The sequence below is a fragment of the Hippocampus guttulatus genome, chromosome 4 (genome assembly GCF_054856545.1).
Source record: "Hippocampus guttulatus isolate MCC_2025c chromosome 4, RoL_Hgut_1.0, whole genome shotgun sequence".
Classification (NCBI taxonomy): domain Eukaryota; kingdom Metazoa; phylum Chordata; class Actinopteri; order Syngnathiformes; family Syngnathidae; genus Hippocampus; species Hippocampus guttulatus.
This window is the reverse complement of record NC_141264.1, coordinates 18,949,754-19,435,089: the sequence shown is the minus strand read 5'-3', so window position 1 is coordinate 19,435,089 and position 485,336 is coordinate 18,949,754. Positions and strand designations below refer to the sequence as shown.

The 485,336-nt window shown below is 42.5% G+C and overlaps 29 protein-coding genes, 3 long non-coding RNA genes and 39 other non-coding genes across 95 annotated transcripts; 53 read left to right on the top strand and 18 right to left on the bottom strand.

Annotated features, from left to right (window-relative positions):
• Positions 1-3,535: 3,535 nt before the first annotated feature.
• On the bottom strand, positions 3,536-77,596 carry LOC147206455 (uncharacterized). Its single transcript, XR_015100691.1, has 8 exons — positions 77,176-77,596; positions 75,799-75,938; positions 29,462-29,887; positions 25,083-25,187; positions 23,849-23,938; positions 18,155-18,291; positions 17,808-17,868; positions 3,536-3,840 (listed from the first exon to the last, which is right to left on the bottom strand). It is a non-coding gene; the product is annotated as an uncharacterized LOC147206455 (long non-coding RNA).
• On the bottom strand, positions 48,771-51,494 carry foxb1a (forkhead box B1a). Its single transcript, XM_086110301.1, has one exon. It carries the CDS (start codon positions 50,556-50,558, stop codon positions 49,611-49,613), a length of 948 nt encoding a protein of 315 aa, XP_085966427.1. The 5' UTR covers positions 50,559-51,494; the 3' UTR covers positions 48,771-49,610.
• On the top strand, positions 77,564-87,780 carry bnip2 (BCL2 interacting protein 2). Of its 3 annotated transcripts, none has more exons than XM_086109041.1 (11): positions 77,564-77,870; positions 81,568-81,663; positions 81,774-81,844; positions 82,296-82,472; positions 84,285-84,467; positions 84,728-84,830; positions 84,900-85,031; positions 85,113-85,199; positions 85,283-85,381; positions 85,983-86,018; positions 87,434-87,780. In XM_086109041.1, the coding sequence occupies exons 2-11, from the start codon at positions 81,614-81,616 to the stop codon at positions 87,489-87,491; spliced, it is 996 nt and encodes a 331-aa protein (XP_085965167.1). In that variant the 5' UTR covers positions 77,564-77,870; positions 81,568-81,613; the 3' UTR covers positions 87,492-87,780. The 3 variants fall into 3 exon arrangements, with proteins under 3 accessions (XP_085965167.1, XP_085965165.1, XP_085965166.1); XM_086109039.1 differs by having other exon boundaries at positions 77,564-78,397; XM_086109040.1 differs by lacking the exon at positions 85,983-86,018 and having other exon boundaries at positions 77,564-78,397.
• Positions 87,781-89,032: 1,252 nt separating this feature from the next.
• Positions 89,033-91,137, bottom strand: gcnt3 (glucosaminyl (N-acetyl) transferase 3, mucin type). Its single transcript, XM_086109042.1, has one exon. It carries the CDS (start codon positions 91,135-91,137, stop codon positions 89,863-89,865), a length of 1,275 nt encoding a protein of 424 aa, XP_085965168.1. The 3' UTR covers positions 89,033-89,862.
• A 440-nt stretch (positions 91,138-91,577) lies between these two features.
• Positions 91,578-108,316, bottom strand: LOC147206452 (uncharacterized). Its single transcript, XM_086110329.1, has 16 exons — positions 108,058-108,316; positions 105,854-106,057; positions 105,594-105,662; positions 105,427-105,469; positions 103,476-103,621; positions 101,325-101,519; positions 100,442-100,528; positions 100,175-100,373; positions 98,884-99,107; positions 98,559-98,801; positions 97,556-97,801; positions 97,135-97,330; positions 94,647-94,852; positions 94,443-94,543; positions 93,409-93,580; positions 91,578-92,809 (listed from the first exon to the last, which is right to left on the bottom strand). Exons 1-16 carry the CDS (start codon positions 108,314-108,316, stop codon positions 92,433-92,435), a joined length of 2,967 nt encoding a protein of 988 aa, XP_085966455.1. The 3' UTR covers positions 91,578-92,432.
• Positions 108,317-109,192: 876 nt separating this feature from the next.
• On the top strand, positions 109,193-140,571 carry otud7a (OTU deubiquitinase 7A). Of its 3 annotated transcripts, none has more exons than XM_086109253.1 (13): positions 109,193-109,333; positions 118,567-118,678; positions 121,101-121,254; positions 123,773-123,958; positions 124,273-124,491; positions 125,940-126,041; positions 126,662-126,789; positions 127,072-127,184; positions 129,050-129,177; positions 129,254-129,403; positions 135,688-135,802; positions 136,580-136,664; positions 137,553-140,571. In XM_086109253.1, exons 3-13 carry the CDS (start codon positions 121,170-121,172, stop codon positions 139,101-139,103), a joined length of 2,862 nt encoding a protein of 953 aa, XP_085965379.1. In that variant the 5' UTR covers positions 109,193-109,333; positions 118,567-118,678; positions 121,101-121,169; the 3' UTR covers positions 139,104-140,571. The 3 variants fall into 3 exon arrangements, with proteins under 3 accessions (XP_085965379.1, XP_085965377.1, XP_085965378.1); XM_086109251.1 differs by having other exon boundaries at positions 129,011-129,177; XM_086109252.1 differs by lacking the exon at positions 109,193-109,333 and adding an exon at positions 118,285-118,403 and having other exon boundaries at positions 129,011-129,177.
• A 5,810-nt stretch (positions 140,572-146,381) lies between these two features.
• On the bottom strand, positions 146,382-170,592 carry klf13 (Kruppel like factor 13). Its single transcript, XM_086109235.1, has 2 exons — positions 169,765-170,592; positions 146,382-153,890 (listed from the first exon to the last, which is right to left on the bottom strand). The coding sequence occupies exons 1-2, from the start codon at positions 170,369-170,371 to the stop codon at positions 153,550-153,552; spliced, it is 948 nt and encodes a 315-aa protein (XP_085965361.1). The 5' UTR covers positions 170,372-170,592; the 3' UTR covers positions 146,382-153,549.
• LOC147206449 (uncharacterized) lies at positions 155,239-178,714 on the top strand. Of its 2 annotated transcripts, XR_015100705.1 has the most exons (4): positions 155,239-155,316; positions 164,489-164,657; positions 172,338-172,487; positions 176,174-178,714. It is a non-coding gene; the product is annotated as an uncharacterized LOC147206449 (long non-coding RNA). The 2 variants fall into 2 exon arrangements; XR_015100706.1 differs by lacking the exons at positions 172,338-172,487; positions 176,174-178,714 and adding an exon at positions 165,961-167,086.
• A 2,018-nt stretch (positions 178,715-180,732) lies between these two features.
• Positions 180,733-212,718, top strand: trpm1b (transient receptor potential cation channel, subfamily M, member 1b). 7 transcript variants are annotated; one of them, XM_086109232.1, is made up of 29 exons: positions 180,733-180,868; positions 183,404-183,570; positions 189,719-189,849; positions 196,053-196,129; positions 197,144-197,339; positions 197,412-197,625; positions 198,144-198,268; positions 198,338-198,509; positions 198,812-198,986; positions 199,901-200,024; positions 201,279-201,351; positions 201,439-201,539; positions 202,244-202,420; positions 202,517-202,651; positions 202,850-202,900; positions 203,095-203,235; positions 203,337-203,366; positions 203,444-203,736; positions 204,385-204,613; positions 204,698-204,829; positions 205,631-205,759; positions 206,000-206,128; positions 206,826-207,077; positions 207,149-207,341; positions 207,676-207,696; positions 207,785-207,929; positions 208,089-208,294; positions 208,541-208,673; positions 209,463-212,718. In XM_086109232.1, exons 3-29 carry the CDS (start codon positions 189,778-189,780, stop codon positions 210,790-210,792), a joined length of 5,055 nt encoding a protein of 1,684 aa, XP_085965358.1. In that variant the 5' UTR covers positions 180,733-180,868; positions 183,404-183,570; positions 189,719-189,777; the 3' UTR covers positions 210,793-212,718. The 7 variants fall into 7 exon arrangements, with proteins under 7 accessions (XP_085965358.1, XP_085965360.1, XP_085965357.1 ...); XM_086109234.1 differs by lacking the exons at positions 180,733-180,868; positions 183,404-183,570 and adding an exon at positions 187,829-187,995 and having other exon boundaries at positions 207,149-207,323; XM_086109231.1 differs by lacking the exons at positions 180,733-180,868; positions 183,404-183,570 and adding an exon at positions 187,829-187,995.
• An 8,247-nt stretch (positions 212,719-220,965) lies between these two features.
• trnat-agu (transfer RNA threonine (anticodon AGU)) lies at positions 220,966-221,050 on the top strand. Its single transcript is given in 2 exon segments — positions 220,966-221,002; positions 221,015-221,050. It is a non-coding gene; the product is annotated as a tRNA-Thr (tRNA).
• An 89-nt stretch (positions 221,051-221,139) lies between these two features.
• trnay-aua (transfer RNA tyrosine (anticodon AUA)) lies at positions 221,140-221,226 on the top strand. The gene is given in 2 exon segments: positions 221,140-221,176; positions 221,191-221,226. It is a non-coding gene; the product is annotated as a tRNA-Tyr (tRNA).
• An 837-nt stretch (positions 221,227-222,063) lies between these two features.
• trnay-gua (transfer RNA tyrosine (anticodon GUA)) lies at positions 222,064-222,150 on the top strand. Its single transcript is given in 2 exon segments — positions 222,064-222,100; positions 222,115-222,150. It is a non-coding gene; the product is annotated as a tRNA-Tyr (tRNA).
• Positions 222,151-222,239: 89 nt separating this feature from the next.
• On the top strand, positions 222,240-222,326 carry trnay-gua (transfer RNA tyrosine (anticodon GUA)). Its single transcript is given in 2 exon segments — positions 222,240-222,276; positions 222,291-222,326. It is a non-coding gene; the product is annotated as a tRNA-Tyr (tRNA).
• A 1,017-nt stretch (positions 222,327-223,343) lies between these two features.
• Positions 223,344-223,430, top strand: trnay-gua (transfer RNA tyrosine (anticodon GUA)). The gene is given in 2 exon segments: positions 223,344-223,380; positions 223,395-223,430. It is a non-coding gene; the product is annotated as a tRNA-Tyr (tRNA).
• An 87-nt stretch (positions 223,431-223,517) lies between these two features.
• trnay-gua (transfer RNA tyrosine (anticodon GUA)) lies at positions 223,518-223,604 on the top strand. The gene is given in 2 exon segments: positions 223,518-223,554; positions 223,569-223,604. It is a non-coding gene; the product is annotated as a tRNA-Tyr (tRNA).
• An 841-nt stretch (positions 223,605-224,445) lies between these two features.
• On the top strand, positions 224,446-224,532 carry trnay-gua (transfer RNA tyrosine (anticodon GUA)). The gene is given in 2 exon segments: positions 224,446-224,482; positions 224,497-224,532. It is a non-coding gene; the product is annotated as a tRNA-Tyr (tRNA).
• An 89-nt stretch (positions 224,533-224,621) lies between these two features.
• trnay-gua (transfer RNA tyrosine (anticodon GUA)) lies at positions 224,622-224,708 on the top strand. The gene is given in 2 exon segments: positions 224,622-224,658; positions 224,673-224,708. It is a non-coding gene; the product is annotated as a tRNA-Tyr (tRNA).
• A 629-nt stretch (positions 224,709-225,337) lies between these two features.
• trnay-gua (transfer RNA tyrosine (anticodon GUA)) lies at positions 225,338-225,424 on the top strand. The gene is given in 2 exon segments: positions 225,338-225,374; positions 225,389-225,424. It is a non-coding gene; the product is annotated as a tRNA-Tyr (tRNA).
• An 89-nt stretch (positions 225,425-225,513) lies between these two features.
• On the top strand, positions 225,514-225,600 carry trnay-gua (transfer RNA tyrosine (anticodon GUA)). Its single transcript is given in 2 exon segments — positions 225,514-225,550; positions 225,565-225,600. It is a non-coding gene; the product is annotated as a tRNA-Tyr (tRNA).
• A 629-nt stretch (positions 225,601-226,229) lies between these two features.
• Positions 226,230-226,316, top strand: trnay-gua (transfer RNA tyrosine (anticodon GUA)). The gene is given in 2 exon segments: positions 226,230-226,266; positions 226,281-226,316. It is a non-coding gene; the product is annotated as a tRNA-Tyr (tRNA).
• Positions 226,317-226,403: 87 nt separating this feature from the next.
• On the top strand, positions 226,404-226,490 carry trnay-gua (transfer RNA tyrosine (anticodon GUA)). The gene is given in 2 exon segments: positions 226,404-226,440; positions 226,455-226,490. It is a non-coding gene; the product is annotated as a tRNA-Tyr (tRNA).
• Positions 226,491-226,987: 497 nt separating this feature from the next.
• trnay-gua (transfer RNA tyrosine (anticodon GUA)) lies at positions 226,988-227,074 on the top strand. The gene is given in 2 exon segments: positions 226,988-227,024; positions 227,039-227,074. It is a non-coding gene; the product is annotated as a tRNA-Tyr (tRNA).
• A 666-nt stretch (positions 227,075-227,740) lies between these two features.
• Positions 227,741-227,827, top strand: trnay-gua (transfer RNA tyrosine (anticodon GUA)). The gene is given in 2 exon segments: positions 227,741-227,777; positions 227,792-227,827. It is a non-coding gene; the product is annotated as a tRNA-Tyr (tRNA).
• An 87-nt stretch (positions 227,828-227,914) lies between these two features.
• On the top strand, positions 227,915-228,001 carry trnay-gua (transfer RNA tyrosine (anticodon GUA)). The gene is given in 2 exon segments: positions 227,915-227,951; positions 227,966-228,001. It is a non-coding gene; the product is annotated as a tRNA-Tyr (tRNA).
• A 496-nt stretch (positions 228,002-228,497) lies between these two features.
• On the top strand, positions 228,498-228,584 carry trnay-gua (transfer RNA tyrosine (anticodon GUA)). The gene is given in 2 exon segments: positions 228,498-228,534; positions 228,549-228,584. It is a non-coding gene; the product is annotated as a tRNA-Tyr (tRNA).
• Positions 228,585-229,807: 1,223 nt separating this feature from the next.
• trnay-gua (transfer RNA tyrosine (anticodon GUA)) lies at positions 229,808-229,894 on the top strand. Its single transcript is given in 2 exon segments — positions 229,808-229,844; positions 229,859-229,894. It is a non-coding gene; the product is annotated as a tRNA-Tyr (tRNA).
• A 629-nt stretch (positions 229,895-230,523) lies between these two features.
• trnay-gua (transfer RNA tyrosine (anticodon GUA)) lies at positions 230,524-230,610 on the top strand. The gene is given in 2 exon segments: positions 230,524-230,560; positions 230,575-230,610. It is a non-coding gene; the product is annotated as a tRNA-Tyr (tRNA).
• Positions 230,611-230,699: 89 nt separating this feature from the next.
• Positions 230,700-230,786, top strand: trnay-gua (transfer RNA tyrosine (anticodon GUA)). Its single transcript is given in 2 exon segments — positions 230,700-230,736; positions 230,751-230,786. It is a non-coding gene; the product is annotated as a tRNA-Tyr (tRNA).
• A 629-nt stretch (positions 230,787-231,415) lies between these two features.
• Positions 231,416-231,502, top strand: trnay-gua (transfer RNA tyrosine (anticodon GUA)). Its single transcript is given in 2 exon segments — positions 231,416-231,452; positions 231,467-231,502. It is a non-coding gene; the product is annotated as a tRNA-Tyr (tRNA).
• Positions 231,503-231,589: 87 nt separating this feature from the next.
• Positions 231,590-231,676, top strand: trnay-gua (transfer RNA tyrosine (anticodon GUA)). The gene is given in 2 exon segments: positions 231,590-231,626; positions 231,641-231,676. It is a non-coding gene; the product is annotated as a tRNA-Tyr (tRNA).
• Positions 231,677-232,172: 496 nt separating this feature from the next.
• On the top strand, positions 232,173-232,259 carry trnay-gua (transfer RNA tyrosine (anticodon GUA)). The gene is given in 2 exon segments: positions 232,173-232,209; positions 232,224-232,259. It is a non-coding gene; the product is annotated as a tRNA-Tyr (tRNA).
• A 666-nt stretch (positions 232,260-232,925) lies between these two features.
• trnay-gua (transfer RNA tyrosine (anticodon GUA)) lies at positions 232,926-233,012 on the top strand. The gene is given in 2 exon segments: positions 232,926-232,962; positions 232,977-233,012. It is a non-coding gene; the product is annotated as a tRNA-Tyr (tRNA).
• An 87-nt stretch (positions 233,013-233,099) lies between these two features.
• On the top strand, positions 233,100-233,186 carry trnay-gua (transfer RNA tyrosine (anticodon GUA)). The gene is given in 2 exon segments: positions 233,100-233,136; positions 233,151-233,186. It is a non-coding gene; the product is annotated as a tRNA-Tyr (tRNA).
• Positions 233,187-233,682: 496 nt separating this feature from the next.
• On the top strand, positions 233,683-233,769 carry trnay-gua (transfer RNA tyrosine (anticodon GUA)). Its single transcript is given in 2 exon segments — positions 233,683-233,719; positions 233,734-233,769. It is a non-coding gene; the product is annotated as a tRNA-Tyr (tRNA).
• Positions 233,770-234,817: 1,048 nt separating this feature from the next.
• Positions 234,818-234,904, top strand: trnay-gua (transfer RNA tyrosine (anticodon GUA)). The gene is given in 2 exon segments: positions 234,818-234,854; positions 234,869-234,904. It is a non-coding gene; the product is annotated as a tRNA-Tyr (tRNA).
• An 87-nt stretch (positions 234,905-234,991) lies between these two features.
• On the top strand, positions 234,992-235,078 carry trnay-gua (transfer RNA tyrosine (anticodon GUA)). The gene is given in 2 exon segments: positions 234,992-235,028; positions 235,043-235,078. It is a non-coding gene; the product is annotated as a tRNA-Tyr (tRNA).
• Positions 235,079-236,096: 1,018 nt separating this feature from the next.
• On the top strand, positions 236,097-236,183 carry trnay-gua (transfer RNA tyrosine (anticodon GUA)). Its single transcript is given in 2 exon segments — positions 236,097-236,133; positions 236,148-236,183. It is a non-coding gene; the product is annotated as a tRNA-Tyr (tRNA).
• Positions 236,184-236,773: 590 nt separating this feature from the next.
• On the top strand, positions 236,774-236,860 carry trnay-gua (transfer RNA tyrosine (anticodon GUA)). Its single transcript is given in 2 exon segments — positions 236,774-236,810; positions 236,825-236,860. It is a non-coding gene; the product is annotated as a tRNA-Tyr (tRNA).
• An 87-nt stretch (positions 236,861-236,947) lies between these two features.
• Positions 236,948-237,034, top strand: trnay-gua (transfer RNA tyrosine (anticodon GUA)). The gene is given in 2 exon segments: positions 236,948-236,984; positions 236,999-237,034. It is a non-coding gene; the product is annotated as a tRNA-Tyr (tRNA).
• A 321-nt stretch (positions 237,035-237,355) lies between these two features.
• On the top strand, positions 237,356-237,442 carry trnay-gua (transfer RNA tyrosine (anticodon GUA)). The gene is given in 2 exon segments: positions 237,356-237,392; positions 237,407-237,442. It is a non-coding gene; the product is annotated as a tRNA-Tyr (tRNA).
• Positions 237,443-237,531: 89 nt separating this feature from the next.
• On the top strand, positions 237,532-237,618 carry trnay-gua (transfer RNA tyrosine (anticodon GUA)). Its single transcript is given in 2 exon segments — positions 237,532-237,568; positions 237,583-237,618. It is a non-coding gene; the product is annotated as a tRNA-Tyr (tRNA).
• A 1,013-nt stretch (positions 237,619-238,631) lies between these two features.
• trnay-gua (transfer RNA tyrosine (anticodon GUA)) lies at positions 238,632-238,718 on the top strand. The gene is given in 2 exon segments: positions 238,632-238,668; positions 238,683-238,718. It is a non-coding gene; the product is annotated as a tRNA-Tyr (tRNA).
• An 87-nt stretch (positions 238,719-238,805) lies between these two features.
• On the top strand, positions 238,806-238,892 carry trnay-gua (transfer RNA tyrosine (anticodon GUA)). The gene is given in 2 exon segments: positions 238,806-238,842; positions 238,857-238,892. It is a non-coding gene; the product is annotated as a tRNA-Tyr (tRNA).
• A 930-nt stretch (positions 238,893-239,822) lies between these two features.
• On the top strand, positions 239,823-239,909 carry trnay-gua (transfer RNA tyrosine (anticodon GUA)). Its single transcript is given in 2 exon segments — positions 239,823-239,859; positions 239,874-239,909. It is a non-coding gene; the product is annotated as a tRNA-Tyr (tRNA).
• An 87-nt stretch (positions 239,910-239,996) lies between these two features.
• On the top strand, positions 239,997-240,083 carry trnay-gua (transfer RNA tyrosine (anticodon GUA)). Its single transcript is given in 2 exon segments — positions 239,997-240,033; positions 240,048-240,083. It is a non-coding gene; the product is annotated as a tRNA-Tyr (tRNA).
• A 495-nt stretch (positions 240,084-240,578) lies between these two features.
• trnay-gua (transfer RNA tyrosine (anticodon GUA)) lies at positions 240,579-240,665 on the top strand. Its single transcript is given in 2 exon segments — positions 240,579-240,615; positions 240,630-240,665. It is a non-coding gene; the product is annotated as a tRNA-Tyr (tRNA).
• Positions 240,666-242,444: 1,779 nt separating this feature from the next.
• On the top strand, positions 242,445-242,531 carry trnay-gua (transfer RNA tyrosine (anticodon GUA)). The gene is given in 2 exon segments: positions 242,445-242,481; positions 242,496-242,531. It is a non-coding gene; the product is annotated as a tRNA-Tyr (tRNA).
• An 89-nt stretch (positions 242,532-242,620) lies between these two features.
• trnay-gua (transfer RNA tyrosine (anticodon GUA)) lies at positions 242,621-242,707 on the top strand. The gene is given in 2 exon segments: positions 242,621-242,657; positions 242,672-242,707. It is a non-coding gene; the product is annotated as a tRNA-Tyr (tRNA).
• Positions 242,708-243,473: 766 nt separating this feature from the next.
• Positions 243,474-248,812, bottom strand: LOC147206408 (ras-related protein Rab-8B). Its single transcript, XM_086108328.1, has 8 exons — positions 248,376-248,812; positions 247,139-247,199; positions 246,673-246,733; positions 246,518-246,595; positions 245,850-245,939; positions 245,643-245,708; positions 244,873-244,923; positions 243,474-244,798 (listed from the first exon to the last, which is right to left on the bottom strand). Exons 1-8 carry the CDS (start codon positions 248,497-248,499, stop codon positions 244,706-244,708), a joined length of 624 nt encoding a protein of 207 aa, XP_085964454.1. The 5' UTR covers positions 248,500-248,812; the 3' UTR covers positions 243,474-244,705.
• A 50-nt stretch (positions 248,813-248,862) lies between these two features.
• On the top strand, positions 248,863-250,667 carry rps27l (ribosomal protein S27 like). The gene is made up of 4 exons (XM_086108330.1): positions 248,863-249,023; positions 250,124-250,232; positions 250,299-250,409; positions 250,487-250,667. The coding sequence occupies exons 1-4, from the start codon at positions 249,018-249,020 to the stop codon at positions 250,513-250,515; spliced, it is 255 nt and encodes an 84-aa protein (XP_085964456.1). The 5' UTR covers positions 248,863-249,017; the 3' UTR covers positions 250,516-250,667.
• Positions 250,668-256,328, bottom strand: dnaja (DnaJ heat shock protein family (Hsp40) member A). Its single transcript, XM_086108327.1, has 8 exons — positions 256,199-256,328; positions 255,713-255,853; positions 253,252-253,426; positions 253,077-253,181; positions 252,770-252,997; positions 252,429-252,659; positions 252,237-252,337; positions 250,668-252,046 (listed from the first exon to the last, which is right to left on the bottom strand). Exons 2-8 carry the CDS (start codon positions 255,842-255,844, stop codon positions 251,831-251,833), a joined length of 1,188 nt encoding a protein of 395 aa, XP_085964453.1. The 5' UTR covers positions 255,845-255,853; positions 256,199-256,328; the 3' UTR covers positions 250,668-251,830.
• A 1,269-nt stretch (positions 256,329-257,597) lies between these two features.
• On the bottom strand, positions 257,598-261,680 carry idh3a (isocitrate dehydrogenase (NAD(+)) 3 catalytic subunit alpha). 2 transcript variants are annotated; one of them, XM_086109891.1, is made up of 12 exons: positions 261,588-261,653; positions 261,191-261,256; positions 260,721-260,774; positions 260,544-260,627; positions 260,349-260,463; positions 259,715-259,902; positions 259,436-259,569; positions 259,249-259,351; positions 259,091-259,155; positions 258,499-258,583; positions 258,270-258,422; positions 257,598-258,195 (listed from the first exon to the last, which is right to left on the bottom strand). In XM_086109891.1, the coding sequence occupies exons 1-12, from the start codon at positions 261,612-261,614 to the stop codon at positions 258,115-258,117; spliced, it is 1,155 nt and encodes a 384-aa protein (XP_085966017.1). In that variant the 5' UTR covers positions 261,615-261,653; the 3' UTR covers positions 257,598-258,114. The 2 variants fall into 2 exon arrangements, with proteins under 2 accessions (XP_085966017.1, XP_085966018.1); XM_086109892.1 differs by lacking the exon at positions 261,191-261,256 and having other exon boundaries at positions 261,588-261,680.
• Positions 261,681-261,918: 238 nt separating this feature from the next.
• lrrc61 (leucine rich repeat containing 61) lies at positions 261,919-266,328 on the bottom strand. Of its 2 annotated transcripts, none has more exons than XM_086109566.1 (9): positions 266,141-266,328; positions 265,204-265,299; positions 264,978-265,124; positions 264,676-264,736; positions 264,291-264,376; positions 264,146-264,211; positions 264,003-264,071; positions 263,660-263,823; positions 261,919-263,306 (listed from the first exon to the last, which is right to left on the bottom strand). In XM_086109566.1, the coding sequence occupies exons 1-8, from the start codon at positions 266,172-266,174 to the stop codon at positions 263,678-263,680; spliced, it is 705 nt and encodes a 234-aa protein (XP_085965692.1). In that variant the 5' UTR covers positions 266,175-266,328; the 3' UTR covers positions 261,919-263,306; positions 263,660-263,677. The 2 variants fall into 2 exon arrangements, with proteins under 2 accessions (XP_085965692.1, XP_085965691.1); XM_086109565.1 differs by having other exon boundaries at positions 263,698-263,823.
• Positions 265,885-275,319, top strand: cib2 (calcium and integrin binding family member 2). 4 transcript variants are annotated; one of them, XM_086109567.1, is made up of 8 exons: positions 265,887-266,013; positions 267,550-267,630; positions 267,867-268,131; positions 269,515-269,549; positions 270,734-270,845; positions 271,372-271,519; positions 271,601-271,796; positions 274,596-275,319. In XM_086109567.1, exons 3-8 carry the CDS (start codon positions 268,081-268,083, stop codon positions 274,615-274,617), a joined length of 564 nt encoding a protein of 187 aa, XP_085965693.1. In that variant the 5' UTR covers positions 265,887-266,013; positions 267,550-267,630; positions 267,867-268,080; the 3' UTR covers positions 274,618-275,319. The 4 variants fall into 4 exon arrangements, with proteins under 4 accessions (XP_085965695.1, XP_085965693.1, XP_085965696.1 ...); XM_086109569.1 differs by lacking the exon at positions 267,550-267,630 and having other exon boundaries at positions 265,885-266,013; XM_086109570.1 differs by lacking the exon at positions 267,550-267,630 and having other exon boundaries at positions 265,954-266,013; positions 267,838-268,131.
• Positions 275,320-276,011: 692 nt separating this feature from the next.
• LOC147206402 (uncharacterized) lies at positions 276,012-279,587 on the bottom strand. Its single transcript, XM_086108189.1, has 7 exons — positions 279,469-279,587; positions 279,297-279,385; positions 278,802-278,941; positions 278,215-278,304; positions 277,794-277,959; positions 277,598-277,708; positions 276,012-277,365 (listed from the first exon to the last, which is right to left on the bottom strand). Exons 1-7 carry the CDS (start codon positions 279,509-279,511, stop codon positions 276,757-276,759), a joined length of 1,248 nt encoding a protein of 415 aa, XP_085964315.1. The 5' UTR covers positions 279,512-279,587; the 3' UTR covers positions 276,012-276,756.
• Positions 279,588-281,304: 1,717 nt separating this feature from the next.
• tbc1d2b (TBC1 domain family, member 2B) lies at positions 281,305-294,553 on the top strand. 3 transcript variants are annotated; one of them, XM_086109665.1, is made up of 14 exons: positions 281,305-281,697; positions 284,037-284,187; positions 285,669-285,822; positions 286,458-286,612; positions 286,724-286,971; positions 288,051-288,314; positions 288,399-288,476; positions 288,647-288,757; positions 288,871-289,067; positions 290,018-290,512; positions 291,378-291,495; positions 291,796-291,981; positions 292,226-292,347; positions 292,529-294,553. In XM_086109665.1, the coding sequence occupies exons 1-14, from the start codon at positions 281,353-281,355 to the stop codon at positions 292,722-292,724; spliced, it is 2,820 nt and encodes a 939-aa protein (XP_085965791.1). In that variant the 5' UTR covers positions 281,305-281,352; the 3' UTR covers positions 292,725-294,553. The 3 variants fall into 3 exon arrangements, with proteins under 3 accessions (XP_085965791.1, XP_085965790.1, XP_085965792.1); XM_086109664.1 differs by having other exon boundaries at positions 288,051-288,476; XM_086109666.1 differs by lacking the exons at positions 281,305-281,697; positions 284,037-284,187 and adding an exon at positions 284,609-285,168 and having other exon boundaries at positions 288,051-288,476.
• Positions 294,554-294,621: 68 nt separating this feature from the next.
• Positions 294,622-311,924, top strand: dapk2b (death-associated protein kinase 2b). Its single transcript, XM_086109682.1, has 12 exons — positions 294,622-294,747; positions 295,096-295,225; positions 302,709-302,930; positions 304,400-304,538; positions 306,249-306,378; positions 306,468-306,516; positions 306,601-306,627; positions 306,709-306,861; positions 307,043-307,088; positions 310,551-310,640; positions 310,718-310,798; positions 310,901-311,924. The coding sequence occupies exons 2-12, from the start codon at positions 295,149-295,151 to the stop codon at positions 310,979-310,981; spliced, it is 1,095 nt and encodes a 364-aa protein (XP_085965808.1). The 5' UTR covers positions 294,622-294,747; positions 295,096-295,148; the 3' UTR covers positions 310,982-311,924.
• Positions 307,095-310,506, top strand: LOC147206400 (death-associated protein kinase 3-like). Its single transcript, XM_086109683.1, has one exon. The coding sequence runs from the start codon at positions 308,340-308,342 to the stop codon at positions 308,835-308,837; it is 498 nt and encodes a 165-aa protein (XP_085965809.1). The 5' UTR covers positions 307,095-308,339; the 3' UTR covers positions 308,838-310,506.
• An 8,975-nt stretch (positions 311,925-320,899) lies between the features above and the next one.
• On the bottom strand, positions 320,900-331,395 carry ciartb (circadian associated repressor of transcription b). The gene is made up of 6 exons (XM_086109341.1): positions 331,231-331,395; positions 327,831-328,179; positions 326,919-326,994; positions 326,307-326,385; positions 323,495-323,621; positions 320,900-322,349 (listed from the first exon to the last, which is right to left on the bottom strand). Exons 2-6 carry the CDS (start codon positions 328,137-328,139, stop codon positions 321,969-321,971), a joined length of 972 nt encoding a protein of 323 aa, XP_085965467.1. The 5' UTR covers positions 328,140-328,179; positions 331,231-331,395; the 3' UTR covers positions 320,900-321,968.
• A 25,356-nt stretch (positions 331,396-356,751) lies between these two features.
• fbxl22 (F-box and leucine-rich repeat protein 22) lies at positions 356,752-367,438 on the bottom strand. The gene is made up of 2 exons (XM_086109393.1): positions 367,101-367,438; positions 356,752-361,431 (listed from the first exon to the last, which is right to left on the bottom strand). The coding sequence occupies exons 1-2, from the start codon at positions 367,436-367,438 to the stop codon at positions 361,080-361,082; spliced, it is 690 nt and encodes a 229-aa protein (XP_085965519.1). The 3' UTR covers positions 356,752-361,079.
• A 6,242-nt stretch (positions 367,439-373,680) lies between these two features.
• Positions 373,681-376,958, bottom strand: LOC147206396 (inter-alpha-trypsin inhibitor). Its single transcript, XM_086109394.1, has 6 exons — positions 376,751-376,958; positions 375,715-375,906; positions 374,327-374,503; positions 374,209-374,253; positions 373,912-373,990; positions 373,681-373,808 (listed from the first exon to the last, which is right to left on the bottom strand). The coding sequence occupies exons 1-6, from the start codon at positions 376,815-376,817 to the stop codon at positions 373,724-373,726; spliced, it is 645 nt and encodes a 214-aa protein (XP_085965520.1). The 5' UTR covers positions 376,818-376,958; the 3' UTR covers positions 373,681-373,723.
• An 851-nt stretch (positions 376,959-377,809) lies between these two features.
• ca12 (carbonic anhydrase 12) lies at positions 377,810-385,503 on the top strand. Its single transcript, XM_086109396.1, has 9 exons — positions 377,810-378,460; positions 378,644-378,664; positions 380,899-381,078; positions 382,351-382,493; positions 383,615-383,710; positions 383,794-383,857; positions 383,934-384,091; positions 384,185-384,311; positions 384,635-385,503. The coding sequence occupies exons 1-9, from the start codon at positions 378,403-378,405 to the stop codon at positions 385,147-385,149; spliced, it is 1,362 nt and encodes a 453-aa protein (XP_085965522.1). The 5' UTR covers positions 377,810-378,402; the 3' UTR covers positions 385,150-385,503.
• A 2,673-nt stretch (positions 385,504-388,176) lies between these two features.
• man2c1 (mannosidase, alpha, class 2C, member 1) lies at positions 388,177-397,611 on the top strand. Of its 3 annotated transcripts, none has more exons than XM_086108930.1 (26): positions 388,177-388,366; positions 388,470-388,595; positions 388,678-388,801; positions 388,875-388,945; positions 389,763-389,940; positions 390,063-390,252; positions 390,850-390,956; positions 391,054-391,164; positions 391,237-391,329; positions 391,405-391,521; positions 391,607-391,702; positions 391,806-391,951; positions 392,074-392,197; positions 392,283-392,404; positions 392,501-392,586; positions 392,844-392,990; positions 393,085-393,164; positions 393,628-393,722; positions 394,963-395,067; positions 395,142-395,298; positions 395,643-395,786; positions 396,064-396,173; positions 396,257-396,336; positions 396,468-396,610; positions 396,687-396,790; positions 396,886-397,611. In XM_086108930.1, exons 1-26 carry the CDS (start codon positions 388,266-388,268, stop codon positions 397,001-397,003), a joined length of 3,075 nt encoding a protein of 1,024 aa, XP_085965056.1. In that variant the 5' UTR covers positions 388,177-388,265; the 3' UTR covers positions 397,004-397,611. The 3 variants fall into 3 exon arrangements, with proteins under 3 accessions (XP_085965056.1, XP_085965057.1, XP_085965058.1); XM_086108931.1 differs by having other exon boundaries at positions 388,230-388,376; XM_086108932.1 differs by lacking the exon at positions 388,177-388,366 and having other exon boundaries at positions 388,731-388,801.
• On the bottom strand, positions 397,544-400,667 carry neil1 (nei-like DNA glycosylase 1). The gene is made up of 9 exons (XM_086108933.1): positions 399,193-400,667; positions 398,994-399,113; positions 398,674-398,782; positions 398,487-398,580; positions 398,261-398,382; positions 398,172-398,199; positions 398,023-398,093; positions 397,762-397,951; positions 397,544-397,679 (listed from the first exon to the last, which is right to left on the bottom strand). The coding sequence occupies exons 1-8, from the start codon at positions 399,633-399,635 to the stop codon at positions 397,886-397,888; spliced, it is 1,053 nt and encodes a 350-aa protein (XP_085965059.1). The 5' UTR covers positions 399,636-400,667; the 3' UTR covers positions 397,544-397,679; positions 397,762-397,885.
• A 247-nt stretch (positions 400,668-400,914) lies between these two features.
• Positions 400,915-402,811, bottom strand: commd4 (COMM domain containing 4). Its single transcript, XM_086109151.1, has 8 exons — positions 402,739-402,811; positions 402,466-402,537; positions 402,319-402,384; positions 402,205-402,244; positions 401,951-402,070; positions 401,401-401,481; positions 401,156-401,332; positions 400,915-401,079 (listed from the first exon to the last, which is right to left on the bottom strand). The coding sequence occupies exons 1-8, from the start codon at positions 402,739-402,741 to the stop codon at positions 401,039-401,041; spliced, it is 600 nt and encodes a 199-aa protein (XP_085965277.1). The 5' UTR covers positions 402,742-402,811; the 3' UTR covers positions 400,915-401,038.
• Positions 402,812-404,320: 1,509 nt separating this feature from the next.
• Positions 404,321-415,621, top strand: sema7a (semaphorin 7A (JohnMiltonHagen blood group)). Of its 4 annotated transcripts, none has more exons than XM_086109783.1 (15): positions 404,321-404,507; positions 405,249-405,388; positions 406,532-406,573; positions 406,654-406,749; positions 406,925-407,006; positions 407,140-407,250; positions 407,473-407,615; positions 408,722-408,900; positions 410,544-410,652; positions 411,107-411,302; positions 411,589-411,701; positions 412,033-412,178; positions 412,282-412,340; positions 412,890-413,213; positions 415,090-415,621. In XM_086109783.1, exons 1-15 carry the CDS (start codon positions 404,378-404,380, stop codon positions 415,128-415,130), a joined length of 1,911 nt encoding a protein of 636 aa, XP_085965909.1. In that variant the 5' UTR covers positions 404,321-404,377; the 3' UTR covers positions 415,131-415,621. The 4 variants fall into 4 exon arrangements, with proteins under 4 accessions (XP_085965909.1, XP_085965908.1, XP_085965910.1 ...); XM_086109782.1 differs by having other exon boundaries at positions 406,654-406,758; XM_086109784.1 differs by having other exon boundaries at positions 406,654-406,758; positions 414,466-415,621.
• Positions 415,622-418,814: 3,193 nt separating this feature from the next.
• Positions 418,815-423,686, top strand: islr2 (immunoglobulin superfamily containing leucine-rich repeat 2). The gene is made up of 2 exons (XM_086109152.1): positions 418,815-419,044; positions 420,346-423,686. The coding sequence occupies exon 2, from the start codon at positions 420,355-420,357 to the stop codon at positions 422,467-422,469; it is 2,115 nt and encodes a 704-aa protein (XP_085965278.1). The 5' UTR covers positions 418,815-419,044; positions 420,346-420,354; the 3' UTR covers positions 422,470-423,686.
• A 200-nt stretch (positions 423,687-423,886) lies between these two features.
• Positions 423,887-439,192, bottom strand: stra6 (signaling receptor and transporter of retinol STRA6). 2 transcript variants are annotated; one of them, XM_086109153.1, is made up of 17 exons: positions 438,788-439,192; positions 437,658-437,724; positions 436,630-436,712; positions 435,278-435,411; positions 434,170-434,336; positions 433,064-433,189; positions 431,768-431,838; positions 430,563-430,642; positions 430,423-430,484; positions 430,122-430,284; positions 429,861-429,936; positions 429,494-429,627; positions 428,854-428,971; positions 428,561-428,662; positions 427,856-428,019; positions 426,460-426,597; positions 423,887-424,729 (listed from the first exon to the last, which is right to left on the bottom strand). In XM_086109153.1, exons 1-17 carry the CDS (start codon positions 438,856-438,858, stop codon positions 424,488-424,490), a joined length of 1,998 nt encoding a protein of 665 aa, XP_085965279.1. In that variant the 5' UTR covers positions 438,859-439,192; the 3' UTR covers positions 423,887-424,487. The 2 variants fall into 2 exon arrangements, with proteins under 2 accessions (XP_085965279.1, XP_085965280.1); XM_086109154.1 differs by lacking the exon at positions 437,658-437,724 and having other exon boundaries at positions 438,788-439,191.
• On the top strand, positions 428,798-435,492 carry LOC147206389 (uncharacterized). The gene is made up of 3 exons (XR_015100702.1): positions 428,798-429,028; positions 434,772-434,868; positions 435,209-435,492. It is a non-coding gene; the product is annotated as an uncharacterized LOC147206389 (long non-coding RNA).
• Positions 439,193-474,469: 35,277 nt separating the features above from the next.
• On the bottom strand, positions 474,470-478,867 carry cyp11a1.2 (cytochrome P450 family 11 subfamily A member 1, tandem duplicate 2). Its single transcript, XM_086109348.1, has 9 exons — positions 478,556-478,867; positions 478,132-478,287; positions 477,086-477,285; positions 476,764-476,967; positions 476,004-476,164; positions 475,755-475,921; positions 475,596-475,674; positions 474,997-475,188; positions 474,470-474,900 (listed from the first exon to the last, which is right to left on the bottom strand). Exons 1-9 carry the CDS (start codon positions 478,828-478,830, stop codon positions 474,712-474,714), a joined length of 1,623 nt encoding a protein of 540 aa, XP_085965474.1. The 5' UTR covers positions 478,831-478,867; the 3' UTR covers positions 474,470-474,711.
• Positions 478,868-480,262: 1,395 nt separating this feature from the next.
• Positions 480,263-483,144, bottom strand: stoml1 (stomatin (EPB72)-like 1). The gene is made up of 7 exons (XM_086109349.1): positions 482,869-483,144; positions 482,474-482,580; positions 482,246-482,395; positions 481,201-481,404; positions 480,918-481,122; positions 480,639-480,836; positions 480,263-480,555 (listed from the first exon to the last, which is right to left on the bottom strand). The coding sequence occupies exons 1-7, from the start codon at positions 483,023-483,025 to the stop codon at positions 480,359-480,361; spliced, it is 1,218 nt and encodes a 405-aa protein (XP_085965475.1). The 5' UTR covers positions 483,026-483,144; the 3' UTR covers positions 480,263-480,358.
• Positions 483,145-485,336: the final 2,192 nt, after the last annotated feature.

Sequence of the window (485,336 nt, the reverse complement as noted above, 5' to 3'; positions counted from 1 at the left end):
CGGTCAGTCGGCCTATTTAAAGGGTGACAAGTCGTCATTTTCCTTTTTGGTGATACGGTGTGGACCATGCTAAACATGGACCAGAGGAAGCAAAAGGGAGAGAGTTGTCTCAGGCGGTTAGAAAGAAAATTGTCGACAAGTACGTTAAATGACAAATGGAAGCTTTTGTTTTGGAATTATCTGTGAAGAAGAAAAAAAATGGCTATTCAAGTGAACCTCCAAAAATCGTACGTTTAGGGACGATCTCTGCTGCGAATTGCACAAAAAGGTTCGATTTGAAGGCCTCATCTGAAAAAAATGGAAAGTCCTCAAATGAAATGAGTTCAATCGCAGGTTCCACCCCATACAAATTCATTTTGTCAAATAAAAACGGTGCCATCTGCTGAGGCGCTGCCTTCGGTTTTATGTCATCCAGTGGCCATTTAGCAGTTCGCCAGCCGCCTGCATCCTCCCAAATTCTTGTCCCAGTTAGAGTGAACATGTGGAAGGCTCCCCCCCCCCCCCCCCCCCCGTCACCTTGGAGACAGAACCCAGGCGGGCGTTGCCCGCGGCATCCAGCGGCATTAAAGTTTCACAGTACAGCTGGAAGAGCTGCTGCCGGCCCGCCAGACATGGCGAGCGCAAGCGCGCGTGCACGCCGGAAAGCTTCGACTTTGTGCTGGTGATTAATTCATCCCACACAACTTAGAGGAGGGACACTTTCTTAAAAGGGAATCCGGCTCCCCTCTCACACTGACACCGACAGAACCCCGGCTCACAATCCGGGGGGAGAACGCCAAAGGGTGTTTAATTATATAGTAGGAGACCACTAAGGTCTTCTTTTAATTGTGTGCATCTGTTTGTATGTGTTAGCCTGCAGCTCTGTAGGTCGCAGGCCTAGTCTAAATGAGAAATCCTACAGGCGAGGCTGGAAGACGCGCCTCCCTCAAACCGAGCACGGAAAACCAGTTTGATTAATATTTTGTTAATTATCATTATTTAATCCGGGCCGAGCGCGTCACGTCAAAATGCGGCCTTTTGTCTCAGCGCTGAAAAATATGCCGGCTCATTAGGGCGCGGCGAGATGCTGCGTATGGTAAATAAGAAGCTCGTGGCCCGGGGGGGGGGGAGGGATGTGCTGGTGGGGAGGGGGAGTCAGCATCACATTGAAGGACATCTTCCCCTCCTGAAAGATGCTGCGGCGCTCGCGTTAACCAGCAGCAGACCACAAAATAGCGGATGCGGCGCCTGTGGCACCGTCAAGGCCCGCTCCCTTTTAAGCAGCAGACGAGACAGCTGTGAACCGGCCGGGCCATCAGTCAGCCTCCTTTGTACGATAGAGCAATGCTTGAAGTAAGAACACAAAAAAAAAGCTAAATGAGGCTCGGCACCCCAACAGTCCATCGGCAGACAATTCAGACGGACTGAGAAAAGTTTGACGACAAGCAACATACTTTGTAGAGTTCCGTTCGGGGAGCTACAAACATTTTGCAAAAAGACTTTTTACAGTAACACATTCGAACATGAAAACGGTACGCCCCTCAAACTCTTCTCTCAGTTATGAAGTGTAACTGGTCAAGTATTTTAACTCTTTCAGGGACAGCGGTTACGACAGTGGACAGCCTGTCATGTTATCAGGTTACAAGTTAAGCAGTGAAATGCTCTGCCTGTAATTCACATCTTGATGGTTGGAAACATGAAGGGACCAAAAATTATTATAGATATAATTTTTTCTAAATAATCGTCTGCTTAATCGATTATCGGAATATTATTGTGAGAAAACATCGGAACCGACCTAAAAAAAAAATCGATTGAGCCTAACTTGGATGTTTGTTGCCGAGCCGGACGTGCTTTATCGGTGTGCCTAAATAAGAAAGTGGGACTTCGAGGTGCCTTGACTTATAAGTTTATTCTGTTTCATGACCAATCAATTCATCGCCAAGAAATAATTATTTTATGTTTGATAAAACAATTAAAAAAAAGGAACAATGTAAACCAAACTGTTTTCCCCAGTAATATTTGTTTGATCTGTGCCTTGAAGAGGCATGGCCTAGTGCTTGACATCAGGACCGCGTTTGATAGTCTGCGTGTGAGTTGTAGCCTACAGCAGCTCCTTGTGAGTGTTTTCATTTCGCATTTGTGTGTTTGGCTGTTTCTGTTTCTGTTCTGTTCATTAAATGTCTGACCGTGCATTGGCAACTGTGGCTCTCCTTGCCCACATGCCAGGACATTACAGGACCTGAATTACTCCATTTTTTTTTTCCATTTCACTCAAGTGGCGACATACCGCATCCATCGCCACATCGAGGCTGTTAACACCACCTTCATTTTCAGACAAGATTGTTGGTTGGTGTCTGTGAGGCTACGTTAGCTATGTTCAATATTAATTAGTTCATGAAGCATTAAACTTTCCTTTTTTTTCTTTTGCTGGATTTCCTTTTAACATTACAAGAGCACCATCATCTTCAAGTTCAGAATCGCATTTGAAAAACGCACAAACTCACATAAATTTTTCAATTCCTAGAATTCAATTGACAGAGAGCCACAGTAGGAGGATTAAAGGCTTCGGAGCCGCCAGTTTTATGACCTGATTACGTGACGTTGTGCAGGAATTTCTGGCATGGAGCTGCTTGTGCAAAAATCATCGGTTACGAAATAGTTTAGCTAAATGAAGCTAGTCCAGGCAGGTTGCACAATGTTATATAAATAGCGAGTGTGTGCGAGTGTATGTGTGTGTTTGTGTGTGTGCACGCAATTCATTGTGTCCAGGTTTGGTGGACCTCAGCCAGAAGCGCTGATGCTAATTCTCGATGAAATGCTTGTAATGGTGCGGCCCTGGCTTCAGCAGGCTGGATGCGCGCGGGAGTGTCGCAGTGGTGATGCTAAGCTGCAAAGAACTACAAGGCGGAGGGGGTGGGGGGTACACCCTCTTCATCAGTGTGGCATGTTCCCATTTATTTACATCCTGGCTAATGAGATATGTGCTGCGCCACTCGGTAAGACAGAAAGACGTGAGGTAATTAAACGGCTTTGCTTTCCCGTTCATCCATTATCCAAACTCGCGGCTGCATACGTAATGTAATAATATCAAATAAGGCACAAATGGATGAGGCGGCCATTCCGGCGTGTTTTAGCGCCGGCGGCGTCTCGTAAATCTACACGCAGGTGTCACAGGAGAGCAAATGTAGAGAAAGTGTTGTCATGAATTTAGGAAGCATCAAAATATGTGTTCAGGAGGGCGGGAGGAGGATTTATTTTATCGACGCGACTCCCCAGTCATCAAAATTGGTCTGGCCCAGCTCTGGGGCAGACACGGCAGTACACTCGGCCCACATACCTCAATGAATGACGGTCCTGCAGTGGCCCACGTCTGGCATCCATGATGTGGGCCGCATTCGGCCCAGATCTGAGCCGCATTGTAAAACCATATCTGGCCCTTCTCCGGCCCGACGTTGAGCCAGAACAGGTTCCTGATATCAGCCTGAATTCAACCTCAACTAAGCCACATCTTTCATGAGCCATATTTGACCCACATTAAAAAAAAAGTCTCAAAAACGACTGTTATAAAAATATGTTTATTGTCATAATTTGTGAACCTCAATTCCACATACACTGGAAAAATGCACTTTTCTTTATTTAACAGTGAACACAAAGTCCAAATTAGGATGCAGCTTACTCTTGAACGGTATTTTTCTGTCCATCAAATTGTTGCGCTCTCCATGTCCTCTTTTCTTCTCATGCTCTCCTTCCTGTCACCACCCCGATCAGGAGCCAGATGTAGCCATCTTTTGATTGTGACATTAATTTCCTGGTCTGAGGCACAAGATGTTAGGCTGTTAGGTCTCACAGCGGCTGTAAGAACTGTAAGAAAACAGGAATGGACAGTGTGTTAAGAAAACAAACATTTGTACATGTCATGAACAATGAATGGTCAGTAAAAATAACCCCTGAAATTTCTTATAATAATAATAATAATAATAATACATTTCATTTATAAGCGTCTTTCAAGACACTCTAGGACACTTTACAACCAAAACTAAACTAGGTGTGACGCTGTGGGGCGGAATATTTGCCACCAAAAACTAAACGTGAATAACTTTTAAATAGTTTATACTGAATTTGAATTACGTGAATTGAAGGTCTGTGGCTCGGATAATGGATGGATTTGTATATTTTATTCTGAATCATATTGAATAACTGAATCTGAATTGTACAATCTGAATTTGAAACGATAGACTTTTTTTTCTTTGAAACTGTATTTGATCCTCACTGAAAATTAAATTCTGGTTATTTTCATATTCAGTCTTACAAATACAAAATGACGTTTTTTTCAACGCCAGATTTTGTTTTTGAATTGAGGTACTAAGTTTTAAATTAACTTTATGGTCAAGTATGAAGTATCCGGTTTGTATTGCAGCAAACGGAATCAAAATCTGTTTTTAGCCGAATCGTTTTTAGCCCAAAAAATCAACCATGTGTTTTGAGCCAAAAAAACGACCATGAATACTAAGGCGTTTTAACAAGAAAAAAAAAAGACGACCACGTATAGTAAGGTGTTTTTAGCCGAAAAAAACGACCATGTATAGTAAGGCGTTTTTAGCCGAAAAAACAACCATGTATATATAGTAAGGCAATTTTGGCCGAAAAAAACCCGACCATGTATAGTAAGGCATTTTTGGCTGAAAAAAACGACCATGTATAGTAAGGCATTTTTGGCTGAAAAAAACGACCATGTATATATAGTAAGGCGTTTTTAGCCGAAAAAAACGACCATGTATAGTAAGGCATTTTTGGCCGAAAAAAGACGACCATGTATATGTATAGTAAGGAATTTTTAGCCGAAAAAAAACGACCATGTTTAGTAAGGCGTTTTTAGCCGAAAAAAACGACCATGTATATATAGTAAGGCGTTTTTCAACGAAAAAAACGACCATGTGTAGTAAGGCATTTTTCGACGCAAAAAACGACCATGGATAGTAAGGTGTTTTTAGCCGAAAAAAACGACCATGAATACTGAGGCGTTTTAACAAGAAAAAAAAAACGACCATGTTTAGTGAGGCGTTTTTAGCCGAAAAAAACCCGACCATGGATAGTAAGGAATTTTTAGCGTCAAAAACGTCCATGTATAGTCAGGCATTTTTGGACGAAAAAAAACCGACCATGTATAGTAAGACATTTTTAGCCCCAAAAAAACGACCATGTATAGTGAGGCGTTTTTAGCCGAAAAAAACGACCATGTATAGTAAGGCCTTTTTAGCCGAAAAAAACGACCGTGTATAGTAAGGCGTTTTTTGCCGAAAAAAACGACCATGTATAGTAAGGCGTTTTTAGCCGAAAAAAAACGACCCTGTATAGTAAGGCGTTTTTAGCCGAAAAAAACGACCCTGTATAGTAAGGCGTTTTTTGCCGAAAAAAACAACCATGTATAATAAGGCGTTTTTTGCCGAAAAAAAACGACCATGTATTGTAAGGCGTTTTTAGCCGAAAAAAACGACCATGTATAGTAAGGCGTTTTTCAACGAAAAAAACGACCATGTGTAGTAAGGCATTTTTCGACGCAAAAAACGACCATGGATAGTAAGGTGTTTTTAGCCGAAAAAAACGACCATGAATACTGAGGCGTTTTAACAAGAAAAAAAAAACGACCATGTTTAGTGAGGCGTTTTTAGCCGAAAAAAACCCGACCATGGATAGTAAGGAATTTTTAGCGTCAAAAACGTCCATGTATAGTCAGGCATTTTTGGACGAAAAAAAACCGACCATGTATAGTAAGACATTTTTAGCCCCAAAAAAACGACCATGTATAGTGAGGCGTTTTTAGCCGAAAAAAACGACCATGTATAGTAAGGCCTTTTTAGCCGAAAAAAACGACCGTGTATAGTAAGGCGTTTTTTGCCGAAAAAAACGACCATGTATAGTAAGGCGTTTTTAGCCGAAAAAAAACGACCCTGTATAGTAAGGCGTTTTTAGCCGAAAAAAACGACCCTGTATAGTAAGGCGTTTTTTGCCGAAAAAAACAACCATGTATAATAAGGCGTTTTTTGCCGAAAAAAAACGACCATGTATTGTAAGGCGTTTTTAGCCGAAAAAAACGACCATGTATAGTAAGGCGTTTTTTGCCGAAAAAAACGACCATGTATAGTAAGGCGTTTTTTGCCCAAAAAAACGACCATGTATAGTAAGGCGTTTTTTGCTGAAAAAAACGACCATGTATAGTAAGGCGTTTTTAGCCGAAAAAAAACGACCATGTATAGTAAGGCGTTTTTAGCCAAAAAAAACGACCGTGTATAGTAAGGCGTTTTTAGCCAAAAAAACGACCGTGGAGAGTAAGGCGTTTTTTGCCGAAAAAAACAACCATGTGTAAGAAGTTTTTAGCCGAAAAAAACGACCGTATATAGTAAGGCGTTTTTTGCCGAAAAAAACAACCATGTGTAAGAAGTTTTTAGCCGAAAAAAACGACCATGTATTATAGTAAGGCGGTTTTAGCCGAAAAAAACGACCGTGTATAGTAAGGCGTTTTTTGCCGAAAAAAAACGACCATGTATAACTGTTTGGTGTTGATTTTCACACGTCACTGAGCTGGGTTTGAACTGGAGTTGCCTGGACGAAACGCCGGCGTGTATTCCACTACACCACCAGTGTCTGTGATTTGCTCTGCACGATAGGCATCATTGACATACACTTGGAGGGTTTGCAGGAACATGGTAAAAAACGCCTTCCTCTACATGGTCGTTTTTTTCGGCTAAAAACGCCTTACTATACATGGTCGTTTTTTTCGGCAAAAAATTCCTTACTACACATGGTCGTTTTTTTGGGGCTAAAAATGCCTTTCTATACATGGTCGTTTTTTTTCGGCTAAAAATGCCATGCTATACATGGTCGTTTTTTTTCGGCCAAAAATGCCTTACTATATATACATGGTCGTTTTTTTGGGCTAAAAACACCTTACTATACATGGTCGTTTTTTTTGGGGCTAAAAATGCCTTACTATACATGGTCGTTTTTTTGGGGCTAAAAATGCCTTACTATACATGGTTGTTTTTTTGGGCCTAAAAAGGCCTTATTATACATGGTCGTTTTTTTGGGCTAAAAACGCCTTACTATACATGGTCGTTTTTTTTCAGCCAAAAATGGCTTACTTTACATGGTCGTTTTTTTCGGCCCAAAATGCCTTACTATACATGGTCGTTTTTTTTCAGCCAAAAATGCCTTATTATACATGGTCGTTTTTTTGGGGCAAAAAACGCCTTACTATACATGGTCGTTTTTTTCGGCAAAAAACGCCTTACTATACATGGTTGTTTTTTTTCGGCTAAAAATGCCTGACTATCCATGGTCGTTTTTTTGGGGCGAAAAAAATGCCTTACTATACATGGTCGTTTTTTGGGGGCTAAAAACGCCTTACTATATATGATCATTTTTTGGGCTAAAAACGCCTTACTATACATGGTCATTTTTTTTGGCCAAAAATGCCTTAGTATACATGGTCGTTTTTTTTGGCCAAAAATGCCTTAGTATACATGGTCGTTTTTTTTCAGCCAAAAATGCCTTACTTTACATGGTCGGGTTTTTTTCGGCCAAAAGTGCCTTACTATACATGGTCGTTTTTTTCGGCAAAAAACGCCTTACTATACATGGTCGCTTTTTTTGGCAAAAAACGCCTTACTATACATGGTTATTTTTTTCGGCTAAAAACGCCTTACTATACATGGTCGTTTTTTTCGGCAAAAAACGCCTTACTATACATGGTCGCTTTTTTCGGCTAAAAACGCCTTACTATACATGGTTATTTTTTTCGGCTAAAAACGCCTTACTATACATGGTCGTTTTTTTCGGCAAAAAACGCCTTACTATACATGGTCGCTTTTTTCGGCTAAAAACGCCTTACTATACATGGTTATTTTTTTCGGCTAAAAACGCCTTACTATACATGGTCGTTTTTTTCGGCTAAAAACGCCTTACTTTACGTGGTCGTTTTTTTGGGCTTAAAACGCCTAACTATATATGGTCGTTTTTTTTCGGCTAAAAACGCCTTTCTATACATGGTCGTTTTTTTCGGCTAAAAACGCCTTACTATACATGGTCGCTTTTTTCAGCTAAAAACGCCTTACTATACATGGTTATTTTTTTCGGCTAAAAACGCCTTACTATACATGGTGGTTTTTTTCGGCTAAAAAGGCCTTACAATACATGGTCGTTTTTTTTCGGCAAAAAACGCCTTGCTATACATGGTCGTTTTTTTTCGGCAAAAAAACGCCTTACTATACATGGTCTTTTTTTTTCGGCAAAAAACGCCTTACGATGCACGGTCGTTTTTTTCGGCTAAAAACGCCTTAATATACACGGTCGTTTTTTTCGGCTAAAAACGCCTTAATATACACGGTCGTTTTTTTCGGCTAAAAATGCCTTACTATACATGGTCGTTTTTTTCGGCTTAAAACGCCTTAATATACATGGTCGTTTTTTCGGCTTATTATCGGCTAAAAACGCCTTCGTATAAATGGTCGTTTTTTTCGGCTAAAAACGCCTTTCTATACATGGTCATTTTTTTCGGCTAAAAACGCCTTACTATACATGGTCGTTTTTTTCGGCTAAAAACGCCTTACTATATATACATGGTCGTTTTTTTGGGGCTAAAAACACCTTACTATACATGGTCGTTTTTTTCGGCTAAAAACGCCTTACGCCTTATGGTCGTTTTTTTCGGCTAAAAACGCCTTACTTATACATGGTCTTTTTTTGGTTGAAAAACACCCTACTATACATTGTAGTTTTTTTCGTCTAAAAACGCCTTAATATACATGGTCGGGTTTTTTTCGGCTAAAAACGCCTTACTATACATGGTCGTTTTTTTCGGCTAAAAACGCCTTAATATACATGGTCGTTTTTTCGGCTTATTATCGGCTAAAAACGCCTTCGTATAAATGGTCGTTTTTTTCGGCTAAAAACACCTTACTATACATGGTTATTTTTTTTGGGCTAAAAACGCCTTACTATACATGGTCGTTTTTTTCGGCTAAAAACGCCTTACTTTACGTGGTCGTTTTTTGGGCTAAAAACGCCTTGCTACACATGGTCGTTTTTTTCGGCTAAAAACGCCTTTCTATACATGGTCGTTTTTTTCGGCTAAAAACGCCTTACTATACATGATCGTTTTTTTGGGCTAAAAACGGCTGACTATACATGGTCTTTTTTTTCGGCAAAAAACGCCTTACGATGCACGGTCGTTTTTTTCGGCTAAAACGCCTTTCTATACATGGTCGTTTTTTTCGGCTAAAAACGCCTTAATATACATGGTCTTTTTTTCAGCTTATTATCGGCTAAAAACGCCTTCGTATAAATGGTCGTTTTTTTCGGCTAAAAACACCTTACTCTACATGGTCGTTTTTTTCGGCTAAAAACGCCTTACTATACATGGTCGTTTTTTTCCGGCTAAAAACGCCTTACTATACATGGTCGTTTTTTTGGGGCTAAAAACACCTTACTATACATGGTCGTTTTTTTCGGCTAAAAACGCCTTATTATACATGGTCGTTTTTTTCGGCTAAAAACGCCTTACTTATACATGGTCTTTTTTTGGTCGAAAAACACCCTACTATACATTGTAGTTTTTTTCGTCTAAAAACGCCTTAATATACATGGTCGGGTTTTTTTCGGCTAAAAACACCTTGCTATACATGGTCGTTTTTTTCGGCTAAAAACGCCTTACTATACATCACTGGTGTCAAACTCATTTCACATGGTGGGCCACATACGGCCTCGGTAGATGTCAAGTGGGCCGGATCATTAAAATGATACCGTACTTTGCTATAAACAACCAAAACAACATGTCTTTCCTTTGTTTTGGTATAAAGAAGCACAAGAACATTTGGAAAATGTTGAAATTTAATGAACGTATCTTTTACAAAACATTTCATGAAGCACCTTACATTTCTTTCAACAAATGTGCAATTTACTTTTATCATTCACATACAGTATATGCATTGCAACTGATTCCATTGATTGTACAAACTTTAACAAGTAATTGGTATTGAAAAATATAGTAATGCACTGTATGATTAAACAAGATTTATAAAGAAAGGACGTTTTAAACCATTTACACGTGCATATAAAATCTAAATGTAATCCCTGCCTACACCTTACAAACTAAGGAGAGTGCTATTAAATGTGTAAATGTAAGAGTGCTATTGATAGCGTCTGCTGACATGGGTCTGTCTCAGTGACGGACTGAGGCTGCTATTGTCATCTTCTCTGGTCAAAACTGTGTCCCCTAGCGGATACTCAATGATTTGCACCTTATTAAAAATATTCATTCTGTGTCTATGCTTTTTTTTTCATTTTTAAATTATCCTGTGGGCCTGATTGAACCTCGTGCACGCGCGCGCGCGTGTGTGTGTGTGTGTGTGTGTGTGTGTGTGTGTGTGTGAGATGAATGGAATTCCGCATCGGTGTGCAATTGTAAAACAAGGCTGTGTGTTGAAAAAATAAATCTGAAACTGCATTTAAGGGTGGCTCAATACTGGCTGGCCATATACGGGCCGGAGTTGTAAATTGATTTCTGGCCCAAATACTTCACTCCACAACTGGCCCTCATCTGGTTTGCCAGAGTCAAGCCAGTGCCTCCTTTGCCACTCCTGGGCCGTGTTCGGCCCACATGCATTATGCCAGTGCCGACTCAAGGCCAGCTGTGCCAGCTTCATGCCGAATCCGGGCCAGATGTCTTTGCTGACTGGGTCTTTACATAATGCGGCCGTGCAAGAGCACTAACACGCGGGCGAGTGTTCATCACAAGGCCCTCAACCTCTAACCCGCTGGAAATTCCCGATCGACCGAGTGGCTCTCTAATCCGTGTTGTCATGTTGCTTAATCCTGCCGACTGAAGGCGAGCCTCGGCGCATTTTCACACTGCCCGCTGGACCCCACGCATGTGCGCGCGCGCGCACGCACGCACGCACGCACGCACACACAGAGACACACACACACACACATACACACAGACACACACACACACACACACATACACACACACACACACACGCGTTCAGGGCCGCGCCTTCATGCAAGAGATTGAAATCGGCCTGGCAGACACTCAAGCATGAACCAAATGTCAGCGGCGAGGAACAAGGAGGAAAGGAGCCCGTGTTAATTATCACGCAGGTTCACGAGTACGCCGCGCAGCAAATCATTTCCCGGTCCGGCCCCTCCTGGGATACGCCGAGAGGGGACGATTTCAACAAGTAGGCAGTGATGGATGCGGGTTTGCCAATCACGCACTGGAATGGTGAAGTCTGCATCTCCTTCTGACTGATTGATTATTATTATTATTTTTTTTTAACAAATGTGTAGCATGTTGAGAAGAATTTTACAGGATACATTTTGAAGTCTGAGATTTACATTCAGTTGTCAATACCAAAAATGCTGGTAACACGTTCCTCCAAAACATACACATCTTCCAGTAACGACTAATCGAATGCGTTACTTTTACCAGTCAAGTACTCAGACAATATTTACTCTCCAAATGTCAAAAAGATTTCTTGCGCAAAATATTTTTTGGCGCTCGATGGTCCAGTGGTTAACGCATCAACCTCACAGTGCAAAGGTGCCGAGTTCGATTCCAGCTCCAGCCTCCCTGTGTGGAGTTTGCATGTTCTCCTCGTGCCTGCTTAGGGTTTTCTCCGGGTACTCTGGTTTCCTCCCACATTCAAAAAACATGCATGGCGGGCTGATTGAACACTCGAAATTGTCTCGAGGTGTGAGTGTGAGCGTTGATGGTTGTTCATCTCTGTGTGCCCTGCGTTTGGCTGGCAACCGGTTCAGGGTGTCCCCCGCCTACTGCCCGAAGATAGCTGGGATAGGCTCCAGCACCCCCGCGACCCTTGTTAGGATAAAGCGGATCAGAAAATATTTGGATGGCAAATATTTTTCCTCAACCTGATGATGACATTTATAAATGGTATATACTCCCCAGCCACAGTGATCTCTGTTTTCTTCCTGACATGTCAATGCGGGTAACAAACAAGACAAAAACCACCTATCTGGTGCCGTGGGCTTGACGGACGTGTCGGGGTTCTACTTCTTTTCCAACGACACGTTTCCCATGTGACACTTAACCTTTTTGAGATTTTCCCTGCGGTCTGTTTGGTCCGTGTTAATTAACCCTGAGCACCCATCAGAGAGGTGGCGACGTCTAAGCTTCCGTCGAGATGATTCTTTCGAGCGATCCGTGGCACAAAAGCCATGCGAGCGAGCATGTATGTGTGCGTGTGTGTGTGTGTGTGCTTTTGCCAAGGAAGAGGAGAAAGAAGATGGCATATGTCTGGTGATGGCATTTGGGTCGCTGTCATCGTTTTGTCCTTGTCAATGGGATGAAGTTGGACGGCGCAGCCTGACCTCCCTCAGGTGGCCATGGATATGCAAATGAGGGCAAAAATAGAAGCACTTCTTCTTGAAAAACAGGAAGAAAAAAAAAAGGATTTGGGGAGTTTCTTTTCATTCATTTTGGCTGCTGGCAGAGATGGTTGCAATACACAAAAGCAAACGGGTGAAAAGAAGCACTGATGGCAGGAAAAGCAGCATTCACTGGGCTTCAAGGAAAACGCCGCACATGTGAAATCACCCAGTTCAGCAATCGCTGCTTGGGAATCGACGATGTTGGTGACGGCAGCTGCCCGCCACAACTTTGTTGTATTGAGTCTGAAAGTTTTTTTTTTTCTTTTGATAATCACGCGGTTCTCTCTGTTCCAAACCATTCATCTCGGTCACAAAATGTATAAAAAAGATAATACAGAGCACAAGCTAGCAAAAATTTGTTTTAAAAAAAGAATTTCTTTGGGGAGGTTTCTGCGGAAGGAGAAAATAGCCAAATGATGAAACAGAAAAAAGCCGAATTGAAAGGGGCGGCCAAGTCAAAACCTCTTGACTCTAATGTGCTCTCTGCGCCCCCTCCCTGTCGAAACACGGGATTCTGATTAACGTCACGTGACCAAACCAAGAAAACAGGTGTGCCATGACGGTTGTTACCTGAGTCCTTCGGTAATGTGAGGTCCGTTTGAGTCAATAGCATGGCCCAAAAACAGAACAATTTTTCTCCTTAATTTATAATACCACAAATGCAATATTCACCAGAATGCCGTTTTTAACCCCTTCATGCACCCTGTAACCCACAGGTCTCAAATTCAAGGCCCACGGGCCAAATCTGGCCCGCCACATCATTTTATGTGGCCCGCGAAAGCAATTCAAGCATGTCAACTTCCACAATGCTTGCTAAAGTCTGAAACCACATTTCAAATTGTCATATATATCATAAGAATCACGTTTGAACAATCCATTATTCTTGACTTCTGATGTCAAAACTAGTTATCCATCTATTTGTGGTTCGCTATGTATGTAAGTAATAGGTGGAGGTGAAAGGGTTAAACGAGTAAGGGTGCATAGGACACTCTTACAAAGCGCATTTTGGACTTGACTTGCCCTTGAAGAGAAAATATTAGGAGCAATCCTAATACATGTTCATTGCTACAAGACTTCAAAACTGAAAATATATATATACAGTATATATATATATATATATATTGAATACCCTTACTTACATTTCCAGAATGCTATCGTTATGCACTGAAAGCGAGCAAAACAATACAATGGAATGTACTGGACATGACACGGAAGATGTTCTTGTTTCGCATTACCCCCAAAATGAGACCTGATCATTGAAGATAAACAAGCGCAGGGTTACCACCAATTACAACAACTACATTCAGCTCAATGGTGAGTTCGTTGTACTTTCAATCACTTTTTTTAACTTCCTTCAAAATGTCGCATTCTATTGGGTTGGTGCCGCAAAGGCTGGGCTACAGGGTCAAACCTTTAACCTTCTGTCATCTCCCTGAGCGAAATATGCACCCCAGACAGGTCACATATAGTGCATATATTTTGTACTCTAATAATCCCTTTTTTTTTTGTCTGAAAAGTACGATTTCTGTGTAGAGGCTACAGGGTTGAAACCCACAAGTCAAAAAAACAGCGGAAACATTGATGATGAAAGAATCGCTGCAGCACCACCTGAGGCTTTATGCGCCGTGTTCTCTGGGGCAAATCTGCACCCGGCGCCTCTATCTGACGTTTGTCTAAAGCACATAAAAACAAAGACAGGAAGTGTGATTAGCCACGGAGCATAGCGGCGTATCTCGCGTTCCCCTCCAGGATACGTCTTGAGGTGAGGCTGATCAAAGCTGTGCCCACAGACACGACGAGACTGAAGCAGCACTTTTTCAATGGCTATTTCTGCCTTAAGACACGAGAGTTTGGCGGTTTAGGGGGGTGGGGGTGGTGATGGGGGCGGGGGGTGTTCGAGACAAATTTCCCTCTCAATGCCTTCACGAGAAAGTTTATACATAGCCGTGGAATGATACGAACAAGCAGCAGAACAATTCAGTAAGAGATCGTACGAAAACGTAAGCACGATTTGACGTTCATAATTAGACGATTTTCAAAATGAGCAAGGCTACATTCACACACCCTAAATCAAAATACATTTATAATTAGAATGAGCAAATGATTTAAAACAATAAAATACTCCTTTTACGACCAGGAAAAACTGATGCAACTTCGTCTCGCATCTCTCTTATGCCAACACATTCACATCATTATTTCGAGCCATGAAAATATCGCCGCTTTAACCAAATCGTCGTAGTGCTTTCCCACGCCCGAACAACGTGGCGCTCCAAGCCCCGATCCACACGCTGGATGTCAAGTCGGACATTTAAAAAAATAAGTTCCTCTCCTCTACTTCACTCTTCTGTCTTTCTGTGCGCGACGTGCACGCACTCACGGCCGGCAACGAGGCGCTCTAAAGTGGCCATGCCAGTGCACTTTCCAAAGGGAATATATATTTTCGGAGCGTAGTGATAGCTTCCTAGCTAACGGCATACCACAATTGCACTGCATAACCACTGATGGGAACTAAGGCGCTCAATATCTGAATTCAATTTACAGCGACTTTAATAGCAATGAGTTCGTTCAGAAGTGTGCATCAAACTGGTAGCCCTTTGCATTAACCGCAGTACCAATAAGTAGCTTTCAGTTTCAAAAGGGTTGGTGACCCACTGTTTTAAATCGTTCAAGCTTCTTGACCACCAATAGGGAAACTTGAGGGTTCCGTTACCTCAAGAGGTTTCACACTGGGTTTAGGTCTGGAGGCTGACCTGAATATACTTCTCCTTGAGCCACTATAATCAACAACCATAACAATCAGATAACCATTATCTTTGTAAGCGAGCAAAGCACACATTCAACAAAGGATCAAATATTTCCTAATGTACATTTGGCCTCCAAATTTTTACCCTCACTACAAGGATGTAAAGGTTAAGTAGGACACGTCATTACCATAAATTCAGGACCGGGGCGGGGGGAGACGGCTTTTTCAAGAAACCCTCTTTGAACTGGTGCCATTAGACAGACGTTCCAAAAGCCCTCAGCTCAGTACACACAAGCAGACTGAAGAACAGCTTTTGACCCAGAGCTGTGGCTGCTCTGGCCCGCGCCAAAAAAACACACAAGATTTAATAAATACGAGGCAATATCCATGGGAACACATAGACAATCTGCCATATGAGCTAAGCAAATATGAAGACAACACGTCCTACGCGGATTTTAAATAAAATGTTTTTTTTTCTTTTCAGAATGTCCCTAGCCCCCATTTGCGAATTTGTTTAAAAATCCCCAATTTATTGGCAAGTCTTGTGGTAAATGTAACTGTCACTTTTTTTGGGGGGGGGGGGGGGCGGGGGGGGCGTCAAGGTCGGTGATTGTTCTTGCGGCTTTCTTATGGTCTGACAAAAATGTCACATGTGACACGTGTCACACTTGGCACAGCGCACCGCTTTCAAGTGCAGTGTGTGCGCTACAGTGGAGCAGCAAAAGGAGGCACAGGTACATTGTCTTGGCCTAAGGGGCTGCATTTGCGAGTGCGAGCCTCGGCCTGGTAATTGAGGCGACGGAGTGTGATAAGACGCTGCTGGTCATTACAGAACCGTGTTAGACTCGCTTCCACCACAAGGACCACTTTGACTGTTGGGCTTTCAACACGTACAGGTGTTGGAATGACAGCTTATTTGGATTTGATTACTTTGTTTTCTGTTTTTCCCCTATCGTCCATATTTGATTAATTTGCTTGTGCAAAGTTTCCCCGTCTATGTAATGACCCCCGCATCTCATCAGGTATGAGATGCCTTCGCTTGCATATGCAAACGATGCGTCTTCCTCTGCTAAGTGAATAATAATTTCAATATGTTTTATGATTATACAGAGCAGAACGTATCCATACGGTAGCTCGGGGAAGGTAATTTCAATGATGGTGACAAAAAATGACAAGAATGCCATTTTAATTCAGGACAAAATATTTGCGTACACTTTTTGGGGGGATTGATCCAATGTATGGAAGAGTATTTTATTATATTTTAATGCTCAAATACAGATATATAAGAGATCCACTCCTCAACTGCAAAGGCTTTAAAGCAAAGCAAAAAAAAAAAAAACGGACACAATTTTTTTTATTCCTGTGCAAAGGGCTCTCTCCTGCATTAAAAATTGCGATTCGAAGATGGCACAAAACAGCTAAACACACACAAGAATTTATTTTGTGCACATTTTCACAAAAACAACTGACTCTAAGATATCAGTATTATACTACTGAATGTTTGTCCTGGATGTCTTTCAGAATGCTCAAATTAATACGCTGGCTCTCTCATCTGTTTGAACACAGCCGAGTGCTTGGTAGTAAGTTTGTCACGGATGCGTTCCCTCTTCATGGCGAGTCTGCCATCCGTCACAACAGCCGCTTTGCCAAGCCGTCATGCACGTTTGTCAAACTGTTAAGCGTTGACTATATCCATGTTTTTTGAGGACACGCACATATCCTAACTCCTCATGCACTTCAAACGAAATGTCAACGGTTCTGTTTGTTGTTGTTTGGGTACACGCTCTCTCTTCTACTGATGCACAACCACAGTTTGGGGGTTGGAGTTGCTGATGAGCGATATTTGCACTTGTCATTGTTACAATGTCAAACTGCTCACTAGAGTAAAACATTTTTAGGGTGAAAAATTGATCGAGGGCCACTCCATGTTCACCCGCACGTGGCCCACAGGCCACAAGTTGCCCATCCCTGATGTAGACTTTCATAACATGTTGGATATAGCCAGCAAGTCATTAATGTGCTTTTTCATAACAGGACAAATTTCCGTGCTGGCCTCTAAGCCTCTAAACTATGAGACTAAATATATACTGACAATTTATTTCAAAGAGAGGAAAAAATATATATCTGGAAAAAAAAAAAGCGATGAAGAAGAACTTTACTCAAGGATAGGAAGCACATCATTAGAACGGGGAAGAAATATTAAAAAGCGGGATATGAAAGAGTGAGGAGTTACTCGCCTTTGGCTACTCCGACTGGCTTCAAAAGCATCTGGAGATCTTTCCCTCCCTCAGACTCGTGCTCTCCCTTGTTGTTTGACTTTATTTGCCAGCTAGCGCTCACATTCAGGCTGGGGAGTCTTCCATTAAATAATCAATCACACAGAGCGCCGTAAAGGCAAGGGTCCCTGTTGTGTGTGTGTGTGTGTGTGTGTGCGTGTGGAGGTTATGGAAGCATATACACCAACGCGGGCACAAAAGCAGCCACCTTGCACCTCCCGCTCTCCCGCCCGCTTGTGTCTCTTTGACACTTCACACTTCAATCAGGCTCGCCCTCACGGGACTGTGACCTGGCCGGCCTAATTACACACAACTATGAATGCTGAGGGGAGCGTAAGTGTAGGTATGAAGGTAATTACCTGTTTTTGCCTCCCTCTGCTCCTCTTTTGTCTCTCATCATCTGTGACACGGGGCAGCGGGCTGTCAGATTAGAGAAGGACATTAACACATTACTCCCTTCTCCCTCATGGATAATGGAACAAGGTTTTCATTTGAATGATAAACAAAATGACTTGAAGACAGTCCGGGAGATCACTGGCATCTGCCGACCCCCCCCCCCCCCCTCCCCCCACGACGCCCTACCTCATGCAAAGCTGTATTATGCAAAAACAAGGGACGGAGGATTTTTTTTGGGGTGTCCCGTGCACACGTCTGCGTATCTCCAAGGCATGTTGGGACAATTATGAGTCGGTGCAAGTCACTCTACCTTGCTAATGCGATGCAGCACGATGTGCGTTGCTCTTTTATCCCAGCCGCGCTACTTTCATCTGCAAAGTTCGACACCAAATCCCGTGTTCTTCACATCAGCATCGACTTGCAAACGAAGGCCACCCTAATCACGCCCTGCAAAACAACAAAGCCGCCATGGTGTATGTCCAGGGGGCTTCGAGAAGTCTGGACCTTCTCAGAACAGCCAAATCAAATAATACAACGTGAGCTTTTGATGTGTAAAAGGTGAAAAAGTAAATATATTTGGAGGGGAAAGACTATTGTGCGTCGCGTCGCTGTAGTGCTGTTTATTTTCATTTAGCAAGACTTTCAATTTAAAACAAACTCAAGTTATTTTAGTTGACTTTGCTGCCAATAAACAGCTTGGGGGAATGTTGTTCAGCAGTGACGCGCCCAAAAAAAAAAAAAAAAAGGCACTTCGAGTCTCCCCCAAAAACTGCAGCGGCGCGGCTCACGCAACACCGCCGCGCTTGAAGAGAGACTCGTCAGATGTGCGTCTAAAAAGGGAGCATTGAACATATATTGGTTAACATCCTCTCACTGCAACTACAATTAACGTGTGAAGCTGCGCTCGAATCGCACTTTGTGCCATCCACCTGCCAATCACCGTGTTTGCAGAGCTGGATCACAGCGTTGTCTTCCTACTGTGTGTGTGTGTGTGTGTGTGTGTGTGTGTGTGTGTGTGTGTGTGTGTGTGTGTGTGTGTGTGTGTGTGTGTGTGTGTGATGCACAAGGGCTGGCTGCGTTAACTGGTCGTTTGAAGATGACGAACAACCACTCCGGCTGCGCGTAAAGTCCCAAATTGTAAGAAAATAAAAACAAAAAGCAAGGAAGGGGGTATGTTGGAATTGTTCCTCCATCAACAGTGAGAGCCTCCTGCTTCAAGTGAGTGAGGAAACAAACCCGTGAGAATAACGAGGCGTTTTTAGAGATTGATTTGGGGGGGGGGGGGGGGCTTCATGATTGGGCCCCACCAATTCCACCTGACAGCAAGTGACCAGGAAAAAGAACCAGAGTGTTGGTGTTTTATCGACATTGCTGAATCTGCAAAACATTTCGTTTTAGTCATGAAGCTTTTAAAATCAATCACGCATGTTTGTGCGGTTTAACACGGTGCGAAGATGAATTGGAAGCAAATAGCGCACATGATACAGGAAGCTAGAGTAGTTTTTCCTAGTATGCAGCCTTTAAATTAAAAAAAAAATAAATGGTTGCCGCTCTGTGGTCGCATTTCCTCCTCATTTGACAAACTGAGCCGTTTTCAAAATGCCCATCCCTAAATAAATGTCCTGATACACACATAGTGGCATTAGCTTTTTCATTTTGAATCTCGCAGCTAGTTAAATTCCGCCCGAGCGCTCTGTTTAATTGACTATTTCCTCCGCAGTCAAGCCTTCGGTACGCAAGAGTCTGTTGTTCTTCAGGGAATGTGAACGATTCGCCTTCGCCGGCGTTCTCCGGCGATTCGATCATCCAGAGAGCTGCCAATCTAGACATCTCGGCATCTCGTCGAGATGGAGCCCAGAGGGCGCACAAAGACGCAAAGTCCCTCGTCAGGACACGCCGCCATCTTCTTTTTTTTTTTTTTTATCAATGTTGACCAGACAGGCTCTTGGTGTCGCCGCATCGAGGGAGCTTTTCCGCTCCCTTTTCTTTGTCATCTCGGGTCAGGAGATGTGCCGTGTCTCCATCTTGAGAATTGCGACAAAGGAAATACTCCGAAGGTATGTAACAAGGAAAAACCCAAACCGGCGGATGAGTTCAAACTTCTCGAGAGATCCAAAGCTTCTTACGCGAACGGGGCGTGTCGGAACTCCGGCGAAAGCTCAAAGAGGACAAATTAAAGTCGGCGAACAATTTGTCAAAACGGCTGCGGCTCACTGGCTTGGCGATTGGCGTTGACATCATTTCAATTATTTCCAGGCAGCATGAGGGAGGCGCGGATTAAAAAGATAAAACGCGGGCTTTTATCTATAGGCCACTTTGCTAATGAGATGGATTAAAACGCGTTCTGCGAGGGGAATTAATTTGCACGTGAATGGCAGTTAGGAGGCAAACGTGTCGAGCAGATGACTCAAAAGCCCCGAGGGCGCTCCACGGTTAGTTTGGCACAATTTAGAAATTACACAAGTCGTTTACTAAATAACAGACTGATCTTTTCCCTGCACTGCATTCTTTGGCGCTGGCTGTCACTTGACTTTCAAATGTGTTGAAAATAGGTTCGTCTCTCCCAGTGAATGAGGCCTCACGGTAGGAACCGCTCACTGCAATATGGTCATTTATAATTCATGAGGTGGCTCGTCCCCTAAGTTAATTTTGCCCAGGGCACTGTTTATTTCTGCTTTGTACTTTGTTTAAAGTGAGTTGTTGACAACTCTTGCACATGTCAAACTATCACCGCTAATAATTGCTTAAGGAGATAGAACTTTTGCAAATGTTGGTTCCACCAGAGGTACATTCTGCTCGCCCCGCGCACAACTTCTTCAGATGAATTTTTGATTCATCTCCGACTTGCTGTCGACAAAAAAAAAAAAAAAAAAAGGCCTCTGTAATTCAAAGCCATGGCTGTGAGAGAAATGTTAAAAAAGAATAATGTAGCGCGCTCTCCATAACATCCTCGTTTTCATGCGGAATGGCAAACGTCTCCCTCCGCCAGCACCTCGCCCCCCACCCCCCCACCCACCCCGTTTCTTTTTTCTTTCCCTTCGACTTTCTTCTTCTTCTTCCTTGCATATTGACCAAAGATCGACTGCGCTGCTGGATGATGACAGTCCCACTTGCTGGATTGACAGAATACATTGTAGGAGAGTTGAGGGCCTTGGGCGCTACCTCTATGGGTCAACGGCGTTCCATTCTCCGCGCCCAAAGTGACATTCTCTCAATACGAGCCCGTCACTTGATTAGTGCCAATTATCCAGGCTGTCACTTTCCCTGGTGAGCGTGGCCCAGGATGCGCCCCCCCCCATCCCCCGCGCTTCCCGTCGACGGCGGACGCGCGCTAAAAGTCTGCGCTCGTAGCTGTAGGCTGTGGGAATCATTTGGAATGCAGAGACGAGGAAGGAGGGATGGGGGTGGATGATGGGGAATGAAAGACACGCGGGAAGCAAGTTTGGAGTTTGACAGTGCGATAGCGTTGACTTCCGAGATGGTTACGAGGGGAGTGTCGGCCCCCCCCCCCCCCCCCCCACAAAGACGTCTCCCCAGGGCTGCATCAGCTTCCATAAGTCAATCAGTCAGAAGCTTGATATTCAGCCGTGCGCTGTCTACGCGACCCAACCGGGTTCACGCTCACTCCGACATTCACTTGGAAGTGCGTTGGTTTTAGGCGAAAACCGAGCGACAATAACAGCCATGTGGTGAGAATGTAATTAATGCGCAAGGAAAATAAATATAGGTCGCATTCGGAATCCGAAAGGACGACCGTAAATCTTTGACGCCAGTGAATCAAACCTAGCGCAAATATGTGTTAGCGGCTGGTGCAGAGCCTAAATAAACACACCAAACAAAGGCAGGGCCTCCTTAACGCGTGTGGACTCAAGACTGGGAAAAGACGGCAATTATGATGATGAGATCATTTGTGCACAATTACTTAACCGTTTAAGAAACCAAGCATCTTGTTTTTTTATCCTTGTCAAATGGTCAATATTTAGCTATTTTATCTCGTAAAGTTATTTAGATTGAAATGCCACATTGTATTTACAAACTGAGTATTTTCTGGTATTGTGCTCATATCTCCAGGACACGCCCACAACTGCATACAAAATAAAAAAAACGTGCACAAAAATTGGAAAATCCCAATCTTATGCAAATTTTCCTAAAACATTTTTGGGAATGGCTTTCTGGATAAAATCCTTCTAAATTCAGTGACATCAATGAAAAACACATCACATCTTACGTGCTAACTTGACAGAGCATTTTCTGTAGCATGCATGTTCAGCCAACGTTTATTTTTGCTTTTAGTTGTGTGACGCACATTGAGTTGCCTCACGTGCTACATAAATGAATTTGCCTTTGCCTTGCCATTTCAAAATAAGCTACAACCCTGAAGTGGTACATTACCAATTCAGTGAAAATAGTCAGAGAAAATATGCCTCGAAAGTCGCACAAAACAGTTGAAACAGCTGTCAAACATGCCCTCGAGCAAGGTTTAGGGGTACTAACCCCAAAAATGTTTTTTTTGCTCAAATACACTGTATGTGCCAGCACGAGTCAAAACATGGCAGTCTGATGAATATTGTGTTGATGGAATCAAACGGAATAATTCATTCACGTAAGGGTCCCGTCATGGCGAAATCCATTCACTTGTGAACCGGATGTGGCGTTGAAGCGCAAGCAGCACATTAGGTGCGATTATGTTCATCCTTTAAGTTACGTTCTTAATTTATGAACAGTCTTTGTTGTTATGAGTCTGATTTTAACTTGACGCACGGCACTTTACTCTGAAGCTGTGGTTGTTTTTAAAGTGCTCTACAAATAAAGATGAGTTGTGTTTAAGAGGTTCCCCTGCATTATATCTATATATTTTTTTTCTTTTTTGTATGTGGTTATCCCATACATACATTGGCTTTGTTTATTCAGGTTTTACCTTGTACAACACAGTTTTCAATTCATATGTTTGGGTGGATTACATTTTTATGACATTTTTGGACTAACTAGCAGTGGCTGAGAGCCGACTGGTCTGAAAGCTTTATCGTCACCTGTGTGCAGGTGTCGCCGCAGATTTTCTCCAACAACTGCGATATTTTCCCGTTGTTCTCTCGCAAAACACAAGCCCTGTGTTATTGAGGCACTCTTTAAACAGTGCTGCGGTGTATTTACTGATCTATTTCTTGCAGCTTTTATGTCGTTACTGTGCCTCTTGTAACTTTGCTGCATTGTGCGGCGGGCGCCGAGCTCCTTAGAACGGCAGAGGTTATCCTCAGTGTGGATGACTGCAGGGGAGTAAACACTATTGGAGCGCGAGTGAATATTTTGTGTGAGAGGACATTAATTATTCATGGGAGCCTCATTGTGTATGATGATGTGTCAGGATGTTTGCCAATAAACAACAATATTCCTTGTAGGATTGATACGATATGAAAAGTTGTGGAGCTAGTTTGTCGCACTGTGGAGAAGTCTGACGAATGCAGTTTGCGGGAGACTTGGTACTTATTTATGGAAATATCAATATTGTATTATAATGCTGTATCCTCTCCACTCAGTAAAAACAATACAGGCGCTGCTACTTGAAATCTGGACTGTGAGACATTCAAGTGCATTTTAAACCACTGGGTACAAAGCTGTGTCATCAGATTCACAAAGGTAAACTTGGGAAGTCCACTGCAGATATTTGCCGGAAACTCCCCCCCCCCCCCCCCCCCCCACACAAAAACACTGCGCGCCTCCTTTCCAAGTGTTTAGCTCCCACACGGAGGCGTGACGTATGGCGCGTACCATTGGCTCAAGTGCACAGTGATAAGCTCTGTATGTCCACGGGGGGATTTTGTTTCCCTTTCATGGCGCCCCCGCCACCCGTCTCCCTGCAGCGCCCCGGGGAATACACCAGCGCACCGGCAGGAGTGCAGCAGGCCGCACGCCGGGCGTTATAATTGCTATCACCTCCTCGTGCAACACTGTGAACTGCGGAGCACGGTGATTAAATGAAAAAAAAAATCAGCATCACAGTTTTTACCTTGCAGGCAAAACAGCAGGGTCCTCTGGGATGGGGTCATCACGGCTCCCTCCCTCTGTGATCTGTGGATGGGTGTGTACCCGCTGTTCACTATTATGTGTCAGTGCAGAGAATCCAAATCAGTCAAATGTTCACATACAATGGCGAAAAATTGAACACATATTTGAACTCGAGCGCATTCAGTAAAGTTGCACACTTGGGTATCTACCTCATACATCCATCTGAAATATGTTATTAGGAATGCATGTGTTATGCATTGAGAAATCATGTTAAAACCACCACACGTTTATCAGGGTCCACACTATACTGGCCCGTGACCCAATCTGCCATAGTTTCATAAAAGCAGGTTTTGGAATAACCATTTTAGTAGGCCAGCAACTAATGAATATTTGAATAATCTCGAGTCATCTGTCCATTATTTTGTCAATTCATCGATTATTTTTTTTAAAAACATTTTTAATATTCTCATCCCTATTTTCAAAAAAAATGCACAAACCTGCACTAATTAAGATTCAGTTAGGTTTTAGGTTCCTAACATGTCAGAAAATGGGGGAAAGTATTGGTTATTGTTTCCCAAAGTACAAATGTTTTTCAACACAAAACTAATAAATTTGCTGTCATGAAGGATCACAGAAATATGAGAATATTTTCTGTTGAGAGGCTGAATTTCTGAGGTTTGGATAACTGTAAATTTAACAAGCTGACAACACAAATACTTTGTCACAATAGAAAAAAATGTACTATGCTTCTTCATGATGTCGCTACTAAATATGCTATGTGTAAATACGCTAGCAAACAATACAAGGTTCTCACGTATTTACTCCTCAGCAAATGATTATTGTCCATGGTCCAAATGACATTTAATTCAAGAGGAGTCCGAGGACAGCGAGAGATATTTTTAATACTAAGCTAAGGTGCAGCAAAAGGGTAAGCTAACGCTAGCATGTGTGTTTATTTCTGTATTTTGTAGCAGCGTATCCACAAATTTTTCAATCACACGGGGGATAACTGCTTGACCAATAAGAAACAATTCCACTTTGGCACGCTTGGAACTGCTTTTGACTTGATGCGTACGAGGAGTTTAATGACATAAGATGTTTTTGTCAGCTATCGTGTCATGAACCTCGATGACATCATCGATTTTTTTTTCAGCGTAGTATGGACCGGTTTCAGGTGACGACATTCCGACCGACAGGTACAGAAATGTAACGAAATGATTTTAAACGCAACTCACCATGATGCTATTTCTAGTTAGCGGGAGACTCCAACAAAACAGGCCAGTCTCCTCGGTTTGTGTTCCCCGGTGCAGCGCGTTGTAGGACGGGAAATCGGAGGCAGTCTATTAAAAAAAAAAATCTTTGTGTGTGTGTGTTTTGTATTTCAGGATAAACATGCTTTGAGTCTCATTTTTGGTTAAATATTTCCAAACACTGGTGGCATCGATTCAGTCGAAATGTATACTGATGTCAGTTTCATAAAGCGACACGAGTGTCGCCATATTGGTGTGTTGCATCTCGCAACTTCTATGATGAATAAAGTTGCATTACCACCCAATTATTGTCTGTGCATTACTTGGCAAAACATTTGCACGACTTTCCCACTTCATCGCCGATAGTCCCAAAGTACCGCTCTTATGAATCTCTGGAGTTATGTCGATCGGAATTGCAGAAGCTAGCAAGGCTAACCCATGCAGATGTACAGTATGAGAACTGTGTCGCCCTCCCTCGTGCTGCCCAACAGAATGATGACAACAGCAGAAGAGCAAGTCAAAGTTGTTTTTGTAAATTGGCGGATGGGAAGACGGAATGCCAGAAAGACGTGATTGATTTGTCGAATTCAATAGTTCAACGTTTTTGCGGATTTGTAAACTACGTAGCCCTGATAGCACCTGGCATTGCCAGTGGAAAAGCATCAATAGTGCATGAGAGCTGTGTTGAACAAAGCATGCGCAGCGCAGTTCAAAATGGTTCTTAAACTCCCTCTGGTCAGCTTGTCGCCGATACAGCAAATTACACCTAAAAAATGTCAAATAACCAACAAAAAGCGATTGAGAACATTCCGTACCCTTCGTGGCTAAGGCAATTAGTGAAGAAGAGCTGAGGAAGAACAATAAACTGCTTCATTTCACGCTGTGACACAATTACTTTGGATTTAATCACGGTCCTATTAGAGGATTCATTCCTGATGAAGCACAGCTAGTTTGAACGCTCACTCAATCAGCGGCAACCTGATTTAAAGTTGTCTGTGGCCATCAAGGTGCAGATAATTCACCTGCAGCCATAAAGAGAATTAGACCAAGGCTTTACGCGGTGTTATTGTCCTTGGACAACCTGCACATACGACCGGAGCCGACCAATGATCACATCGGGTTAATGGCTTTGTTAATTTCAAGACATTAACAACTGCTCGCCTGTCCCCAATGAACATGTCATACAAGGCAGGCCTTGCATTGTTAAACGGGCCGCTAAGTAGATTGATTCCTCGGTTGCAAAGCGCAGCGGCGATGTCGTCGAGCGGGTTAATTAAACATTTACACACAAACACCCCAACAATCTATTGTGCTCGGCTAATTTATGACATCAATATGCACTTTCATCAGGATTTTTCAGAGGCATATGTCCGCCCGTTCCGTGCTAATTGGCACCATGCCGCTTTAACTGCGCCGCTGTTCTTTCACCCCCCCCCCTTTCTTTTTTTTTTCAGAGACTATTGAGCTTGCTGCATTCAACCATAATAGGGACATAGCGGTCCCACCAGAGTGCACATGCAGACTTAAGCACCTGCACCCACACCTCCACCTCCGCTCGCTTTCATCTTAGGAAGCTTTTCTGCCCACCCACCCTCCCCCACACACAGCCTCGGTACACACACACACACACACGCGCACACACACACACACGCGCACACACACACACACACACACACACATGCACACACACACACACACACACACATCAATGCAACGTTTGTACACAACGGTCCGCACTAGAGATTCCTTCACAAGGCTCAATGTACAAACAAGCACCTCTTCCGAAATGCTTTCGCAAAACTCCTGGGGTCACCAAGGTGGGAAAAGTTTTCGCTTTTATCACTTTCTTTCTTAGAATTTCGACATTTGCGAGTGCAACGCGGAATCGGTACCGGGGGCGCCAACGTTCTCCATCTTTTCATGTATCCTCGGCTGACGGGACGGCGACGGGGGAGCAATCAATCAAACTCTCCGTTTTCCATCGTACGTGCGTGTGTCGCTTAATTTGTTAACACCGGGAAAACGGCATCTTGTCTCTTTGCCGGTCGTCACGGCGATGGAGCGTAAGGGCTGATGAATCCCAATCATCGCTCCAGATGCCGGGCCTCATTAACTACGGATGTGTTTGCTCATAGCTTCGCCTTAATACCTACCTCCAGTAGGCTACACGCTCGCATGTTGTTTTCCTCCCTTCCTTTCAAGTCGCTCCCAATTCACAAACACACACATGCCGCGGCAAAGTCTTTAATACGCGTGCCAAGCGTGCACAGGCCCTGGGTAAGATTCCTCCCGGCTCGATGTGTATCCACAACGGCGTCTCTCCCTCTGACATATGTGGCGTGGGTAAACAACACGGTTAAGCCTAAAACAATGCGGGTCCCCGATGACTGCAATTATTTATGAAATCAAACACAATTCAAGCTCGTCGCCAAGTGGGACGGCTCTCTGACATCACTCGACAAATCGCCACTCTTGACTGCAAACACGCCATGTGCCGCGCCACTTATCACAATAAATATCTGTGCGGTTAACTTCAGAAATGCGTTTAAACATTGTAAAGTGGATCATGTGTAAAACAATGGCGAGCGTATTGGGCCTCGGGCGTTCGATTCTCATCCCCCGGGTGGTTTATGTAGGAGCCGGGGCTAAATTATTCAAGATGAGCTGGTATTGCTTGTGACCGCGGTGAGACATTGTCAGGAGTCAGGACAGTATGCTTGCTTGAGGCACTGGGCTGCGAGCAGCTGCTGCATATGGTGCGCTCACTTTGGAGTGAGATTTCATATCAAATAAATGTTTGTGAAAGGTGATGGGCTGAAAGCACAGCAAGGAGCAGAGGACCGACAAATTAAAAGAGGCGGACTGAAGGGTGAAGATGTCTCTTCCTCCAAATGCTCACTAACAGTTGATGGCACGCCCGGATTGGGTAATCTGGTGATTTTGGCGAATTCCCGCTCGACCGACCTGCAATTTACCAGGGATGGCGAACTTGACTTAACTTTGGGGTATTTTTGCAGCATTTCTTTCAACATTTCCCATATTTTTGTGGGGTACATAAAATGAATATTTGTCAAAAAATTTTGAACACATTGGGAGGGTTATTATTTTATTTTATTTATTATATTTTATTATATATCTTCTCAAAAAAGAATCAAAAGTGCAACTCAACTGGTCGACTAATACTACTTAGATCTTTCTGGCCCCGGTGGATCCGTTTTGAAAACATTAAACGGTGCCTATTTTGGCCATTATATTAAATATATCACCGACTGCCTACCGGTACTTTTGTTCCGAAGGTTGTCACCAAGTCACGATAGTTTTATATTCAAAGTCCCAAAAATTTAATACACAACTAGAAACAATCACATTGGAACAATATTGCACCTCCTGTACAAAAATAATCCATTCAAGAGGTATAACACCAGTCACAAGTGTTTCTTGGAATAGCAACAAAGCATGAAGGGAAAACCTACGATTACCGTTGCTGTCTTAAAGTTAGCATCAGTTGGCTAAGTAGTGCACCAGAATGGTTGTGAATAGGTTTTAAAATAAGAGCACAAAGAGGAAGTGTTTTAGCTGCCTTAATCTTGCTGTCTTAATAGTGTTTGGTAAACATGCCTTTATCTATCCATTTACTAATCCGCTTAACCTCACGAGGGTGGTCGCGGGTGTGCCAGTGCCTATCCCAGCCGTCATCGGGCAGTAGGCAGTGGACACCCCGAACAGCCAATTGCAGGGAACGCATACAGGTAGATGAACAACCATCTACGCTCACACTCACACCGAGGGACAAATTTGAATGTTCCGTTAACCTGCCATGCATATTTTTGGAAGGTGGGAGGAAACCGGAGTACCCGGAGAAAACCCACGCAGGCACAGAGAGAACATGTATACCCCACACAGGAAGGCCGGAGCCGGAATAGAACCCTGCACCTCTGCATTGTGCAGCGGACGCGCTAACCAGCCGACCACCGTTCCGCCGTAAATATGCCTTATAAAGCGTAAAATGTCTTATCGGCTGTTATATTTACTTCCTATTGTTCCCTTTTTGTCCTTTTGCCGATATGTACTATTTCAAATGAACACTTTCAATTGTAAATTAGATTTTTAGATGCAATATGAATGTTGTGGGAAGGATTTGTAAGCAATTTTATATTGACGCACCAATAAGTGTAAAATTGTGTATATTCATTAAAACGTGAACAACAGTGGGCCTGTCTGAAACGCCAGGGCTGAAAATAAGTCCTACCCCAGCCCTGCTTGAGGGGGACTTCAATCAAACCGTCATTTTTTGGACAGACGCATACAAGCAGATGGTGACAAGACAACGCCCTCAAACTTTCCTCGATGTCGGGGTCACCGACCTCTCTGTCAGCGATCCTCTCCAAAGTGATGTAACAGGAGACGGGGACGATTCCAAACAAGCACGCATGTAGAGGAGAAAAAACAACACTGAGGTCAGGCGTCAATGACCTCCGTCAACACATCTGACTTGCTATTATTTTTCTCATTTCTTGGAAATCTGTAAATCTGGTTGAAAGTCTGGAAAAATATGGAAAAGACTTTAATATTACAATTTTTTTTTAAAATTCTCGATGTGTTATAGTTTATACAGAGCACCAATTAAATTGTATGACCCATTTAGTGTTGTTTTAGTGTCAACTCGCTGTGCAGGACAAGCAGATGCAATTCTTTTGTTGGCCTGTGGGGCACCACTGATCACGCTCCACAAAGCCGACAAGGATGTGGCCGAACCAATGTGAAGTGTAATCGATCACATAGCTGGATTCCTGAAAAAAAAAAAAAACACACACAAACCCACAACAATTTAACAGCAGTTGGTACAATTAAAGATTTACTGCTTTGGATTTAAAGGGGCAATAGAATGCTATTCCAAGTTTCCCACCGTTAATTAGGAGTTATCTTTCTAATCCGGAAGTAAAAAAAAAAGCCCGGTTCTCTAAAACCCCTCCTCTTCCCGTGTGGCTCCCGTACCCCTTTCATGAGGTTGTCCAAAAGCTGGTTGCTGCGCACAGCATTTACGGAACAATAATGAACAGTTGTTATCGCTAGGCAGATTAGCGTGGCTTTTCCAGGAATCCCAAACAGCCCCAACACCACACACGGCTCCGAGCTCCCTGTCGTTCATTTGGCCGCCCCCTCCGAGTCAACGGCTCGTCATCTTCACTCTGTCTGAAGTCGGTCGGCGGCTGTCTGAAGCCGCCATCCACGAGGCGGGAGCCGCAACTTTTGGGCCGGGGAAGCCCTGAGGTCAAATTCTATGAGTTTGAACGGACAGAGCGTCTGCTTGTCACAGCAAAGCAGCGCACCCAACTTTGGCTCAACTGCTTTTTAGAAGTGAGTCATCAATATTCAATTCCAAACAATCAACAGAATTGTTAACGATCGACGAATCAGTTCTTTACATCCTCGCTTAGCTTGTTGTGGACGAATGCACACTCACACACAAAAACAAGTTGATCATCGTGACTCCGATGACGAATTCAAATGTAACGTTCGGAGCTGGCTGCTTATCGTGCGAAATTCTGCAGAACCGGCCGAGCGATGCCGCACCTCCCCGCATTTCCGGTGCAGGGATTCGAGGCTCATAAATCAGCGGCAGATGATAAATACGTGGGGGCGACTAAATTAAATGGTACTTAGCCTCGTGAGGTACAATGTAATAGATCTGGAGTCGGAGGTCTCGAGAAACAAAGAGGTGCGCGTCCTTTCTTCTCCAGCCAGCGGTTGTAAGCCCTCCGATGATGAGCCTTGGCACAAAGGAAAGCAAAGATCATAACAAGAGCTTCTGGAAATGGATCTCATTAGCCGCCTCTTCCCATCGCTTCCTGCAGCCCTCGGTGGGAATTTTCGAGAGGCGGGCAAGCGCTGTCTCGCTCGCTCCCTCAGCTCTTGTCAAAACCTTCTTAATTATGATTAATTACACCGCCGTAAAGATTTCCTCTACAAATAAGAAGAGCCTCTCACTAAACACTCCATTATTCATTCATTAAAGGGCCGTTTGCCGCAAAGTGTAATTCCTGCTGAGAACGCGCAGCTCGTGACGAGAAGCCATGTTTTCTCTCCGACCGCTCGGAAAAAAAACAAAAAACACATCGATTTGGGGAGCAAAGGACGCCCGAGCTGCGACTCCTCTGCATAGCGGAGCTTTTCCCCTCAGAGGCCTCAATTGTTATGGATGCTGTTTATGGTGCTGCGATGACAAGTGTGAAGGGCACGGCGTGGCGGAAGATGCACGGCTGGCTCGTCTGCTCGCTGTCTGAATAGGATATAGGATTGTAAATGGCCCCGCATCGTGGCACAGGCTCACGGCGCGCTAAAGCGATTTTTCCTTTTTATCCCCGTGATGACTTTTTTGACACAAAGTGACAAATACCGCTCGAGAGCTTAAACGTCTGTAAATTCATTGGAGTTGTGAGTGCATGCCTGTGTGTGTGTGTGTGTGTGACTGTTTGTAGCAGGGAGGGGGGATGGGGGGGTTGTTCTATAACGCCTCTGATATGGTAGGAGATCAAATTATTTCGTCTGTCTCACATTGGAAGTTGCTCCCAAGTTTGCAGAAAGTCGTCGGAGGAAAACAGCCAGCTGCGAGTAAAACAGCGCGAGTGAGTGACAAGAAGGCAGACTAATGATAAGCTTTATGAGTTTTGATAGTTTTTTACGGCCTTCTCGCAGGCAGCGAACGCCAAGCGCTACGGAGCTGCAAAGAAGAACAATGTGCCTTTGAGACGCGCTCGCTCGCACGGAGGCAGCCGCGTCCTTCCGCCTCCTGCCGCACATGCTTTACTGCCGACAATAAACCATTTTAGTGCAAAATAAATTGGGATCGTATTGAAATGCTGGCACTATATATGTCACGGAAGACATACAGTTATTTTTTAGCAAAGCTGGGAGCATAGTTTATCATCATGCGGCTGCCTAGATGGGTCTGTTCCGCATCATTGGCGTCTCTTGCTTAGTTAGATTGTGAAGGTCAGAGTTCTCAAGCCGTTTATGGCTGTTTAACTTTGGAGAATTATCACATGGGCGCCGCTTGGCTGATATACTGCACTGCCCCAACCCACCTCAGCATTGTTCATTCCAAAGCCATTATTTGGACCCAGAGGACAGAAGGGGATGGCCTCACAATGTGATATTTGCACGGACGGACCCAATTTCTATTGCAAAGTCAAACCCATGTCTCGAAATCCCCCGTCCCCCCCCCTTTTTTTTTTCAATTTACACCGCGATAGGGCAAATTTTAAATTGTTCATATTTTTCACTCCATTATTAAAAGTGATGGAATTGGCCAGCAGTACACACATGCACAAAGAGAGACGTCAGTATGTGGAGGAGGGGAGGGGCTGCGTTTTTGAACGAGTGCCCTGAGCAATATTGAAGGGGAAGGCGGGCGTGTTCTTTGCTCAAGGGCACGGCAGTAGTACTTGGGAGGCAAACTGGCGACTCTCCAGCAAACAGTCCCAATTTCCATATTTTGGTTTGAAGCAGCCCCCTCCCGCCAGCCCCCACTCGAAGCCAAAATACCGCCACGAGTTATTCTGAAATATTGATCAAGATATGCCAAACAGTCGACACAGTTAACTTGGTTTGACTTCTGACATTTCAAGTGTTAGTATTATTGAAGTATGTAGATAATGGGAGGAATGCTTTTAAAATGTGTTGTTGTTTTTTTTGCCTTGTGACGCTCCCTCGTGTAATGTTCATTGTGAGCAGTCGTGTTTGTTGTGATTCACGCAAATCGAACTTGTTTTTTGCTTTTTTTTGTTTTGTTATTTCTGCATAGTGTATTCGCCCCTAATCATGGGCTAATAAAATAGCTTGGGATTTCGAACAAATCGCTTTTCGAACAGCCTTCTCGAACAGATTATGGTCGAAAACCGAGGTATGACTGTCTGTGTACAGTATGTAATTTTTTTTTTTCAGTGCTATTTTCAAATGGAAAACCATCTGGCACAAATCATGACGTTAAAAAGACAAGCCATTATTGTGCAGTAGAAAAGGACCATTAGTTACCCTATACCTAAAAGGTCCTTTTCCGGTAGGGGATATTACTTCTCTGGACCTTTCCAAAAATAAAACTTAGCCCAAACACAAGCTTCATTGGTGTGTGTGTGTGCGTGGGGGGGGGGGGGGGGTGTTTGAATTCTCCCATTTGGTCGTAAAACTATTTGGTGTTAATTGCATTTCTGCATTTGAAAACTTTGCACACGTAATTAGCCCTTCCGAAGTCAATGGATTTGTGCACGGTAGCGCATAGCCTCCATCAGGCAATTAGCATAAGAAAGGATTTGAAAGTTCTCCACTCGAAAGCTGGAGGGGAGAAGGCTTCTCCCTGAAACGGCAAGGTGACATTTTCTTTCTAACTGTTGGCTGTTAATTGATGCTCCGCTGATTAAAGCACATTTTATGGAGAAGACCGCGGGGGCTACGTTTGCAGGCATGGATTGCAGCAGAGTTACGAGGCCGCATCTTCCTCTGGGTTGCATCAGAGAGCCACGTTCTTGCGGCAAAGCAAACTGCAAGAAAAAAAAAAAAAAAAGTTGGCGAGGACAAAAGCTGCGGCAGACTCGAGGCCCGTTTGGGAGTCCGAATACTCATTTGAATGGCAGTTTAAGAACTCATATTTGAACTGCGGCGCTAACGAAATGAGCGCGTGTGCTGTACTACACAGGCGACATGTGAATTATGGCATTAAATCTTTTGTGAACAATCCATATCATTAATCACGACACAGTATTTGTTTGAGCAAAGCAGACTCATAATTCAAACGCGCCTGCTGATTTATTTATGGGAGTGTGCAATTGATAAAGTGCCAGGAAGGAGCAATCTTTTAAAGCACCTCACACACACAAAAAAACCTCTTTGTCAGAATAACCAACACAATCTGCATAATTTGCATTACTTACTTAGAAGTGTGCATCCCGGCCTTAAAGTAAAGACGTTTGTTTTATCCTGTTTGTGCCTATTAGCAACACATTAATTAATCCGCCATCCAAATCCTCATTAAGCCACCAGCTATATCTGAAGACCGTGTTCTTCTTGTTTCCCAGAATACAAAAGGAAGAACGGCGGAAGCGCTGTTGTTTCCACAACATCATTGTGCCACTACACCCACACACACGCCCGGACCTTTTTTTTTTTTTCATTTGAATGCATTCAAAAGCCATTCAAGTTTGATTTCAACTTTAGTCTAATTTATTGATCTGCCACTAGGGGGCGAGGAGTTCCTCCCAGGGCTCACCGTGCCAGCAATAATATGCAGCCATAAAGTACTGATGAGGTGGCTCAGTGAATATTTATGAAGGGCCTTGCATTGGATTCGCTCTCAGCCGTCTTCATTCCAAACGCTCTCAGTGGGCTTTATAGCCCATGTATAACGACACATCCCAGAGCACCAATCATATAATTACTGACGTCTCCAACTTGAGTGTTCAATTCAACGCCGTTTCCCTCCGCCTTTTTTCCGATCCTCGATCCATCAATGGTGTGAAAGAGCCCGGCTCCTCCATTTAATATTGTTTGTTTTGTTGTTTGTCAACACAACAGAAGGAGATGTGCTTTTCTAAAGCTCAGTGTTAAAGAGGAACCCCCCCCCACCCCCCGAGAAGAATACACACAGCGTTGCCATGGAGCCAATTGATGTGCAAATGTTTTCATTTAAATATTTTTAAGAGGATCAACTCAGATTACGCCAAAGTTTGACAGAGATAATTCGATGGCTTGTGTAGCAGCTTTGTTTGGGGAGACCATCATTCAAGGCACGTCGGACCACCTTCACAAGCCACATAGACTTTTTAATGAAGTTTACTTTGAGAAATAGGCCGCGGCTTGCGCTTCGCCGCCATAAGGAAGGAGATCATCTTATTGGCGAGGGCCGGTTTCAAAATGTAAGTCCCGCGAGGCTCGCTGAACATGCATTGGCGGTTTCTTGCGAGAAGAAAAAGTTTGAGTTAACACGCTCGCTAATTCCGTCAAAAAAAAAGGGGTTAAAAAAAAAATGCCAACAAGCCACAATGGTGGCATCCAGCGGATATATTTGCTCTTTTTCCTGCATTATAGATAAATGCACCATGGAGACCCCCCAGTATTCGGGACAAGTGAGAGGGGCTTAAATATTTATGCCTAAGCCTCTGGAGCCCCACTATTAGTCGTAAAATGTTTTACTTTCTGGGCCTGTCACTCTGCTCGGGCTGCCATTAAGAGCGACGCTGGCAGGGACCTCCGGGTCAAACATTTGAGGCGACAAAAGAGCCGGCTGAAATCGCTCCGTGAGACCCAAATTACTTCTGTGTCATTGGTGGACAATATTTTCTCCCCACAGCATTCCTCTGTCTGTTAACGCCGTGACCCCCGTCCCGTGCATATGGAAAGATTGTTTGTCTACAACACTGGGCTATGGAGATGAGGAGAAGTTCATGGACAATGTTCCCGGCGCTGTTGGACCCCCCGCTGGGGGCGAAGCTCCCCTCCCTCCGTTTTGTTGGGCTTTGTGGAAAAAGTTGATAAAAACAGCTTGTAAATGGAGATGTGCGGTTGAAAATGAACAAGTTGGGGTGGAGCAGTGACGCGGCAAATCCAAATATACAAGACCTCAAAGAAAAGTGGCAATGGCAAAGGGAGAAGAGACACTGCGTCATCTGCGCGAAAAAGAAGGAGACGTGCAAAACAGCATTTCACCAAAGAACGAGTCATCCAAACCGTTGCCAGAAATGAGGTTAACATTTCAGTCTGCTGGTTATAATCTCATTTTGCTTGTTCGCAGGCTTACACAAAATCAGCAACAACTTTGCAAAAACATTTTTGGTTGCATTTCAGAACAGTTGCAAAACGTATGCTCGGACCTGCAAAAAGAACCGAAGCCAAAGAAACACTTTACGCTAACTGCTTACTGTTTTCAAATTGTATCCAAAGGCGTCGCTCAAATACCGAATATGAATGAAAATGAGTGTGAATAAAAAGAATGTGAGTCAAGCAAAACAGTGGCGCAGTTACTTCCAAAACTTCTTTATATGTCTGTGTTGTCATGCTCACAAAAGGAAAAAAAACAAAAAAACATGATGATGCTTTTTAGTGTCAGGTCAACTAATGTCCCAAAATTGAAGCGCTAGGTCAGGGGAGGCCAACCCGCGGCTCGCGAGCCGCATGCGGCTCTCTGGCTGGTTCAATGCGGCTTTCAAACGACAATTGTCGAAAATGCCTCGGCGATGGCGCTGCCATTCAAACAACGGTGCTTAATACACAGAACGTACTACGTCAGCCTATCATCAAACCCGTTACTTGATTGACATAGAGGGCAACCAATCAGATGACTGAATCACCGCTCATGCACAGACAACGGTGCTAAGTGCTAAGCTAGTCAGCGACCATGAATGAATCCATTTAAATTTTGCCCGAAGAATGTTTTTTTTTTTACCCCCCCCTAATAAGATCTGGCCGTTTCATTATTCATGGATATTGATCCAATGACATGCTCTTCCAGGCAGCGATATGTAAAAGAGGGCCGTAGTAAGTCACTCAGCCGGACAGTGCTGCGGTTCACCATGATTGTTTTTCCCATGACATACTCGTGCAGGCCCCACGGCGTAACCCAAAATTCAACAGTTGAAGCCTCACATTCAGAGAGCTAAAGAGTTACATTGCAAACACCATCAGAAAGACTCGGAAAGAAATGGCCAGGCAGGGGGAGCTTTGAAATCCCCTCTCAACCCTGAGTGGGTGGTCCTCTTTTTTTTTTTTTTTTAACCGGGGGTAACCGTGCAGTCGCCAAGCATTCGCACTGAGGTTTTGGAGGAGGACCGACTCTCCAGAACGCAACATTCAGCATCCCGGGGCCATACATCCACACAGAATGAGATTCATGCTACACTGACTTTATTTAAGCCAGCAGTCCTGGCAGTGGCAGCGCTAAATGACAAGCCAGTCCTGGGCTCGCCTTTCTCTGGATTAAAGGATGATTCAGAAGAGCTTGACAGAAAAGACCCGAAGAAAGAATTCATTCAGGGAGAAAGAAGTCTATCCGAAAAAGTAACTGAGACTCGCCAAAGTGTTTTGAACACAGTGTGAACATGTTGGCATTGACAGAGAAAGACACCATCGCCACTCCCGCCCCGACTCCCCTCCCTTCCCCACCTTTAGTTCGTACACAGCTTTTCCCAATTCAAGAGGTTTCACATATTTAAAAGAAAAAAATATATATATATTTTTTTCTTTTAACTCATTCAATACCAGCTAATTCTGGACCCAGTCTGAAAAGACGTTTAAAAACGTCTTTGGGAGTGAATGAGTTAAATATGTGAAACCTATCTAAAAATATATATGTATACATATACATATATATTCCTCATTCAACAAATAGAGAAGAGTAGCGGCAAGGGTCAAAACACAACCAGTAATTGTACATTTACGTTGATGTTGGAAATGACAACAATGTCAAGCATGCGCTACATTTGAAAAGTGGGGCGTCATTAGTGTCATGGCCTCTATTTGAGCAAGCACCCAGGACCTGGGAATGCAAATTCCGCCTCCGAGCCAAGCTCGGGAACTGTTTAAGTTGGCCCCACATGTCATACATTTCAATGATTTCAAAGAGACCCCCCAATTAAAAGCTACAAACATGCCTTTGGAATGCCAACTAACACAATTAAAAGTGCTTTGCGAGTGCATTAGAGGAATGAGTTGTGAATTAGGACTTTGAATACACAAGGCTGTGTTCACTGGTGAAGCCTTTCACTCATTTAAGGAGCGGAGGTGAAAAAAAAAGGCTTTTTGAAGTCAGCCAGTCCTCTTTTCTTTCTCCAAGAGCAAAAGAAGATTGAGTCGGCCTAATCTGCTCCTTGTACATTTGAATGTCCTCTGCAAAGAGCTCATCCTGGTTGCTTGATAAAGGCCCAGGTGCAAAGACAGTGGCCGTGCCTAACTTTGTCTCCGTGGGGGCTGTAAATCATGCGTGGGGCGTGGTGGGAGACCAGCCTTTGAAGATACAAGCCTGCTTTCCCCGCTGATTTGTGGCCATGAGGGCAAGCCCCTTCCAAGCGCGGCTCGTCAGCAAGAGTGGGCGTAGCGGGAGGTGGCCTCATAACTCGCCGATATGCTGGAGGACCCTCCATCACGCCGCACGGCGCACACTCCGCGCAAAGAGGAGCGGGACGACTGACGGTCTGGGGTCAAGTGGGGAGAAAAACTTGTTGACATGGCTCCCCGTTTGGTGGCAGTGGAAATGTCAATAAAGCTGTTCAACCGACTGTCGTGGGGAAAATACATTTGGCCTGCGAGGAAGGCATTTAATAAAAAGTGCAAAATTTCTCACTGGCTATGATGTTATACGATGGCGGGTGCTGGAAATCTACTAAAAGCGCCGTATCATAAATTCACCACGTACAAAACTAATGATGAGTTTTTATTTGTATTTATTCATGAATGTGTTTATTTGTGTGGTTGTAGTTTGCAGTGGTTCAGGAAGATGTGGCTCATATTTGGGTATTAAGCCTCATGGGAAGAACAAAGTGCTTACGAAAATACTCTATGATATCGTATGCAATTGTACAATTTTAAAAATTGCAATAACTAATATATTAACAATTAGACTTTGCGCAGACCTGATCAGCTGGATCGGCAGATATTTTGCATGACATGATCGATTGCAATGTCGTAATTTGCAGAGCGATCACTGATGGCAATGAGCAAAATAAGACATCACGGCAAACACAATCACCTTGACTCCAACAATTTTGACATTCGATGAATCGTTTCAAGAAACTAACTTAACCCTTTCAAGCACCCTGTAACCTGATGACGTGATAAGATGTACGCTGTAGTAATCGCTGTCACTGAAAGGATTCAATTTCCCACATCCTCACAATGAAGAGTAAGTATTCTCAAATTTCTGGAAAAATAATCAGCAACTTAATTATGAAAACATTCTTTAGCTGCAGCCCTAATTGGATCACATCAGATTCGGAAGAACCGATTTGCTCCTTTGTCATGAAATAAATCTTGAAAAGCAATTTCAATCACATGGTGTGACAACAACCCAACGTCCGAACGATCAGAGTTTTCCTTTTCACTTGTCTTCTGCGGTGCAATCTAATGACGTCGAAGAAAGGAAATTAGCCGACCATTGCGTGCTCCCTTTGACAAACAAAGTCAATAAAGGTCGCCCAACGCTGGGCCGAAGCAACGCCCTAGCCGTGAAGCTCAGAGCGACACGCAAGCCCGCATAGGCCTGTTTGTTATTTAGATCCTTATTTACACTTGTTGTCAGCAACAAGCTGGAAGCACAGCAGTGCCTTCTTCCAAGGGCCGGACAACAATGAGCTTTAGGGAACAGCCCAGCGAGGCATTTAGCCCGGGCCCTGCCCCGTCTCGAGGAGAGCGAGGAGAGGAGGTTAACTGCCGTGTGCAATCAGGCTCGCCTCCCCACTCAAATATCTACAACGGCCGGCGATTTCATTTCAGGCACGCAAATTTGCACACCTTCGAGTTGTTGTTGCGTTGCTTTACAAGCAAAAAAAAAAAAGAAAAGTTTCATGATTTCCACTTTGCAGGTCACAGGCAGAGAAGGTTGGGTGCACCGAATTGAGATGATTCTTAAAGTTCTGCTTGTGGCTCTTACATTGCGTTTCATCATTCTGTACTAACGAATTTAATGACCCCAAAAAAGTAGAAAGGAGTGACTGCTTTTTCAATGCCTCATCACAAAAACAGCCACACAGTTACATCAAATTCAGTTTGTTTGTTTTTTAAATTGGGGGCTTTCTGGAACCAGTTCCTCTTTTGCAGACCTATGCTTGTCATTTGTGTGTTTTTCAAGAATCAAAGACAGTACTTTAACATCCACCATCCATTTTCTGATCCGCTTATCCTCACAAGGGTTGCGGGGGGTGCTGGAGCCTATCCCAGCCGTCTTCGGGCAGTAGGCGGGGGACACCCTGAACTGGTTGCCAGTCCATCGCAGGGCACACTGAGACGAACAAGCATCCTCTCTCACAATCATGCCTAAGGACAATTTAGAGTTTTCCATTAACCTGCCACGCATGTTTTTGGTATGTGGGAGGAAACCGGAGTACCTGGGGAAAACCCACGCACGGGGAGAACATGCAAAGTCCACACAGGAAGGCCGGAGCAGGAATTGAACCCCACACCTCTGCACTGTGAGCCCGACATGCTAACCAGTCACTCACCGGGCCGCCCGGTACTTTCACAACTGACACGATATTTCTTCAGTCACAAAGAAGCCCCACTTCCTCAGTGTGTTCTCATCGCAATCGCGATTAGCAACAAGTGCGGTGTGATGTTGAGCCGCACAAAAATAACATTTGAAATTCGGTGTTATCTGAAGGCTGTGCGGCTGTATGCACCCATTGTAGCTTTTTTTTTTTTTTTTTTTGTCGGGTTACTTCCTGAGAGGACACTCAGCATGTACGGAGGTATCAGCAGCTGCATACTACGTGCCTCTGATCCGGGCAGCTATTGACTTCCTGAGATTTGAATTAATTACTTGCTTCACAAGAGAAACCGGATTGCTGAGGGAACCCCCCCACCCCTCTCCTAAGAAGTCCCCTCATTCTTAGGAAACTGCCCCATGGACTTGCAGATGGTTTCACTGAGATGTGCTTTCCCATAGAGAACAATTACACCAGGGATTGTGGCACTGGTGTAAACCTGGAGCGCACGGTCTCCATTCTGAACACCTCAAAATAGCCATAGGGGAGGTTTGTGACTTAACATAAATTAGACCACCAGGGAACGGACCCATCTGAAGTGGCGGAAGGGCGATATAGCAGATAAACGCACTGTGCTCACACCTTTTGCAGCGTACAAGAAATAGAGACTTATAATGGAATTACCTGTTCATTGAAACCACCGTCTGGTTCATGTAAATTGTCGCTTTCTGATTTTAAAAAAAAGGATCTCCATTCTAATTTTTGTCCACGTTCTTTTGCAGTCAATGTAATGTAATGCATGTTTTATAAAACTATGTTTTGAACAAGCATCTCTCCGTTTAGCATCAGATGTGATGCACCCTGTAACCTGAAAACACGATGATCAGCAGTCCACTGTAGTAACCGCTGTCCCTGAAAGGGTTAAACAAAATACAATGATTTCACAGCACACTGAAGGGAAAAAAATGGATGGAGGTAAAGCGTGACAAGACCCGCAGCACATAAAAGCCAAGAGCCAATCATCATTACTTTGCTTTAATAAGTCAAAGTATGACAACTTTGGATGATTAAGCACATTTTTGAGCAGATGATTGACAAAAAAATGAAATGTATGAGTCTGACTGATTTATTTAGATAAAATTCAAGAGGCTAAATAGGTTTTGCTTCTGATTGTTATAAGCTGAGAGAATCATAAATTACACATAAGGATCTGTTTACCGTCGTAATCCATTATCATGTTGACACACACACACAACGTGTCCGCGCTCAGACAAGGACAATTCGGACAAGACTGCTTCAACATTTCAAAACATTCAGCGCACAACATAGAGCAATGGTTCCGGTCAGAGATTTCTCTGAGAATGGACCACTTTGCTTGAAGTTTGTTTGTATTTCTCCTGAAATGTGATTTAGACGGTTGCGATCAGGCAGTTTAATGTTGCTGTTTTGGAGGTACCTTTACATTATTCAGAAACTGAAAACACAAGTCATTGAACACGGTTTCAGCCTGGAGGTTTTTGTAAATAACGGTGTTATACAAACCTAATCTAAATGTAAAAAAAAAAAAAAAATGAATTGAATGTTCACTGTTGGTTTGTGTAAGTATGTCACATGCATAAACACAAAATAAAGTATGCTCGCAGTTTCCTGAACGCAACATACTGAAAGCTGCTCTGCCATTGGCTATTACCCTGAGCATTATCCTGGCATCCCATTGGCTAAGAGGGACTTCTACCGTGTCTATGTGTGTAGATAGATAAATAGATAGATATGTGTCTGTGCAGCATCCTCGTCATTCGCCATGACGCGTTCCGATAGTTTTACGTAAATGTGAATCACCCAGAAAAAGTGATATTTACCTTGGACATTTTCGAAGGATTGTTAAAAGCCGACAAAAAAAAAAAAACTTGTATCATTTCTTTTCAAAAGGCCAGGCAAAAACTTCTTCACTCCTGAGAGAGAACATGAACTAAAGAGGGCAAAAATTAAATGACCATCATTTTTATTCTGTACTCTTTTCATTGTTTATTACATTATGCGTTGTGCATAATGTAATAAATGACAGTTGTTGTCATTTATTGTGCAACAATCTAATTGTAACATGTAATGTATTTGTTACATATTTTGATGCTTTAGAAAACATTTATGTCTACATTTTGGGGGGCCTTGGAACGGATTAGGGCATTTACATTGAAACCGCATCTCTACTTACAAAATTTTCTAATTAACACATTTCTTCAAGAACCAATTAATTTCGTAAGTAGAGGTACGACTGTATTTGCAAGCCCCTCATCGCCAACCGCATGCCCGCATTGTAAAATACAGCGCTGTCACCTCAGATGCATGGAAACAAACAATTTGACAATTTTGCGATCTCTACGAGAAACGTAATTGTTTTCTTATTCTTGCCAAGTCCTTTGAGAGAAAGAAAGCCACAATTAGAGTCATTAACCTTTTCGTGCACAAATAATGATAACATGTAACCCGATAACCCGATAAACTGTCCGCTGTAGTAGCCGCTGTCCCTGAAAGAGTTAATCAAGTGTCAAAACAATTACAGTTGACACTCTGCCGGCCTAGCGTAGCCCGAAAAGGATTACGCTGCCTTGCCGTGGCGTTTGCATTGCGCTTGCTTTCAATTGGCCCCGAGTCTTGTGTTAGTGCCAGCAGTCCTGGTTCGTCCTGGTTAAGAGCACACTTGAGCTATGATGAAGGATCCAAGAACGCAGAGTTTACCGGTGGCTGCTAATTAACCCCACATTGTGCTCACTAACAAAGGGACAAAGGAACAAAGTGGAATTTCAATGCAAGAGATAATCACAATCACAATGAGCGCAGCGCTTGGATCGGGCACTTAATGGGGATTTTTCACACCAGCCACGACAACATGAGATTGGATCAAAGACAGATGAAGTTGCATTAACAAAACAATGTCGCCTTGTTATGCAATAACAAACAGCCATCTGGGCCACCTCCCGGCGAAGGCTTCGAGGTGTATGGCGCCAAGAGGCAAGAGAAACTTCGACAAGATGTTATCAGACAGTAGGAAAGGAGCTGAAATCCCTTCTTACACAAAAAAAAAATCAGGAAATGGACTCTGATCTGGGCTGATGATAGCCACCTCTTCTTCTGTGCCACTGGCTGAGCAGCAATTACGGCTAAACATCCTATCCAGCATAGCGCCCGCCCGCCCGGCCCCCTTTGAGGACGCCCTGACCCAGCAAGTTACCCAGAGGGCTGAAACGGGAGCCGTCAAAACTCACACCTTGTTGCTCCAGCTCCTGCCCCGCGGGGCTATCGCCGCCTAACTCCCGCTAATCAGCTCCTACGTATCTCTGCAAGTAACTGGCCTCGAGTGGATGAAGGCCCCTTTCTCACCTCTGCTCCTCAGCACACCTTTGAAGTCGAGCGCAAGTGTTAGTTTACGGCAGGAGTGGCTATGATAAGATCCGAAGGAGTGGTGAAGAATTAGCTTCTTGTCACGGGTTTGAAAGGGGAAACAGCGGGCTGATAAAATCCACAGAATCTGTTACAGTTGTAACACGTCACAGCTAAGGCACTTGAGAAGGAAAAACACCGTTGTGGCAAATCTGTTAAGTACCTTCATTTACGCCGCTTGTTTGTCTCGACTAGCTTCCCACACTCAGATTGTGAACAAACAGGCATTTGGTCAGACGGCAGTGCCAACAGCAAAGCACGCCTTTTACAACCTCAAATTACGTCTGTTAACCGAACCGGGGCGCTCCGATGCCGTTCGCGGCGCTAAATAAGGAAACAGCAGAAGACTTGTGAGAGATGCATTAGATGTAAGAGCTGCAGGTTGTCAAGACTGGAGCCTGAACTTTGATTGATGCCATTCTGTTGGTTCTGTCTCACCTTGTCTCGACCTGCCCGACACGCAGAGGAGCCAATAACAGGAGACGTACCAAAAAAAAAAAAAACTGCACATGAACTCAAAACGGGCAGGGCAGTGCGGCTGGCTCTGTGAACTTGTCATATATCACTCAAGTGAAACTGGTAAATGGTGACCCCGGTTAGGGGTTTTCTAAACGCCAACTTTTTTGACTCCACGAAAAGGACACCAAGAATTTTTATGACAATGTCAAGATTTTTATGAGGTTAAAGTTTGATTGAACTGCCTATGGCTGAGACTCGCACAAGGTCTGCAATGCAAGACTACTTAAGAACAGGTTATACTGTTATACCTTACAGGCATCGGAAGTTCTCAAGAGACTTTAATGTAATGTACTCTTAAAAAAATAAAATAAAAATTAAAAAAAGGGGAATTTCTCGATTGTGAGACAAATAAAGGTTTTTCTTTTCTTATCTTATTTGTTGACGAGTATTTCTGTCAAGAGATATTTAACACATCAGAAGCTTGAAATAGTCATCCAAATGAGCATCATAATTTCGGCCGTAAATCCACTTAAATTGTCCATATATTGTATCACGGTGCCGGTTTGTTGGAAAACAAAGTCTAGAAAGGTCGCTTTAATTCAGCATTGACAATTCTGACATGAACAGCAGTTGTAAATAAGACGGCTACGGATTTGTTGTAGTTGACGTCTTTGATATATTTTCAGTTGTCCTTGGTCATGCATGCAATCTGCACATCTGTTTATCTGCACAGTGGAAGGTAAGATTTTTTTTTGTCCTCAAATTGTGTTGAAAATCACTACTTGCTTATTTGGACATTGAACGTGTTCTAGAGATTCATAAAAAAACATTTTTGAGACAGACACAAGTGTTCACTCAGAGTATTCACCGATATTGAATTTTGGATAACTTGAACACTTCATAAATATAACATTTCATTGAACACAATGCCAAAGTTTAACGCTAACTACCGACGAGGACGACATACTCAATGTCAAATTTTCTTTGCCTTAAGTATTGGTAACTGGTATGGTATCGGCAGCATCCATGAGTACCCAATACCTAAAGATAAGGCCAGTATCGTGCCCATATGGATCGGTCCACGCAAATCACTATTAAAATATGAAATAAATTATATAAAGTTTAAATTGACAAGATAGGCGGTAAGTAAAAAATGTGATGTTACCTGAAGTAGACAAGCCAAAAAAAATGCATTATTATAATTTACACATATTGAAGATGATTTTGTTTTCGCTCATTTTATCTGGCTGGCATTTTCCAAAATTAACATTTTCAGGTGCCTAAAACTCTGAAAGAATAGAAGAAAGTGTTTTTAGGGTGAAGTAGTTTACACAATAAATTCTTAGAATCATACAAGTGTGTGAAAAGGATTGATGTAAACATTCGAAATGCTTGATTATAAATTGTACAAAATTGTATCCCATTGGGTTTCATCCCATAAGGATTTCCGATAACTGCCTCAGCTCAAATGTTAAATGCCGTTTAAAAAAATACTGAAAATTTGTCCACACCACAAAAATTGTACAGTCACATATCATTTTTGATGATCTTCAATACTATTAGAAGCACACCGAATTTGAACCAAATCAAACCGTGACTTGTGTTCTGCACACACGAAAAGAAATGGAGTGTAGAATGGCCACCATTTTGAGGAAGAGTGCACCATATAATTGCGGAACATGCAGGATACCAAACACTTTGACACTCCGGTTTCTATAAATTAGTCGAGTGCGAACATAAAATAGCTCTTAACTTTTTGTCAAGATTCCAACTCTTATAAGAACATGTACTCATGTAGAAATCATGAGAATATGCACCATGTCAGAATCTCTGATGATGTCCACTGTCTGCTGCCGCCGTGGAGTTTTGCCACCCCGCTGACATAATTTGTTTCACAGTCACCAGCCAGCAGCATGAATCAGATGTTGACACTCTAATTTCATGCACACACGGGTGTTTGGCTGAGCCAGCCCACGAAAGCTTGCGCCCTGCCCTGCCTCTCCTCCCAGCTACCCGCTTCACCTGCCCTTTGCCCTCCCCTCACTGCCATGTAATGTATTTAGTCTGGGAACACTGACGGTGATGATAACAGATCCTTCTTGGGTCATTTTGATGTTGTCAGATTCAATAAAAAGCTGACACAACACAGCATAGGGGTTCGCCAGCGCACATTCCGCAGCGTAGTCGTCAATGCAAGCATAGATGCAAAGTGGGTGTTCCATTCTATCTATCAAAACAGGGCATGAACGACTATCTGTTTACAATACTCATCCAAGAGAAAATATTTGGTTAACTTTTGTCGTTTAAAAAAAAAAAAGCTTTGCGAGAAATTAAAACAGCCAGCAGTCATGTTTGAAAATGTCAAATTCCTGACCAAACTTGACACATTTGCAGAGGATAATAGTTTGGTGTCCATTTGTGATTCGTTTTGCCTTTTTCCTTAAAGGGTCAGCACTGACAGCCTCCTGCGGGGGGGAAACGGGGCGAGCTATACCTGCCGCTGTTTGCGGATGTCCTCATTCCGTCAAGCATCGAGCGTGAACTGTTTTTCAACTCCGGTGACCAGCAAGTAAACATATTGGAGGAGTGGGGGGGGGGGGGGGGGGCGGCGTGAAACCCAGTACGTCCCCTTCATTACATATCTGACAGTTTTCCTTTTGGTGTGAGCATAAATCCACAAGATAAACCCATAAACAAATAAATTGTTTGAGAGAGCCAGACAACGGGCAGGTTTTACGAAACACTCGCATCCTCTTGACAAATAGCCAAACAATAAACACACAGTAAATAACAACAGCCCCGTCTGTATCAGTTCCCCTCGTACTTGAGGTTAAGTTGAGTTTATTGCAGAGGCCACCACCCGCATGCATTAAGCTAATCATAAATTATACATGCTAATTACCTTGGGCCTCCACTTTAATGAATTATTTTAATTAAACTACAACGCTGGCGTTTTTTTTTTTTTTTTGCGTGCTGTCTATATTTCATCCCACGCTGGAGATGACCTTCGTCGTTGTCTTCGAACATTGTGGAGCAACAAGGACAATGCCAACAACACCGGCGGGGGAATTATCAAATTAAAAGTTACATCAGGAGTTGACTTTTGCTTTTTCACAGAATTCATAACACGAGAAAAAGGAAATATAGGTCAAAGCATTGTTGCTACCGATGTGCCTATTTATTAATTTGGATCTCAGTAATTCCACTGATACTTAAAGCCTTTTTTTTCCTCCTTCACACCTGTTTCTTCCCAATTTGCATCCCTGAAATATATTTTTCCCTTATGCTGTATTTTCATTCAGAGATGATTTTGTCTCAAATGCCAAAACTTTGAAAAAATAGCGTCAATTATATATATATATATAAACACACGTGCGCGCACACACACACACACACGCACGCACGCGCGCGGCCGCGTGAGCTTTCACAAATTGGCACGGTTGCATTTTACCAGCCTGTAAAATACCACATTATTTTTGCTAAATATATGGTAGTAAAAGTCGAGATTCATTTTTTTAAATTCTAATTAATATACACAAACCCTGCTTTGACTATTAAAAAAATGGTGATGCTAAAAACAAACATTTTGTTTGTTTTCTGTCTATAGATAATGAGGGGGCATTGCATTTCAATTGATTCCTAATTGTTTTGGGGTGTTTTAGGTATTTGGCTTATTCAGTAAAAAACTAAAAGCTTGTTATGTGTTGTCCCGGTTCCAACATTAGCAATCAATCAGGACTTAATGTTGCCCACACAACACAAAAGTGAGTCGGGGGAAAAAACTGACACTGTTGTACAAACAGTCCATGGGGGAGGGTTGGATTTAAATTCCAAAAGGGTCTCGCAGCTCGTTTCCTAGTTCCCCAGTCAGCAATGTGTTTGTGAAAAAAATCTGGCTTTTTGTCTTGCTGAAAAAGGCTAAATCTACATTGGTGGCCCAGTTGAAGTTGCCTATTCTTTGCACTTTCAATCCGAGTGAATGAAGCAGAATGATCGCCTTTATTTGATCTAGTCCATTGCACAAAGTGACGGAATGTATTTGTTTAATGCTCGATGATGGACTGACGATTTGACCCATTTGTTTGAAATAACGCAGAACAAAAAAAAATCGAATTCAACAAATGCACGTCGCGTATAAATGTAACGAAAGTTTTTTTTTTTAACTGCGCCCAGCGTGCAAACGGAGAGAAAAAAATGTGTGTGCATCATTACCTGCAAAGTGTCACTTATTCCATGAGCAGGTTGTTAAACGTGGTGCAAATCCGGGGTGCAGATTGCTTGTCGAAATCTTTATTGTTGGACTTTTTCCCCCCTTTATTTAGCTCCGCGCAGCTTGATGAATGAGCGCACTTGTCTGCGCTGTGGCCATGCCATGGCTGCACCGTGCATTCTAATGGGCAGCACAAATCATGTCTGTCTGCTGCTTCGAGGAAAAAAATCGCCCACTCTCCAATCGTTCAGGTTGGGGATGCCACTTAAGCACAGTAATCGTAGGAATTATTATTGAGAATAATAATGCGGGCGAATTGTTCGATCTATTCAACCCGACTAAAATGACAAATAGTATTTGTAATAATAACAAGAAACATTTTGATTGTTTGCTTCACTTTTAATGAGAAAATATTTGGATGACCTTTTTTTTCCCAATTCACTGCAGAATGTTTGCACTTTTCAAAAGCACGCATGCTTGCAAAAAGAAAAAGAAACGGGGGGAAAAACAATAACATGAACATTAACACTTTTATTTTAGCTTAAAATGCATGCTTCACCTTTAAAAGAAAACGTACAAATTTACAGCAACTGATCCACGTGGTCACCACAGCCTTTTTAAATTAAATGTTTCACAGAACACATTTTTTTCTGGAAAATAGATATCTAAAACGTATAACTAAAAAGTGCATTTTACAACATTTCCGTTTCAGTTATTTGCAATATTCACATCTTGCATTTTTAAGCACGTCACATTTAGATTTTTCGATATTGGAATGATTTTTTTCTTTTTGTGTTATTGTTTTTTTTTTTAAACAGGGAAATAAATCTAGTGTATTTGGTATACCCTCGCCCATTACTCCATTATTCGAGGAAAGCGTCAGTGTCATTGACGTTACAGTGGCCGCACAGAAAAGTGTGCAAAAGTTTTGCGAGTATAAAACTGAAACCTATTGACCCATTTAGGGCCTTACACCCCCCGCCCCTCCTCAACACGTTTAAGTCAATGTGAACTTTTCAAATAATTTAGATTTTCTTGAAGAGCAATACTGCGAAATTCTGTGCTGGACTTTTTTTTTTTTCAGGACACGATTTAAAGCGACACATTCAACATATACACAAGTGAATCAATAAGCAACTCGCCTTGAATAGAGTCCGACGTACGACAGATATATAAACTTTGGGTTCGCTATACCAGCAGTTTCGTTCAGTCCGATCCGTTTGGTCAGTGCACGGCCACCGACCGGAGCGTCGCCGGGCTGGTGAGCGTCTCGCTGGGGGTGGCGGGGCTGCTTTGGCTGGTGGCAGTCTGTGGCGAAGTCGGGCTCAGGGACTGTGGCGAGTTGGACAGGAAGGCGGGCAGGTGGTGGGGGAGCGCCGAGAAGCCGGCCATGGAGGTCGGCGTGGGCTTGATGGGCACCGGGATGGCCGGTAGAGTCTGCGCCCCGTGACACAGCGACTTGATGGGCACGCCGTAGGCGCTGTAGTCGCTGGGCGCCATGGGGATGGGCGCCGCCGTGTCCATCACGCCGCTGTTGTACACGTGCGGCCAGGCCGAGGTGAGCTGGTTGTGCAGCGGGTAGCCGGCCGACATGGACTGCATGGTGGAGAAGGCCAAGCTCCCGGGGACCTTGTACTCTCTGGCGATGATGTTCTCGATGGCGAACGGGTGCTTGAAGGTGGAGGTCTGGTGGGACACCCCGAGGTTGTAGGTGGACATCTGGGGCAGGTGCGTGCCGGTGGCCGCCTGCAGGGCGCTGAGCCGCAGCTTGGCCTGCTGTTGGAGGTAGTGGGCGGCGTCCGACTGCTTGCTGGGAGCCAGGTGGTCGGAAGCGCCGAGCACCTTGAAGCGCTTGCGTCGCCTCAGAAAGCTGCCGTTCTCGAACATGTCCCCGCAGCTGGGGTGCAGCGCCCAGAAGCTGCCTTTGCCCGGCTGGTCGGGGCGCCGGGGGATTTTGATGAAGCAATCGTTGAAGGACAAGTTGTGCCTCAGCGAGTTCTGCCACCGCTGCGTGTTTTCTCGGTAGTAAGGGAAGCGATCCATGATGAACTTGTAGATTTCACTCAAGGGGAGCATCTTCTCCGGGCAGCTCTGGATGGCCATGGCCGTCAGAGAGATGTACGAATACGGAGGCTTCTGGTCGCTGTACGTGTTTCTCCCCGGACGAGGCATCCTCGAGACAAGTTTTCAACACAACAGCCCCCCTCCGCCCCCCGAAAAAAAAAACACACGCAAAGAAACAAGTAGTCACCCTTAATTCCTCGGTGCGAGTTTCTTCACGCAGGACTTGTTTTCCCAGCTTGTGCGACGACAGAAAATGGGGCGGCTTGCTTGCTCGGACGTGTTTTCTCAGCTCGGTCCCGCTAGAGGAGCTCACAAGACTTCATCGGGGCGTCCCGGACTAAGTGGAAGATGCCTCCATGGCCCTCCTCGAAACATCTGATAGTTTTATGTAGTGACATGAGCAGAAAAGACCCCCGCCGAGGCGCTTCCATTAATGTGCCACCTCTTTTGCTATCACATGACAATTGCCATGGGAGGAGGAGGTGGAGAGGGAGGAGGCGGAGGAGGAAGAGGAGGGAGGGAGGGAGGGAGGGAGGAGGAGGAAGGCATAATCTGGTTTCATTTACACCTATTTACATGGACACCTTGGGCCAATGGAAATCATTTCCATTTGAAGGCAGAAAAAGGGGTGAAAAGGCTCGGCGGCCCGAATTGAACGGCGATGGCACTCAGGGTGTGGAGGTATGCTCTTATGCTTGACACTTGCACAGATATTTGACATGACACGGCGGCAGAAGTTTTACTTTGGATTCATTTAAAGGGCAAATGCGCCCGCATTGTTTTTTTCCGACGGATGTGAAAAACGGCCCGTGTGTATCAGTTACTTTCAGTTTATTTCAGTCCGTGTATTTTGCATGGTGACAACACGGTCATTTTAAACGAGACACGTGTAAAAAAATGTTTAAATTAATCACATTAACATTATAATAAATGATTATTTTTTCTCATCCCTATTTAGTTTATTAAAGGGATTAATGTATTGTTTCATTGTTTACAAAAAGGCACTGTAAACATTTCGGGGGAAGCGGACGGTATGAAAACATGACAACCCAATGCAAACAAATGCTGTTCAAACTCCAACTTGACGAGGCAATCAGGCAGCCCCTTTGTGTTTATGGAAAACATACTGAGAAGTACTTCAGGAATGCAAATAAACCCTTGAAGATGGTGTGCAGGAAAACTGTATAAAATATCCATAAGTCAATTATATGAATGTGAAAAAAAAATGGGAAGCCTATTTTGAACGACTGCTATTCAAGCTTTTTTTTTTTTTTTTAGGAGGGAAGGGGGAGAACCCAGGGCCACCTTTCCGCTTGGAGGGTTTGCAATGGCGAGGACCACACACACGCACACGCAGATTTGCTCATAATTTATGCTAATTCCAAAACCTCACCCCCCCCCCCCCACCTACACCACCACCGCCACCCCAATAAATCCACAATGCACCCCATCACCAGTCTGACGGATTACAAAAAAGAATCGCATTGCGGGGAACATTTTGGGGAAAAAAAATAGAAAGAACGAAAGAAAGCACAAGATATCCGTGGAAGGACATCATCTCAGAGATCATTTGGAAAAGAAAATATAATGAAATAAAATGTTTATGAAAACTAATGTTGCAAGATGGTGGATACTTAAAATATCTTTAAACAGCGTGCTTTTTGGGGGGAGGGGGTGTGGGGGGTTCCCTTCCCCTGCAGAGTGGCTTTTAACACCTGTCAGTTCCTATTAATGTTCGGCCCAAAAGGTTTTGTGCAAAAGGAAGTGCGAATAATGACAACACATCGCCATGGATAAACAACTTTTGACACCCATTCAGTGGTGCATTTACCAAAACGATAAAAAAAAAAAGGGGCCCTTTTGTGTTTAATTCACGCGCGTAAAAGTCAATCACATCATCTGGAATTTACGCTCATTTTATCCTGCAAATGCTGTAAATGTCACGTGTGCTTGAACGCGCCATTCTTCTTGACGCATATTAGCCTCATTGAAATCACTCATCTTTGTCAATCGTATTTGTTTATGTGCAGTTGGGGAAAAAAAAGCGCCGTGAACATTTTTTTCTCATGTCACGCACAAAGTGTGTGGCTCCAAATTGATGGGATATCAGTCCAGTGCACACGGTGAAAAAAATACCACCGTGACTCTTGAGTGTGAATGCACCCAAACTCCCGAGTTCAAGCAGCAGTCGATCAAGTCTGCACTATGTTTGGTCATTTGTAGAGAAAGCCGAACAAAGGTTGGGATAAGCCAAATTGCATTGCACTTGTGAACCGTGCCTCGGTCTGAAGTATCCTTTAGAGGCGGGGGGTGGGGGGGGGGGGCTACATCCAAGAACAATTTTGTGCGCGGTTTAAAAAAAAAAAAAAGGAAGGAAAACAAAGGGCACTCTCTGCAACATCTTAAAGTAGAGTAGTGAGGCGTGACATTCCCAGGGTGAGCAGACACAAAAGCCGAGGTCACGGGGATGAAAAAGAGAATCAAACAGCCACTTTCACACGTCTGCCCTCCTCTGCTGCGCCCCCCTCGAAGACAATAGGAAACAAATGTTGTTAAAAGAGGATCGATGCCATTCATCCTAAAGCAGCGAATGATAGCCAAACAATATTGTCACACACTGAAGCCAGTTGAGATATGCTGCCACCCAGAGCCACGCTGCTTCACAATGCAATTTAACCACAATCCAAATTTGGAGGTGACGCGTTATTTGGGACATTGAGCTTTTTACTCACTGAACCATGTACTTATTTTCCTTTTTGCAAAAATGTTTGCCTATAATAGTGAAATATGTTCATGTCTTAAATGTACGGTGTTTGCATCATTTATTTTATTCGTTTTGGAGATTTGTTTGTGCATGCACTTTGCTCCTAAAACGTATACCTTCTGTGTAAAAAAAAAAAACACACAAAAAAAACATGTTAAATATAAATATTCCTTGCCTGCTGCAAAACCTCAATTTCCAATCAGAAAATATATATTCAAAACATACAATTTGCCCCCCCCCCCCAGCCCGCAGTGGTGAGGATTTTTAAAAGATTTGTCACGGCTTGTGCATTAGCGTGAGAGCGAGCACGCGAAAACAATTTCCAAGTCAACCAATAGGTCCACGCTTCTAATTAAGTCCGCGGTGATTTCAGCCCCCCCCCCCCCAGGAGATGTTTTACGGTGCAATTAAGGACGCTCTGATGGTAAGGTATGAATATTCAGCGGAATGACAATTAATTAGCAGACGGAGGGTCCTCGTAAGGAGCTCCTCAATGCCAAAATTACCCCGTGTTGACGCGACGCTCGCGCTGCTTCAAGGCCATCCGCACTGTGGAAATCGACGCGCCGGGAGAGGGACGACGCGCGACGTTTTTTTTTTTTTTTTTTTTTGCATGGTTCTCCTCTTTTCTAATATATGATCAAACAGGCGATATCAGAAGTGTTCCACGTGCCACTCCATTAGTTGTTCTGTGCGCGCTGACATCAGAAGGGAGTACCTGGAAAAAGACCTCGGGGCTTTCAGAGCATATGCTCGGATTATGCTTAATGGTCTAATTATATTAATTAGGCATTCATTATACGGTACATCATCTGTAACAGATATCTCAATTGTGCGGAGGCGGGAACGTCTAATTCAATTTGTACTTGTACGTTTTTTTTTTGGGGTCCAATTTAGTGTTTGGAAAGAATGAGAAGAAAAGGAGATTATCCAATTGATCGTGTTTCTTAAAAAAATGTTTGCATTATTATGACACGTGTTGTAATATTTTCACAATTATGAACGACAGAACTGATGATACAAGAAAATGCATGTCTATACAGAGGAGGGTGGGAGCAGTTTCACTATATGGCCATCAGATGGGGACAACCACGGGAGATATACACAAAAAAATCTATTGAATTTGCACGATTTTATTTTGTCAAGTGCTTGCACAAAATAAAATCATCTGGCTCCAGATACATTTTTGACTTTATGTATCTGGAGCCAGATGCTTTTATTCCTTGCAACCACAAAATTCAACAACAGTGTTGTTCAGGTATAGGCTCACGGAGTCATTCTAAAATATTATGTACAGTGAAAGAAATGGGTGTTGAATTTACTCAATTTTATCTCATCAAGTGGTTGTACAAAATAAAATCATCTGGATCCAAGTAAATTTTAGATCGTTGTATAGTCCACTTTAAAAATGCAGCTGGCTCCAGCTGATAATATTTCGTGCAACCAAAATAAGACAAAATAAATATTAACAAATTTAAGAAGAAACTATTTTCAGTGTATCTAGCCACAATTTTTTGTTGTTGTTATATTTAGTGGCAGGCTATTCTTTTTTAAATTGTTATTATTGTGGCTGTAAATTGGAGTTACTGAATACATGAAAATTAGACACACATCATGGAGATTTCATACCAATGCAAACAACAACCATAACAATGAACATATCGTCAGTGACACCATCAATAAAAAATTAAACATTATTGTCAATGGATACTAGTCACACCTACCTACCTAAATGTGTGTGTGTGTGTGTGTGTGTCAGTCTCTCCCAGATCATTGACTCCATATGGTGAGAAACAGCAGGACTGATGAGCGCACTACCTGAGGTCCGTGTTTGTGCTGCCGACTGGAACCAAAACAGAGACCCCCCACGGACCCCTCAACCCGCCGCACGATTCATTACAGACAAGGCAGCGCCGCTCACGCCGCTCATTTCATCATTTAGCTTTTTTCCCCGTCTTATTCTGACACGCGCCTGCCTAACAACAAATCATCCTTTTAAACTACACATGATAGTTATCTGCTGACAGATAAGAGAAGAGAAGCAGAGGGGATGGTGAAAGCGAGGAGATGTAAATGTGGAAGGGGGGGGGGGGAGATGAGCGGGAGGAAAAAACAGAATAACAATATGACACAGTCCATTTCAGTATGGCGAGGGAAACGCAGTAGGCCCTCATTACGATGGTGTGTTTCGTAACGAACTGCTTTCACGCTCAGCGATAATTATGGAGATTCCTCGGCTACATAGCTGGAAATGAGCGAATAATGCAATACGGAGCCATGTTTCGATCATGATATATTAACAATAATCTCAACAGGAGAGTGAACTTTCACTGTGAAGCATGGAGATCAAAAAGGGGGCTATTATGCACATGAGTGAGGGGGGTAAGAAAAGGTATGAATTAAGCTCAGTCACAAAGCGTTACATTTGGCAGAAGATAAAAATTAGATGGAGGGCTTTGAGCTGTGCAACGAGGAAGGGGATCACAGGATGAAATAATATTAATGGAAGGATAAAGACGACGGGATGGAGGGCTTGGCTAAAATCGTAACCGCTGTGCAGCGACGATGCGGTGAAACGTCAAACGTGACATAAGGCGTGAAGAGCACTAAATGGACTGATATAGCGGGTCACTTACGGTTTGACCTCTGCGGGTCAAAGTTGTGGGTTTAACCTCCAACCCCTCTCCTCTCCGTTGCCCTCACTTTTCTATCATCTCATCATCACTCTTATTAATGCTGGCAGAAAGCAGGTTACCACTTGACTGTTTAGGATTCAAAAGCTTTGTGATCATTTCTTTGACACTGGCGTTCATTAGGCCGCTGCAGCAACGCCACAAACAAGTCACTCCTTTGGGGATTTGAGACATCAGGCAAATCCTTGTTTTATTGTGCGTTTGTGTGGTTGGAAGGCACGGGCTTTTTTGTGCAACTCATGTTCATCCAGACCTTGGCAGGGATTGGAACACACTTAACCAACTGGGACCAATGAGGGGCATTTTCCTTTCTGTCTTTCATGTAATACATGAGGGAAATACACCGTCTCCAAGGATGGCTAACCAAGCCAAAGACCAGAACAACACAATACATAATAATAGTAACAATATGAAAGGTGTTTGTGATGCTCGTAAACAAAAACACAAGTCTGATCATTGGGACACCCACGGGGAAGGTTAATTCTGTACGTCATATATACATATATATATATATATATATATATATATATATATATATATATATATATATTTTTTAAATTTTAAGTCTCAACATTGTTTTGAAAAGTTTGTAATGGATGTCCGGACATCTGGTTGTCTAAGAGCGCTAATCTACCCGATGCAATCAACAACACAGTAGCATTAAAAGTTAAAGTTAAATGAGCATGCTGTTCTAAACTGCGAGCAAGATTTGAATGTAGTCTCTGGCCAAAGTCACGCCCCTCCCTAACATGCACGAAATGTGCACCGGGCGTAATTTGCACTGTAAAAAGGCCAACATTAGCCAACACTGCTACGCTGCATGACTTATCGGTATTCAAAAGGAGTGTTACTATAACAGTACATGTAATCGGTTTCAAGGTTTATTTGTTGAAACGTACAAGCAATTGAAAATCAAAAAGAGGTGATTATCTTACTTCTCAAGTAAAAATGTTGCTAATTTCGCATTGCTCCGAATCTTTCCAGTTGCCCGAGGTCCCTTCTGTTTGCTAGTCATATGTCCAGTTGTTGCCAAATGAGAGATGTGCACCTCACTTCATAATAAGCGGCACTTTGGCAACTAGTGAACAATTCCCCCAAAAAGAGTCAAACATAATTTAAAACAAACAGAATTACACTTTGTGTTTTCAAAAGAACACAACTTAGCCTTTCAGTCTGCTAGCTTAAATGCTACCGCTAAAGAGCATGTACGTTACAGTGCTTTAACGCTTCAAGCACGGCTTGAACATGAACGGCGTAGCAACGCATGCAGACAGACAACGTAATAGTACTCACAGTCATATATATAAAGACTAATATTAGTGCTGTGGTGGTGACCTGAGATGAGTTGAGACGTCTCAATGAATGGTACGGTCTGTTTTATCATGCCCCCAGGTGGCCAAGGCAGGCAGGTCAGAAAATGAAGTACAAGTGCCATTCCATCGCATTTAATTATGTGTAAGTAGACAACCCACAATGTCCATAAACACAAAAGCTGAAATTTTATGAAATATTTGTCATTTGCCAAACTCATCAAGCCCCATGAAATGCATGTTCATCGACTACCATAACCGATTCCATCAGGCAGTGCCCAACTGTCACACGTACACTCGCACAATTCATTAAGCCTTTTCTCGTTACCCAACAAATACTCTGTGGTGCGTTTTCCCAATTCTACTAATTCCAGCGCGATACTCTTTCTACAAAACACATTTCACGTTTGAATTTCACATCCGTGCTTGTGTTATGACACCTCATCAATGAGAGCTCACAGTGCCCGACCAAGCGGTGCTGTTATTTATCTTAATTGGCCTGTGAAATATGCCAAGCACAACCAGCCTGAGATCATGTCCCTAAAAAGCTTTGCGGAGAAACACAATAAGCAATGTTGCATGAATATGCTGTGACCTGCTCCTGCATGCTTGACCAGCCCACTATGCCTCTGCTGAGAGGTAATAGGCATGACACATTTCCAGGCACTAATTCATTTGTTTAGTAATAGGGGGAGATAACCTGAGCGGCAGTGTGGAAAACATAAAGGTCCTGTTAATCCACAACTAATCAAAAGGGATGCAGGAACCAAGGATTTTGTTATATTAATTAAATCCAGGCTTGAATATTTGTACAGAGCGGGAAAAGCTGGACACAGGAGTTACATCATTATTCCGCAAGATTGAAATGTCAGAGTGGAGATGCAACCCCCGTGCTGCAGGTAGCCGAGAGCGACCGATAGCGTGGCGAATGCTGAGAGAGGAATATGTATTTATGTTTCTGAAATCTTGTTGATAAAGGACACTTGAAGCAGCTATTCGGTGTCGGGGATTTGTCATTGAAGGCGAGTGGCAACACAGCAAATGAACTGTGATGTTGATTAGTTTAGGCCCTTAAGAGGCGACACTTGAAACTAATGCTGTTGACTCTGACGTGTTGGGGAACAAGTACTTCAAGCGGTAAGCAGAGCGTTTGAATTATAGTCGGGGAACGATACACATGGGCCGCGGCACGCATACAAAAGAATGTAATTACATTTCCGTCAAACAAATTTGATCTGGAGTTTAGGTTTGGGTGATAATGGACTGATGGGGACGAAGAGGAAGAATCAGATGAAATGTCAAGTGCCCCCGTATCAAGAAGCATCACTGTTGGTCACAGAGACCGCCGGCTGTGCTTAGATATTAACATTCTGATCATCTCCGGAAATGTTTGGTTCCCCTGCTTAAACCGCCGCCATTACAATCCCAAATAATTAACTTTCAGCAGAGCAGGGTGTTGTCATGACAACAAGGAGGGCGAGTTACTTTTGACGAAGTGTCACACGAAAGACAAAAAGAATTGGAGGCGTTGGAAATGTAATGACTTTGCTCTGGCGCTCACTCGGCCATGCTTTTCGCCACTTTACTTTCCATCACACCTGACTGTCAATACGTGGCAATGTGACAACGCAAGAACGGATGGCGCATGCATGTGACAAAAAAAATTGCCGATTTTTTATCGAACTGAACGCCTTGGGCCTTCATTTACATGATGCCCATTCCAAGTGAAAGTGGAAAAAGCGACATTTTTGTTTCCTACCCACCCTTCTTTTCCACGGCGACCGCGTTTTTTATGCAAAACAGGTCTCAAAGTGGGCGCCTTTGAAAATGACACTGATATCATCCGAGATCATTTCAAGAGTGGAAGACATGCTTATATGTATGCCATGTCCTAGAAACAGACATCATTATTGATTAGTTCATGAACTGATCATTAAGAATCCCATCAAATATCTGGAACTGGCTGCTGATGAATCTGGCAAAAATGGAGAATGGTTCAATCCAAACTACTTTCCAGTCGAAAGAAACAGAGATGCGCAGCTAAACTGAAGACCACACAATGACCGTCAGATGCTTTACTAATACATGCGGAGGTGTCACATTGATTACAGTTTAAGGTTATGGTTGTGTTTCATGGCAAAAATTAGATGTACGCAAGGTCTGGGCTACATACTGCACTTGTTGTCAATCCATGTGAAATTCTTTTAACAAATGTCATTTTTTTACATAAAAAAAAGTGTATATATATTTAGAATATATATACTGTATATATATATACATATATTCTCGGATGTCATCACAGATAATTATCTTGATGTGCAAATGTCTTCCTCCACAGGATACGTTTTGAAGATCTCAGTCCAGATTACTTGGAACTGTTGTCAAAAATGTCTTCCGTGTGCTGGTCATTGTTGAACTTCTGTAACCAAACTTCTCTGTCTCGGGGATGAAACCACGGGTCTGTGCCTCAGACTCAAATATTCCTCAAGGCTTAAGAGGCCACTCGGATTCTGAACGTTGAGTATTTCCCAACACTCTCTTCTTTCCCAAAGTCCTGAGCAGGTTATGATGATCGAGTAATTCATTGTGAAGAAAAAAAATGGAATAATGTTTTTTGGTCTGTAGAAATCAAACCTCAAAAGGGACTTTTTACTTGTTGGTCCAAAAAAAAAAAAAAAACGTTTGTCGGGCTCAAATATTGCTTCAGTCATGAACTGCTCCCAGATCGCCGCCGTTATTCAATCATTACCCTGTTTATGTTCTCATCCCAGTGACAGATTTCAACAGGCGCTAAACCAACTCAGGTAATATGCGCTTATAAATGGGCACCAATAAAAAGCATTTAATCGTGAGTGTCAACATGATTAATTGAGTACTAAAATCCACGAGACCTCCCAGTCGTTGGGGGCAGTGAAAAGGCGTTTTGCATCTCAGCAGAACGGGTACCGAGACAAGCCGTTATGCGAGTCTATCTGCGCAATGGGATGAATAGCAAATTAATAATTAGCCATGTAATTTCTCCTCAGGAATTACTGTGCAGCAAACTGGCTGGCGAATTTAATTATTAGCACCCTTTTTGTTTCCATGTCCCTCTCATTACTGTCAGGATTGATGTAACGTAAACTTCATTAAAAATTAAAGCGGGAGTCTTAATTATGAGGCTGCGCTGACTGAAGTTAGAATTAGCCAACTCAGTGATGTGCAAATGAGAGCATTATTTAAGAAACATGCTGGAAGTAGTTATGCTAATTTCAAGAGTTCACAGTAGCAGACCTTTTCACTTGCACTTGCATATTCATTAAACACACTATGCAAATTTAATGTAGCAGTCTTCGTAATGCCTTGTTAATTTATTCAGATTTATCGAGTACGACTTGTAAAAAGTACAAATTTAATTGCGCTATCTCCTTGGAAGGTGAGGGATATGGCCAAGGTTCTAAACTGTGTAAATCAGGAGTTTGGAGATAACGGGAATGAAAGGACACTGCTGTTAATAGCCAAGCAAGCGAGACATGATGATTTACCGAAGATATGATTCAAGGAAAAATACCTAATGTGCGTACTTAGCCAGAAAAAAAGGTGTATCAAGCTGTAAAATGCTTTTGAGTTTGACATGGATATTCCTGCCATAATATAATGCAACAGGGCACTCCCTATTCATTGGAGAAAAGTGGGACTTTAAAAAGCATCGTGCACGATTTATCCAATGGGGACACTTAATTGTTTAGGGCAACTGTAACAGTGAAGTGAATCCATTTGTGGCTGGAAATGAGTTAGGATATTAAGCTTGACAAAGTTGGCTAATGGACACTGAAAGCGTTTTTTTTTAAACATTTGATTACCGGTAAGTTATACTTATTGAGGAGACAGTCTGAAAATGTGAAAAATAAACTTCTCTGTGTGTTGACAAGCAGAAATGCTCGGGCGGTGGCATCATCAAATTAGAACCCAACAAAAAAAAAAAGAACACGACATTGATACATTTTAAAATATGCTTATGAGGGGAGACGCAGAGTAACTTGTGATACATGAACACAATATTTTGCCAATAATAATGACGGTATCGCAACACGAAAACCACATAGTAATTTATCATCCCGATACACAACTGCAGGAGGGAATACTTTCAAAAACAGTCTTCTTTATATACATATATATATGTATATGTGTGTGTATGTGTATATATATATATATATATATATATATATGTACACATATACATACATGTACACATATACATATATATATATGTATGTGTGTGTGTATGTATATATATATATATATATATATATATATATAGACAAAATTCCTCGTCTCACCCCCCCTCGGGTGGTGTCCGTCCCTCATTCAGCTCGGGTCCTCTACCAGAGGCCAGGAAGCTTGAGGGTTCTGCGCAGTATCCTTGCTGTTCCCAGCACTGCACATTTCTGGACTGAGATGTCCGATGTTGTTCCCGGGATCTGTTGCAACCACTCATCTAGTTTGGGGGTCACTGCCCCAAGTGCTCCGACCACCACATGCACGACTGTCACCTTTACCTTCCAGGCTCTCTCCAGCTCCTCTCTGAGCCCTTGGTATTTCTTGAGTGTGTGTGTGTGTGTGTGTATATATATATATATATATATATATATATATATATATATAAAAAAGTATTTTCTAGTTGCATTAACAGCCTCACAATATTTGCCGCATCAGGTCAGGGAGAGAGCTCGGAAAGCTTGTGCACTGTGCAGCCAAATAATCTTGTTAGTTTGAAGTGGTGCGGTCAGTTGTCAGTGACTGGATATAAGCCCTGCGGGACAGCATTAAAAGACTGAATGGGAGGAAAAACGCCACGGCGCAAGAAGGCTCATCATTGTGGCCGGCGGACAAGCACAGAGGGCCACACAGCTTTGACCGCAGCGCCACACAAACACGCACTCACAGGCGTGCACACACACACACACACACACACACACACACACACACACACACACACACACACACACACACACACACACACACACACACACACCACTCCAGGAGATAATTACATTGACTGGTTGTCTGTTAGTCTTGTCTGCTCACCCTCCCTCGGGATGTGTGCTTGGCACCGCGTGTGTGTGCCTGCACACCATAATGGTCTGCCAGGACGGTCCTGAAATCATCCTTAACTGCTTCTCTTAATAAAAATTAAAAGGTCTAACACAGCAACCAAATAAATACAAAATGCTTTTTAAATACACTCTGCACTGTGAAGCTGTTCAGGGTTATATTTATTTTTTTAAGAAACCCCCACGCGTTTTATTACACACTCCATATGTGGAAAAGCACTCCAAAGCAAAATGTAAGTGCCTGGAAAGATTGCAGATGTACCATAAACACCTCTGAGTTGATTACATAAATATTGCATTACTCAATTATTTATGTGTTATTAATTAGAAAACATTTACTTAAAAAGGAAAATATTTGCAAGTACCCTACCGGGCCCTCTGCTTAATACATTGAAGCATGCTTCATTTGCATAAACATATATCATGATGTTCATGGTTTAATTTGAATACGTGGGAGTCATAAATAGAATGCGTGCACACATACAAGCACATACCGTTTCATGATGGTAGTAGCATTCTGCTAATTTTCGGCAAAAAATCTTTTTTAACATGCTGAAATGAAAAAAATTAGGATCAATGTGTTCATGGCACACAGGTTTAATAATATGGAATTATGAAGCCAATTTTGCTGAGACTGAATATCATGAAAATATTCGTCGGTGCCCATATAGAGGTTCCTGTTAAATTGACGGAGTACATCAGGGGCATGTGTCATGACATGGAAGGTTGTGGGTTTTCTTGGGCACTGATTGTACAATCAAGCTATTAGAACACCCCCTGCGGTTTTCCCACATTATTCTGACAAATGTCAAGATTAAAATGCGCCCCCCCCCATTCAACCCTATTGAACCGCCGACTAACAGATGACTTAATCCACATCCGTTACCGTCTTCAGAGGAATCATTTCCATTTTTCCTCACTAAGAGTGACAGATGCGAACCATCCCATTGACCATAATTAATCTGTGTTTAGAATGAACCGGCCGCACAGTTGAGGAGGCGTATAGCCCAGGGTCTGAGGGCCTGTGAGAGACTTCTAGCTGTCTGGCCCCGCTCTTCTCCGTGTAATTATCCCATTGCCATGAATAATGGCACAAGGGGGATCAGAGGGATGCTTTGATAGAGATGAGATTAGTTTAATCAAGTTCATTGCTTGGGCTAGGCCACCGAATCTCATCATCCCTCCTCTCAAATCACCAGACCCTCACCCCACCAAGCAACGCTCCCTTTACATGTGCCACATTAGCCGGAAAAAAAAATTTATGACGTCGTTAGTTGTAAGTGCTACCACTGTTAGGACAATGCACGCTGAAAAGAAAAGAGACAATATGGCGCAAAAAGACAGTCCCGAATTTCTGGGGGGAGTCATCACGACTGGATTGCATTTACAACTCAAGGTTTTGAGCGAGGAAATCTATGCACGCATTGCTTTGCAAAGTGCCGTTGCTTTGCCAGCATTGACAACGGATACAGCGTTGATATTTCCACATCAACATTGAATAGTCGTGAAGTGTCAAATTCTAAGCCTGTGCTGTATTGCGCCGTGAGGATATTGAAAAGACGATGACGTACAACTGGTGGCGTACAGCACGTACACGAAGCATTTGTGGAATATGAATTAAGCAGCAAAACAGGGAACGGCAATTTTGCCATTTTCTCTCAACTGAAAATGACGGAAATTTTGCCTGAAAACGACGTCACCGTTGCTCAGAGTTTAGGTAACCACTAATCACGACTCACCTGAGCCATGATTGGTTGTTTGTTACCTCAGTTCCGAGCAACGGTGACGTCGTTTTCAGGCAAAATTTCCGTTACCTCAGATGGATTAAAAACGAGTGCATATTATTGCTTCATTCATATTGCGCAAACGCAATATTAATCAGAATGTCATGTTTAGATTCGTGGGGCCACATAGATCATATTATTGTGAATCCAATCGTGTGAACACACTGCTCGACAGCTCCGCGGGCAGAGGATTGCGCTATAGTTGCACAATTTGCAAGTGATTTATCAAAAAAAAGACATTGGATTAATTAAGCCTGGGGACTAAATTAGCCTCCCTCCTTGCTCATCAAGGTGTACCCTTGGTTTGGGGGTTTGGAGGAGGTGGTTGAAGGCGCCATGCTGGTGATGAGGCAGTAGGGATTCGCTATTCCTAGCATTTATTTACTTGGAAGATTGGTGTTTTTTCCCCCCCAAATGGGGTTTATGCGATTCTGTTCACCACTACAGCAGAAGACGTAGGAAAGGTCTTAAAAGCACTTTGATTGTCCAATTGAAATAAAAACACCCTTATATTTGTCATGCCATGAAAGTTTAAGTTATTTATCATTTTGGGTTTTAATGGACTACTTGAGAAACTGACATAATAGACCACGAGTGTTTTATTTTTTTCTCCTTATATTACACATTTTCACAATGCACACGCATGCAGTACGTAATTGCCATGTACTGGGTTCATTAGTCGGGAGAATCTCTGACTGCAGAGGGTCAAGCTTTTTGATGAATGGACTGAGTTGCTCGTATAGCCCCAGGCTAGGATTCGGCACCTCAAGAGGCAAGAAACGACCCAACACTGTTTAATGCAAAGAACCAGAAGAGAGATGGGAGGAAATGAGGGGAAGAGAGGGACAGAGAGAAAGCGAGGGATGAATTTGGATTACCCAGGAGTTGTGTCTCCCACGAGTGCCGCGTCTGAGAGACATTAGGAATCTAATGTGCTATTATTCTCCATCGCCCCCCCCCCCCCCCCCCCAAGCCTAAAACATCTGTCCTTGGGGTGTCTCTGGTAATAGACTTGGGCTTTCGGACCCTTGGCTGAGACAAGATAGCAGCTTCTACAAGGGCCCTTGACGTCCCGCTGACTTAATCCGCGAGTACTTCCACAAAATTGACAATGCCTGGAGAGTAAAGCAATCAGCTGACACGGTGCGACGCAGAATTCTTATTTCGGCTGCGAAAGGGAAGAGCTGACCTTTAGCGGGTGTGGCAAAGAATTGAATTTGTTTCAACAACTTTCAAAAGGAATCTGCGTGCCATTCTGAGAGCGTTGCAGATGAATCAGGTCAAAATCCTATTTTCATCTTTGAAAGAATGTCATTTCTTACTTGATTGGAACAACTTTGGAACGCAAAATCAGATTTACGGTGGGCTTGTGGTTGAATTTGGGGCATGATTTAGTCGGGGGGGGGGGGTGGAGGGGCTGTTGTAGCTCATCATAAAGATGTCAGCTTTTGAACTGCACGGTGATGATTCCAATCCTTTTGACGTGTGCAACCACAAAAATATATCATCAGCTAGATAGCATAATCGCGGAAGTCATTTTTCAACATTTTTGGAAGACAAGAAAAAACAATTTTCACAATAAACATATTGTATTACTTTCGTGTACTTATTTTTTATTAGCTGTTTTTCCTTTCGCTAGCTTGTTCACCCATCTGGTTGAAGTTTTTGTTACAATCTCAAAAAAAAACAATACTAATGCATGACTCTGAAAGGCATCAGCACACTTTTCTAGAAAATTCTTTTTATTTTGAAAAAATGTTCGATAAAGACAAAGCACTCTGAGCTCGGGACAGAGAACAGAATCACTGGGAAAGCACTGACATGTGACTTTGGTCTTTTCCTGGGATTTGTCGACAACAACAAACATGAAGAATCTAGTTAACCTTTTGGCTTTAAGGGCCAAGTGCTGGTAAATTCCCTACTGATGACAGTTTGATCCAGACATAAATGAAACGTCTGTTTTCACTGATTCCCCGGACTGATCCGGTGCCCCGCTTTGTCATTTTGCCCCGCAGATCAAATATGTTCCACTGATGTGACATTTTGCAAAAACACCCAGTGTGCATGATAGCCCATTTGAAATTTCTTTCAAACGCAAAATATTAAAACGACACTATATTAAATATTTTCCTGTGCTTTTCGAGCATCACAATCATTGTTTTCGCATGACCGTGGACAGAATATTCATGATATTCATATTTAACAAGAAAGATCAGTTCGCGGAGGCCTAGTATTTGATGTTGCATTTCTGCTAAGTGAATTAAATCTAGTCAAAGAGCACTGATATTTGTCTTAAAGGCTTTTGCGCCCCCGAGGTCTCATTATTAATGTGTCCTCTTAAATGAAAAGAATATATCTTGATTCATTAATTATTGATGAGTGCAGGGGGGAGGGGGGTGAGCAGGAGTACTACAGGCACTGATTAATTAAAGTGAAATAATATTTCAATGTTGCGAAAGACAGGATAACGACAACTCTGCTGTGCCAACGTCCCCGATAGATCCATCACAGAAAGTGGATGAGACCGCGCAGTCTATCAAGGTACCAAGTTTCTCAGCCGCGATCGCGTCAAAAAGCGCAGACTGAGCAGATGGCCGAACGTGCGCCTTCCGCTCGGCTCATGTTTCTGTTGAGCAATTAAAAGTTTGAGGCTGTTTTTCCTCTCCCTTCCCCCTACTGTACAGATTGCAAACATGACAAGGGGGTCAAATATCTGCAAGGGGAAAAGGAGTGGAACAACTGTTCCAGAGAGCCGCTTTGGCCTCAGCTGGTGTGCAAACAGACGAGTATTCACCTGCAAGAGGATGCGTAATCACCCGACACCGGAGTGAATAATTAGTGCAATAATTACCCGGCTGAAAATGAATCTGCAAGATGGCCTCCCTTGCATTGCCGTCAAGAATAACAGGTGTTGAAAGTGCCTGGAAGGGACAGAGATTAAAGATAGTTGCCTTATCCTGGTTCTCCTTCAGGCACAACTGTTCTGTATTTTATCCTGTCACCCAAAGCAAGGGTCTTGCGGAGGTCCCATTTTGCTCCGGCTTGGCAGTTTCGGGAGCGATCGGCATTTGACAGAGAATGGATGTTGTTTAATCTGGGAATACGAGGCGTCCTTGAGCTTCCCGGACACGCCGTGTCCACATAACCGCCAGCCGCAAGGAGTTGGGTTGCAGTCGTGCTCATTACCAGCGGCTGCATGATTTCCTTTGTGCGGACTAAATATGGACACGGCGAAAACCAAACTTCATTTTCAGCTCTGCCCTGTGCTGTCGCGCTGTTTACAAATCAAGTTCCAAATGCAAATAAGCAGTTATGATATTTCCGTTGTTCCTATATACATATTTTTTTACTCATCCTTTCTAATCGCACAATGAATTACCTTCGGGGAATAAAAGCTGAACAACGGACTTTCTTTTGTAAGCGTGGCTGCTACTTTATTGAGTCTCCTTTACCGGCTTTATATATATAGTATATTCTGTTGTGATTAAAGCAATGAAGCAAATGAGCCTCGGGGTGTTTGTTCTCAAAAGAATTACTTAAGACTTGTCAAGATGCCACAACTCCTGCTTTCGGTTCCCAGGCTCTTTCTGTGTTTGTTTTTTTCCCCAGACTTCCTGTGTGTTTTTGAAATGGCTACAGCAGGTGGAACGGATCTTCGACTGGAAGAGGTAAAATATTTGTTCTCGAGCCTAAGTGGTGTGTATTTTGTACGAGTCCTTATAAATGATTTGGCATTTGAGGGCAGCTGAGCGGTATGCCCCGGACAGTGTTGTAATACAAAAGGATTGCCCAACACGCACGGCGATTTATTCCCATTTCCATTTCAGTATGACCAGAATATGTCTATGCAAAATCAAGATGAATGTGCAGTTGAAACAGACAGTGGTTGATTAAACTAGCCGCATGACATCCTGCACTTTATCTTTTCTGGTTGTCCTGTTGTCTTACAATGTTGCATCATTAGTTTCCCCTGACAATGATTTAGCTTTAAAGCTGCTACCCCATTGACCTGTGCTGTGTTTAAATGTAACCTTCTTTTCAGTCCAAGCCATCATTTGTCACTTCTGAGCGGTCAAATACACCCAAATTGGACACAACCTGCCATCCCCAAAGACAGCAAGACATCGGGGCAGGGAAATCACGGGCATCTATTACATTTACATGGTCTGGGAAGGTTAGCGAGTCATTCCTGAAAGATAACCGCCTCTAATATCTTTGGGGATGATGGGACCTTGGATCGGCTGCCAACCCCGTGTTCCAGGTCAGGGGCCCCTGAATGTTAACTAAGACCCGCAGGAGCAGGTCAGCCGGCAGGCCAAGGGACCGAAGGAAAACCTTTGCCCAGCTCATATACTGGTGGCCAGCAATCCGTGCAGAAAGTCGCCATCCATCTTTGGCACAATGCTAATGAGCCATTGTGAAGGAGCTTTGTGTTTCAGAGAGCTATCCAGGTGGTGCCTCCCTGTGGCTAAGCACAGCACCACCCTTTCTTTCCTTCTTTCAAAGGTGACGGAAATTATTTGAATACTCATTTTGTTTAATATGCGTTATGACGCCCGGAGAAAATAATGGCACGGTCCGGTATGGTATTTGACCAGTTTGCGTGCGCTGAACGATATATTTCAGTTGCCGTTATTAAGTTACCTTGATTGTGTGCAGTTATTCAAATTAAAATGAAGGCTCTACCGCAGATCTAATCGAGCCCTTTTCTCAACTAGTAGACAGCCAACCACTGGGGGAGAACGCAAGGCTACACTGGAAAAAAACAAACAAAGTACTTAAATTTTGATGAAAATGTGGTAAACAAATACATACGGTTTTTATATTTTTGAGGAAAATTACATCAGTTTGCCGCAAATAAATACAAAGGGCTATTTTTTTCCAGTGCGAAGCTTCATTAAGCTGCCTAAATAAAAGGTGAGCGAGCGATGCAAGGGGAACGTTTTTTTTTGGTTTGTTTTTTTGCAAAGTCCCATGTACAGACGATTTTAAAACAAGCCCCATTCACAGAGAGCTGCATGAATGCTCAGTCATTTGCATAACACAGCTGTTATCCAAAATAATATTCTTAATACATTTGTTTTTCAGTTGAGAAGCAAAGTTTGAGACCTGTTCTGAACACTGCAAAATTCCTGTCGTCATTTAGATGTGCAGCCAAAACCTCACAGTTGGGGCCATAAACGGCCCCTCAGGCCGTAGAGTAATGAATATAGTAAGTTCGGCTTGAACTCTACCGGCACATGCATTCATGAGGAATAAAAAGAATGAAACGATCGCCTTACCAGATGAATCGGCACCAACGTATCCACAGTTGTGCCATATATACAATATTTACAGTACTGAACAGTATGTACATAAACAGTGCATTTCTCTTCTGCTTTCATAGGATGCTCCAAAAACGTCCGCACGAAAAGACATTCTGCGTCTTGTAATTTTTCAAGGCACAATAAAAAGACAATACGCCATCATGTTCTTGATCAATGGGTCTGATGTTGTCTTCTCTAATTGGGGCTTCCAATGAAATGGCCAATTAAAAAGGGCTGCGTTGCTTTGTTAATCAAGCAGTGACTCGGGGGAACATTTGGCTGTCAGTTAATTATGCGGCATTCTCCCATTGTCTTTTGGCCACGCGTACTGTGAGACAAGGAAGCTTTTATTGTGCCGCGCTTCCCTTTCTTGTATTTGTATAACGGAAAGAACGGGCATGTGTTTTGTTGCCGCCGCCTCATGCAAACTCTCAGAGTGTGGGAGTTGGTTGTTGAAGCAGAGATGCAAGAGCAGATAATACAAGCTCTCTGGATTTGGATGTGGTGACATGAAAGGTAGAAATAATTGTGTGTTTGTGTGTTTGTTTGTTGTTGTTCCACCAACATGAGTATGACTACATATATTTGGACGATTGATGTTTTCATCTTTACTCTGGGACTGAGGATCATCATGAGGGCACCTTGAAAAGCCAATGTGCATGAATGACTTTTTCTGTTACGTTTCAATAATCACAACTCAAATTCCCACTATTGTGTATGGTTTGATACAGAATGTTGGTGGACATTACCCCCCCCCCCCCACCACAAAATGTAATGCAAATAGAAAGCTATTTGAAAGCAAATTCCCATTATTAGTGCATGTTTGATGTTATCGGGAAATTTGAATTGGTAGTTTCACTGCACTAAATTTACATTGTGGAATGATTAAAAATAAGTGAAACATTAATATTGACACAAAAGTGAACCCGTGTACATTATTTTTACCGTATTCTCCGCACTATAAGGCGCGGAGGAGTATAAGGCGCACCTTCAATGAATGACCTATTTTAAAACTGTTTTCATACATAGGGTGCACCGCATTATAGGACGCTAAGAATAGAAGCTACAATAGTGGCTGCGGTTGCATTATGCATCCACTAGATGGAGCTACACTAAACGGAATACAATCAATAAAATACAATGCAACTTGATTTATATAGAGCTTTCAAAACGGCTGCAGCTGTAACAAAGCACTTTACAGAACATTTAAAATACTAAGTCCAAGAAATCTGAACCTTGATCCATATATAAGGCGCATCGGATTATAAAGCGTGAGAAAATGGAATGCTTTTAGGAGCAGAAAAATACAGTAATACTTAAGATAAGTGAATCCGTGTACATTATTTTAAAAACTTACAGATAAGTGAATCCATGCATTTTACTTTTAATATATTCCAGATAATTGAATCCGTGTACTTTATTTACAGACAACTGAATCCGTGTTCTTTACAAAAACGCATGATTCTTCTACTTGTCAACACTGCTCTTTACGCTAACACTGGATGAGATCCGTCTCCCCTTTTCCATCATAAAAAATATTGGCTTTTAACAGCGACATTAAAGCGCACGGGAGCTCAAGGCCATGTCGACATTGTGTAAAAGCCAAAAGACATTGGGTGCGCAGTGTGTGGATTCCCACGGCAAAAACAACTATCGCTTCATGTGGGAGTGAGCAAATACTTAGCATTTGTGTGACATAAAAGGAACCATAGCAACGCTCGCTGAAATAATAAAATATTGAAACGTCTGTGGAACATAAATGTGAATTCTTGCTACGTCTGTCTCCTGCTAATTGAGTTGCTACCAAGAATGTTAGCACTCTGGAGAATAATTTGTCAGTGCAAAACATCGAATGGACCAATTTATTGGTTGCTGCAGGCTGTGGAGTTCCAACGGTCTTTGATCAACCTTTTTTAGGTCAGTAACTCTCGAAATACAGAGAGAAAATATTTCATCTTTTTAAAAGACGAGGAAGTATTTTTGTAGTTAACGCTCAAGCTATAATGCTGGATTAATTCTTTTTGAAGGCTTGAAGCCAGAGTAGGAAAATAACAGCTCCGGTGCACAATATTTATTGTTTTGTGCGGATGGCAAACTTAAACATTTAACATGAAAAAGTGACAGACAGAGTAATTATAAGTTTTGCTTTGTCTCATCACTCACGAGGCGGAAGCAGCTTGTGCTGACAGTTACCGGGAGGCTCAGTCGCACTGTCAATTAAAATAAGCCTTCAAATGCTCGTGTTGGCAGAGGTGTTGATCAATCTTTGATTTGGAATCATTTCTGGCTTCTGATGATGTGACAGCTGTGCAAAACATGTTGTTTGATAGCGAAGACATACGTGCAAGTGAAGTTCTGTCTCAAAACTACACAAAGCCGATTTAGGTGCTCGTCTTTGTCCTTAACATGAACTTAAGCACTGAATGCTGCATTTCTCATTCAAAATCAGGATGCATTTTTGTCTGCCTAGAGTCACTGATACAATGAAATCTAATTGCAAATATCGCTCGCAATATAGATTTCTAATGGTCTGTGGTGCAACAACGTCACACGTTAATTTTGTACTCTTGGGTCAACGAATAGCACAAACTTATGCCTGTCCTATGATTTATTTTACATTTTTGTCTTTGTGCAACGATACGCTCATTTGTTGACATTTGCGAGTCAACACATTGAACGGCCATTACAAACCTGTTCCACTTCCAAAGCTCGCTTTTTAAATCTCCTGCCATGCCATCGTGGTTACCAGAAAGAAAACAACCCCCCTTTCTTTTCCTTAGAGCTGCCCCCTGGTCAATCTAGTGAGGGGCTACAAACATCGTGTCACGTTAAAACGCTTCGAACTTCATTACAACAGCCTTGTATCTAACTATATTGTAATATGAGCTTCCGCTTGTTAAGCCGATTTAAACTAACCTATGCTGATGACTGCCTCCCATTCATTTAACCTACAAATGGCCGCGGACGGCAATTATGCAGGCAGTAAAAGGAAATAGTGAGGGGTACATTTAAAAAACGAAAATGCTGAATAGGTTCAATTGATGTAGGCAAGGTAGTAGGGAGAACTCGGGGAGGCTTATCATCCTGTGTGCTTTCGAATATGCTGCCTCATCACAAGCAGCCTACATTTGCTTTGCTTGACTGTGCCGACGTTAATCTAACTGAACGCTTGTTTTATTGGCTTTTACATAGACGGAGATTCTTGTCAAATAACATAACATGGTCTCTTAAGAGATGTGTTGCTCCAAAAAAACAAACCGTGTTTAATTAAAAATCCAATCACAGAGCTTTTTTCTTTTTTTTTCTCCCCTCTCCCTGAAACACATCTAGTAAAACCCCTCGTGGCGTATCAAACCGAGAAAGTGTGAGCCAACAGATCTAATAAACTCACGCGTGTTTGCTCGGAATATGTCAACACTCCATAACGACGACGTGCCGCAATTTCATTTATGCTCAAAACATTTCATTGAGACCCTCAAGAAGAGATATGAGCTTGTGAGGCACGTCGTGTCGCTATGGCTCCCTGCATGTACACCATCTCAGAGGACCTTTCGTTTGCGACACAAAAGTCTGTTCCTTCGCTGCGAGGTTAAAGTGTGGGTGACAGGTGAGGAAAATCACTGCTGAATGCATTAATTAGTTAGACCCAAAAGCATATTTATCAAAGGCTAAGCCACACGGGAATGAGCCAGGGAAGGATCTAGTACAAACGAGACAGGTTAATAGAATAAAAGGCCATGAATAGAATGTGTGCTTATACATAAAATATCCACCTGATCTCACGTATAAACGAATCATTAGGATGTCACGATTAAATGCGATGGCAAGCCGCTGACTGCTTAGTGCTTGCGGTGACCTTCATCCGGTCATCTTATGTTCACTCTGATTAAAATGTCAACGCCTCGGACTTAACTTCAAAAATTCCACATGAAATGAAACAATATTTGCTCAGAGTGAAAAGCGCCTGGCACACATTTCAACTTGTCTCGATCAAGTACCGATGTTGAACAATCACTTTGACGTGAAAGTAGGGCTGAATTATTTTGAAAAATTACCTACCGGTAATTGCAATATAGAGGAAAAATCCTTTACACAGCGAATTGCGATTTAAAATGTAAATACTTTTTGAAGGTCCTCCCATGTATTTTTTTAACAAACACAAGCAATGTATTAATCTGTATCACAATAAACAATATCAGAATTATGATAAACAAATGTTTTGATCTTATAGGTCAGGTTGTGGCACAAATAAAGGCAAGTTCTCATTTTAGTCAGCACTTTGACTTGCTGTCTTTTCCGTATTCACAACGTCACAAAACCATGCCAAACAAATGTGGCGTAAACATAAGTCTGCAAGTCACAACTGTGCTCTGCATCTCCGACTGAATCGCCGAACTTTCGTTAAATCACAAGTGAATATTGAAGAGGGTGGTGTGGTCTATTGTCCCGCCGCGCGATGAACGATGGCCCTTCAGTTGGCGAGCGAAACAGACAACGCTGATTGAGGGAGCTTAGCTTTTTACGGTGAAGCCATGGAATTGTTAACGGGATGTGATAGCTCGTGTCCGCCGAGCTGAGCGGGGAAATAAAGCTGTTGGGATCGGGCTGTTTTCCCATCATTCACAGGGGTAATGATGTCTGTCTGGCCCAGAAGTAAGTAATGGTCCGCCTACAGGTTAGCGACCAGGACATAGCGTCGCCCACATAGTTGAACTCGGATCAGCGAGCAAGGGTAACTGCTATATCTTAATGCAATGAATAAGCTATTCGATAAAGATTAGAATGTATTGCAAATCCAGAGCTTCATGAAGTTTATTTGAGGGAAAACAGGGTCCAAATTTCAAGCTCTGGAGTTCTGAGGTTGTTCATTATGCTCCAGTAATGACATAGCTGGGGACCAACATGGCTGCAAAGCGAAAAACTCTTAAAACATCCCCTGTGTCCTAATAAAATAGCTTTATTAGCGCACACGGGTATGGCTACGTACTATAAACGATATTCTTAGGATAACATTGGAGGTAAGAGCATGTTGGGAGGACACAGTCAAATATCAAGCCGCACTCAATTATCTTTAGCGGGATAATTAATCAGTTCAGTATGCAGACGGAGTCTCAGAGGCATATTTGAGCTAATTGTTCTTGTTGACTTGATGGATTATTTGTTTACTGATTTAATTATTTTCACATTTGGAAAACAAATGACTGTGCGCTCATAAAAAGCAGTGGAGGACATATATTTGTTTCTTAATTTCTTGTGACGGGAAGTGAAATTCACAAAGTGCGCGGATGTTGTATTACATTCTAATGCGGAATGTCTCTGGAGAAAAGAACACCAGCCATGTTTGCAATTTATGTCATCATGCGTTCTCTTTTTCCCGCCAACCCTAAACCGCAGCCCGCGGGAGGTCAATGAAACGCGTGTGCCTTGTAACAGCCGGCACATGCGACACAGAATCCGCGGCTAATATTTCTCAGCTCTGAGGTCAGCCCTGGGTTACAGACGCTCTGGCCTGGTATGACTGGCATTCGGAAAACAATCATCCCAGTCCTCACGGCTACTATCGCACAAATCAGAGGGCTGTTTCAATGGCGTTTGCTTCTATTTATCATGCTGTTTTAAATGTTTTGCTCATTTATTTCCTTTAAATATTTCATTTTCATTAAAATATTCATTTAACTTGGCCTGTAAATTTTTTACCGCTCCTCCCCGCCCAGCTATCTTGTCTCCTTTTTAGGCCTCTACAATCATAAATAATTATTCATCTACCCAGAAAGATCACATAAAACATGCACATGAATCCTTTTTTTTTGTCTTTTCTCATTAGTGATGTACTTCGAGTTGCCTAAATACTTCCCTGCTACCGCCTTTATGGAAATTGGTTGGAGACTCTTCCTAATGACTACTTTGGTTACGCTGCCCACCTCAGATCCTGGCGTTCCTTTCCTCTTTTCAACATGAAACGAAGGGCGACGTAGCGCTGCAGCATTTGCATACGGCTCTGGAGTTCTTGCATTATTTTTTTCAAAAAGGGGAACTAGTCACATCCTGCACTTGACTGTTTCGCTTTATTATTCAAACCAACTGGCACCCTTAAGTGGAATCACATGCAATAAAAAGCTCTCTCTTGCAAGCAATTGTATTTTTAACGTTTAAGGACAGGAGCAATGTTAAATAAGGATGATTCTGGCTTGCAATCATTTATTATTTATTATTATTGTTATTATTGTTATTATTTCACTAGGCATAATACATTTGTTCAAATAATAGCTTCAATCTAAAAGACACAATGCCCCAATGAATAACTGCATGCATCATTCACTTGAATAAATAAATGCAACACCTCAAATAGACATCTCCTTTTGTGACCCTCAAGAAATAAAATGGGTGGGTGTAATTACCTTTTCTCTGACATGACATGACATCTGTGAAGCTGAAGTTTACGGTAGCCAAAGAGAAATTGCAGCAGTAGGCAGTCCAGAACATCCTGGAACAAATTCGGCCCAAAGTGATTCCTTACCCAAAAGATGGCTGGTACATTCTGTCGATAAATAAATCGGGAGGTGATTATAGGGAATGTGCAAATACAACAACAATCATATTTGACTGTGACATTGCAAAGGAAAAATGACAGAAAATGTATTCTAATTATTATTGTTGATGCACTATTACCAATACTTGAGCAACAAGACATTTTTCTGTCTTTTCCTGTGTTGTAAAGATTCATTTGTACAAACAAAGAGACCTGGTACTCTTTGTCGTTGAATAAACATGGGTGATGAAAGACTATAGCCATTATATTGACTGATTATGAGAAAATAAGATAATACCACGCTAAACATAGCATCTTATCCAAGAATGTATGAGCAAATGATATATTGAGTGCTTCATGTTTCACGGCTACAGCCTAGTGAGCAGATTTATCCTAGATAAAGAGGAAAGATTTGTCTTCATTTGTAAAGTAATTGTGCCACGACTCATTAGCAACCAGCACCACGGCGGATGAGAAGCATAAACTCTAAATTTGACTGGATTATCCGTTTGTGATGAGGCCTAATGATCCAACAGAGTAAATAGCAACGTGCTAATTAGAAATTACACCAGATGATCCCATGCACACGTAGAAGGAATTAACCTGGAATCTGCATTATGTGAGAGATATCTCTTTTTAACAGTAATATCCGGTGGTATGATATTTTTCAAATAAATAAATGAGAATAATGTCATTGACAAAGGAAAAAAGTTTGATTCTATGAAGTTATTAATCGTTCCTGTTAATTCAAATGAAATGGCAAGACTTGAGCCTTTAAGTGTATATTTGCCTCCACCTAGAGGAAGAATTTAGTCACTGACTCAGAACAAAAATCTGACAAACCCACCTGGGGACATGTACCCATTGACGAATTAAATTGCATATTAAAATACAAATGTGGCATTAAAATATATCAATCAGTGCGAGTTCAAACGCAATGTCTGTAAGTGTGATTAAATATTTTATCCAAAGCCACTAGGAAAAGCGTCTAACTAATCACAGTTTATTTACATATTTACACAGTTTTACATTACATATTAATGTCTTAAGTATGAATTCACCGAAAAATTATCACTGCAGTCGATTGCATACTGGGAGCAGTACACCTAGTGTTAATTGGTATTTAGCTTTAGTTAAGATTTTGATGTTTTTAGGGTGACTAAATCATTCAATAATGTCGCAAATAATTGAGTGTAGTGATGTTTTGTTGACTGTGATAACGACAGTCGAGAGTATTGATACAAACCTGTAAAACTTGTGGACAGACGGTTGCGACCCTGTCAGCAACGTTAGCAAACAGCGGGTAAAGTTAGCCAGCACGCGGCTAGTTCGTCAAATTCGTTCGCGAAATATAAAATAAAAATAATAAGAATATATGGAGGCTTAACGGCGAGTGTAACTACCAGTTAGTGCTGTAAATAAATGGCCACTACAGCAAAATGCCGGTGAGTCACTGGGGGGGAATAAAAAGTGAACTCGCAACAACTAGTTCCGTAAATCAAGCTGGTGAGATTGTAGCTGTTATTATCTGGCAACGACTGTTGGTACTACTTTTACGATCATTTAGGTTTGGTAAAACCATCAGTGGTTAGCTGTAAACGTAACAATCGTAATTATGGACGTGGCACCTCGGTAGACGCAGTTTACTCGCGGCCAGTGACTGCGCTGTTGCCATTTATTTATCGCGGACAGTTTACAACGTCAGCGTCGACGTAGCATCCTTACATACGTCAGTTGCGTATGCTTGGTGACTTGGACGGGAAGGAAGGAAGGAAGGAAGGAAACCGACAAGTGGGCTCACCGACTGCGCACCGCAGCCCGAGAAAAGCTTCGGCTCCTTACATGATCTCTTTCGGTGAAGCATTTGGAGTTTCGGGGAGCTATTTCTGCACCCGCCGTGACGTTCGACACGGTTAATTTAAGAAGATATGTAGCGAGTCGGTAAGTAGCTTGTTGTCACCGACAACGAAGCGAGCTGCTCCGCGTGCTAAAGCTAACACGCTAACATCACACTTCGGAAGGAGTTGTCATATTTCGGGTTTTTGCTTGAGCGGTATTACAAAAGAAACACTTCTTAGCTAACCGTAATACCGGGGGTGGTAGGCGGACGTGATGGCTTCAGATGTGATAGAAAGCGAGGCGACTCTGAAGGGTGTGAGTGACACCAACTTGAACAATAGTCGCCCAGATTTTGGCACACCCAGGCGGACTCACGAAGGTTCCGGGAACAGACGCACGTCCAGTCCTTCGTCTTCTGGAGTGTCGGGAGAAGTGGACGAGGAGGAGCTGGACGAGCTGCAGCACAGCACGGCGTCCACGGTTGAAAATGGCGAGGAGGCATTTGAAAATAGTTTAACCAAAACAAGTATCAGTCCAGATGAACGGACGACCCCGGACAATGAACAGAAGAAGCTTGGTGTCCCCGTTAACCCTCCCCAGCCGTGCTCCCCAGCTGGACCCAGTGGAAGGTATGTTGTGCTGTGCTGACTTCACGAGGTCGTAGGTACACATGCACAATCTGGTAACTAGTACAAAGAGCTGTTTAAATGGTTTCTGGTTTTGCAACTGCACTGGTGCATTCTGCTCGATCAACCTATTAATGGAATGTAATACTCACTAGTGCTGAACATTTCGAGAGGAAAAAAAGTCTATGCGTTTTGTTTTTGTTGTTTTCCTCATTATTGCGATTTCATATGTCATTGTTATTAAGGACCTCATATATTTGTAAACATACACTAGCAACACATTAATCTTTATCGCAACAAACAGTATTGTGAATTTCAATGAACAGAAAAATGAATTGATGATGTTTGGTCCCCGTGGCCCCTTGTACATCCCATCCTGCTGACCTGGGCGCCCTGACTCCTTATCTCAAGCCAGCAGTCTCAAACGTGCGTTGTGAACTGGACAGTGATTTTAAATGGGATCAGCAAATTGTTGCTGTTGTTAAGTCCAGCTTCTTTCATCTGTGCCACCTGGCTAAAAGTAAAGCCTCTCCTTTCTCAACAGCATTTTGAAGAAGAAAGTCATGCCTTTGTCACATCTCAGCTGTTATGCACTTTATTTGGGAGTCAGCCAATCCTCCATCAAGTGTTTCTACTTGGTCCAAAAATGCTGCTGCTCACCTTTTGACTGGCATTCGTATGAGGGAGCACATAACACCTGCACTGGCGTCCCTTCACTGGCTCCTTGTACATTGTTGAGTTCTTTTTAAGATTCAAGCTAGGCAAGCTCCCTCGCTGCCCATCTTTAAAACAACTCTTAAAACAAACTTTTATTCTTTGACTTTTGAATCAGCATGAGACTTGATTCTAGTTTGACTGTTTTGTGCTTTTTACCGTCTTCTTTATTAAATTATTGTTTTGTCATTTTTCTGTTGTAGGATGTATTTTGCCCCATGTACAGCACTTTGTTCACACTTGTTTTAAGGTGCTCTATAAATACAGTTGAGTTGAGTACATGCCTGCACTGGCGTGTGTTGTTGTGTTCTGGATTAAAATGTTGTTTGACAGGCCGTAAATGACAGATACCTTGGCCGCAGTAATTGCCATTGTGCGCTGTGATTACTTTCTGGTAGTTTTTCTTTTACACCCCAAATCGTTTAAATGGCAGCTCTACAGACAGACAGAATGAGACTCAACATTGATTTACACAGCGTTGTGGCTCTCATCCATGTTGAGTGAAATTGACTTTCAGATTGCATTGCTGTCCATGTTGAATTTGATTCATGATTTTAACGACAACAGCTATTTAAAGCCATGTACCGAGTGATCTGTGCTGAACCAAACGTCGGCGATGTTTCATGATCACAACCATTCCACTCTTGATTCATTTCTGAACTCAACTTTCCAGTACAGATTCCTGTATATGTTTAACATCTAGTTTGTACGTTATGTGGGGGATTTAGGCACATACCTGTACATAAGCGCTAGAAGCTAAGCCAAATACTCTCATTATTGTCATATACCGAATGCCCAGCATGCCTGTGTGTCTGGGTTTGCAAGTAACAGTCATGGATGTGATTATTGCATCAAAGGCAGCACTGTACAGCAAGCATACAGATGATCAGCATTAGCGAAGGGAACCTTGTGATTGAGAGAACTAATCCTTAAACACCAGCTTGTAAGCTTTTCACGAAGCCAGTGATCTGATTAGATGGCAAGGAGTAAATTGTAACAGTTGGAGCGACTTGAAGATTGCGCATGATTGGACAAGCGGCATTTGACCAAGAGTGGTGTAAAGATTAGCGAACGATAACGTGTAATGTACTGTCCGTATTAGGACTGCTCAAATTGACTGGGTTTGTGTTTTCTGCACCAGAGATCCTGAAGAATTACTGCCTCGTAATGGATGCAGAATTTGTCCACCTGTGCCGTTTGCACCAAATCCAGCAACTTGGGATACTGTCATGGCTGTTTCTGGCACATTATCAGATAGTTTAGATGCGGCAACGCCTGGTCTGACATACAAAGTACAGGTCGGACAAGGAAAATTGCTGTCAGTAGGGTGGGGATTGCGAATGTAACGAATGCAACATATACATTAATTCTACGTGTGAAAATGTGATTATTGCTCGAGTGGTTGACTCCTCTTCTTGTTGACTTTGTAACTTAGCTCATAGCCGACATGTGCGCATTTTGAGCATGACGTCTCTGATCCACTGGTTAAAGGACACTTTGATTCTCTCCCCTTTCGTCTCAAACTGCTTCAAACAACAAAGCGTATGAGGGAAAAGTGGTTAGGATTGCACCACTGTCCGTGTTTTATGTTTATGCGTTGTGTTTATTATATTGCTTTATGTTAACTGTTTTGTTTAGCGCTTTGTTACAGCTGCAGCTGTTGTGAAAGCGCTATCTAAATCAGCATGTATTGTATTGTATTGCAAATATATTTTTTCCTTGCTTGTTCTAGCGAAATTTGTTGCATGACCGACCACTTATATATGCTTCTTTTCTTGTAAACACAGGATGCCTCTCACAATTCCAAGTAAACCATAAAATGCGGCTTTACGGCTCCCAATTTTGTTTTGCATTATGTCCCGGCATGCGTTCAAGGCCAAATCCCCGATAAGAAAATGTGTGAGATGTTGTTTACACTATCAACAAAGCAATGACATTTTTTTTGCTCGACACTGCACCAGAAACACACAAACATAGGCGCAGCCAGTATCTGTTGGCAATAACTGGCACAGCACCAGTTCCTTCGCAAAGAGAAACTCACAGAAAATAGTTTGTCACCTTTAAGCTTTGCAAATGTTTAAAAATACAGTCCTTGTTTTGTCCGATCTAAAATAGACCTCCGTTTTCGAGAACACGTAAAGGGATCTCACTGACAGTGTGCTCGTGTCCAGGTAGTCTTTGAGGTGTAAACTTTCAAGTTGTTGTTCTTCAAATGTTTTAACTTTGTTCGGACTTGAAGTGCCAGAGGAATTAAATGAGAGCTGCGTTGGCTCCTGGCAAATCCTCAAATGTTCATTCCCGTAATCCACTGCGGTCTGTGCAAGTCGTGTCATAGTTAAATGTACGCGTTTGCGGTCCGTTTCGGACCGCTGGGACTCTTCTCGCATCAAACATATTTGCCGTTCCACAGTGCCATTGTGGCGAGCAAAGTTTGATTTGTTGCTTGGTTTCTTACCCAGCCTGGAGCGCCAGGAATCGGTTGCCACGACAGAGGCCCGATTAAGGATGGAGGGGGTCGAGCTTAAGGAAGAGTGGCAGGACGAGGACTTTCCACGGTAGTATTACACGCACTGTCATTGTCGCGGGGAACGTGAGGACGAGGTTGTACAGTTTGGCGCTGCACAAGTTAAAAAAAAAAACATCTGATCACATTCTGCCCGTTTAGGCCTCTACCTGAGGAGGAGGAGGAGCTCGAAGAGGAGTTGTTTGCTGGAGCCGCTGAAGAGGGCGATCCTGGTAATCAAGAACTTTGGTTTCTGGACAGTAAAGTAGATAAACAGCAATGACACTTAGCCGCACCATCTGTTGAGAGCCAAGACAAGAGATCGTCAGAAATGCTTATTGACAAAGATCGTCATGCTTAATTTTTAAATGCCATTTGTTTGAACAATAACCCCTTGAACTGTGAGCTATGGTTTATTTATTTTGCACAAAAAATAAATAAACGTCAAGAGCGCTCTCAGAGGTGCCGAATTGTGTCTCCATTGAGTGTGTATTAACAATCAGTTAAGGGTGTGGACAGTGACACAAAGAAAAAGTCTGATTCATTTTAGTGAACTTTGGTTGAACTTGAGATTTATACCCCCCCCCCCCCCCCCATGTTCTCAAAAACGACTTTCTGATTGTGGACAATGTCGATGTAGACGCACATTCATAATGCGTATTGTATTCTCCATGCGCACCACAGGCTATGAGGCGAGCCACAGTAAAAAGGAGAAGAAGAAGCTGGCGGCCCCGGATATCAGCCTCACTCTCGACCGCAGTGAAGGTTCCATTCTTTCTGATGAGTTGGATGAAAGTACGGAGCTGGACTTGGACAACATGGACACGCCTTCAGACAACAGCAATGAGTTTGATTGGGAAGGTAACACAGCTTGACTATTTTGAACATGTTGCTTAACATATTCACTCCCAAAGACGTTTTTAAACGTCTTTTCAGACTTGATCCAGAATTGGCTGGTACTGAATGAGTTAATCAAATTTGTCAATGTTTGAAAGTCTAACAAATATGCATACTTTTACCCGAAGAGGTTCAATTTGTCAATCCATTATTGTGTACTTCATCAAGAGAGCTTGTTTTTCCTGTTTCGTTGACAATACGCCATACGGACAAAAGTTTTGGGACACCGTCATTCCGTATACAAGGAGTGAAAACGCCAGAAAATATGGAGTTGGTATTGCTTCTAAAGGGGTTACGGTCAGGGCTCGCGTTCTTCCACATCGGAGTCATCAAGCCACCCTTGTTTTGGACACTGCTCACGGGCAATGAAGAATTCTAGACCAAGCCTTGATTATTGCGGAGGTGTGTCCCATTTTCTTTTGTCAATATAGTGTAGCGTGACATCATTTGGTTCCCCGAGTTTGGGTCAGTAGGGAAACTGCCCGAGGTGGAGTTAAAATGTGCTGTTGTTTTTGTCTTTCCACACTGCTGCCTTCCGCTTTTTCACGTGGAAGGATTGTGTCCATTGCCTGCTTGGAAACAGGCTGCAGGCCAACAACAGGTTTCGCGCTCGTGGTAAGGTTCCTTGGACGGTTCCTGGATGCCCCCAGTTTTTGGTCAATCAAACCTTGTTGTCCAGATTATGTTTTGTTGCCACTTCTTTAAAAAAAAAAAAAAAAAAAAAAAAAAAATCATGAGTTTTTTTTTCATTCAATTTTTGTGCATGATGTTTTCGTCATTGATTTCGTCGCATGATTTGAGCACATTTTGAGAAATCCATGTCATGCATGTGTCATTCCTGCAAACATGATACATTTCATCGTAAAATATGAAGCCTGAAAGCAAAATGCCGACACTCAAGTAATTCAGTCTATAAATGTGAGCGGTATATAGCAGCACTGCTTTTCAAAAACAGTCATTTAAATCAGAGCTGCAACTATTAAACTTTGCGGTGGAGCCCACATAATGTTTGTGATGTCATATTTCTTCATGGGATCTTTGCATATTGACACACATTACTCTCCAAATGTTTATAGGTCAATTGGAAACTTACTTCATTTTGAAGGCCAAACACTTTTTCCAGTGAGGATGGCATTAAATTCATCAGAAAAACAGTCTAGACATTGTTAATGTCGTAAAATGTTAATGTGCACATTAACTCATTCACTCCCAAAGACGTATTTAGATGTCTTTTCAGACGCCACACATTTAATCCCAGCTCCTCCTTTTATATTGACTGTACTTGAAAAGGGAGTGAATTAGTTTTTTTTTTTTTTAAATGCACATTTTGAAGTGACACCTGAACTTGCGCAAGTAAAACAATTGATAGTTGCTCTTAGACGGTCAGAGTATCTAAATGAAATGACGTGGAGATTGTTATGGTTTATTGGCACATTGATGAAGTGCAAGTGGAGCAAAAAATATATACGAGGTTGATAATCTTGATATTGAATCCATAAATAGTCGAAATCGCCACGGTCGGTCCTCAAGCGACGTCGCTGTGATTCTCCATGCAATCATTCTTTGCTTTCTCCGCCACCTTCAGTTCTGTTACACTGTGACATGCAAAAATCATCCACTCTCTCCTGTTATAAAGAAAAAATGGTGGGATGTATTTTTTTAAAATTTAGATTGCGCATGGCGATCCCTGTTGATCAATGAATGTTTTGGTGATTTATTCCAACCAGCGATACCAAGCAAACAATAAGCATCTGATGCCACCTACTTTCTTCTCAGATGATCTCCCCAAGCCCAAGACTACAGAGCTACTAGAAAAGGGCGTGGAGTCGGTCCATCCTTACTCCGCCTCGGAGGAGAGGGACGAGGGCCGTCGCTGGAGGGTCTTTCGCATCGGGGACCAGGAACACAAAGTGGACATGTCAGCCATTGAACCTTACAAGCGGGTTATAAGCCATGGAGGTCAGTGTTGTAGGTCACACTCCGACAACTGCCCATGACGAGCTCAGTTGCTTGGGCCATTCACTCTTTAAAGTCGAAATGAGTGCTTCGTGCATTTTAGTATGCGTTCCAGTAACAGTGGACGAAGCAAAACAACAAAAACCTCAACCAAAGCCCAATGTCAGCTGGAATAAGCTCCAGTTCACCCGTTACCTCAACAAAAACAAGCCTGACACAAAATGGATGCTTGCATTGTATTGGAATGTCATTTTCCCCTTCAGGTTACTATGGAGACGGCTTGAATGCCATAATTGTGTTTGCCGTGTGCTTCATGCCTGAGAGCAGTCAACCAAATTACAGATACATCATGGACAATTTATTCATGTGAGTGTTTTTGTTTGGCTCCCGACTGAACGTTTTCGAAGCTTTACTCATGGAACGAAACCCTCGCAGGTATGTCATTGGCACGCTGGAACTTTTGGTGGCGGAGAACTACATGATTGTGTACCTGAACGGGGCGACCTCGCGGAAAAAGATGCCGACCGTCGGCTGGCTCCGAAGATGTTATCAGCAGATTGATAGAAGGTAACTGTCACTGTAATTAGAATAAACAAGAAAAAAAAAGTCTTGGTCATTTTCTCTACATTCTCCATTTCTGTTTTGCAGGCTGAGGAAGAATTTAAAATCTTTGATCATCGTCCATCCCTCTTGGTTCATTCGCACCCTGCTGGCACTCACCAAACCTTTTATTAGGTAACATGAATGTTGAGAATAGAAGAGAGAGTGCACCTTATTGGTCAATTGTTATCATTTTAACACATTTCTTATTTTAATAGCTCCAAATTTAGTCAAAAGATCAAGTTCGTGTACAGCCTGACAGACCTGGCAGAGTTAGTCCCATTGGAGTACGTGTCCATTCCGGAGTGCATCAAACTGTGAGTACTCGGGTTCCTCAACTCTCACACACATCCACCCATTGCGTCCTCCGTGTTTCAATCAAGCAACACACTGTTTTCTTGTCTGACACACCGTGAAAATGCAAAACCTTTATCGCCGTAATGCGGTCAAAATTGTCCTCAATTATATCACAAAAGTAGTGAGTGGAAGTCATTGTGATTGAAAGGTTGCCTTTATGCTCAATGTTATGCTTTAAGCCAAAGTGCATCAGGTGATTGTCAATACACAAGAGCCACGATACAAGCGTCTTTGAGTATTTGGTTTTTTAAGGACTCTCCAAGTCAGACCGCATACTCCCGACTCTCTATATGAAAAAGTCAGAGCAGAACATGGATGGACGTTTGTTTGAATAGCAACCAGATAAAGCCCGACCATTCAGTAGTACAGTAGTACACTCTCATTTTGAACTCAAACTCTTAGAGGAAATTGATTGGCCCTTCAAAAAAATTATTATTGATTATTTTTCCTTATAAACATATTTATATATTTGAATGTATGATTGTTTTAAGTGTTGGCTGTTTTTTTTGTTTGTTTGGGTTTTTTTCTACCTAAAACTTCATTTCCCTTCCCCCTCTTAAGGTTTGACGAGGAAAAAAATAGGAAAAGCCGTAAAAGGTATCATGTATTTTTCACCTCGGACTTGTTTCCTTTCACAAAACTAACGATAAGTTTCCCCTGTACAGACACCCCAGCACACTGCCCAGCCCCTCTGTTGTTGTTTTGGATTGAAATGATTTGCATTTGTACCCAAAACCAATAACATTTGTAATTCACCACTGTTTGTCCACTCAAACGTATTCTCGGGATCATTTCAAATGTGTTTTTATGTAGCGTGATACAACACACCACTATCATAGCATCTTCACGCTGATGTGGCTACCAAGAAGCTTCTCTGTGTTTGTTTTCTTGGAAAAAAGTTTACAATGAGACTTTTTTGATATTTGGTAAGTTCAACCATGTTGTTCTACTGGAAGTGGGTGGAGTCACCAGGAAGTAGCCGGACATGATCACCGTGGTTGCGCGAGAACTGCACGCTCACATGGTTGGCCCCCTTCCCTCCGCCGGTCACACATTGTTTTTTGCATGACTCACCGCAAACCTAACTCTCACAAGCCTCATTCTTCATTATTTGCGCACGTTGATTTAATATGCACATTTTGACGCGGTTGCTGCTTATTAGCTTCATTTTTTTCTTTTTTTTTTAATTTGATTTTGTTTGGAAGGTATGATGCACTGCAGCACATCACGTACACACTTTTCAGCTCAGCTTGACCGATAATGTTGTGCATGGATCTTTTATGACTTGAATCAATGTTTATTTGTATATGAAGGGAAAAAAAATGAATATAATGTATAATTTAACAACAATTGAAAACAAGAAATAAGCAAAGACAATGAGCACCTAATAACAATTTCCCATGCCCAAAAGGACAAAATGCTGCACCTGAAGTGCTGAGCTCTTGTGTTGGTGAAAAGAATTTGGGTGTCACGATTGCATGTCATTAATTTCCAAGATCACGTCTCTGATGTGGCACAGTGGCTGCCCGCTTCTTTAAAATACTAAACATACAACACCACTGTAAATTACTATTTGTAGCAGCACAAGCTGTAGTCCTCTTGACAATGGAGCTACATTCATGTGGGTGCTGATCAACCCCCATTTTGTTTGGGAAGAAATGTCACCATCACAAAATCTTAAGTGGACCAGGCACAGGCACTATTCACATGCTTAACTGTCATACGAGTGTTTCAAAAAGAAAAAGCATTTGAGGAGTTGCAAAGGCGCATTCAGTGTCAAGTCTTTAAAGCAGATAGTCTGGAGGGCCGGGGGGGGGGGCTTGATGATCAGTTGTACATGATTTAAATGTGATTGACTGACATCAGTTTCCCCTCCTCTGATTCAAATAATTCTTCGAACTTAGGATCTCAGAACTGTGAGACAGATATGTTCACTGGTAGACCGATCTAAACATAAACAAACAAAAAGATAAAAAATAAGAACAATAAACACTGTCCGTTGGTATGCGCAGGATCGACCAGGAGGAGCACGGCAAAGTGGAGACGGCCACTCCCGCGCTTCCCGAGTGATCCTGCCAATTCGCCAGGGATGAGGGCGATGAAGAACGTTCGAATCGCTGCCACTCTTTGTGCGTGTTTGTGTTTTTGGGTGACGTGACTGGAACAGTTTTGCATTAGGAAAGTGCCTTTTTGATACGATGCTGCCTCTTACATTGTGAAACATTTTGCTGGTTGCCTTACTTTGTCAAGCGGCTTTGTCCCTTGTTTCCCCTGCCCCACATGCTGTGCAAGAGGTTTTTTTAATCCTTTTTTTCTTTTGGTGTAATTTAATGCCACAATATAATGTCTTCTTACTGTTGTATCTACTCTTTATTTAAGGCACTCTGTTACATTTGAATCAATTGCTGCATGTACTGCTTTATTACATTTAAATATATATTTATATTCAAAAAAGGTGACAAAAGGAGAGAAAGTAATATATTTTTATTGTTGCTCTGATTTTAAAAATACATTTTCGGTCTCTGACAACCCCTCCTCACGCCCCCGAATATCCTGCGACTTGTGTGGGTCTGAACACCACTCTCTCCATGCCATTGATCAATACTTGTATTGTTATATAAACACACATTGTCAAATTTGCTTGTTTATAGTCAAGATTCAGGTGGCTTTTAAGTCCATAGAAGCGAGATACTGCACACAAAACCTTTCAATTGGGCCACTAGGTGGCACTATAATCCATAAATAACTACAACAATTTTGACAGTCAATGAATGAAGATCAAATACAATGATATTTGACCACGGTCTTGACATAAATAGAATAGTGTGTAACTCATTGCTACCGTTTACCGGAAGCGCAAAAAGTACACTTTAAGTAAGATGCTCATATGACCATAACTTTGTTTTCAGAAGGCTCCATGTGATGTTTTCTGAGAAAGCGAAGGGAGAAGGATTCTGGGTGTATCTTACAATGTAATGCTTTATTTGAACGATTTTTAAAAAAAAAATGAGCCACTGATTGTGTAATCTGATTAACGAGATGCACTGTAAGCATATTATTTAATCCATTAAATTGAATGGTCAGAGACAAAAGAACGAGAGCCTCCATGTGGTGACTATACATAGCTTTCAGAACAGCAAGTATGAGCGCCAAAGCTAGCAGAAAGGAAATTGCACAAAGAAAAGTCTGCGTCTGCATCAGCATCTCTGGGGAGTACAATGGATTTTGTTTCAAATTTTTTTTCATTAATAAATATTTATTGTGAATTGCTATATTGTAGAGGAGGGGTTTGGAGTTATTAAGAGATGATGGATATTGAATGAATGCAACGACTGTCACGGCTCACCTGTTTTCTGGGTGTCGTCATGTGACGTTCGCAAGCTAATGTTGCTTCGCCGGAAGGTGGGAAATCGGAAATATCCCACTTAAAACGCTTACAAGCGTTCCAGGAGAACGTAAACAACATGGATGTCCGATGTTTTTGTTTTGGTTCATCACTCCGCATTTGACCTCCGCAAACCGTCCTTTATAATTTCCTTTATTGATTTAAAAAAAAATTAAGGAATGTCTTTCACGGTATACATGTATCAATACAGTCAGTGCAAGCCACGTGTTACGTAAAGTTAGGTCAAACAACTACATGAATAATAATAAATAAAAATACATAAATATATGAATATAATCTTGTAAATCATGTTTTACGGTACTTGGTCCGTGTCTCCAAATGCGTTGCCATTGTCGACTGACGTCATATTGAAGCCGGTTTCTTGGACCTCCCAGTTCAAAGTAGCGTTGCGGTGTAACTTTCCGGTCGAAGGTTGGAAAACTCGACTTCCCACTTTCTTGGAACGCAGCATAAACCCTCTGGCGCAATAATGTCATTTTCAGTCAACATCAAATGACAGTGCAAGTCAAATTGGCTGCCCACAGACTGATTTTTTTTTTTAAGTGGATTTTTTTGTTTGCCTAATTCATATTCCACAATTGCAATATTAATCAGAAAACCGTGTTTAGACTAGTGGCAGCCCATAGAACATTTTCGACTTAACTTCCCCTTTAAGTCTTATTTGTACACAATAATATATTGCGAGAGAGCAAGAGAAATCGCTAACACAAAATATGCTACAGTGTAACGGTGTAATAATCCCTCTATGTGTTCACACTTACCAAGTCAAATTGATTCCAAACCAACAAACGTAACGTCGCGACTCATAACTGTACATCAATAATAATGCCCAAAAAATGTACATTACAAAATGAAACAATAACTTGGTGTCATCTCGTGGCCAACGATGTAATTTAACATAAACTAGAAGGCAGAGCAAAATGATTGTAGACTCTAACCGTCCATGAAATATCAGGACCGCAAACCCGGAACCAGCAATAGAGGGAGTTCAGTGTATATTTCAGAGGATGTCAAATTTTGTGAGGACACACTGCGCTATGCTGTATAACCTCTATCTAAAGCTTTAAAATAGAGAATAGACTCCAAGCACCTGATAGCAATGTCATCCACCATTGGATCAAACTTATTAGCCAGGAGATGGTGCTGTCTCAAGAGCCACGGAAGGTCTCCGGTTCCATACACACAAACTGATTTTCTATTTGCCCCGCTGCACATCTCATACGGAGCCCCTTTCCTCACATCCCCTGATAAATAGCTCCATTTGACCGCGCGGGCGACGGCTTGCATGTCCGACGTGTCGAACTTGACGTTTGCAGGCACTGATCCGGGCACGGAGGGCATCCGCTGTAAAGTGGCCCACAAGTGCTCGTCCGGGCTGTAGGTGTCCTTCTCCCACTCCAGAAACACCTGAACCTCCCGGTCCCGCATAACGTGTTCCACGAAGTCCCTGCTGGCTACAAAATAGGCATTCCCCATGAACATGGGGCTTCTAATGGGAGGTGGGCTTTTCCTCACGTCGGTCCTGACAATAGAGTCGGTGACGTTGTGGTGATATTGCCAACGTTGCTTCTTGTAATCATTGGTGGCTTCCGTTTCCATGCTGTTCTTCCCATTAAGGACCTTCAAAGCTTGCACCATCTCTCTGTTGGTCTTAATCGGAAAGTCTGTCCCACATGTGTTCAGCAGGTACCTCCACCGGACATGAGACGCCAACAAACTCTCCATGCAGTTCAAATCAGCTTGCACTCGCGCCCATGAGGCATAAATCACATTTTCTAATTTCCCAGCTACGAATACATTCTCAAAGCAGGATACAATGGCTTTCACGGCCTTATGGAATTTCGCTGTAGATTTTCGGTCCATGTGCACGCAGTAGATGTTCTGAGGGGTGTAAATGGCACGCAATAGTCGCTCGAACATTTCGATCTGTCCGTGGATCACCATGGAGTATGCGATGGGAAAATCCCTCTCTTCTTCACTCAGAGGATCCATAAAAAAGCCTCTCTTTCTAATATAAGTGTGACAATCTTGGGTCGTGTTAAGGTAGAAGTCCTCGGTGAGCACAACTTGCCTTGACTTCGATGATAGAAGGGCTTGCAAGTCAGCTTCACGGCCTGCCAGGTCTCCCTTGATGATAGCAGAGCAGGCGGGCAGGTCAGCTGTAAATTGCTGCGGTATCATAGGATCAGAATCTGTTTTCCATAGGAGAAGGGAAAAAAATAAAAACACAAAGAAGAGGGTCAGGATGCTCAGAAGCCTTCGGCCTTTGAAGAACTTTCCAAAAATCCTTTTCTTGTTGAAGAGCTTCATTGCAAAGTTTGCCTGCTGACCTCTCCAGCTGAAACGGTGTTGGCGAGAGGCCACAGTGTGTGTATTACTTGACAACACGCCCAGGCAGGAGGTGTGTCACATTTCACACGTTAAAAAAAAATCACCAGAAATGGCTTACATATTAGGTGATAAAGATCCAGGTTGTCATATAATTGGCTACAGTGAAACTCCTCTACAACCTACATGGGCCAAAATACCCCCTAGTGTGAAAAAAGCTTCATCCATTAAGTGTCTTGAGTGAAATGCAGAATGAAAGTCTTTTGGAAGTGTTGACATCATGGAAATTAGTACCGGTACTCACAACATTTCCACATATCGGAACAACATCTTATGTCATCCAACCATTCATCGAAGCGATATATGGTTGCAAAAATCTGAAATAAAATCATTTCACAAATAGATGCAACAGCACACACATCTAAGAAAAAAAATCTGACTTTTATTCATTCGTGTGTCAGTGTTTATCCCATAACTTCAGTCATAATTTCCATCACAGTTTCAAAATGCAGGCACTTTGTACTCATATATACAAAATCAAACTGCCCCAAAAGGAATCACTCATCAGCAGCGGGGCAAATGAAAACTATTATATTGGATTCTTGCTTTGCTTGTAAATTGATTCTGTCAGGTGCAATCTCCAAAATAACTAGCGTGTACTAACCCTCTCTGTCTTGTGATGAATATAATTTTCAAAAATTAATGTTTCTTATAGATATCAGAAAACAAAAATGAATACAATTACCCTAATATCATCCATTCATTTATTCCCTCGAGCCCTCGTCCGCATTAGTGTCATGAGTGGGCGGGCGCCAAGCGCAGCTGATTTGGGATACAGGCAGGTTGCCTTCAATTAAAAATGCCCAAGATTTGACATTGAGTAAATTTAGACATGATTATCATTATTTCGGTATGTTTTGGGGGGAGGGGGGTGCATCACACAATTTTCCTACTGTAAAATAAAAGTTTGGAAAAACGGCACTAGACCACCTAATATGAACAATATAACTTAAAGAGCGACAGACAAAACAAAAACATCACATTTACTTTTGACTAAACAAAAATGAATCCTTCTATTGTCTATTGTCCTTTACATTCCCTTTGCTTCAAACACATTCAAACAATAAAAAGTGTCATCGCCAACTACTGGCCTGGCATACATATTACAGTTTTTTTTTGGGGGGGGGGGTTGTTTTTTTGGGGGGGTTTTTTTGCATTTTTGCAGGTCCATGTGAACTTTGTCCTAAATCGTCGTGGTACACTTTGGTGAGTATTGACTAGGACTGGTTAAGACAAGTACTCTCATCCGCTTGCTGATCCGGGTTGGCGTCATAGTCGTGGATAAAACTGTAACGACGGTACACGGAGCCGCCTTGACTCGTGTACACCACGTCCACTTCATCACCGCTGTCCGGGTCGGGCACACCGTGAGGCATGTTGGCGCCGCCGCTCAATCTCTCGTAACTCTGTTTCCAGCAAAGCCTCCTCCTAGCTCGGGCCTTCACTAAGGCAAAGGCGAGCAGAGCCAGAGCAAGCGCGACCAGCAGGGCGACAGGCGCAGCAGCCGACGTGTGATGGAGGACGCCCGTAGACATGGTTGTGTCTGTGACCGGCTCGTCCCCTGACTTGGGTTCGGAGGCCTCCACGCACAGACCTACAAAAAGAAAAAAAAAATCAAGTGAGTCAATTAAAATATATTTTTAAACATATTTGAAACACACTTGGACATAAAAGAATAAATGCAATCATTAAGTGTCTAGAAAATACAGTACAATACATTTTACAGTATCTCTGTTCGATCCATTATGTCCCCTGTCGGGTGGCGAGTGACAAGTCTGTGTGTCAGTTTCTGGGCGTAAACTGCGGCTTGGTATGGAAAAAAATAAATAGAAATCCCATTGAGAGAACGGATTGTAATCCCTCCACAGGTAATTTGAAAAGAGGGAATATCGACACAACTGCTTCTGCACTTTTAATCGCATTATTTAACAAACAGTAACATAAAAGCATACACACACAAGCACATTTTTAGAAGACCTGCTAATGCCCGCGATTGTCGCCGTCGCTGTACTCCAGAGTGGCTAACGTTTAGCCAGTTAACAGCTATCCAATTCTACATTATCATTTGCTGACTTTCACGACACTCAGCAAACCAGGCCCGCCTTTCAAAGGCACACGTACACATTCAATGTCACATTTTCAACAGTGTAGAACGTGAGCATGGTTTATGACAGGAGGTGTGGTATTTTTCACCTGAGCGGCTGTCGCAGATGCAGCAGTCTGTGCGGTTCCCTTCCACCTGACAGCAGCGGGCACAGCGGCTCTCCACCGCGTGAAGGCCAAAATCTTGGTGACAAGTCAGGCAGTGGTCAGATCTCGGGCCGCTGCAATGCTTGCATGAGCTGTCACATGGCTCACAGGTGGCCTGCAGAGGTAGCCGTTAAACAAAAGGGCCTTTTTTTAATATTGTGCTGAAATTTCAATTCAAACATTAATTGTACATTTATAGAATTTTATATTTGGATTTTGGGATGGAAGTACTGTGGATCCCCAAATAGTCACGGTTCGGCATTTGCAAATCCGCTCCCTCAATATTCACAGGAAAACTCGCCAGTTTGTGATTTGTGATCTGTAGCGTTTCAAAACTGCTGATCAAATTCAACAATCAACCAATTGTTACTGTCGGGCATAAACGCCCCAAAAATACAAGCTAGTTGTCTGCTCAACGAAAACTAAACACGCGTACTTGCTCTGCTTTCTGCAATGAGTAAATATTCCACACACACAAAAAAAAAAAGGCTTTAAACTGTTTATTTCAAATCTCAGCTGATGGTTACTGTCAAACTAAATGTAAAACAAAAAAGAATGATGTTGTGTCTTTACAACAGCCAAATAGCCTCCAGTATCTTCACGCTGACTATGTATTGGAAAACACCAAAGGCGCACGGGCTCACAATTAGCATCCATCCGTTTCGAAGCAGAAGTGTTTTTGTCAACCAATTTTTGTGGTCGACTTAACCGAATTAGCCGAGTTTTTTCCCCAGCCCTAAAATAAATAAATAAAAACATGACAATTTTTACTGTTTAAATAGATTACTGGCATTTCCATTCATTTCAATAGAGAAAGCTGAAGATACAAGTTTTCAGTTCCAAGCATGGTCTAGGAACAAATTAGCTCATATGTCAGATTCCCACGATAATAGGCAAACAAACACTGGATGACATATGATTAGTATTTAGTACCATAAAACTGCTCGTATCAATACAATAATGTATGTGCAGCACACCTTTTCGGTGAAGTACCTCCCCTCCTCACAGCGTGGGTAGCAGACTTTGTCCTTTAGCGTGCTGCCTTTGTCACAAGTCACGCAGCTCTGAGGGGAACCGTCTGCCAAGCACACGCGACATTTGCTAAGAAAAATTGTGACCAATATTAACACGTAGGAAAGGAAATGGCGGCGAGAGGTCGACCACTTTGGCTTGATGGTCACCTATGCAGGTGTGGCAACTGATGTGGCATCGCAAGCACACGTCGTCGAGTCTGTAGAAGCGCTGTGGGCAACGCTCCACGCACAGCTTGGTGCCTTGCAGCTCCAGGAGGGGAGGCAGACAGGCCCGGCAGGATTCTGGCTCGGGACCGGTGCACATCTCACAGGAGTGGTGGCATTTCTCACAGTGGGAGCCCGCTTGGTAGTACCTTCAGAAAGGCAGGAAGATATTGATTGCAACAAGAGCAGTGTGGGAGGAGATTGAAAAACTACCCTTCAGTTTTAATGCTTGTCCTCATTCGGCTAGGATAGACAGTACCCCAGTTTTAAAAAAAAAATGCTCAAGAGGGTTAGGAAAACCTAACCCTCTTGCTGGGTCGCAGTGGACTTGGAGCAGACTGGGTTACTTTTACCCAAGGTTGGGTTAATTATTTTGACCCAGCGGATTAGGTTGAAGATTGGATTTGGGCAGGCTGAAGAGTTGAAGCTGGTCGCCATTTTGGATGTTTTTTGTGGTTGTCTCATGAAGTTTAAATAAATTTAATGTAACATTGTTCCAACAGATTGTGCAACAAACAACATAAATCATATATGAGCAGTCACTCAGGCTGTGTTTCAAAAGCTATGGAATGAAAATGTGTCTTTTGACGTCATTTAAATATACCTGCAGAGTAGGGACTTGCCTAACATTCAGTAACAGCTCGTTTTACAACTTTAGAGCCGCCACTTTAAAGGCAAACGTCCCCCTCAAGTTTCAACCTGGGTTTCGGGACAATCAGGAGACGCTGATCGGAGGACCTGAGAGACCTTGAAGGAACACAGGGTTCCAACTGGTTGGAGAGGTAGCAAGGTGCCAAGCCATTCGGGCATTTAAAACGAACAGCAAAATGTTGAAATCAATCCTACAAAGCACAGGAATTATGCGTACTGGTCAACATACGAGCAGCAGCGTTCTGGACTGTTTCCAAAACGTAACGCGATAAAAACGGTTTGACCTTGGACAGCCTCCTCAGCTGAAAGAAAAGCCCTTTCCTACCACAGCGTTTATTTTCATTTAAAGTGGAGGCGTTGCGTCAGGAAGGGCATCTGGTGTAATAACTGCCATCACAACATATCGAGCGAGTGTCTCGTGGTTCTCCTGTCAGGGGAAAATTGCTTCTTCTTCTTCAAAAATCTTTTAACCCAACGTGCGAGGTCAAATCCCCATAACCCCTACACTGAGAATCTATAACCCAGCAGGTTAGCGATGTCACCCAATTTGCATCACTTTGAACCCAGCAGTTTTAAGAATGCAGGAGGATCAGGATGACAAGTGTTCTTTTGTTGACTGATGCTCACAAAATTAAGTCCAATGTATGGTGAACAAATCATTTCTAGTAATGTGTCAGTAATGTGCTCAATTGGACAGTTGAACAGAGACTGGACCCAGGAACAGATTGTCTTTGACTGCCAGGCAGGAGGTACGGTTCTTTGAAGCCGCACTAACTCATGCTCGCTTCTCAAAACCGAAAACCCGAACCCTCGCAACTCCTGCTGGCCTTTATTGACGGTATATGCAAATTACAAGTGACATATCAGAAAAACACTGGCCCCTTCATTGACATGTTTTTCTACTTCTTCCCTCCGAACTTTGCTGATGTACGTTGCAAATTTCTCCACTGTGAGACAATAAAGGTTTTCTGATTTTATCTTGGGCAGCCCGGTAGTCCAGTGGTTAGCACGTCAACTTCACAGTGCAGAGGTACTGGGTTCAATTCCAGCTCCGGCCTCCCTGTGTAGAGTTTGCATGTTCTTCCCGGGCCTGCGTGGGTTTTCTCCGGGTACTCCGGTTTCCTCCCACATTCCAAAAACATGCATGGCAGGCTGATTGAACACTCTAAATTGTCCCGAGGTGTGAGTGTGGGCATGGATGGTTGTTCGTCTCTGTGTGCCCTACGATTGGCTGGCAACCGATTCAGGGTGTCCCCCGCCTACTGCCCAAAGACAGCTGGGATAGGCTCCAGCAACCCCCCCCCCCCCCCCCCCTCCGTGTGACCCTAGTGAGGATAAAGCGGTTCGGAAAATGAATGAATGACCTTATCTTATGCCGCGCCTCTCAGCGGACACCTGGGGGGCCAAGACACTTCCCGGTACAAGCACCAACATCTTCCCATGAACTGATACATCTGTAACTTTGCTCAAGGACATCTTATGCTGGAGCGCATTCTGTCCTCCCTATCCGCCCGAAGTTGAATCTTCCTGTCTTATCAGTTGACAAGCACCTCAAACTGACTCCTGATTCTCTGTGCTCCATTGTGTACACGCTGTATAAACACACGCATTCGAGGTCCATCAAGCATGTAACAAAATGTAACTTTTAAACACGATAACATTGTCTTTGTCTATTCTCCATCATAAGGTTGAGGAGAACGTAAACAGACCAGGAAAAGAGCTTATGGCTCCGTACAAAGTCAACAATATGGTACCAATGAGCTGGCATTCGGCGTCATACCCTGTGAGACAATGGCGGACGCAGAGATGAAGGAGGCGCAGGTATTTCGGGGAACAAGTGAGGCAGTCTCTGGGCGATGACCCCGTGCAGGTGTCGCACATGTGATCACAGGGCAAACAGAAACCCAGCTGGGTTCCATCTGCCTCCTGCCCGCTCGTGTACGTACCGGCCGGACATTCGCTCACGCAGGTCCTGTCTGTAAGACAACACACACAGACACGCCTCTGTTTTTATGCCCCCTTCGAAGACAATCGATGACTTTGTACTCTCAAGGCATTCTTTTTCCCTTTCTATTTTTCTATCATGGCCACAAAAGAATCACATTCTATCGTGCCGGTAGATATCCTGGGCTATATGCTGCGAACAATGAGCTGCAGAAATGACAAATAGTTTGAGATGAAGAACTTCATTGGAAACTCACTGTGAAGGTACCGGGGGACGGCGCACGTCAGGCATTCGTCGCTGGCAAGCCCCTCGCAGGAGTAGCAGTGGCGGTGGCAGCCCATACATGTGAACCGGTCGTCATGCAGGAAGGTCCTCGGGGGACAGTCACTATCACCGGTCACGCCGCACAGCAAGGTGTTCGGATCCAGAACCAGGCCTCGTTCGCACTGGGTGCACTGGTCAGGGTCCGGACCGGAGCAGCTCACACACGTCTGGTGGCACTCTGCACATCGTCAGTGTCATTTCTAGCAAACGTGCTGCCTTGACATGCAAAATGATGAAGTACCGGTAGTTATATTTAAGTCGTAATCATTTGTTCCTGTCTTGTATCTAAATGGGGTAACAGAGGCCAGATGAAAGAGCAGAGTGGCGTGTAAGCTCAAAAGTATAAAAATATTCTCAACCGGCAGATTCACCTATTGGCAGATTTATGGGGGTGACACACAATAAATGTTTTCTTAAAATTTCCCCAATCACCCGTGTGCTGGAGCTTTTCCCAGCTGACGTTGGGTGAGAGGTGGGGACATGGAGTACACCTTGAACTGGTTGCCAGCTAATCGCAAGACATCTATATCCATCCCATCCGTTTTGTGGACCGTTTTATCCTCACAAGGGTCACGGGGGGTGCTGGAGCCTATCCCAACCGTTTTCGGGCAGTAGGCGGGGGACACCCTGAACCGGTTGCCAGCCAATCGCAGGGCACACAGACACGAACAACCATCCGCGCTCACACTCACACCTAGGGACTATTTAGAGTGTTCAATCAGCCTGCCATGCATGTTTTGGGGATGTGGGAGGAAACCGGAGTACCCGGAGAAAACCCACACAGGGCCCGGGAGAACATGCAAACTCCACACAGGAAGGCCGAAGCCGGGATCGAACCAACGACCTCTGCACCGTGAGCTCGACGCGCTAACCACTGGACCGCCGTGCCGCCCCCGGGACATCTATAGACAGACAAAAACTTCAATAGATGTCACCTTGGCACTCTGTTGCTGTAGCCTCATAGTAGGTGCCAGTCGGGCACTCTTTTGAGCATGCGCCCTTATAGAGTTTGGGAGTGAATAAGGAGCAGGTCTCGCAGTCATCCGCCAAAGGCCCAGAACAGCTGCGACAGGTCGGATGGCACAGACCACAGCGGCCCTCCTCCATGTCCTCATAGTAGCCCGTGGGACAATTAGCCTTACAGGCACCATTCAGCATCAGGTATAAGAAAGTGCATTCTGGAGGAAGGAGACGGAAGAAGGTGCGATGTTTGTGGTGAACTGAAATACTTCTTTATCCACTGTATCACTTGCAACTCACTGAAGCAGGTCCTGTCGTCCGAGCAGATATCGCAATGAGGGGGGCAACGCCTGCAGGCGCCGTCGTCGGCAGGGTAAGCCCCCAGTGAACAGTTGAGTGTGCACGCACCGCCCTCCAAGTAGCGGCCTTCAGCGCAGGACAGACATTTTGTACCGGAGCCTTCGCACGTGAGGCAGGTATTGTCGCAGGCGCTGCAGGATCCCTCTGCCGTCTCCCAGTAGCCTCTGGAAGCAAAGTCAAGGGATATTTATTTGACTAGAATCCATCATAGAATTCATAACTGTGTGAGTGGTGAGAGGCGTTATTTTGTGAATTTTTGACGCATTTCTAATGGGGCGTTTCTGAACCAATTCCAATATGGAAATATTCACTCCATGAAGGAGATCATCTGAACCATTTTTAAACTTCGCCCCCCCCCTTTTTTTTTTTGACAAGAACCGCAACTATTCCAGTTTAAGGAGATATTTAACGCTTCAAATTCATGATTTCGTAACCAATTCAAATAATGTTGATATGTTTGGACTGTATCGCCACATTTCTCACCCAATACATCCATTCCAACTTCAATTAAAAAATCTGATCATTCAGGACAGAAGGGAACTATTTTTAACATGAAAAAAAAAATCCACACTTTTCCCATCATCCAATATTTTTCATGAGGCAAAACCATTGCAATGAATGGAAACAAAAATTTACATCAAATTCAAACCACTTCTCAAAGAAGTCACATTTTTACCTCCACGTTTGTTAACCACCTTTAACTATTCCAACATGAAATCGGTCAGCTCATTCAGGACATCTTGGGAATTATTTCTGACATACCCTGAATTCACCTACCGGTAATTCTGCATTTTCAGCTTTCTTTCCACAATAACTGAAGATTTTTTTTTCACTCAATGGGATAATTTCAAACATTCACATTTATCAAATGTTCTCTTTTTCGATGAGAAAATGTCCCAATGCATAGAGAATGTTTTGAAAATTTACCTCTATCTGATAATTCGGCAAGACTCACATTCTACATTTGTAATTCATTGTACAGCTTTTCATTTCGGCGCCAGCTCTCCACCATCCATGTGCAATTTGTGCTGAAATTTCAATTCCGATAGAAAGTGCAATTTCTTTTCTTTGACTTCAATACGCAGCGATGTATTCAAGAATGCTATAATCTTCACTTGATTTCTGTCTTTGGCATTATGACACGACATCTTGCATTTCCCAGCTTTCACACACAATCTATACAGGGATTGCCATTTCTGGCAATGATAAAAGTGCAACAATAGCAGCTTACTCCGGGCAGTTTGACCAGCACCTCCCCTGGTGAAGATAGAGCTTAAAGCTGCCTTTGGAACAGTCGATACAGTTATCGCTGGAGCCCACGCAGGCCTCGCAGTTTGGCGAGCAATTTTCACACAGCTGTGTGGCCGTGTTAGCATAGGAGCCGGGGGGACACTGCATCACGCAGGAACTTTCCTGGTCCAGGAAATAGCCTGTGAAATGATGATGCAGTGAGCGGTTTCAGGTGTGAATTTGACTGCCCGGCAGAACGTGTTTGTACCTTTAAAACAAGAGGAGCAATCCTGCGCCCGTGGGCCAAAGCAGCTCTTGCAGGATACATCACATGTGTGACATTTTCCAGAATCAGCTAGAAGTAAAACACCCACACGCACACGCACGCATGCACACACACACACACACACACACACACACACACACACACACACACGCACACACACACGCACACACGGAGAGTGTCAAATCAGATTCAAAAAGGCTAAAACTTGAGTGCCTGACTCAAGAATGAAATGATTGCTTGCATACATTTTGATTGGCAAAAAAGATGCAAACGCAAACGTGAATAAAATGTTCCGCTCATTTAAGACCTAAGGAAAAATAAATAAAATAATAAATCCCACGGATCACGCCATTAAGCTTCGTTTAACCATTTCAAAGAAGTATACGCTGAACAATTGCTTTTTGTTCTGCTTGGTAGCTGTTGAAGAATGCGCTGCATCATACTTAGAGGTGTTCCGCATCACCTGTAAACTATAAATACGCACTCGCCAAGACTGTTCATAATAATAGCACGGTTGAAAACAACTTGACTGGTGCTTCAAATGAGTCCAAGTGCCCTGTGCTGGATGAGCAAAGCTTTCTGGAAACACTCTACTAAAGCGTCTCTTGAGTGAGCGTGAACTGTTTGCGGTGGTGTGACTCGAACCCACAGCTCCCACGAGAGGATTCAAACTTGTGTCATCTGTAAGCACCCACTCTGCTCAAGTGTCCTTAAGCAAGACACCAAACCATCAGCGAGTGAAGCAGTCAAACATCAGGTCAGCATCATCTCGGTCATTTGGTACTTTGCTCAGATACGACCACTGTCGTTATCTCCCGAAAGGAAATTAGCCACATTCAAGGTTGGAAATTACTGGTAGCCTTACCGTCAAAGTAGTGCCCCAATGGGCAGTTAGTCAGAGGGCACTGCCCATGAAGAGGAGAGTTGCCCGCCAGACAGAGGTCACAGTCTGTTGAGCGAGGCCCGTGGCATGTCTGGCAGGAGCTGTGGCAAGGCTCACAGCGCCACCCGGTGGTCTCCCTGAAGGATTGTTGTGGGCATTGTTTCACACATTTGCCTCCTGTCATGGGCAGAGAAGTAAATAGATTCCACTTGACAATTGATCTGCACAACAATCTACCCCGAGGAATATATATGAAATACAATGGATAATACAAGTCTATGCACCCCTGTTAAAATGCCAGTTTTTGTGATGAGACCAAGGTGAACGATTTCAAAACTTTGTTCGCCTGTAACCTAATTGTAGCCTGTAATCTGCACAGCGCCATTCAAGGTGCAAAAAGTTATGTGTCTTACTACTATACTAAATCCAATCGTCCATCGCGTATGTACTCATTAGAGTCACAGCTCAGCTGGAGCCGACGCGAGCTGACTTTGAACGAGAGGCATTTTTTAAATGTTATTGAAATCATAAAACAATTACTCATTGATTTCAAACTTCGTATTTATTCAATTACTAAAACACATTTACTCAAAACTACCATCATGGCCTCATGCCCATTTCCCTGCACACTGAACACTTTATTCTTGAACACGCTATTCTTTTTGTCAAGTGCAAAATGACCATGTCACTACGATGAGAAAGCCTCTTTCATTTTCATTCTGCTGCAGCCGCACCTTTGCTGCACTGCATCTTTGCACACATTCAAACCTTGAAGAAGCATCTCCCTTATCTCTTCATCATATTTATTTGATCTTGTTTTGTTGTTCCGTTTTGATTTTCACAAGTCTTGGGATGCATGCATGGAGTTTATACTTTCCGATCACGGACATCCTCGTTCGTTTATATCAAGCGTGCCCAAACTTTTTTGACCGAAGATCTCCTTTTTGATCAACCAACCACCCGCGATTGACCCGTTAACGCGCACATGCACGCACGCCATGATGGCACTTTGGCAGCCTGTTAACTATCGTAGCTCACACGTACCATTTGAAAATAATAAGAATAATAATAACGATAAAAGATATAGCGCAACAGCGCCAATCACAAGCTGCAATGGCAGACTGCTGAGCGCTAACAACTTCCGGTGATATAGGTCACGCGCCAGCGTAGGTTAAAGATTTACCTGCTTTATTTTATTTTATTTTTTTAAATACTTTTTGTGAAAATGAGACTCATAGGATGATTAGGGTGCAGTGTACATTAACACAAAAAATATATTACTAGCATGCAAAAAGACACTCAAATGGTTGGTTGTTTATTTTCTCCTCTACCGGTCGATCGCGATCGACGTAATGGGTACACCTTATATCGGGGGTCGGCAACACGCGGCTCTAGAGCCGCATGCGGCTCTTTAGCGACATCTAATGGCTCCCTGGAGCTTTATAAAAAATGTTTGTAAATGGAAAAAGATTTTGATAGTAGGCTAATATAGCTCAAATAGATATAGATACATGTTGCAGCTCCGAAAAAGGAGAGCTATGGTGTTGGTTTTTTAAAACGTACACTTTATATATACTTTTAACAGTCTTGACAAATTCCGTCCGTGCCTTCTCTCTTCTCGTTCAACTCGAGAGGCGTTCAAAGACAGCCTCCGAAAAACGGAAATTCATGATGACTTCACTGACACTAAGAAAAGTGAAAACAATGCACCAAAACAAAAAAAAGCAAGCGAGGAAATCACAAAATAAATTCTATGGGGCCGTTTGTGAACACCCAACAAAGGAATGAATAACATAAACAATTCTGAGACAGTCCAGTCTCCTATATACATAGAGCATGTGTTTCCTTCATTGTAGGTTTTATAGAAGGCTTTTATTTTTTTGCAGCTCCAGACATGTGGGGGGTTTTTTTGTTTTTTTTTTGTCCTATATGGCTCTTTCAACATTTTGGGTTGCCGACCCCTGCCTTATATGATAAGAAGAGTTGAACAAGAAAGATACAATCGAGCTCCAGTATGACTCGTTTGGCACATTAACCCTTTCAAGGGACAGCGGTTACTCCAGTGGACAGCTTAACATGTTATCAGGTTGCTAATTAGTGAGCAAAATGGGGGAAAATATAAAAGTGCGGTACCGTTAAGGAAGTAATCTGGCTGGCAGGCAAGGCACTGTGCCTCACCCCTGCAGTCTGCACACGGCATGGGGCAGGACAGGCACACACCCCTGCCTTGGTCCTCATACGTGCGCTGGGGGCAGTGCTTGCGACACTGGTGTCTGAAACTGTCAAAGGAAAAGTTAATAACTAACCCATGTATAATGCCAATCGTAATATTTACCCTTTTTAAACAATAATCTAGAACCCCACCTTGCTGTGTGCATGTGAAACTGGCCAGTAATTATTGACAAACCTCCACTTGTTTTTAAGCCAATATGTTGAGCTATTGTGACATTTTCAATGGGCCTTTCAAAGTGTCACATTTACATGAAGAAAAATGTCGAGGCAGGCAGGTCCCACCCCTTTGTAGCAGGATGAAATGACACGAGGAATGATAAAACATCCAGCACAACTGCAGTCGTATTGCTTTCATACAACAACAGACAAGGATACACGATGCCGAACGATTTTTTTTCATACGTTGTCGCTTTCCTCTTAACACAGAAAATTAATTGACATTTATTTGCAACTCGGAGCCATGGAGGAATCATTAACCTGTCTTCCGTGTCCCCCGAGGCCGATCTGAGCTATTTAATTTCGCCAACCGTCCTGAAATGTAGTGCAAAGTAAAGATGTGCACCAAAGATGTCGCACAGCAAAATGACAACAAGCAACGATCCACTAAATCCTCTGGGTCTCTTGTGCCACCTTCCCTAATGAGAGTCCGACCCAGTGACAAGCCAGGGTGCGATCTCTTTGGCGTTGCCTCGGCGCTGAGATGCGTTGGATGTTTGAGGGGGAACAGCTGGAGGCGCCACATAATATCAATCAAGTGTTGAGAAACCGCGGGATGTTTGAGGATCCCTCTGAGCCAATATTAGAATCTCCATTCCATAAGGGCACGGCAACATTACCCAAGCAACAGCCCCCCCCCTCCCCTTTTCCTTAATGTGTGTCTAAGTTAGGTAGAATGGGCTGCAGATGCACCACAATGTTAACCTTTAGGCCATGAAACAAACCTGCTGGGTGTTATCTAAGTAAATTCGTAGTTCCTTGGGAGGACGCCAAAACGTCCATCACGTTTACAAACTCAGAACTTTCCCATCAGAGCCTCACACCACAAAAGGAGAAATATTTGGTGACGTATTCAAATTAATTTTGTGTGTAGATCACTTTAAAAACACAACCAGAAATGACATCATCAAACTGCTGAGGATATGTATTCCAAATTTGGAATTTAACCTATCCAACCTAGCCAAGTATATCTTTTGTGAACTGCATATTAGAGATACAACGATTAATCGACATCGAAATGATTATCAAATGAATGGACAACTATTTACGGAATGGATTAAATGTCAACAGTAAATATTCTCAGATTTCCTTTGTCCTCCATGAAGTCAGAACTGTGATGGTGGACTTTAACCTCCTGCGATTGCTGAGCGGTAACGTGAAGGTGGACATCAACCCGCAGGCAGCCTTGCACTCTTTGCATCCACCTACTCAAAGTTGTTTGACGCAAACGCCGCCTCCGAGCACCACTCTGGCTCAGGTAACAGTGTCTCTTTTTGAATGTGCGGTAATCTGACACACAAAATGCCAGAAAAGGGGCAAAAGTAAACAATGAGAGGTCTGTTTAAGATCCCTATACTGTGACCCACAATTTGTGAGTCAGCAGAAGAAGAGAGCCAAGTGTAGTTTTAGTTTCACCGATTAAAACCTCACAAATATATAAAATACATTTAAAATTTTTTTTATATGTCTACAACTCCAATGACAAGGAGTGACAGCAAAAATTCGCAAACCTTCTTATTCTTTTACACTTTTAATCAAATGTCAACTCATCCGATGTTTACACACTTTCAAGGTGAGCGCGAGAAGAAAATGTCACTTGTCGGCAGATAAAAATAATGGAAGATTAAAAACTCACAGAAAGTAACCTTGAGCGCAACTGCTGCAAATCTCAGGGTCTTCTGTTAAAGAAAGAAAAAAAAAGGGTAAGAACAACCAATTTGAAGTGAATCATTTTACAAACTGGGTTTTAATAGCCAGAAAGGACCATTCAATTGATACATCAACAGTAAAAGTGACTTTTACCTGTGGAGCATGTTTTGCAGCCCATCGGACAGTCAATACACTCGCCTGTATCGAGATCCTGCACTTGTCCTGCAACACGGAGCCATACAAATCTGACATTTTGCGACATTTTCTGTAATTACATTTATTCTATCTTTGCATTCTGTCCTCCATTTTGTATCACATTGAACAAACCAAATTCAAGTCTGGGAGAACTCACGAACATGCTTTTGTCTGATTCTCAAATGTATCCACAACAAAAGATTTGGTGTCCTGTTTACCTATATCACAGTGTGCCGTTTGGCAGAGCCCACCGTGGAGTTTGTAGCGTTCGCGACATTTGGTACATATATTGCCATCTGTGCAGAGTTCACAATTGGCTATGCAGGGCAGGCAGGCATAGCGACCCCTGTCAGGATACAGTCCGCGGGGGCAGTGCATCCGACAGCGACCTTGGTGGAGGAAACGTTCCTGTCCATTTTCATCTGAAGGAAAAAGAACAAAGAAAACCGAATGCATTTTCTTTTCTTTGAGATAATATTTTGCCCTAGGGAGCCATTTCATGCAAATCCCTCCATTATCCATTTTCCATACTGCTTATCCTTATTTGGGTCACAGGTTAGCGAAAGCATATTTTAGCTGATTTTTTGGGGGGCTAGAGGCATCCCAGAATTTGTCGTCACCAGTCAAATATTGCGCACGCACAAACAAAACAGCATTTGCACTCACATTCACATCCAATGGATGATTTTAAATTGACATTTTTCACGCCGCAAATGTTTTTTGTAATTTGGGAAGAAGTGGAAGAACCTGCTGAAAAATAATGGAAGGATGCCCACACAAAGAAATCAACACAGAAGAACCCTGAACTTAGATTAAAACAGATCGATGTGTCATCTCTGTGCCATTTCATGGAATCCCTTTCCGCAGATCTTTGAAAATAGTATTTCTATGCTTTGGTTGGACTTTTTGAGGGCTTTTGTTGGGATTGCAGTCACTAAAGAAAAATAAAGAGACCTTAAAAAAACAATTTCAAGATAACTTCATGTATTGTTGGTAGTGATTGGATTAAATTTGAATATCTGGATGAATTTTGACCCAAAATGGGATGATCGATTGCAGTCCCGCCTCCATAAAAATGCAGGTCTATTTTATTGTTTTATTATATATATTTTTTAATTGCTGTCACGAAGTGACCGGTAAGTTTCTCTATTCAAGGCAATGCAGGATATACTGCTCAAATAAGTAAAAGAAAATATTTACCTTGAATTTTTAAAAACACAAATCTACAAAGAGCAGAACAATGCGCCACAATTATCGGCATACCTTCGCTGGCTTCCCGTGATGAGTTCAGAGTGAAAATGAGGATTTTGTTTGTTGCTTCTCATTTTACAGTGGCATGGCTTCTAGCAAATATCTTCAGCATCAATTTGCAAGCCTAATACTTTGTTAGTCTAAACCTATATTTGACAGTGATCATAATTTAGGCTACACCTGTGTAAAAACAATAGATGTACACTATTCGGTGCAACCAGAGAGTCATTGACGAGGATAGGAAAATGCTACCATTTTTTGAGAGTCACCCACCCAGAACCTCTAATACATAAACATTTTCAAGTTCCGCGTAAAACTGAAGTAAATGGTCACAATCTATAAAGTGTCCAGGCCCTGATTGCTCATATTCTGTGGGCCTAGCTGTGACCCTTGAGGCATCCCTAGAAGCAGCTGGGCACAGTATTAACTGTAAGAGTCGAGTGGCGACTGGAGGGTAGCCACAAGCTGCACCTGCTTTTTGAAACTCCTCCACCTCCCAGCATGCACGCGCACACATCACAGCTCCATGACAATACACTGCAGAGTGACTTTTGATGCTTTTTGAAGTGCAACATCAAGGCCGCCGTCCATAGTGCTGTGTAATAAAAGACTATGTACTGCAAGTGCACTAACTTACAGATGGAGGCGGCCAGAACACACACAAATGAGCCCATCCCACAAGTGTGTGTGAGGTAAAACCCGGTGAACCGCACAAGTAATTCAAGCCAAAGGGGATATTTTCTCCTTTCCCTCGGATTAACAAAGAGCCCATTCTCACACGATCACATTACTCCGAAGAAGTAGGAGGGAAATGATCACACCTACATTTTTTTAACAATATCAACGGTCCCTCTATGAGCAGAAATGTTAGAAATCCCACCCATGACTGTTTTAACAGGGGTAAATGTGAAACTACAAACGACTTTGGTGTGTTTTAAATGGTCATCCATTAAAACGATGGACAGAGGCAATCCATTACATTCAAACTCCAAAAACTGATTGAACTCACTAAGAAGAATTGTTAAATTATCTTTTTTCAATTCATGAATAAAGATGAGACAAATCACAACATCTTATATTAGTTAACGATTTCAACAAAAAATAGGAAATCTAATACCATAGTTAAAACTGCGTCATTTATATGTTCCAAGCAGGACATCCTTTCACTCACCCACTCCACAGGTAGTGCACTCAAACAGCTCATGGCCCCAGCACTCGGAACAGGTGGGATGGCAGAGGACACATTGGCTCTTGAGCACAAACTGTCCTCTCGGGCAGGACAGAGCTCCGCACCCGACGAGCGCAAGGAAGAGGAGCTGGATCGCGCCGAACAAGAGGGACCTCATTGCTGTTGCTGCGACGACTGCAAAGTGAAGACGAGAAGGCAGCAGTGCCGCCGACTGACTTGCTCGGACGCAGTGTCCGTGCATGCAGCAAGTGAAGCGCCCAGACTCAAACACCAGCCCACAAATACTGTAACCTGCTCGTCCAGTTCATTGGGAAGTGGACAAATGGCCAATGTGCAGGATTGGATAGATAGATAGATAGATAGATAGATAGATAGATAGATAGATAGATAGATAGATAGATAGATAGATAGATAGATAGATAGATAGATAGATAGATAGATAGATAGATAGATAGATAGATAGATAGATAGATAGATAGATAGATAGATAGATCTATTTGCGTGCGCATGCATTTAAATTGTGTGCGTGTTGGAATCATCTGACCCAGATTTATTCAAAAGTAAAATCTAGGTCGCACCCGGTTTACGGATGTAAATTAGAGGGATTCTGTGGTTTTCCCCGCCGCGGCTGTTTATTTATTCAACTGCCAAAACCGATTGTAACTCGAGTAAAACGATTGTTAAAAGACGGTATAAAACCTGAGTAAAAACAAACAACTACTTAGGGGTGATTTTGAGCAGAAAAGGAACAAAACGTGGTTTATCGGGGACTACATAGTTTGGCGGCAGGAACACTTGCCGCCTTTACGAGCAAACTATTAAAAACAGTAGCGTTTTTGTAAATGTGTTGCAAGCTCTTGACTTTATTTGGGAGCAAAGCAACAATTACTGGACACCCATTGCACTCGTCCGGTCGCCCAAAGTTGAGGTTTGTTTTTACTCAGGCACTACAGCGGCCTCTCGCGGGCTTTTGGGTCCTCACTCGTGTTCGGCGCGCACTCGCCCACCCGACGCGTGCGTACGTGCGCTGCCGCGTGCGTGCTCCCGAGCTCCCAGCCGGTAAGCTTACGTCACGCGGCAGCCGGAGGGGGCGTGGCTTATGGCCACTGCAGCGGAGGAATATGACACTGGGATGAGCGAGCGCGAGAGGAAAAGACACCGAGAGGCGGGAGTGAGACGACCGGCCATGAATTAACGGTTCGCCAAGAGGTCTGCGCTGCAAACCTTACGATGGGGAGCAATGACTGACGGCAGAACGGTAAGAGACACTCGGGTTTAATTTTTCAGGGGCCGGGTTCCCCCCCTTCACAGCGCGACAGGCCCCGCTTCTACGACTGCTTCAGTGCCGATTGAGCACAATGGGTTAGCACTGCGGACAGGTGCACCTACGTGCTTGGATGCGTTCAACTTTAGCGAAGCTTTTATTTGGAAGCTCGAGGCGCAAAACACCCGAGGCCAGACATCACGACGGGTGGCGGTGATGCAACGTAAAGCGGCGGGGAAGAGTTAAACAGTGTCAACATGAATGTGAGGCTATGTGCTTCGTCACAAGTCGCTTTTGTGGTCTTCTGTAGCAAGGTACACGTACACGTGACAGCCGGCTGTATTTTGTGATGGTGGCCCATTTTTTAACCGATAGACAATTAGCTCACTGAACCTGTGTAGCCTACCTACAGAATATCAATCACACTTTTTTTTGGAGGAGAGGGCGCGGGGGAGGGGGGTTAGACCTTTTAACGTGGACACGGATGATCATCATAATCATACATGGTTTAATTAAGACGAGTCAAATGAACATTGTAAAGCAGTGTGATGTACATCTTTCTTCCTCAAAGGCCTGATTTATGGTGTCTCCCGTCAATGAATGCCTCCAGGTATGACAAAGCCACAATTTCTTTTTTTAACTTTACATTTATGTCGGTCATTCATCCCTTTGTGTGGGACAAACAGTGAAATGAACACATGTCTGTATTATTTGCCCCTCGGTTTACAACCTGCTTTCTGGACAAAGCTAAAACAGAGCCACAAAGCCAAGACAAGTGTGTGGGTGCCAGTCTAAGCCGTGCCATTCCTTCTCCTACAGACAGTGCCGAAAGGGCACTTGGCACCAGATCAGTTACCGCGGTGAATTCTGTTCCTGTCAGTGGCATTTCGTTGCACAAAATCAGAACAGAGATGATGGTTGGTGTTGAACTCCGCTGGACTTTCATGTCACTCATGGCAGCGCTCAGACAATGGCCAATGACATTCCTTTGCAAACATGTCTGCCAACTGCCCACTACCTCCATTACCTTCGCAAAGAATTCCCCCATTATGATCTGTAATTCTTAAAACAAACAAAAAAAAAAGAACAAGGAAGCTTTGGTTCTCATAATAATAATAAGCACCTGACAGCTTTGGCTTTCTGCCACATCTAAAATCTGCAAAGTTTAGTCTCTCAAAGGAGATGAAATGAGTCAAGAAACTCATGTAATCACCGTCCGATCACTGCCCGTCTTTAAAGTGGACCCCGTTCTTCAGACATCTCTACAGGTGGTAAGGCCATGTCAAGTGTCTTCTTTCATGCAGTGAGGTCATCTCGAGGCCACTGAGAGGCTCTCCTCACAATGTTAGGCTGCATGTTTTTAAGGCAGATGTACAAACATTGCTTTTGAGCTCCCAGGATCACCCAACAGAACAACACACGGGCGACTTGGCGGAAACCAAGTCGACTGTCGTTACGTGTGCTGTGTTCGGCAATCAGTTTTCATGCGTGGCGGACTGTCGGGCAGTGAGCGAAAGGGGCGATCGATCATGGCCTCTATTTTTGTGGCCCGCTATTTCTATTTCTTCCTTGACAATTGTGCTATGTATTTGTGGTTCAATTAAAAAATAATAGAGTGCTGTATGCTGTACGGGGAACCTCAGAACCCAGCACAAGGTTGCAGTTTTTCCGTTGCAGTGCATCAGTCATGTGGTATTGAATCGGTAGTGTGCCGAAGAGAATAATTTTTTGAGATGGTGGACTTAAGTCGCATTGGGTCGCATCGCTCGGTGTCGGCATTCATACTCTCGGTATTTAATCCCTTTTGAAGCAAGTTTGTTTCCCTTATTTGTTTGGTTTATTAGTGAAGCGTGAGCAAAATAGCCCACACTAGCTGGTCGTTTTGGGTGCAGGAACTAGAGTTCTGAAGAAAAAGCCTGATCAATTAGATTTGATTTTTTTCTGCCTTATCTCCATAAAATATCATAAACTCAAAATCCTCTTTTATATTCAATACAGAGTAGCATGAAATCCAGGATCAAGTTATTTTTTTGAAAAACGCTTTTCATTATCATTCACTCACACCGAGTACGCTTTGAATTCTAAAAGTCTGAAATGATCTGAAAATCCAGGGACCACTTCTGGAAAGCCAAAATTGTCTGACGATAATGTGGATTTATACAGAGATCATCCCATTTTAACAAGATACGGCTCTGCTTTACTGAAGCTTCTTTGCTCTCACCGCCTTCGTGGCTTTGACATTTTGAGGACTTCATACAGGCTTTAGTGTGATATTTATCATGTAATAGTGCCCTGGCAGCCTACAGAGCCTCATTGAAGGTACAATGCTGCAGTGTATAGAGTTTGATCTGTATTATTATGTAAAGCTGTTAATGGTTTATGGAGTTTAAATGAACAAACCATTGTCACTTGCAATGATCGATTATGAATTTTTATGTCAGACAAAGTTGGTTTTATTGTTGAAAGCTTTTCAGTTTTTTCATTCTAAGCTGCCTTATTTTTCCAGGTTCCAAAGCTTTAAACAGAGGACTCTCCAAAGCCAAATCTCTCTGTGTTCGTGTAAATTGTATTTTGTGCAACATACCTGGGAAAAATTTAACCAACGTCACGCAAAATGTCAGAATATGGCAGTAGACATCTATTTGCTTCTGTGATGTCTGTCCCAAGAGCATAAAAAAAAAACTGAATGAAGCCGAAAGGATGTGTGGTTGATTCTACTGGCATTAGTCCTAGAAGCAGGCTAATTGCGGGAGACGTGCACCTTTGTAGCATGTTCCCCACGAGGCCATTCGGGCACACCTCTCACGTCGTCCCACAATCCAGCAACGAGGGAACATTTTTCCAAATCAAACAGAACACTGTTGCACAGGAAGCCCTCGGTGGCTCAATTCAGACTCATGAAAACCCACAGTAGGTCTTTCACTCTCAAAAGGAGGTCAGACCTCCTTTTCTCGGCGAAAAAAGCCTTTCTGGAAATTCTCCATTTTGTCTGTCGGTTTCTTTCTACTGAAGGAGACGCGATAAAGGACATGCAGGCTGAAATCAGTTGCTCAGCTGTTGCTCATTCTAGATTTTAAGTAGTGTAAACAAAGGCACCGCTCTCTGCAGCTGTCTCATCGAGTGCTTATCAAATGCATGAATGACATATTGATGAGTCAAGGCAGTAGCTATGCACTTGTTACATCCAGTAAGACTGCACCCTTCTCGGTCAACAGTTAAAACAAAGGAGAGGAAATTGGAAATGACTTGAAGTCAACAGGGAGAGAGTAGCTGAAAGCAGTAGTTCTCAACTGTTGTCACCCTCGGACCCGCATTTTCCTGTTGTCGTTAAGTTGCGACCTACTTGTATAGGCATTAAGAACAATGAAGACAATGTATTATTCAAAAATAGTCATTGGAAATATATTTTTAAACATAAGGAAACATACTTTCATTATCCAAGTGCCTTTCAGAGCACCTCATGAAGAAACTATGGATGAACATGACAACTGCATGTACTGTACAAAAATGAATACAATAGAATTACAGAAGAATATCACAATTGCACACACAACTGTGGAGCCACAAAATCACGATTTTAAAAATACATTGAAAGAGCTTAATCTTAGGTATGGAAAAAGAGCATAGTTTTCAACTTGGATTTAAAAGCATTTACAATTTATTTTAAATCTTTCTTCATTCATGTTTGATAATAAAGGACAGCATTGAATAGGGGGACCATATTATATCCAAGGGGGAAACGTTTTTTTTTTTTTTTTTAAATAGGGATGCTTTGATTGATCTGTGGCCAATAATTATCGGTCAATATTCTTGAAAAAAAATGTGTGATGTGATATGTGATCTGATCAACACCTCAAAGCCGATCGATCAACCCACTGATTTCTATGTACGGATATGTTACAAATCGCTGATGACATCGAGGAATTAACATGGATGTCACATAATTTCACACACCGTTTAAGGTTACAGTCTGTTCAAAAATTTCACAAATGTTCGCTTTTAAATATGAAGCACATTCAGCTACGGTATGACAAGGATTAACCAGTTTATAAATTTATTAATGAAAAGTATTGCGCCATGCAATGCACTCTGGGAACCGAGGTGCTAGATTGTATGATGTTGCCTGTGCAGTGTTGCTACATTCTGTTCATCGGCGTCACAAAAACTCAAGGGAAAAAAAATCAAGGATGTATGCTCTGTATTGATAGCACCAGTTTTTGCGTTGACAAAAAAAAAATCTGCTTTTTGAAACCCGTTTGAGAAATGAGCACGCAATGGCCTATTTTCAATGCTGGTTTTGCCTTGTTTAGTAACCAGCCTCCCGCTGGCCAGAGGGCTAGCATTGGCATTAGCGCTTCGCTTCGTTACGCTCATCTCAAACCTTCGAATGCCGCAGTTTCATAATGGGTGGCAGTTGCTGTCTGGACTTGATGACCTTTCAAGTTTGATCGCTGCAGTAATCTCTAGAGTCGGCGTTATATTTATCTATTTATTCACGCACCATGATGTCACATCAGATTTCTTGTTCTTCAAGGTTACGTGGGTGCCACCCAGTGTTCAGATGGAGAAACTACAATCGAAAACCTCAATGTGATTTGAAGGGCTCTTATTTTCCTTCGACAATTTTTTATTCTACTTGTACTTCATGAAATTATGGATTAAATTATTAATTATATATTTATATGTATACAGTATATACGGTATATATACAGTATCTACATATTAATTGTCCATCAGGATTGGCAACAGGAATGCATTTTGTTTCACCCCTATGACCCCAAATAAAATTTCATTCCATTTGGTAATTTGGTTTCATTCTAATTGGAATACAAGCCTTGATGTAAACATGAGTAGCGATTATCATTGTGTTTTATCAGTATAAGATATTTGCGAACCGCTACTTTTATTTGGAAAACTAAGCTCAAAGAAGCCAGGTATTATTCTTCACTCTCTCCACTTTGCTGCAGTCGTCCACTGCTGTCCTCAATCAGTCTCATAAAATTGGTGTCCATACACAAGACTAAACCAAGATGAAGAATCTTTGTGTCGACGGAGCAATTTAGGTTTCAGAACTATATTTGGTGATTTAACGAAAACTCTTCAGGATTCTGTAGTCAATATTTGCAAGGAAAACCACCTTAGAAATAAAATAAACCCAAATATCAGATGTCCTGGTGATCTGACGTTGAGTCTGAAAATAAATATGCAGATCGGTCGCGCTTGGACTGAACATTTCACTCTTGGCCCCAGTAGTGCGCGTGTGACACTTGGTTGGAATGAGCCCAGTCCAGGTTTCAGTTGTCGTGATAACAGAGCTGGAGGGGCTGACATTTAAGGGGGTTATGTTCTTGTTCTGTGACCCTCAACAACCACAGCTTTGTGTTTGGTTGAGTGCTGCACACGCAGCTGAGCTGAACATTTGACTTAACCAGATGGTCTCTTGTATCAAATCTAAGCTCGTGCGTTTACATGCGGTGTAGCTTAACAGTGATTTTGTCTTCGCCTGGTCAGTAGTGTGCATCCTTTTGCAGAGCATCATCGAATGGAACATACCTCAGATGAATATTCGTGTTCGAATAACAAGTCCCAGCTCTACGCACACTCTTGCTGCGCTGGCAGTGTGCAGCGTGGCAATGAGATGTAAAGTGACATTATTGCTTCCTGCAGCATTTCTCACCCAGCATGGAAGTCTAGACTTTTAAAGGCCCAGCAGTTGTAAAGCAGGGCAACAGTGTCACATCTGTGTAATGATATTTGCAAATGGATCAAAATGACTGCTTCCTCCTGGCTGCTGCGCTTTCCAGAGGATCCCCCTGGCCGGGAGCCGATAAGCAGCTGTCTGTGACTCCCGCGCAGTCATTTCCCCACCCGGCAAAAGCTCGGTGTTGAGAGGGTGTCTGATTTTTAGGCTATATCCCTCACGCAAAGAATTGAGTGTATCCATTTATCAAATCTACCTTTGGGGAAATAATTATTTATTTTTGGGTGCATTTTGACCATTATCAAATTCCTCAGACAATCTTTGATTGATTTTATTGTTTTCGCATGACTTCGCTTTTATGTATTTGTTGTGTTACTGATAATAAATTACTATGCTAGCATGACATCCAGACCACAATTTGCCTTTGTTGCTTTTGTACCGTCTGCAGGAAATTACTCTCTTTAGGCTTCCTGTTGGCTTAAATGGCCTGGACACTTTGGCGATAAAGGCGATAAATCTGCTACTTTGACATGCACTTTGCAACTCTCAAATGTGTTTTTAGGCGAGTGAACTTGAATCCTTTCGACGTCGTAGGTGCGGAATAAGTAGCGCATGTCATTTTGCCTCAAGTGCTTCAAGATGCGATTAATCAACAATCAATTCCACACAATCCAAAGAATTCCCTAACCCTCAATTAATCGATTTTTGTGCCCAGCCGTGAGTAACCGTGTGCTATGCCTTCATAGTGTTTTCGTGTTCCGCCTGTCTGTTAGCCCCGAAGGCAACAAGGGAAATCTAGGCAAGTGTTCCGAGCAGAGCAGTAAGATAAGAACAAGTGCCACTTTCCCGAAGACACAGTATACTGTATAGAAGTTTAGCTAGGAGGCGAGTACATTTGTCACATTATTCATTCGCTTATTTTATTTATTCTTATACAGTAAAAAGAGCATGCTGAAGTGAAGAGTTTTTTATCGGACATATACTGTAGAACACAGGTGTCAAAGTCAAGGCCCGGGGGCCGGATCTGCCCCGCCACATCATTTTATGTGGCCTGCGAAAGAGAATATTGCGTGTCAACTGCCATTATCCTTGCAAAAATCTGTACTGAAATGTGAAATTGTCAGGTGGAATAAACAACGTTGACATTTTGCAATAATTTTGTGACCCTACTTACGACAAACAAGTTTTAAGTCACGTCACAAGGAAGCAGTGACGGCTCCGACGAAGGCTGAAGTGACAGCCGAAACTGTCAGCCAGGTAAGCGTTAAAGAAAAACGTCACCAAAAAAACATTGTCTGGAAAAAATAAAGAAACTTTAAACCTAATTTAACAAACAAATAGTTAACTTGAGTGATTTCAAAACTAGTCATCCATCAATTGGTTGTGTACAAGTTATGCGAAGAGATGATTTATTCGGTTTCACTGTCGTAACGGCCCGCTGAGAGGAAAACGTAACTCCAAAGTGGCCCGCGACAAAAATCAGTTTGACACCCGTGCTGTAGAAGATACAGAAGGCAAATGAATGCAATAAAGATAAAATATCACAAACAAAGCTTATAAAAGCCACCGTACGTTTTGTGTTTCTTTAATTTGAGTCGAGGATTGGAAGACGTACTGCAACAATGGCTAGAAGGTATGACTGCAAACCTCCATAAACGCGATACGACATATCTTCCTATAATGGAAGCGAAGGCGTTCAAGTGTGAGTACACTTTACCTCCCACCTGCTGCATGTCTGTGTTACACGTGGGTGACTATGAACTCACCCTGCTACTGTATCATGGACATGTATAAGCGATACATGTACAATTATAGAAAAACAGCAGGCGGTGCATCGCCGTGTACAACGTCAGGAAAAAAGAACCCCTTTTTGTTTTCCTCTTGGTGATTATTGCTGATTTTCTCTCGGTATTGTACAGGAGAGGATGCATGTTGTCCCTCGAAGGGATGAGCAAGTCTTGCATCGGGATGCCGTATCTTTTTCATTGGAATGGTGTTTTTTTAAAAAAAAAATTATCTGCAATACAAGTGAGCATAAGTGAAAATAGCACAACTTGAGGCTCACAGATCAGGAGCTGACATGTTCGCAATAGAGCAATTTTGTGACTACGCCGTGATGAATAATACATGAGTTAATGCTCTTACCTAAGTGTCGGGCTCCTCAGCTCAAAGTAAGAGCATGACGCTAGTTGGTTGCTAGTTCAGATATTTGCCACAATGTTCCGAAAGTGCTCGTGTTACTAGCATGAGAGGAAGACGAGGGAGGCAGTTGGGGTGGACATTTAAATTACGCCTACAGTTTTTATATTTTTTTGCTGTGGTATCATTTCAGTATTGGTGTCAAATTGCTTTTTATAGGAAAAGTATCAACACCAGAATTTTCATGCTTTGCGTTTTTTTTTGTTGTTTTTGTTTTTGTTTAATGGATTCTGAAGGGCTTGAATAATGGACTGAAGTTACCATTTTACTTGTGATTTACACCTAAAAAATGCAAGACAATAGTTTTTTTTTAAAACAATAATGCCATCCAGCTAGCTAACATACGTTGTTACGTAACCTGATGTTGGCAGGAACAAGTTCTGATTAATAACTTGACTTGTTTTTCAATACATGAAGTCATTTATAGTTGTAAGAGTTGAAGGACGAAGTAGTTGGAGTACCTTCAAAATAAAGAACATATTCATGCTCCAAAATCAACTGCAGTCACATGTGTAACCTTTGTTCCCACAAATAAAGCATGAAGGATATTTTAGTCTTAAATGGGAAAACTTTTTCGATGCTTGCCAGCACTCTTGCTGAGAGGTTGGTGTGAGGTGTTGCTTACTATGCCCTACTGGGTAGAAAATGTGTACCGGTACTTTCAAGTTAAAAAAAACCCCAAACATGTATATATTCTCCCTGCAGAGTTCATACAAAGGCTGCTTTCGTATTTGTCTTGGAGTGGGGTGAATATCTTAAATGAAATGAAATCCCCACTACATAGTGTTGCATTTATGGAACACTTTAGTACATTTCTCAAGATTTTCCCCCCTTTTTTGAACCTGTCAATCCCTCCCAACTCATCATATGACGTCTGTTAGCACCCTTCCAGTCACCTTTCCTGCTTTTTGCAGCGTCAGCAAACTCGCACATTGTTGTGTATAAGCAAAGATTGTAAAGATAGTTTTGCATTTTCTTAACCGGGTTCGTGTTCATTTCACACGTGCGTCCGCATTTTATTGAGAGACTCTTTCCCTGTGCACGTCGCACATTTAGGTGCTACTTGATGCTTTGTGAGCAGAATTAGGCAGTTTCTCGTCATCGTGTGATTTTTACAAGGGAGTGGGACTCCCTGTTCTCTAATATGACTCAAATGACAGTACGGTAAGTAGAAGCAATCCGATGATGTGACTCAGATCATCGTAATGCTCCTACTCAGTTGAAACAGTCGAAGTGTAATTCCATTCTGTGTCTCAGTTCATCAGAAACTAACGGTATATTTTTCGGTATCAGCGGGTGACTTCTTATACTATTGTGTGTATTTCAGGGCTGTCTTCCTTTCCTCGGCGCGTGAAGCCATGGACTAGAGCTCTGTCTGGTCCCGACAGTCCCACAGTCATGTGATGGCGTCGCATCAAACCTCGGCAAAGATACAGAAAGTAAGTTTGAAAAGAAAAACCAACAAAAAACTGATTGTGGTTTTGTGTTTTTGTTATTGATAACATTTCATGACCAACCAAAACGAATGGATTGACTCCATCCCTAAGTTGCCTCGCCATCTAGTAGTTAAAAACACGTGTCTCTTTGGTCGTCCAAATTTTGACATGCTTGATGCCACATTAGTCTGTAAGATGGAAAAGTAGTTACAGTTCATGTAATATTCACTGGGTGCTGCATTAGGTACTGCACAACCTACCGGTAATGATATTTAATATTTATTAGAAGCATTACTATTCCGTCTCCACACCAGTTCAACATGTTGTTTTCTTTTCTCCCCCCCCCCCCCCCCCCCCATGTTATCGTGACTACAGCTTTCTACCTGAGCTCCTACCCTGAAAAGTGAGCGCCAAAGCCCTTCTTTTTCTCGTCGTGCAGCTTTAATCTTGCTCGCTCTGGTTCCAGTGGAACGTCGACCAATTGTAAACCAACCTGTGTTTTCTTTTCGTCAAGTTGAATTCATGGTCCGGAGCGTGTGAATTGATCATCAAGGAATTATTGCAATGAACGTCTTCTGTAGTTCATTTTTGTAATCCTCTGTGTGTGACAAGCAAAAGTTTAAAAATGATTTAACGAGGATGGGGGACTCCCGCCGGCAGAATGTCATGTCGGAAAGAAAGCATGTAGACGGCTTTTTCTGAGTGACTGTTACCTCCCATGTGGGTGGAGGGGAAAAATAGTGGGGGATGATGGGGACATGACTGTACCTAAAGGAAAAGATGAGGTTTTACCCCTCAACACTACAGTCCACCTAAAAAGCTATATGCCCTGCCTACATAGCATCATTGGGATTCTTGTAATATTCGACTTTTCTTGCCACAAGAGGATTACTCAATCTAAAAAGATCCAATACAAAATTTATATTTCCACTAGTATCACATAAAAGGTGAATGTTGAATTTTCCTAGTGGACCCAGTGCTTGTAAATTTTCCATTATAATAGTTGGGAGAATAAAACTGTACCATATTTTTTAATCCAAGAATTCAATGGGAAGGCACGGCTCGGGTGTGTCGTGTGTGACCATGACGGTCTGGTATGAAGTCCCTGAAATCGATAATTTGTCAAAGTTTCACTATCAACACGTAAAATGTCTTCACAATTTTAGAATTGTATGCACCCCCTCTGGCCTAAGCACGACATTCTGATTAATGTTGTGTTTGGGGAATGTGAATTAAGCAGCAAAATCCTTCATCCATCCTTTTTTTTTTTTTAAATTCATCTCTGTGTTCAGCCATTTTGCCACTTGCTGCCGACTGAAAATGACATCACAGTAGCAAGGTATCAGGTAACGACTAATCACGGTTCATCTTGCCAAAGTCACATGACCAAACTCGTAAAACAACTCCTACTCAGATGAGAGGCAAAGCGTCTTCTAAGTCAGACGATCAGAAAAGTCCAGTTGCAATCAATTCAATGCCCTGAGAATGAAATGACCCGGATGAATGAGAATATTCGCAAGCACACTCCAATCACTCACTCACTCACTCACTCACTACAACACCGTGCAAATGGCTGACAGTAACTAGGTCAGCTAAACTATTACATCCTAATTGCAAGTTTGACTCATTAATAATGCATTGTGATGAAGAGCACAACATAAGTCAAGCCGCTCATGAGAGCCAACAGTAGCTGAGAGGACATTTTAAAGCCAAGATGCTTCTGTTCTGGTGGGGTCCAAATGTCATGTTGTGCTCTTTAATGCAGACAGCCCGCGAGTAAGAGCAGAGCGGCTGCTGATGCGGGCGGGGCCTCTCCGCTGGGCTTCAGCTCATCTTGGGTGAAAGCCACGGGCCTTAGCGGGCTCTGTTCTGCACAGTTTCTCTGTTGTTGCGGTCAACCTGTGGGTGTTTGTTTCTTTGCTGCTGTTGCTCGGTGCTGCTCTCCGACGACCCCCCCCCCCCCCCACACTGCTTCTTCCCGAGGAATGAAAGTTATGCATGAACTCATTCATTCCATAGAACGAGGGAGGACATGCGTCTCATTAGTGTTGTTTGTGACTTGGACTATTGACCATGAGAAATGAGTGGCTGTTTTTTCGCCGACGTAAACAGTAGCACTGATGTGGTTTAAGATACTCAATTACAACCATCGGCCCACAGAGGCAGGAAGAGAGTTAGCATTGTTGCGATTGCAGGCAGTGGGCCAAAGGCTTTGGAAACAGGCAGGTGTGTCCTGGATACAACCTCTGGCTGCAGCTCTGTTGATATTACATCAGTGCGGCTGGGTTTTCTGTTATGACTGTGAGTAAGATGAGGAGGAGCGCCGCTTGCACTCATTTGACCCCAGCTCAAGCTGGGGGACGCAAAAAGTTTTCTCTCAAGAGCTCGCTTTTATCCGGCTTTTCTCCATTTTTGTCTTCGCCAGATGAGAACGTGAAGGCTGGCGTCCACCAAGGCCTCCGCTGCACCGTGGGCAGCGCACACTCATGATCACATGACTCTGGACATGGACGCGGTCCTGTCAGACTTTGTTCGGTCCACGGGGGCAGAACCGGGTCTGGCAAGAGACCTGCTGGAAGGTAAGCGACTACTGTTACTCACCGCACTAAAAAGGGAAGGATGGTGTGTTTGATCATCCGCTCCTTGATGTGGGCTGGGTTCCGCGATTAAGAGTGGAGAGGAGAGAGAGCGGTGGAAAGGGAGGAGAAAGGAAACAAAAGGAGGGGAGGGGAAGACGGGAGCTCACGACCGGGGAGCCAGTGCGCTGATTTAGAAGTGTCTGTGACGTTTTTACGGGAGCGTTCCCAAGAGACAGCTTTGTTGTCCATTCACTGGGTTGCATTGAGGAGCGCTGTGCTACTGGCATGTCAGCTTAACTCACTTAGCCACATGGAACAAAACAAAACAAAACAAAACACCAGAGTGCAAAAGTTCACGAGCCGACAGAATTATGGTCTATGGTTAGCAAGATTGGAGCCGATGTCTTGTGTAAATAGAAATTAAGATCAGACGTAATGTATTGCGCAACATTTGTTTCTCTATGGATGTGGTGAATGTAGCTAGTTTGTCGCGCTCTGTTGTTTCCACCGATGTGCACGTTTCACACAGCAATGTTCAAACATGAAATGATTCGATACTGTTTATTTATTTACTTTCTTTTCAGTCAAAACTGATACTCCGACCCCGCAACCTTTAGCCCGCGAGTATACAGTCCCGCAGAGACACGCACGTTATGCAGTTCGTCAAGTCTCAACGATGACCACCGTGTCGACAAATATTAACACCATATGTGACTAAATGATGACCAGTAAACGGTGTAGTCCACCTTTCACCCGGATTCTGCTGGAAAAGTTGCAGACTCCTGTAATGCTGAAGAGGATGAGCACTATAGAAAATTCAATGGATCGATGTAATTCCTTTTCATATTTGCTTTGAAACCCTGGTTAAGTTCAAGCTAATACAGTATATTGGTAATGGATGCGGGTAACTCGCGTTCCTCACTTATCGACGCTTCTTTTTGCAGACGACGGCCATTTCAAATGAACGAGAGAGCTGTCTTTCCATTGAGAGCTTGCGTGGAAGCATTTAGAGACCACGCATTACCCGCCATACTGCCGGCCGGGCCTTTTGTTGCCATCGTGGGTTTTGATAACCTCCGAAATCTGCTTTGCATTGATTTGGCATGAGAGACGGGTCGCCGTGGTGCCAAGTTTCATGTTCAGTTAGTGGAGAAGCATCATGTCTGGATGTCTGGAGGAAATAGCACCGCTTCCTCTTAAGAGTCCATTAACTGGCTCACAAACATGCTCCGGTTACAAAACCGGTGGACACTCGCTCCCCGGAATGTCTTCAATCGCAAGTATTCTACCAGCTGATTATTCTGTCATTATCAGAAGCATCATTGTCCTTTATTCTGCCCTATTAATTTCTTTTTTCAGCTCTGGTTCTAAAACAAAATCTATTTAGCTGCACTCTGCTTAAAAGAATGTGTTGGAGCAGACTGGGCGTTAAAAGCTTTCTCTCTGAAAGCTGCTGCCTGCTTCCTCTGAGAAAAGACTCTGAGAGTGATAAGGGAGAGGCCAAACAAAGCCAAGGGCCTGACAGCTGAACAATGATTTTACATTTTACTCTTTAATCTGAGGCCAAGATATAGTCTGGTCATAATTGCATTACATTGTTTTGCGAAGAAATATAGATTTTTGACTTTCATACATGTTCAATAAACAGTTTTGCAAGCACACTTCCCGTCACAATGAGTCTTAACGAGTGTGTGTGTCGGCTCATGTTCCTCCTCTGCATCAGGATATTGCTGTCACTCCCTTAATGGATCTGGCTCACTTGGCCGTCAACACTGTTCTGACCCTGCCCAACGTCAACCTTTCCCTGTTGCTCACCGTTACTCAGTTTTTGCTTCATATGGGCTACTTTTTAACATTGGCATTGTGTTGTATGAAAACAAAATAAGACGCAGAATAAAGGACCCGTCTGATTTTTCTCTGTGATGTTGTGCTTGTTCGCAGTTCAGTAATTGAATTGGAGCACATTCAGTTTTCTGTAGCATGTCCAATATGAAATAGCGTTGTCTACAGTACAAGGAAAAGTTCCATGGGAACATCCATCCATCCATTTTCCGATCCGCTTATCCTCACCAGGGTCACGGGGGGTGCTGGAGCCTAATCGAGCCATCTTCGGGCAGTAGGCGCGGGACACCCTTAACCGGTTGCCAGCCAATCGCAGGGCACACAGAGATGAACAACCATCCGCACTCACACTCACACCTAGGGACAATTTAGAGTGTTCAATCAGCCTGCCCTGCATGCTTTTGGAATGTGGGAGGAAGCCAGAGTACCCGGAGAAAACCCACGTAGGCCCGGGGAGAACGTGCAAACTCCACACAGGAAGGCCAGAGCTGGAATTGAACCTGGTACCTCTGTACTGTGAGGTCGGCGCGCTAACCACCGGGCCACCCTCCATGGGAACATTCAACACTATATTTAAAAAAAAAAAAAAAAAACGGCTTTATTTAAAATCATTTCTTTACACCTGTTAGCGTGTTTGTTCATTATGTGGATCTCTTTGTTGATTTGCGCCTGGCAGGTAAAAACTGGGACCTGAGTGCTGCTCTGAATGATTATGAGGAGCTCAGGCAGGTCCACACTGCCAACCTGCCGCAGGTCTTCAACGAGGGCCGCTACTACAAACAGCCAGAGGCACGTGACACACCAACCCATGTCAGCAAGATCGACAGGTCGTGTGCGCAGAAGCAGGAGGACAATGGACAAGGTAGACTCTTATTTTGACAACTTTTTACGTTTTCACAAGCATTTCAAAAATATGCAGGTTGGGTTCGTTGGCATGCGCTTTGGAGTGCATGACTTTGGAGTCTCGAATACTTTGGACTGTGTTACCGTGAAAGTTTACAGCTCATGCCGGCGCAGTGGTACTCGGGAGTACTCTCGATGCGTCTGAATTGACCTTACGGTGTAGCAATGCATGTGATTGCTCGAGAGAACATGTTGGAACACAGACACTGGCAGAAAATATCTCTGAACCCCTTTTTTTTTAATCTCTCATCCATTCCATCCCACCCCCCTTAGAGAAACGTCTGTCCCGCGGAATCTCACATGCCAGCTCCGCCATTGTCTCCCTGGCGCGGCTGCAAGTGGCCAACGAGTGTACCAACGAGCAGTTCCCTCTTGAGATGCCTATCTACACATTCCAGTTGCCAGACCTCAGCGTGTACAGCGAAGACTTCAGGAGTTTCATCGAGAGAGACCTGATCGAGCAGTCCACCATGATGGCTTTGGAACAAGCTGGTCAGTGTCATTATCAGTCATGCTTATTGGATCTCTTGAGTAAAAGTGAGACACTGGCTGAAGACTCAGGTTCTTTTCCCCAAACTTGCAGGATCCCAAGGATTCATTATCCAGCCGAAGCTTTGAACTTTGAAGTTTCTCACCTCCCTGCAGACAACAATGATCGCAACTCGATCCTCGTTTTTTTTCCTTTAAATACTGCACAAAGTAGTTACCACTAAATACATTTATTTGCGCAGATAAAGACAAAGACCCCATTATAACCTTGTCATTTATGTATTTATTCATTTTTTTTATAAACCGATCATCCGGACAGAATACGTAGCTAAAAAGGGTATAAATGCGAACCAACTTGTTTTTCATGTTACGTTCTCTAGATCGCCACTATGAATAGCAGACCACATTCATCTAATTGTTGTAGGCAAAAGCAATGAATACCTACTTAAATCAGTTGAAAACATTTTTTTGATCTCAAACAATTATTGAGCTCTGCAAATAATAAAATGCAAAAAGAACGGTTAGTGTCTTTGAAAGGTTCACAAGGCTCATGAGACGAATCTATACACTTGTTAAATAAAATGATGCAGTTATTTCAGATGTGAGGATTGTGTGCCCCAACACACACACATACACACCCTGAGGGACACTGGCTGGTGTGATGTGAGAGGAAGAGGATTTTCATCTTGGTTTTGGGCAGATTATTTTGCATATTTTTCATGTTGTAACCTGTCCCCGCTGGAAGAATATTGGAATAGCTTCTTTTTTTTTTTTTTTAACCCTATCAAAGATTATGTTCCAGCTGTCTGATGGGTCACAGTATATAAAAGTTATCTACTGTATAAATGTCCTGTTCTGAGACTAATCATCATTTTACACCCTCGTTTTTTACCACAAACTAATTTTTCACACAAAAATGTGCATTCAACCCATCAAAGCAAACAATGCAAGCTTAGTGTTGGTACGCTTTATTTGCATACGTTTTGATTGCTGCCTGATTTTTTTTCTGAATGGCTTTAGTGTGATTGATTCATCCATCCATCCATCCATTTTCCGAACCGCTTGATCCTCACTAGGGTCGCGGGGGGTGCCGGAGCCTATCCCAGCCATCTCCGGGCAGTAGGCGGGGGACACCCTGAATCAGTTGCCAGCCAATCGCAGGGCACACAGAGACGAACAACCATCCACGCCCACACTCACACCTAGGGAGAATTTAGAGCGTCCAATCAGCCTGACATGCATGTTTTTGGAATGTGGGAGGAAACCGGAGCACCCGGAGAAAACCCACGCAGGCCCGGGGAGAACATGCAAACTCCACACAGGGAGGCCAGAACTGGAATCGAACCCAGTACCTCTGCACTGTGAAGCCGACGTGCTAACCACTGGACCGCCATGATTGATTCATACTTGACAAATATCGTGTTGTTTCCGCTTCCTATATTTTTGCACAGGTCGTCTGAACTGGTGGTCCACCATGTGCACCAGCTGTAAGAAGCTGCTTCCTCTGGCCACCACTGGGGATGGGAACTGCCTCCTCCATGCTGCTTCTTTAGGTAAGCCTCTCACTTTTAAGTGACTCGAATTGCTCTGTCAGGAGTGCATATTTAAGCTGCCAGCGAAGAGAGTGACACATCACATTTGTCTGCACCATCAGGGTTTGCCTCCTAAGTCTTTTTCATCCTGTTAGTGTCAGAGCACATTTTGGAGAACATGCCAGGAAACACAATTGGATCAAATATCAGAGCCCATGTCATTCGCATCATGTAAATGTTGGTGCAGCAGCAAGGCGCAATTGTACTTCACATTGTAGTTCCCACTGTGGTACAGTAATATCCGGCATAGTCACAAATGCACCATATGCAAACTTTGTATGTCGGTGAGGAGCTGTATTTAGCCTCAATCGGGAGTAAAAGAAGTTAGGAGTGTCTAGGCTATATTTATTTTTCAGGGTATTAGAATTGGGTATGACGAGTTTGAAATTGTATCACTAATTTGTTTGTTGTATGAATATTACCGGTAATTGAAAAGCGGGATGATAATGTTAATATTAATTTTCAGTCATAAAAGTGAAAGATGGTAATCATCACATAATATTGCTTTTGAAGCGCAGCTGTGCAGAACTGCCATGTAACATTGACTACATGCACCAATAATGTCTATGTGTCTCCTGAAGGGATGTGGGGTTTCCATGACAGAGACCTGATGCTCAGGAAGTCCCTGTACACCATGATGAAGAGCGGCGCGGAGAGAGACGCCCTGAAAAGGAGGTGGAGGTGGCAGCAAACCCAACAAAATAAGGAGGTTGGAAGAGTCTCTCCCCCCCATCACACGTTGCATCCCGAGACACTCCAATACGCTCATCTGAGAAAGGAAATTCATTACATACCCAAATTAACTCTTGGAGCTCACGATGACGCTTGGAACTATATGCCAGTCATTTTGTCATGTTTTTTTGTTTGTTTGTTTTTTTTTGTTTGCCCCATTGGTAGCTACAGGTTCAGCAAACCACAAACAGTGACACTGAATGATAAAAGGGATCATGTGGGCGAGCATCTGCTCAACAGAGTTGTGTTGCTTGTGCAGTCTGGCCTGGTGTACACCGAGGAGGAGTGGGAGCGGGAATGGAACGAGCTGCTCAAGTTGGCCTCCAGTGAGCCTCGCACTCACCTCAGCAAAAACGGCAACACGAGCGGAGGGTAAGCCGTCTCCAATGCACGTCTCCCACACATATGCTCAAAATGCAACTTGCGTAACATACATTTGAAAGGAAAAGATCTGTATTTGTATCGTTTGTGAGCTGTACTCTGAATTTCATGGTGCATTATGTTCCTAAATTATACAGTAATAAAAGCATATACAGTGCACATACGCATGCCACGATGAGCAAAAGCCGTAACGGCCCGCAAAATGAACAAAACGGAACAATAAAATAGATACAAGAATTTGTGGATTTGTGAAAAGGAAATGACTGCCTACCTTTGTCGAGACCTGATGCGGATGCATGGGATGCGCTTTTGCGGCGTGTTAAGTGCAGGAACGTCACCATCGTAGGTCGCCTGTACCGTTGTAAAATGCTTCTGTTGGCGCGCCGCATTCCCATTCTTTGCCAGTGCCGTTGGTGAATTTCAGATGAAACAAAGTTTGAATGAGAATAATAATTTAAAAAAAAAAAAGATCAATCCACACAGCTCTGATTTCAAATGTAACACAATAATCATGACAATTGAGAATATGTGTCAAATTTCTCAAACAAATTTGACCAGGGTATGAATCATTTGGAGCTTAACTTTGTGTCGTACATCCATCCATCCATCCATTTTCCGATCCGCTTATCCTCACCAGGGTCGCGGGGGTGCTGGACCCTATCCCAGTCGTTTCCTGGCAGTAGGCGGGGGACACCCTGAACCGGTTGCCGGCCAATCGCAGGGTGCACAGAGACAAACAACCATCTGCGCTCACACTCACAACTAGGGACAATTTGGAGTGTTCAAATCAGCTTGCCATGCAAGTTATTGGAATGTGGGAGGAAACCGGAGTACCCGGAGAAAACCCACGCAGGCCCGGGGAGAACATGCAAACTCCACACAACGTGTCCGGAGCTGGAATTGAACCCTGCACCTCGGCACCGTGACGTCAACGTGCTAACCACTCGACCACCGGGCCGCTTATGTGAAATTTCTCAAAGCTGTAGCATGCTTGGAAAGCTTCACCGTTAAATAGGGAAAAAGTGTGTGTGTGTGGGGGGGGGGGGGGGGGGGTACAAGCTCACGTCATTCTCTGCCATCTAGCGGTGTCTTTTTGCCATTTTCCATCTTAGCTGCACTGGCCTCCTCCCTCCCACTCAACTGCGGCTTCCCTTTTGCATCAACGCAGATGCAAGCCCATTTATTGAAGAAGATCGGAAACAAACTAGTTTCCTCCTCCTACGCACGGAGAAACCATATGCACCCTTTCTCAATTTCATTTCTCGCAAAACAGGTGTGCTGTGTTGACTAAAAAGGAAACAGACGTGTTCAGCACTGGGATGCTATTTAGCGCAATGGTATTCTTAGCTGGTTTTCAGTCACTGACAACTTCCCCTTTTTAAAATGCCTCATTTACTCCATGAGTAGGGTGGTGTTAACTTGTCATTGAGCTTGGCTTGTAACACGGTAATCAGGTTTGGAATGCTTGATGGTCCTGGTGTGAGATGAGCCCCTAAATGGGTTGAGTGGGATTCACATATTAAGAGCCTCTTCATTAGAGTTAATTTGGCTGCGTAGGCTGTTAGTGTGCTCGGCAACTTAATTGTTGCACATTTCCTCGTTCCCTGGTGATGGCGAGCCAGAGCGCTCTGAATCTGCGCCTCCTTTTGCTCTCTTTCATTCCAACACGTGTAGAGCCTGAACAGATGGGCCAATAGTTGTCGCGCCTGTCAACAGCCGCCAGATGAAATAGATCGAAGGGATGAAATCATGTGATTAGGTTCTACACTTCCTATTTTCACCCGCTAGTCTGCTTGTATCTGACACGACCAACTCAGGAAATCCTCACCAAATCCCACGGGGATTTCCAACTGCAGGGTGGATAACTCCGAGGACCCGGTCTATGAGAGTCTGGAGGAGTTCCATGTGTTTGTGCTGGCCCACGTGCTGCGCAGGCCGATTGTTGTGGTGGCCGACACGATGCTCAGAGACTCGGGAGGAGAAGGTAAAGGCTGCCCCTCGCCTCGATCACCTCAACAATGAGCAAGCGTTCGTCACTTCACTTTCTTACTGACTTTCAGCATTTGCGCCAATCCCGTTTGGAGGTCTCTATTTACCCCTGGAGGTTCCTCCGAGTCGATGTCACTGCTCCCCACTGGTGTTGGCTTATGATCAGGCGCACTTCTCTGCACTGGTGTCCATGGAGCAGAGGGACCAGCAGCGAGAGCAAGGTAAGCGGTCATTGCACGTTCTTGGGAAAGACTGCTTTCTTCACTCCAAGGCAGCAGCTTCTCTGGAATTCAGGAAATCTTCTGACTTCATGGGGAGATTGCAAGTGGTCTGCCTGTCCTGCTGGAAATGAATAATGTATGAAATAGCAGTAGAGCTATGTGTGATCCATTATTAAAAGATGCCAGTTGGAAGCAGGAACTTGGGAGTGGCCAGAACGTGGACAGCGGGGTCCGGTGATTTATTTAGCACTAATACTATGGAAGGGTCTGATTAATCAACCTGGCAATTTTTGATTTCTTAAAACTTTGCTGGACATGTCCAGTACATCAGCAGATAAGCAAATGACATTTTGTCGAGCCAAGAGAAATGCGTGCATTTCACTATGCGGAAGCAGCGAGCAAAAGACTCACTTAAATTGTGTCCAATCAGTTTGTTGCCTTGAAGGGTTACTGACAAAATCCAATTTGAGTTCTCTATAGTTGTTCAAATGTTGATTTCCTGACGAGCGGAATGTAAAAATTCCCATTTGGATCGGAATCGAGGTGGACATGCTTACCAGTCTTCCACCGTGCCACCGGAATTGTTTCCTTCCATCATAAATTAAAAAAAAAAAATTATAAACAAATGTACAGTACCATATTTTTTGGACCAGAGCCCCATCCCGATCTTTATACACCATATGTTAGCAGTTTCATTTGGGCGCGATGTCGATTTTCCCCATTTGGTCACAGGACTCCTTGTTTTGCCAATTGAGATGTCAGTGTTGCCACTCAGGATGCATCTTTTATTCTTGAGGTCACAATAATCCTTGCAATGGGTTCCTATAATTGACAAAATAGAGTGGGTCTCCTTGACAACCAGCCTCAGTGGTCACGGCACTCTTGTGTATCTGACTCGGTGGGTGGAACTCACTCGTCATTTTAGTGGGCAGCCGGCCAGATCCTTCTCTCTGTCTCTTTCGTGCTCACAACTTCTCCTTCGTCTCACTGCTGAGTAAGGTCCTATTCTCAGCATATAAACAGCAACCTAGTTATTAAATCACACTATGACCGCTGCAGACTAGCAGGCAGACATGATTACAAAGCTGCTAACCCTTGCTTAGCCCTTGACTGCCAGCAGTCCTTCAAATGCCGCCTACTCCTCACAGTCATTACCCCTCCTCAGCACCTATATTTTTTATTTACCGTATGTGGTAATTCTATACGTCGTCCACTAGATGGCGCGTAAGTCCACAGAAGCCTCCTTAACGCCATCGCTTTGCAACACGTCTACACTTTTTCCCTCTGGTACGCAGAGTTCTGTGCGGAGGGAACATTTCATCTGCAGTGTCTCTCCAGGATGTTATGAAAGCACTTTTTAGTCGATTCATGCGAGGAATCACATTACAGAGCAATGCCACGGTCTGTTTTGCTAGACGGAAGAAAAGCGTTGAGATGCTTTTACGTGATGGAAATAGAAATAGTCAAATGTTGCTAGATTGGCTCATGTTTCTCACCGGATGCCAGCCATTCAAGAAGTCATCCGAGGAAAAGGTCAAAATGAAAAGCCCCCGCTGCCAATTAGGGCCGTTCTAAGCATACTCTTAACCACATCACCACATATGGGCAGGGTCCTCAGGCCTGCCCGGGGGCCCCCAACAAACCGAGACTCTCTCCCGACAGACGGACCACTGTGTGGACGTCTCAGGTGGAGCCTCGCTCTCATTTTCCCCACTCGCATTGGAGGGGCTAGTGGTGGTCGTGTGTGTGTTCAGGTGCCACAGACTGCTTGAGAATACTGGCTCTTTCTTCAGCCCTCTCTGAAGGATTAAAGCAGGGTCCCACCCGGTAACTTGATTCTAAATTGCGCAGACATATCCTGCAGTTGGTCCTTTTGAGGTTGCTTGCATGGCTGCTCAACGGTGAAGTGCGAGAAGCAAACCAGGCGGGGGCCACCAAAAGTTTCGGGCTGTTTTCAAGGGGATCTTTTTTTTTCATACTTTCTTATCCGCTGGTTTTGTTCTGAATGAGGTTATCGCACATCCCCGTTTATTGAAGAACCGACCTCTTCAAGCGCCACTTGCTGTGACTTTTCATCAGCCCGCTTGTGCTCCTGTGGTCAAACTGGCCCACTGGAAAACTCTATTTCCAGCCCTGCTCCTAAACCCATTACAGGTTTTCTTTGGCAGCCTTGCAGAAGTCCCTCCAGCGCCTATTTAAATGAAGTAAAAGACCATCTTTTACACAAAAAGACCACCTACATAACAAGCAGCCAACTCTGGCTAGCTTTCACCACTCCATTTATTAAACACCTAAGTGTTCTACTCACCAGGCTGTCCGCTTAATCGAATCAACATGGCATTCAGAATTAAAATGTTACTTGTTGTGGTTTCGTCTCCTGCTACACATGAGGTACGGCTGGAATTAAACCGCTGGAGTTCCGCTGTTAAAAATCCAAAGCGAGAAGCTGAGGCCTTCTGAAAATGCACAACCGCTGTTCAATCTGCTGGTGGACTGGGCCCTTTAAATTTGCAGCTGTGCAATGACCAAAGTCGGGAATTAAACTTTTCCAGAGAGCACAGAGGAAACATTGGCTCAGTGTTGCAACGCTGCAGTCGGTGACTTTGTCCTCTTTGGGAAATAAAAGAGGCCCGACAATCCACTGCTTGCGGTGCTGGAGCTGCCCCCAAAAATGCAGTTTAGCCTTTCCAACAGCTGTTTGCTTGCAGAAAACACCCACGTTTCCTCTCTTGCTGGCTATTTGAAGCAAAGATGCAAAGTGAGCAAGGTGATGAAGGTTGTTATGTGCACCGCTCAGATCCAGCAAGGGCTATGATGTCATCCGAGCATACGCTGTGGGAAACAGTCACTCAAGGACTGCAAAACAAGGCTGCCGGTGGGGATAGTAAATACATTACAGCACACTTTAGTCTCCCAGAGCTTCACTGGCAATCTCTGAATCTGGACATTGTCCAAGTGGCAGCAATAGCTTACGCAGTCTTTCGGAAAGGCGAGAAATTAGGACAGCTGTGCTTGTGTTGCGGCAGCCAGGACTCCACCTGACGACAGACCTCCTCTGCCTGCCGCATGACCCCCCCATGCAAGAGAACTGCTGCGAGCGGCCTCGTTCGCACATGCCTGCAGATTTGTTAGTGCACGCCGTTTATTTCTCTGAACAATGGCCCTCGTCACACTGTACCACAGGCATTAGTCGTGCCTATTTTAGCTCACTGGTGTGGCTTGTATTGTGCAAAGCCAAGCTAGACAACTGCGGTTTCTAATAGGCAACCTGTGATATTGCCGCCAATCTCTGTTCATTGTGTGTTAGAAGTTCTAGACTGACCTGCTGTAGAGGGCTCAGGCCAAAGCAAAAAGTATTACATCTTCATGTTGAAGTGAATTGAAGATGTTCATTTTGACAGATTCGCTTTTCCGCCATCTAAGATGGCGCCCGAGTGTGTTATTTTTACTTCAAAATGGCGCCGCGTGAGTGGCTGCCTTTCCAGCAGCTCCTATATTTTGTTGTTCTACTTCTTCCTTTCATAACTTTGCTGCTGTGAATTGGGAATTTCTCCATTGCGAGACTAATAAAGGTTTTCTTATCTTATCTTGTGGCATCTTGGTGCCAAGAAACTACGCGACGTCGAAGTGAGTTGAGGAGTTTCATTGAGCCAAAATAATGCTTTTCTGCCATCTTGCGGCATCGATAGACGATTCTAAATCTTTTTGTGGTGGCGTCGGTGATTTGTGGATTTTCGCTCTTTGCAGTGGGGCTCAGTCCCCCCTCCCCCCCCCCTTTAATTTTTTTGCATTTTTTTCCTAAAAATTGTACCCTTGTATGAGATCTTGGTAAAAGATGGTGTAAAGAAACAAACTGGTTCTATAAAGTGTCATGACTATCGTATTCAATTGTTCAATGGTGCCTTTTAAGGGGTGTGACCTAGTAAACAGCTGAAGTCAGCGTGGCCGGTTAGTTCAGTGGAAGGCGTCCGGGTGCGCGTATTCTGATTTTGTTTTTCTGTGTTTGACTTTTTGTCCGCGGCCCGGTAGTCCAGTGGTTAGCACGTTGGCTTCACAGTGCAGAGGTACCGGGTTCGATTCCAGCTCCGGCCTCCCTGTGTGGAGTTTGCATGTTCTCCCCGGGCCTGCGTGGGTTTTCTCCGGGTGCTCCGGTTTCCTCCCACATTCCAAAAACATGCATGTCAGGCTGATTGGACGCTCTAAATTGTCCCTAGGTGTGAGTGTGGGCGTGGATGGTTGTTCGTCTCTGTGTGCCCTGCGATTGGCTGGCGACTGATTCAGGGTGTCCCCCGCCTACTGCCCGGAGACGGCTGGGATAGGCTCCAGCACCCCCGCGACCCTGGTGAGGATCAAGCGGTTCGGAAAATGGATGGATGGATGGACTTTTTGTCCCATTCAACAAACGGAGTAAACTGCATCAGCGACTGTGGTTCTCCTTGCCCATCTCCAAGGGCATTACAGAATCATAAATTTTCATTTTTATTTTTTCCATACGTAGCAATGTTGGGTTAGTCTTATTGGGCCACACGCAAGTCAAAGTACTTGTGTATCCTGTAAAAATCCATTTAAACAATTGCTATAAAACTGCAAATCTCTACGCTATAGCGGGGATTTCAGCAATAGAGAAGTAGCTATGTTCCATGAAAAAAAAAATGTGTTACAGCAGGGTCTAGGTAGGTGAAGCGCTTTTAAGCGAGGAAATAACTGTACACAGCTTGAATAGACGCGTTAGAGTTGTGGCCACTGATGTCAGATCACATTTAGTGATCATCTTGAATGTGCTAGCGCCTCTCCGGAGGCTTTGACCCTCCACCAGGCCGGCGACGCGTCATCACAGAACGTTTCCCCACCAATGTTGTGACGCCTGTCACACACTGTACATAAACGCACTTAAAAAGAGTACCAGAGCGAGCAGTTTAAGTCCTCTTTCTTCAGGGATGAAGGAAGTGTGGTTGCACTGTCGTTATGAAGCCTGAAGCGGGGGGAGCAGCCTCGTGCTTGTCGAGTGTGTCCAATTTGAGGAGCCTGCCACTCTCTGCTGTCATGGGGATAGCTGCCCCCGCCCCCCTCAGCATATACCCCTCACTCTCAGTAGCCCAAGGAGATGAACACATGGGCAAGTAGGAGTCTCGCTTGCGGCCACGGCACGCCCACGTTGTTCACGCGCAGTGGTTCGATGCAGGAAGCAAGGGTTGGGTGTGTGTTTTCTGTTCTGCGTCCAGCGATTAGTGCTGAGGTCCTCTTCCTGTCTGCGAGGATGTGATGGTATCAGCGGAGGATGAATGAAAGAATCCGGTCTTCTATCACACGCCGCTGTGTCTGAAATGCGCTCAATTATGAAAGCAAATCAAATGATACAACCCCCGTCCGTCTTAAAAGCGCTCGCTTCCCCAAAGTCTGCGCATGAGAAGTGTGTTTCCTCACCCACGGGTTCTTTTTTTGTTTGTTTGTTTCATATTGAATCATGCGGCATTATGCTATTTAGTGTTTTACAGTAACCCCCCCCCCCACACACACACACACATTTCTTTAGCTTGATTATTCCCAAATTCACCCGTATGCATTTTTTTCTATGGAACTTCAGCTGTTTGTTGAAAAGTCAACGATTGTTTTTGCGCTCTTTCTGAAATGCTTTCCGATGACCCCAGTCTAGTAGGAAAGTAATGGTGAATCGAGTGCACTTGAGTAACGTTTGATCTACCCCCACCTGATGCCCAAAAGCGCTGAACAAAGTCTCGCATTCACCCATTCACACGCACATTCACACACCAATGCTGCCAGGAACAAACAAAGGGTCAATGTCTTGCTCAAGGATGCTTCGACATGTGTTGAGGATTGAACCACCCTACCGCTGAGCCACAACTCCCAAGTATTGGTATTAACTCATTCACTCCCAATGACGTTTTTAAACGTCTTTTCAGACTTGGTCCAGAATTGGCTGGTACAGAATGAGTTAAGGAACTTTTCGACCGAGAGACAAGCTTGGTGTGTCGGGCAGGATTTTTGGAGGGGATGTCAATTGCTTGCTTTTTTTTTTTTCTTTGCAACAGCATTCGGTCCCTTACCCCCCGCGAATAACTGCAATTGCCCCTCATGTGCTCTTCCGATTTAATGAATTCAATAAAATACAATGCAGTTCTGCACCATTGCAAATTTATTTTTTCTTTGGGTTTTGCACCACATTTAAATGTTCTATTTTTGCATACAGTTCAACTTGTGAGGGCTCACTGCAGTTTAAGTGATCAATGAAATCTCCTTTCAACTCTGATTCTCATCTCTTTCAGCTGTAATCCCTCTGACAGACTCGGAGCACAAGTTGCTGGCGCTGCATTTTGCCGTGGACCCTGGCAGGGACTGGGAGTGGGGCAGGGACGACAACGATAACACCAAGCTGGCCAAGTAAGTCCCGTGCAGCGTCTCCCCTGGGCTTTTGATGTTTGTCGTTGGGCTTTCAAAGTGGATTCGAAAGCAATGAGAACCGTCAAATCCATGCAAGTTTGTGTTTGTCTGTGAGGGGTTTAAGTTTCATTACGGCGTCACTTCAAAGCATGAGCGCACAGAGAACAAATTGTGAGTGCTGTCAGTCATCCAGAGGCTTTCCCAGGGACAGGCCTCGCTGAAGCGACAACGCCCGCTCTGATTTAAGAAGGAGTTTATGGAAGGGTTTCTGTTTCACATTCCAGGCAGTCAGGGGGTTACGTTTATCCTCCGAAATGCGGCAATATGGGAACCATGCAGATACCAAAAAAAAAGCAGGTCACCCTCTCATTAGTTTGGATGCCTAAACAATTTCCGCACAACGGTGAAGTTTAGGCATTGAAGTCTAGACCGCGCTTTCAGACACTGACACTGCATCCCGCAATCGAATCGTTGGATGGATGACAGTGTCACCACAACATCTGGTGCGACAAATAAAATATTTTGTAATTACTTTCAACACAGCCGGGCGGGAGAAACGCGTGTCATTTTTCACAGTTTTTTCCCCCCACAGATTTACGGCATCCTCTTGAGCACTGGCGCTGTCGCGGCTTTGTTACTAGATCGGAAAGCGAGAGCATTTTCGGGTCAACTATATGCCCCCCCCCCCCCCCCCCCCGCCCATTCTTCTTCAGCGCTGTTCATGCCGAAGTGTGACAATGACTACAAATGGCTCACCTCATACATCTTCTGCTGCAGCCTCATCTTGTCACTGGAGGCCAAACTGAACCTGTTGCACAACTACATGAATGTAACATGGATCCGAATTCCATCCGAAACAAGGGTATGTTCTTTTTGGACAGCAAAATCTCGAGAGCAGTGTGTCCCAACCTTCATTGAACCGTGTCATACATATTACATTCGAAAAATCTCAGGACGCAACACCAAACAACAAATGTCACAGAAAGAACATATAGACTGAGATTATGATGACCTCATCTCAGTTGACTCCAAAATGTGCTTACTGTGTGAAATCTGGGCCAGTTTGGTTGAACACCGAGCAATTGTTAACCAGCAGCATGTGGATAGACGGGTTCGTTTTACATTCTGCACGCTAATGGGGTTGCAATTAATTGTTGTGCCTGTCACTATAAGTCAGTGGCAGAGATAAACAAAGATGTAGCATTTGAGTGGATACGCACGGTACTGTATCTCGATGCGCGTGGTGCGATACGATTCAAGGAATGACTCCTTATTTTACAGAGGAGCAGTTTGCTTTGATTCAGTGGGATTGGGATTTGATTTGATCTGCTAAGGTTCACTTTGAGAACGTACGATACATTTGCTTTGTATAAAATACGTAAACATTTATTAGGAGGGGTTAACTCGTCATTATAATTTCAGATACATGTGTTTGATATAATTCAAACATTTTAAAGTGGAACGGTTCGGTTCAGCGCACTTTTAAATTAAAGCCCATTTTCCAATTCAAAGCGGGTTTTTTTTTGGTTGCAGCCCTATAAATAATTTTCAAAGCAGTTGAGTGAAATGAATCTTCGCCAGCACACCCGGAGAGCTTTCATGGCACAGTGGTTGGGACTGACTGCACGAGAGAAACTTCACTTGTTGATGTTGTACAGTTCAATGGATTATTCATTCTTAAGAAAATGTCACCGAGTGCTGCAACCACGTTCATTTTTTTTTTTCTCTCCGTCATCTTTGTGCAATACAGGCTCCCCTGGCTCAGCCCGAGTCTCCGACCGCTTCTGCAGGTGAAGACGTGCAGTCTCTGGCTGAGTCCATTGACTCTGACCGCGAGTCTGTTGGCAGCAACTCCAACGTCAACACGGGCAAGAGCGGCAAGGACAAGGACAAAGAGAAGCAGCAGCATCGCAAAGACAAAGACAAGAGCCGGACCGATTCTGTAGCCAACAAGCTAGGTAGCTTCAGCAAAACGCTGGGAATCAAGCTGAAGAAGAACATGGGGGGCCTCGGGGGTCTGGTGCACGGCAAAATGAACAAATCAAACTCTGGCTCAGGTCGAAACGGGGAGAACGGAGGGGAAAAGACAAAAAAGAAAGACTCCAAGGCACCCAAAGGGAATAAAGATGAATCGGGTCACTCGGCCAGCTCCACTTCCTCCGAAAAGGCCACAAGCCCCTCGCCGACAGATCGAGACAAACCATCCAGCGCCTCCCCCACCGACAGAACGGACAGCGCGGGGAGGGTCTCGGGTGACAAGAGCCTCGACAACTGGAAATACAGCACGGACGTCAAGCTCAGCCTCAACATCCTTCGGGCCGCCATGCAGGGCGAGCGCAAGTTCATCTTCGCCGGCCTCCTCCTCACCAGCCACCGGCACCAGTTCCACGAGGAGATGATCAGCTACTACCTGACCAACGCCCAAGAGCGCTTCAGCCAAGAGCAGGAGCAGAAGAGAAAGGAAGCCGAAAAGAAGCCCCCGGCCGCCGGCGACGCGGCCGCCAAGAAGCCGGAAAATGAGAGCGTCTTCCAGAGGGAGAGGTCGGACAGCTCGCCCCCGGAGAGCTGCTCTCCTGTCCCGCCGCACCGCGCCTACACCTCGCAGCCCCCCGCGCCGCTCAAGGCGCAAGACCGGAGCAGTCCCGTGCCCGCAGCCCCTCACGTCTCTTTCCCGCTCCCTCCGCTCACCCCACCCGCCACCTCCCAGCCCATCCCGGGGCCTTACTCCTCCCCCAGTTTTGGTGCTAAGAGACTTGGGCCCGTTCCCGTGTCCGCCCACTACAGCCATACCCCTCCCATCCAGAGGCACAGCGTGATTCACCTCCAAGATGTCAACATGCAGTCCCCCATCTTACGAGATCCCTACAAACCGGCGCCCACGGTGGGCACCCTCAAGACGTGCGCCACCTACCCCCAGCAGAACCGCACGTTGTCGTCGCAGAGCTACAGCCCGGCGCGCCTGTCGGGCGTGCGCACCGCCAACACCCTGGAAACGCTGGCGTACAACATGCCCGGGGAACACAAGTCCCACACGTACACCAACGGATTCAACGCGAGAGACATTCAAGACTGCCTGGAGTTCGCCGACGACGACAACAACTCGTCCCACGCTTGGCTCAACCGAGACAAAACCAAAGGGCGCGGCTCTGGAAGCCCTTTGTACTGCTTTCAGCAGCGCCGCTGCAAGAGGGACAACTGCTCCTTCTACGGCAGGCCCGAAACGGACCACTATTGCTCCTACTGCTACAGGGAGGAGCTTAAGCGCAGGGAGAGGGAGAGCAAAGTGCAGAGGCTCGCATAGCCATCGCCGCCAAGGGAACGACGCTACCTGCACTTTGCATCCGCAACAACGTGATGGAGAATGCTCTTGTATTCCCGCCCCCTTCCCTTGTTAGTCAAGACGAGGGAAGCAGAACTCGAAACGGTGAGCAGCTTTGGCCAGATATTATTGTGCTTTTTTTTTTTTTTTTTAATGTAGTCTTTTACTTGTTTTAGAGTAAAAGTCATCTCTGGGTCTTGGCGAATTCGCAAAGACAAAGCTCCTTATTTTTCATTGTAGAACAAAAAAAAAATTCTATCTCATATTGGCGGGGGAGCATTTTAGTGAAGCCGTTTTGAATGCGATCCCTCTTCTCGGTTGCTCATATTTTCTCCGGAAGATTTCGTGTTGTTTTGCAATCAAATGAACGTAAAGGGGAGATTGGTATTCGCCTCGGAAGCAATAAATTTGGTGATCTCCTGCTACACTCTCCCCCAATTTTGTCTATGCACCAATAATATATAGATACTGTAGGTTAACTGTGTCTTGTAAATTGTCAGAGATCGTCACGTGCTGCTCCCGGGAGCAAATTTCAACGACAGGATTTCAAACGTACACGCAATATAGCTTAACATTGGATTAGCTTTGTCGAGTGTACCTTTATCCCGCGAAGGATTCACGACACGATGGATCAAAAGTGGCTTTTTTTTATTTTTATTTAAATGAAATGAATTTCCTGTGCCAACCACTGAACAATGGCACGCTCCTCAAATATGCAGTGTTCACGGTGTGTCCCTCTGAGCTGCCTGACTAATACTCCTAATTGGTAAGTGTCTTAGATGAGAAGAATCGTGGGTAGTACGAGCAAGAGCCGATGCGTATTTGTCTAAAGTGTGATTACGTGTCCGCCCCTGTAGGCCCGCCCACCCGTCTGTCTCACACGCAATCGTGGCGCGCGGTCATGCTTTATATCACGCCGTGGTTTTACCGGTCCCGCGTGACAGTGTGCGTCCTTCGTCCACATGTAGAGGCCGTTTCAAGAAGCACCTGCTGCTATAAGAGCACCTCAAGCCTTTGTGATCATCAGTGCTTTAACCAATCAGTGGGTTTGGGGGAGGAGGAAAAAAATATATAAAAACAGGAACAACCCGGGCCTGCAAGTGCTTTCTGCTCATTGAACATGACGACTGTAAAGAAGCCGTGTTTGTGTTGCCGTTTGTTCTGGTGATGCTGTTTGCCGAATAATGTACCATGCTGTCCTTAACAAAAGTGTGTCCTGGCCAAGGATGTCCACTGCTGTTCGCTTCTGTCTCTCCTGTCCACTGCAGTGTCGCTCCTCCTCCTCCTCCTCTTGGTTCCTACGTGACCCCCTTCATGGACTGCCACCATGTTAGGACTGTAAGATATGATTTTGTATTCCTTTAAGACTTTTACACTACTTTAAATTATTGATTTGCACATTAGGTACAGATGTATATATGAACAAAATAATAGTTTATTGTTACAAACATCATGTGTCTGTGTCTTTATTTTCCCGGACTCTCTCACTTCCGCTAAGAACCCAGGCTAAACTTGGCTCCTCCCCGACGCTAAAAGCTTGTCATTCAGCGAGATTTATCACTTCAAACATTCTTGCTTAAAACCAATTGGCAAGGAGAGGCTCCATCTTAACCATGGGAAAAAAAAATCTCCAAAAACTCCATAATTTTAATGTTTTTTTTTTTTTAAATCTTGCACGGTACATTTATTAAATACGGTTCAGTTGTGTTTAACTTAAGTATAAGACATTTTCAATTTTCAATTTCCAATTGTTTTAATTTTTTTCCAGGTAAAGTTTGTATTTCATTTTTTTATGTGCAATGTATTTTGAATCATTTCATTATATTTTTCATCACACACCAGAAATATGCCTCTCATACTGCTCTAAAAATCACAATATTTTCATGCTTATTCAGTATTTTATCCGTATTCATTCAACTGAAATAACGGAAACCACAAATGTGACCAACCCATTAGCCAGTTTCATCAAAAGCGAAAAAATCCTACTCAATACACGTAATCCCTTCTAATTCCAAAGCAAATCAACGTGTACGTATGCTTTTCACATCGTTTGCAATGTTGGCCTATAGATTTAACAAAGGCCAAGTCCATACAGTGGATACCAAATATTCAAGATCTGAAGATGACCAACAGTAATTTGTGTGTACTCATTTTTCTTTTTACTGTTTGACAGTTCAGAATGTTAAAGAGCAATGCATGAAGTAGACTCTCCGTCAGTAAACCAACCTCTCTACGCTTTGCCCAAAGGCGAGTACAGTGGTACCTCTACTTACGAACGTCTCTTCATACGAAATTTTCAAGTTACGAAACGCCTCAACAGGAAAATATTGCCCCTTGTTACGAAAGAAATTTCAAGATACCAAAAGTAAAAACACAGTATGGCCTGCTACTCGCAGCTCCGAGTTTCCTGAATGCAACATATTTATAGCTGCTCCGCCATTGGCTATTACCAAGAAAAAGTGATCGCTCTCTATGCTGATGTATGTCTTCGACATTTTTGAAGGATTTTTCGTAGCCGACAAAAGCAAACGTTCTTGGATCAGTTCTTGACCAAACACCAGGCAAAAACCACTTCTGAGCGAGAAAATGCACAAAAGAGTGCAAAAAACGGTGAGGATGCAGTTAAAAGTCAAATGACCATCATTTTTATTCTTTACTCTATTTTTTGTTTTTTACATTATGCACAACTCTCATTTATTGTGCAATAATCTAATTGTAAAATATATTTGTTACATATTTTGATACATTTTTATGCTTTAGGAAATATTTGTCTCAATTTTAGGGGGCTTGGAACGGATTAGGGCATTTACATGGAAAACGCGTCCCTACTTACAAAATTTTGTAGTTAATAAATTTCTTCCAGAACCAACTAATTTTGTAAATAGAGGTACCACTACAGTTTGGTTTTTAAAAATGTGCTTAAAATTACTGGAGAGTGTGGGCTGTACAGTGGACTAGTAGCATCACGATTCTGAGGTTCGGGGTTCTTCGTCCCGGAGTAAATTAACCTTAGTGAATGCTTCTCGGACAAATTAAGATGGGATAATCGCAAGTTCACCCGCAACCTTATAAAAACAAGCTCTTTTGTCAATAGATGCATTTTAGTCTTAGTAGAATGTGAGCATTATGCTTGTGTGACTTGAATGTTAAAATTGCCTGTGCAGTTATTCGAGATTTGGGATTGCTCAGGCATGTGTTTCCCTGCTGTTCAGCCATGCCAAATTGGAGGCCACCCACCCTAAGCGCAGCGCACGGTGGGACGAGCCTAGATTTTGGTGGCTGGCACCAGCTGAGAGGGAGGCTTAGCTCTCAGAGAAGGTCACGGAGGGCAACCCCGATGAGAGGCGGCCATGTTTGACTGTGTGAGGTCGTTGCCATCAAAGGGGGGGGGAAAGGGTCGGGGGCATACGTCATGCAACCAGTTTGAAGAGGTCGTGCTGTACAGGCAGGGAAAAGAAGAGGGGCATGGGACAATGTACTCCTACTTGTTGTTAAAGATGAGTTAGATAAGCCGCACCCAAAAATATAAAAAATATATTAATTAAACCCTCCAAAATTAAAAAAAAATAATAATTACAAAATCACCTTCTCTGACATTATTATTTTTTTTTAAAAATGCATGAACATCACCAATCATTCAGGTGTCCGGCACTTTTGCTACACACTTAACTTACCAGGCCTACACCTGCTCCTTTTTGACTCATTTTAGAAGCTGACTATGTTGTCCAAGTCCTGGTGCACAACGACGCAATGGTTATTTTGTCCTTCATTGTTTGTCCACTTTTTACCTGCCATATATGTGACGTAGTAAGCACATTTTCAAAGCCGTTTTGCTCCGGCGTAGCTGTACAGATTTGCTCCTATGTCGATGAAGTCATTGATAGATCGCGCAATTATGACATGGCAGTCACTCAGAGATTTGGCATAAAAATGCAAAATAGTGCTCAATTTCGATCCACTCAGATCAGATCGGTGTCGTGTTTGCATAGCTGCAGTCCATAAACAGGAACTGAGCCACCTCAGAGAAGATTTACACCCACATGGCCGTCCCATTACAGAGACTGCCCCCCCCACACACACACACATATATATATATATATATATTATCTACACGTGCGCACATTTCACCTTGACTGCGCTTGCTAATAGAAGCTGACACTGCAAGCAGCAAAGGTGCGAGTGAAAAGATCCATCAGTCGAAGCCCCTCCCCCACATCCACATTGTGTCTGCATTCACATTCTGTAAGCGCAGAATACACACCCACATTACGCAGCAGAAAGTGTGTCATTGTCAGTGAGGGTCCACACGTGACTGGCAGTGACCCTCCGAGAATGCCCCCACACATACACACACATATGGATCTCTCTCTCCCTCTTTTTCTCGGCCTCACACTCTTTTTAATAGTGTGTGTGTTTTTTTAAAAATGGTTTGCTCGCTCTTGGATATCTGCAGATGCATGAAAAAACTTGCAGGGTTCAGCATTTTGATGTGGTGTATTAAAAACTAATAATGCTTTATTTTGCTTTTTCATTCATTTTCTTCTTCATTTTTCATTTTCTACTTTCTTCCGTCCAAATTTTGCTGCTATAAATTGTGAATTTCTTCATTGTGAGACAGTAAAGTTTTTCTTATTTTGATTGACGCCGTCAGAAAGTATTCTCTGATTTTGGTTATTTTGGTGGCGGTCGTTTGAACTACATTGCCTCATACCGTTTGTCGTACGAGGCAGGTGCCTATGAAAGCTACGGGAAGCATGCAGAAGGTGGTCGAAAAATGAAAAGCAATCCTTTGGCGAAGATGGCGGTGATGGCAAAAGGGAACGGCGCCGTGGTGCCAAGTGTGGCAGCTTGTGTGCTTGCTTGTGTGCCTCCAACCCGCCTGGAGACATGCAGGGTGTAGACCAGAATCATCAAGCAGAATTTTAAAATGTTTGCGCTTCCTTCCTGTCTCGCGCTGCATTGCTGAGTCCACACGATTTTTTTTTTCCCACTGGTCGGGCCAGTTAGGCCTTTTCTTCTATTGGCTTACACACGACCAGAAATGCTCACCTTCATTTTCGAACAAAAATCCAATATTTGTTTCATGAAATTGAATTAATCTATTCCCAACAAGGTTCTCTTAATATTGTAGTGTTTCTCTCGTCCAATCAGATTTCAGCCTCTTAGCAATTAGACTGTTTCCGATTTCTACTTCATGCTCACATGGTCAGCTAGCTGGCCCACAATCACGACAGCATTTCTCTGCCTTCTGATCGGTTGGTCAGAGCCAAACCTGTTCGCGCCAACTTCAACTAGCAACCAGCCAACCATACAGACTTTGCAGAGATGCACACCGGTTGCAAGCCTGACGATATGTAACAAATCTGGCTCGCGACACAAAAAGGAAGGAAGAGTCCTCAGCAACGTGGCGCCCCACCCATTGTTGATACCCCGTAGTTACAGTAAATATTTGCATGGGTGAAATAAGGGAACAAGGTGTACTTCCTGTTGCAACAATAACACTGGTCTGTGTGAGAAACAAGCTCGTCAGAGGCTGATAGGTCTCCGCCTGTCTCCGCTGTGTTCCAAAAAGCCTGCTTGAACCGATGACATCTAATCCTCAATGAGACGTGAGAGGGCCCATTTATGTGTACAGCACACCCCTGAAGTAGTGGACAGAGTACATGGTAAAAAGAATTCTGAAACCCCGAAACAAACCAAACAAAAGCCAGAGAACACAAAAGAAGAAGCTTTAGATCGTTATGAAACGGACAGCGGCATTTCGAGCAAAGAGGAAACTGCCTGACAGCTGACCTGCAAAGTAACGTTTTACAATCGTCCAGCCTGCATGAGGAAGTGCACGATTGTGTCCCACAACAGAGTTATGTTATGTAAGAGAGAGAAAACGGCAACGACGTGGATACTCTCGGGTTCCTTCGGCGTAGCAAATGTGATGTCGTGCAATGGAAATGACAGATGGTCAGATATGCATGTACTCATGTTTGTGCTCTTTTTCTGGGCGTACACACTGCCTTCGGTGTGCAAACAACTTGCGGCGCGTACCCAAACAAAAGCAAAATGGGTCACTTGAGCTTGTTGTGTCAATCTGGACTAAGAGCACTGTAGTTCTACTGGTATGTAGGGACAGCGTAAGCTTAGACTTACGTGAGGGTGCAGGCTAGGTTGGAGTTTGGTATTTTCATATTATCGGGTTGTTGAATTGCGGTTCACATTAAGGTTAGGGGAGAAGGAGGAGGGTTTAAGTTAAGGGGTGTCAAACTCATTTTTGGCGCCGGTCACATTTTAGTTACCGTTTCACTTGGAGGGCCGTTATGACTGAAACCAAATAAAGAACTCCAGGATAACTATTGATTCAACTCTTGGTGCCAAGAAAATGCTTAGAATGTGTCTCTTATTTATTACATATGAGAATTAAAAATTTTGGTAGACATTTTAAAAAGGATCACGGAAGTTGACATGTTTGAGCTGTTTTCACGGGCCACATAAAACAATGTGGCGGGCCAGATCTGGCCCCTGGGCCTTGAGTTTGACACCAGTGGGTTAGAGCAAGGGGAGTGTCGCGTGGGATCTTTTTTTTTTTCTCCAATGGTTGAATTCCCTAAAAGTTCCCATCTCTACATTAAGAATTGCCACTTGACCATGTTTGCTTTGAAGCCCGGCCCCCCACTCATTGAAAACGTTTGCAGACATCAGAGCCCCACTGGGTTTATATTCAATTAGCATTTTTTTTTAATGTGTTCAGGACCCAAATTATTCAGTGATTTATAGACCAGTAGCGGGATCATAAAATCTCATTCTACGGCTGCCTGGGAGCGTAGAGGGCATTTGAAGGAGGTTTCAGAAAGACAATGAGACACCAATGAGAGCGCAGATTTCATTGCAAGGCCGTCCAACTCGTATCAATTGTGACGCTGTTATAAAAAAAAAAAATTGGGAAAAAAAGTGAAAAGGCAGCTTTCGAGGGCAATAATTCAGTTCTGTCTGCAGTTCAGCCTGAACTTTTTATGATTCCTGCTTTGTGTGTGAAGCCTCAATAGCCAACTGAAGAACCTGTCAGTGTTCCTTTTCTTATTTTGGAAAAAAAATAGCAATAGACTATAAACAAACAACAAAATAACGCATACAGTCATTTTGCGTGTTGTGACTTCCTAAAAGTGTCCATCATATATTTCAGAATGACTTTCTTACGTTGTGGCCTACTTGACGATGGGGCGGGCGGGGGGGGGGGGGGGGGGGGGGGACAAAACGAGTCGAAACAAGTTAGAGCTGCATATTTTATGAATTTATTTCCAAATGTAAACTTCACTATTCCATGCATACGAGTTATGACAACATACATTGTTCAACAATCTTGTTATTTTTCATATTTGCATAGGACATGGTCACAATATATCGTCTAACATGTAAAAAATAATGCCATAGAAAGGTACAGCAGAGCAGCTAAGACCAGCACATTACATTACATGTGGTTGAAATCCCAGGTACTGTACAACTGTAATACTTGTTGAGTGTAGTGATTTTGGTTTGCTGAGAGGAAGAAAAAAAAAAAAAACAAGACACCTGAAGGTTAACTGTGAGGTCATAGGAGAATGTACTGGCCATAGCTGAGTCAAGAATTATTTACACATTACATTAGAGTGAAGCCGGCCCGGAGAGGGATGAGAGGGGGCGCGGCGCCTTAGAGTCACTACAACAGGCAACTGATGGTGATGGACAGAGGAGAAACGCACACGAGGTATCAAGAGAAGCGACATTGCACTGAGGACAAAACAGCGGAGAGGCAAAAGCACGCACTTTTTTGCCGCCTCCTAACCCGCACTAGACTCCTCTTCATAAGGGCCTGCTACATCCAACCAAAGACTATAACGTTGCAGCGTACGTAACTCTTTTCATGCTTACGTCAAGATTTGAGAATGAAAAAAAAAAAAAGGTCCATTATCAAGCCCAGCCTCGGCCGAACCAAATGACTGCAACATTCATGTTTCCCTTCATAGCCTTTGGTAACAACTTCTTCACACCCAAGAATCGCGCCATGCCACAAATGAGTCCCTCACTAACTAGTCTTAAAGGTATCCCAAAAGAATGGGGGGAGTGGGAGCGGGGGGTGTAAGCAGGAAGACACACCGTGTATGTCCTTGACTCTTGAATGTTGTTCATTTTAATTGGCTCCACAAAGGGCCCCTAAGGGGAAGTACGAGGAGCGATTACACTTGGGAAACAAGAGGAAAGTACCTTGTGCACCACTCACAATGGGTAAAAACTCCAAACTGGGATACATTTTCACCCTAAAAATAAAATAAAATAAACTACAACGATCGGGTCCATGTAAGCAGCAACACAGCGCAATTTTCAAACCTTTGGAATGGTCGGGGTTCATCTATAGCATTAAAATGATTCAAATGACCAAAAGCCATTACATGGTGGAACCCCACATACTTGAGGCTCAACACCTGCACATTTACCTTTCGGTAACTTTTCTCAATCTTCTTTTATGTTGTTGTTGATGTTGTCGTTGGAAGGAGGGGCTTAAGGGCAACCTTACTTTTCAGTTATGCATGCATGCACATTTATGTGTGTGTGTTGTGTTCGTATGTGTGTATATTTTATCAATGCATTTATTACGGGCATCAATTACATGAAGATTTTTGTTATTCGCGAGCCCGCCTGGTCCCCATCCCCTACAAATACAGGGGCTCCACCGTACATCGCTTGTGTAACGTACAGAAACCAAAAGATCACATTAAATAATAAGAATTAAAAGAAAAAAAATTGGCAAAGCCATACAACCAAATGGTTTAAAAGCAGAAAAAAATGTTGCCTGGTATATCAAATATGCACATTTTCTGCTTCATTAAATCCTGTACATGATACAAAAGCATTAAAAAAAACTGTACAATATCTAATAGTAGCTATTTACCCTTGAACATGTATATTTTGGCACGCAGTTGCATCCACCAACCCTGTACTTTGACATCAGTCCAGAAAATTCCACGTGGTAGCTTGAAATCAATTCATTTGAATGCTTTTTTTTTTTTTAACAATAGGCAGTCAACTATTAAGCAGTACAATGCGATTAGGAATCTTACAGGTTCAAGTCCTTTCTTAAAGATTAGAATTGTAATCGTTTTTCAATTCTGACATCATCCTGCATGTTTAAACCAGCACAGACGGCGAGCGTGTGTGTGGCTCATTTTGCAACTTGGAATCAGAAGCAAGTGAAGGACCCTGACATGTGATTTTTTTTTTTTAACATACATAAAACACAACTCGTCATTTATTTACAGAATAAAAAGCTTCAAGCAGAAACAAATAATCCACCGGGGGGTTTTTTTGTTTTGTTTTTTGTGCTATTTGTCGGGCAGAAGCTACACCGTGCGTTTGGCGCGATATGAACAAGAAGTAAAAAGAAAAAAAGTTTTGAAGACGTATGATCCTGAAATAAAACATACTTTTGATAAACCACCATAAGATATCATTAATATAAATTAGGACTAAATATTAACTGCTACACGTGTCGAACCCCCTCCCCCCCCCCCCCCAACAACAAAAAACAAACAAACGAAAAGCTGTTTGGAGATGGTTTGACATTGAACATGTTTGTCTATAATTTTCTTTATGAATCTCCTGAGAGACGACTCTCTCCTCCACTTCCTCTGGTCCATTTTTAGTGCGGTACACACCATGGCACCAAACAGCACAGTGGCTACTTGTCACCCTTTAAATAGACTGACGGACAAATTTCAAGTTTCAACACTCCTCCGATGCAAAGTAGAGGACACACCTTGGTTGGAAAGGTCCTAATGGTCAAATAGTTTTCTCTGGATCACAACATTTTTGTTTCATGAGTTGTTTTGTTTTGGGGGGTTTTTGGACCCACAATTCAAAGCAATGTCTGAGTTTCATTGTTTAATTGCTATTTTTATTTATGATTACAATTTATTGTCTGTGACCACCATGTTTTTCTTTCATGAACAGTGTTCTGTTATTTTGTGGGTAACACCCAAGGTCTTTAATTTTAAAGAAAACAACATTTAAGAAGAAAAACAAGTCATTCCGTGTGAAATAAATATAAATAAGAGGTCAGGAAGTTTCATTTACTAACTGTCGTCCACCAGTCAAACGTTCCCTGTTCGTGGACCGCGGAGGACTTTGGGAGCCTACGTGGAAGCAAGCGCCCATCATCCTGACATCAACGGCTCTCTGGTGAGTGGATGGCTGCTCTTTTGGAACAAAAACTTAACAATTCAACCATCAATGACGCAAAGATGATGGAAACTTGAACAAAAAAAAAAGCCCTCTCTCCGAAAAAAAGGTGTATTATTGTCATTTTAAAAAAAAGTTAAAATGTACTAAATGGTGTACAATGGCCTTTTGTGTTGAATTGTTCAAGTAGTTTTGGTACAGTCAGAACATGGATGGAAGGATGGATGGGGACATTTCCTCTTTCACATGTCGTCGTGTGTGTGTGTGTGTGTGTGTTGGGTGTCTTCAAGGGGTTGTTTCATTTCAGCCACAGGGAGCCCAAATTGCCACTCAGGCAGGATGTTGTGAAGACATGAGGCAGGTGGGCCTTGAGTATGGCGAAGGGGGGGTGTTCAGTGGACACTGACCAGCAGTGAGAACAAATAATGCCCTCACCCCCATACTGTATACATCCCATAGAACCTGAGGTCATTGTGCAGTTCATGGATTAAGAAAGCATGCAAACCTGCACAAAAAGCCGCTCAACAGCATTGAAGAGGATTGAAAACACCCCCCCGGCGCAGTGGTTTCTCTTACCAAAAGTGAAGGGACTGGCTGGATTGGATCTAAGGGATGTTTTGTTTTGTCTTGCCGGGGATGTGACAGAGCTGCTTCTTTGAAAAGAATGATGGCTCCCAGGGCGGGGGCGAGCTGGGAGACAAGGCTCGCCATTCATGGACGTACACCTGCCGGGAGTTGTTAACATGCTCGTGGCGCCGGGGGAGAGGGGTGAAGCAAGTATACGATCACTCGCCATGGCAACGGTCTGGATGGATGCGATGGGATCAAAGCAATGCGGATGGCTGCATTTCCAAGCACGGGGATGCAGACTGTACTAGTTTGGATAAGCGGTAGCCGTTTGCATAAGTTTATTTTTATTTTTTGCCCGACTCATCGTGTGCGTCTCGACACATAAGTGGACTTTCTCACGGGAGTGGCACAACCACCAGGATATGTTCTTTTTGTTCAAAGGCGTTCAAAAGCAGCTGTTTAACGGTTTAAGATTTGTCCCACTGCTTGCTCGAGATGGAAGGGGTACTGCAGAAATCTTCGTGGGCCACGGGAAATTATCCTATTTCACTTAATCGGTCGGCAAATTGTGATTTATTTGCTACAAAAAAAATTGTTCGTCTATCTATCGCAGCGATGTATAGTGACAGGCAAAACAATTCACTGCTCTTCCACTAGATGGCAGAAGGTACAATCAACATGTACTGTATATCCACCTCATAAGAGCAGAATATACGATGTCAGACAAAAATGTGCATAAGATGAGAAAATGATTTTAACTATCCAGAACCATCGTCGATAAACTTGTGTTTGTTTTATTTTTGAATCAAGACATCTGGAAAATAATTGAGTAGTTGTGAAACCACACGAGATTTCTAATGCCGAAAATGCCTCAGCAAATCTGAACTTGGCATCTGCATCCGGATTCGCCAAGGACATGATGATCAAATGATGTCATTTTTGCCATCCACGTGCATGGGGGGGAACAATCGAATTAAAGATATCTGCGACTGTACTTTGCGTTTAGTATCTGAGGTGAGTTAAAGATATCTTGATGTGGGATTATGATCAGTCAGACCCAATTTGTAAATATCGGATATCTTGAAGCGGGGAGAGAATCAACTTGTAGATATCTACAATTCTGATCGCTATCTGCAATTCACAACGCAGATTCCAAATGATTGGTAGATATCAGAATTGTAGATATCAGTAATGGCACAAGTGACATCATTTCTCTTCGGCACACAATAACATTGAATCTCTCTGAAATGCTAATTCTAGAAAAGAAAAATGTAATTGAGGATATCCTAAATGTTCTTTGGCCAAATTGAACGAACTATCTGCAACACATCCGGTCTTTTTGTGCCGTTTGTCTTTGGTGTAACTCATCGTGACTCAGAAAAAAATCAGTCGGGGGATCTCGGGGGGGGGGGGGGGGGAATTTCAGGATGGTCTTTATGCCCATCTTTTCAGTGTTTCAGCACTTCCAAAGCCTGCCAAACCCGACTGAACCCTCCCTAAGTGTATATTGTTTTACAACAATACTTTTTTATAATTTTTAAATTTATAATTTGATATATACCTTTGGATGAAGTTTCAAGTCTGTCGCCAAAATGAGTGAGCGAAGTTGGGTCATTTGCATAAGCAGGAAACGAGGGTGTCTCCTCCTCTGCTCAAGTTGTGATAAACTTCACTCGTTATATCAGGAGGCGCCTTCTCCCGTCTGAACGTCGCAGATAGCTCCACATACACTTTGCACTGTGTTTAACCCCCACAAGTTCCATTAAAGCTGACAGCTTGACGTCTTAACGGGACAGGTAGAGCCAGACTGGCGACATGCTAGCCTTCATGACGCTTCTTGCGGCGTATTTTGCAGGCCTCAAATCATCCCTGCGCCTCACTTCTTCCATTCTACTCTCTCGTACTTTTTTTTTTCTCCCCGGTATGCTTGTGCGAGTCATCCCTTTTTGTCCATTTTTATTTAAACAGCTGCTTTGAAACGTATTTTTATAACGCAATCCTGGGTGTTTGCCGCGATAAATATCCGCCCAGAGAATAGATGCTGCAAGTACGGGGGTAGTGTCTTTAAAAGCCGACATTTTTCTGCACCGCTGTTCTTTATAAACGGCTCTGACAGTCCAATTTCCTGGAGGTGGTCTCAAGAGCCGTAACGGCTATTGTCGCCGTCAAGACAAAATTTTAAACCAGATGTCTCGTCTTCAATGATCTGATTGCGGGATGCAGCCGGCACATCGAAACGCACACGGTTGGAGCAAAGGTCTTCCGCATGGTTCCGTGGAAAAAGGCAAAGACGGATAAATGCCGGAGGGGGCTTCCGTTACAGCTTTGATGCATCGTTTTGTCGCAAAGGAGGCTTATGATTACGTTGTTTATTTTAGGAAAAGTGAAGCCGACGTAAAAGAAAAGAGTGCAATGTTGTTTTGATATACATACGTAAATACCTGTACACTTACAGACGCATACACAAACCCCTGTGTATAATTATACATCTATATATAGACATATTGTGTGTATGTGTGTGGAGCGACTGTTTCTCTCCATTTGTTCAAGCTAACAAGGCCATCCCTGAGCAGGGCGAAAAATCCAACCAGCGGTTGAACTTCGGAGTAAAGTGATGAGTATATTGTGCATTTTGTGTGAAGTCCTGTGGTGTTAAGAGAAACTGTCTTCAATCCTGAGGTGTTTGTTGTTGTTTTCTTTAGCGTGTGTACACTAAAAAAATAAAAATGAAATGCTGGGTTGTTTTCCGCAGCCACTCGCTGGGTAACTGAATTTCAAAGCAATTGGGTTACTTTTACTGAAGAATGGGTTCAGTATTTTGACCCATAGATTGGGTTGAAGATTGAATTTGGGCGGGCTGAAGAGCTGTAGGTGGTCGCTATTTTTGAGTTGTGTACAAAGTTGACTGAAAATGAATGCAACATTCTTGGAAAATATTACAGGCAGCTGCATGGCTCAATGGGTAACACCAACCTATGGGAGTTGGGGACCCTAACAGGGGAACATTGCTTTTTCTTTCTCTGAGAAAATGTTGGTCATAAAAATCTGGATGATTTCTTGATAGCTTATCAGTATGGGTAGTTTTTAAATCGTTGATGGATCAATATCTTGACCCAACATGCTGCATCGAATCCCCAACCCAATGTGCTGGGTATTCATAACCCAACATTGGCTGGCTCCCTTTTGGACCCAGTGCCGTGTCAGCTGTTTCACCCAATTTGGATGATTTTTGACCCAACAGTGCATGTGTTTGTTTGTGTGGATGTGTGTGTGTCTGTTTGTGTGTGTGCCCTTTCTCATCACCCGTTTAAAACAACAAAATTGAAAAGAACAATGAAAGACAAACATTACGTTAAGACTCCTGTTGTCTTTCTTCTAAGTCATGTTGAGTTGTTGCACGCAGACAATTAGAAGAAAAGTCAAGAAATATGGTCGAGAATGGAAATATTGCCATCTGGGAAAGGCATTACCTTCTTCTAGGATTACACATGTCATTGCACTACAATAAGCAGTTCTGTACAGTAGGGTACACCATAGCAAGCGCAGGATTAGCAAAGAAGGGCATCGCCGCTGACAAGTGTGCAACAACACGAGTGTTATCATGAAAAGAACACGCGCCTCGGCCGCGCTGGTGGCGGAAAGTGCGAAGTTCAGTTTAAGGCGAGCTGGCGGGGCTGAGGGTGGGGCTGAGGGTGGGGCTGGAGGCGTCCGAGCGGCTGTAATCGCTGAGGGAGCCGGGACGCGCGGCGTGGCCCGGCACCCCACCGCCGACCCCGCCCACACCGCTGCTGTGGGGCCTCTTGAGCATGCCGGGCTGGAAATCCGAGTGGCGCCTGGCGTGCTTCATTAGGTGGTCGCTTCGCATAAAGCGCTTGTCGCACAGCGGGCAACCGAACTTCTTTTCTCCTGTGTGGGTACGGTAGTGCCGGGCCAACTCGTCGGAGCGGGCGAACTTCTTACTGCAGTCGGGCCATGTACAAGGGAACGGACGCTCTCCTGGACAAAACAAAAATCAGACATTAATAGTGGGATGATCAAATAGCAGCATTAAACCGTTTTTGCATTATGATTTCATGCTTTAATTCAATTCATTTCGGTTGCTCCTTCCTATCGGCCCACTTACAATCCACAGTAACACATTCATACAGACAAACGAAGAAGAGACACTCTCTTCCATGTTTGTCAGTACAGTATTCACTCATTATTCTCAAGTGACTTCGTCAGCTGCGATACTTTATTTTTCCCCCACAGGGGATTTATAAAGACCAAATTTTCCTGTGAGTATTGTGATATTGTCAGTCTACCTATGTTGCTCCACCGTTTGTGTTGAAATAGCTGTTACTTCAAGGGTTCTAAAACCGCTATGGAGATGCTAATTAATAGCGTGTCAATGGCGTTTTTCATCTTATGTTAGCATTAAGCTAGCCACGGGTAAGGTTGTGTGGTTGTTTTAAATACATGACGTGTGATTCGCTTTGTTTTACGTTTAGTTAGACAGTAAACTTCAACTGGGAGTGGCAAAAAAAAACAATTAAGAACTGTTCACTATTTGCCAAAGTGCTGCTTATTATGAAGTGAATTGAGTTCACAACAACCATGTCACAACAACAACAAAAATCGGAATCTCGAAAAACTTGTAAGTTGGGTCATTCACATCTCAGTAACTCAGGTGTGTTTGCCTGTATCAAGTGCAATAATAAACAACCACATTACATTTTATAGCTTCCATTTTCTTAAAAACAATTAAAAGTCTGAATGAGCATTCTGCACTTTTGCCATAATTTACATTATAACCGGCCCGCACAGTGTTTTTCCACCCATGACTTACAAGCTCCTCTGGGCAAAGATCCAGCGCCACTTTCAAGCATGGACCGGCCACCAGACTACACTGTGTGAAACACCATCATCCTTTTGCAAATGCCCTTTAGAAGCCGTGAAAAATGAGCGTAAACGAGTGACCCCTACTAAACAGCAAATCTTTTTTAAGACAAATTATTTGTGTTCTTTCAAGATGATCCAATGATTTACTAATTGACTTTTCATCAAGACACCTCCACTCACTACAGACAAGCTTAATTCAAAATCAAACATGGCATAATAAATAAATAAGATGGAAAAAGAAACGGTGATTCAAATTTGGTCATGAAAATCCAATATCCCTTCATCAAAGAGGAATTGAAATCAATTCTGCATCCAGTGCCGTGGGACTGCGGCCATGTGGTAGACGGATGACGTCTTTCCAATTTGACCTCGCAATTGTCTGCGAAGATTTCAACATGTGATATGCTCATGTTTGTCCTTATAACAAGTTGGTTCTCCTTATAGCAAACCACGGTTACGCAGAGCGTGATGCTTTCACATTGCGGTACATCTCTGACATCTCATGAGCATGACCGAAACCTCACAACTGGAAGCGTCAAAGGTATGTTTAATGTCTTTTGGTTTGTTTTGGGGTTATTTTGCAACACCTATTCTGAAATGTGGAGCTGATTCTCAATGTTAGAATGTTTATATCTTCTGTACCAGTGCTTGGCTGCCAGGGCCAGGAAGGCCTTCTCTGCCGGCCAAAACACTATGAGAAGCATTGACCTACATTTACAACGAGAATTTTATTCCATGAAATTGGATTAATTTACTCTCAACAGTCAATTCTCTTCGTTTCACCGCGTTTCTCTTGGCTGCACTGCTTCTCGTCTGTGCATGCAGACTTTGCATTTATTTTATGTCCAATCAGATTTGATCATCTACGTGTTGCCGTGTCAATCTAATCTGCCCAGGGCCTAAAAAATAAGTATTGCTAGCCAACATAACTTAAAAGTCCCTGCAAAGTGAAAATACATGTATTTTTTTTCATGGGTTTGGAATGAATTTTGGATTTTTGAATTTATATTTTAAACTATTTTTACCAGAATCAGAATTACCGGTAAACTACCCAGCCCATAGTAACAGTAAGCATTCTGTTATCTGATTGGTTTGTCTGTCGCAGACATGAATATATTTAATAAGCAGGTCTCTGGTTATTATGGCATATTTTATTGAAAAATTTGACATTTTATTTGACAAACATTAGTTTTATCATGATCACAGATGACAAACATATTTCTTCTAATGGGATTTTCTGTGGCTTGGAAGGAGTTAAAATGTGACTATCAGGCACCCTCGAGGAAAATCCAAAACCGAAAAAGCTGTGGAGTGCCTTTAAAACAGCCGTTAACCCTGACGCCGTTGAATTCTCCAGATGCATTCACAATGGTCGCCCCACCCATTCTCCAGCGTGTAACTATCTGTGAGTCGGCGCATGGGAAAATCACCCCCCCCCCCGCCTTCATCGGGCAATAAAAGTGGGCTTTGACACAAATCTATTCACAGCCAGATGGTACCATATATCTTGTGGTTTCCTTCCATTCTATACAATGTGGAAACATTGTGTATGGAGCCTGAATGCAGCCTCACCATGTTTTTTGGGCTTGGCAAAAACGGGTCATATGTTCCTCGCAGTATGACAGAGCACAGTATTTTCATCGATTTTTGTTTTTTTAAAACCTGACTTTTACTCCCCAGCTATGTGTTGTGATCATAAAGTAAACACGCTCGCCATGTTTAAAGGTGCTGTAACAAATGCGCGCATGAGAGCGAGCCTGCCAAATGCTTTCTTTGTTCTGCGGTTTTCCCCCAAGGCCACAATGGAAAGAGTTGCTACTTGGATTCAAACGCTCCTCGTGCGCTATCTGATGCCAACGTGTCTCAAGAAACAAGAAGTTGGTACGCGAGTAGCCTCGTAGGCCGTCGCCCAGCCGCCCCCACGATACTGCAACAAAACGTGCAGACAGACCGAGCAAGTCTAGACAGCCCGCTCTGTGTTCCTTGACGCCTCACCTCAGCTGTAGGCAAACCCACTTGGGTCCTTCCCACTCGGGCTCCCGCACGCTCAAATGGATCTATGTTAATTTATGACTGGATTTCCATTCAAATGTTTAGCACGGCCAATGCAAATTGCCGGAGTGTCGCTTCTGGATAGAATTCAAAGCTGTAAATAACCCGAGCCTGCAGAAACATACTAGCTGAGTGTTACTTTTATGGCCCTAATCTCATTGATGAGCCTCATGATGGTCTGATTTCATACCTTATTAGCAAGAGGAACAGCCGGCACGGCCACCTGGCGCTGCCCAAAAAGAAAGGGGGAATTTGCGGCTAAAAAAGTGGCACTAAGCTCTGCAGGCTGCTTAAGGCTCAGTAACCAGTGTAACAGATCCAACAGCATGAATATTTAACCAGACACCAGAGAGCCTGTCTGAGATGTCCCCAAGTCCTATGCAGCCATGATGGAAGCATCAGGTATCCAACGGCAACCTGCTGCGACGCTTCAAATTATTTAGATCTCCGTCACGACTGGGGATTGATGGGACACGTTGCCCCTTTTTCACCTTCACACTAAGTAGCTTCGGGATAAATTTAACGCCAGACTTAACTTCCAAATCATAATGTGGGATTTTCACGAGAGGAACTTATTCCTGGAAGTCCCCAAGGGAGATTCATCGCTACTTTGATCCTAAGTGGAAATAAGGCAACGGTCGGGTGCAAACACAGCCATTATTCAGCATCGTGTCTGCAAGGAATGTGACGAGACGAATTCACTCGTTCCGATCCTCTCGGGCCATGTTTGCACAGACACAAGGATTTTTAGGGTGGTTTTGGATAGCACCTGTTTAAAAGAGGCCAAGCTAAACCAAGTCCAAGTGTTCCAAAAAGGGAACCGAAAGCAGTTCTCAATTCTGACTTTGTTTGACATCTTCACACACCCTTTTTCCTCAATTAGCAGCCTCCTTCCATAATAATTGCTCTACCCCAATGAATCACCAACTTTTCTTGAGGAAGAAATTATTTTTTTAAGTAAATAAAATAAAAAGCCATGATTTAATAACTTTATAAGAATCCAAAAACAACAGCACTCAGCACCTCCTCCACTAAATGCCTTCGCCCTAAAACATGCACACACAAAAATGTTGACTAATCAGTCGCTGTGAAAAAAAAAATGAACAACAACAATTAAAGTTTTTTTTAAATTGTTTTGACTCTTCATCCAGATTTATGCTTAAATAGACTATTTGGGAAAGCTGAGGTCAGTGCAATTTTCCCAAAAATCCCTTTTTGATCAACAAAGTATTTGTCAAAACTATCATTTTGACCCGATAGTAGTACATGAGTAAAATAATCCGTCCGGCTCTGTCTGGCCGAATCCTGTACCTCTAATTTGATTTTTAAGAAACCACCACGCCTGAGGAAAAACAGCCAATCACAAACAAAAGGTGAGACCGACGAGGTATTCATCCTCTGCCGCGCAGTTGAATCGTTTCACCCCAATTGCTAACGTAGCAGCCATGGCTAACATCGGTTTTACTTCTTATGCATGTTAGTGAGGGGCGGTGAAGCGACATTCAAATCTTGCTAGCTAGCTAGCTAGTGCAAACTCTGCCCCCATCCCCCACATATAATCCTACATTTTCCTTCTTACGAGTACTCTCATTTTTGTCTGTATTCATTTTTTCATGTGCTCAACAACAGTCCAAAGTAAGTTGCCCATCTGAAACCAGCCCAAAATGACTTCAACTAGTGTTCCAGGTAAAAGTAAAAATGTACAAAAATGTGGAGATGCATGCCTTTCATCGGACAACCTAATTAAGTTGTCTTTTTTTTGGAAATGCTTTTGATTGGGTAATTGCTGAGTTGGGTGTGAGCCATGACGCCACCTGTCGCTTGAATACATTTTCATGTGGGCTAATGCCATTAGCATAAACAATCATCTTTAGGTCTGTAATACATACAGGACATTCAAATGGATCCGGCTAGCTTCCCTTATCGGACACACACACACACACACACACACGGATTGTTGTCCCATCCTTGCGTGCTTGCCACATCCAGGGTGTGGTTGCTTTTTCTCAGAATGTGTCAGTTCGAAAGGGCGGGGTGGTAAAGGGAGTGGGGGGGCAGGGGGTGGGGCAGCACTGACAGGATTGCCTAACAAACACAGTGACCCATTTAGCCGTAAAGGGAGTTACATCATGTGACGACAACTGTACTTCTACCAAGAACTGGCATTTGGGTTGGCGGGGTGGGGGGGCGGGCAGTAGTTCTCCGTGCAATGTGATTATGTCACAGGTACTGTAGTTATACAAGCGTTCACTCTGAGGCCAGTGGGTCAGTAAATAAACAGCTTAGCTCTGACCCTCCCCCACTTTCCTTATATTCACGCCTAAGACTTGGGGATCATCGGTTTCTGCAGAAAGGGTTAAACCGGAGTCGTGAAAGCCGGCCCGGTCCCAGCGAAGGCGAGATCTAATCACTTTTTTGACGTGAGCAACAGTGCGACAACTCGGCGCGGTCACCTGCTCTAACAAAAACGCTCCGGCATATCAAATGGAAGCAGATAACATTCCTGGCGTGTCCTCGGGCATGAAAAAAACACGTGACTCCATCACAGGAGAGCAAATACGTCCTGTAGGGTGAGAAAGGTTTGGGTGTACAGTATAACTTGAAAATATCTCTACAAATTCCAGACAAAGACACAAGGTGCAGAGTAAACCCGCGCGGACTTTAACATGCAAACATCGGAAAGACGGGGAAACTGCATTGGTTAGTTGAATGCCCGTTAAGAGTAGCCGTCACTTCGCCTCAACTCTTTAGTGGTCAACCAGCATGGCAACAAATGAGAGACCAGTTCCAGTGGTCGCCGCTTGGCACGCTTCTGACATATGGTTGCGTGTTTACAGCAGACTATAAGCTCGAGCCAACCCGGAGCCTGCCCTCTCTGCCAGCAGACAAACACCTATGGGACCTCTAGTCTGGAAAGTAAAATGACTAGCTCAGGCTGGTATAAACCCACGCCTTCGTGCGTTAACAGAGATGACGATGAAGCCTAAGGTGCAATGAATAAATATTGGGGAGGAGGAGGAGGAAATATTGGGGTGGTAACATCATTGTTACTGGTTCTGTATGATGGGACTTTTATAGTTTGGGACTGAATGGCCAATTTCCACAAAGAAGTCGAACAAAGCTTTTTTTTCTTCTTCAGTATTTCTAGTGTAAACTCTTTCAAACTATCTGACCTGTACCGTGGCACTTTCATTGCGGTGGCGATCAGTGGTGCGTTAACTGCGCAGGGTGGCGCTAGACATTGCTGTCCAGTAATGCACCACCGGAGAACTGAATCTTCTGTGTTGCACTGGAAGGTAAAAGTAGAATAGGAGGAAAAGATTCCATGCAAGCGTTTGTGCCAGGATGTGTTAAATCTCCTTGGTTGAGTTTCGCGGAAAGTTCTGTGCTGTCTCGCTGCCAGGATATCACAAGCTATTTACAAGGTAGGCACAACATCACCGACACACCCCTGCAGTGGAAACAAACTGAGGAATGGCAAAGAACAGCGGTGCCCAAACCCCGGGCTGCGGACCTATACCGGTCCGCGGGTCATTTGGGGCAAAAAAGGTTTGGGGACCGCTGGCATAGAAGACCAAACTGAACTGTAACAAGTAGGGCAGCGATTCTCAAAGTGGATCCGGCCAACTACTGGCCTACGAACAATGACCCGTTGGTTCTTCAGTGCCTTGAGGGACAAAAATGTCTACCCGCCGTATCCCACAACCCTTATGTTTGGTATTTATCTTTCTCGTACCCCTGTATGTAACATTGTGTGAAACACCGGCGACAAAGGGCGGGGTCAGGTGCGTGTGACCTAAACTCGGTTCAGGAGAGGACTCTTGAAAACCTGGAGATCTATTATCCTTTTGTCGTTATTGAGAGGGACCAGTGAATAGACTGCCGGCACTTGTGGGCCTTATAGCTGTCAGGTTGTGAACAATAGCGGCAGCCTGGCTACCAGCAGGAGAAGCGCTCCTCTAATGCATTTCAATCAGACAGGCGGCGCGTACTAACCGTAACGTTCTTCCCCTCAAGCCGCACTGCACAGGGGATATTGACATTCAGTCTGGAGACACGCAGCGAGGTTGCGTTTGACCGTCCGATTCCTGCATACACTTATCCGTGCATCATTACTTCATCCCCCGTAACTCTTAAGGGAGCGGCAGGGATGGCTCGCCTGCATTGACCAGGTCATCAAATTTGCCTCAATTAGTTTGAGTGGGCACTCTCCTTTCGCCTTGAGTGCATGCAGAAACAACCTGCAGTCTCCTTATCTTTTCAATCCTGGTTAACTAAGGACATGCAAACAGTCGTCACCATTATTAGGTGTTTGCAGCGTGTCCGCAGAGACGGGGCGCAGGCAGGGGGTGCCACATTATCCGTAAACGGTGGGGGCCCGCGGGACAAAGCCAGCTTCGTTTTGCCGATGGGGAGTCTTGACATGACGGCTCATATGAGGCAAACCTTTAGAGGAGCCCGCAAGAAGAACAACAGAGCCGTTTAAACCCTGAGAGGCCTCCGCACTGCTCGATAAGACGAGATACAGACAGAGATAATGTTTGCCTTGGACCCGATGCTATTTAAGTGCGAGAAGTTTGTCCGACGCCATTTTAACGGACCTGATGCGGTTGCTTACCACATGACAGTAGCATGCTGGAGCCAGCAAGCGCAAACCTTTGAAAATGGATCCCAATGAGGACGTTTTGAAAATGACACATTTTATCGTCAAAATTCTGAAAATGGAGGACATGCTTGCATGAATGCTTCCCCAGCAAAGTGTAGCGGGACTGCACCACTAGGGCGAGTACGGTCAGGTCCGTATCCAATATTGGCGCATCGACACATTTTTCTTTTTTTGGGGGGGGGGCTCTAAATACCACCACAATGAGTTTAAGAAAATGATGTGATATGAAGTACCGTCCAATGAGTTCTGAAGAGTTTGGCCAATCACGAGTAGGTAATATTGCGCAAAACACTTCACAATTCACCCTGCCGCTTTTGTCAGCATCCTCAATAAATACAATGGAACCAGTTCCGCCGGCAGCCACATACGCCCATGCCGTGGCGCTACTTAATGAGGTGAAATTATATGAGGAGTAATTTGAGATCACACCCGCGAACTGGGTGAGCATCTCGAGAAATCACCAACTAGTGGGTTGGCACTGATATGACAGCGGTGCTTCTCCACCCAAGTTTTCCGGGGAGAAGACTGCCATCCATCCATTTGCCATACAAAAAGCCAATTCGTGGCCCCTATGCTTCTCTACTGGTGAAGCTCCTCCCCAACATGCAAAGAGATGTCAGTCTCTCAGTTGATATGTTTCACGTCAACATATGCCCTTGACGCAGATTACCACTTTCCTATTCGCAAGGGCTTTGAGCACCAAAACGATGGCACAGCTACAGGTTGAGAACCACGAGTGAATAATATGTGTGAATAGCAAAGGGGTCGCTGCCCCACTTGGTCAGCCAGGTCAGTGTAACATCAGGGCAGATTTTTGCTACGTTTCTTCCCACTGCTGCTGCACAAAAATCTGACATGGGGAAACATAACCCTACCGTTCACCATGATGTTGTCAACTTTGCAAACAAAATACCCAACCGTCCATCCTTCCATCCATTTTCTATAAGTGATCCCTAGCCAAGCTCTCTTTTGTGCGAGACGTTAGGTGAACCCTGGACCGATCACCAGTCAATGACACAAAACACAAAGGACTTCCTTGTTTTTACCGGGTCGATTTCCTGGCCTTCTTCATTGATGGTTCCATTAAATTCTCTTCACCCCTGTGCAGAGAGCCACACCCCGGTGTGCCAGGCAAACACACATGCTCTGGTTTACCACAACAAAGGGACACCCGCCTTAGATACCACAATGAGCATATATGCGGCCCTGCAAGAAACTAAATACTCCATTGAGTTCGACGGCTTTCGTCTGGAAGCCAAATGCAACAGCGCGGACCAAGTCGGAAGGCAAAACTCACAGATGGAATCCCGTGACTGCCTAACAGGGTGCCCTGTGCTTTAGAGGTCTTATCCATTCAAACGGTAATCAGATTAGCCACAGATGCAACTGAATACAGTAAATGACCTACATCAATGGAGGGCATTGACAGTGAATATATACCACAACTCACCCCCCCCCCCCCCCCCCCCGCTCTCCATCTTTTGCAACAGAGCCGTCGCTCGCGTGCCAAGAAGCGCTTTGTTGGTTTTTGAACAGTGCGCAGTGTTCCACAGGTCTGAATCCCTTTCTTCCTGCCACTGGTAATGAACACCACCTCGTAAGTCCTCACCGCCACAACACAACACGCTCCGCCACCTATTTTCTTTTGCGGGCCCGAAGGCTGTAGGGAGGGGCGGCTGGGTGGGAAGAACAAGAGTGGCTTTTGATAGGAATCATCCAAGTGCTACAGTACCTAAAGAATATACGAGCCTGTGGGCAATTGAAATCGGCGTGGCCGTGGAAGTGAACGACGGGGGCCTTTCTGCGTTAGTAGTGGCTATCATACGTGCTCGGCCGCTTAATCCAAGCTAAATCGGGTTTATGATCCAACATTAGCCCAAGAAATATCCCGTTAGCTATAAAGTGCGCGGACTCGATGTAGGTTAGAAAATAAAAATGACATGTGACGCCGGCCTTGTGTGTCCTTTAACGTGCAGTAATACAAGCAGCACATGATTAGAACAGGCACGACAGTGGCTTACACGTTGGTGTTATTTACATCCCTGGGATCAAGTGGATTAACTAATACGGTACCTTGTTTCCAGAGGACACATAACATCCAGCTGCACAGACTTCAAGCAAACATGAAGTGTATTTGACTTCATTGGAATGACCGCAAGGCTCAAATGAAGCTTTCGAATTAGGGAGGGGGGCAGGGGGGGCTACCAAAAGGAGATTTGGAAGTAGACCTGAAGTTGAAAAAAATTCACTCTGGGGACGATTCATGCAGGTCAAATGTACTATCGGTGAAGAAGTAGTAAAGTTGTGGGGCGGCCATCTGCTTGGACCATGTTGAATGGGCAACAGGATAAAGAGATGGATGCACAAATGGATATCCTAAAAGTCTTCTGACTCAGCGAAGAAAAGCGGAGCCACAATATCGTTCAAATTTACGCACTAAATGCTAATTTGTGGGCCACAAAATACGGCAGTCATTTGTGGGTGGGAATGAGTTGTGACATAGGCGCGAAATACTACTTTGTGGCTGCATAGTAGGTCAAATATGTGCAATAAATAAGAATTACAACACATGCATGCACACAAAACCTTTAAGGTAGCGGTAGAGGGCATCCCGTATTTCAGTTAGCCAATACTGTATGTGCTAGCTATGTTTTAATCCACAGCCATCCCAAAAGCTTTTCCAGCAATTGATTTTAACCTACAAATGTGCTCACGTTAGACCAACTTTTTGGCGCCGTACCTAGATTGTGAGCACAGTTGTTTCTTTTAACAGCCATGTCACGTCTGGGGCTCTGCACTTAATCAACAACTCAGCCTAATTTTCCAGCAGGCAGTAGGGCTGGGTTGTGGCTGATGTGGCACATTTTGAAAGCTGCTATTCCACTTTTCACGATCCCTTTTTTTTTTTTTAAAGGTGCCAATGGGAGTGGCTCCAATGTGTGGGGAAAAAAAAACGTTTTACAACCAATTGGTCATTTGTATGCCTTGTTTACAGATCATGTCCAGGTGTGGAATTCCCCCTTGTCGCTTGTGCTGCTTCAGTGACGCGGTGATGCCCATCCCGCCCATATACGCCATTGTGGAAATACAAGCCAACTCAGGATTTACCGGTCTTGGTCCAACAGTGGTGAACCAAACTGAAACCTACAACCTTGGTTGGAAAGGTGGGTTGAATCGAGCAACCGCATGCTGGTCATGGGGTCATTAATTCAAATTTGTGCAAAATTGAAGTCAGTCGCTCATTGTTCGAACATCTGTTTGGGCCAAGGCAATGGAGAAAATGGGGCAGCGGGTAAGAATGTGGCCAGGATAAGAACCCGAGTTTTTTTCCTTTGTTCGTTACAAAGGGTCCAATGCAGACAACATGCCCCCCCCCCCAAAAAAAAAGATCATGCTGCTTTCTTAAACTATGTAGCCAGCATTCCTTAAAGCTTCATGTTTGCAGGAAACAGGAAACTGCTGAGTTTCTCCCGACAACACAGCACGAAAATATCGGTCAGCTGGGAGGGGGTTGGTGGAAATCCTGCCGTGTGGCAGGTAGACACACTGACCTCTTGTACCCGTGTAATATTTTGATTTAGGACGAGACCCAGACTCAGGCAAGGGCGGGAAAACCCCATCTCCACCCCCGCTACCTCATCCCGGCCACATCGGGAGTACTGTGCACTCTTTGTCGCGGCACGAGCCAAAATGTTAAACTGCTGGAAGAGCCGCAGTACATATAATCTCTTTCTGTTACTCCTTTTTCCTGTGTGGAAATTGTGATAATTTAAAAAGAAATGGCCAACACTAATCACAGCTTCACACGTGTACCCAAAAAAAAATAAAAATAAAAAAAATAAAAAATAGAGGGCAAGCATGAATAAGGGTTCGTAAATTACAGTAAATCTGTGCTGCCAGGTGTCGCCACTTTTCATTTTTTTCGGGTGGGCAAAAAAAAAAAAAAGCTAGACAAGCACCTCACTGTATCAGAGGTACTCCCGGCAGACCAGAAAAGTGGTCCAGACAAAACCTCAAACCAGCTGTAAAATATCCCATTAGGCACTTTGTCTTTCGGAAATATTGACCCCGTTCTTCCTCGGTGATGCCAACCATTTTTGAAGAGGTCCAATATACTGTCAAGACGGCCTTTTGTGAGGCACTTAGCAGGGGGACACAGAAGGCCCCGCCTGTTGTTTTATGAAGACATGACTTGTAATGAGCTTGTCAGGGTTGAAGACTCCTTTCGGAATATAACAGACGACATGACATAACCAGAGCACAGTAATGAGGCATGTACGCAGTACACCGTGTACTCACTAACCACAAGAAGCTCATGGGAAAGCCAGTTTTCATCTTTACAAATACTTATGCCCTCCGAAGAGCCGCGCAGTTTTCGTAAGATCGCAACAAAAACTTCAAGGGCAGATGTTCTTTCAAGATGAATATAAACCTGAGATGATGTCTTGTCTAATATGTACACGACAGGATGTGGTGCACGGGAGCCCCTGACACCGGGAGACCAGACCAATGCTGTCTGGTAACCTTGGACAACCCCACAAACCTCCACACAGCAACACTTACCCACTAACTATTTGCTGCCTTCAAACTAAATAACGAAATGCACTTGGGTGAGTGATTTAAAATAATTGTCTACATACTAGAAGCTGTTATGTACAGTGTTAAGAGAAAACACATACAGTATAACGTAAGTAAAGTCTGCTTGAAAAAAAACAACAACACTGTGAGCTATAGTTTATGAACACCATAGGCAATATAAATAAGTGCTTGGTAGGTTTACTATGAAATCTGTCCAGTACTTGAGGAAAATATACATTTATGATCAAGATTAACCAAATTGTGAGCTAAAGCCTTTTTTACTTGTCAAATGGTATTTCTTTTTTTACATTGATGTATTGCTTTACCCAACAGGTTTCAGATCCACTTGTTTTTGCACATATTTTTGAAGGGATGGGGGTGAAATTGGCCTTATTTGAAGATATTGGGTACGCGTGAAGGATGCCGATACCAGTCACTGATACTTAAATACAAAAATATGACATTGAGTAAATCTTTGACAATAGTTGGTGCTATATTGCGGCCACACACATTTGTAAATCATCATGTCTGTTGTAATCCCAGACAGGTCTTTGTTCGGGATCATCAATTATTGCAATTTTATTTGGTATTGGTGTAGTGAGTACTCAAGAGGAAATACTCATACTGGTAAAAAAAAAAAATAATTGTTTTGATAATGGTACCAAGCAAGAATTAACCCAGAATGTCATTTAGGTCGCTGGGAAATAAGCCAAACGCTGTAACGTGTAAATGTTTTAAATTGAGAAAAAGTCCCTCTTTCAAAAAGTATAACAAAAATCTTTCAACATCGTGCTCCCCCTAATGTATTGCTAACTGGTTAATTTTGAAAGACAAATTTTCAGCGCGCGTCAAAGTGTAGGTCTGGTTTGAGCTCCTTGCCAGCTCGCATAAACAAAGACCGCAATGACGGCATTTGCACAAGTAGAAACGTCTGGTACTTGGCTCTCTTTGTTGGGAGGCTATAAAATTGTCCCCCCCCCCCCCCCCCACACACACACACTCTGCAATTACTGGCTGGAACTGACTCGGTGCTTTCTTCGCTCGACTAGTCGGATCTGGAGGGAAGCACACAGCCAGAGTCTGGCTGTGTGAAAAAGCACTGCAAGCTTGGCTGAGGCTGCTCGGCTGAACTCAAATGACCCACATTCTGTGCCCGTGCAATAGAAGGAGAGGAGCGGCTCGTTATTCTCACAGATTATGAGACACGCGCCAATTGCAAGTTACGGGAGGGTGTCCAAACACAACATTACATTTGCCTTAAGGCACCGGTGTTCAAGTAGAGGCCCGGGGGCCAGGCGCGACCCGCATTATCATTTTCTGTGGCCCACAAAGGCATATGGTAATGTGTCAATTTTGTGTTTCTTGCAAATTGTCTCCACTTTTACAAACATAAAGACATGAGATATTGCAAGCATTTTTTTCTTACCAATCCCTCCTAATAAATACATGAAAGAAATGAAAAAAAAAGAAAAGAAACAAACAATTCACTGGCTTCATAATACGCTGTGACTCGTGACAAAAATGAATTTGACACCCTTTCACAAGTAAATCTGTAAAGCAGCTGACATACAGCAGTGTGGTCAAACAGCCTGAGGGGAAAGAAACATGTTTGACACTATTGCGTCTTTAAAACAAAAATCCTGACCCAAAAAAAAAAAAAAAAAACGCAGCATCAGACCCATAACAGACGAACCAGCATTTTCCTGCCCTTGTTCCCAGAACCAAGCCAAGTGTGACACTTCCGCAACTGTGTGTGCTTTCACGTTACCGTGACATTCTTTAATCAAGATAATTTGATGCATGAAAGGAGATCTCTGATGTGGTGTTTAAAAAAAAAAAAAAAAAAAAAAGGCTCATCAGACGGCCACACGTGCTTTCAACACAAGACGGGAAATGTGAGTCTCGCTTCCTTCCGCATGTTGATGCTCTGGATGACCAGAAGTGACACTTGAATTTTTTTTGTTTTTTTTAATCTTTAGCAGTAGCAGCAAACCCCGGCATACAATGTGTGCAGTCATACAGAAAAACAAAAAAAACTCTCGGCAGAGGATAAAGAATGTATGACTGGGGAATATTGTGTGATGTTGTCTGTTTATATGTGTTTCTTTGATTTGAATATCCGTTGCTTAAACGGTTTCTGGCGTTTTCCAAATTTCTTTCAGTACTGCGCTAGCAGTAGCATTTGTTGTGCAAAGATGTTCACTTGCTTGAGAGTGTAATTCTCTTTGTTTGATGTTTAGTTTGACAGCAAACAAACAATTTTGAAGCCACTATCACTAACTACCCAACTGCCTGCTTATTGTGAAGCCACTTGATATGAGTTCAAAGCGACGGCCAACATGACAGTGCACAATAGCAAAAGATCTGGGTCATACGTAGATGTTTCCGATAATCACCTCAGTTGTCACATCCATCCATCCATCCATCCATTTTCCGAACCGCTTGATCCTCACTAGGGTCGCGGGGGGTGCTGGAGCCTATCCCAGCTGTCTTCGGGCAGTAGGCGGGGGACACCCTGAATCGGTTGCCAGCCAATCGCAGGGCACACAGAGACGAACAACCATCCACGCCCACACTCACACCTAGGGACAATTTAGAGCATCCAATCAGCCTGCCATGCATGTTTTTTGGAATGTGGGAGGAAACCGGAGCACCCGGAGAAAACCCACGCAGGCCCGGGGAGAACATGCAAACTCCACACAGGGAGGCCGGAGCTGGAATCGAACCCGGTACCTCTGCACTGTGAAGCCGACGTGCTAACCACTGGACTACCGGGCCGCCAGTTGTCACATCCAAGGGGCATAAAGTGATCACCCGTTAGGCCATTCATGTGCTTGTCAACAATGAATAGGAGCATAATCTGATCACAAACAAGGCGGTCTTGTGAAGTACGTTCAATTTTGGAGGGCTTTCCTTTCAACACAATCACCTTTGTGAGACCAAAGCGTAAGTGGTGATTACACGGTGCATGTGTGTCATATGTGCTGCAGAGGGCTGTGTGCGTGCGAAGGAAAGGAAAGGGAAGGGAAGGGTTTGGAGACGCTGCAGAAAGGAGGCGAGGCTCCTCGGTCTGGTCTCTGGGCTCAGCTAGTAGAGTCTGTTGCTGGCCAGATCAGCTGGCAGCCTGTCTAGCGGGGGTGTGGCACATCACAACAAAGGGCTTTGGGCACACACTGCTCATATCAACCCCCTCAATTTTGACTCGCATCTACATCCTTGACCACCCCTCCTCGTGTGGCTTATCCACAGGAATGCAAAAGCAAACCTGTGGCGCTCCTTGGAGAAGGTCGCGGGGATGCGTTGTACTTGCGGTGAACTTTTAGCGTGCTCCTCGAATCATTTGAGTCTCGAGACGCAATTGAAGTCGTCGCAATTACTCAACGCATAAAAGAGCAAGAGGAAGAAAACAAGGGCCGGAAGTCTGCATTGTGTGTGCGCGTTGGCGCTGCAGATCGGTTTAGCTATCGGGGCTGGCAAGTGGAGGCGAGCTGCGAGACGCGAATTGGGAGTGGGAGTGGCACTATTTTCGGCTCGCACCCTCCGCGCAAACCAAAAAGGAAAGTTCAACCGAGTTGCGTCGAACAATGAGAGCGACCGAAACACGTACGCACGGTGACAAGCGGTGTTAAATGCGCAGCCCGTTCAATTCAAGCACGTTCCCACGCAAGTGTAAAGAGCACACGTGCAACTGACCTGTGTGCGTCCGCAAGTGCGCCTTGAGATGCGACGATTTGCCATAAACTTTTTCGCAACCTGAATAGTGGCATTTGTGCTTTTTCTGCGGGGACTCGGGCTCGTTGCGACCTCTCGATCTTTTGCCCCTTTGTTTGAGCGACGGATCCGAGATGGTGATGGTAGGTGTGGCACAGTTTGCATCCTCCGTCAACCCGGCCTGGCTCTCCTCCTTGCTCCTCGCCTGCTCGCCGAGCACGCCGTTGGGAGTCTGCTGGTTAAAATCCGCCAGGATCCTGGCCACCACGTACAGGGAGGAGTTGTCCTTCACCACGGGTTCTTTGGCGTCCTCCGGGTTCCTCGGAGGGGGAGGCGACGGGTTCTCCGGCTTCATCTCCCGGTTGTTGACCCTCGGAGCGTGGACGACCGCACGGCTGGACATCGAGACAAGGCACTCCGCTGCGAAGTGATCCATGACGTCTTTCAAAGAACTCTTTCCCCCCCCCCCGGCCCCACTATGACATCCAAAAGAGAAAACGATGGCGTGGCGTGCGTGGTGGGGCGGGGGGAGAAAAGAACTTGTTCCGTGGTTCCCTTTGTGTGGCGGATAGAAGGAGGTGGTTCTCATCAGAGAGACTTTACGCTCTTCATACCCGGCTTTCCGAGTCTCGTCAGTAATAACATCCTGCGTGACGATCGCAAGCGCGCACAAGTCCCCCCCGAGTGAAGGAGATGAAAGGAAAAGGACAAAGTCTTTGTTGAGTGCGGCAACTCTTAAAAGTTGGATGTGTGAACTCGTCCCATGGTTGCTTCAGATGCTCCCTAGCATATAGTGAGAGTGTCTCGGAGCGCCTGTCCCCGCAGCCTGTATCCATGCTGGGGGCGTGTCCTGCACCGGCACCGCGTTGCTGCATCGTCACCGCGCCAAGCTCTCATTGGGTGCAGCGTGGCCCCAAAAGACTCCCGACACGCAGACACTTTCAAAGTCTCACCACAGGTTGCCAATGGTGGGTTCGGATGGTTAACAGGAAAGCCGCGATGTGGTTCGGGTAGTTATCGATGCGTGACGAATTGAGATGACAAAAATGCACATTTGAGGCAGTGCGATATGTGCAGAATAGTTCTGAGGTTTGGGGTTCGAATCTCCGTTCGGGCCTTGCAGTGTGGAGTTTGCCTGTTCTCCCCTCAGCCCTTGTGTGATCCACTTTGCCCACCACCCCCTCCTACAGTCCCAAAACATCCATTAGGTTCGTTGAAGACAAATTGTTACGAGCCTCATTCCAGTAATCAGGCCTTGAACAACAAAAGGTTTGAACAATCAAAAAAATAACCACATGCTAGTTTCGCCCCCCCCCACCCCCTGCAAAGGGCTATCGTGCAAAACAAAATATTATTAAACGACTGCACAAAATTGATGAACACTAAACCAACATTAGGTGCAGTGACTCTTAATGTGCACCTTTTCACACACACACAAAATCAACTCATCATTTTAATATCATTCCGGTACTACGTTTGTCCAGCATGTCATTGCAAATCTGCACAAATATTTGTGGAGTGCAACATGGAATAAAAACAAAGGCACTAAGTATTGTGTAATAAAGTAAGGTGAACTACAATTGTGCGATAAGATAAGAAAACCTTTATTAGTCTCGCAATGGAGAAATTCCAAATTCACAGCAACAAAGTTATGAAATGAAGAAGGAAGTAGAACAACAAAATATAAGAGCTGCTGGAAAGGCAGCCACTCCCGCGGCGCGATTTTGAAGTCAAAACTGACCCCTTGACCCCTTATCTCTCAGTTAAGAGAGAGAGATTGACACATATATTGCTTATTTGGTGAAGTTCAGTCATCAGTCTTTTGACTTTTTCATACATGTCAACTTTTCGGAGCGCCAACCTGTATAAACTACCAAAAAAAATCCTTATAAAGAACAAAAAAATCCTTATAACATACCAAAGCATTTTATATGTCAAAATCCCATGACATTTTCAATGATATTTATTGTAGATCTCCATAATACAATGTCTGGTTAATGTCTAATCATCATTCTACTTAGTGGCATTACTGTGTTACTCCTGCGTTACTTTTTTCACCAACTCCAAATGCTGACCCATCGGCTGGAAGTTACAGCATCCATTCATATTTACTTTGGGAATGAAAGCATTCGAGTAGACTAGCACTATTCTGGGCAAAAGCAAACGGAACTACCTGTTAGGGGGGGGGGGAAACATTTTCAGAATCCGTATGATTTGTGCGATACGGCCATATACGTAAGATTCACCACAAAAATCCGTATGAACTACGGCTAAACCGTATGAGTTGACAGGTATGCTTATTTGACGGGGGCACTTGTATACATCCATGATGGGTAGCATAGTAATAGAAGATAATTGAAAATAATTTTGTTACATAAATAAATGAACCCGTCCACCAGAATATTTTGCACATTAAATACACAACTCTTGTGGGGGTTATTCAGGAGTTGACGTCAGTAAAAACCACAGCGAAATATTGTGCCCACCCCTGTAACATTAATAGTGTGCATCTTTTTTGGAAAATGGTTTCTTCTTCTTCTTCTTCTCTGTTGCAGTGGACCTCCACAAACCTTTTTCTGAGAAACTCCGGAGGCTCTGCCAGTTGACATGCCGCCAGACAGCACAGGCAAAGTCTTCTTCAGATCATCCTCAGGGAGCACACAAGTGGCACACTGTGGAGGAAGTGAGAGTCAACATACAGAACTGTGAGATCTTGTCATTATTTGACATTTTTCATAGGACAGTGCTCATTTTGTAGGCTTGATTGCATGCAAAGGTAGTTTTCAGTCCGATTGTACTTGAGAATTTCAATTCAGATGACAACCACGTGTGGAAATGGGGTGCGACTCCAAACAGGAAAGCAAAAATCGCTAACGCAAAAGGACATGCGTGAAAGACAGACATCCCGCCACTTATCAAACGTGCTTTAATTCCAGGATGTCTCAATTGAGGAACCTTAGAAAAACTATAACATGTTCTTTCATACTTATTTGTCCAGAAAGGATGAACAAATAAATTTGAGGGTTGTTAAATCGGAGCAGAAATAAACCACCAAGTCAGTATTAGATCTGCTTCTGTGCTGCAGCTGATGCGCTCCTGTGAGAATGAATGCACACTTTCAGCACGGTGCACAAAAGCAGTGCACTAGAATGTTCCCAGTGTTCAGCCGGAGCAAGGCGACATGCCATTCAGAAGGCCATCTGGCTGTATTATTTTACATATTCTTTGGCCGCAAAAAAAAGACAAAACATGATGCTCTCGTGTTTTCATGTACGTCTTCTTGAGGAGAGGGTCTATTTCCTCTTTCTCAAAGCGCCGTGTGGGCTGTGTTGAAATTTGTGAGTGCAAATCAACTTCCAAGCACACACCCACCAAAGGGCTAAGAAAATCAGCTTCAGCTTATAAAACCGCAGAGAAGAAGTTGTTTTTTTTATGATTGCAAATCCTGAATTGGATTTGGGTTTTTGGGGGGGGGTTCTCAAACTGCAGCAATATGATGTGCCCCGGGGACCTTTTGTACTCTGAGATAGCCATTTAGTATCTGGCATTGACATCCAGTTCCGGAGCAGATTGGCCACTTCACATTGTTTGTAATCGGAGGGACTTCTCAAAGCACAGTCTGACCACTTTGACCGTCGACGCGGCTGTCATGCCAAGGTCAGTGTGAAAAGCATGAAAAGTCACAGGGAGAGTCAATTTGTTATCGCTGTATTCTCTTATTTGGCAGGTGGTCAGTGCTGTAACCTCTGGCTCCTTTCCAGGGATTGATTTCCATGTCTGTACGCACAAAATTTGGAAAAACATCGCTACTGTCGAGGTCATGAATGGAAAACTTAAATGATTGATTGGTCACAATTTCATCAGCGCTACTGAGTGTGTGTGTGTGTGTGTGTGTGTGTGTGTGTGTGTGTGTGTGTGTGTGTGTGTGTGTGTGTGTGTGTTGAGGGATGGTGGGGCAAAAAAAAAAAACAGCACACTTCCTAACCAGATGTATGGCAAAAAATCAATTTTAAATACGGACAAAAGATGTGCTTTTTTTATCCGACCAATATACACCACAATATCGGAAGACATTTTATGCTCAATGCATGTACGAAGAAGTGCCTTCAACAAAAAAGCGTTTGAAAAATCCAAAATAGCCACATACTGCGATCGTTCTTTTCCCAGTGCAAAGGGCTCTCATCCTTAAAAATGACCATTCAAGGACGTCACAAAACTACTCAACAGCAAACCAACATTAACACGCAAGAACATTTTTTGACAAAAATAAACTCACACAAAATTTTAAGTCTTTTTAGGTACCATGTTTGCCCTGCATGTCATTCCAAATCTGGTAAAAATATTTAGCTTACTATACTCACATTGGTGCAAGTGCAACAAAGATGTGTCTGCCATCTCGTGGTACATGGTGGTATTACAACTTTAAACTATGCAGTGGACCCCCACTATTGGTGGGCATAGGTACCCACCAATAGTGGGCTGGCACACGAGTTACGTATTTTAAACCGAAAAATTATTCAAAGAAAAAAAAATGCCGATAAGCTTCTATTGGAAAGTTCCCATGAAAAACAATCCGTGAATTGGCAAGTCCATGGATACCGAACCATGAGTATGCGGGAATCCACTGTAGTAGAGGAAACAGTTCTAACACCCACCTTCCCAATTTTAGTTTTGATCAAAAAATTTATTTATGTATGTATTTATTTGTTTAATAATCAAAGGCCTACTCAGGGCCACCAGTTGCCCATTACTGGTTTTGGTTGATGACACCGTGACGATTAAACGGGACTGAAAGTACCGTGGAGTTCAGATCCGTTGGTTGTCTGCTAGCTGACAAACTGTGGATGATGACAAATAGAATCCATTACCCCAGTTCGTCAAGCACATACCACAAACTCATACAACTTTCACAGCAGGGCCACGGAGGGCCAGAGGTCACCAAATAAATACTTTGGAACTTCTGAAAAGTCAGGTCAATACACACGGCAGAAAGTAGTTCTTTCCACTCAAACGTCTACCCACACACCAAAAACCTGAACAAACACTGTCAACATGCCAAAGATGTAGGCAGAATGTGCTACCCCTCTGATGCAAAAGGCTCAGACTGCCAATGTTTCTCCAGCTTTTGAAAACATTCTGAGTTCTTCAGAACAAATACATCTACACTAACCCTTGCTTGTTGCGTAACTTTCAAATATAAATGCACTTTTTAGACTGTTTTGAACATAATTACATTTTTATACAATTTCATACATGTGTTTGGGAGATTTCTTGATGGTCTGATGAAACCAAAGTTGAATATTTTGACCATAATTCCAAAAGCTGTTTGGCGCAAACACAAAACTCTTCAATACCCGCCGACAACGACACATGGTGATGGCAGCATCATGCTTTCGGGGCTGTTTTTCTTCTTACCTTCTCCAAGGTGGAGAGAATAATGAATAATTCATTATCACTGTTCATTCTAGCGCAAAACCTTGTGATTAAAACCTATTGTGACAAAGGCCCACGTCTCAAACTGTAGCAATAAAAAAATAGTTCTGTTTTTTTCATCACAGTTAAAGCTAGCGCAATGCTAGTGCCAAACCTTCAGGCTTCTGGTGGAAAGCAAAATGTCAGGAATAGCCGACAAGAGCATTTCAATTTGGGGTTAATCAGAGGCACTTTAAAGTGGGGGTGGATGTGTGCTGAAAGGGCCTTGTAGACTTTTTATACCCACCGTAAGGAAAACCGACATCTAGCTTTTCAGAAACAAGCATTAGCAACTTTCACTTCAAGCGTATCAATCCGGCTACAAAATAATTATTGTGACAAAGGCCCACATCACAAACTGTAGCAATAAAACACATAATCTGTTTTTATACTTTTCCTTCATGGAAAAAAGTAGCGCATGCTGCATCATCAAGCCGCCCCCCACCCCAAACACGTCGTCCAAAAATTAATAACTGCGAAAGTAGATTCCAGTGCTTTTATTGCAAGCCATTCTTTATGTTCTTATTTTTGTGACGCGTCAAATGTTGCTACCGGTAGAGTTAGCGTTAACCTGTTAACACTTTTGCTACTGTTTTAGCAACGCTTTTTTGAACACTTCCGCACTACTTTAGTTTTCACTAAAGTTACACTTACTCTCGCAAGTAGAAGAGCTAATGAACAGGTAATGGGGCGGGGGCGGGGGGGGGCGGCTGGGGGGTTGAACTCAGTGCTATTATCAGGTGAGACTTTGTTAGACCCCATGTCGTCTTTTGCTGTTGATTTTATACAAATGTATTTTGCATGGGAGAGGAAACCCGACACAGCAAAAAGAAACAAGTGTTAAGGAAGTTACTGAGCGAATAAAGCTCTAATCTTGGTACTTATTTGTCCCATTGTCTCCTCTTTTGTTGTTGCTCAGCAAAGCTTACTCATCCTGAGTGACACACCAACAACAGGCCCTGTGACTAATGATGACAAAGCAGGCTGCTATTTCACCTGTGTAGAAAAAAGAGGATTCGTTAGACGGTAAGGCTAAACGGGACACATGGAGGTTGGAGTACAACATATTATGATGTTTCACTGGGCCACAGGTGACATATTGATTGTGAAAACGAAACCGGGCGGAGGGCGTGAAGTTTTTGAGCGCAGCGATCATGTGGGTGGGGGTTCAATGAGTCAGTCATGCGGCGCCGAGACAAGTTGAAACGACGCGTAAAAGCCACAACGTCTGGTTTAGCTGCAGTTTAGCAAGGTCTATGTGTTACAAAAGCACCAAAATTATTGAGTGCTTATCGGCAAGCTCGCATAACATGACTGGCAAACAGAGATGATTGACCGAGACAACAGTGAAAGTCATGCTGCAAGTACAAAGGCGGTACAATGCACATGTTGTCGGGAAACATCCTTTGATTTTCAGGCATGAACAAACAACTGTAATCAGTTTTTGTGATGAAACAATTTGGGTTCAACACTAAAGGACAACGTGTTCTCGTTCACAGAAAAACTCCAATCATACATGGTTGTATTTTTGAAAAAAAAAAATTGAATGAGGTGTAGCAAGGAGTTGTCTGGCTTTGTGCAAAGGAAACAAATTAACAAGACACCTACAGTGCCACTTTAAAGGGCACAAATGAACATAATATCTTGGAATTATGGGACTACTTGTCAGACAACTAATAGGAACACACATACAGATATAATTTAGCGTTTAAATGGAATATGAAAAAACAATCATGAATAAAGGAAAAGCGACAGGACAGTTTGGATGGAGTACTGTCACCATGCTTGTTTGTGTGTTCCCATTGGTCCAAAGGAGCATATGCTAAGTTGATCCCATCAGCATTTCATTGAATGTCGAAAATAAAAATTTGCACCAAGCAGTACAGTAGTTTCTTTCACACAAATAACAAACCAGATATTCGAATTAGTATCATGTAGTCAACAATTTTAATCGTAGAAAAGGGGCATACAGTCATATTAGCATGTTAGCATGTACACACAAACTTCCAGCGCCTTTGGTGGAAGTCAAATCGTGTAGGTAACGGTTATGTTAGCGTATAAGATGACTTTGACATGATATTAAACCGGTGTGGGTTCATAGTTTGTGGAATATTTACAGCTTCAGCTATGAATAGAGATATTTGTAAACATTTTTTAGGAGGGCTTACATTTTGCTTTTAGCAACAGAGCTCGTTGTACGGCTATGATGTCATGGTACTTAATACTTATACTTAATACTTAATAACGATATCATGTCTACACAGCCCACGAGATCCAGATCAAGGTTTACCACTCCAAATTGTATGGGCGGAATTGGCGGACGGTATATGCAATATTCGGGCACAAAGTGCCATGAGAGCCGTGTGACATAGGCAAGGGGCGGAGGCTAAAAGAAGGTCACTGCATCGCTTCGCACGCTGGTAGGAGGCGTTGATCTAAGATGGAGTTCACTGTGCTCGTCATCCTCCCTCTGCCGCGCCTCCAGGCTGTCCACGTTCAGCCGCACAACAGAGGCAGCCTTTTTCACCCCGATGTTAATCCTTTCTGCCTCCCCCGCCTTGATGCCGCATCCCAGGCACGCCACCACAAAGAACAAAGTGCTGGCCCGCACTCATTGACGGAATGCCGCATAAACGGACAGCCAGATGAGCGCTCTATCGCTCGCTCGCTCTCTCGTACGCACAAAGTTATGTTCGTGAACCCGAGCCGAGATCCACGTCACTCCGTTGACCCGAGGCTGACGCCCAGCCTCGACTCTGTGCATTGTTCCCTCTCATCGCGGCATGTTGGCTTTGTCCGTCTCGCACAATGTAGCTCAAAAGAGCAAAGTGAAGCGGACACGTTTTGGTTTTTGCACCCATTTACTCGTCGGTGGTGACCCTATTCAGGATGCATTGATCAGTACGCTGGCCGGGGAGGGATGGGGGCCGCCATTCAGCTGGTCGCCGGGACCGCAGGCGCTGCATGAACTCGTTGTGCTGATGCCATTGGCGTTGGGGGCATCCTTTTTAAGACCTTTCAAGAGAGGCACTTACAGTACATCGCTAGCATCCATTTTTGAGTACTTGCAAGACTTGACGGAGCACAGCTTCATGACATTCAGTTGGGACTTGATTTTATCACCGATATTTTGCAGGTCAATCGACATTTATCACTGCTACTGGTTACTTTAAAAAATGGTGCAGCTGCGCAAACTGCACAACTGTCATATTATGGTATTGCATGACTGATCGCTTGCTCTCTGCCAGATGACTCTGCACATTGTCGCACAGCTGTCATTGGGTGGTACTACTGCACAACGGTACCCTTTCCATTACGGAAAGTCCTTCGATGCTTATATGTCATGTCTTTGTTTATCGTAGTTGTTTGTTATTGCAATACTAGTGTTGCCTGTACTACCGGAGACAAATTCCTTGTGTGTTCTCCATACCTTGGCCAATAAAGATGATTCCGACACTAATCTAGTGGTCTTTTTGTCACTTAATTCCTTCCCGTCATGGCACGGTGGAGTGTTTGATTAAATTTAAGTCAAATTGTTGTAAATGCTGCAATTGCACGCAGTATCCCCAAGCCCCTAACCGACCTCCACCAGCAGTAGCGGCAGGGTCAGAGGTGGAGAACAGCCAAACCAGTTTGGAGGACAGGGTTTGCTGATGGTCTAAACCCCCATCGGTTGCCCTTAATTTTTTTTTTTTTAAACTACCTAGCAACAAAAATAAAACAACATATTCAACTATAGATCACTCAAGGTCCAGGGGCAAGATGTGGCCCACCGCATCATTGCCTGTGGCCTGCAAAGGCAAATCCTGTGCCTCGACTTCATGTTTCTTGATCAAATACCAAAACTGCACATTTTTCTTCAATTTTGATGACCGTAAAATATTACAAACATTTTTTTTTTGTGACCAATCACACTTACATCCATCCATTTTTTAATCCGCTTATCCTTACGAGGGTCGTGGGCATGCAAAACATAAACACCTCAGACCTGGCATGGTTTTGGTTGTGCTTTCATGCTGGTTTTGCTGATATCACCAATAAGCACAAAACAGCCAAGATTCAAGAAATTTGACCCTTTGGTCACTCGGCAACCCGCTCTACCAACGGAGCCAAAGCCACCCATCTACACCACCATACTGTCCTGCTGGTAGCTGGTGACATCAGCAAGACCAGCTGTCACCAGCTCCAGGTTGGCTGGCTGTGGCTCAGTTCAGAGAGCCGGCCGGTTACCCAGTGAGTGAAGGTTTGAAAGAATCTTAGCTCATTTGTTTTGCTGCTGCTGTTTTGCTTTAGCTTGTGACACCAGCAAGACCAGCACGAAAACACAGCCAACACATGAAGTCCTGGCTGGGCCTTTTCATTTCAGCAACGTAGCTAGTTAGATTTTCCCCTTTCACTTCCTGTAGCTGTAATAGTCTGTTTTCGTAGCTGACAAGACTACTTACTAAGCAGTTACAGCTAACTGCAAAGGTAAACCAAAGTCCTCTCTCTCATTAGAAAAAGGTTCCATGTTCACGAAATGGAGCATACGTCACAACGTGTGTTTACACAGCTTCGGGTCGCAGGGTGCTCCCAAAGTCAGCGGGTTCACGAGTGGGCGGGCCTTCCCACAACCCTCGTGCGAGCTAAAGGCGGAAGTACTTGTGGGAGAAGTAAACGTTGAAAGTGGTACTGTGTCCTTTATTTAAAAAGAAAAAAACAACAACAACACCGGCATACGTCCCGGCTTTGTCTGGTGGTGTGAGTGGGCAACCTAACGCGGTTTTTATCCTCGAATGACCCCGCAGTGGTGAAGCGAGAACATCCCGTTCGTGGGTTATTAATAGCTCGGCTTGCGTCACCCAACTGCCGCGCAGCTCGACACGCAACGGAGCTGCGAACTGTGCCAGCCACACATTCTCTTTTGCAAAAAAAATAAATAAATAACGCTTATAAAACATCTACTCGACGTTCTCCAGCTGTCACACTATCTCACAGCTCGTATGATTATCACCTGTAAGTGTTACACGCACACAAACACACGCGGGGCTGTTATTAAGGAGACAGCATCACAAAACAAATGAGTCAAGCACGTTGTATCACCTGGCAACAGCACCACTGTTTTTTGGAATATCTCTGCTCAGGAGGACTAAAAAGCAGCGAAGCCAAACGTTCGAACCTCAAGTCCCTTCCCCCATATATGCCACAAGGAGTCGGGCCAGTCCAGTTCCAGTGGGTGAAGTGAGGACAGGCTTATTCGGAGGTATGACTCACAATGTTGTCTGTAGGTGGGCTGCTGGAAATCAGCTGTTAAAAAAAGAAACCTTAACATTTCCCTGCAATGGATTTGTCGTAAATATTTACAAACAGTCTTGCTGTTTCTGCTGTGGCTGGGCTTCCTGAGCTTGCGGCCCACCACGCCCACCGAGGCACAAGAAGGAGGGTGGTGACTGTGTTGTGATTTAATAATCCCTTCCATGCTGTGACTGCACGTACAGCTCCACCACACCTGCAGCCGCAAGTCCAGAGGCCGAGGCTTCCCACTCGGATGACGCATTGGGATGTGCTCGTGAGCCAAAGGAAAGGTCCAATGGGATGGTGGACGCATCAAGTTGATGTACGAAGTGTTTCAATGGTAAAACGTTCCATGAAATGACATAAAAGTAGTTATTTGAAAATGTAAAAATCACACGGTCCTCATCAGCAAGACGGATCAGGCCAAACGTTATGTTACGCTCGGCCCAACTAGCCGAAAGACTTTAAAATATTTCAAACGTGATGGAGATGTGTAAGCATCAGAACAGGTTGGATCGTGTTTGTGTGATACGTCTGCGTGTCTGCCATATTGGATGTGTCAGTTACGCAACATAAATTAACGCAAGTCAATTGACTGAACTTCATATTATGCCACAGAGTCAGCTAATTGTGTTCTCAAAATGACTTTATGGCCAAATACAATCTAAAGGAATTGTTCAATCGTAATTCCCGTGTGAAAAGTAATCTCTCGAGATTTGACTTTCACTGTAATGGCGGCGACGAGGAAGTACGATTTGGTGTCAAGGTATTTGGAGCCTATCCCAGCTGATTTTGTGTCAATAAGAATGATACAACCTGGACTGCCAATCTTAGGTTGCTGTTTTTCTTTTTTTTTTTAATCTATAACATTACATTAATATACTATTTTAAAATGGAACCAAGTGTCACAAATGTGCCTCTGGATGGTTAATGCTTTATATCAGGCAGATTCTCTATCGCCTCAGCAGTTTCCCAGCCAAAGCCGACTGACTTCCTGTGTAAGCGACGCAACACTTTTGACATCATGGAATTTACACAGATTCAGACCATAAGCAGAAGCAGACTAATGGGCTTTAGCTTTTGGAAGAGATTTGTGCGTACGCAGCTCAAGAGCGGCTCAAGTAGAAAGGCTGCTTGCTTGTATTGAAGCTTTAAGGTCTTCGCCGGCATTACGACACTTCAATAATATTTTTCTGGGTTTGACTGATGATAGTTTACGACCGCAGTACCTGCCGTTCTTTGACCGTATTTACATGGCGCGGTTCAAATCACAGGCCATCAGCAGTGTAGTGGTTCACACGGATGACGTTAATGCAGCTCGTCGATCGCCTGGCAGCCAGTCCAGTGTGTCGTCTGCCTTCCACTCCGGCTCCCCTGTTTCTCTGAACAGCATATGCGCTGTTGAATGTGGATGGCTCAAGTCACCTCGTTCAGATTTTTCTGTCGGTGACACGGTTCTGATTAGCGCCACGGACTTAGAGTTGATTTGAAGTCGACACACACTTGTCTTTTTTGCGATCAATTGAATCACTTTTTCCACCATGGTTTTGACCTGTACAATTCAGCCGAATAAATCATTTTAATAGGGGGCAGTAAAAAGCACAAAAATGTGCTTATGTTACACAAGTCTGAAAAGGTTTTGAAGCGATTTCTTTCGGTCTCATGAACATCCTTAGACGTCTCTTCAAAGTAACGTAACTTCACAACTCATTCAAACGACTCATATCAGTTGACCGAGGGGCAAATCGTTGCGAGAGTTAAATGTTTTAGCTTGAGTCAGCGAGAGTCTTTAACAAAGATTTGTCCCCCTTCCACAGGCCCAAATGATTACCTTGCTGCCTCTTTCGCTTGGTCTCTTTAATGCCACCTGTGTTCGGGATCATCCCGCGCTGTAGTAATTACCATTGCAAGCAAGCACCTCGAGATAATTGACAATGCCGCTATGCTCAGCAAGATTAGACCGCTGCCTGTCGACTGGCTTTGACTTGGGTTTTATGGCCTGTAACACCGCTCGCTTGAACATCAGTCCGCAGTTGACTGCCTGCCGGCTGTATCAACGACGGACCGCGCCTCTGCTCTGCGAATGACTTTGTGTTCAAGCTTCTCAGATGGATTATGTGAAAATGTGAAGATTACACAGTTTGCCTGATCTATAAATATTCTCATTATGTTGTTACATCGTCTTCAAGATGGCGCATAGATCAATCCGAAAGGAGACGAGCCTAAGACTCTCGTCAACATTGACGTGCCAAAATGACCAACTCATGGTTGTAAAACTTGGGCGCTCACAGCAATAGGTGTCAAGAGACTATGATGAGCTAATAGACTTGAATCACCTTTATTTAGATTGGGTTGTCACAATGTGTTGAGGTTGTCGAATCTCATCAGTCACTTGAGCGGCTTCCAAAGTCATCTGTGGTCAGCTTCTTGTAAACAAAGTCAGCTTCAGTGAAAACCAAACCGAAACTGTCAAACTGGTCTCCTGAGTTACAAAACGTGCGTGAGCATTAAACCGGAACCTTGTCTTCTATCTAAGTGAACTACTCTGCGTGCAGTTGGGGTGTGGCGATAAGACGTCAGAGCGCCATGGTGTGAAATTTTGCGGTTGATGTTAAGCGTTCCCTGAGGGTGATAACCAAGAACTTACAGAAGGGAGTTTTCTCAAAGGCCATGTCAGTGATTCAATTAAAGCCAATGCACCTCCATATGTACAACTGATATGTAGTTAATTCTGGACAATTTACCATCCATCAGCTGTTGAATTGATTTGAATTTTGATTGACTGAAAACATGTTGAGTTGCACACTGGGTCAGTCTCGGGACATTAAAAAAAACAAAAAAACAAAGATTGTTTATCTGTGTTGTCTCCTCGTAGATAGAGGGAAGACGTGACCGCATGGAACCCTCAGCACCTGACCATTCGCGTCCTGAATCAGAATTGGGGTCGGCCCAATGCCTTGGCGACTTCATCGCCACTATTGTGCACTTGAATGCATCAATTAGAGGCACGAAGATGCGTGTGGACGACAACTGTGACCGACGGTAAGTGCCATCCAAATCCTGATCGTACCGTAAGCGAAAACCAAGACCTTTTTTGGCATTCTTCTTTTGTGAAGCTTTCAAGCTTTACAGCACAATCGAATGATTGATTGAAAAAAACAACACATAATTGAATTGTAACTAGCTCACCAAGTATATCTTGTTTGGATGTTGTCAGTGAGAAAAAAAAAAGCACTGGAGCTTGTGGCCTTTGCATGTCAGATAATACTGATGACCCATTCTTAGAAGCATCACTCTGGATTAATTTCTGGCACTATGGCAGCTGTCCGTGTCAGCTGAAGTCTGGAAAATATTGGGGGGGGGGAAATGATTTGGGCTCACGTACAAATAATCCGGCGCGCAGCAGCTCTTGGGCTGAAGAGGTCATCAAACGAGCACGGCATTTGACTATTGATTCCGCTTGTTAACATCCCTCTCAGTTACGTTTTAAGTGTGACATCGGTTTTTGGTTTCAGCCTGAAAGATGAGTGGGCATACATTGTGCATTTCGTGCCTGTCGATGCACAGATTTCAGGGTGATTTGACTCATTTTGGAAATGTGAAGTTTTGGAGTCGTGTAGGCGCAGCAGAGGACAAGGAGTGATTGGCAGCTCTTGACTGGTCATGGAGGATCAATTATATTTTGGGCTTTTCAGTAAAGTTAAAAGTAGAGTTGCCAATACACGAAAACTTTTTTTTTTTTACCGTCACTAAAACTACCAAAGGGAATAATCAGTCCGGGTATATTACGGCACAATGGAAATTGATATATGCCCAGAAGCAGCTCATGGCAAAGCCATCCATTTTCTGTAGCATTTGCCTCATTAGGGTCACAGGTCATTTGGCGCCTCTCCAGGAACTACCAAACCCATTTTCAGGGAAACGTTTTTGTCTTCATTTGTTTGATGTTTAACAATCATTTAGAAATCCGCATTGCTGCCTTCAACGGGATTTGAGGGGAACAGTACACCCCCGGATGTAAAAATTGAGCGGTCAAGTTGTGTGCTCCCATCGAGGGTAATTTGCTCCAGCAGTGCTTGACTTGGAGTGGAGTTCAAGTCCTCCTTTGATCAAATCCCCATCCCTATAAATGTCCGTCTCTGGTGTGTGTGTGTCCCACATGTGTTTTTTTGGCCTTGTTGGATGATGAGCTGCGAGTGGAAGTTTGTGCAGCTGAGTTCAGGGCTTCACCAGCCCCATTTTTTCCCAGTGAGAAGAGCTCCCTCACCGCTCCCTGGGAACAGCTTATGAGCTTTCCGCTCCGACAAAACAAGACCCGGCAATCACAAACTGCAACAGTCACTTTGTAGGACGTCTATTCATTAGAGCCCGTGATGCCAGTCGCTTCCCGTGGGGTCAAGAGATACGGTTTTACGGCCCCTTCTGCCCAGCATATGGAATCCCTGTTAACCTTTGCGCGGGCCGTAGGTCAACGTTGGTACCGCCCTATGTCAGCGTGTGCTCTCAGAAGTGCACAATAAAGCGAGATGTGCAGTGAGGAGGACATTCATGGATTGATATTTCTCCTGTGAGATTGGTGTTGCAGGAACAGTCTTGAACGGTGATGTCCAATGAACCCATCCGCAGGCCGTGTGCATCAGCCTGTTCTGATCTCCGCTGGGGAAGTTCTTAGCCACGAGTCGAACTCGACTCGGCCACGCCTCGTTTCTGTCTACTTCCCTAAAATGCATTTGTGCTGACAGATGCGCAGCGAGGGACCACTCCTACGAGCGCGCAGACCTCTCTTTCGACAGCACTTCACTTTTTTTTTCTCCCCTCCCCCCCCCCTTACCCCTGACCCTGTTCTGGCCATCACTGAGCCCCGACATCAGACTGTGACTTCTTTGAAAATGCATGCAAGCAGCTTTTAGTCTTGACCTAGATTGCTCCTAAAGCTCCACTTTATAAGGGACAGCACAGCAATAGAATTAGATCCCCGACGCTACATCATTGCTTTTACTCGATGCTAATAATCAGTGCTCGAGCTTTAATTTCATTGAATTTGTTGGGACTGTAAGATTTCCAGCTTCATTAACACTGACTTCATTTATATGGTGAGATGTAGCTTATATTTTTGGGCTAGCCTTTCACAAATATAACAGTAAGGGGGAGAATATTTGGAACATGTACAGCTGAACCTCAAAATTCAAAGTCATAGAATTTGGAAGGGTGGTTGACTGGTTAGCTCGTCGGCCTCACAGTGCAGAGGTTCCGGGTTCGATTGTGGCTCCGGCTTTCCTGTGTGGAGTTTGCATGTTCTCCCCGTGGCCTGCATGGGTTTTCTCCGGGTACTCCACCTTGAGAGCGCGGATGGTTCATCTATGTGTGCCCTGCGATTGGCTGGCAACCGGTTCAGGGTGTACTGTCTACTGCCCGAAGACAGCTGGGATAGGCTTTGGCACGCCCCGCGACCCTTGTGAGGATCGGCGGATCAGAAAATGAATGAACGGATTGATTCTAAGTATGTTTGCTTCATGCAAAAATGGTCAAATGAGTTTTACGCCATGCAGCGCTTTTCTACATTCTAGCTCTCTGAGCTCCTCCGCTACGTCGCTACGCACCTGCAAAATGAAGCTATATGAGGGCAACAATTAGAGCTTGGTAGCTTTCAATGTTCCGTACATAGGATCAGTATTTCCGCCATTAGTTTTCGAATAAAGATCCGGTTATAATAACTGCACTGCTCTCTATGAACATAAAGTAGAGGGAACATGTCCTAACATGACCTACTCTTAACAACCAGCCTGTCTTGGCCTCAAAGTCCAGCCGTGTGTTTAGTCTGTCATGAAAAATCAGACGTCAGCAGCCTCACGCTTCTCAACTGTTTTTCTTGATCTCCTTTCATACCCGTAATCATGTTTTTAAAGCTATTTGTCCGAGCGTGTACATACTTTGTACCTGCTGTTTGCCTTCACTGAGAGACTGAACACACCCCGGTGTGTCGCAGGCGTGTATTTGTGTGTAGGCCGTTTCCCCAGCAACCAAAGTGTGGTTGTGATGAGCAGAGCCAAAAACACGCCGGTTGTATTGTGTTGTCCGTGCAGGTCAGTGCAGATCTTCACGAGTAGCAGCGCCATACAACAACAAAGCAGCATCAGGCCTTTGCTTGGTGCATTTTTTTTTGCTGTTTTTAAGTCCAACTCTAATTCAGTGCAGCAGGTGAAACAGCCCTCCCAAAACTGTGTCTCCTTCCACAAATGGTTTCCCTTAATCGTTTCTGTCACTATGCAATTACTTTTTGTGGTTTTGGCTGTACTGGTGGACAAAACACAACATGATCTAAATTATACTCATTCCAGAGAGAAAAAAAAAGGCTCATCAAACCGCCCGTGACCTCGTGGTCAAAACAAAGGGGCTGTACGAGTGTTGATAGCGCCATCGTGTGGTCACGGTTGAGTTTATTCTCTGGGTTTCCCGACCTTTTTTGAACCGAAGATTTCACCGTACATCACCCAACAAGAACAAAAATGACACAAAAGTCTGAATACTGATTTAATGATTACCTCATCTCAGTTTAGTCATAATTGTACTTACTCAGTTTCCTGTTGAATTGAACACAAAGATGATAACATCACAGGAAGCCACTTTCTCTCTTGTACGAATGGTAACAAGCAGGCATATCGCACCTTCTGACGTCTAATGGACGAGCATTCAGTTGTCCTGCCAGTCACTGGCATAAATAGATGAACAGGACATATTTGTGATTAATAACAATTTTAAGACTAAGAAATTGGAATTGGATACTCTCCTGCAGCAGCCTTGACGATCTCCCAAAGCACTCCATAAAATTGTTAGTTAGTGTCTCAGGACACCAGTTTTAAAAAGTAACTTTATTGTGTATTATTATGTTATTATAGAAGTTAATTGTAACCAAGGGGGCCTGCCTGTAATAGGTATGTTTTGGAATGTGAGAAGAAGAAATTCATACAACCAGAGGAAGAACTTGCAAACTCTACACAGGAAGGAAGGAAGGCCTGAGCTGTGTTTCAAACTCCAGACGTCAGAACTGTGAGGTAGATGTGTTAACCACTAGCTCATTTCAATTATTTGTGACTTTTTAGATCATTTAGATGTTTCATCTAATTAAGATAATGTAATTTAATACTGCTTGAATGATTCATTACGAATTTATGAAAGGGTAAATGTTATGCGTGTCTTTCTCCCTTCATTCATCATCTCCTCTGAAGTGATAAATAATCTCTTCCAAATTCAAAGCCACTAACCCAAGATAAAGCTCTTTAGTGTTTGCTTACGCAGACAATTGAGGTATTATCCATTACGAGAGGCAGTCCGTCCGTACACATGGCTGTGATGAAGTACTATTGTATGACTTTGTTTTGTTGTGTTGAAAATGAAGCTGTTTTCTTTCTGTCTTTGGGATACGACCAATGGAGGAATGGATGTGGGACTCTTGGTTTTCCAAATTCGGTAACACTTGCACGTGTCATTTAGAATGTTCTGCGTTAGCGCAGTAAATGTCTCTTGGCTCGTCTAAATCCTGCAAATGCCGTGTTCGCATGACTTAAAAAGTGTTGTTACCACTGGCGGTACTCTCAATTGAATTGGGTTTCATATTCAATCCCAATCAAAAGAGAACAGAATAAATCTGTTTATCCAACTTGAAACAGTGAGGATGAATTCAATTAAATGGAATTACCGGTAGTTGGAAAAAAAAAACATGTTTAAAAGATGCCTCACCACTTGATCAGTCCAGTGCACAAAACATGTCAGAGACATGAAAATGGTCAAGATTAGTCGAGAAATAGCAACATTTTCAGCGAGCATCCAACAGAGGGAGTTGTTGGATAAAATAACAGCAAACCGACACGTGAGTAAACATCTGATTTTATTTATTATTCATGTCCCTACAAGTGACGAGCCAGGTTTTTTTTTTTTTTGTCCAGCATTGAAATACATTGAAATGTCACATTAATTTCAGAATTGCGCTCCATTCAAGCTGATTTGAAAGTACCATTACCGTTTTTGGTCGGACTCTTTGAAGTTTGTGGCTTTGAATTGTGAAAACAAAGACATTAGGTACGTGACGTCATTGGACCAACATTAGGAACATTAATAATATCTGTATTGAGGTATTTAACAATTATTTGGGTTGGAAGTAATGCAATAGTGTCGGTAGAACATACTCAGAGTCGTTCCTGATACATGTATGCCTGTTAAATTGCTAGAGACCCCATCAGTTGCTTGAGAGGAACAAAATGTAGTGATGCCTTGACTTGAATTATTATTTGACCATACGTGTAACTAAAAAAATAAAATAAACCCCCCAAAACGTATCCGAAGATATTTTTCATTCCATAGAAATAAACCGGCGTTAACCCGTTCAAGCTTTACATTGTGCTTGTTCTGGTGTTGCGCGTCATGGCTACCAGGGGGCAGTGTAACACAGATGCACACGAAGAAGAGCTTCACAACTCACGCCATAAAATTCTTGTTTTTCACAGGGAATAAAGAATAAAGTTGAGTTCATGAGTTGACACATATTGGCAGAATTGTAAGATTTGGGTTTTTTTTTGTTGTGAAAACAGTGGAGTGATGATGCAGATCATTTATGTTTTGTACAATTCAAATTTAACAATAAGGCATTTCAGAGTAGCACAATCAAAACGTAGCAATAAACAAAATAATCAGACGGTCCAGGAACTTTGTCTTGAGCTCTCTGACAGTGTTAGAGACTGAGTGTTATTATTTCCAGACCTTTTGATAAAGCTGGGACAAAACAATTGAGCCCACTGTGTCCTGGCTGGTCTTCCTGTTAAGTGTCTTGTCCTCGAACTTTGCGTGCTGGCACAACCTTTGCCTCTCGGTCTGCTAACTTTAGCTTCACAGCTTGCATGGTCGCACTAAGCCTTTTTTGGGGGTTTGTGGTGTGCCAAAGTAGATTTACCTTCAATAACCATTTAATAAAGCTCTATCCATTAGACTCGGAGTCTGCCGGCTGCATTAATCCTGATTACGGGATGCGCGGTAGAGGAAAAGGGTCTATGTGTCAAGTACGCCATCGAGTGATTTATATCCCCGGTTGGCATGTGTGTCTTGTCAGTCGGCGCTGAGCGGAGTGGAGTGAAGGGAGAAGAAGCGCTCATTGATGTTCACCTTTTGCCAAGTGTAACTACAGTTTGTGCTTCCACAGTGTCTCTCTGGTGCTGATTTTGGCTTTGACCTCCTACGGCTGCTTCCAACATCTTCAGTATGGACTCCAAAGGCCCCAGTGGCACCTTCAAGAGGTCCTCCCTCAAACGTAGCACGTCGGGCTCGCAGAAGGTAGGGAGCTTTCAATGGGTGCCTTTTAAATAGGACCTGGCAGCATTATATTGGTATTTCAGCATGTGATTAAACGTGGTTTTATTGACATTTGACACATCCTGCTTGACATGCAAGAAATGTTCTTGTTACATCACAGTCAAAGTCCAAGGACCGTCTCAGCCAATCCCATTGCAGGACTGCTGATCATATGCAACATGTACTGTATTTGGCGTTCACATGTTGTGTGCCGCAACCCTCTGCAAACATACTGTTAAGTGAAGCTGAGTGAGCTTCAAGTAAGAGCTGCTCGCTGCATTAATCCTTCATAATGGCCCAGTATGGCGAGCACGGCAGATTAAAGTCCTGTGATATGTTTTTATAAAGTCTGCTCTCATGTGATTAACACTCCTGTTAATACGTTCTTGAAAGCAACCAACGCGGTTTTGTAAGTTTGTATATGCAATTGCGCGTCTGCTCCTAGTTCAGACTGGGGTGGGTTTTTAGTTTCAACGAATTGTTTATTTTATGGGACGGGGAAAAAAAAATACATGTTGTGTTATCAATGTTAATAATTCGATATTCCACTTTTAAGACGCAGAGGAGGCGCTGCAATAGTTTGCTTTTAAAGTATATTTAAACTAGAAATGAATATTTTAATTCTTACCATGAATTCATTGTTGGATTTTTTTTTGTTAAATATTTGTCCTTTATTGTGTACATGTTACAATTGTGCATGTGCCGTCGAAATTAAGTTGTCATGGTATATAAACTGCTCGTTTTCGTCTTTCCGTACATTCAAGGAATAAAAGTCATAAATGATGTTTTCCCCATTTTGGTGGTCCAATGAGCTCTAAGTTCCTTGAAATGACTTTAATTTCCCATTTCAAGTTTTACAGTCAGGAGGCAATGATTTTAAAGGCTCCACAATTGCCCATTGTATTGATGAGATCACATGACCGCGTTCGTCAGCAGAGAGCTGATGCCTTTAGGCCCAGAGGTCAGCATGACGACTACGAAATGTTGTTGATTTTTAATTTAAAAAGTGTAATGTTTGGTGGGGAGTGGGGGGTGGTTGTACCTGAACTAAAGTATACAAACTACTGGGCAAAAATGATTTATTTGCGAAGGCCTCACCCTTTTACAAATTTCGCATCATTGTAGGAATATTTAAAAGTCCACCGAAATAAAATAACACTTCACGTTGGAATTTGGAAACATAAATGCCAATTATCAGTCCAAAAATCAGGATTACATTTTCATCTGATGAATATTTTCATTCAGAATGTCAGATAATCTTGATTGGTTTTAGCTAAACTGTGCTGTCAAATGCTTCTACTTCTTGATAAAAAAGGGGGCCACTTTGACATAAACTGTTTCTAAATAGGTTAGAAATAACATTTAAACATATTACATTGCGGGCCACATCGTAGTTGCTCCACTGGGTCTGTTATAATGTAATCTATAATTTTGCGGGATGTAACGGTAGGCCCAAAATGACATACCTTGGGTTTAAGTTCTCGGTTCGGTTCACACTAGACACGGTAAGGGAACAAGATACAAAAGAGTAGTGGCTTTCGGGAACGGTACACATTGGATGGCATTTCAATTTAAACCAAAAAGTTACCATAGTCTTCTTGTGGGGAAATGGATGGTGGAGACAAACGCACTGTGATGGAATAGAGAAAATTAGGAGGCTGGGGGAGAGGCTTTTTGAATGCCACTGAGTGGTGGGAGTGCGTGTGCGTGTGTGTGTGTGTGTGTGCGTGTGTGTGTGTGTGTTCCACTCATATTCACATTGCCGTGATGTCATTTCAAATGAATTAACAAATTTGGTACCCTGCCAAAATCATGCGCCACGATGTCCGTTCGCCAGTAGATGAGCTGCACTGTCTTTGTTTACAGACTAGGCACATTGCTACAGCGCGAGGAAGTTCCACCACTTCTCGTACTTTAACAAATACGCTCTGATCCCAAATCATAACCCAATCTTAATCTATAATTGTCCATAATTATTGATGATGATGATAAGCGTGTTAGAAAACTGATTAAAGGTTGAATCACGAGTTCTGAATCGAAAAAAAGTGAAAGTTGTGACCCTGCGTGTGGTGCAAGAAGCCACCACCAATTAAAACTGGCAAATGTGTCCCGATTGTAACATGTAATATCATTTACAAACAATTCTATTTATATATTCCAAATAGGATGAGTAGTACAACCATTAAAGCAGGAGGTCACTTTACAGTTCCTTTACTGAAAATTGGTACCCAATAGATGAGTTTTAGTTTTTGCTGATGCTTAAAAAAACAAAACCACAGCCTTGTCTTGAGCGCAACATTCCTTGGGGGCTAAGAGGGAGTAGCCACTTTAAAACGTGTCTCATGACTGCGTCCACTGGCGAGCCTAATCAGTGACATGTTGCTCTCATGTGATGGCTAACTGGATTTTCAAACCAAGGATGACAATTGAGCGCTTTTACACGGAGCGAGAAGGCAAATTTGTCTACCACGAGATCGAGCCCGCATCTCATGGGGCAAATGTCTCCCTCCCCTCCCTCAAGTCAAGCGCCAGCCTGTGAAAGGCAGCTTTTTATTCGGCCCTCGTGGGATCCAACGTGGCTCTGAAATCTTCCTTAAACAGTAAAGGATTCCACATGGGTTTGCTTCTCTTCACGCCGCATCAAACTCCATCCTCGCCGCCATTGAGCGGCAAAGCCGAGCAATTAGTGGCTTTTATCTTCAACCCTGGTGACATCACATTCCACACAGGACCCCCAAATCCTTTATGACCAATTTCAACTTGCGTTTATTCTCCTTTTACGACAGTCCGAAGACACACATGGACCTGTCACTTTTCCACAAGTATTTTTCACTGAACAGAAAAAGGAAGCTCCTGAACATTTTTTTTATTAACCTTAATAACTTGTGATTTGGTTTTTCTGTGATTATATTATGTGGAATTGTCGCCACATTGGAACAAATTGGCTGTGATCTCCTTTCTCGCTAAGTTGCGAGTCAGGAGACCTGGCACATGTGACTGCTGCACCCAAAGGCGAGTATAGTGGAATATCGCATGTCGGACATGAGAGTGTAATACTTGAAAAGGTATATGGAATCGATCGTATATTAAGACAGGATCAGAATTATTTCAGTATACTGTATACCTTGTGTGCCATTTTTGTAAATTGGTGTGCTGTGAGATTTTCCTCATGTAAAAGTACTGTAAAATCCCATGAAAAACACGCACCCGTGTATAATAAGCACCCCCGCCTGTCCCGGCCAAATCACCTTCTTTTAAGGAAGACAAGGCAGCTTTATTTATATAAGATATTTGAAACACAAGGCAACTCACTGTGCTTCACACAAGCAAAGACGACACCTACAAGCATTTACAAACAACAGTTAATGACATTTAGAAGCAAAGCAGAGACAATAAAACAAGTTGAACAAAATTAGCAAAAGACTATAGTAATTGTAGCAAGCTATATATTTTAATTTCTTTGCTTTCAAATCACTAAATATTGTACTTTAACGACAGCATGTGAAGCCTTTTCACTTCCGTTGTGTATGAAATAGTGATTTCATTTTTAACAACCACACTAGGTACCGCCTAGTCTCATGTCTAAAAATGGCGGCACAGTGGTCGACTGGTTAGTACGTCAGCCTCACTGTGTCGAGGTGCAGGGTTCGATTCCGACAAAAAATAAATAGGAATCTGTTTTCCATACCTTGTTCATACTCACCGCCACCTTCAGGAGTGGATGTGCAATTACACTCTATTGTATTAAGGCCAAAAAGAAAGAAAAAACCCTGCATTCCCATGGGGGCCCGCCCCACTATTTGAGAAGGACCCGTCCCGGTAGAAGATACACATTCAACAAAAATAATACTCCAAATTTTTACACGGTAAGAATACTTTGGGTGTAACGCTAATTTCCCAAAATGTCAATCCGCCCACAATGATCTTGTTCTATTTCTCAACTGCCACCTGTTTGGAATGAATGTTGTTTATTGTGCTGAGGCTTGCCTTAATTCTCGTTAATTTTCCCCGTGTGACACAATGTGATCCGCCAGTATATCCAAATCTTCAAGGTTTTTCGTTAAGCGCTCGGAGGCAGCTCGAGCGAGGCAGCTGCTTGGGATTTTCATTGCTGTGCCCAATGAGTTTAAGTACACCAAAACAACTGCGTTATCTTAGCCAAAGCTCTCTGAAAATGTGTTTTGTTTTCCTCTGCTATAATTCAACAGCGTCCCAGAGAGCACCACCAAAAAGTGTCTAGTTAGGGACTTTTCAATTTGTCTTTTTGGACCCCGCAACTGTTCTTCAAAAAACAAAACAAAAAAAAAAAAAATCCACACAGACTCCCAAGTGCTCAACCATAAAAGGAGTGCTGGTGAAACCATTTCAAGGTTTCGGGTTTTGGAATATCTACCACTTTGTGCTTGTTAACTTCCAGCTCAGCTCATGCCTTCATCTGTTTGTTTAAGCAAGCCCTCCATACCTCAAAATAGCCTTGATTGCCAGCCGGTAGGTGCCACACGCACTTCCTTTTCACACACTTTTACGCCATCATTTTTCAACATCCTGTCGACATGTAAACATCAAGCCCTAAAACTGCCAAATATGACTGACATTAGGGTATTGTGGCGACTCTTTCGCGTTATCTTTTCCACCACCAGAACGCGATGGAAATAGAGATTAACTGCAATTAGTATTGACTGACCTTGCCCCCAGCTGGAGAGCAGTCATGTCTTAACAAGGCTCCCTTCCAAAAGAATGCTCGCATCCAATTCTCTCAATTATGCAAATTTGGGTTGAAATCAAAGTAGCTGGAAATGATGGTGGGGGGGGGGGGGGGGGTTAGGTGCTTGTTTTCAAATGAAAAAGTCTGCGAGCATCAGCTCGTCATGCCGCACAAACAGGCGTCTTCTTCCACGCTGCTGCGAGGGCAAAACTAAGAAAAAGACTTTGAGCAAATTGGGAGATTAGGGGCCGCTTATCAAAGTGGATTTATTGTGCCTTGTTCAAGCGGCGGGTGAAAATACCCTGTGGGCATGGGGAAGGGGGTCATGGGACTCCCAAAAGGATTACCTTGAACTGGAGTCATGAGACTGGGCCGAACAAAGAGCCCGCTCACATGCTCATCATATTAGCTGGCCCTCATAAAGTGAACAAGTGTCATGTCCTGTGGGATTCAGTGAGGCTGCGGCGGCGGCAGCAACAGCAGCAGCGGCAACGCTGCAGCGCCAGCTCACGTTTACGCTTCTCGCGGGCAGTTCCTCGCTCTCGGATCCAAAGTTTTTATGTAAGTGGAACGATTGCAATGCTTTCTAACTAACTTTCGAAAGTGGATTTATTTGTGGGTGAGGGACAGGTTTGATTACAGGATCATCCACGCTAATATATTGCTTCAATTTATTGCAATTATTTGTTTTTAAAGTTTTTTTTTTATCAGTTTAAAATGTCCTCTTGTAATTGTTGTCAGCTGCAAAATATTCATTATGTTGTTTTGAATTTTTTTTTTAAAAAACCGTCATACAGAAAATAATTAATATTATGTAACTAACCAACCATTGAGATCCTGTACATAGCTACACTCTTGTAATCTATTATCATAATCATTCATATTCTAAGATTCAACAGGAATAAAGGAGTGGCTGTTTAATCTATATCACTATAAATACCGAAATGCATTTATTGTTATTATTATTATTATTATAACGGTCAACTTTCAGTTGCCTGGGGCAGATTGCGTGGATCAAAACAGAGAACAGTAGCTGCACTATTATCATTCCAAATCACAAGGCGTCCATTAGAATCCATTAGTTGGGTCTTTTCGTCACACTCACATGATGCTGAAAAGTTGAAATGGAAAAAAACAAAAATCGAGCGGGACAATTGTTGACGCTAGAGAAGCAGTGAAAACAAAGTTCCTATTTTTCCACAGTTTTCACTGACGCTGCCAAGACTTTCCAGGAAAGCGGAGCTCCCATCGCTCCACTTTTAATTAGTCATTCACGCTCGACAATGGAAGAGAAAATTTTGCGCTCAACTCAGGTTATTTTCTGCTCCGAGCTGGAAACGCATCAGAGGCGAAGCAGTTTTTTTTGGACGCAGTGTGCAGGGGCCGCCTGCTTTTGTGTGATGAATCTCGGTGGCTGTTTCTGCTGTGACAAAAGAGTGTCGCCAGCCAACGCTTTTGTCTTCTTTTTTTTTCTTCTCAGGCGCAGCGAGTTTGGATTGAGAGGACATTTCTGAAAAGGGAATGCATTCACATCTTTCCCACCAAGGACATCACCAGGTAATACTTAATACCGGTCTTCTAATTATGGATGGTCAATTTGTAATAGGAATCAAATTTGGAAAGAATAGGCTACTGTTCCCGTGAAGCACAGATTCTTCCATAGAAAACCTTTTTTTTTTTTTGTTTGTTTTTACATTATTTAGTGACTTTATGAACAATTTTAATCTCTTTTTTGAAATCATATTGAGTTTTTAACACTTTCGGGGACAGCGGTGACTACAGTCTTATCAATCTTATCATGTTATCAGGTTACAGGGTTCAATTATGCCCAAAACCGGTGCCGAATGCAAACGGCTTTGCTCAACATTTAGGGCGTGGCCTCAATGATTGTAGTTCAGAATGTACCTTAACTTTCACCACTTGGGGAGGGGGTGGAGGGGGGGGGGGGTAGTGGACTAGCCCTGCATGTACCCGAACATTGGTGCATAGACCAAACGAAAATACTGTGCAGGGTGTAAGGCCTTAACATACCTTTTATTGGACCTGCCATAAATAAATCCGACCACAACCATATAATAAGAAAGGTGGGTTTAAAAGTGAAGAGAACACAAGTCAGCCCCAAGTGTAAATATTTTGAAATTCAGGTTTAAAAACGATGCTGTTTCCCCCAATAGCATTTTCAGCATTTCGAATCTATTTCACGCTCAGCAAGTGTAGACAGCTACTTTTTAATTCTAGATTTTTGCTTTTAAAATGTCTTTAGATCTTTTGTTTGTGAATGCGTTTGAATTTAGAATTGTTGGTGTTGTGCTTTTGGTTGTGTGAAGCACATTGAGTTGACTTGTGGACGAAATGTGTTGTATTAATAAAACTGCCTAGCCTTGTCTAGCCTGAAGTAGCCTAGTGGCGAATGTTTGCGTTAAAACCTACTATATCTGCAAAATTCCTGAAATAAAGAATATCTTTATCGCACGTCAGTGTCTAAACGTAACGAGTGGAAATTTTCCATAAAACCAAGGCCTTTTGTTTGCTCTCTGACCGATGTCGAGTCTTGCCACGGGTTTCGTTTAGATGTTCATGCGGTCAGCTGACAACGCAGCACGTGGCCATCCCGCCCGGCGCCAACTCTCTGGAGGAAGCCCACCAGCTCGTGCAGATCGACACCCCCAAAGACAAATGGAGCGTGATCAAGCACACCAGGACCTTCCCGACGGACTCGTTCGGCATCATCGAGTTCCAGGGCGGAGGGTTCATCAACAAGGCCATGGTGAGACGAAGCGGCTTTTCAATGGCTCTAAATTAAATCTCATGGCATTTCCCGTCCTCTCCGCGCTATTAGTACATCCGAGTCTCCTATGACACCAAACCGGAGAACCTGCTGCATCTGATGGTGAAGGAGTGGCAGTTGGAGCTGCCCACGCTCCTCATCTCGGTGCACGGAGGCCTCCAGAACTTTGACCTGCAGCCCAAACTCAAGCAGGTTTTCGGCAAAGGCCTGATTAAAGCGGCCGTCACCACGGGCGCTTGGATCTTCACGGGCGGAGTCAACACAGGTAAGGACGCCGCCGACTGCGACGGCTCGGGATAATTCCGTTTAATGTTCACTTAACAAATGGCTCGAAGTGACATTAGAAGATTAGCCCTGCACTCAACTGTTATTATATAATGCTTCTGCCATTTCCTGGCTGGGAGGGGGGCGAGGAGACTGACCCATTGTGACAGGTTTAAACACTACAATTAAAAGCTTTTTTGAGGGCAGGATTCATCGTGAATGGCAAGCTGCAGGATGTTTCCATCCCTTTCGATAACACCTTCACTGAGGTGCACTCAGACAAGTGATCGCACTTTTGCCAAATTGGTCCAACAATTCTTTTATTTACGACAATCTATCCATGCCAGCAATGTATAGTGACAGGCACTGGCATTTCCCTAATGTTCCTTGACCCAATAAAGGTTGGGCAAGACCGACTTGATCAGCTTTGGATTCACACCGGCTCCCATTTGGAGTTCACGGTTCTTGTTTGTGCGCACTTTTTCCACTTTATTGGAAGCAGCAACGTGTGTTTCTTAGGTGTGATCCGTCACGTGGGAGATGCCTTGAAGGACCATTCCTCAAAGTCACGAGGGAAAGTGTGCGCAATAGGAATTGCCCCCTGGGGGATTCTGGAGAACAAAGAGGATCTTATTGGGAAAGACGTAAGCATCCGAAAGGCGAAATCCGGGAAACGAAGGAGACCCTTCCATGATGAGATCTTCTCCTTTCAGGTGACCAGACCCTACCAGACGATGGCCAACCCGCTGAGCAAGCTGGCCGTGCTCAATAACAGCCACTCGCACTTCATCCTGACCGACAACGGCACCTGCGGCAAGTACGGCTCTGAGGTCAAACTGCGTCGCCTGCTAGAGAAGCATATCTCGCTGCAGAAGATCAACACCCGTAAGTGATGTCAGACACACGTGGGGGTGGTGGGGGCTACCAAGGGGGCTTCATCTTTCACGATGCCTAGGATTCACGGACGCAGAGCTTCTTCTGTGACCCATGGGCTTCCCTTTGTCATCCTATGCCTGGAGCTCGGATAAGGCAGGGACAGCAAAGGGATGCTCAGCTGTCACCACAGACTTCGCTCGCTCGCTCCTTTGCCATTTCGCGTGTCCTCACATCAACATCCCACTCACTGTCTGTTGTCCTTAAAGTTCATGTTTAAATAACGCCGTGACTGTTTTTGGGGTGCGTTACAGGTCTGGGCCAGGGTGTCCCACTCGTGTGTCTGATAGTGGAAGGAGGTCCCAACGTTATCTCCATCGCCCTGGAGAGTCTGCGAGACGAGCCTCCGATTCCGGTGGTGGTGTGCGACGGCAGCGGCCGCGCCTCTGACATTATTTCTTTCGCACACAAGTTCTCAGAGGATGGAGGGTGAGTATTTACATCAAGGGGTGTCCACGAGGTTGTTAGGATTGCCTGCAGTTGTAAAATGCTGAACTCAGTCCATCCGTGTTGGATAAATGTATGCCCAACAATCGTATATCGTTTTTAGATATTGCTCGTGGCAGGCGGAATCCTCGTACGTCGAAAATCATCGCTTCTCCAGCAATGCCGTATTTGTTCAAGCATCAACATTCTGTCATCAAAAGGGAGTGACACTTTAGCTTGTTCAATAATTTGTCGATTGACCTCGACAATAAATTTGTCAAAAAATATTCACCCAATTGTGACATCGGACGTTTTGGTCCGACAACCAGCATTATCGGATTTGTCTTGGATTTTGGGGTGCCCGGTGGCCCTATATCTTCCTAGAATAGATCCGCTCATGTAGTGAGAACCAGCAGAATCCCTTCTCCACTTTCACAATCAAATTCAAGAGCAATCTGTACTAGGATTGTATGAGAGTGTATGTTAATGCTCCTTTTGTTACTTCAAAAGGAGCAGAAACCGGAGCAAACGATCGCACTTCCTGCTCTTTGCTGAATTATCTTTATTCATCTGGGTGTTATAAAAATACCTTTTGTTGCTATAATAGTTGTAAATATTTTTTATATTTTTGTAAATTTTTGAAAACTACGGTATATAAAGCCAGTGTCTTAGTAGTAAGTGGTCGAATAGAAATCGTAAATACTTGTACTAGTTGTGGTACCGCCAACCACAAGGCCTGTGTGTATGCAAAGCGCAACATCACGAGTTTGTCATACGGGAAGCGCCGATGTAACCATTTTTGAAAGACATCAATGGAAACTTGTGTCACAAATGACATGGAGCGCTTGAATCTGGCCTGCGGGCCTTGAGATCACGCATACGCCTCCAAGTGGCATCTCCTCCTCCTCCTCCTCCAGGCTCGTCAACGACGACGTGCGAGACCAACTCCTGGTGACCATTCAGAAAACGTTCAACTACAGCAAGAGCCAGTCGCAGCAGATCCTTCTCATGGTGATGGAGTGCATGAAGAAGAGGGAACTGGTGAGTAAGGGAATTTAAAAAAAAAAAAAAACGGCTACCGGGATGTCGTTTGTACACCATTTGAAATTGATGTGTGCCTCAATAAACATGTATGTCAAGCTTTTGGTCTCCATGCTCATTCATCCGCTCATGTGCTTTTTTTTGCAATTAACATATTGAATCGATATAATCCCCACCACCTGCTTGTCATTTCTCCTCCTTTGCCGTGCTCATTCCCAGCGTGTGGAATAATCCGCATCGTCCTCATGCCTCGCGCCAAAGGTTGCAAAGTGGCGACCCCTCTGTGTCAGCGCACTGTCAAGTTGTGCGCAAAGTGCAAAGAGAAAGCACTTTAATCCCAAAAGTGTTGGTCCAAAGTGTCCGCTTGTGGAATAAATGAAGAGGCATCAAGTGACGGTTATTAGTTTAATCTGCGCCCTCCAATACATCTGGATGGGAAAGATCCGAGCGCACAAGTACTTTGCTTGCGCTGGCTCTTGCCTCATCCGGGCACAGATGGAAGATCCATCTCCATAATCCTCAATCGGGTTCCGCTCAACCCAGAGTGCTATCACACTCACTCGAGAGCCTCCATCCTCTGACGCACATGTAATAGACTACCAAGTGCCCTCGCACATCCACATAAGCAAATTAATCAGACTTTTTTTAACCCCTAAATCATCTTCACCACACAGTGTGTGCTTGTTTTTTGGGTTTTTTTTATTATACATTTTGTGTCAAGTGAGCCAGACGGTGTGACATAATCTCTTCATCCTAAATGCATGTGAACAGGTGGCAAAAAAAAGATTTTCGGTGATGGGACACTCCGTAATAGACCCCAAATTTGCATTAAAAGAAATTGCAACAATAGCCACCTCTTTACAGATCTCAACAATTGTCATGTCATCCTAATCCCATTATTCCCAAATTCACATTTTGACATATGTGGCCAGTGAGTGGACATACATGATCACGACTCAATCCCGTTTAGGTGAAAAATATTTGATGTTGTGTTCATGTTGGAGTTTGTCCATCTGTACATTTTTAGCAGACTACTTCCTGTTTCATTGAAGATGTTGAACAGATTGAGGTTGCCTTCATGATTCTGGGCGGTGAAGTGTGTCAAAACTATTGGAATTGCCAATTGAAAAAATCTGGAAACGTTCCACCGCTTTGCAACCCCAATTCCATTCTTTCAAGTCATTCCGTCCCACATCTCACTCAGCGGCCATCATTTTTTTTTTCAAATTGTCTTTGCTTCCTCCTCACAAATAGATCACAGTTTTTCGAATGGGTTCTGAGGGTCAGCAAGATATAGAAATGGCCATTCTTACAGCCTTGTTAAAAGGTACTATCATGAGTCTTGGCGGCAGCGCGCCACACGTTGCCTTACCCTTTTCTCGCGTCTGTACCCTTTTTGTTTGTGTCTCATCAGGCACGAACGCTTCAGCAGCTGACCAGCTCAGTTTGGCTCTGGCCTGGAACCGAGTGGACATTGCTCGCAATCACATCTTTGTCTACGGACATAATTTACCTGTAAGTGCTGTACGGCTCTCAATAAGTGTCAAATCATATCACACGAAAGCATTGGATTGTTAAGTGATGACAATAAATGTGGAACACACAGAGAAGAGAGAGATCTGTATCAATATGCATATGGTTTTTTTACACACACACACTCTTTTATATATATATACTGTATATATACATATATATATACAGTACAAATATTTGTATACATGCATACAGCAAGTGTGTATATATATATATATATATATATATATATATATATATATATATACTGTATGTGTGTGTGTGTTTGTGTACATACGTGTAAAATGTGTATAATTTTGGGTAAAATATATATATGTGTGTGTGTGTGTGTGTGTGTGTTAATGTAAAAAAAATATATACAGTATATATATATATATATATATATATATATATATATAACACACGCTATTTGGCAGCCATATTGTTACAGTCCCAAACTGTCAATAAAAACATTTTTAATTTTGTATTTTATTGTTCTTATTTTATGTGGGGGGGGGGGGGGGGGGTTGCTGTTACGATTATAAATCCAGACTCTTTAACACATGGTGCGTCTAAAAAAAACGTATGAGGAAGAGCATTCGTGGGCATTGACAAATGTCAATCGACATTGGGAAGATCCAAAATATTAAAAACGAGTATAATGCAGTGCCATCTTCATAGCCTCTTTGACTTTCTTGTCTGGTTAGCCTGCCGGGGCCATCGCGAGCACGACCACCGCGCTGGCCCCGACCCAGGAGAAGCAGAAGAGTCCAGCCAGTGCCCCCCGCAACAAAAACAGGGGCAAGAAAGGAAAGGGCAAAGGAAAAGCCAAACCCGAACCTCCAGAGGAAACCGATCCACGGAAGTTGGAGCTCATTCGTTGGGTAAAACTGGACTTCTTTAAAAAATCATCACCTCAGATTGTTACATTTGTAAAAATGAACAAAAGTGTAATTATTATTATTTTTTTTTAATGTCAGGTAAATTCCCTGGAACAGGCTATGATGGACGCTCTGGTGTTGGACCGAGTGGACTTTGTCAAGCTGCTTCTGGAGAACGGTGTCAATATTCACCACTTCCTCACTATTCCAAGACTGGAAGAGTTGTACAATACGGTGGGCATATATTAAAGGAAAACTTATATTTGTTTTTTTGTTTTTCTTTAATTCATTCACTGGTAACAGCATTACAAGACCTGATACGTGATTGTAATTATGGTCATCGTTTGCATGAGATAGAATGAGAAGGTGGTGTAGCAAAGTGCCTAATAAATAAACCCGTGGCTAAAGTTGACTTTTTTTCTCTCTTTTTAGAAACTGGGCCCTGCTAATACTCTCCATGCTGTAGTTAGGGATGTCAAAAAGGTAAATAACCACTTTGCTGAATGTTTTTATCCTATAAAGTTATTTCTGGGCGGCACGGTGGACGAATGATTGCCATGTCCGCCTCGCAGTGCAGAGGCTTAAGGTTTGATTCCGGCTCTGCCCTACCTGTGTGTGTGTGTGTGTGTGTGTAAATGTTGTGTTATTTCCTCTGCTCTTGTTGAATTTCTCTGCAGGGAAACCTTCCCCCAGATTACCAGATCACCTTGATTGACATCGGCTTGGTGCTGGAGTACCTCATGGGTGGAGCTTACAGGAGTAATTACACCAGGAAGGCTTTCCGCAACCTCTACAATACTCTGTATGGACTTAAACGGGTGCGCATGGGCGTAATGAATGAGGGAAAAAAAGCGTATTCGATGTTTTGAATCATTTGTCTTCTTCATACTAATGGCCATGTGTTGACCTGTATTCTCAGCCCAAAGCTCTCAAGCTTCTCGGAATGGAGGTGAGGCCTCTTGTCTGCAGCAAAACAACACGGATGATGTAAGAAAAAAAAAGCAACTTAATTTTGCTGTTTGGTAGGATGACGAACCTCGACCAAAAGGCAAGAAAAAGGCGAAAAAGAAAAAGGAGGAAGAGGTGGACATTGATGTGGATGACCCGGAGGTGTCTCGCTTCAAGTATCCCTTCCACGAGTTGATGCTGTGGGCGGTGCTGATGAAGCGGCAGAAGATGTCGCTCTTCCTTTGGCAGCGTGGAGAGGAGGCCATGGCCAAGGCACTGGTGGCCTGTAAACTGTTCAAGGCCATGGCCCACGAGTGCTCCGAGAGCGAGCTTGTGGACGACATCTCCCAAGACCTGGAGAACAACTCAAAGTTAGTGTCTGCATTTGTTTTTAATCTCATATTTCCTCAAATGGGCTTCGCAGTGAAACGCAGTGAACAGCAACCTCTTGGTTCGCGATTCATGAATTTTTTTTTTTTTTTTTTTTTTTTTTTTTAATGTGGAACCTTCAGCCTCCCCTCGGCTATTCGCTGATGAACTCTTTTAATAGCTCGGGATGGCACTAAAAGCAGAACTGAAAGGAAAGTAGTAGACCAAGTGCATGATTGAAGCTGTAAAATGTACGTGACCCTCCCGAACGAAACCGATGTGAAGTCGCATGGCCATGTTTTCAAACGAGATCCAATTCAGCAGCGGCCATGTGAAAATGACCCATTTGAGGATTTGTTATCCAAACACCAGAAAAATAAGTCAAGATCACTCCCCGGTTGAGTGAATTTCTTACCGTCATGCCTCAAAAAATGCTTTTGTTGGGGGGGATTCAATATCACAGAACGCTTGGGGTTTCAAATCTACGTCAGGACACGTATGAACCAACAAGAGGCCGGAACACAATCCTTCGTGGTGAAAACAAAACATCCATTGCTCGGCTGACACCGAAGGGCCGCTCCGATTAGGAAATAGGGGAAAGGAATGGATGAATTTCCTCAGATGTTGATCATGCCCGTCCTTTCGTGTAGAGAATTTGGCCAGCTGGCCTACGAACTGCTGGACCAGTCGTACAAGCACGACGAGCAGGTGGCCATGAAGCTGTTGACCTACGAGCTGGTGAACTGGAGCAACTCCACCTGTCTGAAGTTGGCCGTGGCCGCCAAGCAGCGAGATTTCATCGCCCACACGTGCAGTCAGATGTTGCTCACAGACATGTGGATGGGCTGCCTGAGGATCGGCAAGAACCCAGGCCTCAAGGTCCTTCCGCGGCAACACCTTGCCACAAAAAGGCATGCGGTTATCGCAAACTCTCATCTCACCTCATGTTTATTTCATCAATAGGTTATTTTGGGCATCATCTTTCCTCCACTGATTCTTCTGCTGGATTTCCGTCTCGGGGATGATGCGTCCTATGCTACATCTGGAGCCAAAGACGAGGGAAAAGATAAAGACGACGACACAAAATCCAGCAAGGTCCAAACCATTGCCTTCTCATGCTTTCGGCTGTCTGACACTGTACATAAACTTAAATGGATGTAACAGACACGTGTAATCACATTCTTTTTGTGTCTTACATTGGCTTTTACTCATTGATTATCCATTTAAATAACACTTACCGGTAATTATTAAGTCACCACAGTTATAAGGCAAAAACAGTTTTGCTCACTTTCGTTGTTTTAATGAACCTTTTCACAGATTGTGTATTTTATTCTCATTCGTTGCATTATTTTCTTTTTCTTGTATCAATTTGTTCAGTTCCCCTTTGGCATATTATTTCACCATGACTTCTATTTCTTCTGTCGGAAGAGATTTAAATATCATTTAAAAAAAGGGGGGGGGCATCATTTTACATTTAGGGGTAGCTTCGATTGTACCGTATTTTCCACATTATCCAATATATAGGGCGCAACCCATTATAAGGTGCATAGAATAGAAGCCACAATAGTGGCTGCGGTTGCGTTATGCATCCACTAGATGGAGCTACGCTAAAGGGAATACAATGCAATACAGCTTTATTGACAGAGCTTTCACAACCACTGCAGCTGTAACAAGCATTTAAAATACTACGCCCAAGAAATCAGAATACTGTTCCACATATAAGGCGCATCGAATTATAAGGCACACTGTTGGCTTTTGAGAAAATTGACTGCTTTTCGGTGCGTCTTACAATGCGGAAATACTTTAATGGACAGGAATAGCAGTGAAATTGTAACACCCCCCCCTGCTTCCCATTTTTCTCATTAAGTAAAATGTCCATTTTTTTGTGTGTACTAGGACCCCAATGATGCCACTTCCCGGAAAGGGGATGAAGAGGAAGGCAGCGCCAATGTCCGCAAAATCCCCATTGGCAAAAGATTATTTGAGTTTTATGATGCACCCTTTACTAAATTCTGGTTCAACACAGTAAGTTTTCATCCGAAACATTTGTAAATGTCATTTTGGGGATACGGAAAGGACTTGTGTCCTCTTGATGCTTTCATTGGAAACAATCCTGGAAAAAAGTACGCCTTATGGCAGTGGTGGGCGTACTTTTGTCCTGAAAAGGCCATGCTTGGTTTTTAAAATGGTGGGAAGGGCCAGGGAATTTGTCAATGAGGTAAATAATAAAAATAAGAGTTTGGTGAAATGTTCCTGTGTGCACAGATATGTTATTTGGGCTACCTGATGTTATACAATTACATCATCCTGGTGAAGATGGAACGATGGCCGTCCCTACAAGAATGGACCGTCATTGCTTACATCCTTACCCTCGGCAGTGAAAAAGTCAGACAGGTAAAGTCGATTGAGTCCAAATGACTCCAGTGGGATCTTCCACAATGTCTTAATTAAAATATTTGAGCCACGGATCACGACAGAATAAGTGGACTCCATTTTTTTATTGATGGTTTGGGGTGGGGGGTTAATTTTGCAGGAGAGTGTTTCAAGTTTTTATGCACTGGAGGCAAGAAAGTGGGGAATTTATAACTTGGTTATATTGTTCTTTAAATTTTTTTTTTTTTTTTTTTTACAGAAACTCGTGTATTCCTTAAATTTGGCCATTTTGACAAATATAAGCATTTTTGACTTGGATGGAATTGGCTATTCATATTGGATCAAATCATTTTTTAATAGTACAGTATCTAAGTTGCCCCCACCACCCCAAAAAAAATCTAACTGGAATTTGAGAGAGACAAAAATCGGCTGTGTACAACGGTGGTCTTATAAGTCTAAACTTCCATCCAATCGATCCAATATTTCATGGATGCATGATAAATAAAATTCATTGATAGGGACATGCAGATGCCCGCTTTGGGGAATGTTTTTGAATCGTGAATGTGGAATGCCTGCCTCCTACAGGTCAAAAGTGGAACTTAGCCTTGACAAGTCAAGTCAACGTCATGTGAAAGATGTGCATTGTCTTTCTTCATTTCTGCCCTTAACTTCAAAATTACGAAACTGGGGCGGCTCATTGATATCATTCTCTCTAAAGATCTTAATGTCAGAGCCTGGCAAGCTGAAACAGAAGATCAGCGTGTGGCTGGAGGAGTACTGGAACATCACGGACTTGGTGGCCATCTCCACCTTCCTCCTGGGACTCATGTTGAGGCTGCAGCAAGAGCCTTACATGGGCTACGGGAGAGTCATATACTGCATAGACATCATCTTCTGGTACATCCGCGTCCTGGACATCTTCGGCGTCAACAAATACCTGGGGCCCTACGTGATGATGATCGGAAAGATGGTATGGTCTCCCGAACGCCATGAAGGCGCAGCCGCCACGAGTGAGCGCCGTGTATTTTGTGTTTCTTTCAGATGATCGATATGATGTACTTTGTGGTCATCATGCTGGTGGTGCTCATGAGCTTCGGGGTGGCCCGCCAAGCCATCCTGCACCCCGACGAGGAGCCGACGTGGCGCCTGGCTCGGAACATTTTCTATATGCCCTACTGGATGATCTATGGAGAGGTTTTTGCCGACTCGATAGACCGTAAGACTAGAATTCATAGTAAGATTCTGTTACACGATATTCTGATTTGTTGTGATGCATCGACATTTAAGAAGTGGAAACTGATGTGATAGGTGTCATTTCACAAACGTGATCATCTGCCTCGTGTTTTTTATCGTTGTTGTTGTTGTTGATGCCTCTTCTGTCAGGGTGAATACAGTCATTTATGAAATGACATGTAATCCGTTTTTTTTTTTTTTTAATCATAATGATGGTGTATTACGAAATTTGACACCAGTGCACTTTGACTTGGACAATAGCTTGATGATGTGCAAATTACTACTGATTGATTTTATTTACCACCATGTGTATTTCTGCCCACTTTTCTCTTCAGTCTATGCAATGGAAATCAACCGTGAGTCGTCCCCCCGGACAAATTCCAATCAATCCCAATCAGAGCGCTTAGGCTAGTCACAACCTTACAGCCGTTTTATCCCCCGCAGCTCCGTGTGGCGAACATTTGTACGACGAAGACGGGAAGAAGTTGCCTCCGTGCATCCCTGGCGCCTGGCTCACGCCTGCCATTATGGCCTGCTACCTTCTTGTGGCCAATATTCTCCTGGTCAACCTGCTCATTGCCGTCTTCAAGTAAATACAGACTTCTTACCAAGCTCTCAAAACACTCACTCAAAATGATTGACTTACGCTAATATAGATGTTCGTACATGTACGTATTGTATTTTAGTCTATTGATGACTATGATCACTGAACGAGCTTTTGTCCTACTCATGGGTGTGCATTGCACAGCAACACCTTCTTCGAGGTCAAGTCCATTTCCAACCAGGTGTGGAAGTTTCAGCGCTATCAGCTGATCATGACCTTCCACGACCGGCCCATTCTGCCCCCGCCGCTTATCATCTTCAGCCACCTCTACATCCTCTTCAGCCGGCTCTTTCGCCGCTGCGCCAGGAAGAAGCAAGACGGAGAACTTGACGAGAAGGACCGCGGCCTCAGTCAGTACACTGTCTTGTCCAGGGGAAACCAAGACAAGTTTAATTAAAAAAAAAAAAAAAAAAAAAAGATGAGATTTATTTGAGAAAAAACATCAACATGCCCTCGGGCTCTCATTTCCAACGTTGCGGCGAGGCTAGTGGCGGAACATCAACATAATTTTTGGGGGATGTGACGGACAGTTGAATCTGACCTTATCAACTGGCTGATTGACCTCCTGTTGTGATTTGTTTTTTTTTTTTTCAAAGAGCTGAGGCTGAATCCGGAGGAACTGAAGAACCTGTATGAGTTTGAAGAACAGTGTGTGGAGGAATACTTTCGGGAAAAGGAAGACGAGCAGCAGTCTTCGAGCGACGAACGCATTAAGGTTACTTCGGAAAGGTGAGCCCTGGTTTGGCGAGTACAGTGCTACCTTGCCTTACATGTGTTTACACTTGGGAGTTTTTTCTTTAATGACGAATGGTCGCTCGGTCAAGTTTTATTTAGTTTGCCAAATAATGCAGTGATATTTTTCTTTATGAAAGACACAACTTAAAAATGCTGCAATTTTGGGGGGGTCTGGAATGCATTAATGGTGTTTCATTTCAATGGCTGTTCTTTTTTATAGGTTAGGCCGACACAAAAAGGCAAATCAATGATGAAATGATATGAAAGACTGTTTTTAACTCATTCACTCCCAAAGACGTTTTTAAACGTCTTTTCAGACTTGGTCTAGAATTGGCTGGTACTGAATGAGTTAATGTAATTCTATTACTCTTTTTTCAATTACAGCTTTTATCTTCCCAAATACTGACTTACAGTCTTGGAAGGCTTCACTGTGACAACTTCACCAAATTCTACCAAACAAGTGTGCCTTAAATCATAAATCAGTCAAATCAATTACAACGATGCAAACAAATCTGTGGCTTTATCTCTTCGACTTTTCATGTTTCATGAAGTAATATGCAAACATGGATGGCACCTTTTTTTCAAGCACTGAACTCATCTCGAACCACGTAAATAAAACTGGAAAATAATCAAACCTAGCGACCGACAAAATTAACCTTTTTTTTTCCTCCCCAAATCAGAGCTTTTCTGCATTCAACTATGATGTGATGTTTAATTTGATGAATTCTGTTGAGCCCAAAAGTTGTCACATGTCACTCACCACCCCTCTGGTGCTCTTCAAAGAGTTGAGAACATGTCCATGCGTTTGGAGGAGGTCAACGAGAGGGAGAACACCATGAAGGCCTCCCTGCAAACGGTGGACCTCCGCCTTGCCCAACTGGAGGAGATCCACGGTCGGATGGCGCTCGCCTTGGAAAAGCTGGCGGGGGTGGACAGACTGGAGCTGACCAGGACTCACTCCCGCAATTCGTCGGTGTGCGATCCCTCATCTTTGGTTCGCCAGGGAAGCATCAACAGCGCTGACGGTTACAGCCTCTACCGCTTCCACATGGACATGGAGGAGTTTGCCATCAAGCAGAAGGACGTGGAGGAAGTGGCCAAAAGTAGCCTGGAAAGACAGAAGAGTCAAGCTTCCAGCACGTGCGCCCTGAACGTCAAGGAGGGCGCTCAGACCTTAGAAGTCGGCAGCCTGAGCAGAGCTCGGCCCGGCTCTTGCGTGGACATCCTCATATCGCCGTGTGAACCCAAGCAAGCGTCTGCGGGATCGAGCAGCGACACCTTAGCTAGCAAGGAGATACTCGGAAGCTCGCACCTGCTGGACCGAATCGCGGACAAGAACAGACTCAAACCATCCTCCCCGCCCAAACGGACCAAATCACTGAGACACTATCCGGCCGAAGAGCCGGCCGCCTCTCCTTTGACCAAGAGGAGGAGCATGAGCACCATCATCATCAGCCCTCCCGATGAACCCGAGGAACCTGCCCAAAAAGCCCAACTGCCTCCCGCGGCTTTGTCCTCCCCAAAAAGGACAAAATCGTTGCGCTGCGTCCCTGCTGAGAGCCCAAGCCAAACGTCCCCCGTTACAAAGCGGAGGGCGATGAGCAGCATTATTTACAGTCCGGCCGAGGTGGTCGATGACGAGCTTCACGCGCAAGACTACACGTCCTTCGTGGAGCAGGCCGCCAAAACTCCCAATCAGTGGCCTGCCGATCTGGAGTACACTCTGCACCCTAGCTCGGACGGCCGCATGCCGAGAGTGTCAACAGTCAGAAGGACCATCCAGCAGTTTCAGAGCACTGCTGCCGCAGCGGAGGTAAAAGAGAACGATGGGATCTATTCAGCTGGGACTGGAAGTGAAGGAACTTCACCAGAGCTCACGGAAGAGCAGATAAAGACAAGGGTGAAGAGAAACATGTCGGACGGCGCTCAGTATTTGACCGTTGCAGAGGATAATTTCCTGCCCTCGCACAGGTCTTGGAGTTGGAACGCCAAAGATCGCAAAGCGAGAGGCGCAGCGATTAGCAAGAGAGCATCCAGCAGCGAGAGGGACCTCGTGAACGCATGCGGAGGAGCGGCACACAAGATGGAGGATGACATACACGAAAAGAAATGACATCTAAAAGTGTATGGTGGGAAACAACCTTCATGCTGGATTTGCATTAGGTCAAAGCACACGAGGACAATTGTCCCACTTGACTAATTCGATAATGCGAAGGACTCAAAGAAGGAATGCAATTCCTCAAAAAAGTTGGAAATATGAGGTGGGGAAATGCTGAGAGAACCTTTTAGCGTAACATGGAAGGTTGTCTTTGTTTTATTGGGGTCGGGGTGAATAGTTACAAAATATACTGTTTCTAAAACCTATTTCAAGGACTAGAGGTGAAATAAAAGAAAAAGTTATAAGATGAAAATAAATTCACATATGACAAAAAGTAAAAAAAAACAAGACTAAATCTAAAAAAATCAGGTTACAAAATGTCATAACAAAATAAAAATCGTAAAATGTAATGTAAAAACAATGTAAACGTAAAATAAATGAAACAGAAGTAAATTCGAGAAGAACATTTTCATGTTATGAGGAAATAAATCATTTTTTAAAGGTCATGTTACAAAAAAAGAGACTAAAGTTGAAATATTAATGGTGAGGGAAATGCGGTCATGGTAAGAGAATAAATATTTTGACGTGACATAAAGAAGTCTTATTTTTGAGGTGATGTTATGAAAAAAAGTGGTCATATTCTAAACATTTTTAGTTGTACTGTTACGAAACAAAAGTTAAACGAGGAGAGACGCCATGTTCTTGAAAGTCACAGTGATGTCATTCTTCTTCTACTTCTAATGTGTAATGGCGCATTACTGCCACCAACTGGTATGTGGTCCTAATTGCAGTCATTCTTCAGAGGAACGGAATGACGTTCTCATATTAATACAAGAAAAAGTCATCATGTTGCAAAAATAAATATTAAAAGGTCAATGTATTACATTTTAACATGAGGAGAAAATAAATCAATGTTCCAAAAAGTTGATTTATTACAAGAAAAAAAATCTTGTGAAATGAACAAAGCCCTCGTGAATGAAAATGAGTGGCGGTATTATGACAGAAAATATTGCAAGATGTAATTTTAGGAAAATAAAGATGTTATATCATAAGAATAAAGAGGAAAAAGTCACAATTTTTAAGAAGTTGATATTTTAAAAGAAGCCACCCAGTCAGCAAAGGCATCTGGCCCGGATTCGGCATGAAGCTGGCACAGCTGGCCTTGAGTCGGCACTGGCATAATGCATGTGGGCCGAACACGGCCCAGGAGTGGCAAAGGAGGCACTGGCTTGACTCTGGCAAACCAGATGAGGGCCATTTGTGGAGTGAAGTATTTGGGCCAGAAATCAATTTACAACTCCGGCCCGTATATGGCCAGCCAGTATTGAGCCACCCTTAAATGCAGTTTCAGATTTATTTTTTCAACACACAGCCTTGTTTTACAATTGCACACTGATGCGGAATTCCATTCATCACACACACACACACAAACGCTCGCGCGAGGTTAAATCAGGCCCGCAGGATAATTTAAAAATGAAAAAAATGCATAAAAGACACAGAATGAATATTTTTAATAAGGTGCGATTCGTTGAGTATCCGCTAGGGGACACTGTTTTGACCAGAGAAGAAGACAACAGCAGCCTCAGTCCGTCACTGAGACAGACCCATGCCAGCAGACGCTATCAATAGCACTCTCACATTTACACATTTAATAGTACTCTCCTTAGTTTGTAAGGTGTAGGCAGGGATTACATTTAGATTTTATATGCACGTGTAAATGGTTTAAAACGTCCTTTCTTTATAAATCTTGTTTGATCATAAAGTGCATTACTATATTTTTCAATACCAATTACTTGTTAAAGTTTGTACAATCAATGGGATCAGTTGCAATGCATTTATGTGAATGATAAAAGTAAATTGCACATTTGTTGAAAGAAATGTAAGGTGCTTCATGAAATGTTTTGTAAAAGATACGTGCATTAAATGTCAACATTTTCCAAATGTTCTTGTGCTTCTTTATACCAAAACAAAGGAAAGACATATTGTTTTGGTTGTTTATAGCAAAGTAAGATATCCTTTATTACAGTCAGAGTTCAGAAAGGAAAACACTGGGCAGGGAGAGGGGAAAAAAACCCACGCTCGAACTATCCTCTTCTGAGGATAATTCAAGTCCAGGATAAAAAAAAGACCCTAGCACATAAATAAGCATATGACAGTTACAACAAGTCAGTAGACATAACATTTAATAAGGGGGAGGATGAATGGGAAGGAGGGGGGGAGGGGGGGTGACCGCGACGCGGCCCGTCCGACCAGCTGCACGGACACGAGCGCTCTGCAGATCGTACCACGTCACGGGGGAGAAGAATCGGAGCGATGAAGACGGTGATGATAAGGATGTGTATGCGCGTGTGATTGACTAGTTGTGTATGTGTATGCGTGTACAGGCCACAGCTGCTTCGTCAAGGTCTGCTCATGAAGACAGTCCCGGCTTATCAGTCCATGGCCGAGAAGGACGGGGGTGATGATGGGGAGCACTAGCTTCCATGCATACTTCCATCCAGGGGAAAGGGTCCAGATAGCGTTGTTTTGCAGGGATGGCCGCCAACAATTTCAGACAGCCTTGAGTCCGTGGTCTGTGTGTCTTCAATGGCACCGATCAGCCAAATCCGCGATTTCCTTTTTTTTTCCGGGCGTGGATACCAATTTCTCCCAGTTTTTCTCCATCTTGCGATGACGCTCCAAAACCGCATCCATTTTGCGGTTGAGCTCAGTGACCGCTTGAGTCTGAGTGTTGGACATCCGCGCCGTGCCATCCAAAAAGACCGGCAGCTTCTTCACTTCCAATAAAGCTGCTCCCGTCGGTTGAATTTTGCGATGGAACAGGAAGCTGCTAACACCAAACAGCAGCATACCTGTTATCAGAAGGCCGATAATGTAGATGTCTTCCACATCCTCAACGGACAGTATTGACAGGCACACCATTCTCCACTTTCTCAATGGATTAAGGACGTATCCGGCAGCAAATGTCCCCGAGGGGTAAGTAGGCTCCCCACTGCCTGCTCTTTTCGTCGAAAAAATTTTGTCGATTGCATCGAGAGACCAGCCAACTAATTCCATGGTTAGTTCTTCGGATGAAAATACGGTAGGAGGCTAGGAAAGTTAGACAAAGACAGTACAAAGACTAAGTGGCGAGCAAGGAGAGGGTGGGGGGAAAGTATGGTATCATTTTAATGGTCCGGCCCACTTGGCCTACCATGTGAAATGAGTTTGACACCAGTGATGTATAGTATGGCGTTTTTAGCTGAAAAAACAACCATGTACAGAAAGGCGTTTTTTGCCGAAAAAAACGACCATGTATAATAAGGCGTTTTTAGCTGAAAAAAATAACCATGTACAGAAAGGCGTTTTTAGCCGAAAAAAAACGACCATGGATAGTAAGGTGTTTTTAGCCGAAAAAAACGACCATGTATCTAGTAAGGCGATTTTCCCCGAAAAAAAAACGACCGTGTATAGTAAGGCGTTTTTAGCCGAAAAAAACCGACCATGTATAGTAAGGCGTATTAATCCGAAAATAACGACCATGTATAGTAAGGCGTTTCTATCCGAAAAAAATGACCACGTACCTGTATAGTAAGGTGTTTTTAGCCGAAAAAACGACCACGCATAGTCAGGCGTTTTTAGCCGAAAAAAAAGACCATGTCTCATAAGCCATTTTTAGACGAAAAAACCAACCATGTATAGTAAGGCGTTTTTAGATGGAAAAAAAACGACGATGTGTAGTAAGGTGTTTTTAGATGAAAAAAACGACCATGTATAGTAAGGCGTTTTTAGACGAAAAAAAACGACCATGTATAGTAGGGCGTTTTTCAACCAAAAAGACCATGTATAGTAAGGTGTTTTGAGACGAAAAAAACGACCATGAAGAGTAAGGTATTTTTAGCCGAGAAAAACCGACCATGTATAGTAAGGCGTTTTTAGATGAAAAAAAACCTACCACGTATAGTAAGGTGTTTTTAGCCGAAAAAAATGACCACGTATAATAAGGTGTTTTTAGCCGAAAAAATGACCACGTATAGAAAGGCGTTTTTAGCCGAAAAAAAAAACGACCATGTCTAGTAATCCGTTTTTAGACAAAAAAAACGACCATGGATACTAAGGCGTTTTTAGCCGGAAAAAAACGACCATGTGTAGTAAGGCGTTTTTAGCCCCAAAAAATTCGACCATGTATCTAGTAAGGCGTTTTTCACCGAAAACCCCCCCGACCATCTCTAGTAATCCGTTTATAGACAAAAAAAAAACGACTATGGATAGTTAGCCGTTTTTAGCTGAAAAAAACGACCATGTGTAGTAAGGTGTTTTTAGCCGGAAAAAAAACGAGCATGTAGAGTAAGGTGTTTTTAGCCGACAAAACTACCATGTATAGTAAGTCGTTTTTAGCCGAAAAAAACCCAACCATGTATAGTAAGGCGTTTTAAGCTGAAAAAAAGGACCATGAATAGTAAGGCGTTTTTAGCCGAAAAAACCCCCTACCATGTACAGTATAGTAAGGTGTTTTTAGACAAAAAAAATGACCATGTATATAGTAAGGCATTTTTAGCCCAAAAAAAACCCCGACCATGTTTAGTAAGGCATTTTAACTCGGAAAAAAAACGACCATGTGTAGAAAGGCGTTTTTAGCCGAAAAAAAGGACCGTGTATCGTAAGGCATTTTAACCCAAAAAAAACGACCATGTGTAGGAGTTTAAGCCGAAAAAACCGACCATATATAGGAAGGCGTTTTTAGCCGAAAACCCCCCCGACCATGTATAGTAAGGCGTTTTTAGCCGAAAAAAACGACCATGTATAGTAAGGTGTTTTTTGATGAAAATGACGACCATGTATAATAAGGCGTTTTTAGCCGAAAAAAACCAACCGTGTGCAGTAAGGCATTTTTAGCCGAAAAAAACGACCATGAATAGTAAGGCGTTTTTAGCCGAAAAAAAGGACCATGTATAGTAAGGCTTTTTTAGCCGAAAAAAACGACCATGTATATATATATATATATATATATATATATATATATAGTAAGGCATTTTTAGCCGAAAAAAAATGACCATGTATACTGGTAAGGCGTTTTTAGACGAAAAAAAGGACCATGTGCACTTTGGCGTTTTTAGCCGTAAAAAAAAACTCCGGCTGAGAATGCCTTACTATACATTGTCGTTTTTTTCGGGTTAAAACACCGAACTATACATGGTCCTTTTTTTCCAATAAAAACGCCTTACTATACATGGTCGTGATTTTTGGCTAAAAACGGCGAACTAGACATGTTCGTTTTTTTGGGTTAAAACGACTTACTATACATGGTGGTTATTTTAGGGTTAATACGCCTTACTATACATGGTCGGGGTTTTTTCGGGTTAAAACACCTTACTATACATGGTCGTTTTTTTCGGCTAAAAACGCCTTACTATACATGGTCGTTATTTTCGGGTTAATACGCCTTACTATACATGGTAGGTTTTTTTTCGGCTAAAAACGCCTTACATGGTCGTTTTTTTTCGGCTAAAATCACCTTCCTATACATGGTCGTTTTTTTCGAGTTAAAATGCCTTACTATACATAGTCGGTTATTTTCAGGTTAAAAGGCCTTACTATGCATGGTCATTTTTTTGGCTAAAAACGCCTTACTATACATGGTCTTTTTTTTCGGGTTAAAACGCCTTACTATACATGGTCGTTATTTTCGGATTAATACGCCTTACTATACATGGTCGTTTTTTTTTCGGCTAAAAACGCCTTACTATACACGGTCGTTTTTTTTTGGCTAAAAACACCTTCCTATACATGGTCGTTTTATTTTTGTTAAAACGCCTTACTGTACATGGTCGCTTTTTTTTCAGTTAAAAACGCCTTACTATTCATGGTCGTTTTTTTCGGCTAAAAACACCTTACTCTACATGGTCGGGTTTTTTCGGCTAAAAACGCCTTACTATACATGGTCGTTTTTTTCGGCTAAAACACCTTACTATACATGGTCGTTTTTGTTTTTTGTTGTTGTTAAAACGCCTTACTTATACATGGTCTTTTTTTCGGCTCAAAACACCTTACGATATACATGGTGGGTTTTTTTCGGCCAAAAACGCCTTACTATACATGGTCGTTATTTTCGGATTAATACGCCTTACTATACATGGTCGTTTTTTTTCGGCTAAAAACGCCTTACTATACACGGTCGTTTTTTTCGGCTAAAAACACCTTCCTATACATGGTCCTTTTTTTCGGCTAAAAACGTCCTACTATACATTGTCGTTTTTTTTGGCTAAAAACACCTTACTATACATGGTCGGTTTTTTGGGCTAAAAACGCCTTACTATACATGGTCGTTTTTTTCGGCTAAAAACGCCTTACTATACATGGTCGTTTTTTTCGGCTAAAAACGCCTTACTATACATGGTCGTTTTTTTCGGCTAGAAACGCCTTCCTATACATGGTCGGGTTTTTTTTGTTAAAACGCCTTACTGTACATGGTCGGCTTTTTTTCAGTTAAAAACGCCTTAATATTCATGGTCGGGTTTTTTCGGCTAAAAACGCCTTACTATACATGGTCGTTTTTTTCGGCTAAAACACCTTACTATACATGGTCGTTTTTGTTTTTTTTTGTTGTTAAAACGCCTTACTTATACATGGTCTTTTTTTCGGCTCAAAACACCTTACGATATACATGGTGGGTTTTTTTCGGCCAAAAACGCCTTACTATACATGGTCGTTATTTTCGGATTAATACGCCTTACTATACATGGTCGTTTTTTTTCGGCTAAAAACGCCTTACTATACACGGTCGTTTTTTTCGGCTAAAAACACCTTCCTATACATGGTCCTTTTTTTCGGCTAAAAACGTCCTACTATACATTGTCGTTTTTTTTGGCTAAAAACACCTTACTATACATGGTCGGTTTTTTGGGCTAAAAACGCCTTACTATACATGGTCGTTTTTTTCGGCTAAAAACGCCTTACTATACATGGTCGTTATTTTCGGATTAATACGCCTTACTATACATGGTCGTTTTTTTTTCAGGTAAAAACGCCTTACTATACACGTCGTTTTTTTCGGCTAAAAACACCTTCCTATACATGGTCGTTTTTTTTTTGTTAAAACGCCTTACTGTACATGGTCGGCTTTTTTTCAGTTAAAAACGCCTTAATATTCATGGTCGTTTTTTTCGGCTAAAAACACCTTACTCTACATGGTCGTTTTTTTCGACTAAAAACACCTTACTCTACATGGTCGGGGTTTTTTCGGCTAAAAACACCTTCCTATACATGGTCCTTTTTTTCGGCTAAAAACGTCCTACTATACATTGTCGTTTTTTTCGGCTAAAAACGCCTTACTATACATGGTCGGTTTTTTGGGCTAAAAACGCCTTACTATACATGGTCGTTTTTTTTCGGCTAAAAACGCCTTACTATACATGGTCGGTTTTTTGGGCTAAAAACGCCTTACTATAAATGGTCGTTTTTTTCGGCTAAAAACGCCTTACTATACATGGTCGTTTTTTTCAGTCGTTTTTTCGGCTAAAAACGCCTTACTATACATGGTCGTTTTTTTCAGTCGTTTTTTCGGCTAAAAACGCCTTACTATACATGGTCGTTTTTTTCAGTCGTTTTTTCGGCTAAAAACGCCTTACTATACATGGTGGTTTTTTTCAGCTAAAAACGCCTTACTATATTGGTTGGGTTTTTTTCTCGCAAAAAAACGCTTTACTATACATGGTCGTTTTTTTCCGGTCAAAACGCCTTATTATACATGGTCGTTTTTTTCGGCTAAAAACGCCTTATTATACATGGTCGTTTTTTTCGGCTAAAAACGCCTTACATGGTCGTTTTTTTTCGGCTAAAATCACCTTCCTATACATGGTCGTTTTTTTCGAGTTAAAATGCCTTACTATACATGGTCGGTTGTTTTCAGGTTAAAAGGCCTTACTATGCGTGGTCATTTTTTTGGCTAAAAACGCCTTACTATACATGGTCTTTTTTTTCGGGTTAAAACGCCTTACTATACATGGTCGTTATTTTCGGATTAATACGCCTTACTATACATGGTCGTTTTTTTTCGGCTAAAAACGCCTTACTATACACGGTCGTTTTTTTTCGGCTAAAAACACCTTCCTATACATGGTTGTTTTTTTTTTGTTAAAACGCCTTACTGTACATGGTCGCTTTTTTTTCAGTTAAAAACGCCTTACTATTCATGGTCGTTTTTTTCGGCTAAAAACACCTTACTCTACATGGTCGGGTTTTTTTCGGCTAAAAACGCCTTACTATACATGGTTGTTTTTTTCGGCTAAAAACACCTTACTATACATGGTCGTTTTTTTCGGCTCAAAACACCTTACGATATACATGGTGGGTTTTTTCGGCCAAAAACGCCTTACTATACATGGTCGTTATTTTCGGATTAATACGCCTTACTATACATGGTCGTTTTTTTTCGGCTAAAAACGCCTTACTATACACGGTCGTTTTTTTCGGCTAAAAACACCTTCCTATACATGGTCCTTTTTTTCGGCTAAAAACGTCCTACTATACATTGTCGTTTTTTTGGGCTAAAAACACCTTACTATACATGGTCGGTTTTTTGGGCTAAAAACGCCTTACTATACATGGTCGTTTTTTTCGGCTAAAAACGCCTTACTATACATGGTCGTTTTTTTCGGCTAAAAACGCCTTACTATACATGGTCTTTTTTTTCGGGTCAAAACGCCTTACTATACATGGTCGTTATTTTCGGATTAAGACGCCTTACTATACATGGTCGTTTTTTTTTCAGGTAAAAACGCCTTACTATACACGTCGTTTTTTTCGGCTAAAAACACCTTCCTATACATGGACGTTTTTTTTTTGTTAAAACGCCTTACTGTACATGGTCGTTTTTTTTTCAGTTAAAAACGCCTTAATATTCATGGTCGTTTTTTTCGGCTAAAACACCTTACTCTACATGGTCGGGGTTTTTTCGGCTAAAAACGCCTTACTATACATGGTCGTTTTTTTCGGCTAAAAACACCTTACTCTACATGGTCGGGTTTTTTTCGGCTAAAAACACCTTCCTATACATGGTCCTTTTTTTCGGCTAAAAACGTCCTACTATACATTGTCGTTTTTTTCGGCTAAAAACGCCTTACTATACATGGTCGGTTTTTTGGGCTAAAAACGCCTTACTATACATGGTCGTTTTTTTTCGGCTAAAAACGCCTTACTATACATGGTCGGTTTTTTGGGCTAAAAACGCCTTACTATAAATGGTCATTTTTTTCGGCTAAAAACGCCTTACTATACATGGTCGTTTTTTTCAATCGTTTTTTCGGCTAAAAACGCCTTACTATACATGGTCGTTTTTTTCAGTCGTTTTTTCGGCTAAAAACGCCTTACTATACATGGTGGTTTTTTTTCAGCTAAAAACGCCTTACTATATTGGTTGGTTTTTTTTCTCGCAAAAAAACGCTTTACTATACATGGTTGTTTTTTTCCGGTCAAAACGCCTTATTATACATGGTCGTTTTTTTCGGCTAAAAACGCCTTACTATACATGGTCGTTTTTTTTCGGCTAAAAACGCCTAACTATACATGGTCGGTTTTTTGGGCTAAAAACGCCTTACTATAAATGGTCATTTTTTTCGGCTAAAAACGCCTTACTATACATGGTCGTTTTTTTCAATCGTTTTTTCGGCTAAAAACGCCTTACTATACATGGTCGTTTTTTTCAGTCGTTTTTTCGGCTAAAAACGCCTTACTATACATGGTGGTTTTTTTCAGCTAAAAACGCCTTACTATATTGGTTGGTTTTTTTTCTCGCAAAAAAACGCTTTACTATACATGGTTGTTTTTTTCCGGTCAAAACGCCTTATTATACATGGTCGTTTTTTTCGGCTAAAAATGCCTTACTATACATGGTCGTTTTTTGGGGCTAAAAAGGGCTTACTATACATGGTCCTTTTTTTTCGGTTAAAAACGCCTTACTATTCATGGTCGTTTTTTCCGTCTAAAAACACCGTACTATTCATGGTTGTTTTTTTTCATCTAAAAACGCCTTACTACACATGGTCGTTTTTTTCCGGCTAAAAACGCCTTACTATACATGGTCGTTTTTTCAGTTTAAAACGCCTTACTATACATTGTCGTTTTTTTCGGGTTAAAACACCGAACTACACATGCGTTTTTTTTCCGCTAAAAACGCACCCTTTAAGAATGTTGAAAAGGTACTACTTTTTTCCTTCGGTAGCTCAGCTGTTAGAGCGGAAGACTAGTGGCGGCTACAGACATCTTCAGGTCGCTGGTTCAAATCCGGCTTGAAGGATGGACGACCCAGAGGGGAAGTTCTCATTCTTGCGCTTCTGCACTCAGTTTATAAAGCCTTTAAGCACTTCTAAAATGTGATACTTGTACCCTTCGATAGCTCAGCTGGTAGAGCGGAGGACTATAGTGGCGCATATGGACATCCTTAGGTCGCTGGTTCAAATCCGGCTCGAAGGATTGAGGACACAGAGGCGAAAAGTGCCTTAATATACATGGTCGTTTTTTTCGGCTAAAAACGGCTTACTATACATGGTCGTTTTTTTCGGCTAAAAACGCTTTGCTAAAAACGCCTTACTATACATGGTTATTTTTTTCGGCTAAAAACCCCTTACTATACATGGTGTTTTTTTTGGGCTAAAAACGCCTTACTATACATGGTTGTTTTTTTCGGTCGTTTTTTCGGCTAAAAACGCCTTGCTATACATGGTCGTTTTTTTTGGGCTAAAAACGCCTTACTATATATGGTCGTTTTTTCTGGCTAAAAACGCCTTACGATACATGGTCGTTTTTTCTGGCTAAAAACGCCTTACTATACATGGTCGGGTTTTTTTCGGCTAAAAACGCCTTACTATACATGGTCGTTTTTTTCGGTCATTTTTTCGTCTAAAAACGCCTTACTATACATGGTGGTTTTTTTAAGCTAAAAACGCCTTACTATATTGGTGGGGGGTTTTCCCGCAAAAAAACGCTTTACTATACATGGTCGTTTTTTTCCGGTCAAAACACCTTATTATACATGGTCGTTTTTTTCGGCTAAAAATGTCTTACTATTTATGGTAGTTTTTTCCGGCTAAAAACGCCTTACGATACATGGTCGTTTTTTTGGGCTAAAAACGCCTTACTATACATGGTCGTTTTTTTCGGCTAAAAACGCCTGACTATGCATGGTCGTTTTTTTCGGCTAAAAACGCCTTACTATACATTGTCGTTTTTTTCAGGTTAAAACACCGAACTACACGGCTTTTTCCGCTAAAAACGCACCCTTTAACAATGTTGAAAAGGTACTACTTTTACCCTTCGGTAGCTCAGCTGTTAGAGCGGAAGACTGTAGTGGCGGCTACAGACATCTTTAGGTCGCTGGTTCAAATCAGGCTTGAAGGATGGACGACGCAGAGGGTAAGTTCTCATTCTTGCGCTTCTACACTCAGTTTATAAAGCCTTTAAGCACTTCTAAAATGTGATACTTGTACCCTTCGATAGCTCAGCTGGTAGAGCGGAGGACTGTAGTGGTGCATATGGACATCGTTAGGTCGCTGGTTCAAATCCGGTTCGAAGGATTGAGGACACAGAGGCAAAAAATGCCTTAATATACATGGTCGTTTTTTTCGGCTAAAAACGGCTTACTATACATGGTCGTTTTTTTCGGCTAAAAACGCATTGCTAAAAACGCCTTACAATACATGGTTATTTTTTTCGGCTAAAAACCCCTTACTATACATGGTGGTTTTTTTCGGCTAAAAACGCCTTGCTATACATGGTCGTTTTTTTTGGGCTAAAAACGCCTTACTATACATGGTCGTTTTTTTGGGCTAAAAACGCCTTACTATACATGTTCGTTTTTTTTCGGTCGTTTTTTCGGCTAAAAACGCCTTACTATACATGGTCGTTTTTTTTGGGCTAAAAACGCCTTACTATACATGGTCGTTTTTTTGGGCTAAAAACGCCTTACTATACATGGTCGTTTTTTCGGCTAAAAATGCCTTACTATACATGGTCGTTTTTTCTGGCTAAAAACGCCTTATGATACATGGTCGATTTTTTCTGGCTAAAAACGCCTTACTATACATGGTCGGGGGGTTTTCGGCTAAAAACGCCTTACTATACATGGTCGTTTTTTTCGGTCATTTTTTCGGCTAAAAACGCCTTACTATACATGGTCGTTTTTTTCGGCTAAAAACGGCTTACTATACATGGTCGTTTTTTTCGGCTAAAAACGCTTTGCTAAAAACGCCTTACAATACATGGTTATTTTTTTCGGCTAAAAACGCCTTACTATACATGGTGGTTTTTTCGGCTAAAAACGCCTTGCTATACATGGTCGTTTTTTTTGGGCTAAAAACGCCTTACTATACATGGTCGTTTTTTTGGGCTAAAAACGCCTTACTATACATGGTCGGGTTTTTTTCGGTCGTTTTTTCGGCTAAAAACGCCTTACTATACATGGTCGTTTTTTTCGGCTAAAAACGCCTTACTATACATTGTCGTTTTTTCCAGGTTAAAACACCGAACTACACATGGGCCCATTTTCCGCTAAAACGCACCCTTTAAGAATGTAGAAAAGGTACTACTTTCACTCTTCGGTAGCTCAGCTGTTAGAGCGGAAGACTGTAGAGGCGGCTACAGACATCTTTAGGTCGCTGGTTCAAATCCGGCTTGAAGGATGGACGACGCAGAGGGGAATTTCTCATTCTTGCTTCTGCACTCAGTTTATAAAGCCTTTAAGCACTTCTAAAATGTGATACTTGTACCCTTCGATAGCTCAGCTGGTAGAGCGGAGGACTGTAGTGGCGCATATGGACATCCTTAGGTCGCTGGTTCAAATCCGGCTCGAAGGATTGAGGACACAGAGGCGAAAAATGCCTTAATATACATGGTCGTTTTTTTCGGCTAAAAACGGCTTACTATACATGGTCGTTTTTTTCGGCTAAAAACGCTTTGCTAAAAACGCCTTACTATTCATGGTTATTTTTTTCGGCTAAAAACCCCTGACTATACATGGTCGTTTTTTTGGGCTAAAAACGCCTTACTATACATGATCGTTTTTTTCGGTCGTTTTTTGGGCTAAAAACGCCTTACTATACATGGTCGTTTTTTTTGGGCTAAAAACGCCTTACTATACATGGTCGTTTTTTTTTGGGCTAAAAACGCCTTACTATACATGGTCGTTTTTTTTGGGCTAAAAACGCCTTACTATACATGGTCGTTTTTTCGGCTAAAAATGCCTTACTATACATGGTCGTTTTTTCTGGCTAAAAACGCCTTACGATACATGGTCGTTTTTTCTGGCTAAAAACGCCTTACTATACATGGTCAGTTTTTTTTCGGCTAAAAACGCCTTACTATACATGGTCGTTTTTTTCGGTCATTTTTTCGGCTAAAAACGCCTTACTATACATGGTGGGTTTTTTCAGCTAAAAACGCCTTACTATATTGGTGGGGGGGGTTTCCGCAAAAAAACGCTTTACTATACATGGTCGTTTTTTTCCGGTCAAAACACCTTATTATACATGGTCGTTTTTTTCGGTTAAAAATGCCTTACTATTTATGGTCGTTTTTTGCGGCTAAAAACGCCTTACTATACATTGTCGTTTTTTTCAGGTTAAAACACCGAACTACACATGGGCTGTTTTTCCGCTAAAAACACACCCTTTAAGAATGTTGAAAAAGTTCTTTTACCCTTCGGTAGCTCAGCTATTAGAGCGGAAGACTGTAGTGGCGGCTACAGACATCTTTAGGTCGCTGGTTCAAATCCGGCTTGAAGGATGGACGACGCAGAGGTGAAGTTCTTATTCTTGCGCTTCTGCACTCAGTTTATAAAGCCTTTAAGCACTTCTAAAATGTGATACTTGTACCCTTCGATAGCTCAGCTGGTAGAGCGGAGGACTGTAGTGGCGCATATGGACATCCTTAGGTCGCTGGTTCAAATCCGGCTCGAGGGATTGAGGACACAGAGGCGAAAAATGCCTTAATATACATGGTCGTTTTTTTGGGCTAAAAACGCCTTACTATACATGATGGTTTTTTTCGGTCGTTTTTTCGGCTAAAAACGCCTTGCTATACATGGTCGTTTTTTTTGGGCTAAAAACGCCTTACTATACATGGTCGTTTTTTCGGCTAAAAATGCCTTACTATACATGGTCGTTTTTTCTGGCTAAAAACGCCTTACTATACATGGTCGTTTTTTTGGGCTAAAAACGCCTTACTATACATGTTCGGGTTTTTTGGGCTAAAAACGCCTTACTATACATGGTCGTTTTTTCGGCTAAAAATGCCTTACTATACATGGTCGTTTTTTCCTGCTAAAAACGCCTTACTATACATGGTCGTTTTTTTTGGCTAAAAACACCTTATTATACATGGTCGTTTTTTTCGGCTAAAAATGCCTTACTATATACATGGTCGTTTTTTCCGGCTAAAAACTCCTTACTATACATGGTAGTTTTTTCAGTTAAAAACGCCTTACTATACATTGTCGTTTTTTTCGGGTTAAAACACCGAACTACACATGGTCGTTTTTTTTCGGCTAAAAACGCACCCTTTAAGAATGTTGAAAAGGTACTACTTTCACCCTTCGGTAGCTCAGCTGTTAGAGCGGAAGACTGTAGTGGCGGCTACAGACATCTTTAGGTCGCTGGTTCAAATCCGGCTTGAAGGATGGACGACGCAGAGGGGAATTTCTCATTCTTGCGCTTCTGCACTCAGTTTATAAAGCCTTTAAGCACTTCTAAAATGTGATACTTGTACCCTTCGATAGCTCACCTGGTAGAGCGGAGGACTGTAGTGGCGCATATGGACATCCTTAGGTCGCTGGTTCAAATCCGGCTCGAGGGATTGAGGACACAGAGGCGAAAAATGCCTTAATATACATGGTCGTTTTTTTGGGCTAAAAACGCCTTACTATACATGATCGTTTTTTTCGGTCGTTTTTTCGGCTAAAAACGCCTTGCTATACATGGTCGTTTTTTTTGGGCTAAAAACGCCTTACTATACATGGTCGTTTTTTCGGCTAAAAATGCCTTACTATACATGGTCGTTTTTTCTGGCTAAAAACGCCTTACTATACATGGTCGTTTTTTTGGGCTAAAAACGCCTTACTATACATGTTCGGGTTTTTTGGGCTAAAAACGCCTTACTATACATGGTCGTTTTTTCGGCTAAAAATGCCTTACTATACATGGTCGTTTTTTCCTGCTAAAAACGCCTTACTATACATGGTCGTTTTTTTTGGCTAAAAACACCTTATTATACATGGTCGTTTTTTTCGGCTAAAAATGCCTTACTATATACATGGTCGTTTTTTCCGGCTAAAAACTCCTTACTATACATGGTAGTTTTTTCAGTTAAAAACGCCTTACTATACATTGTCGTTTTTTTCGGGTTAAAACACCGAACTACACATGGTCGTTTTTTTTCGGCTAAAAACGCACCCTTTAAGAATGTTGAAAAGGTACTACTTTCACCCTTCGGTAGCTCAGCTGTTAGAGCGGAAGACTGTAGTGGCGGCTACAGACATCTTTAGGTCGCTGGTTCAAATCCGGCTTGAAGGATGGACGACGCAGAGGGGAATTTCTCATTCTCGCTTCTGCACTCAGTTTATAAAGCCTTTAAGCACTTCTAAAATGTGATACTTGTACCCTTCGATAGCTCAGCTGGTAGAGCGGAGGACTGTAGTGGCGCATATGGACATCCTTAGGTCGCTGGTTCAAATCCGGCTCGAAGGATTGAGGACACAGAGGTGAAAAATGCCTTAATATACATGGTCGTTTTTTTTTCGGTTAAAAACGCCTTACTATACATGGTCGTATTTTTCGGCTAAAAACGGCTTACTATACATGGTTATTTTTTTTCGGCTAAAAACCCCTTACTATACATGTTCGTTTTTTTGGGCTAAAAACGCCTTACTATACATGGTCGTTTTTTTCGGCTAAAAACGCCTTACTATACATTGTCGTTTTTTTCAGGTTAAAACACTGAACTACACCTGGGCTTTTTTTCAGCTAAAAACACACCCTTTAAGAATGTTGAAAAGGTACTACTTTTACCCTTCGGTTGCTCAGCTATTAGAGCGGAAGACTGTAGTGGCGACTACAGACATCTTTAGGTCGCTGGTTCAAATCCGGCTTGGAGGATGGACGATGCAGAGGGGAAGTTCTCATTCTTGCGCCTCTGCACTCAGTTTATAAAGCCTTTAAGCACTTCTAAAATATGATTCTTGTACCCTTCGATAGCTCAGCTGGTAGAGCGGAGGACTGTAGTGGCGCATATGGACATCCTTAGGTCGCTGGTTCAAATCCGGCTCGAGGGATTGAGGACACAGAGGCGAAAAATGCCTTAATATACATGGTTGTTTTTTTGGGCTAAAAACGCCTTACTATACATGATCGTTTTTTTCGGTCGTTTTTTCGGCTAAAAACGCCTTGCTATACATGGTCGTTTTTTTGGGGCTAAAAACGCCTTACTATACATGGTCGTTTTTTCGGCTAAAAATGCCTTACTATACATGGTCGTTTTTTCTGGCTAAAAACGCCTTACTATACATGGTCGTTTTTTTGGGCTAAAAACGCCTTACTATACATGGTCGTTTTTTTGGGCTAAAAACGCCTTACTATACATGTTCGGGTTTTTTGGGCTAAAAACGCCTTACTATACATGGTCGTTTTTTCGGCTAAAAATGCCTTACTATACATGGTCGTTTTTTCCTGCTAAAAACGCCTTACTATACATGGTCGTTTTTTTTGGCTAAAAACACCTTATTATACATGGTCGTTTTTTTCGGCTAAAAATGCCTTACTATATACATGGTCGTTTTTTCCGGCTAAAAACTCCTTACTATACATGGTAGTTTTTTCAGTTAAAAACGCCTTACTATACATTGTCGTTTTTTTCGGGTTAAAACACCGAACTACACATGGTCGTTTTTTTTCGGCTAAAAACACACCCTTTAAGAATGTTGAAAAGGTACTACTTTCACCCTTCGGTAGCTCAGCTGTTAGAGCGGAAGACTGTAGTGGCGGCTACAGACATCTTTAGGTCGCTGGTTCAAATCCGGCTTGAAGGATGGACGACGCAGAGGGGAATTTCTCATTCTCGCTTCTGCACTCAGTTTATAAAGCCTTTAAGCACTTCTAAAATGTGATACTTGTACCCTTCGATAGCTCAGCTGGTAGAGCGGAGGACTGTAGTGGCGCATATGGACATCCTTAGGTCGCTGGTTCAAATCCGGCTCGAAGGATTGAGGACACAGAGGTGAAAAATGCCTTAATATACATGGTCGTTTTTTTTTCGGTTAAAAACGCCTTACTATACATGGTCGTTTTTTTCGGCTAAAAACGGCTTACTATACATGGTTATTTTTTTCGGCTAAAAACCCCTTACTATACATGTTCGTTTTTTTGGGCTAAAAACGCCTTACTATACATGGTCGTTTTTTTCGGCTAAAAACGCCTTACTATACATTGTCGTTTTTTTCAGGTTAAAACACTGAACTACACATGCGCTTTTTTTCAGCTAAAAACACACCCTTTAAGAATGTTGAAAAGGTACTACTTTTACCCTTCGGTAGCTCAGCTATTAGAGCGGAAGACTGTAGTGGCGACTACAGACATTTTTAGGTCGCTGGTTCAAATCCGGCTTGGAGGATGGACGATGCAGAGGGGAAGTTCTCATTCTTGCGCCTCTGCACTCAGTTTATAAAGCCTTTAAGCACTTCTAAAATATGATTCTTGTACCCTTCGATAGCTCAGCTGGTAGAGCGGAGGACTGTAGTGGCGCATATGGACATCCTTAGGTCGCTGGTTCAAATCCGGCTCGAAGGATTGAGGACACAGAGGCGAAAAATGCTTTACTATACGTGGTAGTCTTTTTGGGCTAAAAACGCCTTACTATACATGGTCGTTTTTTTCGGTCGTTTTTTCGGCTAAAAACGCCTTACTGTACATGGTTGTTTTTCTTGGGCTAAAAATGCCTTACTATACATGGTCATTTTTTCGGCTAAAAACGGCTTACTATACATGGTCGTTTTTTTCGGCTAAAAACGCTTTGCTAAAAACGCCTTACTATACATGGTTATTTTTTTCGGCTAAAAACCCCTTACTATACATGGTCGTTTTTTTGGGCTAAAAACGCCTTACTATACTTGGTCGTTTTTTTCGGTCGTTTTTTCGGCTAAAAACGCCTTGCTATACATGGTCGTTTTTTTTGGGCTAAAAACGCCTTACTATACATGATCGTTTTTTTCGGTCGTTTTTTCGGCTAAAAACGTTTTACTATACATGGTCGTTTTTTTGGGCTAAAAACGCCTTACTATACATGGTCGTTTTTTCGGCTAAAAATGCCTTACTATACATGGTCGTTTTTTCTGGCTAAAAACGCCTTACGATACATGGTCGTTTTTCTGGCTAAAAACGCCTTACTATACATGGTCGGGGTTTTTTCGGCTAAAAACGCCTTACTATACATGGTCGTTTTTTTCGGTCATTTTTTCGGCTAAAAACGCCTTACTATACATGGTGGTTTTTTTCAGCTAAAAACGCCTTACTATATTGGTGGGGGGTTTTCCCGCAAAAAAACGCATTACTATACATGGTAGTTTTTTTCCGGTCAAAACACCTTACTATACATGGTCGTTTTTTTCGGCTAAAAATGTCTTACTATTTATGGTCGTTTTTTTCGGCTAAAAACGCCTTACGATACATGGTCGTTTTTTTGGGCTAAAAACGCCTTACTATACATGGTCGTTTTTTTCGGCTAAAAACGCCTTACTATACATTGTCGTTTTTTTCAGGTTAAAACACCGAACTACACATGGCCCTTTTTCCGCTAAAACGCACCCTTTAAGAATGTAGAAAAGGTACTACTTTTACCCTTCGGTAGCTCAGCTGTTAGAGCGGAAGACTGTAGTGGCGGCTACAGACATCTTTCGGTCGCTGGTTCAAATCAGGCTTGAAGGATGGACGACGCAGAGGTGAAGTTCTTATTCTTGCGCTTCTGCACTCAGTTTATAAAGCCTTTAAGCACTTCTAAAATGTGATACTTGTACCCTTCGATAGCTCAGCTGGTAGAGCGGAGGACTGTAGTGGCGCATATGGACATCCTTAGGTCGCTGGTTCAAATCCGGCTCGAGGGATTGAGGACACAGAGGCGAAAAATGCCTTAATATACATGGTCGTTTTTTTGGGCTAAAAACGCCTTACTATACATGATGGTTTTTTTCGGTCGTTTTTTCGGCTAAAAACGCCTTGCTATACATGGTCGTTTTTTTTGGGCTAAAAACGCCTTACTATACATGGTCGTTTTTTCGGCTAAAAATGCCTTACTATACATGGTCGTTTTTTCTGGCTAAAAACGCCTTACTATACATGGTCGTTTTTTTGGGCTAAAAACGCCTTACTATACATGTTCGGGTTTTTTGGGCTAAAAACGCCTTACTATACATGGTCGTTTTTTCGGCTAAAAATGCCTTACTATACATGGTCGTTTTTTCCTGCTAAAAACGCCTTACTATACATGGTCGTTTTTTTTGGCTAAAAACACCTTATTATACATGGTCGTTTTTTTCGGCTAAAAATGCCTTACTATATACATGGTCGTTTTTTCCGGCTAAAAACTCCTTACTATACATGGTAGTTTTTTCAGTTAAAAACGCCTTACTATACATTGTCGTTTTTTTCGGGTTAAAACACCGAACTACACATGGTCGTTTTTTTTCGGCTAAAAACGCACCCTTTAAGAATGTTGAAAAGGTACTACTTTCACCCTTCGGTAGCTCAGCTGTTAGAGCGGAAGACTGTAGTGGCGGCTACAGACATCTTTAGGTCGCTGGTTCAAATCCGGCTTGAAGGATGGACGACGCAGAGGGGAATTTCTCATTCTTGCGCTTCTGCACTCAGTTTATAAAGCCTTTAAGCACTTCTAAAATGTGATACTTGTACCCTTCGATAGCTCAGCTGGTAGAGCGGAGGACTGTAGTGGCGCATATGGACATCCTTAGGTCGCTGGTTCAAATCCGGCTCGAGGGATTGAGGACACAGAGGCGAAAAATGCCTTAATATACATGGTCGTTTTTTTGGGCTAAAAACGCCTTACTATACATGATCGTTTTTTTCGGTCGTTTTTTCGGCTAAAAACGCCTTGCTATACATGGTCGTTTTTTTTGGGCTAAAAACGCCTTACTATACATGGTCGTTTTTTCGGCTAAAAATGCCTTACTATACATGGTCGTTTTTTCTGGCTAAAAACGCCTTACTATACATGGTCGTTTTTTTGGGCTAAAAACGCCTTACTATACATGTTCGGGTTTTTTGGGCTAAAAACGCCTTACTATACATGGTCGTTTTTTCGGCTAAAAATGCCTTACTATACATGGTCGTTTTTTCCTGCTAAAAACGCCTTACTATACATGGTCGTTTTTTTTGGCTAAAAACACCTTATTATACATGGTCGTTTTTTTCGGCTAAAAATGCCTTACTATATACATGGTCGTTTTTTCCGGCTAAAAACTCCTTACTATACATGGTAGTTTTTTCAGTTAAAAACGCCTTACTATACATTGTCGTTTTTTTCGGGTTAAAACACCGAACTACACATGGTCGTTTTTTTTCGGCTAAAAACGCACCCTTTAAGAATGTTGAAAAGGTACTACTTTCACCCTTCGGTAGCTCAGCTGTTAGAGCGGAAGACTGTAGTGGCGGCTACAGACATCTTTAGGTCGCTGGTTCAAATCCGGCTTGAAGGATGGACGACGCAGAGGGGAATTTCTCATTCTCGCTTCTGCACTCAGTTTATAAAGCCTTTAAGCACTTCTAAAATGTGATACTTGTACCCTTCGATAGCTCAGCTGGTAGAGCGGAGGACTGTAGTGGCGCATATGGACATCCTTAGGTCGCTGGTTCAAATCCGGCTCGAAGGATTGAGGACACAGAGGTGAAAAATGCCTTAATATACATGGTCGTTTTTTTTTCGGTTAAAAACGCCTTACTATACATGGTCGTATTTTTCGGCTAAAAACGGCTTACTATACATGGTTATTTTTTTCGGCTAAAAACCCCTTACTATACATGTTCGTTTTTTTGGGCTAAAAACGCCTTACTATACATGGTCGTTTTTTTCGGCTAAAAACGCCTTACTATACATTGTCGTTTTTTTCAGGTTAAAACACTGAACTACACCTGGGCTTTTTTTCAGCTAAAAACACACCCTTTAAGAATGTTGAAAAGGTACTACTTTTACCCTTCGGTTGCTCAGCTATTAGAGCGGAAGACTGTAGTGGCGACTACAGACATCTTTAGGTCGCTGGTTCAAATCCGGCTTGGAGGATGGACGATGCAGAGGGGAAGTTCTCATTCTTGCGCCTCTGCACTCAGTTTATAAAGCCTTTAAGCACTTCTAAAATATGATTCTTGTACCCTTCGATAGCTCAGCTGGTAGAGCGGAGGACTGTAGTGGCGCATATGGACATCCTTAGGTCGCTGGTTCAAATCCGGCTCGAGGGATTGAGGACACAGAGGCGAAAAATGCCTTAATATACATGGTTGTTTTTTTGGGCTAAAAACGCCTTACTATACATGATCGTTTTTTTCGGTCGTTTTTTCGGCTAAAAACGCCTTGCTATACATGGTCGTTTTTTTGGGGCTAAAAACGCCTTACTATACATGGTCGTTTTTTCGGCTAAAAATGCCTTACTATACATGGTCGTTTTTTCTGGCTAAAAACGCCTTACTATACATGGTCGTTTTTTTGGGCTAAAAACGCCTTACTATACATGGTCGTTTTTTTGGGCTAAAAACGCCTTACTATACATGTTCGGGTTTTTTGGGCTAAAAACGCCTTACTATACATGGTCGTTTTTTCGGCTAAAAATGCCTTACTATACATGGTCGTTTTTTCCTGCTAAAAACGCCTTACTATACATGGTCGTTTTTTTTGGCTAAAAACACCTTATTATACATGGTCGTTTTTTTCGGCTAAAAATGCCTTACTATATACATGGTCGTTTTTTCCGGCTAAAAACTCCTTACTATACATGGTAGTTTTTTCAGTTAAAAACGCCTTACTATACATTGTCGTTTTTTTCGGGTTAAAACACCGAACTACACATGGTCGTTTTTTTTCGGCTAAAAACACACCCTTTAAGAATGTTGAAAAGGTACTACTTTCACCCTTCGGTAGCTCAGCTGTTAGAGCGGAAGACTGTAGTGGCGGCTACAGACATCTTTAGGTCGCTGGTTCAAATCCGGCTTGAAGGATGGACGACGCAGAGGGGAATTTCTCATTCTCGCTTCTGCACTCAGTTTATAAAGCCTTTAAGCACTTCTAAAATGTGATACTTGTACCCTTCGATAGCTCAGCTGGTAGAGCGGAGGACTGTAGTGGCGCATATGGACATCCTTAGGTCGCTCGTTCAAATCCGGCTCGAAGGATTGAGGACACAGAGGTGAAAAATGCCTTAATATACATGGTCGGTTTTTTTTCGGTTAAAAACGCCTTACTATACATGGTCGTTTTTTTCGGCTAAAAACGGCTTACTATACATGGTTATTTTTTTCGGCTAAAAACCCCTTACTATACATGTTCGTTTTTTTGGGCTAAAAACGCCTTACTATACATGGTCGTTTTTTTCGGCTAAAAACGCCTTACTATACATTGTCGTTTTTTTCAGGTTAAAACACTGAACTACACATGGGCTTTTTTTCAGCTAAAAACACACCCTTTAAGAATGTTGAAAAGGTACTACTTTTACCCTTCGGTAGCTCAGCTATTAGAGCGGAAGACTGTAGTGGCGACTACAGACATTTTTAGGTCGCTGGTTCAAATCCGGCTTGGAGGATGGACGATGCAGAGGGGAAGTTCTCATTCTTGCGCCTCTGCACTCAGTTTATAAAGCCTTTAAGCACTTCTAAAATATGATTCTTGTACCCTTCGATAGCTCAGCTGGTAGAGCGGAGGACTGTAGTGGCGCATATGGACATCCTTAGGTCGCTGGTTCAAATCCGGCTCGAAGGATTGAGGACACAGAGGCGAAAAATGCTTTACTATACGTGGTAGTCTTTTTGGGCTAAAAACGCCTTACTATACATGGTCGTTTTTTTCGGTCGTTTTTTCGGCTAAAAACGCCTTACTGTACATGGTTGTTTTTCTTGGGCTAAAAATGCCTTACTATACATGGTCATTTTTTCGGCTAAAAACGGCTTACTATACATGGTCGTTTTTTTCGGCTAAAAACGCTTTGCTAAAAACGCCTTACTATACATGGTTATTTTTTTCGGCTAAAAACCCCTTACTATACATGGTCGTTTTTTTGGGCTAAAAACGCCTTACTATACTTGGTCGTTTTTTTCGGTCGTTTTTTCGGCTAAAAACGCCTTGCTATACATGGTCGTTTTTTTTGGGCTAAAAACGCCTTACTATACATGATCGTTTTTTTCGGTCGTTTTTTCGGCTAAAAACGTTTTACTATACATGGTCGTTTTTTTGGGCTAAAAACGCCTTACTATACATGGTCGTTTTTTCGGCTAAAAATGCCTTACTATACATGGTCGTTTTTTCTGGCTAAAAACGCCTTACGATACATGGTCGTTTTTCTGGCTAAAAACGCCTTACTATACATGGTCGGGGTTTTTTCGGCTAAAAACGCCTTACTATACATGGTCGTTTTTTTCGGTCATTTTTTCGGCTAAAAACGCCTTACTATACATGGTGGTTTTTTTCAGCTAAAAACGCCTTACTATATTGGTGGGGGGTTTTCCCGCAAAAAAACGCATTACTATACATGGTAGTTTTTTTCCGGTCAAAACACCTTACTATACATGGTCGTTTTTTTCGGCTAAAAATGTCTTACTATTTATGGTCGTTTTTTTCGGCTAAAAACGCCTTACGATACATGGTCGTTTTTTTTGGGCTAAAAACGCCTTACTATACATGGTCGTTTTTTTCGGCTAAAAACGCCTTACTATACATTGTCGTTTTTTTCAGGTTAAAACACCGAACTACACATGGCCCTTTTTCCGCTAAAACGCACCCTTTAAGAATGTAGAAAAGGTACTACTTTTACCCTTCGGTAGCTCAGCTGTTAGAGCGGAAGACTGTAGTGGCGGCTACAGACATCTTTAGGTCGCTGGTTCAAATCAGGCTTGAAGGATGGACGACGCAGAGGGGAATTTCTCATTCTTGCTTCTGCACTCAGTTTATAAAGCCTTTAAGCACTTCTAAAATGTGATACTTGTACCCTTCGATAGCTCAGCTGGTAGAGCGGAGGACTGTAGTGGCGCATATGGACATCCTTAGGTCGCTGGTTCAAATCCGGCTCGAAGGATTGAGGACACAGAGGCAAAAAATGCCTTAATATACATGGTCGTTTTTTTCGGCTAAAAACGGCTTACACTACATGGTCGTTTTTTTCGGCTAAAAACGCTTTGCTAAAAACGCCTTACTATACATGGTTATTTTTTTCGGCTAAAAACCCCTGACTATACATGGTCGTTTTTTTGGGCTAAAAACGCCTTACTATACATGATCGGTTTTTTCGGTCGTTTTTTGGGCTAAAAACGCCTTACTATACATGGTCGTTTTTTTTGGGCTAAAAACGCCTTACTATACATGGTCGTTTTTTTTGGGCTAAAAACGCCTTACTATACATGGTCGTTTTTTCGGCTAAAAATGCCTTACTATACATGGTCGTTTTTTCTGGCTAAAAACGCCTTACGATACATGGTCGTTTTTTCTGGCTAAAAACGCCTTACTATACATGGTCAGTTTTTTTTCGGCTATAAACGCCTTACTATACATGGTCGTTTTTTTCGGTCATTTTTTCGGCTAAAAACGCCTTACTATACATGGTGGTTTTTTTCAGCTAAAGACGCCTTACTATATTGGTGGGGGGGGGTTCCGCAAAAAAACGCTTTACTATACATGGTCGTTTTTTTCCGGTCAAAACACCTTATTATACATGGTCGTTTTTTTCGGTTAAAAATGCCTTACTATTTATGGTCGTTTTTTCCGGCTAAAAACGCCTTACGATACATGGTCGTTTTTTTGGGCTAAAAACGCCTTACTATACATTGTCGTTTTTTTCAGGTTAAAACACCGAACTACACATGGGCAGTTTTTCCGCTAAAAACACACCCTTTAAGAATGTTGAAAAGGTACTACTTTTACCCTTCGGTAGCTCAGCTATTAGAGCGGAAGACTGTAGTGGCGGCTACAGACATCTTTAGGTCGCTGGTTCAAATCCGTCTTGAAGGATGGACGACGCAGAGGTGAAGTTCTCATTCTTGCGCTTCTGCACTCAGTTTATAAAGCCTTTAAGCACTTCTAAAATGTGATACTTGTACCCTTCGATAGCTCAGCTGGTAGAGCGGAGGACTGTAGTGGCGCATATGGACATCCTTAGGTCGCTGGTTCAAATCCGGCTCGAGGGATTGAGGACACAGAGGCGAAAAATGCCTTAATATACATAGTCGTTTTTTTGGGCTAAAAACGCCTTACTATACATGATCGTTTTTTTCGGTCGTTTTTTCGGCTAAAAACGCCTTGCTATACATGGTCGTTTTTTTTGGGCTAAAAACGCCTTACTATACATGGTCGTTTTTTCGGCTAAAAATGCCTTACTATACATGGTCGTTTTTTCTGGCTAAAAACGCCTTACTATACATGGTCGTTTTTTTGGGCTAAAAACGCCTTACTATACATGGTCGTTTTTTTGGGCTAAAAACGCCTTACTATACATGTTTGGGTTTTTTGGGCTAAAAACGCCTTACTATACATGGTCGTTTTTTCGGCTAAAAATGCCTTACTATACATGGTCGTTTTTTCCTGCTAAAAACGCCTTACTATACATGGTCGTTTTTTCCGGCTAAAAACTCCTTACTATACATGGTAGTTTTTTCAGTTAAAAACGCCTTACTATACATTGTCGTTTTTTTCGGGTTAAAACACCGAACTACACATGGTCGTTTTTTTTCGGCTAAAAACGCACCCTTTAAGAATGTTGAAAAGGTACTACTTTCACCCTTCGGTAGCTCAGCTGTTAGAGCGGAAGACTGTAGTGGCGGCTACAGACATCTTTAGGTCGCTGGTTCAAATCCGGCTTGAAGGATGGACGACGCAGAGGGGAATTTCTCATTCTCGCTTCTGCACCCAGTTTATAAAGCCTTTAAGCACTTCTAAAATGTGATACTTGTACCCTTCGATAGCTCAGCTGGTAGAGCGGAGGACTGTAGTGGCGCATATGGACATCCTTAGGTCGCTGGTTCAAATCCGGCTCGAAGGATTGAGGACACAGAGGTGAAAAATGCCTTAATATACATGGTCGTTTTTTTTTTCGGTTAAAAACGCCTTACTATACATGGTCGTTTTTTTCGGCTAAAAACGGCTTACTATACATGGTTATTTTTTTCGGCTAAAAACCCCTTACTATACATGTTCGTTTTTTTGGGCTAAAAACGCCTTACTATACATGGTCGTTTTTTTCGGCTAAAAACGCCTTACTATACATTGTCGTTTTTTTCAGGTTAAAACACTGAACTACACATGGGCTTTTTTTCAGCTAAAAACACACCCTTTAAGAATGTTGAAAAGGTACTACTTTTACCCTTCGGTAGCTCAGCTGTTAGAGCGGAAGACTGTAGTGGCGACTACAGACATCTTTAGGTCGCTGGTTCAAATCCGGCTTGGAGGATGGACGATGCAGAGGGGAAGTTCTCATTCTTGCGCCTCTGCACTCAGTTTATAAAGCCTTTAAGCACTTCTAAAATATGAGTCTTGTACCCTTCGATAGCTCAGCTGGTAGAGCGGAGGACTGTAGCGGCGCATATGGACATCCTTAGGTCGCTGGTTCAAATCCGCCTCGAAGGATTGAGGACACAGAGGCGAAAAATTTCCTTACTATACATGGTAGTCTTTTTGGGCTAAAAACGCCTTACTATACATGGTCGTTTTTTTCGGTCGTTTTTTCGGCTAAAAACGGCTTACTATACATGGTTGTTTTTCTTGGGCTAAAAACGCTTTGCTAAAAACGCCTTACTATACATGGTTATTTTTTTCGGCTAAAAACCCCTTACTATACATGGTCGTTTTTTTGGGCTAAAAACGCCTTACTATACTTGGTCGTTTTTTTCGGTCGTTTTTTCGGCTAAAAACGCCTTGCTATACATGGTCGTTTTTTTTGGGCTAAAAACGCCTTACTATACATGGTCGTTTTTTTGGGCTAAAAACGCCTTACTATACATGATCGTTTTTTTCGGTCGTTTTTTCGGCTAAAAACGCCTTACTATACATGGTCGTTTTTTTGGGCTAAAAACGCCTTACTATACATGGTCGTTTTTTCGGCTAAAAATGCCTTACTATACATGGTCGTTTTTTCTGGCTAAAAACGCCTTACGATACATGGTCGTTTTTTCTGGCTAAAAACGCCTTACTATACATGGTCGGGGTTTTTTCGGCTAAAAACGCCTTACTATACATGGTCGTTTTTTTCGGTCATTTTTTCGGCTAAAAACGCCTTACTATACATGGTGGTTTTTTTCAGCTAAAAACGCCTTACTATATTGGTGGGGGGTTTTCCCGCAAAAAAACGCTTTACTATACATGGTAGTTTTTTTCCGGTCAAAACACCTTACTATACATGGTCGTTTTTTTCGGCTAAAAATGTCTTACTATTTATGGTCGTTTTTTTCAGCTAAAAACGCCTTACGATACATGGTCGTTTTTTTGGGCTAAAAACGCCTTACTATACATGGTCGTTTTTTTCGGCTAAAAACGCCTTACTATACATTGTCGTTTTTTTCAGGTTAAAACACCGAACTACACATGGCCCTTTTTCCGCTAAAACGCACCCTTTAAGAATGTAGAAAAGGTACTACTTTTACCCTTCGGTAGCTCAGCTGTTAGAGCGGAAGACTGTAGTGGCGGCTACAGACATCTTTAGGTCGCTGGTTCAAATCCGGCTTGAAGGATGGACGACGCAGAGGGGAATTTCTCATTCTTACTTCTGCACTCAGTTTATAAAGCCTTTAAGCACTTCTAAAATGTGATACTTGTACCCTTCGATAGCTCAGCTGGTAGAGCGGAGGACAGTAGTGGCGCATATGGACATCCTTAGGTCGCTGGTTCAAATCCGGCTCGAAGGATTGAGGACACAGAGGCGAAAAATGCCTTAATATACATGGTTGTTTTTTTCGGCTAAAAACGGCTTACACTACATGGTCGTTTTTTTCGGCTAAAAACGCTTTGCTAAAAACGCCTTACTATACATGGTTATTTTTTTCGGCTAAAACCCCCTGACTATACATGGTCGTTTTTTTGGGCTAAAAACGCCTTACTATACATGATCGTTTTTTTCGGTCTTTTTTTGGGCTAAAAACGCCTTAGTATACATGGTCGTTTTTTTTGGGCTAAAAACGCCTTACTATACATGGTCGTTTTTTTTGGGCTAAAAACGCCTTACTATACATGGTCGTTTTTTTGGGCTAAAAACGCCTTACTATACATGGTCGTTTTTTTGGGCTAAAAACGCCTTACTATACATGGTCGTTTTTTTTCGGTCGTTTTTTCGGCTAAAAACGCCTTACTATACATGGTCGTTTTTTCTGGCTAAAAACGCCTTACTATACATGGTCGGGGTTTTTTCGGCTAAAAACGCCTTACTATACATGGTCGTTTTTTTCGGTCATTTTTTCAGCTAAAAACGCCTTACTATACATGGTGGTTTTTTTCAGCTAAAAACGCCTTACTATATTGGTGGGGGGTTTTCCCGCAAAAAAACGCTTTACTATACATGGTAGTTTTTTTCCGGTCAAAACACCTTACTATACATGGTCGTTTTTTTCGGCTAAAAATGTCTTACTATTTATGGTCGTTTTTTTCGGCTAAAAACCCCTTACTATACATGTTCGTTTTTTTGGGCTAAAAACGCCTTACTATACATGGTCGTTTTTTTCGGCTAAAAACGCCTTACTATACATTGTCGTTTTTTTTCAGGTTAAAACACCGAACTACACATGGGCCTTTTTTCCGCTGAAACGCACCCTTTAAGAATGTAGAAAAGGTACTCCTTTTACCCTTCGGTAGCTCAGCTGTTAGAGCGGAAGACTGTAGTGGCGGCTACAGACATCTTTAGGTCACTGGTTCAAATCCGGCTTGAAGGATGGACGACGCAGAGGGGAATTTCTCATTCTTGCTTCTGCACTCAGTTTATAAAGCCTTTAAGCACTTCTAAAATGTGATACTTGTACCCTTCGATAGCTCAGCTGGTAGAGCGGAGGACTGTAGTGGCGCATATGGACATCCTTAGGTCGCTGGTTCAAATCCGGCTCGAAGGATTGAGGACACAGAGGCGAAAAATGCCTTAATATACATGGTCGTTTTTTTCGGCTAAAAACGGCTTACACTACATGGTCGTTTTTTTCGGCTAAAAACGGCTTACTATACATGGTTATTTTTTTCGGCTAAAAACCCCTTACTATACATGTTCGTTTTTTTGGGCTAAAAACGCCTTACTATACATGGTCGTTTTTTTTCGGCTAAAAACGCCTTACTATACATTGTCGTTTTTTTCAGGTTAAAACACCGAACTACACATGCGGTTTTTTTCAGCTAAAAACACACCCTTTAAGAATGTTGAAAAGGTACTACTTTTACCCTTCGGTAGCTCAGCTATTAGAGCGGAAGACTGTAGTGGCGACTACAGACATCTTTAGGTCGCTGGTTCAAATCCGTCTTGGAGGATGGACGATGCAGAGGGGAAGTTCTCATTCTTGCGCCTCTGCACTCAGTTTATAAAGCCTTTAAGCACTTCTAAAATATGATTCTTGTACCCTTCGATAGCTCAGCTGGTAGAGCGGAGGACTGTAGTGGCGCATATGGACATCCTTAGGTCGCTGGTTCAAATCCGGCTCGAAGGATTGAGGACACAGAGGCGAAAAATGCCTTACTATACATGGTAGTCTTTTTGGGCTAAAAACGCCTTACTATACATGGTCGTTTTTTCGGTCGTTTTTTCGGCTAAAAACGCCTTACTGTACATGGTTGTTTTTCTTGGGCTAAAAATGCCTTACTATACATGGTCATTTTTTCGGCTAAAAACGGCTTACTATACATGGTCGTTTTTTTCGGCTAAAAACGCTTTGCTAAAAACGCCTTACTATACATGGTTATTTTTTTCGGCTAAAAACCCCTTACTATACATGGTCGTTTTTTTGGGCTAAAAACGCCTTACTATACTTGGTCGTTTTTTTCGGTCGTTTTTTCGGCTAAAAACGCCTTGCTATACATGGTCGTTTTTTTTGGGCTAAAAACGCCTTACTATACATGGTCGTTTTTTTGGGCTAAAAACGCCTTACTATACATGATCGTTTTTTTCGGTCGTTTTTTCGGCTAAAGACGCCTTGCTATACATGGTCGTTTTTTTTGGGCTAAAAACGCCTTACTATACATGGTCGTTTTTTCGGCTAAAAATGCCTTACTATACATGGTCGTTTTTTCCTGCTAAAAACGCCTTACTATACATGGTCGTTATTTTTGGCTAAAAACACCTTATTATACATGGTTGTTTTTTCCGGCTAAAAACGCCTTACTAAACATGGTCGTTTTTTCAGTTAAAAACGCCTTACTATACATTGTCGTTTTTTTCGGGTTAAAACACCGAACTACACATGGTCGTTTTTTTTTCGGCTAAAAACGCCTTACTATACATGGTCGTTTTTTTCGGCTAAAAACGGCTTACTATACATGGTCGTTTTTTTCGGCTAAAAACGCTTTGCTAAAAACGCCTTACTATACATGGTTATTTTTTTCGGCTAAAAACCCCTTACTATACATGGTCGTTTTTTTGGGCTAAAAACGCCTTACTATACATGGTCGTTTTTTTCGGCTAAAAACGCCTTGCTATACATGATCGTTTTTTTTGGGCTAAAAACGCCTTACTATACATGGTCGTTTTTTCTGGCTAAAAACGCCTTACTATACATGGTCGTTTTTTTCGGTCGTTTTTTCGGCTAAAAACGCCTTACTATACATGGTCGTTTTTTTGGGGCTAAAAACGCCTTACTATACATGGTCGTTTTTTTGGGGCTAAAAACGCCTTACTATACATGGTCGTTTTTTCGGCTAAAAATGCCTTATTATACATGGTCGTTTTTTCTGGCTAAAAACACCTTACGATACATGGTCGTTTTTTCTGGCTAAAAATGCCTTACTATACATGGTCGTTTTTTTCGGTCATTTTTTCGGCTAAAAACGCCTTACTATACATGGTGGGTTTTTTCAGCTAAAAACGCCTTACTATATTGGTGGGGGGGTTTCCGCAAAAAAACGCTTTACTATACATGGTCGTTTTTTTCCGGTCAAAACACCTTATTATACATGGTCGTTTTTTTCGGCTAAAAATGCCTTACTATTTATGGTCGTTTTTTTCCGGCTAAAAACGCCTTACGATACATGGTCGTTTTTTTGGGCTAAAAACGCCTTACTATACATGGTCGTTTTTTTGGGCTAAAAACGCCATACTATACATGGTCGTTTTTTTCGGCTAAAAATGCCTTACTATACATGGTAGGTTTTTTCGGCTAAAAACGCCTTACTATACATTGTCGTTTTTTTCAGGTTAAAACACCGAACTACACATGCGTTTTTTTCCGCTAAAAACGCACCCTTTAAGAATGTTGAAAAGGTACTACTTCTACCCTTCGGTAGCTCAGCTGTTAGAGCGGAAGACTGTAGTGGCGGCTACAGACATCTTTAGGTCGCTGGTTCAAATCCGGCTTGAAGGATGGACGACGCAGAGGGGAAGTTCTCATTCTTGCGCTTCTGCACTCAGTTTATAAAGCCTTTAAGCACTTCTAAAATGTGATACTTGTACCCTTCGATAGCTCAGCTAGTAGAGCGGAGGACTGTAGTGGCGCATATGGACATCCTTAGGTCGCTGGTTCAAATCTGGCTCGAAGGATTGAGGACACAGAGGTGAAAAATGCCTGACTTTACATGGTAGTTTTTTCTGGCTAAAAACGCCTTACTATACATGGTCGTTTTTTTGGGCTAAAAACGCCTTACTATACATGGTCGTTTTTTTGGGCTAAAAACGCCTTACTATACATGGTCGTTTTTTCGGCTAAAAATGCCTTACTATACATGGTCGTTTTTTCTGGCTAAAAACGCCTTACTATACATGGTCGTTTTTTTGGGCTAAAAACGCCTTACTATACATGGTCGTTTTTTTCGGTCGTTTTTTCAGCTAAAAACACCTTACTATACATGGTCGTTTTTTTTTTTTTGTTGTTGTTAAAACCCCTTACTGTTCATGGTCGTTTTTTTCGGCTCAAAACACCTTACAATATACATGGTCGGGTTTTTTTCGGCCAAAAACGCCTTTCTATACATGGTCGGTTTTTTCGGCTAAAAACACCTTCCTATACATGGTCCTTTTTTTTCGGCTCAAAACGACTTACTATACATGGTCGGGGGTTTTTCAGCTATAAATTTCTTACTACACATGGTTGTTTTTTTGTTAAAACGTATGTGGGCCGAATGTACTGCCGTGTCTGCCCCAGAGCTGGGCCAGACCAATTTTGCTGACTGGGCATTTTCTGAGAAAAAAAATTGTGTAGTTGCGTACAAATCTCACAAGGCTGTTGTTAAAATACTTACGAGAAAAGTTGTCGTCGCGAAGAGTCACAATATTTCAATGTTTCAAAACACCCGAACAATTCACTCACTGCCCTTTCAAGTCTTTTTAATGTGAAGAACACTTGCAGAATGTCCACACATATTGCACGAGTGACGTGAGACTTTCTCAACGTGTACTCAACAATCACTTTCATATACAGACGGAGCCGTCGTCGTCTCTTTAGGAAGTGTACAATGTGCTTAATACTGCGACGGCGCTCATGCAAATACTGACAATGGCATTACAACGTGGATTCACTGCATCTTGTCGGAGGAACTCTTCAATCATGTCAGTAATAAAAAAAATATTTACACACACAGTAAATTGGAGTTTGTATGACTAATGCCATCAGGTCTTAATATGGGTCATTTGATTAGTAACAGTAAAGACATGCTCCACAGAATGTATTTTTGAAAATTAACTTTACTGATGGAATAGTTGGCAGCTTTATATTTCGCAAACTTGTCATGCGAAAATATCTCCATCGTTGTGTGTCCCAAAGAAATATTTTCTGAAGATGCATTTTTCCATGAAAGTTGACAAATGCATCTTTGTGTTCAGTGTTCACATTCGACGGTAGGTTATGTCCGTCTCCACCAGAGGGAGCTGTATGCTGACGCGTCATCATCAGTATTGCAATAAGTTGTCAGAAATTTAAGCACGTCTTGACTATTATTTTTGTATCATACAAAGAGACAACAGTGACTACTACTGTGAATGTTTAAGAGGTTAATTCGAAACGTTTTTAAAGCATGACGAGGGCAGCATGACAGAAATGGCTAAACTTTTTTTTTTTTTTTGGCCAGTGTCTTTACCGTTATTGATCAAAATGAATGAAAATGACCCATTCATTTTACACATACACACACAAATACATTCATTGCTGGGACTCGATATGCATGTCGCACAGCATCCTTGTGGTCAATATGGCACAAGGTATAAAAGTAGTGCTAACAAAGTGCTAAAAAAAAAAGTGAGGCATTTGTTATTGTACGAAAAACATGGATTGCTGGAGTTCAATAACTGAGGTTACAGCAAAACAAAAAACAAGACTCCTCACAGGCGTCCGGCTACAAACAAGCCGTTGGGCAACCGTCACGGGGTTCAAGCCCCGGTCGCGCGTCTTCAGTCGGACGAGGCCTTGAGTGGAAACCCGTCAGCTTACGCTGGGGCCGAGAGGTCAGCCCGCAAAAGCAAGAAGCCCCCCGCTCAAAAGTCACATGAAGTAAGGAGCCGCCTCAAAATGAGTAAAGTCACTCTGTCGTGTGTGCACGGCGGGCTCTAGATGAGCGAACACTTGAGGAATTTAATCCTCTTGGATTTCTTCTCGGTGATCTTGACTGCTTTGCTGGCTCCTGCAGCAGTGTTGTCAGCCTCGATAAAAAAAAGACAAGTCACATTTGCGTCGACTAAAAGTCAAACTGAACATGCAGCGCAGAAGTACTTACTGTCTTTGAGCTCAGATTGTGCAAGATGTCTCTTCCCATGGTGTAAAATGCCTGATTCGAAAAAAATAAGAATAAATATTCAGGACAACAGTTTTCCAAACTTTGAGCCAAGGCACATTTTAAATGAGGAAAAAGAAAATCTCACGGCTTTTGTATTTGTTGTAATTTTACAGTGGAGAAAATGTGCAAAACTTTTCTCGATTATATTTTTGAACATTGTGTTTGTCTTGTTGCAATGCGTTCCATCCACCCATTTTCCGATCCACTTTATCCTCACTAGGGTCGCGGGGGGGTGCGCCGTCTTTGGGCAGTAGGCGGGAGACACCCTGAACCGGTTGCCAGCCAATCGCAGGACACACACAGATGAACAACCATCCGCACTCACACCCACACTTAGGGCCAATTTTCAAGTGTTCAATCATCCTGCCGTGCATGTTTTTTGGAATGTGGAAGGAAACCGGAGTACCCAAAGAAAACCCACGCAGGCCCGGGGAGAACATGCAAACTCCACACAGGGAGCCCGGAGCTGGATTTGAACGTGGTACCTCTACACTGTTCGGTCAACGCGCTAACCACTGGACCACCGGGCCGCCCCGTTGCAATGTGCAAAAAAAAAAAAAAAAGAAGAAGAAGAAAAAAGTATTTTTTTTGCCAATTTTGACATTTAATAAGCATAAAACTCTTGCCCCCCTCACGCCCACACCCAAAATGATATAGCAGGGGAAATACTAATCCCATTTGAAATGTCAACACGACAAACACAGACGTACCTCTTCGACATTTAGACTTGTCTTTGCGCTGGTCTCCAGGAACTTGACGCCGTAATCAATAGCCAGCTAAGGAGAAGGAAAAACAACAAAGCAGCGATTGATTAACATTCATATCCAATGCATTTGAGTTCCTCTCATGAGGAGACCTTTTAAAGAGTTGGTTGCCAGCAAGGTGGGGGGGGGGGGGGGGGGGGGGACTCAACTCACTTTTTCACCCCTGTCTTTGGACACCTGCCGCCTGTCACTCATGTCACATTTGTTAGCCAGGACCATCTTCTCGACGTCCGATGAGGCATGCTGGGAGTGGAGAAGTCAGCGAGGGACAAGCCAGTCAAACAAACAAAAAGGATTTTTATTTATTTATTTTGTTTGCAACAGTGGTTTTGTAGCTCAATAGGACTAACATATTGAGGAAGCGTTAAGTGTCTGTCTGTCTGTGTTGCCATGGTCACAAGGTGACATTGGGGATCGGCAGAATAATCAGTTAAGTGATCATTAACAATTCCCTAGAGTCCAAAACAATTGAAGCTATTAAAGGTATTGTCAGCTATCGGAGATTTAGCTTATAAAGTGGGAAGAGAAAGTCTACACACCCCTGTTCAAAAAATATTCTCCACCGTTGTGACTGTATTCTATATATTATGATTGTTCTTGTTATAATAGTTATTTTGAAAACCTGCTATGCCACAGAAATAACTTCTTGAAAAATGTACTCGCATTTCTGTTTCAAAAAAAACGGAGCAAACATTTGTTGCCTGTTGTTATTCCGTTTAACTTTGTCGTAATGTTCCCCAGACATCTCGGAAAAATCCAGTCTCTTGCCAATCTCTCATAGCAAAGTGAGACAGTCATGTCAAATCTATCCGACAGCTCACCTCTTCAATATTCCTGATCCAGTTTTTAATGTTTTCAAACGACTTCTCGTTGGAGATGTCGTAGACCAGCATGATTCCCTGGGAGGAGGACAAAGACGAATCATTGTTCCTTGGTCCAACTCTTCAACATTCCAGCACGGCGAGTGAGACCTTACCATGGCTCCTCTGTAGTAAGCGGTTGTGATGGTGCGAAAGCGCTCCTGGCCTGCAGTGTCCCTGAGTGCATCCAACAAATATAGTCAAAGATCTGCATCCATTCATCCATTTTCAAATCAACTTATCCTCACAAAGGTCAGTAGGCGACGGACACCCTGAACTGATTGCCAGTCAATCGCAGAGTACACAGAGGCAAAAAAACATCCGCGCTCACACTCACACCTCGGGACAATTTAGAGTGATCAATCAGCCTGCCATGCATGTTTTTGGAATGTGGGTGAAAACCGGAGTACCCGGAAAAAATCCACGCAGGCACGGGGAAAACATGCAAACTCCACACGCGGAAGCCGGAGCAGGAATCGAACCCCGCACCTCTGCAATGTGCGGCCGACCCGCCAACCACTCCCTCTCCAGGCTGCCAGATGTGCGTCCAGTTTTTCTAAATAAAAAACAAATGACACTCACCAGATTTGAAGTTTGACTCTCTTTCCGTCCAGCTCTATCGTTCTGATTTTGAAGTCTATGCCTGCAGTAAAATGAACAGACACTTATCAGAAGACTGCAATAGCCGATCGTCATTAGTTCCTCACGGACGCATATTGTTTCAAATGTAGAACACCTGATACAAGTATAAAACGCATGAATATTATTACCGTCGGCCTAACCAATTACTCAAATGATGGCATTTTGCTCCTAAAATTTGAGACAGTTCAAGTAATTTTTTTATCTCCTGATGACTGAGCAGGCAGTAAATTTGCTCGCTTCTTTTTTTTTAACTTTATAAAATATTTTTGTTTCTAACAAATTTTCGCTCCATCTAGTGAAAAAAAGGTTCTGTTTCTTTGCCTTGAATCACATTTGGATACTATTTGTGTTCATGGACAGCACATTAAAGTCCTGTAGAAAATATGGGTCAGGCAAAAATGTCTCCTAAACCAAACATACGGATGTAATGATGACACCATCTCACTACACTTGCATATTTACTTGATCCGTGTGAAATCTGGGCCTGTATAGTTGACCACATAGCTGTTTTCTCTTGTATGAATGGCAACAGTTGGATACACTGGTTAATTGGATCTTATGACATCACAGCTTTCCCCCGTGACGTGGTTCGACATGCAGAGCGCTCGTGTGAATCCGTGCAGCTGGTCATTTCGGCGGGTCACGGTTACCCCTCTCAACCCCCCCCCCCCCCCCTTCCCGTTCACCCCCCCCCCCCTTATTACATGTTATGTCTTGTGACTTGTTGTAACTGTCATATGCTTATTTCTGTGCTAGGGTCTTTCTTTTTATCCTGGACTTAAATTATCCTCGGAAGAGGATAGTTCGAGCGTGGGTTTTTTTCCCCTCTCCCTACCCAACGTTTTTTCCTTTCCGAATTCTGATTGTAATTTCCCCATTGCGGGGCAAATAAAGGATATCTTATCTTATCTTAGTGGAAGAGCGTTTAATTGTTCTGCCTGTCACTACAGGTCGTTTGCATAGATGGTCGAGCAAAAACCAAAAAATGCAAAAATGGACCAAGATAGAGAGATAGATCCTTGAGCTCATTTGAATGTCGATCAATCTCTGCCCTTGTCAATACCGAATAGCCGTATGCACACTAATACAGACAGACACGCTTGACACAACGCATGTCGTGTTATTACAGATGCGCTCGTGCATTATTTCTCCTGACAGGCTACTGCGGTTTACTCACCTATGGTGGATATGAAGGTGGTATTAAAGGAGTCTTCGCTGAATCGAAAGAGCAGACACGTTTTACCCACGCCGCTGTCGCCGATAAGCAACAGCTTAAAGAGGTAATCGTACGTCTTGGCCATTGCGCGATGCAAACACGACGAGATTTGGGTCAATAAATAGCAATGCTGGGCCAAGATCTCACGTCTTTTGGGTCCTCAGCTGTCCGGCGGTCTGGCGGCGGGCCAATGCGGCGAGGAGGGACGTAATGCGACGCGTTGCATTCTGGTCTATGACGTTTTGGCAACCAATACGCCGCTGTTTCAAAATTTTCGCTAAATTCACTAGTTGTTGTTTGCGTTGTATTTTAGCATTTTTATTAATACTTAATACACTGATAAAAAATATCATATGTCTGGTTTACACAGTACTGTAAGCATTTCGAGATATTAAATATAGGTAGTCGCGCAATCACGTGTGTTATAAATTAATTATTAAACCATTTTAAATACTCATGGACTTTTATCCTGTATTTCCTGATGGATTGCAATCACTTTATAAGTAGCGTAATAACTGCTCGGTGATAATCCCCGTTGCTCCCAATTGGTGTCCACCGCCACCGCCGAGAAGAAGCCAACGTAGACAACGCCAGCACGGCGAGATGCCTGTAAGTTAATAACTTTAAACGCGCCCTAGTTTTTCTTTTATTTTCTTCAATGCAACGCTTCACGTACGAGCGTGTAATAAAGCAGTTGTCACACAGGAAGCGAAAGACATGCGTCGTCTTGAATAACATCGAGGTGGTGCGCGTAGTGGGAACAAGCACATGGTGTCCTACTTGTGTTTGTAGCTAGCCCTGCTTTAGCTTCGCGAGGCGCGGGGGTCGTGTACTTGCTGGAAAATCAGTAGCGCGTAGGGGAATCGTTTTGTGGTCCAGAAATTAGTCTGCGTCGTTCTTTTCCTCCTTTCACAACGACGATTGCCCAACCTTCAATGTTAAAAATGGCTAATTGAACCTTCGAACCGTTGAAATGAATTGCGACTATTTGGGTTCAATATTGATGGCACTGCTCTTAACGTCCTGTTTGAAGCTTAAAACGTACTTAGCCTTTTTACAATAGGAATGTGTCAACAGTAAATACTGTCAAATTTCAGAATTGTATTCATAAAATGTTTAGTTTTTGTCAAAATAAGACATTTTAAAAGCATAAGATTGACTTTCAAAGTACGGTGATTGTTAGGCCCAGCCCCCATCAATAGCCACATTGACACCACATCGTCATAAATACCGGTACTTTGTGGAGTGGATTAATTTGATAGTAATGCGTCCAGGCCCTGAAGTAGAATAGCTGTACCAAACCATATTGGCCCCTCCAACGTACTTCCAGTTGGGCTCAGGTTTTAGGGGTGCTGTGTTTTTGTCCACACAAAGTATTGTGCGCTGCTTCCATACAAATCTGGTTTAATATGTCCACACCATTTGCTAGTAGTTTTTGGACAACGGCGGCTTCATTTTGCAGCCTTCCAATGACATCCATTGTCTTTTTTTCACTTGTCAACACATATTTTAAGCAAGTGATTTGCCTTCTGCTAGATTTTGCCAAGTGAGCATTATGCACTGTGCTCTTGTAATTACCAAAAAACGTGTCATCTTTATTGGCAGTATGTTCATGTCGAGTATTTAACTCCTGCAGCTATGTGCTGCTCAATAACCGGTTAATACATCGTTAGCACGTCAGGAGTGATATAACCTGTTGTATCTTTTAGTTGGCTAAAGACCTCCTTCAACCATCTATTGAACATGAGAGAAGACAACACAAAAAGAAAAGACTTGTTCAGAGTCCAAACTCCTACTTTATGGATGTGAAGTGTCCAGGTAAGCATAGCACGAGTGACATTTTACTAGTAAGGAAGAAATGCATTCATGCGTGTTCTTTTGTAGGCTGCTACAAGATCACTACTGTGTTCAGTCATGCACAAACGGTGGTTCTGTGTGTGGGATGCTCCACAGTGTTGTGTCAGCCTAAAGGAGGAAAGGCCAGACTCACAGAAGGTATAACCCCAGCATGCAGTTATTTAATATATCATCAAAATCTGAGGCTTAACCCAAATTTTTCTTCTCCTTTACAGGTTGTTCTTTCAGGAGGAAGCAGCACTAAAAAGGAACATTATTCCTACGATGTGCATTGTTAAATCCCTGGTTGAGATGTCACTATGCAGAGAACAAAATCATGTTTGTGATTTTATAAGCTTGCTATCAATTATGCCTTTTATGCAATGGATTTGCAAGTCAATTAAAAGGTGGAAACAATTTTGAAGCACACTGGGACTTTTATTGATAAAACTTTTTTTTTTTTGCTATGACTGAAATGACCTTCACAGAAAGCATACAAAGTCGTCCTTTAAACTTCTTAACAATACAGCCGTCTGGGGAAAGTTAACATATAGAAAAGACCGGCAACAGGTACATAGTGTTTTTATGACAGAAACACACCTTGCATAACCATTTGTAGGAGCATTAAATAAAAGCAATATTTTCACCAAGTGGTACAGTTCAGTACATTTTAAGTTCCGTCCTAAAAATGAGAACGTTACCTAAGAGCAGCCTTTGATTGCGGTGGTGGCTGGAGACCTATGGCAGCTTGCTCGTAACATGGGAAATGGAAATACTGTAACATGAAAGAGGAATTTGAGGTCCGCCGCACACCGAGCGATGCGACTGAACTGGGCAATTGCTGACAAACCAGTGTCTGCAACCCTGTCTCGCAGATATCAAAAAGCTGCAAGGGAAATCTGTGAGCCCTCTTCTTTTCAGGCGCCACATACGTTAACTTTTATTGAACTATAAACGACGAGATTGTCCTGCCCGTGCTAGCTGTACGGATATAAGTTAAGGCAAGCGTGTGGACATTTAAGAGGCTTGTTGGCAACGATTGCGCCATTCATTGACTGCAGTCATGAATTTCAGCAATGGAGACTCTCCATGCTTTACGTCTTAGTCGTAGATGTATACAGTTACAGCTTACGTATTGTTTGGGGGGGGGGGGGGGCTTTCACTTGGTGCCTAGGAAATATTTTTGTAGAAAAAAAAAAGATTCAACATGGCATTTTTGTTTGGCCGTTCAGTGGCAACTCAGCAAAACTTATTGCACAACAACACATTGCACGACATTTCAGTAGCCTTTGGTCGCGTAGGTCGGTGTGCCTTAAAAAAGTGATGATGGTCGAGATAGAATGCACTGTCATTTATGTCAGCATTTCTTGTGGAATAATCTGGTGAAACCAAAAAAGCCTGGTCCGTTGTTTTTTCTCAACTGAACTGTGCCACTTGGCTGTCAAGTTATGTTTCCATCTCAGTGGTTCCTGGAATAACCTAAAACTAGGGCGGGATGCTCAATCACCACCAGTTGAAACACGGTGACAAAAGCACCAGCCCCTGGGGCAGGTTATGCATTTTGTCCGCTGCGGGGCAGACTACTGTGTCTGACACTGCACCCCACCTCTGGGACCCTCCTCGTCTTCATCATAAGCTTCCCCGCCGTAGTTCCGCTGCCGTGAGCGCTCATCCACCTCGCAGAGCTCCACCTCCTCCGTGTCATCGGCGATCAACACGTCCTCCCTGGCGGGAAGCAGCCTTTCCAGCTGGAACATGAGATGCTCCGGGAGCCAGTGTTTTTCAGGAAACTCCACCTGTACAGTCCAGCATGATCATTCATACACCCCAAGCTTAAAATTGATTTATTTTTATTTTTTGGTAAATGTAGCTTGACTTTTGTGCGCATTCAAAAAAAGGTTTTGTGGGGCTGGAGCACATTAGTTTGATATAATCGGGATTTGAGTACAATTAGTTTGGCGGTCACGGTGGCAATGATGGTCTCACCTGGAACTGTATGAAGAGTTGTCCCTTTTCGTAAGGGCTCCGGTATACTGGCATGCCTTCGTTTTGTATCACCTTTGTGTCGTTGTTCTTTATAACTTCACCTTCAATCGGGGAAAACAAAAAGACCTTAGTGGCGGCGAAAAGGGCGACTGTCAGACTTGCAGTATGTGTGTGTGGGGAGCGCTCGCTTACCCGGTTGCGAGCTGATGAGGAGCGTTCTGTCGTCCAGAGTGCTGATGGCCTTCTTGAAGCCACACAGGGCCTCCACCAGTTTGATGCTCATGGTCATGGTGAGGTTATCGTCGCTCCGTTTGAAAAGGCTGTGCTCCTTCTGGTCCAGCACGATGATGACGTCGCCGGGCTCCAAGTCAGGCTCCTGGTCGCCCTCGCCATGAAATGTAATTTTCTGACCGTCTCTCATACCTACAGTCAAAAATCATCCACTTGGTTTGTGTCCCACTGGATGGACGCTACCAGTATTCATATTGTAGAAAAAGACTATGTGCTGAATTGCACTACGTAACGTATATTACCCTTGTCAATGTGGACTTCAAGAATTTTCTTCTTGCGTTCCACTTTGTGCCCATTGCAGTTCTTGCAGCGGTCCTTTGAGCTGAACAACTCGCCTTGCCCGTGGCAATCTCCGCACATGCTCTGAATTTGCTGAATCATGCCCGGTCCTATCTGCTGCACCTTGATCTGCACTCCTCTTCCTTTACAGCCGGAGCATTTCTCCAAGGCACCTTTCTTACCACCATAGCCTGAAAGCACACAAAATGCACTTGTGAATGATTACAGACGGACAAAAACAGAATGACAGATGCTAAAGGGAATGCATACCTTCACATTTTTCACATATGACATTCTTCTGGAGGGCCAGCTTCCTTGTGGAGCCGTTGTACATGTCCTCCAGCGTAACACTCAACTGGTGGACAATGTTCTTCCCTAAAAAGTCGGCAGTGTGAGTTGACACTTGGAGGTCGGTTTCTTTTTAAGATCTTAATTAAGAACTTACCTCTCCTCTCTCTCTGCATCCTTCCCCCACCTCCAAAGAACATGTTGAAAATGTCCATGGGAGATGACCCTCCGCCCATGCCGCCTTCTTTAATTGCTTGTTCCCCACCTTGGTCATACAGATCTCTCTTTTTTGGATCCGAAAGCACATCATATGCTTGCGATATAAGCTTGAACTGCAGGAGGGGAAAAAAAGAGCATCACATATCATCACCAAAACACTTCTGAATGCTAATAGGGGACTGTGCAGTTTTTTTTAACTGCAAGCAAGACTCGAATGTAGTCACTCCTGCTTCTGCCCCCTCGAGGCTCTGACCAAAGACACACACCCCATAAATCAGGCAAGTTTTCAATTTAACACATTGTAATGTAATCCTTGTTTGAGTAGTTTTCTTTGACCTATATTATTTATTGTGGATAATGTTATGTGGCTCCCAAAAATATTGACTCTACATTTTATTAGGGATGGGCGAGTCCGAAGTCAAGATGGCGCCCGAGTAGGCAGCCGTCAGCAAGTGCTCTCATGAGCCTTGCTTTTTATTTATTTTTTTTGTGTTTGTTTTGTCACTTTGTGTTTGTTGTTACGTCGTGTGGACCTGATGTGGACTTTTTTCAGCATTTTCTGGCCACGACATTCATCAAGGAGGAGACTCTGTGCTTGGTGGTTGCGCCTTCTCGGCAGCATGGGTATACCGGCACTGTTTTTGACTGGAGGAATGTCGGCGCCATTTGACTGTCGTTGCTGGACAGTCCCGGGGCGCTTGTGTCTTGCGCCTGTAATGGGCAGCATTTTTCACAGACTGTTGAACGGTCTGCGGCTGGATGGATGTAAGTCTTGAGGAGCCGACGATGAGAAGAAAGGAGCGTTAGCGCGGAGAGCCGATGCGGATTTGGAGCTGGGAGTCGCGCCTTGGAGTTTGAAGCGGATTACGTGGGACAGGAGAAGTGAACTAATCTCTTTTCGTCAATGGACGCTACAGCTTCGTGTTTGCTTTCAAAACTTAGCTTGTAGCAGACGTGTGCACATTTTCAGCATGACATCTCTGATCCACTGGTGAAAGGACACTTTGATCCTCTCCTCTTTCATCTAGACCTGCTTCAGACAACAAAGTGTATGCAGAAAAGTGGTGAAGATTGCACGACTGTCTGTGTCCTGTGTGTTGTGTTGTTTTTGTTATTTTGACTTCAAAATGGCGCCGCGAGAGTGGCTGCCTTTCCAGCAGCTCCTATGTTTTGTTTGTTTGTTGTTGTTTATACTTCTTCCTTTCATAACTTTGCTGCTGTGAAATGGGAATTTCTCCATTGCGAGACTAATAAAGGTTTTCTTATTTCTTATCACGTTCACGCAAAGGCTCCCAATACCAGTCAATGGCGCCCTCTCGTGGCCGTTTTGAGAACATGAAGTAAATGGCTTGCATGACAGACATTTTTCTAAGTGAAATGCATCCACATAAATCTTCTCAAATGTCCATTACGCAATTTATGTAATTGTGTTTGTATTAATGCTTAGCATACGTTGTTAGTGTCTTGTATCAACATTATACATCAAATTGATTGGTAAGATGACTTTCTCCATTGCGGTAGATCATGCACATTTACCTTTCATTATTCAATGCATTAAAATAAGGTCTATTTTTCATGGTGAATACAGTAGAGGGAACATAATAGTATATTATACTGAGCGTTATACTCACCTGTTACCTACTTTTTTGTACTTGTAAGACCGATTTTTTTGTAATCTATATTTTTCCTCTGGAGGGTTGTATTTTATCTTTAACCTTTTTCATTTTGTTTACTGTTTTTAACAGGTAAAGAAAAATGTATATTTATCAACACCAGCTGATATGAAATACTGACTCCACTGTGATGCATTTTTCGGTTGGATCGCTCAGCCCTATTTTCCAACTTGATAATGTGATGCTTAATTAATAGTTGAACCTGTATTATTTTGCACTTCAATTTATTTTGAACAAAGACTAGACTTAAATGAGTTGTCTGCTTAATTTTGCACTTTTGTTAATTTATGACAAATGAATCCTCAATCTAGAGTGAGTTGTTTGGAATTTAAATTCTGTATTGCAGAGCAACTGTTTCCACTTTTTAAAATCAGAATTAAATGAAAGATCTGTCATTTTTGGCAGTGTTTGCAGATCTATGTATTTTTTCAGGTGATAGTGGACAAGTTTGCAAAACAGCGGTTGAAATTTTGAATGTTGACTATTAAACATTTACAACGGCTCCGTCAGGGCTTACGACGAATGTCTTGATTTGCATAAGTACTTGTCATGATATCGTGTGGTATTTCAGACTGAATCATAGCGCTAATAGGTCAGTCCATACTGTACATAGAAAGAGGAGCTACCAGATCATTCCATAGGATGTAAAATTAGAAGGGGACATTCCTAACAGCACGTCGGCGGCCACAGAGAAAATCGAAGAGTCTATAATTAGCCCGATCTCACCTTCTCTCCCTCGTTAGGGTTCTTGTCCGGGTGATATTTTAGTGCCAGTTTCCTGTAGGCTTTCTTTATTTCGTCCGCAGACGCTTTGGATCCCACACCAAGGAGATCGTAGTAGCCTGTTTCGCGAACCATGATGACAGCCTTGGGGGGAAAAAACAGTCCTGGTTGTTAAGTGGTCGCCATGCTAACGTGAGTCAACACCATTGACGCTAGCAACCAACCAGGCTTGGGAACCCAAAACGCTTTTTTGAAAGAGAAAAAAAGTCACATATAACACATCAATAACGGAACGTGATAGCATAACGGGAATAAAATAATATTATAATGAAGTTAGTCGCAGTCAACTTGCCCTTTAAAAGCATTTTGGTCTTTATCGGTTATCACGTGCGTTAGCCTTTCTCGTGTATAACACCGTGCTAACCCCGAAAAATGCGAATTAATACATTCGCGAAAGAGCTACAAAGCGTTTAACATCGCTCGATTTACCTCCTGGTGAGCTTATTGTCTTCTTCGAGACGAGTGTGGCGTCTGCGTTTAGTAATGCCGGTTCCTAGGAAGATGGCTGGTCCTTATAGCTGCTCTTCAGCGTGGAACTTTCTGGAGAGATCGAGTTGGATGGGCCGGAGGATATCGAGTACGGAAGCCCGGAATGAATTGCGCTATTTTTGTTTTTAAATGGAAACGTTCTTGTTATTTGATTATGAAAACAAAACAAACAATTCACACTCACATTTAGATCATGTTAGAATTTTCAGTTAACATAGAGTGAACATTTTTGGATATATATAGTGGGTGGACGGAAATGTAATATCAGTGGTGGGTACTAACGACGACTACCGTTACTGTACTTAGATTCTCCAGTTATCTGTACTGGAGTATTTCGTTATTTGATGACTTTTTATATCTACTACAGTTGTAAACGGGTGATCTGTGAAGGAGGATTTTTCCACTCCTTCCTTTGTCAAAATGTGCAACGCAAATTACATTTTATGTAAATGGGGAGAAGGAAAAGATCTTGATTGATCTGGATGGATGGAGTGATTGACTGATACTGTATCTTGGGGACATAACGGGCAGTAAAAACAAAAGGCAGCAGCAACATGAAGGATGATAATGCAAAATATTCAAAGTGTTCAGCCATCGCTAGCTCAGCCTTGGTTAGAAATCAAATGTGACGTACGATGATGTCAAAGAAGAGGAACTATTTTGTGTGCAAAAGTTTCTTATTTTGCTAAATGTTCAACATAGCTATATTTGTTTTTGTACTCAAGTACATTTCAAAGTCTACTTATGTTCTTTAATGCTGGGGGGGGGGGGTTGTCAATATTGAGCACGGAATGAAACATTAACTTAAAACCTATGACATATGTACATGCATGACTTAAGTCAGCCCAAATTTGACTGAGAAACAGCATGCAACCATTTTTGTAACTCTGCGAAGGAAGTGAAACTTGTGGTTTCATATAAGGGAACAATCTGTGAAAGTCACCCAAGTGTAGTTAATAATGAATGACAAAACATGAGCTGAAAAATTCGAATGGGATGTCATATGTAAAATGTACAAATGTTACACAATCAAACTAGATTTCTGGCAGCAAAAACCAACGTGACTGACAGCGTACGAAAACTTTTAAGTTGGGTCCAATTTTGCCAAATGAAAACAACAGAACAAACAGTAGGTTAGATAATCTCCCATCACTCATCACATTGCTGACCTAAAATACCATCTGAGCTCTCAATGGAGCATGTTTCTTTTTTAGGAACGTGGAAACAGTACATGTAAATTTGTTTGTGACCTCCTGATGAGACCTCGATCACAGAGGACACGCTGATGCTGTTGACCTCCCTATTTTAAATCACTGAATCATCCACATCAACTACGATGTCATGACAATGGCTGTTTATTTTGGTGAACATAAATGTCAACATATTGTACACAGCCAGTACCAGTCATAAGACACAAACACATTTGTTCAACTCAAAGAATAAAGTCAGACAGTTCTGATGTCATGTTGGCATTCATGATGTAATAGAGTACATTCATAATATCTGACACAAAGCTGCGGAAAAAACAAAAACATAAATCAACCTTTCCTGTCTTGGTGTCAATCTTATATAATGATCTGAAGGTATCATTTATTTTTACATTAATAATAACTCGTGACTTTAATTCAAGTAGTTCTATTGTCAGATATAAACTATAGCAGTTATAGACACACCAACATCATCATAATAACAGTCCCCTTCATATTACTCTTAAATATGCATACTGAATACAAAATAAATGTAACTGAAGAAAATAGCTAGTTAAGATATTCAGGATTACAAATCCTGAGACAGTTTCTGTTGTAGTTTCAAGTGTGAGCAAAAAAAAAGAAGAGGCACACGCTGAACTAAGACTATTAGAGATCTCGCACTCGTTGACATATTGCCTCCGTGAATTCGGAGCACTTTGACTTCCCTCCGAGGTCTCCGGTGAGCACCTAGACCACAGAAAACAAAGCCGCGTTACCATGTGCGCATGGTGTTAAAACTTGGCAAAAAGGACGACCTTGACCTTTTTTTCCCGAATGGTGTCGAAACAGGCGGTCTGGATCCTCTTTGCGTGGTCATGGAGGCCCATGTGGTGCAGCATCATGACCGCGCTGAGCAGCAGGGCGGTGGGGTTGGCCATGTCCTTCCCCGCGATATCCGGGGCAGTTCCATGAACCTGGAAAAAAAAAATTCTCATCATCTTTGACACTGCTTTTAAATAAACAGTGTATGAAGAATTCGAGCGAACATACAGACTCAAAAATGGCAACACCATTGGTGCCGATGTTTCCACTGGGGGTCACTCCGAGTCCTCCAATAAGTCCAGCACAAAGATCACTGAGGGTAAATAGTAACACATACATACCTACTTGTTAATGCGTCAACAAAGTCCTCCTGTGCGGAGTTTGCATGAGTGGGGTTTCTCCAGGTACTCTGACATCATCCAGCAATGTAAAATCATACATGCGTCCGTTTAAATGAAGATAGTAAATTTTCCATGGATGTGAGTCTGTGCTTTTTGTCTACATGTGCACTACGATTGACTGGGAGCGAGTTTCAATGTCAGGTGTGATTGACTCGAATGAGGATAAGCGCCATTGAAAATGGATGTCTGTCATGGCATTGTCGTCCAATCAGATTGCTGTGATGTCATAAAATAAAATAAAATTAAAAAAAAAAAATCTCATCCCTACAATACTGCTCGGAGCCACTAGAGGGCACATGTGAATGGTACCAATGCATTGCTGAATATGTTGTGATTACATTTTTTCCCCCCTGCAATTTCAATTTGTCACTACATGTATTTGGCATATCCTGTACATTGGAAATTGTGTATCTTTTTACCTCAAAATGTCTCCATACAAATTTGGCATCACCAGAATATCAAACTGTGTAGGATCTTGCACCATCTGTAAATTGAGAATTAACATCAGTGCTAATGGGTTAGGATAAAAAAAAGAAAAGAAAAACAATTATTGGAAAAAAAGTGCTCAGGGACTTACATTAAGGCACACAGTATCCAAGTACATCTCAGTAAATTTAATATCTTTGTTCCTTTCGGCAGCCTCTCTGCATTTTCGGAGGAAGAGCCCATCTGACATGCGCCTAATATCATCAGAGATGATTGATGAACAATGCAGTGAGGTATACATCTACCTTCGGTAGTCATTTGGATCGAGTGTGACTTACATAATGTTAGCCTTATGAACAGCAGTAACACTGGTCCTCTTATTGTTCCTTGCATATTCAAATGCATACTCTGCAATGCGTTGGCTAGCTTGCTCTGTGATGAGTTTAATACTCTGCACGACTCCATCGACGATCTGCAAATACGCACACGTTCAGCAATCACAAAGTAAACTCTGGACTAAACTCAAATAAAATATGATGTTCTCCTGAATTCAATGTTGGAATACAAACAGTGTCAATAGAACAAATGGTTAAAATAATTTTATATAAGGCATTTACCACATGTTCAATCCCACTGTATTCCCCCTCTGTGTTCTCCCGAATGGTGACAAGGTTGACGTCCGTGTAGGGCGTCTTGTAGCCCTCAATGGAAACACAAGGGCGCACGTTGGAATAGAGGTCAAAGGTTTTCCTCAGGAGAAGATTCATAGAGGGGTGACCTGCAGCAATTGGTGTCTTCAAAGGACCTGTAGACAACAAAATCATTCACCATTATTTGACCCTTGAACTGCCACTTTAGGAGGCACGATCATGGCTGGCGTTTCGTGTTTTATTATGCCGGCAGTTTCAGGTTATTATATTTTTATGACTTGAAACTTTCTGCTTTTGACTCTTCTCCTCAATGATTGAAAAGAAGGCAATCTAGACCACGTTTCTATCTTACATGCTCTTCTTGTAGCGTGGATTTACAGCAGGTGCTTTTTAGTGTTTCCTACAAGAGTGTATATGTCACCTATCAGTGTATTTCAATGACAAGAAGCTCGCACTGACGCGCTTTATCCAAGCTGAACATTTACACTTTGACCATGCAGTATAAATTAAATTGAGCCTCATTGGATTTTGTAAGAATATACAGGTGACCCAAGTGTTGTGGTCAGCGATGGTAAAGTAATCGCAATCAATGTTATCTTACCTTTCAGACCCATTTTGTTTCTGTCCATTGACTCTTTGGCATCTGGAGGAATCACCCACTTTCCCCCAGGACCTTTAATGGCTGTAACATTCCTCTCCTCCCACTGAATGGGTGCCTGTAATGGAACACATAAAATATAGGAATGATTGTAGGAGTAAGAGTACGGGTTTAATTAAGTCCTTCTTCAGTACTAACCTGGGCTGCTTCAAATATCTTCATGACAGCAGTGGAGATCTCTGGTCCAATTCCATCGCCGGGGATCAAAGTAACAGTTTGCATCTGAAAGGCAGGTCAAAAGGAAAGTGTCATAAAATGACACTTCCAATAAATTCCAACACACAAATATTGTCATCCTCCACGGGAGTGACATACCCCGCGGGAGAATGTCCTGGTTTCTTTCCTCAGGGCTCCTGCCACATGCTGAACCTGTCAACCACAACAGACATGAGATATTTGGTGAAGTGTATAAATACTCAAATGCCACCGTGTGTCAAAGACAATACCTAAAATACCAGCTCGTAAGTATGTATATGGTGTTCGGTATCAAAACAAATGTACAGTCACACTACTCATTGCTATATAATTATTGCACACACACTCAAAAAGTAAGATTCCTGCCTAATATATATTTAAGGCCACGATTGTGTCAACAGGGTGTACCAAAAGCTCGAAACACAAATTAGCATCCGTATTTTGGAATCAATAGAAAGTGGCCCAACAAACTACACAACCCCTACCTATTTGCTATAGACATTGCTAGCAAATGCGAAGCAGCTACTAGATTTGTCTTTCTCCTTCAAACACGCAATACACTGCTTAATATATAACTAAGATTAACTTACTTCCTCTGCCTTGATTTTATCCTGGCCACTGATCGATAAACTCCATTTTCTGAGTAGGTTAACAATCTGCAGGTGAGGAACATTACATGGACAGTTGTAGCCTCGATGCGGAAGTAATTCGGACAATTATCTGTCACGATCATTTTTGGCTTGGGGATAGTTCAAAAAAGGGCAGGTTACGCAAATATAATAGATTTAAATGTAATGTGGGTTGCTATAGTAACCCACAGCAAGGGCGTGCCTGACAAAAAAAAATCACCAAGTGGCCAGATAGTTACTGTCTTTCGAGAAATCGAGAGCATGACAACAAAATAACCGACACTAATGCGTAATCGAGAGTTAATGGTTGCGCATATGATAAAACAGTTCTGAAACAATTGGGGTTTCTTGTACTCACCGCTGACCTCCACGCATTGCCCGCCATGCTTAGCTAGTAGCAAGTAGATGCCAAGGTCGATGCGGCACAGAACCGGCAACTAGTCAAGTTCGCATAAACAGCAAAAGGATAACCGTTTTGATTCCGTTTTCAAAATAAACCGATAAAATAAATTCGCACACCCAGTCGCAATAATTAGTGCATTGGTTGAAGCACATTTTATAGTGTATATATCCGTTCTTGTGAAATTAAATATTATTGTTGCATTTTGCACGTAACTTTGCTAAAAACAATGACGTGAATATTTTGAAAGATCGCATAACATCCGGAATTACCGAGCACAACACGGAAGTGAAGCCCAGTGAGAAGTCTTTTAATTTGAAAAAAAAACGCAGTTCTTGCGACCAAACGTAACATAGTGCAAAATATAGATTTAAAAAAAAACAATATCATGCCAATGGAAGAACCTTTACAGCAACTCATACTTTTTGTTCTTCTACTTTCTTCCTTTCATAACTTTGCTGCTGTAAATTCTGTACATTTCTCCTTTGTGAGACGAATAAAGGTTTTCTTATTCTTAAGAGTTGACAAAAATGGTTACAGATATTCAAGGATTTTATAGCATTTCTGTTAAAAGAAAACGTTATGGCTTCGATGTACTGCTTGACTTCAAAGTGGAAAGCAATGAACATTTTTTTTGTTTTATCCAATTCTTACCATCAATCCACATTCATTATCCAGGTCGTTTATCCTCCCTCATATTAAAAAAAATGCCAAATCAAATTAAAAGAGAGACAGAAACTGTGAAAATTAATTATGACAAATACAACAAAAGTATGACCCAACTAAATCTCCACATTACTCATACACATTACTTGTCATTATTTATATATTTGAAAAGTGTTCAAAACACTGCAGTACTGTTTATCATTGAACAGAAAAGGGAATTGGAAAATGATGTGCATCAAAATACGAAATGATGGGAATCACGCGTGTACTGTGAATGCATACAATACAGTCCTGCTACTCGAAGGATGTTAACCACCAGCAGGTGGCGCAATAGGCCACAGAGCCCACAATTAACAAGATGGTTGATCAGTTTTAACTAGAAAAGGCTAAGAAAGAAAATGACCCTCATGCTTTGTTATTCTCTAACAATATTATAAAGCATTGCACACTCTTGCACAAGTTGTTTGTAGAGTCATTAATATTTATGGTATAAAACCAGTATAAACAGATGAACATTCAATCACATTCTCTACAGGTTAAAAAAAAAAAAAAGCATATAGCAATGGGAGGATCCCAAAATGATCCAGCAAAATGGAAAAGCTCTGAATTATTTGGAATATTTCGAGATCTTAGCAGCATTTGTTTCTGCACGAACGCAGGCTACGAAACGGCACGGAATGCACAGTGTGCACGTAAAAACGCCTCCCGTCCAAACTGACTGAGGATACAATACAATGTATCCTCCAAAAGACAATGCATAGGGTGCGATAAAATATTAACAAACACCACAAAGCAGCATGTACATCTGGCACTGTCTAGCTTGCGCTCAAGTCATACTACTGCACATACGGCACTGGCATCTTTAAATAACTACACACTACAGTACACACAAATGGGGCCCAGTTCAGATGGCATACTGTTTCGGCTGCTTCTTCAGGCTCATTGATCTTTCACTTTGGGAAATTGCATGAGTTGCTCTGTTGTTTAAGAGTCTGCATTCATGAAGAATATCTGTAGTCGGTGGGGGGAGATACAGCACATAAAGGTCACACTTTAAATACCATGGGCTACTTGTAGTTAGACCACATGCAATGCCCATATGTATGTAGTAGCTACGAATAGCTTATGTATCAGTATTTCAAGTGGACGTGTTATGTGAAATTGACTTTATATTGTTCCGATACAAACAGTTGGCTCTCTTGAGTGCCTGCCTACCCACTCATCAAGTCAAGACAACAAATATAGTGAATAAACTCTGCTCTAATTCTTCATCCTTGGGGGATTTTGATGAAAGCATACCACAGACATGTTATTAGGACACTTTGGACATTTTTCAAAAGTATAATATTGGATAGTATATTTACCTATGCAACTATTTTCGTTCAACAGAACAACTTTTTACCATTAAATTGTTTGTAGGCCTCTTCAACAATGGCGTTGTTGGATCTTTTTATTTCCCAGTAAGTATCCTCCACCCATGGCTTGCAATCCTGATGTTCAACAAGTTGTCCATTCTTGTATAGACCGGCTTGCCATTCCAAATAGAAAAAAAAAACATGACATTTTAATTGAATTTATCTACTTTAAGCAAAGAGACATTAATAATATTTGAAGTTAAATATTATTGAATGAAAAGCCTTCATTCAAGAAAGATATTTGATGAATTGGTGTACAACCAAATGCAACTTGCGATTGGATTAGTCATACCTTTAATGGTGTCATCAATGTCTTTGCATAGCTGGTACAAATCGCTCCCACGTCCAACGACTCTCTCACCTGCAATAAAAAAAAAAGTATTTTACTGCTAATGTGATATGAATATACAAAACTATATAGTAGAAAGTTCTTACCATCTAGCACCTTGAGAGTGGGGAACATCTCTAGAACTATGGTTCTATATGACACGTTTCTACACACTTGAAGAAGAGATCATACACGGTGATTCAGTTTGATGCCATCTGTCATTTGCTTTCAGACAAAGTTATTTGAATTCACCTGGATTTGAATAATTGTAGGTGTTGTCGTTGAGACGAATACTTTCTAATTTTCTCAAAGACTGGAGGCAGAGAAGGTGGTCAATACTGTTGAAGAGGAAAACAGTAATGAGCCGATGCGACATGCAAAATAAAGCTATCGAGCAGAGCCAGCTTGCAAATGTGGCAATATTGCTAAGGATGCCAAAGCCTCCATGGGACGCGACATGGAAAAGCAGGCATAGGTTCAAAGCTAAATCAATTCCCAATTTATTACAACAAATTCATTCATTCATTTTCCGAACCGCTTGATCCTCACTAGGGTCGCGGTATTACAACAAATGATAATGCTAAATATATAACCATCTAATTTTCAAAGGCACAAATAAATGATTTCATTGTCATACCTGGAGATGATATTACCGGCAAGGTTTAAATTTGTTAGATTTTCACAGCTGTGCAAAGGTTCTGGGAACACAGAGATATAAACAGTCTTTTTAAAATACAGTGGAACCACCAAGGTCAAACGAAAGCCACAATTCAACTTTTTTCACATAAGATATAATTATAACAGAATTAGTCTGTTGTGGTGTGTCGAGAGTCAAACTATCACCATAATATAACCTATAATAAATGCATGTATGCACATTTTTTTTCAGTCACCTAATAATATGATACAGTGGGGAAAGAAATACTCCTGAATACTTACCTAGATTGGAAATCCTATTAGCAGACAAATTGAGAACAGAAAGCAGCCGAAGAGACGACAGTGGAGCTAAATTGAAAATATTATTTCCAGAGAGGTCCAGTCTCTCCAAATTCATACAGTCTCCTATACAACCAAGATCGTGTATTCCTGTCATGACATTAAACAACTCATCAATCACAAGTTAACATGTGATTACATGTAAACAAATATGATAATCTCACTTTACCTAGCCCCCTGAATTTGAGAAACAGGATGGACTCCAAATCAAACTCTCCCGAGTGAGACTTGAGCAGCACAGCGGTAATCTTCTCGACTTCTCCCTCTGAGAGAAAGAAACAGGAGACTGCAGTTGTGCACTTGACGCAACGTATCCACATGCATGCACATCATTTGTGAGTCAGCACTGCAGGAAGAGAACGCCGCGAGCACGGAGTGTCTACTCAACTTAAAAGAGGGGGCGAGTGGATAACCCGAGCCATTGTCTCTAAAGAGCATATTTCTCTCAAATCAGCCTGTGTGTGAATATCTAGTCTGGCAGCACTCTTGTTTAGTTTATATTTTGTATTTAAAAGGGAGTTACTGTATGTTCACAGACTAATAGATGAATGAAGATTCTGCTTGGATTGAGCTCCTTTTAAGGAAAATTGTCCACATGAATACTTTATGACCCCTCGTTGAAAAATGTATTTTAGTAATAAAAGGATCATCAGGTTAACTCATCATAATAGTGCACGTGACAGCTTCTTCTTTCAATTCTTTTACCAGCAATCGGTGAAATGCTGCAATTATGAAATGTGACAAATAACATCATCTAAATCTGCGTACTAATGTCCCAGTATCGTTATGATCTTGTTTGTTCATCGTTCGAACCCGGATATAAGTGTTTAAGCATTATGCCTAATGACTAGTAGTCATTAAGTGCTAGCATATTTAAGTAGCGAAGGCTAGTGGGGCGTAATTGCGAGGAAACAGCTGCCTGCCTCGGAGAGTCTGATTCACGCAGACCCAGAGTGGGAGGGTTATTAAATCAAAAATGGTAATTGCTGCTCTGACGAGAACACTAACACAAATGTTACGTAACAGCCAGGGTAGAGAGATGCTATAGTCACTAATGCGCTAGTGGCTAGCATAGCGGCGTAGCAACAAGCTACGTAACAACTTACCTTGCTCTTTATTGTTATCTCGCTTTGAGTCCATCCTGACTAACTTAAACCGATCGAAAAATGTACTTGTGCTGACAGAAACGAGCTAGTTAATAGAGGCAGAGTGTAGACAAAACTGGTATTTTGGAGGGGGAGCGTGAAATTGGCATCTGTCCTGCTGTGTAGTTCGGATTAGTGTTGGGCTGCAATGGACGCAGGTGGATGTTCTGCGAGAGTCTGCGGACCCTTTTGAGTCCTGTTGCATGACCGTCCGGTGTGAGATTTGCCCATTTGGGCCAAGTCTCACGACTGTGGAGCGTAGGTCGCTGATACATGTGGACGTGTTGCTTGTGTGCAACAGGTTCCATGACAATTGTGACATTTAAATTCTATAGTTGTCACATTCAATTTGGGGATCCTCAGTTTAAAACGGACTCCCATTTTGCCATGGTGACCTAATCTGGACGGAAATGAGAGCGCGACGTAGTCTGTGGTTCTCAAACCTTGTGTTACCACTTAAAAAATACTTGGCTCCCATTTACCAGTATACTTGTCAATGTCTGTGAACAAATTTAAATACAGGAAAAAGGGGGGAAAACCCTACCCAAAGGGGGAATTTGAAATATAAATTAAGATCGACAGCATCAGTCATGCCTTCTGTCTCTAATTGTTTGTTTTTCTCCACTCGGCATGGTGGTTTCTTAAAAATCAAAGAGATCATTTTACTATCAGGTTGAATTGACAGTTTTAACAAATAATAAACAATAAAAATGTTCTTTTTAATTGTAAACTTGCCTTTGAATAATTCTTCAATTAAAATGTAATACACATAAGAGTAAAATATTGTATCTAAATAATTTTTTTCAAAACAATCAGTGGTTGAAGTTAAAACGTACAAGAATTGTACTGCACATGTTAAATACAGCTGAACTTTCCGTAAAAAAGAAATTTTAAAAAGGACTTTACTTGAGAAGTGGAAAGTGTCCTGTGCTGTTTTAACAATGAGTTTAAACAAGGTGTATGTGGATTTGCAAGCTTTATTGTACTGTATTTATTGCACTTTTTGTTTTAAATGTTGTGAATTTTTGGGATTAATTTATTGATTCTTTGGCATACTGCTAGAGAACCCGCAATCAGTGCCGAGTTCCTCTTTGAATGCAGACAAGGTCCAATTTTGTAATTATGAATATATAAAATGCAATGCACAAAAACATATTTGCTTGTCCCAGTTGGAATGCGCACATTAAATGTTATTCATGGTATCTTTTTTTTGGGGTGGGGGGATCCGAATGTTTGACTTACTCAGTATTCACTCACAGTTAATGAGCCTAAATGAAGTTGTTTACCGGGTCGGCATGATTTACACATTCATACATCAAGTGAATACCAAATAAACCTAATCACATTTTTTTTTTGTTTTCCCACTGCAGTGAGTGATTCCTTCAGGAAAACCAGCAGTGTCAGGGCACACATAAATCCACATTGTAGCCCAGTAATTAAGACGGCGAGTCGTAAGTCACCACCGTTTGATTCATTATTTATTTATCTGACATCCCATTGGCTGGAGCAGGCTCTCGTGGGCAGCAGGGCTGACGCAGATGCAGCCTGCAGACCTTGTAACCACTCTGGGTTGCCACACTACCCGCACTCATTTTTTGCTCTTGATTTCTCATCATATACTGTATTTATATCAATATATATGTTTTTTTTTTTTTTAGACCTTCAATGCAGCCTCTATGTTTTTCAGCCATGGCTCACATCGCCACTATCGACACTGATGACACTTCATGAAGGAGAGAGAGACACAGAGAGAGAGGGAGAGAGACTGAGACACACACACTGCAGCATCGTGGAGTCACCCTGCGACAGAGACAGTCACTCCACGGCCCCTAAATGTATTGGACTGTGCAAAGGGCCATCTGTGTCGTGAATGTATGTGAGCAACAAATGACTTGAGAAACATGGGAAACAAGCAGACTATTTTTACAGACGAGCAACTTGATGCCTACCAGGTGAGTGAGCGAACTTCATCATTACCATACGGCTTAGATTCTAAGTAAGAATATATATTACGGTGATGTTGTAGTGCCTCGATAATTATACGACACAACGCGCTGTTCTGTAAACCTCATTCCTTATATACAAAGAGAGGAATCTTTGGTTTCCTTGAAGTAAATGGAAAAGCATTTGAACAAATCAGTCGTTAAGTCTTATTTTTTTGATGAAAAACTTGAGTTAGGCTCCTGACTTAAGCTGTATGAGTGATCTGAACCATCCTCTTGGCGGACGGCGTTGATTGCATTGCTCCAGTGTAGTGTGTCAAGGTGTCGCCCATGAAAGAGCAGATTAGGCCAACAGACTGAGAAACGTTCTCAATAATCTAACATGTGCTTCTTAATAATTGATGCCAAGCCGGCGTGATATGCTGTGAAACTCTACTCTCTGGAGACAGTTTGGTCCTCAAGAGCTTCTCTGGTTACTTCTGCTACCTATTAAAAAGCCCTCCGTGGCCCGCAGTCAAACATAATTTTGATCGTTGTCGGGAACGTGGGAGCGCAAGACTCGTGGGCCACAGGAAGAACTATTTGAATATGTTTTTCTATTCCTCCATCTATCCATCAATTTTCTGAGCTGCTTTATCCTCACAAGGGTCGCGGGGATGGTAGAGTCTATCCCAGCTGTCTTTGGGCAGTAGGCGGGGGACACCCTGAACCGGTTGCCAGCCAATCGCAGGGCACACAGAGACGAACAACCATCCACGCTCACATTCACACCTAGGGACAATTTAGTGTTCAATCAGCCTGCCATGCATGTTTTTGGAATGTGGGAGGAAACCGGAGTACCCGGAGAAAACCCACGTAGGCCCGAGGAGAACATGCAAACTCCACACAAGGAGTCCGGAGCTGTAATTGAACCCTGCACCTCGGCACCGTGACGTCGACGTGCTAACCACTCGACCACCGGGCCGCCCGTTTTTTCTATTCATTAACTCAATAATATTACATTGAATTCAATATATACATTGCAAATATAGTTCACAGCTCAGACACACAGTACCCATTCACGGGAAATGTACGGTAGTTTAAATGAAGGCACCCGTCCGTCAGTTGGGCTGTGACACAATGTTCCACAACGCCTTTGCTGGGCACACCTGCGTGTTCATGTAGAGCGTTCCAGAAAACACCAGCTCATGTTCCGCCATCCTCATTGTTGCATGTGTGACAACATAAACTGTCAAGTCATTTATGAGAAAGGTGACACCTTGATTTGAATTTCCTGCCGTGGCTTGCCTTCGGGGTAATCAAGTGTTAGTTTGCTTTGGTTTCATTTTTTTTTAAGTGCATGAGGAACCGTGTGTATTTAACATTTTGTTGTTGTGTCTATTTACATTGCAGGATTGTACTTTTTTCACCCGCAAAGAAATCTTGCGGTAAGGAAAGTTATCTAATTTGATTGATTTCAATGCATCAGATAAAAACTGTGGAATATGACAGCGAAGCTCTATAATCTTCTCCCCCTGTGTACAACAGCCCGGTTTCAGGTTTTGCTCAGTTTGCCTGCAGTAAAATCTCCACCCGTGTATGATGATTTCATGGGTTGCATCGTTTTCCCCTTCGTGTTGTTGACAGTCATAAATTTGAGAAAATGCAGCTTGTGATAAAGCCGACCGATAATGCTCATGAGTCAGCATGTGGATGATTCATTTCGAATCCAAATACATCAAGCTAGCATGATGAAACATTCGTTCGTTACATCTTTTATCAGGTTAGTGGTTAGCACCTTTGCCTCACAGTTGAGACGTTTTGGGTTCAAATCTTTGGCTACTCCTGATACCTTTTTAGAGGCCCTCAGTACCTCAGTTCGGACTTCCAAATGCACGCATTTCAGGACCATTCGAGACGAAATCATCCACAGGTGTGAATGTGAGCGTGCCGAGAATCGAAACCGAAAGCTTTCGACTGTGAGAACGACATGCTAACTACGATTCCACCGTGTTGGGCGAAATGTAAGCGTTTTATATCTGAGTTGAGTTTAAATGACCCGAATTAGTGAAATGACATAATCTTCTTGTGTCATACCGAACTGACTTTCATTCCAAATCCAGCATTAGGCTGGGGACAATCAGCCGAGGGCGCAACAGGGTCGCGCAGTTTATGACCTTCATAAAACACTTCAGGTTTCGGGCCCGCAGCGTGGCCATGTTAGACCGAAAAAACTGGATCTCACTAATTTTTACAAGGCCGCTGCTTTCAGCCCTTCGGCCGTATGCTCTCACCTCTCCAAGGTATAGCTCATGCCCATGTTTCATTCTCATCAAACCACGGCAGGTTAAATTAAAGGGCTGAAGTGAACTCAGTGGTCATTCTAGTGTTCGGTAATCCAGTAAAGTGGAAGTGAAAAGATTGACTGTAATCGGTTCCGGGCCGCTGCCTCCATTTTGTTCATATGTTGTCTCGTGGGAAACAATGGAAACAGAAATGCTCCCTTGTAGAGTAAAATTCTCCATCATAAAACCTTTTTCGAGGAACATTTTAACAATGCTGCTTCTGCTACTATTTCTGAGTCCTAACTAAACCTATTGTTGTTTTTGTTTTGTTTTATTTTCCCCTCTAGGTTGCATGGTAGATACCATGAATTGGCCCCTCATCTTGTACCAATGGACTATACGAAAGATCCTGATTGTAAATTACCTTTAGCCTTGATAGTCAACATGCCGGAGTTAAAGGTAAAAATATACTCTTTCAAAAGTGATATCCATCTCAGTCCTGTGTTGAACCTCGCCCCTTTTTGAATCAATATTTTAATGGCGTTACCCGAAATGGATGGGGACACGCTGAGCCAAACGTGTCGGCGGACGCTCACGTAAGCCGAAAACTGATCGATATTTATGCTTTTCAGAAAAAGCCGAATTGATTTTTCATCATCACCTTTTACACAGCTGAGTGTCTTGACTAACCGCATTGTGTGAGCTCGATGAAGTTAATGTGCCGCCATGAAACGCTCCATTCCACCAGCAATGTTTCCAGTTTTCGACTTGCCGGACATTTGGAAAGAAAAGTAATGGTATTATTACATCACATCGCAGTCATACGGGCAGATACGAGACCCAAATACTGATTTATTTCCGCAAAAAGTATTACACAGACGTGTTGTTCTTCTGCCTAGTGAGTGTTCTCAATGGGCTGAACTGCAGGCATGTATTTGCTTGTCATCGCATTAATTCTTGTAAATGTTATTACCTTCCTCTGAAGGAAAATCCATTCCGTAACAGGATTGTTGAGTCTTTCTCAGAGGATGGGATGGGGAATCTCAGCTTCAATGAATTTGTGGATATGTTCTCAGTCCTCAGTGAAATGGCTCCGCGGGAACTGAAGGCCATTTACGCCTTCAAAATATACGGTAAAGACTCATTTCTGAAATGTTTTGTCGAAACGGTCTGATGATGCCAATGAAAACGCCGCCCGGTCTGTTTGCGTGCAGATTTCAATGTGGATAATTACCTTTGCAAAGAGGACCTGGAAAAAACTCTGAATAAGCTGACAAAGGAGGAGTTGACTCCAGAGGAGGTGCAGCTCGTGTGCGAGAAGGCCATCGAAGAGGCTGATTTGGATGGAGACAATAAACTCTCCTTTGCTGATTTTGAAAATATGATATCAAGGGCTCCCGATTTCTTAAGGTAATGCAATGCACCACGCCAAGTATGACACTGTGTTCATCAATTCTGAAAAGTTTATTTTATTTATGTATTTATTTCATTGGGGGCAGTGCACATTGATCAACACATGAATAAACAGTATAAATGCGCCCGACTTAGCATAAATGCTAGTTTTCAGCCATAGTCCCAAGGCAGGTTTCTTAACATAAACATAACATAAACAGTTAATATAAAATAACAAAATAATATAGCACAAACATAACATAAAACACGGACAGTCGCGCAATCTCAGCCACTTTTCCTGCAGACGCTTTGTTGTTTTTGAAGCAGTTCCAGATGAAAGAGGAGAGAATCAAAGTGACAGAGATGTCATGCTCAAAATCTGCACACGTCGGCTCCAAGCTAAGTTTCAAAGTAAACAAGAAGCTGTTGCGTCCAGTAACGAAAAAGAGATTGGTTCTCATCTCCTGTCCCATGTAAATCCGCTTCAATTCCAAGCGGCGATTCTCAGTTCCAAATACGCGTCCACGCTCAGCGCCGATGCTCCTCTCTCCTCATCCTCGGCTCCACAAGCCATCCATCCAACCGCACCAGCGCAGACTGTCCAACGCTGCCGACATTTCCGCTAAACAAAACGGGGCTGTGAAAAATGCTGCCCATCGCAGGCGCAAAAAACACAAGCACCCCGGGGCTGTCCAGCGGCGTCAGTCAATTAGCACCGACATTCCTCCCATTGAAAATCAGTGATGGCACACGCGTGTTGCCGAGAAGGCGCAACCACCAGCACGGATTCTTCTCTTTTGACGAAAGTCGTGGCCAAAAACGCTGAAAACAGTCCACATTGTGTCCACACAAAGTAACAACAAACAACATGTGACAAAACAAAAGACAAAAACAACAACAACCCACCCCCCAAAAAAAAGCAAAGCTCTTGAAGTGCACTTGTCGACTGCTGCCAATTAGGACGCCATCTTGGATCTTATCTCAGTGAAGTTTGCATTTTGATTAATAGCCACCAGCGCCGTAACAAAATTATGATGATTCTTTTCTCAGTCCACAAACAACTGAACAAAGTGAAATGGTTTGTGACATCATAATCCATCGAGTTCACAGAGTTCCACACACTTATTTTTATTTGTGTCGACCGATGTAGCCACTGAAGCGTAATTCAACGACATGGTGATAAAATGCTGACTTTACGAGTGGTGTCTCTGTGGGGTCTTGTGTGTGCTTCGCACAAGCCTGCGTTGGATTAATTCAGTCTGGAGTTGGAAGATCAGACCATGCTATTTCCAGGGTGGGGATGGAGTGGGGGCCGTCAAACCATAATACACACGAAGCAGGACCACCCACTCAAAATGGGCTAATTTCAGCAAGTGGTAGCTCATATATATGGACTTGGGCTTTGGAACTAGAGGTGACAATTTAAGTAAAAAAAAAAGAAAGAAGGAAAAAAAAAAGGGCAATTAGTCGGGAGAGAAACACTAGTCTGCTTCCTGTCTACTGCTGAGGTGCCGTTGAGCAAGGGGTGCAGTACTCTTAGCGTGGCCCGTTCATTCCGGCTTCTCTGGTTGCATGCCTGCATGTTTTGCATCTGGATCTTCAGTGTGCAACACAAATCTAAAGCCGAGTATGAGTTGAATTTCCCCTTAAGTCAGGGGTGTCAAACTAATTTTTGTCGCGGGCCACATTGTAGTTATGGATCCCCTTGGAGGGCTGGTATGACTTTTGTGAAACCATATAAATGTTTCATCACCTCCACATATTACATACAGAGCGCACAACAACTAGTTTTGAAATCAGAAGTCAAGACTTTTTTTTTAACCCTTTCATGCACCCTGTAACCTGGTAACATGATAAGCTGTCCACTTCAGTAACCACTGTCCCTGAAAAGGTTTAAACATTGTTTACGTTAATTTAATAAGGGCTTTGGTAACGTAAAAATGCTTGCAATATGTCCGTGTTATGGATTACATGTGACAGTTTGAAATTTTGGTTCAGACTATACAATACAATACAATACATGCTGATTTATATAGCGCTTTCACAACAGCGGCAGCTGTAACAAAGCGCTTAACAAAACAGTTAACATAAAGTAAAATAATAAACACAACACATAACATAAAACTCGGACAGTCGTGCAGTCCTAACCACTTTTCCGTCACACGCTTTGTTGTTTGAAGCGGTTTGAGATGAAAGAGGACAGAATCAAAGTGTCCTTTAACAGTGGATCAGAGAAGTCATGCTCAAAATGTGCACACGTCGGCTACAAGCTAAGTTTCAAAGTCAACAAGAAGCTGTAGCATCCATTGACGAAAAGAGATCGGTTCACTTCTCCTGTCCCATGGAAATCCATTTCAATTCCAAGCGGTGACTCTCGGTTCCAAATACGCATCGGCGCTCTATAGTAAGCATCATGTAAGTTGCACTCTTGATTTGTTTTCGCGGGTCACATCAAATGATGTGGCGGGCCAGATCTGACTTTGACACCCGCGCTTTAAAGGATTACAATTAGGGTGAAAAAAAACTGCTGCAGTATACAATTGTAACTCTTCGTCATGTGACTTTAGAGACACGTTTTCCCCCATAATGTTTATTTCACAGTAGTACATGACTTTATTTGCTGTCCAATGTCATGACAGAAGGTGGCTTGGCACACAATCAAATTATTTGACAGTCTCTCAATGAGGCTACTGTTGTACTGTGTTGTTCATAGATGTGCTTTTACTCATTTAAAAAGGGCCCCATCATGTTTGTCCCCCCACAAATGTCAAGCGTGTACTGTTTGAGTGACGGTCTCCCATGTTGTGCCTTGCCCAGTACTTTCCACATACGAATCTGAGAGGGCTCCCAACGGCGAAGCTGAGCACAGTGCCTGTCCGCTACTCCCAAATCATCCCGTCTGTCCTCTCCAGCTTCCGCTGCCCCTCGCCTATGTGACGCGTGCCCGGATAAGAGTGCAAAACACCGGATGGAGCGGAATTCTCAGGACGCTGGATGTCTTAAACAGATGGACCCATTTGATCACACTTAAATCGCCACCAATGAAAAGGGCTCGGCCTGGGTTGCTCTGTTGAATGGACTCCTTGCAGAGGAAATGAAACGAGACTGAGACTGACTCTGCATTTTGGGCTTTATGGCACATCCGATAACGCATAAAAAGTGAAATCTACCTATTGTATATTGCACATGCCATTCACCCACTCCCAGTCTTCCTAGATATTCCGTATCTATTGAATGACTGTCTAGCATATCACCGAGGGCATAAATGAGCTATATGCACAATTTGTAAATGCATGGTGAACTCCCGGCTGTTTTTGCGGCGTATTGGCTTATTTGATGTTATGGTTATGCTCGTGGAACTGTAGCATAATGACAATCATATTTTAATTTTTCTCCAGCTGATTGAAGGGCTAGCGTCCATATTCTGCCTTGGCCATTACCATGAGGTGTTCCTTTTACAGCCCTTTTTTTGAATAGGCATTTTTCCAAGTTTTACATGGATTGCATTATTTGAAATAAATGTCTTCTCTGTGGATTTTGACCGCATTGTTTTTGTGTCGATGCCTTGCGGTTACAAAACCGTCTCTATGATCAGCGCTGCAACCGTAAGGCAGTAGGAGTGCGCTTAATAAAGCTCAGGTCGGGATGGAACATTCTTTATCATATCAACTGTAATCACAATCCGATTTAAACAAAAAAAAAAGCAGGTGCCTCAGCATTCACATGCATGAGTACATCTTGGACTCATATCTGTGGGAACACCCCCCCCCCCCCCCCCCACTGATGCTTTTTCTGTGCACGGATTTGCATTGGGCACGTTTGAGCATGAGACAGGTTGTACTTATGTGTACTCCGCGCACTCTGCAGACTGCCCTTGTATTAAGATGTAGCGTCACCCTCAGGGGGGGAGTGCCGAGATTGCAAAATAAAAGCTGACCTGGATAATTGCTGCCGAGTCTGGCGGATGAAGGTCAATTCCAGCACGGAAACTGGGACAATCATGCTAGTGGAAAATATAGTCAACATGGTTTTAGATATCACTTTTAATTAAAAAGGACAAACACGATGTGAGACTACCAGTTTTCCTTCAAACATGGGAGCTCCTCATCCCTCACCATCTAATGGGGTCCAATGAGAGGGTTGGACCAAAAATTAAGTTTCTATCTAAAATAGTAGATGATGTGCATCAGGCTGGTGTATAATTTTGCTTTTAATCCAGAGACACACCATAAGTAAAAGGTTTGCAGTCGTTTATTGAATAATATTTCATTCCACCCATTCAGCACATGAGACAGTATAAATGTCATCCATTGGACAAATTGTAAATACAAAACAAATAAAATACTCTACTTTTTAAAACGTCAGATGAATGTTTTGGCCGTTCGCGCCATTATCTGGAAAATTTCACATCTTAAATCCATTTAAACATTACGGTGACATTTTTACGTTTTTCACGCAGGAGGTTTACCAGTTGATTAATAATTGAAAAGTGCGGATGTTACCATTTCCACACTTTTGTGTGATATTAAAGCACCCTCTGTCAAGGGTTTCAGGTTCATGGACCCGCTATTTCGCAGATTTTTTATTTTTATTTTTTTGGTCCAGTTTGACCAAACACTTAATATTTGGCATGAGTTTTTTTCCCCACTAAATAGAAGCAAATGGTGTAATTTGAGACAGTGTGTTTGAAAATCTAAAAACAAAAACAAGTAGTTATTGAATCTCATCCTCTGGAATCGTGCTTTTTACACCTACACACAGCGATGGCTGTAGGTTGATTTTATAATGTTCACCTTTGAACCTGATTGATGTATACTGTGAGACACAAACGTTTTTTTTTAGTTCTGAAAAATTGGGATTTGCTCACTGTCGACACAGAGGGATTGGTACGCTGTTACACTGTCCAATATTTATGCATAATTCAATTATGGAGGTGGGTTTCTTGTATACCGTATAAAAGCATTTAAACTGTACTACTTTACTTACTGGACAGCAAATGATTGAGATCCTCCACTGACTCATACGTGTTGCTCAATATTTCAGGTTTGAATGCGTCCTCTATGCCGGGGATGATCTCATAGGTGTCATCACGAGAAAAGCAGCCACCGAAGGCTTCGGTGTGTATGTCAGCATACACTGGGTTAGTAAGGTGATGCGGTGTGTGTGATGTGGTTTCTATGCATGTAGTGTGAGGTCTACCGGGCCTGCCGGCCAGGAAATAGATGGCATCATCATTCAGGATGTCAGTGCTGTGACTGCTTGAAGGTTTTCTGCATGGGTTTGATGATGATGGCCCCCTGGTGGTTTTTGGAGATAATCTCGGTCCAGATGTGAGATCCGCAAAGACAGGCAGAGAGTACGAAGGTGCAGACACAGGACGCCACTTTCTGGGGTTCTGATCCAGCGTGGTGCACCCTACAAGTCTCCTTGCGGTAGCGCTGGGCAAACAGTCCTGATGTATGTGTTGCTGGCTTGCATGACGGTGCATGCTTGGTTTCTTTCTAAGACGAGCATACAGAATCCTGTTGGAGTTATTGGGTGGACTAGTTTCCTGGTATCTGCCCCTCCTTGGAACTGGCGGCACCTCCTGTTTTGGACAATATATCATTAAAGTCTCTCAAAAGTGAAAATAAATGTCATGTTTAGCTTTGTTCTTATGAGCACCCCATAACTGCGGATTCAGATACAATTTGGACTCTTCAATGAACCCAACATGGGTGTTTTTTTTGTTTTTTTTTAGTACAATACATGTAAACCCCATACAGGGAGGTCCCTCGAATTTGAATTTCCTTATTTTTTGCGATGATGACCACACTTACCTCAAGCATCGTTTTGCTCTTCGACAGTAAAGTTGGGTTCTCAGAATTTCTTTCCACTTTCTTCTTGGCTTCGGCATGCCGAATCACATCATACGTTCCGTCTGCAGGTGCCTGCCCGCCCCCCCCAAATTTAAATGTGACTTTTTGGTCCTCAGCATATGCAGCTAAAGTCATGTTAAGTTGAATTGCGTCACACCTCAAAGCACGATGATGTGAGATACTCTCCAAATGGCTCGATGGGGCTCGTCTTGTAGTGCCAGATTAGTTCAGAGACTGTGTTGTGTTCCTCGGTGGCTCCGTGGACAACAAAGAGCCCCGTGTCACTTCGGTTTATCACAAAGTGTCGACAGCGATCGCGGCCTCTGTAACAGTGGTAACATGTTGACTGAAGCCTCAACGGATGTTCATGTTACCCGTAAAGTGATCCGGAGATGAATTTGCTTTTAAAAATTGACATTTGAGTACACTGTACAGTATATCAAAGCTTGAGCTTAATTTGGGGGAATTCAAGTCACATGATTGAACAATCGCTGCTTCCCAAAAAATAAAACATAAAAATCAAGCAGTATATATGCCTGAATGTTTAAAAAAAAAATCTGCGTTTCCAACATCCTCACCTATATGAGAGAATGTATCCGATGGCTTTGTCACTGAGACGGATTAGGAAACAACCTTGGTCCTTTTCTTTGAGGATTTCTTCTGCATCCCTGTCAGAGAACCACCAAAAAAATTAAAAAAAAATGTAATGCAGCTTCAATGATTGAATGAAATTCTCATCATGTTGAATCAGCTCGAGCCTCATGTAACTTTCAATTACGCAAGTGTATTGTTTAGGGCTAAAAACTGTACAAAAGTTGTCTTTAATTCATCTTAGATGAATTCCTATCATACCGGACGTTGGCCAAAACGCAGACTACTGGACTGGTCTCCAGTCAATCGCAAGACACATAAAGTGACAGTCACTCACGCTCACATTTGTCTCACTGAGTGGGAAGGGAACCCATAAGGCATGCATGGAAGTCAGTCGAACCAAAATATTACACCGTGAGTGATCTTAATAGCCGTCCTTTTACACTTAAATAATACTCAAATGGATGACTTTCGTTCAAATCAGAAGAGCGTGAAACAAAAATGCATTTGAAGCGACAGAAATTGGAACACGAGACACATTTGTGGGACTGTAATCTCTTGTTTGAGGACTTACTCTCTGGCGAGGAAGCCCACGAACCAAGTGGGGAAGCAGCCATCTTGAGCGATGTGCGACACTTGAGTCTCGAGGAACCATTTTGAAGACAGTTCAATGAGTTTCCGATGGCAAAGCGATTGTGACGCAGTTTCGATATTCTGTGAAGTACACAGACAAGCAATAACGTGAAGGAATTCTGGATTTCCGCTTTACAACCGTTTTATTAATTCAAAGACATGAAAGTTATGATCCGAATGTACCGTACTAAACAGAGTACGTGTTATTTTTAATCCCTTGTGATAATAATCATCATTTTGCTACCGCTAATTGCTTACCGTTAAAACTCCCTGACATTTCTGTCTGTTCAGAGGACAGACATTTTTTTCATTTATTTTCAAGATTTATGGTTTAAAAAAAAAAAAGGATCTGCGAATGAAATGAAATTCAGGATTTTGATCTCCTATGCCGTAAATTATTTTCACATCAACAAAGACCTCGGGAGATGGTTCTAACCTTGAAGCCAAAGCGCCAGCAGGTTCTGAGGGACTTTAACCATGTAAAACGGCAGCAATTGTCCCGACTGGGTCTCTTTCCTCCAATTCCTAAAACACACAACAAAAGGCAATTACGATTTACTGGAATCACAAAACACTTTTTTTTAAACTTCACCGAATGCATACTCTACCTTTCCCTGATATTAGCACGGGGCGATTTAAATCCAACGTCATCTCAGCGCTCGAGTTCAGTGTGGCACAGCTTGCAAACCTTAAATCAGAAGGAATGTGATGCGACAGTGGGTCTATAGGCGAGTAGCATTTACACTCACACTTATTTTTCCACCCGTGTGCAAAACTGTTGCAGAATGTCCCTCATTTGCATCACAGACAGACACAGGCGGAGTGTCAGGCCTGGTAAGAAACGGAAAGCAAGCGTGTGTGGTTTTTGCACAGGCGTAAGTTGGTTTGTGGTGAGAGAGGTTTGACCTCAAGGCTGACTGCTTACTGGGGCAAACAACACGTGTCATTACCTGAACGTTCATGTTAAAGTGCGAAAGAATGAAAGTCTTTTGTGTGGAAATAACCAAATGTCTTTGACTGTAAATTTGTCTTTGACTGTTAAAAAAAACTACACATTGGGAAAGAGACGTCATCACATTCGCGGCTCTCTGCTCATGTATTCGGTAAAAAAAAAAAAAAAAAAGTCTGATTCACACTGAGTGGAATCATCTGCTCCATCTTCAGTCTTTTTAACTTCATAAGTGATCACAGTCTCGGAAAGTATGATCAGCGTTCCTGTAGACGTGGGGTATGTAGTAGACATTTATGGTCGATATACAATATTACAGTATATTCAATGCATGACTAAGTACCGTATTAATATGGTAACTTGATCTCAGTATCTTATGGCCATCATGTGTTCTAATTATGATTCACTCAGTGCTTCTTTAGAGCTTGTTCCATGTCACCATGGCCTAAACAGTGGTTTATTTATAGCCTATCCATGAATTCAGTCATTTAATGAGATCCAGTACAAAGGCTTCTTTTATATATATATAGATGTAGCACTGAAGATAAAAATAGAAATTGGCAGAACCCTGCTAAATGTTCAGCAACAGTCAGAAGTTCGAAAAAAAATCTAATTCAATGTTTTTTTCACTATTATGAAGAAATGTTGATGGAATTATTTGATAAACAAATAAATGTTGATCAAAACAGAATGTTTCATCATTTTGATTCTTTAACCTTTTGCCCAGATAACAGCTTTGCAGATCTTATTTTGTCAGTCAGCTTTATGATGGCGGATGATGCTTTATGACCCAGAATAACTTTCAGTTCACAGCTGTGCGTTATCAAGAGTAAGTAGTTGGAATTTCTTGATCTCTTAAGAGTTTGAGACTTTGGTGTTCCTCAACTTTTGACTGGTACCGTACATACACTTATACTGTATAAATAATCATTTCTTCCTGGTTTCACACATGTAAAGGAAATTCAAGACATTTTTGCGTCTCAATGTGCTTTTATTACAATCAGTTACATTTAAAAAAACAACATTGTTTTAAAGGATATTGTCGGGCAGTATTTTAATTTGCATGCATCCTAGTTTGTATTTTTTTCTATTGACATTCATGCACTTACAAATACATTAATTGGAAGTTACCCACCAATTAGCCTGCGTAATATTTGAGGAGTATTTTTTCATGAAATACTCACTACTTTGACTCAAGTAATTATTTGGAACTACGTTGAGTACGTCGACTACTCATACCGTTGCTGTAGTGTTGTCAATTGCACCCCAACCTAATATTTATGGCCTCGGCATATATCAATATATTTAATTCAAGCAATTTAACATTTAGTAATAATCTCCAATATGTTTATCAGCACGTTTGAGTTTGGGAGCACAAACTAATCGCGGCAAACAGCGTCACTCAGCGGCAAACTAGTCACTTCCGCATTCCCAAAATAGACTTCAACTCCCATGATGCTTTGCCCTGAAGGCGGCGAGTCATGCGGGTGAAAACAGGAGTGGGCATCCGTTACGCTGCACGAAGAAGAAACTTCGGGGAAAGATGCACGAAGAGGAGGATGGCGTTGAGCCGAACTCCGGCCCTGCTCCTCAGCTAGAAGCCTCCGTCAAGGCGGTCGACGGAGTCGACGTGGAGGTGCCGAAGGAGCACACATCCAAGCTGTGCGGCTTCTTGAGCAAACTGTCCGGCAAGGGGCCCCTGAGGGGGTACAAGCCGCGGTGGTTCGTTTACGATCCAAGGAAATGTTATCTGTATTACTTCAAGAGTCCTCAGGACGCCTTGCCTCTTGGACACATTGAAATAGGCGATGCGTGCTTCAGCTACAACGTGGAAGCCGAAGAGGGACACTTTCAGATCAGCACGGCCGGGAAAGAGTTTCTACTTAAGGTACAGTATCAGCTTTTCGAACAAGCACCCCCCCGCCCCCACACACGCAGACACAGACACACACACACACACACGCGCACACGCGCACTCGGGCGACTTTCTGAGGTGGTGCTGTCATGTCATCCCACTCTTTCCCTTTAGTTTTACACGACTGACACGCCCATTCACACCATGCTCTATTGTCACGATGGGGTTTTAATAGTTAAGTCATATAATGCAATGTATTTGCTCATGTAAGCCTGAGTAGTTTGCTTATTCTCACACACAGGCGCGCACACACTAGAGGTGGCAAAAGTACTGTCCTCTATGTACTCAAAGTAGAAGTACGAGGACGGTATTCGTATCTGATTTAACTCCTTCACTAAAAGTATGTGAACCCTTTGGAATTTCTGAAACTTCAACATAAATTGTTTGCAAAATGTAGTGAGTTTGCATAAACTAATAGCACACACTTGCTTATGTTTTCTTTTTTTTTTTTAATTGAGAAGGACAATGTAAGTGAACCCGTGGATTTAATAACTGGCCTCACCTCCTTTAGCAGCAATATCTATCGTTTCGTAGAGTTGCAGATCAGATGTGCAGAACCAGCATGAATTTTGAATCATTTCCCTTGACAAAACTGTTGCAGTTGAGCAAGATTCCTGGAATGTCTGGTGTGAATAGCTCTCTCTAGGTCGTGCCACAACATCTCATTGAGGTCAGCAGAGTTTAAGAAATTCCAAAAGTCTTCACAAACATTTTCCTGCCAGTGAAAGTGAAAGTAAGATTCAGTTCCTTGGATCGTGTTCTTCCACGTTTCTGCCTGTCCCTGTTTTTTCCCCACCTTATAACCCCTCAAGATCTCACTCAATCACAGTCGCTATCTTTTTTATGAATCTTCATCCATCCAGTAAGTACAGATATCATCTTTCAAAAGTAGGGAGTAAAAAAAGGAAAGGTGATCAGAAAAATGATTACTCAAGTCAAACACAGAGCCACTCGCATGCAGACACGGTCACGGCAGAGTATCTCTTTCGCTTTGCAGGTGGTGACAGGTAGTGGATGATACAATACAATACAATACATGCTGATTTATATAGCGCTTTCACAACAGTGGCAGCTGTAACAAAGCGCTTAACAAAACAGTTAACAAAGTAAAATAATAAACACAACACATAACACAAAACACGGACAGTCGTGCAGTCCTAACCACTTTTCCGTTGACAGTTACGTTTTTCCCCTCAGCTCCGAGTGTCATGTGATTGTCATCGCATGATCCTGTTGAGACTCGCACAGACTGCGTCATCATTTCCAAACAGATGGTGGAGAATGATCAATGTCAAACACATTGCATGGCTTCAGGCGAGGCTGGAGCTTCTGTGCTCATTCCCATAAATGCAAAACTGTAATTCAATGAATGACTAAGAAGGGAAAAAAAAGAAGAGAATCAGTGCAAACACCCCAGCCTTATTTATTTATTTCAATAAAACATTTTCTTTTAATTCACAACAGGTTGCAAATCATCAATCAGTGGGGTTCGAAATTTGTTTTGGGCTATTTTCAGAGAATGTGCAAATAAATGTTTCCTATTTAGAAAAATAAAAAATGTAACTGTGAGCAACATTCGGATGGAACCCAGCAGTTCCAAATCTTTTTGCATGCGCTGCACCACTTGAAATATTTTATACATGCTCTTATAATTAATACCATGGGTTTATCCTTTGACTTAAACAGCACAATTATACACATTTTTACTTTAAAAAAATAACTTGATATATAATATGCTTGGAAAAATAAACGAAAGAACGCACAGCACAAGAGCAAGACCATGATTTTGGAAAAAAAATATAGAAATGCACTAAAAGACCTTAAATTACAGGTTTGGGGGGGGGTAATTTTTAATGTGGATTTAAAAGCATTCCACTTACAGCTAACTTCAGTTCTGTCGGCAACCTATTCCATTTGCAGCATGACAACTAAATGCTGCTGCATCGTGTTTGCTTGGAACTCTATGCTCCACTAATTGCCCCAAATCTCCTGACCTCAGAACCCGACTGGGTTTATATTCCATCAGCATTTATTTCACGTATTGAGGACCTAAGGCGATCAGTGATTTTTGGAACAGTAGTCTCATTTTAAAATTTATTGTACAGCTGATTGGGAGCCAGTGTAAGTATTTTGAACTGGAGTAATATGTTCTGATCTCTTTGTTCTGGGAAGAATCTGAGCTGCAGCTGTTTGATGCTCTTCTTAGGCAGTTAAGTAAGGTCTAACTTGGTTCTCAGTCCGATGCAGTTCAGCAAATGGTGCAGGTTGGGCGTCCATCTTAAAAGGGTTTGTGTGTGTGCTTGCACCCCCAGGCCCCCAGCAAGCAGGTGATGCACTCCTGGCTGCAGCAGCTCCAACAGAAGCGTTGGGAGTTCAGCAACTCACGAGGCTACGGGCAGAGGGACAGCTGGAGCTCGCCCACGTTAGCCTACCCGATCAGTGGGCTTGTAGCCGAAGACAATGGTACGAAGGTACACACACACACACACACACACACACACACACACAGTCTGATGGGTTGATATTTGCACATTGTTATCATAAAGGTTATCTTAATCTTAATCTTAATTACTTTGTTGCCAGTCTGCAAAGGCAATGCAGAAACCCCAGAAAAAAAGCTAATGTACTTTTATTTATGAATGCAAAGGAACTAAGGTGGAATTGAAAACATAGTGCTTTTTTTTTTTGTCGAGTCTAACAATATGCACGACAGCTTTGAATACTTAGTTTTTGTCTGTTATTTGGCACAGTTTGGCACCTGTGGTTGAAAGGCTTTAATGAAACATTTTCAGCCCTAAAAATCCTTGGCATGTGTTTGTTTTTTTTCTCTCCAGTGCACTGTGATGATAAGGGTGGGGGGGGGGGGGGGGATAAGACCCACGAGGTCAGTCAAACATTCAATGAAGTCTGCCGCCAACTGCTGCAAATTGTTAAACATTCCAAGTTTTTGGGACTGAATACTTCATATTTTGGAGACAATTAATGAAAAAAGTATGCAAGTTCAGTAATTTGTCATTTTATTGCAATTGTTTCAATAGTTTTCAAATGATAAAGTGGTGCCTGCTTTACACACTGTCACGACACATGAGATTAGATTAGTTTGGACAGGCTAGCCTCGTGCATCCATCCATCCATTTTCCTTTCGCTTATCCTCATAAAGAGTCGCGGGGGGTGCTGGAGCCTATCCAGCCGTCTTCGGGCAGTTGGCGGAGTGCACCCTGAACCGGTTGCCGGCCAATCGCAGGGCACACATAGACAAACAACCATTCATGCTCACAATCACACCTCGGGACAATTTTGACTGTTCCATTAACTTGCCGTGCATGTTTTTGGAATGTGGGAGGAAACCGGAGTACCCGGAGAAAACTGACCAAGGCAAGGGGAGAACATGCAAAGTCCACACAGGAAGGCTGGAGCCGGAATCGAACCCTGCACCTCTGCACTGTGAGGCCGACGTGCTAACCAGTCGCCCACCGGGCCACCTCTCACACGTGCATGTTGCAATTTTGACTTGTCAGCCCCGCAGTTACTGTGTCTCCCTTGTTGTTAACTGATTGTGTCCCTTGTTGGCTAAGAAAAGCAACATAATTTTTGTGTATGTCTGCGTGTGTGTGTGTGTGTGTGTGTGTGTGTGTGTGTGTGTGTGTGTGTGTGTGTGTGACTCATCAGTCTAATCTGTTCCAAAGCGCTGAGCAAAGAATTGGTACACATGCTCAATTTGGCGAGCTCTAGCCGTATGAAAAATCCGGTCCTAACAAAATAACAACGGTCACCACTTGGACTGCTGAAAACGGCGTTCATATATTCGAATGAATGAACTGTAATGCATCATAGTGAGAGCTGTTTCTGATATTTTGCTCATCTTATTTGTAGATATCAGAATGGGGGGGGGGGGTTAAAAACCATTTAACAGTACCGTATGATATTATGACTGTGAATTCCAGATGCGTTCCTCTTCGAGAAGCTCAGCGACAGCATGGAGAAGGTCCGCAGTGACTTTGCCTTGGAGTCTGAGACTGAAGGCGGTGGAACGGTTGGCATCCAATCGGCGAGAGGGACGTCCAATTTCTCGCTCAAGAATTTTGGTACAGAGCTCAGGTTGGTCCTTTTTTGTCGAATGTTTCAACACTATATGGCAGTCGCCTACCACAGCCCTGCTCCATTGCAGATTTTCCTGTGGAACTCACCGACAGCAGATGTCTATTGAAAGCTTAGAGAGCATTTTTTTTTTTTTTTGGTATTCAACTACATTGACAATATTTTTCCAAAGTGTGCTTTAATCATGTGTTTTAAAAATGTGTGGATCTGAAGATGATTAATCCGGTCACGCTTTAAATACATCACGTCAATCCCGAGTCCCTGCTGAACAGGCAAAACAAGTTCTGGTGTGAAGAGGGAAGGCATTGCCCCCCTCGCTTCTTTTTAAGGTGGATTGCGTCTTGCAAGAGAGGAAATTGTTACACTCCCTTGCTGTTATCGGACACTGAAGTGAATAGTTCCCCTTCTGTGGCAAACAACATGATTCAACACTCAAATGACAGCGATCTGACATGCGAAGTGCCACATTTGTGCCGTCAAAAAAAAAATAAACCTTGTCTGTCACGATGTATCTTGTGGCGTTTTTCCGCAACAAGCGACTCCCAATGTCGAACTTTTATTGAATCACATGACCTCACAGTGTTTTCTTTGTCAGGAATGAGTCAGGCAAAGCTGACTAGGTTGTGTCCCTTTAGGAACTCCATGTCATATCTGCGACCGGGTCGGGGAGGCGAGAGCAGACGCAGTGTGTTTTACACCGGCAACAACAGCAGTGCAGATGATTGGGAGCTGGTGGACGCTCCACCCAAAGACTTCCCCGAACACAAACCTCATCCAGACACTCACAGACGTACGTCCACAGCCTCTTACCTCACTACGCTACCTCTCTTTGCCTATGCTTCTTGTTTTCATAAAGTCAATTGAATGAAAAAAAAAAGAGCCTCGACATCTTGTCTCTCAGATTCCTTTGGATCGGCGATTGAGTTTGTGCGCAACTCGTCAAGGCCCAAGAGGCCTCTCCTCCGTGACATGATGGGCGCCGGGAAGTTTGGCCGCAACGCGGCCGAGATCCGCAGTGCAGAGAGCTCCCCGGTGGAGTTTAACGGGAAGTTTTTGGAGATGCAACTTCGTCTCCAAAGCCAGCAGGAGGAAGTGTGTCGCATGCAACAGGAACAAGCCAAACTCAAGGAGGAGCTGGTCAGTCAGAAGGTTAGAAAGGATGAAATCAACCTTGATTCACTGATGCAGAGCTCGTTTGTGGTTGAGACTTTTTTTTTTTAATGCGGGGGTGGGGCAGGTGTAAGCATCCATCCATCCAGTCTGCTCAGGGCTGCAGGGGAGCTGGTGGCATGACCCAAGCAGACTATCTGGCCCTGCTTGCGAAGTGCAAGAACAGGAAGTTTCTGGTGCCTTTTTCCACTAGTTCAGTCCGAGGTTACAGCTAAAACTAAAATTGAAAAACATTTTCATTGACAAAATAATATAAGAACAAAAATGCTTTTCAACAAAAACTGAAACTACATCTTACATTTGTAAAACTGGTTCTAACTGAAGCGAAAAAGTTCCTAGTTTCCGTTTTTGTCAGTTCATACAGCTTTCAGGTGTTTTTCCCCCCAATGTATTTATTTCAGTCTTGCTGTATTTCTGTACAGAAGAAGGAAGATCAAAGAGTCATTTGAGAATTGCCTCTTTTTTTATGCAATACTTTGTGACCTTTTTTTTCTTGCACACAAGAAGAACTCCATATTTTAAAACAAAATAAAATGAACACTAAAACTAAAAAGGAAACTCAAATAAAGCATTGAAAAATAGAAACTAAGAAAAAAACGACAAACCTGATCTAAAAGCTAATTAAAGCTCACAGCATTAAAAAGAAAGTGTAAAAACGAAATAAAACGAACTGTAATGACAAATCCCAAACTATTGTAATGCTGGTTTGGATGCAAAATAGGCCACAGCTTGGAAATATGTATTTCTCACTATTTAACTCATTCTACATACACATACATATACACACACACAGAGTGGCTGCCTTTACAGCAGCTCCTCTACTTTTTGTCCTTCTACTTTCTTCCTTTCATAACTTTGCTGCTGAAAATTGGGAATTTTTCCATTGCGAGACGAATAAAGGTTTTCTTATTCTTATCTTCACATTCCACCAGTATTTCTTGTACTTTTAATTTCACATTTGATGTGGCTTCTATGACGAGACCCCACATAATTTTCACGTTTGTCACCGTTGTTACCTGATATTCCGTTAATCAAATAAAATGTATTCATTCAATCAGGAGCTGGTGAGACTATTGCAGCAGACCTTAAGAACATCCCAGAGCGATCGCCAGCCAGCACATCGTCCACTGCCGCCTTCCGATATATCGTCCGCCGAGTCCATTCAGACTCACCACCGAGAAGTAAGCCCGGAGGAGTTTGCACGTTTAGAGGCCCATGTTGAGGAACGAGATGGACAGATCCAGTCCCTGTGCGGCCATATGGAGCGTTTGGCCTTGGAGAAGGAAAGCCTCCAGCAAGAGCTGAAGGGTCTGAAAATCAAGGTTGGGGAGATAAACGACCAGCTCGGCATGCTAATGGAGACCATTCAGGCCAAAGATGAAGTCATCATGAAACTGTCGCAGCAGAGCTCTGAGCTGAGCGGGACTCCAAATGACGGTTCACCGCCTCCCAGAGAAGACCAACAGGAACTGGACATCCTCAAGGTACCGCAGTCCACACAAGACTGCTCAGCTGTCCTCAATGTTTTTTGGGCCATGGTTCGGTTTCACAAAAAGTCATCTTTTTCTCATGTAAAATGGATGTCGTGGCACAATAAAGGTGAGGTTTATCTTCTCCTTTCTTGATTTGATCTTATGATGCATTTCACTTTCAGGACAGTCTTCAAGGGTATAAAACCCAAAACAAATTTCTAAACAAAGAGATCCTGGAACTGACAGTGTTGCGCCGAAATGCTGAAAGTCGTGAGAAAGCCTTGGAGGCAAAGGTACAGTACAGTACTTGTGGGTGTATTGCTACGAAAAGAAACAGGAAGTCTGAATCATTCTTAGGGGAAGTCCAGTATGACTTATTCTTTTCTTTTTTTTTAAAACTGTGTAGTACACAGCCCTGGAAGCCAAGCTGTGTCAGGTGGAGAGTAAATATCTGGTGCTGCTACAAGAAGTGAAGAACCCAGTGTGCTCATCTTCGGAGCCGAGTCCTGCTGGGGAGGTCATCTCCCGATTGTTGGAGGACGCTCTACAGTCGGAGAGCCCCGAGCAGGAAGAGAACCATGTCTTTAGACCCAACACTGTCAGGTATCAAATAGACAGACATTTGAGTGCTCCCACACAATACATAATAAAGTCAGCCGTAGTTTTTTTTTACCTTTATTTTACACATAATTAAGTCTCACTACAAGCTGTGTAAATATGGTCTCACGTTGCCCACTCATAAATAATGTAAAACATGTCATTTAGTAAAACACAAACATTCTAGTCACCTGACCTCTGAAATGAGAAGGGCGGGGGGTTGTCTGCTATGCCCATATTTGGACTTCCTGATTTCTAAGCGTCGCCTGCGGCATCTCGTCAGTGGCCAGGGTGAGTTTTAGTGTATCTCTGTCACTGTATGTTTCAATCAATTATAGAACAAATATTTTTCCCCCTTGGTCTCCCAACTGAAATTGTACGAGAAGTGGGAATAATATGGTGTCCCGTTTGTGGATTAAACTGAGGTGGAAATGAAGGAATGATTTTAGACATATAATGTGTGTGCATGCTGCGCGCCAGCGTCAGATCAATGTGCAGTTGCTCAGCTTAAAGGGAAAATTGAAGCTCACCAAAATCTCAATTCACCAATTCAGGAAATTAGAATTCTACATAAGAAAGCCCGATAAGAATTGTCTTTAATATCAAAATTAGGAAAGAATTCTGACACATTCTAATTGATTTGTAAGATTCGCAAAGTTACGGGTACCATCATTTTTGTCCAACCCTGTTTCACGAATTTATGAATTTTTTATTTCACAATTCAAAAGCATTGTGTGATTTTCATTGGTTAAGTTTCATAAAATGTTCATTTATTAGTACTTTTCTCAGATTCACTGCGGTTGTGACCAGTGTGGTGTTTTTCTTCAATGAACAGAGTTTTCCCAACAATTTTGTCCATGTGTGTAGATATTTAATCTAACAAGTCCTAAACCTGGCTGGTGTCACGTATCCCACCTCAAATTAAGGCCACATGTCCTTTGTGATGTCATCAACAGCGAGTATGACGTGTACGGTTTCAAGACGTTGCCCGAGGAAGAGGAAGAGGAGGAGCGCCTCGTTGCCAAAGTGAGAGCCTTGGAGCTCAAGTCCCTCTCCATGACGGATCAGGAGGTGTCTGTCGGCGTCAAGTGGGAGAACTATCTGGCTGGCACCATGAACCGGAACTTGGTTCGCTCCCCCGAGCTCAAAACGCTGATCCGCTGCGGTATTCCCCACGAGCATCGCTCTCAGTTGTGGCGCTGGTGCGTCTCCCTCCACGTCAAGAAGTTCCGGGAGCACTTGGCGGCCGATTATTATGAAACGTTACTGAACGTGGCCCGGGACAAACCCAACCCTGCTTCGAAGCAGATTGAGCTGGATTTATTGCGAACTTTACCCAACAACAAGCACTACTCTTCTCCCTGTGCGATCGGCATCCAGAAGCTCAGGAATGTTCTGGTGGCTTTCTCCTGGAGAAATCCGGATATCGGCTACTGCCAGGGACTAAACAGGTAGTTAAGTCCTTCTGTCTCAGCTCAGATGGAGGGGGACTACTTATGATTTTTTTTTTAACCCTTTCAGGACAGCGGTTACTACAGTGGACAGCTTATTATCATGTTACCAGGTTACATCAGGGGTGTCAAACATACGGACCGCGGGCCGGAACCGGGCCCCAAGGAGGTTCGATCAGGCCCGCAGGATCATTTAAAAGTGAAAAAAAATGCATAAAAGACATGGAATGAATTTTTTTATAAGGTGCAATTCATGGAGTATTCGCTAGGGGACACAGTTTTGATCAGAGTAGAAGACAACGGCAATCTCAGTCTGTCACTGAGACAGACCCAGCACAGCAGATGCTGTCAAGGACATGTGAATACTTTATTCTTAACACATTTAATAGCACTCTCCTTCGTTTGTAGGGTGTAGGCAGTGATTAAATTTAGATTTTATATGCACATGTGTAAATGGTTTAAAAATTCCCACAATGTGAAATGAGTTTGACACCCCTGGGTTACAGTGTGCAGGAAAGGGTTAATACTAATGTACATCTACTTCACTTGGTCTACTGGTGATAAACAAACATGCGGAGGACATACCTGTACGTTTCTTCTATTTTTAGTTGGACGTTTTCACGGCACTGTAACTGAAATTCTCTGCTGATTTGCAATACAAGTAACATAGCCTATAGGAGGTTAGTTAACTTATAGATGCCCGAAGAGGCAAAAGAGAAGTTTCTGAGTTTTGACATGTGACACAATATTTATGTACTTCCCGTATTTTGCAGCCGATCTATACTTTTCACCCTCAAACTACCCATTTTAAGCATGTCATGTTTGATCCAAATGGTAATGTGCGGGGGGTTTTTTTCTTCATTAGATTGGCAGCTATTGCGTTGCTGTATTTGGACCAAGAAGATGCCTTTTGGAGCCTCATAGCCATCGTGGAAGTGTTCATGCCGAGAGATTACTACACCAAGACTCTGCTCGGCTCGCAGGTACACAAACATGCGGGTGTGTCGTGAGTTTACGAGCGGGCAAGTCAAGTCCAAAACATCCGGAATAAAAATGTATTTTATGCAGCAAATGGATGGATATACAGTATATCTATCTATCTATCTATCGATCTATCCATCTATCTATACATCTCTCTCTCTCTCTCTCTATATATATATATATGTACAGTATATATATATATATATATATATATATATATATATAGAGAGAGAGAGAGAGACAGAGAGAGACAGAGACACACTTTTCAAACTTGCGCAGCCCTAACTAAATCTTCTGCGCAGGTGGACCAGCGTGTGTTCAAGGACTTGATGAGCGAGAAGCTGCCGCGACTCCACGCCCACTTTGAGCAGCACAAGGTGGACTTCTCGCTCATCACTTTCAACTGGTTCCTGGTGGTGTTTGTGGACAGCGTGGTCAGCGACATCCTCTTCAAGATCTGGGACGCCTTCCTCTACGAAGGTCCAAAGGTCAGATGGTCCACCAAATTCTGGGCAGACTGTTAGGTGGAGTATCCTCATAGCATTCATGCCCCCTCCCATGCTTCCTTTTCACGCTTGGGGAAGAATATTGATTTAAAGAGGAGATGACTGCTGTTGTGGTTTGTGGTCAGTTATGTTGAGAACAAGTATCGCATTTAAATTCACGTCATCGGTATAAGAATGACTTCTGCCAGTTGTCTTGTTGAATTTATTTGCCAACTTTCCTCGACAGATTATATTTCGCTTCGCCCTTGCTCTCTTCAAATACAAGGAGGAGGAGTTTTTGAAGTTGCAGGATTCCACCACCATCTTCAAATATCTCCGTTATTTCACTCGCACAATCCTTGATTCCAGGTAAGGGAAAACTCCAGCTGTCACTCTGACTGGAATTTGCTGTGTAAATGAAGCCATTATAGACTTTTTTTAAATGCACGTACTGGGTGATGCTACAATATCTGCTAGCAACTCAAGATGAAAAAAAATCTGTCTATAAATACAGGTAACATTTTTTTTTTTTTTTTTTTTTTCGTTTTAGGAAGCTAATGAACATCGCTTTCGTGGACATGAACCCGTTCCCGATGAGGCAGATCCACAACCGGCGTTCCTTCCACCTGGAGAAGGTCCGCCTGGAGCTGACCGAGCTGGAGGCCATCAGGCAGACTTTCCTGCGGGAGAGGGAGACGTCTCAGGACGGACGCAGCTTCGTCAGCGACGACGAAGAGGACAACTGAAAACCGTCTGGTCGGATGTGGTACAGGACAGGAATGTGCTTTGACACAGTTTGCGTTTCATTGTTGCTGGACCAATCAACTTGTGGACCAAAATATCGTAGCCTATCAGTATTCCTGCCTTTTTTCCTTTTTTATGTTTTACATCGCTCTTGTGTCTTTACAAGACAACTTGTCTTAAGGTGGCTGTCCAAATCGTTTTTTTCTTTCATTTGTGGCTGTAACATTTTATAAGTACATGTGCATCTCAATCAATTAGTCAATTGTGGAAAATGCCATTTTAGTGCATTTCAAAAAGTAAAACCATTATATAGATTCACTGCACACGGAATGAAATATTTTATGATTCTATTTCGAATTTTGATCATTAATAGCTTACAGCAAGCCAAAACTCACAATCCAAATTTCAACTATGTAATATTCCGTTTTTTTGGGCCCCTTCTGAAAAGTATTTCTGATTTTCACTTTTGAACACCTAAAATAAACGTTTCTATGATATTCGAATTAATTAAGAATGTGTATGTATTAAATTTTGAAGGTTGATGTCATGACCACACAGCATGACACGCTACATTTGCACCTAAATACCACTTCGCCTGTTTTGCTTAACTATTGTCAATTTTGATTGAAAATGTATTTGATTCTGGTGCACACAACTCTTTGATTGTTTTATCCCAATATGTTTTTTATTTTTATATGACTTTTTTTAAAAATAAGTTGACCCCTCAGAAAAATCAAGTTTGGTATTTTGTGACCAGGTCACACACCTGATATGTGTGTGGAGCGTTTCTGGCACGCTTGAACCGATTTTAATTTAATTAACTTACTTTACATCAAAATACTGTTTGATGACGATCTGTTTAAACGGAAAAACATGTTTGGGCCAGGACACCTGATTTATGTTGATTGTTTTGCCAGTGCTTCCTGGACTTCAGTGCTTTTTCCTTTCATCAACTTGAACATTTTTACTCGTGTTACAAAACTGTCTTAATCCCCCCTCCCAAAACCCCCCCAACACATTACCCCTTATTTCCAACCATTTCTAGCTGGACGATAGTAGCTGCTGGGACTGTTTTTTTTTGGGGGGGGGGGGGTCCACTCTTGCTGATGTAGTTTCATTCCATGTTCGCAGGGTGGCAGTGCGGTGTCTGTAGTTTCATTCCATGTCCGCAAGCAAGATAGCAGTGCAGAGTTTCTGTTCTGTCTTGCATTCTGTTTTATTTTTAAGCTGTTTACCTGTTTTTTCGGTTTCAGATGAAAACGTTGTTTTGTGGCTGAAGGCATTTAGTGGCACATTTCTTCTTTTGAGAGGATTTTACTTTTTGATCCGAACACCGCGCTATTACGTTTGAAAGAAACAAATGTGGGTTTGTTTGGTCCTATGAATAAGATGCCAACAGGTGTCTCCTCACTTGGCTTCTGTTTATGCTGACGTATTGTTCCGATAGCCATTTTTTTGAACGGGAAATGCTGTTAGATTTCCTTGCTGTCTCTTATTTTTATGATGTCCGCCAGACTAATGTGACATTGTTTTTGGTTTGAATTTCAAACTCACGGAAATGAAAAGGATGAGAGCAGGGCTCCCAAAACATTTTCCAAGAAAGAGGTTACATTGCGTGATATTTTTCCCCCCAGCATTTGCCACTTTACAAAGACTAAGATCAATTCCAATACATGTTTTTCCCTTTCTGTTGCTCTTTTTTTTGTCAGCATTCTATTGCACACTTGCGAATACAGTTCCCTTCACCTGTTTATTGTTGCAGTACGAAAGGTACGTCGCAGTTTGTCATTCTGTTCAAGACATGGTAATGAATAAAATTCAAATGACTGATTGTGTTGTGAGTAAAAGCGGTCATATTGCTGCGATAGCACGCTTCCTCTCGTGGGTCTTTTCATAAGAGGAAGCATCAGTGGGAGGGACTTGGAGTCACACAAAAGTGTGATGTTACTGCCATGGCGTGACACAAGACAGACAACACAAGAGGCTGAGTGAGGACACCGGAGCAACCTCTGCATCTCATACAAGGTACCTCAATAAATACATTAGCAGCACTCCCACTACTAACAGTACGCTTTTGCCCTATATTTACAAAGCAAATATTGTCATAACAAGGAGCAGAACTCTCTGGCTAACCTGCCCCAATTATCCCCAAAGCTCCTTTTATTCCTCATAATCCTGCTACATTCCGAGCCTCTGAAAAACGGTTCCACTGATGCTGCTCGGCACTTTTGTGAATTGGATGCTCAATGATTTATTCCAAGATGTAGTGAAAGTGGGTCCGGCTCTGAGATGGAATGCTTCTTGTAGCAAGCCGGGACATGCACAGTGAGAGACCAACAGCAGTCACTCCTTCGTGTATGTTTGTGTGTGCAGGAAAGTGGATTTAGTGGAGCGCACACACTGTGTGGAAGAGATCATCCATATCAATGAGGACACCTGGCATGGCGCTTTTCAAGCAGCAGGCTGTGGAGGACTTCTATGACATCGGGGAGGAATTGGGGAGGTGAGTGCAGTCAACTTCTTTCAATTCAGTCGTTCACACTTTAGGAGGAGGAGTGGCATTCGGCTCTTGACGCACTGCTGCTCCAGTGTGCGTGTGTGTGCGTGTATGTGTGTGTCCGCGCGTGTTTTGGAAAGAGTCTGAGTCTAATGTGAGAGTGTGTGTGGTAGTGCGTGTGAGAGAAAGGTTTGTGTGAATTAGTGCTTGTATAAGTGCGTGTGTGTCGTGTGAGAGTGAATATGTGTGTATGTGTAAATGTAAGGCATTGATTGTATAAGTGTGTGTATACATGTGAGAGTGTGTTAAATTGTGCGTGTATATAACGTGTTGGTTGTGTGTGATTGTGTGTGTGTAGCCTGTGAGAGTGCATATATGTCATAGTGTAGGTAAGTGTGAGAGTAAAAGAGTGTGAGTGTGGGAGTGAGTGTGTGAAATGCGTGTTGGGTCATGTGGCTGAAAGAGAGAATACATGAGAGAATATATGAGAGAGTGCAAATGAGTTCTGTGAAAGACTGACAATGCCATGTGTGTGTTTGTGCGTACAAGCATATGCGTGAGTGAGCGTGAAAGAGTGTGTGCGTGTGAGCAGCGGCCCTGTAAAACTTGGGAGTGTTGCCTGCATTTGAGTGAGAGCAGGTCTTAAGGGCAAAAAGCGCAACAAGTCACGATTTGATGAGTGGCCTCATGTGAACGAGCCCCACCTGAGGGTGGAGGATCCTTGTGCTGAGTGAGACTTGGGCAGACCCACTCGACTATAGGACAGACTACAACTGGCGGCCGAGGAGAAAGTTGGCAGCGCCCAGTCTCATGTGAGGAACCTGCGAGTCCATTTAGCACTGACAGAAATCTTTCCTGCTGACAGATTGACTGGGAGGGAGAGGAAAAGCCTTTCAACATTTCACTAGTAGTCCAAATGGTCCTCTTGACCCGATGTTTGCTGTCTGTTGTCACACCCAGACACACTGGACGAACTGGAAAGAAACTGGCAGTCGTGTTTGAATATACTAAGAGAGCAGAGTGCTTAAATTGAGCCCAATGTTGGTGTGCGTGTACACCCCTTGATCCTTGTCCCACTTTTGACGGAATCGTGGGCTCGAGTGTCAGAGGAGTTGAATTTTGAAGTTCCGCTGTATAGTAGTCATAGTGGGCAAAAGTGTTGTTTTGTATATTTGGAGATGAGGCGGTGGTCTGCGGATTTGCAATTATTGGTTGGTTTGTGTTTTTTTTCTGATAAAGTTTTAGAATAGTGGTAGGCTTCGATTTGTAGCAATACTCACATGCTCGATAATCACAGTGAAGATCGACAAGCATTTAACACAGTGGATCTTAACCTTTTAAGAGGGACCGAACCCAACCAGTTAATATGCACATTCACCGAACCCTTCATGAGTGAAAAATAAATAAATCGATTTTTTAAAAATAAATTCAACATAAAAAAAAGTGCATTTATTAAAAACAAAAAAAAGTAAGTAAAATTTCAAGAGCTAAGTATACTTTTTTTTTTCTTTTTGGATTGTACGACGTACTATCACGACAGTCGCACATTGACGACTGAGGGAACTAAATTTCCCGCAGCACTGATTGGACAAGCAATGTCATGTGATCATCTGCAGCCAGTGATGGCCAAGCGGGCGTGTCATAACTAATTAACATGTTGAGTCGCTTGTGTCTTAACCTCCATGGCAGAGGCTCCGTCGAACCCCTGAAACAGACTCACCGAACCCCTGAGGTTCGATCGAACCAAGGTTAAGAACCACTGATTTAACATAATAATTGAATAATACACGCCAGAATGTGTTCAGAGTCAACAAAACAACGGACGATATTTGGCCAGAACATCCTATAATTTTTTTGGTCGAGTATTTTTAATATGTTGACATGCTCACGCGGAGGATGCGCGTTTGTTTTCATGCGCATGACTTCCTTTCATTTCCGACAGCACGCATAGCCACATCCTCAAGAGACCAACATGCTTTTATGTGGACAAACGTATTGGGACAGATGGTAACTCATGGGGGTGGCATTTGAACAATTGTAAGTTAGCCTGAAGGCAATGAAAACACAAATGCATCTTGTGGCATATTATGAGTTCAAACAATTGATGATATGATATTCTGCATTTTCTATCGGAACCGAATATTGCTATCGTTGTATTTCCATACAGTTCTTGTATTGGGTCTCATCGTTTTCTGCAGGGGTACGTCATGCTGTGGCTGCTGGCTGCACATGCCATGCAACACAGTGGTTTTACTGAGAACTCGTTGACGCATTGTCAAAACAAACTTGTCTGAGTATTTTTATGACATTTCGCTCTCTGCGTAGTTCCTGACCAAATGAAACAAGGCCAATGTGTGTAAATTGCAGCCAAGGGAAATGTTTTCAGTCTTCAAGAAGTCTTGAAGACGGCTGAGGCTGCACTGGGTATGTTGACGTTGGGGGGGTGACAGGAAAATGGTAAATAGAAAAGGCGGATTTACACAATACATGAGGGGGTCATCCAGAACACGTAGTCAGTTTAGGAGCCATTCTTGCTGCATGAGGAATGTGTTTACAATTGAGGGAACTCTTCGTTGACCTTTTGCTCATTCCTCTGTTCAAGTCCAATGGAGGTCCTCCCATAACTGTCAGCAGAATCTGACACGGACACACCTCCCGCAAGGCGCTTTTGTGACCTCTTCCTCAAGTCAAACCATTTAAGGTGGTTTCCCTTTGCCCCCTCCCACCAAAAAATGTGCATCTTTCACAAAAAAATACATTTGATGAGGAGACTGAAATGACATTCAGTAGAATGCGGAATGCGGACCCCTGTCAAAGCCACGCAGTCATATAACATAAAGTTTCTCAATGAAAAAGTGTGGATTTTTTTTTCTCACATTAAAATAATCATATTCAATAAATGCTATTCACAGATGCAAACCAAATTTGCAGATTTGGAAAAAGCTTTTTTTTATAAAGTTAACGAAAATCTATTAAACCTATTAAAAGATCATCCATCCATTTTCAGATCCACTTTATCCTCACAAGGGTCGTGGGGTGTGCTGGAGCCTATCCCAGCCGTCTTCGGGCAGTAGGCGGGGGGGGGGGGGGGGGGACACCCTGAACCGGTTGCCAGCCAATCGCAGGGCGCACAGAGACAAACAACCATCTGCGCTCACACTCATTCAATTTAGAGTGTTCCGCATTCCATTCTGTTTTGGAATGTAGGAGGAAAGTGAAGTACCCGGAGAAAACCCACGCAGGCACGGTGAGAGAATGCAAACTCCACACAGCAAGGCTGGAGCTGTGTATCAATTCGTGGATACAGAGCAAATTGAAATGAAAAAAAAAAAAAATTGAAAGGGATATTTGGAAAATGTTTCTTTACCAAAGATGAAAGAAAATATAATTAATCATGTCAGTCACTATTTCGTGAACAAATCTGTTTTATTTCTTTTAAGAATAAAAGTAAACAATAAAGAGCAAGTACAAACTATTCCTGATAGTGAAGCAAATATAAATGGAAAAAATTAAAATACAAGAATATTTGGAAAGGGATCTTTTCCATTTCAACACTAAAATAAGAATAAAAAATACAATTCCTGAATACTGAAAAAAAAACCTTAAATGAGGGAGGGGGGGGGGTTGAAAAGAATGTTCAGCAAATGTTCATTTTGCAAAGTTGGGGAAAAAAATCTCATAAGAATGAATAATACATCTTAAATTGTGTCTGTTTAATTCACGAGGAACCAAATTTAAATAGCACAAAATTAAAAGACTATTTGCAGTATGTCCTTTCCCACCCCCCAAAATCATAAAATGTATGTGACTTGACATAAATCAAAAATGTAAACAAATCCCGGACACAGCTCCAATTCATTTGACAAAGTTGAACAGTTGAAAGAATCTCTCATTATAAAACCAAAATAATGATGATAATAGTAACACAAATAAGAACACAGCGCTGAACTCAAGTAGCACTCCCAGTTATGAGAAATGTAATTAACATTATCGTAAGCACGTCAATTGTCAAAGCAGTGACTCAAAACTCAAAAACCTCCATGACGGAGTCACACACACACTGGAAATGCCATCCCGTCTTTCATCATCCACCCATCGTTGACTCATCCAGTTCGCAACTCGGCTCGTTCAATTATGCATACGTGTGCGTCACGTGGCCCCCCCCCCCCCCCCCGCGATGTTACTGGGCTCAGAAATGTGTCAAACTAATAGACCGGCGCCACTTGTCCACACATTCCCCCGACCTTAGCTGTGGATATTGACCTTCAGCTGTTGGATGTGGAAAAACCGATCGATGAAATGCGACTTTCTGTCCCGGCGGCCTAGCTTAAGGCTAAAATGGCCGTCACGCCCTGCCCGTTGCGGAATACCGCCTGCGGCATCGCTGCGCTCTTTGTTTCTCCTCTCTTAGTGTATACTTCACTGTACCCGATGACATGATTCACATTTCGGCCCGCCACCAAGATAAAAGAACTTCCTCTTTGTAATTGTGACACACACGGCACATGAGAATTGCTTCCCGTGGGTACTTTTATAACAAGTACATGTATGATCTTGTCTTTGACTAGAACGGGGTCAACTTGTCACTCGGGTCTCAAGGGGGGCGAGGGGTCCCGTGAACAGAACAAGCAGAGGGAGTATACCGGAATTCACGCTCTTTCATCTGTCTCCTCTCACACTTAGAAGAAGAGTTGTTATCATCTACTGGATTCTACACCCTGTCCTCTTCCTCAGCTCCTCCATCCGATCGTGCAATCTTATCTGCCTGGAATTTGATCATGATTTGTCTTCGCTGGCCTGTCGGTGAATATGTCATGTGTAGAAATCTGTCCCCTAAATTTGATGCCAACTTTCCTTAACCTTAATCTTTTTTCTTGGCTGCACCCGCGCTAAAGTTCACATCCACAGAGTGGCCAACCGCGAGAAATTCACTTCCTGAACAATTTATCCGAATTTTCAAATGTTTTCAGTTCTGCCAAGAGCATGACACGGTGTGTTTAATATTAATGCTTCAAAGAATATTATCTCATAAAATTAATATAAGAAGTGACATTACGACAATGCGCGCGCACACACACACACACACACACACACACACACACACACACACATATTTTTAAATAAAGGTAGGACACTAAATATTTTCACATGAAGGCAATTTCAAGCACCAAAATAAAAACAGGCGGCCCGGTGGGCCAGTGGTGAGTGTGTCGACCTCACAGTGCAGCGGTATCGGGTTCAATTCCAGCTCCGGCCTCTCGATATGCAGTTTGCATGTTCTCCACGGGCCTGCGTGGGTTTTCTCCGGGTAATCCGGTTTGCTCCCACATTCCAAGCAAACATGCGTGGCAGGCTGATTGGACACTCTAAATTGTCCCTAGGTGTGAGTGTGAGCGCGGATGGTTGTTCGTCTCTGTGTGCCCTGCAATTGGCTGGCAACCAGTTCAGGGTGTCCCCCGCCTACTGCCCGAAGACAGCTGGGATAGGCTCCAGCACTCCCCGCGACCCTTGTGAGCATAAGTGGATCGGAAAATGGATGGATGGATGATTAAAAATATCATTCACAACACCTACACTCGCCGTGGTAAATTTGGGCTAAGTGCCTGTGATGCGTGTGCGACAAATGATTGACACCTCGTAAAACATGCCTTCAGTTTCTAATGTGTTGTTTTCTTTGGACTCACTGATTTCTTCTACATCAAATTAAAGGCAGAAGTTTGGGCCAGAGGCGTCTGATTTCGTCACAGATGAAATTTACCTTGCACTCCTGTCAAATCATGACTGTTTTAACAAATATGACAAAAAGTGATCATTTTTCATGTCAGCTACCAAAGCATGAGAGGCTCGATGAGCTGTCCAGTGTGAATTTGCTTGCCTGCCCCAACGTGTGATTAAACAACTATTCCAGACAAAGGGTATAACCGAAATACAGCAAAGCGCCGTCCCACACATGCCAAAATAGTGAAGAAGAGTTTATGAGGTTTATGCGGTTACCGGCAATTAAAACAAGCAAGCATTTCCTCTCAATCTTCCATGTGCACATACAGTGGCTGTTTGGTTGACGTGTCTCTCCCCAGCCCTGCAGACATTCTTCTTCTCTGTAGCGGTGAAGAGATGACAGGTGCACAGCATGTTATTCTTAGCTTAGCAGATAACGATGATAACAGTGGACATAGGGACGATAAGGCGCACTTGTATCATGGACAACTTAAATACAGTATGTAGAAAGCCAGGCCTTGTTATTTTACCTCCGTTTCATATTGCTAGCACATCTGTAGCAACGGATCAACAAAATAATTTTTTTTCCATCACATTTTTGCCACGCCACTTGTTGCTAGGCAGAATTCCTGGAGCTCCGTCCTTAGTGTCCCATAGGTAAATGGGGAGGGGGGGGGGGGGGAAAGATGCCACATGATCGCAACCTTTTGCTGAGCAAATTTACGAGATGCCCCCCCGGCCACCATGTATCGTCGCCCCTGTAAAGGAGCGTAAATGATCTTTGGTTTATGATCCCAACCGTTGCCCCACATAAAAAAAGGCAGAGAGGCTTAAGTTGCCACATGCTGTATCTTAAAACTTGGTTGGAATGTGAAGGACGGGTTTGATAAGAAACATAACGCGGGCTGCGTTAGAGAGACCATCCTCTCTGTTGTGAAATCTTTAGGGTGCGAATTGTTGGATACTTGGCAGGATGTTAGCTCAAGTGGGAGGACAGAATCTTGGCCCTCACTTGCGGCTTCAAGTGATTGTTCTCAAACGGGAAGTGATGGATCATACCGCAATATTTCACTCAGAACTTCCTTCCAGACGTTTGCCTTCACCCTCAGCTATATCCTGTTGACGCTTGAGGATTGCATTAGCGGGTTCTGGCGGTGAAAATGTTTTTTATTTATTTCGTCGGGGGGACGTTCGTTTGGCACCTGAGCCTTCAGTGACAACACCACGATCGCGGTGAAGCTGTATTTAGCTCTTAAACTGTTCCCAAGGTGCCAAGCGAAGTGAAGTCAGTATGCTTTTAAATCCAGGTTAAAAAAATACCACCCCCTATATCTTAGATTAAAGTCTTTTAAACATGTTAAAATCTTTTTTTCCCCTTTTACTAATTAATATAAACCTATTTTTATTTCTTTACTATTAAATCTTTCAAATGTTTTTCAAGTCTTCTGTTCACATGTTTCAGAAGTTGTCAATGTAACATTCTTTTCGTCATTTTGGCTAGCTACTTTTGGTATCTTCGCTTTGCTGAGTTTTTGTTAGCGGTTGCGTTTGCAAGCGCTGCGCCTTTACTTGTGTGTTAAGTATTTCTCTTAACAACAATCAGAGGACTGAAAAATGCTAATGTCATCCAGGGCCACCCGAGTCAGTCTGAAATCTGATTGGTAACAGTCCCGTTGTCATCACTACTCATTTGTGTCGATTATCTTGACATGGCAACACATAGAGACTGAAATCTGATTAGGCCGAAACGGTCATTATTTTGTTTCCACAGTGGTCAGTTTGCAGTGGTCAAGCGTTGCACGGAGAAGAGCACGGGCGTCGAGTACGCCGCCAAGTTCGTCAAGAAGCGACACAGTCGGGCAAGCAGACGCGGTGTGCGGCGCGAGGAGATCGAGAGGGAGGTGGACATCCTGCAGCAGCTCCAGCACCCCAACGTCGTGGCCCTTCACGACGTCTACGAGAATCGCACGGACGTGGTGCTCGTCCTTGAGCTGTGAGTCCACTACACAACTCAGCCCAACTGCAGTTTCTTTTTCATGGGCTATTTCAGATTGGCAGTAGTGTGAGACAAGCATTCACATGAACCTCATTCAAGTTTTATGGTGCATGACTGAATCAAAGTTATTTGGGACAGTTGCGATATTGTTTTTCTTACTCCAAACCCTCATCGGTTCTAATGTGTTGGATTTGTTCCGTGACGGACTCAAAGGAATGATTCTAGATAGAAACTGAGTGGTACCAAATGATGGCGTCACAGGCTGGATGGCAATGTCAAAATAAGTTATGCAATTAGATGTCCTCAATTCATTTCATTTTTGGAATTGATGTGTGTTGATAGCAATTCACACTGGATTTCTGAGCTGCTGTTTTTTAATAAAATCACAATTCAATGGAACCTCTAAAATTGAGTGCCCCTGAGGTTGAGTAATTCATTTTCAGCCATTTGAGATATCAGCATGTTACGCAGGCCTTAAAGGTTAGTTTGTCATCATGGGATTCATTGCAGTTATGTTTTGTATTTTTGTGGGGAAAAATGTAACGTCCCCATTCTTGAATCACCCATGATGTCAACATGTTGCGCAAAAACTCAGTTGTGTGTTTTTTGTGACCCTAATTCCAAACGACTGTCACCGATGCTGTAGTGATGTTTATGTAAAGGCAAAACAGAATTGGACCCAAGATTGTACCTTGTGGGATTCCTGTGACAAGATCTTTGAAAGTAGATGTATTGTGTATTTTAGCACATCGAGATGGGTTGGTTTTTGTCAGTTTTAAAGAAGTTTCCTTTTTTAAAGTTTCGTTTGAATGAAGTTTCCAACTCCCTATTCACACTCACATTCACATCTATGGACAATATATATTTTATATTTAACCTGACGTATGTTTTTGGAATGTGCAGTGCTGTTATCTGTGGTCTTCTACAACTCACTTGTTAAAGCCAACTCAAATTGTACTTTGGCATTTTCATTTTACGTTTGCCAAAAGCTTGTCAGTTTGGTCAGTGAGTTTCTGTGTCCTTGTTTGTTGTTTGCTCTCACTCCTGTGCCCGAATGTCTCTCACAGAATCAATAATGCTCATTTTGAATAGAGCCCTCAGTGAAGAGGGGCCCCGTCTGCCGCCCTGGCAACGCGGAAGACCCGATTAGAAACTAACTGTGAATGCTCAGTTTAGCATCTGACGGCTTTTGTCAGCCGCGTGACGTGACAGAGTGCGTCACTAACTCCGTCGTGGATTCAATGTGCCTTTTCTGGCGTGCTCTGTACGCTCTGTATTTGGAGCTTTTCATCAATCCTTTTCAAAAAAACAAAACAAATCCTGCTGCAAGAAGTGCAGTGTTGTTGCCAAAGCAATCCCAGGCATGCTAATTGAGCGCATCCCGATCCTGAGAACACACTCAGATAATGTTTGAGGGCTTGCTGCATGACTCACTGTGTGTGTCTGTTTGTGTGTATGTGTCACAGTGTTTCTGGCGGAGAGCTGTTCGACTTCCTGGCTCGCAAGGAGTCGCTTTGTGAAGATGAGGCCACTCAGTTTATCAAGCAGATCCTGGATGGTGTCCAGTACTTCCACTCCAAGAGGATTGCACATTTTGACCTAAAGGTACAACATATTCACGTATCTCATGTGTGCAGGGGGAGGGAAAAAAAACTTGTGGTTGTATGTAAACGTAAGCAGTGTACATACAACCACAATGTGAAATATGGTTGATGTAAGGCCTGTCAGGGTATCGTGACCCACACTTCCTTCCTGTTTTCGGAGGCAGCTGTCCAGACTCTCAGATATAAACACCACAAGGTTATCACATCTGTTTCGAAGAGCAGTGTCGCCCACGCTACACGCTGTCAGTCACCGTCCTGTTATTCTGCAGCCACAGCTTCTCACTCCACATGCTTATATTTCCGTAGTTAATTACCGTATTTTCCGCATTATAAGGTGCTTCGGAGTATAAGGCGCAACTTTAATGAATGGCCTATTTTAAAACTGTTTTCATATATAGGGCGCATCACATTATAAGGTGCATAGAATAGAAGCTACAGTAGTGGATGCGGTTGCATTATGCATCCACTAGATGGAGCTATGCTAAAGGAAATACAATACAATACAATACAATACAATACAGCTTTATTTATGGAGAGCTTTCACCACCGCTACAGCTGTAACAAAGTGCTTTACAGAGCATTTAAAATACTACGTCCAAGAAATCAGAAAATTGATCCATATACAAGGCGCATCGGATTATAAAGCGCACTGTCGGCTTTTGAGAAAATTGAATGCTTTTAAGTGCACCTTACAGTGCGGAAAATATGATGGTTAGGTTCGGTATCAAACGGGGTTGTATTTAATCTTTTGGGGGAGGGGGTTGCCATTTTGAACTTGGTTCAAGCATGATTTTGAGAAAATGGTCCCATTTTGTGAGCTAGATGAAGTCCTTAAAATTTTTCCTGAGGATTATTATTCGAGAAGTAAATCACATATTCACGTCTTGGTGATGAAAAGCATGTGTCGTGTCACTTTCCACTTCATCTTGAGTCCTATGTCCTTCTGAGCTAACACTGGCAGCAGTGTTACTGCAAATGGCAAGAGTGACTTGCGCTTGCCGTTTTGCACATTCGGTGAAAAAGGTTGAAACCTTTGGTATTTTTGTTAAAGCAAAACCTGTAACCTTCAAGTTAATCTTCAATGCACGTTGCAAGAGTGATGCTTTTGTATTTTATTGCAAAATAAAACAGTTTAATCCCTCTTTGGCAGGGAACCATATTTGGTAGCTTACAGTGTGTTAAAAATGTGCCCTGCACACCTCATGATGAGGCAATAGAACTACAACATGTGATTTTCTAATCAGCAAATAAAAATAATCCTAATAAAATTGAAATTGCACGAAACATTTCAGCATCATGTTAATAATCCTGATTTTTATACTTTGGGGCGATGAAAACCCCAAATTCACCAACTCAAAACATTTGAATATTCGATAAGAAACCAATTATTTTACACTTTGAAAGTAAGTAGTACTTAGTCTACATGTTGTTTTTTTACACTCAAGTGTCCTTAGATGTTTTGAAAGGTAAATTAAACTAATAATCACATGGGGTTGAGATTTTAAAATTTCAATTGTTTCACGAAGAGTCCAGTGAATGGCTACCAATCTGTCATCATTATGAAAGTAACCATTGCATTGTTTTGTTTTGTTTTTTAAATGCTTGCATTAAAGGGCCCTAGGAGAAGGTATTTTGTGCTGTTATCAATATGTGTATACCATTACCAACACTGTAAAGTCGTGTCTTGACAACTATTTTTCTTGTTCTTTAGCCTGAAAACATAATGCTACTGGACAGGAACGTTCCTCTTCCGCGCATCAAAGTCATCGACTTTGGGTTAGCACACAAGTTAGAAGACGGAGCAGATTTTAAAAACATTTTTGGAACCCCTGAGTTTGTGGGTGAGTGTTTTTATTCGGTGATGGCTGCTACCAAAAAAAAAAAAAAGTCTCCTAATGTTTGTGATGCGGTGGCGTTATTTGTTTTCCAGCTCCGGAGATAGTCAACTATGAGCCTCTGGGGTTGGAGGCAGATATGTGGTGAGTTTTGAAAGATGCGTCATGGCAACAAGGTGGACTAGTGGTCAGCATAATGTGACCTTTCCTTGTACCGTCTTCCCACAGGAGCATTGGAGTCATCACGTATATACTGTGAGTTGAATAACTGAACTTAAAAGTACCAAGACGAGATGATCAAAGGAAATTCTCCAATTGCCGTATTTTCTTTTTCAGTCTGAGCGGCGCGTCGCCTTTCCTCGGCGACACAAAGCAGGAAACGTTAGGGAACATCTCAGCCATGAGCTACGAATTTGACGAGGAGTTCTTCAGCAACACGAGTGAGCTGGCCAAGAGCTTCATCAGACAGCTGCTGGTGAAAGACACAAGGTGCAACAATAGCCCCACTCACAATTGAAAGACTTGCAGTTTCACAATCGTGTGTTTTCCCATTGTATTATACCTCCAGGAATTGAAACCGAACCTGTTTGGTTAAGCCGAGCGTGATCTAAGTGGGTTTGCATCATTTGTGCTCGAGGGTATTTACTCAGCTGCATTTTCATAATTTCAGGAAACGGATGAGCATAGAGGATGCACTCAACCATCCGTGGATTAAGGTACTGTGTGTGTGTGCATGTGTGTGTGTGCGCGCGCGCGCTTGGTTTATATTGTGTTGTAGCACGTGTCTGTAAAGCAGCATGTGATTTGAATTAATACATCAAAGGGTCAACAAAGGTGCGCATGGACATAACGGGACCACTTTATGAGGTACATTTGCACAATGTAATGAGATGCAATTGTAAAGGGTATCTCAATGAATTGTGTCTACCTATTGAGGTGATCAACAGGTCACAAACTTCTACCAAACAAGTGTGGCGTAGACATAAGTCAGACAAGTATAAAGCAAATTACAACAATAACGCATACAAACATTTTGCAACTTTTTATGTTTCGTGAAGCATGTACACATGCAGACTAGACTTCTTAAGCACTGAACCTATGTAGACGCTATACATTTATATGAACCCTCTCATGCACCCTGTAACATAATAAGCCGTCCTTAGTAACCGCTGTCCCTGAAAGGGTTAAAAACACAATTAAAAAGCATGATCAGATGACATCATCTTCGCGGTTAAATTCAAGCCTCTGCATTTTTTTCAAAGCCAAAAATCTTTGATCCGTCACTCGTTCAGTTGCACCAGTAAAGTGGCCAGTAAATGTTCTGCCTGACCACTTTCTGCAAAGAGATATGTTCCTCCTGTTTTCATGACAATTGTGTACAAAAACATCATGAATGTTAGGGAAAATAATGCCTAAAGCTCCTAATCAATACGAAAGGGCCAAAAATCTTTCGAGCAACAGTTTGAGTTGCTGAGCCTAAAAGAATTAAAAACACGGGGGAAAAGAAATGCAACAGAGCCACGATAGAGTAGTTGAATACTGTACACAGAGGATGCTTAACCCTTTCATGCACCCTGTAACCTGACAACATGATATGCTGTCCACTGTAGTAACCGCTGTCCCTGAAAGGGTTAAGTACTTTTGGAGTACTTTCATTTCATGGTATTATTAATGTGTTCCAACACTGTTTTCCAAAGTGCATGTTCTTGCTGTTCTTTGTTGTGCATATGCGTGTCATGCTGTAAGGTCACACACTAATCCTACAGAACCACGTCTACTGGGGAATCGCCACTGCGTGTGTTGTGGTGCTCCAATTTTGAGGCAACCTCTGACTCGGTGTTCCTCCATCCTTGTGTCTGAAGTCCTGTGGGCGTACGCCGGGGAGCCCCGCCCCAGACGCTGAGCGGAAAGCTGAGCAGCTGAAGACCAAGTGTCTCAAGGAATACGACACCCAGTCCCACTTCAGCATGATCCCCAACAACACCTACGCCAGCTTTGAACGATTCACCCGAGTGGTGGAGGACCTCGGTCTGATGGAGACTGAAGTGACACAGGTGGCGGGAGCCCACCATACCTTGCAAAGTGACCTGGAAGCATTGCTTGCCGTTTACGACGACAAAGAAGTTTGGTACAAACAGCAGAGCGAAACCACCAGGAAGCAACTCTCCCAAGTCCGCTATGAGTATCGTAAAGTGGAAGCCACCAGGAGGCTGCTGCGGGCAGACCTGACGGGCGTGCGCACCACTTTGGAAACCATTGGCGAGAAGTACCAGCAGAGGCAGAGTCAACTGGAAGCGCTGAGGCATGAGCTGAACTCTGAGCTGCAATGGCTGCAGGAGGTAGTGCGTTCTCTGGATCCACCGGGAGCTCACGGCAGCAGTCTGCACACAGCGCTGAAGGAGCTGCTGCAACAAGGAAAGCTCGATCCCAGGGCCCAAAAACCCCCAGCTGAGTCAAATGAATGAGAAAAGAGACATTTTATTTTCATTATTTTTATTTATAAATGTCACAGAGTATAAACTGCAAAACTAGGGCTGGAACAAAAAAAAAATAATTGAATTGAAAAATCTATTTTCATGAAAAAAAACAGTGAGTGCATCGAATTGAATGGGTTAGTTTTACTTGTGGAGTCATTGAATCGAATTGCACCCGTGATACGTATGAAACCGTTTTTAATTGGAGAGATTCACGCCGCCGTGCAAAGCCTACCCCTCGTAAAGTGAAATTAAATTTGTCTTCTAATTTGAAACGCCACAGAAAAGAGATTTGTTGACAACCCTGTCAATTTTAAATGATTAACGAGAGGCGCCAGCTCACAAGCTAGCCCACGAGGGAGCAAGCTTGGGCCTAGTGATAACTAAATAAGTTGCAGTTGCGCCGGGGGACCACAGATGCGAACAAAGTTTTCTACCCCACTTTGACTTTTTTTTTGCAGAGTATATACTGAAATAATGCTCATCGCATCACAATTTACTCACAAATGCTCAGTGTGAAAATCTGAGCCTATTTAGCGGAACACAACGCTGGTATACTCTCAGGGAGACACTTAGCGATATCTGAACAAGCATACATTAATTGTAGTCAATAAATAATCCTTTTAGATCAACATGAATTACAATAAGTTGAATTTGATAACTTCCAGGTGCTCGTGCCCACGCTACAGTGGCAGGGACTCACCAGCATGAACAGCACACATTAAGAGTATCATATTATTTTGAATTTCATGATGTGTTATGTTGTTCTGAGCTGAGTTTAAAAATACAGAGTCGTCACAATACTGTACTATTTTGATGTGGTTGAGGTCAGGGTTTAGTCAGGTCTTTCACACCAGACTCATCCAAGCATGCCTTTACGAAAACTTATGGGGCGTACAAACAGCACTTGAGGGCATAAACGTGGCCAAAAATGTCCAGATTTATTGGAGAACATTGGTGTCATGCCCCAGCGCATTTATTATTTTTTTAGCTCAGAGATGTATTAAGCAAGCATGATTTGGTTTGAATTTTGGCAAGTGGAGGCAGTGACTGTTGTGTTCTCAATTATTTATGGCTTCACTGTGTTCTGAATACAAAAAGTGTCAAGCCAGTCTTTCCAACGGAATGCCTTAGAATCACATGTTGAATTTATTTCTCATTCCATTTTATGATTTAGTACTGTGTGTTTGTAACTCAGCACGCACTTTGCCATGATGTTGATTTGTGATTTTTTTTCCTCCTCATTTGGAAAGCGCACTTTTTAATGAAGATATCGTTTGTTTATTTATTTATTCATTCGTTTTATTGAAATGTTATTTATTTCTTGGCTTTATTTTGGGAAAACTCTCAAAATATTAAAAACAAAACTTAAGTACTGTATCGGATCTTATCTGCAATGCTTGGAAGATGCTTCTGTGATTCTGTTATCTTTACAGAGAGAAACAATGTTCACTTTTTGACTTTGCGAAAACATCGAATGCATTTAAATTCCTGAAGTAAACATTTTTAAAAAGTAGTATGTTTTCATTGTATGTTTGTCCATGTTTCAATTTATTTGTATTCATCAGATTTGAACCCTTTCAGGGACAGCGGTCACTACAGTGGACAGCTTATCATGTTATCAGGTCACAGGGTGCATGAAAGGGTGAAAAAATGTGCATCGAACGTTTCTTTTTTTTACGTTGTCATTTCTTTCTTCCACAGCCTCACAATACCAGGCAAGCTATGGTCAAGAGGTTGTCAGTGGTCAACTTAGAGAACTTCAAGAGGCAGTACGCCAGGCGAAGGTGGAAGGTAAAGCTTGAGATCGCATCCGATTAGCATCTGGCAGGAAATCATTAATTGTTCCATTTCACGATTCCTTTTTACAGCTTTCATTCCGGATCGTGGCTCTGTGCAACCACTTAACACGAATCATGAAGAAGGGCCACAAACTGCCGGCGGAGGATGGGGTAAGAATCACTTTGTTGGTCTTTTCCAAACCCATATGATTCTTGCATTAAAACACTTTATTATTCGGGCAACGTGTTAACTCTTGCGTGTGTTTCTGTCAGAGGGATTGTGAAAGCGACCAGGAAGAGATTGAAGTCCTGAAGAGGCGGCCCAGGACCAGAAAGAGAAGCAGCACTTCCTGAAAGAAGCATCTTAAAACAGGTCTTGTCATCAATGTTGCTGTTGTGAGACATTCAATCCCCACGCACGCACACATGCACACACGCACGCACGCAGCAGCTGTTACTCTTCATCAAGAACAAGCCTATATGTTTGAATGGCTGCTCTGGAATGCTTCTTTCGTCTCTGCGACCGAGCTCCGCCACATTATCTTCTGGCATGTTACATAGCATTTTCAATTAGAGATGACGTTTTTGTTTTTTTTCTTGCCCGTGTACGATTATTGTGAACAGGAACTGATGAGACAGTGTTGCTTCATGTCATCGTCACTGATGTAGACAGTTTCCGCTAATGACGTGCAGTCTTAAAATCCTTCAGCTGCCAAGTGTTGACAGGGGGATTGTCCTCTTTTTATTGGGTGGGCGGCAGAGAGATTGGTCCAAAATGTGGTCCCATTAACGCTTTATTGGGCAAGGAGCCATTTTTGCTCACTTAAATATGGGTTCAGAATAGACCTTGAATGCCTCATTATGGGGCAATGAAATCATTAGTTTCTTCACATCTAGGAAGTAAATAATAGTTTTTAAAAATGTTGAATATTTCTAGTTACAATTGTGTTAAAATGATATAGCAATTGAATTCTAATGTTTTGTACAGTCTTGTTTTGTAGATGTTTTTGAAATGTTGAATATCAAAGTATTTCAGTAAGCAATTGTGATGATGGTTCTAATTATTAATCATGCGATAACTATGTATAGATAAAGTGTATACATATGTAATATACTTTTTACAGCGCATGCTCTTAATGCAATTATTTTGTTCATAATGAATGTCAACATATTTATGGTGAACATATGAACATCAACCAAACGTCTTACCCGTTTTAAACACAAACGTACCCATTTGCTCTGTTTACTTCTATGTACTGTTCATTGAAAAGGTGTTAAATAAACTCCTCAAAATTGCTGTAAGCGCATGTGATTTCATTATTTCTCTTCTTGACATCACATTATATTTGTAGTTTGTAACATTTGTGACAGACAAGGCCAAGCAGTTACCACTATTTGCTCTCACAAAGGTCACGTTGTTTGGGTGCAGTCGCTCCGAAAGAAATTGCGGCCAACATTGGAGCTGATCTGAATGAATGTCTGGCAGCAGTACAAAGTAGACCATTGCCACAAGCACGCCGAGAGGGCAGGCAGCATCGAGTGACCCGAGTCGACATTCCTGATCACATTTGTACAAGAAACGACGTCATGCTTAAACATGTAGTACTTTCTCTTAAAATGTTACAACTACATCAACACCCTGGTTGGCTTTTTAATGTCTTATATACAAACAATAGGGTCTCTTCTCTCAATCTCTCCATCTATCAACAGCTTAGTTAAACAGCTTAGTAAAAAGTAAAATTATCTGCCAATTTCTGAAAATGTGTCTGTGAGTGATCAACACCAGACCACCCCCCCCCCCTTTTACTGAAGAGTGGATCTAATTAACATAATAACCCTCCCCCAGGACGAGTTTCTTGACTGTGAGATAGGCTGGGTGAAGATCCAGCGTCACTGTCAAGCAGTGGCTGTACGACGTGGTCTGCAACCCGATCATGCAGGGGCAAGCACTTTCCCCACAGTTGTGGTGTCCTTGCGATTAAATGAATATCCAAAGATAAGCAGAGCTGCATCTCTTTTTGTTGGATGAACAGATTAGCATTAACTAACTGCATTAACCTCTGATAAATGTCACAGATTCGATTGCTCGGTGAAGGGGTTGATGGGATGGTAGCCAAGGTAGTATTTGTGTTTGGTAATATGCCCATTCATTAAATTTTCATTCATTTATTCTTTTATTTCAGGCAACGGTCAATATAAACAAGACAACCAAAACATAATAAGCAATCAAAATTAAGACTTATCCCAGAAAAAAAGTGGGAAGAACAGAACTACAGCCTACATAGGAACAGTGCAGCATCTGAACTGCTGCCGCCATGAGGGAAAATGCTTTTATCATCTTCATGGTTGCTTGCTTTTTTTTAAGCAAACCCTCCTCACAGTATTTTATTGCAGTTTGTTTTTATCGTTGTTTTGAATGAAAAGTAGTGTTTGCTTTGAATATTGCAGTACTCGATTACCACATGTGGCCTAACCAACCTTTATGAATGGACCTTTGAGTCTTTGAGAAATGTTATTTGAGTGACTTTTTTTGAATTTCTTTTAAAGTTAGATTATTGGTTAAACAATGATGATGAAGATAATGATAATAATAATAATAGAACGCGGCCTTTGCGTCAGAAAGGCTTAAAATTAGGGTGGAGGGAGTGAAAGAGAGAACAAACTGGCTGGGATCAGGAAGTGGGGAAGCTGATAAAGGAGACACGTTAATTAGGAAAGGTGTGGAGGGGAGATATGACATGAAATGAGATTAGATATGTATTATACAGACACATTTGTCACATAAAATGATAAAAAATTGATGAAAGCGTATAACCTCGGTTGTAGACTTGACCTGTCAGGGTGGTACGTCTTCGACATAAAGTAAGTAGAGCTGTTTAGCTGTCAAGCTACAGTACTTTGCTCATTCACTTTACGTATTCTTAACAATTTAACGACAACACGATTGATTTAAAATGTTGATTTTACGTTACATGTTCGGTTGTGGCGTGGGGCAGCTAGCATGATTATTATATTGTTATATTGTACCGAAGAAACTTGTTTGTAAAAACGGCTATTGTCCCCCCATAGTGGACGTTCGTCATTTCGTCATTCACATTTGGAAACGACTTTGGATCCCCAAGTTTTGGATCTTATTTGTTTGCTTTGAATGGCCAACAAATATACAGGGACAACAACACAGGTAAGTTGACTTTGAACATCTTTTGAGTCGCGTCTGTATTTTTGCCATATTTAACGGCTACTCATTTAAATACCATACTTGTTGAAGACAGTGGCAGCTCCACACTTCCGTACTGTTGTGACTTGATGTGACAATTTTTTTTGGTTTGTTTGTTTTTGGTGACAAGTTGATTGTTTTTTCTTCAGAATTCTGTTGAATGAATCATATTTCCCCTGCACTGTTTCACTTGACCTCTTGTGTGACGTTTTCAAGACCTCCCGATGCTCTTAGGTGAAATTAAAACTCTAAATGGTCCATAAGTGTGAACTTGGATATGAATGGTTGTTTGTCCATTCGTTGCCCTGTCATAACTGGTAACCTGTGCATCGGAAATTCACTGCTTTTTCAATAAAAAGTTATTGCGGCTATAATTCACAAGCTCACGCTGCAGAGTTAAAGCCCCTCAAGGCCTTGTTAACAAAGTGCCCGATGCGGTGATGGTCGTGCCATTACTGGCATGAGGTGAGATAAGAGAAAGCATTTGGGCTCAGCTCATATCTGTGACTGTGCGGTCAGTCTATGTATTCAGTCTATCTCTAGGTTGGTGACTGTAAATATTTAAGCCGTGCCTCACTGAAACACGAGACGGCGACTCGTGAAGTGACGGGTCTTCCAGGATATGGCTAATGTAGCAGCCCTTGCAGCTGGCATGCTGGGATCAATTCTTTGGTTTACCCCCGATAGCTTTTCGGGATGAGGGGATTCCAGAGGCTTTGAGGCGAGATGATACACTGGGTAGTGCGTTCACACGACAAATAAGGCCACACAATATATGCTGTCTATGAAACATCATAATGTTTTTTGTATAATCTTTAGCAGTGATGTGTGGATGGTGAAGTCATCCATTGCAACTATATATAGGCAACATCCTTGTAAAAATTTTCTTTTCCAGGAACCCCCCCCCCCCCCACAAAAAATAACAACAACTCTTCATGTTCTGTTTTTTCAATGCATCACTCTACTACATGGAATTGTTGTTCTTACACTGAGAGTCAATACTGGGCAAAGTGTGCATACTTATTGATGGTGTTGGGTTTGTTGCATTCAATAGTTTGACTGAGTGCTTCAGTCTTTGAGGACGCACCTTTCTTGCCATTTGACAATACCTCCACCTAGTGGTCTTTATGCAATACAGCAAGAGAATATAAAATATTTTCGGATTCTTATATTATCGCATTTTATTTTCTCACTGCTCTGTATATATTTCATTTTTAATAAAGGACACTTTGATTCTCTCCTCTTTCATCTCAAACTGCTTCAAACAACAAAGCGTGTGACGGAAAAGTGGTTAGGACTGCACGACTGTCCGTGTTTTATGTTATGTGTTGTGTTTATTATTTTACTTTATGTTAACTGTTTTGTTAAGCGCTTTGTTACAGCTGCCGCTGTTGTGAAAGCGCTATATAAATCAGCATGTATTGTATTGTAATCAATCTCCACCAAAAATAGTACATTTTAATTCTAATAGGACATTTTGGACAATTCCCAATTTTGTGGCAACAAGGTTACTACCTCCAATGAAGGTGGCGTTTTAAGGAAATTAACTGGGATCTAGAGAATAAAATAGTACATTGCAAACTTTCAGGTGAGTATAACAAAACATGTAAATGTTAAAAAAAATGAAACATGCAGATTTTCTGACAAGTCCTATTGACGTTTTATTGCGTATTCTGTTCAATACTGGTGTGGAATAAAGGAACTTGATGAAAGCACTGCATACAAATCCATCCATTAAATTTCTATGGCGTTTGTCTCATTAGTGTTGAACTTGAGCTGGAGCCCATCCCAGTTGACTTGATTCGAGAGGCTGGGTACGCCATGGTCTAATTGCCAGTCAAAAGCAGGTCACATACAGAAAAGTAGCCATTCACATTCACCCCGACAAACAATAGTGTCTTCAATGAACCCAACCTGCATATTTTTGGAATGTGTGAAGAAACCCAAGTAGAACTCCACACAGGAGGGCCTGCGGTAACATTTGAACTAGAGACATCTCGACTGTGAGGTAGATGAGTAAACCACTGTTACATCCTACTGCCCAAAACATACTAACCTTTAAATAAATAAATTCAGCGTTTGTAGGCCGCACAGTGTTCCACTGGTTAACGCGTCTGCCTCACAGTATAGAGGTCATGGGTTCGATTGCAGGCTTGGGCCTTCTTGTGTGGAGTTTAGATGTTCTCCCCATACCTACGTGGGTTTCTTTGGGTGCTCTGGTTTCCTCCCACGTACCAAAACATGCATGTATCTTAATTGATCACTCTAAATTGTCCTTAGGTGTTATTGTGAGCGTGAATGGTTGTTTGGCTTTGTGTGTCTTGTGATTGGCTGGCAGTCAGGTCAGGGTGTACCTCGCCAACTGCTATGCATAGTATGTGTGTTATTAATTCACAACATGAAAAATGACAAAACTAAACTTTCCCATTACCAGAAAATTTCTAGAACTACAAAATAACCTGTCCCCTATGTCAGACACCCTTGTCACAAAGGTGGGGCTGACTGCATTCTGTTCATGTCCTGGAGCAGGTAATGGCCAGGTGTCAACGGTTTTGTCTATATGGTGCTTATTCCACAACACATACGGTGGATTAGCCATAAACAAGTATAAAATGGGTTATCTCTATCATCCTGTACTGTTTGCTAAATAGACTCATGTGTCACATGAATACATCATGAATGCTTGTTTCACCTATCAGGTAACTTATTGTGTATTCCGTCTAATAATGGGTGCTGTGGCAGCTGTATGTCAACATTTCACCCACCCCCCACCCCACCATGCACATCTTATTGTTGTCTGAGTAGCTCGTCAGATGATGTGACAGCAGAGGCCGCGTGCCGCTCTCCAGACCTGTGGCGCCATTAATCATGTATGGCAGCCACTCACTTTATCTGTGTGATCATTAGGCATACTTTAGCATGATCATCACTCTGTGGAAATGAGCTCCTGGAGGTCGCTTCCATTATTCATACCTACACGCAAGCAGGCTGCCGCCCTATTTTTGGTAATGAAATTTAATGAAGTCAGGCCATATTTAGGTGCCGTGCTCTTAATATGTCACTGTGGTTTCATTGACCTTTTTTTTTTGTTCTTAAATCCTTTGGTTCTCTGATTAATAGGACCTGTGTGATTCAAACTGTGTGTAAGTGGTGGCAGGTTTGATTCATGAGGATGGACAACAGGTAATATTCTCGATGAGGCTGTTACCGTCATTTGATTGACTGACCTTTGCATTCGGGTTGTCTTCTGCAGCAGGTGTCTTCTGCAACATTGGGTCCAACACGGCTTCAAAAGTGACTAACTAATCTTCTAGACAGCTTTTACCCAAGGCCTGTATTTGTAATATCATTCGTGATTAATACGGAAGGTGCGTACTTGTATGTTCCATTTTCAGCCAGTGATTTACATTTACCTTCTTTTTTTTTTAAGGGCTGCTAAAGCTCCCAACAAGACAGATTTGGATATAACATAAAAGCTTTTTCCAACCTCTCGCGTGTATCCATTCCATTTATGGACTGGCGACTGTAAATATTTGAGCCACGTCCCACCGAGTCGGCTCCTTTTGTAGCATTGTGACGGAGTGAAATGACATGCCTTCCAGTCAAGCGTGACACTATGGTCTGATGCAGCTCATGTAACAGGAGCTATGCTGCACTCGCCGCCAGGCTCATTACATCACGGGCCCACTCAAGCTGCTCACTAGTCGCTTGCTGATGAGGTTGTGGTAAATGTCTTCAAATGCCGAAGCTTTCTCCCACTCTCTCGTATAGTTGTGTGTTGTAACATTAATTGGAGATGCCCTGGACTGAAATAAGTCGTGTGGGTTCCTCCGACGCTTCCCTGATGATGATGTTGGTTTCTCTAGCATGACAGTCCCCATTATAAAACAACAGGAAACACTTGCAAATGATCAAAACCAAGATTGCATCTCTCTCTCTCTGTCTAATCATGCAACATCAGCGTTGTCTGCGTTAAGATCCGCAGTGAATCACAATGCTCGTAGGTCCGAGATAAGACCTTTAGGATATAAAATCAATGCCGAATACTGAGCAGCAGAATGCTCGGCATGCTGCCCATATCAGTGATCGATGCGCAGCAGAGTGAAGACGCAGCTCAGGCAAGCGCAGTATTCCCAAAGCAATATCACTGAGGGACAACACTGATTTACCGCCGTCAATATACTGTGCAACAAACCTCTTAAATAATAAATAACAAGATTTCCTATTGATCATCTCCCGTGCAGTCGGTGCTTATCTGATTAACCAATATTGAAGCCAAGATTTGCTAACTTTTCATAGCTGCACACCAGTGAGAAAGAATGTACAGATTTTAGTAGACTGTGTTCAAATGAACCTGCAAGGGCATTTTGGGGGTGATTAATAAAACTCAGAATGAAAGAAAAGAGCATGATGAATTGAACAGCCACTTGCAGTTTTTTGTCATTTTGAATGATTTTTATTTTCAGATACCGAGAAACGTGAGTACTCCACTAACCCAACTGTAACATTTTGAGCTGTGTTCAAAAAGCTACCGGCACTCTGACAGTACATGTAGATAATAATCTTTACTTTTGATTAATGAATTACGATAATATATTTCTTGTTTTATAGTTGCTAGTCATAGCAGTGCCGGTGGCAGCATGCGGTTCTCAGGATCTCAGTTGAAATCTTTCCAAAAAAAGAGAAGACACCATATGTGTGAAAGTCAGCAAAAATGGTTGGTTGTATATTTTTGTGCCCTGTTATTGGTTACCGACCAGTCCAAATTACATTGCACCTCTTGGCCCCAAAAATGAGCTGAGATAAACTCCAGCCCGCTGGCAACCGTCATGATCAACCATATAGAAAACAAAGGTGTAGTGATAATGTGGTATGTTTTCTAAAATTTTAGGAAAATGTTAGGAATACATCCCAGTATGATTAAGCACAGTTCCAAAACAGAGATGAGTATATTTACAGACAAATGAATTGATTGGACTTTTGGAGCAAATTGAAGCACAATGGAGTGCACTACGCGACTGCAACCAGCATCGAAGCTGTTGTCTTAACAACTTTGCACAAATGATTCACGAGCATCATTGAGAACATTTTCTCAATTGCCCATCCCTCTCTCAAACTGTATTCATACTTATTTAAAAATTGCGTGACTGTCCCCATTGAAACGTCCAAACGGTTAACCTGCGAGTAGGGTGACTAGGGGCAAGTCTAAGCAAGTAGCTCATCCGTCGAAGCTAAAAATTATGCGACACACATGATAACCACATGCTCTCAACTCTTCACGGTGTGCATGAAAGCAGCCTCCAATTTCACCTCCATCTTGTTGATATGCAGCGCGTGAGCTGGATTTCTTCTCCTTCTGCATGTGCAGCATCACATGAAAACGGGTTCCTGCAATACATGTTGGATGAATAAATGGTAGCATGTAGCCCCCTCAAATCTGACTCGACACCATTCCACACTCAACTGTTTGCAGTTGAAACCACCAACCAGTTCTCTGCGCTTTGTGTTTCTCTGCCAAGGCTATTTTATACGAGTTTAACAAAAGGGCCATGGTTGAGCTGCCTTTTGTTCCTTTTAACTCTTTCATGCACCCTGTCACCTGATAACACGGCAAGCTACCCACTATAATAACCTCAGAGACAAAAAAAACAAAAAAACATCAATGGTTCGAAAAAATCTGTTCCTTGCATATCGGAAGCAGTGTGATTTATGATCACTGGATCCTAAGCTTCCGTGATTCACCTCATGCATGTGTTCCACTGTGACTTCTGGGTCTTTCCTCCAGGAAATTTGGTAGCTTTCCAATAAACTACTCTCCCTGCCTCAGGATCATCCATGCAAATTTCCTCCTAGAAACATTCTTCTCCAACGTGTCCGTGTTTTGTCTAAGAGTGACCCTCAGTACATTGTCTTGATATGCAACTGAAGTCCTTTTAAAGTGACGAAAATGTTCTTTGCGCTTTTGTTCTCTGCGGTTTTCTAGCGCGTCACGGGTCTCACGTGTTCACCAGCGCGGCCGTATCGCAATGTGCACAATGTGTGATTTGTTCCATCACGCCATGAGACAGGTGCCTTTTTTTTGTTTTGTTGATGCAGCTCTTCCTATCATTCAGGACCACTTCCTGTCTGCGTGACTGATCCGTGCCAGCTGCCCTTGGATGCATGCTTGTGCGCCAAGATCATTCGCCTCCCCCCTAGAGACTGCATCTAGAGCGGCAATGCTGACGCAATGCAGTCTGGGTAACAGACTTGACTGCATCCTGTCAGTCACCTCTTTTATTCTGGAGAAAAAAAATAGCTAAGAAAGACGAGGATCATTTTGTTTTCTTCAAATTGAAGACAATATGGTGTGACGTACAGTACTTTTATCTAAACCTTATGAATCTGTTCACTGGGTATGTAACAACAACATTTGGGAAGCAATTTGGAGAGGGGCCATTAAGCCTTATAGAGCTTCAAAATCCCTCTAGGGGGCAGTATTCCATTTCACACGTGGAAACAGCAGACATTCTGTTGGCTGAAAGGTCTATAAATATCCTATATTTTTAAGATAAGATCATTCAGGTTAATATCTGTTTGGAATATATACATACATAAATCTAAAACCATTTCCTCATTCATTTGCTAAAGACAAATATTTTGGTTTACTGTACTGTACTATCAGTTGAGGGACAAGAGTTGTATTAATCCTACTACTGTACTTCTACAAACATATTACTTGAGCAACATGTTTATATATGTAATTTGGAGTGGTGTAGAACTGTATTGCATCATACAAAATGTATGATTTGATCAATGTTCATTTACTGGAGCTGTAATTCCCAAGGGACCCAATGCATTTGACCATAACTACTGTATGTAATTAAATGTATCATTGCATGGGTACGTAAAAGTGTTTCAATGTTTTCCTTTAACCTTGATCATAGTTTTGTTTTGTCAAGGTGACCGTCCTTCCTCTCTGGTGCAATTAATTTTGTGTAGAATACATTTTATATTGAAGTATAAAATTAATTTTAAAAGTATGTTCTTATAAAGTACTCAACAAAAACAGTCGGTTTGCATTGAACAAATATGCACACATTTATTTTGAAAGTATAAAATTTCACACTATAAAGGCCACTTTTCAGAGTAAATTGCCAAACTCTCTGTCGGGCTTACACAGGGAACAACCTTGCTCCTGGTACTGTCTTGAGTTCTGTGGCAAAACATAAGAATTGTTCGACTCCACCACAGCAACGGGTTGGCAAGAACTGAATAATTTACGTTTTCCAAGTGAGTGAATGGCAGGAGAGTGACAATCCCTCATTTGTACAATCCAGCCTTGGAGCACTTCTCTCGCTTTACAACACCGGCGTGCAGGCACAGCTTGACGTTACAGGCACTGTTTGCCTTCTACTGGGAGACTCAAAGTGGACATTCTCTGCAATGGCACCACTAGAGGATCCCTGCGGTGGGAGCGGCCCCGACCAGGGCGCTTCATGCTTGCACACCTCACTGTTTGTTGCCGCCGGGTTCACTGCAGTTCCGCTCAAGTGTCCAGAGAGGGCGAGCGATGCGTTCACATTCCTACGCTCGCCCGTCAACTGTGATGTGGCGCCCGCTGAGGTAGAAGAGTTGTACCAAACAGACTTATTTTCAAAGTATGAAAATGAGTAACAGTCACAAAAATAAACTTAGCAGAGTGGAGTCATGAGAAGGAGAAAATAATATCACATTTCAGCACAACAATACGTCGCCCGCTGCTGACTTCGTTCACCTCGCGGGCAAGATGGCGCTTTCACAAACACTCGGACCTACAGTGGGGCACCGCTTCACTTAGGGTGGAATTGCTCTCCTCCACACCCTCAAAAAGGCTACCCAAGAGTGCAAATGACAAAGCAAAAGTAAGTCAACAAAAAGGGAACTATAGCAGACACTTGTCTTGACAAGAGAAGTCACATTCTCGCAGTTGGTACAACATGTTTTGTCTTCCACGCTAAAAAGTAAACTTGTCATGTCCCTTTTGAAGGCTCAGGTCTCCCCTGAAGGCTGGAATGGGGGAAGCGAGCTAAACTGGCCTCCCTGGTAGAGTAGTCAAGGCTCTGCTGCAGGGTAAGCAGCCACCCCCACCCATGTAGACGAGGACTAGCTGCTGTCCGTCAAACCCGACGTCCCCTTGCGGGTGATGATGCTTTCTGTCGACTTGAGGAGGCGCTCTAGGCACGGCGCGTTGATTTTACCAGGCGGAGGCCCTCTGGACACAGAGTCTGTGTTGGCGGGGCTATCTGTGCTGGAGGACACGGCGCTGTCTTGCGTTAGGTCTCTAGGGGACGCCGCATGCCGGATGGCGGCCTGGCCTTGCTCCGCTGTCGGGGAGCAGATGGGAGATGTGTGGAGCCATTTCAGATTACTGGCTGAGTAAGGTCCGGGAGGTGTGAGGTCGGTGACTCGCAGGGGTTTGGAGCCCGCCGGGGTATCGCTGATGGTGACGGGGCTCACCACTGCGGTTGATGTCGCTGGGGAAAGCTGTTGAGGAAATAGAGACCATGATTTCGGTTTGTTGATTTAATAAGACAGCGTTCTCATCAGATGCTCTTGATTCTGTGTGAGCAGACATTATGTAAAAAAAAGGAATTGAAAGCTTATGTGTCGAGATAAAAATGTACCAAGTCATGCCAACCATATATTTTGTCTAGATGTTTGAGAAATGAATTGCATGTCTCGTCTCATTTGTTTGGTGAGTGAATAAGCAGCATTTCACACACTGCCGTCACTATTCCAGCGTGAGACTGCTTTTGGCCTTTATCTTTTTCTTCTGATTTCTTTAACACAATGCGCAGATTTTGGCACATTTTTTTGGGGGGGGGGGGGGAATCAATGAAATTCGGCCCATCTCGACAAGCCTTGAGGCAGGAGTAATCCTTTTGGCCAAGCGAGGCACGGAAATTATGACACGATGAAATAAAATTGCGTTCCAAAAAATTATATTGAAAGAAATTTTAAAGATTGGTTCTGCAGCTTTTCACAAACACACACAAATTTCCTTGCCTTATCACGATTACACAGTCATCTATGGGTCACTCACCCCGACATTAGCTGCTTGCAAATTAAGTCTAATTTACTCTTATCTCTTCCCATTACGGCTTTGTTTAGCTCTACAGGTAGTTGCCAACTTCTCTGGTTTCATGCTGTGACTCAAGACACCTGATGATGTTAAGATAACCCAATCAGGCAATGAAATCAAAATGATCTGCTCGTAGTCGTTAACACCCTCTGCCCATATGACTGGATGGCAGCGAGTGGCAGCTTGAGCAACGTTAGTTTGTATCAGTGTAATAGTAAGCCAAGAGAAGTTGGGCAACATGTAAAAACACGAGGGTGTGTTACACCTTGGCGTTAGAATGTCACAGAATGTTCTGACCTATTATTCCCTCAGGGGCACGCCTTCAAAATTACCTATTCTCCTCTGTGATTGTTCACATGGAACACGAGACTTTAATACTGTACGTCAGTAAAAATAGCTTCCAATCCTCCCTTCACGGTCTTAGACGAGTGATTGAGTATTAATAGAATTTTAATCCCCATTTCGCCTGTGTTGTCACCGTATGTTCTTGACAGCAAGGGTTCCTGAACTCTAGCAACTTTTTTTTTTTGCAAGAGCCAAACTCTACCTTCAGTTTCTTGGTTGGAACTGTTTCCTCTGTGTGGGTGGCAGCCGGTTGGTGGAGGGGGTTTAAGTTGGGGAACCAGCTCTTCAGCATTTCCTCCATTTTAAGGATGACACTAATGTATTTCTCCCTGAAAAAGGCAAAGAAAGCAAGAGAGTGAGAAATGATCATTTATGAGCGACGGTTGCATGAATCTGAGTAATCTGCCTGAAATCTTTCCAACCTCTGCGGTGAAATCTTATCTCTCAAGCTCACACAGGAAATATGCACTCTCAAAGAGGCAAGTGAACAATTACGCTCTTACCAAAAAAATTTATATAAAGCGCATGCGCTCCGTGTGTGTGTGTGTGTGGGGAGGAAAATTCTCCTTGGTACATTTCTCACATGTTTGGCTCTCACACGTGGCCTCGTGTAGAACAGTTCCACTAGCCTCTAAATTTAAAGCACCAAAGCCGCGATGCTTTCCAACAGCGTCACCAAGAAAATAAACTAGTGGCCGTGACGCATTTCTCATCGGAGGCAGGCAGAACGTGGCGGCCCTTTAATTTCCAGCCCATCAAAACCAGATGGTGGGCAGGGATTAGCCAGTGTCATATGATCGGCACCTTCTTTCTTCACTCTTTTCAGAGCATGTTAAATTCACGTGAAAGATTATCTGTAACAGTGACTGCTAAAAGTCACTTTGATCCTATCTGCCATTGTGTAGCTGTTGGAGCTGCCAGCTGGCAGCGCCGAGACGGCGCAGGGAGGACAGGGGTGGGGGCGGGGGGCAAGAGGGGATTTACATCCACCCTCTAGCCTTGACCCAGACTATCTTCAGGGAGGCTGCCACACCCACTCTTTGTCTCCCCGATGACGGCGGCAGCTGGCAGCTGAAGGCACCAATTAGTGTGCGCTCACTTAAGCCGATGTCAGAGCACCAGCAATGGCAGCACGTTGCATGCAGTATGCTAATTAAGTCACTCTTTCATTCTTAGGCAGTCTGAGTAATCACATGCATTGTTACGGAAATGCTGCTTTTGATTCAAAAGTGCTACTAGTAGCTCATTTGAATATGATTGCATAAAGCAATTAGGGACAGGGAAAGGGTTTTTTTATTTTCGCTCGGGTAGTGATTATATTTATTTGGTCTTGGGTGCAAAAAGCCCTTTTTGGGGGGGGGGGGGGTGTTTATATATTTATGTATGATTATTACAGGGTTTAGCATCACCCGTTTGTGTATCAGGTACCTTCTGCATGGTCTAGTAGGGATAAAATAAGAGCTGTATCCAAACCCCTGCCTTTCCAAAGATCATTTTTTTGAGAGGTCGTAATTTCAGCAATATATTTACGCTCATAAACGCACCTTACAGTCTACTTAAGATATTTTTCTTATTGAGCAACATGTTGTAACATTTGGCCATTGTCCACCCAAAAGCATGTATGTTGTTATCTTGTTATTCGGACTTTCTTTTCAATCCTCCTTTGCTTTGTTTTTCAGAGGGAATCCCCCCCCCCCCCCCCCATCCAAATTCATTTGGAGATATTTGCCTTTCAGTCAACATTTTTCCTCTTAGTCACATCTATTGTACATCTTGTACTTTGCTGCACTGAGTCACAACATACCTTTCCCAGAGCAACAAATAAAATACTGCGGTTAGCGTATCTCTCTTGAAACTAAAGACGTGCCAAACAATAGAAATGCCTCTCATTGAAGTCCAAAGTGAACATTGTTGTCTTTGGACGAGTCAGATCTTGGACAGACTCTTGCATCGGATCAGATTAGATTGTGCAAGTGTATGCCTCATGAGATGTTAAAAAAATAAAACAGAATAGCCAGTAACATAAACAAATTCTATGCTCCACATGTACAATAGCGTTAAAATGTAGAGAAATGCTCTGTTTTAAGGAACGGTGAACTTACATGCCATGATTGCATCTAATCAAGCAGAGGCTAGAGTGCCACTCCCACATGGAGCCTTATTCATTTTTAACGAGATGCCCGACTGCAGCGAGACCCTGCAGTCTCTGCAGTAAATGTATGCTCAACGTGCGTGTGTGTGTGTGTGTGTGGAGGGGGCAGGGGTGGAGGAGTTATAACCCGCTGTGTGCCATGTGTTGCAGTCATGTTGGAATCAAGGGTGGCCAATCACAATTTCTAGAAGTTTCCAGCAGTCGCGTAATGCTAAATAGTACTTCGGATTTAGTTTCGCAGCGGGGCAAACATGTTTTTTGACACTTGGTTCAGCATTTGCAAATTCACAGATTGTCTTTTTTTTAACTTGTCCCCTCCTATTCATGGAAAAGTATTTGCATTTTTTTTTTAAATTCATGGCAAAATACTGTCTTCGGTATGTTTGAATTTATAGTATCTTCTTTGGTGACCTCCATTATTCGTGGATTTCCGCAAATAGCAACAGTCCACTTGATGTGTATCTCCACTTCATGGAGAAATCCATTATTTCTCCCTAAATCTGAATCCTTCAAGAAATTTGGGAATATTCTATGTTCCCAAATCTGTGGGAACAGTTTACAGAAGGCCCGCCATGTCCATAAACTCATGCTCAGATGTGTTTTGTGTGTAGAGAGAACTTGACCCCGTCACACACCTTTGGAATGAGAACAGTGTGTGAGCCAGGTGCGCTCTTGGGTCCAAGTGACCTCTGACTTCACAAATCCCACAGGTGCGCTCAAAATTCTTTTTGACGGTCTTTCCAAAATATACTGACTGCAGTGCCCCTAGTATTTTTTTGTCAATGTAGTTAATAGAAACAAACACATGCAAAGCTTTGCTGCAAGTGTTAAAAGTATTTCGATGTAAATTGAGGACACATACCCCAAGTAAGGGTTTTGTAGAACACCCAGGATCCTTTGGATTCTGTCCATGGCAACACTCTCTTGGAAACTGCTGAGTCCTAGAGAAGGAGAATGTTGTAATACATGAGCCGAGTTGACGGCAGGACACAGCAAAGTGTGCGGTACAGATGGCTTGCGTAAAACGTGCATTTGTGTGAGTGGTGTGTGTTTATGTGATCAAAAACAGACTCCTCCTCTCTCCGAGGCCGGGTAGTGCAGGGTCACACGAGGTTTTGGGAGTGCAGGGTCACATAAGGTTTTGAGATCAGAGAGTGAACAGGCTGTCTGAACATGACGCTATCTTTCCTTGTCGAGGCCTTTTCGGTGCCTATCAGTACAATAATTAAGAGCGGCTCTTGCCCTGTACAAATGCGGTACACTATGTTCTCGCTCCCATTTCGCCAGGCATCTCATTTACACCGATGGCTGAAGTGTGACATTGCCTGTTGTCGAGTTGCTAAAAAAACTTCAAATGTGTTCCCCACCCCCACACGTGAGGCCATTGTGAGAGAGTTGCTCTCCGGTTAAATATGTGGTATGGATTCATTAAAACAAGCGCACACACACAAAGTACATCAAACGGGACACTTACGTTCTCGGTATCTCCCTGACCGAAGGCCATTCAGGATTGACGACAGTGGCTGAATATAACATTGCAGCTCCATGCACTGAAAACAATAAGACAATGATTTGAAATTAGTGTCTTAAGCCTCACACAAAACAATACAGTTTGCGTTTTAATCAAATGTTGCCTAAATAATCTGACACGAGACAGTTCCACAATTTTGGCACCCTCGCGTTTGTGGTCAGGGATAGGCATAGTAATTTGTTGGCATAGAAAATTGATGTGATGTGGTACCAAAAAGGTGAAGCTAGACCCACTGCAGTCTGTCAATAGTTCAATAGAGAATTATCACTGCCATACAACAATAGAAAAGCAATGTTAAAATCTCAAAATTTATCGAACAAACCAAACAATCTTCATGCCAGAAAGAAAGAACCCACAATGCTCGATGTACTCTGTGGGCATCCTCTCCTTTAATTACACCGTTGGATTCTTCTAGTTGATTACTGTGTTGTGATGATATGTTGTCATTCTGTTTATGAGCCGGACATAGCGATGACAATCGAGGCTTCACAAAAACGGGATGTAAACACAAGCTCGATCGGCGTTAACTGTTCCAACCTGTGCTTGGGCGAGCTGAACTGTGGAACAAATTTATTAAACTGAGGCTTTTAATGGCTGTTCAGTTGAAACGGTTAACAGTTGCTAGACATGACTCAGGCCCCGTGTCTCCGCCCCTTGTTCTACCGATAGGATTTATAGCAGAAAAGATGACTAATTCTGATGACACTGGTGAGTTGAAGTGGGTCTTTACCACGGATCGTGTCATTCATGAGACACTTGTGAAAACGTCAGGCAGTTGATACTGGTCAGAGGTCACGGCCCAGTTTTGCTGACACCAACCCGTGGGAGTCCGATGTGATTTGGAAAGGTGCTCACCTTTCGGGTGAAAAGTCGTCCCTTTTCGGACTGACTGGAAATGAGCCGTCCTCCCTCCTCTTCAGTGAAGCTGTGGCGTCGCTTCGTCTTCTCGCCTTGTTGTGTTTTACACAGTTCAATGGAGTTCCTTCCCCATGTTTCCGCGCAGCAGGAAGGAGGCCCCCTTGTGGACGCCTCGTGGCTCCAGCGACTGTCAGTCGAAGCAGCATCCGACTGGTTGAGAGTCCTCTCCGACTCCTGCTCGCTGGTGCTGTCGTCGGTGTCGCTAGCGAGCCAGTCAATGGAGTTGTCCGAATCTGTAGCAGACATCCTTGGCTGCAGGTTTTAACTACAATTGACCATCACTGACCTGAAAGAGAGAGTTGTTGTTAATATCATGAAACGGTACAACATTCCTCCGCTGGATCGCTATTTGTGTTCACCATTCACGACGCCGCTACATTGCAGATTTTTCGGCAGTGTTTTGTTTTCTGGGTCCGTGCAGTATGCAGACAGTCTAACTTTTGAGTTTTGCATCTTTTCGTGTACTGCCGCAAGAAATTTCATCTGTGCTGTATATAATACAGCACATTTGACAATAAAGTTGTATTCAATTCAACATGCTGGAAAGCACCAAGCGCTACCTGAAGAGGTGCATTGTAATTAAAACTCATTCACTCCCAAAGGCGTTTTTAAACATCTTTTCAGACTTGGTCTAGAATTGGCTGGTACTGAATGAGTTAAGAACTAGAAGACTGTAGAGGAGGTCGCCAATAGTCATTTCCACAGACCAGAGAGAATATATCCCTGTATTGCTAAACACTCCATTTGTGTGTGTTGCTGCCTGGTGCGTATTCAAGGAGCAGTTGTTGGAAGTAGTGGTACCGTGATCGATCAGCCACCGATTGTGATCGGCCGATTTCCACGGCGCATGAGATTGTCGGGTGTATGTGATATGGCCATTAATGTCTTTCATTGCCCATCACAAAAATTGATCACCAGCAGTTCATACTTTGCAGCCTGCAGTCAACTCGAGATCAGCCCCATTAGAGGTATAACGTTGCTTCCTCCTTTCCTTCACACTGCCCGTTCCAGAGCAAATGAGAGGGTGAATCATAGCGTTGGTGCATTTTCTGCACTGACCATTTGAAATAGTGTCCTGTTTTTCGTTAGTGTCCTTAGTTTCCGAATTTAGGTAGAACGTTTTTCTTTTTTTTTTTAACCTGACTCATCAATTAATCCAAAAATAATTGACGGATTAACCGATTATTAAAGTATTCGTTAGTGAGCAGCTCTACAATTGAAGAATGTGCAGTTAATCCATGTGATCGGTATCTGATATTGGCTGTTCTTATTCATTGATGATGGTTATCTGAATCGGCACCATGAAACCCTAATCGGAAGAATTTGGAAGGTTTATAATGACTGTAACGGCTATGATCATTTCCATGCCAGCAATTAGCATTGTGCTCGTGGATTTGAGGAAAGTACAGTATATGGTTTGGTCAAACATTTTAGCGTTTAAATATACAATGTTTCTCACTCTTTTGTTTTCATGTGTTAGTTACACAGGAAACTTCAACTGGGAGTGACAAACAGCTTGAAGCAAGCTCTCTAATTTCCAGAACTGTGCGAACGATAGTGAGTTTATATGGGACATTGTAGATTTGCATCTATTGCGGGTGGGTCTGAAATGTTTATTCCCCCACCCCACACACACAGTAAATGATGGTTTACTGTAAAAGATAAAACCAAATAGTGCTCGATATGAAAATTAAAACTGGATCGAGTGACCCCCTCATATCCAACTCACATGAATATAAAGGCACCTTAAGCAGATGGTGATGACCACGTTCACCTGTTTGTTTTGCAGACTTTAACACCTGACCCTGTAAACACAGACGCGTCTGGCAATCGCCCAAAAGCCCACACAGCAGTCCTGTGCATCGCACCAATTTTCCAAATCATTGTCATGGTGACATCCCAGAATCACAAGTGGACAAACGGGAGAGTTCTGACACATTCTGCCTCAGTCAGCAGGCCTTCCAGCTGCTTGCTTGCTCTGCACTCATTCATAAACATTGCATGTTTTCTCAAGGAGGGGGCTCGGGGTCTGCCACCATGGTGACCAGTGGCTCAGACGGTTGAACTCCACCCCCTCCTGACACCACCTCACCCTATCAACACAAGTGACCCTCAGATTTATGACATAACAAAAGAAAAAAAAAAAGAGTTCTCGCTATGCGCAGGAAGCAAGAGAAACATTTTGAGCACACAGGATTATTTGGGGGTAGGCCAGAATGCTTTTGCATCTGCCAGGTCTCTCACTTCCTGTGATTTTTTTTTGGGGGGGAGTTAATTGCTCCCTGGTTCTTTGTCCCCTCTGATCTTATCTCGCAAGTGACTGGGTGGAGCAAACCTCCCCCTGAAGCTACAAAAGTAGGGAAACTGAAAAACACATACAAGGACCTTAGAAAATGATTGGGCATTGGCCGGGTTGCTGCGCAACAGGGCAAACAGCTGCGATGGACAAGTGAGAAAGAAATTAATTGGCATTGCAGTTTAGGAAGAAGAAAACCGAATATTCATTTCCAAGGCCAAAGAGACATTTATAACTGCAGAGGACACTAATTTACACCATGCCATTGTGCCAAAGTCTTTGCCAGCGCCTACATAGTTTAATCTCATTTAATCCAATAATGTTACACTATAATCCTCAATGTCTGTACTATAAATTAGGAAGAACCAAAATGGAGAAAGATCAGGCTTTTAATGCCTAACGAGACATTAAATGAGACTTTGGTTATGTGACTGGATGTGTAATTTCATTTTGGATTGGTTTGCGCACCTGACCATGGATCAAATTGCACGTGTCCTGGGTGTATTAAAAGTATGACACGGTGAAACCACTGCATATCTAAGATTAAGTATTTTCAATATCTTTAAGACCACATTCAAAATCTGCATTTACCTGTGGAGGTGGGGCCCTACAATTGAGGCGCCCACCACTTCACATAATACTGTATCTACAAAACATGTACAATATTAAAAAAACAAACAAACAAACAAAAACGAGTAGAATGTTGTTTCCTCACCACAGGCAAAAAGCAAAGGTAAATGAGGTCCTATCGGCAGATGTTCAGACACAATAGACTTCCTCATTGGTGGCACTCGTAAATTTGGCAAACACGCGCGATGAGATTATACAATAGGAAAGCACACAAAGACGCACAATGAAAGAAATGATTCTATTCAAACTACCACACCACGCGTGCTGATCTTCATCCTACTACACCCGGCATTCGTCTTGTATGTAGTGAATTCCTCTGGAGGATTTTGAGGAAATAATTATGATCACATTTATTTTACTTACCCCGGCAGTGATGTTTGAACGTGTGTTGCATATGAAGCGGACACGTACCTTCCCACTGTGGAGCGGACCGGTCCTGTTCCTTTGTTCAGCAGCGTGAATGTAGCGCGGCTTGGGACCCGGAGCTTGAGCAGACGTGCTGTACGTGCTCGGAGCGAATGCGGAGGTCTCGAGACCCGACGAGTAGCCCGTGTTGCTTCTCCCGAGACAACGTGTCTGCGGGGGCGGGGCCACCGGTGGCCGACTCGCCCATTTGCTCCGTTGGAGGGCCCGGCTGACAAATGGGCTTGTTGGCTGCGAGCAGGACTCGTGCGATAGGCTAAACTGGTTTGCATATGTAAAAGAGATGCAAATGAGGCAAACACGTGAACACGCGGCTCGGTTTCGTTTCAGCTGGGCGAAAAGTCAACTTTTTTTTTTTTTTTTTAAAGAAGGGGGCGGGGGGCATTCCAGAAGCGTTCTTTCTCGTTATGTCATCGGGACGCCATGATGGTTGGCTTTGTGGCGCAGCCTTGTAAATGCACACTCAGCAAGTTAAAGTACGACTAGTACTGGTATGAGTTTGCACATTTGAATTACCTGGTTGTTTTTATTAGACAAACCACCTTAGGTGGTATATAAAACTAAATACAGTAACAATAGTATTGATCCAGAGGTGCCGAACTACTCTCACTCTCTACTTAAGTAGGCATATAGACCCATAAAAATAAGCATTTTGTCAAGCCACTTTCCTTAAGTTAAAGTAAAAGGTACTGCCACAGAAATGTACTTCAGTCCAAAAATACTGAATCTTGTTTATTTTTATTCATTTAAGATGCCCATTTGGTGACTTGGCAGAAAGAAGTTCTCTGGACACAAACTACTTTCCCTCTTTTATTAACTTCCATAGTGCTCATATTGAGAACAGAAAAAAAACACAGAACAGCCTACGGGTTCCCATATCTTTGCTCACTTTGTGAACTGACTAACCTAAAATGGTTAATCAGTTCAGTTAATCAATGATGACTGAAAATCTTTCACCTGACCTGTATGTTTTTTTTTTTTTTTTTCATAATAGAGGATCTTTAAACACCAGAAGCTGGTGGTTCGTAGCCTGGCAAAAGACAGCACATTCACCATAAACCATTATGTTGTAGCCAACAACATCAAACATTTCTTCTATGTGAGGCCATGGATGGGGAATGTCTTGCTTCTGTGAATATTTTGCCATTGCTGTCGTAAACGCTCCCTAGGGTATGTTCCCCCATGTTGCTGCTGTTTTTTCCTGCCTAATAAGTACTCAAAATGTCAAATACCTTTCTTTATTTTCCCCAAATGTATACACTATCATCATCGGCATAGGTTGAGAAAAGTAAAGGTGGGGAAATATATAAAATTTTCAATTGTCGGGGTCCAGAAACCCAAATATATACATTAAGAGCCAAGTTTTTATAATTCTCATTTGCCTATCCTGTTCAGATTCAACTTGCTGACTTGAAATTGGGATATTGCCATAGCTGAAGTGTACTTGTTTGTGTGTCTGTGTATGCTTGGCAGCGTCTGTGGCAACTGCTTTCAACACAAAGGGACTTGAGCAACGGGTCTCAGGTGATAAAGTGCACCATGCTTGGTGTTTCGATGGACCACGGGTGTTTTCCTTTACACACCTGTGCACCTGACAATTAGGTGGTAGAAAAATGACTAAACTTTAGACTAGCTAAAAGCAGGTCTAAGTTGTGGTGCAGGTGTTGTAACGTGATTTTGGTGGATTTGATCGAGGTGCAGGCAGACAGATTGTGAGCTCAGTGGACTTGTGTGGTAGATATAACAAATATGGACAGAAGTGTACAACGAATAGGGGTAGAAGGCTGTCTCTATGTGCCCACTTCACAGCAGCTAACTTGACATCCTCCGCAAGTGGAGGTCTTCTTGCAGTTCCTTTTAAAATAATGCAGCGAGCATCCAAGTTAAGTTATAGGTCTGAAAATTATTATTTATTTACATAAACTAAAGATGCGTCTTTTTTCATCTTTCTGTGCCAGTGACATAGAGTGACAAAAAGAACAATGAAATGCTCTTCCACGAGATGGCAAATCGTACAATTAGCCTGTGAATCCACATTTTTCAGAGTAAGTCACGGCATTGTTTGCGTTCAACGAAACAGTCCCAGCTTTCACATTGAGTTAATTGAATTGAACAAGATCAGTGTCAATAAACGTTTTTCTTTGGTGCTTTGTCCTGAGATTTTTCTAGTGTAAAATGTGTGCCTTGCTCAATCAAGGTTGGGAAATGCTGCAGTAAAGTGCAGTGCACCATAGAATACTAGTGGCGCCGTCAGTTTATTTTGTCACACTCCACAAACCAGCAAGATGTCTGCAAATAACAAAGGGATGGAAAAACACGAATTCAGCCTTTAATTTGTTTATTTATTTTTTAATTTGGTCACGAGCTCGACTTTGCCGGAGGTTTGCGCGCCACTCTGTTCCACTTTATATGAGTTTATGCACAACACCTTTATAGATCTGCCTGCCCAGATAAAAAGCCCCCTCAGTGAGGCCAGACGCGGATGCCGAGCCCCGAGGCACAAGTGAGTCATGAAGGCTCTTTCTGCAAACGTGATCACGTGCGCCTGAGATAACACCAAGTCAAACACCATCTTCATGTCCTCGGCTCCCATGTTTGGCGTAACCAAGACAGTTGAAGAATGTGTCTCCCTTCATATGCTGCACGTGATTTGGGTTACAAGTGAAAATGAGTCTTTAGCAGCGCATTAAATGCAGAATGACATCTGATAAGACTTTTGAGAGTATTTTGTTCCAAAGCTGTTTATTTGATGGGGCTTTCCAAAACCGTGTTTGCAAGTTGTACAATTCAGGTTCGCTCAGCACAGTGGCTTACATTGCTGAATGATAAACTGTGATCTGGCATGTGTTTCCCCCGCTGTGCAGGTGGGTGTAGGGTTGGCGAGAGCTGCGTCAGTAGTGACGGCATAGCAGTTGAAAGCAATGAAACTACGATGGGGTCAACAAAAGGAGGAATGCGACACAATAAATTGCCCGGTGCTGACATTATCTGTGACAATCAATCAAACTTTTGACTTAATCAATTTCTTGCAATGAACTGCATTGTGTCTGGTTTCATCTTGATAATGGAAGGGTGCCCCAAAAATGTTAAGGATAATTATACTAGTACCTTTCTCTGAGGACATCTTTAGGACTGTCTTGTCCTGAACTGAACTGAGCTGGACTACATTACCATGAGGTCCAAAAGCCACACACCCACAGACGTCATTTTAAGGCCGAATGGCGCAGGGCACATTCAGTGACGCTTTTTGATTTTTAATTGTGCTGTGAGGTGGTTTCACTTGGTTTCCCTTCGTTGTGCCGTCCAAGCCCTGATCCTCCGCTGACCCCAGACTTGGTGACGACACGACACTTCCGAGCAAACTCTCATTTCCCCTTTTTGTCTTCAAGGCCTCCAAGCCACAGTGAATGCATCATCCCACTCAAAGCACAGGAAACAAGACATTTTGGATCAAAGCATTAGCTCAAGCACATGCGTGAACCACTTCAAGGCAAGGGTAAAAAATAAATGGGTCCGTCTTTGGACGCTGAGAGCCTCTCTATTGTATTTTACAATTTAAAGTGGAGAGCGTCTATATTGAATCGACATTTGTTGCTAAACGACCCAGGAAAAAGACTCTTTTGGTGATCTTTTTGTTCAAATTAAGCTCTAGCATGTGATAAGACTCCATAGGCTCCATGTGCCCTTTGAAGGCACATTTACAAGTTACTAATCATGCTAGAATAGGAATTTTGTAGCGTTTTCATTGTCAAAACTTGTGAGGGGTGAAAACAAAAAAAATATGGTCAGGCTGTACTACCTTTTGGCACCTTTCCATTGGGCTATTTGCAGCAATGGAAAAGGACCAAAAGAATAAAGCAGGACAGCAATTCTGATTTATCGCCACAGAACATGAAAAGTAGACAATGCAGTTTTTCTCAAACAAAGAAGGCCTTAGCAACTGCTGGTATGCTCAAATTATGTCGATCTTGTTTGGAGTTGCCACATCACCGACAGAAGTGCTATTTTCCTTGTTGCCAATTTGCAGATCAAATTAAGAAATTCTTTTTCTTTTTTTTTTTATTACAACACATTATTTCTTTAATTATGTATAGGATGACATTTGTAAATTCCGCCTTTGTTGAGCTGAGAAAATTCCTACTCCAGAGTAAGACTCATCACAATCGGTTGCCAGTACTGCCTTGAGATATGAGCGACCCGATTGAGTTCTTTAGTACGTATACAAGCCGTTGTTTGGACAATTTTTTTCTTTTTGCTTTAACACACTATCACAAACTAGGAGATATGAGTGCTGTATGGTGGCAGCAAAGTCAATTCAACTCACATCACCATAAGCAGCAGTTTGGCAAATAGTGAACAAAAGTCATCAAAGAGACTTCAAGCTAATGCCACTCCTTGTTGAAATTCACTATTGAAGTTAGCATAAAACAAAGAGAATTACAGGTTGGGTATTTAAAATAAACAAAGCATTGCCTGAGGAAAGCCCACTTAGTTTGGTGCTAACAAACAACGCAAAACACCATTGACATGCTAACAGTTAGCATCGGTAGGTCTGGTTTTAGAATCAACGGCTATGTGAGCATGGCGGAGCAGCACGTTTAGTGGGATAACAATACTCACAGGTTTATCCTCAACGAAATTCTGTCTGCATGGCTGTAATATTATATTGCCTCCTGGTAGCCAAGGCAGGCTCACCAGAAGGAGCAGCACAATGAATTGGACTGCAGTATTAAATCATTATGCGCACATTGTTTAATTCTTTACATTTAGTTTAATTAGATTATTACTCTGTTTTTATAAATTACAATTTTAAATCCTGCTATTTTTCCTCATTAACAAACACATTTACAAAAGACCTTTTTTGGGGCGGCTGGGTATCCATACATTTCTGTAGATTTCAATTTGAGTGTTTTGATTTTTGCGCATGGTCACAGAACAGCTTAAACTCTTATCACAGGCACCACTGTATTCATAACAATGACAAACAATATAATATTTAATTCCCTTTAATTAATTGTAGGGTTTTTTTGTTTTCCTTTTAATAGGCTGGGAGAAATTCTGGGGTTTTACCTCAGTTTAAAGTCAGCAAATATCAATCCCTGCAGCAGATGAATAAAAGGCTTAAGACACAGTTTCACAGCTGCTCCAATACCTTTCATTGAACGTGGCTTGTTGCAAATGTGGCGCTCATTCACGGCCGTGTGTCACTCAATCCTCCTTTGAGGGGGAATTTTTATTGTATTTTTTTCATTTTCTGCAGTCAGGATTCAAGATGAGTCATGTGGCCCAAGCTAGAACTGTGATTGTCATTTTGTCACAGAGGATGACTTGTTGTTTTGGTTCCCACAGTTGGCTGTGTGCATCAGCTTTTATTTATATAATTTCATTTTCTGAATGAGAGGCAAAGGCGCACTCTCACGCCCGTTTTACAACATGGGAGGCGTTGAAACATGAAACATTTGCCGTGTCTTTTCATGCACGTGTTCCATCTTCGCCACACCTCATAGTGTTGCGAACGAGGGATTTTATGCACCATGGCCTTTTTGTAGGGTCTAGTTCTATGAATGTATGAAGAAAGTTGAATCAAAATAGGTTAATTAATCCAAAATCTTGCAGGCAGCTTCAACTGACCTCCCTCCATTCCCCCATCACACACCCTCGGAGTCATAACGAGCCGCTACCTGCTAGTGTGCTGCAAGAGGATGTGTGTGTGTGTGTGTGTGTGTGTGTGTGTGTGTGTGTGTGTGTGTGTGTGTGTGTGTGTGTGTGTGTGTGTGTGTGTGTGTGTGTGTGTGTGTGCGTGTGCGCGTGTGCTGCTGGCAGGGTGAACATACTTGTGTGTGCGTGCGTGCGTTATTACCGGCAGCTGTCCACATGAGGATGATCTGTGACTCAGCTCCGTTAACCCTGTCTTAAGGTCGTACTCCCTGCCTGTCCTCAAGTGTCACGTTGGCACCATTTAAGTTCATATTTGGGCTTGAAGTGCAGGAGAATGAGTGTTTATATTTATTTGGACTAGGGCTAAACAAGCAATCAAATTCAAGTCAACATCGCAATGTAAAAGAATGCAAGTTTCAAATCATAAAGGCTGACATTTTAGAAAACAAATCCCTTGATTTTGTCCATTTGCAGGCTTCTCCTTTTTCCTTTTTTATATGTTTTATTTATTTAGTGGAAAGATATATTCAGTGTTTAAAAATTGCAGTCCACATATTTACATATTTGATCAAAAGTGACAAAGCCGCAGATTTCTTTGCATCATTGTTGTAATCTGATTTAGGACTTCACTTGTTTGGTAGAATTTTGTAAAGTTGTCGTAGTGAACGCTTCAAAGACGACAAGTCAAAGGGCCCAATTTTGGTAGACAGCGTACATGTGCTCGGGCTTAAAAACTGGTGCCTTTTGCATTTCATGCAAGTTGAAAGTCTTGCTTAGTGTGTTTGGGAATTTGGGAGACTGCACCGCGCACTCTGGTGGATGAGTATTTGTTGGCTGAAAGTAGAATAAAATTAATGCCTGCTGGAAGCTTGTCTAAGTTGTGGCGCAACGCAACATTGGTGAATTTGATCAAGGTGCAAGCAAACAGATTCTGATCTCCGAGGGCATGTGTGGTAAATGGAAATTGTATTTCATTCATAAATATGACAAGAGCGTGCATATAACCCAACAGCACGGGGATCTATAGTACAAGGATTAGGATGTGTCCAAACATTTATGGCATTTATGAACATCAATCAGCATTTGTTTGTCTCAATTAATATTTGTAAGTCGGATGTGGCGTCCTGTATTTTAAAAATCACGCCTCCAAGCAGCGGCACAGCTATTTGAGGAGTTTAGGCGTTTGCATATGAACACACAGGATCAGGTTGGCGGTCTCCAAGTGTCCATTCCACAGCGGAGATCTGCGATCGCCATGGCAAACTTTAACATCATCCGGGGATCTGCTTGCAGTTCCTTATAAATGTGCCACACGCGCTTCCGCCATGTCAATGACAGTGCGCCTCCCGCGCGATGAATTTAAAATGCGAGGAACCACTTCTATTGGCCATGACGCTCGTTGGCTGTGTTCACAACAGCGCACACGACTTGACATTGGGAAGTAAGTTAACAACTCTAATTGAAGTGGATAAATAAACTTCATATCAGTTGCTCTGATTTTACTATTGATGTATAGTCAATCTGATAATATGTATTGATTAATTTATTGCTGTTTGTTGAAAACTCCATGGGAAGAGGACCTTGAAAAAAAATAATTGCATCTTAAATCGGAATCGGAATATCGAAGGTGGGGGGAATCATTCAGCACCAGATCCGGCCCAGTAAGCAAGAATGTAAGCACAAACATGTGAGCGACGACAGCGTGGATCCGAGTCTTAGACACATGCTGCACGTACATGAGTCCATGCAGCCTGTCAGGTCCATTATGGCATGATTATATAATACTTTTGCTATTAAGATTGCCAAAGAGTGAAGGGCCCTCGCCATCTGCTTCAAGTCACATTACTATCTTTTGTAACTTACAATGCACATGACAGTCTCTGTGTCAGTCAAGCATAAACTTTTGGCACTTGAGTCTCATATGTAAATCGCATCGCTAAGCAGAAGAAATGTGACTGCATGAATGCAGTGGGCGGGGTTGGGGGGGGGTAGGTCAGTGGGGGCGGGGGGTGGTTGCAACGCAGCCTCCATGCAATGTGTGGCTCACCCAATAGAATTTTGGCATGCTTGTTAAAAAGCTTATGTAGTCAGAAGCAAAATGACATGAAGTACAGTACATTTTTGTGACTTTTAAAGGGATGGACTTAAGGCATGCTATCATGTAAACCCCTCCTCCCTCCTGCCCGTCTCTCCGTCTCTCGCCCCCCCCCCTCCCCTTCCCATCTCTTTCTCTCGTGGCTTCCTCCCGACCCAGCTCAGTCACATGTGACTCACCCAAGAAGGAAAACTCCTCTCCATTTTCCAGACAGTTCACATAGAGCCGGTTAAGATGGCCCGGCAAGCGAATCACTGTCACATATTTTATGGCCTTGTGTGCATGCATGCGTGTTTATACACGCACCCTCAAATGTCTGAATGGGTGCCAGAGGCGCTCAAGCAACAGTCTGATATTTATCTGCAGGGCTGATCATTACATGTGACTCGAGTATATTTTAACTAGGTTATGTAAGGGCTCCAGCCTGCGCTCTCTCCACGCACAAATGAGAACTACGCATGATGCAGAGAGACCGAGAGCTCACCACAAGCCTCGTCTCCACAGCACATTGAATAATCCCTAAAGCCCGGGCTGGAACTTTAACGAATTTGCCTTTTCTACATTCCATCAAAAGTAACCGGCCTTCTTGCCTTATTTGTGATCTCAAATGATGTAACACTTGGAGCCAGTGGCCTATGTAGAAATATTTAAGTGTGAGCGCTTACGTAACAGGATTGTGATGGCTTTTAAAAGTGAACTTCCCAAAAGCTGTCGTTTGTTACCCCTGTGGTTGCCATCCTGTGGCAGCAAAACAAATGCCGAAAGCCAATAATTCTGCTTTAATTGGATGCAAGCAGATGATCGTTGAGAGCGACTGGAGTTGCGGCTCCCCTCGTAGGGATGGGGATGAGATGGCTGATGACCAAATTTATGTCCGCTATAAAACTACCCACGCTCCCTCTGCTAGCACTTTGATGGAATCACCAAGTGGGCGTGTGAGTGTGAGATCTCCTCTTGAAGTGATGTGACAGTGATCAAGGCTGTTTCATAGCAATTAATTTCATATGCCTCCATCTATGTGTGTCCATTAAGAAGCCTTAGAAATTGTAGTTGTTATTGTTGTTGTGATCTCAACAAAAGGCTATTGTCGGATTTGGTCTTCTTCTGCCGCATCTCTCTCTGCACTGAACGACTCAAAGTTCTTTCCTAATCTTCGACATTTCAGTCGTGACTTGTCTTTATCAGCGCAAAAACCCTGCTGATTTTTCTGTCATTAGGATATCTCACTCAGTATTGAAGGTGTGCTTTGGTAATTTATGTCAAATTTATGGTGTTGGGTGTTAATTAGATGGAACGAATACTGTACCGATACCCGCCTTATTTAAAGGTATCGGGTACTCATGGAGGGGGTCGATACCAGACACTGAAACTTGCGAATCATCATCTGTATCAGAAAGGAAGGTCTTTGTACACAATTTTTTTCATTGTATTAAATTAAATTTTATATATCGGAAGTAGCAGTATTCAGTATTGGTGAGTACTGATAGAGTGCAAACTCATACTGGTATTGGTCTGAAAAAAAAAAGAAGTCTTGAACACCCATTGTGCTACTGATCCACACTCTACTGATCCCAAATGTTGACTTGTTCAAACTTTCACAGGCTGTTTCTGCTGTTGGACCAATGACCATATTGATTTGGTACACCATAAAACACGGTTGAACTAGCGGAGGTCAAAGTTAAAAGCAGTTGCTAGCTTGTGCAATTTTCATTTTAAGCGCTCGACCAGTCACAGGTTTCAATCGGTAATCTTCCAATTTTCAAACAAGAATATTAGTCGGTGTGAATGCAAGAATAGATTTCCAATCATCAATATTCCAACATCACATTGTCTTTTTGTGTAGACTTGTGTCTTGTGTCAACAATTGCGGAAGATTTGAAAATAACTGTTGAAGGGGTTAGTAGGAGGACAGGTTTGCCTTTCAATGCAAAAATTCTTAAGTGAAGGTTTGGACAGCTGGTTGTTAGTCAAACACTTGTTGTCACATCTTCCAGCTGTCTACCTTATGAATATAGTTGAGTTGAGTTTGGTCTGACCAGTTTGGTCAGATTCACGACCACTCAACCATATGATTTAAGAGGTACATGTTTGGGTTCCAGCAACATGGTGAACAATTGGTTAACACGTCTGGCTTGATGTTCCGAAGCTTTAGGTCGGAACCTCGGCTTCGGACTTCCTGTGTGAAGGTGCATGGTCTCCTCATGCGTGTGTGGATTTTCTCTGGGAACTCAGGCTGACTTTCACATTCCAAAATTATGCACGTTAGCTTTGTTAAATATTCTTTATCGTCCACAGATTTGATTGTGAGTGTGAATGTGCTCGGCGATTGGCTGGTAACAACTCAAGGGTGTACTTTCCACCTGCTGGCCAAAGTTAGCTGGGATAGGCACTAGATGGATTCTTTCATTTATATTTAAAAAGTGAATATTAGAATTCAGTTCAAACCAATGACATGAACATCGAATCGTATTTTCATGTTATTATTATAAACGTGGATCAAAGGTTTATCTGCCTGGTCGCTCTGGTCTTGTTTTAGCCAAGACATTAAACAAGAGGAAGAGATATCTTTATTTGTCACGGGGCATGCTAACTTGAAGTCACAAGCCATGTAAACATATTTCAACTCTTCAAATAAATTATATATAAAATATTCATATGAATGAGACAAGGCCAGTTATGGTCCAAAATTGCTTAATGCATGCAGAGTCTCACAAGGTCACACTGGTGTGCTGCTCCCTTGATTTCTTGACATTAGTCTTTAACACCGGTCATTTTGAAGCCTTGCTAAGTAGTTTTATGTCAACGTCAGACGAAACGAGAACCCGATTTTGAGCCGACAGACGTGTCGCAGACAAACGTAGTGTCTCATAGCCGATTTTGAGTTGTTTTGACGCGTTGTGGCCCGTTTAGTGTGACATACTCAACGATTGGTCGTGAGGCATCCGGGACCGCGAGGGCAAAAGTCTGCCATGTAAAAAATGTTATTAGTCTTGCCGCAAAGTGTAACATGTGTAAGTGGTCGGATTCACGACAATACGTCGTCCTTCGATTGGTTCCGCTACATTGACCTATAGGAAGACGGTGCCCTCCTACTCATGACTAGAGACTGGACGTGGCTCACACAATCACAATGTGGTGTACAGTATTTAAAAAGTGACTTGAACAAAAGAGGTATTGGAAGTATTGGAAAGTATACGTAGCATTTCAACTTATGCTACTTTTGCTAACTGCAAATGTACTAGCTGATTGTCATGTAACAAATTTGTTACCTCAAGTTCTTTTTTGGAGAATAGACCGTCCATCCGCCCTCTCCCCACCATCCAGCAATCCAGCATCCAGCATTTATGTATTTATGTATGGATGTATGTATTTATTTATTTCTTCTGAGCAGAAAACAAATGCACATACACCTAATGCCTCCGTCGACATGACTCTGACAGCTGCTTGCCCAGCTTCTCCTATAAACCTATACGATAGACTGAATCTTTCTGGAAGCATGCAACGATTTGGCAGGGTCTGGTTGGTGACGGATTTGCAGCAGGACTTCTCGCCCGGTCCAAGACACAGAACGACGTTTATCTGGTAGTCTGACTGCACGCCCGTAATGAACGACAAAAAAAGTCATCTAGTTTGAGACAGCCATTCATTAATAGTCTCGAAGCTGACCTCACATTCACCTTGTTCCTGCAGTAAAGCGCAGACCCGCTTTACTCAGCCTTCATGACTCGTCTGTGAACCAGTCAGAGCACAGAAATGTCAAGAAAAACATTAAAATATTATTATTATTATATATTTTTTTCTCGCCCTAACACGTGACTTTGGCCATTCCCTCGATGGGAGTGATCTGCCTCCCCACCAATAGCAGCGTCAATGGGGTATTATGCTTCTCGAGTCAAACACTTGCATAACATTTACAGGCGGCATTCAAATGGCTCTTTTGTTTTTATATCTCATTCCGGTCTTTAAAAAAATGCATCTGGCATCTGCCGAGATACAGCGAATGTTTTAGTGATGTCTCATTATTGCCTTTGCACCAAACGTCGAAAAATCACTCACTCGAATACACCCTTAAATTCAAAGGCCTTTGAGGGTGAACAATTCAGAATTAGGAAAAAGCATTTGACACATTTCCTTGATCCTTCGTATCTTTAATTATTTGGTAAATGCTATTTTTAATCAGATGGGAAATTTTATATATCAAAAGTACCCTCTGTGAACGTTTGAACTCCTGGTTGCAGGCAAGCACTGCTCTTCATTTTTTTTCCCAGTTGCTTCAATACTATTCAATCAACAATTAATTGCACATGATCCATCAACTTCTCATCAATTTACCTGCCTCAAACGTGGCACAAAACTTTCATTCCAACCGTCGTCTTGGTTGTGAGCATCGGTGATCTTTGTGCGTGTTTTGCTTTCCCTTTGGTTTTTGTGCCATTTTTGCCATTTTGCCGTATTCCAAAGGACAAGCCTCAACAACCGGTGTTGAGAGAAGATTAAGGGAAGACAGGTCCAACATCTGTGCCAATTCTTTTGTCAACGTATGCATCATCACTTGTTCTTAAAATTCAAACGCGTATTAGTGTTTATAAAGATTACTGGGGGTTGATAATTAAGAATGTCGCAATTGGCACGAGGCACATCTGTGATGCATTCGCAACAGAATTCAAAAGTCTTCATGCTCTGATGCATTTGGCATTATGAACCATGTGAACTGAAATGAACTCGTTCCATCTGTTGACTTCCTGGGAAATCCATTCAGCAGCCAAGTGAGAATACGATTGAAATGCAGCAGTATGTTTTTTTTTTTTTTTTTTGGTGGTATTTTTTTAATTTATTTTTTGGCGTTTGCTCTAGTAACATAGAACCCGTCTGAGTGCCTGTGGGGTTTAAATAAGGTGAATGTGGGTGGGACTTGTCTGGGGGGGAGGGTGACAGGCAGGTGGCTCAAATGTTGTTGCAGAACTCACAGGCGGGTCTGACTGAGCGCAGTTATGACTTCCTGTTGCTGCTGCTCTGTGTCCACAGATCACCCTGTTGCAACTCTCTGCTTATTCTGGCGTCCACATGACACCCTCACCAGCCCACAACTCCCTCCACTCCTTACATACCTTCCATCACGCTGCATACAGTATACTAATTCCCTTCATGCTTCCTCACTCGCGTTTTCTTTTAAAGCGGTTCCTTGACTAATACCCACAGTGATCATTTGTATGTTTCCTAATGTGTCTTGTCATGTTTTACATGAATGCAGTCATCTATCTTCTTCCTCTCCACCAACATTTAGTATGTTGAATAATAATGAGAAAAAGTTTTTCAAAAAGCATTTCACTGATTTCTGTAGCAAGGAGAGACAATTTTTTGCCGCTGCACTATTCATCTTTGACTTATATCTGTCTTGCTGTCTGGATTAGGGCTGCAGCTATCGAATAATCGGCTATTGGGATAAAATTTTAAAAATATATATTTTTGCTTGGTTTAAGATATGGGCGGCCCGGTAGTCCAGTGGTTAGCACGTCGGCTTCACAGTGCAGAGGTACCGGGTTCAATTCCAGCTGCGGCCTCCCTGTGTGGAGTTTGCATGTTCTCCCCGGGCCTGTGTGGGTTTTCTCCGGGTGCACCGGTTTCCTCCCACGTTCCAAAAACATGCATGGCAGGCTGATTGAACACTCTAAATTGTCCCTAGGTGTGAGTGTGCGCGTGCATGGTTGTTCGTCTCTGTGTGCCCTGCGATGGGCTGGCAACTGGTTCAGGGTGTCCCCCGCCTACTGCCCGAAGACGGCTGGGATAGGCTCCAGTACCCCCCGCGACCCTAGTGAGGATTAAGCGGTTCGGAAAATGGATGGATGGATGGATGGTTTAAGATATAGAAGACAAAAAAACACATTTCCACTTAATAATGAACAATTAAAAATGCAAAAAATTTTGAAACCACGTCTTATGGTTTGGTGAACCTCTTGTGTGAATTCAAGTCCATCGCCTCATCCAAATCTGATTTTGTAGATGTACACTTTCGAGAAGTTTTAAAATCCAGGTTGTCTGCAAGGGATCTGTGTGTGTGTGTGTGCGTGTGTGTGTGTGTGTGTGTGTGTGTGTGTGTGTGTGTGTGTGTGTGTGTGTGTGTTTACCCCTCCATCTCTCAGGAGACATTAACTAGGTCAAGCGCAAACGAATCAGCCAGCAACCTAAAGAGGGGTAATGACAGGGTGTGGGAGGTGGAGGGGTTAGGGCGATTTAGTGGACTTTGAGCCTAAATCTCCCACTCAGCGTAAAACAAAAACAAAAAAAGTGTCACCCAAATGTGGCTGAAGCCTCCCCGATGGCCCATTAACATGCAATAGAGGTCTAAATCCACTAGTCTGTGGGGACCTGGTTTAACAGTTTAATGGTCACAGAGCTAATTATGCCTCACCACAGACTAAGCCAACCACTCAAGGACACTCAGCTGTTTATCCAGCACTAAATCACCATTCACTGCAAGCTTCAGGACTTTTAAAAATGATGTGTTTTCTGGCCCCTTAAAGTGCCAAGTCATGATGTTTTTGCATGTGACCCCACACGCGATTTGATGCTGTGTAGATTTCATACCTCAGCGAGGCCCATCCTCTCTGCGGTGTTGTACTCTGAATGACACAGCCGGTAGTCAGATTGTGGGTGGTTTCTACAGACACAACTGCTTTGTTCCCCTTCAAAATAAATGTCTGCAAGTGTGACGGTATAACGTGCCCATTTAACTACAATTCCTAAACCTAAAAAAAAAAAAAAGAAGTAATAATAATAACGATATGTTCTTTTCATATCTGGAGAACAGATGGTGAAGGTGAACACATACCCATACATCTTACAACTCAAATACCTGATCAGTCACGTGATCGACACCGATATCCGATCATGTGATCATACATCCCTCGTAGAAACATTTTCAGTGGGGCAATTTCAAACGCAAATATACATTTCTATTCAAATTTACTTAGGAGTATTTCTGAATGAGTTTTCTGGTCCTTTTGCAAAGCTAAATTGATTTGAAAAATGTAATGTAATTTTGAGAACATTTATTTTGCCGGTCTCAAAAGACAAAATTAAAACTCAGAACAGTATCGTTAAAACAAACAAACCTTGGCAACGAGCCGCCTGTGTGGCTCTGGCTGTTCTCATCGTGCCTGCTGGGGCACTACAGATTCCACTCACGTTACAGGAACATGCACGTGAGTTTCCCTGAAACTCGAAAGTGCCCGTAAGCATTAACGTGCATGCCGGCGACCACTTCTGCTTAAAGTCAGCTGGGATAGGCTTCCAACTCACCTGTGAAACTAGTGAAGATAAATGGGATTAAAATGGATATCTGGATTTATTCTCTCACTTAGCAGTATATATACTGGGTGGAGAGGCCAATACAAGAAATCACAGAAAATTCTCTAGTACCAGGTAAGGGACACCGATCAGTGGAATGACAATATCAGGCAGTGCCAGTCCATTTCTCCTTAAAAGAAAAAAAATCCTGAGACATCCTGAGTTTACAGTTTTCGTTTATAGCAGGGGTAGGAAACTCCGGTTCCTTGAGAGCCATATCCTGCCTGTTTTACATCCCTCACTACCCCAACACACCTGATTCAAAAAAATCAGCTCATTAGCAAGATTTGTTGAAGCCTGAAACGATCATGATCAATTGAATCAGCTGTGTTAGAATAGAGAGAGCTCTAAAACGGGCCGAGGATCGCTCTCGAGGAACCGGAGTTCCCTAGCCCTGTTTTATGATGAGATGAGATGGAATCAGTGGAACTTGAATGTGTCACTGTGCTAAAATGTCAACTTAGAAATTGAACTAAGGACACTTGTTAATACATTACAGCCGATCAAAGCATTCCCGAGATACAGTAGAAGGTCATACACCATCCATTGTGGTGCTCACACGCGCAGTTAATCTTTGGATGCTTGTTGAACTGAACTGAGGTCTCGCCATGTTTACTGATGTCATGCATGATACGAATTCCTCTGAAATGTAGTTCAATGTGTTTCGTCAAATTCCAAATAATCCATAATCATCCATTGAAGCGTCTTACAACATATTTTTTCAGGCGAGAAAAATAAAAACAGTGCCTAGTTTTTTTTGTTTTTTTTAGAACGAAACAGTCATATTGTGAGCTTGTAGATGTGATAAGAATGATGAGAATCATAGTTATTTTTGGAAACAAGTTATTTTTGACCTACAATGAGATTGACGTGATTGTGGTACTTCGCATTCTTCTTATAATATTAAAGGAATTTAGGGAAGGGTGCATGAAGTAAACCCAAATCACTGTTGAGTTTATAACCCAATCAATGGGCACCTCTCACACGCTAGCATAAAAGGTGTCGGTGGCACACCTGATCCCCAGGATAACAGGTTTCAGTCAAATGTTTCAGGCTCATTTACAGATCTGCTTTTCCTTAAGGTCAATGGGTTCAGAATGTCGCAGATGGCTGAGCAGTGGAGTAGAGCGACTGGTCCTTCTCGTAGTGAGGTGATGGGAACAAAGCAGGTCAATGAGTTTGTGTGCATTTTTTTTGTATGTAGCATGCTCATAAATGTAGTCTTTCCTGCCCATGAGATCTGCCACTTAGCCGTTTAGTTTGTGTGTTTCTGAGTTGGCAATTTCATTCAAAACTTACCATTTTGAATTTGGTAGAGACAATTATTTGAACGATAGCAGAATAAGATCTTTAAAAGGGAATTTAGATTTCAGGGAAATTAAAGGCTGCCACAGTTCAAATTGTGTGTTGTACCCGATTGAGAGTGTGCACTCTAGTCATTGACAAGGTGTAACTTAAAAATAGCCTCGACTTTTTGGCACAGCGTGGATCAGACGGCAAAAATAAACATCAGTACATGTAAGATTGGAGGTGATTTGCTCCCTTTAGATTGCCAAGGTTATTTCTATGGAATTCTGTTTGTTCTCTCCAAAGTTTAAATACTGGTATAACATCAGGAATGGAGCAAAGATTCCGAAAACAACAGTGAGGTGACAGGCTACCATTTTTGATTTGTTTAATGTGACACAACATTCTAGCTATAACGTAAGGTCAAAAAAGGTTCACCATTCCAATTGGTGCCTGAAAGTTACTCCGGTTTATTTGTAATGGACTCAGTAGTATGGACATAGTTAGCTCACTCGCAGTTGTCCATGAGATAAACTTAGCCTGATCCCTAATCCTTGTGTGTTTTCGACTTGGCCATCTGACCGAAATGAACTGCGTCTTGTTTGCTCAGTGAAACCAAACGTGCATGGAAAATCTTGCATGTGCAAGAAAAAGATCTTTGGAGGGGTCATGACCAGTGAGGCTGGTAAGTGCTCGCCCAGGTTCCCAATCATGCGTCTCCACCAGAAAGGACATTTTTGTACTGTGATGGTTTGTGGTCCTGTGCAGAAACATCATTGCATCTTCTTCTGGCTGAGTGTTAAATCGAGTTAGTATGTTTCTTTTAAAACGGTGTCATTTTTGGCTACTTGGTTGGTCATTTAACTCTGCGATTGGCTTGCAACCAGTTCAGGGCGTTCCCTGCCTACTGCCCGAAGACAGCTGGGATAGACTCCAGCACGCCCCGCAACCCTTGTGAGTATTAATGTATCAGAAAATGGATGGATGGTTATTTAACTTGTCCACAGATCTCAAGTGGACATTTTTGACAGCACTGCTATCGTTCAAATGAGACAATCATTCAAAAATATGTCACTTTCATCAACAAAGGGGGTGCCTTGTGTGTGTGTGTGAGTGTGCGCGTGTGCGTGTGTCACTCAAGATAATGAGCTTGAAAAAGCTTTTCGACTAGTGTTCCTTTATTGTAGCTATTAGAGATTGCCTCTTCACTATCCCCTTACAGTAACTGACATTTTTAACCTATTTACACTTGTGGAGACCTGAGAAGTAAGCAGTTGGTGTGTCCCGATATGATGAAGGAATGGTAAACAAACACAAATGTGTTTTGCGGTTCTATGCAAGTTAATATGGTTTTCAGAAACATACCTTCAAAATTAACTCTCAATAATTAGTTTGAAACTATGAAGCTTGTGTTTTATCAGAGCTGTCCATTAAGTTTCCCTAATCAGCTGTTCATTAGTAACATAAACCTTAAATCGCATAACTACGCCCTTCTCCTACACCCCCTACAGCAGATGAGGCCTGGTGCAAAGCCCTCCTGTAACAGATGTCTCGCAGGGTAGTAGTAATTATGACCAGAGCAAAGCAGGGAATCTGAGCATGCTCTTAATCAGGAAGTAGGACATAAGGTCAGGGTGTGCCCGCCCGTTGGGCAGCGTGAATGTTCACTGGACTGGATACTTCAACCGTCTACCAGTTGCACACGTTTCAGAAAGTTTGGTGTCAAATTTTAAGACACCAATCACCAGATAAAAACCACTACTTACAACTCACCACTTGATTATCTCCTAATATAAAAATTGCAAAATAACACGGTGATAACAGCTTGCGCTTGTGATCACAACAATGAATTATGAGCGCAATAAACAAATATGTGTGAGGTAAATGGAATACATCCGCACTACCAATTTTGTAGTGTCTTGAGTCATATTTGATCACAATATCTTAATCATTCCTTCATTCACTGACTTTTTGTTCACTCTTGGGAATATGGCAAGTCTCAATGCTATTGAAGCCAACCCCACTTGACTATTCAATAATAGATGAAAGACAGATGGCCACATTGGTGGAGAAAATGCATTACAGGCCTGGAAGAGGTGCCGGTAATCGACCTTTGTGTTTCAATAACCTGCACACATGTTCGCCATTGGCCGCTTTATAGAAATCAAAGACCGTGAGCTTGAGTGGCAAATGGGCGTTGAGCTCCTGTTGCTGATGATTTGCTCTTGTTCACCAAGGTAAGAAAGCCATTCAAGCGTTCTGCACTGTACATCTCGCCTCCATCTAAACCCCGCTACCCGTGCAATTTGTTCGCTGACAACATAAGAAGGAATTCATTGTGAGCTCGAATTGAAAGGCTGCCATTACAAGTACAGTGTGAGCTTGTTCTTGTGCCCATGCTGTGACTCTTGAGAGCCGCCCACATCAGCTGCAGCCCCTTGCAACCCCCAGCCCCTGAACCGTGCTTACGTCACACAAGGCTGCCTCATCCTCCTGCGGGCAAGAGGAAGGTGTCCAGAGCCTTGTGAAAAAGATTGCAGACATTAAACTGCCCGCTAATTGTCATTCTTGGATAATGTTCCAAAAAAAAAGAGGATTTGGGAAACGGCTTGTAAATGGGGTTCCTACAGTGAGCCTAAATTCTTTTTTGAAATTGTCCTTTTGAACTGATTTTCACATAAAATTCATTGGTTTCGTGTTAACAGGATTATCAGATTATTACAATAAATCACAAAGATAAAGAAGGCATTTGATATTGTTTGTCCCCGAGGGTCAATCTTCAGATAATAACTGCAATGTTGAATGAATTTGCTTGCAGATTTGTTCTGGAACATGAGACTATTGAAATATATAGCACCAGCAGGCTGGATTTTCAAATGTGAGGGGGCTTTTTTTTTTTTTTTGCTTTAGCCTTCCAGGCCCTCAAAATGGTATAAACAACATACGATGGCACAGCTGCTACAGTAGGTCCACTTCCAATACAAGAGCTGCATAGAATCTGTTTTTAAACCAATCATGCTTGATTTTGAGTGACACTGGCAGAGCGGACTATGATTGTTTGTTTGAACCGCACTGCAACATACTGAGAGGTATCATTTTGATGAACTCTTTCAGTTAAATAAAAGTACGATACCTCATATGTAATGATATGAGTTCATCAAAGTTTCTCCATGTCATTGTAATGAGAAGCCTCATTTTTAACTTTCCATGAAGCGATCACAGATAGCGTCCCCTTCGGTGCTCCAATAAGTCCCTCGCACGTGCTTCGGCCAAAGCTCGGCAGCCTTTGTGGATGCCTCACCAGACGGAGGCAGAGAGAGTGCCACAAATAGACCCGTCCTTTGGCTCACAGGGGAGCCGTAGCCTCACTTCTGTGCGCTCTTGCCTCCTATTTCATGTGTGCCTTAGGCCAAAACAAGTTAGCTAAGAACCACAGGGAAATCAAATTTGGGATTATTAGATCATCACGAAATGGCCCAGGGAGGATGAGATTTTTGAGTGCATAAATACATATTGTTGGCAAAATAGGGTGATTTATGGCACTTGGTTCTTTGTCAGACAATAAAAGGGAACATATGGTGTTGTACAGTTTTAATGGACATGAGAGGATTCTTTGTACAGATAAAGCCAGCTCGTGTCAGAATGATGGAAAGAGGACAGGAGGGAGAAGGAGATTAACACCTTGTGATCCACAGCATACCGTATCGTTTGTCAAACGCGAATGTGGCGGTGTTGCGGCATTGGGCTTTTGTGGCTACTAATGGAACGGGCCGACTGGTGGATATTGATGATGTTAGTCAAGCAGACAGAAGCAAAAAGATGAACTGTGAGGTGATTGGAGCCATGCTCTCTGCTCACTTTCAACTTATGGAGTAAAACGGATACGATGACAATTTATGACGACTACAGCATTTCTGACAAAATACCTGTAATAAATAGATATTCTTCAATGGACAAATCAGCGACAACAGGGGTTGAAAGAATGAGCCGAGCATTTACGTATCCATTTTTATTCATGTAGCTCATGAAATAATCGATTCATTGATTTGTTGTAAATAAATGAAATAAAATGTATTAACTTTTGAGAAATACTGTAGATATTTTAAAATCAGTGCTTGATTGTTTTATTTAATTTTTACGCTTATTTATCTAGGTAAGGCAATTGACAACAGAATTAAAGGGAAAGTCAACCCAAAACTTTTCTTCATAAGAATATGATCTATGCATCCCCCACTCAACGAAAGAAAATGGCAAAATTGTGGTTTTTGCTGCTTAACTCTCATTCCATGAGCACATTATGAATCAGAATTCAGTGTTTAGACAAGTGAAGGCACATACATCATATTATTGTAAAGAATTTTGGGGGGTTGACTTCCCCTTTGAATTAGTTTTATTCTTTGTTGCAGAGTGTTCCATTCATTTGGGGTAGAAAACTGAAAGGTCCAAAAGTAGTGCAGATTTTAGTCACACAGGGGTTGATAAAAATGCATAGCTGTCTGTCTGAGACGAGGGGGCGGAGTACTCACGTCAGCTGTGTGCTTGGCCATTAAGTGGTATTTTAGACTCGACGTGCTATGATGATAGCTCAGTTTACGACTGCAAAACATACAGGTAACTTTGGTTTTGTCAGTGGAACAATCTGGCAACTTTTTAAACGTAAACTTTCCATTCATAAACTCTTTAAGTATCCGTTTTCGGTGTCTCGCGCTGCCATGGCTGGCAAAACAAACATGTGCATGGACCTGTGCAGCGCGCTTGTTGTTTTGTTTCTGGTTTATTTATAGAGCAACGTAACATCCGCTGTGACGTGTGAAAAAATTCATCCCGTTCAAATTCATTTAAATTAATGCCAATAAAAACGCGCTAAACTGACAGCTCTAATTTTTTTTACATGTATAGTTAAGGTCTTTATTTTCTCGCACCTTGTGTCTGAATGGCCTCGCCCAACTGTCACTTCTAAAATGTTATTTGGCTCTTGAGCACAAAGGTCCAGGCCCACCGCTGCAATCAAGTATGCTTTTCAAGTACTCAAAACAAAATATATTCCACTAAGACTACAAACAAGAAAAGGATTTTAATCCGAGTGGTGCTGAGCGGTGTCACTGCTGTCATCCTGCTCTTTTGAAAAATATGAATGTCCTCATTTCACTTTAACCTTAATGCTTCAACACCAGGATACGGAGGCAGACGATTATTGTCAACATGTCTGCCATAGGGATCGGGAGAAAATCTTCATGTGGTTTTACACACACACACACACACACACACACACACACACACACACACACACACACACACACACACACACACACACACACACACACACACACACACACACACACGTGGGTGGTGAAAGACTGCCAACTATTGAGTCAAACCTCCATCTATTACCCCTTTTCCACCCCCAAAAAACTTGATGCTCGTTCGGCGCCTAGGCCAGTGCTGTGCTTTGTTGCTTAACAAGTCCTCACGAAGAACCTATTTGGATTTCCACTGGCAAAGAGCCAAGTAGTGGCTACGTCATTAAGTCATCGTAAAGCATCCAAACATCATTCCTCTACATCTGCGATAACCCCCAACCTGACGTAGTTGGTGCCAGAGTCTCACTCAACAAATAATTGGGACCAATTTAAGCAACAGTTTCAAGCACCAAAGATAGAACTAGAGCCAATTTCTGTGGTGGAAAAAGAAAGAACTGGTGCTAACCTGGGCACTGGCCCGGAACTAGCACGAGCACAAGCGCGGTGGAAAAAGGCCATGTGTTGCGGCTGACTTTTGCTTCTCTGTTATTATTATTTTCTTTAAAATATATTTTAAATTCATGCTATCTTACTATAGCAGGCACAAACAGTCTCCTCTCATGACTCTTCCTGTCTTTGGATGCAAGTATGCATCTGAGCATGTCTGCCGTGTTTATCTCTCTCCCTTACTGCTCTGTCATCAATTTCCTTCACGGTCTGCATTTATCATGCAAGGAAAGGAAATGGTGATATTTATCTCCATTTCTATATGACTTAGCATTCACTTAAGTGTATACCCTCACCCGCATACATCTTTGCTCATGTTTTTTTTTTTTTTTGCTTGGCTTCGATGCACATAAAAAAACTCTTTAAATATTTCATAGCCTGCGAACCAAGCTTCAGTCTCCAGAGAGTCACAGTACCTACTCTAAGACTGAGGCCTCGGGCAAGGAGCCTTTGAGTGACTCTCGCAGGATGGAAGAATCTTGGAACACAATAGAGGCCTTCAAAGCATTCAAGTGGTCTCTCCATCTGCAGACTTTGTGCCTTGAGGACATACTGTACCTACCACCGGTACCAAAACACATGGATGCAACCAACACATGGGTGAAAAATAAAAAACTTCCAAGGTTCATCTTTCCGATCAATCTAGAAAACCAAATAAGTATCATGCAGTGCAGTAATACATCACTCCAGACTACAACCCCACTAATAAGCATACTGTATTATGTTTATAAGTAGACACACGCAGACTCAGGGTGCTCTTAAAACCAAAAATAAAAATACTAAAAACAAATCCTCCCCCTTTTCTTTTTCTTCCGCCCCTACGTTGACCTTCCCCCACCACGCCCCTCCTCCGCCTCCTCTCCCCACCAAGGGTGACTAATCATTGATACTGGAAATAACTCCCATGGCTGGCCTTATAAGGGCATCAGGAAACTGCTGATTTTAGGCTTCAGAGTCTGAAACCACAATCCCCCACCCATCTCTTCTTTTGCAACAACTACTACAGCCCCCACCCCTCTGTCATCAACTACATTTCTGTCTTTTTATCAGGTCACGTTTCACTGTGCAGGCCTTGTGCCACAGGCGTCACACGGCCCTCAGACCTTGTGAATTGTCAACAGCATAATGCTTTGACTTCAAATTCCCAATGCCTCGGTTCTCCACCTAAATATTTTTTGCCCAGTGTGTATAAATCACAACAGCTCATGACATCATCAATTCTCTGATTTATTAAGGGTCTGCTTCACTTTTTCCGTGATTAAAAATGCCCTCTGTGCCATTAGTGCAACCACACAAATGCACGACAGTCTCTAAAGGATTGAAAACAAACTTTTTGGTTACTTATGTGAAACAGGATTTTCAATCAGAAAAAAAATGTTTTTTTTTTGCAATGCATTTTTTTTTGTGATAGCACACAATTGTGTCAGGCCCCGTTGCCACCGGTGTAATTTGAAATAAATTGGCAGCCTAATTGTTTTTGTCACAAGACCTTTCCAGTACACATATTGTCTTCTGCGCTAATGGAAAGCTGTTTCAGGGAAAAAAATCTGTACAATCTATTCATCTTCTGTAGAGCTTGTCTTCATTTCGGTCACGAAACACTCAGTCAATCCTTTCTGGGTTTTTTTTTTGGGCAGGAGCCACACATTGGACTGGTTCTCAGTTAGTCATGAAAAATAGTCACAGAGAATGCATATCCAGCTTTGACAAAACAAAAGCGCTAGCGATACTCAGCTAGCATTAGCACATCGTTAGCCATGACTGACATTGGTAGCATGAATTTTTTGTAACGTAGCATTACTAGAATGCTTACCTGCTGAGCAGCAGTGATGTATATTCCGTTTCGCTTCTGAACCCTTTTAGCTGTCTCAGGTCCTGTTGCGCTGCTTCGTTTTTGTCTTATGCCCACTTTCTGGCAAATGATGGGTAAACTTTTTTTTTTTCCTCCGGGGGATATTCTGCCATCATTTCAGCATACTTCCCATAGCCCAAGGTATGAAATAGGTGTGCCTGCTATTTTTGTGGCTGCAAGTGCTCATCAAATGATTTGCAGCGCATCAGTCATGTTTCTGATTGCTTGCTTTTCCTTGGGCGCCGTGGTTTCTTAAAAATAAAATGAGAGGCACAAAATGGGGGCAGAGATGGATCGTTCCTTTTTTTTCTTTAATTGCAAACTCCCCTTCAAATACAGAAGTAAAATGTAAAATTGAATTTATCTGCCAGTTACTATATACAGTGTCAATTTTGCTAACATTTCACAACACAAGAAAAAGGTTTTCTGTAGACAAAAAAAACCGTATTTCATTAATTTACCGGTACATAGTGCTAGTACCAAGATAAAAAATAATAGTCACATTACAAGTTGCATTTTGTTGACTTTAGAGTACCGGTAATCAAAACAACAGGTTTCCATACATAAAAAACAAACAAATAAAGATCTAATGTCAGATTTCTTTCAGATTAGACAGAATATTTGAACAGCCGAAGCTGGTGGTGTTTAGGCTGGCACAAGACACAATACATTCGCCACCAGTTATTCTTGAAACCGACAGCATCAATCATTTCTCTTCACCATGGCCATGGATGGGGAATATCTTGCTTCTCCGAGTCTGCTCACCGGTTCACGTTTCTCCTCGTCACAACTGCCCCTGATTTTTTTTTCCTCCTTACAGCTCTCAGTCAATCAGTTGATCAACAACTCAACCGCAGCTAACTTTACCTCTCTCGGGGTACATATTTCGACGTCATCCGCAGAGGTTGCTAAAAGTGACAAGCCTTTTTTGACAAAGTAAAGGCTAGAAAGGATGGACACCCATTTTCAATGGTAGGGAGTAAAATAAAAAAGTTATCCGAAAAAGTAATACTAGTAAAGCACAGAAACGTGACTTACTCACAAATATATATTGCCCGTCTTAGTTCCTTTCCAAGTCGAAGCAATTGCCTATCATTAGCATCCTCATCCCCCACGTCATGCTGCCTAGCAGAGGCACAGCAGCTTATTAAAATGATTAGAGAGAGTTTGCTTTATCTGTCGGCTGATTTTTAATGAAATTAGTTAGTCTAATAGAGCGAGAGGAACGGATTCAATCAACACCCCAAGAACTAGCCTTTTTGCGCAACTGCACTGATTTGAAGCGTGCTATTCATTCAAATGAGCCACTTGCCACGAAGGGCTTGGATCATTTCAGAGTTCCTGGTCCGTTTGAATATGATTGAATAATAAAGCTGTAAAACCTGAAACGTAGGCTTTGCTTCGCCACACTTCTTTCTCTTGTTACTTCCCACACTGAACCCGTGGATCGTGGAAACAGTTGGAAAACAGGTATTGTTTCATGCTCTGCGCTTTTCATAAAAGAACACCCTCAAATACAAATCCTCCGTCAAGGCCAAATCCTTTATTAAGCTCAGCTGTAGTGTAACACGACCCAAGAGCAAAACACCAGGATAAGGCACCTCTGCCAAGGCCAAACTGCAAACAAAAATTTGAAAAAGAAAATAGGCGGGGGCATCATATTTGTGTGCATTTTGCTGACCATTTTTGTAAGCTACTTGTAAGGCTACTTCCTGTTTGATCGAGGATAGACAGTGTAGTTGGATGAATGAGTCAGTCTTGTATTTTCCATTCACACAATGGAAAACCAATGAATTATAAATAAGGAAATAGGGATTACATTTCGATTCCAAACCTGGTGTGGTGGGGGGCTGATTTTTTTTTTTTTTTGTCTGTCTGTCTGTGCTGCAGCTTGATACTAAATGGTGCCGGTCGGCGGAACCACTGCTTTAACAGGAAGCTGGAATAATGGGCTCGAACTTTCATACCCTCTGTTGACATATATTTTGGTTTAACCTTTGACATCTTTAAAAAATGCAACTCTGCTGGTCACAGGAGGTCACAGCTGCAGAAGTGTTGTCAAACTTACTATTTTGAGCAACACAATTGTGACACGTAGCGCGTTTTTTGTTTTGGTTGTGACATACTTGTGCACATGGAAAAAACGAACACTTAATCATGCTTTTTTAGATCCTAAGACAAGATTAGTGTTTCCCAAAACTATTTTCAGTCTCCATACCACGATTGCGATGTAAGCAAGTGGCCAAAAACACCATCATTCTTCTACACTTCAAGTTGGAAATAGGGCGTAAATGTCTTGTTCCACTCGAAATGAATAAATGATTATACTCATAAATCAGTCCGTTGGTGCGAAAGCTATACAGGACTTAGAGCAAAGTGTCCTAGGAAAGTAGTAGGTGATGCCTTCAAAGACACTTGACAGATGAACTGCGTTGAAAGCAAGATGATACATCTCAAATGGTTTACTCTAATAAAAATGTTCACAGAAGTTGGAACTGTCGTAAAATAGTGAAAAATCTATTTTGAAAGACAATGGAGACATGATGGCTGTGGTTGAGTCAAAGTGAACGTTGTAGGGAGAAATTTTTCCAGTGCTGTATAACAACCAAGTATACACCACAATGCCGGAGGAATCAAAAAGATACAGATTTTCAAGAGAAAAACATCATGTTAAGAGAATAAACTTGTAGGTTGTCCAAGAAAAAAAAAAAGATTGTATCTTGACACAAGCAGATATGTATTTTGTCCGGATAAAAAGTCATAATCTGACAAGATTAAGTATTCCCCAATCATATCTCAAAGTTTCAACATAAATGTCAAAGTCTATATACTAAGACTATATAATAGGACTATAGTCATTAAAAAATTGCCTTTAGCATTTTAATTCCTGTAGTAAATGCTTTTTGTTCATGGTGTCCCACAGCTAAGGTCCCGAAGAGTAACTGGTTTAATTTGTTTTACTGGTTCTAGACACTTTTAAATATGATACAACATCGCATCTGGCTAATTATGTTTGTGCACTCCCAAGCGACAGCTCGCGGCACTCCATTTGAAAACCACTGCCTTAAGGGACCCAAAATGGCCGGCTTTTTCCAATTTCAATGTCTACGCCATTCTTGCGAGATCAGGCCTTCTCAGGGAAAGATAACGTAAGACAACTTAACCTTTATTATCGTAGCGGTATGGCCGTAAGGTTTCCACGTCATTCTTAACCATAATTTTGTGGCTCATAATTATCCGTACACTTTTATTACTCAGTGATGACGTCATTGCTACGCACTGTTGTCTATTGTTTGTGACAATTCACGCACAAAATGCAAATGTTATAATCACAGTATGGCTTTGTTCCATTTGTGAATTACCGGTAAATATAAATTCAACAAGGGAGTCCCTCTTTGGAGTAACAAACTTGCTTTGTATCCTTCGGGACACTTTTAGTGCATTGCATACATATTGTATTAGCGAGACAGGAGTAGCCGCGTGACGTGTCAGTGTGGGCGAGGTGAGGTGACGGAGTTGTTTCGTTCAGTAGCAAACGCACAACGCGAGCAACAGGTGATTCCAGACCTGTCTTCTTTTGAAATCATATAACTGTCAAAAGAAGCCCCGAGTGGAAACACGCGCTTCATTGATGCTTTGAAGTTTTCATGCTGCGACACGCCAAACTTGCAGTCGTCTGTTTGGGCTCGCATCCACTTGGAACCCTTACAGCTCTCTTAATTTGATCACGCTGGCGAGGCAGACGTTTATATCAAAGCAAAGTTTTCGATAAGCCTGGTGTCTGCTCGATGCATATGTAGTACTGTAATACATTACGGAGAGGCAGCACTGCGGCCGAGTGGTTTGGATGTCTGTCTCAAAGATCACACTTTTGCGGCATCAGTCCTGTGTGGAGTTTCGATGTTCTCCCGAAGTTTTATGGTCCATAACGGCCCTGCGATTGACTCCTGCCCAAAGTCAACTCGGATAGACTCCAGCTCACACGGGAGGATCCTAGTCAGGATAAGCGGCATGGAAAATGGACGGATATTAGAGTAGAAAAGTGAAAATCATTTTCTAGCCTCTGAACAATTTTATCATTTAAGATAGCCATACCATAAGGTGTCGTTTTAAGACTTTCTCCCTTAACGTCACATAACATAGCCTACAAATTGAAAAAGACAAATGAAACACCAAATCATCAAATGCAAATATACCAGTAATTTAACCAAGCTTCTGTGAGAGTGTATGTACACATAAAAATGAAATTAAATGAATGAATGTATTTTTATTGTTTAGTTAAGTCTTACACAGACCACAGATGCAAAAAAGATGTTTGTGGCATTCAACCGTGCACCTATCACACACCATCTTTGACCCCAAAAAATACATAATGGAGAGACGTCCTCCTGCTCTTGTTACTGTGCAGCCATGTGGGATATTTCTTGCTTGTGAATGTTGCGCTTATGAATATATAGCCATGAAGACGATGCCTGGTGATTGTGTGTAATTAAGAACACAAGAGCACTTAAGACTTCTTTTCAAGAGTTTGTGGAATTCATAATGAAATTAGCAGTGTGTGTCTAACAAAACTGCAAATGAGATCCAATGCTGGTGCCATGATACTGGTATTAGTTTAAAGACTATTGGGGTTGTAGTTTGGAGTGATGTAGATATGTGCTGCATTGTACTGAGCGAATGAAATGGTTGTTCAGAAGTTTCTGGAATTGATCAAAAGTGTTGTGAGGCAACTGTGGTAAAAGGGAGTGCACAACTTGGCTGCAACCAGTAAAGGCACTGTTGAACTGTCTAGACTCTAGACATAATAGTAAATGACATCCGTTAAAGCAGGACACACACACACAGCCACACACATGCGCGCACAGACACACTCATGTACACACAGACACACACAGACACACATTTTTAGCATCTTAACTGATTTTCAAAATGCGTGAGACTCCACACATAGCGAGCAAAAAAATAAATTAAATAATCGGCTTACAGCTCCTGCGTGTACTTAGAGATCAACAACACAACACACAGCATACAAGAAGAAGCATTTGGAACAGGATGAATATTCATGCTTGTCACTCTTAACACACTCCACACCACAGGATAAATTGGTCCAAATAATCTTTCAGAGGTATCTGACAATCGAGCCCTCGCTGACTTTGGTGGCAAGGGAGGTAAAACTGCTCTAATTTGGCCCAATTGTCGATTTAGGCTTGCTAAAGGCCACTATCCACATCGTCCTCCATTACGGCTCAACTCAGAGCAGCATTTTTATGGTCAATACAACCCCGATGTGAAAATTTGAGTTAGATTTAATAATATCATTCCAAACCTAATAACGCATAATTTTGTTTGAAACCAATTTCTCTTTGACAAGAGTCAGCCAGATAATATTTGTATCCAACTTGTTAGTGATGTGTAGTGTTGCTTGTACAGTCATTTGTGGTTCACGATTCACAACATGGCTGACGCACCCTACGATACTACGATACCACAAGTCGGCACCAAACTAGGAAAATAGTAATTGGTGGCAAGGAAGTTTGTTGGGGTGTTAAATCTCAACTGGGAGATAAGCTTTGTTTGTCAGGGAGGAGCTCATTTCAGCCTGGATTTTTTTTAAGGATTACATTGAAGGCATTTTTTTTTTAATTGTGGGGTGCCAATTAATTACTCGTGGTTTTCCGCTTTTCATAATGCGACTTGGCAAATAGTGAGGAATAACAGTCTGAAGTCATGAGTTTAAAGTAGGAAAACATAAAGTGAACACACACCGTATAAATAATTAACAAACAAACCAATTTTTTTAAAAACACGCACCGAATAAACAATTTATAGTCCTTGAGAAACCCCGGCTCTTCTATCCGGAGATTTCCAAGAGTTTCTGCAAGGTTCTCCTGAGCGGCACCTTCTCCTCGGGCTTACTATCTGGGATCATGCCTGCGCTTCTCTCCGCACTCAGCCTCAGGTTCGGCCTCTGCTCTCGCACAACCTTGAGCCCTTCTTGCGTGATGTTCCTGCAAAAGTCCACCTTGACCTCCCCCAGGCTCACGCCGTAAGCCGCCACCCCGTCCAGGATGCGGTCTGTGATGCGAACGCAGTTCTCCAGATGGAGGCGACGCAGCTTCCTGCATCTCTGCAGCAAGATGATCACGTCCTGATCACTTATGTGTCCACAGCCAGATAGCTTCAAGGATAGCAGGTTAGGGCACCTGTAGGACACACAATGACAGTGCAGTGCAGTGTTTCCTCCACTATAATGCAGATATTTATTGAATTTTTACAGTATACAGGCACGCCGCTACTTGCGAACATAAGGAATTTTGGACACACTGTCTGAACACCATGTTCGTTAATATATATTTTATGAATCCTTGTAAGTCAAAATTTGGAGTTGGGCACATTCAGTGTAGTGTCACATCTTGCTGCAACATACTAGGCAGTTCTCCTTGTAGAGATGCAGCTTAATTAAGAGCAAGAAGAAGAGTTAAATAAGGTCCCCAACTCACCTCCAGTCGTAGTGTTGCTGTATGCGCTGTTCGAATGTGTTGCTGCTTCGTATATAGCTGCTAAGTTCTGTTAGCCGGTCAATAATGTGTCATATTGTCTGTTAGCATTAAGCTAGCAGGACGCTCGCGAGAAGAAATGACAGCAAATGATTTGGTTGAACTTTTCGTTGTTCGATGTTTAATTTGTTGGACACGTCGTTTTTGCAGTGAACCCGAACTGGGAATGACAAATATCTTATTTGCATAACTGTGTGCACAAGCGTATTGGAGTATGCGTTTAAAAAATACTTTAAAAGTGTTTTGATAAGTTTGAATGTGTTAAAAGAATGTGAGATGGGTAAAAGCATACATTTTAAGAAGAGTTTTGTATGGTCTCGTTCTATTGCGGATTGTCACCTAATTTCACCCGCGATGAACGCGTTTTCACTGTACCGCAAACCCATTCTGAGTCATTGTTACACACCGCGTGTGCTACAGTGTTGAGGGATTACTTTTGTTTGAAGAGGGACTATCACTCGTCCTAAGTAAGCAGTGCTGCTTGGCGTGTGTGCTTATTTACCAATGACTGCTCCTCGGGCCTCTTGAAAAAAAAAAAAGTGAGATAATAGAGAAGGAGTTATAGCTGGGGAGATGACACACGTGATGAAAAGCAAAGCTCAGAGAGGCAGCAACATGAGCTGTTTGGCAATAAAGTACGGCAATACTTTCAGCCTGCCTTCGCTTTGCACTGCGTCCCTGTGGGACTATGTGTTTCATCGAAGAAGTCTTTCATAAATAAAGGACGCACGGTTTTCGTGGACTGAACAGCAACAGGATGTTTGACGACTTGCAACTTGGCGAGTGGTCGTTTTAGTTTGAACCGATTTTATTATTATTTTTTTTTCCCCAAAGAAAATCCTTGACACTCGTCAGGCTGGCAGAAACGAGCACGCTGGCGGCAGAGGGATGCCGTTCACGTTCACTAATGCAGCTTACATAAAGACTTACATAATCTTACCGCTTTGCCACATGTGAGCCAAACATATTCCAGTGTACTGCCAGTGTGACGGGTGCTGCCCCAGTAACCTCTGCGCATGTGATAGTGGCGCATCCACGTGCAGCAACGTGCCAGCACCCAGCTTTAGAAGGACAATCACATTTAGAAAATAAAAACGCAACCAATGGAATTTCTCTCTGCTGGCTGTTAAAGAGGGAAGGGATGTGAAAGAGGTGTACCAAGTCTTAAAGTTACATAATCCACCCATTAATGGCAACTCCCTTTTAATTTGAGGAAGCGTATTCCTTTTTAATTCCAGTCTTCAAAGCTTTAAAAGGAAATTTGGCTGTAAGATGAGATGGCGTTTTTTTTTTTTTTTTGGGCAGCTCTCCAAAAGCAACCGCACCTCTTTGAGCTCAAGAGTTTTAACAATCTACATTAAGCCTATAAGTATTAGATTTGCTTTTGCATACTTGCCAATCCACTGTTGATAGTTTTGATGGATGATAGATTTGTTCATTTCTATCGCAGTCTCTCTATTTATAGACTTATTTATTGATGAATGTTCTACTGCTGCCCACAATACTGCTGGCTGTTCTTGCGGCTCTACATGTCTTTGCAGATGTGTCTCGATAAGTTAGAATACTGTTGAAAACTTTCTTTATTTCACTTGTTCAATTCTAAAATTGAAACTTGTATTTTTGTTTTCCTTATTTGTTAGCTAAATTATACTGTGTATATATGAAGAAAAAAATCAACTCGTGAAAAATGTCGCTTGGTGTGAGGTGAATCTCTATAATGTGAGTTTTCTCATTTCACGTGCCAAGTGTACCGGTCCGCGATCGAATGGTTGGGGACCGCTGCTCTAGCACTACAATACGTACATATTAGGGGATTTTCAATTCTCTGAGCATTGTGGTCGGCGGGCTCAGTATTTCCCAACCTCAATTGAGCCAAGGCACCCATGTTACATGAGAAAAATTTCCCAGAACACATATGTCACAAACAGTACGAATATTGAAACAACTATCTCATCTCAGTTTACTTTCATGCATTACTTACTATCACCTCTTATTTTTTTATCATCTTCAATACCCAAGTTTGGTATACCCAGGTGGCTTATCGACATGCGACGACTTGCACCATTGAGCCGACATCACATCTGGCTGCCGCTAAGTGACAAGTGAGCTGGCTCGAGAGTAGCATGTAGCACCCCACTTTGGTCCTATCTATTGAATCAAAGGACAGTCTTACTCTCTGAGGAACCACAAAACACTTTCTGCCAAAGTTCCTTCGTTCTGCAGAAGACGTGATGAAGTTCCCGTGAAAACAAAAGAAGCCAAACAATAATTGCACAGGGGCAGTCCCGTCCGAGACTTGAGACACGTCTCTGAAGAGGCCACAGCTAAGCATGCAACTTCAAACTGGCAATTAGCTCGCTAATGACCTGTTTGGTCGAATTCTGCCGACAAACTCCAAAAGGTTCTTGACATACAGGGTGGAAGGGGTTGCAACATTTTAAGAAAACCTTTTTGTAAGTCTTTTCAGTTTTTTTTTTGAGGGCATGTCTGCTCACTTTGTGTGCTAACTAGACAAGGGCTGCCTGTGTTAGCGTTGGCTCTCAAAGGCTCCATTTATTCAGACGCCACAGATCTCACGGAAGTGGTGGGAACGAACAAAGTAAAAATATTTTGTTACGATGTTAAAGTACATTTTTCAGGTGTCAGTACTTTAATAAAGTACTGTATTTATTTTTCATTTTAACCCCCTACATTTGAAAACAGACATTTATACTTTCTACTGCTTTCTTTGTAAAATTGGCTTGTTACTTTTTTACAACCTCCATGGATGACAGCAATAGAGAGAGGTAAACTCAACTGTGGTTGACATCTGGATTGATTGAGATCTTGGGTAATTTTTGGATGAATGTGAATCAAGAACCGATTTGGAGATGCAAGATATCTTCTCCCTCCATGGCCCTGTTTAAGTTAACTGTTTAACATTGCCATCTTAAGAAGGCTTTGTGGTGAAAGCCTTGTCTTGTGCCATCTTAACAAAACCAACCAAACAGAACAAAACAAAACTCGTCTTAAAGTTCATTTTTTTCCCCCTTGGCTTTGTCAGAATGCGACACTGTCTGTTTTCTGTGTTTTATTGTTTTTAACTTTGTCAGTGTTTTATTGTTTTGAATTGTTTGATGTTTGATTTTTAGTCTCATGTTCAGCCCTTTGTTTCAGCTGTGTTTTACTACAATGTGAATACTTCAGCCAGCGCTGTCTCACTGTGTCGTTGAAATACACAGCAGAAGCCACCCACCTCACGTCACGTGACATGTGTTGATACACTGTGTGCTGTGGCCTCCAGTAAATCGCATGCAAACTAGAAATGTAGTTGTCGACATCGTGGAAAGTGCACTAAAAGGAGACCGGTCGACATGTTTTACAGCTTTTCCCATAAAAAGGCAAGAGACGGCCCCGGTCGCCTTATCCGGGGAAGAGGGCAGGCAGGGATAGATGCACATGTTCATTCCTCTGACAACAACAAAGGGTCAATTGTAGGCTCCACCTGCATGCATACACTGGGCGGGGCTAAGGCCATATCACTCTTGAGCGCCCCTCCTCGGTTCGCACTCCTACTTTTGTCATGTGCGCAAGCTCTCCCCACCAATTTGGGGAGGGTTTATCAGCACGCCATGAGTGAGGCTCCGAGGCGTCAAAATAGACGAGCCAGACAAAGTAGGCAGTTCCAGTTCAGACTGGTTTTGTAGCTCATGTGGCCGGGTCTCAAATTTCTCCGAACAGGAAATCCACACAGGGTCATTCATGCAAGCCACCACCCCGCCCTCCCCGACACTTGTCTTGCATCTGCGTCACTTGTCCGTGGCATGCGTGGATGTACATGCAGAGAGACATCATTACGCCTCTGCAAAGGCTGACAGGTTGTGCTTTCTCACATGACGGGATGTGTTTTCTTTTCCAAGTGACCGATCAAAAGCAACTACTGCCACATTAGTCAATGAAAGGTAATGACATAGCTCAGCACTGTAATTTTCACAGAATCACGTGTCAGCTTTTATTTATTTTTTTAAGTTGCCACTAATTATTTTGTTCCCTGTCGCCAAGAGCTAATTACACCTGCATGCTGGTGCTTCCTAAAAAATGAACCTTCCTTTAAAATGAGCCACATAATCCATCCATCTGTGAAAGCGCGATATAAATAGAGATGTATTGTATTCTATTGTAATATGCTATGAGAGATTATCAAGAGGTGCCATTATATAGCGGAACAAACCTGTGTATCCACCTGATGCCATTCATGCAACAGAAAAATTGCTTTTTGCTCAAATAAGCAGGCCCAGATTTCACAGTAGGTCCATCCATCCTATTTTCTAATCTGCTTTTCCTCACGAGGGTCGCGGGCGAGCTGGAACCGATACCAGCTGACTTCGGTCAGTAGGTGGAGTACACCCTGTACCGGTTGCCAGCCAATTGCATGGCACACGGAGGCAACCAACCATTCACACTCACAATCACACCTAGGGATAATGTAGAGTGTCCTATTAACATGCCTTGCATGTTTTTGGAACGTGGGAGAAAACCGGAGTACCCGGAGAAAACCCACGCAGGCACGGGGAGAACATGCCACACAGGAAGGCTGGAGCCGGAATCGAAGCCTGCACCTCTGCATTGTGAGGAGGACGTGCTAACCAGTCGATCGCCGTGCTGTGCAAGTAAAATAATACACTAAAATAATCGCAATTAAAATAACTGTAAATGCAAATAAATACAGGCTATTCCTGGCGGCCCTTTTCTGTCACTGTGGTGCCATGCATGAATAGCGTATGCACTTTACATTAAAAAAGAAGCAGAAGCAGAAAGTGATAATGGAGTCGTTTTCCCACAGATTAAGAAGACTTTTGGCTTTTAAATATTGCCTCTCTGGATGTGTTCCTACTGTGTGTGTGTGTGTGTGTGTGTGTGTGTTTGTGTGTGTGTGTTTGTGTGTGTTGGTTATTAGAAGGGCTATCACTCCTGGAAGTCGCTGCTAATTTAAAGGATGGAAAAGGGTGGACAGATAATTTTGCTTTGATCTTGAACTGAAGTGCGTTATACTGAGGTGTCTCCAATCGTCAAATTCATGTTCACGCGGAGTCAACACAACCCCGCCACCATTTGCTCTTCTGATGAAACCTCCAAAGGGCTCAGCTGTTCTAGTAGGCTTTTCCTGACTTTTTTTATGCTTTCGAGCAGAAGCTTGAAGGTTTTGTGCTAACACTGACCGCTGCCAATCTTCATACTTTTTGGACCTTTTTATTTGGTGATGTGCTGTGAAAGTTTTCCAATGTAAAGTATGTGCCTTGACTCAATATAAACGCGTACCAAACACAAGCACTCACATGTGGCAGACGCGAGCCAGGAAGATGCTGACCAGTTTGTCGTGCTTGCTGCAGATGTCCCTCTGGAAGGAGCTCTTCAACCAGTCCTCGATATTGCACACCTGCAGCACCCTGCTGGAGTGCCAGCAGATGGACAGATGACGCAAAGAGGGCCCCAGCACAAAGTTGTTGCCCCTCAGCTGAGAGAGCGAGCTGAAGTGGAGAACATTCCACAGGCGGGCGTCGAAGAAGACATCCCGCAGCGGCGTGCAGGTAAGAGACAAACTCCTGCGGCTGTCCTTATCCAGGAAGGAGAAAAGGTGCAGTAGACATTCGCGGTTGAGCTGGATTAGATCCATGGTGTGCCGGTCCCGAGCCCCACAGAGAGGCCTCGTCGCCCGGGCGCGAGGAGGCCTGATGGTAGGCAGCAACAATGAGCCTTGCAGCTTGTATTGTGTGGCCTAGATACATGATACCTCCTCGGGCGCATGCTGGAGGCCCTGCACATATAAGGCTATGGAGTGGAGGCTATTTTAGGAAGACAACTGCCAGTGCAGTCAAAGAGGGAAGTGTTGGAGCCACACGCTCTCTTTCCATCTGTCGTGGCTCTCAACAGGCGGCCAGCAGCCCACTGGGGTGAAGCAGATGTTTACACTTTCTCGGCCTAGTTATCTGATACAAATGCACCCTGAGTGACATGGAGGAGGAATAGAGAGATTAACTTTGTCACACAACGTGACACTGTACCATAACACTGCATGCGTTTATATGTCCACTTTGATCAGTTTACCTTTTTTTTTTTTTTTAAATGGATTCATTTAACTTTTTATTTTTAAAGATGACAAAGGAAGGAAGGGGGCGGGGTGGACGCTCTGGTAGTTGTCGCGGGAAGCTAACGTGAAGTTAGCGTCTTGTAGCAATGATAATGCCTGCAGGATGGAAATAATTTCATGTAGAAGGTGGAGACGTGTGAAAATTGAGCATTTCCTATGGTGCAAAGGATAAAACTGTGTTGAACACAAGAAATTTAATACGCCACCTGAAAAACTGATGTGCCCAAACAAAAAGAAAAAATGTAATTTAAATGTTTTACTTGGTTTAACCCACTGCTTCATTAGCTATATAAGAAGTGTCATGTTCTGATAGTTTTGCTTAATAAATAAATAAATAAATAACCACAAATTTTAAATACATTACCAAGGTGACTCAAACTCGTGATCGGGACGTTCCTAGTTTTCAATGCCAATTTTAGCAGACATATGGTAATTAAATGAATTGATACAACAAATCATTAGCATAGTATAATAATTCCCAAAGTAATTTTTAACATACTGACACAATGGCAAGAAAAAGATACCAATGTGCCTGCTTTTTTTTTTCTGTGCAGATTCTCGGTCATTCAGTTCATAGTAATTCACAAACGTTGAATCGGAGCACAACTCAACTCGTTTGATTGAATTGTTTTTTGGTTTGTTGTTTTTCCTCCCAAAAACTTGGGAATTTATACTATTCAGTTATAACTTCAATGTTACAGGGGTTTTGAAACATAAAACGTACATACAATCTTTTCTCATCATTCCTCTTTTACACGCATACATTTTACCTGATGAGTACATTCAATGCGGACCTAAATTGTTGCAGTTATGTGTCAGTAAGTGAAAACTATGTAAGCTATTTGAGAGAAAGAATATGCCAGTCGGTGTAACGATGGTTAAGGTGAAACTTGGACCAATACAAGCTATGTAAATATGACACTACTGGTACTCTATTTACTGTAAAGTGCTGTGAATGTGGGAGTACAGTACAACCTGACCTATTTACCAACTTCCCTGTATTGTACTCAAGACAATTACATTGTATTAAACGAAAAAAAGAACTCCTCAATGTGAAAGAATGTCACATGGTGTTTGTTATTCCATGCTTTCTCTAAAGGTGAATCCGTGACCCAGTGAATGTTCCAAATTGCTAAATGGCAGTGAAGAGGACATGCCATTATGGCCGAGTCATCATCGCAGACTACGCTGCCAGTCATGTCCTGTTCTACTCTCGATCAGTTAAAAACACACACGCATGCACGCACACGTGCGCGCACACACACACACACACACACGTAGGACATTGCGAAACATCAGTGCCGGGAATACATTCTGGATCGTGACTCACTGTGCCACAATGTCCTTTTACCAGCGAGGGAATATTTTTAAAAAAACACTTCAATGTGAGCTCATTAGTGCTGAGCATACAGCATCACTGCGTCAGACGTAGAGAGAGAGAAAAAAAAGATCTATGTTTTGAAGGAGTGTGTCGTGAGCCACGTGAGAGCAGCAGCATGTTCTTGTGTTGAGCAAAAAGATGCACTGAATCTTTTCCAGTCTATGAGTGTGGGGAGGACAAACAACAAAGGGTCACCGGCACTTTCCATTTTGCTCTTGAACATTAAAGGCTACTTCCGATTCCAAGTAGAAGACGGGGCTTCAACGCGTTTAACAAAAAAACTAAATGAGCTTGCTTCATTAGAATTTCTAACTGGAAAGCATTAGCATGCACACTGAACCTGTGTATTCTTCAGTTGCCTCTTTAATTTCAGGCTGCACCAATGATTATTTTTCACAATCAGAACAGCTGTGGTTTTAATTTTTTTATTTATTTGAATCAATGAAAATAAATGAACGCTGCTATCCACAAAGCCCTTTCCCCCAACAAATAGCATTTTCAACGTATTTATCATTGCTGTAAAAGTAAAAGTACAAACAAAATGCTATCTTTCTCTTTCTGGTCATGATGAATGAGTTTTTTTTTTAGTCGTGAAAGTATTTCAATTAAACAAAGGCTACAAGCTCCCACATCAGTAAAGCAGGGTACTCACATGACACTCAGGCCAAATGTTTGACCTTCAGGTCAAAGCTAAAAAGACCTGATAGTTGGATTTCTCAAAGATTATCCGGTGGCCTGCCGTGTGTTACGATTGATTTCTCCTCTCTGATTTGCTCAGAATTCGTAAATATTAAAATTGTACAATATTAATTAACACACATCCTTGTGTGGGGTTTGTCAGTTTGAAAATCATTAAAAATTTCGGGATGTGTATACCACACATAAGAGGTTAAGTGTAGGTGGAGAACATGAGAAAGCATCAAAATAAGGCAGACTCCAACCGATTGTATGATGGCAGTGTCTGACTAAAAGATAGTGGTCAGTCTGGGTCAAACTTTGGACCAACGAATGTTTTCCAAGACTAAAACCTTAACCATTCAGTGTAACAATGAAATTTGGAATTGGATAAAAAATCCATTTAACTACAAAACACCAAGGGCTTGAATGCAAAACAACTTCCTAAAAGACACCTAATCACTTTGTGGTGATGACTTTTGGATACTGGAAAAAAAAAATGGCGCGAAGGTTGTGATGGGTGTCTGCGGTGAAGAACAAAACTGGACTGATTGATTGCGTCTCATTTTGAACGTCATTCACGTGCGCAGAGCCCTGGGCTGATCGCGTTCTCTCTGCTTTCGATTTCTCTGGTCCAGCTGTGTTTGCGTTTTGTAACAGCAACCTCTCCAGTGCCGAGCGGTCGTCCAAAACCACTTGCGCGTCCACCTCTGCAGGGCACGTGTCCGGCGCAGCCGCGGCCTGTTCATTCTTCTCCGTCGAGAACATACGCCTTTGGCCGTCCTCAGCGCTTCTTCTTTGGCATGCGTCATCGTGCTGTCGTTGAAGTGGAACCAGCACACCTCGTGGCTGCCGTACGCCGTGTAGTGGTCCGTTCCCATCCTGCCGACACACACGTGCACTAGGGCACATTTTGGAGCGGGACAAAAGCCTGAGGAAAGGGGATCAGCCACGTCTGGCGCAACATTGCCCCTTAGAGGCCCCTGATATAATGACACCAAGTACCAGTTCAACGGCTTTTTAATTGGGTTTATGTTTCAAGGTTTTAATGTAATACACGGTGAGGAAATAGAGGCAAGACTTTTTAATGTTGTTTGTTACATGATTAAGGCATAGAAAATGATGAAAACGTTCTACAGTGAAACTCCTCTACAACGAAATCATGTTTGCAGCAAGAATTTTTTCACAACAGGAGACTTTTCACTGTAGCAAATTTTATCTACAGAACACACATGAACACACACAAAAAACGTATATGTGTACGTTTTATTTTTATTCCAATAGTGCATAAGTATTAGCATACACTTATTTGACACTTCATATAGCTAGCGTAGAAAGAAAAAAGGAAAGAAATTGCGAAATTTACGATCAGTATTTACTTTCACTTACATCAATTTATTGCATAATGTCTTTTATTTTGCTTCCTCCATCTTTCATTTTTATTACCTTTATCCTGTCTTCAAGCGTTAAAGCTTTTCTTTTCTTAACTCCTTGGTTTGCAAAGGTCCATTTTGTCGTCATTTTAGCAATGCAACGTTTGTGCTGCGTCTGAAACTAACAATAATAAATACTTCCTATACTACTGCGCATGTGTAAACCAGTGTGGTTGTTGCTGTTGCCATTTCCGAACAAAGCAGTAGAGGTCGCTGTGGCATGCTGAGGTCGGATTAGACTTTTGCGGAAGGCTTGGTTTCGTTGTAGTGAATCTCGTTGCGAGGCAAGAGCAGAGAAAAAGAGTTCGCATAACGGAACAGGGGGGCTTTTCGTTGTATGGGGAGCAGAAAAGTGGGAATGGCTTTCATGCATGAAATTTTTTTCACACTAGGGGGTATTTTCGCCCATGTAGGTTTTGTTGTAGAGAAGTTTCACTGTACTCGCCATGAACCATGATGCACTACAATTCCATTCACTCCATAACACAGCTCTCCGCCAACAAACTGGCTGAAAAGATAAAGGCAATGTGAATATTTTTTGTTTTTAAACTTCCTGTTTTCATACCATCACATGTTGGCTTCATCTGTCGCTTGAATATAACTGCATTACTAGCTATAATTTCCAGGTGTCTATTTTTTTCCAACCTGTCTTCTTTGGCTGCCTGGTATCACCATCTGTGGTTGTTATATGTATTGTGATGGATATCAATTGGAAATGCAGACAGCAAAATGAATAAATAAATAAATAAAATAACATATAATAAAATTAATCCAGAATAGTTAAAATAAAACAACAGTAACGTTACATAAACGTTGGATTAGAGTTCATATCATGTGGACTGGGTGAAGAGATGGAACAGGCAACGATAGGACCTGACAGGTTTAGTGAGGTAGGCAGTACTGTACTACCAGTTTGTAGTGGGAGAGGCTTTGAAGTGCCAAAAACCCCTATATAAGAATATAAAGAAACAAACGGGAGGACGGTTTATGTCAGGAAGTTAATTTAATCATGAAGAGCTGCCTGTCCATTCTGACAAGTGCATGTTTCCAAATAGCACATTTATTATAGAGTGGCGCCCCCTACAGCCTGTAGCCAGTCAATCACAGGTAACAAAAAAATTATTGAAGATAATAGACGCCCTGAAGTAAACCAAAAGTTCCGTGACTCCAAAATCCAACTCAATGTGACAATAATAATTTGAAAAAGCGACTATAAGGTAGTAGTAAGTAAACTAACATTTGATTCACTTCCAATAGAACTAATAGAGATATTGCCAAATGGAACCACAATAGCTCAGGTCACATTTCAGGATTTTTATTTTTTTACAACCGGTATTTTAAAAGTGACAGTAACAGAGCCAGCACCAGGCAGAAGTCTGTTTGTCTCCATAGAAGGTAGTGCCTCCAAAAAAGTGTATTCAATTAAATACTGGTTGAACATGGATTTGCAAAACAATGTATTCTGTGTTTATTTATATTTAACACAACGTCCAAACTTTCTTGGAATTGGGGTTCTAATTAAAGTTGGGTGCAGGGGCATAGTCAGAAACTTTTAAGTTGAAATATTTTCAGTTCAAGGTTAATTCAATGGCTATGTTTCATGACATTTTCAAGCTCAGTGACAAGCATTTTCTTCGGCTGCCTTTGATGTTCAAGTGGAGGAAAAAAGGAGAACACTGATAATTGTGTCCTTTTTAAAAAAAAAAATTTATTAGTTGCAAAATCCAGTGTGACATCTTACCCCATTTAATGAGACAGCATAGCCGATGGTGGGGCAAAATGTCACATGGTCACACTCTCAATTTGATTGCTAATAACTCAGCACTGGCACGAAATATATAAATGACAGCAATACAAAATATATACCTAAGACTTTGTTGTTTCATTTTGTGCACATTTTCTTTATATATAATGTATTGGTTCCAAGAAATATCTCGAAGTGTAAAAAGTGTGACATCAAACCCCGGTCTTCCCTACCTATAAAACAAAAAACAACCCCCCCCCCCCCCCCCAAAAAAATGGTGTGACTAACTCATGAACAAACCGGCAAAAGTCAAAAGCCACCATCATATTTGTTGCTAAAGTGAAGGCATTGAACTAGAATGTCACGCATGAGAGTGCATCACTGTTAACGATGAATACATTGATATTCCCTTTATGATTGCGGTGGGTGGATACTTTCATGGAGGCTATATTGTCACAAATGACGAAAATACATTTGCACCGTTATCATGATCCAAGACATACAGTAGAAAGTATGGTACTAACATCTAAGCCCCCCCCCCCCACACACACACACACATACACAAAGTGTTGATTGGATTATGCCATTTCAAGACTCTGCTCCCTGAGAGGAACCTCAGGCTGTTCATCTCTCCTTTTTGCCGGGGCGTTCTTCTGCTTTGTCCTGCAGGAGGAGCACAGATTGAAGTTACAGCAGACACATAATCAAATAACCATCTTCTTGTATGCCCCCCCCTCCCCCACCCCATTGAAAAGGTTGCTCTTACTGAGACTGAACAGTCAAGACGATGATCGTTATGATGATCGATGTGACGATGAGTCCTATCAAGACTCCACAGATGATTGCTGTTGAAGATGACCATCAAGTGAGTAAATGTTTACTACGGTGGACCAGGCATGACTCGGAGGCATAAAATTCAGTTGGGACTACAACATGACCACAAAATAAAAATTTTGGGCCACAAAATAGGTGTATATGCATAGTATACCTATTTAGTGGCTACGTTTGAACTTTGTTCACCCCTGTCATGTCTGGGGTTTTGTAATTTACTGTTTTTATTTACCGATTGGCGTGTCCGGCTCATCCTCCTCCTCTTCCTCTCCTTCTTCTAAGAATACATGGAAAAACCATTAGATCAGCTTGAAACATACAATCAAGTTTGGGGGAAAATCCACACTCACCGTGGACACCGGCACAGGTAGCGTTGCAGCTGTCTGCGTCAAAAAATCGGTTTCCGTTTCCATGGCAGCCTGTCCAAAAGAATTTTTTGCACCTCCCATGGACTGCATCGTAGTAAAATCTCAGAAAGTTGCCGTTACATCCACCACCGAGCTTCTTCAACAGGCAAGCTTCCCTTGCTAGCAGGGGGGGAGAAAAAAACGAATATTAATCGGCCTCTGATAATGCTAAACAAGGTCAGGTGTTCAAAGTATTCAGATGCAGTCTGTTGTTTCTTCGCTTTACCACCTGGTGGAGTGTTTTCCACATAAATGTGCAGCAGTCAAGTGTTATCTGTCCACATAAGGTGCACGAAAGGTATTTTACATCTGAACCATCAAATAAAACAAACGTAGCAGGAATACAGCCTTTACAAAGATAACACTGCACAGTCTTGACAAACGTTAAATCAACAATCAGTTTCTCTTTATGGGTTACTAGTCGGCGACATCATGGCAGTAAATGAGGTTTTTAAATATTAACTGCAGCAGGATGGTAGGACCTGCATGTAATAAAATTCTTACAGACACAAAATCTTATTTATTCCTCGAACCAACAAGTTGGGGGGGAGGGTGATTCGACAACCCATCAAATATGTTACTTTAATACTCCTAATACGGCAGAGTACAGTTCGACACGATTGAAAAGTACAACTATACTGTAAATTCCATTCCAAAAACTTGTAGCTTCACTTAACTCATTCAATCCCAGCCATTTTCACTGGAGCAACCCCCTCAATCCCAGCGTTTTACTGGATTTTGACTGATCTTGCAAGGCCCACAGAATATTTGGTTCTAATGCTATATAAACATGGAGCCTACCAAAATAAAGTTTGAACTCTCTTCTTTTAGCAGAAAAAAAATCTCTCTTTTTCCATTCTTCAGCAATCGGCTTTACAAAATGGCTAAGTTTCATGAAAATGGCGATTCCTGGGCAAAAAAACGGAGAAAAAGAGCTTTTTGTAAAAGCATGCATTTCAAGCACGTGAGGCACCACTACCACTTATTGGTCACTTTTTTACTTGATTTACAATGCAAACGGCTTATTCTCATTCACAGATTGCATCATCCCCTCCTCCTCTCTATGACGCAAAAAAAAAATGACTTAGAGTTAATTCAAACATTTAATTAACTCATTGGTGTTAATGGTTGTTTCTCTTTGTGCGCCCTGTCATGGTGTACCCGGCTTGAGATAGGCTCCAGCTCACGCACAACCCTAATTAGAACGAAACCCATCATCCAATGATGTTAATGATTCAACGTCACCATATACGGTACACCACCAAGGGAATCTACTTTGAACCATTGTAAAATTACAAATCGACCAATTAGGAGCCGCCACCTAATCTCACCATCTGATGGGTAGCTGCGCTCGATGTGGGCCGAGCAGTTCTTCATGCATTCCCGTTCGTTTAGGAAACGATTGCCGTTGCCCCCTTCGCCTTTGTATACGAACGGACTGCACTGGTCGTTGGCGGCGTCGTAGTACAAAGCAATGATGAACTTCTTGCCGAAACCTTCATCATCGGCTAAGTGGCAAAAGTCTGTTGGAGGGTTTAAAAAAGATAAAAAGAAAAATAGAAATTGTAAGTGTTAAGTGATAACATGAGCATTGCACAGGCTTGTGATATCTTCTATGCACCGCTTGTTATAAATGTTTAACCTCATCACTCCCTCTTTTTATAACGGCAATAAAAAGTACCGCCTATGCTACGTTTAAACTTCCTTCCCTCACAGTCCGTCAAAGGGGCATCGGTTTCATATATTATCTCAACTTTTAAAAAACAAATTCCGAACTCACTTGATTTTGAATGAAAAGTAATACAAAGAGCCTTGTCCCACGATGATTCTTTGGTTAGTCATCGGGGTTGAGGTGTCAAGACATTGTTTGTAACTTTGGTTTATATGTTAGTCATCGTCATTACCAATGTGTAAAATACGTGAATATTTTTGGGTAAAGTACCAGCTTCTTGCCTAAAGTCAACTGGGATAGGCTCAAGCTCACCCATGATTGTCGTGAGTAATAAAGCGCGAGAGAAAATGGAAAGCGCTCTGCAAAATTTTCATTCGAGTCAAAACATTCCGTTGGGTTTGTTCTCAAAGTCAAAGCTTTAAATGGGCTCAAATTAATGTCTTGAGGTGAAAAACAAAACATACAATGGTAGGTTTTGTCCAATGTATCAGCTTTTTTTTTTTTTTTTTTGGTGGCCGCCATCTTGCAACAATTCAACATGATGGTCTGCTTTTACCTTGGTTTGGATTTGACTAAAAACGATTACGCTTAAAATGAATCATGCATACAATTTTAACAGTTTTACAAAGTAAGTAAGTACATGTTTCTCAAAACAACAACCATACACTATTTTATTGGAAAATGGAGGGACTTACCTGGGACATTAGAATAGCTGAGGTGAAATGCAGCAAAGATAATGGCAAAAAGTAATAAGTGCTTCATCCTGCGGCTTGCCTCTGAGCTGTCTCTCGCCCACTGATTCCTGGTTGTAAACGACTGTGTGAGCGGGCGTTCGAGTCTGACCTTTGGACCGACACCTGCACCTTTTCAATCGAAACAAACGTTAACGGACCAACGTGGGGTCAGGTAGACTCCAGCAGTGTACGTGCGTGCATGCGCAGTTCACGTTTTGCTAATCGAGGTTGCTCCAATAAATGTTGCTCTGATCAGCCACTCAGAGGAAGGAAAATCACTGACATCATCGAGAGCCAGCATTCTGGCCGCCCTGAGGACAACTTTGAAATCTTGATTGGTTGATTAGAATTAGAGAATGAGATGAGTTTCAGTTTCATCTGCTAGTATGATTGATTCTGAAGGCCTTGGGCAAACGACTGGCCCAAAAATAAATAAATAAAAATCCACATACTGTATGTGAAATAGAAGCAATGCAACAAAGTGAAATGCTGCGTACAATTACTGACCTGGCAGATTACCACAAGTAGATGAGTAAATGAATATAATTTATTGTCATTTCATTGGGTTGATGCCACGACGTTGGGGAAATTACAGCACTTGGTAGCCTCATGCGGTTTCCCATCCACGTTCTCACCAGGCCTGAACCTGCTTGTTTTCCAAAATCAGGCATTCTTAAGAGTGCTACCAATGCACTGAACCATACGCGTGAGCAGGTTTGACTGACATATTGACAATGGGGCCACATTTGGGCATTTTCCTTCACTTGCAATCAAAGTTAGCCCGATTGTCGTATGGCTCGAAAAGATTATCTCGAGCAATTATCCTGTGGTGTGAGGGATTTTTTTCTCCCCGAACTGGAAAATCACTGGGGACCAGCTTTCGGAAATGGTGCATGTTCAGTATTTCCGGCGGCATATCGTTAAGTGTGTGGTCGACAATTGGAAGTTCACTCAGACCCCCAAATCAGTGATTGTGATGTGAAACGGAACGATAGCATTGTGTGTGTGTGTGTGCGTGTGTGCGCGTGCGCGTGCGCGTGGAGTCACTCACATTGTTACAAATGTGTGAAACTTTCTCATTCCTGAAGTGATCTCAGATAAGATTGACTCATCTGGATGCGGTTACAAGTGAAGTAATGAAGTGAAAGTGGATAAAACAAATGGCGGCAAGTTTGTTTCCCCAGTAATGGCATTTTGAAGCCTGAAAAAGGATTTTAAATTCTAACTTGGAAATCATCTTTTTGTTTCTGCCAATATGGACAGACTTTCGTTTGCGCGAGTGTAACACGTTTTCACAATGTCAGAAGACTATCTGTGCTTGACAGAAATCAAGCCTGTCAATCAAGTAGAAATAGATGAAGTTAAGTCAAGAAGAGAAGAAACTGCAAACACACACATGCAAGTGCACACTTGGCCAGAGGCACTTGACTTGAGATTGCGTGGAAGCAGTGGACTTGTCACAGAGCGCGTTGAGAAGAAGACACAGTGGGCTGGTGTTGTTGTGACTGTGACGTCAATGGAGGCTACAATGAGAGACAACGTGCGCTTAAAAGCGGTGTAGAGGCTTGTGGTTTGCTGCACGGACCGATCCACAAAAGCCAGAGGACACCGCCATGCTGCCTTTGAGCCTCACACCCTTCGCTCTTTTACTGCAAGTGGTCGTGGTTTATGGTAAGATGCTTTCAGGGACAACTTTACTATGACAGTTCAATAAATGCCTTTTTTTTTTTTTTTTTTTTGCTGGTGATTTGAATTTTGAGTGACTGTTTTTTTTTTCTTTTTAACCTTTAAAATTTAAACTGTGTTCCCCTAATTGCATATTAATTTACAATGCAATCTATTTGTCTGTTTCAGGGACCAATTGGGGCTATACCAGTAAGTCTGATTATCTGATTTTTTTTTTTTTTTTTTTTTTTACTTTTTCTTCATTGTTCTTCTAAAATAAATTCTACATGTTATACAGTACCTGGTGAAGGGTTCAGTTTCATTTGTGCAAAGGTTATTTTCTGACTTCAGTCATAGATGGAAATAAATGGATATCCAGCCATTATGTACCATAAATTGCTTTAATAATTATAATTAATATCAGCCCAAAAAAAGTGCATTATCTTTATCCTCCATAATAAAATATTGACCTTTCTCGTATCTTGACCTTGGATTATTGTGGCTCTGCTTCTCAAAAGTGAACCCAATGTTACATTTAGCAATCTGAAGGTTATTCTTCACATTTTTCTGGCTTGTTTCATCCATAGTATTTCAGAAATAGTCATTAGTATTGTATTGTTTCAATGTTTTTTGTTCAATTCATTTCCTACACTGTTATTTGTGTGCCAACAAGAGTCAATCTTATAATTAGGAGGTCTGATGGTCCCTGTTTTAATCACAGCTGTGGTTTGGCATTAATAAGAGCGGATGAGTCCTTACGCAGTGGTACTCATCACACATCTGCAGTTAGTGTACCTACGAATTAGGAACAATCAAGACATTCAATTGAAGTCCTTTGAAACCATCTTGAGTCATGTACGCTTGGGAAAAAATGGTCAAGAAAAAAAAAAAAAGAGTCCACCCTCAGTTATAGGCTGAAAGCATTCAAAGGGTCATTTTAGTGGTCAAGACTCTGGCCAGACGGAGGCCACATGACAAGTGCACAGTTGACTCATCGACCGCCCCCGATCGAACCTTGAGGTTCACGGCAAAGATGTCAGTGATTCCTGTCTTTCGCACTGCACATATCGGTTGATCGTGTCATTTTATAGAATCTGAATAAGGATTCAAGCCATTGCATCACTTCATGGTGCTTCAGTCATCTCTAAAGTGGGCACAAAGGTGGGCACAAGGCAGTTTGGAGGGGTGGTTGGGGTGGGGGGGGGGGTGAATTCATCTGGAACAAATAGCTTCACTGAAAATGAAACATGACGCTTCAATTTGGAGACACGGTCGTCGGGTTCACAAGCGTGACTTTCATTCTGCGTACATTTGAATTCCCATGTCTTGTCTTCTTGTCACGCCTTTTTTTCCACTTGATGTTGAGAGATATTGCGAAGCCGCGGAGCTCATCTTGTGGAAGGCGCGACTTGATTTTTTTTGAGTCATTGTGTGCCTTTTTTTTTTTGTAGAAACCTCTCATTTAGACAGGGTTGTCACACGACAGCCTGGCCCTCATGCTCACACAATGAAGCCTTTTCGTATTCAGTCGGTGATTTAATTATCGACGCAATATTTAGTAGGCCATCATTTATGCAACATTGTGACATATATTTACTCCGTTTCCTTTTCACAGAGGACCTTATTTGGAATAGTGCATCGCTGCAAGTGGTGCTTAGCTTCAAGCTGTGATTCCCAACCGGGACACTCGAGCGTGCCGTGACAAATCATCACGCGGGGGGAAAATTATCCATGTCAGTGACATATCGTGACAGGCAGAAAAACGAAATGCTTTTGCGTTAGATGGAAGACGATATAATAAACCAGTGTATCCACTTTGCCGTTCAAAAAACAATTCTAAGTCATGGCTTCCTACGGAGATATCAGCTTTGTGCTCAACTAACCCTTTAAGAGGCAGCGGTTACTACAGTGGACAGCTCATCATGTTATCGGGTTACAGGGTGCATGAAAGGTTTAAACAGGCCCACATTTCATACCGATTAAGTCCATTTGTGAGTACATTAATACGAGATCATCACTATTTACTGGTAAGTATTCGTAATTTTTGTGGGGGTGGAGGGGGTCGTTGAGGTTCAACTGAACTACATTGTTTCACCAGCTTACATGCACTTCCCAAAATTGGTGATTATTTGGCCACACGAAGGCCACTCCCAAAATGGAATTCATGCAAGAAGAAACACAGTCATTTCAAGACAAGCCGTTTTAGCTCGGGCTCGAATTACATTTGGGTTGAAATACAGATTTATGTCAAAATGCCTTTGACGGAGGCATTTTGACATAAATCTGAGTCATATAGCTGGCCTTCTTGCAGCTGGCATGGGATCAGTTCCTGCTCATTCTAAATCGCCCTGTGATTTACTCGCACCTAAAGTCAGTTGGGTTCGGCCGGGCTGTAAAGAAATTGGAAGAATGCATGGATGGATTTATATTGATTCTATTTACAGGCCGAGATGGAGAAAGCCACTGGAACCAACACTTTCCCTACTGTGCTGGGCCTTCGCAGTCTCCAGTTGCCTTCAAGACAGCGAAGCTGATCTTTGATGCATCCTTACGCCCAATTGCGCTTGAGAACTATGATTTGACGGGCGGACGTAATCTGAATCTGACAAACAGCGGGCATTCAAGTGAGTATTTAATCCACGTTGAAATGCATGTTGAGGCATGGCGTAGTCTCCCAAAGCAGGTTTTTGCAAACCTTCTCATTTGTAGATCCAAATTACAATTGTGTTTCCTCCCCGGGACCCAAGCATACTCAAATATACAGTATTATATGTTGCCAAAACATAGACATACAGTATACAGTGTACATCAATAAATGAAACAAAACACAGAGTACAAGAATGTACAAAAACAAACATGCCTTACAGTTTTGTGTCCCAAATGTACGCTTGGTAAGTCTTTCTCTAAACACAGTTCAATGTAGGTAATGTGCACCAACATTACACTTATTTTTGGATGGGCACCAGAAATATCTTAAAAAGTACATGGATGTGATGTGAACATAATCACCATAAATGATGCATACGAAAATCGGTTTGTTTTTTTTACATCTACCACTTTTAACTCTTCTCGCAGCCATTTCACCAAAATGAAAGAGTCCCATATTCATTTTGGGAAATAAGAGCAAAAATTACTCATCTACTTACTAACTATGCCAACCCTGCAGTGGGTCTGGTTAATCTTCACATCAGCAACCAGAGTCAACTACAAGTCAAGTCTACTGGAGATAAAAGCATGGAGAAGCTTCGCCTTGTCTGCCTGGAGCATGCAGCCTTTCACCCTGGATTTGTTTTTCAGCTGGTAAAAGGCAATTTCTATGATTGATTTGATATGACTGCTGAAAGTCAGGCACCCCAAGAGTTCTGACTTGGTCTTTGGTTTCTAAAAACAGTGACTCCAGGTTTTTTTAATAGCAATCCTCTTTTCTTCATTGCTAAAAACAGTTACGTTTTGTATAGATTTGGCCGAATACAATTTTTGTTCATGCAGTTGTAAATTTGCTTTTGACGGTGATGCCACACATTCATAGAACTGCTGTCATTTGGGGACTTTCATAAACATGGTGTTCTAAAGCCGTTGACCAAAGGGTAACATACAGGCTGAACAAAAGGGGTCCAAAGATTGACCCTTGAGGGGACCCCATGTCATGGACATTCGACCAGATTCAAAACATTTTAGAACCGCTCCATTTAATCCCCTTAGCCACTCTGAATTTGGCAATTAACACACAATGGACAAACAAACACAACGAGCCCACATTAATTTCTGCTTTAGCTCCCAAATCAACTTCTGTGGCAATCTACGCTCTCATTAGTGCATTGAAGAGTTTCACTTAATGCTTCGTGATTCACGGATAATGAAAGAAGTAACTGGCTTTTATATCATCTGCTCCACAGTCCAAGTAGTTCTTCCCTCAACGATGACTATCTCCGGCCTCCCTCAACGCTACACTGCAGCTCAGCTCCACATTCACTGGGGCTCCAAAACCAGTCCTCTTGGTTCTGAGCACACGGTTGACAGTAAGCAGTATGCTGCAGAGGTAAACAAAAACTCACTGGCATCAAATGCAAATGCACCAATCACATCTATGCACAAGTCTCACTTGATGGGTAACATGTAAAACTCGACAGGCAGATGATCCTGAACTTCAGTATGAATTAGTTCTGCCTTTGCAAGACTTGACACAACTCATCCTATCATTTCAATATTTAAAAAAATAAATAAATAAACCCCATGCATGTTCCACTTCGAGTCTTACGAAGTTAAAAGAAAAGTTTCAGTCATGTTCAGAAATGAGAGCCTGGTTGTACCATCAATTGTCCCTCGTACTGGATTTACAATTGTGCTCAGTAAAGCCCTCCAAGCTTTATTTTCACCCACATTCCACAGTTCACATTTGTACCCAGCGAGCTCTGGAGAAACATACCCAAACATTATTGTCCACAATTTGACAACAGACGGCCTCACATAATGTACCAAAACTTGTGTACCAAAAATGCATTGACTGTTTCACGCAGAAATGACTTGAGCTTTGTTTTTTTACTTTTTTTACCTGTGCCACCACAAGGCTGTGTCCCAGCGCCTGCAGAGCCACATCTAAGGAAGGTGTTGTGGTCTATGTCTCAGTGGACACAGGGACGCAGTCTTCAATATGTCCTTTGAAGTCACTCCAAAATCCACAACCACACTTTGATGACATGTTGTTTTGGGACTCATGACTCTTTGATTCCCAGAAATTGGCATATCATTCTGTTATTTGATAGAAAAGACGAGCATGACTACGGCGCATCACAAAAAATAGAATATTGTTGCCCAACAATGTCAGGTTTGGTCGCCTGAAAAAGTCATTTGTGCTATTTCTGGATGGTCTCTTCCTGGGTTTCATCAAATTGTGGGATCACTGAAGTCGGGGAGAGTGGAAGGTGACGTTTACAGATTCAGAGTTTGGGTGCTTCTTTGTGAGGTGCCAGCTGATGTGGCTCAGGCTTCTGTTTTGGAAGCCTTCCCTGGCGAGGTCGTCTGGGAGGCGACCTCAGGTGACCGGTCATGCAGGAGTGACTTTGGTGTTCTACTCAGGTTGCTGCCCTGCGACCTGGGTCAGCAGAACAAAATGCAAAAAATGTTTTTTTCATCATAGCCCATTTCTCTCCTCTCTTACAGCTACACATTGTACACTACAACTCAGAAAAGTACCCCAATGTATCCATGGCTTTTGACAAATCTGACGGTCTGGCTGTACTGGGCGTTTTCATCGAGGTGACCAGCTACAGACCTTTTTTCTTGGGATCGACTCTGAATATCTGACCGTGTGAGCATCTTACTCTTTCTTTTTCAAACAGATTGGGTCCTTCAGTCCAGGCTATGACAACATTTTTTCATATCTCACTCAAATCCCCAAGAAATGTGAGTCAAACACGGTTTGCTTGGTCGCGGGTGTTTATGTGGAGCACAGAGGAATGACCTCTCCATTTAAACATAGCAAACAGCCACAACATTCCGGCTTTTGACATCAGAGCGCTGATGCCTCAGCGTCTGGATGAGTATTTCCGCTACGACGGTTCTCTGACGACACCGCCTTGCTATCAAAGTGTGCTGTGGACGGTGTTCAAGAATCCTATCACCATCTCTCAAGCTCAGGTGACTTATTTACCCTTCTGTCCAAATCGTCCGTGAACTCGTACATCTGAACACTTCAATTTAACATTTCTTTTGTCTCTCTCACGTTTGCAGTATGACACCTTGACGACAACCCTCTTCGCCTCCTCGGCAAACCAAGCCATCGCCGTGCCGCTCATTAACAACTTCAGGAAGCCACTCCCTATTGAGAACCGCATTGTCCTGAGTTCCTTCAAGCAAGGTAAAATTAAAACGCAATCTCATATCAGCTTCAATGCTATTGACTTTTGTCTGGCTTGGGATCAGCTGCTGGGTTTAGGATGCAGTTAACCATTGCGTTGGTATTCGGGGCTGTCGCCGTAACATTTATCCTGATGCTAGCCGCTTTAAAAAGCGGCTAGCATGGTGGCGTGGAATGCCTTGATATAGGCTACTTGCTTTCCTGACTGCTGTGCTTTTGGGTGTGCATGATGCCATGCCGCCCCCCCCCCCCCACACACACACACAAATCTCACCTGTCCCTGGATGTACAACAAAATGTGACCCACTCCGTGTCTAATACAGGAGTGACGACCTATATGTCAACCACGTGCGTCCTCAAACGGAAGGCAATCGTTCGCCAATTATTGGTTGGTGATTTAGAGGAGGTCATTGAAAGCGGGCTCCTATCTGCAAGTTCCACCAAGTTGCTCTTCCAGGAGTATGCGCAAGCCGAATTGAAGAAACCCATCCATGGATTTACATCATCTGCCAGTGTATCATCCAAATGGCTGTCCATGTTGAAGGAGATCTCTCAGCCGACAGTGGCCTTTGGCTCATTGCTGCAGCAGAAGTCCCTGGAGATCCAACAGTCCACCACCACCAAGAGCCTGGCTGTTTCTTTGGCTGAGGCTGTTCTCCCGAAGCTCAACCTCAACAGCTACCTGGCCTGCAAGGCAGACCTCGCTCCCGCAACCATCAAGTACATACTCAGTGGACGGCCCCTGGGGAACCAATACGAGGATTTCTTCCTGCTTGACCCGTACCTTGATCGTTACACAATGCATCCTTGGCTTAGGCAAATGGAGTGGGAGGACTAGAGAGATTTCCTCACATAGTCGAGTCGCTTTCTGTTGTCAGCGTCATGTGTGTCTAGCGTTGTACAAGTAGAATTTTAGCCGCGCTCCGCATTCTCTGACCTGTCATCTTCTGCTAAACTTTGTGAATTCCGACTCATGTTATTCTAATTAAATTATTCATTCGAGTGTGTCTATTATCATAACTGTGATTCACTTCACACTTGCCTGCGTACCAACATTAGTGACAGCCGCATTGGCCTGTCATTCTGACAAAGATTGTTTCTATCAAATTTGTGTTATGAAATTATGCAAAAATAAGTTATGGACTTTGGATCCCTGCCTTCCTATTTTCTTTGAAAAGCTTTAAATAAACTATTTTTTAAAAATAATCTAGTTTGCAAATGGTCTTCATTTTACCTTAAGAAAAACTGTCTTAATTTTAGATTAAAAAACAAGCAAACTCTAAAAGGTCATTTTCTGTCTTTATATCGGGATATTTTTGCTATTTCTTTGGGCTCCTCGTTTGTGGTTTTCAGGCAGTTGTGGTTCAATTCATTCTTGATCCCATGAGGGTGGAAGGTTTTGGGGAGCAATGCTTCAGCCCATCCCTTACAAAACAGACAGCGATACGCTGATCTGCTCAAGGTCAGCGCTGCACTGCTGAAAGTCCCGGTTCACTTCAGGACTGCCTCATTGGAACTGCGCCGTGCAGACCACGACAGTCCAAACAATGAGGGGATAGGAGTCTTACGGGCATCCTTGATGGTAGGGTGGCATGAGAAGGATGGGCTCACCCGCATTTGCACCAAGCCTGTACTTAGAGCTGCTCCATGATATCATAATAAAAGGGTTCTTGGTCTCACAGAAACACTGCAACAAACACATCCTTCCCTGTGAATATTGCCGAGAAAGCTTTAAGATGACCCCGAGCCCCCGTTGGCTTCCCAGCACTCTGCGGCATGGGATCACATGCGTGCCTGAGCGGTATAACTTCATCATCTTTATAAACTTTCTTTTCACCGCATTGTAAGCTGCCATTTCCAAGCTTCAGGTTATTGCAATCCGTTATGAGCTTTTGTGGGATAAATGTTTTGACCTTTTCCTCTGATGTTTTATTTGCTTTTACAATCGCACGCCGGCCCCGGCTTAAATGCAGAGTGGATTCACAGTGTTGGCGCTTCACAATGTCATCATTGCCGCTTTGAGCCTCCCTGACAGTCTGCATGCTGTGGCCGGGTTGTCAATGTGTGCACTTCTAGATAAACAGTGACATACGACTGCAATAAAAAGATTCATTGTGGATTTTTAAGCAAATGCATCGCACCGATATTAGTCATTGTTTTCAAAGAAGAGAGAGACTATTGGTCTGAGCGTATTGTTGTACGCCCTCTTCGTGTTGTTGCGCTGTCTTAATGGTGCAGTTGTTTGAAGGTTTATAATAAGTGTGACATCTAGGTTAATTTCTGTTAGGCAGTCGAACATTCATTCATTCATTTTCCGAACCGCTTTTATCCTCACTAGGGTCGCGGGGGGTGCTGGAGCTTATCCCAGCCATTTTCGGGCAGTAGGCGGGGGACACCCTGAACCGGTTGCCAGCCAATTGCAGGGCGCACAGAAACGAACAACCATTCGCGCTCACACCCACACCTAACAATTTGGAGTGTTCAATCAGCCTGCCATGCATGTTTTTGGAATGTGGGAGGAAACCGGAAGACCCGGAGAAAACCCACGCAAGCATGGGGAGAACATGCAAACTCCACACAGGAAGGCCGGAGCTGGAATCGAACCCGGTACCTCTGCACTGTGAAGTCGACATGCTAACCAGTCGACTACCGGGCCGCCTCGCAGCCTAACATTTTTCATATTATATGTTGGCTAGCTGACTTTCCTTGGATGAAGACTTTGGTATTTTCAATCTGGAATGCTTAAATCTCTTTTCTTTTGCGTGTGAGATTTGCAGTTAACATCAACGCGGAGCGACAAAGAGCTACGGTACACAGGTTGAAGCAAGCATGCTTTTGCCTCTTATTTGGAGAACTGCGAGTGAGAACCGGTGCTCGGGAATACTTTTAAATGTGTGTTTTATGAGCTCTAGGTGTGTTCATAGTGTGATAAACAGTGGTTCACTGTACACTTCTGATCAGCCAATCACAAGGAAATACTTAAAGGCCAAGTGTGAAGTGATTTCATGAAATGCCAAATAGGGTCACAATGAAAGTACTTAAACATTGTCCACCAAATAAAGCATGAAAAAATAATTTATATGTTGTATATTTGACAAAATAATCGATTTTCCGAAATTCCAGCCTGAAAGGGGCGGAACCCGGAAGCGAACGTCACATGGAGAAGAGCGATGGCAGAGCTCCATACGGCCACATGCAAAGCATTTCAAACAATGATTCAAACAGCGATACAAGCGATCGATCGAGCGCAAGTGAGGATATCCAAGTTTTTGAAGAGTTGGATGAAGATGAGACATGTGCGTGTGGTCAAAATGACACATTATAGTTCAGCCTTAGCATTCCAATGGACAAGAAAGTTCAAATAAGTGACTTTGAACTGACATTGCCAGTCTTTGATAGTCAGAAACGGACTGCTAAACGGATTTCATAAAATGGTCAATAAATATGCCGAACAATCTGGGGTGCACCCCACCTCTCGCCCCAAGTCAGAAGGGATCAGCTCAAGCTCACCCGTAACACTACTGAGGCCATGATTCTGTTGAGAGGTCATTTTTGACCGCCTTCTGAAGTCATTAAAATATCACAGCTTCATCACTTTTTACCATATTGATAACATTTTAAAATATCTTTCCCGTTTTTAAGGGGAAAGATTAATGATTATTTTTTCTTTTCATACAAGCCGAATGGCTTCCACTTTTGCATGCTTATTTTATTCGTATGTAAATATTGTTATCTACGTTGACTATGAAAATATATGATCCTTTGTTCCACGGGTACAGTATTTGTAAATTGTAATTTCTACTTTCATGTACAGCCATCTAGTGGCCAAAAGGGTCAAACACATCCCCGAATTCTATTTCCGGGTCACGTCAAAGCTACCTTTGCCCATTAATAGAGCTTCAAAACCACCATTTGTTGCGACATTCTAAATGTCAACACGTTTATTTGTTTGCCATGTACCACAAACCCGTGTTGAAGAACCGGCGCACGCTGTTGGAGAGGGCCGAGAAGTTCATTTCTGATATTTATTTCACAGACTGCAACCTGCGAGGACGGTAAGGACACGTACGTAATGTAAACTTCACTAAAATAACTCTCCCTCTCGTTCCCTCTTTGAATACGGATGCTGAAATAATACTACTGCTAATCTTCGCGCAGGCTATATGGAGACTCTCACCCGCTGGAATCTCTCGGCTCGTTTATGTCCTCCAAACGGATAACATTCTCAGAAGCGCAAACGCAGAGTTTCAGCCCTTATAAACTTGGTGATAGTTTTGGACCAACGTGAGTATTTTGCCACTTCTTTTAGGGGGAAAGTGTTTCTGCTAAGCCAAGTCCAGGGTAACACAATCAATTTTATTTTTAGATGGTGGACGTGTTGGTTTAAAGCAGCCTTGAAAGTCCCTGTTTCCTGGACAGGAAAAGAGGTCCATCTGCTGTGGGACAGCGATGGAGAGGCGATGGTCTGGAGGGATGGGCAGCCAGTTCAGGTAAAGAAGATTGTGAGGTTCTTAGATTATTCTTATCAATACTGAAGTGTATTCCTTTGTTGTTGGTCCCCAGGGTCTGACGAAAGAAGGTGAAAAGACAAGTTACGTCCTTTCTGACTGTCTCACAGAGGAGGAGACACACAGGTCGGTTGTTAATAGGAGCTAAAGTTTTGGGGAGAAAATCCTGAATATGTTCTTGCTGGTGCAACTTTAAATATGTAAGACAAAAAGCTGATTCGTTTTTGGGTGGTGATGGTGATTGACCTGATGGGAACAGTGGGAAAAAAACATTTTTGCTTGTATACAAATAGTTGTGTCTCTGGAGAGCTTGCCTACCCTTATTTCCCTATATATTAAACAGCCACATAAATCTTCAGTCATCTTCCTTTTTCAGAAAACGTGTCTGTGAGCGAGCTGCTCTGCACTTTCGCCCCATTGTTGTGTAACTGCCTAATTTCATTTCAGGCCTAGAGTTGAACGATGTGATAAATTAAGAATGCAGCCAATTTTAGCAGAGGTGTCCAGCATCCTGATGAGATGTTTAAGGCAAAAAATAATAATTAAATACAATTTGACAACGGTCATTATTTTAAGAGTGACAATTTGTTGCATCATGCCTCTTATAATTAAGACAGTAAAAAAAAAATGAAGAGTGTTTTTTTTTTTTTTTGCTGTTGTTTCTTTTGTTTTTGTGGTTCAGAGAGGCCAGTATTGGGTCACTACACTCATAGGCATAGTAAATAAAAAACACTTGGATGCTTCAAGACAAAAAAAAATAAGAATAATAATGATAATTTTGTTTTTGCCTTGGGTTTAACCAGTCATACCTTACATTCAGCACAGTGTCTTAAACACAGACGCCCCATATCAAGTGATATCTTAAATTAACCATCCCACAGGTGGCATTGCTTGTTAAACTTTTGTTGTGTGCGTGTGTGCCCCCCCCCCCCCTTTCATTCAGACTGGACATCTATGTGGAGCTGGCCTGTAATGGCCTTTTTGGAGCCGGTCAAGGCTCAATGATTGCAGCTCCAGATCCGAACAGGACTTTCACTGTGCGGAAGGCGGAGCTAGTGGTATTAAACAGAGATGTGAGGGAACTGCTGACTGATTTTGAGATGCTGATTGACATCGTCAAGGTACAGTCGTTTTTCTTTGAAACCGAAGTCAGCCAAAAAGCCAAATGTAAACAATTCACTTTTTTGTCTGTATTTTTGTTTTGGGGTTTTGTTTATTTATTTTTTTTATATATTTTTTGAAGGAACTGGGTGAGAGTGAGCAACGGAGCTTCCAAGCGCTCTTCACTGTCAATGAAATGGTTAACGTGAGCAACCCGGCTGATCCCAACTCTTTTGACAAGGCACGCGCTCTGGCTCACAAGTTCTTCAGCCAGCGCAACGGCCAAAGCCAACATACTGCGCATGCCATGGGCCACTGCCACATAGATTCAGGTATCACGTTTATATGACATATTTACTCCCGTATTTTTCGGATTACAAATCACACTTTTTCCATGGTATGGCTGCAACTTATGCTCAGATGCGACTTGTATATATTAAAATTCAAGCTTGAACTGGCACCCAAACTCCCCAGATAGAACTCATGTTGACTTTTTAAAAAATATATATATTTTTGGCAGTTGGCAAATATGTGGCGGTAATGCATCAAGAGTATTTGCCAACTGCTAAAACAAAGTAGAAGAAGATAAGGTGGAAGCCACAACAGCTGGCAACTAATTTGTGACATTTTGCTCGTTTAGCATGTGGTGCCAAGAACAAGTGTTTACTATTTACATCCCCAAAAGGAGCACTGATGAGCTCTCGCCTATCCCAGCTGACCTTGAACAAGAGGCATGTCTTGAGAAATATCCAGTTATACTCACATTCACACTTGGGAACAATTTAGAGCAGGCGTGGACTAAGTGCGACTGAAAATCGCAACCACAACGGTAACGATAAAGAACGACCTCTGATAGCGTCAATGGAAAAATATGACTTTTGTAACGGTGATTCATCCTTCGTATTGATTCTCTTGGACTCTCTCTATAGCTTGGCTGTGGCCTTATGAAGAAACCATTCGCAAGTGCGGTCGAAGCTGGGTGACCGCGATCCGTCTCATGGAAAAGAACCCGGAGTTTGTCTTTACTTGTTCTCAGGTAATTCCTCAGCAAAAAAAACGAGCATACGTTCTCTGATCAATGCATGCGGATCCAAGGAATCCGTTTTAGTTCAAACACTTTTACTGTGCACCAGGCCCAGCAGTTTGAGTGGGTCAAGAGCTGGTACCCGGGACTCTTCTCAGAGATTCAACGTTACGTCAAGACGGGGCAGTTCGTTCCGGTCGGAGGGACGTGGGTGGAGATGGTGAAAGCCCGATTTTCGAGGTGAACCATCATGCATTTGACGAGAATGATCTAATTGAGTGTTGTCTGTCAGGATGGCAATCTCCCCTCAGGAGAATCCATGGTAAGGCAGTTCCTGCAGGGCCAGCGTTATTTTGAGCAAGAATTTGGAAAGAGGTGCAAAGAGGTAGGGAGTTGAGCTCACTAATATCGGCTTTACTCTTTGCTCTTGTTTCTCATCACTTTTCTCCGTATGATTTAGTTCTGGCTTCCAGATACATTTGGCTACTCGGCCCAACTCCCTCAGATCATGCAGGGTTGTGGAATTTCCAATTTTTTAACACAGAAACTCAGTTGGAACCTCGTGAACACCTTTCCTGTAAGTTGTGGCCCGGGCATTGCAATATGCGAAAGTAAAAGTTGAAGAGGAAAACAATGCAGTTTATAATTTCTGATTTATAAAGCACAGCACATTTTTCTGGGAAGGACTTGATGGCTCCAAGGTCTTGACTCACTTCCCACCTGGAAATTCATATGAAATGAAGGGCAAGGTGGAAGACGTGAGTAAATTCAGCATCTTTTTGTTTAGTCTGAGAAGGACTATATTAACAGATTTCCCGAACCGTACTATGTTCCTTTGGGGGGCTTCTATTCTGCCCACAGCTTGTAAAAACCGTCAAGCAAAACAAGGACAAAGGCAGAGCCAACCACAGCGCCGTGTTATTTGGATTTGGTGACGGGGGCGGCGGCCCCACGCAGTTGATGCTGGATAGGCTCAGACGGGTCCAGGACACAGATGGACTTCCCAAGTCAGTTCCTTTTTCCTGAATATGAACTCATGAACTCATTTCTATTGATGTCACGGAATTGTTTGAAATAACCCCCTGATGTGTGCCACTACTAATTCCCATCACTGCTTCCTGCCTGACAGGGTTCACATGTCCGCTCCTGACAAGCTCTTTTCTCAGCTTTGGGCAGACTCACATCTGCTGTGCACTTGGACCGGCGAACTTTTCCTCGAGCTGCACAATGGCACGTACACCACACAAGCACAGGTGAACACACGTGTGATTCCTCCCATCACGTTAAAATGAGCAGCTTCTCCAACTAAATTTAGAAAAAAACTCTCATTTTCACCAGATCAAGCGTGGCAACCGCCAGTGTGAAACGCTCCTGCATGATGTTGAGATGGCAAGCAGCTTGGCAATGTGTCGTGATCAAACTTTTCAATATCCTGTGGTGAAGCTGCGGGAGCTCTGGAGGTCAGGGGTCACTAATTCAACCTGACTAAATAGATAACAGCTGTTGTTGTTATGCTACAGAGGAGCATTTTCATTGACATCCCCTTCGCATGGCAGGCTTCTGCTACTGAACCAGTTCCATGATGTCATCCCAGGCAGCTGTATCGAGATGGTTGTGGAGGATGCACTGAGGTATTATGAAGGTATGCCGAGTAAAAGGATTATTTGTTTTCTCAATTATGTCGTGTGTTTTGCATTTAGTTTTTAAAAAGCTCATATATTGGTGGAACTCGACACATTGCATAAGACAACAACAGACAATTGCTTCTTGGAATGGGTCTCACTTCACAGATTTGTATTTGTGTCCTTTAATTGTTGGTTTGTATCAATAAAGCTGTTGGAGGTAAATAAATTACTCCTTACTCGGGGTTTTCACACTGTCATATGATGTGTCTCTTAGATATCAAGAGAGCCGGTGCTGCTCTCCTGCAAGATGGTCTGGGAGGCCTCATGTCAAAGGGCGAGGCCACAGGAGTCTTCAACTCTCTGCCGTGGGAGCGACTTGAAGTCCTCCAGATCCAAGATGGCCCCAGTAAACACGATTTAGGTGTGTTTGACACCATTCCACATCAATGTTCTATCTATCTATCTATTTATTACGATTGTGTGTCTTATGTTCACTTTCGTCTGTTGCACAACAGCTCTGGTGAGAGTTCCTAGCATCGGTGTTGCTCCTGTTCAAGACACAAAGCCTGTGACTCCAGTCTGTGTCGCTGTCCAGGTATATTTCATTTTATTTGATGCACTCATATCCACTGTAAAGAGGTTTCTTGTCACGGAATTTTCAAATTCATGGATTATAATCTGTTATGAACTAAAGGATATGTGTGTGGGGGGGGATGCGTACATATAGGTTTTCAATGTAAGATTTATTTTTTGGAATTTTCCAACTGCGGGTATTTTTTTAAAATATCAAGTTAAGTATTTTTTTGTTAAATGTGCTGTATGTGCAATATACAGCACATTTGAAATTTCCTCCCTCTTATTGGTGGGCAAAGTGAAGAAAGCTCAGTGTTCAAATTTTGGCTCCTGCTTTCTTGTGTGAAGTTTGCATTGGCTGGCAAACTGTCTACTACGGTGTACCCTGCTTTGCGCACAAAGTTACCTGCAACGATAGTAAGAACTAATGGAATAGAAAATGGACAGGTGAATTTGTCAAGTGAAATTAGTGTGTAACGTTGCAGGCTGACGGCAGTGTCCTGATGGAAAACGGGATCGTACGAGCTGTCGTGAATAAAGACGGCACATTGACATCATTGTGTTTGATCTCTGGAAACAGGTATTGTGGTGAGATCATCAATCAAATTCTTTCTTCCCATTAAAGAAGGCACCTGAAGTAATGTTACGTAAAAATAAAAAATCATGACTTTTTTTCACGGTACACAGAATGGCAGAGGAGCTTCAATGTTGTTAATGTAATGATATACAAAATATGATATACGCTATATTTTTTTTTTTTATGCAAAGACAATTTCTCCGAGTATCACAAAGCATCAACGAGTCTAGAATGATAGTCTTATATTGTTCTTTAACACTTGTGTGTATGCCTTCCTATTTGACGACGTGAGAAGAGAAACACTCGTCCTTCAAGGTTGTTCTTGTTTCTTATCAGTTGGGCTTCATGGTCAAGGAACACAGCGCCTACACCTCCCTAAAACTAATCTCACGCTCGTTGGCACAGAAGAGTTCCTTCTGTTCATTTATTGAGGTGCAGACAGAACAAAGTGCCTATTGTAGGGCTGACGACTGAAAGATCACACAAAGGTCTCACAGAAGACATGAAGCAATCAGAACGAGCATTCACACGTTGTGATGAATAATATCACCACATTTTCTGGCATCGTCTCGAACGGCGATGTGAACCTTACTGTACTGTCATCACACTTGCATACGGGTATGTCTTTAGTTCACATCTTCAGATTCTGACTCGTTTTATAATTGATGAATGCATATTTATTGACATCATTCGAAATTTGAATATCTGCAAACTACAGTATATGTTGTTTTTTCATCGCTGTTTACCACAAAGCAAAAGTAAATTACACGTCCATCTGTGGGGGGTCCATTGAACAAATAAACTACTATTACTTTCATCTAAATCACCATATTTTCCGCACTATAAGGTGCACCGAAAAGCATTCCATTTTCTCAAACACCCGACAGTGCGCCTTATGATCCGATGCGCCTTATATATTGATCAATACCTTGATTTCTTGGACGTAGTATTTTAAATGTTCTGTAAAGTGCTTTGTTGCAGTTGCAGCGGTTGTGTAAATTCTATATAAATAAAGCTGTATTGTATTATATTCCCTTTTGCGTAGCTCCATGTAGTGGATAAATAACGCAACCGCAGCAACTATTGTGGCTTCTATTCTATGCGCCTTATAATACGGTGCGCCCTATATATGAAAACTGTTTTTAAATGGGCCATTTAATGAAGGTGCACCTTATACTCCGAAGCGCTTTTTAGTGCAGAAAATACGGTAATCACCGTTTCTCACCATGCTGTATGTTTGCAGGGAAGCCATTCCGGATGGCTGCGGCGGTAACCAGTTTGTCATGTTTGATGACGTCCCTTTGTACTGGGACGCTTGGGATGTAATGGATTACCATCTTCAAACAAGGTGCAAGTCATTGCTGTTACACCCATTTGTATGTGTCATTCTCAGTCAACTGTGGCCCCACCCACTCATTACAGGAAGCCAGTGGTGGAGGTCCTGCGGCCTGCCCATGTGCTGTCATCACATGAGCTCAGAGGAAGCGTGGGCTTCGCGCTCAGGATCAGCGATGAGAGCACAGTCACACAGGAGATCGTGATGGATGCCATGTGTCCATATATTAAGTTCAACACGCAGGTAAAGTCCTCGTTGACTCGAAGCAAAGTCGAGTGACTTCCACAAGGCGTCCATAAAGTCTTGTTACAATTTGACAATAGATGTCTCTCTGTAGTCGTGCTGAATAGGTATCACATTTTGTTGGCGTATCGTAGCTTTTCTTGGGACATTGAATTATTCTTATTATTATTATTGATGTATTTTAAAACGCCGATAACTACTCAGTACATAGAGCAAATCTTATCAAAGTTTCTCATCAACTGCTTTGGTCATACAATTTTGAAATTGTAAAGATACCTTATGGGAATGCTGTAAATTTGACCGTGTGTTTTCAGATTAGAAGTGGTATTGCTATCTGTTCGCAGGTGGATTGGGCTGAGTCGCACAAATTTCTGAAGGTTGAATTCCCAGTGCGAGTGCGGAGCCCCAACGCTACGTATGAGATCCAGTTCGGACATCTGCAGAGACCCACGCACAGGAATACATCATGGGACTGGGCCAAATTTGAAGTATTTAGCACATAAATGCACAATATGAGAACTAGTATTGGGAGATATGACAATTACACTGACAGAAGTTAAAAAAAAAAAAAAAAAAGGGAAGAAAAATTGGCCTTTGAAAACTGTTTCCCGCTAAATTGGAAGTATACACACCATCACATCATAACTTGGTTACATGAATTAAGATTTAATCCCACTCCCCGATCACAAATTAACAAACTGAGAGTGACAAAACATGAGAATTAGTCATATTTAACTATGCTGAAACGTGCTCTTCTCTCCCCAGGTTTGGGGCCACAAATGGGCCGATTTATCAGAGCACAATTTTGGAGTTGCTCTGCTCAATGACTGCAAATATGGCTATTCGGTCCATAAGAACACCATGACCCTCTCTTTGTGAGACCATGCACAACTTGGATAAAAGATGTTTGTGCCGTCACAACGAATCCTAGTCTGATGTTTCTACATCTTTGTCTCAGGTTGAGGGCACCAAAAGCGCCGGATGCCAACGCCGATATGGGCACACATAATTTCACCTATGCGATCATGCCACACACAGGTTAATCTTTTTATGTTGGTTTTGTTTGTTTTGGCTATTGTCCGAGAAAATCTCTGACAGAAACAATTTTGCTCATCGATTCCTCTAACAGCTATTTAAGGCTTCATTGTGATCATATTTTGAATTTATAGGGTCCTTCCAAGATGCCGCAGTCATTCAGTGTGCATACAACCTCAACTTCCCTTTGCGGTTAGCGTCGTGTTCCCCAGACACTGCCCCATGGAGTGCCTTTTCCATCAGTCCAAGCAGTGTCATCCTTGAGACCGTAAAACAGGTATCCCATCCAATGTTCAACTTGGCACGTCGCAATCGAGACCGCTGGGCACGCTGATTATCATTCAACGTAACAGGCTGAGGACAAGAAAGGAACCCTCGTCGTCCGAATGTACGAGGCTCACGGCGGCGGCGTGACCGCAACCCTCCGCATGATGCTTCCGGTTAAGGAGGCCTGGCAGTAAGTGACCTCTGATGGCTCTTGATTATATTTAATACCTAATTTTTAAAAAGTGCAATTGTTGAATTATTTGGTGCAATTGTTTTCCCTTTCAGTTGTAATCTTCTCGAGCAAATTGACACTACTAAGCCAGCACATGTGACTGAAGATGGCATCACTCTTGACTTCAGCCCCTTTCAAGTCAGATCACTTCTGCTTGTTGTGAATCCATAATGTTGATTTGGAAAGTCATTGATCGAACCGCTTAATTATCGATACGAAGATACATTGAAACTTCCAAAAACAAAGATCGTAAAGGTGGTACTATTTGGAATTGACAGGGCAGCAGGGTTGCCTTGTGGCGATCTTGTCCTTGGGGGTTCAAATCTTAACCGGAGTCCTCATGAGCCTTCCACGTTTAAAACACAGACCTCGAAATTGTCCATGGATGTGAATGGTTGTTTTTCTTATGTGACCCGCGGTTGGCTCTACGGTGGTTGCCCCAACTCTCGCCCCAAAGTCAACTGGCATAGGCTTCAGCAACAAGCGGGATTGAAAATGGATGGCTGCCTTGACGGTTGCCAAAAAATAAAAAGAAATGCATGCCTCATACCAGATGTCTTATGACTTCCACAATTCAAAACCTCGAACTATATTTTACATTCTGTCAAGGCTAAGTGGCTACCTCACCAAATAATGGACACTATTAATTAATAATGAAGACCAACATAATGAAGCTGGGAATTGAAATGTGTGATAAAAAGATTCCAAGAATGAATTGTAATTTTTTTTATTATTATTAAAAAGATACAAAAAAAATTAAAATAGTGTTTCAAAATCCAGTGACGGCCTCCTTTTTGTTTTTACTTCACATTTTGTCTCGTCAGTCTACTGCTACGCCTCGCAGAACCTGCAAAAAGAAAGTGATGAATTCACAAGACAGTGTTTCAACCTTTCTAAAATGTTCTCCTTTGGAGATTTATAATCTTGACCTGCTGGCTCTGTCGTCTTCCTCATCCTTGCAGGTGGCTTGTGTTCACGTTGTGGCGTGTCCATTTTCAACGATTTTACAGTTTTTCGAGGTGTGGCTTCTTTTTGTGGCACATCCTTATTTGTCTATACCGCTTTGATTTTCTTTTTGACTGTTTTTGACGCTGTGGTTTCGGATTGTGTCCTGGCCCCCTACGAAGTAAAAATATAGGTGTTAGATTTTATAAGTAAAGACCTTAGTTACCAACATGATGGTTTTTAACCTTTTTCATGCTGGTGTAATCATGATCGTCCTCTTTTTTCGTTCTCTTTTTGGCCTTTGGTGATTTAGAATCTGGTGAATGAGAAAATGGCAAACATGGAGCTGTTTCTGCTGTGACTTTTTTTCTTTTAATGCCAGTTAATTATTTACCTTTAGGAGCCATGGGGCCTGGATCACCCTGGAATTACAATATTCGTAATTTGCTCAAAATCCCAGAGAATTGCAACGGAGTCACCTACTTTGAACCACATAGTCCTGCCATTGTGGTCACGTATGGACTTCATTCCGTCCACATAGTAACACTGCAGCCAGGCCTCAAAGTCAGAGTAGTCCGCCTTCTCCGGATCGTAGCCTTTCCCACCTACCGTTTGAAGAAAAACAGCCTTGTTGTTTCACTTCGAGATTAACCTCTAAATCTTGACTAGGAATGAACCTCAATCACAGCGTCATGTCATTCTTTCCCACCTAAATGGATCACCTCCAGAGGAACTGTGTGGCACAGCCTGAGCAGGTCGGCGCTCTCGTCTTTCACTTGAATCTTTTGAGCTGTCCTCGCAGCCTAGACAATGAGACATTGTTAGATGTTGATATACTGTATTTGTGGTGGAGGGTGCCTGGCGGGGGAGAAAAGGATGTTTCTGCTGAAGGTGACCTTTGGGTTCAAAATGTCATTCTTCACAGGCTTCTTGTCTTCACAAGCATCCTCTGACTCAAGACCTTCAAGCACGGCGCGGGCAGGCACAAAGGGTGGGATTTTTAACCTACCAACAGACACACTTGTTTCCAAAAACTGAAGGTATTCAAGCTAATTACAGGTTTCAATGCAACATGATCAATTTGATAACTGTCTTAGTAATACTGATTACTAATACATGGCAGGTGAAAAATAATAGAGGGAGTTGTCAGTATGATGCATTATGTTATGGTGATACACCCAAAGCTGTTGTGTTTTCTTAAAAGGCTGTCCTTCACCTGTAAAGGATCTCCGCCCTGAGATAGTTGCCGATGCCATTGAAGTACTTCTGATTGAGCAAGACTTCACAGATGGGCCGGTCAAAGGCACGGTCAGACAGGTGCGTCACCACATTCTCCCTGTGAAATCGTCACCAATGCGTCAAGTGAGGCGATGACGTTTTTAGGTTGGCTGTTCAAAATGAAAGGCGTCTGTAACCTGAAGCTTTTGTACTCAAACATGATGCAAGGCCCTCTGTCAGGCTGCCAGGTTCCGTGTGGCTGCCAGCTGCCGAACCTGCGTGCGTCCACGTAGCTGAGCACTCTGCGAGGCTTTTCTTTCGAATAAAAGCACAAATGGGCATGTTTGGGCAGCTCGCCCTCCGCGGTGAAACGGAAAAAGCCTGACATGCCAAAGCGAAACACAATGTCCATGGGCTGCTGTGCCTCTTTGGCCTTCGTGTCATCACTCTTAATTGGCGTCAGCGTGAGCTTCACTTCCTTCCCTCTAGAAGCGGCACTGATGCGGTACGCCTCGCAGGCGAATGCCACGTCGGGGCTCTTGCTGACCTCGGACTTTATGACCGGGCCGGAAAATAGCACCCCTTCACACATTTTGTTCACAAAAAGGCTGGCCAGGTGCAACTCGGGTCCTTCAGGCATCGTTGTTGCAATTCAGTCAGCTGTTATGAAACTGCACACAAACAGTGGCTCAGTCATGTTACACGTCAGTACAATTGCACTGCTCACTCTGTTTAAAGGGTGCTCAGTGTGTGGTAGGGTGGATGCCCAAATAAGGAGAAATTTGCAAGATTGTATGTGTATTTAAAATGATATCTATGTATCACTGAGTCAAAAATAAAAATGCTACTAGAAAATCAGTAAGTGGTATTTTTACAAATTATAAAGCGCCGGGTTTTACAAAATTTCCTTCATCGTCTGGACACACTGTTGCATACTCGAGAAGTTTGAAAGTAGCAGTAATTGAGCGTCGTTATTTTTGAAAATCTGAACGTTGTAATATAATTTGTATGGGATGCCATAAGATTGTGCGCACTAAGCTTTTACTTACTGGAGTTTGGTTTTAACGTTCTTTTGTGGAGCTCATAATTGCCACAGTGTGGTTATTTAACCGAATCATTTTTGTTCATTTGTGTTTCAGATGAGTTCCCAACGACGCCAGTAAGAATTTTTCAGGTACATCCTCACCTTGAACTATTTCATTCTTAGACGACGTGCATATTAAGCACAATGCAAAATATCCAGACATGTTGGGAGGTGTGAAACGTAACGTTTTTTCAATCTCTTTTTGGAAACGGAGGAATAAGCGTTAATAGAGCATGAGTTTTAAGGACTTACCTCGAACCAGGAAATAAGACGTCACTACTGCTGCTTAAACTTTATTTAAATTGTAATTCGCATAAATTGCGAGGTTATCTATGCGGGCGTTTTGCTTCGAGGGGTGAGATGGCGCTTGTCAAGACCACTTTTCTTAGACAGCATGCTTGTTACCAAACATGTTTTGTAACATTACGGCCAGCGAGCATTTCGATATCGCGAGATGTCCTTTGAAAAGATTTCCATCTTCTTTTTAGAGCGTTTGTTTCCCCCCCGCCCCCCAAAAAAAACTGCACTAAAGATATGTCTTACTACTGTTATGTTCGAACTAAAAATGTTGGTTTAAAAACCTTGTATTGTATTGACCAGGGGGGAAGTAAACACGAGTGACGTCAGACGCAATGCATTCTGGTATATGACGTCAAGGTGTGGCCATTTAGTTTCCATTCATTCATGTTTTTATATATATATATATATATATATATATAAAAATGGCGTTATATATATATATATGTAACTCCACTTAATGTACAACATTTAACAAGTTATATATATTTTTTATTTTTTTATTATCAGCACTATGAAGACACAACAAAATACTAAGTCAACAAACAAGCTGCATTTTTAATTATAGAAATTCTTTCTCTCACTCACTCACACACACACAAATGGCAAATGGCATTTGTGTCCCGTTTTGAAACTGAGGAGGTGGGAATTGACTCTGTTGGTCATTGTAAAGCATTCATCATAGCCTGGGCTTGTTTGAGCTCTGCAAGAAAAGCACCAAAAACAGAATTATGATATAATTGGTTGCCAAATGATTTGGGATTTGCTGTGGGACAAACCTGAAAGCAAGACTCTGAATTTGTCAGCAGATAGCGAGACCACAGTGGTTTGTGAGGAACCTGACTCGGCTCCTGAAGCCTGCAGCTTTAGCTGAACGACCCCTTCATTCACTTCCTTCATCTCGCTTGAGCTAAGCGTGTAGTCCACCCTCCAGGAGACTGCCTCCAGTCGGCCCACTGTAATTCACAAGAGAGTGGAGTTGTTTGCGTGCTTTGTCAGGAGTGAGCAATCGTATATTACTCACATCTCAAGCTGGTCTCTCTCAGTTTGTCTTGCACTGCGGAATGCTTGTCTTCATACGACTTGCACAGCCCCATTGTGTGTTCTGAATGAATGACCAATATATAAAATATATACAGGTGCATCTCAGAATCATGTAAAAATGTATATATTATTGTAATGTATATATCTCTATCGGTCAAGGACATGTTGGGGAAAATAATTCAGCCCAGGAATAGTCATTGCCCACGGGCATCAATCACTAATAAATAATCACTGATGTGAGGACGGCGGGGTTTGTGGCCATCATGTGTTGAAAAGTTGTTGAAGGGTCGCCATGCGACAAAACGGAGTGCGAAGTCACATCCCGAAAATTGATCATCAACGAGGGGTTTGGCCACCCATGATGCGCAGGCCCAAAAATACACAAGCGTTTTGAGAAAATTAACATATTTCTATTCCTGATGTCCAGGTTTTTTGATTCCACGCTTTCACAGATTTTCTTTTTTTAATACTGTTCATCATTTTGGGCAAACTCTGATTTATGGGGTGTAATTCCACGTTTGACAGCCAACCTTTAGGCAGGCCAAGCTGCTGCAGCTCACTGGACAAAGATTCACTGTCGACATCATGCTTTGCCGCACTGGACAAAATGAAGCTGAGCACGGCCACACTGGCTTTAATGTCTCCACTGTCTGTAAAACGAATTGTCACAGTATCAGATCGTACCACAGCATTGCAGTCACAGGAAACAATTGACTAACATAAAATAATCATAATTAGCAACTAAATGCATGAAGGCAGCATTTTCAGAAGGGAAGAAACTTACCAAACTTAGCATCAGTTGTAAGCTTTGTGACTTTGTCATACTAAAATAATTGCAGAGAGCACATGTTATTGTTGGTTACGTGTTTAGGAAACTCTTAAGGAAAAAAAAACTTACATCAATGCCTTCCCCGAGCAGACCTTTCAATACTTGGGCACAAAGGAGTTTCATTTTGACACTAGACTGCCGTATCACAGAGGAGGATCAGAACATGCCAATATTTAAACAACAATTCGCATTCTGAGAAAAAAGGCGAGAACTTACAATTTTCGCCAGAGTGCTGATTTCGGCAAGCACCCAATCGGGGCAGTCCAAATCTCCACAGAATCGGAACCGCTATGAGAAGAAAAACGTCACATGAGCGCCAATAACGCAAAACTCCATATTTTAGCCACTAGCTTAACCCGCGAACGACCATAAATCGGGACAAAACTATCGAAATCAAATACAGCTACACACTTTCAGTTGTATGCATTCGATTGGATTACTTGCCAACCTCGCGGTTAGATTTTAAAAGAATAAGATGTGTTTATTTACCATGGCTCACTAATCACTAACTGCAAACGAGACGCGGAAGTGAAAAGGAAGTAGCTTGCATACTTTGCTGCTGATTGGACTATTCAGAGTGGGCGGGGCGTTCGTTCCACACAGGATTCCGACGCAGGGATCCTCACTTTACGACGGGCTTCCGTTTCCTTAGGCGGTGAATTTGTTTGTCTTTCGCAAACCTTGCTTTCACGGTTACACAGTTACGCAGCAGTACAGTCATAATAACAATTTAAAACATCACATCTGGATGAAAAACATGATGTACCTAATCTCTAAACGTTGTATGACTTTCGTAATCCTTTCGACATCTGAACTACTAATGTGTATTTTTGTTTAATTTTATGACAGAATCTGGTAAATGTTTTTTATAAGCTAAGTAGACAAAACTGCACTTAATCGTGAACGAGTTGAAAACAACCCTGAGTTCAAAACCAACAAACTCCTGTTACATAAACCGGAGTTTTCCTGACACGCTCTCATTAGTATGTGGACCTATCTGTCACGCCAACACCAAACATGACTCTTGTGGACGTTAACATACTTAAGTTAATTACATCGTGGCTGAATAGTTCATCTAATTCAACATGTTAGGACTTGGCAGCAGAAGAACAACGTACAAAAGCTAAGAAGCCACGTGAAAATTATATTTTAGAATAAGAATAAGAATCAATCAACCCGTATTGTTTTTTGTTATTGTAAAGTGTCCTTGGGTGTCTTGAAAGGCGCTTATAAATAAAATGTATTATTATTATTATTCCATCAACAAAGATGAGCGACAATACAAAACGAGGGCAGAATTGTAAAAACAAAACTGTATAATTTGTGCAATCAATCTTAGTACTGTCAATAGGTGTCGTCTTATTGTTGAAGTTCTTTTGTGCCCAAATGAAATCGATATGTAGCCAATTAAATAAATTCAACATTTAATGTGAAAGAATGTCTTAAATTGTCCATTCCTGAATTAAATACAGTATTGACAGTACGCTTGAATAGTCATCTTGAGTCGTCCATAAATGATTTATTTCAAATTAGGATATTTCTTTTATATAAGGCCTGTTTTATATAAAATATGATATCGAAAAATAGGGGTTTTCTTGACAAAATCAGGATTTTGAAATATAATTCAAATTAAATCGATAATTTATATAGTCATTAATACAACAATTAATTAACCATTATTGGATTACATGTACAGTTAATTTAAAATGTTCACCTCATTTCATGTGGCCTGGTTTTTAAAAACACATAGTTGAAACTTTTGAGCTTAATGTATTCTAACCACGCTTCAACAGACTCATTGACATGATTCATTGCTTTCTTTCCAAATGGCAATGGCTACACACAAACACATAAAACTCACAGGAAAGCCTTTCAGAGACGTTGATACATTTTTATTTGCAATAAATGAGCTATTATCTAACATCCACTTCACTCTTTGGTTAGTCTGGCTCTTAAGTAGTTTCCTCGGTAGGGAATTTGTTAACATTCTCCGATTTTCCATGTTGAATTTGCAGCAGGGGGCGAGCAGGGGGCGTGCATCTGAGTGTGAGTCAGTGTTGACTGCCGAGTATAGAAGTGAGGCCCTGCCTGCATGCGGATCAGTCGCTTGGGGGATGACCACAGATGAATGCACAAGATGAAGCTGATTCAAAGTCTTTTCCTTTCTTGTCTGGCACATTTTCACTGGACCCTCCACGTCACCTCAGAGGACACACCGACCTTTGGCTCGAAAAATATCCCCAGACTTCTGAGTCAAGGTAAACCGTCATTTCAATACATCTTTAATAGTTAATGAGATGATGATTAACCGAATAAGTGGAAATAAGGTATTAAATGTAGTGATGTATATTAGAAGATTCGGCTTGCTATCAATTGCCACAATATGGCTTCATGAGATCCAAAGCAAAAGACATCAAAATAGTAGTTCCATCATATCGTGTGTATTGTGGTAATTAGTTTTCGGTAAAGTAGAGCTGTTCCTAATATTTTGACCCTAATTTTTATGAAAATGTAGCCAAAGTCTTGGTATAAAAACCCTTTCTCTGCCAATGACACATATTGGTCTTACAAGAATCCCCACATTCAAATACAGGTATGTATTTACCGGTATATATACTGTATATATTTTTTTTTTCTCAGGGTCTGAATATGGCTGGCAGTAGATACATTTTTAATAACACTGTTAGCGGTCATCAAGTGATTTTCTTTGCGCCAACGCTTTTCTCCAGCAATCTTGTGAATGTTCATGAAATTCACACAGGAAGGTGAACACTCTTGGTCTCATCCAGTTGGTCTGTTTGAACTTGGCGAAGGCTCACATTCTGCTGATCTTTGCCCAGGCAGAATTGTTGATACAGCCGTTTGTATTTGTTTGGTTTGCGCAGGTGCGCTTAATGTTGTGGTCACCGTCTGCGGCCCGATGTAACCTTCACTAAACTCCTTGAAGGAAATGAAATGTGCTGTGAGTTGACTGTGAAAAGAACGACTTTATCTTTCAGATGTCATCAAAGGAAGATTTGTCTACCCGGTCCATCAAAACCACACAGTTTTAATTTATCATGAAGACTCCGGGGAGATTTATGTCGGAGGAACTGACTTTGTGTTCAAGCTTGACTTGGATCGCTATCAAATCGCTCAGGTAGGTACCGCTATTTTATATTTTTTTCCGCGCACATTTTCACGTGTATCAGCCGCAACCTTCAGCATGAAGGAGCTGGTGGAGTCGTTGCTGCCGCAGTCGAGATAATTAGATTGCACTGTAAAAGATTAAGCCTCTCTCTGTTGTGACGCGCACAGTGGCTCAGGGCTGATTGTGTCTACTGACAGCCGTGGCCTTTCCCAAGTCGCTTCATGTTGCGTTTTCATTCAGCAGATGTTGATCAAGTGCTAGTCACAAGATGCCAGCAGACATATGTTTTGTTTCCAACTCGACAATGTCATTTCTACATTTGAACCTTTCAGTTTTCCTTCACTTGCATGCTATCTTGACTGATGTTTTTTTTTTTTTTCAGTTTAAATTTTATATTTGTGGAAGCATACACATACAATGGATATAGGAAGTGGATACATCCCGATTAAAAAAAGTTTTTCAGCAAATAGTCCAGCAAAAAAATGCAAATGGCCAGTGTAAGCACAACCAAGACATATTAGATTTTGGATTGGATTGGATAAGCTTTATTGTCAAATGTACTGTATGTGTAACATACAGCACAGATGAAATCTGCCATCTAATGGTGATCGTTGATAATACAACTTAAAACCACAGTTGAGCCTGCATATTTACAGTTCTGCACCCGCAGATTCAGATATTTACAGATATTTTTTTTCCTATCTTTTTTAATATATGGAAAAAAATTTCACCTCTTTTAGTTCTTGTTGAAAGTTTTCCTATTTTCTCCTGGTTTTCTTGGACAATGTATGTTGAATGTTTCTCAGCACTTTTTGAAGATTTGGGACTTAGGGTTAGTCAATTAAAATATACATGTATCCCCCTGCCTCCCGCCCTCCATTTTTTTAAATTAATCAAGGGGTTACTTAGCTTGGCTAAAGCAATATTTCCATCTGAAAAAAAAAACAAGCGCAAAGCGCACTGCTGACACCGCCAGGTTGATTTCCACTTATCTTAATGGCAGAGATGCCATAAAACCTGGCCACGGTTGCACTTTTTTAAGCCGCTCTGGGCTAGATATCATCGAGTTTATGTTATTATTCCATCTATTTGTGAACACCGCTGATTATTTCATTAGTTTTATGTCACTAACGCGCTGTATATTCCCTGCAGGAAATTCATCTCCCGGCCACAGAGGAAGAGCGGTGCCAGGAGGTTGGTAACGATGCAAATGACTCGAATGATGAGTGGTGTGGTGCCGGTGTGTGGTCGTAACACGCTGCCTTCTTGCACAGGGCCCTTGTGAAAATAGCATCACTGTCATTGAGAAGTTTGGGGACACTCTGTTTGTCTGCGGGAGCAACGGACACAGGCCTCACTGCTGGAGACTTGTGAGTTCTGTAAGTTCACGACGCATCCATTGCAATCAATTTGGGTTCACATTTCAGGAGCTGAAGAAACTGAACATAATGTTTCATGAAGTAACCAAGCCACTTTGTGGGCAATATAAGGCAGGTTTGCGGAATCTGTGTGCGTCCTGTTGACTTTGTGCGATCCTACTTTCAGTCCGCGGCGGTGGTGAAGCATCAGGACGGGACGGGCATCTCTCCGTTTACGTACACCCAGAACTCGCTGTCTCTCCGAGTTGGTATGTTAAATGCCGCCTCTTGCGTGTTTCTTCAAGGCGTGAGAATGTGACCTGTAATCGCTGTAAATGGGGTCGAGATAAAAGGAACCTAATAATAGAGCGGTGGTGCCCGTTTTGGCGTCTGCTATTTTAGAGGGCGATCTCTACGCTGCAGCACCGCTGGATACTGATGGAAGCTCTTTGCAGTTCAGAAGGAAAGCAGGCAGGAGAGCAAATGTCTGGATGTACGACAGTTGGGTTTCAGGTAAAAGTTGTCTCACACGGCCTTGCCCATCAACGCATATCAAGACGGTCAATATAAGAGTAGTCGCAGGCATATAATCTTTATCCCGAGCGAAAAAGAATGACTATTACCGAAGCTTACTGAGTCACAACAGAAGGAGGCACAAAGTCCATTGAACCGACGCACACTGCATACCTCCTTGAGAAACATGTCCATTACTGATTAGGACTCTTTTTCCTACAGAGCCCACATTTGTCTCTGCCTCCTGGGTGAAGAGGAAAGAGGACCCCGAAAATGAAAAGATCTACATCTTTTTCCGGGAGAAGAACTCTGACCAAAACCCGGAAGCCGATCCGTGGATTTCCAGAGTGGCCAGAGTTTGTAAGGTACTTTGGACAAAACGCACTGTGGTTCAGATGACGTGAGGGGAAACTTGGATGTCTTGAGACGGCTGTCTTCCCACAATGCTCTCAGAGTCGGGTAACATGAGCTGGCGCGCATGGTGGCGCCAGGAACAATTTACAAAGGCTACCGGAGCTGCACATTTGGTACCTGGACCTTCAATTGGAAATAGAGCTGCATGATTATTTCCAAAATGATTATCTTGATTATTTATTTAATCACAATTATTTGTTCTTAGGAAAAACAGCTGTCTTTTTAATGCTATACTTTTCAATAAACACTATGGTGCAGGCAGCATAGGTGCGTTTGGTCCATTTGCGGGGGTGCTTAAAGCACCTGTAAAGTGAATCCAAGCACCCCAAAATTTGAGTGACCTTTAGATTTTTTTTTTTTTTACTGTGTCCTTTTTTATCAAGCTGGATAACTCTTAAAACCATATAGTATTTGGTTGAAATGTAATAATTGGGGGCGGGGGGGGACAGAAATACTGTACAGTAACACTCCCCTTTTGCTTCCAAAATGGTTTGATTCAACCCCAACAATCACTCCTACCCCTGTACCAACACAATGACGCCCCCAGACATGCACACGGGATGTGGTCTAAACTTGTCAGCAACTCTAACTTCTAAAAGTAGAATCGCGCCTGTATAGCAGTTTTGAGTCCACAATGATAAGGAAAAATAAAAACATCCAATTTTACTGAATATAGAATGTCCAAAGCGCGAACGTAATACATTTGCGATGACAGAGTGCAATCACGCAATCCGGACAACAGATGTTGCATGATCTACGACAGTTGGGTTTCAAAAATTGCCAATTTTTGCTGTACTTTCTTCTCTCTCACTGGTCTTTAATCAGTTTAATGAAGCCACAACTAAGCGACTACTTAATTAGCTATGCAGCAGAGAATGCATTTTCAAGGAGGGGGGGGGGACTTCTCCGACTTAATACACCTTATTGCAATTATACCAAAAAAAGCAAAATGTTGAATGTGGCATTACATAACATTTATCTGCTTGCATACGCCACAATGGTGAAACATTGAAATAAAGAATGAAAACATGACACTCCTTTGTTTCCTATTTTCCAGACTGACGAAGGCGGATCAAAGCGATTTTTCCAGAACACGTGGACATCTTTCCTCAAGGCTCGTTTGGTGTGCGGCTTCCCAGAGGAGTCCTTGTATTTCAACCGCCTGCAGGACATCTACGTGCAGCATGCCGAAGACTGGCGGGACACAAGGGTGTATGCCCTCTTCACCAGCAGCTGGTTTGACACTTTCCCTTCCTTTAATGCCTAGCAACCCAAAGTGGAACGGCTGTAACACATTGAAACAAAATGCATGCTCAGCATTTCGAAATGGGGGCTAAAATAAGCTCTGCGTGACTCTTGATTCTGCAAAATGGCTCATCGCAGAAATGTACAGTACGTTGTGTCATTGGTTGGTCACTGGTCACTTCATTAGATACACCTGCAAGAGAGGCCATATATATATATATATATATATATATATATTTTTTTTTTTTTTCGGGGAGAACGGTGGTCAACTGGTCAGCATGGGGCCTCGCATTACAGAGGTGCAGGGTTCGATTACGGATCTGGACTTCCTGTGTGGAGTTTGCATGTTCTCCCCATGCCGAGGTCGGTTTTCTCCGGGTACTCCGGTTTCCTCCCACATTCCAAAAACATGCACGGCAGGTTGATTGGGCACTCCAACTTGTCCCGAGGTGTGATTGTAGGCATGGATGGTTGTTCGTCTATGTGTGCCCTGCAATTGGCTGGCAACCAATTCAAGGTGTACCCCAGCGACTGCCCAAAGATAGCTGGGATCGGCCCCAGCACGCCCGTGACACTCGTGAGGATAATCGGATTAGAAAATGGGTGGGTATATATAACACAAGGGTCACGAGTGTGCTGTAGCCTGTCCGAGGAGACTTTGACAAGTAGGCGTTGTACACCCTGAGCTGGTTGTCAATCGCAGGGCGCACATGATAATAACTTCATATTATTCATAACAGTAATGATGATGATGATGTTTATTATTATACAATAATGTCAAACCTAATCATAATATTGATGGTAATAATGACACATGAATATTATTGTAAATAAATAATCATAAAAATAACGGCCTATTATTTCAACATAATAATATATAGCTGCTCCATTTTTCATGAGAGGAAACATCCTTAAATAACTTGCCCCGACCATCCCCATTTCATCCACATTCTAAAAACATTTGAAGTGGCTGTTATGTTTCTAAGGAAATTAAGTGCAACCCTATTCTAATCACACTTGGAAAAACTGAGGAGTAGAGTTATGTAATGTTATAAAGAGTCAGGGTGGGGCAATCTCTTTTGCAATGGCTCACTCCCTCCCACGAGTGTTACTCAAGCAGAGTGAGTAAATATTGGAGGCTGTGTTTTAATTTGGATATAGAGCAAAGTTGTGGTTTCTGATGTTAACAACGTTGACCACGGCAATCACGTTTCAGGCCACTTTGGACGTGACATGACGCATGGGCCGGATGGCCAAACCTGACAGGCCGTGATTGCCGTGGATGCCTGACCACATTTTGAACCTGTTAAAGAAAAAAAAAAGTGCCTGTAGTATAAAAGTGTGAATGCAACAAAAGGTCAGCGGCATCTCACAGTCCCTTCAAATTTTCTCATGCGACATCAAAATCAGAATCAGAATCTTCATCCTCAACTTTATTGGCCAAGTATGTTTGTATTGAAACATTATCTTATACTGTCACAAAGACAAGGATAATTGTTTCTATTTAGCTTGCCCGTTCATGAGATTAACTTTAGCTCCCCACCGTTGCTCCTTACCAGAATGACTTCAAAATAACCGCCCTCATGAATTCATTTGAATCGATTCACATTTTCGTCATTCTATTGATTTTACAGGAACGCCACTGCAGTCTGTATTTATTCCATGGAAACTATTGAGGGCATTTTTAACAACTCCACCTTCAAGGGCTATGACAAGGCTATTCCAGAACCAAGGCCAGGAACTGTAAGTACTATTTTGGGGTTTGGGGCTTGAACTGGCTCAAATATATTGTCATGTGTCACAAGGCGTTGGACTGTGTGGCTTTGAAAAAAACATGGACGTTTTATAAGTGGGTGGATATGGGGAAAATGTTGGTGTGCATCACCTCTTCTCGCAAAGGGCGGTTTCCAACTTGACGTTAAGGCCTCCGCCAAGCGCTCATTACACATCGGAAACCGAATATATTCCAAGAGTGTACGATAATAAAGTCCTTCGTACGTACATCAACCTGATCTGATTCGATTTGAAAGTCAGTATCTGAAGTATTTGAATTATTTCAGGATTCAATATAAATAACCCAACATTAGCTTAGTTCCTTTTTGGACCCGACACTGGGCTTAGCTATTTCACCCAAATGACTTTTGACCCAGAGTTTGACAATGACCAAAACATCCACAAAGTGCATGTTGTGTTTCAGTGTGTTCGCAACAGCCGCCTACTGCCACTGGCCACCGTCAGCGTGGTGAGGGACCATCCGGAAATGAGCGACTGGGTCCACTCGGTGCACTACGTGAATCCGTTCTACGTCAGCAACGAAAACTACACCAAGATCGTTGTGGACCGCGTCCAGGCGGCGGACCAGAGTGTGTACAGCGTTCTGCTGCTGGCCACTGGTATGTCCTGTTTGCTGCATAACAATAGACTTGCCAAATCCTTTGACTATTTTTAGTGCTTTCTTTGCCTAATTATGGCAACAGTCAACAAAGCCAAACACGTCCCGTCTCTCATTCCGCATCTACACTACTGTGCACCAGCAGCTTTGCGTTTCAATGGACGTTTGCGATGCAGTCATTTGGACAGTTAAAAGACAAAACATTTAGTTTTGTTGATTTGTTTTTTTCCTTAGCAGAATACTGTAACTGTGTTTGAAAGATATATGATTCTTATCATACTCTACAGACTCTGGGAAGATCCATAAAATTCTCGAGTCGGGATCGGAACCTTTCATCATCTCCCAAACGCAAATTCCCAGTCAGTCCAGCTTACAGTCGATGAAACTGGACTCCAAAAAGGTACCGCTCATCAAAATCTATTTGTAGGCGTCGTGTTGTTGTTCTCCTTGAAATGTTTTATCTTCCTGTGCAGTTTCAGCGCATCTACCGAGTGCCTCTCAGCAAATGTTTTTGTTTTCGACCACAGTTTTAGGGTTTGAGCATACTGTCATGGCTTTTTATTCTATTGCAACTGGATGTGACTTGAATCGGAATTTTGAGGAATGCAATCTTAAGTGATCATTCGTCTCTGTGCAAGCAGAATTTTTCAAAAAGCTCTTTTATTGGCTCATTTTGGATTGTGTAAGAGTGCATACGATTTTTTATTTTATTATTTTTTGTCTTTGCCTAGAAAAAACTAGTCGTGAGTTTTGCAGAGGAAATTTCTGTGATGGACCTCCGGAGTTGTTACGAGTATAACAAATCCTGCGCAGACTGCGTATTAGCTCGGGACCCCTATTGCTCCTGGACTCCATCTGGATGCACCCCGACAGTCCTGTAAGTCTGAAACATAGAAGAATTCATTACTTTCTACTTGTTGGTTTTCTACAAAAGAAAAGAAATTGATTAGAGGTTGAACATGTTTTTATTTATTCTACAGTGAGGGCATTCAAAATATTATTGATGGGAAAACAAGTGTGTGTTCTGCATCCACATCAGGTACGTAAATGCTGAATACAGTAAACCCGCCTCCATTGTGGGTTTGCGGAACTGCTATTATGCAGATTTTTTTTTTTCCCCCATTATAACGTAATGTTCTTTATGTTGGGGTGTAATTTCACTTTTGGCCACAAGAAGCTGTTTAAACTTAACAATAAGAAGTTTCTCCCCCGTAGCCAAATTTTTTCTCAAGAGATTAATAAGAGATTATTGAATCTCCTCTGTCATCCTACGTTTTACGCCTACAGAAGGTAACCGCTGTAGGTTCATTCCATAATGTACATCTTAAAAAGAAATATCATCAATGCAAAAAAATGAAATAAAACGTATCTAAGGATTATTTAAGCAGGGTAATTTGAGAATTTCACTTATGGGTGGTCTGAAACATAGCATCCCCATGGAGTTGGGGGAATTACAGGACACTGGTACCTCAATTTACAAGTGTGTCTGTTACGAGCTTGGTCACAGGACAAATTAAGCTTCCAGGTCAATGCACAATTATTACTTAATGCTTAATTATCTTGTCCTTTTTTTTTCTTTTTCTTTAAGAACATAATCAAGTCAACCGGAGCAGAAGGAATGCCGCATCGCTCCTAGATAAGGATTTGTTGACTCTGCATACTGTCCCTATGGGCGTCCCTTTTTACCTGTCGTGTCCGATTGACTCTTACCATGCCGTCTACACGTGGAAACACAAAGACCAAAGCAGCCCTTGCCTCCAGATGCACTCCAACTGCCTGCTCCTCATCCCCGCCATGAACCACGAGAGCTACGGCACCTACGAGTGTGTCTCGGAAGAGAGGGACTACGTCAAGGTGGTGAAGGGATATCATCTCACGGAGCAAGGGGGTCCACGTAGGAACGCAGAGCGAGGTAAAGCATCGGCTGTAGCAGCACAGACATTGTGGATCACACTTGGACTTAGCCTTATACCGTTTTTAAACTGAATGCCAAGTTACTGACTGAAAATGCGGCTTCGACATATTCAGCCCACGTTCATCCAGCTAAGAAGCTAATCGAACCTCCCATCTCTGTCCTGTCATTCCTTGACACTAATTACTACTTTCCTGTTAGAGAAGGCCGTGGCGTCGTTTTGTGGCATTACAAAAAGAGTCGCAAAAATGCTAAAATTCTGCAAAGAGGATAGCTGAGGATAAGGGTCCAGGGGAAAAAAACCTACAAAATAACCAACTGAGACAAGACCATTCTTTCCATATAATTGATAGATATTTTTGCTTGCTTTCCAAATTGGTTAGCTTTTTCAACGAAGCATTTTAAGTCCAGGGAAAGTGTCAGTCTTCAAAATTTCACACAGCAGACAAAAAAGTGCTCTTAACAACCCTGCCAAATTTGAATCAATCCAAAAAAAAAAAAAAAAAAAACGCCAGCTGTGACGTTAAACTTGTTGGGAAAAAAAAAGAAATCCCTCTTCACTCTTGCGCCATTCTTTCCGTGATGTGCGCATCCTCAGTGCAGACAACATGCCTTAGCAAGAAATGATAACCCCCCCCCCCCCTCCGAAAAAAAATCAGGAAACCTGAAATGCTGAAAAACATACAGTAGTTCTCAGTCTTTAAATGCACTGTCAGCAATTATAGTCAAACATATATGATGCATTTAGATATGAAACTCTGAATTCACTACAGAGTCTTGAAGTAGCTCTCGGAATAATCTGGAAGGGGGCCCCCCACGCAGTTGGTTTTAACCCACGTTGCCCAATCCAAGTGGAGTGCTAAAAACATGTTGTTAACCCCTTCATGCACCTTGTAACCTCATACCATGATAAGCTGTCCACTGTAGTAACAGCAGCAAAAAAAAAAAAACGCTAAAAGACCAAGTCAATGAATGTAAAGTATGTGATGAACACTAACACAACTCATTTCCTCTTACCGTAATGAGTTTAGTGTGTGCTTAATTTTCCTCCAATCACTGCACTAAGTAGCCTTAACACTAAAATGACAAGAGAGGCGACCCGGCCGGTCCACTTCTTCGTCAGTGATCCAGGGTCGCCGTGACAGCGACAGAGATGTCAGTGTAGCCTCGACATCATTTTTGCCACTGATATTTTCAGCTGAAACTGAAGGAAATCCCATTGTGTGTGTATGTGTGTCCTCTTTGCCCTCAGCTTCATCCACACAGTGAGTGAGTGCTCTGGAGTGCATGTTCCCAAACAGTGAGTCTCACGCATGTTGAGGCAGGTGGTTTAGTCCACAAGGAACGCGCAGTCTGGCTCTCTTCCAGCCAATTGAGCGAGTGTATTGTGTGCAGAAGGGTGGAGGCACCCCCCCCCGCCCCCCGAGTCCTTCGATGAATTTCCTTGTTTTGTTCCCCCCACCACCACCACCTACCTCTGCTGAGAACAACTCACGGACAAGGAGGCCTCTGTAAATGTGCAATAAGACAGCCTTTGTTAGGGAGTCGACAATGTCTAACCTCTTCAATAATATACATTTTATTTCAACTACTAATGATCATGTTTCTTGCACTATCGTAAGTATATTTGTACCTGTGTAGAGATGATGTCGGGATAAAGATAAATTATACTCCATATTTATTCGCACATTGTATTTTTGGTACAAACCTTACCATGACGTTAACATTGTCACTTAAAGGGAAACTAAATGCTAAAAGAAATTCTTTGCAAGCGGTGCCATATGTGCCCCTACAGTGTAAACGCCGTATTCTGTTAATATTGCAAGTGTGGAATAAGAATCAAGCAGACGAAGCCATCCTTTTTCATCCATCTCAGGGCCGCCATTTTGGCCAAAACCGCCCTCTACTGATGACTGAGATCGACATCACAGCTTCCCTCAGGCTCGCATTTCAAACATCACGGTCACATGACCAACAGCGCAACGTGAGCCGAAAATGCCGCCCCCTGAGGTGGATTGATTAATCTGTTTGATTCCACAAATGTAATATTAATCAGAATGCTATGTTTAGCTAATAGTGGCGCATTTAACATACTGTTGCCAATATTTTTTTTGCAATTATTCCCCTTTAAGTCTTTTTTTTTGCATTGTCAGTTAATGTATTGTCTCTGTCCACGGAAGAGCATGAATGAAAGGTTATTTTTATTTATTTGCAAAATGTTCATATATATGTACAGTATATTCAGAAAAATGTAGTGATACACGCTTCACCAAAACTGTCTATGATTCTATGATATATATATATATATGTGTGTGTGTGTGTGTGTGTGTGTTTATATATATAACAAGCACAGTAATCACATGAAGATTTTGCTTTATTGTTGCAATAAAAAAAACATGAGAATCTAATTGGTCCAAGCAAGTGAATTCTCGATCCTGTGAGTGAGTTCTTCACATTCACACATTCACAATGTAACGGGGAATCTATTAATTTTTTTGATTATTATCAATTTATTTCACAACAAGCAGGAGCAACATGAGTGTACAGTTCATCTAAAAAGAGGTTTCAAACAATTCATTACCACTCCCAGTTGAAGTTCACGGTCAAATTAAATATCAAACACGTCTATACATATTTACTCGGTCATCTATTCTTTATCCTCTTTGCAGAATGACTAATATGAGTACCATACGGATGAGCTGAACCATCTCAATAAACAGTATGCCCGTATGTCTGTCCATCTTTGTTGCAGTGTGATAATTTTGTCAAAACTGTGTTTTTATCAAGTAAAATGTTATCATGTTACTTTTGGGGAGGGGATCCGGAAAGAATTAATGGTATTTCCATTCATTTCCATCGGAACAATTATTATTTGTGATTTGCCAGGCACCTCTGTGTATTTCCTGTTTTCTATTTTGTGTGGTCAGTTGGCACTTGGGTCAGTCTCAACTGGGAAGTTGTTGACTGACAGCATGTGAGTATGTATAATGTGTGCTTGTTTTGCCCGTTGTTTCCATGTCAAGTCACATGAGGATGGCGCACAGAGAGAGAGACCTTGTATGTATTCTACGTCATCTTGTTGCGCAGAGGTTGGCTCATTGTTGTCGCTGTGAACTCTCAAAGAAGTGAGACTACACTGTTTGTGCCACAACAACAAGAGTGTTGAAAGGGTGGACTTTGGATGCCATGAGGAACTTGCATTTGGGAAGCTTAGCCTTCATGATAGGATTGTGATTATTCTTGCGAATAAGCACATTGAAAATCCTCGCCCTGTTCACTGTCATCAGCTATAATTCTGTATGACGTCGCAAGACAGCCTGTTCTCTCTGACACAAGGCCGGACGAGTGTAAATAGACCTTGAATCTCGGGGGCGGGGGGGGCGTCGGGCACTGATTAAGGACAACAAATTGTCTTGTTTCCTGTGGACAGGAAGCATGGGAAGGAAGTCGAGCTAAAGGATAACATTTGACAAAAAAACACATTTTGTTTCTCTCTAATCTCAAAACTACTTGTTATGATTGCAATACACACTGGGATGACAGAAATCACTTCCACACCCAGTGAATGTCGTAAATCCATGTTAGACAACATGCAAGACTGGTATGTATGCTCTCATTATGTTAACCAGTGATGGGCTATGCATTTGGTACGTGAGCCTTTAGTGGGCACTTCCTCCTTCTTAATCTACTTCACTAGTATAGTTTAAGTTACATTGGGCAGCATTACTAATTCAGAACAACCTACGCCGATTATATTGACATGGTATCGCATTGAGTCGAGGAGTGGGAAGTATCACGGGGGTTTTGGAGGGAAACTTCATTTTTTAAATGTACTTTTATTATTATTATTTTTTAATGAAACCCAAAAATTATTATATTAAAAAACATGAATTATATGTTTGCCACTTTAAACTGTGGGAGGAAATTGTGTGGGGTGCGAAGGGGAATGCTGGAAAAAAAATCTAAAAATGGGGGAAAAAAAGACCCCAAAAAATTCACGAATGTGTGTAACCTCGAATATGCAGGGGTCGACTGTAGTTTTAAGTTGTAATATTACCAATCATGACTAGATGGCAGACATGTCAAAGTTGCGCTTCCACTGGGTCTTATGCTGCATTCGAGGAAGGTGGGAAGTCGGACTTTTCTGACCTCCGACCAGGAAGAGTGCAATAGAACGCCCCTTTGAACTGGGAGTTGCGAAATCAAAAAAAAAAAAAAAACAACCCCTGATTTCTGACGTCCGTCAAAAATGCCTCTCCCCATGGAGACACAAACCGTGAATCCCCAAAAAATTGTGGCCGAATCCAGCGTTTAAGTTGCCCATCCCTGATCTACAGTATGCACGTACGGGAAACATTGCTGTGAGCAGAAACGCTCCATAATGAACAGACTGTTGGGAATTTTTAAAAAATTATTTTTTTTAACAGCAGGGGTCGTTGTCGTCTTACATAACGGTTCCAATTTATACCGAACAGCTACACACGAACTAGACGTTTCGAATCATTTCAAACCAATGGCACTGACCGCGTTATGAAAAATTCCCCTACATGACACAGGTTGTGCCAGTGCACAAAATTGCAGTCCTAAAAAGCCATTTTGTCACCTGATCGGCGAAAATAGATACAATAAAGTACAACTGGATGATAATTATATATGTTTTAATTCAAACTGACGGAAATGTGTGTCATAATATGTTTATTAGTGTGTTCGTGATTTTAAGTTGGGTAGAAAGTGGGACTGAGAATTTGGTCAGGAATGTGGTGGAGGTGGGGGGGGGGATACAAGCAGTTGTAACTACACAATATCAACTGTAGATGTCACTGTTGGCTGAAAGAACTTGAAATTACAGCACAGGGCGTTAAAAATGGTCCTCCGACATGACGGACACTTGCACAATATGTATTCCGATTCAACTGTATAGAAATGTCTGCTCTTATGTAATAAAAAGGACCATATTCGTACAGAAATGAACAACATCACATTGAGAGGTGTTTTCAAATTTACTTCCCTTCTGTCGCTGAAACAGGCAAAAAAACTGAATAATGCAGTGCGGTTGTAAAATGACTTTAGAATGACACACGTGTCATTCTAAATGTCAACAATGTCAACAAAACAGCATTATTATCATCGTTGTAAAGGCAGATCTCGTATTTGCTTTTATTTGATTGTACCTGTGTATAAAAGGAGCAGTGGGGAGTATATACAAAATGGCATATACAATAGTGCAGTACATTGCGCGAATGTGATAAGAGTGGCGTTCATGTGCGGCAGGTGATTACATCGTTCACACGGTCAATAACATAAATTGTTTAAAACGTATAGTTACTGTATATGCATGCGCGTTTAGTTTTTAGATGACCGGAAATGTTCAAGTCGTCTCTATTCCAGACACAAAGGGGCTGCAGGAGAGCCAAATGGGGTCAAAGATTAAGTTTAGAGCTGGCTAATCAATTAATCATCAAACTCTTAAATTATGAATTTGTTTGGAGGACGCCGAGCTGCTGTGTCTTTAATAGCGAAGAGGCGGGCGGGATGTGGGAGAGGCCGCGCGCTCCCGACGATTGCTTTGCCGGCTGCTCGGCGACGGGTGCGCGCGCAGAGCATCCGACACTCGCAGCAGAAAGAGAGGGAGAGAGGGGGGCGGCGGGAATCACCCACGGACCGCAAACTGCTCACTGGGACGAAAAACATGTTGCCTCCATCGCTCCCATCGCTGCAAAAGTCGTATGAAATGTGCTACTCGTGAGATTTTTCTTGCACTTCTGAAAATTTTTTGACTCAAAAGTAGACTGTGATTAATTGGAAGCGGAATTGAAGTTACCACTGGACAGGTAAGTCCATTCAAAATTCAATTTATGAGGCAGTTCATGGCGAAAGGAAAAAATGCACAGGGTAGTTGAATTGCTGAAAAGAAAGGAATTGATGGAAATAGCAGATAACATGACAGGTCAATTTAAATGACACCATGTGCTGTGAGCTCATAAACCTCTTTTTTTTTTAAAAAACAAAATGCAATTTGAGTGTTTAGTTTTGCTTCAATTTTAATGAAATATAATATAATTTGAAATTTGTTTTTAGTGTGTCTGCATCAGCAGTTTTTAAAAAAATGCAAGACCCAAAATAATTGGTGTGAATGTGAGTTTGAATGCTTGTTTATCTAAATGTCTCTGCCTTGAAATTGACTGGCGACCTGTCCAGGGTGTACCCCACTTCTTGCCCAAACCTAAGCATAAGCTCCAGTTCACCTACTGACCCAATGACAGCAACCGTTATAGAAAATGGATGGTTGATGGATATATTGTATGATTTTTAAATGGTCAGCACTGTGGTTGTGTTGGGCTCTCTCACAATTTGGAGGCTCGAGGTTCAAATATCAGATGCAACCATGTGTGAACTTTCTATATTTTCCTCATGCTTGTACTCTATTTTTCACCACATTCCAAAACATGCATGTTAAGGTTATTGAAGGTTAAACTGTCCGTAAAATTGTGACTATTAATGGTTGTTTGTCGATAGACCCTTGATACACTCAATCAAAAACAACAAAAAATGATGTGGGTCAAAAAATGGGCCGACCCGCTTCTTGGGTCAATTTAACGTTTTACACCAAAAAAAAAAAAAAAAAAAAAAACTTGGGTCAAATTTATCCAAATAGCAGGTCGGTCCGATTTTTTTGCAAAATTGGGCTATTTTCGACCCAGTAGTTAGTATTAAGAACTTACCCAGCCACTTGCCCAAAGTCAGCTGGGGTTGCACCCAAGAGCTACAGAAAATAGAATGATGTGATTTGGTTACTTTTATTGCACATTTCTGCTGTTCTTGTACTCTTTAAATAGTATGGTCAAAAATAACCCAATTTCGGGTCCAAAAAGGGACTGACCGGTCAATTTGTCCCTTTTTGGGCAGTGGGAGGTTATAAATAAAAAAAATTAAAAAGCACTTTTTTTTTGCATAAAGAGTTGAATGAACAACCCAGCTTTGGGTTGTTTTGTGCAAAAAAAAAAAAAAATCTGAAAAGTTGGGTCATCTTGGGTCCTTTTGTGATCCATAATTTAAACATAGCATAAATTTATAACTTAATGTGCTTAAATATCTGTATCCAAATCAGCAGGTTTTCTTGAATTGCTTGCAGGTGCAGAAAATGGTGCCAAAGCTCGTGGCGCTCGCGGCTTTGTGGCTGACGCTGCTGGCCAAGGTGCGCTGCTGCCCGGAGCAGTGCACCTGCCAGGACAAATTCGCCCACCAGTTCGCAGACTGCGCTTACAAAGACCTGCTGGCCGTGCCCGTGGGTCTGCCCTCGAACGTCACCACCGTGGGCCTCTCGGCCAACAAGATCAAATCTCTGAAAAGCAAAAGCTTCGTCAATATCACTCAGGTCACATCTCTCTGGCTGGCCCACAACGAAATTGTCTCCATTGAGACGGACACGCTGGCCCCCTTGATTCAACTGCGCAACCTGGACATCAGCTACAACAAAATCGTCAACTTTCCATGGGAGGACTTGCTGAATCTGACCGCCTTGCAACTCCTCAAAATGAACAACAACGAGATGGTGAACCTGCCCAAGGACGCCTTCTCCACGCTCAAAGATCTGCGCTCGCTGCGTATCAACAACAACAAGTTCACCACCGTCGTTCGGGGTACCTTTGCCGCTCTGTCCTCCATGTCCCACCTGCAGATCTACAACAACCCCTTCTCATGCTCCTGCAGCCTGGAGTGGTTGAGGGACTGGATCTCCACGACCAAGATCTCCGTGCCCGAGCCAAATTTGATTCTGTGCGAGGCTCCCGAGGACCTGAAGGGTGTCATGGTTACAAAAATCCCCAAGCTGGACTGTCAGGTTCCCGTTGTCACGATAACCTTCCAACCCGACATTGGCAGCGTAGAGTTGGTTGAGGGCTCCACGGTGGTCTTGAACTGTGAGACTAAGGGAAGTCCAAAACCGCTGGTTAGCTGGGAGGTCATTGCAGGGAATCAGAACTTCCTGTTCCCTTTGCCCTCCGCGAGCGAAGTCCACGGCCTGCCAATCAACGATAAGACCACCAACGGTCACTTCCTGGTTTTTCAAAACGGCACCCTGGTCGTCCCTCGCCTGACTAAAAAGGAAGACGGGAATTACACCTGCCTGGCGGTGAACGATCTGGGCAAGGCCGAGAGCACGGTCAAACTGTCGCCGGCGGCGAACAAAAAACACGTGGCGGCGGATTCCACTGTGGACAAGATCCGCCCATCCTACAACAAGCCCACTCAGCCCAAGAACTCCAAAAACAACGTGATCAACTGGACCAAGGACAGGACCAAGATCATGCCGGACGGTCCCTCGGACAAAGAAGACGACGCCCACAAGGACTGGCTTTCCAAAGACCCCGTGTTTACCAGCAAGTGCGGCGCGCGAGACGGCAGCGAATACGTTTCCAACCACGCCTTTAACATGAGCCTGGACGACCTCAAGCAGTACACCTTCGATTTTGGCGTCATCGCCCTGGAGGTGTCGGAGACGGAGGCCAGGGTCAAGCTGAACCCGCTGCAGCTCGCCCGCAGCAAGTCCAACCTTCACCTGAGCCAAAGTGACATCGCCGACGCGGTGGTGAGGGAGCCCGTCGGTCTGTACAAGTCGGCCTCGGAGAGCGCCGCTCCGGACATGCTCTACATCTGCGTGGACACGGGAAACGGACACTCCCTCATCAAGTGGTCGAACATCCAAGAGGGGGTCAACTCCTATCACTTCACCGGATTACACCCTGGCACCAACTACACTCTTTGCCTCACGTACGGGGGACAAGACTGTCAAGTCCAAGTGGTCTTCACAACCAGGAAGAAGATCCCTTCTCTTCTCATTATCGTGGTGGTGAGCATTTTCCTCCTGGGCCTGGCCACGGTGCCCCTCCTGGGGGCCACCTGCTGCCACCTTCTCTACAAATACCAAGGGAAGACCTACAAACTCATCATGAAAGCGCACAATCCCGACCAGATGGAGAAGCAAATGACCGGAGACTTCGATCGGAGGGCGTCTTTCGTGGAATCCGAGAAGACCTTCGACCCCAGCGAGATGGGCGAGGAAGGCGGGGAGCCCCCCGAGGGAGAGGATGAAGCCGAGGGCAGCGCGGCGACGGAATCCCTTCACGGGTCTTCATCTAAGACCAACCAGGAGGAGTTCGAGGTGGGCTCAGAGTACAGTGACAGACTCCCGCTGGGAGCGGAGGCCGTCAACATCTCCGAGGAGATCAACGGAAACTACAAGCAGCCAAGCCGCTGAGAGCCTCGTAAGATCCCCCTTCCTTTTAATCCACAAATGCTTCTTTTATTTTCCTTTATTTTTTAACCTCAGAGAAAAAAAAAACACCTCGCCTGTCACTGAGATTGGAAGAGTCTCTTGTAAATACTAAACAACGTCTTTAGGCACCAAAAGAGGCGCTCATTCAACTGCGCAGAACAGCGACTGGATTAAAAATTCGTCAATTTCGCCGCCGGTTTTTCCCAACGTTTACTAAACCGCGGCACATATTTTAAGATATCATTTATTTGTCCCAAAATGGGGAAATTTACAGTCAGAGTTCAGAAAGGAAACCACAAGGTAGGGAGAGGGGGGGAACCTCTTCTGAGGATAATTTAAATCCAGGATTTAAAAAAAAAAACATGTCACAAACAATGTCACGGCACGAACGATACAGTCACAAAGCGTAGCGTTCGACGGATTGACAAAAAAAAACTGTCACGGCGTGTCGCTGGCACAGATAAATAAACGAATATATATTATCGTAAGTAAACGAATAAATACATCGGATCAATTATGCGATATGTGCCGCGGCATAGTGGTTGAGAATCACTGTTCTTGAGCACAAACAAATGCAAAAAAAAAAAAAAAAAAGCCAAATTAAGTGCATTGTCACCGTAGGGATCAATCTTTTACAGACATTTTTAATGATCCGGTTGAAGAAGAAAGCCTCAGGTAATATTGCCGCACGGGTGCGAAACATCATGTCAAAAAAAAAAAAAAAAGAAATCCGCCACACGGCTCCGAGGAGACTTTCGTAGGATTTTTAATCTTTCAAATGTTTACCTATTGACATCTCATCCTACGCGACGTGATGCTTTAAATGTGCGATTGATCAAGCGAGCCATCTATATCATCCATGGCATGATGCTGTTTTATGACTCGTGTGCTTTTTTTTTCTAATACCCGTGTAGTCCTCCTAGATGACTTTATATTTTGATGTTAGATGCTGTCAATCTGTACTGTGAACCATGTACATTTTTAATGTTCCGATGAGTTTCTATAAAGCCCACAAAACAAAAGGACGCACGAGAGCGTCCGTCGGCTTCTTTGTTCTTGTACTTTAATGCCGAGTGACTTTTTATTATTATTATTTTTTTTGGTGAAATATGTAAAACGGAAAGAAAACGTGATCTTTGAAGATTTTTTATATAATTTATTGTAAGTGGAATTAATAAAACATTTGAGAAAAAAGGGCATCTATGGAATTTTTATTTATTTTGCAGACAAATAACGACAAATGTGTCAATTACTTGTAAATACGGTGAAGAAATTGCATTTTAATGGTGCAGTGTTTTTTTTGGTAATTATTTTTAATGGCTGCTAAATGTGAAATTAAATGTGTGTATCTGCTATGTGGATGAACGTTCCCTTCCTATTGACATAGACGACACACACATTTTCCTTCTTTGTTTTATTTTAATAGTGAGGATTTTCCCTTCAAATTCGACATTTGGCAAATAAATGCAAAAATGATCTCAAGTCGAACAGAGAGGTGACTGCAACAACAGGCTGCACTACAAATGTTTCATTTTTTTGGCTCATTCCCAACTCCGCGTTATTTGTAATCACACAAAAATTGATATGCAATAAGAAATAAGTGCGCAACTGACAACCCAGTCTAAGAAACAGGATTCTGTAAATGTATAAATAGTCAGGTTCTGGAATAAATACCCTCTTGAAATGGTGCTTTGCACATTCACGTGTTGACTTTGGGTCATTTGCGTGATCTGAAGTGACAACATACTGATTGGCCTTATCTTTTGAGGAGAGGCAAATAAGTGGTATTGAAGTAAATGCGTGGAGGGTTGCTCATCATGGTGGTGAGCTGCCTACAGCAGCTCCTCCCCTATAACTGGAGACTGTGAGGCCCCCTCACGTTACCCACCGTGGGACAACATGATGCACAGAACAAAGCAGAGAATGGGAGGACAAGAGGCACTGATCTCTACCTGCGCATCTAGACAAGGAGCAGAAAAACCCCCCACAATAGGACTGTATCATTTATTCAGACAGGCCCCCATTGTTCGGTTGCAGGCGGGCGCCTCGGCCTCCTTCTTGCTGCCGCCCTTCAGGCTCCCGTTGACAAAGCTCTCGGTGGCCACGCGCTGCTGGAAGTGCTTCCTGGTGCCCACCACGGACGGGTTGTTGACCAGCGTGTAGAGGAGCTGCCAGTGGCCCCGGGCTCGCTCGGCACTGGGCACTTTCAGATGCTTTTTCTCCTGCTGGACCAGCTGGATACCTGAACAGACATACAAGAGCGTTCCATCAATATTGTATCAGCCCCAAAATATTGTATGAGCCCAAAACACTTCAATATAAAAGATATTTTACATCACCTTAAAAACAAATAGCTTTCTGATGACTTGCTGTCAGCACGGCAGAAACACAAGAGTCATTCTGTTAGCAACTCAGGCTAAACTGTTTTCAACACTCGAGATGCATCACTTCAATTTACAGTATTTTGTTCATGCCAAATACTCCTTTCCTGTTAAACCGAGGCTTTGGCATCCTTGGTGTTGTAGAACAAGGATATAAATGTGCCGGGAAGCCACGGCTAAGTGACGTTTTTGACTGGGGAATGTGCTGGGATTACTGTAAACATTCACTGGGCACTTCACGTGCAACACAAAACAAGATAGAAATGCTGAATCCAAACAAATGGCACTTCCCTTAAATTCAATGTGAAAACCGAATATAATCATTTGGCTCAGTAAAGTCATAACTCATTCATTACAACCAAGGTGCATATTTTGTTCTTTGAGTTTATCAAAACAGCCTTGATAAAACTGAACTGCCCCCTCCCCTTTAATATCCAGCTTCTGTATTAGATCTCTTTGCAGGTGTACCTAATATGGCGGTCAGCGGTAAGTGCGGCTCTTCTCTTCTACAGTATAGAACAAACAATAACATTTGAAGGCCTCAGAGGACCACATACTGTATGTATGGGAGCAATAATAATAGAAAGCAATCATTATAATCCTCTTGGCATGATGGGAACACGTGCACACACACGCACACACACACACGCACACGCACACGCGCGCGCACACACACACACACACGCACACGCACATGCGCACACACGGGCGTCACCATTAACACACTGAAAGTGTCAGTCCCTCGACGGCATGAATAGTAACTAGGCAATTAGCGCAGTTCATCTGCGTAATCGCTTCCAAAAGAATCCATCTCTGTAATAGAACACATGATTGTTGTTATAACATAATTCATTAAGCAAGCAGGGACTTTTTTTTTTTTGAACATCTAAAGAGCCCTGATGTAGTTTTCCATTTACGGCTCACTTTATTGGGTGACCCCCTCATTTATCAGTGATTCATTCTCCTCCCCGATCCACAATCAGGCCTCAAAGTCGTTCTTTCTATTCTTTAAATAACACATGAGAACTGCTAATCATGTTTTGCCATAGCGGGCACACCAATGGAACCGCTGAATACTTGATGACAAATTTTTATTGAGACCATAAGCCGCAGGACTGTGAATTATTCCACGCGTGACTCAATTTGCTCCTCACATATTAAATCAGCTCGGCTTTCATTTCTGCGGCGCGTGCGAGACACTGTCCTGATGGGATTATGTTTCGGAGACCTGCTGCTGAACGCGTCCCCGGACGAATCCGAGGGGGATTCGTTGCAAAACTGGATACTCCTATTAAAACAAATCTGTCCTGTTAGCTCACTTTGAATAATTCTGGGAGCCTTTCAAAAGTCAACAAGTCACAGTAATTTGATGTGAAGGTTTAGGTCAGATACAAAAGTCCACAAGTCATCCATGAAGCCTTTCAGGGACAGCGGTTACTACAGTGGACAGTTTATCATGTTATCAGGTTACAAGGTGCGTTAATTACACAAAATGATTCAAAAAAAAGAGGATGCTTTCCCTAAAAAAACCCATTCTACATGAGCTCAGTTATGTATGCTATGCTTTTGGTTTTCTCAAGGCGCTACACACCCTCTTCGGCGTCCCGTGACCTCTGCACGACGTCGTTCTTCTGGCTTGCAGACAGCAGCAGCATCCCGCAGAAAGCCTTCATCACAGGGTGGGACTGGCTCACCTCAATCTTCAGATAATGAGCGTAACAGCGGTAGGCTGCAGACACACACGGGAGGCGGGGCGGGCGGGGGGTTGGGTGGGGGGAATCACTAAACATGCATCGCAGCCCTCCATGTTAGCTTTGAGGCAATCACACATAATGACCATACAATCATTCTCCCCCGCCCACCCCCCTCCTTTTTTAGCACCTGCTTTTGCTGACAACAAATGTCTTAAATCCGCCGCCATTTCAGAGAACCAAGCGCAATTAGAGTCCCTATGGCACTGCAATGCAAACGGTTGCTCAAGAGAACATGGCTTCCTTTTTCGACATTTCCATTGAAATGGACAAAAGCAGAAGTGCTCCATGAATCGTGACCTACACGCACAAACTTTGTCTGTTTGGAATTCCTATATGTGGCTTAAGATAAGATAATAAGATAAGAAAACCTTTATAGTCTCACAATGGAGAAATTCCCACTTCACAGCAGTTTACTCTCAACTTGTTAAGCAGTACATCATTTTTTTTTACGTAGTGCATAATGTACAGTCAAACCTCGGTTTTCGAACGTCTCTGTACTCCACCAGATCGGTTTTCGATGAAAAATTTCGAGTGTTTTATGCCTTGGATTAGGACCGAAAATCAGTTCTCTGTCATGATTCGGTTTGGGACCAACAGGTGGCACTGTAGCGCTCCCCCTGCAGCTGCACACCTGTTGGTCATTAGGTAATTAGTGCTTTAAAAGGACTCCCAGCCCGACCACTCATTGTCGGGTCATTGTTTGCTCTTTGCTACTGTCATGTTCGTTTGATTGCTGTTCCTTTGCTGCTGTCAGGTTTGTTTCGGTCATGTTATGGTCAGGGTTCTGTTTTAGATTCAGTTGCTATTTTTGTTTGCTACTTTGGACTATGATTGTTTTTGGATTTCGTTTTCTCTGTGTTTTATCAATCCACTTCTTCAAGTTCACCCTGCTCCTCCTTCCTGCCTGCTTTTTGGGGTCCACCACCACCTTGCAACGTGACATTCTCGACCAAACTGAGCGCACTTGAATGCACCATTTGACTCCTCTCGCCTTCCTTACGCGAGGAAGTGACGCTTCCTCGGGTAGCGTTCCATCGTGAGCAGACGTGTTCAATAAAGATTTTTGTTTAAAAAAAAAAAGAGCGTTTTTCGAACAAATCGGTTTTCGAACAGCCTTCTGGAAAGGATTACGGTCGAAAACCGAGGTATGACTGTATTTAATTGTTGTTGTTGTTTTTTTTTTTTTAATGCAGGTGGTTGGCACATTTCTGTCCGGGATGCAAAGAGGCTTACCTGGATCAAATGCCTCCACATTTCTGTTCAGAAGGCTGATATCCATGCGTCCCATGTGAACAATGTTGAACAAGGCTGTGATGATCATACGCCAGACTGCGAGCAGCACCCCGATGAGAACATTGACTGGAAACAGCAGGTAGGTCAGCAGGAAGAGGTTGCCCCTATTCGAGAAAAGGCGACTGAGATTCGATACAAGGAAAGGAGCACCGGAAACAAGAGTCTAAAGCAGGGGTCACCAACACGGTGCCCGTGGGCTCCAGGGAGGACTACATGAATCGCCCGCGGGCCTATTCCCAAAAATAGCTCACCAGTTTTGAGACACTGTGACTCTCCAGGGATATTGTAGAAACGATCATTTCGTAATGTCAACACCGGCAGATATTTCGAATAAAATGCGGCCAATTGATATTTATCGGTTTCATCATTACTGTGGGAAATCGCTAATGTGTTCAGTATCTTCTCAGAAAGTAGTGTCATTCGTCGTTAACCGTTTCACGCACCAATAATGATAACCTGCAACCTGATAACATGATAGGCTGTCCACTGTAGTGACCACTGTTCCTGATTAATTATAACATCGGTAGAATCATCAACCCTCAAAATCTTCAATAGCCTCAGTCCACATAGGAAGTGTTGAACAAAGTGACTTTATATCAGGACTTTGGTTTTCCTGCATTTGTTTTCATCAAAACTCCGCATTACCTGTTGTCAAGGTCTCGCGTGCCAGCCACCCTTTTGATAAAACAAAACCTGGAAGTGATATGCTGAATCAGCACAGCCAGGAGAATCATCAGCCAGAAAGGCCTAGAGGGACAAAGTCAACAATCAAACACTTCCCGTAACGTCCATTAAGAGACACACTTCACATTATATTTGCATGTCAAGCACAGGCGGCTTCACGCAGACCGAATGCCTTTTTTTTTTTTTAACCTTCCGCCGTCACTTTCTTGAATTTCATTCTTGATTAGATTGTGAGTTACAATGTTTGGTCTCACCACATGCTCCACAGGAGCTGAAACAGGAACAAGTTCTGTCCGTGTAGGATTGGCATGATAATGAGGAAGACAGCAATGAGAAGACAGAGGAAGAACACCATGGTTTGTACAATCATGCCTACAGTGGGAAGAGAGATGGCAGCATGAGTGCATCCGACCACAATCCGAGTCCTCCGTAAGTTCTGAGTATGCCAATTGCTAGAAAACGTATTCAACTACCATAAATAAAATAAAATGAGACAACAGACGCACTACAAACACCGACACAACTAAACGAGATCCAATACAGAGCTTTTTTCTGTATTTTGAACGTTTATTGTTGTACAGGGTGTTCGAAAAAAAAACCCTGAATCGGTTGCCAACCAATCGCAAGGCACACAGAGACGAACAACCATCCGTGTTCACACTCACACCTAGGGACAATTAGAGTGTTCAGCCAGCAAGTCCCTGTTTTTGGAATGTGGGAGGAAAGTACCCGGAGAAAACCCACGCAGGCACGAGGAGAACATGCAAACTCCACACAGGAAGGTCGAAGCTGGAATCGAACACTGCACCTCTGCACTGTGAGGTCGACCCGCTAACCACCCGATCACCGGGCCGCATATTCGAATGTAGATTTGATTTCATCTTTCAACCATACCGATGCAGATGTGAGCCGCCGTAAAGCTGGTGTATCCCATCCAGCAGACCAGAGCTGGCCGGGAAGCCCGAATACTTCTCTGGCAGTTATAAACATTATAGATATCTCCCCTGTACAGCCCCTTCAGGTTGGACCTGCAGAATAAACGCATACGAGGAGAACAATTGACTGTAATGGCAGAACATTTCATTCATTTTAATAGCCCTTTTCATATCTTGCAGCAGTTCATGCAGAATAAACGTTCGGTTACGAGTCCATTATGTTCGCATAATACCCGCGCGTGCTTTTGTATTATAATGACAGAATCACAATGTGCAAAATCGAGGCAAAGAAGGGTAGGAGAGGATTCCACAGTGTCTCTTCTTACCGATGGAGGACCATGGACCTCATGAACATTGTCAAGTTGACGAGCGTTGACAGGGTAATCGCTGAGATGTAGCATACTGCCAGAAAAACAAAATGCTGCATTAGTATTGTGCGCCTCTTGCATATTGTTGGTTTTGTATGAAAGGGATGTGCCAGTCTGAAACATGTCATTCTGCTTAGAAGCTGCCAGTCGTGCTGTCATATTCATCTGGAGAAAATGTTGGTTCATGAATTGATTTTCACGCCTGGTGGTCTCACTCACCCTCGACGCACCAAATGTAATAGATTACGATTCGGACCACTTCTTGTTTATCAGGAGAGAGCATGATCCTGAAACCGGCTAAAACGTTGGCAATGTCTTCATCGACTCCCATGCGGGCGATTTGGAGCGTCGGCACCACGGCCACGATTAGCAGCAGGCCCACCTGAAATAGGAAACATTTGTTTGAATCAATGTTACGCTGCTAGGTGCACATTAACGGAAACGGTGGGAAGGGAAATCACTCTTGTCACTACCACTGACATGAAAATAACAATACAACATCACGGTATCCACGAGTTACCTGATAAAGTGTGATGAACGACACCACACCAGATATGGCCAACTTTAAAGGGAACCTAAAAGCTGTTTAGAAAGGTAAAACAGTCAATGCTGCAATCAGGAGGACCGACATTAACAACAAAAACCAAAGGGACACTTCACCTTCCTCTGGCGTATAAATGTACGATTTTACAGCGTCCATTATTCTGTGAGGCAGCTTGGGTGTCTCTGAGCTTGATATTCTACAGTGAAAGGTGAACACAATGACAAAATTACCGTATTTTCCGTACTATAAGGCGAACCGAAAGGCATTCCATTTTCTCAAAAGCCGACAGTGCAGTGCGCCTTATCATCCGATGCGCTTTCTATATGGATCAATATTCTGAGTTCTTGGACGTAGTATTTTAAATGTTCAGTAAAGTGCTTTGTTACAGCTGCAGTGGTTGCGAAAGCTGTATTGTATTGTATTGTATTGTCTTTAGGCAGCCCGGTGGTACAGTGGTGAGCTCGTCGACCTCACAGTGCAGATGCACCGGGTTCAATTTCAGCTCTGGCCTCCCTGCATGGAGTTTGCATGTTCTCCCTGGGCCTGTGTGGTTTTTTTCCGGGTACTCCGGTTTCCTCCCACATTCCCAAAACACGCATGGCAGGCTGATTGAACACTCAAAATTGTCCCGAGGTGTGCGTGTGAGCGCGGAAGGTTGTTCATCTCTGTGTGCCCTGCGATTGGCTGGCAACCGGTTCAGAGTGTCCCCCGCCTACTGCCCGAAGACAGCTGGGATCGGCTCCAGCACCCCCCCCCCCCGTGACCCTTGTCATGATAAGCGGCTCAGAAAATGAATGAATGAATGTATTCCGTTTAGCGTAGCTCCATCTAGTGGATGCATAATGCAAACGCAGCCACTATTGTAGCTTCTATTTTATGCGCCTTATAATGAAGTGCACCTTAGATATGAAAACAGTTTTAATTGGAGGTGCGCCTTACATTCCAAAGCGCCTTATAATGCAGAAAATACGGTAAGATGTGAAATTTTTCTAAAACTGAATGAATGACCAAATAACTGGTAAATAAGAGTGTGCACATAGTTTCCCTTTCTACTCTGACTTTATAACATCTTTGCCAGTCATTTATCCCCAAAGGAGGATATAGAAGATCTGACTGAGAATGACAATTCAGCAAGAAAAAAAAAGCAGGCAACCTGTTTCCTGTTGATACCATGCCTAGAATCTGTACCGAGTTCTTATTTTTTGTTTTGCTTGATAACTGCGCATTAATCAAGCCATTCTCATACAGTCGGATCCTGTGTGCACACGTTTGTTTGTTTTTGATATGAGCAACACATATAGGACATAGAGGGTACAGTAACCTGATTTTGATGTGCTTCTTCCTCTTGAGCAGCTTCTTCACATAGTCATTGTAGTAGCTGCTGTTCAGATCCTATGAATGACGTGCGAGGAAGGAAATAACACAAGTTCAACCTTAATCACATTGAGGAGTCAATTTGAAAAACTTCAAGTTCAAGGAGCTGGTGACCCACAATAGCATATCATTGTCCAAAAAAAGGTTTGCATGCTTGATTGAAATACCAAACCAAGTAAGTTTAAATTATACCTTGTATTTCTATCATATGCTGTTCAACGCATCATATTCAATTGCTAATTTAACCCTTTCAGGGACAACGGTTACTACAGTGGACAGCTTTTCATGTTATCGTGTCATCAGTTTTGTGTTTTTTGTTATTGTAAAGTGTCCTTGGGTGTCTTGAAAGGCGCTTATAAATAAAATCTATTATTATTATTATTATTATTATCAGGTTACCGGGTGCATGAAAGGGGTGATTAGCTCCAAAAAAAAAATCCAATTGTTGAAGATAATGTCATTGATTAGAATGTGATACACATGTCACAAGGCTCCCCCGGATTCAGACAGTTGGTCTGTCCAAGTGAGTCGATAAATCTGGTCTCAAAGCTTGTTTTCAGTCAGTTAGATCGCTCCACTTTTTGTTGGCTGGACACAAAAAATATTAACAACATGAACTTTTTTTTTTCCATAGTTAACTGATAAATTAACATTTTGTGAAAGATTAAAACACCAATTAACCCTTTCATGCACCCTGTAACCCGATAACATGTTAAGCTGTCCACTCTAGTAACCGCCGTCCCTGAAAGGGTTAAAGTGACAAGATTGTGCTCAACTGCGATCATGCATTTCTTTTACATAAGGTATTGCGTATGGCATGACTTAGGGATATCTTTAATGGTGGATGTGGAGCGCGGGGACAATCGCCTCACTCCAGTTTTGTCACACCCATGTCAAGATTAGCATAAAATAAACATGCCATTGTGTTTCGTCGGTGAAAAAAACACATGGCAACCCTTCCCTAATCTGATCAAGAACATAACATAAACCAATTACATCAAATCTACTTACACTGACTAGGCTGTTGGCACATTGCATGACTCAAGAAAGAGCATGCTACGGACTGAAAGGGCTAATGTCTCGTATAGTGTACGTTCAGAAAAAAAAATGTACAATGCGTCTCGGCAAAGCTTTTCTAAACAGTGCAGGTTTATATGAACATGGCACGAGGGTTGTCTGATGGTTATATGCAGTAAAAGTAGACTTAACATCCCAGGTGTCAAAATGGGGAAACGTGACTTACCTCAGAGGCATTGTTCTTTTCAGCGCCTTTCAAGCCTTTGAAAAGGAGAAGTGGATACTGGAAACTAAGGAAGGCCAAGCAAGCTATCTGGGGCAGGCTAGAGAACAGCAAGTAGTATTTATGTATCTGAAAAAAAAAATGTTTTGGTCACCCATACAATAGGTGATATGACCCAAAAAGAGGCAGAAAATGTCCTTTCCACTAGGGATGGGCGTCATAAATTATTATCTGATCATTGAGTTGGTTGTGTGGAATTTGTTGTTGGTTAAATACGTATTGAAATGAGGTAAACTTGATTTTGAGAATTATTTTTCTCCCCTGGGGCTAGAGAGGGGCTTGACCGATACAAAGGGGGCTGAGAAAATCATTTAAAAACCGTATTCCAGAACACCGGTGTCAAACTAAAGGTCTGGGGGCCAGATCTGGCCCACCACGTCATTTTCTTCTGGCCCGCGGAAGCAAATCAAGAATGTCAACTTGCATGATGCTTGTGAAAATCTCTACCAAAATTTAAAAATATGATTTGTAATAAATAAGAGACATATTGTAAGCGTTTCCTTGTAACCAAGCCCCTCATTACAATAACTTAAACAATACTGTACATCCATTTCAAATCACCACACCACTAACCCTACTCTGTTCCAATTTTATTAATTCGAAAAAAAAAAGACATTTATTTTTGGTTTTTCAGCAGCACATCATCTCAGCAACTTTATCAAAAAGACATCCATTACAAAATGTATAATATAGCCTGGAAGGCACTGAGACACACTGAGTGTTACGAAGCTTTGTGATTAAGACCACCAGACAGGGGAACTAATTGCTTTGAATCCGAACCATTCAATGCACAGGAGGAGAAAATGAGGCGAACAGGGTACTAAATCTGTCAGTCGAGGCAAAGATTAAAGCTTCTATCAGGTGGAGACACAAATCCACTTTGAAAGGCTGATAATCATCTTTTTAAATCCCGTCTCTTATGTATGTGACAGACATAAAACATTGTTTGGTCATAAAAGAGCAAATACATTTATCCCTACCTAGTACATACAGAATAAATGAACGAGTATTCGCTGTGCTGTGCTGTGCCGATGAAGATCTGTTCATACCTGCGGTGTTTTCGGGCATTCAATTTTCTGCCAAACCAAGACACCAAAGTGCGTCCATGACAAGAGGCTTCCGAGTACATAGCCGACTTTATTATGCAGGGTGCCACATGCCAGGAGAGGGTAGTAAAGTGCGGGGTAGAAGAAGGTTCCCAGAATCATCCAGTTCTCTGCGGGGCGCAACAAACAAAGTGTGCAACATAGACACTCAAATGTCACTTCATAAGAGGCACCGGCACAATCAAATAATTGTGATTTATCAACCATTCGTACAACGGTAATGATCAACAGTTTTGATTTAACGTTGTCTGATAAGTATGAATTTAAATGGACCAAGTATTATCGTGATGGTAGTTTGCAGTCTTTCTGTACAGTGGCTCTAAAAACATGCTTCTATTTAAATGCGAGCGTTTTGGGATGTCAAAAATGAGACAAAGATGTTAAATAGGTGTCAGCACACACCTCATTTTAAGTGCCCCAGATTAAACCTAAATAAAATTGATCTGTTCTCATCGGCTTTTCCTGCCAAGTTTTCTTAAATTCAGAAACCTGAAGATTTTGCGACTACTGATTCTAACTGTTCAGAATTCCTTCCGCCTTGCCAGTTCCAGCTGAAGAAAAGCAACCCCAGAGCATGATGCGGCCAGCTTGCCACCACGATGCTTCAGTGTAGGTGTGGCGTTCTTTTGGTGGTGACCAGAGGTATGTACATACATTTTGGAATTATTGTCAGAAAGTTCAATCAAACGGCGCTCCTCTGCACTATAAGGCGGACATCCCAGCCAGTTGGCTACCGTGCCGCCCCGTGCTAAACCAACTCTGCTAATTCAACCGTGTCTTGTTATGGGATTGTGCAAAGTATTGCGGATTGACAACATTCTGCGAATTCTTACATCATTTCATTTCAGAAATTAAACAGCTTATTATCCAGTTCTTAAGTCGAAAACAAAACAGAGCCATGGAAGAAAAACAATCAAATTATGTAACAGAGCGACCATGTGTCTCTCACCGGACATAACAATGTCTCGCTTATCTCATTCAGGTTGACAGTGCGTCTAAAAACAAAGGAGGGCAACTGCTGTTGGCGGAAGAAGCACAAAAATGACCTCACGTTTGTTCTCAGTCTCTGTCGTGAAGGGCAAAGGGTTTGGTGATATGACCATGCCGCAGAGTTTGCACAAGAGCACTCCAAACACAGCCACTGCCAGGCCCTTGTGCTGGGTATGGTCCAGGAAGTTGACCGGACTGCGGAAACCAAGTGGCAGGTATTTAGAGCCCACGTGTTAGCGGCATCGCATGCAGCCGAGATGATTATTGAGCAGACATCAAAAAGGTCCTCATCAGTGTTTTTGTTGACAGTTGATGAATTACAAGATACGTAAGCCATATTGCTGCCGATGCAAATCACGTACCATGTTTTAAATTCAAGTTTCTGAGTGACTTCCTGTCACAATGTGTAGTGAAACTTTTTTGGGGGGAATTCACTTTTGTCTGCAGGACTTTAAAGTCTCGTCATTAATGTTGTGTTTTCCTTTAAAATATATTTTTTCCATTAAATTAAAAAAAAAAAAACAATATCTCTCATAACCAGAACACAATGCTGTTGATGGAAACCCATTTTCCAATTTGAACAGCTGTCTTTAACTTAACATGGTAGCATCTGTGCCTCCGGGGTGCCCCAAGGGTCAGTATTAGGTCCAATTCGTTTTAATCCGTAAATTATTCCCTTCTGGTAGGGAAACAGGAGGCATGGCATTAGCTTCCACAGTTATGCAGATGACATACAGCTGTACATCACCATGCCTCCTGATGACGCAGGGCCAGTTGATACCATTCTTAACTACCAGAGTCCACCTTTTTCTGTCTCAAACTAACACAGAGGTGCTGGTGCATGCCACCATCTTATGCCACATAGGGACTATTGCAATGCCCTGCTCTCTGGTCTTCTGAAAAGGAGTATCTCAAATCTAGGATTACTCCAAACCTCGGCAAACCATGTGCTGACAGTTAAAAGTCCAGAGAGCACATTGCATTGCATTTTGCAGGTTGCATTTTTAAGGTATGAAAACTGCTACACAAATAAAAATTAATTTAATAAAGTGATCTGTTGTAACATTTTAGCAAGGCACTGTAACATCAGCAACAACACAATATGAGGTGCCCTGGCTGGTCTATCAACATTAAAGACTAAGTCAAGTCAAGTCAAGTCAAGTCAACAGTATTTATAGAGCACTTTCAAACAGCCATCGCTGCATACAAAGTGCTGTACATGGAGCAATTTAACATGCACAATAAACAGTAAGACAAATCGGTAATAAAGGTAATAAGTCATTAGCGGCTTTTAACACACATTGTTCATTTGAATGAATGCTGTAAACAGTATCACTTTGTATACTTTTGGTTTGTAGCATGTCAAATGTTCATTTCACTGTAGTGGTTACCTGAAGTTTACCAGAGCCTCACCTGAGTAAACCTGCGAGTCCTTTCTGTTGGCTGCCCAATTTTGTGCGTCTTGCTAAAACTGCAAGGATCACCATGACGACAAGCTGGAAGAGGAGATACATTAGTTTGTGTTACAAACAGAGCAGTGTGGCCAGAGTAGCATTAACTTGAGTCAGGTTCAGGCTTCAAGATGCTTTAGACACATGCGAAAAAAAAAAAAAAGTGGAGTGGATCTACATGGGGCTCATTAGTGCCCCCCCCATGGAGGCGGCCTGAATGAAACATAATTTGTCAAGATCATTGACCGGTGAGACTTCAGTGACCTTTCATGACCTGGAGCACATTTAGGAAGCACAAGGCGAAAGAAAGAATGCTGCTTGCAAGTGAGACAGGATTGAGTTCTTGTGATTGAATGTCAGTCCTTGCTGTTGGGTTGGCCACATACGAGGTGTGTCAGAAAAAATATTTCAGACAGAAAAAAATATACATTCTAATTTGTACAACCAACAACGGGTCGAACCCTCCAAATTAATCCCCCTGGAGAGTATCAGACTTTCTCAGCCTTTTCTGACAACTTTATGCACCCTTGTATGGATTCTTTCGGTTCCGCCACAATTTCATCACTGTCATTTTGATGTCCTCCACAACTTCAAAACGTTTGCTCTTCATAACACCCTTAAGCTTGTGAAGAAGGGAGGTTTTGCTTACATGATGTTCTTTTCAGCCAGGAACTGTCGGATGCTCATGAAATTAATAAGAAAAGTTGTCCCTCCACAACTGCCACCTCTTCACGCACTGAACAAAGCAAACGGCGTAGGATCTTTTTGTGGCGGCTCATCGTTTGGCCCACATTAAAGGGAAAGCCGTTCATAACACCAATCATGAAACGTTTCTGACACACCTTGTACCGCCACAGAACTAAAAGCATATATATTTTTAAGTTTGATTGTATTAACATACTGTACCAAAATCTTCCTATTGCTAAATCCCAGCATGCTTTCAATGCTTCAGTAACAGTTCTCAAGATGTGTCAAATGAAAGAGACTCACTGATACTGCACTGATGCATATGTGGTATAGCCTGTCATCTGCAGTGGGGTCACATGGAGGAATTATTCTAAAAAAAAAAAAGGAAAAAACACACACACACACACACAAGAAAAACGATCAGCGTGTGTTTCAACACAAGGCCTTGAGTAAGTGAGCGGGCCTGCACCTCACTAAACCTTTCACACGTCACCATCAGGACCTTTTGTGGCAGCTGAAATCCCATAGCAGAGATTTGCATTTTAACCGGATTGTTATCAGCGTGATGCAGGAAACAACTGATGCCTATGTTCACGTTACTATTCGCTACAAGAGCAACAATGCCCGGTCATGAGGAAGTTATTACCACTTCAATATTCCGAGCAGTTCACGTGTGGGGTACACGTTGCAAACATGCAGCTGGATGGCAACACCCAGGATGGAAAGAGCTGACAAAAAACCCTCACCTGTGCAAACATTGAGCCAAATCGGGACTTTGGCCCTCACTGAAAGAGCAGACGCTGGCATCACATCAAACCGCATGTAAATTTAAAGCAATGTCAAAATTCACAACTACAGTCACAGTCTGCGGGGAGGATAAGTGACTGTTTACACATTGCAAAACTGCTAAAACCACTACAAAGGTACATGAAAGCGAGAAGGACCGCAACTCAAGACAGTTTGTAATTGAGCATGACAGTTTAAATACAGGATTATTCGACAAATGCCACTTGTCTCTGTCCTGTCTCAGTGTTGATCTGAGAAGTGCATTCAATAGTAATATTTAGTTTCTTAAATATCATTTGTGCAAGTGTCTGGATGGAAAGCTAAAACTGACAGTCCTACACAAACAGCCAAAGGCATTATGGGTAGTCAGATTGGCTTTGCTTGAAAAAAAAACTATCACTTTATTGGAGCCAAAGGCCGACAAAAAACATTTTCTGCTAGCCTTTGTTCGGTGTTCTTAATTCTTATGAAAACGATGCAGCCTATCAACGGGAGGGAAGCCTCACGCTGATACTAAGAATGCCAAAAGACAACTAATATTTCAGCAAGCGCTGTATCTCCAACCGCTTGTTCACATACTGTCCACTTTTTATACTTAAAATACAATATGAACAACATCACCAACAAATGGAAGTCATTTTACTCACTCTATGTTAATCTTCTTGGGCACAGGGTCAAAGTCTGGGTACTCGTAGTCCATCAGAGCATCCTTATCCATTGTGCCGTCGCTTTTTCAAACACTTCCAAAGTTTGTGCTGGGGGAACTTCTCACCACAATTTCAAAGTGGCACACTGCTGCGATAGTGAGAAGCAAACCCGTGCCAAGTCGCAGGTTTTTTTCCCCCGGAAGCGTCCTGGTTACCTAGCGTTGGGTCAGCTCAGGTATCCTGGTACTGTTGCAGTCCTGTTGTGGCACAGAGGTTTACTGTCACAGCTCCGGGCTGAGGCGTGCCTTGTTCCCCAGTAAAGGCCCTGTTTCAGTCGAAGGTTACCACTACACTGGAAGACTGGGGAAAGAGTGAGGGGTGGAAGGGTTGGGGGGGGAGGCAAAAGTGTGTGTGTGAAAGGAGGGAATAAGTGAAGAAATGGGCAGCCAATCTAGAAGGCCACCTGCTGCTTACCAGGATTACATCTACTTGTGAGATTGTGTTGTTGGACGTGTTGCTGCAGTCAGGTGTGCTCTGTTATGAATCGACAGCTGGGGACTGTGTGAGGGGATGGAAGCGATGAAGCACGTTATGTGGCCTTCCGTCACGATAATGCGGCGACTTTTTAAGACAAGGCCCAACCTTGTGTTGATAAAAGAGTTGCGCACCTTGATAAGGATCAAGAACAAGCTCGTTGAACTTGGCACTTTACCTTCAACAGATAAATTATTATTTAGATTCTTTAGTCAGTGGAGATAGTCCATATTTAGTCTACATTAAAATGAGCTAAAATGTGCCAGTATGTTGTTTTAAAACAACAGGAGCTTTCAAATAGTCAGAAAAGGCATCGTTCAAACCAGTAATAAACCCAAGGAAATGGGGTCGTGCCACTTTTCAACAGTGATATTTGATATTTTCTGGACATGCTACTATTTTATGATTGTGTAAAAACACAGGAAGGCACACATTGACCATAGCAAGAAATTACAGTGATACCTTCATACCTAAATATAGAAAACACTCAACATGAGGTGAGCAATTGAATGAGATCCAATATAAGACGTTGATCTTATTTCCTTCAGGAAGAGAGTAAAACTAAATTTGATGATCACCTTGAGGGCCAGAGAGAAGGAAAAATTACACGGAGCCAAGTCATGTAAGCGGGGAGGCTGCTCCAGCATGGCAATGTTCTTCTTGGAAAGGAACTGTCAGATGCTCAGACCACTGTGTGTAAGCACGACTTGCATTTTAGGTTTGAAATATGTCTTTTGTGACATAGAGTTAGGAAACTTACATTTTGTTGTCATGCAACATTGCAACATACCCCCTCCCCACCCACCCCCGCATACTGAGTATAATTGTTGCACATATTGATAAATGTTCTAAAATAACATTTTATCTTGTACTTTGGGGTTGTTTATGTTGTAAACTTGATAAATCCAATGTTGCAAATACTGTGAGAACGACAAAAAATAATAATAGTGGCGCTCAGGAACAGTATTAAGGAGGGATGGAATGCTCGAAAAAGCCCCCCCCCCCCCGACTTAAGTGAAACAAAAGCGTGAGCGTTACGTGGCCAGACCACGGCCAAAGGTCATCGCAACACCTTTGCTCCAATTATAATCTTTTACTAAGAATAGGACAAAAGTGTTCACACCACTATTTCGATAGTTTGCAAGAGCTCGCCTATAGGCAGAAAAAGGTTAACTAATACAGATTTGGTGTGTTGCGATATGTCCCGGTGCCCGTTTCGCAACGCTGGTTCCATGTCAGTGTACACTCATTATAGCCGGATTACAGCCACACTTAGTTTAGAAAGCAACACAACTTTCCTTCCCAGCACCCCTGAGAAAAGGACATTTCTTAACCACAGTAAGCCACCACATCGAATGTGCTCGGGGGAGAAAAAGCAGCCTGTCAAATAAAGGGGTCACTGAACAAAGAATGCTTTGAACGCTTCTAATGGCATCACACAGAAGCACTTTGATTGTGCCGGACACTCCATTTGTATCAGGTTTAGGAAGGCTGGCTCAAAAGCCCTTTTCAGAGGGATGAAAGCGAAGAGCATTGATGACTCCAACATCACTGCACCTGACCAATAATTATGTTGCCACCACACATCGAAATTAACCGACTGTGCTGTAATGTAACCAGATAGGACATTAATAAACTCAAACTCTGTTTGGAATCATTTCATTGACATTTGTTTTTCTATAAATGAAAGAGGAAAATCGGTTGTCAACAAATGGATTTTTTGTGAAAAATCTGAAATTCTATTTTCAAGGCCATATCGCCCATGTCAGTCGTTTTGATGTTGGATTTGAGAAGTACAAATGGATAAATTAGGAATAAATTAATCTTGGAAGTTTTTCCTTCAAGAAGACACGAGCACTGGCAGATAGATGGAGAACAATGCTATTTGGGCAATGGATTGAAAAACCGCCCAGCATATGGGAAGGCAGCAAATACAACTGACTGACTGAACGTACCACAATTAAACAGACTCTTGGAAGCATCGCTTAGGTAGGTACACTGGCAATCGGAGCTACCCAACAGGATTCAGTACGAGATGTCAAAATAAAAGAAATACAACATTATAAATAGCACTCAGAAGGGTGCAGACTACTGGTGCCTGCAATTCCAATTTGCTGGGTGGAAACAATGATAGAGTTAACTGATTCATAATTGGGTCATATTGAAATTACACACGAAGTTATGAGTTGATATTGGACATCATTTTACTACAGGAACCAAGATGGGAGAAACAAACATGGAAACTCTCTGATAGAGCACTTGTCTTAAAAGTCTTTAGATCATGCAATTGTACTTGTTTTGCTTTTCGGGGGTACAACAAGACATTAGTGACTCAATACCGATATTTGATCGTGACACCTTATTTGGCCAAATTAAATCAAATACACTAGTGACGTAATCGTACATCTGTGACGTAAATCGACGACGTTGTCGTAATTCTCCCTAGTCTGAGGAGGCGCTGCTCACGTGCGATTTACTTTGTAAAGGGAACTTCGAGGCAGACTAAGTAAAAAGACTGTACACTACAACACAAGTACTTTCAGGTAATAACTTGGTCACTTCGTCTTTCACCCTTTTTATTTCTCTTTCACACTCAGACAACTGCTTCCTGCGTGAGTGCTCCAACACCGTAAAGGTGTCCAAACAAACTCGTTTTTGACCCCTTTTTCTGGCGACTTAACCACCACAGATATATCAATACTCATGGTAGCCACGACAATACATTTTAACGCTATTCATATTCTAGCTCACATTGTTATAAACCATTAGAAGGCTTAAACTTGACTTTCAGCACAACATTGGGAACGCGCTAAACAGATAAAGATGTACTGTATAACAAACTGCCACTAGTAAACTGACATCGATTCCCACAATGCATTGCGGAACTGAACGTGATATTCACGCAATTCGCTTGCCCTTGAAAGATAACGTTTGTATTTGTGTCCTGTATATGTGCCCCGATTCACATTTGAAACCGTATGTGTTCTGCATGCATATTTAATTATTACTATTAAAAATTAAAACAAAATCCTTATTTTTGGTGAACACTCCTGAAGGTGAGATGATTCCGCACACGAGCATTGTGCAGAATCAAGTTAATATTGTAAACTGCCTAACTATACAAATTAATTCAAAACACACGTCACATATGACGTCCAGTAATTCAACTTGTCACCTTACCGTATTAGCGAAAAGACCTCCTCAAATGTGCGCACCATCTAAAAATCCCGCGTCGCATCCATATAGAAGACAAGTTCAACTTGTTGTTTGTCTGCCTCATGCTCTAAGTGTGTGCGAGGACTTTGAACATCTCTATCTTGCTTTGGCAGCAACCTTACTGAACTCCTTAAGTCTTGTGAAACATTTCAAGGTGAATCATGTGGTCAAGTTCATATCAATACAGAGTGACACACTTATTTTATCTTGAATATAAAATTAGATATATTTATTCCATCCTTCTTTCGTCATATATTCTCCATTGCCAAGACTGAGGGCTGAACACTGAAGGTGAAACACTGGAAAGAACACGCAGGTGTCATCCAGCCCACTGGTTTGTCAGTCTTAAGAAAAAGCCAATCTCGCCATTGGTGCAGCAGGCATAAAGGACAGGAGCAGGGCTGGCACACTGCATGAGGAGGAGCCGCCCTTAAAATCCAGGCAATATTTAATTCCTGTCAAAATCCAGGCAATATTTAATTCCTGTCAATTCTGAATCAATCACCACTGTTGCAATTTCATTAATGTCATGTCTTGTGACTCAGAATATTTCTGATTTGTCTTCATTTTTGAAAGTCTCTTTTCTGGGAAGCCTTCTCATCATTAGTTGTCTTCAGAGGAGGTTACGTTATAAGTCCATAACGGTGATTCATTTGTGATTTTTAATAACATTTCCCCTGATCTTTTAGGGTTCTTCAACTGGCATTAAAGAGGAACTACGATTGTGCAATGTAAAATGGTCCCTTCCTTTTCCTGGCGTAGATTGCCTTCCACCGACCTTCCCTCTTATAGACAGTAAGTGCACACAACATCAAAATGATCAACTAGCATGGCCTCCCTTAGCGAACGTTTTAATAGTCTCGCAATTTGTCCAACATGAGTTTTGGTTTAGGCACTTGGGAAATTATGCACGATTTTTTGTTTCATTCTTCATTTTGTGCTCCACAAAGGTTGCTTGGTGAGTCAATTCACATTGGGTCATATAGCAAAATATTACCTCCATATTAAGTCCTGTCACCCGAAGGCCTTCTGGAAGTCCTGGCTAATTTGAAGCGATATTTTTCTTGTGCTTAGCGCCGCGCTGCCTCGATCATAATCAATGAGCCTTGTAACACTCAATTAGGACATAATTGGATTTGTAGAAAGTAATCCAGATTGGAGCCGACATGAAGGATAGCGTTGCACCGTTGGCAGTTTCATTGAAGCTGAACTGGGTCTAGTTCAGTTCATGAAAGTATTTTGATTGTGACAATTTTGTTCTAAGGAAAAAAAAAATGTCCCAAAACAGACCGCGTTTGACCATAGAGCATCTACAATACAGTATACATCTTCCCCTAGGTTGCACTTAAACTTGAACTGATGATTGTTCCAAAGCATTCCCTCGAAAAAAATCTATTTCAGTCCTACTGAGATTTATTTCCTCTTTTATGAGCTCTGAAAATGGGACGGTACATGTAAGGTGACAAGTACAAATCTTCCCTTTCCTATTAAAGTGCTTGTGGTTAGGTCGGTCTGTGGATTCGTAGCATGGAGGCAATGTCGAATCACCTCATCATCATCTATACAAACGTTTCCGAGACAATACATCACCCAAGAGAACATACGTGCTATCAAATTGAATTTTCACAATCTGCTGATATCTTAAACGACATCTTGGTTTGTGTGTGTCACCTTGTGTATTACCATGTTCAGTTACAATCGCGTTTGCTTTGTTACTTTGATCTAATGAACAAAATGGAAGAATGTGCAGTAGTGTGTTGAGGATGAAAATCTTTTTCAAGGGAGAAGCTTTATACAGACATTTGGTGTTTTTTTTTTCCCTTCTTCACGCATGTGTTTTTACTACTGTTTTACAATGAAATCAATGGCATCCATGCCATGTCCTCTATTTGGCCATTTTATGTGTGTGTTGTTTGGGGATCTCGTAGACGTAAATCTAAAGGCTTCGCTTTTGCTTATGAGTGCAGATCTTGCTGAGTCTTACTGTTTTTATCTTATCTCATAACAATTGACCCACGTTTTTTCTACTCTGTAAGACTATGTTTTGACATGTTCATTGCAGAGCCAATCAGATGGCAAAAACGAAATGTATTTTTCCTGTACATAGACATTTATCCTGCCAATTTCATATGACGGGAAAACGTGCGTGTGAGTGTGTGTTACAATATGCATTTACAGACTGCATTCATGGCGTGTTATTCAAACATGTATATGAACACAAAAGATGGCAAATCAGCAATTTAGGGTGTTGGCAGGCCTAATGCTCAGGGACAAGGACACATGTCTCTGTCTATCAGCAGAGTATAAAGTCAATGGGACAAATGACCAGATTCAAAAAGAGGTGGTTCTTCCCTCCTGGTCTGGTGTTCGATTGGTCCTGATGAATAATGAGGTCGCAGGGTGAGTCTGCAGATGCCTTCTGTGTGTGTTCACAGAGGTTTGACTTTCACATGTCTCTGCTGGAATGAGGCTGAGACAGACGCCTGTCCGGGTGATCAGCAGCTGTGTGCCACATCCTCTCTGCTCAGTCAAAAAACAAAACAAAACCCTAAAACAAAACACGTCTTTTATGTTCAGATCCAAATAACATCAAATGAATTTCAGATTAGGTGATCATTCCAATCTGAAAATATGAACAAATATGTTAGGTAAATGTTGTAAAGCAAGAACTCAGTGTATTTAAAAAAAATAGTTAATTGTTAAAAATGAGTGTCAGTGGTCCGGTAAATTACAGAAGGGTGGAGTTAACTGTCAGTGTGGAGTACCGGTAAATATTTTTGACTAGCAAATACAAACCCAATTGCGATGAAGTTGGGGCGTTTTGAAAATCTTTTTCAATTTAATGCACTACAAAGAAGATATTTATTGTTCAAACTGATAAACTTTCTTTGTAGCAAATAATCATTAACTTAGAATTTTATGGCTGCAACGCTATCCAAACAAGCTGGAACAGGGTCATGCTTACCACTGTGTTACATCACCTTTTCTTTTAAAAACATTCAAAAAGCGTTTTGGAACTGAGGACACTAATTGTTAAAGCTTTGTAAATGGATTTTTTTCCCCATCCTTGCTTGATGTGCATCTTCAGCTGTTCAACATTCCGTGCTCTCCGTTGTCATATTTTACGTTTCATAATGTGCCACACATTTTCAATGGGAGACAGGTCTGGACTGCAGGCAGGCCAGTCTAATACTTGCACTCTTTTACTATGAAGCCACGCTGTTGTAACACGTGCAGAATGTGGTTTGGTATTGTCTTGCTGAAATAAGCAGGGGTGTCCATGAAAAAGACTTGGATGGCAGCGCATTTTTCTCCAAAATATGTGTACAACTTTCAGCATTAATGGTGCCTTCGCAGATGTGTAAATTAAGTTATACACCAGTAATCATCCCCGTTGTACGGGATACACAGTGTGTTAGGTTGATTTTATTGAGCACGGAAAGGTAAACTACCCAGTGAGCTTCCCCGCTACTCCTGTGTGTCACTGTAAATAAATTGCGACGATTGCTTTGAAGACTGGGAGGTGGTCATCGGGATGATTTATAAAAAAAATGAAAGCTTTGTCCCAAATGGCCGAGTGGATGGCAATGCGAGTGTGTTCTCATCTCTGTCAATCCCGTTGAGACATTGCCGTCGCACCGCAAAGGTCCCCCGCAAAGATCACTCACACTGGCCTCCATTAGCAAAAGGCTGCTCTCCACATGTCGCCGCGTGAACAAAGAGATGGTTTCATCTGACACCGGGATGAGGGTGCCAGCCGCCATAAATCAGATTTTAAGTCAACATGGGCTTATGTCTGAATAAAATGTATGGGAAATTCTTGAACTGGTGGCGATAGAGTTGGAATTGGAAACATCTTATGAAGAAATCATTGAGAGAAAATCTGATATAGTACAGTACATCAGAATCAGGAAGTCAACTTTAACAGGGTATTATACTATACAGTACAGGTGTCAAACCCAAGGCCCAGGGGCCAGATCATTTTATGTGGCTCACGAAAAAAAATCAACCAGGTCAACTTCCATGACACTTGCTAAAATCTGCACCAAAATTTCAAGTTGTCATGTAATAAATAGGCATGTTGAGCTATTGCAAGCATTTTCATCTTGGGGATCAAACTACTCTCAACCTACAGGGCATCAAACTACTCTCCTTGACTTTTGATTTCAAAATCTATTGATTGTATACTTTATATGTAATAATACGAGGAGGTGATTAAACATTTATGCATTTATGCAATTATTTGCTAGGGTTGACATGTATTCGCATTCATGGATCTTCTCGCTGCCAGTGACATCATCACATTGATTCCTGCAATGGACATCACTCTCACAAGTGACTCATATTTCCCAGTGAGGTTACACGATAATCTCGTCACGGAAGCCCAAGGGGTGCAGCATAGGTTGGCAGGCTTGCGATACATCCTGTCATGTCTTATTAACGCCTTTTTTAGTTTTCTGTATCATGCTCTTTGCGGTTTAATTCCGACCACTCTTTTTCATCATGTGATTATCCTGCTGAGCTCAAGCAGCGACTCGGTACTCTGGCACGGGACCAAGCACCTCACCTCATTCGGGTAGTGACAGATTGTCATTTAGCAACACATGATTCTGAAATTTAATACGGCATTCATTTTATACATAAAACAATAGTTTTGACTCAGAACTTCATTTTTTTTCCAAGAGCCTCCAGTGTTGCACATAGCTTACAATCATAGTAGGGTTTCCATAGTGTATTGTCATCACCTTTTTCTTTCTTATGTGCGAAATATTCATACGTCTAATAAATTTGCAGATTCCCCCCCCCCCAATTGCAAGACAAACCGTGTAGGTATATGACTTTAACCCAATTTTTTCATTATTCTTAATCTATTTTTATGTCCATGTTCCCACTCCATCTTACTACCACATGGCTGCCTGCTAGAGCACGTTATGTCCTTATCACAGTACAGCTCTGCTTCTGCAAGCAAGAATTTAATTGTTAACATTTTTCCATTCACTTTGAGTAAGCAGGACCTGCATCTATCAGTCTTCCTGTGTCGTCGTGGTTACTATCAGTCTCATCTCTCAAAGCGCTTGTGCATGTGCTGCTGGACAATTTAATATCGCCCAGCTTCATTTAGACGGCTATTAAGTACAAGTCATGCAAATAATTTGCAGTGATTTGCACCTCCGCTGTAGACAATGATCGATGCTTCCATTGTCCCTACTCGTGTATGCTGTTCATCCTGTTTTTTTTTGTTTTTTTTTTTAAAGTAACTCACAGTCTTGGATAAAGAATATTCAAAGGATATAAGAACATGGGCTGTATTTCCGTTGCCATTATTGACTGTTCTCCTGTGCTGAGACTACAGTAATTGATTGACAGGTAGAATCCCAGAAAACCTCAGCGCCACATAATTGCTCAGGGTCAGGAGGCAGCAAACCTCCACATCCCATATCTTCTCTCTGCTGGCTGTTTTTTTTCCACCTTCTACTTATAACATAGCTTGCTTGGAATTACTTACTAGTCTTTTTCCCAAGTGATGTGTTACAGCAGCAATAGCATCATATACCTGTACTTATTTTTTTCCATCAAATCCCAAAACCAAACTCAATACTTGCTGGGATTTACCTTCACTGCCTGGCATCTTCATATCTTAATACACCGATCTGTATCAGACACACTACTCGTGTGTAATTGTATCGAAAAGTAAAAGACAGCCTGTATTGCAACAGTAGTACAAGATAATTAACAGTGCAACATCTTTAAAGCGCAGTTAGAATTATCAAGTCAAATCACATAAATCAATTGATTATAGATCAATACCCATGTTGCATATCGTAGTCAAGAACTAGCTCACTGGAAGTGGAGGTATTTGTTCATAAAATACCTTTGAATATATTTTGTCCTTCGGGCGGCTTTTAAGTGACAGTGGAGTACTTCGGAGTGTATGACACAATGTTTTTTCGAAGAAAAAATGTTTTTTGGGGGTTATCAGTTTCATAAGTATTGATTGGCCTGCTTGCATGTTTGTCAACATCTGTTATTGGACAGAATTCTCCATATCTTGAGAAATACTTAACTGTTTCCTCAAACGTTAATATTGATAACATGCCACAAATTTGGGTGCTTTTCAACTGTTTATCACGAAGTCATACTATAGCACAAAGAAACTACATCGGCTCACTTTTTACTTTGTGTCATTTATTACCATTTATTTGTAAAATTATGACACTTGCACATGGAGTATATCGTCCAAAATATTTAAAATATACTGTATATCCTGTAACCCCAAAAAAGGCAAGTGCAATAATTCCACTTTTTTTTGTGCTCACTGAGAAGCATTTTTTTTTTGTTGCCAATTTACAAAACAAATAATACTTCCATTTTTGAAAAACGAATCACAGCCTTTTGGAATATGATCTTCCATCATAACCGTTGAAACCCGGCAACTGGAGTCTTGCCTGGCGACAGCAGGTTGTGCAGGGGAATGTTGATTTCATGTGGCGCTGAAAAAGACCTTGCGGTGAGGAAGAATGCGGCTTCATTGTGCAGCGCTAATTATCCAGACGACTTCCATCAAGAAGCAGGCAGAGAGCTGTTTGTTCAAGGTTGCCATCTGATGTGACGCGCAGTGTTCTTGAAACCTGTTGAAAAGCTGCAGCATGTGTTGTGAAATAGCCTGTTGCTTAGGAACCAGTGTGACTTCATGCATGCATAAGAGCAGGCTTTGTTCAGGTCTTGGATCACCAATTCTTTAATCGATCAGTTTTTTTTTTCATTTGCAGGACTTGAACTTTCCTACTGAAATGCCAATGCAAATTAAAACACTTGCTTGTAACATGAGTTAAGTGTGTAGCCAAACAAGCAGGGTATGAAAATGTCATTGTGTTAGAACTGAGCACGAAGCAAACATATGTTTATTTCCTCTTTTCACACGCTTAGAATATTGAGACTGATGTGCGAAAACACATTCTCAGGTTGTTGTGATGGTGAGGTGTCATAAGATGACACCCATACATTTATTATTAAAATACACTGGTCAGTAGTGGTTACATTATGCCTCCAGTCAATGCAATTTCTATACCACTTATCCTTATTAGGGTCACGGTGTGTGCTGTGGCTTATTCTATCTGATGTTGGGTGAGAAATGGGGTACACCCTTGAATGGTGTCCAGCCATTTGCAGGACACAAATAATGACAAGCATTCACAGTCACGTTCAACAATTCGGTGTCTTTAAATAAGCATTATGCTTTCAAAACAAAACAAAACAAAACAAAACACACATTGTCTTGAGAGTCATTCAGTATAGTACAGCATTAGAATAGTAGAAGTGTAATATGTAGGACATTCAGACACTTCTTAAAGTATACTTGCACAAGCTCATGAATTTATATTTTTATGACCAAATTACACTGTAAGACCTTTTTAGACGGAAACAAAATGATTGATTTTTTTTAAATTATGCTGTGTTGCATGCGTGTATTTTGGGACATCATTTTTGCTGTCTTGATGGATTTTCACGTTCATACATGCAGCTCCCCCCAAATCTGTCCTTGAAGAGTGAAAAGCAGAAAAGCTCTGGATGCCGTCCCGCCCTCACACCTTGATTCGCACCTCCCGCTGGGAAGGAGAGTGCCGGTCGAAGGAAAATGGCGTCGGCAGTTGCCATCAGTGGGGGCAGCATCCGAGTAGCTGCAGCACTTCAAATGGAATGTGAGGTTTTCAAGCCATAGAAGTCATAAATATTTCATCTGCCAGCAGCTTTGAGGAGACGAGAGGGGGCAGGCCAACCAGGCACCAGCCCGGCGCTTCCGGCCTTCGAACACCAAACCCGCAGCTCTCAGAGACAAATGGTAGGGATGGGGGGGGATGGTCCTCTTGAAATGTGAAACAACAACAAAAATCTTTTGTATACTAAAACTGAACAAAAGAACAATTATTAAAGTCATGCATTTGCTACCAGCTGAGTGGCACATCTCGCGCACACACAAAAAACAACAACAATGGAAGACAAAGCAACAATATATATTTTCCCAAGCCATTACATATTACATAACCTTTGAAATCTTAATTACAACTATAATTAATCATTCATGAACTTGCTGCAGGTGAGCGTCTTCACATAAAGTGCTGTGAAGAAGCTGAATGTGTGTCCTCACTGGTTCATAAATAAAAATAAACTCATTGCACTAGCCAAAAGCATCCAGGTCTTATGTCTTAGCTCTTTCTTTTTTTTTTTTCTTTTTTTTTGTAAAAGGTGATGAGAAAAAAAAATAGGCTGATGTAAAAGCTTCCTGTCATAAATTGCTGTGCCCTTACCGTAAGCGGCCGGTGGAGCAAGGAAGTAGGCTGCAAATTTAATGACCTTTTTTTTTCTTCTCTCCCTGGCACTCTCCCTGGGTTCATAGTCTGTGTCAAAGTTAATGCATTCTGAGGCTGGCATCCTTGTTTTAAGCAATCTGTGTTACCGTAAATGGGCTGGTCATAAATGACTGCCAAAGGTGAACTACTGATCTACTTTTCCACTAACGTTACCCGACAGACCTCTTTTAATTTTATCAGGGGTAGGCAGAGTAGCCCAAGAGAAAATCAAGTCAGACTACTGTTACTTCGTCATAATCTGATTTAATTAATGGGAACAATTAGTCTGACAAATTATTAATGGCATAAGAGTAACTAACCAATGAGGAAACGACCCAAGTACTGCGTAACCAATGAGTAAAATTACAATTATTTATTTAAATCCCGCAAGAATGTCGAAACAAAAGTATAAAATAGAGATATGCAAAATGAAATATTTCTGCGAGGCAATATTTGATAAAATAATAAACTGAAGAAAATTCTGGAAAATAAAGGGGTTTAAATGAAAATCCTACATTTTTGTTTATACCATACTCGTTCCAGCACCACCCAGTGAATTTTGTAGAGTAGATTTTACTGGAAAAGTAAAATTGTCTTTAAAAAGACCATTTGGTCTAAACAGAGTAGAATTTACTCTAGGACGAGAGTAAAATATTCAGTCAATTTTACAACTGAAACATATTTGAGCGATATTTATCCATCCATCTATTATCCGAGCCGCTTATCCCCATGGTGGTCGTGGCCTTACTGGAGCCTATCCCAGCTATCTTCGGTACACCCTGAATTGGTCGCCAGCCAATCACAAGGCACCCATAGACGAACAACCATCCACGCTCACATTCACACCTGGGGACAATTTAGAGTGTTCCATTAACCTGCCATGCGTGTTTTTGGAATGCGGGAGGAAACCAGAGTACCCATATAAAAACCCAGGTAGGCACGGGGAAAACATGCAAACTCCACACAGGAAGGCCGGAGCCGGAATCAAACCCCGCACCTCTGCACTGTGAAGCGGAGGTGCTAACAAGTCATCCACCGTAATGCCCAGGAGCAATATTTACTTGGAACAAAAAAACTTTCATCCAAAATGAAATTTTACAAGGGCAATTTTTGAATATATTTTACTTGCATAATATTAATTTACAAAAAATAATTCACTCAAGGAACAAACCCACATGATCACTCGACCACATCAGGCTTGCCACTCCTACTGAAAGTGCAATTGGCATTCACAGGCTGCATTTGACCTGCCGGTTTAATTCCACATAGCATTCTTTTTACAAACATAGACTGAGACAGCCTCTTGTATGCTTCTCAGGTTCTTGATGGAAATTAGGACATTTTTAGGGTCGATCGATTGATGCTGGGTCTATTTATTCATTGACGGCCAGTCCCGATTGAGCAGTGACATCCCGATGACGCCGTGCATTTCTTCAATAGATTAGGGGCATCATGATTTCACAAGGGCACTTGAGCACCAAGCTGTACGACTGGAAGCAGGTGGCACGTTTCTTGCGTCCCCGCTAAGGGGGATTATAGGCCTCTGAAGGGAGAGGGATCATATTTGATTAGCGCGTTCGAAAGGTTTATGTGATTAGCTTGGCATTTTGAGCTGCACTCCTGATTTCAGTGCAAGTGCGGTTCATGAGGTTTTGCGAAAGAATCACAAATTGCTTTGCAACATTTTTGACTCCTGTGGAATGCTGTTGTAATTAGCTTCTGATAAATACTAGTGAATGAAGAAAAAAAGACTCACTTTAATCTCATTTGGTACCTGATTATTTCGCTTGGTAACTCTCTGGCAGTGTGAATTTCTACTGAGCATTGGTATGTTTGAGAAGGCACATTTTTAATTGTTTTTGAGTTTTTTTTTTCTTTTGTATGAGGTTGTGCAGCTCTACTTAATGTTGTGGCTGACTTGTTGCTGTGTCTGATTTGGTTATTCCTTGTGATCAGTAGCATAATTACACAATACTGTTTACAGGGAGAAAGCATTTGACAGGAAATCTCAGCCGCTGTGGGTGGAGGAGTCAGGAGTGAGCGGTTGCAAACGCCAACCCACGCACAGCAATCTCCCAAGAGGAGAGACTCTCCATTGAGCTCCCGGAGCTGCAGGCCTTAAGGGAGGCTGAGCAGTCAGAGAGTGGAACATGAGAAAATAAGATCAAATTCAGCTTCACTTTGTACATTCAATGCAAAGGGCAAGGTAGACCTGAAAAAAAAAATCTGTCTGGGTCATGTTTTACAAACTTGTTTTTTGTTACATGTAGTCAGTTCACTCATGAGGAGATTCCAAAATAAATCGTGTTATGGTAGCAAAACAATTGCATTTTTGTAGTCCTGATAATTTAACAATGCATGATGAAATGTTTCATTTGTTGTGTTGTGGGACAGGATTGTCAGCAAAAGGTCATTCTCAGTCACGGATTTTTAATCTCCGATTTAAAAAAAAACCCCAAAAAACAGAGCTGACGCTAATTGCTCGGCTCATTCATGTAACGTGATTTGTGCCTTCAAAGTGACAGAATAATTCTACCCAAGGCTCCATAGCACTCTCATGGAGTGTGGCAGTGAGAGCAGAAAATGTGAAGGGAATGCTGATGACCCAAGCAGGGCAATTTTTCCCGAATCCTCTTCCCTTTTGTTCACAAGGCTGCTGCATACGCCTTTATGGATAACTCCTCCTTTTTTGCGGCAAGGCGACATAATTGGTGGAGCGCAAAGTCACACGTCAATCGATTCGGCGGCACAACTGTTGCTAAGGTACTTTGAATGGCTAGTTGGCCATCGCATCTTTTCATCCGCCTCTTAAGCGCTGGGAGACGGCATGGAATGTGTGACAAGTGTGAAAATCTCGGCATCAGTCAGTTTCTCATCATCATTGCCCAGACAACACGATGAGCAACACTGTCCGTCGTCGCTGGCTGCAAGCAGCGTGTGTTAATGGGCTTTGACCCACAATGGGCTGGTCCTCCCTTGATTCGACTTCTTTCATATAGTCTGCCTAAAGAAATTGGGCAGACACATGCTGTCTGCAAATAGACGTGTTTCAAAAGAAGCATGAGGAAGCTTGAGTTCATCCTCAGTTCAGAACCCATGTCGAGGCAAAACTACTTCAACGTGTGCTGAAAGCACCATCTCTTCAATATACACCTACCTTAGATATGCCTTCAGCACTGGGCCTTTAGTCTTGAAATATCTTTCCATTATCCGTCATTTGATCTCCTTTAAATACCTTGTAAAGTGAATGCAAAGATTGTTTCTAATTACATTGTACAAGATAATTGCTGAAAAGACATGGAAAGACGGAAACAAAACAAATATATATACGGTATGTGTGTGTGTGTGTGTGTGTATATATATATATATGTTGTACATTGATGCAGATTTACTACATTAAGATGACTCCACCATCCTAAACTCCACTGCAAGGTGTATTGCCTTGCACCTCACTTTTTGAGGAGACCTTTTTTAGATTTGGGATCACCTTGGCTTAGACCACACATCACCATCATCCTCATCCTCATCATAGCTGACTATAGCGAGTAGATTGAGAGCCGCCGGCCCCGTCTGTGAAAGCGGGGGAGGCTCATCATGGTGTCTGACTGTCTGGGTGCAGCAGCGTGAGGCGCTGGTCTGCCTGGGACTGTTGATATTGAGTTGGAAGGAGCGCCCCGGGCACCATTCATCAAAAAGAAGCCTTTTCTACTTTGGGAATAGACATGAATAATCCATGCTTTCTTTACCCTTTCCAGTGTATCTATGTGTAGCACATTACATTTGCTGTTGCCTTTACTCGGAAAATCCTCTCACTCTATTTGTTTTCATTCATTCTTTCATACATTCTTGTTTATTCAGACAAAAAAAAGCAAATTAGATATCTGCAGTATCATGCGCTTTTTGATGATGTGTGGAAAAATGGTGACAAACGAGCTCTTTGCTGTTATAACACAGCACACCACCCATGTAGTGTATGCGCAGTTTCATCTGTTTGCCCAAATCTTCATATTTGTATTTAATAATTGAATCCCGCTATAATAGAATATATCACTTGTAACATAGTGCACAGTCTGAATTGGAGAAATGATGCAGATGGTTTTAAAATAGATGAGCAGTACAAAGCATTGAAAACATCCTGTGGCTGTTCATTAGATCAAGAATGTTCTAATTATATTTGAGGAAATCTACCAGTCGAGTTTGGAACTGGATGTTTAAGCAGCTCCATGCCGCCTGGATACTGCGTGTCAAGAACACACGTTATGGATACATTGTGCTTTGGGGGGACTTTGTAGTTTGCCGTTTTTTATGATGGTTCTAAACATTGATTTGTGTGTTGTTGTTAATGAAGGACCCTCTTGAGACCCTCGAGTTATAGTCACTGGATGTCAAGTCCCTGCTTATATGAACTCATATTTTTCATTTGAAATCTCAAAAGACATACATCAGCATCTCTGGCCTTTGGCATGATCAACACTTGTCTCGTCCATTAGGCAGTGACTGAAGCAGAAAATGTTTCATTCCACAAATGATATCTTAATGGACTACTGCCCCACTGTGGCAGTAAACTTACTGGAGCCAGGTGCCAAATTGAAGCCATTTCCTTCATTTTTATTGTCCTGGCTCACGACTCTATTTCCAGCTGAGGTCTCTTACTATGGCCAGGAAGACAGCCATATTCCACTAACACTACCAGGAGTATGCTTGAATTGTCCCTCTGGGCGAATTAATGTTATTTTTAATTGGGTTCAATATTCTCCCATCAAACAGTGTGATTATATTTGGATCGGGGGGGGGGGGGGGGGGTTCTTTTTTGGGGGGGGGGGGGGTCCCAATTTTGCCCATTCCCGACCAAGGAGAACAAATGCCAGATAAAGATAAAAAAAAAATTCTCAGGTTGACCTGCAAGATTATTTTAAGTGTTTTAAGAGTGATTTTGTCCTGATAATTTTGTCCAAAATGGGTAAACAATCTTAGTGAAATGTTAAATGTGGTCAGTATTTATCACCAAATGCTCGTGGAACGATGGCCCGAGAGTGCTTATTCAAATATACTACACCCTAGAAAAAGTCTACTTTAAAACTGTCTCCAGATTCCCCCGCCCCACAGTATTTTTTTAAATTTGTAGTTTCCTGTTTAAAAAAAAAAGTAACAAAATAAATAATAACCCCTAAACTGCCATTATTGCATCCTCTTCCATGTTGGTGTCTCCCCCCCCCCCCCCCCCCCCCTGTCTGTTTCTTTGGTTTTTGTTTTTGTTGGATCATATTTGATCATGATAGATTTCTGTCTTGAAGATTGAGATGAGATTGGTAGATTAGTGTTGGAGCAGAATCTTGAACTGTGTGTGTGGTGTGCTGTGTTGATATTATTATCGCATACCTCACACAGTACTACCACAACTTCATTATGCCTGATTTTCCTCTTCACGTGCGGAGTCTGTAAAAGACAAATCTAAATAGTCTTTATGGGTATAGAACACAATACGAGATGCGATACGCCAGTAAACACAATGCTGCCGTTTTTTTGGCAAATTGTGTGTGTGGGGGGGAAGCGGACAAATACAAACGGACAGGGAAAGATGGCAGGAACACCGACAGCCAGAATGGCACCATAAAGATTATGAGAAAATATTATGCGGCTATGCGATGGGCTGGAAAGTAGTCGAGAGTCTATCTACTGAAAATGAATGGATAAAATGCATGTTGGATCAAAATATAAATACAATTTTTATCTTTATGTGAGCAGAACATATACCTTTCGTAACGGTCCCGCCCACCTATCCGCTATCAGACAGCATGTGATGCTGCATAACTTAAACTGCTCAGTAGAGATGTTTGTTCGAGCTCTATCTCTCCCTTCCCGCCCATTCTCAATAAATCAGATAGCTTTTAAAGCTTTTGTTGTCCAGTGCAGGAATAATTCTTTTTTTTCCCTTTCTTTTGACCCTTCCAGCCACCAACTTGCTCTCAGATGAGTCAGGCATAAAAATACGCCCCTTGATTTTATTCTGCTTCCATGAGCAGCATAATCAATATGCTTTGGCTTTGTTTTGTGCAGCGGCTGGGTGGGGGATTTTTTGTTTTGTTTTGTTTTCCCTTCTTCAAATGCACAGCAAGACAGGCACCTTCTGCAATGGAGTTTTGTCCCTCAGGGCTCTGACATCAATTAGAACAGACAAAGGACATCTGTTCTGTACATTACAGGCTAAAAACACCACTCTGGATGTGAACAAGCAATTGGGAGTCACCATTGCTGGTTTGGTCAGATGTCTGGATCAAGTCTTATCATTGAATCATGATTTCCTTGCTTGCTAATGGAATCACGCCCACTGGTCACAACAAAAATAATACAGTACTTCCATATTTGAATGAAATAGGATTAATCGCCCGCATCCGGGAGGTTGTTTTTCGTGAATCTCCTGGAATGTGCTCCACCGATATCGGCTAACTTGGGGAATATGTGGGGCTCGGTTCAAGGAAAGGGCCCGTTGAATTTTGGTCTAGGTCCAAGTAGACCAGATTAATAAGCATTGTTAACATGGTTCATTGATTTCTCAGGGAATGATGAATGAGTATGAATAAGAAAATTCAGATATAGTGTAAGAAACAGGTAAGTATTAGTGTACAATTTCTCTGTTTTGTCTGAGGTCTGGCCTCTAACGTGCAGTCTGCAGTTCTGAATCAGTCTGTCTTAATTGTACCATAAGTTATAATTCAATTGCACACTAAATTCTAAGTATACATTGTAAATATAATGGTTTGTTTTCATTGATCTTTTTTTTTAAGCATCAAGATTTTGATAAAGCTCCCTATGCTGAGCAAGTGTAACCACTATAAGTCTCAAAATTATAAGCATATCCAAACGGCGTCTTTATTTCAAATTTACCTGTCTGCTTACATGCCCGCTAATGATAACCTAACAATAAATGATGATTCTTACAATTCCTTAAGATTTCTCTACCTTTGTTCTCATAATAGGAAAAACGTTTTTTTCCCCCAACTCATTTTTTTTATTCTGTATATTGTTTCCAAATGGATTTTCAGATATGTGTCAGAACCCTAATCGGTTGCACGGATGGCAGCCAACACGCATCCAAGTGAGTGACATTAGAATCTACTCGAGCTTTGAAAGCAATTTATTTTTTCTATTTCCATGAAATCATGTTTCAGTCAACCATTTTCTATTGGTGACATGTATCTGTATCATTGCACGCTGAATATATTTGAAAGCTGAGGAACCGGCCAAAGACAAAACATTACTTTTTGTTAGGATCCAAGACTCATTCTTCCTTTCAAGAAGGGACATTTTTCTTTTATATTTCAGTGGAAAATGCAGAATGTAATTCTTTGTAATGCGTGCTTTGATATGAGTTCACTGTAAAAGACCCTCAACCGCTCAGTCTGCTTAGTTGCATCATTTCACGTGCTGTTTCCGTCAATATACGTTCTGAAATCAGGATGCAGGGATGTATCCATAGTTTAATCCAAGCTCAATGAAAATGTCTATGTTGTCCTGTTGGCTGTAAACTGACCGAGGGTGGGCAGGACATGGCTGTCCTCCCAGAGTCATGGCAGGGAGCTGAGCTATGGAGAGCCAGTATGTCTTCCTCTCCTCTCTCGTCGAGCTCTGTTTATTGCTCGTACTCACCGTCTGTCACACCACACCGCACCACGCCGTAGTCACACACACATGCACACACACGGCTCATCTTGCATCATGGCCGAAGTAGCACAAGTCTCCGGAAATCTATCATCACTCCCTCCTCACATGGTGCTAAAAAGGCCTGGCTCGCCCTTGGGGGTTGAGGGAGGGAGGGAGGGAGGAGGGAGGTGCCCTCCACTCTTCCTCGGAAGATCGATCTCCTGCATTCATCTATCCATCTTCTTGCCTTTACGGCTTGCCGTTTGTCTCCAAGTCTTTACCGCTTGTCTGTCCTCTCACACGGGGGCTCTGAGTAGCTTTTGCGAGGAATCAATACTTTGCATCCCTCGCTGTTCATTCATTCATTGTATTCATTATAAATATTGGCGACGTGCATTGGAAATGCTTGACATTCTTGATGTGCATTAAATGATTAAATCGGTATATTGGGTCTTGTCTTACTGTAGTGAATTGAATCCCTCTCACTGATCTCTCCTTCCTGCCCGCTTTAGCTTTGGCGACGCTTTGCTCTTTTCTTACAACTCTTCCTGAGGTTGCTTTTCTTCCTGTATGTTCAACCTCCCCTCCCGTGCGAGGTGTATCGATCGGCCGGGTGCACTAATTATTGTGCCTGGCCTTGCATGTCTCTGCGATCTGCAGTTAGCCTTTGATCGACGCGTCTGGCTGTTTTTGCATCGCCGTTGAAAAACAGGAAGGAAAAGGTTTGGATTACAGAGTATGGAAGGTTGTGACTCCTGATCTCTGTGAGACAAAAGTGACAGCTGCTTAACTCATTTAGTACCAGCCAATTCTGGACCAAGTCTGAAAAGACGTTTAAAAACGTCTTTGAGAGTGAATGAGTTAAAGTACCACTATGTATGTCTGCGTCTCATTTAATGTGCTGCGTGTCACTTAGTTCGTATGTAGTGCTTACATATGCATCGATTCATCCATGCATGTAAATCTATTAGTTGTGTATATGCATATGCATGCGTGTGCACGTGGGGGTGGGGGGGCAGGTCTGTACATCCGGCTCTGCCTCCATCTGTGCTCACGCAGTCAACAGACTACATAATAACCAGCAAAATACACACCCGTGGATCTGTTTTGGTGTCGTCTGCTTTGTTACGTTTGAAGACAGCAGTACTCTGTAATATGCTGCAAGTCATTGATGAGAAATTGAACCGTGGTCCTGTTTAACATGCATATAATTTGACTGCAGGATCACGAGCATCTGAATGGATGCCACAGCCTTTGCTGTCATCCGACAAAAACAAAACATATTTGAAAATACCTTCAAGATGTTTATCTCTTTGCACCAATGGCGAAGAGCTTTTGTGGACCTCAACTCACACAGGAATCTCTGACCTTAGATTGAATTCTACATTCATTGGCAACACATTACAAGTCCAGTCACACTGAATAATTAGCATTTTAGCGCCATTTGTAATTGGTAGGCAGTGAGGTGCTGGATTGGGAATCAATAACAAACTCCGAAGCCATTGTGCACATTGCGCCAATGACATTTTAAGATGGAAGGTCCGCAGGGATAAGCAACACACCGGGTGGTTTGGAAATAGCATTCTTGGCAAGATGCGTGTGGCGGACCATACTAATGATGTTCCCTATTGTGTGCATTTTTTATTTTATTTTTTTAAATGCTGAACATTTGACTATTTGTGGTACATTATAGCCCTCTTGCCTCTCTTTGTCACCACCTCCTCTCTTCCCCTAAACCTCCAGCCCTTCTTTGCTGGAGGTTTAGGGGAAGAGGAGCAAAGACTTATTTGTGGATGCACACCCTTACGTGGGTACCATCTGCCAGGCCCCCAGGAAACCAACCAGGTGCTGGGCACACTCTCACCCCAGCCAGGCCACCACAGCACATCCTGCAGGGATCACACTCCCTGTGCCAACTGTTGATCTTCCCATAAATCTCACAATCAGCTAGACTCCGCTATCCTAAAAGCAGACTGAGCTGCATGCATGCAGTCTGGAACCACAGATGCATCCAACAAGTCGTTCGTCTCCCGCCCACATAATTTGCTGAAGCCATCCGAGAGTATTCGTTGAGGGTTGTTGTGATCCTCCGTTGTTTTGCCCTCAGGACGTTTTTCCCACAGAGATTATGTCTGGGTGGAACCACAGTTACAAGCTTCTAATTCAGAGGGTGCTGATTTCTGTGCTGGAACTATTTCATTCAGGTGCTGAGCATTCAACATATATACTAGACTGACATGATTGTATGAGTTATAAAGTATAGATTTTTTTTTTACCACAACGTATTAGTTTTGGCACAAAATCTTAACAAATTTCCTTGAAAAGAGTCTACTGGCCTCCGCTTTTCATCCTCACTCACTCAAAACAGTATGTCTCCTGCTTTCCTCAAGAGGCTACTCAATTTGAAGTTTAATCGTTGTTGCTTCACATTATCGTCCTCATACTGTCCTCTTTTATGGGAACACAGAAAATATACCTTCTTCGCTCTTAAAGGCATTCTCGATGCATGCTACATATCTGCCCGCTCGGTTGATCTACTCTGTGCTTCCTTTATGAGTTGTGATGAAATGACCGGGTGATTTTATTGGACCCACTAGACTGGGCCTTGTGCTCAAGGTCAAAATGCATGGCTGCATGGGGACAGACTTCATACATAATGTATACAATATAGCACTCATCGCTAATTAGCACTAACAGGAAAGGATGCCTCCAGATTTCCTTCAGACTTGTGCCTAATTTACATAAATATAATGGGACACAAGAGAGTGTGAGGCCTGTAGTCTGTACACTCCTTTGGGGAGGGAGAGGTGTTACTGGGCTTTGGGCCCACAAGTGCTAATTGTCACAGAGCTGCTGTTCTGATGCCTGGACCACAATCTAGATCATGTGGGCAGAAGGACTGGATTTTCGACACACACATCACGATATGGCATTGACTATCAAGGAATAGTATCTTACCTCAAAGTGTATGAAAGACATGACATTTTAAGAAAGAAAACAGTGGTCATGGAAGGTATTGTGGATCCTCAATAATGCAGACACAGACAAAATGCAAATCACAAAAATGTTTATTATTAAAAAAGCAAAACCCACAAAGTTCGAAGAGAAATGCTGGTCACAGGGAGCCAGGAAAAACAAGGTATAAACTAAAAGCACTTGCAAAAGTCAAGATAATAGTAACACAGAGAATATAAACGAAATGACAAGAGTCTAATTCACATGACAAACAAAATCAACATCAACTGACTAAACTATGACTATACTTACAAAACAAGAAACCAAAGGAGCAAGAATGACGATGACAAGATTGAGAGGTCGAGAAAACAACACTTGAGTATGAACAGCAAACAGGGTCAATAATCTGACAAGAGACGAGGCAGCTTGGCAGTCCTTAAATCAGTGGTTCTTAACCTTATTAAAGGTACCGAACCCAACCAGTTTATATGCACATTCATCGAACCCTTCATTACTGAAAAATAAAAATTCAAAAAGTGTTCCTTCAGTTTTGCCGGTGCGAGATGAGAGTTGCTGAACTTGTCATGACAAATCATGCAGATAGGATGCTGAGTCCCATCATGTTCCGTGATGCATGTGAAGAGTTAACATGTATTAAAACATTCGAGAAAGAAAATCACGCAACGTACTATCACGCCAGGCATACGTTGACTACTGAGCGAACTAAATTTCCCGCAGCACTGATTGGACAACCAATGTCATGTGATCATCTGCAGCCAGTGATGGCTAAGCGGGCGTGTCATAACTCATTGACATGTTGAGTCGGGTGTGTCGTAACCTTCATGGCAGAGGCTCCATCGAACCCCTGAGACCGATTCACCGAACCCCTGGGGTTCGATCGAACACAGGTTAAGACTCTTAAATAGTCTTAAATAGTTGTTTGGCAGTTTTGTGTCGCCCTTGAATGGTAATTATTATGTAAGAAAGCCCTGAGCCTGGGGGACAAAATTCAGTCTGTGGTTATTTTGTTGTTTGCCAGACATCCGGTTAGGAAGTGCGTGGTTCCATGCGACCCCCGATTTGCACTGATGACAAATTTTGTCCTGTTTCTGTAAAGGTATCATTACTTGGTAACATTGTCTGAGCCTGAGAGCCATACAAAGCAGGTTGAGTAATTGTGCCGATTTGGGGGAAAGGGTGGGGGGCTGTCATGGTTTGAGGGAGTACTAATACATTATTCACAGGGGTGGGGTGGGTGCCTAAAGTGCCAGATTAATTTGTGTTTTTTCTTTCCAGTTGGGTGGAGGAATAAATGAGGACTGTCGGGTGCGTAGTAAAGTGTGGTGCAATCGTTTAGACAAGTGTTATTGGTGCACTGGAGCGACACAGCTTTAGCGGGGCGTGCTGGACTGGGCCAGGTGTGTGAATGGATGGAGGCTGTGTAATTATCTCTTATGATGGCTAAAATCATCCAAGTGGTCATATAGCACAGCAGGTGGGAGGCGCCAGAAAAGTTGAATATGAGTGCATGAGAAATACACGAGCTCATATTCTCTTATTTCTGATCAAAATAAAGCATTGTAAGGTTTCCAAGGGATAAACCCCATTGCACGTAAAACAATATGTTTATAAAGAAAAATCATTGTGTGTATTTCAGCTGTTTGGCAATGTGCCTTAAAATAAAACACTGAAGAAACTTAATGTTTTGACAGAGATGGCGTTGCAGCCCATGTTTATCATTTTGGTTCTGCTTGGAAATACCACACTTGCTCAAAAGCTATTATGGCATATGCATTAACATTTTAATTCAGTTCTGGTAGGGAAAAAAAACACACACACTTGCTCAAAAGCAATTATGACAACATGCAAATGCAGACACCCAAGCACACACACAGCAAGTTGCTCATTGTCATTGACTCACACACACACACACTTTAATGTTGCCATGCCGGCATTTATGAGAACAAATTCCCTCAGTGAAGATGTTGCATGTCGAGGACAGCGTTTGAGATGTTTTTACACCTATTCGACAAACTAATAAGGCGAATTCAGGAGGTACAAGGGGCGGGTTGAATGTCTTTGTTAGACAGTCTTGCAGCTTCCTCCTTTGCAGGCTGCTCCCTAGGGAGGCCTTAAAGCTTGCTTAATTGAATCAAGTACACATCGTGTCTCCCCCTTCACAGTGCGGCTCCTCCCCATACGAGAGGAGCGAGAAGGGCAGGGCCGCCTTGATGCTTTTGTTCTCCTCAGCACCACGGACAGCACCGGAGGAGTTGGGATGGAGGGGGGGGGGGGGGCTTTGACTGCAACCGGTTGCTAGAAGCTTTGGCGAGCACTCAGTTGCTTTTTCTTAGCGGCGGAGGAGCGAGGTCAGCGTGTTAGACTGCATACAATCATAAACTGCTCCTCCCAGCCTTGAAATGTGCCGAGCCAAATCAAAACTACTGATTGAAATGGGTACCTCTATTCTGGATCTGATGGAGAGCAACATCGGTATTTGACTTCATGTGTCAGATGACAAGTGACCCAAACCAAGAGAGCAAATATCAAGAAAGCACGACACTGACTGTGCATCACTTCGTGTCTTGTGACTGTGACTCTTTTATGCTTCCTCTTATAAAGCCTATTTTGTACTCGGGCAATTTAATAAAATATTATTTTTGGAGCAAATTGAATGATACAGACCAATGCACAGATGAAACTCTCTGGATGCAGCAGTTGCAGCAACATATGGCTGCGTGATTTCATTACTTCCAACCTATGTTTTTTCATTTCTTGTTAAGTGGAGCCACATCATCTGTTTATTTGGTTATCGTAAATCTGGATTTTGAAAAGATTTTTTCAACAGACATGAATGTAACTAGAAATAATCCCCTCATCGAGGCAGGTCACAACCTAAATTGTTCCTAATATGGGTTGTTCGTACCCTGAGGTTCCATTGTACTACAAAATACAGCAAGATGCCAGAGAAGATGGTAAATTTAATCAGCATTGTGTCATTTCCTATTGTAGCTTGGGTGAAAATGACTTTTTTTTCCAAACAAAGGAATGTTACAAGATGCATCTTTAAGAAATTCCACTGCATAATATTTTGATTTTGTTAACAAGCCACAAGACTTGGTGCCACATGACTGGGTGCATCGTAGAATTATTTCACAGTCCCTGAATACTTGATTAACGCGAGGATATTTTGATCTAAATTCTCCGTACCATAAAACCACAACAACTCGAATGCTAAAGTATTTCCAGTTTACTGGTTATGCCTGGAAATCACTGTGGCATCGAACTTTGCTCAGATGACCCTCTGAGTGTAAAATATAATCACAGGCAACGGCTATATATCAGTGTATCCGCTCCTAATGATATTATATCGGAGTCTGGAGAATAGCTTCCAGCACACGTCTGATGGACTAAAGAGAGACTGGACCTCAGCAGTTTGAATCAAACATGATACAAACTGATGGGTGTTTGGTTGCATAGCCCCACCACATTATTACCTCTTTTTTGTGCATTAATATGGGGCTGCTGATTGTCATCTTCAATCAGGGTTTTATGTCCATTAGTGCTGAGCAGTGTGATCGCAGTGGTGATGCATTGACTTTGCTGGTATTAACTAGCCAGCATATCTAAAGGACTGGCAGAGGCTTTCCTGCTTGAGGCAAACCAGATGATCATGTTGCCCTCCAAGAGCACCGCACCCAGCCTTGCTTTCCATTAAGCATCTGGCCGTGTCACCTAAATTTGATCCAAAATGTTCAGAGATGCTGCGGGAGTTTTAATAAGAACAAATGGGTGACATTTGGGTGGAAAGCTGAGGTGTGTGCGCACACATATACATGTTTTTTTTTTTTTACTGATGCTGATCAATATCCACTCTGAGTACAAATTTCAAATTCATCATGCCCTCTTATATGCTATTGATTTTTGTGCAAAGGCAGCCCTCAAAGGTGCATGGTTACTTTTCCTCCCACAGTCAGAGCAAACACAAACTTGCTATTAGCTGTCGGGTTAATTCATGTACCTTCACATTGCTTTTAGAAATGTGATTGTAAGAGGGACACTCACAAGGGACCATCAAATGGTGTTCTCCATCTGTGATCTATTTGTATGCTATCACCCACACCACCACCTCATACTGGTCCTGTAATAATCTTGATAAACTCTATCTAAAGCACTATCATACACAGCTCTCTTTGTATGAAGATTGTGTGGGATTTGTGAATATTCCACTGCTTTTTCAATATTAACCGTAACTTTCATGTATTTTTTATTGGCCGGGATGTCGCCCTCCCTATTGGCAGGACCTGAGGTTCAGATGCAGAATAATGTATCCAGTCCTGCTCCAGCAGAGGTGCATCGCATTTTTTGCCCGAATTGTGAGCCAACGGGCTCTGTTGTCTTGAGAGTACTGCAGAGAGACATGAGGGTTGTGGATCTTTGTACATAACTTTGCACACAGCATTCAACCGTGCAGCACAGACACGTACTTGTGTGTTTCCATCCACGCACGCAAGCAAACTCTAAGCAGTCGGTACTTCTCAGCTTGATAGAGGGCGATGTGTGGCCACAGTGACACCTAGCGGCTGACTCAGACATTTGCTAACGCTCACCAGTTCTGTGGATTGCTGTTCTGATTCGTGAAGGTTGAATTTGCAAAGACAAAAACTAGGTCCGCTCTATTGTGTATTTTTGAGAAGATAAGTGGATTCCGCTCACGTTTCTGTGTTGTCTGTATGTTTGTATAGAGCAAAAGTAAGTGCTGTCTCATCCTTAAGGTATTAATTGATCCCCCCCTAAGCCCCTCCTGTGGGGCGGGCGGGGACACAGGATGATTATTATATGAATAAGGACGGAGGGATGACGACGGACCGCCAAAATAGTGCCAATTTCTGCCCTTAATACAGAAAAGCTGGGAAGTCGACGAGGTCTCTTGTTCAAGGGCAGAAAGGCCGTGCTGGGAAGCAAACTCGCTCTTTCTGATCCGGCCCCCCCCCTTTTTTTTTTGTCCATTGCTATATCCTGATGGACTCGACTACCTGAACATCGTCTGTCCCTATCCAGCATTGTCATGTGCTTGTCGATTGACTTGAATACAGGCAAGACGAGTGAGAAGTAAGCTGTCCTTGACAGACGAAAGCGCATGCAACCTTGAAATGGGCGGAGGCTTCAGGGCTGCGGACATTGACGTTCCAGGCAGAGATGCAAGCTTCATAGACCTTGAACACACCAAGTGCCAATGCAACCCACGCTTTTCATTGTCTTTGTAGGGAGAGGTGCAAATGCCCTTCTGTTTGGAACCTCAAAGAAATCATTTTAGAAGCATTTGTCCGCAGCAAAATATTGAGAGTTTTGCTGTCTCACTATCAAGATTTTTCTTGTTTGAACTCCATGACAGCTAACAACCAGCAAAAAGGCATTTGGAAAGCTTCTTACAGACTTATTTTTGGTGCTAATTTCCCATATTTACCTCACTGTCCTGTTGCTGTCTGATAAGAGCCTTGTGGGGAAGCTGGGAGTTGTACGACTTCTCTGGAGCATGCAGGTTGGCTCCTTTGTAGTGCCTTGAAGAAGCCAATCTTCAAGACACAGCTGGAGTCGAATTGTGTGGGGAGCGATATTTCTCTTCCTTCGTCTGCTTAGTATCCTTTCTGGATGCAGATGCTGCCTCACAAAAAAAAAATGTTTGGCAGTCTCAGCTATTGTGTTGCCTGTCTTGTATCAGTTCGGCCCCAGCTAATGGGAAATAGTCTGTCCCTTTATGTACAGCAGTTCATTATGAGGGGCAGAGCATTGTCTCGCACACAAAAAGAGTTGAAGGGTTAACATCTTCATTTGGCGGCCTTATCTGATTAAATGACGTTGCCGGCATACACAATATGGCCACCTCGCCGTGCCTTCACTCCCATCAATCGATGAGACGCTAATGTAAGCCTTTAACCCTCCAAAGGACCCCGACCTAATGTCATTTATCCAGCTCTGCACGGGATTAATTGCGCTATGCAAGTCCGCATAACAGCTTTATGTACATTCATTTTATCTACACAATTCAATTGACTATATATGTGGTCATTGTTCACTCCATTGACCAGCTACTCCAAGGACCTTTTCCCCGGGATAAAGAATCAAGGTTTGAGACCAGCATTCTTCAAATAGTAATTTTCTGACAGGCCGAGAAGAGGGTGGCGTCTTTTAGCTTTGTTAATCACATCATTGCAACCTCTGACCTCAGGGCGTGTTTTTGGGAAGGGGCGTGAGGCTGTGTGTGGACATCAGAGCATCACTTGTGTGATTGCTGATGTAAATTCAATCCAAGTGACAGTGCTGCCAAAGTCGGCGTGATGTATTAGACACCAGGCACACCTACCACTCCCTCATCCATCTCCACGCCTATTTCTCAGCCGAGGCAATGAAAACATGTTTTTAATGTTTCGGCAAACACGCTAGGGTGTGAGTGTTTTTGCCATAATTATTGCTCTGTATTTTATTGCCGATTAATAATATTCGGTCCTCATTTTGAAGGAAAACAAGTGTTGTGAATCCAGCGCAAGCTCAGTCCCGAACTGAAAACACTATTTAATAGTACCGTACAATGTATGCACACCCAAATGTACTCTTTGAATTTAATTAATCCCCGAATGTTCCAATATTTTTTTAATCAAAATGTGTCCATATTGCAGTTGTTTTCCAAGGACAGTGAACTTCACACCATGTCGTGGCGTCAGACGAATAAGCCCAACTGCGAATAGCAAAAATCTCCAAGTAACTGACAACCCCAACCCCGTATAAGGTTTATAATAGCCTTTAGATGCCACAATATGGCGGCAAATCACAATCTTTGTCCTAGTGAGCAAATATTGATGTGTGTCAGTGTATAACAAAAAATAGGTGTCCCCAAAAAATCACCAAGTATGTGAATTTGTGAACACCAAATTGCATATATGTGAGGTAAATGAGGTGTATGTTGTCCTGTCTGTGTTTTTCCTAGTATACCTTTACCTTGGGGAGAAACATCTGTGATTCTATGAGCAGCCTCTCGTGAATGTCAACAGTTGTGTTAGTCATTTAAAATGGTTTGCCGTAACATTTTGGAAAGGTTACATTGAGCCAAAGGGTAAAAAAAAAAAAAACTGCATTGATATGTGCTGTCACACCTTGCGGACTGCAATCCAGCTTGCAGCTGCCAAAGCTCGACGGCTGATTTAGATGAATGTGTTGTCCCCTGGGGTTCTGCCATGCATCCAGTGCATGTTTGATTTGGATCATGAAATACACAAAGTTTATTTACGGTCTAGTTTCAATATTGTAAAATCAATCGCGGCAATTTAAGCTAACCGATAAAGGGCTTGGTTGCTTGTTTTTGTCACGAATTAAAGAGTTTGAAGACATTTACATGTTGAGATGACAGTGACTGATATTATTTCGTGATATAAGGAAAGGAATGGTGATTACTAACTACACTTCTGGTGTCCTCTGGCAATAGCCAGGCTAACTGCAATCTGTAAGTGGGATGATAAAATGGTATTCATCAAGAAGTTAATTCTGAAATGTTTGTGTGGGAAGGTCATCAGACTCTTGTGTTTTGACTGAGCTGTGTGCTTGGATGACCTCATCGCCCACACACCTCATTACGCTCAGGGCCAAGCCTTATTTTATGTAAATGTTTGTTTTGGCCGCCTCATGGCAGCGTAATCGTCATTGATAGATGTTGCTTCACTGATAAGCTTTGAGTTTGAGCGTCCTATGGGGGGCTGGCTGTCAGCCTTAACTGTCCTTGAAGCAAGTTGTTCATTGTCCTTGACACACACACACACACACACACAGACACACACACAAATGCACGTTGCCAGACAGTATACTTTTTACTGACAGAGCACACATATGCTTCCATGCAGAGCAAATGCCTCTCTCCAGCATGTCGGTGTGGGTGACAAACAATGGTTTCTTTGAATTCATTTCATTTCATATTTCTGCTTTGCCAAATTGAAAATATATCGCCACACACTTGTGGGAAAGAGGCAATTCAGTAAATGCATGTCTTTAAGCAAAAAAAAATATATATATATATATATATATATATATACAGTACAGGTGCTGTAATAATAACAGACATTAAAATAAATTCTGATATTAAAAACAAGTATGGTACATGCTACATGCTAAACTTATATGCATTGAATATTCTAACTAACATATTTTCCCTCCATTATTTGGGATTATTCCAGAGGTATTTTACATGGCGGCAGGTGTTTACCGACCGCCATTTATCATGAGGTAAAATGTATCCTCAGCATAATCACATCACAGTTATAAGAGAGTGTGCACACTTGTGCAGCTACAATATTTGATTGTTTGTTTTTAATTCTCCTCTGGATAAGATTTTTTTTGAGGTATACAGGTTACAGGTCACATTAATAGGAGAAGAAGTGTAGACGTAATTTATCTATTTGTATTTGCATTTGAACAAATGGTGTGTAGACTTTTTGTGCCCACTGTATTTGTTTCTTACAATCTTTTTGCAGGAACTCCACTTGGCTGAATTTGTGTCATCCTTTACTTGTACTGTATGTGGCCTTTCTTCAACCTTCATCCTTCTTCCCTTTGTGTCCATTAGCAGCGTAAAAGTCCTTCCGCTTGGCTTGTGATGCGTAGATGGTGGCACAGGGGGGTTCCAGAGGATGGAGCTATTATGCTGAAGGAAGGACACTGAAGTGAAATGTGCCAAAAGAGGAATTGGTGTGATGTTGGGGTCATGTGAGGCAGGAAGGCAAAGACCTGAAAGTGGGCAGGAAAGGTAGAGCGTGTAGGAGGTGGGCGGTTGCCCATGTCCTCTGGGAGCTACCTTGTTCTTGCAAGCTAATTGAAGCTCTGTGTGGCAGCAGCCTCGGAGCTGTCACTCCAATGAAGAGCCCATTTGCTGCATTTTACGGGCTGTGTGCTGAATTCTGATGATGTTAGCAGAAGCTGTAGACACTGTCTCCCAGAGACCCCTGCGCCCCCGCCCCTCTTTCATGGAGGTACAGCCCACACGCTGTTTCCCGGCAATGAGATGATTATATGTAACAGGGTCACACGTATTCTGAACACGAGCAGCAAAAAGTGAACACGAATCGTTTTCACGATGAGAATTTTTGTAAATTTGTTGGGCAATCTCATACATGATAATGTGATATTAGACTCTTCGCTTTTGCATGTTTTCTCTCACCGGAATAGAGTAAATTAGATGTTCTCAGAAAGCACATAGCTGGGAGGGTCCTGTGAATTATTGATCATTCGGCAGTCACTTAGGACAATATTTATCTTAAGAGGAAACATACTACATTTGGCATACCTGCCATGAACCAATATGAGAGAAAAACGTCATCTTTCATACATAAAGATGCATACTTTTGATGGGCACTGCCAGGCTGGCACTAATTTGACATACAGACAAGTGTTTCTAGGTTTTAGCAATGTTTAGTCCCTTCGCTGAGCCCCATTATCGTCGCAAAGGCAGAATATTGGATATAGCCAATGTGCTGGATATCATTATATTTTGCAGGTGTACCTAATTCTCTGGCTGGTGTAATCTTTTTGCCTGCTTCAGGGTCATCTTCATTGATTAGCTATTGGTTGGTCTCTGCTTCGATCGAGTCTGCTGATCACGGCAATTGTAAAGTAAGAATATGGTTGTCGAGCCCAGCTTTACATTGATGATGACTCTCCTTCCCTGCCCCTGCATGCATTATTTAACTATCAATAAGTGTCTCGAGCCATCACCGCTAATGAGATATGCAAGCAGGTCTCGTATTGATCCATCACGATATATCGCTTTCAAAATGCATATGCATTTCATATGAAGGTGTACAAGTGCTGATATAAATTATGATAGTTTCGGGCAAGGTTGGTGTCGTTCTGCTTTGAAATGACAACATTAGCCTCCACCTAAACAGTGATCCTGGTCTCACACAGCCATTTTTTGCTGATAGAAGTGAAACTGAGACGGTGTCCATGGAGAGAGCCACAGGTGCTGATCAGCACATCACCCAGCAGTCATTAAGACAGTTCCCAGCAGTGCCCTTGTGAATTCTTCTGGGGATTGTGTTCACTGTGCCGCAACCTCAATGTTTCATCTGAAATTGCTGCTTCCACATGCAAATGTTAGTTTATTTTCCTGACATTTAGCTGACTAACAATGTTTATTCAACTGTTTTGCTCTAAGGTCTTGCTAATGGGAAACATGATGCAAGATGTTGATAACCTGCTTCAAATCACCTTGCTGTTGCATCTGATGTCATGGTTACATGCTCATTGATAAACATGAAATGACAATCACATGCACCGGAGGCCTCAAAAACCACCTAAATCTCTCCGCAGCTCTATGCGCCTCTGCCCAGCGTAGGCTTGTTTGTGCTGCAAGCTGTAGGATGATTATGTATGTCTGGATTGCACAGAATGACACCCTTCTATGGAATCTCTTTGTGATATCCGTGGTGGCTGACTGGGTAAACTGTGTATGCAACGACGATCCTTGAAAGGACATCACGGTTATTTGCCGAGGGCTCTCTTGGTTAAGTGGAGCCGCTTTGCACATGATGATGTAAAAATTATTTTATTTAAGTAATGAAGAGGAATTGCAGCGTACAAACTTATTTAAAAAAATGCTGCGTTTACAGTGATAATACTCCGTTTGATTGACAATCTCAATTTGGTGCAAAGCAGTATAACTGCTGCAAACCACAACCACAATTAAAGCTGCAAGCACCAATGAACGAGACCTTGCACCCACTTTTTACCCCAATTAGTGAAAGGATCATCCAATTATAAATAAAAACAAAACAAAACAAAACAAAGCCCTTCCCAGTGAAGCAGACCTCAAACCTCAAACTAACCGCATATAAAGATGACATCATCCACATTAATAAAATCACTTGTTTTTATATAGTTAGTGAATGATAGATTGGGTTTTTCACTTGCTTTGTTACACAAAATATTTTAGAAGAATTGGCTCCTAATGCTTTGTATGACGACCACGCAGCAGAGATCGACGTGCTCCCTAACTAAGGCGATTGCACATACAATCGACGCGGTCATGTTTCGTTTGTGCACAGCCACAGAGGGGAAGGGATGAATTATGCTGGAGCAGACGCTTGCAGACAGCAGACCAAATGGCTCCAAAGATCAAATTAGCATTTTTCACAGTGTTTGCGCACGAGCTGATGAAACTTGATGAGGGTCTGCAGTGTTTTTTTGTTTTTTGCATGCAATACAGTTACGATAACTTTTTCATAGCACATATTCACAATAATAGGTCATTATCTAAGCCTGAAAAACCAGTTAGCTACAGTCACAAATTGTCTTATGTCCCTCTGTCTTCGCAAAAGCAGCAGACTGTTTTTTTTTTCACCACACATACTGCACGAGGATGCTGTCTTGCACATTATACCTACAGAGACCCCATCTCATCTCCCATCATGATTGTCCCCTCATCCATTGCCCTTTCAATTAGATGCTCAATTTCACCCTACCGTCCCACGGGAGTCACAACCACACCATCCCAGATTGGAATCCCATAATTGTCACCGACCCCCGTCAATGTGCATCAGAACCCCTGGGCTTCATTTCAGCATTGTCTGTCTGTTCAGCTTGATAGTGACACATGTGAGAAAGCACAGGACAATGAGCATGTAGCAACCGCCTGACACAGGGCTATGTCTTGATAACAAGGCTTTGATGTAGGAGGCCAAAAATTAGATGGACAGCGGCGCCTTGAGATATGAGTTTAGGTCATTCCGTGACCGTCATCGTAACACTAAACAATTACACAAAGCCCTTCCAGCCTGCCTCCCTGCCCCCCCCACCCAAACCAACTGTGTGATTTATAACATATGTGAATTAAATAATTGAATTACAAGTGCCAGTGTAAATGCCTGTGAGTATTGCTATTTGTCTGCATGTGTAGCTCTGCCGTTTGTGTTCAAATGACCATTGCTTCAAGGATTCTCACACCGCAACACAGATAGGTTACGTCAGCCTGCATACTCTGTTTTGCAGTGTTTGTTAGCATTAAGATAAATAGATAAAGTACAGCTACGGAGCTGTTTTCAATACACAATGTGATTTTTTTTTTGTTTTATATTTAGCTCTTCCGTTAGATGGCAGCAGTTACTCATGGCTTCCTACGAGGATTTCCACTTTGTGTTATACAATAAACAGGCCTTAATTTTACACAGAGTAAGTCAATTTGATAGTATATTGACAGGAACTCTGTCAGTTGATATTTTATTGGGTGGTTCGCCGTGAGATTTCTCAAATGTCAAAGAGGTTTTAGCTCAATAAAGGCTGGGAAAACGTGGATTAAAAGATGCATTTCAATATATCTGACCATAAAGTGTCTCGTGGTCCTTGTAGCCTTTACTATCAGATAGGGTTAAAGCGACATCTAGCGGTGAATAGTGGGTATTATAAAACTGTACATGACAGTAATAGCCCAGCGAGTTCTTGGGGACAAAAAAAAAATCTATTGTGAATACCGCAGGCATTGACGTTATTTATTAGAGGTAAGGTAGAAAGTAGTGATGTAGAAAGTGGTTGGCTGTAGTGTTTGCTCATCCTTGTGTCTATCCACAAGCAGTTATATGATAAAGCAAAGCGTCACATTTTGGCCATGGACCCACTGATACGCTCTGTGGGTAGAACATCCCTTATCTTCTGAAGGACAGGATGTGACCTTCGTCGAAAGGATGTGTCTGAAGATCTCCTTTCTGACATCAGAGCAGAGAAACATTGAAGTCCCAAGAATTAGGCAATCTGAGGCAATCCTCATAACCAGTCCTCAAAAATTGCATGCTGAGCAGTTTAAAAGATCAAATTGCAGATATACGCAAACCGACTGAACAATTATAGAAAATACAAATCCAATTCTAATGAGGTCGGCACGTTGTGTGAAACATAAATGAAAAACAGAGTCCAATGATTTGCAAACCAAGTTCGACCTATATTTAATTGAATACACTACAAAGACAAGATATTTAATATTCAAGCCGATAAATTATTGTTTTTAGCAACAACAAAAAACATTAAATGGGGCACAAGAAATCATATTACGAAAATAAAATGTGTGTAATACACACATGAAATTAAGTTATTAATTTATTCAAATTCACAGAGTGTATTTTACACAGGCATGTCCTATCCATAGTTTGCCACAAATCACATTGGCCACTTGTTAAGCAATACCTGAGGTCATGTGTTTTAGATATTAAGAGTGCTATATATGGAAACATTTGGCTCCTCTTTCAAGTTTTGTGAGACACCATGTAATCGACTACTGTGCAGGGGCTTCAGAGTTAATATTATGGGCTTGTCTGGTAAGAGTATGAGCTCAAAGGTGCTCTGCACATTCACGTGTCGCTGTCTCTCCACTCGGAAGTTCTCAAGCATCTGTAAAGAAAGGAGGGAAATAATGGCCCTTCATGTAGCTGTCCATACGGTATGTCATCCCATGACAAAATATAGTGATACATGAGTACAACTCACATGGATGAGAAAGATCTGCATCTCGGCCTCAGCTATTCTGCGTCCGATACATTGGCGCGGGCCAAAGCCGAAGCTCAAGCTGCGGAAGTAGTGGCTCTCAGTCCTGAGCCAGCGAGAGGGTTGATATTGCTCTGGACGATAAAACACCTTTGGGTTTCTCCCCATTGCATACAGACCTAACTGCACCAGGGTCTAAATGCATGACAAACATGCCAGCGTGTCAGAAAAGTTTCAAGACCCCTGTCACAAAGGCTATATTTCAAACGCAAACTACAAACTATGGAGTTTTCCCCTTCTGCGTGGGCCAGACAATGAACCGTCATTTCTATGAAGTGACCCTTCTGTGTTTGCTTAATTCGGTGTGAGAGGAGAGGTGAGAGTTGTGGCAGGACAATTTGTGGCTGCTTCACAGATTACACCAAAAAAAAAAAAAAGGATGGCCCTGATGGAGCTGCAGAGAATCCTGGAAGAATGAGTGAAGAAGGTGTGGCACAGAAGGCTGGAAAAGTTTGTTAGACTCCAGTGGGTTTACTTCCAAGGGGGAAACTTGTAATTTGGTTTTGAAATATAGTACCATGCTAAAATATATCATGATTTACCCCCTCTGGAATGTGGTATTTCTGAATAATGATGTCCTCTGCTGTGTATCTTTGCAAGCTCACTGCAACTGGATGTAACCTTGAAAGACACAAGGATGAATGTTGTTTCTTTTCTCGCAGACATGCCGGCATTGGGTTGCCTCCAAGATTTTATATCACCTTAGTGTTTCCTTTATAGCTCCTTTAACCAAAGGAATCTTCTTCAGCATTTCCATCATGTCCCCTTGGCTTTTTTGCCTGGCAGACACCACCTCTGCCCTCAACTCCTCCTGAAGGCTCGGATGTCTGGCCAGTTCATATAATGTCCACAGCAATGTGATAGATGTCTGAAACATAAAACACACCCAGGTTGACTACACCTGTGCAATGGAAATCTTCTACAAAGGTCATGTTTGGACTTTTGCTTACCGTATCAACTCCCCCAGCCATTAGCTCAGTGACACTGGCCTTGATGTCTTCAATAGACAACTTGTCCAGCATGAGCAGGCTGGCCAGAACTCCTGGATATTTTTTGGTATGACCATTCTCTTGGCGTAACTGCCTGTAGATGTTCTGGATGCAGCGGTCAGCTGAGGAGGAAACGCAATACTGTATACACATTATTTACATTTGACCTTGTGCAGTCAGTCGCAGGCACGTATAAAGTCATATTCACTCATATTTTACAGGGACAGTGAGTGAGAACTGAAACGACTCTTCCAGCACAAGTCCGACGACTGATTAGAGGACATCATTTAAACTGAAAATGACTGCTTTGGACTGAACATTGGTGAACATACACCGTCAAATAATCAGAGATTGGTGACAACATGTACAGCAAGCGTGTTGGCCTCTTTCTTTGCCATAGTACAGTGGGGCTCTGTCATTTTTAAATTGTGTCCTACCGACACAATTTTGGTGACATTTGACCACGTTTTTTTCCCCCCGAATCTACTTGGCTTTGAAATACATTTTACAACTGTTGAGATTCCTGTTTTTTTTTTGTGCAAGAGTTATCCCTGGAAGTTTTAGTAGAGAATTGTGACTGGTACAGTAACGTGCTGGCAAGAAACTTTAAGGAAGTCAGTACTGAAGGCTAACACCAGTTATTATGTTGGTGAACATACTGCAGGATCCAAAGAGGCATTTAGGTTGAAGTGAGTCATGGGTTATCCTAAAAGTGTCATACCGTGGTTAAAGATTCCATCCCAAGCATCCACGTGGTCCAGCCACACTTTGGCTCGGATCAGCCTGAGTAGAGCCGGAGGTATGTACAACATGGGTGATGTTGTCTTGAACATGAGGGTGATGGAGTCAATGAAGTGTTGAACCTCCGGATCAATGTAGTCCAGCATCAAGCCCAGACGCTCCCCATAAAGAACTGCACTCACCGCTATGTAGAGCAGAACAAATAGTCATCACAGACGACTTGCGTAGCTCTTTGAAAATGCCAATCTAAAGTGGATGGTATCTCTATTTCTACAATAGTGATTTGATGGTGCCAGTCTCACACTCTAGCGCGTATTTGAAGAGCTCTTGGGAGAGGTCTGTCGTCCACTTGTTCTGTCCGCTTCGTTCTATCTTCTTGTGAACCCTGGCCACAAAGTCATGACCCACTTCGTCCAGTAAAGGAACAAAGTTGCCCAGCATCTTCGGGGAGATCACCTCCTTATTGAGGATGATGCGGTTTGACCTCCACTCTGGTCCGTTCCTGGTTGAAAAACAATGAGAGTTTAACCTGCAAATGCCCAAACCACTGGTGTAACTAAATCCATTTGGTCAGTCCACCATTTGCTATTTGTTTTTTTTAAGCTCTAAAATCCCACTACACAAATAGAAATATTCATCTCAGGCAACTTAAGTTTTTGCGGTTTTGTCATTGTGCTAAAACTCCTCATTTGAGTAATAGGACTGAAAGTAACAAGTGTTGAGTTTTTTTGCATAGAATTAGCAACACAGAACATGAACGAGAGCCACATGGAATTTATGTGAATAGCACGCACGGTTGAAATATCATTAGAGACGTGCAAATACATGACAAAAGTTATTTTTGGCTTTTGCAGGGGCTGCACTGATTGGAATGATGTAATCTGTGGACACAGACTTTTAAAATACAGTCTTCAAAATTTTCAGAGGGGCTAATGTGTTGGGGTAAGAGGACTGGGTGAAAACCGAGGGACATGTCTAAAGTATGAAAGTCTCGTTGGGATAAAGAGTAACTCAAATGTGGGTATGTAAAAAGGATAACTTTTTAAATGATTGAAACAAATTAATTTGTTGTAATTTTTAGGAAGAGGAGACGCAGGCAACTGATAAAAATATTTGATAAATATTTATTACCGGTACTATTTTTCAAGTGTTCAAGGTCGATAGGATTAACCTTTTTCAATCACATGTGCAATCAGATCAATGTGTAGGACACTTTGCTTCGTAAAAAATATATTTTACACTTCCTTTTTTTTTTTTTGCACTTATAAATTAATTTCCTGAGGACACAAATGGCACAGATTCGCTGTAATGACCCATAGGCATTGCATTGGAGGAGAATGTTACCTACTTCAGTAAAACTCCATATTTACGATTTCTGTAGTCTCTGTATGAGGTCCAGGCTTCCACTTTCAGTCTTTTGGGGTAAGAACCTTCTGCTTTGAACAAGATGGCAGCATCCTCTGGGTTGATGATATTCACACTTTCATAATATCCTACTTTTTCTCTTAACATGTACAAGGAGAGACGGAAGAAGAGTCTAATCAGCAACATATTATATAAAATATGTTTTAAACGTTTCTGTATTTGAAGCTTTCAAACAGCAGAAGGGCACTTTAGTCAAAAGTGGATGTCGAGGAAAATCAAACAGTGAGCAGTGACTGACAGCTGTACCATACTGAACCCAATCACTTAGTTTCAAGCGACTGGTTATTTTTCTTTCTCACAATTTATGATCGAACCCATTTTTAGGCTATACAATTTATCCTTCATACCTGTAAATGGGTCCAAAAGTATTGAAATTCTGGAGCATGATTCGGTGAAGGTTTTTGAAGCCATCCAGCTTCCAGAAATTGTACAGGTTGGCAATGCCATTCTTCCACAGCCCGGGAATCTCGCTGTAAGGTTTGATGATGCTGCTGTTCTCAGCGAACGCCTGTCTAACCATCGGCATGCTGCTGCTGCTTCTGCAGATGCCCGCTGCCATCAGTTTGTCCAGATAGCTCGCAGGGAAGGCGTAGGAGCCGTGCCACAAATTCCACCTGGTCATTCCTACAACTGCTCTCTGCTTTGTCAAAAGCAGGAGGTTCAAGAGCTGGAGGCTGGTTTAAATAGCCCTCCCCACCCCCTTGCTCTCAAGGCCCTCCAAAGTTGTCTTTGGTGTCATACACTGCAGCATGAGATTCAGCTAGTGAGATGTATGAACACGTTTGTGATATTTATGAAGTTAAAGGTGTGATGCAGTCACATTTAAAAATACATACTGTAAACATCATTGAAATAAAGCTTGCTATTGCAGGATAATGGTAAAACGTAAGTGCAGTAGTTTGATCAAAACATTGAAATATTTTTTTGTTTTTAGAATTTCGATGATTATAGCTTACAGCTAAGGGAGGAAAAAACGATTCCCTCAAAAGAAATTTGAATATTTCATAAAATTATTTAAACTGAAAATTTTTTGATTTTCTGGATGTGCTAAATAAGAAAACCTTTATTAGTCTCGCAATGGAGAAATTCCCAATTCACAGCAGCAAAGTTATGAAAGCAAGAAGTAGAACAACAAAATATAGGAGCTGCTGGAAAGGCAGCCACTCTCGCGGCGCCATTTTGAAGTCAAAATAACAAAAATAACACAACACAACACATAGGACACAGTCAGTCGTGCAATCTTCACCAATTTTCTGCATACACTTTGTTGTCTGAAGCAGTTATAGATGAAAGAGGAGATCAAAGTGTCCTTTCTCCAGTGGATCAGAGACGTCATGCTGAAAATGTGCACACGTCTGCTACAAGCTAAGTTTTGAAAGCAAACACGAAGCTGTAGCGTCCATTGACAAAAAGAGATTAGTTCACTTCTCCTGTCCCACGTAATCCGCTTCAAACTCCAAGCCACGACTCCCAGCTCCAAATCCGCATCGGCGCTCCGCGCTAACGCTCCTTTCTTCTCGTCGGCTCCTCAAGACTTACATCCATCCAGCCGCAGACCGTTCAACAGCACCGATCTCTCCGCTGAACAAAGCGGGGCTGTGAAAAATGCTGCCCATTACAGGCGCAAGACACAAGCGCCCCGGGACTGTCCAGCAACGACAGTCAAATGGCGCCGACATTCCTCCAGTCAAAAACAGTGCCGGTATACCCATGCTGCCGAGAAGGCGCAACCACCAAGCAGAGTCTCCTCCTTGATGAATGTCGTGGCCAGAAAATGCTGAAAAAAGTCCACATCAGGTCCACACGACGTAACAACAAACACAAAGTGACAAAACAAACACAAAAACAAAAAAAGCAAGGCTCGTGAGAGCACTTGCTGACGGCTGCCTAGTCGGGCGCCATCTTGACTTCATATGAATCTATAAATTTTACTTTGTCTCTTGAATTACTGTAATGATTAAGCTTTTCTCATTTACTATTTACTGGAATAACACCTGATTGTATTTTTGTATTTTGATGTAGTGTCAGTGTGTGTTTAATTAAAAAAGACCAACTTTCAGAGAAATTCATAACAAATGTAATTAGTGCAGACAATAAAAACCAGTGTGCTCCCATCAGGTCGAACTTGCAATAAATAACTCATGAAAACATTACTCCCTAAGCAGCTTTATGAGTTTCTCCAACTTCATAGCGGTTTTAATATCCCCCTGAATTTGAAGTCTACCGCTGCTGTAAGCAGCAAATGGCTGCAGTCTTCCCTGGAACATGGCCAGAAGGTCCTCGTCACACATAGTCAGTGTTACATCTGGCTGTCTGCACAGGGATCCGGCTCCAGCTGCCCCATGACCTAGATAAACACACACGGCGTGAATATCTGATATGTGCAGCTCCAATTATTTCATACGACAGCGCATTTTGTGTACGGATCACCTTGGCTTAAATCCACAAAGTAACTGCGATGCTGTCCCTCTGCTGAGGTGATATCAAAGTGGAAACAGGCGCCGACCTGGTTCACCAAAGTTTCAGAGAGGACACGCTGGACTGCACAGAGCAGCTCTTCAACAGAACTTAGTGTGGCTGCAGCCTGACAGACGCCACTGCGCTCATCTATAAATGTCACACTGCTCTCTGCAACGAGGTAAGATAGTTTCAAGCAGCAGTAGGCTAGTGGGTGTTGCACCTTAATTTATTGTGAACATAAGGCCTTACCTTCCTGAGGCTGCAAGCTGTGGCTCATAAAGTGCATGGCCAGCTGCTGAAGAGGACCTGTGAGGCCCTCCATTCCAGGTACAGAGGGAGGAACAACAAGAGGCCCAGGAGGTCCTTCCTCAGGGGCTTTAAGAAGAGAACCTGGTGTGAGTTCTACCCTGTCTATCTCCAGCCCCCAGGGACGAGTCATCTCATTTATGTCTACCTGCAGTCAGGAGAGGTTTAAACGTGAGCATGAAGCAGCTGAGATACACTTTATCACATCCTGAGTTAAATGTCTTACACCAAGGTATTCTCCCAGCTTCACTCTCTCCGTTTGGATCTCTCTGACCGTCTTCTTGGCCAAGCTGTGAGTTAAAGCGTTCTGAGCTGTCATTCTGGTTGAAGTATTCAGGTCCTGCACGGACACCACCGATAAGACGGGGTTCCAGATCCTGAACTGAATGTCTGCTCCCACAGAGAAGAGGCCACCATCCCTGGTATGTACCTTTTTAAAAAGAACCAAAAAAGCGATGGAAATTGAAAGATCTGTGCTCCATGACTGCCCCCTGTAGGACAAACGAAATCACAAACTGTCCTGATTAGAGTTTGGGAGTTGCCATCTTGTTTTTTTCTATGGATTACTGTTTACTCAAGTCGTGGACTCAAATTGTAAAGGCACCATGCCTCTAAACCCAAGGTGCATGGAAACAGCAACTAGGCATATATTTACATGTACTGCAACATTTGCTACCTCCATGTTTCAGTGGGCATCATTCCCCAATTACATAGAGTGGGGATCTTCTTAAATTTGGACTCACTGTACTGCTGTGATGAACTGGTGAGCAGTCCAGGCGTCACCATGTTCCTCACCCAAAGTCAGTTTGGATATGCTCCACTCTAATGGACAATGGATGGATGGATTTCTACAAGGGCACCACACTAAAACACCTGATATATATACTCTTACAGGTGGAAAGTCCCGTTCCCTTTATTCGGCTGATTTGTATAAAAAACATTTTCCGATTGTGTCATACTCCAAGTTAAGTAACTATCACTACCTGCGTGACATTGTCTTCAAACTCCCTGTGGACTGTTGTTATTGGTGTCCTCTACTCAGAGGTGGGTAGTAGTCCGTTTGTTACATTTACTCAAGTAACTTTTGGGACACATTTTACTGGCCAGAGCACCAGAGCAGTTTTGATTCAATATATTTTTTTACTTTTACATGAGTATAGATTAGGAAGAAACTGTATTTCTACTTTCATTACATTGTTTACAGGACCAGCACATTATGATAAATCTTCAATGTTAAATTTCTTATTTGTGTGTCACTACGGTTGGTTTACCTGGCATGGAGGTATATTGAAAGCACGGGTGCGCAGGTCTACCCTCTGCCACTGGTCAATGAGGGGCAATACCAGGACAATACCCGGACCCTTTGGAGGACAGACACGACCCAGGCGAAACACTACTATCCTCTGGTAGTTTGGCACCGTCTACAAGCATAATGCAAATCGGTTATATAGTCACGCTCAACACAAAAGTGGATTCGGTTCATGAGTAATGTGGCTTACTTTTAATACAAACCACCCTGTTATTGGAAAAGTTATAAAGGTGCAGACGTGGACGAGGAGTGTGACAATTAGATTGCAAATCGATGACAGCCATCCCTGGGAGCTATCTTGAAGAAAACAAAGTTTAAACAAGATTTAAAAAGAGGTTGTACATATTTTTACATTACCAGTGTACTGGTATCATAACACTACACTACTGTGTTATCGAGTGAAGAATATTTGGTTTGTGGTGGTGAACTGCGCTGGCACTGAACGATGCATCATTGGCTTGTTTACGTACGTAACATACGCAATAGAGCTGTCGTTAGATATCTTTAACTGCTTCATTAAAGGTTACGCCATATATCACTGGAGTCGTTTTCAGAAACGTTAGGAATGTAATCCACGCCACATACCACTGAAGTCGTTTTCAGAAACGTTAGGAATATAATCAAAGGAAAGCCCTTTATGGTAGCCCGCTCGTGTGTAGCTATCGGCGGATACAAACAGTCCAGGAGTCCGCGGGGCTGTCGTGTCATTCTGAGAAATACGTTGGTAAGACTTCTCAAACATTGTGAAGGTAACTCGCCGCTTTAAACTAAATATCAAAATAATAACAGCATAAATGTGCTGGTTTTCGTGGCTCGTGGTATGGTTTGCTCATACTGTTTTTCCGTGTTTTGCTTCTTCGTGGCGTGAAACAAATGTTGACATTTGCGCCGCCTACCGTCGGTTACAATTAAAGTTTTTAAAAACATTGGTTGGGGAATAAACTGTTGTGAACAAAATCAAAATTATTTAAATGTTAATGTCATTTCAGACTCAACAACATCAACCAAAGAAGTGAACATTAAATATTGAATTATTGGAGCTGAAATTAAACAAAAATGTGTTCCCTGTTGCTCTGTCATGAAATTCTGACAGTGTTGCAAGGTACTGTATTGGGCTGCTGAAAAGCTTTATAATATTTGCATGTTTTGTAAAAGTATGGATTAAAACGTACAGTTAAGTATACAAATTTCTCCCTGCTTTTCTCACAGGGATCTTGTTCAGTCTTTGAACATATCACTCAGCAACTTCTCCCTCGGTTGTGCTGCCAATGGTCCTTTGAAAGAACCCTTGCTTGATTGTTCCAACAAAGCTGAGCAACAGCAGCATGAACAGTCGCCCAACCATTGACGGGCCACAAAGTGGGCTTCCACAGCTGGCACTACGGTAAGGGTAAATGGCACTGACTGTTGACTCAGCCACACCCATGACTGGTCTTGCTGAGTCTCGACCTGTTTTAGGGCCTTGCAAATTGTTGCTACAATTAGACCACGCTTAAAAAAACATCCACATAAAGTATGAGAAACTGGAAGATTGTTGCCTTACTTGCCTTGAGTCACACAACTAATATTCTGTGTACACAGCAGCTACTAATTTTAAACTGGCAATTTCTTTAAACATAATCTATGTCAGGTCAAATATCTCTGTCCTTTTTACCAATGATACCGCTGTTTTCTTTCTTTCACAGAGCCATTATGAATTCCTACCAACTTGGCAGTGCTGATAGTGGAGGGACTTCGTGCAAGGGGACAAGAAGATTAACACTAAATGCTGTGTAAGCAAATGTCAATTTGTCGTCCTCCTAATGTGGGCTGTCTACACATGCAAATCAATCACTTTGAATACTTACTGTAGATGCAAGTCATTAATTGTCAAACCCTGTGATCATTGCCTACTCATTTATTTCTACATTCCATAGTTTAACACAACAATCCCATCGTTTTATTTAATGAGCCTGATGGCCAGTTAATCATGTCATACAGGAAACGCTACCCATTGTGGCCACCCCACATTGAGTGAAAATTTCAGATATCTGTCTTTCTTGCCATTTTCACATGGATGTAATATATCTCTAGGTCAGTTTATACTCTGCCACAACTCATTCATATTAACTGTATATTTACACAGCAAATTTATAATTGATCTGAAGGTAAACTCAAAACATATTCAACACATTTATAATAGGAGCAGGGACAAACCTAAGGAGAAAGCAACATTTAGAATTGTTCGGCTTTTAAATCTGATATGACTGAATTGGCCTTCTATAGCAGTATACAAAATGTGTGTATCGTCGGTTACAGTGAACACTCGGATTGGCTAGGTCTGTCTACACAGCCTTGTTGAAATGCTTTGTTTCATGGTACTAAAAAAACAAAGACCAGCTAAATCATTTTAAAATGTTTTCCACCATTAATTAACGCGTCTATGTTCACACTTGCGATTTAGTCTCCAATTAACCTGGCATGCATATTAATGTGGGAGGAATCTGTAGTACCCAAAGAAAACCCACGCAAGCTTGATGAAAACATTCACAGAAAGAACAAATCGAACCCTAAACTTCAAAAAGTGTGAGTCAGACATGATGCACACCGTGTTGCCTAAGTAAATAATGCAATATGTTTAGTTTGTTGCTCAGTTTTGAATAACACTTAACATTTATATAATGAATAGGAGAGGCAGAGACCAAAATATTGGAAAAATGGTTCAGGCAGAATTTAAACCCATCTCATGCGTATATTATTAGACTATCAATGTATGCCCATTGTCTTGTCTGATAAATGCCATTTTTACACTTTAATGAGCTGAAATTTTTTCTTTACAATAAATGTTCTATGCGCACAAACTATTCTATTTTCTAAACAAGTCATTCTGATTAATATTGTGTTTGTGGAATCCACCAGTTTTTATCAATCACAGAGGGCAGCCATTTTGACTTGTGCTGTCGAATGAAAATGACATGATGGTTGCTCCGGGCTCAGGTAACAACTAATCACCACTGTTTTTGTAATAATGCAGTCTTTATAATAAAGAAAGGCAACAGAAAAAAGCAACAATT

Excerpts from the sequence above, each read along its gene's own strand:
- foxb1a (XM_086110301.1), bottom strand. The coding sequence starts at position 50,558 with ATGCCTCGTCCGGGGAGAAACACGTACAGCGACCAGAAGCCTCCGTAT.
- bnip2 (XM_086109039.1), top strand. The coding sequence starts at position 78,042 with ATGGCTTCAGATGTGATAGAAAGCGAGGCGACTCTGAAGGGTGTGAGT. Across the intron at positions 85,382-85,982 it reads ATTCCGGAGTGCATCAAACT|GTTTGACGAGGAAAAAAATA; the intron begins GTGAGTACTCGG and ends CCCCCTCTTAAG. Across the intron at positions 86,019-87,433 it reads AATAGGAAAAGCCGTAAAAG|GATCGACCAGGAGGAGCACG; the intron begins GTATCATGTATT and ends TGGTATGCGCAG.
- gcnt3 (XM_086109042.1), bottom strand. The coding sequence starts at position 91,137 with ATGAAGCTCTTCAACAAGAAAAGGATTTTTGGAAAGTTCTTCAAAGGC.
- LOC147206452 (XM_086110329.1), bottom strand. The coding sequence starts at position 108,316 with ATGCACGGACACTGCGTCCGAGCAAGTCAGTCGGCGGCACTGCTGCCT. Across the intron at positions 100,529-101,324 it reads ATTGGGGCACTACTTTGACG|CTGATTCTGGAAAATGTCAC; the intron begins GTAAGGCTACCA and ends TTTTACTTCTAG. Across the intron at positions 92,810-93,408 it reads CATCTGCGACAGCCGCTCAG|GTCTGTGCGTGGAGGCCTCC; the intron begins GTGAAAAATACC and ends TTCTTTTTGTAG.
- otud7a (XM_086109251.1), top strand. The coding sequence starts at position 121,170 with ATGACTCTGGACATGGACGCGGTCCTGTCAGACTTTGTTCGGTCCACG. Across the intron at positions 126,042-126,661 it reads CCTCCATGCTGCTTCTTTAG|GGATGTGGGGTTTCCATGAC; the intron begins GTAAGCCTCTCA and ends TGTCTCCTGAAG. Across the intron at positions 127,185-129,010 it reads AACGGCAACACGAGCGGAGG|GAAATCCTCACCAAATCCCA; the intron begins GTAAGCCGTCTC and ends CGACCAACTCAG.
- klf13 (XM_086109235.1), bottom strand. The coding sequence starts at position 170,371 with ATGAGAACCACCTCCTTCTATCCGCCACACAAAGGGAACCACGGAACA. Across the intron at positions 153,891-169,764 it reads GCACTTGCGGACGCACACAG|GAGAGCGTCCGTTCCCTTGT; the intron begins GTCAGTTGCACG and ends TGTTTTGTCCAG.
- trpm1b (XM_086109227.1), top strand. The coding sequence starts at position 194,966 with ATGCTCATCATATTAGCTGGCCCTCATAAAGTGAACAAGTGTCATGTC. Across the intron at positions 203,367-203,443 it reads TCAAGCTTCTCGGAATGGAG|GATGACGAACCTCGACCAAA; the intron begins GTGAGGCCTCTT and ends GCTGTTTGGTAG. Across the intron at positions 208,674-209,462 it reads ATTAAGGTTACTTCGGAAAG|AGTTGAGAACATGTCCATGC; the intron begins GTGAGCCCTGGT and ends TGCTCTTCAAAG.
- LOC147206408 (XM_086108328.1), bottom strand. The coding sequence starts at position 248,499 with ATGGCCAAGACGTACGATTACCTCTTTAAGCTGTTGCTTATCGGCGAC. Across the intron at positions 247,200-248,375 it reads CACCTTCATATCCACCATAG|GCATAGACTTCAAAATCAGA; the intron begins GTGAGTAAACCG and ends ATTTTACTGCAG. Across the intron at positions 245,940-246,517 it reads GGATCAGGAATATTGAAGAG|CATGCCTCATCGGACGTCGA; the intron begins GTGAGCTGTCGG and ends CTCCACTCCCAG.
- rps27l (XM_086108330.1), top strand. Across the intron at positions 250,233-250,298 it reads TATGGATGTGAAGTGTCCAG|GCTGCTACAAGATCACTACT; the intron begins GTAAGCATAGCA and ends GTTCTTTTGTAG. Across the intron at positions 250,410-250,486 it reads AAAGGCCAGACTCACAGAAG|GTTGTTCTTTCAGGAGGAAG; the intron begins GTATAACCCCAG and ends TCTCCTTTACAG.
- dnaja (XM_086108327.1), bottom strand. The coding sequence starts at position 255,844 with ATGGTTCGCGAAACAGGCTACTACGATCTCCTTGGTGTGGGATCCAAA. Across the intron at positions 252,660-252,769 it reads TGAAGTCCACATTGACAAGG|GTATGAGAGACGGTCAGAAA; the intron begins GTAATATACGTT and ends TTTTGACTGTAG. Across the intron at positions 252,338-252,428 it reads CCTCATCAGCTCGCAACCGG|GTGAAGTTATAAAGAACAAC; the intron begins GTAAGCGAGCGC and ends CCCCGATTGAAG.
- idh3a (XM_086109891.1), bottom strand. The coding sequence starts at position 261,614 with ATGGCGGGCAATGCGTGGAGGTCAGCG. Across the intron at positions 260,775-261,190 it reads ATAAAATCAAGGCAGAGGAA|GTTCAGCATGTGGCAGGAGC; the intron begins GTAAGTTAATCT and ends TGTGGTTGACAG. Across the intron at positions 258,423-258,498 it reads GTGTTGCCATTTTTGAGTCT|GTTCATGGAACTGCCCCGGA; the intron begins GTATGTTCGCTC and ends TTTTTTTTCCAG.
- lrrc61 (XM_086109565.1), bottom strand. The coding sequence starts at position 266,174 with ATGGACTCAAAGCGAGATAACAATAAAGAGCAAG. Across the intron at positions 265,125-265,203 it reads TCTCAAATTCAGGGGGCTAG|GAATACACGATCTTGGTTGT; the intron begins GTAAAGTGAGAT and ends ATGTCATGACAG. Across the intron at positions 263,824-264,002 it reads CATTGATGACACCATTAAAG|CCGGTCTATACAAGAATGGA; the intron begins GTATGACTAATC and ends TGGAATGGCAAG.
- cib2 (XM_086109569.1), top strand. The coding sequence starts at position 268,081 with ATGGGAAACAAGCAGACTATTTTTACAGACGAGCAACTTGATGCCTAC. Across the intron at positions 268,132-269,514 it reads AGCAACTTGATGCCTACCAG|GATTGTACTTTTTTCACCCG; the intron begins GTGAGTGAGCGA and ends TTTACATTGCAG. Across the intron at positions 269,550-270,733 it reads ACCCGCAAAGAAATCTTGCG|GTTGCATGGTAGATACCATG; the intron begins GTAAGGAAAGTT and ends TTTCCCCTCTAG.
- LOC147206402 (XM_086108189.1), bottom strand. The coding sequence starts at position 279,511 with ATGACGTTGGATTTAAATCGCCCCGTGCTAATATCAGGGAAAG. Across the intron at positions 279,386-279,468 it reads CGTGCTAATATCAGGGAAAG|GAATTGGAGGAAAGAGACCC; the intron begins GTAGAGTATGCA and ends TGTGTGTTTTAG. Across the intron at positions 277,366-277,597 it reads AGAGCAAAACGATGCTTGAG|GAGGTGCCGCCAGTTCCAAG; the intron begins GTAAGTGTGGTC and ends TGTCCAAAACAG.
- tbc1d2b (XM_086109664.1), top strand. The coding sequence starts at position 281,353 with ATGCACGAAGAGGAGGATGGCGTTGAGCCGAACTCCGGCCCTGCTCCT. Across the intron at positions 286,972-288,050 it reads AGGAGCTGGTCAGTCAGAAG|GAGCTGGTGAGACTATTGCA; the intron begins GTTAGAAAGGAT and ends TCATTCAATCAG. Across the intron at positions 291,982-292,225 it reads TCCTCTACGAAGGTCCAAAG|ATTATATTTCGCTTCGCCCT; the intron begins GTCAGATGGTCC and ends TTTCCTCGACAG.
- dapk2b (XM_086109682.1), top strand. The coding sequence starts at position 295,149 with ATGAGGACACCTGGCATGGCGCTTTTCAAGCAGCAGGCTGTGGAGGAC. Across the intron at positions 295,226-302,708 it reads ATCGGGGAGGAATTGGGGAG|TGGTCAGTTTGCAGTGGTCA; the intron begins GTGAGTGCAGTC and ends TTGTTTCCACAG. Across the intron at positions 304,539-306,248 it reads TTGCACATTTTGACCTAAAG|CCTGAAAACATAATGCTACT; the intron begins GTACAACATATT and ends CTTGTTCTTTAG.
- LOC147206400 (XM_086109683.1), top strand. The coding sequence starts at position 308,340 with ATGATCCCCAACAACACCTACGCCAGCTTTGAACGATTCACCCGAGTG.
- ciartb (XM_086109341.1), bottom strand. The coding sequence starts at position 328,139 with ATGTCTGCTACAGATTCGGACAACTCCATTGACTGGCTCGCTAGCGAC. Across the intron at positions 326,386-326,918 it reads GTCAGGGAGATACCGAGAAC|GACTCAGCAGTTTCCAAGAG; the intron begins GTAAGTGTCCCG and ends CTCCTTCTCTAG. Across the intron at positions 322,350-323,494 it reads TTCCAACCAAGAAACTGAAG|CTTTCCCCAGCGACATCAAC; the intron begins GTAGAGTTTGGC and ends TTTCCTCAACAG.
- fbxl22 (XM_086109393.1), bottom strand. The coding sequence starts at position 367,438 with ATGGATCTAATCCAGCTCAACCGCGAATGTCTACTGCACCTTTTCTCC. Across the intron at positions 361,432-367,100 it reads CTGGCTCGCGTCTGCCACAT|GTGCCCTAACCTGCTATCCT; the intron begins GTGAGTGCTTGT and ends TGTGTCCTACAG.
- LOC147206396 (XM_086109394.1), bottom strand. The coding sequence starts at position 376,817 with ATGAAGCACTTATTACTTTTTGCCATTATCTTTGCTGCATTTCACCTC. Across the intron at positions 374,254-374,326 it reads TACCTGTGCCGGTGTCCACG|AAGAAGGAGAGGAAGAGGAG; the intron begins GTGAGTGTGGAT and ends ATGTATTCTTAG. Across the intron at positions 373,991-374,208 it reads TGAGCCGGACACGCCAATCG|CAATCATCTGTGGAGTCTTG; the intron begins GTAAATAAAAAC and ends CATCTTCAACAG.
- ca12 (XM_086109396.1), top strand. The coding sequence starts at position 378,403 with ATGCTGCCTTTGAGCCTCACACCCTTCGCTCTTTTACTGCAAGTGGTC. Across the intron at positions 383,858-383,933 it reads CACTCAAATCCCCAAGAAAT|CAAACAGCCACAACATTCCG; the intron begins GTGAGTCAAACA and ends ATTTAAACATAG. Across the intron at positions 384,312-384,634 it reads CCTGAGTTCCTTCAAGCAAG|GAGTGACGACCTATATGTCA; the intron begins GTAAAATTAAAA and ends TGTCTAATACAG.
- man2c1 (XM_086108930.1), top strand. The coding sequence starts at position 388,266 with ATGTACCACAAACCCGTGTTGAAGAACCGGCGCACGCTGTTGGAGAGG. Across the intron at positions 392,587-392,843 it reads TGCACTGAGGTATTATGAAG|ATATCAAGAGAGCCGGTGCT; the intron begins GTATGCCGAGTA and ends TGTGTCTCTTAG. Across the intron at positions 396,611-396,686 it reads TCCTTGAGACCGTAAAACAG|GCTGAGGACAAGAAAGGAAC; the intron begins GTATCCCATCCA and ends TCAACGTAACAG.
- neil1 (XM_086108933.1), bottom strand. The coding sequence starts at position 399,635 with ATGCCTGAAGGACCCGAGTTGCACCTGGCCAGCCTTTTTGTGAACAAA. Across the intron at positions 398,094-398,171 it reads AGGCCCCATGGCTCCTAAAG|ATTCTAAATCACCAAAGGCC; the intron begins GTAAATAATTAA and ends CTCATTCACCAG. Across the intron at positions 397,952-398,022 it reads ATTACACCAGCATGAAAAAG|GGGGCCAGGACACAATCCGA; the intron begins GTTAAAAACCAT and ends TTTACTTCGTAG.
- commd4 (XM_086109151.1), bottom strand. Across the intron at positions 402,385-402,465 it reads TCAGCACTCTGGCGAAAATT|TCTAGTGTCAAAATGAAACT; the intron begins GTAAGTTCTCGC and ends GTGATACGGCAG. Across the intron at positions 402,071-402,204 it reads TACAACTGATGCTAAGTTTG|ACAGTGGAGACATTAAAGCC; the intron begins GTAAGTTTCTTC and ends TTCGTTTTACAG.
- sema7a (XM_086109781.1), top strand. The coding sequence starts at position 404,378 with ATGCACAAGATGAAGCTGATTCAAAGTCTTTTCCTTTCTTGTCTGGCA. Across the intron at positions 406,574-406,653 it reads AGGAAGAGCGGTGCCAGGAG|GGCCCTTGTGAAAATAGCAT; the intron begins GTTGGTAACGAT and ends CTTCTTGCACAG. Across the intron at positions 407,251-407,472 it reads GTACGACAGTTGGGTTTCAG|AGCCCACATTTGTCTCTGCC; the intron begins GTAAAAGTTGTC and ends TTTTTCCTACAG.
- islr2 (XM_086109152.1), top strand. The coding sequence starts at position 420,355 with ATGGTGCCAAAGCTCGTGGCGCTCGCGGCTTTGTGGCTGACGCTGCTG.
- stra6 (XM_086109153.1), bottom strand. The coding sequence starts at position 438,858 with ATGGATAAGGATGCTCTGATGGACTACGAGTACCCAGACTTTGACCCT. Across the intron at positions 430,485-430,562 it reads CATTTATACGCCAGAGGAAG|CTTTTAGGTTCCCTTTAAAG; the intron begins GTGAAGTGTCCC and ends CTTTCTAAACAG. Across the intron at positions 428,020-428,560 it reads ACGCGAGACCTTGACAACAG|GGGCAACCTCTTCCTGCTGA; the intron begins GTAATGCGGAGT and ends TTTCTCGAATAG.
- cyp11a1.2 (XM_086109348.1), bottom strand. The coding sequence starts at position 478,830 with ATGACCAGGTGGAATTTGTGGCACGGCTCCTACGCCTTCCCTGCGAGC. Across the intron at positions 478,288-478,555 it reads ACTTTTGGACCCATTTACAG|AGAAAAAGTAGGATATTATG; the intron begins GTATGAAGGATA and ends GTACATGTTAAG. Across the intron at positions 476,968-477,085 it reads CTTCAAATACGCGCTAGAGT|CGGTGAGTGCAGTTCTTTAT; the intron begins GTGAGACTGGCA and ends TGCTCTACATAG.
- stoml1 (XM_086109349.1), bottom strand. The coding sequence starts at position 483,025 with ATGTTTGAGAAGTCTTACCAACGTATTTCTCAGAATGACACGACAGCC. Across the intron at positions 482,581-482,868 it reads TTCTGAAAACGACTTCAGTG|ATAGCTCCCAGGGATGGCTG; the intron begins GTATGTGGCGTG and ends GTTTTCTTCAAG. Across the intron at positions 482,396-482,473 it reads CAGGGTGGTTTGTATTAAAA|ACGGTGCCAAACTACCAGAG; the intron begins GTAAGCCACATT and ends TTATGCTTGTAG.